The sequence below is a fragment of the Falco cherrug genome, chromosome Z (genome assembly GCF_023634085.1).
Source record: "Falco cherrug isolate bFalChe1 chromosome Z, bFalChe1.pri, whole genome shotgun sequence".
NCBI classification, from domain to species: Eukaryota; Metazoa; Chordata; class Aves; order Falconiformes; family Falconidae; genus Falco; species Falco cherrug.
The window spans coordinates 9,981,327-10,552,401 of record NC_073720.1 but is presented as its reverse complement, the minus strand read 5'-3'; the positions used below and the strand labels follow the sequence as shown (position 1 = coordinate 10,552,401).

Genomic DNA, 571,075 nt, shown 5'->3' with positions numbered 1-571,075 from the left:
CCCAGATCCCGTGCCAGCCCGTATCACAGCTCTGGGTGCAGCATCACCCACCGCCTGCCTCATCCCATCCCTCCACAGGACTCCTGCTGTATCTCAACCCCATCTGTCTTCACCAGGACCTGCTGCAGTAGCCTCCAGCAAGCTCCACAGACACACTGTTCCCTTCCCTTCTGTGTTTGTGTTAATGAATATATTCAACCACTCAGGGCTTCAGGTGACCTCGGGGCTCTCCACTATTAACCTTCCTGCCTGCTGAGAGTTGGCCATTTGCTCTCTCCCTTCCCTCCCTGTTCTACCTTGGTTTAATCCATGCCTTGGCTTTTCCTCTCATTCTCTGGTTACCAAGCTTCCTTAATAGCCTCCTATGAGGGACTTTATCAAAAGCCTTTTGAAAGTTTAAATAAATTATAGGCATGGCTCCACCATTCCCTGTCATCATGGTAACCCCTCTGGAGGATTCCCAGCTAGGGTTAGAGAGGCAAAGCCCCTGTCTGCCTGCAACGGTCCATGGCCAGCTCTGCAGAAATCCTCTGGGGCCCACCCATGTATCCTGCCCGGTGCAGGAGGACTTACTAATGTGCTGAAACATCTTTCAGTCCATTCTGGTTTAACCCCAGCTGGCAATTAAGCCCCACGCAGCCACTCGTTCACTCCCCCTGTGTCCAGATGGGGGAGAGAAGTGGAAAGGTAGAAGTGAGAAAACTGATGGGCTGAGATAAAGACAGTTTAATAGGTAAAGCAAAAGCCGTGCACCAAGCAAAGCAAAACAAGGAATTCATTCACCACTTCCCATGGGCAGGCAATTGTTCAGCAGGGCTCCATCATGTGTAATGGTTACTTGGGAAGACAAACACCATCACTCTGAATGCCCCCTCCACCTCCTTCCTCTTTCCCCAGCTTTATATACTGAGCATGACATCATATGGTATAGAATATTCCTGTGATCAGTTGGAGTCAGCTCTCCCAGATGTATCCCTGCCCAGCTTCTTGTGCACACCCAGTCTGCTCTCTGGTGGCGTGGGGTGAGAAGCAGAAAAGGCCTTGACACTGCTCAGAAACTACTGAAACATCAAATCCAATGTTTTCAGCACAAATCCAAGACATAACCCCATACCAGCTGCTATGGAGAAAACTGATTCTATCCCAGCCAAAACCAGCACACAGTCCCACCTCAGGAGAAAGACCTGCTCCTGGGAACTGAAAAATCACTCAAGAACGTATCGTGCTGTTTGGTGAATTGGGACTATTTGATGTGATTACCCTTTTAATTTTCCATTTGATTTTCATGGTGCCCTATCATGACTGTAAATTGACAAGTATTACACAGTGAAGGTATTTCCAAGCAAAGAAAAGCTACTGTGTCATGCAAGTATTGAAGGAGGGCACGTCAACAATTTTTAAAAGGTCTTTTTATAAATAATTTTGAAACAGAAGGAATCCACTTGAGATTAATCCAAGTTTCTGGTGGAAGAGCCAGTTCAAGGATCTGGAACATAACGGTCTTCCCCCACCAAGTTCCATTCCTGCCCTTTGAGCTTCAGCTCAACACAAGTCACAGGCAAAGGAGGCACCCCTGCTACCAGATGAGGACAGTGAGCAATGCTCCACAGTAGCAATTGCAGCTTGCTTCCAAGCTGGGGTGCATTTGAAGAAACGGTACCCCCTTATGTGGCTGGCAGGATGGTGGCAGGCCATTGCCACATGCAGTTTGGAGCAGATCACCCCCAGCCTTACCATCTTGTCCAGGTAGCCTCTTGGAGGAGCCATGGTAGGGAGCACTCCCTCTCAACAAGATGTGTCCCTTGTTCCTGCCCTCTGCTTTTTCTGGGATTCAGTACCTGGTTTCAAAATGCCTTTTGCAGGTTGACAAGAAGTGCAGGCAGCTCCTGCAAGTCCCAGGTTCCCCTCAGACATATATCCCTGTCACTACAGTTGGTTGCCTGCCCACGCTCCTGTGTTTCATCTTTGCAAAACTTTTTTAGAGGTCATACATGGGGTATTTAACACCCTAGGGAGCAGGATACTCAGTTTCAGCCATCTCCTCACCTCTTTTTACCTCTTGGTAGTTTTAGGAGTCATGCTCCATTCTCCTGGATTTCTTTCCTTCCTCTTGTACCTCAAGCTGTGTCTAAATCAGAGCAGCTCAATTACATTTTTGCTGAGATCTCCTGGGTAATTTGAGTGAGATTGGCTCAGCAGGAAGCAATGTGCTGGCTCAGGCTCAGACACCACGTGCCACCTCCATGGCCATGGCAGAGCCCTGCAGCTGCCCCCTGAAAGGTCAGGAGAGCAGGAAAAAAAGGGTGTGATCACCTGCAGGAGTGTCCAGGGCTGTGAAGCCCAGAAAATTTCCATGCAATGCACCAGGACCTGACTTGATGTCCATCCTTCTACAAAGTCCTCCAAAATCTGCATCTTCCAGGCACTGCATTGCAAAGCAGGGACACAACTGTAAGCATTCACACTGCAGTAAATGTAGACAGCACAAATGGGCGAAAGAAGAGGTGTGCTTGGTGCTGCACACCTCTACTGGGAAGGCTGTTCCATGACCCATTTGGTGCAGGGTAGGCTCTCCATCAGATGTTCCCATGAGCAATTCATCACTGATGCCTATAGCTCATTTAGCAATGCAATGCTGGGCACAAGTCTAATGTCTCTCACCATTTGCATACAACTCTGCATATCTTGACAGTTTGCTGTCGATAACAAACAATAAAAGGAGCTCTGCCATATGTATGTACTTTCATGTCCCAGGTAGCCTGAGTGTGAATGCTTAATGCCTGCCTGATTATTATTCGCTTGGTATTCAATAGTTTGAAAAAATAAAAAAGTCCTATAGTTAAGAGAGTGAGATAGGACTGTTTAATTTCAGGCCATTATCTCCTGGTAATTGCTGGAGGAATTTCATTCTGTGCCAATGCAATGGAAAAAATCAGGTTTTTTCCCCCTTTATGGAAAAAAAAAAAAAAAAAAAGAAGGGATAAAAAAGAAGCCTGCTTTTCTCTAAGGCCTTCAGGGCTTTTAGGCCATGGCTGGGAGCAAGAGCTGTGGCTGCTTTATCAAATTCGCATTTCATTTCCAGCATTCGCCCAAGCCGCATGTAAATTATAATGAGAAAAGGGGAAAAAACAAAGAGATAGAGCTCAAGAGATGGGAAATGATAATGAAATCAAATGAACTCAGGGCCTTTGAAGACTAACAGAGCCACAGACAGACAGATACATACATAGTGACAAAGACAGAGACAAGCAAGAGACACGCATGAGGAGACAGCCAGAGTAGCAGGCAGACAGAAAGAGACAAAATTGGAGATCTGTACCCTCGATGGTGCACAAGGACACAACATGTGAGTGAGTCTGCTTCATACAGAACCCTCAAGCCATGCATCTGTGGCATGCAGCTTGCAGGAGGCTCCTGTTGCCAGTTTTCCCTGCATTTCCCTGTTCTGCCATGCTGCTTCAAAGTCCCAAGGGTATGTGATGAAACCTGACAGCATATTCCCCATGGGAAAGGACCCCTTCAAATCTACAGCCTCAGACCTCCATCCTTCCTAAGGATGCAGCCAAGCTGTGGAGCTCAGCACATCAGATGTGCATGAGCTGATTTGGGGGCCAGGATTGAGGAAAGGTCCAAGTAAACTTTCTGCTTCCCAATCACCTGCTTGAGTGAAAAAGTGTTCAGCCTGCTCCACTGAGGTCAAGACTGAGCCTGGGACACGAAAGACAACCAACCCCAGAGAGTCCACCTGCCCAGCTGTGATTGTGGACCTGAGGTTGGAGAATTGGAGCTGTTCTACTGCTGGGTGTAAGATAAACCTTGAGACAACATTTCACTTCTGCTGGATGCTGATATTTGGGTCACATCTTGTTAATGAGGCCTCTGGCAGGGACTTCAGAGGGCTCTAGTGGTGCAGGGGCAGGAAAAGGTTTGCTGCTCTGTCTTGTCACCATTCAGCTTCTCTTCCAAACCCTGTACTGTCTGGCACAGCCAAGTTGCAAGCCGTGGGCTGAGCCCTGGGGAACATAATTCTTCCAAGCCCAACTGGCCCATGGAACATTGAAAAGCAGCTAAAACTCTGCCACCATGAGCAAAATTCGGAGACCTTGCTGCAGTAATTCCCACATAGCAAGGGAGAGAGCCCAGCCCTTGGTCTCTGTGAATCACATCTGCACAACACAGGGACAGATTTCACACGGTGGGATGATGAAAGCTGGCTGCCCTGGGTGCCTTAATCCACCAGGGTCAGCAAGATTCCATGAGGTCAATTATCCTGAGTTTTGGGGAGCTTCAATTCATGGACTGCCTCCTGCATCAGTCACTCCAGTGCTTTATTCCCCTGATCGCTGAAAACCTGTGCTTTGTTTCTAGGCACAAAGGGAAACAGAAGGCAGAAAAGAGAAGTCTGAGCCTTCGAACAGTCCCACTACCTAAGCCAAAATATCTTGAGAACGGCCAGACAAATGCCATCACAGAGACATCCAAGCCCCAGTGCCACAAGCAAGACAATTTCCCAGATACCTGTGCAAGGCACCTGTGCTTGCCTGAGTAACTTCTGAATCTCTTGTGATGAATCACATTATAAATTGTAAAAGATTAATTTAGTCATGGGTAATTATTGTCATTGTGGTGATGGGAATGACTAACAGCCACTGTCATTGGGCAAAAAGCAGGGTGCTGGGAGCTGACTGGACTCAAAACTCAGAAAAGATGCTGCTGAGGGTGCAAGATGGGTGGCAAAGCCCTGCTGGAAGTCTGTGCCAGCCAGAAGACCTCTCTCAGCTGCCCTCAGAGAAGACAGCTGCAGCTTCATGCCATCATCAGAGCAGGCTGAGATGCTCATCACTGCTTAGGCTGGCAGCACAAGGCAGGCAGAGAGCCTGTAGAGATGAGCTTTCTTTCTGCCTCCCAGTGCAGGAGATCAGGATGCCAGCTGCCACTTCTCTCTTTTCTTGCTGGTTGCTGCTTGGGTGGGGATGTCAGAGGCTCATCCACTCCTAGACAGCAGCGGGGGACCTCCTGGGGGATCAAAGAAAGCTCCTGGGATGCTAGATGTGGTGTGGAAGTCCAGAGAAGTTGGGATGTCAGCTGCCAGGGGCTGGAGAGCAGCGTGCCGGCAAGAAGGCAGTTGGGTGGTCTGTATGTCCTGTCTGCTAAAATGGGGGTGAGCAAAACTCCGCCAACACAAAGGGTGATGGCCTGCTGGGACCCAGGAGTTTCAAACCTGGAGACTTTGCACAACTGCAAAAGAAGTGCAAAACCTGCACTTTGCACTCTGGCAAAGATGGCTTTGGGCCAGTAGGAAAAGATGCCTGTAGTGCTTTACTGGAGTATATGCTACTGAAATCCCAGAACAGGACAGATTGTGCCTTTCATCAGGCCTCTTGGTGCTCTGTGGATCCCATGAGCAGCAGACTGGCACCAATGGGATCTAAATTGCACAACAATAATTTCAAAATCCTTCAGAACTTGCTAAATTCTCTTGGCTCTAATGAAACCAATGCAGGAAAAGCAGGATAAAATAAAATAAAATAAAAAAAAAAAAAAAAGGGAAGAAGAAGCCAGAGATTGATTCTTACCTCATATCATTAAAAAATAAATTGCTGTAGCACTATAACATAAAGTAAGAATCAATCTTATTTTTTAACACCAGAAATAACCTAATGAAATACAAGATTGATTCTGAATATGGGCTTCTTGGTGGAGCCCCTGTGGGAATTGATTACAAAATTGAATGTCTCAGAGCTGATAAGATGAATTTGGAATAAATCTTACTTTTAACTACTCCCTTTTTATGCTCATAAAAAAAAGAAAGATTGATTCCAATCAAAACTTCTTCTAAAAAGTGAGACAGTTTCGATTTGTTGAGGCAGTTTTTCAACAGAACAGCACTGAACTTCAGAGCCAATCTCACCCCTAGTTATGCGTTCCCCAGGGAGGAAAAATACGAGGCACAATATTTCTGATTTACAGCTTGAAATGAGACAGTAATGATCATAATAATCAGGACAAGAAGAAGGAGAGAGCCTCAAGTGGATGGCAGCTCTCTCGACTGATGATGCCAAGGGAGGCAGTGGTTTGGAAAGCAAAGGTGGAGGAGCCGCTCCCCTTCTGTCATGCTGCAGGGGACTGCTGAGGACAGCTCTCTCTCTGCAAACTCCAGGGTCTAACATGGGTCTAGTAAAGAGACTGCTGAGAGTCCTGCCAACTTCCAAGAGTTGCACCTCAAGCCCTACCAGCACCTCCTGCCTGGCCCACAGCAGCAGCTCCTTGGAGCCTCCTGCACTTGTGGGCAGGAAATGGCTTTGAGTTTCCAGCCTCAGCTCAGTTATAGCCAGTGTAATTGCATTACAGCAATCCCATCGCACCACACCATGCCCTGGGAGATGCTTACATTCCCACTAGCAACCTGCCAATTGCCTGGAGTGCAAGTTGCCCAGCCCTACCAAAGCTCAGAGCATTGGGCTTATCAAACTTTGCTTACAGACTAGCTGTGATAATTTCCATGCCTTCATTTCTAATTACACTGCATGCCTTTGCTCCCATGGGCACCAACCCTGGTCTTATCAAAAAATGAGGCAAAGTGCTCTTTCAATCTTAAGGCCTACCCTGCGCTTTCTTTAACCTCTGTCTCCCCATCACTGCTTTGCAGAAGGCAGTTCCAGGACTCTTGTTGGTTGGGTAGTTTCTTCTCATCTCCAGCTTATATTTATTCATGGCTCATTTATGCATGTTTGTTCTAGTGCCAATATTTTATTTCAGCTTCAGTCACTCTCCCTTCCACCTGGGCATCTCTGCAAGATGGTGGTTTGCTCCCATCTCTTCCACTGAATGCTTCTACACCAGAGAGATGTCTCAAGGGATTATTTTTTTTCCCACTTTCTGGAATAAATGCTATTCTGATACCCAGCTTGTGTCTACTCTTCATCTGCTGAAGATAACTTAAAGACTGTCTCTTTCTCTTTCTCTCTCCACGCACCCGCCCCCCACCCCCCCTTCCTTCCTTCCTTCCTTCTAATCCCCCAAAAAGTACATTTAAAAGTAATGTCATCCACAGGACCTTCTGCCATGATCAGAATATTTTTCTCCACAAAACACATTTTAGGTGCACTGAGACTGCTCACAAAAACAGTCTGTGTCTGTCTTTCCCACAATTGTGCAGCTGGGACTTCTCGGACATGGCCCCATCCCTATGGCATGTGAATCTCAGACAGCTCCCTCCCTCCTTCGCCTGGATCTCACACATTGCCAGCGAAGGGCTGTGGCCTCTCCCTCCTCCAGAACCCACATACCACACCCAGCTGGGTGGGGGATCCAAAATAAGACACGTTGCCTCTGACATATGGGGTCCTGGAGATACAGTGGTCCCAGTGTGGCACTGCAGCTGGGGATGTACCACGTAGCAAGGCTGGGTGTTCAAAGGCGCCTGCAAGCAGACACACAGCCCCAGCTGTGCTGAGCATGGTGACTCCTTCCCCGTCACGCGCCCGGGTGCACCAGATGTGCTCCTGACGTCCTTGAGAGTTGTGACGCACGGAGAAGACAAGGGAACTGCAGGCACCCACTTGATGCTTGCCCCAAACTCAGGAGAGCCTCGGTGGCATTTGGCATGCTGCCTGGTCTATGCTGGCCTTCAAGCTGTGCCACAGGTAGAACAAAGGGTTCATCCCTCTTTGCCCCTCCTTGGAAACCTGGCTGTGATTTCAAAGAGGCTGCAGGCTGAACTCGGCAATGAGGACCTGGCTGGTTCCTGCAGCAAGGCAGGCAGCTAGCTGGTCTGGATGAAGAGCAGTTTCATTCTCTTATCCCAGCAAAATCTGGTCTGCATTAAAAATAACAAAAACTCTGTGTTTAAGTAACGTTAAGGATCTGACTGAAAGCATCGAAAGCAAATTCCAAGCCCTAATGAAGAAGGATTGTCTGGCATGGTAATAATAATAAACTCAGTGCACATATGTATGTATGTATGTATATATAGAAAGAGAATTTCATCTGAACAGCTGAGTGCCCTGTGACTAGCCTGGTCTCACAGCCGCACCAGCAATCACAGCAGGTAAGTGCTTTTGACCTGCTTTTACCTTCTTGGTAAACAAAGGCACAGAGAAAAGAGGTGGCCCAGAAGAGAAAGGGAAAAGCAGGTTGCCTCCCACACTGTCCTCGCTCAGCTGCAGCCCTGGGATGACTGCCAGTCAAAGGCTCTGGTTTTCAGCCCTGGCTTTGCAGTGGAGTCCAGAAGATCTGTGGCAGCAAGCCTCTGCCAGCAAGTCCCAATCTAGCAGCGACGTGATGGACAGAATCAGGAGGCTGTTTTGCAGTCATGAGGCAAAGGTGAGATACTGAGGCTCACCGTTATGGGTTAGAGTCCTTGGGGTCAATCAGAAATGAGAGGTGTAGGGGAAACACCATGTCCATCAACCTCACAGGAGGGCAGGCAAGGAGGTGGCAGGAGACTGTGCAGGGGGATAATTGCACAGAGGTCCCTGGGGTTGAGCATCCCAGCTCACAGCCCTTGTAATGAGGAACCGTTCTTGTCCTACAAGGCACCTGCTGTGGGCTTGTTTGGCAGCTTTTTCACTGACTCAGGTGGTAATGCTCCCAGCCCTCCCCAGGGAACTCTGTTCAGCAGTTTCTGTCATACTCCTCCACTTCATTACGCTTAACAGATCCTCCTCTGCCTTCCTGTTCATGTCCTTCAGATACCTATGTGCTGATCAGAGGTGAAGGAAGAAATAAAAGAGCATCTTCTAGTTCCTACCAGTGCAGATAGTTGCATGGTGACAGCTGGAAGATCAATGCTGATGAACCACAAGCCATAGGAACATGCAAAGCACTTGGCAGGTGCCTGGACACTAAGATGACGGGCTTGGGACTGGCATTGAATTGGCCAGGGATGCTGGGTGGTGGGGGAATGCTCCCGCTGCAGCACTAGTGTGCAGGGTAGTTCCTGAAGTCCAGCTATGAGAAGTCAGAACCTGATTTGTCACATACTATATCTAGAAGTGTTCACAACAGAGCCCACCACAGACCCACTGGCAGATACCTGGTCAGCTTGGAGCCATGTCTCCCAGTCCTTCCTCACTTCTCTGAGCTGAGCTCACTTTACAGTCTTGTGAGGACACAGTCTCCCACAGCATTCTCCTGGAGACACTGGCCGCTCATGGCTTGGAGGGGTGCATCTTTGCTGGGTAACCAGCTGGCTGGGTCAGCCCAGAGAGTGGTGGGGAATGGAGTTACATCCAGCTGGTGGCCAGTCACAGGTGGTGTTCCCCAGGGCTCGGTGCTGGGGCCAGTCCTGTTCCGTATCTTTATCAGTGATCTGGACGAGGGGATCTAGCACACCCTCACCAAGTTCACAGGTGACCCCCAGCTGGGGGGAGCGTTGATCTGCGGGAGGGCAGGAGGCTCTGCAGGGGGGTCTGGGCAGGCTGGAGCGATGGGCCCAGGCCAGTTGTGTGAGGGTCAACCAGGCTCAGTGCCGGGTCCTGCCCGTGGGTCACACCAGCCCCCGCAGTGCTGCGGGCTGGGGGCAGGGGGCTGGCAACTGCCTGGGGGGAAAGGGCCTGGGGGGGCTGGTCGGCAGCCGGCTGGGCATGAGCCCCCCGTGTGCCCAGGTGGCCAAGGAGGCCAGCAGCACCCTGGCTGGTGCCGGGAACAGCGTGGCCAGCAGGGCCAGGGCAGTGCTGTCCCCCTGCACTGGGCACTGGCGAGGCCGCCCCTCGACTCCTGTGTTCAGGTTGGGCCCCTCACTGCCAGGGGGACGCAGAGGGGCTGCAGCGTGTCCAGAGACGGGCAGGGGGCTGGTGCCGGGGCTGGGGCACAAGGCTGGTGGGGAGCGGCTGGGGGAACTGGGGGGGTCAGCCTGGAGAGGAGGAGGCTCGGGGGCACCTTGTGGCTCCCTGCAGCTGCCTGACAGGAGGGTGTGGGCAGGGGGGTCGGTCTCTTCTCCCAGGTGACAGGGTGATAGAACAAGAGGAGATGGCCTCAAGTTGCTCGAGGGGAGGTTTAGATTGGATATTAGGAAAAATTTTGTCACTGAAAGAGCGGTGAAGCATTGGAACAGGCTGCCTGGGGAAGCGGTTGAGTCACCATCCCTCTAGGTATTTAAAAGCTTTGTAGATGCAGTGCTTAGGGACATGGTTTAGTGGTGGACTTGGCAGTTAGTTTAACAGTTGGGCTCCATGATCTTAAATGTCTTTTCCAATCAAAATGATTTTATGACTCTGTGATCTCCCAAGTGCAAATCTGGACAGACAACTAAGTGAGCAGAGACACATGTACTTGCAGTCACCTCAGCCTGCTCCCAAGGCCCCCATGGCCCTGTTAATCACCTGGGCTTGCTTATGCTGTACAATTTGCATGGTAATTATATTTAACAAGAATGGCAATAAGGGAAATAGAAAGTGTAATGTTGTTATCAAGGCATAATTATTCCTGAATAATTCTGTGATTACAGTTCACTTGGTTGGAAGTAATTGTCACCAGCCTTCTTCAGTGTGACATGCTTCTTCTCACTCCTGCAACATCAGCCCCAGGGTGCCTCCAGCCTCCTGCTCCTGGGCCTCTCCAGCCACCAAGAGGGTTAAGACATGCAGGCATAATGCTTTGTGACACCTGGACTTGCACCTAGCTGAGCAGGTCTGTGGGTACAAGTATGACAAGTGTGTCCTCCCAGCCTCTTTGATCCTCTGCAGGGTCTCTGCCACACGTACAGACAGCTCAGGGCTTCATGGTGTGTCAGGCACCATTGGGCAGAGCAGTAGGGGAGCCTGGGGAGAGGATGGCTTGCCCACAGGCATCCCTGCAGGAAGGGCCGCGAGACGCTGAGGCATCTCAGTCCTGCTGTAGGAGGATGGGCACACAGCATCTCCCAGAATCTCCCTATGAACCCCAGTTGCCAAATCCTTGGGTTACCACCCCTGAGAGGTGCATTACACTTCCTGCTGTGCAAGGCCTGGCTGGCTAAAATATGAGGTGCAGCATGGTTCGCCTCAAGGCTTAGAGTGCACACTGAGGTTGCGCCCACTGGTGAGGGTCTGCCTGCAGTCCCCTTGCACCAGCCAGCCTGGCTGTCACCCCTGCACATGCATTTTCCCCACATCCAGCTCCAGGGAGAGGGTGTAAGGGAGGGTAGAGCTGTGGTGCGGAGCAAAACTTGGATTTCCCTTCTACTGCAAGGTAAAGACAGGGACCCATGTGGATAAATGCCAGCCCCTTCCTCCTCCATAGCCCAACACAGAGTCTTCCTGCACAGTGGAAAGCTGTGCTCTCAGGTTTCCTAACCCAAACCCTGGGAAACCAGGAAAATGCTGTCCCTGTCCTCTGAGCTTAGGGAAAAGCCAGCAAACCACCTGTCTTAGGGGATAAGGGTAGCCAAAGCCTCATGCTGAGATCCCTTCCAGGCTGCAGCCCCTCTGGCTGCCATCCCTCCCCATGGTCCGAGCCTTGACTGTGCTGTGGCCAAAGCAACAGGCTCAGGGAGTAGACAGGCCATTGCTCAATTGCTATTTCGTGCTGTCCCACCCCAGCCATGGCCTGCAGGGACAGAAGCTGGTGAGCTGCTTGTGCTCCTCCTGGCAAAATGAGTGCACCAGGTCTCAGCTAAGGACCTCTTGCAGAGTGAGTATCTGCATACATACAAGCAGAATCTGCTTGCTCCAGGTCAAAGGAGAGGAGAGAAAGGACTACATAACTGTAAATGGATCCTCACCAACTAAGGAAGAGCTCAGCTTGCTTTCTTAGAGACTCCCAGGACAGTGTCTGTATGCTTCCCAGTGGGTTTCTGGGCACACACAGTGGATAGCCTGTTTTTCTCCTGCTCAGGGCATTAAATGCTGTTGTCCTTCTGTGCTGGCTCATTGCTTACAGTCACAATAAATGCCTATGGAGCTGGGATTTAACTTCTATGAAAATGTAGAAAACTCATGTTCAAGTCTTTGAGTCCAGCTCATCTTCTCAGCTCAAAACACTTGTAGCTGCTTCAAGGGACCCTCAGAAATCCCTCAATCCTCTGAAAATTAGAAAGGAGGCAGAAAAAAGCAAATGCTTTGTGATGTAAAGCTGTTTTATTGTCCAAAAGGTCTCTGGAAACACCAGGTAAGGAATTCACTGGAGGCAGCATGCTTTGTAAATCACAGAGCACATCAGTGTTCAGGTGTTTGGTGGTGGCTGAAATGGATCATTTAAGAGGATGGTAATAAAGGAAGATGTGGCATAGGAGGCAGGAAGGATTGCAAGCTGCCTGGAAAGCACAGGAGTGAGAAAAAAAAAACGTTTCCAGGGAGAAGGTGTAGGAGGAGGTGAGCTCACGAGAGGCTGCTGTCCATTGAACAGACTGAAGCTGGCAAAGCCTCAGGCTGCAAAAGTCATGCAAGAAACAGGCAGGTGAGATTTCCTTTCTTTCTTTCTTTCTCACCTATACAAAACACAGTTTGCAAAAGATGGCTGAGTGCCAGTCTGCAGCCTGTTGATGGATGCTCAAGAGTAGATCCAGACCAGACAGGCTCTGCTGTGTATGTCCCATTGCAGCACTGAGTCCACACCTATGTGTGAGCACAGCAGGCTGCACTCTCTGCCCATGCCGGGACTCTTCAGACCCCACTTAGGAGACCCTCTACAAGGGAAGCTCCTGCAGGGTCCTGTGCATGAGCAAAGGTCTGGATTCTGTTCATACAGCCTGAAGGGATCAGGTATGGGAGAGATTATGGTGCTGGGAGTCCTGAATCAGCAGATATTGCAACCCAGCCTCCCCAAGGATGGGTCTCATATGTATCAATGAGCCAGAAAGAATCATTGCTTGGTGGATGACAGCTCAGCCTCAGCCATGCCATGTGTCAACACTACCGTGGCTCCAGCCAGCTGTTTCAGTAAAGGGGATGCAGCCTTAAAAAGAGCAGGGGGGCCATGCTGGGTAGTACAAAGCACCCATTTCTCCAGTGTCCCAGAAAGCCTGTAAGATCAAAGCAAGTGTGTCATGATAAATCCTCCCAGCACACTGCCCAGCTCACTTAGCTAGGAGCCATCCTGAGCTGCAGGTTGTTGCTGCGTATCTAGTTATAGACCCTGAAGAGCTTTTCTTTCTGTGCATTTCTCTATTTTCTTCTCAAACGCATACAAACTTTTAGGATCCACACCATCGTGCAGCAACCAGTTCTACGGATCTATCACACCTTGCACAGGGAACCACTTCCTTTGACTTGCTTTTAACACCTACTAACAATCTGTTCTGTCCTCTGCCTCTCACATTGCTTCCCGCCACCTTCCCATGCATTCTACCATGTATCTTTAACCACCTCTTTTCTGGACCAAAAGCAAGCAAAGTTACTTGCGCATTTTGTCAGGAGGGGACTGTTGATCTTCCTTCATGAGTCCTTTGCTGTCCTGCAATATCTCTCTGAGATGAAAGATCAGCGCTATGTGTGGTACTGAAAAGATGAATGAAGAATGTGTTTTCACAGTGACTGCTCCTGTCATTGGGGCAGAGCTCAGCTCAAGCTCAGGAGAAGACCAGAGTGGTCAGCAGAGAAAAGAGCTAGATATAGCTTCCAGAGAGTCTTTCAGTTGAAAACAAAACTTAATCACATGGTGAGGCTCCTTGGAGACAGAAAGGCTTGTTGTGGGGACCCAGGCTGGGTGGGGGTGGGGTGGGTGGGTGAGGGGGGAGCAGGAAGCCAGGGAAGTATCTTGGCATTGCAATACCTCTGTAGCCTCTTCCCTCGCCTCTGCTGGAGGACAAGAGACCCTGTGTCACTGCTGTTTGATAGGGATGCTGGGTTAACCTATCTGCTCTAGCCCTATACTCACTCAGTGCTTTGGGTCAAACTGGAGAGATCCAGGAATGGTTCAGATATGAAGGCAAGACCCAGGAGCCACCCCTCCATCAATGGCCTGCTGACCCTTTTGCTGAAGCAGAGCTGCTTTGTTAATCATCTCCATGGATTAGCACCAGTTTATGAGCTCCACGAAGAAACATTTGGAATCATAAATTGCATTTGCACCACTTAGCCCAGGAGCATCATTGGAGCTTGGTATAGGCAGATGTACAAGGAAACCCTTAGAGAGAACAAGGGTGATAACAAAAAGATTATCAGAACCAAGCCTGAAAATTAATAGACCAAATAAAATTAATTAATAGACTAAATCCAATTAATAGACTAAATCCTCTTTAACAGTGTGGTCACCTCAATCACTGATCATCTCTGCACACTCCCACAAAGACAGACAGTTCGGCTTCTTTGAAAGCCTGGGTTAAGAGAGGCCAGGCTGGAGCGGTGAGGGGCATAGGGGTTTTGAGGGTCAGAGTTACCCCTGCAAGGGGGAAGGCAGGCTGGAGAGCCCCGGGTGGGCCTGGCGGCAGGTATGCGGAATCCTGAAACAATTAAAAAACTGCTATCTTCTCTTTCATGAAAGCTATGGTGCTAGAAATGCAGCGAGTATTAAGAGCAGTTGTTGTCCTGCTGTTTGGCTTGTATCTGGATTAGATTTATTTTAAGGACGGAATATGAGTCTGGCTAAATATTACTTCCCACAAATATTTGGCTTTTAAAAAAAGCCCAAATGGGGAGTTTATCACATTCAGACACAAATAAATTGCAGTGGATGTGAAGAGCAATAGAAAGTAACAGGAGAACCCAACAAAGGAGCACCCGGGGTGGGCACTGCTGACCACAGCGGGGGAAGCACAAGGTGTGACTGGGGCATGGGAGAGTGGAAGTGAGGGGACGGAGCTGGGAGCAGCCCTGCTGTCATCTTGGGGGTGCCACTAGCTCACTACAGGTCCCTACTGTCTTCACAGCAGTTCTGCCATATTACATAGCAAGACCTGGAGAGGCACTGGCTCCTGTTGGACCATGCATGGACCACGTATTTCAGAGGTGGAGCAGGAGAGAAACCCTGCCCTGGAAAAAAACAGTGTTGTCTCACCAGCAATAAGGGAAGTCCGTAATCACCAGCTTAGGTAGAGACAGCTAAATACCACACAAATCCCATTCTTTTACCGTCAAAGAAGAAAGGATCTGAACTGGCCTTGTAAGTGAAAACACTGGTGGAGGAAGGCTTTGAGACAGTATATCATTGTGAGAGGGTTGGCGCAGGGAGTACCAGCCAAACTACCTCTTTCCCCTGAGGGAGGGAACTTTTACCCTTTAAGTGATTGTTTAGCTACTGCAAATGAGACTGTGATTGTGAGTTTGCCGACATTTCCAGCTGCCTGATGAAGGGAAGGCTGCCCTCTTTTCAGTAGTTGCAGGGTCTTTTCAGGATGTCAGGATCTCAAAACTGCTCTTAAAATGGGTGGGAGAAGTCTTTTTCCCAAGTAACAAGCCCCTCCATGTCATCCAGTGTGTGGTAACAAAATAACCCCAGGCAGTGTGACATGAAGCCATGGCTGCAGCTTCCTATGCCCCATCCATGAAGCAGCCCTTGAGCATCAGTTTCCATGTCTGCATCCCTCAACTTGATCTACCTGTTGCAGCATATCCTCGGGGCAGACAGCCTAAGGGCAGGTGATGTTATTTACGTGACCATCTGTGTGAAGTGATGTTTTTAGGTGGAGAGTTTACTGACCAAAAAATGCCACTTTGAGACAACTGAAATTATTCATGAATTCTTGCCAAGGATGGCAAATAGTTTAATCAAGGGTGAGGGGAAAGGAAAAAAAAGTAAACAAAAAACCCACAAAAATGAATGTCACATTTGCAAGGCTCAAGTTTCTGTTTCACAATGACACTTCGAAATCCATTTGCCTAAATACTTTCTCAAACAATAAACAGAAAAAAAAGCCCACAATGAGGAAACAGAAAGTAGTACTTCTTTTAATGTAAAATGAATTAATGAGTAATCAATCATAAAAAGCAGGCTTATCTTCCTTTGGCTGTGCTTAGAGAAAGTCATTCACTATCTCTGATTTACTCATCGCTTTCCAGCAGTACATAAGAAAGGAGGCTGGAGATGAACATGGTTTTAATTCCCCATCCTTGCTTGGGTCACCAGCACTGCAGATTGTCTTCTTCGCTTTCATGAAACAGCCCCTGAAACACAAGCCGGGGGGTGGGGGTGGGGGGTGGGGGCAGGGATGGGGCAGTGATGAGTCAGAGCTATGATGTCTGGACTGGTGACAGGCTGTGCCCAGTGGAGAGCAGAGCACCTGAGGAGCTGAGGTGATGCTCAGATGAACTGAGGAAGGAGCTGGTTTCATCCTGCTGGAAGACCCTGGCATGTGTTGCTTTACCCAAAGTGCACATGTGCTTTCAACCAGCTGTTTTCCCACTGGAAACCACTGCCCATCAAGATGTCACTGGCCCAGCTGGCTCACACAGCTCCTTGGAGGTTGCATATTCAGTGTACACCACTGAAGTCCCCCACCGAGTCCAGCCTGCCTCCGCTTCTCACGCTTCCCCCAGGGTGGGTTTCTGCTGTGCTCAGGTCAGTCCTGTGCCTGGTTTTTCATACAGAAATTCTCTCCAGTTCCTGCCCAGCTCCCTGGTAGGGGTCCCTGTGTGCCTCCTCCATCAGAGCAGCCTGCCTCACCCAACAGCTATTCCCGGGAGGAAAATTGGACTTCGCTCCTCTGGAGAGTCCAGTGTTTCAAAGCAGTCCTCATTCCAAAATGGAAGAAAACAAAGACAGAGTTTCCCCTGCAAACTAGAATTTAATAATTTCGAGTCACTCAGCTAGGCACAGTTGGATAAAATCAAAATGTTTTGTCCTGATTTTAATTACCCATTACTATTAAATTATTTTATATACATTACAGTGTATTATGCACAAACATTTTGATGTTTTGACCACTTCCTCTCTTTTTCTTTCTGTGAGAATGAAGTTTCCTCACAATTCATGCATTTTCACAAGCTGTTTTGCTTTCAACAGTTTGGCAACAGAAAGAAGAAAAAAAATCTGTCTGAAAACCAGCTGCACTTGCAAATGGTACAGGAGGAGCTTCATTCATTCAAAAGGCAATTTCCACTGGATCCCTTTTCTTGGTTTTAGTCATTATGAGGTCGAAAATCCAACCTTGCTTTGATGCAATACCATGGGGCTCCACATTAATTGCTTCCCCATGACTTCAGATCAATTATCAAACTCTGTAAAGGAATTGCTTTTCCAAGCCTCCCTTTCTGGAGGCTTTCCCATAAGTCAAGATCAGAGGTTTTTTTCCTTCCCAGGTAATGCTGCAATTGGTGGGAGCCAAAGCATCCTTCCTGATTTCCAGACCATGAGTTTTGAAGGTGGTGGGATGGTTTTGGATGGTGCAGCCCAAGGTGCTGCCCTGCCTGTGCCTTTTGGCCTTGCCTGGCTGATGAAATACACCCCAACACATGGTCCCCCAGCTCAACACCCTCTGCCCACGCTGATTTAAAGGAGGTAACGCTGCAGGCACCAGATTTCAAGGAAAAAAAAAAAAGTATATCCCTTAGGATTTATCCTAGCAATTATCTCCCTTACAGCAGTTACTTCCTCAAGGGAAGATGCTCTTTTTTCCCTCCCTCCAGGTGGCACTGACCGCGGAGTTTGATAGCTCTTGCAAATCCACAAGATGTTTTTCATCTCAGTATTATTTTTAGGAGCAGAGGGGATAAGATATGCCTTTTTGAAAATTGAGAAAAAGGTATTATTTCCCTGGGAAATATTTTTTTTTTGTTAAAAATTTCCATTGGAGGAGAGCTAAATGTAAAAATGCCTTATTTTTTAAATGGAACAAATAAATATTTTCACCAAAGAGTTTTTTTTGAAAGTCTGTCCCCTGTCGCCTTTTTTTTCATCATGAAAAAAAAAAGCAAAATAAATTCATAAATTATTTGGGAAAAAGGGGAAACGCCCACTAAAAAAAAACAAACATGTTTTAACCAGCTGAGTCATAAAAATCTCCTTTTAGCCAATAAAGTCATCAGGTCTATTGGGGAGCAGGCAGCAGGGGCAGTGAGAGAAAGTGTCTGGGTGTCCAGGGGCTTTCCAAGCTGCACAGGAGGTGAGTTGCAACAGCCCAGCTCCTCTCTGCGCCAGCAATACTTGATGCATTGTTATGGCTGTGTTTGTTATATTACTAATTTAGCATCTCATTCTCTTTGAACACTGTACAAATCACTCTCGTTGTTTATGCATCACTGTCACTCTTCACATGTTAAAGGAACTTAATGGGTATAAATGCATAATAAATGCATAAATGCTCTCTGACCCGCATAATTCTGCCCAGGGAAACTGAGGCATGGGATGGGTAAGGTGGCATGCTGAGACCACAGCACCAGCACCCGCTTCCACCATGGGCATCATACATTGATGCCCCATGCTCCTTTGCTGCCAGATTTTGAGGATGATATGGTGCACCTGTGAGGCTGCTGGACCTTTGGGTGGTGGGACAGGGCTGGGGGAGGCAGGGAGCACACCAACGTGCAGCTCCAATTTCCACAGCAACCACAGGGAAAGGATTAAGCTTCCAGATGGGGGGAATCAGCAGCAGGAGCTGGCAAAACCTTCAGAAACAAAGATCCTCTTTCTATGCAAATGTCCCTTAGAAATAAAACTCAGGGGGGAAGAGCAAAAGGCGGGAGGTGACGTCAGTGACTTCGTCTCAGGTTTTTTTCTCCCCCCGAGTTTCCCAGGAGGCGTGAGCGGGTGGCTTAGGCAGATGTTTGCTGATCAGATATGCTGATGATCGTGCCCAGGGGGAGTGAAACTTGAAGCAATACAGTTTAACCCAAATGAAATAATAACACTTTTCCATTTCTTCCCCAGCTTTGGTTTCTAAAACAGCTAAAGAAATGTAGGAGATAATGATTAGAAACATCAAGAGGGTGAGCAACAGCTTTGGAGGCTTGTTCTGAAGAAAGCAGGGTTAGGTGAGAATTTCTCGACCCATTAAAAATTAATTGCCAGGAAACTCTCTGGTAGGGTTAATGAATAACAAGCCTTTGAGATCCTCCAGACAAGGCTAGTGTTACTTAGACATTGAGGACCCGGTGGGTGCAAGGAGGAAGCAACTCTTCTGCTTTCTGCTAAAAAAACTTCCAAAAAGGTTCCTGCTTGCATTACTGCTTGCACCATGTTCACTTGCAGGAAAGCCCTGTGGAGCTGATTCTCATGCAGTGGTGGGGCAGACAGGGTATTCAGGAGCAGATCCAAGGACCTGTGGCTCTGGGTGGCACAGGGAAAGATGCTGCAGAACCCTCCAGAAGGGGGACATGCTGTAGTTTGAGTAAAACCACAAGCAGTGAGCTGCAGTGATTTTTATGGCCACTTCTGGGGGGAAAGACAGGATGACACAAGCCCTGCAACATCTCTGTCTCCCATACAGCCCCTGAACATGCAGCAGCTGCCAAGCCTCCATGATGGCAGTGGGACAGATGAGCCAACATGGAGCAGAGGTCTCAGAGGATCGCAACCCAATGCATGGCCACATGAAGCCAAGGTCCCTGCTTGTGGGGCAGGTCTAAGTGTCATGCTGATGGTGGTTGCGAGCAGCTTTCCATCCCCAAGAGCGACCAGAAAGGCATGTGATTTTCAGCTCTGGCACCAAAGCATCCAGAATCTTAGGATGCACTGGGAGGAGTCTCCAGACACCCAGACTGCGTGCAAGGAGGGATGCACATACCTCTTCATGCATGTCTAGGTGTTCATATGTGAGTGTGCACATATGTATGTGTGAAGCAGTGTGGGCATGCAGAGGTGCCCACAAATACATCGCCAGGCATGCCTGTGCCAGCTGAGGGTCCTGGTTCTGCCTGGAAAGACCAGCAGGGTGGACAGCAGGCAGCAACAGGGGCAGGTGCGGTGGGGGGAAGCTGTGAGGCCAGCGGGAAAGGGTGACACTTAAGCTAGTGGCAGGGGAAACGTGAGACAGGGCTGTTCTGGAAATAATGCAGCTCCTGCCAAATTTACAGCCCTCCTGGGGAGGGCTGTGAGTAGAGGAAGGAAAGCCAGCGGCAGGCCCAGGGAATATCACCAGGCCCTGACTTTTTGAAGACGTGCCGTGCTCCAGTGTTACAAGTGTCAAGAGGGCATGGCACAAGCCTCTTCAATGACCCTGAGGGCCAGGGGCTGGGGTGCTTCCCCACCTCTCTGGGAAGTGCTGGAGGGAAATGCAGAAACAGGGCTGCCGAGTCAAAGGTGCACAGCAGGGGGTTCAGAGCAGGGAGCTATGCATCGTGGCAGGAGGGCAGCTATGTCCCTCATCCTTCCTAGCTACCCTGCAGCGATAAGAACAGCCACCACCCAGCACTGCTTTTCCAAAACACCTGCAGCTAAACAGCTCTTGCCAGGGCCTGAGGCTGTGTGAGGCAGGTGTAAAACTTACGGGCTTGGTGCAGGAGATAGGACAATCTATCGGGTGTGCTGGCACCCAGGCCAGTGTCCTGGACAGCCATACACCCTGCCTTCAGCTGCTGCATTCGGGAGGGAGGCTGAGACTGCACCCTGGGAGCTGACATCTCCATCAACCAGTTTCATGACTTGGCTGCAAGATAGAGCAGGAGGAAAAGCAGGAAAGAGAAAGGAGCAGTGAACTTGTCATTTAGCCACAATTACCTGCCATAATAGCAGAGGGGAGGTGGGAAAACGAGCTACCAGGGAAATTGCTTTGGGTAAAAATGATCTGTTTCTTGCTCCTCACTTGCAGTCACAAAACTCCATTTTAACCCTTTCCCAGGCTCTATCTTCCAGGAGATACAGCAGCACCCATGGCTTGGGCCATTGCAGTATCTACCAGGAGGTGACAATTCAGAGCATGTCTCCATGAGAAGGCTGTTAACCCTCTCCTGACTGACTCTTCATGTCTGTGTAGTTTCTACTTCTTGCTTGCAGACTGTTCCCCAGTTGGAGGCAGTTGGTTGTTCAAGCCTCCCAAAGCTGCAGCAGCACCCACTGGGCTGCATCCATGTGAAAGCTATGGGACCCCTGTGCCAGGGGTAGGAGAGCACCCCACAGGCACCATCCTCCTGCCCCTGGCCACAAATCCTACAACAAGACAGCAAGTTGGGAAACTGCACTGTTCTCCATCCTCTTGAAGTGGCATACAAGCAGCTCCATCTGCTCCGAACCGTGCTGTGCAACGCTCCCTTCTGCTGCAAGGAAACTCATTAAGCAGCAACAGCGTGGGGCTAACGATGTGCAGATGAACATTTCCACCTCTGTCCACCAGAAGGCTGCGAGCCTGAGAAGTCAGGATGGTGGCACATTGCCTTCCCTGATGAGGGTGTTACAAGGATTAATTAGGGAAGACTTGCAATGTGCTTCGGAGCTGGAAAGCACTAAGTGTTATTAATCAGTGTCATGATTTACATAGAAGAATGTAGAAAATATGAGGGGGTGGTGAGTGGAAGAAATAAATCACCCTGTGCCTTTGATGGGGATGGGGAGCACAGGAGGTGGGTATAGGTCATCCTGACCCCACAACACTACTGCTGACAATGACAGTGGAAAGAGGGAGGATCCAAGTTTTTTGTACCACCAGGGCACACATCAACCCCCTCTGCAGAGGCACCTTGGGGACTCACGGGACATACCATGCTGGTTGTCCCATACCCAGAGCTGATGGTCTCCATTCCCTGTCGGCTCTCTTTGCTCTGGGAAGAGCTCACAAAGCTACTCAGTATCCTCTGTCCATCATATCACAGAGCTGCTCCAAGGTAGCACCCCCCAGCTCAGCCCTGTTCACGCACAGCATACCCCACCTCAGCAGGGCTTGCTATCTAAACTAGATATCTTTGGTTTCTTCACAGACCTCAAAACCAGTGAGTGAAAAAGAGACTGCAAAGTGTCATGTCCCCTCCTCTGGACAGAAATCCCCTGCTTGGTGAGGGTCTACTCTGTCCCACCGAACTGGAGCTGGAGGAAAAGGAAACCTCTGCTCCCATCTATGGGGAACTGGGTGAAGTACGGCTGGGACGGAGACCCCTACTCTGCCCCTACAGCCATTCAGGGTCACCAGGAGCGTGTCCCATGTCCCACGTCCCAGCAGGACAGTGCCAGCCATGCAGGGCTGAACTATAGCTCCTGTTTTGCCCAATACTGCAATATGGCATACACACCAAGCCACCAGGCTGTGACTGAGAGAGGAGACTGGCTAGGACAACTGGGCAGGGGTTTTGGAAAGCTGGGGGTGCAAACAGAATCAGTGACAGCATTTCAGGAACAGAGCAGAAGGGCTGAGTGGATGCAGACACCCCCTCACGTCCACATCTGGTCACAGCTGGGCAAAGGTTTCCCTCTAGAGCAGCCTAGAGAGCTACAAAGGATACTGCTGACCTTATAAAACCATGCACCAGGTCATAGCCACATGCACAAGCCCTGCAAACACACCGAGCTCTACATGTCCCCCTTCAAACACGTCTGTACACAAGCACACACCCCTACAGCCACTTTTCACTCCCATATGCAGAGCACCAAAGTCAAAACTTCACACAAAGGAAAGCTATCCTCCTGTTTTCCTGCCTAGGGCATGTCTGGAAGTGGATTGCAGACTCCTCAGATGTGGATGGCAAGTCACAATTATTTAACACGCTGTTAAAATCTGTGATTTTTCTAAAAACAATGAGACTGGTCCCTGGCAGCCTGTGGTGGCGGGACGGCTGTTCGAGCAGTTTGCCAGGTCCTGCTGCCCGCCTGGTGTTTGGAAACAGCCAATTCATCTCTGCGCTAATTTGTGTGCACAAGATTGCCACTGGCTCTCCCCAAATGTCTGTGCAGGTACAACCAGAGGGCTGGATATTTGCAGAAAGCAAACACAAGAGAGGGCACAGCCCAGACCAAGCAAACTCATTCTTCTAGACAAGCAAATATTCAGGGGAATTTTTTTTGCCTGTGTTTGCTCATTTCTATTTCAATGATTTAGAGCACACGGGAGGTCAGATTAGCTCCTCAGAAGAGCTCCTTCTAGCCTAGAAATCTCAGGTTTTCCTTCCTTTCCCTTTCCCTTTCCCTTTCCCTTTCCCTTTCCCTTTCCCTTTCCCTTTCCCTTTCCTTCTTTCCTTTTCCTTCTTTCCCTTTCCCTCTTTCCCTTTCCCTTTCTTCCTCTTTCCCCTTTCCTTTCCTTTCCTTTCCTTTCCTTTCCTTTCCTTTCCTTTCCTTTCCTTTCCTTTCCTTTCCTTTCCTTTCCTTTCCTTTCCTTTCCTTTCCTTTCCTTTCCTTTCCTTTCCTTTCCTTTCCCTCTCCTCTCCTCTCCTCTCCTCTCCTCTCCTCTCCTCTCCTCTCCTCTCCTCTCCTCTCCTCTCCTCTCTCCTCTCTCTTCATCCTTCATCCCTTCCCTTTCTTTCCCTTCTTTGCTCTTTTCCTGCTCCCCAGGGCCAGCCGCAGCTCCCCTCTGCCCCTAGCCCCTCTCCCTGCCTGCCCACATCTGTAGCCGCTGCTCACCCCACCTGCCCCCAGGGCCTCACACGAAGCCACTGAATTGAGAGTTAATTTGAATTTGAGTTGACAAACTCCAGGCGTATCCCATCTGCGCAGGCAGGAAATGGCTGATGTGTTAACCTTCCAGCAGGGAGGGCAGGGCAGAGGGGAAATGCTTTTACTTTGCCCTCCATTTAGTTTAGCTCTTAAAAAAGAATAGGGTCAAATAAAATAACGCCCTGGGCTGACCTAGAGCTGAGGTGGAAATTCCCCACCAGCATGCAGAGGTGCCTGAGAAAGGGAGGAAAACCCCGTCTTCTTGCTTGGGATCAGGGGCCAAAGGCGAAGCCGCCAGGAAGGGAGCCCAGGCTCAGCAGGACCTGCACTGTGGCGGGTGCCAGGGGCTCATTTCACCACAGCTGTCCCCTGACAGCCCTGTGGGCAGCTCTCCTCTTCCACCTTGCTGCAGCAGAAGGTGCCACAGTCTCTCCTCTCAGCTGCTTGGGGACGCTTCTGCTTTGCTCCCATGCAAAGTCAGTGTGGCTTACCCAGGCAGCTGTCCTCCCTCCGAGGCTGCTCTCACCACCACAGCAGCACAGCAAGTCCCTGTCCCTCTACAGGCAACAACCTATCCTTGGATAATTTTTTTGGTGGAGGTGGTGGTGTCACCAGCTGTGAAGCCAGAGAGCTGCCAGGGCCAATGCTCTCTGGTTTGCAAGAAGCTGGAGGTGCAAAGGGAACCCGTGAAAGAGCTTCAGCATCTCCGAACTGTGTGGCAAAGCTTACAGGAGATCACCTGTTCACACTGTGTGGCCACACTAGGTGCCCTACAGCTGGATTTTGTGGGCTGCCAAACCACAGCCTTCAATCGCAGGAAAGGTTACCACGGCTTGGAAGAAGCAGATTTTCTGCTTCAGTGGGAGATGCTGAAGGCTGGGTGCTGCAGAAGGTCTGAGCCTCGACACACTCTCTCCTTGCTCAGCCTCACACAGACACCTCTATTATCTCCTTCTCAGCCTCTGAACCCCTCAGATTTTCAATTCTGCCCCCCACCGCTTCTCTGACATTTCTGTCTCAAAGATGGCACTTCCAGCTGATGTTGATTTTCCTTTCTCTGCAATAGTGTTTTTAAGCACAAACAAGGCAGCTGAAATAAAATTAGCATTATTTAGCATTAGCCAGCACCAAAGGAACTTGACAGATGCAGAGGAACTAAGATTTGAGCTGGGTGTTGAAACAAAGCTTTCTAATGCATCTAACACTGAAATGGGGAAAGACACAGGCAGGGAGAGGCTGGGCTGTCCTTCCCCAGGGCACTGCATGGCTGCAGCCAGGCTGTCTGCACCTTCAGTCCCACATCTGTGCTGGCATTTGCCTGTGAGGGATTCACCAACCTTATCAGAAAAACAAATGGTCATTTCTTGTGGTATCAGGAGCTGCAGGTGGACTGCAGCTTGTACTGACAGTGTTACACCAGCGACTAGTGCCCCTTCCATTGCTGCTCGGAGTACCAGCTACAGAGACCTCCAACTCCATGCCAAAACAGCCCCTCTCCCCCCCAGCACCCCTGTGTTATTAGCTGCTATGGGTGATGAAGCAGAGGGTGGGGTTGCAAAATACGATGGGAAGAGACTTTGGGAAAGCAGGGAGCAGCAAGCAGAGGATTTAGGAACCCCCCAAGAATCTACTCTACACCTGATACCTTTTGACTGGCTATTTTCCTCTCCAGCTACATCTCCTGCCTGCTGGGTGCAGTTGCAAACCAAATCCTTGATGCCACTAATGCCTGTAACAAGGCTTCAGTCAGGCGCAATATTGTGAGAACCACAGCCTGTCACCTTCCCCATGGCTGCAGGCAACATCAGGTTTTTCAGAAGCTCTAGTGGCAAACTGTCAAACAAACCCACCCCCTCTGGAGACACTCTGCTCAGCCTGGTGTTTGCACATCCCCTTCCTAGCAAACACGTGGCACTGCCGCGGATTTAGGAGCGGGATAAACAACCTCTCTCTGAACCTTCCTCATTCGTGTGCTTGCTCTCCCGAGAACTTTAGTAATTGCATCTTTGCCTTTAAATACCATGCTGCTCCTTTGGCATTTCACTGTTTAAATGTCTCCTGCTTGGAAGATGACATTGTCTGGAGGTGGATGGATCAGGATGGTGTCTGTACAGCACGGTGCAACACAGGAAAGCAACAGGCTGCTCTGCCCTTCTGGCTTCTCCAGCTGTGTAGGCAGGGTTGGGGCTGGACAGCTTTTGCAGCATGGACATAGAAGGCTGAGTTCAGGCTGGGAGTAAGTATAGCCCCCTTCCCCTGCCCTTGGAGGAGTCCTTCCTCCCCATTCCTGGTGGCTGTGAATGCTTTGGCTGCCTCTCCCCTCCCTGGAAGGAGGATAGGGAAGGGTAAGTTGTGCTCTAATGGTTGGAGCACTCCTGCTCAGTACAGGCTGCAGTATCCCATTAGGGCTGGGCTGAGAGTTCAGCTGCCAGCATCTCCAGGTCACACCTGTGCTGTGGCCAGGTGAACAGCCAACACTCTGAATCCTCTGTGCTCACAGAGTGCTGGATCCATCCCACAGGTCCCTGCCATGCATCCCAAACATGTAGCTTCCCTCTTACCTGCACATCTTGATGGGAATGGATCCAGGGTGTCCCATGCTGCAGTACACACTTTTTATGGCTCCAGATACACAGGGAAATGTGTCAACCTTCAAGTCCCAGGGTCATGGTTTTGGGTGTCTCCATGCCTATGAACCTTAGACACCCAAAAATAATATTCTCAGGATTTTATGCTTGTGTGTTTTGTTTCCCATTTTGCAAGCAATGGGTGAGCTGAAGTATTTTTGCAATCAGTATAGTATTAGGGACTGTGATTAGCAAATATTCTTGCAGGGAAAGAGGGGGGCAGCAGGAGGAATGTCCTTCCTTATTATTTTGGGGAAAAGTGTAATTATTACCCCTTTGGCCTGTCTGCAAAAGGGATTAATAATGTCCAGCTTCACAGCTGTCAAAGCCCTGATTAATTGAGCTTGCTGTACTGAAACCTCATCTGTTTGTCTTGTGTCGATGTGCAAATTGAAAACACAACACAATAAATCTTACCAGGCACCCTGTACCTCTTGGCTTATCAGCTGCCCTCCTCCCACCTCTCTGCTTCCAACCAGACTGGAAGGGTTGAGCTGCTGCTCTGCGTCAACTTGGAGTTGGGCAGTATCATCTTCATGGGGCATGGTGAGGTTAAAGCCCCAGGCCACTGCCTGCTCTGCAAGCCTCATGGGCACTTACGAAGGACCTTCCCTCCACTCCCAAAGAAGAGTCACACAGGGTGGGAGGGGGGCATGAAATGACACGCAAGCTGCAGGAACCGGGTTGCAACAAAAATGTTTGCTTTTTGGCAGGACTTGCCCCCCGCATCAGAGCCAGGCCGTCCTTGGGGTACATGTGTGTGCGCCACCCCTGCCAGGCATGGCTGCCTACTTCTGTGTGTGGCAAGGGAAGGAGCGTTACAGGGCTTTAGATGGATTCACAAACTATGCTTGCCCTGCTCAAGCCTGTGGTGGGATTAACCTCAACTCACTTTTATGCTGTGACTCATCCATCCAAAAGGTGGGATGTGTCTGAGCATCACCAGCTGCACCCCTGGGAGAGAAGCTGGGTCTCGCAGCCCTGGTCCCATCAGCCTGCAGGCTCCAGGCAATAGTCCCAAGACATCTCTGGCAGGTCTTGTACAATTCACCTGAGATGATATGAAGCAGGGCCAGAGCAGCAGCTTGCAAAAACTTTTAGGGGAAACTCTGTTCAGCCCTGCACAGCCTAGCTGCAGCATGAGAGCCCTGGCTCCAGCCTCAGCACCAGCTGGTCTCCTTGGCAAGGACTCTGGGCCATGATCTTGGTTTCCAAACAAGACTTCCAGCTTCCACCAGCACCACTGAAAGGATGTAGGGTATTTTTGTCTGCAAGGCAGCATGCCTGCCACTTGGTGCTGAATATGTAAGTTATTGTGATAGTAAGGCAGATCATTATTAATTAGAGTGCATAAAGAGCCTAGGAACCCTCCAGGGGAAGATGCTGCAATGCACTGAGTGCAAATCATAGGCATTTTTTTCAGGGGTATGATATTAGAGAGGAATAGAGTTATGTGGTGGTATTGTCTCAGAGAGAGAATCCACTGGGATCTGATGTACTCCAGCAGGATCTGTCCCAGGATCTAAGTCCTGCCCAGAACCAGCCCTGGGACAGATCTGGGACTTCCTTGTCCTCCACCTGGCATTGCACCCCCTGCTGAATGATAACCCCAAGGCACAAGCTGTGCTAGGCAGGGTGGAGACACTGTAGGGATGTGCACCCATTGCTTCCACAGTAAAGCCATTCCTCAATCTTACTGGAATGGGATTCCCCTGAAAAGACCCTTCCAAGCCTAAAGACAGGTGAAAGACAGTATTTTAATTAAATACCCTATCCCCATGGCTTCTGCTGAATAAATTCGAATAAAAACAAGTGGAAAACCAGCAAGAAACCTGTGTTTACCTTTTCTCATTCTATAATATGCAATGTTTTCTCAGCATGTCTTCAGAAGACAAGCAGCTGAGAGCCCAGACTGGATGAAAAGAGAAACAGAACAAGGTGTTAGGCAAGAAATGCTGCGGAGTGGGGGGAGTAAGGCGACCCCTTACAGCCACTGCAAAGCACCCTGTGATGTTTACCCTAACAGGGGGAGAGGCTGTCCTCATATCCATCCTTAGAGTGGCTGCTGTCAAGGGCACTGGGACAGCTGGCACTGGTGATGCCTGCTAGAAAGCTCAACCCATCTTCCCACATATCCCTATTAGCAGAGATGGCAGGAGGGATGGGGTGGGATGGCCAGGCTATTTGCTCTCCCACCCTCTGGGACTGCCTCTTGTCTCTTTACAATTCTGTGGACATGGTTTAGGCTTTCCTCGCCATGCAGCTGGTCTGTGCCCCCTACGCAGGGCCCTCCTGGGTCCTCTTCAAAGTGGGACTCATCAGCAAGAGGCTGAGCTAGCTCCTCCAGATCAGGTGTGCACCTTTACATTCCCCCTCTGCACAAGTTTTTAACCTTCCAGCAACCTGCACAGCTTGTCTCAGCCCCAGCAAAGCTGGGACACAGCACTTGGCAGCACCAGTATTACATGAGTGCTCATGCTCCCTGCCCTCCTTGTGTCCACAGCCCCAGTCCCCATTACCTTTCCCTTTTTGCAGAGATGCTCGGCACTCTTTTCCATCAACCTTATGATGAGCCTGGTGAATGCAGTGAGTGCGGGCTGTCCCAGTTCAGCTAATGCTTTTAATGATGGCTCAGGTGATGGAAAGCAGACGGTACATCTTCCATTCACAGGCATCAGCAAGACAAGAGGGATTGCAAGCAGCAGGGAAGACATGATTTTAAAATTTGAAACAATCTCAGCAAATTGGAGGAACCATCCAAAAAAATAAGGCTGCAGTTCAGAAAGAAGCAAGGTATAGCACAGAGGCTAGAGTAACCACAGGAGTCACGGGGGAGGCATTTTGCCCTGCAGGCAAAGAACCCATGTGGCCTTCTGCACCTGTGCAGCCTGGCCATTGTGCGCTGAAGCCACTGGCTACAGCATGGGGACAAAGGTGCTTGGCCCACTTTGCAGAGAGCCAGGGACCTGAGGGCTGCAGCAGAAAACCAGGGCATAGGCAGGAGCAGGGAAGGAGCTGGAGCCCACTCTTGTGAGCAAAGTCGTTTCTGGAGACCCCAGAGGACTTGGGGCTTTCTCTTTGGCTCTGGCACCTTTAAGGAAACTCCATGTCACATGCTGTTTGTACTGATCTGCTGGGAACTTCATCTCATTGAAGCCATTAGATCTATTTTCTGTAGCTGAATAATTTTAATTTTCTAGTCAGTTACCTTTTAGGTCTCGCTTTCTTCATTCTTTGCGTCTTAATTGCCTTTTCCATTTATCACTACTCCCCTGGCATACTCTTTCCCCTGCTGTGTGCCCACTCTCCTCCCCCATCCTCTTCCTCCACCCTGCCTGTCTCCCTCCCCCTGCCTAACCCGCCTGGGCTACTGCAGCTGCCACTGACAGTTGCTCTGCTTCACTCCAGAAGTGGCTGAAACCAAATGAGATGTACTGGGGAACTTTGTCCTTCTTGGCAGGAGGTGGTGTTTGGGACCAGCATCAGGCCAGCCCCAGCGCTTTGGTGCATCTGCATGTATTCAAGCTGAGGGCAACTCATGTCAGGTCTCAGCACCTTCCCTCCTGAGATAGTACCAATGGACTTTGAAGACATATTTTTGCAGTTCCCTAGCCCCAGCCCTCTCTCTCTGTTGTATCCCAGCTGGGAGCACAGGCATCCTGACTACTTTCTCTGCTTGCTGGTGGGAGAAACAATGCCCAAACTGCATCAGGACTGCTTTGCACGTCTAGAAACAGAGATAAGCCATTGTAAATCTCTCCCTGCTGCTGGAGGACACCTGTCTTACAGATACATGAAACCCTGGCAAACATCATCTTGTGTATGTGAGCAGGCAGCACACAGCACACCAGGATGTACTCGGGGAGCTTGGCACCAGACACCCTATCAGAGCCAGTGGAGACCTGGGGGCTGAGTGGCTGAAGTACAGCCTCAAGGCCCCTGGAACTCAGTTACCCTCAGGAAAGAAGGGATGGAGGGGCATTACCTGCCCCTGCCAGGCTGTGGGGGCTCAGCATCACATTTTTTCATCCTCCTGCCTCAGCTTGATAGGTTTCCCCATCCCAGTTCTAGCTGGGGACTGCTGATACTGCGTCCTGAAACCCAGGGCTTGCACATGGTATCTGCAGCAGACCCTGTGACCTCTCCACCCCAAGGAGATTATATTGGCCTCACATCATGCCTGGGGCTCCACTGTAGCAGGCAGGTTACACTGCACCCTCATATCCCACTCAGCCACCCGGGGGGCAAGAGGAGCATACTCAGGCTGGGGCAGGAGCTCCAGTTTCAATGCTTAGTCCTACACTCAGTCTCCTTTCCCGTTTTGATTTCCCTCCCTTTTAGATTCATGGGTCAGAAAGACAACAGGTCTCTGTCTTTGCTGGCCGCTGGGCACAGAGTGGTAGCAACAGCTGAGGGCTGCACAGGAGGCAGCCAGTTCATGAGCTGGGTGACTTGCCCTGTCTGGGTGATGCTTTCCCTCCTTTCTTTTTGAGGAATTCCTCAGAGCACAGCTCAGGCTCTTTTTTTGTCGCTTTTTTGAGGCACAAAGCAAAGGAGATCAAACCACAAGCACACACAGTGCCAGAAAGCCGTCTGACAGCAAACCTGGGTGTGGAGCCGCTGCATCCCTGCTACAGGGAATCAAAGGCAGCAACTGATTAACGCAGTGCCAAGGTCAGGGGTCTCTTTGCTGTGAGAAAAACAGGGGGAAAAAGGAAACAGGAAGGATCAGATCACCCAAAAGCCCAATTTACACTTCACCTGGCTGCAGGGATCCCTTCCTTGCAGCATGTATTGTCTATTGCTCCGCTGTCCCCGCTTCAGTGCCCATGGCTGGGAGCATGAGGCATGGGGAGCTGCAGGGAGACAGGGGTGCTGAAAGGTTTCCACAGGGCTCAGAGAGGAGGGAGCAAGGCAGGGCTGCTGCAAGGCAGTGACAAGGTACATTAGGAAAGCTGATGCAGGAGAAAGACATCAGCAACCCTCAAGGGCTGCTGTGGCTTTTTTCAGCCCTAGCTGCCCTGTCAGAGCAGAGAGGCTGGAGAAAGCTGCTCAGATGGTCTTTTGGAGGAAATCCTGTCCCCGAGATCCCAAGCTAGCCATGGATCCTCAGGGTCAGAGCTTGCCCCTTGGACCCTAGCCTCCCCAAGCTGCATGCATTCACAAGGTCTATTCTTCAGAGAGCAAGATCTGCCATCTCTCTGCCGGCAATAAACAAGGGGCTTATCTCTGTCTCACACTTTGCTCCCAGCCAGGCCTTTGACACCCTCGTGCATGCAGTCTACAAGACAAAATGAAACACAGGTCTGTGCCAATTCTTATTGCAAATGTGGAAGTGATACCCTGGTCCCCAAGAAACCTGGCTGCATGCAATGTCTGGGGCTTGCTCAGCCCTCATCTTTGCCCAGGTGGGACGTGTGGTGGCTGCTGCTCCTGATTAGTTTTGCTTTCCTTGATCATAAGAGACTGAGCAGCTATTTCTGATGGCAGCCATGTGGCGTGCAGGAATGATGAGCAAATGACAGCCAGTGGGTCTGACACATCAGCATGTCCCTGGGGTGGTGTGTGTGGGGGTGGGGGGGATGGGGGTGGGGGGTGTGCGGGCTGGGTGTGTGTGTACATGTCTGTGTCTGTGTCTGTGTGTGTGTGCACACCCAACAGCAGCTGTCTGCAAGGCAGCGTTAGGGAGGATTGTTGTGCGTAGGTAATGCAGTACCAGAGACCATGCCTTTGTGTGCACTCTTCTGTTCGTTTGAAGAAATGCATGAGAGAGGTGATGTGTGTGTGCCTGTACAGCAAAACATTCAAGCAACGGGCTCCATAGGCTGCAGACATGTTTGGGTGCAAAGGAATGCTCTGGCAATGCATTCAGTCAGTAATGGCTGTATGACAGGGAATGCGGGGTGACAGCTTTTGTATGCATGGATTGGTGTGACAGACGGTGTGCAAGGCTTTTGTCAGATGCCTGTGTGTGCCTCTGTGTATGTGTGTGTGTGTTTGTGCATGTGTGTGTGTGCATAGCAGTTGTGCCTGTACACCCTTCCAGCAACACGTGGGGCTGTCATTATCCCCCCTCACCCTCCCTGGCAGACAGGACAGGGCATCCCAGAGGCATCACTGTTCAAATGCTGAATGGGGCGTCCTGTCTCCTTTTTCTTAAAAATAAGTGTCATTTCATACCTCAGCACCGGCATAATTTCTAAACCCCTATAAAAAAAAAAGACAGAAAAAAGGCTGGGAGGAATGAAAAGGCAAAGCCGGTAGGGAAGTGCAGCCCTCTGAAGAGGACATGTCTCATCTGAACACCAGCACTTCAGACGCTGCTTATGAGCCCTGTTAAGCAGCAGGCATCTGAATGCTTTGGCTTGTACAAGAGCTGATTTTTATCATCTTCCATCTCATGCTGGAGAGTGAACACTTCACCCTACGAGCCTGTTCATCTGGGTCTGGCGGGACGACGGGGCAGGGGTTATTGACTAGTCAGAGTTTACAGGCTCTGCACCCCCATGGCAGCCTCCTCTCCCCAGCCCAGCTAGGCAATTGTCCTGCTAAAGCCCAGCTAAGCCCCAAACACTACTAGAGCAGCAGATAAATAACACACCAGCAGCCGAGGGCCCTGCACAGCTGGGGACTGAGGGGGTGTCACCAAGGTGGTGGAGAGCACAGTGAATTACTCAGCATCCAGCACCAAGAGGGTAAGGTGAGGGCTGATGTTGCACCGGAGGACACAAAGATGCTTTAGTCCACACGTGGCTTTGAGGACATAGCCAGGAGGGCCGGCACAACACCTCAGCTGGGCCCTGGAGATGCAAACCATGATGCAACTGGGACTGCTGGAGCCCAGCCAGCCTCTTCAACAGGCACTGACAGCATGGAGCTGGGCACCACCCTGGGTGCCAAGTAGTGTTAGGAGAGGGCTTCCAGGTCATGGATGTACCTACTCAGATGCCTTCCGAGCCCCCCGAAATGTCTCAGAGGGACCTCTCCCCTTACAAGCCTCCTGCCCTGGCTACCCCCTGGATGGGGCCAGTGAGATGGCATTTGCCGGGTGCCACATGTGTCATAGGCATCTGGATAAGGGCAGGTTTGCCTGCCAGCCACAGGCATGCCTGGGAGTGCTGTGATATCAGTGAGAGGACATGGGCAAGGAGGAGGAGTGGTGAAGAGGATTCATCAAAGCCAGCACATGGCACAGGGCTGTACCTGGGGTGCTGGGGCCCTGGAGCAAAGCAGCATGCATGGGTGTCCTCTGTGCAAGAGCAGGGAGATGGGCATGAGAAAGGGAAGGGTAAATTAATCCCTCTGGGGAGATGGTTCATCCGACTTATTTTAGCCACTGCTGGTGGAGACAAAACATTCTCTAGTCTGCTCTTTTGCCAAAGTCACACACTGCCCTGCTGCTGTGTTCCCTTGCCCACACCATGCAGTGGCACCAAGGGGCCAGGGTGGGCAAAGGCACAGGGTGTCCTGCCCATCCTCCCTCCTTCTGCAGGGCCAGATCCCTGGGCACTGCCACAAACCCTGTGAAAAACCCTGCCCACACCAGTCCTCACCACATCCCTAACAGCACATCCCTGACACTCATGCAGTCAGCGGTGTCGTTTTAAACATCCTGGGCAGGACAGATTCTGATTTCAAGAGACCTCCTGCAGGTCTGTCCTCATATTATGAAAATAAGAGCTTAATCCATAGTCTGTATTGCCACTTTGGGATACGCTTGGCATTCCCGTATTCCTCTGGTGTACACACACCCGCCTAAATGCTAATGTCACCCAGAAGCTGGTATGCACAATGCATTGTAAAAAGGAAGGAGTCTGTGTGGAGAAGTCTGCCTTTTGCTTTCGTCAGGCAGTGGATAACGAACCATTTGTGCAGCCTCCCAGCAATTTCACAGGTTTTTCTGCAACTGAGGAGCCCTTTTTATTCCAGTGGGAAAGGGTCAGCCCCAAAGCAGTTCCACTTCCATATATGAATAGCTTTTTTGTGGTTTATTTCTCTTTGTCCTCGGGATCCTGAACACAGGTCTCAAAAGCAGCAGGACAGAGGTGGTGTCTGCTGCCTGGATTACTCTTTTCCCAAAAATTGCTCAGACTTACAGTTCATGTCTCAAACCCAAGAGATGTTGTTGGCCTACACTACAACTTTCTTACAGGGAATAGATCAGAGGGAAAGCCCAGCGCACGAACACTGAAGCCAGGCTCCCTATCCAGAAGTCAGTCAAGAAGCCCGTTTCTCATCAGGCATCTGGGTGAACCCAAGGAATGCAAGTGGGTATGGAGGTAACCCACAAAAAAGGAGGTGAGGATGGCTTACTGTCCAACACAAGGCACCCCCAAAAGAAACCTGGTATGTCAAAGGATAGGATCCCACCAGGGCAGGGTCTAATTACCTGGGAGAAGGGTATGAGGGACAGAAATAGCAAGAAGTGAAGGCCTTTGTCCCATAAATCAAACTCAAAGGAGCCTGAGGCACTTTTTCAGGAGTGGGCTGAACTTTTTAGAAACCAATGCCCTTCATTTTCTCGCCCTGAAAAAGGCGAAAAAAAATTGTTTCTGGCCCACTTTAACATATTTCGGTTCAAGCACACTGCTGTTCTTGTCCAATTCGTCTGCAGGTGCCCTAAGCTGCAGTGCCCAGACCTGGGCACAGCTCAGACAAAGCAAGACTGCAGCTTTCCAGGGCTCACATCCAACATCCAACATTAATGCATCCCAGGAGGTGAGTTGCCCTTTTTGCTAAACCATCACACTATTGACTCATGCTAAGTTAGTGATCCGTCTCAACCCCTTGATCCTTTCCTGCCATCCCACTGCCTCTCCAGGCTCTCCTGTCTATGCATTCATGCATTCATTTACCCCTCCCAAATGTGGCATCCTGTGCTCTCTGTACTAAATTTCATCTGGCTGGTTCCAGACACTTACTCTGATCCGTCCCCATCATTTTGAATTCTGAGCCTGTCCTCCAAAGTTCTTGCAAGCGCCCTCATTAATACACAGCCCTGGACTTATTTAGCAGATGCTGATATCAAATGCATATGATTATTTCCAGTTAGCAAGGAAGTGTATCTCTTTTAGCCAGCAGGAATGGTTTTTTTAGAAATGCCCTGAAAAAAACATTCCATTGCTATCACTCGCGCTGATAAAAATCCAGTGTAATAACTATTGACTCTAACACAGATACTTCACATTTATTCTGGTAAGTATCTGAGACCAGAGTCAGGCCCATTCTTGTCATGCACCCAGCAGTCGGTCATAACATCAGTCTATGAAAAGCCCACAATGGATGGACTTATTCAGTTATTTTATCCTCTCTCTCCAATGAGGGATAACTATTCTTCCTTTTTTCTTTTTCGTTCCTGTCCAAGCTATTTGCAGGAGAGCACTCTGAAATGAAAAACAACGACAAAAAAAAAAAACACGAACCCAAAACCAAACCACAACCCAACCAACAAACAAACGAAAAAAACAGAATAAGAAAAGAAGAACTCAGAGCTCTGGAGATGTCACTTTGTAAATCGCAATCAGCTGCTGCTCAGAAAAATGAAGCTGGTAAGAGAGCCAAGCTCAGTCCGTGTGCACTTGATGAGATAACACACACTGTAGGACATCTCTTACTGTGTTGCAGCAGCTTTTAAACATATCTCTTTTAATACAGAGCTATTCATGGAAAATATACCAGCAGTGCCTGAGCAATGACTCTCAGCATTTGGTGCCCTGCCTCGAGTCTGCAGAAGAGAAGATTTTGCTGAAATGGTGATAGCTGAAGGCAGAGAGGAAGAGGAACAGGCTGGGGAGCAGTACGGAGGGTCTGTGCTCTGAAGGAGCCCGGTTCAGCACCGAGGTTTGCTGACACTGGTCCTCTTTTGCCTGTGTTTGGGTGTTTGCTGAAGATCCAGCAGTCACTCAGCTCAGGGGCTTCCTAAGCAAGTTGTAATTTCCATGTAACTATGAACCTCTCTTTTCTATAAAAATGTCCAGTCTTCCCTGCAGTCCAGGCAAGCTTTTAGCATCCGTGACAAGGATGCTGAACATCCACTGACTATTGCTGGAAGGACTACTTGTTTATTTCAAAACCTGGCTCTGCCTAGCTTCCTTCAATAGATCCTACTCCTCATACCAAAAAACGCATTTTGCCCACCTGATTCATGACTCAAATTTATGAGGAATTCCTTTAGCCCTTCTCAGGTCCTGTGAGTTTGCCCATCCTTGTTAGAAACCACAGGTAGGGACCAGTCCATCACACTTACCACACAGGCTGGTGTTCCTGTAATTAGTGGCAGTAGAAGGCTCTCACTGGGAACAGGGTTAATTAGCCAGGTGGAGAGGTTCAAGAAGCAGCAGGCAGGAGCCAGTGAAATCAAGAGGAGTGCATGCCCTGGCTACACAGTCCCCAGCTCATATCCTCTGCCTGTATAGCATCAGATAATCGGTCCAGGCAGAGGAGGGCTGGCTCCACAGAGCATCCCATTGGGCACCAAGAGAAAAGGAGGACTGGGAAAATGGGAAAGGAGAATCCAGGTGGTGGTGATGAAGTGTGGATGCCATGACTAGACAACAGCTGGCAAAGACCAGGGAAACTGGGTGAGGTGCCAAGTAGTGATCCAGAGTGTATCAGCACTCCCATCTTCACAGCACCAACACAATGGGACCCAGGTGAGAGCTGGTCCATGTGCCAGTTCAGCCAAGGAGCGCTTATAGTCACCCATGTTTGAGTAAGGGACAGGGAAGCAGGAAGGCTAGAGCTGTAGCTTTGCAACATGCCAATGGCAAGCATCCTTCTTAACACTGTGCAAACTCCCTTCCAGCACAGACAAACCCACTCCAGATCCTATTGCTCAGCCTCACATGCCAGCTCCCCTCACCCCATGCTGGGGCAGGAGACCCACGTCATGCATGAACCACAGGGATATGAATGTTTCAGGGATGGAGAGGGATCCCTAATTCTGCAGGCTGGGATGGGGGAACACCAGCAGAGCTGTGACTGCTTGCAAGGACAGGAGCTGCATCCCCACACTCCTCTCCCACTTGCTGCACAGCCTTTCCTGGCTCACATGCCTTTTTTTTCTCCCTTTCTGATGGTGCTCAAGTGCAAGGGGGAGGGGGTCTCCCTCCAACACGCACTCCAGAGAGCTCTTTTCATTCTGCATTTAAAAGGGAAAGAAGAAAAGGCAGAGCGAACCTGTCTCGCACGTAATCTGCTGCACAAATGCCAGCTCTCAGCAATCGATAGCAAACGCTCCCGGAGGGCTGTTTTCATTTCATAATATTTATTGGGTTGCTTTATTGTCAGAATCATTACAGTTCAATGTACTGCATGGATTTTATGCCAGCTGTGCTTAGTTTGTCTTGTTTTTAGCACTCCACATGCCTTTCTTGGGGCCACGGTCGCACCCAGGTTGGGACTGCTCCTCATGCAGGGTCCCCTATACTACATGGGGCAAGTTACCACCTCTCTTCAGGTCTCTTCTCACCCCAAACCCAGGATAAACCATGGCTTGTTGAGCTAGCTGTAGGCTTCCAGGGTAGAGATGATCTCTGCATGTGCAGCATGTCTCATAAATGAGTCCTGATCTTGGTTGACCCACTGGATGTGAAGCAATCAAATCAACAGAGCCTGAAACCTGAAGGAGCTGCAAAACAGTCACGGGGTAACTGTGAGGGAGTGAGTGATGGAAGAAGGTGGGAATGAGGTTGAAGAAAGCATTACCAGCAGCAGCTGGGGTTAAACATAACCTCTCCTGTGGGCAAGAGTCCTGGCAAAAGGGGCTAGGACGTGAATCGGGCCAGACTAGCCATTTAGTGGAGGAGCAGCTGCACTCCTCATGATGCAGATGCTTTGCAGATACTGGTGCAAACTCAGGGCTTGATTGCATGCCGATTGCCAATGTGTAGACATGACCTAACTGAAGCAGTAAGATGGAAAACACTCCCAGATCCCACTTCTTCCCCACCCCTTCCTTGTTTCACAAGGCTGCCTGGATATTAGGAGGTGAAGAGGAGGAGGCCAAAAGGCTCCCCTGCATCCCCATCCCTCCCCCAGAAACAGCCAGACATGGAAGCCAGCACGGGCTCAACACCACAGCAAGAGCCTTGCCCTCCCTGCAGCAGACAAGATGCTGCTTCCCTGGCAGAAAGGGATCTCGGGGCATAAGGAATAGCCTCATCATACTTCATGAGTTCACACAGCTAGGAAACCCCTGACACTAGAGGTGGAGTGTCTCCCAGCCATGACAGCTCAGAAAAGGGGCTGCATGCTTGCACACATCCAGTTCAGCTGCTAGCTAGGATTGGTAGCCTTAGGGAAAGCCTTGGTCAAGGCTGCTCCCAGCAACCAGGTCACTGGGAACAAAGTCTCTTCTGGGAATCTCCTGAGGCTGGACTCAGCAGGGACATCAGGAAGAGCAGATCAGGGTGAGATACCAGAGCTTTCCCCAAGGTGGGAGCTGAAAAGAGAAGCAACCGATTGCAAAGGGACAACAGCATCCCTCCTGCAGCAGGTGTTTGACGCCCACGCTCCGCAATAACCCATAATTTGGGCTATAAAGGGAGCCCTGGCACTAACTCACAGTCATTCAACAAATGCTGGGGGTGAGCTGAGGTTTGCCAGGGCCAAGAGAGGAACACAGTGAGGAACCACCTGACTGAGATGCCTGTCCCAGGCACATACATCCCAGCCCAGTGGCTGGGGGGTAGCAGGGACCCCAGGACACAGCTTAGGGCAGCTGCAGTTGTTAACTTCATGATTGTGCATACGCATTGGGAGTTATTATGCCAATGCCCAAGCGGTTTGCTTGCATCTCGCTTTTTTTCAATTACTGTCTGCACGCTGCCTTCCCAATTGCCTGGCGGGCCTTGGCTCACCTGCCTGCTGAGCATAATTTGTGTTTAATGTATGACTCTGGCAAATTTTCTCACCCCTCCCTTTTTTTTTTATTAAACAAAATAATATTTTTGTTTTACAGCTCACATTTGTAATTAATTCCTAAACTGGTGGCGTCTCAGCAGAGTAGGAGGGGCTGAACAAGGTCTCCTCTGAGAGGCAGATACTTAGCACCTACTGTTAACCTTGTATGCTTACCCATCCCCAGAGACCAGTGGGTCATCTAAGCATGAAGGGCTCCAAGGATATATTCAGCCCTACCGTACAGAAATACCTACTGTGCCTGTATAAAGCAGTTCAACCAGCCTCTAGCCCAGGACTGCCAAACACCTACAAGCAGAGCAAGCTGTCACAGCACTTCTGATGGGTTCCCCTAAATATACCACTTCACTCTTCCTTGCCTGGCTTTTCCCTGGGGTTTTGCAGCCCAGCAGGGTCTGGAGACTGGTTTGCACCATCCCTTCCCAGGTTCAACTGATGCAGCAGGTCCCTGGCTCTATCTGTAGGCTGGGAACATGCTCTGGAAAAGCCACTGATAGCTGGAGACGCAAAGGCTGCTCCCCTCACAGCAGCAGGTCCCAGCACAAGGCAAAGCTTTTAGCCATGGGTGCTGCTAGCATTGCTGAAGAGACCCTGTAAGGCTGAGGACAGTTGCAACGGCAGTGATGCCAGAGCTGTATCACTCTCTGGGCGCGTGCAGGCTTCCCGAGCAACAGCTCAGAGATCACAAGGAGGCCAGGGAAGGGTCGCACAAGGTGGGCTGGAAACACATTCTGGGGTTTGTAACAAACTCACTAATTACTGGCAGCAGCTTGGTTCCTCCAGGGCAAGGGTGTATTTACAACCAAAAAGAGTGTTTTATACTCTTTTACATTGGTGGGCGGTAATTACAATCACTTCTCTGTCCTGGAGGGGCTGAAATCTCATCTGGAAGACTGCAGTTTTTCCTTGAGGAAGGGAGGCACAACATCCCACCAAGGTTGCACCGAGCAGGGTGGGAGCTGCCGCAAGACAGGCAGCCCTGCACTCCCAAATGCCCGGGTGATGCTCACAGCTGGGCCACTACAGAGGAGCCCTTCACACCTCCAGCCCACCCGGCTAAGCAGGCAGAGCTCAGGAGCATGCACACTGCATTGGAAACTGCCGCTAATTCCTCTACATCTCTGCTACCCACCTGCATCTCTGTCCTCCCCATGGGGCACTGTGATGATAGAGATGCTCTGCTCACAGCCAGGAGAGCTGTTCAAGCACCAGCAGGGCTGGCAGCTGATTTATGCAGAAATTACTATTCAAATCCGCTGCTGTGCATGCTAGCCAGGACACAGCAGGACTATGCTGACCTCCCTCCTTATACCCACGAATACTCTTATGCTTTTAAGAGGGTGCAATAGTCGGGACCCCCAAAACATGGTCACACAGCTTCCCAGAGGAGCAAGGAAAATAAAAACCAACACAACTTCCCTTTAAAAAGTAAGTCAAGGAGGGAAACAGCTGCTTCTAATGACCAAATCCATCAAGCTAGCACTGGCCCCGTCACTAACCTCCTAAAAGCTCCTGATCATCAGTGATTATCAAAGCTGGCCGTGTGCATTTTGATCAGGCACAATCAGAGCTGAGTGCAGCTGAGCGAGCCGTAAAAGCCTGTGCAGAGCAATTGGTATGGAGCCCTGGCTGGGGGTCAGGCTGGGAGCTGGTTGGCCACGGGCTGAGTTCCTGCCCTTGCCAGCCTGCAAACAAACAGCTTGCTTTGGAGCTGAATGTAAAAGAGGAGAAGTGCTGTGGATGTCTATGGGGCTTCTCTGGCAAGAAACATGAAAAGGTCTTGGCAGATGGCTTTAGGCAGGGGGCTTTGCTGGCACATTGGGATATGTGACCTGCAGGAGGGGATAAAATGCATCACAGGTGATGGGTCTGACCCCACAACACACACACAAACAGGGGCAGGTGATGCTCAGAATTTCCTTCTCATAACCCACAACCACCACACTGCAGGCAGCTCCCTTTTGCTCAGCCTAAACTGTAGCATTTTGCTTCCAGTTGTTCTTTTTCTGGCGAAAATGTTTTTTCAATCAGAAAATTTTCCAGAGAAATGTAGGGCCAACTCTCAGTCTAAACTTGCTGGTGCTTTGCGTGAGGCTAAAACTGGTGTGTGTGCAGGGGGATCCCTAGGGCAGTCATGGAGAAAGTATCCCACCCTCTTGATTGCAGTCGCTGCCAGGACAGTATGGGCTGGGAAACATGGCCTGTTTTGGCCACTGGATTATTTGAGGCTAATGAGTTAATTTATTCCATGCTCAAAGCCTTGTCTGTAAAGTCGAGTTAATGCAAGGAATAAAATTCACTTGGAAAAAGAAATAGGCAGCCACAGCTCAGTAAAAGTCCTGGCAAGTAGTGTGGCAGCATGAGAATGATTGTCTGGGCATTTACTTAATGCAAACACAAATAAGAACATAGTAATTAGCTGTTTATGAAGAGATTAATACCAGGCAATTAAATAAATGGTTTGAGGTGTGCTGGTTGGAATGAATGTGGCCATTGTGAACTGGGGTCAGTGGCTGCCCAGAAGTTCAGTGTCTGGTTGCAGTGATGAGACACACAGACACTGTTGCTGCTTTGATGCACAATTTCATATTCCTTGGTTTTTGTCCACCGTTTTGTATGCCAGGTTAGCACCTCTTCTGCTAAGGGAAAGCTCAGGTTTAAAATGGAATCCTGCTCTGGTGCCGGTGTGGAGCTGAGGCCATGAGGAAAATATGATAGATTTGCTTCTCCTTGCAGAGGATTCTTTGCATTTCAGGAGGTGTTTGGTGCAGGTCAGAGGTCTGATTTTCAGCATTTCATCTCATGTCATAAGAGCTTCCAGTTGTGCTAAAGACTGTCTTGTCATTTCAAAATTGTTTCACATCCGCTGTGGTGCTCAGTCTTGGGAGGAGACAAGCAGAGCTGAAATGGCAGGCAAAAGAGAAATGCCAGCAGGATTCGAGCTTTTCACACATTTTCACCACATAGACACCGATGCCATGTCAGATCAGAGCACTGCAGCTCTAGTTTTCAGCCTCCCTCCCTGTCCCGTGCCAAGCTCTGGACAAGCACTGTCCTTTCTGCAAGCAGGGATTGAGAAAATTGCCTGAGGTCATGGAAGGAGCCAACAAGGAGGCTATTTCAGCACTATTAGCCCATCCTTCAATTAGTGCATTGTGCATGAGTCCAGGCTGTGAGTGCTCTCAAGAAGAAGAAGGGTGTTAGCAATGGGATGGGGAGGCCAGCACAACACACTCAGGGCTGTCACATCCTCTCCACAGTGCCAAGCTCCCTGCCTTTGGGCTGAGCCTGGTGACAGGGACACAGAGTGCCTGCAGGGTTAGCAACGCTTGTAATTAGCAGTAAATGCATTTGACTCCATAGGATTGATTATTTCAGTGTGATTAACAGGACTTGCAGGATGCCTCTGCAGACACAACATCACCTGCTCCCTGCCTGCTCTGAGCAGCGGGTGCCAGGGCAGGGCTAACGGCGCTGTCTCCGCTCTGCTGTGCATCTTGGGCACATGTTGCTTTGTGCAGGTCATCACGCTGGGAGCTATTGCAGGCAGCCGGCAGCCCTGTGCCCCTGCCCTGAGCTGAGCCTGGCACTGCTCGGCCAGGCATGGGGCTAACTGCATCCTTAAAACAGCTGATGAGAGCTCCTACCTCCTCCCAGCAACTGATTCCTGTGCTACACTGTCTGTATCATTGGAAAATGTCCCCTAAAGCCTTACCTAAAACTTCCCACTGAGTGCCTACAATTGGTTTCGTCTGTGCCTATTGGAGGCAAGCTCTGCTTATTCCAGTCCTCTTGGCAGCTCCCTTTTATGTGGCAGGAGACCTTTCTTGGCTCCCCTTTGCTTCCCCCCTGCTCTGGATTAAGCTTTCTTTATTTTTGCAAGCCTTGCTCAAGGCACGAACCCCCAAAGGAGCCTTCTGCAAGGTCCTGCTCGATGCAGGAGCCAAAGCAGAATATGTTGCAGGAGGGAGATGAGAGGACAATTTCCAGTGGGTGCCACCTCCCCAGCTCTGCAGGAGATGTTCCCAACATGCTGGTTCAGAGCAGAGGGAATGCCAGGACACCTGAGACGGGTGTCTTAACTTCTGGCATCCTCTCCTTTGCAGTAAAATGCTCAGCGCTCAGCCACTGATCCAGAGCCATCCTGAAATGTTAGGACTGTCATTAAGGTGATTAAAGCTGTAATGAAATGAGATGAAATGAGATGAAATGCATAGACCTGGTCAGCATGCTGCACCAGGCACCTAGTGATATGTAAAGAGCTTTAAGCCCCTTCTGAAAGAAGTAGATCTTTTTCTTTCTCTCCACATCTCTCTGGCCCCAGGAGGAAGTTGGAGCAGACTGAAATTTCAATCCTGTGTGCACTTACCTCCACTCAGAGCTTCCCAGAGCTGAGTAAACTGTGTCTAGTTGGATAATGGCTGCATTTTTCATGTTGGGTTCCTGTTTTTATCTGTGGATATGGGTTGTCTCCTGTTTAAGGATATTAAAATCACAACAGCACAGTAATATCCCTGTGGGGGTCTCTAATGTACCCTGTCTGGCTCTCACCATTGCTCCTAGACCCATTTTGATGGCAAAGGTTTTAAGTGTGGGTGAACAGGGACAGCCATTATCATTTGGCTCAAAACTGCGGTCTCACTCCTGCATGGCACTTCGAACATTTCGTGGGGAAACGTAGGTCAGTATTTTTCATCATGTTGTCTGGCTGGGGACACATGGGCAGCTTGTGGGGTCCACAGAAGGGATCAAGGCAATGGTTAGGGGGCTTTAATGCACTAGAAATCTGCATCTCTGCTGGAAAATGCATTGGGAAATGTGTAGAGGTCCCCAAATTAAATTTGTTTGAAATGTATTTTTTCAGATTGTGTGGGAAATATATTATTTGACCCGGCCAGGCTGGCTAATGGCAGTGGCAGGACACAGGACATGAACTGCAAGCTTAGAGAGAAAAACTCTCAGAGGCAGCTTCCAGCAGATGTAGCTTTCCCAGGGGTATGCAGGCCTTGGCTGTCCTGCTGTCCCATGTCCTCTGCCTGGCACCTCCTACACATACTGGGATGCTGGAAATGGTGGAGCTGTGAAATCGGCACCAGCTGCAGAACACCTGAATGTGGCAGCGCCTGCAGCAGCACAGGGGAGCATTTCCTTCTGCGAGGTGAAGAGGCTGTGGTGGGAAGCGTGCCCTGCCCTTTTGGTACCCACTGATGTGCCATACCACCATAGCCCTGGCTCAGCTGCCCAGTGCCCTGTCCTGATGCACACACCCATGTGAACACCCACAGGTTCCAGACAGGATGATCCAAAGCAAAATTTAGCTTCAGCCAAATCCTTCTGTTGGCATGGATTGAGCTAGTCCCAGCAGTGCAACGGATGGCAGGTGGGCTCTGGATATGGGCCAGGGAGACCTCCAGAGAGGTAAACCTCTGCTGCTGCAAGCTGGGATGTCTGCCTGGTGTCCTCAGGCCACCCCAGAAGACCTCTGGCTGGAGAGCCATGAATGTAGACCTGGCCTGCAAGGAGAGACAACCCACAACACCACATTCCCCTGGTCCCCCCCTTGCAGGGCAGTTTAGGGCAGGCCCTCTCCAACACGTTGCCATCCATTTTCCACTCCTTGAAACTGAGATGGATGTTTCCAAAGCCTGCAGCTTAGTGGCACATCCCTGTCACAAAGGCTTTAACAATGCCCTGCTTAAGGGCTGACACTCTGAAAGTACGTGGCCAGAGTCTGCATCTTTTTGTGCCAGGCTTTACAATCTGACAAGCTGCCATTCCTAATTGCTAATTAATTAAGATTTGCATATGCAGTTTAAATCAGCTGGCTGCAGCCACTGACAGGACCCAGACAGCTGACAAACCTCCCTAATGCACCACAAAAACATCTTGGTTCCTCTGCTCAGTCAGGTGGAGTTATTTCAGACCAGCCATTAGCGGGAGATGTTTCAGACTCACCATGAGATACTATAAATAAAGAATATTTTTCATTAAATTCCAATCCATGGAAATATTTGAGATTTCAGGACTGTTTCCTGTCTTGTACCAAGACAAAAATGTGAGAACTTTTATCTTCTTACAAGCTGATAGTTCCAGGGTGGAAGGAAGGTAACCAATGTAGATTGGTTTGATCATTTCAAGTAGTTTCCTGCTAGTCTCAATTTATTTGTTCGTTTGTCTAAATGTATTCCAAAGTTGAGATGGGCCCGTTTGGATTCATGTAAAGCTCTCTGGCTTGAAAATACCTTGGCAGACAGTTTCACTTTAATAGCTATTGTTGCTTTTGCCCCAAAAAAATTCTGAGCTGGGAAAGCTGGGGTTTTTTGTGACTGTTCTGCAAATAGTTTTGGTTTTGCTGAAACAGCGTTCTGGGCAAACACAATGTTTGAAACTCCAGATATGTGGCGTGTAAGTGTATTTTTGTCTGGGGATACAGACATATTTTTATGTCTTTGCTCAATTGTGTTTATTTCAGGCAAGAAAGTGAGGATTTAATATCAATTAGTTGCACAAAACAAGCTGGGAAGTTTCCATTTTGGATGCTATGGCCTGATGGTACTGCTAAATGTCCCACACCCTCATGGCTGTGTCTGAGCCTTTCCCCTGGCTTGTAGTCATGATCCAGGAGGTGCTGGAGCCCCTGACAATCTTGAAAGGCCTAGAAGGAGCCCATTTTCCCAGATGCAGTCCCGTGCCCTGGTCACATCAGCCAGCCCACGTGCAGGCATGGCCGGCATGGGGTCCCTGGAGAACCAGCTCCTTGGCCAGTCAGAAAACCCAGCAAAAGAGATGGAGAGAAGGAGCTGCACTTGGCACAGAGCAGCACCTGGGCAAACCCATCTGGAGATGTTCTTCACCCTTCTTGGGTGCATGCATGGGTGGGAGATGGTCTGTGGCTACAATAAAACATGTGTGTACATTGGGTCCACCTCAAGGGTCCTGTCTAGGATGTTCATGCTATCACAGTGGGTCTAGCTGAGTTTATTTGGCTCTGGTGGTCCCTTGCTTAACATTTTTGTGAAGTCCAAGCCTAAATCCAGCTTGATTCCTGGGCCAGCCATGCTTTCTGGGAGCCCTGATTTTTATCTTGTTAAGCAGGGAAAACCCAGAGCAAACATGCACTTTAAAATGTGCTTTTGCCTAGATTGCTGCTTCTGCCCAGGGACCTGGTCACTGCAGCACTGGAAAAGGTGCTCAGCGACCAGTGTAAGCTGTGTCTGGGCTGGGTGAGCACAGGGGGAATAGCCTGAAGGATTTATTCCTCCAGCTGAGGCTTTCAAAATCATGACAGATTTAGGTAATGCAGCCACGAGCTGAGGCTGGGGTCTGTTCCACAAACTTCTCGTGGGGTTTGATGAGCCTGGGGCTTGTTGGCTGCTTGGTTTTGCCCCTGTGCTACAGGACTACATCAACTAAACTACCCAAAAAAAGCCTCACAGTTGGATGTAGAGCACTTCAAGACTTTTACAAGGCCAAGATAGAAGTTCACCTTCCTACAAAGGTCACTGCAGAGCTAAGGGTGATCTGGAGCAGGGAGGGAAGGATGACGGTACATAGACAAAAGACAGTGATGGGTGGTGCTGGGGTCTGATCTCATGGGGACATCCCAGGCTACAGTCAGTCCTGGGGGCAAACACAGACCCTGGAGCTGCATGCAGAAGAGGTCCTCCTCTTCTGTGACCTGCAGGCAGATGCATTTCTGTGATGCCCAACCTGATGCCTACAGACCACATGGCCAAAAGGCAAATACACCTCTGAACAAAAGAAAAGCCTTATTTCAGCTCTACCATCTTTCATTTCTAGCCTACAAAGTTAAAGTGCCTTTTTTTCTGGGAATTTTCTGACCAGCTCCAGCTGCTTCCTCCATTTGGCTGCAGCCAGCAGTGGGCTTAGAAATACCACGTTTAATTAAAACAATCTTTTATGTTCCAATGCAAGTCTTATTTCCTCTACCTGGTAAGAAATGGCTCTTGCCTCAATGAGCAATCGAAGTCTGAGATTGCTGCGCTGAGCAGAATGGCTGCCACTTTCTGTTAATTAAAGCTCAGTTCAGGGTGCTGCAGCCTGGCCAGCCAGAGAGCAGCCCAGGTTTCTCTCCAGCCTTGCAGGAGCAGCAAAGGGACATGGGTGCTAATGGGATGCAGAAGGACACTTGCCAGCTTGCATCCCATTTTGGTGAATTCCAAACCAAACCATATATACAATTTTTGTTGTTGTTGGGGTTTTTCCTCTGACAAGAGTGCTTTTTGCAACTGTTTGGGGAGCCTGTATGAAAGGGATGGCATTTCCAACTGCATACACTGACTTCATTATCAAGAGTTTTCCTCTTTGATTGCATTTCCATTCCCACTAGGATTTCTCCCTACCCAATTTCTGCTCTCCCACTGGATACCAGAGACTTTTCTTCTCCAGTGTGCTGCCTGGGAGGTGCTTCTGCCCCAGTGTGTGGGGTTTCTGTGCTGGACTAGGTGCTGCCCTCCAGGAATCTGGGAGCAGTAGCTGGGGATGCAGGGCATTTCTGGGTGTTTGGTGTGAGGAGACAGAGGGAAGAGTTTCTCCTGGCTGGCAGATGGCTCTACCAGGCCAGCTCTAAACAGGAGTTAAGGCTGAAATTATGGGATCTCTAAAAACAAATTTACAATAGTGGAATAAAGTTACCAAAAGATGAGTACAACACTATGGATTAATAAAACTCTGCTTATCAATAAAGATCTTCTCTCACTGCATAAGCACCTCATTTAGCTTCTTTCTTCTTCTCACATGAAGCTGTAACCTCTATTTTTTAATGTAAGACCTAGTTTCTTTCTATAAAATAGCTATTTCTCTTCACCAGTTTCCAGGAGGAGAAGGTGAAGGTGGAAAGAATCCTTTCATTTGTGTTATCCCGGGTGAAAATATTCTTGTCCTGCTCTGTTCCCCAGGCATTTGGTAGACCACAAGATGGTAGGATGGTTTACCCTGCTCTTCCCAAGGGTCTCTTGCATACACCTGCACCAGATACCCTCGGCAAGGGATCCCTGGCTCCAGCTCACTACCCTGCCACAGCCCCCTGAAGTCAGCACTTGTTAACATTTGTGATCAAGTGGTGGGCACAGCGGAGGGTTTTTAAAACCCAACGGGTGGCTACTAACAGGCACAGGAACTTTTGGCTGAGGAAAGGCAGGGATGCTTGTGCAGGTAAACCTGAGGGTATCTCTCTCCAGCTGGTGGGTGAGTGCATGGGCACCCCAGGATGCCTCTGGTGTTTGGGGATGATTGCATAGGACCAGGTGGAAACTCAGTTGCACCACAGACTTTGGTGGGTGGTGGATTTGCCACCTTGGTGGCCAGTTCAGCCCCAAAGATGCTCACGCCAGGCAGCTGTGAGCGCTGACATGAGCGAGGTGTTTGTGCCTGGTTTGTTTTTTGGCAAAGGCATGGCTTTCTGCCTTGTGCCCTCAGGACCTCAGGGTTTCCTTTCCAGTTTCCAGCCCCAGACCAGGGTCTGTGTGAATGAGAGGTCAGGAGCCAGCCTTCTGCCCTGGGACACACCAAATAACCAGTGCCCAGGTAGTGAGGACTGGCAGAGCTGCTGCCAGGGCTGGCTGCAGGGATCACAGCTGGGCAGCCTTGCGGAGTGCTGCAGTGTCATGCTGAGGCTGGAGTTCTCTTTCCTGACAGCCCCATCTATTCTTACCGAGGGTGTTCAGGCCATGCAAACCGCAGGAGAAGGGGCGAGGAGCTGGTTTCCGGAAATGTTTGCAACATGTGGTCTGTCGCTCCTCTCCAGTGCAAGCATAGAGCAGCTTTTCCAGCAGACAACAACAGCCCCACCAGCAGGTTTAAATCAGCTGGAGTTTCCCGTAACAGCAGCACACCACCCTCCCACCGGCTCTTCATGATCACTCACCTCTTCCCTCCCAGCCGTGGGCTTGGCAGCCTCACCTCCATCTGCTTCATCCCCCAGTACCCCAGAGCTGTTGCCCTGAAAAGCCACTGTTGAATAGCATGAACTCCCTGCTTCGCCCTGCAGGGCAGTAGGCTGCAATAAGGCCCCAGGCAATGCCATTCCACCCCGCTGCTCTCAAAGGAGACGATGGAGCAGGGCTGAAGTATCTGGATGCTGTGGGATGGTCCCAGGGAAGCACAGTGGGATTGCTGGACCCAAGAGGCAGACTCAGGGAAGGGAGTCTAAGAATGTGTCTTGGGGAGTAAATGGGACAGTCTGTCCACTGTAGCAGCCACTTGCATCACTGGCTTTTGCTTCTAGGGCACAAAGATCCTCTCCCGTCACTGGAACACAGCACAGAGCAAAGGGAGTTCATTAGCAGCAGTCATTAACAGATAGCCCCAAGGAGCATGCCTTCATCCACAGGATCTTGCAATGTGGAGGTGCCAAGAAGCTGCCTGCCTTGGTCCAGGGATGAAAAAATTCCCAGATTTCAGATGGGAGAGAAGGTTTGCAGATCACCAAGGACAGTGGTGCCACCTCCACAGCTCTGGGTATGATCTGCTTACAAGATCATTTCTTCTCATGAGACCCCATGATCATGGTTCAGTGGGACCATGCATGTGGCAGGATGTCCTGCATTTGTCTACCCTGCTCTTTCCCAGAAGTATGTTGAAATCTTCAAGGCTTCTGGTCTTTGTCCCTGAAGAAGTTAGACTCAGTCAGGCTGGGTTTGGGAAGAGCAGGCAGGAGCGTTGCTTTGCCATGTATGTGGGCCAGCAAGGAGCACACCGTAGCTCTGTTACAACCACTCTTGTCATTCCTTCCAGCCTTCATAACTCACCTTTAGGCTGAATTTTTTTTCTGACCATTTTCTAACCAGCTTGGCACACCATTAACCACTTCTCATCCTTGCTATGGTAACCCTTAGTTTTCTGGGCCTGTCAGAGTCCACGTACATTTCCATGAAACATGGAGTAACTCAGGGTACCTCCATGCTTCTCCGTCTCTTCAAGGGTTAACAGAAGCTTTTCCCTAGAAAAAACAGAGCTTTCTAAGCAGAACTTTCCCTACTAGATTTTTCTGAGCCCAGCCCGGCTGGCAGCACACACATCCCATTCCCTGCAGTATTAAAGCAGCTCTGTACTGCAGACCATGCAAGGAGCTTCAAGCTGGCACCTCACTAGCAAACTCCATCTGTGCAAGGGAGAAAATGCAGCAGTAACCCAGACGCTGTGCTCCCAATTGCTGCATCTACAGGACCAAGTACAGAGCTGGGTCAGACGTATCTGCATGAGAGGCAACAGTAGAGAAACCTTCCAAAATCCTAAATACACCTGAGAGGTCTGTGCTTTTCCCCATTCTCTGGGAATTTTACCATTTTCTTCCATTCTCTGGAAAGTCCTTGAAAGGCTTCCAGAGAATTCCCCATTTTCTTCCATTCTCTGGAAAGTCCTTGAAAGGCTTCTCTATTCCTAAATATTCCTCAGAGGTCCCCTTGCCAAGCACAGACCAGGTCTACCCTATTTAGTGAGCCGGAGCTGTTGTCAGAGCTGACACCACTTAAGATTTACTCCATCCTGTGTGGAAGGAAAGTCCAAACCCTCACATCTGAGTTAATGAAACAGTCTGAGGAGACGATAGTTCCTGGCGCTGAGAGAGCTTGCATTAGTGAGCTGGGGTTACGGAGAGCTCTGATCAATAAATATGTTGCCACAGCTTTTCGGAGCATCCATCACTTGTCAGGAAATGCATTTAGGCTAATACCTGCAGAGGGCATAAACCAGCCATAGGAATTAAAACCTGCCACATGCCAAATGGTAATGCACAATTTAATGATCACAGGATCTGATAAATAAGCAAAACTGTGAAATGAATAAATACACTCTGGCATCAACATCTGCAACCCAACCTGACCATATTTAGAGTCCTGAGATTAACCTGCAAGGTGCTTCTCTGGGCTCATCTGTTTGCAGTACGCAGGCAGCAAAGGCAGCAGCCTGCAGCCCTTTCTCAGGAGAGCCCAAAGGACTTTCAGATCCAGTGTTTCTTGTCACCTCAAGCACTGGTATAGACAGGAAACTAGCAAGCTTCCTGTGCAGGGAAGGCTGCAGCAAAGTCAAGACAATGAGCCCTTCTCCATGGCCATCCTGGGCAAAGTGAAACAGGGAGGGACTGAAACTACACCAAAGAAAATTTAAGCTGGACACCAAAAAAGCAGGGAGGAAAGGATCATTCCTGGCTGCCAGAGGGGAGGAGTATGGGGGATTTTAGGAAAAGGCTAGATGCAGGGCAGGCTAAGAAGAGCTAATCCTGGCACTAGAGGCTCTGGAGAGCCTCTCCCCAACCTGTCTGCCTCCCCATCACGTTCATCCTATGCTTCTCTCACCACCACTAGTGCAGCCTGGGGCTTTCACTGCATTGCCTCGGAGCAGGTAGGACCAGGCAGGACTAGAAGGGAGCTAGCACTGAGCAAGAAAGAACCCCTAAAGAGAACAGAATGAGAGAAAGCCACTGCTGAAAGTGTTGCCTCTGTCGTGCTCCAACACCTGTTCAGGGGATGGCTCAGCACAGGGAAGGGAAGATAAGCAGCATGAAATTAAGAAAGAGAAAATTTCAGGTCTGTAGCAAGAAAAAAAACTTCCTGACAAGATTTATGAGTCTGTGGGGAGGTTCCTCCCAGGGAAAGCCTGGGACATTTGAAACTAGATTAAACAGTGAATCTGGAGATGCAGACAGGGAAAACATTTGCGCTGCAGGAGACTTGAGTAGAGGGAGTTTAGTGAGGCACTGCCCAGTGCTAATTTCTTGATCTGTGGTGTTATCTGTTCATGCTCTCTTACCACATCCAGTATCTAACTCTCTCTGGTCCTTGAGATTATGGCAGGGGGGGCTCCACAGCCAGTGTGGATCTCAGATCATTAAATACCCCTTTCTGTCAGCTTCAAAACCAGCTAAATCTCCTTGGCAGCTTCAGCACAGCCCTGTGCTTCCCATGTCAAAGTGCAGCGAGTGGTGCTAACCCCCATGAGATGGCCAACAGCACTTCAGGCAGAACTATTATGGCATGTGCAAGGAGATGAGCTGGAGGGCAGCTGCAGTTTGGACAACCTCCAAGTCCCTAGCCCCTAGTCATCAAAGGGTCATAGGGACAAGTGGCTGCAGCACCACTCGGACTTAGCAAGGGCAAGAAGAATAGGGCCATCCACCCTTTGGTGCTGGGGTTGGGCACTTGTTCCTCAAAGCCACTGAAGGCACCACCTCACTTCAAGCCACCAGACAGACACTGCTGGCTGTCATTCACAGCAATCTGGACCGCCTCCTTCTCCTGGGACTCCCGGTGTCAGGTCCCGTCCTGCAGCTGCCCTGGGCACAACCTGAGGTGAATATGACCATCACAAGGACCAGAGACCTGCACTGAGTGTGCCTCAGCTCTCTGTAGAACCAAGCAAGCACCCCACACCAAGCTGTCCGCAGCCAGTCTCTGCTTTAAGCTTGATCAAGAAAACCCATGCAAAAGACATGGAAGAGGAGACATCAAGCCCACAAGAGCACAGATGCCTTAGCCAAGCTTTTCATGTGGGGAAAGTGTGATAGCACAGGTTCAGCAGTTCAGGCTCTCTAGTGCTTGCGCTGCTACAGATAACAGCTTGCTGCTAGAGCTGAGACCCTGGGGGAGCTCATGATGTGATTCAGGGAAGCAGAAGGTCTCAGGTTTGGCTTTGCAGCCCACCAAAACACTGAAGATGTTCCCTGAGCAGCAGCCTCAGGCCCACATGCAGTCCTGTCCCACTCTTCATGTCCCCCTGCTTGGGCACCACTAGTCATACCATGTCACAGTGAGTCTGTTCATGGACCCGATCCATCTGAAATGAACCTGACACACACCCCACCCCCAAAAATATGTTTTTTCAGCCAGATAAATGCTCTTAGTTGGCTCACCATGCAGTCACAAGAGCACTGGCAATGGTGGATGCAAAAGCGGGATTGTGTTTGGCAGGAGGGCAATACATGACAATCCTCTCTCAATTCATGCTGCTGTGCCACTGCTTCCTACAGCTGGCATCGGCATGGTCTTTCAATTGATCTGTGCCCCCTCATTGCCCCTGCAGGGCACTCTGTCATTAAAGACATCTAAGGAACACAAACCTGTTTTTCCTAAAGAGCCCATGAAAATGTTTAGTAGGGTAGAAAAATTTGGAAGAAAAAATCTTGAACCCCACCCACAACACATGCCTTTGAGCTGGGCTCTGTTAGCCAGACTCACTGTTACTCTTCGGTTGCTTGCTTCAGGAAGCGCATGCCTCACTTTGCAAACACCACCACCCCTCCCTCCAAACCCCTACACCCCAACTTTGCAATGTCACCTGCCGTTCTCACAGCAGCCTCTCCCTGATGTGGATGTATCACAAGCACTTTTCTGTCTGATCAGCCCTCCAGTTACCTGCTGCAATCCCCAGGTCAGTCCTGTTGCAGAGGAGTGGGTGGTTAACAGGTCCACAGCTTGACGCTCATCAGGGTGCCCGTCTGCTCCATAACCATCCCTATACGGCCTGGGAGGAAAGAGGGGGCAGAAACATGCCTTGCCAAGGTTAAATGTCATCAGCATGACAGCCACACTCAGATTTCCGGGGGAGATTTGTCTTTTCCCATCCAATTCCACCTAAAATTTAATTTTGACTCTGGGGAGTGTCAGGCTACCCAGAAGAGTAGGATCTCCACCTCTTGGCCTCCTCAGCATTGCTCACCACTGGGAGAGCTGCAAAGGCTGTACTCCCTGTGCATGGCTCTCTGCCAAGTCCCCTTCCAGACTGTGCCACCTACGTGGAATAATTTTTGGAAGCTTCTTCCGACACCATGTAATCAGGCAGCAATATGTAATAGGGAGCTCTCATCCCTAGCTCCTGTGTCATGACAGGTGAGGAATTAGGGAAAATTATAACCCAGCACAGATTCAAATGAGAAAATTGCCCCCTGTCTTTCCAGGACCCTCATCACTGTAAAATGCAGGAGTGCTCCCTCCCCTCCCAGTCTCTGTGTGTAACAGCAGAAGGGAGATGGCTCTGCAGATGCCTTCACCAGCACGGCCCCAAGGCAGGTGTACCTGCCACACAGTATAAGCTGGGCATTGAGCGTGTGGGTGGCAAAAGCATGGGGCACAGCCATCCCTGATGTGTAGCAGCAGGACAGGAAGGGAGCAGCCCCAACTCCCCATGCAGCCGGTGGTGCACGGGTGGGCAGTGGCCACGCTGCTGAGATGCCCTCCATCAGGCACACACCTCAAGAGCTGCTGCCCAGGTACATGTGCATGGTGGTGCGCACGCCCCTCTCGCCATGCAACACCAGTATGTCAGCAGTGAAGGAATGAACAAATCTAGAGATATTAATGTCTCGCACAAATGCAGAACAGATGTTCCAGCAAGAACCTGAAAAAAATACATAATTAAGAAATAGATAGAGGAATCCTGTTCCTTTTTACTCTGTTTTTTTCCCTGGAAAGTGCTGTCATGAGCCTGAAGGCCACGCCAGTGGCTCCCTGCAATGTCTCAGCATGGGACGGGTGAAAGATCCAGGATGCACCAATCCCCTTTTGGGATGAGTTATCCAAAAGCCGGACTCTTTTATTTGACATCTGCTGCAAGGGAAGCCAACCCAAGGAAAGGAGGAGCTCTTCTGTTTCACCATCTTGCAATAATTCAGGATAATCGAGGGAAAAAAAACACAAAACAACCCCAAAACCCGAAGGAGTGGGGGGAAGAGAGAACAACTCACAAGAAGAAAAAGAATCAGCCATTCCTAAACACAGCACGGTGGCGCAGCCAAACCAAACAGTAATGATTCATTGACCTGTCTTCACCCTTCATTTTTCCTATAATGAGCAAAGAAACCACAGAAATGTGGAGCCGAGGTCTCTCTCTGCTCCCAAGGAGCAGGGAGGAGGATGTACAAGCTGCCACTGCCCCTTGACGGGTTTATCATGGTCCAGCTCCTGCGTGCTTGACCCAGCCCCACTGCCAGCCTCCTTGCCCATCTCACCTCATCTCAATTCATCCATTGTCCTCTGTACCTTGCTGACCCGGGCTTGCTTTCCCCCACCAACTGCACTGGGGAGGTGGAAACAGGTACCGCAGCCAGGCCTCTGCTCCTGCCTTTGGCAGGGCCAGCTGAACAACAAATATGTGTGGACCCCAGCCAGTTCTGTTCACAGCTCAGCCTGCTGTCACCAAAGCCAGCAGTGGAGCCATCTCTGTGCCAGGCTTGAGCAGCGCTGGCCTGGGAGCAGATGCACACCCCATCTGGACATGCCAGCTACACATGGACCACTGGGCAGCACCCCCTAGCCCAAAGCCAAAAAGAAACAGCTGGGGACCCCAGAGAGGGAGGGGGCTGAAGACCACGGCTCAGCTGGCTTGCTGGACATGACAGAGAGCCCAAAAACCATGCATGGACTTATGCTCTGCAAACAGCTGCAAAAGCTCGCAGTGCTTTTTCCCCCATCCCAAAGGTTTGGGAGCCCTTGTGCTTCCTGCCTGCAGTGCAGCAAGGGAAGGGGTTGTGCTCTTGCTTCCTCAGCTGCACTGCGCAGAGCCTGCTAGGTTGAGTGGAACAGCTTGAAGAGGCAGCTGGGTACACCCTGAAAAGTGGGGCTGATTCCCCTCTCAACCCTCCTCTCCATCACTGCTGCAAGACAAGAGCCTCTAACAAGGGACAGTGGAGAGCAACAGCATCTTCATCCTTACCTGCTGGACCCCAACACAGCCTTGCATTCCAGATGAGCTGCCCTATCCAGCATAGTGGCCATCTATGGCCCAGGGCTTTCAGGAGAGGGGTGTCCCTAAAGCCTTTGGGGCGTTGCCTTCCTCATTTTGCCACTGTATGATGGAGCTGGCAGGGGCAGTCTACCACATCCCCTCGCTGTAGTCTGTAGAGGAAGGACAGTTCAGTGTCCATTAAGATATCTGAGTGCATTCTCACTCACTGATTTGCTATGGGAATTGAGGGGCTCGGACCCCTCTTTAAAGCCATGAGTTGCTTCTCTCATCCTCCTAGGGAGGTTGGTAGCCCCCAGGGCTTGCCAGACGGTGAGCAGCTCACAGTCAAGTCAAAGCCCAGGGGGTTCCAAGTCAGACATTCAATCCAAGGATGGGAAGGTCCATTTCCCAGCATGGTTTAATCCCAAGGGTGCATCTGGATCCCACCAAATCCCATTGAGGGGGAATCATAACAGCAGTGCAGCAGAGAGCTCCTCTTCACAAAGACATTGTGAGGGATGTGACTATTATCTGAATGTGTTATCAAGGCAGGTTTAATCTAAACCTCCATCCTTGCTCCTAATATCTGCATCACTTCCCACATGGCAACAGACAGCTGGCCTTGCTACCCGGCCATTCAGCAGTCTAGCCCAGGTGTTGCCTGGGTCTCACGGGGACCGGTCTTGCCAACTGGCTAACAATGTCCTCTCTTGTTCAAAGCAGCACTCCAGTCACTGCAGCCCTTTGGGGACAGGAAAAAAATTCAATCAGATCCAGCAGCTCAGTAACACTTTGCCTTGGACTTCTGCAGATGAGCAGCAGGGACCAGAGGGAGCACTAAGAAATGCAGGAGAGCTGAAGTGGGGTATTCCTCCTGGTTATATTTCATTTTCATGCTGTCTCCATAGCTTCTTATTTGAGCCAGGGAGAAAAGAGAGAAATCGCTGAAGACAAGCTGCTTTATGAGAGTCTCTGTTCCCATTTTGTGGCCTCTGGGGGTTCTTCCCGCATTGTCCCCAAGCCTCCTAGCAAATGGCTTGGATGTTTGCAGGGGTTGCTTACCTCCTTGGAGTGGAAATACAAACTGTTTGTTCAGCTTCTCAGGGGGCTGGTTATCTTGTTAGATTTGTAAGAGCATTTAATAGGTTGCTTAGCTGTGTGCCCTTGAAACATCTCAGGTAGCATCTTCCAAAAGTACCATCAGCATCATGCTGGGCTCAAGCTAATTACCTCCATCTGTCAGCAGGACAATTGGCTTGGTCCAGTACATTGCTGACCCAGCCACAGGGCTGCCTTCACGGGCACATGTGTCTGCCTGTCTCAAAGCACAGGCAGACATCGCACTTCCTGCTTCCCTCCCCTCCTCCATTCCTTGCTGTGCCCAGATGTGGGGGTAGCAAAACAGCTGCTGTGGAGTCAGGCACCTGTCCAGACCAAGACTTCACATCTCTTGTCACAGAGGCTGTAATGCCCAAAACATCCCAGGTTTTCAAGGTCATTCTTGACATCTCTTGGCCATCCCCTCTGCCTTGGACAGAAGCAAAATGTCAGAGTCCCTCAGGGACAGGAGGGAGCTCACAATTGCCCTGCCCTGCAAGACCCATCTTGCAGGCTCCCTATGGGCCATCACAAAAGTTGCTCTTCCTCTCTGCCTTCCCTTGTCCCTACCTTGGTGCTCTCCAGCCTCTTCTAACACCACCCACTGGAGTACTTGCTTAGCTGTCTTTAGGCTGTTTCTTGGTCTGCAAAGGCCACCTTCTTGTACCTGACATGTCCCAAGGAAATCCCACCAGACGTCCTCATCCCTGCCACACTGAGGGCCATGTCCCCTAGCATCTCCCTTGCATTGTGACTGCTCCCAGTCAGAGGAGAGGATGGGAAAGCGGTTTTGCCAAGTTAGACATGGTTGTCCAAGAGGATGCCAAGGCCAAGGGACCATCACCAAGCCAGGCTGCCTGCTTTCCCTCCCCATAGAACCAAGGCCAGCAGAGAGATCTGGCAGGGCCATCTCAGCAGCTAGGGAAAGGGAGCAGCTAGGAGACACAATAACCCTGTGGGATGTGGGCAGTCACCCCAGGAGCGATAAATGTCACCAGTGTGAGCCATGTGTCATTGCACCCTTGTTGGCAAGTTCCAGCTCGTTGCACCTCCTGTGTAATTTATAACTGCTTAACAAGGCTGCTGATGGCAAATTAGGCAAACATCAGTAAGCAGGGAATGTGGTCGTCACATTCATCCTGTTAACTGGTGGCTAATTATCTCATTGTGCCTCCCATGTACTAATTGTAAACTGTTTCCCATAGCCTACTAGTATCATTTAAACTTTAGGAGGGATCCAGGCAGCAGATGTATTTTTCCAGTGCTTTTCACGCTTCTGTACGTATTCTCAGGGCTGCAATTGCAGTATTGAGGAGCTGACCTTCCCCACATTTGTTAATGGCACTAGTCATTCAGAGACAAGCTTGTTGCCTTCATACCATGGCCCTTTTGCCCTCTTAGCTTAATCAGAGGGTTAGGGATGTTGCCAGTGCCCCTTTGGAGGATGGAGTAGAATAGCTACAAAGCCAGGTTCTGGGGGCTGGTGACAGAGCTAAGGGGCTTCAGGGTACCAGCAGCCACCAAACAGCTGGTGCAGGCAGCAAGGACCTCTCTGCCCAGTGGGTCACAGGTATCTGCACTTACAGGGAAGGACAAGGCATCTGAATGCCTTGCCTCATGCAGAGCTGCTTGCTTGGGTTCTGGGTACAGCCTGGGGACACAGGGCTGGAAACATGGCACAGAGCAGAGGAGCAGCAGTTTTCTGTGCCTGGAAGGTGCTAGAAGGGAAGCCACGGAGATATTTCACCCAGCTGCATGTGCTGTGCCCCACACCAGGGAAAAAGTATTGCAAGTACTACATTTAGCCAGAGACATGCAGCTGGCCTCTGGGACACTTCAAAATGCAGCTCCAGACAATGCAGCAGGGCCCCACAAGAAGGGCAATACCCCTCAGCCTGCTTTTTCTGCCCCACCCACATTGCCCTCCCCACCACCTCATAGTGCCCATAATGTGTCTGATGATTGAAGGACATTCATGGGCCCCCAGAGTCTGGAAGAGCTGTTTTGTCATCTGGAGCAAGAGTGAGGGTCTCTCCAGGGTGTGCAAATAGTGACATGCTGGGAAGGAAGAAGCTCTGAGAAGAGAGACAGGAGGGAAAGGACTCCTGAAAGCATCCTTGAGCACCAGGGATAATGAAGTGGGCTTCCTGCCAGATTCTCCAGATGTTTAATTAGTACTGTAAGACCCCTGCTCATCTGGCTGATCCCAGCGCAAAAGGCTCCTCGGCTCAGACTCAGCTCAGCTCTGCAATGGGATGGAGGCAGCTGGTGAGTTGCCAGGCTTGGAGCTCTTCCTGCTGGCCTTTCTCCTCCTGCCTGATCTGGGTACCTGATGTCTCTGCCTGCTGGGGAGCAGGGAGACACAAACCACAACATGCAGACCCAAAGAGAGCCACAGCAGGGCTGGACCAAGTCCCTGGGGGGCTCCCATCCCATCCCATCCCATCCCATCCCATCCCATCCCATCCCATCCCATCCCATCCCATCCCATCCCATCCCATCCCATCCCATCCCATCCCATCCCATCCCATCCCGTCCCGTCCCGTCCCGTCCCATCCCTGCTCACCACATTCAGTCTGGTTTCCAAAGGATTCATGAGGACCAACAGCACGTGGGAAACAGCTCTGTAGGGCAAACCAACACTGGCCTGCAGAGCAATGTGGTAAATCCTGTCAGCCACGGTGCAGCTTGCCATGAAAACTTCTTATCTTTGTGCTCTTGGTTTGCTGCAAGAGTACAAGGTTGCATCAGTGCTGGGGGACAACTCATGGCACAGCATGGCCAATCCCAGAGCAGGAAAACAGGCTCAAGCATTGCCAGCTGCAAAGTTACTAACGAAGACTCTGCTGCTGCACAAGCAAAAGTTGATAGCAAGAAAATTAAAAGAAGGCCCTGCATACATTTCCTCCTCAGCTCACTAGATGTTTTTGCCAGCTGGAGAGCCATTTATTTCCAAAATGACTATGGAAAGATACCTCATGGATCCAGCTGGATACATCTCTGGATACACGTCTTCTGACAGAGCAGTCATTGCAAGGCAGGCAGGGGTGTCTGCTGTGCTGTGCTACAGTGCAGGACCAGCCAAGTTCAGAAAGGAGAGCAAAAGACCTCTCCTATGGAAAGAGGAGGGGTGGGAAGTGGTGAGGACAGTACTGCAGCTTGAAGAACACCTCCAGGCTCCCCTCCTACCATGGCTCCAGGGTGTCCTTGAAACCAAATTAGCATTTACACAGAATTTCCTTATGTGATGGTGAGATGAAGTTCTTGGCACCGGAGAGGATTTTTGCACAGAGCATTTGATTACCGACCCACAAAAGGAGCCATAACACTTTGCTTCATCCTGCAAGCCAACGGTACCCGAAATCCACATGTGAAGTGACCATCACATACACGCAGGGACAGCAGTAGTCCACCCTGTCAGTGTTTACTTGAGGAAAGGGAATGACATTGCAATGAGGATGCTCATTAAAAAGAATCTAAATGAGATAAAGAGCCAAAGAGATTAAACGTGTGCGGGCAGATTAAACAGAGACTGTTTTAAAGCTGCCCTTTTGGAGCCTCAGCACAGGCACGCTCCTCTTCGCCAAAAAAGACATTTGAAAGGCCACCCAGGTTAAACAGCAGGGCAAGGGAGGAAAGGGAAACAGTCTTCACACATCAAAGACTTGTCCGAATGAGGGATTAAAAAAGAGCACAGCCTCTGGCAGGTTAAATGTAAATACACAATAAGGCAGCCAAAAAGGAGTGTGAAGATTAATTTGCCATGGCCATAAAAATGAACGGTCCCTTTTTCAGGCACGGGAGAAGTGAGTCTGCAGGACCATGAGAGATGATCAGATGAGGACAGCCTCACAGCAGGATAAAGCAGAGAGCCATTTTTATTCAAACACACAGCAAGCAGGTTTGGAAAGGTTCCCACCCTGGAAGCTTTCTTATAGCCCATCTCAAAACAAACCTGAAGACAAACAGCAAAACAACTCTTAAAGGAAGTGGGGTGGCAGCAGAAGAGCCGCCTGTCTTTTTTCCAAGGTTAGAAATAGGCAAAAACGCCGGGATGCATTGCCAGTTTCTCAGAGGAGGGGAAGAGCCTTGCAAGGCAGCAGCATGGGGACACGCACTGCTTGGTTAGCTCGTGAATGAGCTAGGGAGGGAGGTAGACAGTGAGGTGACATCTTCTGCCTCATGTTTAAGGTAACCTGATTTTAAAAAGCTGCCAAAAGATCTGGCAAATCTGCTCAGCAATGAAATGACAAATGAAAAATGGGGTCAATGAACACAATGGAAATAAACTGTTCAGGGCACAGCCAGGCTTGTGAGCTGCATGCTGCTGCTCCACGTAACAGAGCAGCACAGAAGTGGTAGCAGTTGTACAGAAATTCTAGCAAAATATCAAACTTCACCATGCTGCAGTGTAAATCTGTATCCACGGGCAGCACGCACGCTTCTGCTCTCCCAGCTCAGAAAGACCAAATGGAGATGAATCAAGGTCTGGGACAGCTTCTTCACCAAAGGGATTTGAGTCAGGTGGAACTCTGCTGCCTGGAAAAGAGATTATGCAAGGCCAGGGAGAGTAACAGTCTGTAAAGGCACGGAGAAGGCATAGAGGAAATAAATATATTCTTCACTGTCTCTTTAGTACAAGGAGAGGTCAGCAGGTGAACTTGCCATGCTCCAGCAAGCCCAGTGTTTGTGGCAGGCTGAAATATTATTTGGGAGACGGAGCAAGCTTTGCTGGGCATGTGTTGAGCATGGGCTACTGGAGGAGCCCAGGTAGTGGGTTTGTCTCCTCTCCCAGCCAGATCTCTGGTCCAGCTTGTCTCTGATGTGTTCAAAATCAGCCTGGGCCACCTTACAGCAGTGCCTCTCCTTCCTTGCAAGAATAACTGTACCCTGAAGGCCAACGGGCTGCAGCAGGAGATTGGAGCAGGACCAGTGACTCTGGCAGTCACCTCCTTGACTTCAAAGGAAAGGAGATGACTGAATTCCCCAGGGCTCATGGTCCCCCTGCTCACCCTATAGCAGGCAGAATGATAACATTCTGGAAACCCAAAATCCATCCCCTTCTCTGCAGGGTTTTCACATTCCATGAGCAACCGGCATCCTTCATAAATACCCCACCGGCTCCATCCCACACAAACTGGGTGCCCCCTCCCTCCCAACACTGACCCATGCATCACCCAATGTGCTGTAACTGAGACCTGCTGCAGATGCCTGGCACGTACCCCATTTTTTCACCTTCTGCCTGTGAGGCAGAGAAGCCTTTGGGTTTTAGATGTAACGAGCTTATGGTGATGAGCTGGAACAAGATAGCTAGCCAGCGTAGCTAGCCCAAACATTCAAATAAAATGAATGATAATGTAGCTGCTCTTAGTCCCAATGCTGGGCAGCTCACAGCAGCACGGTTGGTGATGTCTGCAATGAAATTTGTGCCCATTTTGCCTAGACTGTAATGTCTAGATCAAAAGAGCTTGTGAAAGAAATTAAATGCAGTGTGGGTAGGTTCCCTGTGCCTGCCTGTTATAAATACACACCACAAATGTTAGCTTTTAGGCTTAAATTCCACCTTCTGAATGAGCTATTATTTCAGCAGAGCCAAGCACCCAGGTGAGATTCTTGCTTTTGTATTTTGATGACTAAAGAGTATCTGACATCTTGGGTGCCTCTGATCCAGCCCAGAGCTTTCTTCTGCACCTAATCAACTATGGTCCCCATACCTCAGCCCTAATGTGGAGCAGCGAGAGGCTTCAGGTATTGATCAGTTCTTGCAAAACTTTTATCAAAAACTGGCCAGCATCCTCACAGAGCAGCTGGGGCTTTGTCAGAGCGTCTGTGGTGCTGGAGACATGCAGAGTGTTGTTTGCAGTATGACCAAGGCGTAGTGCTTACCCACTTTCCAGGACATCACAGCCCTCCCTGATTAGGGTTCTTCTCTCCCAATTTAGGTGTTAAGGTTGGTGGTAGAAAACCAACAGCCACCCCTGAGATGCTGCTTCTCAAAGAAGCAGGACACTGCTGATGGGCACTATCTTGGCTCCAGAACAAAGCATTTCTGGGGTATACCTGCCCCCTTTGCAGGACAGGGAGTCCTGAGGAGGCAGGAATGAGAAGCTGTTGCCTACACCAGCCATCTTTCCAAATGTTGCAGCTCCTGGCCTTGCTGAGCTCCATTGCCGATCTGCTGCTGAGGGTCAGCCCTGTGCATTGCTGAGCTCCTTCCATAGTCTCAGTTGTTACCCTATGAGAAGATGCCAGTAGCTGTTACAATCTGTAGAGGAATGATCTGTTTTCAGGAGAGCAATAACAAACTGCATCCCTAAGGAACCAGCTTTCCACCTTGTTTAAGCTCCAGCTTTCTCAGCTTTTTTACCAGGAGCTAAATACAACTTTGGCACAGACCAGAGATCATGGCTGGCAGAATCACACCCTGACAGCAGACAATGTCCATGCAGGAGATTTCATCTGAACACAAGCTCTTGGTACCATGCTTCAAGGTCATTGGCAGGACAAATAGCTATTCACCAGCTCCTTTGCAGTTGAAATGCAAAAAGGGTCATGGCATGCAACAACAGCCCATCTGTTACGGAAAAGCAGTCCTTGCACACAGGGTGCTGCCAGAGGCTAATATACACCTGCCAACATTGAGAGAAGGACTAAGATTGAACAGAGCTGCAGGATCCCATTGGGAATGGGCTTTCCCCAGGAAATCCATGAGATAAGCTGCCATGAGCCACCCTGTGTCGATTTGAGGGGCAACCATGAAGGGTGTTAGAAAAGCACCTGTGGTGGCCTGACCTTGACTGGATGTCAGGTGCACACCAAGCTGCTTTATCACTCCTCTCCTCAGCAGAACAGAGTGGGGACAAAACAAGATGAAAAAAAAAACCCCACTTGTGGGTCAAGATAAAGGCAGTTTAATGAAGCAACAGCAAAAGTCACGGATGCGTAAGCAAAGGAAATGATGTTATTCTCTACTTTCCACCACCAGGCAAAGTTTGGCCACTTCCCAGGAAGCCAGACTTCCATGTGCATAGTGGTTTCTCCAGGAGACAAACCTCATAAGTAACAAATGTCCATCCTTCCTCCTCCTCTCTCTTAGCTTTATGTCTGAGCAGATGCCATATGGTATGGAATATCCCTTTGGCCATGTCCCCTCCCCAGATCCTGCCCACCCCCAGCCTGCTGGTGAGGGGGGAATGTTGGAGGGACAGCCCAGATGCTGTGTGAGCGCTGCTCAGCAGCAGCCAAAACACCGGTGTGTTATCACCGCCTTTCTTGCTACCAGCACGGCACTGTGAGGGCTGCTGGGGGGCTCAGGCAGACCCAACACAGCACCGCTGAATCAGAAGCCGAGCCAAAGACACACAGGGAGGCTACAGCAGAACTAGAGCATCCTTTCAACCCAGTTATCGAGGCAGAGGTGGCCCTGTTGCAAAGCAGGCACAACAGCAATGAGGAAGGAGAAATACTCGCAGAGCAACGCACAGCAGGCAGGCTGTATATGCATCTGTTACTAATCTCATTAATAGCAAGGTGCCACAAAATGAAGACCCCCTTCTCGAAACTTTGGGGAGCCAGGCACTGCCCGTGGTGCAGAGGAGAGCCTGTCCCCGCTGGAGGGACTGCCACTTCGCTCCAGATTCAAGTGCTGGAAGTGAGAGCAGGATCCAGCCTTTCAGCCCTTTTAATATCAAAAAGAAACATCTGCTTCTTTGATTATTTTTTTTTTTTTAAGAAACAAACCTCAGACAACAGACTGAGTGGCTTCTTGAAAATTTGGATTTCTTTCCCCTTTTTTACAAATGGTAATTTCAGGCAGATGAAAGAGGAGTAATGTGACACATTGACTATACAAACTGTGCACAGAGGGAAAGCAGCTGATGCCCAGGAATGCAGGGTGCTTCTCCAAGCCCTCCCCTCCTACTGATACCACGTCACTGCCCTGGGCCTCAGTTTCCCCCAGTGACAAAGGATGCTTGTTTGTGGAAAAGGAGGATCAGGCAAGGATGTCAACTGGCAGTCCCTCCTCCATGTCCCTGCAGTTCTCCAAGGACATTTCACAAGGCAAGGCTTCCTTCTTGGCGTTTTCTTAGCTGCAGGAAAAACCTCCAGCCTCACCCCTTGGCAGGGAGATTTCTCCCTTATCCTGCCCATCAAGTCAGGCAGCTGATCTTAGCAGACACCCTTCTTCTTAGGAGCCAGTGAGTTGCCCACTAATTCACTTTGGCCACCCCATCATGCAGGGATTGGTAGCAGCCTTCCATGTCAGAGGCTGCCATCCCCATGTCCCTGTCCTGCTCCCAGGAGTCACGCACCCTCTGCTACAAAACTGAACATCAGAAACACTGCAGCTTGTTTTCATGTCCTTGGGTTGCTATGTTTTTCCATGGGCTATTTTTATTCTTGCCCTGATCCCAGTCATACTGGGGATTTAATGTTTCAGCCAAAGCAATAAGAAATAAAAAGCAAAGAAAGTGAATTGGGATCCAGAGTATTTCAATAAATTAGAAGGGGAAGAAAATTAAAGGGAAAACAAAAAAAAAGAAGACGTAACCCATCACAGAGGAAGCAAAGTAATCAGAGCAAAAGCTGTCAGCTTTGCCAGTTCCCGTTTGTTCACAGATCAAATTCACTGTCTCTCTTGTCCAAAAGTAACAACTCCTAAGTCTCCCTCATGCTCCCAGCGGAGTTGTTATCCATATTGGAAACAAATCTACTTTGACACTCCTGATGATGTTTTACCCAAATTGCCCTTTGTCAAGCCACCTCTCGTGTTTCTCATTTGCACCATGCCATGTCCCCGGGACCAGCTCGGGGCCAAGGTGACCTCAGGCGATGCTGGCACCAAGATGGGCTCACACTTGCCTGTCCAGCAGCTTCCTCCAAGGCACTAGCCCAGGCTCTCTGCCACTAGGTCCCTCTCCTCACCATCCCCTCTGGCCTTGGGGAAAATCTGGCCCAAGTCAAACTTCATTTGGCAACTAAACCCCAGACCGTGCATTGCTCAGTAGGGAAGTCTTGGTGCTGACGTCCAGCTGGCAATGTCTGCTCAAATGTCCTTACCCCTGAAAAGCCCTGATACTCCAAGTCTCCAGGGAAACCTGCCTTTTCCCTGCTGGTCACCAAACAGGGGGAAGAAAGAAAAAAGCTTTGCAAGAAAAAGGATAGACTAAGTCCCTACAGCCCATGCTGGCTGCAAACACCCACATGGAAGCTTCACAATTAAGTATCTAACTAATTGTTATGGGAGCCCTCCAGGTGGGAGTTTCAGATGGTCCTGTCCTATCTGTGTGCCTGAAAGTGCTGATCTCCATCCTGGGTGACAAATCTTATAGTCCATGCTGCAGCAGTGACTGTCCTGTGCAGAGGCAAGATGCTTGTCCGCCACCAACAGGAATGGTTGTGTGCAATGGTCCCCTGTGTGTAGTCAAAATATTTAAGAGTTGTTTTTCAGGTGCCTGCGGTGTCAATGGCACTGATTTATGCATGGGCTGGGGACTTAGGTAGTGTCATGGCCATCCAGATCGTAAGAACTGAGCAAGGGGACATTTTGCAATCTGTCCTGGCCCAGCTGAAGACACAACAGCAAGAACCATTCTGATGGAGACTGCTATCACCACCAGTACCAGCTCTCCTGCCCAGTGGATTGATTTCCCCATGCAAGGTTTATCCTATGCCAATACCCAAGTAAATTAATTTGTTGAGTTGTTTTTTCTTCTTTTAACGTTCTGAGTGTCTGTGCAATGCTTGAGAGACACGGCACTAACAGGGCTTTTCTCCTGCTCATACCTGTGGTCCCATACAGCCCCTCTGGCTGGTTGCCTTTTGGAGATGCTGTGTGGATAACTGACTAGCTGAAAAGGGTCACATAGACATAGTCCAGCTGGCTGGACAAAAATGCACATCGCTCTCAGCTTATCTGAAGTAAAGCAAAATACACTGTCTTTGGCTGTCCTTGTTACACAGTAACAGGAAGATTTTGGTGGGAAAAGAATGTTGCAGGTGGGAACAGATAACTACAGAAGAGAAACTAGGGGCGGGCTTGATATTTAGGCAACTAACCAATAATGAGCTTAACTTTTGTAATATGTATGAGCTAATTATAACAAGGCATAAAAGGTGACTGTAAGGGACAATAAAGGAAGTCTGCTGATCACTCATATTGAGCGACTGTGTCTTCCCTCCGTCGCGACAATGCTGAACCCATAAACCAGAGCCTTTTTTCTTAATTCTCCTGACCCATGGCAGACCCAGCCTTGCTAACCTGTTGCCCAGCCTGGTCCTTACCGTGGCTCCAAATGTCTCTGAAGCAATGGGGTTTTGATCCAGTCTGTCCAGTCATGATTTGCATCCAATCTGGTTTCACCAGTGACCTGCAAGGGTGTGGATCACCCCCTCAGTCTCCTAAGGTCTTTGCAGAGATGCACTGAGCCCCACTAAGGCTGAGGCAGAGAGTGTAATGAGAAGAAAAGTAAATAATGAAATGCCAATAATTATCAACATCCCAATTAACTGGCAGTGGTGGCAGCCAGTCACCAGGAGCTGGGGGAGGAGAGCCAGCATCCCAGCAGCATCAGTGCTTTGGTGGGCATGCAGCTGCTTCACCCTGCCCAGACCTGTGTCTGTCTTCCCATCAGTGAGGGCAGTCCCGGGAATGCACACAGGGACACCTTCCCCTCCTTTTCCAGGCTCCAAGACAGCATTTCACCACCGTGGTTGCTGGACTGGAGCTGCAGAGACCCATGCGGTATCGTCTGCTTGAGAGCTGCACTCCCCTGATGGGTTGCTAACAGCCGAGGGATGAGGAGGAAGCAGGGTAGTCAGTTTAATATCATTTTCCATGTTATTATCTCTCAAACTTCTCCCCAGCAATTTGCTCAAGCTCCTTGCCAAACAAGCCCCCGCCCAAATAGGCTTCCATGTCCGCAGGACTCCATTTATAACTGAGATCCCATTTAGCTGATAAGCCAAGGGAATTCAGGGAGGATTTAAGCTAAGCAGTTATCTGTGACCAGTAGCCACAGCGTGCATCACATTAGATTTATCGGGGACATGGAAAGCAGGGGGACAAGAGAGCAAACAGCCTCCAAAGCAGCTGGCCAGAAACCTGAGGGATGCAATCACTGCTGGCACAAACACATCTCTGGGAGACTTTAGAAGCAGGCAAAGAACAGGGAGCAAACACCTTTCCCTGGGACGTGTTAAAACTCCTGCACACACCAGCATCACTTCTCCTCCCCTCCTCCGGCTTCACACCACCATCTCAGGCATGTATTGCTTGCAACGAATTCACTTGTCTTCCCAGCTAGATATTACACTCTAACAGATACACTTAACAGGGTTGTGAAATCTGCCATAAATTTTACTGCCCTACATCAATATAATGCCCTGCAAAGTTAATATGGAGATACCTATTTTATAACAGGGACAAATAAAAACATAACCCATTAGCACCCAGCATTAGGAGTTACATCTCTGATGGCCAGATGCTGCAATGAAATGGGTAGAGAATATTAATATGGGTATCTATGAAGCTACGCAAATGTACATACACATATATATACCTATATAAAAAGGAAAGACTACTGGATTTGCTCAGATGCTCTGCAGTGTTCAGAGGGCTGTATTTCCACGCCGCAGGAGAGATTGGCTGCAGATCCAAATGCACTTCTCTGCTATTACACCATGTCAATTTTTCATCATCTCAGAGGCCCTTGTCATGCAAAAATGGATAACTTTAAATTGATCCAAGGTCAGAGTTAAACACCTGGACACAAATGCAGTAAGGAGTAAAGAATAAAGAGGAACCAGTTACTTCCTATGCAAACTAATGGCATTGGGGTCAGTCGTTCAGGATGCTGAGTTTGGGAACTCCTCTGGCCTCTCTGGGGAAGTAGGTGACTCCTGGAAATAAAAACCCCTTTGGCATCTGTGGGCATTTCCATACTGAAGGGTCAGCGGGATGAAGCACTGTGCCCCACAGCTGTGCCTGTACTGATGGCCATGGGGTGCAGCTGTGGGGCTAAGCATTCCTGGGACAAAATGGGACTGCTGGCTGCAAACCCGGCAGTGCTGAGCTGAAACCAACCCTTGCAGTCCCTGCCCTTTGCCACCCCCAGCCAGGCTCCAGCACATGCTGGCAGCAGCCCAGCACAACCAGTCTGCATGCCCTCAGCTCCTCTCTGCCCCTTCTCTGGCTGCCCTAGCTACTTGCAGACAAAGATTTTGGCAGCCGCGTTCCTGATTCCTCCACTTCCAGCCCCAGCACATGCCTCTGGTTTCTTTACTGTTCAGCTCAGTTGTGGCTCTTGTGGGTAGACATAATGAGTTTCCACAGGGTCTGTACCAGTCTCTTCCACAAAGGCCAACAGCTGGCCCAACAGCCACCTGTAAGGCACTGGGTAAGAGCTATGGAGCTGTTTGTCATCCCCAGAGAGTGGACAAGGGCAGCCCAGCTTCCCAGTCCACTCATGCTCCTCTCTGTCCATGTATGCCTACAGCATCCCCCCACACACCAGCCAAGTTTTTCAGTCTCCCAAGCATCCAGCATATCCCAAAGCCATAGGAGCAGCTGGATGAGGAGGTGTCATCTACATCCTCCTCACCACTTCTTCTCACCTCTTCCTCGTCCCCTCACTGCCTCCATCCATGTCACCAGGTACCAGGTCAGCAGCAGGGATGCAGCAAGACCAGTCCCCTTAGCAGCACCAATGTCCTGGAGGGTTGCATCAATGACCTGAAGAACAAGCTCAAGTCCACATTGCCCAAGAATGGCAACTCCAGGCAGGGGCAAGCCAAAACCCCCTGGGCAGTGAGCCCCCATCACCTTCCTCCCTGGTATCCCCCATGCCCCATGTCCAGCTGCCCCTGCCTCATCTCTCCCTACCCTCTCTCTCCAGACAGTCACCTCAGCTTGTCCCTTCAAAACAGTCATTATTATAGATACTGTACTTTTTGGTCCTATTGTAAAGTAGTGAAAGATGTGAAACAAAAGGTATTAAACACAATCAAAGGGTGGAAAGACTGTGTCAACTACACTTGCAGGAGTGATAAGAGATTTTGCCTGTTTTCCGCCCATATGATAGTCTGCACATGGCACAGCCTGGAGAGCATGAAAAGGAAAACAAGCACAAAACAATGCCAGCCCTACCTGTGCCCTGCTCGACAAACATGAAAAGAGAGTTCTTACGATGGGGCAATCCCCCACCAAAAAACTGAGTGATGGATAATGCCAACCTGCAGCCAAATAAAACATTAAAAGCCTCCGATAAGAAAAGGCCAGGAGGAATTAGTTATACATCACCACCACCTGCTGGGTATCACAGGGAGGATCCCCAGCCACTGCCACCCTGCCACGCAAGGTCACCCCAAACTGTGTGTGGGACTCCCCCAAGAGCAGCTGCTCACCTCTCCAGCGGGTATTGCAATGCAGGGAGAGCAATCTCCCATCAACAGCCTGAAAGCACTGGGATTTTAAAAGCTTGTGTGAAGCCAGTCCTTTTTGTTACTGCATCAGTGCTAGGCAAAATAACAGACAGCTGGTGGAGGATAGGATTAATAAAGAGTTAAAGAAAGGTAAAATAATTAGGGTCCTGTTCGTGCGGCATATGGAGAATGGGGCTTGTCAGAGCAGCTTGCTCTAATTTTTTGTGGAGATTACGAATTTTGTAGAGAGAGATAATAGCGTTGCTGTAATGTACTTAGGCTCTTGTAAGCCATTTGATCTGCCCCTGCCTGACACTCTGATTAATAAAACAGAGCAACAGCAAATCGACATGGCACACAAGATGTGCGGAAAAGCAGCAAATGAGGACATCCAAATGGGATTAAAGAGGGGGAGCTGTCTTCAAGAGAGCATTTCCTGGGGCGTCCCCAAGTCCCATCCATCACATACGCACGTGGGATGAGGGAGGGAAGATGCAACCCTCCTGTGAGCGGGGACTGCGTGGGCTGCACCAACAAGTCAGGCACCCTGGCTGGGGGCAGCAGCTCTGCATAGCATCTGGGTGCTGCCCCAGGGGATGATCACCTCAGCCCCTGGACTGTTAGAGCTGAAAGGCTTTTTGCAAATCTGGGTGTACGTCAGGATCATGCCTGAGCAGAGGCAGACTGTCTTTCTCCAGCCTCAGTGAGAGTCCATCACCAGGACTGGGGTTCAGAGGATGTGCCAGTGTGAGACCCTTCCAGGAAGAGCACAGTGGATCACACCAATAAGCTCTCCATCCCTGTTGTCCCTTCACAAACCCAAATTCTCCCCTCGGAGGATCTCAACCAGCAATTAGAAGCAGCTGCTATTGAAGGTTTACACTAAGGCCTCACTGTTGGGCTGCCCTCCTTCCTCAGAGTTACACAGAGTGTGATAAAGGCATGAGAGATGCTAAAGGGCTATAAGGAGGAATTGGGGACCACTGTGCCGGAGATCTGGGCTGCCCCATCTCACCTCCCCTCTCTTGCTGCTTCACAGCACTGGGCTCAGCCCATCAGCATCCCCAGAGAGCCACCACACTCTGGGAGCCATCCCCACCACTTAGTCATTAGCCCCCAGGTCCTGGTACTGAATTTGCCATGCCACCTCAGGCATCCTCCCCAGACCATTGGAGAAATCCCCAAATCAGGCTCCCTCCCTCCACAGCTCCCACAGCCCCTCTGTTCCTGCCCTTTCCCTCTGGAACAGCCAGGCACTTAGGACAGAAATACTTTTTCAGACAGAAAATGCCAGTTCATCAAAACACTTCCTAAGAAAAGGTCACTTCAGAGGAATTTCTCTTTCCAAAAACCTTCTGGGGGAAAAAAAAAAGACATGCAATGGTTTGACAATCCTCTTCCAACAGCTTTAAGTGAAAACTAAATCTTCTTCCCTCCCCCCCTACAGGTGCCAAATGACTTTTCATTTGGAAATGGAAGATCATTATCATCTTAAAAAAAAAATAGGAAAGGGTGAAATCAAAAGAAAATCTCTGGAAAAAGTTAAAATGAAACACACAGCTGAGCCCAATGCAGCAAGCAGGAGCTGGGCTGCACTCTGCCAGGTTCCCAGGAGTCGCTTTCATCCCAGCTTGGGGCAGGACAGGACTCCCAAGTCTTAACAAGCATCCTGGGACAGTGGAGCTGATTCTATGCCCCAGCACAGGCTTTGCAGGACCAGAGGGGTAGCCAAACATCTTTCAACCCATGCTCTTGCCAGGGGCACAGACCCCACAGCTTGTGACAGAGCAGCAGTTCCAATGGCCAAAGGTGGCAATGGGGCCAAGGGACCCCCAGGGAACCTTGTCTCACGGGGGGCACAGAGCAGCACAGATGTTGAGGTGGGAAGCAGGGGGCTGGTGTTTCTGTTGCAGCCTCTCTGCATGTGCTTGCAGCCCCCCAATATCGTCACCAGCCCTCAGCTGTTACAGTTTAGGCAGCGTGGGGAGCAGGAATGCCAGCAATCAGGCATCCAGAAGGGAATCCAGGCCCAGTTCAATATTGAAAGAAGGGCTTTGAAAGGAGTACGCTCATTTTCCTGTTTTGTCCTTTGCCAAGAAAACCGGGGGGATGGAGGAAGGGGCAAAGGGGTGGGGGGAACAGTGGAAAAAATGTCTTGGCTGGGCCCTCTCTGCCTTTTATCTCATGGGCAGCCTGCCGAGACAGGGTCTTCCCCCTGCTGAGCCCGCTGCTAGATCAAATGAAAGGAGAGAAGAGTTATAACTCCACCACCACCGCAGCCCCCTCCCCACAAGGAAAAGGAAAGGAGGAAAGAGCAAATGGCCCCACAATGCCAACAGTTCTCACCCCAGCTGGATGGCAACCAGTCAGCTCCCTGGCATCCATGAGGGGTCAGGCAATATCCCCCCCAGCTGACAAAGGGAACCTCAGAGAGATCTAGATGTGGTTGTGTGTGTGGAGGGAGGGGGGAAACACCATGGAGGGGACAGCACTATTCCATGGCCTTGAAACAAGGGGGAAGGTCACCGGTGGCCCCAGCAAGCATCTCCCCAGGGTCCTGCTGTGCCCATTCCTCCATTGTGCCAGACCTTTTAGACCCAGCTTTGAGCAAACAGCTTAATTAAATGCCTTTATGCCAAGGACTCCTTCTGTGTGTTTGTGTATTTGTGGATTAGCAGTTAATACAGTAAGAGTCTTTATTATAGCTAAATTGATTTCTTCGCCATTTCTTTTTCTTTCTTTCCTTCTGTATTTTTCCCCCTCTTCCCACTCACCAGACTGCCCTCCCTTGTCACAGTGTTTCCCCTGGGGACCTTCACCTTCACTGCCCAATGGTGCTGGTAGGATTGTGATGGGGAGGTGATCATAGCAAGAACCTACCGATGGAGATCTGAGGGACTAATGATGCTGAAGGCATCTTTTTTCAGGGAGGACAGATAAGTGTGTTGTATGAGGGAGAAGAGATCCCTGGTGTGTACGGGGTGCTCACCATGGGTAGGCATGGTGGACACAGGCAGGGTGGGGACCCCCAGCCATCCCCAGTCCAGGGACACTGCAATTCCCCAAGCAACAAGGCCACAGGACCCCAGAGGGAAACCCCAGCTCCAGCCCTGCCTGCAGACTGCTGAGGATTGCTTGGCAGGGTCTGTGCAATCCTACCATCTTTTTCTTTCCAGTGCAATTCAACTTGCCTATGATCAGTATTATATATGATCATATATTATGATCAGTACTGGGTACTTAACGGCTATGACTGCAACAGATCCGCAAGGAATCAACCAGACTTTGCTAGCCCATTGCTCAGTATCCCCAGACAACTCTGAAAACTCACAGAGTTTGGAGCTTCTTGCTGTGGTTAATTAAAAAATATTAGTTAGACTGGTAAACGCAGTCGTTACTCAAGTTGGGAGCTGGACATTACTCTGAGCCGCCCAGGATGGGCACAGACCTGTGCTGCGCTTTCCTTCCTTTTCCTTTTCCTTTTCTTTCCTTCTTTACTGCCTGCCTGCTCCATCTGCCTTCCCTCCTTCTCTTTTTCCTCCCTTACCTCCCTCTCTCCCTTCCTCCCTCTCACCCCGTGCCCCATGCCTCTGCTGCAGGTGGGCAGAGCTGCCCTCTCCCCTTCCCATCCCCGGGCAGTGGGAGCCAAAGCCTTAATTAAACTTGGCTGTGAGGAATGTGAATCAAAAGGCTGTTAAAAAAGAAAAGAAATGAGGGTACCTGTGGGATTACACGAGCCAGAAAAATGCAAAGCCGGCTTCCAGCCGCCCATAAAATAGATGCCGTCTCCTTTCCCATTGGCAGGGCTTGGCTGAGCACAAAAAGGCTGGGAAGAGGTTTTTTATGGGAGTTATTTATAGCCTGGATGAATAGCAGTGTGTCTGTCCATGGGTTTCTGCCTGTTGGCGTGTGCTGAGGTTGGATGGAGCAGAGGGTGTCAACCTTTCCGGGTGTCACAACGTCAAGTTTGGGATGGCACCAGCAAACCTGGATACAACCCCCAGCCCTGGCCAGCCCTTCCTGCAAGGATTGGGGGTGGCATCATAAGAAGAGAAATCAGGGAAAAAAGGATGGGATGGAGCAGCTAAAAGCAGCTGCTCGCCCTGTGTTACCTTGCCCAGTGTCACCATGCACCTGCGTGGGGACAAGCAATGGGTTATCCCAGCCCAAGAGCCACCATGCCTGTACCACCTATGGGATATCCACTGTCCTCTCCTCCCTAACATCGTCACTCTTGGCCTGGCCACTTTTCCTTTCTTCCCCCGTTTGATGGAGGTGTCTGAGAAGCCTTTCCCCGCATTTGCACCAGAAGCTGATGCAAAGATTCACCTCTTTGTGAACAAAACCAGTTTAAAATCATCACCAAACTCCAAGTGAAGCTCAAAAGTTGGCACTTCAAGGAGTACATTCATTAAATAAAGGGGGGGGGGGGGGGGGCAGTGAAAAAGAAAGGAGAGAGAGGAGGGGAAAGAAAAAAAAGATTACCTTGCTGAATTAATCAGGCTTCACTGTAATGTTCAGCCTCAGATTTTATTTCCTGTAATAAGCCCATTAATACGGGTGTCTATAGCAGGGGGCTTTTAGCAGCAGGCACCATTAGTGTAACGAGGAAGGGCTAATAGAGTTTTATTGGAATTTTTACTCCGACATCACAGCCTTTTAAAACAGCTGTCTCAATAGGCATTATTATTCTGATTAACATTTAGACAGCACAAATCATAGTGATGCCCTTGGTGTCCCGCAGGTTCTATCATAATCATTCCAAGTCCCCATAGTGTCAGCTAGTCCTTTGTGGGGGGGGGTGGGGGGTGGGGTGTTGAATTTTAGACCCCAACAGAGGCTGAGTTATTTCTTTTCTCCCATGCCAATGTATTGGCTACTTCTGAGGGGGCTTGCCAGGCTGCAATGGAGTGGGGTCCTGCTGTTACCGAAGCGCAGCAGAAGCAGCTGGAACCAGCTGGATGCTTTTTGAGCATCTCTGATCCCCCAGGGAATTTGAAAGCAGAATCGCAAGGGTTAAAATGCAAGCTGGCATCCTGGATACCCATTCTGGCTTCACTCTCACTCTGTCTCTTGCCTACATGAGAACTCAATTTTTAATTTAAAAAACTAAATTAAATTTTATTTAAATATATTTTTCATTGTGTGACTTAAATATTGCAACAGCAGTTTGGGTGCAGAGACCCAGTGGTTTGCAGGGCTGCATTTTTTTGGGGCAGCAGCCAGCCCCAGGGCTGGAAAAGGTTTTCCTCGTATCCGCAAGACCCATGCCAGGTGGAATGGAGCCAGGTCCAAGATGGAGGCACCACGAGCGTGTAACACTGGGAGTGTCACACCAGTCCTTGTACAGCCCAAGAGCATGTGCAGGGCTGGCATGGGGGCTCCTACTGCCTGGTCAGCCAAGGTGGACGGGGTCTGGCCTCTGTGTTATTGATTCTATTCCAGCCATGGGGAAACTGAGGCACAAGGCAGGGCAGCAACTTGCTCACAGGGACAGCACAGGCAGCACAGGAGTCCTGCTTCCCAGACCAGGCACATAACCAGGAGGGAGCTGACAAGTTGCCATGACCTACAGACAACTGCGAGCAAAATAAGTGAGGAATTAAACACCAAAAGCAAGTAGGCTGCAAATACATTTTTGGCTTTTATCTGTCACATTTTGTTTCATGGGGGTAATTTATGAGGATGTTTTATTGCAATTGAGCGTGGCAGCATGCGTGGGGAGCAGCAGCTGGCTTGTCCCAGCTCCGGCCATACTCTGCAGGGCTTAAACCACCCTGGGTGCACTGAAGCAGGTCGTTTGCTCAGAGCAGGTCAAGGGAGCCTGAGAGCACCAGGTGGGATGGAGACCTACCAATTACCTTCCCATTAGCATCTAATTAGAATCTCTCCAACCTCTTCTGCTCTCTCAAGGGCTCTACCTCTGCCAGGAGTCATCTCATACCCAGGTGCACCCTGAGGGGTGACTTTCCACCCCCGATCCATACTGGTACTGTGACGTCTCCCTGCTCCCGAGGCTTTGTTACTGACTCCTCAGCAACACTGAATATAATTAGCAAAAATTTATAGCTTCTTTCTCTGGAACATCAGGATGAAGGGGGATCCCTCCTTCCCGCTGGCCGTGGGGCAGGCACAGATGTTTGTGAGCTCTCACAGCTGGCTCCAGCAGCAGAGGGGTGCCAGGCACAGCTGGGATGCCTGATCTCAGACATGCCAGGAGCCAGCTGGATTTCACACCAATCCTGGGTGCTGCAAGGCCTCCTGCCATAACCCAGCATCTCCCCCACTGGTGGGTAACCCCCTTTTGTGATCGAATGTGTCCAGTTGTTCCTAGCTCAGACCAGCCCCTTGCCCTCTCATTAACACCTGCTCCCCTCCCTTCCCAACTAGTAGTGTTCGAGGTGAATCCAGCAGGAATCTGGACCCTTCTGGGATTCCTCTTGCTTTAAACAGAGGTCCCCAACTCTGGGATGAGGTCCCAGGGTGGGAGAAAGGCTCAAAACCACATGCAATGGCAGGTCCCCATTGCTGACAGCTGAGCCCCAAAGTACCTCCTGAATGCTGGGCATGCAGGAAATTTGGGGGGAGCTGGGGGAATCCACTCCTTAGTGACCACGTGGATGCTGCAATGTGATGGTATTTAATTACCTGCATGTCTCAGATGATTAACAAACTAAATTGCACCCCTGGTGCTGCTGTTCAATGCAGGGCCCGTGGTGCTCTGCAGCTGGCAGGCAGCATCCAGGCATCCCATTGTGTCCACCTGGGACAGCAGCCCTCCCACAACACGTTGTCCCCTTAGGGCTCTGAAAATGCCTTGCAAGGAGGTCCCAGTAACCATCACCAGAAGAAAAAAAACACCAGCTGGCTGACGCATGGGCAAGTCACCTCCAAAATGGACTGCTGGCCCTTTGGAAAGTCCCTGCCAAGGCAGCTGTCAAGCCTGGGGAAAACGCTCCAGGTGGCCCAGGGCAAGCTGTGTGCTTGCTGCACCAGAGGCTGATCCCATGCTCCTGCGTGTCTGTCTAAGCCAAGATCTAAAAGGGGCTTGCGTTTTGTTTCTCATTCTCCTGGCATAGCAGATCTCCCCACAGCATGGAGCCGCCTGCTGCAGGGCACCAGGGTGTTTAGCATCTGCTTAAAATTTTTAATTGTTTTCATGTTAAGTGCCTGATGGTATCTTTTAGATAGAAACAGGAGGGATTTAACCTTCCCTCCCTCCCTCCCTGTTCCCCTCCTTCCTTCCTCTCTCCCTCTTCCTCCATTTCTTCCTTTCTTTCATCTTTCCTTCCTTTCTTCCTCTCTTCCTCCCTGCCATTGTCCCTTGCCTCCTCCCTCCCTCCTCTTCTTCCTCCCTAAAAATTTACTAATTTCTTCCTTACCTCATTCCTAAAAGCCCCATTCAGTCACCAGCAACAGCAGCAGGCAAGGAGAAACTCAATGATAAGGGCAAAAACAACAGTAAAACTGGAATGAAATGACAGCCATAAACCCAGTACCAGGAGGGACAGTAAAACTGCAGTTTGGCAGGAGCCAGCAGGCCTGCACTAATGCCTTTTTTTCTGATTAAAACACTCTGGTCACAGATTAACTTCCTTTGCTCAATATTTATTGTCTCACCTGTGCTGGAAGGCAGGGAGGAGAGGAAGAGAGGTGGGCAGGACTGGGGACCCGGGATCTGAAGCCAGCCTTTGGCAGCTGCCTAGGACACAGATGCATAACCAAAGGTGATGAATGTGCCTCCAGCAGTTATCCTCCAAGGGTCTCTGTGCACCCCGGCAGTATCCCGGAGTAGCATCCCAAGACTTACGTGCGGTTGCAGAAGGGGTCAATGTCAGAGCTGGAGATGCTCTGAGACTCTCAAACATGCAGGAGAGGGGAGTGACGATGGAGACAGGCACTGCTACAACCCAGGAGAGCACACTGGTTTGTCTCAGTCCAGCCATAGCCCCAGCAGCTCTGGGAAAATGGTAGCACTTGGTAGACTGACTCATTTGTTTCAGTGGCATCAGAAAATACGATAGAAATGAGACTAAATTCCTGGCCGTCCTCCCTCAGGCATCTGTACATGCCCACAATCACCCTCTGGGCTTATCCCTTGCTCCCTGCTGAGTGCAGGACGAGTTGGCCCAGCAAAGAAGCACTGTGGCCCTTTCCTAACCCCTCACAGCCCTATTAATGTGCCACAGAGGGAGCAAACACCTCCATGGGACCTCCATGCATTTTCAATGCATTAATTCCATTCTTGAGCTTCGCCTCTGCTCCTGTCACTCCCCCCATTGCCTGCCTTTCTCATCCTTCCAGCTCGGGGCAGGGATTGCGAAGGATGTATTTGCGCTGATGCTGGGGGACAGGGACTCGGGACAAGGGTGACCCCACCACAGGGACACTTTTCCCAGGATCTCTGACAGCTTCCTTGCAGAAGTGAAATGGCATCAAGATACATCCCTACAGGGAATCCCAGTGGGCCTCAGATTCCCTTTGATGCTCCCAGGACAGGAGTAACAGCTGGATATCCCACAGCCCCTCCACTCCACCACCCCGCACCCAGCTAGACTTTTTTTAATCTCCTCACCATAAATAACTTTCTGATTCCAACTGGACTGTAACCACCGAAATATAAAATGCTTCTGGGCTTTACAGCCCACCAGCAGTGGTTCCTATGAATTGTGATGCCTTTGTATCCCCAGCAGCTCCATTTGCAGCAGCCCAGTGCCTCCCCATGCCATGGGAAAGGCTCATTGCTCCCCTCCAGCCCTTCACACCCCCTTGCATGAGATGGATCTGTCATGAGGAAGCATGGGCTCAGCATAGCCCAGGTCCAGCTCTCACACCTAGCTGCATCTCCTGCTCTTCCTCCACTGGCTGCTGACTTCCACCCTGAACATTGCAGATGTTTTTTCTGAATGGGAAATTTTATTTTTTATTTATTTAAAAAAAAAAAAATAATTCTCAGGTTGTCTCTGAGCTATTTTAGCAGCAGCTAAACTCCAGCAACTGCTACCTGCTGGGGAGGGCATCCCAGCATGGGTACCAGAACTCCTCGGCACGCGCTGCCTCCCCAGCCTCCATCCTAAATCACAACACAACAAACAGGCTGTTCATTAGGCACTGTTTAATTAAGCAATATGGATCCTGCCTCAATATTTACAATCCCACTTGCTCTGATTTATTAGAGAGAGAGTCTCGTTTTTAAAGACGGTGACTGTAAAGTTTAATACTGCTTGACTTACTGCTAGTTTCATTTACGGCCCCGGGCCAAGGCGCTGCAGCCCAGCCTGGGAGCCGGTGGGCTATTAAATCAGAGCTAACTGCGCATGCAGGGAGATGACTAGCTTCGTTACAACCGGTTCAGCGGCTAATTACCCCAATCTGGATTCCCACATTTAAGCCAATTTGTTGCCGCTTTTCCGTGGCCCTGGGGAAGAGCAGGGAAGTTCAGAGGTTGGCACAAAGGCACTTGTTGCAATGAGAAGCGATGGGGGCTGCAACAGGGATGGTTGCAAAGCCCAGGAAGACAGTTTGCCCCAGGAGGGAACAAATCAGTTTGCAAGAGGCCAGACTCTAAGCTGGGCACCCACCACGACACCTGGGAGAACACAGTATACAACGATGCCTCAAGGGTCACCCCAAGACCCACCACTCCCTCCCCAATACCCTTGGGCACACAGGGAGCCCCGAGGGCTGGGTGGTGCGATGGTTTTGAGGCTCTGGGACAGGGCAATCCGGGAGGAGGGTGGAGCTAGCATGCAGGAGGGCCACATCCAGCCTGGCTCTGAGCCTCACACTGGCCAGGCCCTTCTCCCTGCCCCAGTGCCGTGGGTAGGGATGGCGGAGCAGTGTATGGGGCAGGGGGGCACAGCCCTCCCCACAGATTGTCATCTTGCAGGTAGAGGGAGAGCATTTCTCCCTTCACAAGATATTTCTAGTCCCCAGGATCCCACTCATGGACTTGATGAGGAAAAGGGCCTCATTAAGGAGTTATGAGAATGGCTCTTTAGTGACAGATAAAAACTGTTTGTGCAAAGCTGTGATGGCAGATGGCGCTGGACACCCCCCACATCAGCTGCAGGGCATCGCTGTCCTGGACCAACCCCTGCACAGCCCTGGGGGAGCTTCCCTAGGGGAAAGGGCTGCAGTGGTATGGGGAGCACAGCATCCCTCAACTCAGCCCAGGGACCGGGCTGCTGCTGTCCCACACCACGGGTGGGCACAGGGAAGGGGAAAGGTGGCAGCAGCACCATGAGCAGAGGCTGGTCCCCCTGGCAGCCCCCGGTCTAACACTGAACCAGCCCCTGGCTGCATCCTGACAGTCCTGCACAGCAGCCCCAGTACCTGCAGCGGGCAGGACAAGGGCTGCAGCCCAGCAGCCCCTGGCAGAGAGGAGGAAAAGAAGCAGCTCCAGTGCTGAGCATCCCAGCCAACAGCCTCCATGCAGCAAGTTTGCCAGGCCTCAGCCCTCTCCCAGGAGCTGGCGAAGCCTCGAGCAGCATCAATTCCTCACGGCTTCCCACCCCTCCGCGAGCCCAGTGCTGAGGCAGGCTCAGAGCTCCCCCCAGGGAGGAAGAGCAGGCAACGCAGACACAGGGACAGCAGCAAGCAGCATGGGGCTGCGGGCACATCTCCTGTAGCCCCCAGTATTACCATCCCTCTCCAGCAGAGACCCCAAACCTCCCACCCAGGGCCAGAAGCCACGAGGGCACAAGTAGAGGCACTTTGCTTCCAGGTTTTATTGGTCAGAGGCACTGTGGCCCTCCACTGGGCAGGCAGTACTTCCAGTTTCACCAGTAAGACTGGACTTGAAAGGAGGGTAAGCCCTTTAGTGGTGGTAGGAACATGATGCGGAGGCATAAGACACAGCCTGGGACAGGGAAGGAGACGGAAGGAACAGCACCACCTGCATGAGGATGCCACAGGATTAGGACTGGGGTACCTGAACAGGCAAAACCAGCCTCCAAGACGGGCCAGGCCACAACAAGGCTCTGGAGAAGCTTGGAGGTCAGAGGCTTCACAAGTGACATGAGTTCCCAGGCCTCAGCTCTCACCACCCACAGCTGACTCCTTTCCCTGGCCTCACCAAGCACAGCTGAAGGCTGGCTCTGCTGCTCCCCATCACGACATCTCCTTGGCCCTCTGCTTGTAGTGCACCTCGGGGAGGCTCCTCAGGCGCTCAGCTGCCTGCGGGGCACACCACAAGGAGCAGCCAGTCCCAGGGATAGTCCTGGCACAGGACCCCCTGGCTCACCACAATTTCCCCCCAAGCTGCACCCACCTGCTCAGGGGTGAGGTCCCGCTGTGCCTGTGCCAGCATCTCGTAGCCCACCATGAACTTGCGGATGGTTGCGGAGCGGAGCAGTGGTGGGTAGTAGTGGGCATGGAGTTGCCAGTGCCTGCAGTCCTCCTCCAGGAAGGAACCCGTGGGGGCACCTGCCAGGGTGCAGCTACTGCATGAGCCCTGGGGAGGGGATGGGGATGCGGACGACAGGGTTGCGGGGGTCCCTCAGCCATGCCACTCACCGTGCCAGCCCATGGAGTATGGGAAGGAAACTTCAAAGAGGTTGTCGTACTTGATGAGCAGCCTCTGCATGATGGAAGCCAGGCCTGCAGGGGAGTCGCAGGGAGCTGGACCTCAAGCTGGCCAGCCCTCTCCAAGGGCAGGCAGCACACCAAGCCAGGGAGGGAGGTCCCCCTCAGCACCCCTCCCTGGGTGAACATTGGTGACAGGCAGGAGGGATGCACTTGGCAGTTCCCCCGCTCCCCACCCATGCAGACAGCCTGAGAAACACAGCAGGAGGAGCCCCCATTCTTCACCAGCCAGCACTCCAAAAGTACGAAGCACCACGGGCTTCATCACCCCAAAAAGGACACTAGTCCCCCTACGAGTGCTGCCTGTGCCACGACAGCCAGCTCTTGTCCTGGCACAACAGGAGTGCCAGTCCCCCTCCAAGCTGAGGGTGGTAGCCCCGCACCCCAAGGGGACACAGACCCTCCAGCCAGGCTGCTGCAGGGCAGCATGCTAACAAAGGGGTTAGCATCCCAGGGGATGCGGGACAGGGGCCGACGAGGTGCAAAGCCACTCACTGTCCCTCTCGCCCTCCCAGAGGTCCTGGAGGCGGCAGACATGGCGGCGAGGTAGCAGCAGAGTCTGGTAGGGCCAGGTAGCCCAGTATGGCACCACGACCAGCCAGTCCACATTCTCCACCACCAGCCGCTCCTGCAGGACAACACACTCGGTGAGGACACACACAGCCTCAGCGTCCTGGGGACGGGCGCTCCCAAGGGCCTTGCTCTTGGGGGACCTGGGGGGCCCACCACAGCACATATCCAGCTCCCAGGGAGAGAATATGGACCACCGTCATGTCCTCACCTTTCGGCGAGCCTCCTGCTCGGCGTACTCCAGCAGCATGGGGACACCGTGCTGGCTCAGGTGCTGCCGCTGGGTCCGATCCTCCAGGCACGCCTCATTTGGGAGGAAGCTGCTGGCCCACACCTGCGGGGGACATGGGGGCGCAGGCCTGGGTACCCCGCATTTGCAGGGGTGCCCCAGACACCCTGCCCATCTGCAGGTCCGTGCTGCCACCAGGTGGAGAGTCTGACATCTGGCAGCTACAAGGGACAGTCCCCAGGAGAGGAGACGGGACAGGCATAGGGGTATTCTTGCTGCAAAAAGCTTTGGGACTGGGGTGGGGGGATTCTCGTTCACATCTTCCCCCAAGTCCGTTGTAAGGTCACCCACAGGGACTCGTGTCATGGGTGGGACAGCCTCACCTGGCAGTGGGGGTGCGGGTTGGAGCAGCCCATCATCGCTCCCTTGTTCTCGAAGATCTGCAGAGGAAGAGGTGCAGCCAGCAGGTCCCAACCCCAGGGTCCCCGCTGCAGGCTGCCGCAGTGTCCCCAGCACACCAGGAAAGCAACCCACAAGACAGCAGGGCCTCACACCTGCCTGGACAGGCTCAGGTGGCCAAGGGACAAGGGACCTGCACGCAACCGGAATGGTCCCAACCCCAGATGCTGCCAGAGCACTCAGCCCTGGACCCCCACCTCGACCCAAGCGCCCCAGGGCAGAGAGAGAAGGGCAGCCCCCACCAGCCTCAGACCTGCACCCAGGGGTAGGAGGCACCCAGCTCGGCCGCCAGCTCTGCCCACTTGTCGATGACAGCCCGGATCTCTACCAGGGACATGAGGGGCAGCGTCAAGTCCGACCAGGGGTGGAAGCACATCACCTTGCTGCAGAGGAAGCAGACATGGTTGGGACTTATGGAGTGTCTCTGGAGAACCTTATGGTCCTGCTGGGCGCAGTGGAACAGGACTGGATGAGCCCCCCAGAATAAAGGAGGTGTGCACTGAACAGGCACCAAAAGGAGGGGAGCAGGCTCAGGACAGCTTTACCCCATGAGTCCTGGATGACATCGCAGCCTGGACCCCCTGAAGCCATGGAGGTACTTACCACACACCCCGGGCTGCTGCAGCTCGAAACAAAGGGTGATCACTGTCACCTGGGGAAGGACAGAGAGCGGGGAAGGAGATAGGCGCTGGGAGAGCACCCATGCCTCTCCAGGCCACCCTGCTGCCTGCCCAGGATCTGAGCCTGGGGGTCCCCGGCAGCCTGCTCTCCCCCTAGATGTTACCAGGCTCCGGAGCATCAGGCTGCAGCGCAGGGAAGTCATTTGGGAAGACAAAGGTGCCCTCGTACTGGGGGTTCACCTGCCGGGGTGAGAGACAGGCTCAGGGTGGGGATGGGGTGGTGGGGGGAGCCCAGACGCCTGGGCCCTTGGTGGTACCTCGCCGTTGGCCCGGGTGGCCCCGGGGCAGAGGGGGTTGTTGGGGTCCCAGCGGGGCACATCCTCGTGGGGCGGCTTCTCCAGCTGCCCCTGCCAGGGGCGCTTCACCCGGTGGGCCGACACCAGCACCCAGTCATCCCGCAGCGGGTTGTAACGAGCATGCTGGTGCTCTGCCGGGAGAAAGGAGAGGGGCGTCGGGGCGGGAAGAATGCGGGGCACAGACCCCCCAGCAGGCCGGGCACCCCCGCCCACCACGCCCCCCATTCCGCGGGTAACCCTAAAGGGGGTCTGCGCTCCACTGTATGCCCCCCCGAGCTTCACCCCTTCCTCCCCGTCTCAGTTCGGGGGGGGGGGGGTGTCCCCGCTACCACCCACCCACCGACCGTCCCCTTGGCAGGAAGGGTCCCCGCAGCCCCCCTCCCCAGGGCCGGGCTGTGCGCTGCCGGGGGTCCGGGGGAGGCAGCCCCAGCCGTACCGCTGGCGCGGAAGCGGCCGCCCCCCTCCTCTTCCCCCCCCGGCGGCGGCTCCATGCCGCCCCGCTCCCGGCAGCCCCGGCGGCCCGGCCCCTTGTGCCGCCGCTCCGCCCCGCCCCGCCGCGCCGGCGCAGGGCTGCCCGCGGCCGGGCATGGCGTGGCCGTGGCGGGGGCGGTCCCGCTCCCCGTCGCGCTGGCGGCGGGGCGGAGCGGCGGCGGCGGCGGGCGGCATGGGGACGGCGAGGCGGCGGGCGCTGCGGGCCGGGCTGGCGCTGGGCGCGCTGGTGCTGGTGCTGCAGGGGCTGCGGGGCTGGCTGGCCTCCAAACGGTACGAGTTCACCCCCGCCGAGATCGCCCAGCTCGCCCGGCACCACGCGGGTACGCGCCGCCCGTGGGGACGGGGCCCACCGGCCGTGGGGGTGGGAGGGAGCGGGACCGAGGGGGGATGGGAACGGGGAGCGAGAAACGGGACCGGGGCGGGGGAGCGGCGCAGCGGCATGGGCTGGGGAGGGGACCCTTAGTGGGGACCGGGGAGGCTCCGGTACAGGGCGGCCGGGATCAGGGGGGCAGCGAGGCTGGCGTCAGGGAGGGGCCGGGGGACTGGCACCGGGGCAGCAGGACCGGTATCGGGAAGGGATTAGTACCGGGGAGCTGGGACGGCGGGAGTGGGGGAAGTGGGGTGGGGAAGAAGGGGACTGGAGTGAAGCAGGGGTGGCGACCGGGGCAGCAGCATCACCGGCCCCGGCTGGGGCCGCACCCGGGGTCGAAGCGTCTCTCGGTGCTGGGGCTGAGCCAGGTCAGGGGACTGTGCCCCGCGATGGGTCAGGGGCAGCACCGACCCCCACCTAGGGCTGGAGGGGAGGGCTGGCTCCGCAGGGCACAGCGTGTACGGTCACAGCAGAGGGGCTGCACGTCACCAGGGGAGGGTCACTATCACCTTGCGTGGGTCCCCCATGTCACCCACACCAGGGGTGGGCAGTAGGACGGGACCCTCGGTGCTGCACGTCCTCCGTCACCGGCAGGGGAGGCAGTGGAGCCGGGTCAGCGGCCGCAGGGTCTGAAGGCAGGAGAGAGCAGACATCTTCCCTAGGCAGACCCCTCTGCGGGTGTGCTGGGACCCTGTGGCTGTGGAGGGGATTTGGGGGTGGGCTGCAGGCAGAGCTTGCTCCATGACAGGGACTCACGGCGACCCCGGGTGCCGCAGGGCTGGACCATGAGCTGGCTTTCTCCAAGATCATTGTGGAGCTACGGAAGAAGCACCCAGGCCACATCTTGCCAGATGAAGACCTGCAGTGGGTGTTTGTGAATGCGGGCGGGTGGATGGGCTCCATGTGCCTCCTGCATGCTTCGCTCACTGAGTACGTGCTGCTCTTCGGGACAGCTGTCGATACTGGGGGCCACTCAGGTAAGCAGGAGGACAACGCTGGCAGGCAGGGGGTTCCTTTGAGTTCTTTCAACTCCACTTTTTCAGGTCTGGCTGCCCTAACTGTGGTGTGCCCGGGGCAGGTAGCCCACTTGTCTGCTTTTATGGTGTGCATGATGCTGGAAAACACCCTCTGCTGGGGCCCAGCCCCCATGGTGTCCTGCAGCATCTGCAGGTCCCTGTGCGGTGCGTGCCATGCTGTGTGGCCAGGACTGTGTGCATCCAGCTGGCAGGCAGCGGTAGGTGTCGCATCTCACGGTTCTTCAACAGGGAGCAAGTGCTAAACACACTGGAGATGACAGGGCTTAGGGACATCGAGCAGCCCAGGCTGGTGCTATATGGCCAGTCACACAGGCAGCCTGGGTACCAGACCTGCCTGCACTCCTCAGTGTGTCGAGGCTCTGGGGCTGGCATCCTTACCCTGGAGGGCTGCTCCAAGTCTTCGGACCTGGGCTCCCAAGCTCTTCCCGGCAGGGATGTACTGAGCCAGTGCTGTCTGTCCTCCTGCAGGTCGGTACTGGGCAGATATCTCTGATACCGTCATCTCGGGGACCTTTCGGCAGTGGAAGGAGGGGACCACCAGAAGTGAGATCTACTATCCAGGTAAGCACAGCAGCCACAGTGTCCTGCAGGCTGCATCCATGTTCTGGGACACAGCCACTCTGCAGGCTGGGTCCTCCACTGTTGCAGAGTCTCTTCCTTCCAGCTGTCAGAAGCCTAGAGCTCAGAATGGGGCAGTTGGTGTCCTGAGGGGCACATCCCAGCATCTCAGTGGGTGCCAATAAGAGAAAAGTGAGCAAGTCTGGGGAGGGATTGGGGTGCTTAGCCCTGCATGTCCCATTCCCACAATGTCTCCTCCTTGGGCATGATGTGAGGCAGCCACTGGGAGCCATGCTGGTTGTGTGTGTTGGCAGGGGACACCATCGTGCACCAGGCAGGAGAGGCCACGTCCGTGCAGTGGAGTGCAGGAACCTGGATGGTGGAGTACGGCCGGGGCTTCATTCCCTCCACGCTCGCCTTTGCCCTGGCTGACACTCTCTTCAGCACTCAGGACTTCGTCACCCTCTTCTACACCCTGCGTGTCTATGCCAAGGGCCTGCTCCTGGAAGCCAATGCCTTCTTCAGCACCTTGGGTTGCTGAGCCCAGCTTGCTGGGGTATGCTGCCTAGCACAGCTGGCTCCTGTCCTCCCAGCCCTCTTCTCCTCCCCAAGCCCAGGCTCTAGCAGAGGCAGCAGGAGACCCCCTGTGCCTTCCCCACGTTGCTCTGTCCTTCCCTATGGGCCAGCTGGGTGCCAGGACAGAAGGACCATGGTGGTTACAGCAATATAGACCACCAGTTCTCTTTACTACCTGTCTCTCCCCCGTTTTGATTGGAGCCATGACCTGCTTTACCATCCCTTGGGGCCAGAGTGGCCTGCGGGATATGAACACCCCAGTGTGCCCTTGACATGCAGCTGGAGAGGGGCTGGAGCTGATTCTCCCCAGGCTCCACAAAATTTCTACAATTCCTGAGACATCAGGAGGAGGATGCCACCCTCGGGGCAGGGTGCACAGGGTGAGCCAGGCCAGAGCACCCGTTGCAAGGCTGTCTTCAGCCAAGAAGTTTCCCATCTCCCTGGCAGTCTGCCTGGGCTGCGGGCAGCACAGGACGCTGTGTCCAGCTGGCAGCATCTCCCGCAGCTCCATCCCTGCTGACGCGGGTTGGCAGCACACAGTGTCGCCCTGGCACGGGGCAGGATCTGCGCTGAGACGCCCTGGCAGTTGGGGGTATGCACCGCCTTTCTGCTGGAGGTTCCTCCTGGTCCCCTGTGTGTCATCTGCCCCAGGGGATGTTTGGGGTCCCTTTCCCACAGTCCCCTCCTGGCAGGCTCCCCCAGGGGGGAGAGCCACCGTCTGTCGCCTTAACGGAGAGACCATTCCATGTGGCCTCTGGGCTATGCACATACCTAGTGTCTGCAGGTGCCCAAACCTCTGTACTAGCTCAGGATGGCATCTCACCCCACAAAACGCTTCCCCTGGCTGTGACACCCACTGGGGACAGCCAGCTGGCTTGGCTCCCAGCGCAGGGTCCCAGCCACCAAGGGAGCACTGTGATCCCCCAACCGAGCCCAGCTGTGGAGCCTGCTTGCAGCCCTGCAGCCAGACCTGTGTGGGCTTGGTGGAGGGCTTTCACCTCTGTGCTGCTGCCAAATGTGTGTCCCTGGCCATCAGGCCTGTAGCATGTTGCTCCTCCTGCTCCCCAAGCTGTCCCTGTCCTGCTCACTGGCAGCCCCACACATGGGCTACTTCTTAATTTGCCACCTGAAAAGAGATACCGGTAATAAAATTGGTTGTTCCACCTGCTCGGATCCCTGGGAGAGTCTCTGGAGCATGCTGAGCTCCTACCATGGGGAGCGGTGCTGGATCTGGCTGGCTCCAGGCTCAGTGGGAGATCCTGCTGACAGCTGTGTGTCACCAGGGAAGCCAGCACCATCCTGCCTGGGGTCCTGGGAGCTGGGAGGTATGGCGTTGGGCAGGATAAGCCCCATGTCAGCTCCCGGGGACTGGCAGGAGATGGTGCTGTTACTCCTCTCTGCGCTGCGGTCACTGGGGACCAAAAGCCTGGGCCTGTACCAGCGTCCTGCTTCAGTCAGGGAAGCCAAGAGTCCAGGCAGCTCCATCCTTTAGGGGGACGGTGCTGACGCTGGGTGTGTGGTCCTGAGTGATGGATGGGCACAGACACAGCAGGTTGGTTCTGAGAGGTTTATACAGAGAGAGATGGGTGCACCTCCCAGCGTAAGGGCACTGGAGGGAAACACAGGGTATGTAGGCTCTGTGTGTGTAACCATGCAGGGTATGTAGGGTGGGTGTGTGTGCACGTGCTGGCAGACAGGCTGCACACGTGTGTGTGTGTATAGTTGCAAGCAGGATGGTTTTGTATGTGTGTCTTGGCAGGGCAGTTGGGCGTGCATAGGTGTATGCATGCATGTAGGCAGAACAGTTTGCAGGTGGGTGTATGCAGAACAGGTGGGGGTTGCACACATGTGCATGCATATGTATATAGGTAGAACAACTGGGTATCCATACAGTCAGCAATTGTACACGTGTGAGTGCTCATGCATGTATGGGTAGGACATTGTGTATTTGTGCATTTGTCTAGGCAAAACAGTCATGCGCATGTGTCTGTGCCTGTGCAGGTGAGACAAGTGTGTGTGCACAGGTGTGTGTGTGCACAGTTCACACACAGTGTACAGACCAGCAAGACAACCAGGTATATGTATGTACATGCCTATGTGCCCATGGGTAGGCCCTGTGTGTGTACACATGCGTGTGGGCAGGCTGTGTGTGTGTGCTCCCATGGGCTGTGAGGCTGCCTTGGCCCCATGCTGTGACCATTCCCTGGGGTTTATTGGGGCCCTGTCGAGGAACACGAGCAATCCCATGCTGGCCCACACAGGAAGGCGCTAACTCAGCAGCTCGTATCAATACCACTCCACTTACAGCGAAGGCCGCGTAATGAAAATCCGATGGGCACGCTGGTGGGAGTAAATAAGTATGCCATTAAAATAAGAAAATCAAAGCTCTGGACAGGTCTTTTCTCTTGCCCATTGATTTCTTTTATTACGGAAATATTGCTGCTAAATAACATTAGTGTGAACAATCTCAGCAGTGTTTTCTGTAGTGTCCATGTCAATAACTCCATCATGGGCGGGGGATCCCCCCCAGCCTGGCTGCAGGGCTGGCAGCCCTGTCTGGGACACGGGCTGCCCCAGGGGTATTTTCCTCACCGCCCTCAGCTAAGCTGGGATGTGTCCAGCAGAGAAAGCAGGCAGCATGGGGTGGCTTGAGTGAGTACCACCAAGACGGAGATGGGCTGGAACCCAGGAGCCCTGACTGCTTTGCTGCAGCAGGAGTTGCCCCCATCCCAGCAATGGGCAGGGGCAGTGCTAGGCATTCAAGAGTCCCAAAAAGCAACCCTTCCCTTCGGGGTGGGTGTTTGCAGCCTGTTAAGGAGCAGTTGAGTGTCCTCATGACCAGCAGATGAGAGATGGGTCCTGGACACAGCATGTCCTGCAAGCTCTTGCTGCCTCTGCCCCTTCCTTTCCACTCCTCTTCATCCACGCCCGAGTCAATGCTGGACTGACCCAGCTCCCTGCAGCTTGCCGTCATTTGGTTCACATGGAGAAACTGAGGCATGGTGTGTGAATTCATCCACAGTCAGCCAGCCCCAGCACAGCCCCTGTACCCGGGCCAGGGCTTGCACTCAAGCTGCCCCTCTCCTTGTTGGCTGCCTACGTGCAGCACCCAGCATCCTCCAAGATGCCCACAGGCAACAGGAACATCCCTGCAGGACCAGAGGAAGTGAACAGGACACACAGGAGATATGCATCCTTTGGTACCCAGAGGCCAGGTGGGACCCCAGGGCACCTCAAAGGACACCAAACCCCAGTGGGTTGTCTGGTGACAGGTAAGGAGACTCAGCCACTGGCATCTGCACCATGGGTCCAGCTCTGCCCCTGTCCCAGCCCCAGCTGAAGCAATTGCAAGTGCATCTCCCCAGAGCCATCACCAGGACAAATACACATTGCTGCCCACCGAACACCTTCCCCCTGAAGCTCGTTTTATCTTGCTGTCCCTCCACATACAGTGGGTATTGATCAGCCCGCAGGATCTATCTCCCGATTCCTCCTGTGGTATCTCTCTGCTCCGAGTATCTCTCACTCTGCGCTGCTGTCTGCCGTGCCCGTCTATACCTCCAGTATCTATCTGTGCTGCCTCCATCGCAGCCGTCAATAGCCATTTGGAGGATTTCTCTTTCTCTCCAGCTAGGAGCATCACCAGCGCCTGGCGGTACAGAGATGCCATACGGTAGGCTGGAAGGGATGCAGTCCTGCTTGCTGCCCTGGGGAGACCCTAAGCCATGGACACACCTTACAACAGATGTGCAGAGCCCCAGAGCCACTGTTGTCACTGCGAAGTCTCTAGGGAGAAACTGTGTCATGCTGGTGCAGCTGGGCCAGGTCCCTTGATGGCCATGCCCACAGTGATGGGACATTCTGCATCCTATGCAGACCTTAGTGCTGCCACTAGCCAGCCTAGCCACATCATCCACCCCTGGGTGCTACATTGACCCGAGCACCCCAGCCCCTCTGCCTTGGAGGAGGTGAGCTCCCCCAAACACCTGGGTTCCTGTTGGGCCATGGAGAAATCCCATCGCCATCCCCACATCTGACTCATCCCACCCAGCCTTCAGCCCCGGCTCCCTCCTTGTCCCAATGTGCAGGACAGGTCACAGCCTAGCACAGACGATGTCAGCACCCTGAGGTGCAATGCAGCACCATCAGGAGGGCAGGCTGGAGCCATGAGCAATGGGGAACTGTGGAATGGGCCTTGTGGGTCTGTCAGAAATGGGGCCAGGGGCAATTCAGCAGGAGCGTCAGCCAGCCACAGACAAAGTGACACTTGGAAGGACTGGCAAGTGCCAAGAGGTCCCTAACCCTGCTGCAGCAGGACAGCATGGGCCAGCGCAAGCTACAGCTGTCCAGCCCCAAAATTGGATGGCTGACAGGCAATTTATCTTCTGTGCAAAAATAAACAGAGCCCAGAGCCCCTGTGGGGTGGGGAGCTGCTCTGCTTTCCCACGGAAAGGTCTCATTTTTCCAGGAGAGGCTCTTTGGCAAGGTTGCTGTGCTGTGCCAGGTGCTGCCAGGCTGCCAGGAGCTTGAAGAGCTCTGGGAATCACCAGCAGTATGGCAGGACAAGGGGCAGTTTCTCTGGAAATGCTTGCATGGAAGCCAGGGAGCCGCAAAGTCGTGGCTTTTCCCTGTGAAGAGACATGGTGATGGGGGTAGAGGCTCAGCCCAGGCTGTGGAGTTCAAGAGGGAAGCCAGCTCCCCACCACAGCTGTGGTCAGCAGTTGTTCCTGCAAAATGCTCTGAGGAAAAAGCAGGACTTGGCTTGTGTTGGCTGCCCCTGGCTCCTGCAGCATGCAGGTGGCCCAGGAGGGGACAGAGCCAGCAGCCCTTGGCACCCAGAGCTTTTGTCACCCCATGCCACAAACACCCAGTGCAGCAGCACTCAGGTCTCGGTGATCAGCTGCTCTGGTGGTGGGATGGGGCCAAAGTCCACTGCCCCTTGTGTCCTGGTGTTGTGGGATGATGATGGTGCCCGTTCCCCAAGGATCTGTGCAAGCCCTGCAGCTGCCCTGGTCAAAAAATCCCACGGAAGAGTAGGTGCCTCCTTTGACTCCTGCCAAAGTTGCCTCCATAGAAGAAAGGGTCAGGAAAAAACTGGCAGGCAGGTAGGTGGAGGCGGAGTGCGGGGACAGTGTGGGGATGCTGCCAGCGGGTAATGCCCTGTGCTTTCCCACGGGCTCTGGGCCACCCAGCGCAGTGAGGTGCTGTGGGTGCACCAGTGGGTCAGGGTGTTGTGTGCTCACACCAGCTTATGCCCTTGTCTGATGTCTGGAGACGTGCTTGATGGAACCCTCGTGCCTTATTTTACCCCATTGCAAGTGGGGATGCAGGGCAAACCAGCAGCACTGAGTCCTACCAGTGACAGAGGAGATGCACAGCCTCATCCTGCCCATGCAAGGCAGAGGCTGGGGCTCTGCCAGCCTGTTTGGGGGTCCAGGCCACGTTGCAGTCTGACCCATCCAACTGGGGTCTGGGCACACACAGCATCCCTCAGGAGGATCCTTTGGTGGCCCCAGCCTGTAAGCATGTCTCAAGCCTGAGTGTGCCCTGCCCCGGCTCTTGCAGACAGAGGTCAGGGCTCAGCGCCTGGAGCTCACCCCAAACTCCCCTTCGCACCTGCACACAGATTGATGGTGAGGGTACACACACCCAGCTCCTCCAAACACGAGTGTATGCTCGGGCATACAGTGCACACCCCTGCCTCTCCCAACACAGATTGCACACATCTACAGGTGAGCACACAAAACACACACACACCCCTAGCTCCCCACATACACATACAAGCATTTATTGTTGTTCCCAACAGCATACATACAGGCGTGTGCACACACTGAACATGCTCAGCCCCTCTGATAATGTACACGGCTGCATATATGCATGTGCATGCGAACGGCTCCATGCAATGAATGCACGTCCTCCACTCCCCCAGCGTGTATGCACATCTTAAACACAGCGTGCACATGCGCATGCAGGGCATGCTCCCAGTGGGTGTGCACAGGCTCCCCTGCACACACATCCAGTGTGCTCACCTCCCCCAGTGTGCACAGATACATGCTTGCTCAGACATTCTGCACGCACACATGGTGGATGCTCAGCTGGACCAGTGCTCACAGGTGTGCACACAAGCACAGACCAACTGCACAAATGCACACGCTCACACAATGCACTACCTTCTCCCAGCACACAAAATTATCTACACACACTCAGACCCTCTGCACGCGTGCAATGCGTGCAGCACTCTCTTACATATGAGTGCACAGACCCCTTCCACACCCCTCCTGCGCACTCCCCACACATATATGTATGCATACCTGGACACCCTGCACACTCCCCTGTGCACCCCCCTCCCATGTATGCACATATACAGACACACAGGCACACACCCCCACACACACTCAGACCCACACGTCCACACACACACCTCCACCGCCCCACACACCCTCACTCACCCACACTCACTCCCCCTACACCCCCACGCGGCCCCGGGCCGGCTCTGGTCCCGGGGCGATCCCCCCGGGGCTGCCGTAAGCCAGGCTCTCCCGGCGAACCCCCTGAGGTGCGCTACCAGATGGGAGCGAGGAGCGGTGTTTCTGCCCGCTTGCCACTTGTTGCAAAAAAAAAGAAAAAAAAAAAAAAAGAAAAAAAAAAGGAAAGGAAAAAAAAAGGGGGGGGGGGGAATAAAGACGGACAGAAAGAGGGAAAAATCCCACCCACCCTCATCTGCTGCGGAATAAAAGAAATATCGGCAGGCGCGGCACCATGTGAGCGGCGGGCCGGGGTCGGGCGGAGCAGCCGCCCGTGCCCCCGCAGGACGGCGGGGACAGCCCCGCGCGGCGCTGGCAGCCGGCGGCATGGTGGAGAACCCCAGCCTGGCGGCCAGAGCCCCCCTGGTGAGAGCCGGCGCGGCCGCACCGCCACGGGACGGAGCGAAGGGGCCCCGGTAGAACGGGGTGCACTGTGGGAGCCGGGTGGGGGCGCTCCCGGCCGGGCGAGGTCGGACAGGGAGCGGGATGGGGGTCCCCGATGGGGGCAGGAGGGGAGTCCCGGGAGGACAGGGCGCCCGGTAGGACCGAGGGGGGATCTCCGGCGGGACCGGGACGGGGTCCCCGGCGGGGGCAGGACGGGACGGGGAGCTCGGTAGGAGATGGTCCCCGGTGGGACCGTCGGGGCGGAGGTCTCCGGTGGGACCGGGGAAGGGGTCCCATCACGACACGGGTCCCCAGCGGACCGCGGAGGGGGGCTGCCTGCAAGACAGCGACGGGGCTCCCGGGTCGGAACTGTCCCCGATGGGAGCGCGAGGGCGTTCCCCGGGGGGACGAGGACGGCGTCCGGCGGGCCGAGTGGGCGGCAGGGAAGCGTGCCGGGTGTGGGGGGAGCTGGAAGGGTGCCAGGGCGTCGCGGGGGGAGAAGGCAGTTCCGCCCGCAGGGGGTGTCGCGGCTGGTGCGGCGACACCTCCGCCGCCAACTTTTGGGCTGGGCCTGCGGGAGCAGGGGTGGAGAGCGGGAGAGGCGAAGGTGCTTCCCTCCCTCCTCCTCCTCCGGCGGCGGAGTTAAGGCCGTGTCCCGTGCCCGCAGCCGGCCACTGCGCCGCGCGGCCCGAGGGCGGCGGGGGGGACTGCGCCTGGCAGCCGTGATGGCGAGCTTGCAGAAGCAGCAGGCTGACCGCCTGGCCGGCAACATCGACGACAGTCTCCGACGGCGCCAGGACGAGCTCGAACCCGGCCCCAGCCCCGGCTGCCACTCGCTGCCGCCGCCTGCCACCACCCAGTGCTTCCTGGCCCCCGGGCCGTGCCTGCCGCCGGTCGCTGTGGGGGAAGAAGAAGAAGAGGAAGAAGAGGAGGAAGACGAGAGGGAGAAAGGGAAGCCCCGTGACCTGCTGCCACTCTCACACCAAGGGTGGACCTATGAGGAGCAGTTCAAGCAGGTAAGGAGGGCATCTGCCGCCCCGGGGCAACACCACCTGGAAACAGCCACTCCAGGAGGGTATCCCTGGTGTCCCCAGCAGCCCCCCAAGCTTGGGGTTCAGCTTTCCCTGAATGGACATTTATGCCCCCCACTGCCTCCAAACCTTGTGTCCATCCCACCCCAAGAGGCATCCTGATATACTCTCCGACTCCCTGCCAAATTCCATCTCACCCCTGCTTCACGTCCCCCACCTCCTCAGTGTTCCGTATGCCTGTGCCCAGGCTCTGCAGCATGACGGGGTGCCCAGTGTCCAGGCATCCCCGTGTGCCCACCCTGACCCCTGCAAGCTCTGTCCCCCGTGCATTCCATAACAGGTAAAACAGGGTGGCCCCTCTCCATGGAAGGCAGAGACAAGGGCAAGAGCTCCAATGCATGGTTATCCCAAGGAGCTGGTAGATCACAGAACCAAGCTCCCCTGTGTCTCCACAAGGGCTGGGGCATATTGTGAGTGGTTGGTGCCACTCATTGATTTCCTATATTGGCTGGAGGGAGCAGCGTGTCAACCCTGTCACCTCACTCTTGCTGGGCATAGAGGAGACCCCTGTTTCACAGAGATCTGGCATGGGGACTTGGCTTCTGTGTAGGGTGGAGAAAAGTTCTGTCTGTATTTGACATGTGGATCCCATCCGTGCTGAGTTGTGCAAGCCCTGGTTCGCATGCAGCAGGTGCAGCTCCATGCGCAGGTGTGAGCATGAGTGTGTGCCTGGACTGCATAGCACCGCGTCGCATTTGCTCTTCATGTGTGTTCGGGTTCATTGTCAGGGGAAACTGATGCTGGTGGCAGGATGGGTGGCAGGGAGGATGCAGTGAGGGGACGGAGGAGGCAGACATGTCCCCGTACAGCTAGTGTGTGGCTTTGTAGGATGGCACTGCTCAGCGAACGGTGCAACAAGGGGACTTAAGGGCTCATACACGGTGGCTCCTGCAGGAGGGGATGGGGACAGGAGCAGGGACACAACTTTTGGGGGCCATGGGGCCATGCTGCTGCACAGCTCGGTGTTATTCAGAGGGGCCAGGGCTCACCCACCTGGGCAGCTACCTGTGAGGCAGCAGGTACGGGTGCAGGCAGACTGTGGGCAGCATGTCTTGCAGCCATGCCTGGGGAGGCTGCCAGCGCCCGATGCTGCCTGGAAAGCAACCTGGGGAGGTCCGGGTGGGTACGCTGCATAGGCTGAATAACTCATCCGGGAAGTGTTACTTTACACCCCGCTGAGCAGAACAAGGCTGACTGTCCGGTTCCTGGGGTCAGCTACGAGGTGGGAAGCAGCTCCTCCCTCCCTGGTCTAGGCAAGGAGAGAAAGCATCCCCGGTATTTCTCATCCTCCAGCCCCATGCCCAGTGCCCGGCCGGGGCTGCCCGCGCTCCCCGTGAGGGGCTGGAGCAAAGGCAGCGGTGCGGTGCGAACACTGGGAGTGGGTGGCAGGGGAGGCTGGGGCAGGGGAGAGTGAGCTCTGGCTCCTTCCTTGCTTGCTTTCTTTTTTCACCAACCCTGATTGGAAAGGTGATGGATCCCTGCTCCAGAGACCCACCAGGTGGGTTTCCCCACTGTCCCCCGGACTGGCTGGCATGTCCCAGCCAGTCCGGGGGACAGCGGGGTGTCCTTTATGTTCAGTACCCCTGGGCACACAGGGACAGGGTGCCCGATTGCCTCTGGTGGCTTATAGGGAGGGGATGGGACAGGGAGGGGGGGAAGGAGCTGGAGGGGACCAGCCCTGCCCAGCCTTTGCGTGGCGCTGCCGTGCAGGGGATGGCAGTCCGGGGCAGGCTGCGCTGGCGGCTTGCCCTGGGGTCTGCAGGGTGGCTGTCACTCCTGTCCTTCCCCTGTGGGAGGGGATGTAGCCCTGCCTGGGAGGGTTGTGCGTCCCCGTCCCCCCACCCCAGGTCCCTCCCCAGACTGCAGGGCTGTGTCTCGCCCAGCCTGGGGAACAGGTTCTTGGATCTCAGGGCAGGGGCTGAGTGGGGAGGGTGACCGTGCTCCGGCTTCCAGAGGTTTCCCAGGGGCTGGGTCTGTGATGCTGTGGAGCATGGAGGGCGGGATGTGACTGCTTGCAAGCTGCTGAGGCACTGGCACAGTGGGCATGGGGGTCCTGGAGCCAGGGAGCAACGCTGTGGTGGCTGGAGCTCTGTTTCCCACTAGGACCTCCTGCTTGAAGTTGTCCCATACCAACACAGCACTTCTGGCATCACCTGTGACAGGTCTCAGGGTCTGTCCTTGCTGTCGTCCACCTGGGGGGGGGGGGGGGGGGCGGGGGGGGGGCAGCTAAGTGAAGGGGGTACCACCAGATCCAGGCTGGTTTGCAGAGAGGGTGGGGGCATGAGGCCACTTTTCCCTGGCGAGAAGTGGGCCCTGATAGGAATAGTGTTGGGAAGCTGGTGCAGGACCAGCTGGGGGGGGGCCTTCCATGCAGTGCAGTGGTGCTAAAAATGGGAGCGGAGGATGAGATTGCAGGGGGAACACCCACTGAGGGTTAATAGGCAAACACCGCTTCACCCAGAGGAGCATTTTGGAGGAACGTGTTTGTCTTGGCTTTATATGTTTCCCAAGGCACCAGTCTGGGGGTGTGGGTGGGACCTTTGCTCTGATCTGGGAGGGCTGCTCTGGTTTTACAGTGTTGTGAGCCCCCCTCACCCCTGCCTCCTGCATCAGTCCGCAGTGCTGGTCCATGTACACTTGATAAGGCCACATGGGTAGAGACCTGGGCAAAGGTCCGGGAGGTGTCCCGCACCCAGCACTGTGAGGCAGCCCCGGTCTCTGTGTGGGGGGCACTGAGTAGGGTCTGACCATGTGCTACCCCTGACCTCCCCTCCCCTGGGGACAAGGAAGCCACCAAGTTGTGATGCTGTGGTGCTGCATCACACATTTACCTTGGAGGGCACTGGAAACAGCCTGGCATCGCTGGTGCCAGCTAAGCCCCAGGAATTCAGCTTTCTGCATGAGAGCCCCGTTTTCCTCCAAGTGATAGAACAGCAGCACCAGAACCTGAGGCTTCCCTCTCCATCCCCCAGCTCTTCCCAGCGGTGGCACTGCAGGAAGGCTCAGGGCAGGAGAGTCTCAAACACCTAGGTTTTGTGTCCAGCTCCCCAGCAGCCGAGTGTTTGCTGGCAGGAGGATGCCCTCCCTGCCAGGGCTCTGCCACTGCATTCAAACCCATCCCTTTGCAGGTGAGAGAGTTCTGCAGCTGCAGAGCTCCTTCTCCCTGCCTGGGAGCAGCTGGGGTGGGATGAGCCCCAGCCAGCCCTTTGGAGACTCTTGCATGTCTGGTAGGCTCAGCAGTTAATTTGGGGATGGTTAGTTTGCCAGCAGCTGTTTGTCATCATCCTTGGCCAACCCTGGTGTGGTTGTGCCTTCTCTCACCATGGTGCTGCTCCTGCCCCATCTGTCCCTGATGCCTGCAGTTGCCTCTTGCATCCACCTGTCCTTTATATGCATTTAGTGGGTCTCGCTGGTCATGAATGCATGCGCTCACATCTCAAAGCCTGAAGGAAAGTGCTCCAAGTTGGCGGCAGCCTGCCTTGTGCCACAGACTTCTCCGTCCCATGCTTCAGGGTCATTGCAGAGTGGGGTGGGAGGGCCTGTAGTGCATGCTCTCCTGCCTCCATCTCCAGTCCCCATTGCTTTCTCCTGTGCTGTTGTCCGTGCCTGCCAGGGAATGGCGTCAGGTCAGGAGGGGTACCCCAGGGAGAGGGAGGTGGTCTCCCTGCCCCAGCCCTCTCCCCATCTCCAGTGCATCTTTAGCACAGATGCGGCAGCAACAACTGAAGGGCTCTCAGAGCTAAATTAGAGGTCTCTGATTACACCGGGGGCGGGCAATGCATGTGGTGTTTGCTGCTGTTCAGGGTTGCTTGGAGGCTTCTTGTCAAGAGATCTGCAGGCAGAGCTCTGCTCTGGGGCTGGGGCCACCTGCAGCAGGGAGGTGTTGGCAGCTGCAAGGGTCAGTGCGCTGATCTCTGGCAGAAGCAGCTCCAGCAGCTCCAGCAGCCCAGCACAAATGCACAGGCAGAGGGCTGGAGCAGGGTGCTGCTGGGGTACGGCTGGGAGTGCATGTACAGGTGCTCTGGCCATGTGTGTGCATATGGAACAACATGAGTGTTCCATATAAGTGTAGGGGTATGCCCATGTGTGCTTGGATCCATGTGAGTGCTGGTGCATGTGTGTGGGCCCATTTGAGTGCCCGTGTGTGTAGGGGTCCCTAGGAAACCCTAAATGTGTGTATGGATCTAGGTAAGTGCCCAAGTGTATATGGGCCCATGTGAATGCTGGTATGTGCTTATGGGTCTCTGTGAGTTCCCAGGTGCATATGGACGTGGCCAAGTGTGTATCAACCCGTATCTCTGTGTGTGTGTGTGTGTGTTTGTAGGGGTGTATATGGCACCATGTGTGTGCCCACATGTGTATGGTGTGCCCATGTGTGTCTGGACACACCGGTGTGTTTGTATAAGGACATTTGCAGTGTCCTAGGGTGTATGGGCACTCCTGTGCATGCATGGACCAGTGTCTTCATATACAAAGCAGTATGTACCCACTGGTGTTTGAGGCAAGGTTTGGGGGCAGAGCCCTGCTCCAAGACCGCCACTGTGCCACTTGACCCAGCCCATGGTGCTGAGCAGTCCTGGTGGGTGCCATTCCCCTGCTCCCCTCCTGCTGTCCCCCAGGGCCCTCTGCAGCTCTGCTGCAGGCTGGGGGATGCCAAGAGCCTCAGCAGCTGTTGAAACACCATCTCCCAGATGGAGGGGTGTCCTGAGGGCTTGGGATTGGGGCCTCCAAAACGGAGGTGTAAAAACTAATCAAGGGTTTGAGGATAAAGGCACTGTGGGTGGGAGAGGAGAACCAGCATAAGCCCTCACCCCACAGCTTCCCCTGGCTCCCTCCCTAGCTGCTGCCTCAGAATCAGGTGTGAGTGGGGAATTTGGGGAGGATGCATCTGCTTCCTGACTGTTGATCTACTAACTGTGTTAATAATGGAGGTAAATCCCCCGTGCCAGCAGTGGGCTGGGCAGGGCTTTGGTAGGGAGGTAGGATCTGGCCCTGGGCAGTGGGGTCTGGTCCCACCAGCATACTGTGTGGGGGTGTGGGAGTGAGCTCAGGTGATGTTGGGGCAAGTGTGCATAGGGGGCAGTGTATATAGAGGGTGCATGAGCCTGCAGAAGGGAGAGAGTGTATAGGGAATGCAGGCACATGCACAAGGTGTGAGGGGGAAGTGAGTGTAGGGGTTGCATGAGTGTGCACAGGATGTGTGCATATGTGCACAAGGAGGATGAATATAGGGGATGCATGAACATGTATGGGTGGGGTGTGTGCATAGGGGGAGTATGTAGAGAATGTATGAGCATGCACAACAGGTGTGTATGTGCACAGAGAGCGTGTAGGGGATGTGTGAGTGTGTACAGGGTGCGTGTGCAAATGGTGCGTGTGTATAGAGGGTGTACGAGCGTACACATGATGTGTGGGTGTGCATGGGGAGAGTGTGTGCGCAAGGAGTGTGTGTGCACGGGAAGAGTGTATAGGGGGTACATCTGCAAGCAGCGAGGGCTGTGTGTGCAGTGGGAGAGCACACATAGGGGCCTGTGTGAGTGTGTGTGGCGGGGCTGTTTGCCCATGGAGAGCATGGCTGGGGATGACTGTGCACAAGGGAAGCATGCACATGACGGTGCATTTGCAGAGCAAGCTGGGGGCTGTGTGATTGTGTGAGTGGCGGTGTGCTGGGGGTATGAGCATGCAAAGGGTGAGCGTGCAGCATTCTGTACATGGGGGCTGTGGAGACCTGTCCCCTGTGGCACAGGGCACCTACTGGGGCTTCCCAGGTTGGTGGGGATGTGTTCCCCTCTAGGCTGCAGCTTAGGGTTGCTCTGTCTTGGATCCCTCGGATTCAGCACTCCTGTCCTGTGTCTGGTGGTGGGGTGGAGTGAGCACCAGCCCTAAACACCCTTTCTGCTCAGGCATTCAGCTCTTCTGGAGGTGAAGGTGGGGGCTGGGATTGCTGGCACAAGGTGGCCAGCAGCCCTTCCTACCCCATCATCCTTTCAAAGCTGCCAGAGGAAGGGAATGGGGCCAGAGCTGCACAGGGGGGCCACCGAGCACACAATGCATTACCCAGGCATGCACACAGCCCACCCAGGTGTGCACCCCCATACTCAGCCAGCTCTGCAGCAGTTGTGTGCGTGCACAGACCCCCACATGGGTAAGCACATGCCCTGTGTGCACACCCATGCATGTATAGTAGATGCTTGCATGCATGCCCCTCAGGGAGCACCTGGGGTGCTGGTGCTGGAGGGGGCTCCCCTGGCTCTTGTCGCCACAGGAGGAATCAAAGAGGGGACAAGGATGGAGGGGTAGGCAGGGATGGAGAGGAAAGCAAGGTCAGAGTGGGAAGCAGTGGGTTGGCAAGTGCCAGCAGGCTGGGGAAGTTAACCCAAACAAATACCTTCGTTGACTCCCTCCATGGTCAGACATTATCAAAGGAACAACAAGGAGCTGATAGTGGGGTACACGCTATCGCTGGGAGCCTGAAATTGCCCTGTGTCACAGTGCCCAGACAGAGGGATGTGGATCAGTGGAACAGGGTCACAGATAGTACCTGCCATGGCACCATGCAGGATGTTTTCTCTGGCCCCAACCCTTGCAGGACCCGTGCCAGCACCCTGTGCCTCAGTTTCCCATCTTGCAAAATGTGTTGTGAGGAGGAGGCTGGGGACACGGTGAGCCCCTGCTTCATCCCAGGTCTGGGCTGTGGGTGGGAGGCTGCCATCCCAAGGCCAGCACTGCCAGCAAACAGTCCCTCAACTTGTGCGAAGACGGGTTAATGTTTGTAGCAGGCAGCTCTCCCTGGAGTAGCAGTGCCCGCTTCGGCAGGGAGGGGGGTTTTAATGACCTGCCGGATCTGCTGCATTATCAGTGCTGATTAAACCTGCTGCTCTATAAAGTGCCGTTAAATATTAAGCATGATGAAGGTTTTTTTGGGGGGAGCCACCATATCGGGAGAGGGTTCTGGACAGAGGTGTGCAGCCATGCAGGTGGGGTGACCTCTGAGGCTGGGGATGTTGGGGCAAGGAAGCACCCTGATGCCCATCAGGGCTGTGGAGCAGGGGAGCAGGCCCCCCCTCAAGAGCCAGCAGCACCTTTGAATGCAGCCGGCGTCCCAGCAAAGCCGTCCCATAACCATTAACTTATTAACGACTGGTGGAGGAGGCAAGCGGTGGCTTGCAAGGTCAGGGGGTGGTTTGTGCCCAGCAGGGAGTGAATTGCCCCCCATCTCTGACACTGGGGATGGGGGACACACACCCCCAAGCTTGAGCTCCTTTGTGTGTGCCCCATGGCTGGACTGGGGGGCTGGCGGGGCCCTGATGGTGGATGCTGTTGAGGTCTCTGCACCCCGGTGTGCACAGGGCTGGGCATCAACTGGGAATAGCCAGCTCCTGTGGTTGCAAGCCTGCAGGGTAAACTGAGGCACTGTTGTCATTCCTGTCCCCCCTATGCCATCAGGAGACAGGGGAGGACACCCCAGTGCAGGGTGCCTGGCTGTACACCATCTTCTTGGGGAAGGAGCCACGGACCCGCAGCTCAGAGGTGGCAGTGATGCCCCAGAGGGGTGCAAGGACTCCAAAATAGCCCGTCAGCAGTCAGCCACCCGTGGCATGGGGCTGCACCCTGGGGGGCTTGAGGGGAGCATGGAGAGCAGTGTTACCTGAGCTCCCTGCGTGAACAGCAACCAGATGGAAAAATTAGCAATGCGGCTAATCAATGTGGTGCATATTAAGTGGCTCACTGTTGGGGGGGGTGGATGCAAGGCAGGGGGGAGCCGAGCAGGGTCCGGGATCAATACAGCTCATATTAAGTGGATTAAATCCTGGTTGCCGATCTAAGCCTTTGCTGCCAGCAGGAGGTGGCAGCTTGAGCAGGGGCTGTGGGAGGTCCAGCTGCGATCGCTTGCCTTGGTAGCAGGGCCCTGGGGGGGAACTGTTGGAGGGGCTTTCTGGGGCAGGGCAGCCCGGAGATGCCTGGAGGATGGCTTAGCACCTCACTGCCTCACTGCTCTGTCTAGGGGACCAGCTGGGCTAAGGGGTGCCAGGGACCCCAATTCCAGCCCTACAAGCTCCCCCAGCTCTGGGCAAGGCATCCGCTAGCTGAGTGGGAGGTGCTAATGATGTTATTTAATCACAGTGAGGAGAAGGGGGAGGCACAAGGTTTATTCATGTCCCTTTAATAAACCGTGTTCGACCCGCTGACCTTTAACCTGCCTGACAAGCCCAGTTATCCCCATCCCTTAAGGAATAAAGACGTCGCCATGGCAATGGGATGATGGGAGGGAGCAGGGTCCCCGGATCTGCACCCAGGGTGGGGCAGGGATGAGGACACCCTGCTCTGGTCCTGCACCAGCACCTGAGCAGTGGTGGCATGTGGAGGTGGGATGGCGTTGGGGGTGCCACGGCTTCTGGAGGGGACCAAGCACTATGTTTGGGGTCCCTGAGGTCAGCAGACCAGAGCTGTGCTGCACACTGGCAGGATATTGATCCCCAGGCTTGACAGTTTAATACTTCTGTTTATAGAGGAATATAGTTACATCGATGGCGTTAAATGAGTTACTAATTATATCAATACAAACACGATTAAAAGGGTCCTTGCTCATAGGTCACCACAAGCAGCAGCTACCACTTGTGTTGCACAACTGCCCCTGGGCAAGGCCTGCCTGACTGCTCCAAGGTGCACCGTGGGGGGATGCTCTGGGGTGGTGTGTGTCCCTGCGGGGTGGGGAGTGTCTATCCCGGGTCGAGGTGTGCTGGTCTGGGCTGTGCATGCCTGACTGGGTTTGTGTGTGGCCACCTGGCTGGAGCTGTGCACACCTGTCAGAGCTGTGCATGCTCTTCTGCTGTTGTGTGTTCCAGTCTAGGGTTGTGCATTCCCAGTCTGGGGCTGTGCTAGTTTGTGTGGGATTGTGCATACATTTATGGGGTTGTGAGTGCCTGTCTACAGTTGTGCGTACACATCTGGTGTGTGTGTGCACCTGTGCAGGGCTGTGTGTACACAACATGGGGTTATGGGTACTTGTGCAGAGTTGTGTGCCACCGTGGAAGGCTCACCTGAGGTTGTGCATGCCCACAGGAGGCTGTGCACACCTCGACATGGTTGTATGTGCCTGTGTATGGATTTGTGCCTGTGCGGGTTGTGTGTGCATGTACAAAGTTGTGCGCACTCATGTGATGTTCTGTGTACCCATACAGGGTTGTGCATGCTTGTGCAGGGTTGTATGTGCCCATGCAAGCTTCTGTGTGGCCCCGGGGGGAATGTGTGTGCATGTACAGGGCTGTGTACAGACTTGTGTGGAGTTGTGCATGCCCATGAGGGGTTGTGCACATTCATGTGGGGTCACGTGTATCCACGCGAGGTGGTGCACGCTCATGTGGGATTGTGCATACCCATGTAGTGTTGTACATGCTTGCATAGGCTTGTGCACACCTGTGCAGGGTTGTGTCAGCCTGTGTGGGGTTGTATACACCCATGTGAGGCATGTCCGTCCATCCCCCAGGGACTGTGTGTGACCCTGGAGGGTTGTGATCTACCTCTTAGACCACGGTGCCCACACTGCAGCAGGAGGAGCAGGGTGAGTGGCAGGGCCCAGAACCCTCTGTAAGGGATGGAGTTGGCTTCTTCCTCAGGTCTGTGGCTATCTAGAGGTCCCTCCTTGCCTGGAGGCTGTGGCAGACCACCACCTGTGCCACCACCCATGGCACCCCTGTGCCACTCCTGTGAACCTGTGATGCCTGCATCACATAGACAGCCTTGACTTGGACCCAGCCCACCCCCCATCAGCACCGCAAACCACCTCCTCTCCAGTCTGAGCATCCTTAAATCTCATGGGAAGCTGGGTGCATCCCCAGCCCAGCCAAGGGCCGTACCAGCTGGTCCTCTGTTACTCAGCTTTTCTCTCATCTCCGCTTAAAAGCTGACCTTTGCTCCCTGTTTGATGTAATGTGTCTTTGCATCCTGGTGCCACACAGATGAAAGGTTAGAGGTTAATAAGTAGTGGAAAAATAGGTCCTAGCACGTGGAGGTCGCACCTGTTTTGAGGGCTGGAAGCAGTGGCAGCATGTGCTAGGTGGGATCCTGCCCGCCTTGGTGGGAAGAGAAACACAAGTGACATCCAGGGGCCCAGCAGAGGTATGGGTGCAGAAGCCCACCCGCTGGGTTGACCCCAGGTTCCTGGTTTGGGGGGTTTGCTTTGACAAGCCAGGAGATCACAGTGGGTGGAAACAGGCTCAGTGTGGAGCAGTGGAAGCCAGAGCCCTGCTGCAGGCAGGGAAATTCAGGCAAAGCCTGGCTCACACAGCCTTTCCTGCACAGAAATCAAAGCAGCCCCCTGGAGCTCTGTGCCGATTGAGGAGCTCCTGGGAAAGGGCCGGCAATGGGGAGGGGGCACAGAGTAGGGCAGGGAGCACCACGATGGAGGGGAGGGGCACGGTGCTGGCACTGAGGGCTGAGGGTACCCCGAGAGCACCCTGCTGTAAAGACAGGATGGTAAGTGACACCCAGAGGTCAAGGAAGGGGCCAGGGATGGAGCAGCATGGAACAGCTGGGAGCCAGGCAGTCAGTGCCTGTAGGTGTGGTGGGAGACTGGCAGTAGCACCCATAGACTAGGTTAGGGATGGGCAGTTAGCACCCACCTGTTAGACAAAGGGCAGGCACCTGGCACTCATGGGTTAGATGAGGGACTGTCTTCAGATGTGTCTGCCCAAGGATGGGAACCATGGGGTGTCTGTAGGAGTATCCCTGCATAACTGCATCCCTGTGTGTCCCCCTGTCCCCCCATCACTGCATCCCCACATCTCCATGTCGCCCCATCCCTGCATCCTCACATCTCCATGTCCCCAAGTCCCTGTATTCACATCCCTGCATACTCCCATCCCCCATTATCATGTCCCTGCAGGCTGACATCCCACAGCACAGCTCCCTTTATCTGTCCCATGAAAGATGTGCTGTGTGGAGCAGGGGAGTGCTCTATTTCTTTTGTTTTTTAATGGCCTTTCCCAGCACAATTGTTTATTAAACGACTCTGCTTTGTGCCTGACTTTGTTTTCCAGCTTGCATTTCTTTGTATATGTTTTGGAAATCTATTCCTGGACTGCTGAGTTTTGTTTCTTTTCAATGGCTTTAAATTCTTGCCGGGCTTGCTGGGAGGAATTGGTGTCTATAGCGCCTTCGATTGGTGCTAATTTTTCCTTCATGTGCTCTGACTTTTACTGCTGGGCCATCGATCTGGCTGGCTCCAATTTGTCACGGTCACCCAGGCGCTGTGCTGGAATCAGGCAAGCCCTGGCTTTCACACGGAGCCGGTGCTGGGGCTGCACCCACTTTCCCAATGCTGTCCGACAGCTCAGCCTGGGGGGTTGTGTCCATGCATCCGGATCTGCATCCATCCAACACATGTAAGTGTCCTCACAGCTGTATGTGTGGGTCTGCACAACCATGTGTATGCTCGCTGGCTTGCACAGGCATCAGTGCACCCACAAACTTGCCATGATGCTTGAACACCAGTGCTGCTGCACGCACAGTGCTGCACTTGCAGTTTCGTGCTTGTGCACTTGCACATGGTGCACACACAACTGGTTTTGCACACATACATACTGTGGGAAGTCCTTGTGCCTTGCAGGGATGTGTCACTGCTGTGCTCCCACCCCTGGTCCCCATGCACAGCTGAGTAAGATGGATTTGGGATCCTCCTGCCTGACCAGGGGAGATGGCTTTGGGGTCACCATGTTTAGGTGAGGGAGGAGGGTTTGGCACCATTTCCCTTTGCAGAGGTGCTTCACGCCATCCTTGGCTCTTGGTCAGGCTCCGTCCTGTGATGACAGAGCTCAGGCCATTGCTTATCAGGTTACTGACAGCCCCGTCACCCCAGCTGAGTGGGGCAGCCCCAGTGCTTGCAGCTCCCTTGCTGGCACCCAGCACTGTGGCCCTGCCAGCTTGCCCTGCCCCAGGACAGGACTAGCATCTCTGCTGAGCAGATGCATGTCCCAGGGACCTGCCCAGGGGCCTGGGATTTGCTGCTGTCCTGTCTACATTGCCATCATCTTCCTGGGCTGAAACACTGTCATGCCTCTACCTAGGAAGGTGAAGGGCAAGGGAAACTCAGGAAAAGATGCAGCATCTCTGACGCAACGGTGCAAAATAGTCAGTGGTGTGCAGGCAGCCCACACTGGGCCCCAGGCACAAGGACAGCCCAGCACTGCCAGCACAGAGGGTGCGTCTGGCAGATCCTGTCCATGGTTCAGGGACAGCCTCTTGTTGCTGGCAGAGCAGGCATGTGGGCCAGGGGTGATGCCGGGTCCTGGCACAGGCACAGAGCTGCCCCTGGCACTGTCCCCTCTGCCTCGTGTACCCACATGTGCCAGCAGCACTGACCCTTCTCTCTCCCTCCCCCAGCTCTATGAACTGGACCAGGATCCGAAACGCAAGGAGTTCCTGGATGACCTCTTTGGATTCATGCAGAAGAGAGGTAAAGATGTGTGGCTGGGGTGGGCAGCACTGGCACCCCTGCCACAGCTGCCTAGGAGGGCCTCAAAGTGTGGTCCATTCAGGCTCCAGGCTGCTCTGTGGCCACCTCAGGCAGGTCCCGCAGTGCCTGCTGCCCCCATCTCCTGTACACACACGCGTAAAAACTCACCCAGCAGATGTGCCTCCATCACCACAGGCAAAACCCCGCAGGGTGCTTTCTTGCTGCTGCACCCCTCCAGCTGGGTTTGGTGGCCACAGTTGCTGATGATTCCTGTTGGCAATGCCCAGCAGGGATACCCACTGGCAGTGCCTGTGCGGATGCTGCTAGCATATCTCCTTGTGACAACTGTTAGCTACACCCATTAACAGTGCCCATTAGCAGGTGCCCGTTTGCAGTGCCTTTTAGTGGTGCCTGCTGGGGGTGCCCTTGGCATGCCCCTTTAGCAATGATTGTTTGGGCTCCCCATTAGCAGTGGCCAGCGAGGATGCCCATACTGGCACCTCTTAGCGATGCCCATGATGCTGCAGCAGTGGGGTCAGTGGCCTGGGCAGCGCCGGGCACCCAGGGGTTAAGAGCTCGCCAGCAGGCCCAGCAGTATTGGAAATCTTTGCTATTGGCATGGGGGGGGGGGGGCAAGCTGGCTCCCAGGGACTCGATAAATGCTTTAACCTTCGCCCTCCCTGGCCGGGCCTGCGACAATTAAAAGTTGCCGAGCGCGGGCGTGTGGCTGGCTGTATTAATTAGAGCCTTTTGCTGGTGTGTGGATTAATGAACATGCCGCTCAATAGCCAGTAAACCCCAGGCAGAGGTTAATGCCAAGCTAATTAACAGGGGAAGGCTAGGGGGGGGTATGGGAGCAGTGGGGGTGGCCGTGTATGGGGCAAGGGTGGGCAGAAAGCGGCGGTTGCCCCCCAGCCATGCCTGTGGGAAGGGTGGTGAGGGTATCCATCTGCCTGTAGGGCAGCAGCCGTTGACTTCTGTGTTGGGCTGAGACCCCACACATCTATTTCATTCAGGGCTGTGCTGCAGGTGGCTGGCACAGCTGTGGGGGTCATGCTGGAGCCTGGCTGGAGGCAGGGGGAGCTGGATACCACCCCATGGGTGCCCCTCGGTCCCTCTGGTCTTGGTGCAGGGCTGCAGGGAGTGAGTGGGAGCATCAGTGCTGCCTCAGCCCCCCAGCATCCATCAGCCACAAGATTCATGGGCTGTTCTGTGGCTTCATTATCTCTCTCTCCAGAGCTAATTAAGTCCCTCACCATTGGGGCCGGGGCTAATTAAGAAAGTGCCTGGTGGTGCTGGGAGGAGGGAGGGAGCCCGATGCTTCCGTGCTAATGCTGCTTCTCATCCCTCTGTGTCCGGCTGTCCTGCTTCTGTCCCCTCCATCCCATGCCATCTCTGAGCGGGTGGCATCCCCCCGAGGAGGGCAGGCAGGAGTGTGGGTGCAAGTGGGGCTGTGCGGGTGGGGGTGTGCATGCACCTGTTGGAGGAGTGGGGGATTTTGGAGCTGGCTAGCAAAGAGGAAGGGAACAGAGGGGCTGCCAGGCAGGGACAGTATCCTGGGGGTCATCAGGGGCTGTCTCAGAAGTGGTACCCATGAGCCAGGGTGCTGCTGGGGTGCCCAGGGGTGCATGGCCAGAGGGCTGCAACCCCTGGGTTGTGTCCCCAAGGTGGCATTGGGCCAGGGGGATTGATTCCTACAGGGTGAGCCCTAATGAAAGGGGTGGTGTCCCCCCTGCTGTCTGTCAGAGCAGTTTTGGCACTGGTGTTTGTCAGCAGGGTGGAAAACTGGTGTGGCTGGAAAACGGGTTGGGAACAGCCCCGATGGGGCAGACATCAGGGACCCCATGTCTCAAGGCAGGGACACCTGGCCCCAGTGGCTTGGGGGTGTGGTACCATCACCTCCATCAGACATGGGGTACAGGCAGTTGGGCACCTCATCCCCATGCCCCAACCTCTATAGCACCCCAAAATTGCTGAGCTGGGACACAGGGGGACTATTTCTGTATTTGCTCATTGGGTGCCTGCAGGGCTCCCCATCTCCCCACCAAGAGGAGGGCTCTGCTGATAACACAGGATCATTAATCAATCAAGGAGCTAATTGCAACACCACAATGGCTGCATCACCTCCCTGGCTTTTGTGCTCACCGTAGCCAGGGCCTGGGCCATCACTCTGCGGGAACGCAGACAGGTCCCTTTGTCAGTGGGACGGGCACTGGTCGCCTGCCCTGCACAGCCCCAAGATTAATGGTGAGCTGCTTTCGTTAGCCACCATGGCTGGGGAGGGGGGAAGAGAAAAGAAGTCCATGGGCCATTGATAAGGGCTGAGACACTACAAACTCATTGGCATGTTAGGGTGATGGGGTGCCCTCAAATCAGACCCTCCCGAGGTGATGGGGCTGGTGCCAGCGCTCCCCAGGCAGGGCTGGGGAGGGACTGCCAGCAGATATCCAGTCAGTGTCTCTGCCTTTTTCCCAGGAGGATAAACTCCTCTCCCCCTTCCTGACTGGGCGAACAACACAGACACACAAAAAAAAAGTTAAATGAACTCAGTAAAGGAATAAAAAGAGCTCATTTTTCAGGCTTATGTGAAGAAGCCAAGCCAATATCGGGGCCATAAATTAGGGATGCTAGAGGATGGCGGTGAGTGACAGCTTCGTTTGGGGGGTGAAGCGTGGCTGTGACAGCCTCCCACAGCCAAATGGATGGCTTTCCGATACTGCCTATGCCCCGCCACCCCACAGGAGGAATAAATATGGGGTGGGATGGGGCAGAACGGGATGGGGTGGGAAGGGATGCTGATCCTTTCTCTGGTCTGCTGCAGCCCTCAGCCACTATCCGGACTATTGCCCTGAGGTGCTGCGGGGCAGAGCAAGACTGTGGGGCTATTTGGGGGTGCTAGGAAAGTGGGAAGGGGGTTGTAACCCAACCCAGTAGCTGTGGGGACCATGCTGGGCTCACAGAGCCCTGATGACTCCATGTCCTCTTGCCCTGTGGCCTTGGGGAGGGAGGGGGTGATGCTGGGGGACCAAGGGTCAGGGTCTCTACTGAGGGCACCTGAAGGAGATTTGGGGTCAGGCCTCTTGAGGTGGGGCTCTTTAAGCAGTCAGGGGGCTGCTGGGGGGGATCTGGTGGTGAGTCTTTCCAAGGACTCTTGGGGAGTCCCTCTCTATGGGCCTCAGAGGGGGATTTTTAAGAGACCTCTCTATGGGCAGGTTGTAGGTTGAGTCCCTCCAGAAGGGTTATGGGGGGTGTCCCTTTATGAATTTTAGATGGTATCTGTCTTTATGAGACTCTGAAAGGGGGTTACAGACAGAGTCCTTCTAGGATGCTCTGAGAGATTTTGTGGGGAGATGCTCTACAGGGAAATCTAAGAGTTGTGGGGGGACAACTCTCTCTAAGGGGCTCTGAAGGAGGCATGTTGGCCATCCCGCTGTGCTCCCACATGCCAGCTGAGACTGTACTCAGCTCCACTGACAGCTCCATTGATGTCAACCCTGTGCCAGCATGCTGGGGTCTGCCCTGCCCAGGGGCACAGTGCCACTCTCCCAGGCACCCTGGGGTCCTGCCTGCACCCCCTGTACCTGTAGGTGCTCAGCCAGGCACAGAGACACATCTGCCCTTGTGGGGTAGCCAGTACCTGCAGTGGCAGTGGGGATAAGGTGGGGGCTCTGTCACCAGGGAGTGAGGGTCCCCATGGGCTCACCCCACACCCTTTTGTCTCTCCTGTGTGCAACTGGAAGGGACACCCGTGAACCGCATCCCCATCATGGCCAAGCAAGTGCTGGACCTGTACACATTGTACCAACTTGTGACAGACAAGGGTGGCCTAGTTGAAGTCATCAACAAGAAGATCTGGCGGGACATCACCAAGGGCCTCAACCTGCCTACCTCCATCACCAGTGCTGCCTTCACCCTCCGCACGCAGTGAGCACCTGTCAGTGGTGGTGGGTGGTGGGCATTGCCCTGGGGCACCCGCTGGCTTGGATGCCCCAGAGCCCTGAGTGGGGTCTGGCATGGGGTACCCCAAAAGAGGATGGAGGGCTTTGCCCCTTCCCAGGTTCCATCCCCACTCGGCACAGGGCTGGCTGGGAGGTGCATGATGCTGGATCTTACCTGGGCTCTCTCCCCGTGCAGATACATGAAGTACCTGTATCCCTATGAATGTGAGAAGCGGGCGCTCAGCTCTCCCAGGCAGCTCCAAGCTGCCATTGACAGCAACCGTCGGGAAAGCCGGAGGCAGACTTTTGGCACAACAGTCTACAGCTACACGCCATCCAACACCCCAGCACTTCTGGGCTCCCACAGGATGCCTCTGCCATCTCTTGGCATCACCACGCACAACTGCAATCAGTTTGGCCAAATGCACACTGTTAAACAAGGTGGGTGAGGACCACATCTGCCCTGCAGTGGGCACTCTCCCTGGGGATAGACACTACTCTGGCAGCAGAGATGTCCTCTGTCTGCTCTTGCACTTTTTACTTGGGGCATATGGGAAAAAATTTGGGGTTTTAGTCCTTCTCTGGGACTGAGAAAGGTTTATTTCTCTTGGCTTTGGAGGAGGACCAAGCCCAGATACTGGGGCTGGTGGCCTACCCTGCTGCATACTAGTGGGATGGAGGTGGCACTGCTGGGGATGGTGAGACGGGGCGGCAGTGGGGGAACATGCTGAGGTCTTTTGGTCATTGCAGAGAATAGCATGCTGGCAGCAGCAGTGCCAGGACACTTTGCTATCCCAGTAGAACTGCCCAGTCACCATCTGTCAGTGGCCCAAGCAGCTGCCTCACAGGCAGTGGCACTGGACCAGCTGCAAGAGAAGATGGAGATGAGCGAGCCCCCAGAGAAGAAGATGGCCCTGCTAGCAGAGGAGCAGCAGAGGCTGATGCAACATGTGCTGCAGCAGAATCTCCTGGGCATGGCCTCCCAGTTTCCCATGAACATCAAGATCTCCAACCAAGGTAGCAAGATGCAACACCTCAGCTTGGGTCACCCCATCCCTTAACACCCCAGGAGGGAGCAGCAGGAGCTGGAGGGGAAGCATGGATACCCATAGAGGCTGGTGCCCCGCTTCTCTCTCTTAGGCATTCTTGTTTCTGTTTCTCTTAACACTCATATTGTTATTTCCTTTCCCCAGATGACAGACAGGAGACCGCATCGAACCTGTCCACCAACAGCATTAGCAGTATCAACATGTCAATAGATATAAATGGAGTTGTCTACACAGGTAAATAGAAGGGCCGCTTGGCCCATGTAATTGCAGCTGGGAAATCCAATAACTTATAGCCACTGCCTGGCCAGGAAGTCCTTCCTTCAATCTGATGTCTTTACTATAAAATCCATCATAATGAAGTGTCAGGGCCTGGAGAGATGGGGCAGAAGAAGGAGGGGGTCAGTGAGGAGGGAAATTGGCCCCCAGCAAGGACTAGCAATGAAGGGCCAAAGTAGGTGATGGATAGATGGATGGACAGACAGACAGATGGGTGGACTTGGGCTGAGAAGGGCAAAAGCGCACCTGGAGTTATCCCCCACCACGGTGTCCTGCAGGCAGGGCTTGGATTTGGGTTCACCCTGATGCTTGTGTGCCTAGAGGATCTCTGGCTGGTTGTGGGGCTGGCTGGTTGCAAAGCATGGTAGTGGATGCAGGGAAGGATGTTTGGGTGCTTTGCTGGAGCAGAGGCTTCTTTGGGATGCTGATACGCACCTACCTGGCTAAGCAGTTCATCCCGTGCCCCCCAGCTACCTGCCTGCCCTGCTGAGACAGCCCCAAATAAAACTGATGGCTTTTCCTTTAGGACTTAAATATTTAATGAGCTGGAAAGGTCAGGGCTAACCAGCATATGGGACCACCAGCCAAACAGTCCTGGGCCACCCCATGGACTGCTCCATGTTGGTGAGGGTGGCTGGGCTGGGGAAAGCACCAGAGGTGATAGGGGGTGCTGGAGCCCCGAGGGGTGCTAGTCCCACCCTCCCAAGCCAGCATGCTGGGGGCCAGGCAAGCAGAGCTGCCAACCCTGGGCTTGCCCTAACCCCCTTACTTTTGCTTCTCAGGTGTCCTGTCTGCCCAGGAGCCCCCGGCCCCACTGATACCCGATGGAGAGAGCACCAACAGCTGGCCAAAACCTGTGCCTGCTCCAAACCCACTGCTCCAAGCCCACTTGCACAGCTGCCCTCCCGCCAGCACCTCGCTGTAAGGGAGTTGCGCCCTCCACCCCTGAAAGCAGCTGGGGGTTCCAGGGTCCTGGGGGCCTGAGCTGTGGGACCCAGCTGGGCCAGCAAGGTGAGATAGCAGACCCAAAGGTGCCTCTTGCTGCAATACTGAGCCTTCTCTGTGCAAAGCTGTGAGCACCCATGTGGGCCCTTCTGTCCCTTAGCACTGCATATGGGGCCCCTTCTCTGCGTGTGCCATCCCACACATGCACCTTCTTTCCCAGGCACTACCCCCCAGTGACCCCCTCCCACACAGTTCCTGCCTGCCATGCTGCCTGGGGTACCCCTGGGCTTCATTTATTGCATCCCCTACACACTGCAGCTCCTATAGCCACCCCAATGCATGTACCACAGCCCCTATATACACCCCAGTGCTAGACTGCATCCTTCCTGTTCAATATGCAACTCAGTGTGCACAGTGCATCTCTTAAGTATTTTCACCCCTATACACGTCTCTATGCACATTTACACTATACACTTCCTTTTAAACACTTTTGATGTGTCAGCTGCCTCCCCTACCTACCACATCCCCCATATGCTTCTCTAATGCACATATTGTATCTCCTATATACAACTTGGTGCCCACATGATGTCACCTGTGCAAACAGTGCAGTCTCTTTGCACTGCAGCCCCCATAAACTGTAGCCCCTATACACTGCATCCCCTACATACTTCACTCCCTACCCACTGCTGACCCCCCCCTAGGCAGCCCTCGTGCACTGCCTGGGCTTGCTTCCCCTGCCCTGAGACATCCCCCCAGGGTCTTGGGTGCCCCCTGGGCACCCCAGGGTGGTGGCATCTCAACCACCTGGTCCTTAACTCAGAGAGATCATCCTGCGGGCAGATAATGGGGAAAATGGTGAGTGAGGTGTGACAGCTTTTTAGGTGGGGATGGAGCTTATAGGGGTGGGGGTGGAGGGTGGGCCTTGATATAGGAGCGGGGATTGCTTGTGCACTTGGAGGAGCTTGTTGGGGGAGACTAGACCAGACCAGACCGGGCTTGACTGGACGAGAAAGCACAAAGGAAAAAGGAAGAAGACAGGGCAAAGGAAAAGGATGTGAAAGAGGAAAGGAAAATGAAAGCCCAGCAGTGCTTCCTACTGCTAAAGACCACCTGGACACTGGTGTCCCCAGCCAGCAGGGAAACTGAGGGCATTCAGAGCTACCTCGTTGAGGTCAGGTGGGTGCCTTCTGCATCTGCATGCACTCCTGGGTGCCAAAGCAGGCAAGCATGGAGCAACACTCAGCTCTGCTTCAGTCTGAGAGTCTGGGCCTCAGTGCTGCTGGCTCCCTCAGCGCTCCAACGGCAGCCGCACAACTCTTTTATGTCTAAAATAAAATTTTACTGCTAAACCAAACCAGTGTTGAGAGTTGTATGCGTGACATGGTGCCACCTGCCAGGCTCCAGTGCCCAGGCTGGGGACAGTTTGGGGAGGGCAGGACACCACAGCCTGTGACACCCTGTGGTAGCAGCTGTAGTGCCTGAGATCTCACAGCCTGCCTCGCCTTCACCTCCGGCACAGGGTTGACTTAGTTTCTGGGGGCTCTGAGTTGCAAACAGGTGCCTTGCACCCACCAGAGCCCTCAAGCATGGGCTGGATCAGACTGAGCATCAGCTCCAGCCCTGCCAGCCAGGCTGTGGGTCTCCTCGGCCCCACAAGCTACCCAGTGGCAGCTCACCCATGGGTGGGGATGCCGTTAGGCTGCCTGTGCCAGGTAAGGAGCATGGCTGTGGGATTCCTAAGGCCATGGCGGTGGGGCTGTGAGGTTGCACCAGGTGAAATGCAAGCAGTGCTGGGACAGCCTGGCATCTGGGCTGCACTCACAGAGGGCACGGGTGACCCAGCTGGAGTTGGGAGATGCAAGCACATTCATGGATGCTCACAGGTGCACATGTGAATATGCATAGGTGCATATGGGAAAGCACGGAGGCACGCAGGCAGGTAAGTTACCACACTTGTACACGCAGATTACTTGTGCTCCCTCGCACAAACTCAGTGGCATGCACGCTTACACACAGTCACACTCGCACATATGTGTACGAGTGGACATGCTCACGCATGCACACGTACTTGCATACACATGCAGCCATCCATATGTACGAGGAGGCTACAGGGAGCTCCCATGGCGACAGACACCCCTGCCAACGGCTGCCGTGAGGACAGGCCCACGCCGGCACCCATGCAGCGAGGTCCCTGGCACCGAAGGGGACAGAAGGTCTTGTCTCAGGGGTCGTCCCTGGCGGCAGCCCCACGCCCCGGGGACACCCCCAGTACCCGCAGGGACAGCGCCGGACCGCAGCCTCGGGCCCGGCTGGGCGGCGCGGGCGCTGTCCGGGGTGCTGCAGCGCCCCGCCCCCGGGCAGGGCAACACGACGGGGACACGTTGGGGGTTGGGGACACGGGGGGTGCGTGTTTGCGCGTACCAGGCTGCGGAAAGGTTTCCTCTGCCTGTGCAAGTCCGTATAAGCGGGTGCCCCGGGCTGCGGTGGGGTTCCCCCTGTGTGTGTGCTTGTCTCTGTGTGCCCCTGGCTGAAAGATGGCCCCAGGGTGTTTGCTCTGGGGTAGGGGCGCCGGGGTGCAAGACAGCCAAGCCCTGGCACAGAAATCCCACAGCCATAGCACAGCCCAGCACAGCCCACCAGACAGAGCTGGAGTGGGATCGATGCAGCCTTAATTGGGGTCTTGTGTACCCTGTCACTGCCGGGCAGCGCCAGCCACAGCTCATCGAGCGCCAGGGCCCCAGGGAGCCAGGAGGGCGCATGCTGGCCTCATCCCCACTCATTATGCAGCTCAGGGGGTAATGTGTGCTGCCATGCTCCCTGGGGGGCTCGGGGACACAGCTGCTGTCACCTGAGTAACCAGCCCTGATTGATGCCCACTTCCCATGTCCCACAGGGACTGTAATTGAGCAGGAGGGAGGAGACTGAGAATGCGGGAATGATCCAGCCTAGCAGGAAGAACGATGGATCTGGCCTCAGTATTGGGCTGGGGACCCGTGGCTGTGGCATCAGTGTGTGACTACAGGCTCCAGGGATGGGGATAGGGTCGACGGCCTCCTCTCAGCTGCAAGGAGTGGGGGCCAAATTCACTGTGCACTGTGCTGGGCTATGGGCAGCCAGTGCTGTGGCTTCAGCTGTGTTCCAAGTCTCACAGGATGGATGGGACTCTAAGTGGTGGATGTCTGCCAATCCCAAACCCCCCCAGTGCCTGAGTCCCAGGACTGCCTGAATTTCTCACCTTGGGGAAGTAGGTGATCTGTAACCCTCTAGCACAGGCATTTGTATATTGATGGGCATCACCTATCATGCTGGGCACAGGCCACGGTAGAGCCAGTACCCTCTAAACACAGACCAGCACTTTGTGCACAGTCCCTAGCCCTTTCTGCAGTCCCTAGCCACTTCTGCTAATGAAGATATTCCTATTTGTCACCTTTGTAGAACAAAGTTCAGTCCTTCCCCTCTGAAGATATCTCTTCCACAGCCCAGATATCAATCACTGGGAAAAAAGACAGAGCACACAGAGACTCAGCCTGCTCCTCCTGCCCGACTGCTCTGCACAGCTCCTCTAGGGAGATCTGGTGGGCCATAAGAGTTGCTGGGGCCCTGAGCCACACTTCAGATTTCTCCTACAACCTGGCAGTCTGACACAACTCCCTATAGGAACACATCAGGAAGGACAAAGCTCTTTCAGGCCATAGTGGGTTTTGCTCTCAGTAAAGTGCACTGTGAAGATCCCCAAAGCTATCCAGCCTGCATTGACAGCCACATTAACAAAGTACTCACTATTAAGAGATGGTTTTGACCTAAGAACCTGTCTTGGGACCTTGACTGGGTGTTCCCTGGTGCCTAGGATGTGGCAGTGCAACACCCAGCCCCATGCTCACACAGCCTGTGGGGAACACAGACTGCCCTCCAGCTTGGGACAGCTCTGGCAGAGCTGAGGTTGCATAGGCACAACACGACAGTGGCAGGTTGAACAACGGGGTGCAAGGAACATCACAAGGTGCTCTGAAGACTCCTGAACGTCTCCCTCTGTAGTATGAAAATTGTGGTGGTGTATCTTGCACCCTCCTTGGGCTGCTTTATGATCTCAGGAACCCTCATTAGGCCTTACCTCTGTGCAGTTAAGCAGTGAAGTGTCACTTGACTGTACTAGCAACTCATGCACAGTTGAGACGGGAAATGGCACTGGCTGCCGCAGAAACATCCCTTATCTGCACAATACCACCTGCTAGCCTTGGAGCATTCCTTATCTGGACCATATCATTAACAAGTCTAGGAACACTTTATTATGTCTCCAAGTGGTAAGATAACACTGTCAATAGAATGTTCAGAAAAAAATCCATTAATAAACAACACAGATTGTGGCCCGGATGGAATATTACCGATCACAAACAAATCTAAAAAAAACCCAACAAACAACCACAAAAACCAAGGCCCTAAGTGAGGCCCTTTGAGATCTGCTGGGCCACAGCAGGCTGCAAACACTATTTCCCTCTGAGTGGGATGCCTTTCAGGGTTCACAGACTCCCAAGTCTGAGATATGAGGCAGACTATTGCTGAAAACTGACAACAGGACCTGGGCTGTTTTTCCTGCTTCTCAAGCCTCAACCCTTCACCCACTGATTAGTGAAAAGGCATTTAGCCTGAGTATTTCACTGAACCTGAGAGGAACTTTTAATAGATATGTACCTTTGTCCATACATCTCTGTACATCTGTTTGTGTCTGTATACATGATTCAGGTACTTCCTAATAAGTATAGTGTAAGTACTACCATTTTGAATCCATAGTTAAGTCATTTCTATAATTTAATAAATCCTATTTGATTCACTTTGTAAATGATAAATTACTCAACCATTAAGACCTGTTAAAATCCTATGATCAGCGTTAAACTGTGCATATTCCTTATATCCTTTAGAAATTAACCATTGACCAAGTCTGGATCTAGCCACACCTAAGCTCTATTCAGAGTTTAGAAAGTAAGGAGGTCCACTCTGAACTCGTGAGTCAACAGGAGGGTCTCTCTTACCCTTTTACAATTTTAGTCTCTGTGTAAAACATTCCAGTTTAATTCTGATTCTTTGTGTGATTTATCTGTACAGTAAGTAACAAAGTGAACCTTGCCATGAAACTTTGTGAAGTTGTGCTGCCACAAATTCCTATTAAAACTATTTTGCTCGTACCTTTGATGGTGACTCTTTAAGCAACTTAGCCTAAACCACTCGTTGGTGACAGAAAGTGGTGGATGCTGCTACCATGAATTCATCTCATCCCTTTGAGAGAGCCTTGTAATTGCAAGTGCCGGCTGCAGGCCGTGGTGAGGTAGGGGCTGGCTGCTGCATCCATTAGTGCCTCACTTTTTAGTCAATGTCACCTGCAGCCGTCGATAGGAGAAAGGTGAACCCGGGCAGGCTGAGGCCTGGGGGAAAGCCTGCGGCAGCCTCCTGGATTTCAAAGGCCCCGCATCCACACGGCCCATAGATCGCTGTATCAATTTCTTTTAATATATCCGAGCACCTCTTTCCTGGAGGAGCATGCCGGAATGAAGCGGCGATCGACCGCCCGGGTGGCAGGAGGCCTGCACACCTCCCTCTGCAGTGCAAATCACCATCGACCGGCTGCAGCCTCCCCTCCTCGCCTCTGACGGCGGCTTCGCACCTCCCGCCCCGACCCCCGGGAGCCGCCCCCCTCCATCCCATCCTCCCGGCTCCATCACCCCTTCCCGGCCCGGCGAGCCCCGTCTCCACGGCAACGGCGGCCCCTGGCAACGCGCCGCCATGGCAACGGGCAGGGGCGGGGCGGAAGTGCGCGCTCCTTTTTCCGGCCGGCGGCAAGATGGCGGCAGGGGCGGTGGAGCTGCAGCGGATGCAGTGGCGGCTGGAGGAGCTGGAGCAGCGGGTCGGCGTCGGGGCCTGCGGGCCGTGCAAGGTGCTGGGGGGGGCCCCGCAGCGTCCAGGGGACGGCTCTACCCGCCCTTGGGCCCGGCCCGGCCACCCCTCGGGGCTCGGCCCAGGCCCGGGCCTGGCGGGGGCTGACAGGCCCGTCCTCTTCCTGTGTGCCTCTGCAGGTGGCGGACGAGGTGGGGAAGGTGCAGATGGCGCTGAGCAATATCACCGGCAAGAGGGAGAGGATCAAAATCCTGTTTAAGAAAAGTGGGTGGCCTCGGGGAGGGGGCACCGGGAGGAATCGGAGGGGCTGAGGGAGTTCAAAACCGCTGTGTGGCGTTTCGTTTCTCTAAACAAAAATGCCTTCCGCCCACTTCCCCTCCCTGTCCCCGTGTGACCCCCTTTGATTTTGGACTCTTGTTTTGCATATTTTTCAGAGCAATAAGTAACCGAGTGAGGTCTTTCTGCTTATGATTCTCCCACTCAACTCTTGGGGGTGGGAAGCGGGCTGCTGCAACATGTTGTTTGCTTGATGTCTGCCTTTATTGGTGCAGTGGTTTGCTCTGCCTGAAATGTAGCCCTTGAAAGTTGTTAGAGCATGAGGTCCTGAAATGACTTCTTGCATGCTTGGACTTCTCGGGCATGCTAGAGCAGCTTTCCCCTGTCTGTGTGGTGAGAGCAATAAAAATCACAGACAGGCACTGGTGGATGGATCTGGAGACCTGCCTCCAAACTGGGGGATATCGGGAGCAGACACCGGAGCAGTGCTTTGTCCTGCAAAGCTGTCTCTTGGCCAAGTTTTGCTGTCTAATATAGCAGAAGGAGCAGGCTGTGTAAGGAATGGCATTGTGGTCCAAGGCTGAGGTGGCCAGTCAGTATAAAAATGCAAACCATGTATTTGTAGATGATTTTAATAACCAGGATGGAGGGCTATTGGCTGGTTGGTTTTTTTTGAGAACAGGAAGAAGCAGGTTTCACTCACCTTTTAATAACATTATCCAAACAAAAAGCAAGTGTTGCAGTTGTCCATAACAAAGCAGTTATTTGGCTTGAACTGTTAGTTCTTGGTCACAGTGCTCCAAAGTCACATATTTTCAACTGCTATAGTAATTAATGAATCTGAAAAAAATTACTCTACGTGGGGAGCGTTTACAAAGTAACCTCATGTATGGCATGGGGGAAAATTGCAGTTGTAAATGCAATAACATCTCTGCTACTGTTTTTCACTCTAGTTGAAGATGTAATAAAATATATTGACCCTCAGTACATTGATAGGATGGCTGTTCCAGATGCCATGAAGCTGCAGTTCATCTTGGCAGGTATGGCATGAAATGAGAGGAGACAGGAGTTTGTTTAGCACTGCAAAAGTTGTCTTTTACCTAAGCTGAATTGGAATGGATTTCTTTTCTTCACTTGTAAGGATCTGGCAAGGCACTCTCTTTAGAGCCATCGGAGAGATGGTTTCTGCAAGGATGTCTGTCACCCATAGTGCTCACTTGTGTACATCCGTGCACATCTTTTTAGTATTGAGCAGTTTAACCCTGAATTAATAAAAGGTTTAAAAGAAAAACTGGAGCTAGAACAGTTTTCGTCACCCTGCTTCTGAATACTGTCAGGTCTGTGACAGAAATGGAAGACCTTTGGATGTATTTTAAATACCTTCTAGCCTTGTCCTCTTTTGCCCCGAAGAATTTGTTTCAGCCTTTTGTTGGTATAGTCTGTGAATGAAACTTGGTGGAGATTCTCCTGCCTTAAACTGGTGAGAAACAAGATCCAGGGATGAGCCACGCAAAAGGCTAAACAAGATTATAAACAAACCCTTTCTGTATAGCTAGATCAGCTCGGAGAGGTACCTCACCAGTACTGCTGAAAAGCCAAAGCAGAGTCTTGTATTTACCAGTGTTGCTTCTTGTCTCTCCCCAACCAGACAAGCAGGTTATTAATTCCCGAGCAGCTCTTCTGGAGCAGGTGAAGAACCTCCAGCCCATCTTGGACAGTGCCAGCATCCAAGGTACGCATGTTCTTCTGCAAGTTTGAGGTGGAAATGCCACCCCACAAGCTGTTGTCTATGCTCTTTTTTTTTTTTTTTTTTTTTTTTTTTTTTCTTGAGCCTCAGACTAGAGGAGAGGATAGCTAAGCACACAAAACGTGGTGTGAGTAAAGGATGTACAAACTTAGTGGTACGTCTGCTCCTCCCTCATGCTGCTCTCATGTCCCGTGCAAGGTCAAGGAGGTGATAGAATATTTCAGGAACTAGGTTACAGACAGCAGCTTGGCAGAGACAATGGAGACTGGCATGCCATTCCTGCCTTTGAGCTCTTTTACGTCCAGAATATCCCTTGTTCCTGGTGTAGGTAGAGATGCCTTTTTAATTGCTAATCATAACATTAATCCAAGTGGTTTTCTCTGATATAGTTCTTGACTAACTCTCGCTGCAGGCATCCCCTAACTCATGCCATCTAGAAGCAGTCAGCAAGTAAACTTGGTATTTAATGTACAGGGTAGCTAAGGGTTTTTTTATGGTATGGAAGGTGTGTTTGTGTGTATGGCACTACCACTCAGTGAGTGGAGTTCTGCTGTGATGTGCTTGTGCAGAAGGAATGGTCTTTAGTTTGGGAACTAATGCCATGTGCTGTAACACAAATGAAATAGATTTCTCTTCTTTGCTTTCAGCGGTTCCTGACCATGCTACCAAACTACAGCGACTCTCTCAAATCCACATACAGCAGCAGGTAGTGTGAATACTCTTGACAGTCTTGACTAGCAGGGAGGAGGAACTATGGGTTAGTGGCTGTACTGACACCACTGTATTTGCAGGCTCATTTACAGCACGTTCTTTCAATCACAGGATATTCATACTGCAATCTTAAAGGAGTTTAAGCACTTGGCAGAGGAAGTAGCCAGGATTTCTGATAGTTGAGTCTGACTGAAAAAAAAGCTTTGCTTACCATAACCCTGCTCAAAACAGAGGTTTGAGTGACACTTAATAAGCAGTGGAGGGTTTAACCAGCTGGTGTTCCCACTATTAGTGGGGCGCTGAGGTCAGGCATTGCACTCTTCCAGTGTCCTTAGTCTCTGGAAAGCTGTTGATGCTGTCATCTTGTCACTTCACCCTTTCTTTCCCCATTTGAGTGCTTCTGGAGCAGGCAGCGAGCAGCCTGGGAAGTGTCTAATGACCCCTTTCAGCATTTTGCTTTGAGTTTCGGTTCTGGGGCAAGCAAAGCATGGGTGCTGAGGAGAGGCAGGCAGTAGTGCAAGCCCAGGGACTTTAGCGCTTCATCAGCATAGGTGTTTGTAACCTTTCTCTTCACTGTTGAGACCCTTCCAGCTGCAGTGAGTGGCCAGGGTCTGAGCCCTGATCTCAGTACTGGCCTTGGATGAACTTCCCCCCATGCTGTCAGGGACTGGGAGGACAGGTGTGCTTCAACTTATTTCTTGCTCACTCACTGTGGCTCCCCTTTTTACAGGAACAGTGTCATGATCTCACTGATGATGTCAAGATTCTCCTTGAAGACTACAACAAAATGGTATCCTTTGAGTCTGGGATCTGACACAGCTGAACTGCTCACCTGTCTCCTGGGGTGCGTTCCCCCATCACATACTGTTGAATCCCCAGCCCTGGGTTTAACAGCTAGTGCTGCTTCTGACGTGACACTTGTGTCCCTGCCATACTTTTAGTAGAGCCAAGGGTCAGAACTGCCCGTCCCTGAGACGGGAAGGGTAGGGTGCCACCTGTGAGCCAGAGCCCCTGCACTGGATTTATTCACAGTGTGGCTCAGTGTGAAGAAGTAGCGTAGCCTGCATGCTGGTGCAGAGCTGTCACTGGCCAGTTGGACACTGGCATCTCTGTCAGGTGAATGGTGGTCCCTGTAATCTGCCTGAGCCAAACAGCGGCGCATCCTGGCTGTGTATGATCCCAGTGCTGAGACATGTCCTAAAACCACAAGTGGGTAGAGCAGCTTTGCTCAAGGAAGCCCCTTAAATGCAGTGCTGTACAGTGTTCAGAAAGTGCCTTTTGGACTCCCAACAGTATTTGGTGCTCTGCAGTGGGTCAGCACCTGGATGGTTTGAGTCTGTGCGGGCTTCTACAGCCTGATGCCCCAGGCCTTTTCCTCTCCCAAGGATTTTGGATTCTTAACAGTGCTGTTGGGCTGTCAGGGTACTCTGACCCTGGTTTCTTCCCTGAAGTTTCCACATCTCTTTCCTTAAGAGTCATGTCCAGACCCTGCTTCTCTCCAAGCAGTTTGTCCAGTGGAATGAAATATTGACACGGCTGGAAACAGCCAAGGAAGAGAAACCTGCAGCAGAGTGATAGGAGAGCTGGGAGTGTGGAGAACCTGGGGACCCTGCTAGCCTTGGGTCTCTGGAGAGGCTGAAGCACAGCTTGCACCCTGCTGTCTTAGCATCTTCCCAGTTGGTGCGAGCATGCTGCAAGTGATATCACAGGCTCTTGGGGGGGCACCCTGCGTCCACTGCTGGGCTGTGTTGGCCCCATATTGAAGCCACACTACTTCCTTTTTAATATGCTACTGTTTGCAAATCTTGCACTTCCCTGAAATACATTTTGGTTTGTGACATACTTAAAAATCCCTTTCTGCTCTTACTGTGGACCATAGTAAAGTCCTGAAATGCTAACTGGGTTGTCTTTTTGTTCTTGGGTACAAGGACTCCTTGCACTGTCCCTCCCGTGTGGTTTTCCCCAGGTGGGGAAGTGCAGATGCCTCCTGGCAGCCTGTGAGCCAAGGCCCGCAAGCCCCTTTCAGTCCCACCGCCTTCCCCAGGCGGCGGCACATGCTCTCCTGGCTCGTTCTTCCCATTCTGGTGAGGACTGTGGCCTGGTGGGGCTTTTCCCACAGGCTGTTCCCCCATCTCTGCACTGAGAGGAGACAGCGGCTCTCACCCTTATCCTGCCTCTGCACACCCGAGTGTCTGCTGCAAGTGAGAGCCCTTGGCCGGCTGCTTCCCCTCCGGGGAGCGGTGGGAACTGTGCCTTGCCTGATCTGGCCACAGCCTGGAGTTTCTCCTGGCACAAAGGTCTTGCAGAGTTCCGAGGTCTTGCTTTTGGAAGGGTCCCAAGCCCTTCTGCTCGGCAAGACACGGACCAGCCGTGTGTGACCTGGGAGCTGGCAGCAATGGGGCAGGCTCCAGCAGGGATGTTGGGAGAAGCTTGGCTGTCCCTGCGCCCTCACCTGGCCAGCGAGCTCACACCTGAGCGCACCGCGGCGGGGCTGCAGGCCTGCCGAAAGCCCCCCCCCCGGGGACCCCCGGGTGCCCGTGAAGCGGTGCTGCCCCTAGCCCTGCGCTGGGACCCGACCTTCCTCCGGCTGGGATAACGGGCTGTGCTTTGGGCTGCTTCAGCCAGGCCAGGCGCGCTCGCAGGCGCCCCCGCCGCGGGTGCGCAAAGCGGGCAGCCGCCGTGCCCGGAGCAAGCGGGAGCAGGGAGTGACCATACCGGGAGCGGGACGGCACGGTGCGGCGCCGCCGCCAGCTGCGCCCCGCTGCCCCCGGGGCGGGAGCGCTCGCTCGGGCCTCGGCCGCGGCGGGAGGGGCGTGGCCGCGCCCAGCGCCCCGCCCCGGAACGGTGACGTAGGCAGAAGGTGGGGCGCGAGCTCCGCCCCCCTTCTTCCGCCCGCCCTAGCGCTTGCGCGCGCCCCGTGCCGGCCGCCATCTTGTGGCGAGGGGCTCGCTGAGGCGGCGCAGGTGAGAGCCGATCCCGCACCCCCACCCTGCTCTATCGAGGCCCGGCCTCCTCCTGGGATCCTGTAGGGCATCTGGCTTCTCTGTGGGCCCCTGTAGTGCAGCCCGGCCTCCTCCTGGGCGCCTGCAGCGGCACCTGGCTTCCCCGCAGACCCTCGCAGTGGGGCCTGTTGCTTTCCCCCGTCCGCCTCATCCCTCCCCGTAGCAGCGGCCTGGCCTCCCCTCAGGCCCCTGTGGAAGCCAGCTGGCGTCCCTGCTCCCCCGGCCTCCCGGTTGGCCTCCCACCGGCGGGCGTTCCTTGTCGCAGCGGCCTGGCCTTGCCCGGGGCCCTGTGATACCAGACTCGTCTGCCCTCACTTCGCCAAAGCAGTGGCTTTGGCGAACCCTCGCACCCGCACTGGTCGCAGCCCCCCAGCAGTGGCTTGGCCTTCCGAGCTAGTACTGCAGGGAGTGTGACCTTCCCTACCATTCTCTCTGACAGTTTGCAACCCCATCCTCCATAGCAGCGGTGTCCCTAGCGCCTGTTGCAGTGTCTGGTACTGCTCTTCCCCAGCATAGCCGGGTACGTGCTGGGCCCCCAGGTACCGATGGTGACCTGCTGCTGTGCTGTGGGTGAGGGCCTCGTGGAGGGCATGTGCTTCAGAGGTATAGAGAGGAAACACTGACCTGCCCTGTTTCCACAGGGGATTTGGTACAAGGTGCTGGCTCTGGGTGAAACAGAGTTCATGAGCCTTCAGATAACAAAGCCTTAATGCTGCATGCTTGGGCTTCCTGCCGTGGGGAGGGCAGCGCCCTATGCGGATTAGGCAGATCTCCATCGGGATGCCAGTAGAGGAACCCTGCCTTGGTAGAGAGGGGAGCTGTGAGACTGGACCTCTCTGTCTTTTGTGTTTCCTCAGAGAACCTTTTTTTTGTTTTATCATGTGCCTTTCTGTTGTTCTGCTGCTTGCTGGCCACGTGTCTCCTGCTTGCAACCTCTGGCTTGCCGCTCTGTGACATGCACTGTTTTAAATGTCCGGTCCCTGGCCTTTCACTTAGGCTGGCCAGTCATGGGGCTCAGAGCCCTGCTACCCTGTTTCTATAACATAAGCGAGCTGCTGCAGGTGAGCTATGCCTGGGTTCATTGTGTGCATGTTCTGGTGTGGCTCATGGGGTGCAGCTGTGGTTGGTATTCCCCTGGCTTCTGTTCCCAGTAACCTCAACTCACTTATTTCTTCTCTGTTTTCCCCTGAGATACTGCCTGTATTTTTCACTTCATCCTGCTTAGGCCCACAATACCAACTTTGTTCCTTTCACCGCCTGCCTGTTGGGGCCCAGGCTGCCTTTTGGCAGTGTTTGTGCTGTGGGTACATGCTGAGGAAGACTGGGTACAAGTGACTCCTCAGCATGAAGGACACTCTTGGCTTTTCAGGATCCCTGACTGATGGCTCAGAGTGCCCTTTAGAGGAAGGATTGTAGCTAATGGTGGTGAGAGTTTCTTTGCGCAGCAATTATAGTGGGAGTTTGTATTAACGGATCCATTCTCCTTTCCAGCGCTGCAGAATGGAGAACTATAAGAAGACCAAAATTGTAGAGAAGCCTTGCCCTCAGCCTTTCACCAACCTGCCCCCTGATATTATTGAAATGAAAGTGAAGGATGGGAGCAAAATCAGAAATCTGATGGGCTATGCCATCAGCAAGATGGAGCTGGACTCTGTGAGACAGATTCTTTTCACTGGCTCAGGCAAGGCTGTCAGCAAGACCATTACCTGCGTGGAAATCATGAAACGAAGGCTCAAAGAGCTGCACCAGATCACCAAAGTGCTCTTCAAACAGATTGAAGAGATCTGGGAACCCATTGTGCCTGAGGCAGGCCTCGATGCCTTGACAGTGAAGAGAAACATTCCTGCCATATGTGTCCTACTCAGCAAAGATGCCCTCGATCCTCAGGAGCCAGGATACCAGGCTCCAGGCTCTTTTGACGCCTTCTGGATTGAGACGCTTCAAGCTGAGTCCCAAGGCCAGATGAAGAGGAAGCAGCGTGGAGGCCAGGGAGCTGGCAGCACAGGAAGGCACCCTCAGTCTGCTGGAGGAGCGCCTGGGGAGTCCTGCGCTAAGTCCTGAGATACTGGCACTGCGTTTGGGTGTAATTTGGGGGAGTTACAGAAACAAGCCAGCTGCTGTAGCTGGGAAGCTGTTGCTGAACACAGGGGCTTGCAGGGGAGGGCAGGAGAAGTTAACTGTGTGAAAATGGATGTGGCTGTAACTGTCTGAAACTGTGTTTTGGCAAGTTCCCTTGTCAAAGGCTGCCAGGCTGTGCTCCTTCACATGTGGTTCGGGGAGGACACGAGTCACCTCTGCTTGACCAAGAACTGTTTGCGTCTTGTCAGTGAGCTGCGGCAAACGGCCGCTCACTGAATGCAGTTTCAGCTGCTTGGGGTGGTACAGCAGCCCAGGCAGCAGGTGTGCGTGCCAGGCTGCTTTTGTGGTGGTGGGTGGAGGTGACTTGCTGTGGTACAGAGGGGAGATGTGGATTCTCCTGGCTGCCACCTGCATCACCAGAGCTCTTGTGAGCGGGCATGGGGCTGGGTTGGCTACTTCTGTGCTTCAGAGTCCCATCTGCTGAACCTGTCAGGCAGTTTGATTGTTGGACTGCAGGGATACAACTCCATCTGCGATTGTGTGCATGTAGTGCCCTTTCTGTCCTCCTTTCCCCTTGGTGGAGCTGACAGTTACACTTACCTCTGCCAAAGTGGCAGGAGTCAACTTGTAACCAGCCTGAAATCCTGTAGTTGTGCAAGGGCCCTGGGATTGTGGTAATGGTAAGCTCCAAAGGGCCCTGTTCTTGCCCCTTTCTGCTCCATTACAATGCACAGAGATGTGTTTTAAAATAAAGTTTCCTCTTCACGCAACATGAACTTTGTCATGTCTTCCTCATCCCACTGGAGGTCACCCTGTAAGCGTTGTTGGTGGGGCTGCGGCTGCCAGCTGAAACGTGCTCTTTGAGCGAGAGGGGACCTGCTGCTCCGCGTTTGTCACTCTCATGATGGTGAATGGACCATGATGTGAGGGGGTGAGGTTTTCATCGTGCCTTCAGCGTTCACCTTTAATATCCAGGTTGGGGTTTTTTTATGGGAAGCTTTTTTGCTAATTTTTTGTTGTTCCTTTAAACCAACTAGAACTGTAGTCTCAAAAAGACTCGGCCCAAACTCTGCTGGGTGAGGCAAAGGAGCAGCATCTTTTCTTCCCCAGTGGTTTCACTTCTGGAACAACTCTGGCAGGTAGCACTGGGCAGGAGGAAAAGTGTTGTTCCCTGTGACAGGCTGAGCTCTTGCCAGAACAACCCCTGCTCACACTGTGTTCCAGGTGCTGCCTGTCCTGCCCGCTCTTCCCGGGTCACTGCCTGTGTTGGCGAGCTCCAGCTGGACCTGACGTCTGCTTTGTCAAGTCAATGGGAAACAATACAAGTATTAAAGAAGAGATTTTTGCCTAAACCAGGGGAGCAGAAGAGCCACGGTGCGTTACCCGTGTGACCCAATGCCTTCACAGGCAAGACTTCATGCACCTGCATTGCACACAGGCGCTCACTTTACACCATCATGAGTTTTCTCACTGGCCAAGTGCCCAGCGTGAGCCAGGTTGGTGCCAGGTGTACATGCCTCCTCCTCCCCTTCTGCTGGGAGTCTCTTGCACTCTGCCCCAGCATTGTCCCTGGAGCTAATGAAGTGCTTGAGGAAATGCCCGGACTTCTTTGCTGTGCCAGTGCAGGTGAAACCCGGGAACACGGCAGAGTTAGGATGATTTACCTCAGTGCTGTTCGCAGCTGCTTTCTCTCTTCCGTTTAAGGTGGAGACTGCTTGTCTTGACTAATTGGCAGATTAGCGATAAACACCAAGGAAAGATGCTTGGACGACTGATCAGATGGCTTCTGACATTGTAACTGGCAATGTGTTTGTGTTTGTTTACACTTAAAAACACCCTCTTAGTGGAGAGCTAGATTCTCAATCAGCCTGTGTAATCCTCCCTCGTGGTGGCATGTTTAATGCCTTCTCATCAAAGCTGCAAAGTGATTTTTATTTTTGTTTTGCTGTTTGAAAGTTACCCTCGGCTCACTGTGGCAGCTCTGCTGGCTGCTGTGGCACCTGGCAGCACCCAGAGCTTTCCTTCCCAGTGGCCAGAGAGAGAGCAGCCACCCATCGTACCCCCGAGCCCTCGAGCAGCCAAGGAGAGGTCCCAGCTCTCTGAGGAATCTGCTCTTCACCTGTTCTTCATCCAGCTGCTTCTTTCCCCTGGTGTGACACACCGTATGGGGCTCCCTGTGCCCCAAGAGGCTGCAGCAGATCCCCGCTGTGTCACTGCCGTGTGTCTGTGCCACCAGATGGACGCATGGCCTGGCCGTGGCTTTCAGAATAGCTGCAGGTGGGACCCCTCCACGGCGCTGGGGAGAGCCCCCTGTGTGCCCCCAGCCAGATCTCCCCTGGGTGCGTCAGCTGTGTCCTTCATCAGGCGCATCCCCCCTTCTGAGTGACCCCACAGTAGCGCATCTCTGGCTCTTGTCCCTGGCAGTCACGGCTCAGCAGGGCTGTGGCACGCCGGCACCAGGGGACAGGCTGCCGCGTGCCTCAGTTTCCCACCGCACAGGACACGGAGAAGCCAGCTGTGCCCATGAGGCCACCACTGCCCAGATTCCCAGGGCGCTGGATGTCCCTAAGTGACCAGTGTCCATCCCGTTTCCCTGCCTCCACGGACGGTGGTGGTGCCTGTGATCACCCCGCCTGCCTGCCGCCCCCGTGCCCCAGCCAGGCCCCCAGCCCAGCCCTGGCCACTCCATCGCCACTGTCCTCACGCCCCGGTGTGCACGGGGCCAGGGTGCACGTGCGTGTACAAACGTGTGCACACGTGTGTACGGGGCGGGGCAGGCAGCGGCCCCCGGGCTGGGCAGGGCAGGCAGGGCCCGTGTGGGCCACGGCAGCCGGGCAGCGCAGGCCAGAGGGCAGGCCCAGCAGCGCGGGCGGGACGGGTCGGGTAGCGCAGGAGGGCAAGCACAGCAGCCGGACGGAACGGCGGGGCGGGGCGGGGCGGGGCGGGGCAGGGCGGGGCAGGGCGCGCCGGGCCGGGCCGCGGGGGCGGGGCGGGGGGGCGGGAGAGGGGTCGGGCCGGGCCGGGCCGGGCCGGCAGAGCGCGCGCTGCCCGGCGGCGTCCCGCGCCGCTCACGTGGGCGCCGGCCGAGGCGGGGCGGGCCCTGAGCCGAGTGCTCGTCCAATGGTGCACGAACGGCAGGGGGCGGCCACCAATGGTGGGGGCGGGGCGGGGGCGGGACACGATTAGGCCCCGCCCCCCAGTGCCGGCGGGAGGGAGCGTGCAGCGCGCGGGGCTGCGGCACCCACCGAGCGGCCCGCGGCGGGACCGCGACCGGGGTCCTCCGCACCGCCTCCGCCACCGCGCACCGGCGGGCCGCTCCGCTCCGCACCGCCACCGCGCACCGGGGCCCGGCGCCCGCACGCCGCCCCGCGTCGGGACCTCGCCCCGGGACCTCCGCTCCGCGCCGGCCCCGGCAGCGCCGCCCGCCCGCCCGCCCGCCGGCGGTGTCCCGGTGGCTCCCGGGGCGGAGCGGAGCGGGGGCAGGTAGGTCGCAGGGGGCCGGGGCCCCGCGGCGCGAGGGCGGGTTCGGCGGGACCTGTTGCTGCCCGGTTTCCCGCTGCGGGCCGGCGGCTCCGCGCCTGTCCCGCTCCTCGGCGGCGCGGGGGATCGGGGCACCGGGGACCCCCGGCACCGGGGCTTTGCCCCACCCGGGCAAAAAGCACAAGGGGGGCTGCCCCGGCGCCCCGCACGCTGCCTGGCCAGCTGCCCGCCCCGCTTTAGCGAGCGGGACTCACGGCGGGATCCAGGCGGCAGGAAGGGCGGGCGGCGAGGGGGCTGGAGCTGGGCCGAGGCCGCCCAGAGGCACCGCGGGTGCTCCGGGGAGCGGGGTTTGGGCTGGGCTGGGGCGACGCCACTCCCGCTGTGGACGCTTCCAGCATGGTGGCCCTCGCAGGGGTCCGGGGGCCACAGCCGCGGTGTGGGATGCCGGAAAGGTCCCCCAGACCGCAGCTGGAAGGACAGGTCCCGCCAAGCCCCAGCGGAGCCCCTTGGGCCCCGAGGTCGCTGCCTGCCGGCACCCTCACAGCCCACCCCGAGGAGCTGGGGCAGCCTGTGCCCGTGGTGATGCTGACTTTCTCCCTTCCAGGTGCTGGAGGGAGGAGGGGGGGTCCCCGTGTCTTCTGCCCTGCCAGAGGAGGTGGAAACCAAGAGAAAGCTCTGATCGAGCCTTCCCAGCACCACAGAGAAGCTGTGAGCAGCCAAACTCACAAACAGGGTGACACCATCCTGCCGCCTGCCTGGCCCCGTCTCCATCCCACTGCCAGCACTGCCACCATCCCCTTTGTCCCCTGCCAATGCCAGCAGGTGAAGGCTGCGTGCTCAATCCCTGCACTGGCATCCCAAGTGTGGGGCCAAGCTGTGGGCCCCGCTTTTTCCTGAGGGACAGTGGCAATGGGGTCTGCTCTCTCCACTGGAGCTGTCGTGGCAATTTCTTTTAACTGTGTCATTGCGTTGCTTATCCTCATCCTCTTCCTCATCCTCTGCAAGGCCTGCAGGACCCCCTCATGCCCCAAGAAGAGCCCAGCTTCTGATATGGATGAAGCAAGGAACGAAGAGAAGTACCTGCTGCAGCCCTGAGCTGCCTGAGGACTTGAGTACCCAGCTGTGCCAAAGGAGTCGCACCAGTGCGGATGCTGGCACTGGGACTGAGGTGCTGGACTGCGCATGATGAGTGCAGAGGGGATGCTGAGCTGCTCACAGGGGCCATGACATGGGCCACAGCCCTTCACCTGGGTGGTTTCGGTGTGGGAAGTCCCTGCAGATGCCCACAGTGATTATGGGGATAGAGAGACAGTGGCTGGGGATGTGCTACAGGGACAACCCTGCCTGTCCCAGCAGCCAGCGAGCACAGCAGGAGCCCTGCCCTCAAGGGCACCCCGTGTATGGGGACAGCCCATGGGCTCCTCCCTGGCGCTCGTGGCCCAGGCCAGTGACCACCGTGTCACGCGCCCGAGTGGGGCTGGATTGGGAATCGGAGAGGGGAGGCAGCAAGGCTGGCACAGGCATCTGTCCCTGAGCAGGCTGGCTGCCCCATGGTGCAGTGCCCCTGGTGGGACCCCCACAGCTCTGGCCCCGCTGGCCGAGCAGGGTGTTACTGGCCTGGGTGTCTGGGGGTGGCCCCAGGGTGCCGTGTGCCCCCAGCTTCAGGAGGGCTTTTGGTGCCTGTCTGCCCCAGCAGCCAGTTTAATGAGCCACAAGAGGGTCTGCATGGCCTTTCCATTCGTCCCCAGTCTGTCTGTCAGTCCCCTCCAGCATTAGCATCAACACCAACAGGCTAACTGCCCTCCTTGATGGGTGTGCAACCCTGCCTGCTCCCAGCCAAGGCCAGCTGGTGGGATCTGACCTGTCCACGGGCAGCAGACATGCTCTCATTGGCATCCCCATCCCTGCTGAGAGCAGCCTGGGATGGCTTTTTGCTGGGGAGGTGGGAGATATGGGAAGATAAGCATCTTCCCTTATCAGCATTGAAGGGTCTCCCAGCCCCATCACTCCCCAGGGACCACTGTGGCTCTGCAGGAAGGGATGCTGGTGGTCTGGTTTGTCCCCAGGCCTGGCAGCTGCCTGCAGGTGCTGTGTGTTTTGGAGGGCTCTGCCCTGCCCATCCTAGAGCAGAGCAATAGCTGAGGTCCCCACTGGCACAACCACTGCCATAAGGGGACAGAAAGGTGCGTTGTGCTGGGAAGGGTGCCAGCCAGGGTGCCTGCATAGGCTTGGCCAGGCCTGGCAGACCCTGTGGTTCCTCCCCATGTCAGGCATAGCTAACGCATCCCTTTGCAGCATTTTTACTAGACTAATAAACTAATAGTAGGAACGAGGCGGTGTCTCTGACCTCTGCCCAGCGCCTGAAAAATTTGGAGGAGGCGGCATGTCCTGCCAATCTGCAGGGTGAGGAAAGTCTGCCCCAGGGCTGGTGGCCAGTGTCCCTGCAGGACTGTGGGTGGTTTTCTGGGTGGTGGCCACAAAGAAGGGCTCATGTCTACATCCATTTGTGGTTTTTAGGTGCTGGGTGGGAAACCTGGCTGGATATTTCATGCCCACAGAATGTCTGTCTGGGCTGGGGGCATGCAGCTGTCAGCAGGGAGCAGCCCCCAGCCCAGGTGCTAGAGACACTGGAGAGGTTCCAGGCTGTGGCTTTAAGTTACAGTGATGCTTGCAGGGGACACAGGCCGGCTGAGTGCATGGAGGAGCTCTGCCACCACCCCTGCCCAGTGGACTGAGCAGCTTTGGTCCCCAGTCCTGGCAGCTGGGCACAGGGCTCCAGCAGTGACAGCCCATCCCTGCTCATCGGCATGCATCAAGGCCACCGTGGCTCCTGCTGTGGCAGCTAATCCCTCTGCTGAAAAGTGCTGGAGCTGTGCGAAGGCTCTGCAAACCCCAGCACACAGCCGTTCCTGCAGCTACCAGCTGGGGAGAGGCAGCCGAGCCCCGTGCTGAGCCCCGCTGCGGAGAGGGGAGCTGTGAGCATCCTGAAGCTGGTGGCTGCCAGCTACTGTGATATGCTGGCTGGAGTGATGGCACGTCCCTCTCCCACAGCCACAGAAGTCCAGGCCAGGTCCCCAGCCACCCTTTGGCTTAGGCTACCACCTCAAAATCAAGGGGGCCATGTGTGGCTGACCCCACCAAATGGCTGTAGGGCTGCAGCTCAGTGATCAGTCTCTTTGGCCACCACTCACAGTGGGACTGGCTGCCACGAAGCTGTAGCCCTGAGGCCTCCCTGTGGCTGGGGGGACCAGCCCTCACCTGCCCTCCATGGGACTCTCACCCAGCCCCAGCCAAGGGTGGGGAGGAGCTAAGGGCTGTGCTGCTCTGGGGGACCAAGCGCGGTGAGCTCCGCCTGACCCCTGACACGACTGCACAACACAGCTCTCGCAGCACCTCCGTTTATTTGTCCAGGCACAGAGGCGAAGCGTTCCCGCTATGCAAAGAGCGGGCGGCACAAGGCCCATGGCTTGCATGCCAAGCAGCTGCTGATCAAAGCCGGGCTTGTTCGGCCAGCGTCCCCTGGCAGCGCCATCATTCCTTCCCGCTCACTTGCCTGCCTTGCTCTCCAGATCTCTCACCAAGTTAAGCAGCTTGTCCAGCTTTGCAATTTCTACCTCAGGGCCCTTCTTAACCTCCTGGCCTTTCTTCTCCTGTAAAGAAAGCAAGTGGGGCAGAACTGTGAGCAGGGAGGACCAGAGGGATGGGGAAGGGTCCAGCTCAGGGAGGGCTGCTGTGTGGCAGCTCTCAGCCCTTGCTGGGGGCTGATCCACAGGGAAATGCACCTGCCTGTCCCCATATTTCAAGCCCGAGTGCCACGAGATGTGTAAAAGCCCCCATGGGGTGGGGAAGGGTACTAGGGAAAGGTTTGGGTGGGGATGGGAGCGGATCTGTTGATCCACAGCAAAACAAACCATCTTCAGCCTCTCTCCTTCCAGCCCTTCTCAGCCCCATAGGACTAGACTACCCTCTAAGACCCACAGCTTCTCCCCCCCACCCCAGGGAGGTGCCAGGCATGCACAGCTCTTAGGGCAGTGACGGCAATGCAGATGTCCCAACCTTCCCAAAATGGTCCCACAATGCCCATCCCACGCCGGCGCTCCTGGGCAGAGGCAGCCATAGCAGTGGGGATCAGCCCTTTTGCACACAAATGGCTTTTCCCAGGAGGGCAGGGGGGTGCTGAGAGCCCCTAACCTGGGGGGCAGAAGTGAGTCAGGGCTCCCAGATGAGCTGTTAGCTCCTCCTTGAGGCTCTCTTGCCTCTGGGCACCCCCTGAGCATCCCACAGGACAGCCCTGTGCCTCACTGCACACCACTGTGCCAATCCCGATGTGTGCCCCACCGTGGGCAGGGAGGACAAGCCCTTCCCACAGTTCCCCAGCACCTGTCCCAAGCCCACAGAACGGCTCCCACCCTGGGTGCTAGAGCAAACAGCCAGCATCTTGGGAGAAATGTTGCATGAGGGAAATATGCCTGTCCAGCTCAGTCCTCACTTGCTTGGAAGCAGCAGGAGCTTCCAGGCCTGGTGGGGGATGTTATCTCTGCTAAGGGTACCAGTGCTACCCAATGCTTTGGGTAAAGTGTGTCCCCCCGCAGCTGTGGGCTGCAGCATCAGTGTGTTGCTCTCATGGGAGCTCAGTAGCTTTGGGAAAGTGATAACCATGTTTGGGCTCTCCAAGTACATATGGCAGACACAGCTGCAGCAGAGGAATTTTTTTCCAGCCTGCATTCAGCCCACCAAGCCCTCATGAAGCCCAGCATCTACCCCATGGGGTTCCTCCAAAGCAGCATCCACCCAGTTGCCACATCCTGTCACTCAGTGCTGCCTTCCACTCACAGCCTTTCCCTTTGCCAACCTGCTGGCTCTTGCCTTCCCTCCAGATTTCGGAGGGTCCCTGTCTTGGAGCTGTGAAGCTCCTCCATGCTCAGCATGGCTCTGGGCACCCCAGAAAGCAGATGCAAAGCACAGGTGAGCAGGAGCGCTGATGCCCAGCCTGGCAGGTGGGCTTGAGAAAGGTGGTGGCAGGGGCACCAGCCACTAGACTTGGAGCTAGCCTGCAGAAAGCTGCTGTGCTGGCTCCTCCTGGCATCCAAGCACAGCTTCTACACGGGGATGCTCTCGGAAGGCCACGGGAGCAGCACTCAGCATCTGAGCAAGGAGGATGCTGGCTTTCTTCTCTCCCTGCTCAGAAAAGATCAATCCTTCTGCTGAATCAGCTCCTCTAATGGCCCCAGGCATAGCAAATACAAACACACACCTTTCCTTCAGTGCTGGAAAGAAACATGGGGGCACAACAAAGAGAAGCTTGTAGGGCTGCAGGAATCTTGCTGTGTTTCTCCAGAAAACACGGGCATTACTGAAGGTGATGACTACTGGGAAATAATTCCTCAGGGGATCCCTGGGCTTCTCCCTCATCCCAGCTCAGCACAGCCCCGACAGAGCAGAGGTTTCTTTGACTGCCAGAGGGAAAGGCTGGGATGAAAGCAGCCCTGGGGGGTGAGCAGGGAAACCTGGAAACCCCTCTGCTCTCAAGAAGACAGCCTCAGTCCTTGCCTGAGCACTGGGGTCAAGCCAAAGTTGTTTTCATTTACCGAGTCCATCAATTGCATGCTGGGACAGTGCTGGTTTGTATTAATGCCACTAAGTGAGCAATGCCCTTTGTGGCTCTGGCCTGGGCAGTGGGAGCGATGTTTGTACTAACGGCTCACGTCACAGCTGAGCATCTCTCTGAGTGAGAGTGTTGGGATAAACACAGCTGCTCAGGGTATTTCAGGACTTAGCTATTTCTGCAGAAAAGCTGCTTTGCTGTCTGACAGCATTCAAAACACTCCCTTTGGCACCCTGCGTCACACATAGCTCTATACACAGGTCCTTGGGACAGGCCAAAGAGGCAACTGCTTTGCTCAGCTAGGAAAAGGAGCCATGTCCCATCAATGTATTTCCATCCCAAGCCCTTTGATCTCCCCACTGGTAGGGTCAGGGAGGGTCCCTGTGACTGATGCCCTCCAGGTAGTAACTCCAGGTCAAGGGGACCATGTCTGAGCCTTGCTGAAGTCACCAGCCACAGGCAAGGCTCAGCTCCTAGTCACCGAGCTGTCCCTAAAACCTTGACTTTCACACTGGCTCAGCTCCTTCAGTGCTTCTGAGCAAGCTGCAACAAAGCCACATGCAAGCCTGTAATGAGCCGTAACCAAACCAGAAGCCTAATTTAACGCCACATAACCAGGCAAGCAGGATGACACAAGGAAGGAAAATTATAATGTCCTTTCAGGGGCACTGGAACGGAAAGTTTCCCTTTATTCCTCCATCTGCTTTTCCCAGGGTGCCTGTGCATGTGAGCTGGCCGGGCCATGGCAGGCTGGCTGATGGCACCACCACAGCACTGCGGCATCTGCTTGGATGTATGTGGCAGCTCCCTATAGATCCAGCAGGGGCTTCACCTGCATCAGCCCTCCGAAGAGCAGCCCTTCTTGGAGCAGAGTTGTTGTAATTTCCCGAAGCACATGCAATGCAGGGAAGCACTACCTCCATGCATGGCTGCCAATGGGCTCTCCCTCCTGATGGATGCCACAGCCAGGTGTGGAAAGGGCACTCAGGGGGATCTGCCACCTGGCATGTAGCTGACCCCATCCTCTGCCTGCATCCCTGCTTACACCGCATCCATGGAGCTCACCGGGAGCTGAAAGGGAGCTGGGAGAAAGCATGCCCCCCACGGAGCTGACAGATGCAGAACTGAGCTTACGTGGAGGTCTGTCCCCGAGGAGCTTATCAAATGGGTACCGGAGCCACTCACGGCAATGTTTGCTTTGATTTTATCATTAACAGTTCCCAGCAGGAGAGAAAAATGCTCTTGGCTGAAATAGTGATGAGGGATGTGTCAGGAAAGCTCATGGCATGGGCTGAAAAGGTGCTGCCTGGGGATGGACTCTGCCTCGCTGACAGACCATGACCCCAGGGAGGTGAGATGGGGAGGAGACTCCTGTCATATCCCCATGGTGCTGTGTTCATGGCCAAGTCCCCCTCACTCTCCCTTTGCCTTATGCCTGGGCTCTGCTCTGGCTCTCCAGGCAGGGAAACTGAGGCAGTGCTGGCACAACTGCTGCAGGACCCTTGATGGTCCTCTCAGCCCTCAAGGTGAGTACTGACACTAGAAGTGAAGCAGGAGGTGGAGGATGACTGAGGTGGAGCCTGAGGGGCAAGAGTGGAGCAATAACAAGGACAAGGATGAGGACAAGGATGAGAATGAGGATGAGGACTGGCTGTTTGAAGACCCCAGATCCATCACCCTGAGAGCCCCAGCCCTCTCCATGCTGGCACATACCGAACACTACATCCAGCATATGGGAGTCATTTAAACTGGATTCCCTACATCCCTAGCTGAACAGTAAACTGCTGAGTTAATAAAACTCTCCCATAAAAGCCATGATGCTGGCACTTTTCAGCATCTTTTTTTTTTTTTTTTTCCCATTGGTGGAATAATCATAAAACATCTGCTGTAAGGTTTCGATTAAACAAAGCAAAACATGTTTACATTTTAAAGTAGCGAGGAAGTCAACCATGCTGGCATGAAAAAAGACAGAGAAGCTCCCATAACTTCCCCTGGAGCAGAAGGGACCTTTTCCTGTGCTGAGTCTTGGCCAAGGGGCACAGGGCCGTCTCTGCCCAACTGTCATCATGACACTGATAGTCTCAGTCTCTGCCATTCCTAACAGGAAAGGATTTCTGGGCACAGTTGTGCTAAGACAGGATCTGGCCACTTTATAAACCAGCCCAGTGATGCAGGACACCAGCTTCCCATGCAAAAGGGGGTTAAGCTTTTACAGACTCATTTTGAAGGGGGTGAAAAGCTCCAAGAAGCCACCAGTGCAGCTGTCCAAAACACCCATCCTTATTATCCTCAGTGGGAAGGGGCACACAGCCTGCCAGGTCTTCAGAGGCATGTTACTTCTGGGGAAGACCTTTTCTTGTCCCTTCTACCCTGCTCAGGGGTAAGTTTAGTGACACCTCCATCAGCAAAACACACCAGTGACAGGTCTGTCAAAATTCAATGAATGAAAGCAAAGAAGAGACTTCCCTGGAGCATTTCTGTTGGGAACACCAGGGAAATCCAAACCGTTTCATGAACACAGCAAAATTTTCCTCACAGGCTCCCTGGGCCACCAACCAAACATGCATCAGTGGGGGTGTGATATGACCTGCAGCCCTGAAGCCTTACAAAACCTACCCTGTCATGGTCCTGTTGCAATCCAATGCTGTTAATATAGTGGGTGAAGCTGGAGTTATACTGAGCTGGGGATGATGTCTGTGCCAGGACCACTTCTAGGCTCTCAAGAAGCCCATTTACATACAGCAGCAATGTGTTTATCAACCACGGAGAGCCTCAAGTCACACTCGCAGCCTGATTTGACAGCGTTGCTCCTGGCCCACGGAAGGATTAGCTGACAGACAGGAGATAAGGATTTAGGCTTATTTTGTTACTGTTTAGAAATAAATGACGCAGGAAATGTTCTGCTTGCAGGGAATGAAACCAGCAGAAAAGCCCAGGGGATAGCTGGGTTGTTCAGGCATCAGCAACCACACAGGATCACTGGCCTCAAAGATGCTCATCCCTCCAGCTTCAGCTGAAACCTGTGCTGTTCAAGGCAAGCACCTCTCCTTGCTCCAGCTCACTTATTTGACTCAGAGATCTCTGCTAGCATCTGCATTGGACCATGCCAAGGTACAACAGGGCAGACAGGTCTTGTGGCCCCAGGTGACCTGCTCTTGCTTGCTGGAAGTCACCAGTGAAGCCACTGGAACCAGCTCTTTTTTACTTTCATGCTGATTGGTGCCGTGGTGCAATCTCTACTGACCCTCAGCAAGGTACTCAAGAAACAGTAAGCAGCGAGCCTCCAAAGCATGTTACGGCAAATTGTGCTAACAGGATTTAATGAAGCATTGACAGTGCCCTCTGAAAACACTTGCTAGCTGCCCTGATGCAGCTGTATACCCTGGCTGAGCACTGGAAGCTGCTAAATGGCATAGCTCATTTCACAGTGACTGCGGTGTGGAGCATGGCCTCATCAGCCCCCAGCATAGGAGAGCATGCTGAGGGTGCTGATGGGCACTGCAGGGTGCAGGACAGGCAACACCAGGCTCACATAAGGTCTAAGAAAGGCTTAGCACTAAGCTCTTCTGCTTGGGCCACCAACTCTAGCCATGCTGAATGTTCCCTGTTCTTGCTAACTCCAGAGCCACAAGCAATGTCTCTTACACACCACTAATTTAGGCACCTAAATATAGCCATGAGAAGACCACGTTTAGCAACCATGCACGAAAGTTTCAGGGAGCAAGGCCAAGCTGAGCACAGACAGGGCTTGTGGTGGTCCCCACTGCTCCTCCAACCTGGGCATTACAATGACTCATTAACTCCTTCTGGATCTATCCCACTACCAGCTGCAGAAACACACCAAAACCATTTGAAACAGTTGGTCTTCTGCCTTTTCCGTATCTGACAATTATGGGTTCAAAACAGAGATGTGGTCATGATCCTCGGTTCACATGCCATCACAAAAACATCTTTAAAGTGAAGGATAAATTTTAAAGTTATCCAAAGACATTATGGCCTGAAATGGGCTAAATGGGCAAATACCCTTAATCTGCCCTGCACAGCTGCTGTGATTAGGAAGCATCAGCAAGAAGCTTTCTTCTCCTTCAGGAGGTCTCACTGGGTTTTGCCTGCCCTGGGGACAATTTGGCTGTGCTGCAACTGTAAGCAGTGTGTGTGTGTGTGTGTGAGAGACAAGAGAGACAAGACAACAGCAGCCACCTCCAATGGAGCAGCCTGGTGAGATGATAAACTCACAAGGTGCATGGAAAAGATTTTCAGTCATATCAGTTCACAGATTTAGTGCTAAGCAGTGAGAAAAATCATTGTGTGCTTGGTGTGCAAGACAATTACCCTCCCCTGACTTGCAGAGGCTTTGGGAAAGGGCTGCAGTAGAGTAAAAAGCCCAAAAGCTTTTGCCTCCAGCCCAGGGGGTGCTGGTGGTGCGAACCACCCTTGGGATAAGGACAAAGGGATGGGATGCCCTCTCCTTCAACTCCCCGTGGGACAGGCAGTGCATGCCCCACCACCACCAAACCCTGGATCTGGCCCTACTGGGTTCAGTCTTTCTGCAGTGCCATAGAGCTCTTCTGGATGGGATGGATTACTTTAATTAGCTCTTAGCACTGCTCAGTGGGAAGCCCCGTTACCCAAAGCCTGCCCACATGCTGCATGTTATAATGGCATTGGATGGAAAGGCTGGTGGGGGTATTAGTGCCCAATGTTTTAGCTGTGGGATCTCTCAGACCCAAACAGTGCAGAAGAAGGAAGCGAGAAGTGGGTTTTAATTGAGATTGTCCATACAAACCGCTTGACAGGCAGTATCTTGGCTTCTACCTCGATCAGACACCAAACCTCAGTGCAACCTAAACAATCCCAAAGATGCCCAGGCTTCCCTAGCTCTTGTGCCTACCACAATGAGACACATCTGCAGCACCTCTTTACTCTGGCTGTCAACCCTGCAGTGACAGACAGACACAGTGCCCATGGGCATGGACATCAAACCCATCCAAAGGGGCAAATTCAAGGTGTCCTGTGGTCCACAGGCACCTTGGCAACCTTAAGCTGAAGTCCTTGATGCCAGCTGGAAGGTAGCACCATCAGCCACCCAGCAATGTTTCTTTATCACTCAGCATCTCTCTTTTTCTTACTTCAGCTTTATTTTAGCAATTCTGCCAGACAGCTCAGTAAGCTGTTACAGATTAGAATTTAATAAAAGCAACCAAACATGGATGTGAATATGCAGCTCCTGCAATACTTTGGTACTACTGTTATCCCATAGAGCATAGCATCCCATCAGAGATTATTTGCAGTTGTATGAACAGTATATTTTTAAAAGTTGCAATTTTTCCAATACCTCTTTCTCTGGCCACCAAAGTTAATACACATATTCCCTGTGATCGCCTCTTAATTGCCTTAAGAAAGTTCAGCTGATGTTTCTCTCTTAACATGGCACCTTCTTTAAAACTTGTCATGTCATTTTTTTGATACAGCTCATAAAAATATCTGCATAGGAAATGTATTCTTGTTGGCTACTAATATGAGCATGTGTGAATATACTTCACTGCATAAATACAAGTACACTGGAAACTGAGTTTTGCTATAAATAGAAGTGAAAACAAATGTCTTCACTCACAGATGCCCCATATTTAATAACATTAAATGCCAATGGCATGAAAGATGTATTACAACTGATACTGTTCTGCTTACTGAAAGAGCTCAGTCTGCAATTTAATGTCAGGCCACAGTGCTCTCTCCCTGTCTCCTGTTTTCCATGGTCACAATTGAACCCAGGGACACTCCAGAAACAGCCCCAGATATTTCAATTGCATGAACAGTCGTGTCACCTCCACAACGTGTTCTTATGTGTAGCTTTCATTTAAATCACAGTGTCACCTGGAGCAGGGCTAGGAGGGATTTAGTCCACTACTCCACCCTAGTCCATGGTGGCAGCCACTACTTTTAAATTGCTTCTGACAGATGCTTGTCCAGCACTTGACCCAGTCCTTGGGATGCTCTGCACAATGTGCCCCAAGTGGTGGATTGTCACACCCTGCTCCTGTCACCTGCATGGCCATTTCTTTTGAAAAACCCCAGGAAGAGTGCTGCCAACCCATCTCCTGGTGATGGCTGCCAGTTTGTCCCTCTCACACCCACTGAAACCCTTTCTCTAAGCCTTTTGCTGCCGTCTTATAATTTGAGCACTGCCTTCCTTACCCTGCCAGTCCAGGACCTCTTTAGGGCTATGCACCTCTCTGCATGTCCCTGCTTCCAAACTGTCAGCTGGCCACATTGTCCTTGCTGCTTTCCTGCTCCTCATGTCCTTAAAGTCCAGTACCCCAAGGTGGAACTAAGGCCTTTGCACTGCTAAGTGGTGCAGCAGAATCAGCTCATGTGTCCTGCTCAAACCCTCTTGCCTGTGCTCTCTAGTACAACACCACTGCTGTGGCAAGGCACTGCTGGCAAGTGAGATCTTTTTCTGTTCACCTCCTTGGTTGATTATTCCCATCTCCTTGCCCTCTCCTGCTGTTTTGCCTCCATCCTCACCGAAGTACATCCTGTTTACTTCAGACTGCGTCTCCCATTTGTCACAAATTAAATGACTTGCACAGCTCCTCTCCACCTGCTGCAGAAGAAACAGCCAGGCAAAAAAAACCCCAAAAACCAACACACTCCCAGGCGTGGAAACCAGATCACTATTACTTCGGACTTTGTGGGACGTCACGCTAAATCGCACCAGCTATGACTGAGTTATGCTGCACCATGCAAATCAGGGCTTAAAAGGGGTCAGCAAGAAGCTGAATGCAGGATGAACATGGGAAATCCTGCAGCTAGAGCTGTTGCTCGTTCCCGGGATCTGACCATGTCACAGCAGCTGAAAAATTCCTTCCTGCCCTGCACACAGACAAGGCTCATCTGTAACCCACCACAGTGTCCCTTTGCCCTTGGAGATCCTGGTTAGCAGATTTGCTGGTGTCAATCCTCCCCTGAATATGGGCTTAGCACAGTGCTGTTTGGTGGTGGATGCTCATTGCTGCCTGTTGGGACATCTCCTTTCTGAGCCCCAGCCGCCAGCAGGGATGCTGAGGTTGTGTTACACACTCCCTGTTCATGTTGACAGTGACCCAGTGGCACCAGACTGTCCATAAGGGTCTGAGTAAGAGCTGTACAGAGAAGAAGAGGATTCATCCTGGCCCAACTGCAAATGCAGGGCCCGAGGACTGCATATCAGCCAGAAGGAGACAGGACAAAATTACACAAGAGAAAGCCAGCAACATGTTGGGAGGCAGCTCTGGGAGTGCTCCTCTGGGGCACAGGCATCCATGAAGCATCTTGCTTCTTTCTGGAAGACACTGGCAGCAGTGAGCAGATCTGCCTTGATCTGATCAACAACTGCTCTGCAGGAAGCAGTCCAGGGCAGACCTGAATATTGGTTCCCTTGCACACAGTCATGGGGATGGCAATCGGGCTGGAGCTGGGGATGCTCCTGTCCCACCAACAGACCCACATTTTACATGCACCAGTGACCTGTCCCTACCCATGATTTGCTCTGGCCCTACCACCCAGGAGCATGGGGTCTTCCAGGTCCTGCCTGCAGACCAAGATGAGACTCCGACTCAAAAGCAGATCTAGACCCTGTGTTTGGGTAAGCTGTCCAGGCAGGAGGCAGTCATTTTAATGACAATCCAGTCTTAAGATGCTGATCTGGATCCAGCCCAAGCCTTTGTGCTAAGCTCCTTGACATCCTGTTTAGAAAAGCATTATTAAAATCTAATTGCTTCATGCATATATTGCTGGTTTAATTATAACAGAAGCAGAGGAGAGATGCGAGCAGTAATCAATCTCTCTGATGATAATACATATCTGAAGAAGAAACTGGCCATAGGCAAAGCCAATCCAACATAATATATGGAAACCAGAGGGATATATTCCTAACGATTGTCCTTGCTGCCAACAGCACAGTCACAGTGTGGCCAGGGGTGGCCTCCCTAAACTGCTCTTTGCTTTGAGTCACTGACCAGGATGCTGCACCTGAATTAATTTTACATGTTCGCTGCTGCGTCTCTGCTGTACCAAAATGTAATTACTTCAGTGCCATAGACCAGTTAAACCCATCTGCTCAGCTGGCTGCCGAAACTAATGGAGCTTCTTTGCAACAGTGTATTGCAGAATAAAGGCAGGCTGGGAAGAAAACAATGCAGCAGTCATTAAGGTCCTTAACGTAAGCACTTCTCAAGCTAATCTCTCCATTGCTCAGCAGGTCCCACCAGCACCAAAGGTGGAACAAGGTCAACAGGCAGCCTGCAGCTTCAGCAAGACAGTGGCCATGCTGGCAGAAGCTACTATCTGACAACTCACCACAGGTTAAATGACTAGAGGGAACCTGTTCTCAGAGGCTGACTGAAGGTGACGCACACACCTAACACTAAGGACACAGATCCGCTACATTAAAAGAACAACCGTGGTACAAAGCCTGTTGTTTTGCTGAGGTTGGAAGCCTCAACACATCAGCAAACATGGCCTGATCCTCACCCCACTCATTATATTGCTGGAGCTGGGACAGAAGGACATGGCTGGGGCAATGCTGCCAGGTAAACAGCCAGCATTTGTCCTAGAGGGCCCTTGGAGAAGATACCTCCTCGGTGGACATGCAGAGACCTTGCCACATCTGGATACTACTTCTGGCTGAAGATTCCCCCAGCATGATCAGAATATAATCTCAGGAGGGGTGACTTCTTCTTAGGCTCTCCTCTTTCTGTTCTCATCTGAGCCCCTGCAGATGATGTTGTCAGGCTGCAGGTCTGGGAGGAAGTAATAAAGGCTGAAAAGAACCTGGTGATGTTTTGAGAGTCCTCAAGATGGTAACTGAAATTGTTCTTCCAGCACAGAGGAGACGCTTAAACTGACTTAAAGGAATGGTGGAAGCAACTGCTTTGTAGGAATAATGTTGCCTTACCTCCCTATATCCCACTGCTTGTCTCACAAAATAGTTAACCATGTGGATCCTGTGTGTCAAGTGCTGGGAGATGGAGACACCACAAGATACCAAGACACTGTAGTTTCTGCAGGAATTTTGCTGATCGTGCTTTCCCCCCTCACTGCGGTGCGGTGCTCAGCATGATTTGAGAGCAAGGGATAAGCCCATTGCACTGCTGCATGCCTGGCACCGGACAAGTGCCTCAGCATCAAGAACAATCCTGAAAAGAGATATTTGCACAGCTGGCAACCAAGCAGGAAACAAAAGAAGACAGAAAGAGGCCACTTGTGCTCAGAAAATGAAATCCAAATTTAATTCCAGTAACTATACTTTCATAACATGCTTTTTGCCATAAAGATGCATAAAATCCCTAAGTGAGAGCTGCGGTTGCTTTGAAGGTGAGAAGAAGGTAACTGGGAAAATAGTGCCAGCTTCTCCCTAGACTGTAAAATCCTTAAGAAGCCTGGATCATTGTGAATGGCTATTGTTCTGTTCGTAATTTAACTTCCCCAGCAACCATCTGTAAATGAGCCAGAAATCCAGCGAAAGCAGCCGAGAACCTCTGACAGAATTGATTTATTCCAGTAACCCCTGATTTAACCGTAGACAAATGCAATGTTTCCTATATGACCATCTGGTCTTGGATGTTATTTTGCTAAACACATAATGAGCCACATTCCCACCTCACTCCCCACTGAAATCACACCGTGGTGCAGGCACAGGATTACTGACCGGGTTGGGCTCATTAATGTAATTCTGAGTCCTTGGACTCCAGGAATGTGGTCCAGGCTCTGCACCAATCAAGCACAGCTGAGACCAGCCCTGGCAGGTGTTTTTGGTACTTTGTGAAAGTCATCACTGAATTCGCCTCCATGATTTCACTCCATCTCTCCAACATTTCAAGGTCGTGTGGAGATCTGATGCAAAGTCTTTCAAAGTCCTTGTGACCCTCCATGCCACCAGACCCTCTCAAGACTTTATAAGTGGACTCTCTGCTAGATCACCCAAGGAATGAATGGGAAATTTGAAATGCCAGTGAGGACACCAACCAACAGTTATGCCACCGCTAATTGCTCTTTTGGGGTAATTTTTCAGCCTGTTACTCCTCCCACTTCTGGCATAACCTTTGTAATCTCCTGTCTTAGTTCAGTCATGCACTTGTCAGGTGGATGAGCCATCAAGCCTGACGAAAGGCAAGTACACAGCCACAGGAGAAGGTTCCCTCCAGAGAGACAGGTAAAGCCAAGGATGGCTACAGAGGCTGAGGTGAGAACCACGCTCAACCCCTGTGTAATGCTATGGCGTAAGTAAGAGGAGCTGTTGGTCTAGGAAGAAGCCCATGTGTTCGATATTTCCTGTTGTACAACAGATAAAGCTTCAGCACATTTTCTGCAGAAAGCTGCAACACAGGTAGGCAGCTTCAAGCCAGAACGTGGTAATTGAGAAACACTGGGTAAGTGTTAATGAAAGCAGCTTTGTGAGGTGGGAGGAAGTGAGGAGGGTGAACCCCTCTCACCTCCTGTCCCCAGCGCTGTTGTGCCATGTCTTAGTCACCAGAAAAAAGGAAAGGAGATTTTTAGGGAAGAAAGAAATAAGATAAGGAGATGACGGCTATACTGGCTCAGTGCCTCTGTTCTCTGCCTCTGGTGATAAAAAACCAGACTAAAAAGTCTTAATTTTCAGCTAATGGATAGGAGGGTTCCAGTTTCACCTGCGGGAAGAGGGGTAGAAGGTAGTTTAACAGCTAAACTGAGATGTCATGTTAATAAACCAGACTGAGTCCAGCAGAGGCTACTCAGATTGTTGAGGGCTGGAGGATTTGCACTGAGAAGACAGTAAGGGTGCTGGGCTTGTTCAGCCTGGAGAAGAGATGTTTTGGGGTGACCTAACAGAAGCCTGCCAGCACCAAAGAGAGGATATCAGGAAGACAGAGACGGGCTCTTTACAGGGGTGCACAGCAGGAGAATGAGGCAAAACAGCCACAAACTGAAAGAGGGAAGGTTTCAATGTGGCATAAGAAAGTTTTCCTCCACGATGACAGTTAGCCACTGGAATTGGGCTCCAGAGAGGCTGTGGGATCTCCAGCCTTGGAGGTTTTCAAAATAAGTCTAAGCCCTGAGCAACCTCGTTTGATTTCAGGGCTGAGCCTCCTTTGAGGTAGGGGTTGGACTAGAGACTTCCCAACATCCCTTCCATGAACGTGCCCATGGCTCTGCGATCCCAGGATGTTCTTCGCTACCAAGTGTGAATGTAAGGATGAGCTTTGTAGCTTTACCCTACTCTGTCATTGTGTTCCTATTGCAGACAGCATTTCTAAGCAAATGTTCTCTTAACCATATTTGCTCAGTGTCAGGACTGGTGTAGAGCGATCCAGCCCTCAATGGGGCAATTCCCACCCCCTGGGGAATGCTGGCACACTGTAAGAGGGGACAAGCTCCCCAGCACCCTCCTCTCACAGTATCCAAAGGTCAAGGAAGCTGTACAGACTGGTTTGGATGTTGGTATTGGATGTTGGTAAGGGGTAAAGAGAGGAAGAGGGTCTCCCAGTGAAAAAAGAAAACCAGGAAGCACTGGAGAAAACCCATGGAGGGCAGCAGCCTGAGGCAGATGGCTAGAGGACCAAGAAGGAAGCTGGACCCAGTCTGTGAGAGCTGACACCACAGAGATCTTAAAGCAAGGACTGTTTCCCTGTGCTTACTGACAAGTGGGAAAGCTGACATAAGGGGGGAGCTTGTATGATCCCAGGCACATGGGGCAAGCATCTATATTCCCACTAGGCTTTCAATGGCAGAAAAGGGATAACATTGATTTAGTATTGACCCATGCTTGCTGTTATTGTAACACCTTGTTTTCTCTGAGTGCTTACAGTTTGACTGTTTAACACATGAGCTAATAAGCCAGACTCACAAGAACTGAAGAGTTCAGAAGTCTGTAAATCTCTTCAAATACAGCTACCTGGCCTGTTCCAAGCTGCAATTACTTCTTTAAAAAAGCTGCAAATCTCTCTCTCTATAATGCTGCCTGCCAATCCCCTATCATTTCAAGTAGATTCAAAGTAGATTTAATAGATTTTATGCCCAGAAATAACTGTTATGATTCACACAGCCTCAGTCAGTAAACTCATCACACCAATGACTCATTTTGGAGCTGAAGCACATCTTTCAGTAAAAGACAAGCAGTTTTGACCTGAAGGAGTTTGAGGGATGCGGACAAGCTAGTGCCACACTAAATATGTGTGCTCTAGTTCTTGTTTGAATTTGGTCAGCTGCCAAGTCCCATTATGTCTCTTTCTACTAATTTAAGGAGCCTTCCACTATTGCAAATCCCTTCCCATACAGGTGTTTTTAGGCTGAGATGAAGTTATGGCTTAATTTATTTGTGAGGCCCTAAAAACCTCCTTGAAGTGATGTTTCCCAGGCCTTAGATTAACTCTTTTGCAGACTTATTTTTCATTTTTTATCAATCAGTCTCCTCCATTGAAGTGCCAACCCTGGATGTGTGCACTGCAGATGGTGATGGATTTGCTAATGCTGCTCTCAGCAACTGGACCCTGGTTTCATTCTTGCTCTGAATTACCCCAGTGAGGTTGCCAGACTCTGTGTTTGGCTCAGTGTTTCAGTGACATGCTGATAGTTCATGCTTTTATTTACAACTTTCAAGCCTCTTTCAGCATCTCCAGTTCCAGGATGCAGCCCCAGAGCTGTGAGGGTGGTCTGCATGGGATTTACATCTACCCCCTGCCACCTTGTTTACGGCTGTGCTCTGATGGGCATTCCTAAAACAACACCATGACGCCAAGTCATCTAGTCTGGCATCTGAGACCATCTTGCTGCTGCGGCTATTTGCTCTGCAGCAACACTCACATTTGACACTAACAGCACTACCAGCCGGAGCTGGGTCATGAAAATACCCTGATGGACCTTGCAAGCTTCATCTATATCAGGCAGACCCTCCCCCTACTGTTACCTTTAAAGATCTGCTTGTCCCAGCCCCCTTTAGCTGAGTACATGCAGGTTTTGTGTGGTGCTTTCTTTTAAACAGGGTGTTTACTTTTAAGAGAAAGTCCATGTGGAACCATTCTTCCAGGCTATAAATAATACCTTGCAACAGGTTTATCACAGGCCTGAGTCAAACAGCATTTGCCAGGCAAGGTCTGGAGTGGGTCTAGTCAGTGTTTCTCTTAGCGTTTGGACAATGGGACAGATGGGAAGGCTGTAGGTGTCCAGGAAGGCAGGACTGCAATTTGGAATTACTTTGCTGGACCAGAGATGTGACCTGGAAAATCTGTATGGGAATATACATGGACAAATGCAAGATATCATGAGTGAGCAGGGACAATTCCCTGCACAAATATAGGATTGTGGGGAGGGAGCATTCTGCCAACAGGGCTGGGGTTAGAGGGATAATCACCTGGATGGGACCTGGCGCTCCTGTGATACTGTGAAACAGTCAGCTGTGCCACCACAGAGAAATAGGAGCACCATGGTCAGGCATGTAAAAGGATCCCTCTGTGCTGGGGAGGGCAGTGGGAGAGCTATATCCATAGGACACTCTGCAGCAAGGGCACAGCTTGTGGGACATGGTCTGGGCATAACGATAAGGAGATTTCAGCATAATGGGCTGGAGGTGGGAAACACAACACTGCTCAGGCAGAACAGGTCTCTGCACTGGCCAGGACACTGCAGGGGGTTAGGAGCTCAGATGCCCCCTGGACTGGGAGCAGTGGGATCACAGGCAGAGCTTCCTGGTGGGATGTGGGAGTATGGGAGAGCAGGGGATCTTTGCCCTAGGCAGCCTCACACAGTTGGTGTCTGACATCCCATCTCACAGAAACAGTCAGTGAATTGGAGCGTAATGGCTTTCCTCCAGGAGATCCTTGGAGCTGCTTTGATTGCAGCCATCACTGCATCTCCCACAGCCAGAGGGACTGTAAGTCAGCCCCTCTTCTCTGCTTTGCAGGGCTCTTCTCTTCCTTTCCTCCACGGGATAAAAATAATCCTTTTGCGTCAGTTCCATCACCATGAGCGCAAGACATTGTATTCATCGGCAATTCCTTCCCTTCTCTCATTTAAACAATTCCCCATTGAGCCCATCAAATTAATTTGAGCAACGGCCACTTATTTGGCCTGCCTGCCAGCACAGGTGTCTCCCTTACTTTTCTTTCAGAGGAGGCTGGTAGGTGGCATGAGCATGGGTCAGGGAGAGGATTGGCAAGGGCTAGGAGCAGCGTGATGGTTTCAATCAGGGCATGCAGGGGCATGGAGGTCTTAGATTGACACACCCAGTGTCAGGAAACACACAGGTGAAGTCTGCAAGTGCAGGGCTTTTTACAGCAATGTGTTTGGGATGTGTTTTACAATGGCACAGACACAATCTCCCAGGCAGAGAGCTGCCCTCTGTGTCGCTGCTGGCAGCCTCAGCTCTTTCCAGCCCCGGCCGGCTGTTTGGGGAAGGCTGTGTCAGGCTCTGGCAGAGGCTTAGGAGGAGTTACAGGAATGTGCCAAATCTCAAGCTGTTCCTCTGGCCCTTGTAGCCGGCTGCATGTCTTCCTACTCTATGTTACAACAAATTTCCTGCCTTTGTCACTGCAGCAAATACCACCAGGCTCTGCAACGAGGGACACTGCCCCAGAGTGCCCAGACCTTGCCCAGGGACAAGGTATGTAATATCATAAGGAAGGAAAAGCTGAAGAGCTTGAAGAACAGTAAAATCCCACCTTCCAAGCTCTGCAGCATTGCCAGGTTCAGTGAAGCAATGCAAAAACATGATTGGGATGGGTTTTGCAAATGAAGACTAGTGTCCCTTTTGCCATCGCTGCTGAGTCCTCAGGTGCCCAAGTCACTGTGACAGCCACGAGTTGGAGAGAATTAGTTACATTTTTCCACCTAAATTGCATGACCAGCACAAATGGAGGCCAAACCAACCACTATGGAGGTGCAGAGCCAACAGGGAGCTGCTCACCTGTGTCCCAGGGTTTTGCATGCTTTGTTGGCCAGGGCACCTGTGGGATGTCTGCTCCTTCCTGCTCATGCCATGATCCAGCTCCTCATCTTTTCCCTTATACTACTGCAACCTCTTCCCTCTGTCCCACACTGGGACCTGCACATTCACCCTCCCTTTCTCACTCCTCTGGCTGCCAGGATGGACAGCTGAGGGGGGGCACAGGGCCAAAATGGGATTGCTGGGCTGTAGTTGTAACAGCAGGAACATCACTGACAGCAGTGGCTGCTAGCTGCAGGCAAGTATATCTCGGCGTCCCCTGTTCCACTTCCTAACTTTCACTGTTCTCCAGGGACCTGGCTGCCCTAGCTTGAAATTCTGGGCTTGATAGCCTGTGGCATCCAACTGCCTTCCAGTGATGGACAAGGCAGGGAGGCAGGAGACCCTGCCAGGAGCTGGGCCCTGGTGGGGGCAGGGTTGTCCATCAGCACACTCCAACATCAGCTCCTCTCCTGAGGTATGACTGTATTGGATATGTCCAAAAGCTTTCAGCAGGATGGACACACAGAGAAGAAGCTGTGGTAAAGCAGATCCATGGTGCCTATGGACACCTCTCCTTTGGCCACTGTGGCTCCCAGGGAGATGGGCACCCTCATCCCACTTCAACATGGCAAGGTGCTGCATCTCATCCAAAGAGATGCAAAGGCTAGGTCCAGGACCAGGGCTGGGTCTCCCAGGCCCCAGACGCTGCTTTGCGCTACATCCTCATGATGAGACATCACCTTGCCCTTCAAATGCACCCTGTGGCTCAGGGGTTGAGCTAACTAGCTTTCCTCTTCCATACCCCTGCAGCAGAGCCAGTACTCGGCAATAGCTGCACTCCTGAGAGCTGCTTGGGGCTCTCGGGCAAAAAAGCAGCTCACCCCCAGATGACCTGGAGGATAAGCATCCACATTGCCTCCATCAGCAGGCATGATCAGTTATGGCAGGGGGCTGAGCACAGAACAGCCTCTGCAGGAGACACTGCAGGCTGGCAGACCTGCTCTCACACCCAGAGTCGTTGCTGGAAAAATGACAGTCTGCCAAAAAGTCTCCCTTGCTGGCTTTGCCAAAGGCATGCTTTGAAACAGCCTGCTCCCCCGGGGGCTCCTCTGCCTTTGTGCTGGGGCTGTTACTCGGGCAAAGAACTGGTGATTTCTTAGGATCCCCCAATCTCCTGGAGGGCATTTAAGTCATGTGTGTAGAAATGAATTTACAGAGGACAGCTAAAGAAAGAAACAGGAAGGAAAGGCAAGCCAAGCAGCCCATGAGGCTGGGCAGTGCCTCTCTTGCCACAACATCATGCTGTGCCCACTCCTCTGTTGTCACAGCTTTCTGCCAAGGCGCTGGAGAAAGCGGAGGCTCTGGCTCAGAGACGAGCTGTGCAAGCTGAACAGGCATATTCAGGCAATCACAGACCTAACCAAAATGCAAGATGTGAAGCAGGGCTCCTTATGCATTAGGTGTTTCCCAGGACAGGCAGGGATGAGCTTATCAGGCTGCAGAGGAGCAGAGCCCAGGATGCCAGGGCTTGGGGAGCTCTAGGGTGGTGGGCACCAAAGTATAGACACAGTCTGTTCATGAGGAAGAGGATACAAAGCCTACAGACAAAACAGTTCTTGTAGCAACATAACTATGCTAGTGTGGAGAAATACAAGGGAAGAAGTAAAATAAGGCCCCACTGAAAAACATTTTGCTTGGCTAAATTCAGATTTCAGTTACTCTTAAATACCCAGAGGACAGAAAACCCAATGGACACACCAGATTTATGTCTAGAAAGAGGCATTTAGCTCAGTGACTTGCTTATTTTTGATCACAAAACTAAATCCCCCTAGCATTTTTCTCCAAACACCTAGTATTGCAAAATGGAGTAGTCTTGCATCATTTTCAAACATGGTCAACCTTTTTTTATTATGCAGATCTTCAAAAAGGAAATTAGAAAGTCAAAACCAGTCCTCCTGGCTTTGCCAGTGTCCCCCTGACAGCACGCAGCACCTCACAGGGTGAGACTTGCACTATAGAAATAATTTACAAGTACTATTGAATTTTCTTAAAATGGGACCTTTTCTTGCTCCAGTTGCCAATGTTTCCATTTAATGTACTAAACGCAATTCATCCTGACCAATGGGAACTAACTTCAGCTTAAAATAACTTGCAAATATGCTGATGTTGTCCCTCCACCAAGTGCCAAACATAGTCACAGAAAGTGACATTACACAACAAAAATAAGGTTGAAGACACATGGCCAGGAACAGGGAAGAGAAGAAAACCCCCAGCTCTTTGACCTTGGGGTTCAGCAATCCTGCTGTTACACAGAGCTCTTTTCTCCATTCACATAGTCTGATGAAACCCAATTTTTTTTTTTCTCCAAAAACAAAGAAAACTGATTTACTAAGAGACGATTCAAGTCCTTTAGATCTATTGCTGTCTTGTTTGGGTTAGCTTTCCAAACAGTGCTAGTGTCTAAGGTTGCCACATCTCTGTCCAGAATCTAGAACTCATTGTACCTGTGGTGTGACACTCTTGGACATCTGGATTTGTGCCACAGAGTCACTCTCCTGTGCAAGTGGGTATGTCCAGGGTCTCCAGATAAATACCCAAAGGCTTCAGTTCTGCCTGAGAAGAGCTGGAGCCTGCTGGCACATGGACCAGTTCCTTTCCAAGGAAACAGCCTTCCAGGACTAAACATTCCCCTCATTCTATCTCAGGCTATGCTAGATTAGGAGGTATCCTGATGTGGGACAGTGGAGAAAGAAGGGATCCTGGGGGGCTGTGAAGTTCTTCCTGCTAATGGGTTTCCCGGCACAGTGGCAGGGCAGGAGACAGTGGCAGGGAAGGACAGGAGGAAGAGGCAGGGGAGCCTGCTTCTGTCAGTGCACCTCAGCATTCCCTTCAGTAGATGCTGATGTACGGTTATGAGTCACAGATCTGCCTATAGCAAAATGGCTGCAGGTTGCATCCAATGCAAGCTGCACGCAAGTGGTATGGCCTCTTGCTGGCCTCAGTATGTGCTAGGACCAGCTCATGTCGACAGCAGGGACTGTCAGAGCAACCGCCTTCAGCCCTTCCTGCTCTGAGGCAGGGACAGAGTGACCTGTCCCTACAGATGTGTCTCTAATCTACTCTTCTTGAAAGCCTCCAGTACTGGGTTTCCTTCCCGTACCAAGGAGCCAATGCCAGTGCATGTGTCCTTACATGGCTCACACAAGCCACACAAAGCTGTGAATAGGCAGAAATAGGGTTTCACAAGTCCCTGGATCCACCCCATGGTGCTCAGCTCTTCCCCTAACAGTACAGCAAGCAGCTATCTGCAACTAGCTTAAATAATAGGGAAGGGACTGAAAGGAAGTCAAAAAACATTTGACATTTTCAAATCTGAGAGGAAGCAAAGCCATCAAGCTGCAGGTCAGTCTCTATGAGACCCAAGCTTATTCATGTGTGCCTCCTTATCAGGGGGCCCAGGCTACATCTGGAGGAGGCAGTCCTGATATAGACAAGGTACAGCAGCAGTCAACGCCAAATTCCTCCAGCACTGCTTGTGCTCTGTGATTCTGGGTCACTGCACAATTAGCAAGCCCTGAAGAGACACTAGGAAATTGGCCACTGCTCGCACAGCACAGAAGTGACTACGGGAATCTCAATGAGAGAGGAGAATTTGCATGAAAACAGGGAGACTAGGAATTATAACATTAGAAGAGAAAGACTTGATCCATTTGGAGCTGAGAGGTGAGTGCTTTTCTCTCAAACAGAATAACATCACGAGAGCTGTTGAAAAAGAAAGTTTGGGGACAAAATGCACTTCCCTCAGTGCTAAACCACTCACCAGCCCAGGACTGATGTGGCCTTGGAGAATGTACCTCACCCATAGCTTCCTTCTGTAAATACAGTCTCACGTGCAGATGGACTGTACCTCCTGGGACAGAAGGAGGGAGTTCAGGTTCATCTTCCTGTGCTGGTCAGTTTATCCCTCACAGCTACGGAAACACCTCCCACTGCTACAGGAAAAGACTAACAGAAACAGTTTCCTGGTCCTTAACTCTTTTGGGTTTCAACCTGTCACCCTAGGTCACAGCAGCGTGAGGCTGCACAGCAGAGAGGTTCAGGCTCAAGCATCCCACTGTCCATTCACACTGTCCAAGCTTTGTACCAGCTCTGGGGCTGAGCCACATCCCACCGAGGCCAGGTATAGGGGCAAAACCGGAGTCCTTTATTGAAAAAGCACTGTGTGCAGTGGGTGCTGCTGGGGAGTATGAGAAGGAAGAAACTCAAGCCCCAGGAGACAGGGAAGGAGGCAGTGCTGGGGAGGGGGTTAGGCTGAAGGAGAGATTTCAGCCACTCTCCTACTGTCTCCCTAAAACTTCACACACTTCCACCAGTCTTCCTCGAATCCCCTTCCCTCCTTCACCTCCTGAAAAGCCCAACACCCTTGCACTGTCCATCGCAGTCCCCTAAGTCCTGGTTGATCCCTTCCAGACCCTGCCATCAGCTATAGTCAAAGAGCCAAAGTGGTTCAGTCAGCAAAACCCACGGCCCCTTCCTTGGATGAGCAGCCCTGCTGCGTTGGATCTGGCCAAGAGCAAAATCACCAGGGCTGCAAAGAGGCAAGGGGGCACAGGGAGTTCAGAGGTGACACTGGCTGGTGTGATAAGGCACACGGAGAGCAGAGCAGCTGCCCAACATGTACACATGGATAGGAAGGCACAAAGCCACCCCATGCTCCTCGCTTGTCCCCACACCACAAGCTGCTCACAGGCACCCTGTGTTGGAGGCACAGGTGTGTGCCTGCAGCTCCTGACCCACACGCAGCCCTGTCACTGCATCCTGGGATGGGCAAGCAGCCGCGTTCCCCTTCCAACTCCATCCATGCCCAGCTAGACCCTGCCAGCCAGGATTTACTGCCTGGGAAGTAACTTGATTGTCCCTGAGGGACAGAGAAAGAGGTGACTTGCAGGTGAAGAAACCAGTAGTGGGAACAGAGACTGAGATAATCATCCTAGGTAATGCAAGATAAATAAATCCAAGACAAGCACCAGGCCAAGAAGCTGGCTGCCTCCCTGGCTGTCAGCCTGGGTACTGGCCAAGAAATTTGCATTGGCCTTAGCAAATGCTGTATGGTAACCTTTCTTTGACCTGATTTCTTGTCTTCTCCCACTCTGCTGTGGTCTCCCAACATTTCTAAAAACTCTTCACACATTTTTTGACTATCTTCTGCTTACTTTTGGCATTGATGGGGTTGAGCCAGGCTATATTACTTTTTTAAAAACAAACCAAAGCCCATGAGCAGCTACATTCTTCTGACTGCGATGACAAAATGCTTTAATTTCTTCCAACCCTGGAATGAAACCCGGAAGGCTTACTAATTAAACAGCTCTGCCCCAAACCGATTCTTCTCACAGCAATGCTTCCCTTGGGTGAACTCAACCACCAAGTTCGTTACATATTAGGAATGATACTTTATTAGTTAAACAATTCCTGCCTGACAATCGTTGCAATATTTAAGGAGTGCTTGGAGTCCAGAAGTGGCCTGGACAACAGCAGAGAGCCACTTGTTCCTTCTGATGCATCTTAAAATACTGTGAGCGTTTCTATGCCACCTCTGAGCTCTGAGCAGGACCCAAAGTAGTTTCACCAGCTCTCCTTGCACAGGACAATTATTTGCTGGCATGAGCTTTCTGCCCAAGCAGGGCTGGGTGCTCAGGGAGATGGGTGTTCAGCATGGCCAATGCAGGACCATGTTGGTGGTAGTTTGATTGCAAACCCACCCTCAGCAAGCTCTGCTCTTTGCCTCATGGTTGCTCTTCCCACAGGGTTTGGGCCCAGTTGTCTGCCCTGCCAACCTCCATGCTCCCCAGGCTCTTGGAGCTGGTGCTTTGCAGTTGGGTAGTGTGTTCCCAGAGAACTCCCAGGACTACCAGAGGACTCACACAATCTAGAGACAACAGCAACAGGCACAGAAAACCTCTACCAGGATCACACCTCATGGACGTACAAACAGCTCACTGCCTTGGGGCAAGGGGATGTCTCTGTCCCACCCCAGAGACTTCATCCTGTGGGGCTAGGGAGGATTTCAGGATCCAAATCAGCAGGGCAAAGAGACAAGAATGCCCACAGTGCTTGGCAAGAGTGCAGGGACCTCTGTACCCTCTGTGCACAGAGACCAGCCCTTGACACAAGTGCTTGATAGGTGGCAGAGCCCACGTCCCCAGCTTCCTCTCAACAACAATTGTACCTTTTCCCATGTGCCACTAAATGATTTTAGAGGCCGGAACTCACAGGGAGTTTTAGGCATTTTTTGAAGCTTTTACTGTGTGTCTTGGTGAAAGTAACTTCTAAAAATGCCACCAGAGTGCTTTTGAGAAGTTTCTCCCTTGGCATATTTGTTCCGCCAAGTGTTCATAAATGAGGCTGCAGTAACACTGCTGACAGCAAAACCTGGAGTATTAAATAACATTTCTTAAAGAGCCCAAAGTGGTTTACAAACATGAATTAATTAAACTGCAGATCAACCCTGCAAATTATTTAAAGAGCTCTTGAACCTCCCTTGCTCACTTAAGGACATGAAGAGAGGAATGAACCAAGGTCTGACAAGAACCTAGCAGTCCTTACCCTTGTTATTTCCACTTATCCACCACACTGGCTTTAACAGGCAAATCAGAATAAATTCAGAATGGCTGAAATACCACCGGGATGAAGTTAGCTCAGCCCTTTTGGTGAGCCCTATCTTGGAAGCCCAGCGACAGCTGAGGGATCTGCAGAATATGGAGCAGACAGCACCGTGTCTATTTTTAGGGGAATAATGGGGTTTGGAATCACATGTGGCTATTAAGAGCTCTCTCAAAAAAAGGTGATTAGTCTGCAAGTCATACCTGTCAAATGCAGCTGTCCCAGCTGTGTGGGAAGCTGGCCGAGAAGCTTCAAAGGCAAACCCCTGTGACACTGGTGTGAAACAGAGGGGCAGCAGGATCTGGATGAATCCCTGGCTGCCCTGTCCCATTGGCACCCTGAGTTCTGCCAGGCCTCAGCAAAAAGCACCTTCCCACCTCCAAAGGAGTTGACAGAAACAATACCAGGCAGCTGAGCTCACAGATGCTGGGGTTGGCATGAAGGCCCCAGTCTCCAGAAGCACTGGACATGGGTTGCCCTCCCAGGTGTCAGGCAGATTTCTGCACTGGGCTCTGCAGGGATCAAGTGCCAGACAGACCAGGCTGGGGTACCTAGGTACCGAGCCAGGCACAGACAGGTTTCTCTATCTGCAAAGAGACAGCTGGGATGCCAGGACTCCTCTGCATGGTCTTAGACTCTCTCCACTTACAAAAATCTGTGGATGTTCTGTGACTGTTAACTTGGCTCTGGGAACTCCCAGAAAAGATTAGGAAGTGAAGTCATATCACAGAGGAAAGCTGGCTGCACAGGTTAAAGAGCACGCTGACCTGATCTTCAGATGGGCCAGGATCAATACTCTGGAAGTACATCTGATTCCCTACAGTGAGGTGATACTCTTGCAAACATGGCTGGAAGCTTGCTGCTAACCAAGGCCATGAAGGCTGGTGCTGGCACAGGAGGGAGGTGGAGAAGGATGCAGTGGATAGCACTGCCTGTTCTGCCAGGGCTCATCTTCCCTCTGTTAAAGCACCCTCCGGCACCAGCTAAACCACCTCACCACAGGGTCCTGGACACCAGCATTTGGCACAGCAGACACCACATCAGCCATAAAAGATGGGCTCAGTGACCAAGCTCACCTGTCCACTTGTGGCACAGAAAGGCTGCTAAGCTGGCTGGGCCAGATCCACCACTTTGCCACCACACTGCATGTCATCTGTTCTAAATTCTCATCTCTTTCAGAGAAGAGCTGGCTGTAGCCAGGGGACCTGCACACATCACCAGTCATGCCTGAACATCCCTCCTTCTTCTCCACATGTGCAGGAAACATTTAGTTCAGTGTTTAGTGTCCCTTCAAACCCAACTAAGCAAACAGAAGACAGCTTAATAAAGTCAGAGCAGCAGAGTCCATTTTCCACTCATATATATGTTGTCTGGGATACAGAACCTATTGGTTTAAGGTCAGCAATAAGTGATGGAGCCACTCCTGAACTCACAGTGTAAACTGCTTTGTCAACAACATGCAATTTGCCTCTGAAGAAAGTTGGCAGAAGGAGATGACAACATTCATACCTGCATGGTGGGCTGCTGCTGACCACCATGGCAGCATGCTGGTATCACTTTTAAGCCCCAAAGTCTGATTTTGAAGGTCCAAACCCCCACTTCTAAAATCCAAAGTCTAATTTATAGTGCCCAAAGCCTCATTTTTACTTTCCAGATTCTTAGGTTTTGCTTCTAAATCCTCATGTTAGGCTCCAAAGACTCATTTTTAGGGCTCAGTTTTCATTTGCGAAGTCTCACTTTCAGGGTCCAAAGCATCATTTTTAGGGTTAAAAGGGTTAGTTTCTGTTTGCAGAGTCTTATTTTCAGGGTCCACAGTGTCATTTTTAGGATCCAGACAGACATCTTTAAGGTCCAAGGTGTGTCCTGAGTGTCCAAACCCTCATTTGGAGGGTCCAAAGCCCTCTTCTAGGGCTCAAAGCCTCGGCTGTGGGTCCCAAAGCCTCATTTTTAGGGTCCAAAGCTTTGATCCTATGGCTGAAAGCCTACTTCCAATGCTCCAAACCTTTGGTTTAGGCTATCAATTCCTCACTTAGGGCTCTAAGCTTCATTTTTTTTAATGTCCAAAGCTGCATTTTGAGCATCAAAAGGCCCATTTTTAGGATGTAAATCCCTGTTTTTAGCGAAAAAAGTCCTTACTCCTCAGGTCCAAGCTTGTCTTTTAGTAGCCATAGCCTTTTTTTAATAGATTCATTGTTAGGGTCCAGACCCTCACTGTTAGGGTCCAAAGCCTCATTTATAAGTTCCAAGGCCCACTTTTAATGTTCAAAGACTCATTTTAAGGGTCCAGAGCACCGGTTTTAACACCCAAAGTCTTATTTTTAAGTTCCAAAGCCTCATTTGTAGAGTCCAAAGCCTAATTTTAGGCTCCAAAGTCTCACTTTTAGGGTCCAAAGGAAGGAGTCATTGGAATTAATTCTGGCTCACAGTGCACTGTTTCCGGGTGCTGCTCAGCTCAGAGCTGGGGTGTAGAGGAGAGCAGCCGTGTTTATCTGTGTGTGACCCATCTCCACTGCTGAACCCTTGTGCAGCCAGGGTCCGTGGCAGACACGGTGCTTGCCCACACCCAGGAAAGACTCATAAAGCAACCAGGAAACTTGTCCCAAGCCAAGCTGCTGAAAGCCCTGAGAGCTTGGATGGTCTCAGGCTGCAGATTTTATGGAAATAGAAAAGCATGAAGCATATGAGACATTCTCCTCCACAGCTCCCATGCCCAGCCCCACACAGATTGCCACACTACTGTGTTTGTTATGCCCTCTCAAGACAGGGAAGATTCACATTTCCAGTGGTGTCTGGCTGAAGGAACATTTCAAAAATCATTTGGAAGACTCTGGAGTGACACTAGGGTGATTAGTTCCTGGCCAAAGACCCTGTCTAATACAGTAGAGTAATAAAATCTTTGGGGATATATAAATGAAAGATGATTATCTTGACAGACTGCTTTCTTGGATCTGCTCTAAAAAACCTGAAACTGAAAAAGCTCCACTAAACAAGAGACAACTGGATATGAGAACTACATGGGCTCAGAAAGGACACTGCATTTACAGACATTCAGCTCATAGCTGGACGAAGCCCAGAAGGGAAGTCTAGCAAAGAATCCATGTGGGAGACCTTATCATCCTTTGTGACTGGCTGGGTGGGAAAGGGGGCTTCACCAGCTCACAGGGGCACATGCATCTCCTTGCTGTCACTTGAGACAAGGATCCCAAGTCCCTTCACAAATTAAAAATAGTCCTTGCTCATTCACATGAGAAATTACATGGTTGTCGGGGCACAGGCTCTGATGATCCAGGAGTGCAAGAACACAGGCAGCACGCACTCTGTGGGAGGACTCGGGAAGGACTTAGAACTTCCTTTACCTGGTTTCAAGGAATTTTGCAGATAAACCCCAAAGTTCAGGAAAGATGTTGAGCTTTGGGAAACAAATGAACCTCTTCAGAACTTGTGGGCTTGTCTGGACCATGGTGAGGGACTGGACCCTTTTCACTAGTCCCTGCTCCTGCCCAGGAGTGAACTGAGCCTTCCTACTCATAAAAGGCAGGGATCAAACATCTCAGACACCCTACCCAAAATGCTTGAGGTAATCTTAAGCACCTTGACAAAGAGACCACATTTGCCAGCATCATTGCACAGAAGGAGAGGGGATAGTGATAAGGCACAAAGCCACCTGTCGTGGTTTGGTGTCTCCATTAGGGGAATGCAGGTTGTTCTTACCTTGGGCATCCTGCGTAGATTGGGAGAGAGCTTCAGGGAGGTAACGTGGCCTCGTTCATCTCCAATGATGACAATAGGGTAGACAGGGTTAAACTGGATATGAGTTATTTTATTTTTCTTCTTGGCCACCACTAGCTGGGTGCAGAGAGCTTCATACTTATTAATGCTCAAATCAAACACGTGGGCCTGGGGGGAAAAAAGGCAAAGAACACAGAAGGGATTGATCAGGCAAGAATATCCCTCAGCGGCAGAATGACAGCTGGAGAAATCAGAGAGAAAGGGTCCCACGGAAAGGCAGCCTCAGCACACAATTACCATCTGCGCAGTCTGGGCCTTTGTCCTCTTTTAAGTAACCAGTGTGCAGAAGCTGCCTGCCGCTTTTGTGGGACTGTCCCTCTCCTGGCAGGGACTCATGGAATAAGGACCATTCCCTGCTGTCAGTGCAAGCTCTTTCCAAGACACTTGGCAAGGCTCCAGCTGATCTGGACTGGAGAAGGCTCAGAGCCAGCATTGCTAACCCCACAGATCTTAATCTCCCTTCTCAGTGCTGCAAGTAATGAGACAACCAGGTGTTAAATCAGGGTCTGACACAGATTGATGCACAAAGCAGGGAATGCTGTCAGAAATACTTAATACCCCTTATTGCAGAGCTTTCCAACGTTTCCAGCTTAATAATAACATTAAAGACTCAAACCAGTAATTAAAAGGGAAGTGATGGGAACATGGACAGTATGATTAACGGTGTACCCTGGGGTAAAGCCAGGGAAGCACGGGCAAATGCACAGCACAGGACAGCTTGGTGCTGGCAGCCCACTCAGTCCAGCTATTCCAGATGCTATGACTGCACACATGTCCTTCTCCCACAGCACTGTGAGAAGAACCAGGTAAAGACTGGCCAAATGGGAAAGGTAAGGATGGAGGGAGACAGACCTGATGCCCTGCTCAGGTGGGATTCCCACTGGCATGGACTTCAGAGCTATGGCACTGATACAGACCTGCCACATCTCCAACTGCATGATAATGCACATTTCATTATGACTCCAGAGGGAACAGTGGTAGTTACTCAAGAGAACGTGTTAACTTTTTCTCCCAATAATTGCAATTAGCCCCCGTCATTAATACAGTCTGCAAATGATAATAAAACATGACATCCTTCTCTTTCCCGGTGCTGAAGTGAGCAGTCTCCAGCATGCTGGACTCCCACCTTGAATCCACTGTGGAGACTTTCAGCTTTATGTTTCTTTTCCCATTTCTGTCTTCAGAAAAACTAAGGAAGGGGATACTTATGTTAATAAGTACAGTGGGAATATGGGGAAAATTAGGACTGAACTACTTGTACATCTCCTGCCAGCTGTGTCTTGTTTACCAGCACTTAGGAGACAAATGAGACATATTATTTCAACTTTGTGCTATGCTCACAATTTGAATCTAGGAATTATCTGAAATTGGACAATGTCACCCTATATACAAAGAGTGTATCAAATCAGTACATGCACTTTCCCATCATACACCAATGGGGTTGATGTATTTCACCTGAATCCATGATGAAAGAGTTGGGCAATGTGCAAGTACACATCCCAGGCAGTCTCTGGAGCTGATGTTTCTTCATAGCACTCAGCATCTAGCAATTTGTGATGTCCTTGGTCTGGGCAGGAGAACCATGGAAAGGTTTTACAGATGCAGAAAAGATGAGGAAGACTCCCTACAGACTGAAGTAAAATAAGACTTTTCCAGATTGAGAAAAGCTTGAAAAGTGGGCAGGGTTCTCAAACATATTTTGAAGAAATCCATGACAGTATAATTCAAGAAGGGAATCCAAAGCATCAGTCACAGATGAGGATCTGTACTTGGGAGAGTCCTTCCCCCGTCAGCAGGAGCATAGGTGGAAAAAAAGATTTCATCTGCTCAAAAATTAAATTCTGAATCTAACACTTGAGGTCCCTCAGTCCAGCCAAGGTAATCCCAATTTCCTACCTGTAGGCATAAATAAAGGTGACTGTCCTGGCTTGTGCTTTACACCTGCTGTCTTGCTATCTCTGAAAATCTGTCTTACCGGAGATCTCTGAAAATGATGTCTTACTATCTCTTTCAAGCATATCTGCCCCCCATAACCCACACTTACTGAGATTTAATTTCTTGCTTTCACAGAATACATTTTTATTCATTCAGGGGCATGATTCGCCCCTCCCTCCCCCTACAATGGCACAAGCTCAGTGCTTAGTAACCTAAGAATTTGGGAAATGCCCACTGCCTGAGCAGCATGAATTAATCTAGAAAAAAAAGCAACATGGAATTAGTGGCCAGGCTTCTTTTCGGCAGCCAGGTCTGCAGTGCTGTTCTATAAGGCTGTCAGTGTATCACACCTGCACGCTCTACCCAGCCCTGCACTGGAGAAAGATGGCATGTAAAGGCTCAGTGTTGGAGTGCTGAGCAATGCAAATTATTCTGAGTGAGGCTGTTTTTCAAAAATGTCACTGACAGCTCAGACAAGCACAATGTCTGGGACAAGAACTTGAAACCATCAGCAATGTGGAGAAGGTCAAAAGCAAACAAGTTTATAAATGTTCCCACTGTAAAGCTTCTCTTTTATGAGCTTCTAAACAAATGGGCTTGTTTTCCTTTGCCAAGGGAATCATGGAAAAGAACAAAGTAGTTCAGTTCTTCAGCTGGAAACATCAGCTTTATATCAGCTGTCAGATGCTCCAGATGGAGGGCTGGGCCGTTGGTGTTAGGAAGGACTTCAGAGGCTTTGATTTAGAGGCTTACAGGCACTCTCAGGAGACAGGGAAATGGGGTCAGACCAACACTGTTATTGGCACTTTGGGAGTGACTCAAAAGGGGCACAAGGCTTCCCACAACACCTGAGGCAGCTTAACAGTGCTGTACAGCAGCAGAGCTGCATGTGACCAGCACCATCTGCAATCTCCCTGGGGTTTGGAGCAGGGCTTTCTGCCCAGAGAATGGGAGACTGAAAACCTGTAGCTCTCCCTTGAGTTTCCTAATCCCATAAACTGCCCTGCTGGCCCAGGTCCTGGGATTAAGTATTATGGAGCAGGGTCCAGCTCGATCTCCCACCCCAGAGACTCACCACAGCGCACAGCTTCTCTCCATCACACTGCCCCGGTGGCCTCTAGCCCTCCAGACTACTGATCACTGCTTATACACAAGGACAGCCTCTCAGGTCTTGCAAGATGAGCCTCCGGTGTATATGACTAAGAAAAGTGCAACCATGACCCACAGGAGTGCCACCCACCCTACATGTGAGCCAACTATCAGACTCATGGGGAGCCAGGCTGACCACAGCCAGAGCCACAGCTAAACCCTCTCCATGGAGAGCCGGTGCCTCAACAGGGCACCCCTTCTTCTCAGGGCAGGCACTCATCCAGCAGCACCCAGATGAGACATTGTCAGGTAGCTGGCGCAAATGAGCACTTCTGATGAAGGTTGGTATTTGTATAACCTTCCACATGTGGTGGACAAGCAAATTGATATATTCACTGACATACAACGTGACGGGTCATCCTGGCCTCCTACAGCTCACACGGCAGGCCTGCTTCCACCTATCTGGACCCCAATGCCTTAGTACTGTAGCACCACCCTGACTTGTATCTCCACCGACATAGCAAAGCAGTGATGCTTGTCAGATTGTGAGAATTCACAGTTCAGTAAATCCATGTGAAACATGGTAACTTGCACAGGATCACTAAAGCAGAGAGCATAACTTTGGTGGGAAGATAGCATATAGCAACACAGCAGTGCAGTGCCCGTTGCTGGGACACCAGCCTGAGTTTTAATGGTAGTGAGAATTGTGTAGGAACAAAAAGCATGTCAAAGCACTATCCTTGTCAGAGCTTATAAACCAGTGAGGGTCCCCCTGTGAATAGCCCCCTCTTTCCTGCCAGCTTTGCACACCACTTCTTCTCCTGCTGCCTAGGCTGGTCCCAGCACTTCCCTCCCTGCAGGTGCTGAGACCTGGGGCCACCACACTCAATCACCCACATTTGTCCAAGAGCGGTTTAGAAACTACAGAGTGGAGGTTTCTGATTTTCAGGCCTCAGAAAGTGTTTCCACCATGCTGCATGTCCTCAGAGAGGGAGTTGGCATCTCCTGACAATAAACTCGCCTTTATCAGACACCTGTAGAAGCAAATCAGGGACCTGTGGGGTCTGCAGCCCTGCTCCTTACAGACCATGGCAGACACCTTCATTCTTTCTGCTCATAAGCATTCAGACAATGGGAAAGGGCATTTCAGTTCTTTTGTTACAGTCCTTAGGAATAATGTCTAGCAGCTTCCATAGAGAAACATAAATCAGATTCCAACAACAAGAAACCTGGGGAGAGGCACAGAGAGAGAAGTAAAAGAAATTTGAAAACATCTGAAATAGGAAAGTGCCAGAACTTTCCTCTGCCTCCCCCAGCTTAACTGCAGATCCCCAGGAAGAATAAAGCACAGGGCAGTAACCAATTACTACAACAGCCGCTTTATTTATGGTCCCTGTAAACCTGCATGCCCACCCCAAGAGGTTCAGTAGGACATGTACCACCCCTCCAGATGAAGCCCAAGCTGTTGAGCTAAGCAGTTCCTTGTAGCATGGGGATTTATGAGCTGGCATCAACAACCATCAAAAGAAACCTAGACTCACACTACCAAAGTGCTGGACAGTCTGATGATAGATAAGTCAGGGAAGATGCTAAAAGCAAATTTCTTCTTGATGGAAGGACAGTAACTCTGCTAAGTCAGTAGCCCCTGAAAAGTAGCATTGAATTTAAGCAAATGCCCAGTTACCTCTGAGATGGGATCAGGTGAATCCCACAGCCTCTGCCTGATGCTTTATACGCAGCAAGAACATTTTTAAATTGCCATCAGGGTAATGACAGACCCTCCATGCTTCAGGTACAAGCAAGAATGGATCTAACTCTGCTGTGTTACAGTTGCAGAAGATACTTGACCTAGGTAAGCTGCTTTGATGCCTGACTCTCAAACAGCCAGAGAAGAAATCCAGCTCAGCTACCCCCAGACCAACAACTCCTCTGTCTATGAATCATGCAACTATATTCCACCCTCCAAAACCCAGCGGTTTCCCACTGAGGCTCCATACAGCTGCTCTGTAAGCATGGCACAGTGCACGTCCAAGACTACTACTGTAGCTCTAGCATCAAGCCATGTTCAGAGTTTTGAAGACCTAATTTCTCTTCCTGTGCTCTGCAAACTGCACTTAACAGCCTGAAAGTCAGCCCAGGCTCTCACCTGCTCAGCAGCTCCAAGGTGACTTGGACCCTTCTGTCCTTATACTCTGCTGTGACCCCCTACACTGCAGCACAGCAGCCTGGCAAGCCAAGGGAGGGAAATAAATGCCAGGGGATCTGGGGGAGATCTTGACCCTCCAAACAGAACCACCCAAAAGCAAACAACCTCTCTGCCAGCAGAACATACCACTTTACTTTTGTGGCCCATGAAGAAGAAAGCTGAAGAGCTACTTTGTCCTACTCTGCTTTTACTGCATGCCTTGAACACACACTGCGTCTGCAGTGGCTACAGCCTTGCTGTCCTTTTCTTCCAGGCTTACAAGGTCTGGGCAATGCTTACATGTTCAAAAACAACCTGACGGCAACCAGAACCAAGGCTGGAGGGAAATATGTGTGTAAGAACAAGGCAGATGTACTTGGTAACTTGGCAACAAAGAATAAAATCGGTGCAAGAGCAAAAGGTGAGGGATAATTTAATATCACGCTGCCCTTTACCAGTTGACATCTCTTTCACTGCTTGGCTTTCTCTGTCCTTGTGATGGATTTGCCTCATTTTCTTGACTGAATCACGATACTTCATCCATTTGCAAATTCCACAGATTGTTTCAGACTCTCAGGTAATATATTTCACAAGTGGGCAGGCCACCCTGAGTCCCTGTATAGCACCAAGACAGCTGCTGGAGCATCCTAAAGGCACCAGGCAGGCAGGACAGCCCCAGCATGCATCAAACCCAAGCTGCTGTACGGTGGAGGCCTTACTTTGCATGATTTCTATACTCCCAGTGCATCCAGAACAGCCTCCAATACAATAAGGGTTGTAAGAGAGTCCTTGGTCCCTCTGATCTGGGGCAGTCAGGGGCTTGGCAGGAGGAAAGGAGACCCAACTCAGAAAACATTAATTGCTTCCCTGCTTCTGCAATGGTGACACAGGAATGTTGGTCCTCTGCTGCCCTGATACCAGCACCAGACTGACCCTAAAATTCACAGGCTTTCACAGCACTTTCATGCTACCGGTAAAAAGATGTGCTCCAGCTCTGTTACAGGTATGTTCAGAGGTAACTTTGAGCACAGAAGGATAAGCAGTCGTCTGTGAAAGTTGCTTTCTGGGCTGAGCCAGGTGAGCTTTGCCAGCTGGCAGCCAACTGCATGTCCTGGGGCACTGGAGAGGGCTAAGCACATCCCTCTGCACTGCAGCATCCCAGCCCAATGCTCCAGACTGTGCAACACAGCAGTGAAGGGAACGTCTATGTCACCTGATTTAACTGTAGGAGACGCTTCACTGTAAGGCTGCATCTCTCAGCTTTGCCTCATTCAGTAAGAACTGGGTCACTCCCAATTTGGCATGCTAGGAAAACAGCATTGGCCTCAGCTGACTTCAGTCAACTCCCACAAGTCAGTAAGAAATCAAAGCCTCAGTACATAGAAGGGCTGCTATTCATACCTTTTTGGAAACCCTGTTACACTGCTTTACAAGAAAGTGCTTGTTTATCCCAGCTAACTGCCTTGTCAGTCTCCACTTCTGCCCTCCTGGCTCTGCTCTGAAAGTCTCAGTGATTAGGATAATCTCCTTCATGTCTCAGTCCTGCACACTTCTGAATGCTGTTATCTGGTGCTAAATAGCTGATACATCCTACCCCTGAGCTGGCTGCACTTCAGTTAGGTCTAATATGATGTTCTTATACTGCCCATGACTTTTTTTTTTTTCACTCTTTAACATTAATAGTGTGCTTCAGAATGAATCACAAAGCCTCCTCCTGCTCTTCACTTTCGTACTAAAATTAATGTTACTTTCCAAATTACTTCTGAAAGGTAAAAGCCAAACAGAGAAACTAATCTGTGCTGAACTCATGCAACAGCTAGGCAGATGGTAGCAGCCAATACCTCTGCACTACACTGCAATCCCTTCTGCAACAGCAGAGATGGTACCAGCATCCAAAGTCCTGCCTGAGCCCTGGCTGTGCTCACAGGGTGACTCTCCCCTGCACCTCCCAGGGTTTGACTCAGCAGCACAGTGTTAGCAAGAGCATGCAGTGCAGGCAGTCTCCAGCCCCAGCCTCCCTTAGAGTCTTGCTGCTTCCCCAGTTAGTGTTCATATTGCACATTTGGTTTCTGTCTTTACTGAACTTCATCTCACTGATTGCAAATTGTGCTGAGGTTGTCAAGATCATTTACAATTCCAGTTCTGGCACCAAAACACTTGTAAGTTCTCTCCCCTTCATCCCCCCACAATTACTGCTGGCTTTCAGCAACAGCCCCAGTCCCCAAAGCATCCCTAGCTGCACCACACAGTCTGCCGAGGATGACTTCCATCGTGCCACATCCACCTTCTCACCTACCTAGTAGTTTGCTTATGGGCTTGTGTCAACAGTGTTCCCAAAGTCAACCTGTAAGCATGCATTACATCTCCCTCCTCTGATCTACCAGGCCTGTTACTCTCAGGAACAGCATTAAATCAGTTTCATGTGATATGGTCTTACTATATCCTTACTAGACTGGCTATTCCTTGATCTATCAGTGCTTAAAATAGACCGTTCAATGATTTGTCTCAGCATCTTTCTGGATAGCCTATTTAGGCTGCCTAATCTGTCCTGCACTGTCGTGCTCCTGAATACTGGGCAAAGAGTCTTTCTCTCAGTCCTCTGACACTTCCCTACTTTATCCCATCTCAAATACCTAGGGAAGAACTGGGAGACTGTTTCAACCAGTCTGTTACGTGCCCTGGGGCAAACCTCCCAAGGCTGTGCTATGCAAACACATCCCAGCTGTGCCAGTCCCCCTGCACCCTCTCTTCTGTGACCCACAGTCCAGTCCCTGATGTCAGGCTGAAATGGGGTCCTCATAGACTAAGACCAAGCTCCACCTCTTCACACATTGGCAAGGTCCTGGCTGTGCCCCACCACGGAGAGTCAGTGCTGGAGGCTTGGGCATGGGTGAAGGCAGGCAGTCGCACAAGCAAGGGCAGCATCAAGGCTGACAGAAGAAGCAGTGCCTCCACCACCTGCAGCCTTGTGGCAGGCCAGCAAAGCTGTTCATATGGCAGATACCAAACTGTCACAGTTTGGAGACTGGCATTTAAAACAAACCAGCACAGATTTCAGGTCATTATAAAATGCCAAACAATAAATGACAAGGTTCAGGAACTGCTGTCTCTGTACAGCAGGACAGAGACGGGGCAGACTGATGGAGGCTCTCAATGGCCCTAATGCCAATGCTGCCCACCTGCAAACCTAAGTGAGGGGCCATTCTTAGAGGTGGCCAATAATGAAGAGCAAAGCAGCTTTCTAAACTCGTGCAGATACTCCTGGTGGGCTCTGTGCTCCCTGTAGATTTTTATGCAAAGTTTAACAGATGAATCAACAAAATCTTTGGAGATGCTGCTCAAGTCATTTTTTCATTCACATATGTCCATGCAAGCACAAAAAGACAAACTTTGTTCCTTGGTGTGGCTGAACAAACCAGTTAATCTCAGCAGGGTTTCGTCAAAATGTTGCATTTCATAACCTGAAAGAGCAATAGCTCTAGTAATGAAAAAATGGCCTGCAAGCATCTGTGTAAGAACCAACTCCTGAAAAGCCACTGACAAAAAGGGGTTTAAATATATCAGTTTGACTTTGCACTGAAACCAACTACTGTGCTGAAAAGTCACCTCACCTGCAACTGAGTAGCTAAGGGATGTGAGTGAGCAGTAGTGTCGTGAGGTGTCTGATGCACATCTTGAGGCTCGGAGCTCACCAGAGCACCCTATGATAGGATGAGAGCTGCAGTAGGATAGAGGTGAGGGCTTCAGACCCTGCAGGGCAAACCAAAGTCTTCCAAGCCAGCTTTATTCCTGAAAAGCAGCTGCTAGGGAAGAGAAATGCCAATGCACAGAGTCTGGTGGCTGGGGGAGGAAAAGCCCAACTGGCACAAAGTGAAGGCAGCATCAGTTCCAGGGATTCTGCCCATCTAACTCACTGAGCTTTGACATGCCACCAGCCCTTGTTTTAAAGCAGACAGAAGTCTGCCCAGCAGTCCACATCAATCTTAAAGATTCAGCAGGGAATAAGAAAGAACCTTTTAGGTTTTGTGGCAGAAGAAAACGAACAGTTTTACTGGAAAACAACCACTCATGCTGTGAATGCAATTTCAAAGCCATTTTGAGAAAGCCTCTGCCCACTTCAGCCTTACTCGAAGATCCTTGTGGGTGATCGCAATGGGACCTGAACTCATTTAGTGTTTTCACACCCCAGCAATTGCCCCAGCTACGGTCCAGAGAGCCAGGAGATGCCTTACCCCAGCCCTGCAGAGCTAGCAGTGGCCCCATAAGGCATGGATGGACCCCATGGGCTACTGCAGAAAGGTAGGAGGAAAGACTCAGAAGCAGCAGAGACAGCTGTAGCCATGAGAGATTCACAGTCATGACTTCTCTGGGCAAAAGTGTTGACTGATGCCGAGAGGTCTCCTTGCACCCCTGATTCATGGCCTGCAAGGAGAGGCAGGATTAAGTCCAAAATACCCAGTGAAATACTTGCAAACCTGAAAGGTTTATCAAGCCTCTTATCTGCAAAATCATTCATGCTTTTAAAGACAGATTGGCTTTTGCTACCAGTCAATGCTGGATGGACAGCAAGTCTCTGCAAATTGCCGTATGAACACACACACATATGCCAGCGCTAAACAAGTGTTTCTCTCCTAGCTGGGAAAGGATGGGTATCAAGACAACACGCATTTCTTCAGCATCTTATCCTGTAAATGAGACACAACAGGAACCTGGTCTTCAAGACTTCTCAAACAGAAGAGTTATTCAGTAAAATATGTTTACAATAGTAGGAAAGGGCACACTTACTTCCTGAGCAGCACAAACCATTAGACAATTTCCTGAAGGTTTGTGTTGTTTCAAGAATTTCACATCTTGAAAGGTCAACAGCTTCAATAATCAGGAGAAGTCCTGGAGCATATGTCTAAGCAACTTCCTTTGCAGAGTGCACACTTAGATGGCATTTATCTTGAGGCTATCAATATTTACTAAAGATGGCTATAACATCACCTTGCTCTTGCTGCATTAGTCATGAAGGACACAGACCACAAAAACATGACAGCAAATGGACTTGTACTTAGTACGTGTTCCCAAGTCTGTTCTAAACCCCCTGGGATCCTCCTTCTCACACAAGGACATTTCCTAGCACTGCAGGTTTAGAAGGTAATTCAGGTTGCAAGAGACCCCCAGAAGTCTCTGTTCTAACCTCCTGCCCTAAGCAGCATCAGCTCTGAGGTCAGATGCGGTTGCTTAGGGCTTTACCCAATCTGGTCTTGAAAACCTCCAAGGACATAGATGGCACAACCTCTCTGGGCAAATTGTTCCATTACTTGACTGCCTTCATAGCGAAAGATTTTTGTTATATCCATCCAAATCTCTCATTTCAACTCTTCTCAGCTGTTGTGTCTCATCGTCCCTTCATGCACTGCTGTGAAGAGCTTGGCTCAAACTTCTTGATGATGTCTTTGTAGGAACTGGCAGGCTGCTGCTGGGTTCCTCTTTCAGGTTGAACAAGCCCAGCCTGACCACACCATTACAGCTATTGCATGGGGCAGCTGTGGTCCCCAGCCTGGGATCCAGCCATCTGGGGACACTTGTGACATGGGTGTCTTTGGCTTTTTTAACAGGGGTAACAACACATGCATGAATTCAGCACAAGAAAGCATCCGCCCACCTGGAGTGAGCCAGAAGTGGAGATCTGCAGCATTGCATAGCATAACCTGTCAGTGCTGTTTTTGTATTTAAGGAAAGTAAGTAAAAGAAGCCCAAGAAGGAAATTTCAGGGATAATTCCCACTTTTACATGTTTCAGGGTGTTTTTTCTGCTTTAAGTGTAAGTTTAAGATGGGCTTACAGCAAACTCCCAAAGGCAAATCCTGCTGAATGCCACAAGGACTGAATTCCATCCCTCCCCATTTCTCTGCCGCCTGTCTTTAAAATAAGCTGACCAACATTCCCAGATTTTGTGCATCCTAAGTGTAAGGGTCCAGGTATGCACATCCACCTTTTTTTTATTTCCAAAGTAGGTCTTTCATCCCAGATAGCCTTTTTCTTCATGTTAGGCTTTTATCATTTACAACCTAAACTAAACCAGGTATTCTCTAACTTCATCTTATTTCAGTGCTAATCACATCAGTATCTGCACCCAGGTCCCTCCCTGTAGGAGATGGCCTGGAGGGATCACAGAGCTTCTGCCAGTCAACTGAGCTGCAGGACTCCTGTTTAGAAATAACAGATCCCTCCACCTGTCTGCTTCAGGAACCACTATGGAGTCTTCAAGGAATCTAAGTGTCATCTGGAATGCAATCACAGAGCAAAACTGCAGTGGACTTAGCACACTGATTGAAACCAAAGCTGAATGCTCTATAGCAACCACTCTGAGTGCATCCAGCAGACAGTACATTCCATAAAAGCAGCTAACTGTCCAGTCCTTTTAAAATCAGGCCACTTATTCAGGCACCTACTTATAGAATTAGAGGGTTTTCCAGGCAGTGTTGGCATGGATGTGCACGTCTCACTGATCATTTCATTTTATTTCAATTTTCATTGCAAATCATTTATGCTCATTCTGAAATAAAATGGCCATCAGGCAGAGCAGAACACTAAGGAAATTACCCAGAACATGGTAAAGAGCAATAGTAGCAGTTAATATCCAATGCACCAGCAGCAGAATGTGCATACTCAGGTTATTTATGAAGAGGTGATGCTGTCCAAAGCAGATACCCAGCTGCCCACACACACATTTTATCATAATGCCCCTGATATTCACAGCTTTTCTTAAATGACCACTTCCTGGATTTATGGGGATTATGGAGATTCTAAAATGCTCCAGTTTCCAAGTCAGTCTTAAGAGTTAGGGAGCCGATACACACATTTTGGACACACAGCACCAGCTTGAATAAGGAAATGGGTTTTTCAAAATATGCCAGGTATCCCTTTAAGACTGTAATTAGGGCCTGAATTTAAAATGACCTCCAGTCAACCTTCAAGTTTTGAAGGCATAATTATGTGTGGATGCAAAGCTAAAGGCTCTTTATGAGCAGGAGGCCTTTAATGTTTTATTTTCTGGCTGCACATCCTGTAGTTTTCTGTATCATAGAATCACAGAATATGCTGTTAATATCCTGTTAAAGTAGGTTTTTTCCCAGCATTAATGGAGACTGCCCTTTGCAAGGTGCAGAGTTATTCCCAAGAAGTGCACTCTACTACAAAGTGGAATATGTCCAGGAACAAAAAGGCTGTAAACAACTATTTATTCCACTTCCACTGCAAATCTAGAAGGTTCTGCTCAAAATAGAAACTATGTCTCAGGCACACCCTGCTGCAAACAGCATTGTTTATGGCCAACACAGATACCCACAGTTTCTATCAGCATCAGTGCTGGCCAGCCTACTGCAATGGGAAGGCAGCTCTTGCCTGGACCTCTCCTGCTAGGCAGCCCACTTCTGGGCTGCTCATGGCTGACAGCCAGTCTTCTCAGAGTTTGGGATTAAAGGCATAAAGTAGAACTAGATGCTACTAGATTAGGATATAATTAGGATTACTGAATTAGATCCAAGGTAGGATAGCCAATGTGAGATACCCTGGGTGCAGTGCTGCCAAGTTAGACAGTTGTGTGTCTTATCCATAAACTCATATGAACTCCAGGTTCATGGATGCTGCCACTAATGTGACTGCAACAACACAACTAGAGTCACTACAGCAGTAGCTAGGACGAGCTAGGGGTCTATGGAAAGACCCCACTGCACAAACTCTTGCCCAGCCCTTAGGAGCTTCTCTGCAGCCGGTAAAGCTCTGATAAAGAACTTGGCCCAAGTGAGTAGTGCAAAGCCTCTCCAGAGTTGAGCTATCATTGCTGATGCTTGACCACATAAATAAGAAATCCAAGTACACCCAGTGTTTACCCTCCATCTGTTCACGCTGCCCAGGATGTATCACTGCCTGCAGCCTGCAGACATCTCCAACCTCTTCCCCACAGCTGGGCGCCAGGACACAGCTGGGGTACCCACAGTTCTCTGCACTGCTTACCCCAGCACTCAATCGAAGCTATGAATGTCAGCAGGACCCTTGCCAGATTTGAGGGCACCCACAACTTCACTTGTGGAAAACAAGTCAGAGGATGTGTAACACTGAATGCATGTATTTCATTTGTGCAGGCCCTTCACTTGGTATGTGGGAGAATGGGGACAGACAGATTCATGAACAAAGAGCCCAGTCCTGACCCTGCCTGCGAGGGAAAAACATCAACACTGCTTTCGGTAGGCTGTGGTACCCTGAGCTTCCAAGGGAGACCAGGTGCCCCAGTGAGAAGATTTCTATTGCTTAGCTTCAGAGAGACAAATTCACAGCCTGAGCCAGTGCATCAGTGAAATGAATTTTTTGCTATAACATAAAGGTTAAACTGCAATAAAGTTGCCAAGGCATCAATTCATTGATGGAGATATATAAAGGCCACCTTTTTGCTAGAGTAATTTGGCCAAACTGCACAGACTTCCCAATTTATACCAGTAAAATATACAGCCCATGGTGACAGAGCAATGTGGTCTTACAGTACAAAACCAGTGTTGATGGATAGCTATGTGCCCTGGCTACTTGCCAAGTCCAAATTAACCATCTGAGCTACTACAATGGATGGCTAGGGGCAAAAATATAACTGCCATCATCTCAGTATTAGGACTGGTCTAAGTACTTCATTACCAAATCGTTACTCTTGGAGACAGCCTTGCACAGTGGGAAAATGTTGATTTTATTTAATTGGAATAAAGTTCTATTGGCTGACCCTGGGCATATTACTATAACTGATTTTTTAATATCAATATAAGTATATAAACACTTTATTCTATTGCTTCTCTATAGCTTGGAGGTTCACAACCAATGCCCTGATGTCATCTCATATGAGGGGTGCTCTGATCTGGAGCATCGTCTCTCCATCCCCAGAGAAGCACTGGTTTAATAAGCTGATTTCACGCTGAGGGAGTTAAGTGTTTTTCTCCTGGCATGTGCAAGCTGCACACCTGCACCGATGTGGTCAAAATGAGAGCAAGCAAGGACTTGCATGGATTTGCAAAACTACCTCAAACCAGGAGCAGCATTGAGGAGTAAGGAATTGATGCCCAGGGATATGCATGTCAAAGGCAGGAAAGCACAGGAAAAAGCAGCCTGTTCCCTGAACCCTGCTTTCCTCTCTGTCCTCTGAGTACTTCCATCCCTGGAGTAAAAGGAGCAAGCTAGGACTGCAGGGAAATTTGGCTTGCTTATGCTAGAGGGGCTGGTGGGGCTTGGCCGCCCAAGAAGCAACTGTGCTGAGAGAGGGCCCACATGCATTTCTAATGGGTTTGTCAAGGCTGCAGTGAGATGTGCAGCTGATCCTCAGCATCTGCTAAAAGCCCATTGATTTGTGATTTAACATCACCTGTTTGCATGGTTGGGCTGCAGCTCAGAGATTTCTGGCCGTGTTGCTTGTAGGGGTGTGGTAGACCTGAGGGGAAGAAGGCATAAGAAATGCTGCTGTGCAGGTTTCCTGATCTCTGTTGCTTTATGACTTCTGTGTCCTCTGTAATCATACAGAGCAAAGAGGAATTAATAGTTTGAGGGCCCTGAGCTACCAAAGTGACCCTACCATCCAGAGGCAAGCAGCTCAAGCAAGCTGCAGCCAAGTCAGCTTGTCACTGTAGCAGATTCCTGCTCATGGGAGATCTACAGCTGCCTGACATGGGCTGACCTGTCCCCACACTCAGCCTTAATATCCTTTGACTTTCTCTCAGCTCAAATCAGAGCAGTGTTACTCCCAGTCTCTCACCTTGCCATCAGTGGTGACTGCAGCAAAGACTGTGGAGGAATAAGGGGACCAAGCAACATCCGCTACAGCAGAATTCAGGTCATAAACAAACATCGGAGTCCTGTAAAAAAAGATCCAGGGAGAAGAACTCATTTAAACATATGCCGTTCTGGAAGCGAAACATTGAGGTATAAACATTTTGATGCTGCAGCTTGTGTTGTTCAAGGCCAGATGCAAGAGTGGGAGATGCAGTACTTCTCTATGTCAGATACTAGCTAGGGTCTGAGCCAAAGCTGAGCATCAGCCCAAATGGGTTGGGATGGGTCCTGCTGTGATGAGAAGAAAGGTAGCATGATTTTTTCTTTCTGAATGCATTTTGAACGTTTCCTCCCCAACATGAACAGCAAGATGGAGTCTCTCTGTTTTAGAATCATAAAGGAAAAAGTGATTACCTCTCTGGACTTCTGAAAACAACATTGAACATTACAGCAGTATTGGCAACAGGAAATACTTGACTCTGACTGATTTACAACAAAATCAATTTCCTGATTGAAACCAGACATTCCTCAACCACTAACCCCGAACTCCATTATGCATTTTTAAATGTTCCAATTTTTTTTTTTTTTCCTCTCTGGCTCTTAGGAGATGTCTGGCCCCCGAGGCCATAAGCCAGCCCCTGATATTTCTCTACAGCATTGCTCCAGAATCACCCCGCCACAGCAGGTCCTGACTGAAGAAAGCCAGGTCCAAAGCAAAGCAGTCAGGCTCTGTGCTGAGCTGCACTACTTGGCAAGTTCCTGGGGTGGATGATGCCAAATCTTATGCCTCATACCTGAGAAGTACAAATCTGAGCCACCAGCCCCAAAACTGGAGATAAGAGAGCAATTAGCCATATCAAGACCTAAGAGGGAAACTGAGACTGAGGTATAAGTCTATGCGTGCAGCTGGCATGTCAGGCTGTACCTCCCCGCCCACGGCTGGACCCAGCAAGACCTACTTAATGGTATGATCCCAGATCTTGACTGTCCAGTCAGAACTGCAGGAAATGAAGACTTTTGGGTGGTATGGATTCCAGATGACTGAGTCCACAGCCATGTGATGGGCTTCAAACACATCCAGAAACTGGCTTGAATAGCATTTTGAACACTGAAATGGAAAAAACTAGTCAGTAATTGCAGCTTGACCTTCTGGAGCTCATATTCCTGCAGAAAGATGCCTCTGAATACTTGTATGGTCTCCCAGGCTCTTCTGGGCTGGCTGGGAAGACATGGCTGGTACCCAGAGGTGCTACAGAAACAAAATAATTTAATACATGCTGCTTCACCCCACTTGCAGGCAGCACCAAGTTCCCCTCTGCAATACAGAGACAGGAACTGAAGTTGTCTGGTTGGATTTACATGCAGAGCCAGGCTCCACAGCACATTCTCCACTGCAGGAGCTCCATCACCTTCCTGAACCCATTAAGTTGGGGAGAAATTACAATCTACTTTTCTGCACAAGCAGAATATGGGCTTCAATATAGACCCTGTCAGTTCTGTGTACAACAGAAAAATGTGTGTACACACCTCCGCCCCTCTGACGGCATTGGAGGCTTCCTTCATTAGCAAGAAGGACCTCATCTTACAAGTAATGTCCTCTTGGTTGTGTTCTCACACACAAGCTGTAACCACACAGCAGGCTGGGGTGGTTTCAGGATTTTCTGTTGGGCTGCCTTGGTAATGTCACTACAAGGACCTTCAGCACCTTTCATTTCTCCCTGATGAATGCAGCAACGTATCATCTGCCTGAACAGCAGGACTGCTGAAGCGTTACATGACTTTAATTCTTGCAAACCAAAGCTCTAATTAATCATAAGGTTTAGCTGTTTATTACACATGACACTCACTGACTGGGTAAGCAGACCTGTTCTGATGTTCTTGTGCACCGGTGCAAGTACTGGATTTAGGGTGCTAAACATTTCACACAGCAATAGCTCCTGCAGCCCTGGGAGGGTTGCTGTGGTAGGAAGCAGAAACAGGAATGTGGCTTGTGTCCCATTGAGATTTACTGACAGTGTCTATAGTTTGCTAATAGTTTAGTGCATACTCTGAGTTACTGTCTCTCTGTGTAACTGTGGGACTGAAATCTCCTTTAATAGCATGTTTCATAACTTTACTTCATAATTCTTAATGTTCAGCCACCCAGAAAATTGGTACTTGGCTTCTTTTGAAGTCACTTTGCTGGGAACAGACAGAATGGGTCACAAGTAATTAACACAAGAGAGAAGCTGCTTTAGTTGTCTGGCCTTCCAAGTATATGGACTGAAGGTCCCTAATACATGAGGACTTTGAAGAGTGAGATCCTAACCAGGTTTGCCTGCATCCACAGAACTGTGATGCTCAGCACTCTGTTTTTAAAGCCTCACTGGGGCTAGGCCCTTGATCAATACAGCTCTCCGGGCACTAGTATGGGAGGCCTGTCATGCACTGGGATGTGTTGATCCACTGGCTTTGCATTCTGCAAATTTGGCCCAGAGCTGAGGCCCAGGTCCCTACAAGAAAGGGATTTGCAGTGTTCCTATGAAGTCAGCAGCAAAAAGGGTTCTAGGGTTCTGTAGGGCAGATACCTGTCTGTGTCCCTTGTGAGGAATGAACCTGGCATGCCTGCTTTAGCCTAAAGCCATACATCATGCTCTGGCAGTGCCTGTCAGCCCCATACTGTGTTCACCCCAACCTTTGGTATCATCTCTGATTGCCAGACAGTGCCATGTTCTTCCTAAGAAACACCACAAACATGAGAAAAAGCCCAGAAAGAAGTATGACTTTCATGAATAAAATAATTCCTGAGCTAACTAGGACTGCTAGGAAAGTCTTCCCCTACTACTCACTTTAAAAACCCTCCTGTTACTAGACACATGTCAGGATGAAAACAAAACCACTGGAAAATGTGATGCCTAACTCCTGACAAGACAGCTTTGAAGAGGATAAGTAGGTTCAGGGAGCACGCAGTTGTGCAGCCTTTCTGATCTCCTAGAGCACTGCTCCAATCTGCTGAGAGTGTTTTTCTCCTATTTAAATGGTAATAGATGTGTGTGAATAGTAAATTATATTTTTATGATGAGACAGGAAAGCAAGGAAGTGTCTATGGCAATATAGGAAACCAGTACAAAGAAGACTGGTAACAGGGCTACAAAACATAGAGGAGGAATACTGGGAAGAAAGGAGATCTCCAAGAACAAAAATTATGAGTAATCTTCATTAACAGCATTCCAGTTTACACAAGATATAATCCTGACACAAAACTCCTCCACATTTGTGGTGAATGGATGGTTATTTTATACATATATATATATCCCTCCTTATAATGTAGAGGGTTTCTTTGGTTCACTAACAGAAAAGCTGAGATTCTAGGCAACATAGAAATAAAAAATTTAATCTTTTTTCAAAGGAGGTTTGTATCTGGCAACAGAGTACTGTCCAACACTGGCACTCTCAGACAGATCAGGACACCCAGCTGCTCTTCAGAAACCACTGGCACAAACTGTTGTTGTGGACAGCTGTTATCAGCAACACCAGAGGGTCTCCTTGGTTTTTGCTAGAGATCTGTAACAGAAATGCTAAGATTTGTAGAAACACTTATGAATGGAAACAGAGGCATGTGAATGCATCAGGAGAAACAACAGGAAATGGTAAAGGAGAAAACCTGTGTTAATTGATGGCAAATGCAGTCAGCCAAGTGACAAGATAACCAGAACAAACAGAAGCCCCAAAGCTAAGGTGGCAAGAAGATGAGGAACAGAACTCAACCCATAAAATAACCAGACAGGGAAAACAACTTTGCCTAAGACAAAGCGAGACTAGACACTGAGGCAAATGATCTCGCCATTACTAAACGGTCACTGGAAGCTGTCCAAACACCAGTTTGTCATCATCATTTAAGGAAAACCCATGAGATGAGATAAGGACTCAGCAGCCAGCATCCTTTGTCATCTGTATAACCACAAGAAATCCTGTCCTGACCACACAGATACAAATGTCCTGGTGCTTAGTATGAGAGAATGAATGAGGGAAATTAGTTTTGTTTAAAATTAGCATCAACTTTTCCTCCTATATAGTCTTGCACTGAGTTTTATTATATTAATTTGTTACACTCTCAAGCAAACTGCTTAAGACTGAAAAAACCCTCTTACATGAATATGTTCAAATCTCATCACATTTTTTCCATTGAAGCCCTGTTTATTAATAAGTAATTATGACCAGAGTTGAAGCCACAATAATGTTTCAATATGAATCTCAGAGATGATACTTTGTGATACTAAAGCTGAACAATTCCTAAACAGCAAATAGGATATGCAAAGAGGCAGTTTTGCATTACAGAATCATATTAATGCAGAAACAGTTTGTCCTCTACATAAAAGGGCAATAGATAGGTCTGTGTGTAATTAAGATAATGATTTCTTGGCTTCAGAAACACTATTAACTAAGCCATTTTTAAAAATTCACTGTAATTGTTCTGCAGCTAAGGAATTAACATATTATCATGCTATTTGTGGGCATGCTTGGTCTCTGAAAAAATGCCTCCCTGAAATTCTCGTACCAATTTATTTAACAAATAAGCTAAAATTCAGCCCTGACTCATACAGCGTGTAAGGAATCCGTCCCTCTCACTCAACACGCAGTGGCAAGGGCAAGGGCAGCACAGACACCTGAGCAGCTCACTCCTGCTCAGTGCAGCCACAGGACCCAAGAGCTGCTCGAACAGCTGCAAGACTGTCACTGTTTTCAGCATCTGCGTGGAGCAAGGCTCCAGGAGGCAGTCCACGGGTAGCTCCAATACTGGGTTCAGCATGCAGTGTTTCAGTAAAGGGTGTGATGAAGGTGTGTGGTAGTCCACGAGAAATGACTGGAGCAGCAGCCAATCCCAAAAGTCTTGAAACTGATTGTAGCAAACTCTTGGGGGATGCTAAGGGTGCACTCTTCCCCCCGTTTTTGTGGATACTATGGAGGCTTGCTTGTGCTAGGCACAAGATGTCTCTTCCCTGTGTTAGCCCATACAATCTGATGGAAGATTGCCTCTTCCTGCCCACGGGAACACTTGCATTTTATAGGGCAGTGTTGCACAATGTGAGTAGTCCCACTTTTCCCTATGGCCCACCAATGCAGGAATGTTTTGCTGCTTACCAGTAACTCTGAAATCAGCCTTAGCACCAATAAAAGAGAAGATTCTGTATGACAGTATCTCTCTGCATTGATCCACCCAGAACTGGTTAAAATATCCGTGTCTTCACGTCTGGGACTACTTCTTATAGCAAAATCCCATTCTAGTTCTAGTTTCACTGAAGATCATCCAAGGCAGGTACACCTACAGCTTTGTCAAGGCAGATGCTGCCAAATTCTGTTCCTATCCAGTGCTTCTCCACGAAGGACTTCCTTTGCTATGTAACTCAGCCAAGACACCAGACTAAACATTTCTCCTGAAGGAAAACTGGTGGCCCCCACCTAACGCTGATATCCACTGAGTATCCATAACTCACCTAAGCATAGATTAAGTTAAAACATGTGGTTCCTTACTGCCTTTTTGATCAGGACTAGGCACAACAGTACCCAAACAATTTAGAGTACAATACCCAGGGTATCAACTCCCATGAGTGACCAGCCAACTCAGAACATCTGCCCGTGTCTGAACAGATGCTGTGTATCCTGAAAGCATCAAAAAAAAGTCATTGCACCTACCTCACTGCCCATAGCCCATCAGTCCCCCCACTTCTCCCACCTCCCTTCTGCACTTGTCTTGTCCAATGCAAGTAAGCACTGCCCAGAAATCCTCCCTAGATACTGCCTGGCAGAGGGAGAGATTCCAATCAGCATCGTCCTTCTGGAAGTGATACATATTTGTTTGTAATCCCATCTTGCCTAAATGAGTGACAGTGATTTCAGAATATGACTTCCTTTGGGTTCTTTTTCTCTGTTTTGTTTCTCTTTTGCAGGCAAGACACAGGGAAGGAGCTTACAGCATCCTTCAGGGATGGCTGGATGGATCCCTGCACATCAGCCTCCTGCTGATGGTCCACCCCCCAACAGTGGCTACAATATTAACAAAGCCCCAAAGCCAGCTCAGAGGAATGCTGTGTAAACAAAAGTTCTGTAAGATACTACTGGCTTTATTTTCAAGGCTAAATACAGCAGATCTTGAAACTTCCTATTTTTGGCTTGATTTCTTAAGGAAACACAATGACTGTGTCCTGCTGTCTGCTTGTCTCTCCTCCCAAACAACTTTTGACCTCACTGGCAACTTCAGCCAAAGCTGGCTGCATGTGGGACTTGGCAATATTAAGGTCTTACACATTCTATAAAAAGGGATGGCCCCAGAGTGCAAACATCTGGGAGATGCCCCCACCCCAGGAAGGGCAAGGAAAGTTTGGCTGCTGCCCTCATCACATGACTGGAGCTGGTTGGCAGACAGCTCCCAGCTGGAACTGTGCATAAGGCTGCAGGAGCACACTGGAGGGGAGGCAGCCAGCACTGCCTGCAGGAATCAAGGGTTATAGCTTGGTGGTGGCATCACCGAGCTGGGGACAGCATGGGGGTCATCAGAGGGAGGAAGGATTGGAGTACATAGTGAAGAACTGGAGATAGGAGGGCAAGGAGAAAGTGGGACTGGGGAAAGGATCTGGGATGTAATTGTGGAAGGGAAGGGCTGTGGGATACTGATCCATAGGAAATGAGGCTTCATTAGCCTCACTGCTCATGGGATAACAGGTCTAAAAAGGAAAAGAGCTGAGATTTTCCCCTGCCATTTCCCCATAGCCATGAGGGCAGAGGATCAATGCCTTTTAACTTCTGCTCTGATCATAGCGCCTCACTTGCACAGCTGCAATCTGCAAAGCATTCTGGGATGCAGTTTGCATGAAAAACGTTTCTGCAAAATAAGGTCTTAATTGGATCTGTGCAGAGAGCTCTCTGCGACCCTCTGTGGCTCTGTACTGGTCTCAGGCTCACCATAGGGATCCAAGGGCAGGACCAGGCTCTGAAGTTGTACCTTTGTCACTGCCTGAGCAAACAGTTAAGATGATGAACTGAAAGACAAACACAGGTCAGGGGATGTAAAATAAGGGACAGAGAAAGCCTTCTTACCTTATAGATCTTTCCCTCTTCAGTACCAACAAGAAACAAATAGTCTATCTTTTTGTGAAAATCAAATGATGTCCCACAGCCTGTTAACAGAAGAAAAGTCTGTCAGACAGAGAACTGGTTCATCTGGCCGGCACACACTCTGCCTGTGGTACACACACACTGTCAGTGTTTTCAGAAGTGATTTATTAGCCAGAAGCTCCCAAAAGAAATTAGAGCCACCCCTTCCACAAAAACTTTCCAAGCTGTGCCTGTCCCCAAGACCTGCAATTTGAAAATCCAACGCAGAGAACGGAAAAGCAAACTAGAAGAACTGGAAAGGAACTGGAAGAACAGATTGGACCAGGATTCACTCTGGTAACAATATAAAATGACTGGTGCAAATGTAAAAGCCATGAGGACCAGGCTCGCCTCATACTGGGGAATGACAGATCTTTTTTGTTTGTTCAGTATTCATAAAAATACAAATGGTTTCCCATGCATAAAAGAGCCCAGAAAGAAAACACCACATCATACCTCCCTGTGCCCTTTTCATTCTTAGCTCAGAAGCCATTTAGCAAGCTCATTTCAGTAAAGCCAATAGCAAAGGATATGATTTGGGAAGAAATCCTCTGCCAGGCACAGAAGGATTCTCTTAACTTCAAAAGCCCTGAATCGAGCAACATTGTGAACTGTGTTCAAAACAGGTATCTACCACAACAGGATGTGAGTCCTTCAGATTTTGCAGCTTCTGCTCCCAAGGCAGATGCAACATCATCCAAGAGTGCCAATTCTCATGGTAGTGAAAGAAAATTTCAGCAGGGTACTTGTGTGAAGATGGGATGTCTGCAGAGTGTGACAGCAACTTGGAGCTGTTGACCAGCAGGGACACCCACAGTAATCATCAGATGAGAAACAGAAACAAGCAGACAAGGCTCAGAAGCACATAGTTACAGAGAACTTTCTGCAAAGGCAGCTGTCTTAAACGTTAACAAAATGTAGTCCTCAAAGGAATTGTTAAGGTCATTTCAACCCTGTATTCCTGTCTGCATTTTTAACATTTAAATAGTTTGTTAGCTATTCAAGACAAGTCTCTGAAAATCCATTTCGCGCTAACGCTAACAAATAATCCCAAAGCCCCTGAGAGTTCTGCAGTGTACTGCTTTAGCTGATCTCTTGCAGCCTATGTGGCAACACAAACCTTCTCACAAACAAAATGGTTCAGCAATTACTACCCTAGAAACACAGAAATACTTAAATCATAGAATCATAGGATGGTTTGGGTTGGAAGGGACCTTAAAGATCATCTAGTTCCAAGCCCCATGCCATGGGCAGGGGCCTTCTCCAAACCCAGATCACAGCTTCACAGCCAAAAGCAGGTGCAGTAGGATGATTAGGGGATTCTCCAAGCTCCTTGTGTGGTCCAGGACCTCCACAGCTGACTCATCCCATCCTGTCTCAAACACAGGATGGTCAGAGTGAGGGGATTCAGCCTAGGACTGCACTGTCTCCACCTTGTATAGAGGGAGACTAATATAGTAGCTCAGAATAGATGCTGCGCTTTGAGAAAGACATAACCCAATAAGGCACATCCCACCACTGGCTGGATGAGCTGTGCACCCCAGAAAGGGCAAAGCTGCTTTTCATCTTAATTTGGCCAGTCCAGATCAAGGTCTGGCAGAAAGAACAAAATTGACTTAGTTTTGACAAATACAGGTAATGCCTGTGCCTTGTCTGCATCGGGATATCCCAGTAAAACATTTTTTGAATTAATGTTCATCTTTTTCTTGCAAGTAAAGGCAAGATGTAACCAGCAAAATTTGACTCAATTTTTGCCCATCGCTCTAGACAGACTTTGCCCTACTACATAATGAAAGCAAAGAGGCATAACCTTTCTTTAGCTCCTTTCATCTTAGCACCCCACTCCCAATTTAATTCCCCAGAATGCCTGATTAAAGGCTTTATATTAGTAATTAACCAGCATGGCAAAGATTTGGGCTCCTACCAAATGTTTGCAGCTGCAGCCTCTCTGGCCCCTGGGTCATTGTTCCCTCTACTGACAGCTTGATGACATCTGTATGAACCAGCTCATTCTGTAGGCAGAGGAGATTCCACATGAATAACATACTTCACAGCAACAATACATAGACATTCAGTACTTTGAAATGGCAAATTTTATGGAGGAATTTTAAAAAGCTGTCCAAAAGTTGCTTAATGCTTCATACTGGCAGTTGGCAACTTGCTAACATGCTGTTGTACGTAAAACCCCCAGGAAACTGATGCTGTGGTGCCCTGGAACAGAGAGCCTCTGGTACATCACCCAGACACAGGCAGCTGACCTGAAAAGCTTTGGGTTTTGAGGTCAACGTTTTTGAGTGGAGGTTAACATTGTCAGCTTAAATCATTGTGTTGTGACACCACCCTGTGTGGTTTAAGATGAGTATTGCATATTTATCACGAAGCTAACTAAAATCTGAACTAACGGGTAGTAACTTACCATCTTGCTATTATTGCCAGAGCAGCCTCGGTTCCCAATACTCACAACCTCACAGGCTCTGAGATTCAAATAACAGCAACATCTAGCAAGCAGCTCCCCCAGGGGAGAAGCGCCCAATGTTGCTGTTACCAGCAGACTTTGCAGGCCACAACACTGCTGTGCTAGGTGATGTATGGACACAGGGCAAAAAGGCTGGGTCCCAAATTGTTTACAGTTGAGGTGGGAGACAGAAGAAAATGGACACAATGTGGGTGAGTATGAGGAAACAGCGAGAGGGCAATGATCCATTCTTAGCCTAGCTTTGGGAATTAAAATACCACTGCAGAATGGAGATGGTTATGAATATAAGAATACTGTGGGGCTGATAAAAAGAACAAAGAACTAAAGATTAAATTAGTGAGCAGTGTGGGCTGTGGACTGGATGTTTTCATGAATTTGCAGATTTCCCACTGGAGCACTATGAGAACAAAACATAACTTCTTAGCTCAGTGAATCAGGCTTTAGTTGGAGCTTCTCTAAGCCCAGAGCAGAACTCAGGTAGAAAAAGAGATTCTGCCTGGCAAAGTCAATCTGAGGGAACTGCATGTTAGGAAAGGCGGGAGAAGACCTTGTGAGCATCTGTTCAATACTGCAGCTCAGAGGGGACCACATTCTGTAAGACATTTTTATCGTGTTTTGGGGGTACAAATTTACAGAAGGTTCAATAAAGGTAAAACCCCATAAAACGGTGTACTTCCTTCTCACTAATTTGCACTGCTGCACACCCACGTGCCCTGGCCTATTGATGGCAGTAACTGTTCTCTAATAGAGCAGCGAGAAGCAGGACAGACTCCTGCAGTTTGTGGAGCCCTACTTTCTTTTAGTCACTCTTCTTGCAGCACATGGCTTACCTCAAGTCAGATTCAGTCGGTAAAGGCATGAGTGATGCTAAGGAAGAGGCCCTATATGCTGGTGTATGTGTGCAAGAACTGGAAAGAGCAGTGCCCCGAGAATTCAGGAGCAGAATATATGCCAAATGCCACTCACTGCCCATCCAAATAGGACTGCTGGTGGGCTGCTGGGAGTGCAGTCAGGGCATGCTAAGCAGGCACTTGCCTCTGCTCAGGCTCTCAGGTCTGCCTGCTTTCCAGAGAGCATCTGTCCTGTCTAAGCAATGCCTGGTGGCCACACGGGTCTGGTCTGAAGAGCAGTTGTGGAGCTGCCCGCAGCTGGTCACATTGATATAACCAGTGTGTCTCACAGAGGTCAGACACATGACCTGTGCAGACCCAGAGATGTGCTAGCACACTTAACTCTCTTTTCTGGTAGAAAGGTAGCCCACACAAGACCTTTTCTCTAAGCACGCACCTTTTGCAGCCTTTCCCTGAAGATGCCTCCTGGCACCCCCACGTGGCTGAGACCTCTGTGGAGAGCTTCTGTAGCCTCTCACCTTCACAAAGTTCTTACTTCCCTGCTGTGCTGCTTTTGTTTTGTATCCAGCTTCACAGTCTGCAAAATGCATCTGTTCCTGGGGCTGTTTGTCCCCAGAGCCATTTGCATCTTCCTCTGAGTAAACAGGCTGTTGGACAGTTTGGCCTTACAGGAACACTGAACAATAAAATAATATGTTGCTTCTGCCTAACAATTGTAAAGTACTTTGAAAGCATTGGTGAATTAGGCCTTGCAGCTGCCTATTTCCCTTTTGCTGTTATTAGCCTCAAGTGATAAGGAGGTCCAGAGATGTTCAGTAATTTAGCTCTAGGTCATGTAGGAAGGGTGAACTACAACCACTAATCAACCCTGGGATTGCTGAGGATCAGTTTGAGAAGCAATGCCAGGCTGCAGCCCAACTGATTCCTTCTCCTTTTTGATAGGCCACATGTGCACCCAAGGTGGGAGAGTCAAGTCATCCAGCTGCAGAAGTCCTGCATCTTTCCTCACCATTTCACACCTTCATGATGACCCAAAACCAAGCCGAGATGATAGCCTAAGCACACACAGCTCATGTGTGATCGCGCAGTTTGTCCAAAGTTATCGTGCCCATTTCTAACAGAGACAACCAGTACGGTCAAGGCAGATCAGCTGCCTCTAAGCTGACATTTGACAGTTCTTCTATCCAAATTTTGAGTGTAGCTTGCCAAAATCTAGCTGGAAGTAAGAATGAATTTATTCACTTTCTGCTCTCGGTTTCAGAAGTGTCAAACAGCTATCAGTGTTTGAAGAAGCTTTACTTCTGTATAGTCCTGTCAAAAAGATTAATGAAGCTCTCTTTCATTTATTCCCTATTTATACTATGGATTTGCAGAAGACCTCTGGAGTCTCTTCAATTTTATTCTAAATAAAACCCAGAGATGGCTCTTTTGCAAAACTGGCATTCAAGCAGATTATCCATTTCTCCTTGTTGGGTACAAACCCACAGATTGTAACAAAACAACCTTTTCATTCTGTTTCTTGCTTTTCTTGTTGAATTTCTGTCCAAAAGAAGAACCCAAACAGCACCCAAAACTTTGCTGTTTTCCACCCCTGCCACTTTCTTGCCTGCTAAGTACATCCCAGCTCTGGCAATTTCAGAGGTAACTTCACCTCAAACAGATCTTAAAACAGTGCTTTCCGTATGGGTATGGACAAGTTTATAACAGAAGGGCAAGGAATAAGTAGAAATAGCATTGTGTTAAGTGGATGCAGGTCTTAGAAGTCGCACCACGGATGCTTAAGGAGGTAAATCTATGTGCTCAAGGGACAGAAAAAAACACCAGCTTATAACGTGGTAACACAGTCAAGCACAGATGAATCACAGAAATGTTGCAGAAGACCCTCTACTACATGACTTGCTGTCAGAGTCCATCTGCAGACTCGTATTTAGGGCAATTAAATTAGTTTTTAAGTAAAGAATTTGAAAATCTTCAAAATGTAAAATCAAATAGCCAACAGAAAAAAACACATGTTGAAATTCAGAGACATACATTTAAGGGTCATTTAGGGACATTAATGCTAAGTTCTTGTGAATGTATGTACTCTAAAAGAAAAAGTGATCAAAGGCAGTTGTGTTGAGTGTGTGCTAGCAATGTCATGGTAGGGGGAAACCCTCTGCCTGTCTGACTGCGTGTTGCCATCCCACTGCGAGCTTACCCAGTGCTACTTTGGCAGCAGGGGAAGAAATTTGCACCATCCCTTTCCCATTCTGAATTCAATACATAGGGGAGCATTTTAGGGGTAAGAGTCTTAACACTGGGGAAGAAAATAGATTGCTCTGTCTCTGGATGACGCCCCTGGAACACAGAAAGTTTCAAAGCAAGGACCAGTCTTGAATTCCTGCAGCCTCAGGAGAATGATCTCATACTCAGGCCCGTGGGTTGCTACAGGTGCAGGCAGGATGAAGGTTAGGTCCTGAGCAAGGGGCAGGCTGGTTCTGCTCACTTCAGAGTTTAACATGGAGCCCCAGACCCAGCTGTGGCTGCACCTACAATCTTTTGCTGCCACTTCTTTTCAAACCTGGCTCATTAAATATAAAAATAAAACTAATGTGTCATCGAACTTTGGAGGCAATTAATCATAATTTGGCTGGGAAAAGAAATCATCACCTGCTGTTTACCTTAACTAAAGTCCATGAAACAATCCGACCATCTGAGGAGACGGAGAAGAAGTTCAAATTGTTGTCCATGTCATCCTTCTGCCACTTGACCTTAAAACAAGGAGATAGTCCCGGTCAGCACAAGGCACTCAGCATTAGCCAGACAAAGTTCCATGCCCTTAACAAGGTCTTCTGAAATCCTTCCTAAAAAGCAGCTGGTTGCCACCCCAGAGGCCTGCTGGTTCTCAACATGTTCGAACACCCTTACCTTCACAGGCAGTTTCAGAAGTGCCTCCAGCTTCTCCTGTCACTCAGTTTCTTGCAGGGATGCTCTAGAGAGGGGGCAAAATCCCACACCCGGGGACTCTGCACCTGCCCATGGCCATCTCCCCCAGCAGTGTTAGGACCACTGCCATTAAGGATGGGCCTTGTGAAATGCTAGCTATGCAGCGCATTGCACTACGGCACTATGCATCATCCCAGAGATCCCCTAAGACATCTCCAGATGACACCAGTGGTGCCCACAGAAAGGACTCAAGACACCTGAGTATATCACTGACCCTCCACAAATTAACCCCTTCCCATCTGGCTAATTACTCCAAGTGCAGTGCCATATGGCTACCCTTCAGCCAGACAACCTCAAATTAGCTTTCTGTCCCTATGTGGAGTGCAGATGAGCCCTTGCAGACAATGTGTGACATAGGTCCTTGGAGTACTTCTGTTTCAGAGAGATGAAAATGTCTCCATTAAAATTGAAATCCTCCCTACACCTTCAGAGCATCTGTCTGCCTGGTAAGGAGATCTGCCTTTTGACTGTGACAGCTCAGCAGGAGAGATTAGAACTCAGATAAATGGCTTACAGTTTAGAAGAGACATTTCAGTTAGACCAAAAGCATTAAGAACACTCGATTTTCAGATCTGGGAATTCAATCAGACTGAAGGGAAAAGGATGAGTTGTCATTGGGCCTGTCAGCACACACTCCTGTGGGCATCTGTCAGTTCAGGATGGGGACAAGCACTTCCACAGGTTCTGCTGAGGTTTTCAAAAGTATATCTGTTTCTGTCCAAGCAGTACAGCAGATACATTTCCCTAAACATTATCCCATAAACATGATAAATGGGCATGATTATCATAGAGCTTACTAAATACTCTACCTAATACTTGGTACCTATTCCAGAAGACAAGCAGCATTCTCAGTACTTTAATTACACAGACTGGGTATTCTGATGATACTTCCTTGGGATAAACTGTGTTAATTCTCTTTTGTAAAATTGTTTATGCTGTGAAGTTCTGTGGAGCATGAAAATTCAGCAAGAGACTCAGCAAAGAGTAATTAATCCTTTCGTGAACATGTGTCCTACCTAGAACACACTATTCTGAGGATGGAAAAATAAAATATAAAAAGAATCCATCTAGGAATACATCAAAATGCCAGTTTCATGTCCATAAGGCGCAATTGAAGAGACTTGAGTAGCATATACCTTTGAACATCCTTGCACAGGAGAAATTTTAGGGCTCCAAGTGGAACCACTTTGCTATCTGGCATTAAAGGAATAGTGCAATTCAATATGGCCTAGAATAAAATGGCTAGAGATAAAAAGATAGGTTAAATGGCATATATGGAGAACAGTGATTTCCATGGCTGGCCACCATGCACAAAATGTCCTGGGTATATCTATTCCAGGAACATATCCCTGGGATCATGAACTACTGCTGACAATGACGGTCACCTGCAGCTGCTTCAGATGAAGGGGTTGATGTAGTGAGGAGTTTTAATTCAAAGTGACAAACACAGAGTTCAGGGGAACTGGTTACAAACACACACCCATTGTGTCTCATACTGTGCACAGAAAAAGAGTTATGCTTCAAATCAGAGCTTTTAAAAATGTCACTCTAAAATTGTCTGACAAGAAGATGTTTTTATTTCTATGTCCAACACACCTCTCCTCTAACTCATGTTCTTCTCTTCAGTCTACTTTCCCAAATACTTGGGAAAACCAGACATACTTCTACACACCTCTAAGGCAAACTGTGTTCACCTGAGGTAGGGGAAGATATTTAAGACAGTATCTCCTACCAAAACGATGTGCAAAGGTTTTGCCATTTAAACCTGGGAGCAGTTAGGACAAATGGCTTAGATATCCTCTGCTGAGACAGGACTACACTGCAAGCAAAGGGGTTCTCCAGTATCTGAAACCTGCAGCCTGAACCCAGCAATGCCCTGAGCTACATGTGGAAGACAAATGCAGGTGCCACATACCTGTACTCAGTCAGCATGGGTCTGAGCCTTCCTGAAGTCTAAAGCCACCATCCAGGTTGCTTACACAATGCACATGCTAGAATCAAAGCTGGTCCAGACCCTCCCTGAATGAAGAGTCCCAGCTTGCCCCCTCTCAGTGTACATCTAGATGCTCATTAGTGAGCGCTGCTTGAGTTGTGCAGGGGCAGATGCAGCTGAGTTCTCAGCTCTGCGCTTGCCAAGTACAGTGTAAACATTTTGCACCTGAGCTAGAGCCAAGTGACAGCCCATCACAGCAGTGGAAAATACATGGATGAAGGCTCAGCAGCTGGAATCCACCCTGAACACCATGTGCAGACACAACTCCTCAGTCCTCAGGTCTATGCTAACACATATTGCAGAAACCTCATCTAGAGGTGAATGACAATAGAAGTGCTATCATGAGCTCATGTTTGTTTTTTCCCCAAGCCAATTCCTTTCAGCTTTCCCCAAGTGAAGAGCTTTTCCCCAGGGTTTGCCCAACTCCAAACACCCTCTCTGTGATGGAGATCTATTCAAGTTTTCTATTGTCGGTACTCAGTTAGGTGTCACAACTACTTCTCTTCATCCCTTACACAGACAGGGGGAGTCACCAGCCCCATAAGGTAAGTAGGCTGATTTGCTTGGGGTACTCCTGCTCCTACATTTAAAGCAGTCCACAGCACCTGAGTTAAGTACATATTGTAGACAGCTTGAGCACAGTCCCTGAAGGGCATTAGGATCTGCCCTCAAATGACTGTCAGCAGCTCTCAGTGACATTAGCATGAATTCCAGAAAACAGAAATTGGCACTTACCCCTTTCAGTTTTCCTTCAACATCTCTGACACCTTAATAGTATTTGTGATCTTTTTTCTCCCAATCTCTGAATCCCATGAATGCTTATTAAAGTAATTAGCCATCATGATACTGCAATCAAATCGGGCATCTGATCAGAACTGGCCTTTTCTCTGCTCCCAGAGGCCCGTGAACACGGCACAACCTCCTGTCATTAGCACTATCTGTGCTGTGCAGGGTGGAGCATTTGACGAGAGAACCAGGCAATTGTGTGTGTAGTGGCAAGAAGTTAATCTCCTGAAGCATGTGATAATCAAGCCAGGATTTTAGCTGCATGAAACAATTTACAGCAAAAGTTCAATTATGATACAACTAAGAGTAAAGTACCACATGAGAAATGAAAGTGTGTGTAAACTGCAGAAAGGAGACAAGCAAACCCAGCAGCAAGTCATTTGCTGTGCCTGATCATGATGAGACCTGTAATAAAATCACGGATCCACTGCTATTTTTTTGTGTGATCTTTAACCTGACTATTTTTGTAGTGCAAAATTAGTGTGTGAAACTCATTGCTGTTAGAAGAGCCTACGACTTCTTAATTTTTATTTCTTAAAACCTGTTTATTTATAAAGAAGTTGAGACTATTCAAACCCCTGTTTCATAGAAAAATAAAGATTAAAACCTGCATGTTCACTGCCATATACAGCAGGCTAGCAGGGCAATAATCCATCCATTCTTAGCAAGGAAATACTTTCATCTTTGTCCATGGCAGCTGGTAATGGCTCCTGTCCAGCAGGAGATAAGACCATTTATTCAATCTGATTTGAAAATTCCCATGTTTCTGATGTCATTCCTACATAAGAAATAATGTTTGATTACTTTTCACGGCACAGAGGCTGTTAGTCACACTGACAAAATACAATTGGTCAAAATCATCCCAGCCATGAGCCTGACTTGATGGCTTTGCAGGCAGCCACAGGCAGGATCTGCCTGCCTTTCTTACAAGATGACACCTGCTACTGCAGACACAAATCTATCCGGCTTGCCAAAGCTCAGCTGTGGGGTGCCAATGCAACACATGCACATTGACTGATGAGTAATTCCCTCCCTTTCTATTAATTATCCTTTAAGGAGCCCTTTGCCAGCATTGGAGTACCATGGCCCTGCTGACACCTGCCTGAAGTGAAATAAGAGCATTTTGCTCATTCAATGACTAAAATAATGGATAAAGTCTGTCACAGTTAGAGAAGGGGAAAGACAAAGGCTTTATCAAATCTATAGGTCACTCCTGCACAAACTAGCTAAATAAGACACTCGGATGACTCCAGCAAGCAAACAACTCCATGGGCTGCTGAGGAAAGTCCCTGCCAGTATGACCTGGGGAAAATTCCTTCCAGTGTCAGCCTGGCAATCAGTACAGTCCTAAGCAAAACCATCATGGCAACGCAGGGTTTGGAGGGACCCGAAAAGGGTATCTGTCATGCTCTGAGGCAGACTGGACACACTGCTACCACTGGTGACAATTCACATAAGGCTGTTCTCACAAGCCTCCAACAACAAACACTCAACAACCTCCCTGTAGATACATCAGTGCTTAATTGGCCTTTTACAGGAAATTTCCTTTACCACAAGTCAAGCCAATTACTCCTACCATCTTCCCAGCGGACACAGTGAACGATGGTTTATTTGCCTTTTTATGAAAGTCTTGAAACAGGCAAGAAAAGGTTGCTGTGTCACTGCTCCTTTCTTTTTTCTACAAACCCAACAAACACAATTGCTTCAACTGTTAGTTCCAAGTCCTGCTCTCCAAGCCTTTACCATTCCTGTTCTTCCCCTTCAGCCCTTCTCTGCAGCTGCAAACACATGGTACAGGGCTACCTGTAGGCATTAGCAGACAGGAGTTACAACCTCCTTTATCTTATATTCCAGCTAATAAATCAGAATGACACATGTGCTGCATATAACGTTGCTGACCATTGGCAGTGATCTGCTACACTCTCCCCTTCTGGCACTTTGCTGTCTAACCAGTCATCCCCTGTTTCGTATCTGTGTATTTAATTTCCCCTTTCTAAACATAGTATTTGCTCTTCTCTTTATTGAATTTCATCACATTGATTTTGGGTCTTTTTTCCAATTTATCAAGATCATTTTGAACATAATCATGTCCTGCAAAGTGCCTTGTCCTCCCAAGGGGGCTTCACTATTCTGCAATCAGAGTTATTAATGAAAGTATCGATCAAAAGAAGACTAAGATTAACAGGTACAGGGTCTCACTTGAAGCTTCTTCAGAGTCCGACAGCAAGCTCTGTATAACTGCTCTTTGAGCACACTGCCTGAGCCACCTGAGCAGCCTCTTTATGGTGATTTTACCTAATTCATATTTCTCTACTTTGGTTATAAGAATGTCACTGTGTGAGCCTGGATCAAAAGCTTAAGTCAAGTCAAGATGGATAGAGGTGATAACCTTGACTTCCTTCCCCTTTTTCATGAGGCCCATTTCTCTGAAACAAAAGAAAGAAAAGAAATTATACTGGCTTGACAATTTATTCTGGACAAATCCGTGTCAGCTTCTCTGAATCACCTTATTATCTAGACATTTACAAATGGTTCTGCCATTTATTCCAGTGTTTTTTCCAGTCATCAGAATTGGTCTGGCTGGTCAGTAATTCCCTGAGTACAGTCCTACCATTTTCCTCCAGATATTTTTTCACTTCTTCCAAACCTTCAAGAGCTTTCCTCCTTTTCATGGCCATGCTTGTCCTACAGGCCAGAGTGCAGCCTGATGCACTGCTGTGCTATCACCCACACTTTTGAAGTCCCTGTGGCTGGCTTAGGATGCCTCTAGCTTGGGTGAATTGTCCAGACACTGGTTTCTGGGCTCTGGTACCTTGCCCATGTCACTATCCCCCCTGCATGCACAAAATGTCCCTTCAAGGAAGCACCTGTAGAAACCTCTTTTGCCAGACATCAGCTTACAGGATCACTGAAAAATGTTTTGGGATTGATGACCACAGACTTTATATGTATCATGTTCCAGTTCTCCATGCCACAGGTAGGTGAATGTGTGTGAGTCCATAGGCAACAGCAGAGTGATGCTTCCCTTCATCCATGCCTCAGAGCACACCCCAGCCCAGCTTCTGAGTCAGGGTACTCAATCAGCTCAGATGCTGTAAATGGGCTTGCATATAAACACTAGGCTCTGCTTGAAATACAGGGTGGATGTAGCCCAAAACCTCCCTAAAATGCCTGTTAATGGTTTGAAATTGCTCTGGCTAGTTCTTTAAGTACTCCAGGGTATGTTTAAGCCAATCTTGCTGATGAGCAAGAACCTGTCTCATCTAAATATTCTTTAACGTGCTCTTTCCCTATTCTGACCTGTGCTTTCATCCTCTTGTTACATTAATCATACTAAGCAGCCAGTCTCAGACACTTATTGTAAGATTAAACAATACAGCATCAAATATTTAAACCTCCATACCACTCAGTATTAACTGAAAGCTTGCTTTAGTAATGAGTTTATATTCTTCATTCCTTTAACTTCTAATGCACTTCCCAAATATTTTCCCCTTTCCTTTTATGACTCAGGATAATCACAGCTCATTTTGAACCTTCACTTCCTCTGTATTAATTTGTCCTTGTGCTTTTCTTTAATACTCATCTTTAGACACACGTCCTTGTTTCTGTGCTTCAACAGTTTCTTTGTAATTCACTGCCGAGCTCTGGATGCAGCTGTACGGACCCCTCTCAGAGAGCTTGCCGTTCTGCCCAGCCCAGCATCTCAGGCAGTTTACCCATTTGGTTCAGTAGCTGAACGGAGCCATGGCCTCTTGCAGGAGCCTAGCACATTTGCTTCCCAGTCACCATGTTTTCCCCATATCTTGGGCACACAGGGATAAGCAGGGAGATTCAGACACTTCTCCTTACACTCATACTGGCTGAAGACTTTGACTCAAGGCTTCCCACTGGCAAACATTCGCTCCTTGAGCAAGCATGCAAACACAGCAACAGAACTAGCCTTCGGCTCACTCTAGCTCTGCCTGTCTGGCAGCAAAGCACAGACACAAACCCACTGTCAAAACCACATTTCTCCAGTGTCATTATGCATAAGCCTGGACCAAAGCAAAGCGCCAGCAGAGCTCTGGGGCTCTCTCAGGGTAGATGAGCTGAACATGTGCTATGATTTAGCAAAGGCACAAGCAGTTTGTCTGCATCCATCACACAATGGCCCAGGTCACCAGCTGACAGATGAACACAGTATGGATGCTTGCAGAGGCAGACAGACCAAACTCCAATCAGAAGTACGCATCCAAACCTGGCTGTGTTAGTCCAACAGTGTGCACCTTGGTCTGTGTAGAGGATACATGTTGCTACTATCCTGTTTTTCAGTATGCCTCAGGATCATGCTGAGGGCTCATGCTGAAGTCCTGATCTATGACAAATTGCTCCATAGGCCACATCTTCTGGAGCCAGGCTGATCTCCCCTGTGCTCTGATGCATATATTCTCATGGGCTCCCCTGCAGCAGTCTCCAATTTGAGCTAAAAACCAGTTCTCATTTCTTCCCCCTGTCACCTTCAAATGTGTTTCTTGTTGGTTCCTGCCAGCAACTTTCAGCAGACGGCACCCAGAAAAATCAAGTCATTACCAGCAGAAAAGAAATCTTTCACGTTCTCCTCCTGTCAATGACAAATTGCCACTTTTTTGCTTGTTTCCCTCCCTGTGTCACTTGCCTCTGCTGTTTGCCCAAGGGATCTGCTGTGGTGAAAATCTCCTAAGACAGTTTATCCTGAGTCCACTGACTTTCTGTTTTGCTGGAGCAAATAGTTTGTCCCTCCTTGCTCCTGAAACAAAGCGGTGCTTCTGCAACAAAGTCCCCAGATGCCCTCTATCAAGGACATTGCCAGCTATTTGTTTGCTTCTTTTCATGCACCCCAGCCTAGCACCATAAGTGGGCCTTGCCACCTCACTGAGTGTCCTCAGCTAGCTACCAGAAGTGAAGACAAGGTCAGGCACCTGAAGGAGTACATGCAAAAAGCAAGGCTGCTCTCCTGCAATCAGTCACAAGAGACCCCAAAAAATTATTCACCTGGTCACCTACAAAGCACAGGCTACTTTACTCACATGCAAAGTAACTCCGCATCAGTCTTTATGTAGCAACAGACAGGCAGAGCAAGTTTTAGAGGTGAGAAGCAGGGCTGCGTCTGGAGTCCCAGTGCTAACTTGGACAGCAGTACAAGTTGTCCTATGAGGAAGCGGGAAGAGGGAATACAGAAAGCTTTACTCCTCCCCACGGTTAGTTGGGATGAAGGCAAACAGTGAGCTAAATTCAGATGACTCACTTTGACTTGAGGCAATAATGAAAATTTTAAAGAGCTGTGATAACTGAGTGCAGACTGCATACTCCAGGATTTAGGTCAAAGCAGCCCAGTCAGCCTCTTTGCCTAAGTCCATACTTGGGGGAGAAAGAGCTCCTGGGTCCTGATTGCACTTTGGCCACACTGATACCACTGTGGCAGGAAAAGACCTGGCTGTACCCTGGCTGCGCATGGGTCTGGGTTTCCTGACAAAGGTAATCCCAGGCAGGCAGGCAGGCAGGGAGGAGCCATAAGCCCCAGCTGGTCTCTTAATGAAGGTTACCAAAACCATGAGGTGACCTGCATGCTCATCCTGGAGCCAGGATGGCAGTATACAGCACAAAGGGCTCCGGCCCTGTGGTGCATGCTCAGCAAGAGATTGCTGGTTTGTATCACGGCTTTTTACCATTCCTATTACACTGGGAAGCAGACAGCATTTCTGCTGTGGAACATCTAGCAAGAGTGAAAGATCTCCAAAAAACCAAGAGTTTTGGTCAACATTGTCATAGAAGGCATTAGTTCTTGATTTTGTTTTCAGAAGCCCTGCTGTGAAAGCCTAGTGCTTGTCCCCATCCACATCCCTGAGCTCTAGAAATTATGCTGGTAAATAACACAGTGAATGGGTGAATCCAGCCACAACTAAAGACGGGCAGCTGCCCCAAAGAGGAATGATCAGGCCTGCCATATGGAGGGAGCTGGGCTGCCACCGTCAGGGTCAAGAGTCTTTGCACATCCAGAAACTTTATGGAGAAAACCAACCCTCACGAGCTGGGGGACACTAACACCTTTCTGCTACTGCCTGAGACACCTGCATGGGGAAGAGGCTGGAGACTCTCTTTTGAGGAGAAAGGTACTTTCGGACCACAAGGCTGGTGCCTGCATGGAGCCAAAATCAGACAGCCCAGGAAGGTTCATCTGAGCTTCTGCCTCTTAGACCCCATTTACTGTTTACGAAGAGGAAGGCAGGTCCCACAATGAACCACAGGTAAAGGTATTAAGGCCTTCCTTATTTCAGTGCCATATAAAAAGATAATTTGTAACTAGACATTTAACAAAATTAACTTTAAGGAGCACCATCCAGAATGCTGAGATAAGATGGATATATCCAACTGTGCAAGGCCTGATGAAATTTGGCCTAAGGGCCAAAGGGAACAGCTCTGAAGCAATCTGTGATTCATTACAATTATCTATGAAAACCAGAAGACAGAGAGGTCCTGGGGGATAGGAACAAGGTGAAAATGCCCACAGAAAACCCAAAACAAAACCTGTCTTGAGGCACAGGTTAAAGGACTGTGGACCAGTCAGCCTAATGCTGGAACAAAGTATTAAGTCATCCATATGTATGTACAGGGTAAGAAGATACGGAACAGTGAATATGGGCTTGTCAAGGAAACATCTTGTCAAAATTTATTTCCATCCTTGGCAGGGTAATGGGTCTAAAGGATTAGAGGAAAGGAGTAGATGTGACTTACCTTTAATTTTGTAAGGCCTTTGCCAAACTTTTTGTGATGTTTCCAGAAGCAAACTAAGAAAAGAAGATCTAGAGGGAATTACTATGAAGTGGATGAGTGATAGAAAATGAATTTTCAAGAGTTATAACCAGTGATCTCCTGACCACCTGGGAAAACATCTCTAGATGGTTCCCACAGGGACTGCCCTGGGTCCAGTTCTATTCAAAATTTTCATTATTAAGTTGCATAACAGATTACAAAATACATACAATATTTGCAGATGACACAGTTTAAGAGACAGAAGATCAGGACTCAAAGTTATCTTGACAAACTGGAGACATAGTCTGACAACAATAAGGTAAAATATGATAATGACAAGTGCAGAGGAACACAGAGAGGAAGAAGAAAGCATATAGACATGTAGGGAAAAAATGTAGGGCATTTCTGGCTCAGTGACAGTAGCACAGAAAAGGATCAGAGGCTGGTGCAGGAATCCTCACAGTGATACTGCTGTAGGGGTGGGGGAATTACAGAAATCCTTTTCACATGCATTAAGAGGTGTGTACCATGGAAGCCATAGTAGGTAACGACTCCAGTCTGCCAGTACTGGTGAGGACAGCCAGACCACTCAATCTCATTTTGAAGAAAACACTTCAGAAATGATAACAAAACATCTGTGATGGTATGATGGGAAGAAAAGAACACTCTCAAGGCCTCTGCCAGTTCTCATTTCTGTGATTCACTAACAGTTCCCCAGTTCCAGAAAGGAAGGTTTGGCCTGATTTTAATTCAGTCTCACCTCTCATGAGTTTACTGCATGTCATGCTCAACCACATTGTGACTGCTTCATTCACTGCAATAGATGAAACTGCTTTGTATATCAGACAAGACTTTTGAGTGTGAGTAAAAGCTGATGGAGAGATATAAATAAAAATTACTTTGATTTACATACACATACATATATAATCTTAAAAATAAATTGGAAAATATTCCTATCTTAAAATCTGGGGTTTTCTTTTAAATGCAAATCTTCTAGCTATGACAGTAATCTACAGATAAGGGAGCTGCTAAGGGAAGGAGGTTCCTCAGTGCTATTCTGTCCTTTGTAGGAAAATTTATTGATGTTTTACTGCAAAATCATGCAACAAGACGGAATGGATCAGCTCAACGTGCTTATGCCCCCATGACAGAAGTCATTAATGAGAAAAGGTCTGCAAGGACTAACTCTCCCTAAAAGTGAGCTAGTAATATTTAAATACTTGGCTGTACCATTTGCATTAGAGAGGAAATGGTTTAGACAGCTGATGAATGTTCAAAGATCAAAATGTTCGAAGATCTCAATGCCTTCCAGTCAGCTTGGGCTTTCTTCACTTCTCTTACATCTTTAATGAGCAACTTTGACCTAAGGCACTCCCTGCCACCCTATCTGAAGCAGAAGTAGGGATTTACTCAGAGTCTCCTGGCTTTACCTACTGTATTTTTGTGTAACACAGCTTTCCTAATAGTAACATGCTGGTTGGGAGGGTCAAGGTAACTGACAGTCTTGATAACCATAGACAGGTACTAAAACAATGGTTTCATCTACAAGTAAGTTAGGCAGCATCCAAGGCAGCCAGCTTGGCAGGACCATAATTCACCAAGCAAGGATGCAGGAGGAAGAACGCTTCAGCTTACTGCTATGATAACCAAAAGCATCTCAAAACAGGCACAGCACAGCCAGTGTCTAGGGTGCTCCTGGGGCAGCCCTTGACCACAGGCTGTCAGTCACTTATGTCATGGGCATAAGGTTGGCTGATGGCTTTATTCATGGGTACCAGCAAATACCAGGCTCATCTGGTGGAAGTTGTTTGCTCCAGCAACAGGCAACAGCAGGAACTTCCCAACTATAAAATTTACAAATGCCTTCTCTCATTCTAGCAGCACATGGCTACTTGCAGGCTTTACTACAAGCATTCCTGGGGTGTTCTCCTCACAGTCCTTGAAAGCTTGCTGGTTGCTGAGGGAAAAGTTAGATGCGTTCACCAGCAGCAAGGACACACTGGAAAATAAACTCCCATGCTGTATTTGGTCCCATAAACACTCCTCTTCTGAAAATTACTTATCTCTCCTAGCTAGATCAAGTGCCTTCCACCTTGACGGTATCTTCCTGGGACTCGCAACCCCAGACACCATCTCTTAAGCACCAATGAACTGAAGGGCACAAGATCAGCAGACAGGAGCAAAGAATCTGGCCCACTGCATCTGTGTGTTCACATATCACCCACAAATTTGGTGTGCTGAAAAAGGGTAGCAAAACATCTCCTACCAAAAATGACATTTGGTGATACTGGAGGGACTCAGCACTGAGTTGACCAGAAAGCACAGCCATGGGAGCATCACTGATGAAGGGCAAAGGCCCGGCCTGGCGCCTGTGCATCACTCACACTTCAGAGACTCAGATTTATCTGGAGAAAGCAGAGCTCAGTTATAAATAGCACTGGATAAGGCTGCCCCTACTTTCAGTTTGTTTTCTTCCTGCTGGGATTCAGATGCTCTGCTTTGTACAGCATTTCACCAGGAATCTGTTTGCTTATTCCCCTCACAGCACTTTGCACTGTATTTATTAGGCTGGTAAGTTAACAGGCAAGGAGCAAGGAACCAGACATTAGACTCTCACCTGTTTGTCCCATCAGTGGCCATGTCCCCATGTCAGACAGAGCAGGCAGCTAAGTGATGGGTGCCAGAAGCCAGCAAAGCTCAGGGGTAATTAACCAATTGCAATTCACAGCTCTTGGTTTCAATTCTGACTGTGCTCATTGAGCAAGATTCCCTATTTACAGACAAAATATGAAGTTTCACATTCTGTGTGCAGGGAAAGCAGACACATGATGGGCAGGCTCGCATCCAAATCCCTAAGCTCTCTGATGCTGCTAAATCAAAGACAGCATCTGTAATGTGCCTTACAGAAGTTTCCCACCACCACAGGATCAATCGGGCTCATAGCAGGGATGGCCAGAGATGGCCCCAGGGCCTGCCGGGTGCTGAGGGTCCCAGATACTGCACCAAGCTGTGGCAGCTCATCATGGCTCCAGGGGTGGGAGAAGGATGGGAGCCACTGCCAGCCCCAGCTCCCCACATTTTGCTGTGATCTGTGCAACCTTGCTTGCACTGTCCTTGCCCAGCTTGCCTCTAGCTCTGCCCTTATTGCTCTCCTATCTCCATTTCATCCTCTTTGGAGAAGCACTCTGTTGTTTCACAGGCTGCATTAGTGCCATTAAGACCCATCTTAAGACCCATACACTTTCTACACCTATTTTGAAGATCAATCAGCAGTCAAATTTCATAGGCCAGCAAAGAAATACTTTTCTTCCACTATGATCCAACATAGTGTCCTGATTCCTATTAAATATTTAGCTAGCATTTGTGACTGCTATAAAGCAATACAACAGGATTCAAAGGCCCAAGCAACCAAACAAATGTGTTACAACTTCTCTGCCCTTTTAAACATCAGGCTAACATTTTCCAACATCCCAAGGCCTTCAGGTACTCTTAAATTTTATAAGTAAAGTTTTCTCTGCAAACTAGCACCGATAAAACTAACAAAGAAAACTATTTATACTTTTGTTGCAGACACCAGAAAAGAAATAAACAAGTGGAAAACCCACAACAAGATGGTTCAGATCTTAAGTAAAAGGAAGAGGAGAGAGAAGAACAATACAGGACTAGAGGAGAATCTATTTAGGAAGCAGCAGTGAGAGCAGAAGGCAGAAAGTAAGTTAAGTTTAGCATCTGTATGAAGTACAGAGGGAAAGGCAGCCTCAAAGCAGGAAAAGCGCCTTTTCAGTTACATGATCTGCAAGGGATGCTTTGCAAGATAATTTCTAATGCACAAGAATCCATACACAGTGCACAATTTAAAAATAACCAGCTAGAGAAACTGAATCTCCAGAACATACAGTCTGACACCATTTCAAAACATACAACACTGAAGTTAAAAGATCAGGAATTTTGTTCATTATTGTCAAAGACACTTAGGAAGAAGCATTTGGACACTTAACCTTGCCTAACCCTAAAGTGATTCAAAAAGTGTCCAAAAGTTTTTGAACAAGGTACAAACATGCTGCAAAAGATTTTATCCAGCATCTCTGCCACAGCAGCATCTTGCCCTTCCTGCCACCTCCACCATGACTAAATGAGCCCAAAGTTTCCAGATGAATTTCTGTGGCTCAGCAGAGCCTTTCCAAAAAATGGTGAAACTTGGCTCTGTGGGAGACAGGATTTTCTCCAGCAGGGCTGTGACACTGCAGTGAGCAATCCTAGCAACTAAGGACAACCAGAAAGCTGCTGATCTTGACCTTGTTCTCTACAGCGAGCATATGGCAACCCCTCCCAAGCACAGCCCTTCTTGCCCACACTTCCTTCCAGCAGACAATAAGGGAGCAAACACATGACAGTTATTTGTTTGCCACTAAATGCCTCACGGTGCTGCAGCAAGGTGTGTGGTGTCAGGTCCTCATTAGACCAGCACAACTGCTGCTGCAACAGCCTGTTCCTGGACTCAGAGTTCACTGTAGGGGAGCAGGACTGCAGCTAAGGACTGCTCCCACAAGGAAGCTTCTGACAAATTGAGGTCTCTGGACCCCAAATGCATCCATGCAGTCCCATGGATGCTCTTCCCGTGGCTCCATACTGCTATGAATGTGCTGAATGATTGAAGTGACGTCTCTGGTGAAGATACACTGGTGTCCCTTACTCCTGGGACATCAGAGGTTAATTAAACTTCTTGCCCTGTTTACCTGGGTCAGGTATGCAAGGCAGGGCTGGTAGCAAGAAAAAAGTAGTAGAAAGGTGGGGCTGGAAAGAAAGTTTGTCTGTGAAGACACTGCAGTGGCCTAGCATGAAAGAAGCAGTTTGCTTGTGTTACTCTAAGAACTTTTGCACTAAATGATCTTCACCATCAGGTTTCTGCTCTGTTATCCCTTGAAGCTACATTCTCCCACTTGCCAGATCCTGACACTCCTCATCCCTATCTCAGGTCCAGCCTCTTTGGTTTTGGGTCTTTGTCACTCTCCTCCCCTCTCCAGATTTCTGTTTCTCCTATAGAGTTGGCCCCTAACAGTATCCTCACAGAACTGAATGTGTTTTTTTCACTGAACTACTCCCAGCAAACACCTATTTTGTGTTCCTTAGCAGTGGATGCAACAGGATGGGCATTGAGCCTGTTCTGAGACAGCCGATCTTTATTCTGACCTTGATAGCAACCGTCTGTCTTTTCTTTTTCTTTTTTTTCCTTCACATCAAACTCTTTGTTTGCCTGAAGCCAAAGGAACGAAATATTATGTGAAGCAGTAACATCTCAGAGACAATGCAATCTGCAGAATCTGTTTGTCTGACTGCAGATGACAGATTTAGGAGACTGCCCGTCATCAGAAAAGAAACAATGTGCTGGTGTTACAGTGGATTATGAACAAAATGCTTTTTCTTCTCCTAAGCGCAGCAAATACAACCAGCTTCCTGGAAAGGCTTCTTTTTTCTTTTTTTTTTCTTTTTCTTTTTTTTTTTTTTTTTTTTTTTTTTTTTTTTGTGGACCTGTGCCCAGCAGCAAGGAGTGGGGTGGAGAACAGCAGCTCATGCTGACTTTAAAGGGATTCTTAACTGAGCTCATTTACTTCCATCAGCAAAACAAGACTCAGTGAGTCTGGAATGGCTTCTCACGGAGTGGCTTCATGACCTGCTAAGAGTCAGTGTAGACTTATTTAAGGACTCTGAACACAGAAAGCAGAGATGAAGAAGGGATCACATAATTATGGGGCATATTCCAGTAAGCAAGTCTCAGTTATGTTTTATCTGGTTTACGTTTGAGATGGGACTTCCACAAGTTCTGCTGGGAAACTATTCTGCAAGTTGACAGTCCCTCTAGTTTCCTTTGGCAGTTTGCAGGTTATTACCATCCTGCCTTGTCTTTTTTGTCCTAACCATCAGTGTCACATTTAACCTGAACAGCATTTGGTGAAGAATTAGCAAGCAGTGGCCAGGCTTTCATCCTCCCATGCATGAATATAAGGCAGAAAATAATTCTTTCAGGATGCCATCTGAAGCTCCATGGTATCAGCAACTCAAGGAGGCCAGATCAGCTTCAGTAAACTAACAAAGAACCAGCCAAGTTGCTTTCCCAATCAGTGATCACCACAGCAATTCCAAACCATGCTGTACACATGGGAAAGCCTGCCACAGCTGAGATTTGCTCTAAGCACAGCCAAAAGAAATGTTTCTTTCGCTGATCTTAGGGTCAACACTCTGCAGTGGGAATTTAGTCAGTAACTTCTGAAGGTAGGCAAGTAAAAAAATAAGTATTTCCAACTGTCTGCAGCACTACTGGCTCCGTACTAGTCCCAGCAGCAAGCAGAAATAACGACCTTTTGGTTTGATGTGAAAGTGAACTAGAAGTACACAGTGGAATCAAATCTGTTGAATAAGATGTATTTTAGGAGGAAGACATAACAGCAGAAACGCGTTGACACAGCAGATAGTTTTAGTTATCCATTCCTATTACTGAACTGCTCCAGCTTCCAAATGCTTCAAACCTTTCAGTGATGAAAGGTAAAAGGAAAATCACTCTTCTCAGCTGTAAATAAACCCTAATCAACTTTTCTAAAAAAAAAAAAAAAAAAAGAAAAAAAAAAAGAGGGGAGAAAGTAAGAACAAAGCGCAAAGACTGGAAAAGGGAGAGGCTCTATCCTGAGAGCTCCTTCCCTGCAGAGTGTCACTTCTCCCCAGAGCAGACTGCTGTTGTGGGCTCTGGGATGCCAAAGCCTAGTCAAGTTGTCCCACTTTGGCCACCCTCATTAACACCCAGAGCCAAGCCCTGGGACTGATCCATTGGCTCAAACAGATACCCTGTCCAGGGACTTGCTTTCTAGGAGTACTCAGTGCTGGAGGTGATGGGAGTGTGAGGATTTTGCTGACTATTTGGAGCATCATCTTGATTAAAGTTGGGTTTAGCTTAACCCCACATAGGGCTTTTGCCCGCAGAACATGACCAGTGTGACACAGTTTCACAGGAATTGTCTCCTTTTAAGCTGATGTTCGCAGCCAAAGGCAAAGGCCTGAATTCACTGACCTAGGAGACCAATTCTAGTCCCATGTTCCTGTAAGTCCTAAGCTGGTGTATTAGTTACATTGCACTTCATGCACATACATTCACACATCCATGTTTGTGTTTATTCCTTTCTGGCTTTGGGTCTTAATCAATTGGTAGTAAGGAATTAGAAATGCGTAACTTCAGCCAGAATTTTCCATTATTCACAATATAGGAGCACTTAATACATAGAAGACGATTGCCAAAGCTATAACAAGCCATTGCTATGCTCTTTCAAAATATGAGTATCAGGCAGACAAACTTATTCTTAGGTAACAGAATTGGAACATTTATATTGCTCTATTTCGCCCTTAATAGTGGACTATGTTACATCAGCTTTGTTATATGCAAACTTACTGAGCTATTACTAAGCCACTGAAGATGAAATGGCACAACAAAAGAGCTGTCAGCCTGCTTTACTCACTTCCCATTTTGCTTCCATTGTGTAAGGGCTGTATTTTTTCAAAAGGAAGAAGCCAGGCAGTCCAAAGAACAAAGGCTCCTAATTGTTCAGGAGAACTTTGTTACTTTTCTAATTGGTCCTCAAAGTCATAGGCTTGCTGTCTCTACAAGAGCAAGGACTGCACAGGGTGGTCTAAAGACCAGGCTTCAGACTAGTTGGGATATTGGTAGGGGAGAATAGAACACCTTCGGACTAAATATGAGAAACAAGGCATCGCTTTCCAGAATCATTTAATGCAGAATGATGAATAATAATCCAATGTCTCAACCTAACAGATAGTCCTTCATGTTGCTTTTCCTCCTGTCAAGTGGGGAGAGAACCTTTTCTAAACCTTTTCACTGATATTGACAAATGCCTACTGTTCAGGTCTTTCCAACAGAAGCACAATCTCTTCTCCTGATTGCTGTGCAATCACCTTATTACTACCCTTGCTCACTAGTTTCATAGCAAGTAAAAAACTGTAAAGTTTACTAAAAATATCGATACTTTATTACAGAAGAAAACAAAGAATAATGATTCTCAACACTCAGCCTTGGGAAATAAACAAGCAGGAGCCAGCGTCTACTCATACCTTCATCTACCCATATTCCATGAAGTAGTTTCTCTCCTTTTCAGAGCTATCTCCCTAGAGTTCCAATGATTTTTTTCACCTCTGAGCCACATTGCTGCCAAATGGTACACATAAACCCACCTCTAAAACCCCTGTATAAAATGAATCTACTGCTGAACATACCTGCTTCTGGTCTGTAAGGATGAGGCCACGACTAACACCCCTTAAGCATACTCTGTCCTTCCCAATATTATCTGGGACACAAACGATCTGGGATTCTGGTGTCTACAGTATGCAATAACAACTGTTGACTTCCTGTAGCATGCCAAAGCAAGGCCATGAAAAGCTGCACATAGGACTTACTATTTTGTCAGGGTTTTTACCTAAATGGCAGTGGAAGAAGCTTGGAGTTCTGTGTGTGTGTGTGCTTGACACATTGTACTATGATAATAACCTGTGGCTAGGGTTCTTTGTTAACCTGTGAGAGTTTCTATACCTGGGCCTTAGTAAAGCCTTCACACAGTCTCCCACAGCATTCTCCTGGAGACACTGGCCGCTCATGGCTTGGAGGGGTGCATCTTTGCTGGGTAACCAGCTGGCTGGGTGGCTGAGCCCAGAGAGTGGTGGGGAATGGAGCTACATCCAGCTGGTGGCCAGTCACAGGTGGTGTTCCCCAGGGCTCGGTGCTGGGGCCAGTCCTGTTCCGTATCTTTATCAGTGATCTGGACGAGGGGATCTAGCACACCCTCACCAAGTTCACAGGTGACCCCCAGCTGGGGGGAGCGTTGATCTGCGGGAGGGCAGGAGGCTCTGCAGGGGGGTCTGGGCAGGCTGGAGCGATGGGCCCAGGCCAGTTGTGTGAGGGTCAACCAGGCTCAGTGCCGGGTCCTGCCCGTGGGTCACACCAGCCCCCGCAGCGCTGCGGGCTGGGGGCAGGGGGCTGGGAACTGCCTGGGGGGAAAGGGCCTGGGGGGGCTGGTCGGCAGCCGGCTGGGCATGAGCCCCCCGTGTGCCCAGGTGGCCAAGGAGGCCAGCAGCACCCTGGCTGGTGCCGGGAACAGCGTGGCCAGCAGGGCCAGGGCAGTGCTGTCCCCCTGCACTGGGCACTGGCGAGGCCGCCCCTCGACTCCTGTGTTCAGGTTGGGCCCCTCACTGCCAGGGGGACGCAGAGGGGCTGCAGCGTGTCCAGAGACGGGCAGGGGGCTGGTGCCGGGGCTGGGGCACAAGGCTGGTGGGGAGCGGCTGGGGGAACTGGGGGGGGTCAGCCTGGAGAGGAGGAGGCTCGGGGGCACCTTGTGGCTCCCTGCAGCTGCCTGACAGGAGGGTGTAGGCAGGGGGGTCGGTCTCTTCTCCCAGGTGACAAGTGACAGGGCAAGAGGAGACGGCCTCGGTCTGTGCCGGGGAGGTTTAGGTTGGGTGTTGGGAAAAACGTTGTCACTGACAGGGTGGTGGAGCGTTGGGACAGGCTGCCTGGGAGGTGGTGGAATCACCAACCCTGGAGGTGTTGAAAAAACACATAGGTGCAGTACTTAGGGCTATGGTTTAGTGGTGGACTTGGCAGTCCTGGGTTAACTGTTGGATCTGATTATCTTATACATCTTTTCCAACCTAAATGATTAAATGGTTCTAAAAATGTTTGCTAGAGGAAAAACTTTGGACAGACAAGCAGCAAATATAAAATTCAGGTGTTCTCTAAAATGTTACATTTGCATAATCTCTCTGTTTATGGCAAGTACCAGTCTTGCTCTTGGCATATTCCCCATTCATCTGTAGTCCTATCAGGATCCCTTGATTTCTTTGACTTCTATTGGAAGATGCAATAACAAGGAACCATGGCTGGGGGACAATCCATGCATGGCATTTGCCAAAGTATAAGCAACACTGACAGTGTGCCTAGACTTATGCCTGTATTAGGCAGCCTAAATTAAGTGACAGCTATAGTTAACAGCAGCAACCCCTGTAGCCCAGTCTAGCAAGCCAAATACACACCCCTGCACCTCAACAGACTCATACAAACCATGTTGAAATATGTGTTGCCACACTTTTACTGCTGTAAAAGAGATCAGAAGTGCATATACATTCCAGTGCTCCACTCATAACTCAGACTACATTGTAGACATAACTGTGAAGTGAGCTGCATGTAGCAACATACTCACCCCAGTCCTTCACAAGATCATCCATCTGGTGACTCTCTGTGGCAGATGTCAGAGTGGCATTACTTTAAGAGCATTACCTGCACATCACAATTCTTAATTCGCTGTAATACTCCAAGGTCAACAACAAGGTAGTGTGTCTTGAATCCCAGTAGCAGCCAATTCCACAGGCAGCTGACCCTGGGTTTATTGTGCTGAAGAGAGCTCTCTTTTAGGGCTGATATACGCATTTTATACACTACCCATCACTTGCTGCCCCGTGATTTTGTATTTGGAATATAAATAGCATTGCATGTTGGTATATACAGAGGAAATTAGTTCCTCCCCAAACAGAAGTCACTTATAATAACGAAAACTGAGGAGAAATAACTGTTTATAGTAAACTTCTGCTCACATGTTTAGTTCCTGTTGAGGACCAAGGATTCATGCAATTGTTTTACCTTTCTGCATATTTCAAAATTAGCTTGAAATACAATTTAATAATCAATTGCTAACATATGTATTAAACTAACACCTTTCCCCATATGGCACTTTTCTGGCTATGCCCAAACTCAGCCCAATTAAAAATCCAGTTAGGGGAAAGGAAAAGCACCCTTACCTGCCACACTGGCTCCATGTGCTTTCCTGACTTAGCACTACTCTTGTAGGTGGGCTGGGAGGTTGCCTTCTTCAGGTTGTAGATGGCCACGTTGCCGTCATAGAAGCCCACTGCCACAAGGTAAGGGTGGTCATTATGGAAGTCCAAGCACATGATGCCACTCTCACTGCTGAAGATATACTCTGGGAAGGAGGGGTTCTTCATGGTGTAGAACAGGAGCATGCCCCGGCCTTGCTTCATGAAGTCATCTAAACAAGGAGAAGCTTTGCTGGTAAACCAGTTTCCAGGATCCTCTGCTACTGAGACATACAATCTGACAGTATTCACCTATGCCTAAAATCCACCTGAATGCAAAGTCACATGGGAAGGACATCAGTCACAGGACCAAATGGTCATGTTGGTGTGCCTACATCTGAACATCCTTTCCTCCATTGATATGTCATCCCCAAGACATGGGGACAATGTGCTTATGCAGAAAAACTTCTGATTTTACAGGGTTTTTTCTAGGAAAGAGACTTCGGAAGCCATGGAAGAAAAGTGCAGAGGGAAAAAGAATCTTGTGGACAACTTCTTTGGGCTAGGATTTCATTCTGCATTGCAGAAACACAGCCTGAACAAAGATACCAGCATTTAAATTTCTGTATTGCCAATATTTGATCTTACAGACATCTTTCTTTTGTGGTTTTTTTATCATGTCCTGACTGTCTGCAAATCTCAGGATTTTTCTCATCTGAAAAACAATTTCCAAATTCCTTTAAAAGGGATGAAAAGCTGTTGATTTAGATAAGCTCTCCAGAAGCAAAGGAGCTTTCCTAATCTATGAAAACAATGCTCTGAAAGTATCCTAGCCATCTCTCCAAGTGTTTTTTCTTACTGCCAAATGCCCTCAGGCACACAGTATATGCGGAACAAATTTACTGCTGTCTGTTCTTCAAGTACCCACTATACATCCTATTTCCAGAACAGTCCTCTCCTTTAAAAAGTGTTTCCTGCCTGCCTTAACATTTTGATCAGCCTGCAGGATAAGGACTTGCTAAATGTGTACCCTAGTGATAATAGTTCAGAGAACTCTCCCTGGCAGCAAACTGGTCCCAAATCAGCATAAAGTTACAGACATTGCTTACCTCAAATTTATCAGGGTTACATAGAGAACATTCAAAGAACCAGTGAAGAAATACGTATCAAGACTGTTACTGCTGATTTGTATTTGGATTGTGGAAATCTATTTTCACATGTTTTTCTGCACATTGGGGCCAAGCATGGGGAATGGCCTCCTTATTTCTAATACCGGCACTACTCTAAACATATCTGAAGCCAAATAATATTTTTAATATTTTTTTTGAAAGAGGGGGAAGCTTATTTCTAGAATTCCAGCTGAAAATGCAGTGAATGTGCTTTCTCCATCAGAGATTTGCCCTGTCCTTTGAATTCATAGAACTCTTTGTTCTTAGACAAGTAACATCATTGAACTGGTATTAAGTGTAGGTCCAGCCATGGTAAGATGAATCCCTGCTCTCCTCAGGAGCAAAAACACTTGGGAAGGCTGTGGAAATGACCTACCAAGAGTGACTCACAGCAGAATGGACTATGAAGTCAAACTGGTTAGAAAGCCTTTGAATTCAACCTCTTTCATGCTTTTATTTCTCCTGGAGTGTGACAACAAACCAGGTGTATTTCCAAAAGGTCTGTGGTGCACATTACTTTTCCATAAGTTGGCACTGCACTGAGAGGCCTCAGAGAGCTGTTCCCATGCTCCCTGCACAGATGACAGAGAAGACACTCCTTCAGAGGTTGATTCAATCACCAAACACCTGATCTGTGTTTTGAAGATGCTTTTCTCTCCACTGATCTGGCAGTACCATAGGCCAGCCAGATTCCTCAATTAGAGATGATGGAGCAGGCCTTTACTGGGTAAAATAGCTCAGCAGCTTCAGCAAGTCCATCTGGAGGTCAGCCTGGCAGGTATAAAGCAAGGTCTTGGGAAGAAGCTCTGGCAGAGTGAAACACAGGGCTCAGTTTGCAGATTAAGACACCCAAATGCAGGTCTACATATGGCTGGCTGGCTGTGCGCTCAGAGTCTAAGCTTCTGCTGCCATCAGCAGAGGTCAATCAATCAATCCACTTCACTGAGTGTAGAAAACTCACCTTAAAGAAGATCCCTATATTAGGTCTGCTGATTCACCCTCTGGGCTCCACTGATCATAATGGCCAGCCTTCTACTGGCTGTTAAACCCATCTTAATCCGAGAGCTGAACACTACTCATTGTGTCCTTTATGTTATGAAATATCATGGATGTGGGTTAAATCACAGATACGTGAATACTGCACGTAAGTCTGGACAATATGATTGCTAAAATACAGCCTATTTCTGATGAAAGGCAAAGTGATGAGAATAATCCACAATTAACGCTGAAGCATGGCACATAAATCCCAGTAAAACAATAACCTTCAGAGAGCAGGCATATAAATCCATTTCAATGAAGGGTGAATTCTCACCCAGAGTACCAAACTGTGACGTACCAACATGTTCTTTAATAAATTAAAAAAAAACACAAAAGGGCTTATTTCATTAGTGATATTCAGTGTTCCAGAATGGTAAGGACAGAACATACCCACGGCAGCCTGTCTGTGGTATAGGTTTGAAGCATAGCCTTTTCAAGAGCAAGGATTGTATTTTTCAATAAAAACTAGCAGAGCACTGCAGTGTGCCCCAAATTCTGCACAGGTGGTCTCCCACGATGCAGGTAGCTCACTGAAACAGTGTTAGAAGACCACACAGAGCACATCGCAAAGCAAAGGGTGCAGGCCCAAGAGCTGACAATGGCGGCACCAACTGCTGGAGGGGAAAGCAGCAGCTTCAGATCTGAGACTACTGTGCTGCACTGCATGAACCCACCAGCATGCACTGGAAGAGCAGAGAATATCTGCCCCATGCAGACCCACAGAGTACAAACTGCGTCTATTTCTGAGATACAAAGGCTGGAGATACTAGAGATATCAGACTGTTATTCTGACAATCAGTGCTAGCAGGAGATGTACTTTGCAGGAGGACACAAGGCAGCAACACAGCAAGAAGAGAATGAACAGAGGAAGAATTGCTGTAATTAGAAAGAGTTGCATGTCATGAAGATCCTTAGTGTTCACCTGAGCAGAGGGTGAATTTCAGACCCTGACATGTAACAAGTGTATGCGGGAAGAGAAGTTTTGCTAATGAAAGATTCAGATAGCATGCTTTCTGGTGGAGAACTGAGCCTGTAAGCATCACATGCAATCAGAAATAGGTTTCTAACCAACTATTACTGCTGTCTAAAACATTAATCTCCAATTGCATTTAAAGCTGGACAGATTCAACCCAAACCCTTTTCAGAAAAAATAACAACTTAGTGGTAGCAATGTACCTCAGAATAACACTGTGGTGTCACCAATTAGTTCACACAAAATAAAAACCTGAAAAGCATCTAAATATTTCATTCTGATGCTTACTAAGTGTCTGTTTTAACAGATTTTTCATTTATGTTTTTCCTTAGCTGAATTTAATCAATATCAGATCAAAAAGTTTTGTTTGCTGTACAAAAAAATATTTTTATTTGCATCTTTCAGTTTCGGTTTTCAAAAAAAATCACGACACATATGGCTTTCCTCCATTTCCTCCAAAATGCTTAGTGGTTGAACCAGTACGGTCAATGCAACTGTATCCTCAGGTGAGAAACTACAATGCTTAGGGTAAGTCCTGCATTCACACAGTGAATCTTGACGTGGGGACCCTCCACAGTCACAACTCAAAGTAGATATTTTTACTACACAAGAAGGCAATGCTACAGTTCCTTGTGTGATAAACAGGCAAATTACCTTATCTTTGGAGGATTTAAAACCCCAAACCCTGCATGCAGCCTTACATCTTAGATCCTGTGATACCTGGCTTCCTATAAATCAAGTCTCACTGATATGGCTCACACCATCAAATCACTATGCTAAGGGAAAGCACTGTTGCTTAAAATCTGCCCTTTCTCTTCCAAAAGTCCATCTAAAAAAAGAAGCAAGATGGAGAAGCACGGTTGTGAACAGCTGCTTGTTTCTGAGCATCACAGCTGCGCAAGCGCATCTACCCTCCTTTCCTAGATGCGCCCATGTGCTGTGATAAGCTTGCTGGCTGGAGCCCTATCTTTTAGGTTTGGATTTCCAAGAAGCCAAGGGAAGGGGCTGGCTGTGCTTTACACTCAGTTAGGCAATCTCCTCTGGGGAGAAGAGGTAAGTTTCAAAGACAAAACTTTTGGTACCCAAAGAAATGGCTCAGCTGTTTACTTGCCTTTCAGACACTTGAAGTGTAGAAGACAAAAAGGGTTATCTGCAGGCCAGCAATTTTCTTCAAGCAAATTATAATTATTATTATCCAGGTCTACAAAACCCTGGGCATAGCCTAAGAATTTGCCTGTGCTATAGTCTGCATAGCACAGACAGATGACTGAGCAAGTCACAACTTAATTAATTCTCAATAATTTCTATCAGTGAGCAAAACCTGTGCAGCATGGCACTGAACTCGGGGTAATCTATCCCACTATGAAACATGCTGGGTGAGCTTGTGTTGCTTCAGCAAGACTGTCTCCTGGCTGATTTAAATAGCTCTGCTAACTCCACACTTTCCTAGGTCACAGAATGGGTGTGCTTGTAAGAAAGGAAATGGCTGGCACTTCGAGCTTAGCTGTATGCCAATAGTTCAGAAAAATCAGGAAAGAACAAACCTTTCCCAGGAGCTCAGAGAGTTTGGGCATGTGCTGAATGTGTTTTCAAAGGCTCTTGGGGCACAACAACAACAACTTAAAGCTGTATAGCACTTCAGGGTCCTGTAAGCCTCTATCTGCAGCATTTGTTTTTACAGCCAAGGGAATGAGAAAGAGCAGTGGAGGGGATGCCAAAGACACTATAGCAAGCTAGAAGATTAGGGAGCAGAACTGGGACTTCACAGGGCTCTGCTTATGGAGACCCCATCCCCAGATCCCTGAGATTTAAGCCGGGATCACTGACACCCATTCCCTATGTTCCTATTCCCTAAAATGCCCAGAAGCACTCAAGTATACTGCTGTGTTGATACAAGCCCTTATCACCATGGATCTGACTGTGAACCACACTGTGGGCAGGGAAAAGACTAATGCTGAACTTTCAGAACAGTCCCTTCCCAGAAAAGAAAATGTTTTGAGAATTCATTACTTCATAACTCAAGGCCAGAAAGCCTGGCCTCCTCTATGTCACAGCTCACAAGTGTTACTGGTATATCTTGTTTTAAGCCCAATAACTTGTTTTTGGCTAGTATATGCATGGTTCATTTGAAGATCTCAAAAGACAGAAAAGCCACTGTTCCATTTTGCAGTTTGTTTCAATGTTTAATTGCTTTGAGTGATTAAAAAGCTGGACCTAATTCCTTATTTGACTTATCTGGCTTCCCACTGTTAATTCCTACTATGCCTATCTTGATTGGATGAGGGACTTCTTTCATATCTAGTGTTTTCTCTTCATTAAGATACTTCAAAACTGAACACTAGTCACCTTTTGTATACTTCTGACAACCTTCACAGCCTGAACACAAAAATCCTGTTTATCTTCACCAGCATAGAGAGGCCTGCGCAGCAAAAACTTGGAGCCAACACAATCTTTGCCACACCAGTCAAAGGCATTGTCTTCACAGCTGCAAAGAGAAAGTCACTTCTCAACAGATGTGAAGAAAAGAAGAATATTAAGAAACTTTCCACAGATATGTGGAGGACATCACATGGCTAGGACTTCTGCTCAGGCCAGACAAAATTCACTCACAGGCCAAATTTCAACTGGATATTGTCCTCTCTTCACCTCTAGAGTATTGTTTCCATCTCTTGAATCAGCTTGGGGCTCTTTACTGATCTACAGGTTTTCTGCATGCTTTGAAAAATGTTAGTTCCAGAACCAAACATAATATTCCACTGTCATTCTCACTAATGCCTGAAACATCTCTCTCCTGCCACTCAGGACTCCATGTTTGCACTCCAGTATCATGTTCACCCTTCTTGCCAAGATACCACACTGGAAACTCAAATTTACTGCTTGTCTACAAAAACCATTTTTTTTCTTTTTTATAGAGTTGCTGCCTTCCAAAACACAGCACTCCTCCTTGTTTAGAGAGGTATAATGTTATATTTAGCTGCATTAAAATGCATTTGGTTTGAATAATTCCAGCTTACCACAAGATTAATCATTCTGTATGACAGCCCTGTTCCCAGCATGATTTACAACTCCACCTGCCTTTTCATCAGTCACACTTCTCATCTAGTGTGAGTTTATATTTCCATCCAGAGGACCAATGAAAAAATGCCTAGCTCCAGGGACACCATGGGTCTTGACAGGACCCCCTCTGAGACACTGTCTCAGATGATAACCCCACTGTCATTGATTTTCTGACATTTGCCAGTGGAAGTTGAACCCCGTGCAGAGACCACCTGCGTTGGTCTGAACTCGGTGTGCACGGGTACTTCCCATCCCAGGGAAATACATACCCTCCAGCAATGCTGACACTATAAGATCTGCAAGCTCTGAGCAAGCCCATCAGTGCAGTGGAGGAAAATCGTAGATCATTTTGGTTTGTGATGATTCGGATGTTTGAATGTCAGATTTAACAATCTGCTTGACACCTTTCACCACCTGCTGAACTAATGCCTGATGCCCCTGATCAAGTTAGTGTTGTTAGACGGGGCTCTGTTTGGGAAGCACAGAACTTGTGGTTTGGATAGGAGAGGGGAATAAACAGGACTTCTAAGTCTTTTAGACATTTTAGAAAAGACAAAACTGACAGATGATGAGGCAGGCTGTAATTTATGCATGTCCTGAGGCCATGTTGCAGTCCTAATAACTGCTTGTGGTGGGTTGACCCTGCCTGAATGCCATGTGCCCACCAAAGCTGCTGCACTGCTCCCCTCCTCAACTAGACAGGGGAGAGAAAATAGATCAAAAGGCTCATCAGTCAAGATAAGGACAGGGAGATCACTCAGCAACTACCATCATGGGCAAAATACACCTGACGCAGGGAGATCAGTTCAACCTCTTACCACTCAAATCAGAAAAAAACAGTTTCCCCCACCCCCCACCCCTCCCCTCTTCCCAAGCCCAACTTAATTCCCCATTTCTCTACGTCCTCCCCCCAAGTGACGCAGGGGAGCAGGGAATGGGGGTTATGGTCAGTTCATCACACGTTGTTTCTGCTGCTCCTTCTTCCTCACACTCTTCTCCTACTCCAGCGTGGGGTCCCTCCCACGGGAGACAGTTCTCCATGAACTTCTCCTACATGAATCTTTCCCACACGCTGCAGTTCTCCACACACTGCTCCAGTGTGGATCCCTTCCATGCCGTGCAGACCTTCAGGAACAGCCTACTCCAGCGTGGGTCCCCCACGGGTCCACAGGTCCTGCCAGCAAACCTGCTTCAGCACGGGCTTCCCAAGGGGTCCCACAGCCTCCTACAGCATCCACTGGCTCTGGCGTGAGGTCCTCCACTGCCTGCAGGTGGATATCCGTTCCACTGTTAACCTCCATGGGCTGCCTGCCTCACCATGGTCTTCACCACGGGCTGCAGGGGAACCTCTGCTCCAGTGCCTGGAGCACCTCCTCCTCTTTCTTCCCCACTGACCCTGGTGTCCACAGAGCTGACATAGTCTCACTCCTCTCTTCCACTCGTGCAGATTTCTGTCGTGTCCCCCCGCCCCTCCCCCCCCCCCCCCCCCTTTCTTAATATACTATCATGGAGGCACTACCACCGACCTACCACTGACCCTGATCACACCAGCCTTGGCCAGCAGCAGGGCTCTCCTGGGGCTGGCTGGCACGGGCTGCATGGGACATGGGTGAAACTTCTGGCATCTTCTCACAGAAGCCACCCCTGTAGACTCCTGCTACCGAAACCTTGCCATGCAAAGCCACCACACGGCTCTGCATGTGTCAGAGGCAAGACACACACACCAGAGAATCACGGATGGATAGGTACAAACAGCCTTTAAGAAAATGAACTGTCAGGTATATTTACATCTTTCTCTAAAATACAGTCTGGCAAAGTAATGCAAGAAAGACCACAGGCAGCTGGGCCAACAAAAACAAGAAAGTTAGGAAACACCTGGAACAATGCCTTGTTTGTCAGTGCATGCAAGAGCAAAGGCTCAGAAGCAGAAAAAAACAGGGGAGAACTGGATGAAAAGATGTAGCACCTTCCTGAAAACTGCAGGAGGATCCGGCTTGCAGTTCAGCTCTCTCCTGGTTCACATAAAGGCAAGTAGGTGGAATAGGGAAGGAATGTGCGACTGGACTGAGTTTGCAATGCTATAGGTAAAACCAGAGTTTACCCATTCTGATCAGAGTTTTGCATGATAGGTTTAGCAGGCACTACAATTTTTTGAATTTTCTTTTTTAAATAAGATATTCATAAGGGCTTGGTTCTACAATGTAAATAGTAAATTGTAAAACTGCCCATATATTATGAATGCTAACTTACACTCTGAAGATACTCAAATCCAATGGAGAGAGAGTTCGTATCTTTTTCTTGTACCACAAAGGTACAAGACTAGCAACAGGGAGATCTGTATTCTGGATCTTGCTGTGTTAAGACCAGCTACAATGATCTTAACCCTTTCCCTCTGTGCTTCTTACAGCACTTCTAAAGATACACATCACAGATGAGGGAGGGAAAGGTGATCAATGGGGGCTATAAAAGTTTTGTATATCAAGAAGGTCAAAGCAGTTGTTTTCAGGAATACATTTATGTTTTGACCCGCAGCTAGACAGACTAACAATCTTGCATAACTTGCTCCCATACCTCCTTAGAAAACAGGGAGCAGAGGACACTTCGCAGCTGCAACACCCAGGAGGAAGAACTTGTCTTTGTAAAGCACTCTGGAGCTGGGAATCTGGATGAGTGCTAATCCTTCCATTACACATCTGGCAGCAGTCAGCACAACCACCTGAACTCTTGCTCCTGCCTTTCTTATTTTGGTTGGCTTAAGCTGCAATCTTGATAGTGTTTCACTATTTAATACCTGAGGCTGCTTCCTCTACCCCTGTTCTAAGAAACTGGCATACTTGATAGCATTTGCAACCAACTAAATATTTAAGAGTGCCATCAAGTGGCCAAGTCGGAGGCTTCCAGGAGGCACACGTCGTTTAGAAATCCCCAGGATCACGCAACAAATGGACGTCTATAAATGTGCTGCTTTTGGATAATCACACCAGCCTGCTGTTACTGCAAACAAGCCAGGCTGCCAGTATCTCAGTATTCCTGACCTGAAAAGCTCTGAGGGGGATGCACACACTGCAGGAGATGCATATGTATTCCATGATTAAAGAAAAGGAACATTAAGAGTTTTATGATGGTTCTGCAGCTTCTTGAAAGCAGACAGATAATTGATGAGATGGATATATACAGTCCAGACCATGGAATAGGCAATTAGAAATAGTGCTACATCTCAGAGAACTTTTTTGAAGACATTTGGCAGAAGACCCATATTTGATTGAGAAGCAAAGAAGAAGCAGGGTTACACAAACAGGCCAACCTGCAGTCAATTTTGCACAGGCATGTACTTCAAGAACAATGAATATTAAGAGCAGCCACTACGGCTCAGACACATGCCCCTATCCCATGCAGCAGTCGCTAACTTCAAATGCTTAGGGAAGTGTATAAAAACAGGGCATAAAACCAGTGATATGTCTTCTAGAATACCATCTAGGCCCCTACTAATTTGTGGTTAAGCATCTCCCAGGTCCCTAATGGTCCTTTTCCCATTCCCCTGTGCAGCCACCTACTGATCATTAAATCTGGACGGTATATTTCAGCATTCCTCTTTGTGTAACACTGGAATATACGCCAGATATTCAGTACTTCTTACAGTAATTTGGGGGGTTTTGGCTTGCTTTTATTTTTAGTACATGAAATATTGTGCATCTCAAGCAGATATGTGAAGCATATGATTGGTGGTTAGTATAAGCAGTTTTCAAGAGGTACTAGAAGTAGATTTCAGAATGAGAACTGAAATAACTTTTGTATTTTTTAGTCTCAAATAAAGTCAGATCTCAATGTATATAGCAACAAAGCAATAGCTTTCAATCCTTTGGTCATATAACAAAAGCAGGGGGGAAAGGCAGTTATGGCAAAAAGAGGATCCTTCAGAATTAAATTTTCAAACATCAACTTGCTGTTACAAGGGAATGGAACTGGTCCAAAAGGCTCACATAAAGCATCAAGTATCTATGCAAACCATGGGCCAAATTTTGGCTCACACTTAGATATGATGGATAAAGGATGAAAAAGAAAGAAAAGAATCACAGAGTAGCTGATGCTGGAAGGCATCTCTGGAGATCATCTAGTCCAATAACCCCTGCTTAAAACAGAGTCAGCTAAAGTCAGGTTTTTAGTATCTCCAAGAAGATATCTCCACATTCTCTCTAGGCTGTGGAAGTACGGTTCCATTGCTCAGCCATCCTCACACTGAAGAAGTTCCACCTTATGTTTAAAGGGACTCTTCTCCATCTCAGTTCATGTCCATTGTTTTTTGTCCTTTCACTTGATACCATTGAGAATATTCCAGCTCTGGTTTTGTTATTCCCTCCCATCAGGTATTTATACAGATAAGAAGAAACTTCCACCTTTCCCTAGTGACAGCCGCTCTGCAGGTGCCCAGCTCTGGCAAGCCAACCACTACATAAACCAAACTAGACTACAAGCCTGGTCAACACCACACACTCACTGTGAGAGCTGAAAGGGATTTTAGGTCCCCATTACCTTCTGTCCGCACCAGCCAAGCTGCTGCTGGGCAGTCTGGCTGCCCTGCAGCATCTCTGCAGCAGAGGAAGAAGCCTGGAACTGCATAGCATCTAGGAAGTATGTGCCGCTTGAAACCATCACCCTCCTGTTCTGTGTGAGCCAAGATGGGGAATAGGGTGCACCTGGGCATCTCCCCTCTACATGAAGGGGATGCATCTGGCCCTGGGCAAGACAAAGCTAAACTGCCCGGGAAACTGAACACAGCAAAGCACTCGGACACTCCAGAGAGCCAACATCATGTTACCATGTGACAAACAGCTCTTAGTGTTTTGCTGTGGTGACCATGTTCTTCCGAGCACAGTCGTACAGCTTGGACACAAAAATACAGTCATACAGCACCAAGGGTGCCCAGGAAGTCTAAGCCAATCTTCTCCAAACTTCAAAATCTTTGGCATCCACAATCCACAGTATCAGCATCTTGATAATCTACTGTACTGGCTTCTCTTTTAAGAACTTGCCAAACAATAGAAAAGCTGATACACCTGTCCCTCTGTGAAGATCTTTTACACAGTGTTGGAAACCACTTCATCAGGCACCATTTGATGGGAGGAGCTGGGGAATGTCAACGAATCCCAGTCAGCTCTCTTATACCTGGAGGACTCTAATGACAATAACTTAGGACTGAATGAGCTGGCAATAGCTCTTGGAGGAATACCTGCTGCCTTTATTTTAAGACAGGCAAAACTCTTTCCAATAACAGTCACTTGCTAAAATTTAGCAATGATCTAACTCCAGTATGATAATCTTGAAAAATTAAGGATGCCTAGATTATGCAGTCCTAAATGCAGAATAAACCTCAAGTTTTTCACATAAGAAAGTTGTATTCTCCTTATGTGATAGCCAGGAAAACAGAAGTGTAGAGCAGTTGCTGAAGATGCAACTCAAAGCTAGTTACATGATCCACCACTTAGATTCCTCACTGACACAGAGATTTAAGCATTTCTGAATAATTTTTTCCTACCTTCTATAGTTGACTTCATCCTACAATGTCCTAAAACTCAATTTTATCCTCTCTCACATATATTACAGTAATGTGACATACTTGAGAACAAAACATACAGAACTCAGAAAAATAAAAAAAATCCTCCAAAAAAACAACAACCCCCCCTACCACAAAATGTCTAGAGGTTTTTATACTGTTCTGGTGTAAGAAGTTTTTAAAAACTGAAAATCTGGTCTGCTCTTATTCTTCAATGGCCAGAATTTTTAAAGTATTTTTAAAGTATTCCTGATAGAATCTTAACCTGAAGTGCCCTATAATATGAGTCAGTTAAGGTTAGCATCTAGATATTCCTGAGTATGCTCTAACAGTTTGGCAGCCTAGCAAGTACTACCAAACATGAAATGGAGAACTGAAAACTATGACTGAGTTCTCTAAGTGGGGATCAGCAGAGAAAAATGTTATATTGAAGAATATGTGCTCTTGTTTTGCAGCAGCAAGAAACCAAAGAAGCTAAGAAGAGTGTGGGCATCTCAGAGGTTTCAACTCTAATGAAAACATTAAATTAGATAGATTTCCTTAAGGTTTTTACCGATCTACTCTGTTGAAAAATGGTCCTCACTCATCTCCAGAACAAAAGACAGAGAAGTCTTTGAAGAAAAAGTCTTTAATGGGGCTTTATACAATTTCTTTGTACCATTCTGCCCCAGGAATAATGACAAGCTATCTAACTTCAGGAGCTTTCAAAGCAACTTACATATTGCTAGAATTAATGAATGAGCACAATTCAGATTTTTAAATTCTAAGGCCAAAAGAGATCATTGTGATGAATATTTGTTCCTATGCTTAATTACTTCCACCATTAAAAATTCAATTTATTTCCAGCTTTCTGAGACCTCTGTATTCTACTTCAAGTTGCTAGATTCTGTCCTAGATGAAAAAGTGAGATGAAAGAGCTGTTCTGTAAGATATCTCCTTCCTTTCCCTTCAAGTAACTAATGGACAGTAATCAAATCACTACTAAAACTTCTCCTTAATAAGCTAAGTTGAACTGCTTAAGTATTTCACTGTAAAGTAGTTTCCAAACATAGGTCATACTGTGGCTTGTCTCTAAACCTTTTTCAATTTTAAAATCTGTTTTGAAAACTGAACTGTTAATAGCTTATTACAACATTCTAGCAAAGGTCTTACCAGAATCATACACAAAAGCAACACCTCCCTCCTGCTACTCTCTAGTATGTGAATGCATACAGCATCCCACATCAGACCTCTTCAGATCCACTTCTTCAACTGCTCTTCCAGATTTAGCTGGTTTTTAGAGTGTACATTGAGATAGGAAAATATTTTCAAGTCCAGTGTCATGACTGACACAAAACAATCTAACCATGGGTTGCTGCTAAAACGCTGGTCTGTCCTTCCCTCTGCCTTTTTTTCTTCCCTCCTCTATGTTCTAACCCCAATGAGCCTGTGCTTCCTGATCTGGCTGAAAAAACAATCCTTTAAACGGCACTGTTGTCTTAGAGTACTGACAGTGATATTACATGCCTGTAACACTCGATCTATAGAATTAGGAGTTCTTAAATTAAATCTAAGGAGAACTAGGTCTTTAAAGCTGTCTGGTGACCCAGCTTTCTAACCGCATACTAGCCAGCAAAGACAGAACAGATGACTTGGCAAGCTTCTTGCTCTTTGCAGGATCAGAGGGTGGCTGGGACAAGTAAGGGGCTCTCCAAAACAGAATGATGGTGGTATGGCGCCAGACTGGAAAAGCAGAATTCCAAGTTGAATAATCTCTCTGAGAAAAACTCTATAGTCACTGCCCCTCTGTGGGAACTGCTGGAATACAGCCTCTTGTTTCTAGGACTGTCCTATGGGATCTGAGACGAACGCAGCTCTGGATACATCCTGTCTTCTGTGGGTCCCTTGGTTTGGCTTTTTCATCAGTAAGAATGGAAGCAGCATTGCCTGATCTCATCTGGGAAGACACAGACAGTTAAGACATAAAGGAATTTGGACACCACAGCAACAGAGACCATTGAAGTAACTGAAACAGACAGGCAGAGATCCTGCCCCCTCTGCAATCCAGATCATCATGGAGTCGCTGTCATATCCATTGGCTCTGAAGTCAGTCTAAACAACAAATGGATAACTGCAGCACCTGGCTGGAAGGCAAGGGCAACTAGAAATTAGCTCTGCTGGGAGAATTGCAATACATGTCTCCCAAACCATGTTTCTACCTTAACTCTTCCTGAAAGCTATGTTTGGCCTGGAGGCAGGTCACACCTTCTCACTGGTCTCTTTATATTTTTTAATAGCTAGATGCTATAGCTGGAGCAGAAAGGGCTTCAAAGGAACAGTAGAAAGTTTACCTCTGGTATTGGGAGCAAGGGTACAGAAAGAAGACAAGGAAGGCAAGCTCCTGTCCTCCTGAGCACTGCTTCACAGTCTGTGTAGTTCTCTGGTAAGATTCACTCACTAGCATTACTTCAGACAAATGAATAAAACCAGTTGATGAATGAAAGCAACATGTAGCAACAGGCTACAGTGCTTGGCAGGAATATTGCTGTTTCCATTTCTGTGCTTTCATATAAGCTCTTTCTCCACAAAGCATCTAATCAGCCAACGCTGTACAGCAGAAAATTAATGGTTTCCTTCAGAAAGCCGCCTCATGATGCCAGAGAGTATGGTGGGATTGTTTGTAAACATTTGATTAGAAGAAGCAAGTAAAACTGGCATGAAAACATGCAAGAATTAATGCTGTGTCACTATCCAGTGGGGATATTTATAGTAGAGAGGTGATGCCAGCCAACATTAATACATGTGGTACTGCACCAAATGCCTTCGCCAGCAGCTCTGCCCATACAAAGCCAGCATTCCCACAGATCCAGTTTGTAAACAGCTGAATGACAGGACCTGACATAGTTTCCAGGGGATACATTGGGTGTTTTGTTCTGTTCTGTCTCTACACTGCACCCAAAAGGGACGGCACTGGAGCATCCTCAAGAGTCTTTGTGTACACCCTGAGCCCTCTCTTTCCCAAACAGAACAGGGGACAGGGCTTGCAGTGGGAATAAGCCCAGCTCTGAAAATCTCCCAAAAAGGAGCAAAAGACATGAGCAGTCATTAACCCATGCGTGTTTTTCTGTGGACATTTTCATGCAGCAGAACCCTACTTTGGGGAGGTGTTCCCTTGCAGGAGTCTCTCTCTAAAGAGAGGAACATCGGTAGGGCATAGTCTATGATAAACTTCAAGGCCCTCTGCATGCACATCAGCACAAGGAATTAAAAGGTCCTTGCTGCAAGAAGGCAGCATGGCCATAGGAAAGAAGTCTCTCCTCCGGGAAGGATGCACTTGCTTGCCCACCTGGCTGAAGTGGGAAATCCCTCATCTGGTTTCCTATCCAAGCTCTGTTCCTTTACTTCTGAATATCAGGTTTGGAGACATAACAAACCCCCTGGCAAGAGGTGCCAAGTGCACTCTTGAAGGTTTTTTCTCCAGCAAGTGAGTCTGACAATTCTGGGACAAGTTGCTTAAAAGGAGATATGAACCCTCATCCTCTTGAGATTTAAGGCACTGGTCTTAAAAATGCCACACATTTGTCAGAAGCCATTAGGCAGAATTAAGCCTGCCATGATACAGAGAAGTAGTTTCTAGATGCCTGCTCATGCCTGATCTTATATTATTCTTTCACTTCATACTTTGACTTCTGTATGAAACCAACATTGTAACAGCCAAAGGTTAAAATCAAACCAATGTGCTAATTTACAGTTCCTTCCAACAAACAAGGATAAACCTTATGTTGTAATAGAGAAGGCAGACATCATCAAATACCTTCCCAGTGAAAATAGAGGGCTGATTCTGATCTTGTTTATGTGAACATAAATAAGATATAATTCCATAGACAGACGTGCTGGTAAACCTAGGCGTGAAATCAGAATACAGCCTAGCAGTATGTTAGATATTGCCTGATTGCCCTCTCCTAACCAACACAAAAAATACCAATAAGGTCCGGTAATCATCCCAACTGACAGTAAGCTTTCATTGTCCAGTTATCTTGGTCATTACATGTGGCTTTCAGAATTACTGCTCTGCAGCCGTTTGATCAAACTGACAATTTCTTTTTCCGCTTCAGATGAAAGTCATGTTCCTTCCTTTCTCTTAAGTAATTCTGCAGTTATGTAAGTGCTACCTGTGCTAAGTAAATGACAAAATGCATGATTAATAGTGCAAATGGCACCCAGTGAGGCTTGGAGAAAGCTAACGATTCAAGGCTTGGAGAAAGCTGACAATTCAAGAAACATAAGAATTCAAACTGGGAAAACAACAGCTTGTTAAAATGTAATCAGCTGGTGGTCAACACAGAACATAGTCCCAGCTGACTGTCATTTGTAAATTAATTGAGATTTCCTTTTGGTGGCACCCACCTTGAGAGTCCAGCTGAAGTAATTTATACACTGTAGCACAACACAGAAAATAGCATTACACTTTTAGTGTTCAGTCTGGGATGACATACTGCCAGCTGTAACACCGTATGCAAGAAATTATAAGAATCTGTTTCAAAGAAGAAAAGGAAATTGCGATTTCCAGAGCATGCTCTGAAGTCTGGAAGGATTAGAGGCTGTCAGAGATCTTGCAGTACAAGAGGCATATAGGAAGAAGCTAAGCTCTGATGCCTTTAAAGTATGGGAGATCCCAGTAGGGCTTGGGATTTGGTTGGAAATCTTGAAAAACCCTTTGCAAACCTGAAAATGTATTTAAAGCTTTCCTTTCCAAAACTTAATTCATTCTTTTCAATGGGAATACAAATTTGAAAAATTATATTAGAAGTTCATAAATAGTTCAGTGACAACAGCAATCTAATCATTAAAGATAAACAAAAATGCTTTAAAGCAAGTAACTGAACAGCAAGGTCAAACCATCAAAGCTGGACCAGAGCTGTGAATTGCCAGTGAATTATTATTGTATTCCAGGGATCAGAGTAGACTGTGAGCTGGTCTCACAAGATATGTGAAATGGCAAAAGTTGCAAGTCACCAGATCTGCATAGCCATAAACTCACTGGGATTTTTCTCTTTCACAGAAGTCCTTTTATTTGGGAACCACTGCCTCTACCTTCATGAGGGGGACACTGCTTATAAAGTTATACAAGTCATTCTATAGACAGGAGCCACAACAAGGCTGCCAATTCCTGGAAGTTTATCAGGAGTGGTGCCATTAGAGGAGTTTTGTTTGGTTTTTTTTTTCAAGCTTCAGTGTCATTATTTAAACACAAGTTCTGCTTCTGCTTTGTTTCAGAATAAAACGTTGCTAGCCCTCATGACAATAAAGGAAAGTTTTAAAACACCAAACAGATTCCACCCTGAAAGTGCAGGAGGCAAATAAAAAGAAGTACAGTCTTACCATTTGTAATCTCATGATTTTGAGAGCCTGTCCTGCAATCTCTGAATTATCAGACTTGGCAATACCATACCACCCTTAGGGAAAATTTCCTAAGTACCAAAGAAATTTTCCCTATTCCCTGAACATGAACTTCCAATGTTTATTACTATTACCTTTTCTACTTCTAATTCTTTCTGTTTTCTCACTTCATGTGTCAAATAGCTTTCTGCTGAGGACATCATAAATCCTTACATTGCATTCAAAACAATTTAAAACACATTATTTTTATCATAGACAAAGACATACATATTCTATCACTCCCTGTCTCCTGAAATTCTGTCCCACAGACTGCTTTAGTAATCTAGCTTATTTTGCTTTAAGACCATCTATCAAAAGAAACAACTATTAGTTAATACACTTGTTAAGTTACTACATGCAAATAGAGAGCTATTTTGCCTATAGTGGTTTGTAACAAAAATTATCTACATGCACAGCCTTGCTTTTAAAGGATGACAATGGCATGCAGTGTGGCAAGGGGCAGATCAAGTCATAGAAGTTACACTGAGGAAAATTTGCATGCTTTATGCTATATGTTCACATTGGTAGTTTTCTGCACTGTAGTGTGACTCCAGAGTCCAGCTGACATGCACGCTGCTCACACTGATTCATACAGCAGTGTTATAACTTACATCCTCTGCATAGATTCTTCTACAGTGCCCAGCATTTTGGTGTAGGAGTAACTAAGTTCAGAAATAAAACAATGGAAGTGGAAGCTGTTTAATAAGTAGCCCATCTGGCCAGTGTGGTATTGACAGTCACACCACTGCTAATAATGTCTGCACAGGTCTGATCATGAGCTCTGAAGATTTCCCGTACAGTGATTTGTCTTTTCTCCATCTGAGTTAGAGAAGACAGATAATTTTATCGCAGTGCGCAGACGCAAAAGTGTTGTCACAATATAATCCAACCCAAACACATTGGAGCAGCACGTTTGAGGGTACTTAAGCCTTACAGCCAAAAGACATCAAAATTTATTTCAAGCTGGTATATCCACTACACCTCAGCCACACAGCAACACGCTCATTAAGAATTCCTGCAGCAACTTCCACATCACAGAACAGAAACAAGGGTGTTTTCTGTAACAACCCCCTTAACACACAGAATTCCCCTCTCTTACTCCCAGGGAACTGTTTGCCAAATTACAGACTCCACACAGGGATTCACTATGAAAGTGGCTACTTAGCCTGAGCAACTGAAAAATGCAGATCACCTGATCATATAGCTAAGCCTGCAACTGTTAACTTTAGAAAAATGTAACAGAATTCCATACAAATTATTTGTATGACCATTGAGTGTTTCAATAGCTACACTTCAGTACCAAGGCTCCATTCCTGTAGTCATAACAGATGAACAATAGGTCTATCTTCTTACCAAGGATTTTAAAACGTTTGAGCTTTAATAGTACTGAGCTGATTAACCACAATAAACTATGCACCAGGCAATAAAACTTATAGAGTCAGCAGTGTTCCTTATCTGTGTGACTGATTTCACAACCACAGCTGCATCTGAGAAACAGAAGAAAATGGAAAGACCTCTCAGGTCACTGGATACAGTCTTTTACTGGCAGGCAACCAGAGCAAATCCATAGCATACCAAACTTCCCCTTAAAGTAATACATGTGCCTGCACTAGCCTTAAATAGCTCTTATGCCTCCTCTGCATTTATCAGCACTGATATACTCATGGAACACTATGGAGGCTAACCAAATAAATTTATTTAGTCTTCTCTTGCATGAAGGCTCTGGAATTCCTCTGAAGAAAGTACCATATAAATCTGGATTACTGTCCTAATGCAAAGACTTATAGCAAGGCCAGATCTTCAGTCTTGCTATTGTTATGTCTCAGATAGAATTCAAAGCACTCAGATTAGGAAATCTGCTTTGTAGCCCACATCAAGGTTTTAGCAATGAAAAATAAAGCAAGGAGAAGAAAATCAAGTCCTTCAAAGTACAAGTTAGTATGGAAAAATAAAATTAAGTATCTGGCATAAGTAAAAACGTCATGGCTAGGTAATGTTGGCTTTTGTTTTATCCAGATTTTACTTTCCTATTTACCTACTTAAACATCTGGTTACTGGGGGAACAGAATATGTGTTAAGGTGGGTTGCAGGAATCACTGGCTGCTCCCTAAGAGATGGGGAGCTGATATCCAAGCACAATAATGCAGCCAGAGGTGCAGGGGCCTCAGCAGCCAGAGCTCATCCCAGTCCTCCTGAGAAGTGATGCTGGTGAGGCTGGTCAGGGCCACCAGAGCCTATTACTGCCCTCAGGGCCCTGGCCTGACAAAACCAGTATTTTTGCTATTCAGACTGGAGTGTGAGAAGTAGATTTGATTCCAGGACTTTTGATATGGAAAAGTCAAGTACGATGATAATGTAACCTTAGTATCTGGAAGGAATGGGAAATAAAAACCAGTGTTTGGCTTATAGAACACAGATACAAGAACATCTGTATTTCAGAAAACAAGTCTTTAAAATATAGCATAACATTATGCTTTTTAAGAGAGGGTGTGTAGAGCTGGTTTGCCTGTTCTCAGTATCTGTTGATCCTGTGGAGTGAAGGGATCGGTACAGAGAGGTGGAAAGTCTTTTAGCAGATTTTCATTACAAGACCATCACCTTGACATCGACCACAAAGAGAGTTAACCCATCTCTCCTTGGTTTCTGTTGTGCAAATGCTAAAAAAAGAATTCCCACAGTGAACTAAACACGGCTGTTTCCAGGGACAAAGCTAAGAAAGGGAAGGCATCAAACTGGCTTTATCAAACAGGTGAGACTCTATGGCACAGAAATGTTTAGTCTCCTGTGGATAAAAACACACTAATTAAACTAACTGGGCTAGACAGGGAGGTAAGTGGGTGGAAGCTAATGGACTGCAATACACCAGAGACACAACAGGATGGCTGAGCAGCTCCTTTGATCCCCAGGCTCTATAAAATCTGTTAATACATCTTTTTCCCCAAACACATCAACAGAGCTCTTTACTATTTCATGATTAACAAAATGCTACAGCAAAAGATGATGTTATCAGTTGATTTAAAATTAAATTAATTAAAAGGTTAAGGCTAGGAAATCTAGGCAAAGCTTACAGAATTTGAATTACAAAGCAGTAATTAAGTCACCAACTGAAATTAATCTTTCATATGATTCACTTACTGTATTATACTTATTAGGTTATATTTACTAACAGAGTTGACAGTTTAATATGTACTGTCAATTTTACACTCCCAGAGCCTGGATGTGTGGTAAGAGATACTTTGTATTTGGAAAATAGATTTTAAAGTGTTGTAATTTTCAGTGTAATTACATTTAATTGGCCACAATTAGTTATCCCAATAAACTGGGTGTATGATAGCTTGAATTTCTAACACTGATTCCACCAGTGAGGTTTTTCAAAGACTCTCAGACATGGAGGAGGACACAGATTTTTTTGTAAAGTACAGATGAACTTTAAAGCCTCCAACACCAGACAGTACAGAAAGCAGCCTCTAAAAAGGTTAGAAGAGTGAATAAATCAGACTCAAACTCCTGAAGAATATAAGATATAAAGAATATAAGATTTTTCTACATTTAATCTTGTTTTAAATGAAAAAGTCATGGCTGTGACAGACTAAAACTTAAGAGAGAAATATAACATCTTTAAAATTTCCACATTTCACAATATCCAGAGGTTGGGAATTTACCACATGCCAAAACTAACTGTTCTCAGTTACCCATCTGTTATTAAAAAGCTACACTTCTGCCAGAATTCATGTAGTTCCAGTTTTTCTTTGATCTTGTTACATCACTTGTCTGGCAGATTAAAGATCCCCTTGTTACATGATCTGCTTTCCCAATACAGGGAGTTAACAGACTGCAATCCAACTACCTAATAAGCTTTTCTTTGACAAGCTGAACAAGCCGAATTCCTTGAATTTGTTTCCCCAGGTCAGTCATCCTGTTCTTATATCATTTTTTCATTCTTTTTTGAACCCTTCCCAGTTTACCATCCTTTTCCTTGGCATGTCATCTGTGGTGAGCATGCCTTTCCCAAGTGGTCATTCCAGCACTAAATAAAAAGGGCTCTTTTAGCCTCTCCAGTTCCTTTGCAAATCCTCACCTGTATAGAGCCAAGGACCTCTGACGCAGTACAGCATTGGGGTTTCATCACAAGCTTTTTTTAAAATCACTGCTCCTCAAGATAGGGCTCCCGCAATGGTTGCATTGCTTGAATTTCTTTGAACGTATGCTTGGACACTGTAACGCAGACTGATGCCCTGTACTCTGCTACAAAGGGATCTAAATTGCTCTTTGAGCTGACTGTCCCATTTTTTACCACCTCCCAGATATTTTTCTCATCAAAACATTTTATCAGCAGAGATTTTCTGTTTAGTTCTTCTTCACGGATGAAAACATAGATTAGCATTAGACCTAGTTATTAATGACTTTTTATATGCTTGCCTCAGAAGCATCTGATTGCTAGGTTTTATTTCCTGCCTTTTTTTTTTCCCAGCAGGTTCTTTTAATTAATAGAATGTAGTCATGGAAAACCTCTTAGTCACACAGCACAAACAGCACTCATAAATTAATACAGAGCAGGCCCATGTCCTCCTGGGTCTTCCTTTTTGACTGTGGGCTACTCAGTGTCCACACAAATGCTCTTCAACAACTCACACATAAAACTTACATATTCTTTTATTTTTTTCTCTATGCTTATTTTTTTTATATTAGTTTTCTGTATTGTGGTATTGGCTTACAGTAGCAACTTTGCATATTAGTGGGGCTTCAGTCTGCCTAATATGACAAATATAATAAATTAAAATCATTGGCAACTAAATAACCATTATGTATTAATTCTGTGATTGTTTTTTTTTTCAACATAAATTCACTGCTGACAGTTAGATATCATCAACTCTTGTATCAACTACCACTAATAACTGGCATTACCAGCATTCACAAAAGGTGACATTCTTTCAATTTACAGTACAAATATCCAAAATGTCAATAAACAGTACATTAACAGCTAAAAGGAAACACTCAGCCACCATGTTGGCACAACACAGTTCTGAAACCTGTTACCGAAAAGTCAGGGTGAACCTCCTGGGTCTTTTACAATTGAAGATGTATTTGATTTTATCAACTTCAGATCAGTGCTGGGCACATGCCTCTGAATGGTAATGGAGACATTTTCCCAAAGCTGGGGTCTGTTATAGCATTTTAGTGTTTTATAGAAATGTAGGCCAAATAGCAAACTGAATCCAGAGTGCAATATGAACTCTTTGCGGTCTGTGGGCCACATGACTCTATCAGCCATTTGTAGTACTACACTCAGGAAACTTCACTGGCTTTACTGTGTGGTCCCAACAGACTGAAGCTCATTGCTGGACCTGGTGCAGCACTCAGGCCATCAGTGACTGGGGAGCTGCCAGGACCCCCCCTCCAGTGCAGTCCCCTCACATGAACTGCATGTGCACGCAGCCTTGTACAAGACAAGGAATTTCATCTAAGCAATCTACAATGCTTTTTCTTTCTCTGACAAGCTCTTCAGTCTCTATTCCCAGTATAAGAATAAACTCATGTAGCTTAGAGAAAAATTGGCAGGGACCTCTGCTCCCAGAATACTTCTCTGCTGGTTCTGGGAACATAATTTAAATACATGAAACATTTCCAAAGACACCTGGAAAAGATTTTCTGTGAGCTGGTTGAGAGATCTGAATTTGTTAGACAGTATTCAATTCACTTAGTGCTTTTACTTAAAGCACTTCGGTCATTCATCAGAAAATGCCAAATTTAATAGAAGATTGTTATGTAAATCCAATCCGGAACCTTTAAATCTACTACTGCAGAGAAGAAAATTATGCACAAGCACCTGGTACAATTTCTAACACTGACCCTCCTTAAACCCATAGCCTATACTGTTAAGTCAAACTTTTCAGGCTTTTAGAGTTCTCTTTCTCAAACATACACTTCCGTCCTTGTCACAAAGATTGCCTATCATCTGTAGGGCTTTGCTCTCAACTGCACCAGGAATTACAGTGTGTGCAGTCTTCATTAAGTGTACTGTTTAGTCCTCAAACCCATGCTTTAAACAAAGTACTATCTTTCATGGAGATGAACTATAAACTTTTTAAAATCCTTTTCAGTTCTATTTTTTAGGACTTTCTAATGTATCTGTGAGTTTCAGAGAGCTGGGCTCCACAAGTCGTTACTTCCAAATTTTACTGAGATCTCACAGAAAACTTGAAGGATTTATCTATGTTTTAAGATCAGATAAAGCATTATGACTTCTAACAAGTAGTTAACATGAACTAATGATCACAGACCTACCTGTATGCAGTGAGATTCTTTCAGTGTGAGAACAGACCCCAGCCCTGCTGATTTATCTCCCCTATTACTTAGATCCCTGCACCTATGGAGTAAATGTCTTGTCAAAGCCACCGTCCCTTTTGTCAGGATGACTGACAAAATAACCACGCTGACAAAAATGTGTCTGTGTATTCATTTGGCATTCAGTTAAGTACATCATAATAATTTATTTTAAAAGGTGTATGACATAGAATTAGGAGACCACATACTAGCTGAATTAAAAATTGGTTCACTGCCAGAGCCTAAAGTAAATAGAAAGAGAAATGAACAGAGATGTTTCTAGGGCAGGTTCCCAGGCATCAGTTCTTTGTCCAGCACTGGTTAACCTTTTTATCTATGTAATGATATAAAATGTTTGCTGAGAAAGCCTGAAGATGACACAACAGTGGGTGGCATGCATAAGAGAGAAACTAGGTAAGTATGGCTAGTGATGGCTTCTGCACTCAAGAAGAATGCAGGTATGTTGTAGAAAGGTTTGATGAGTTCAGCCTAAAGAAGAGAAAATGAGAGATGTTTTCATCAATGAATATGAGCATTTACATCACTTATGGAGAAGGGACTTGCTGGAAAGGCTTTTTAAGCTTGTTGCCAAATAAGGAGTTTCAGTGGCTGAAAATTTGTTAGACAAATTGAGATACCATTTATCAGGGGGCAGACCAATTAAAAGTTGGAACAGTGTAGCAGGGGAGGTGAAGGACTCACCATCACATGGAGTTTTGACAAGGAAACTGAACATCATTCTAAAAAGATATGCTTTGACCCATCTTTTAAGTAAAATCCTCCAGCCAGCACATGAAGGTAGCACAAGATCCAGCCCTGTTGTCCATTACTTTCTTTCTTGACTCCAAGAGGACCATCCTCTCCACATTCAGAACACCTTAGGAGAGTTACAATCACAGCTTATACTTCAATGCTTTGATTGTTCTATTGCATCAGGAAGGAATGTTTTCCTGAAATGTAACGCAGCTCCCAGATTCACATTTTCTGCAAGTTTATCAAAAGGCTGTCCATAGCTGAAGAGAAGGTACTGGCAGGACAAGGCACAATTCTGCAGCGATACAGAACATTCCGTCAGATGCCTGGCACAAGTGTCTTGCTTACATCCTCAGGATCCTACACTCTTTTGTCAGAGAGTACATGCTCTAACACACATGGACAAGACTTTAATGTTTCAATGTCTCTCTACAGCATCATGAGATGATGTAAGAACAACCCTTGGAAACCGTCAGGGTACAGGGTGCCTAACAAATTTCCTTCCTTTGGAAGGGGTACCTTGGCATCTCCTACAAGGAGAGGGCTCACAGGTCCTTATCCCAATAGGGGACTTCAACTATCTGGACATGGTGATGGAGAGTCCAACCAGAGGAGAGGCACTGCTGGGCCTGTTGTTCACTAGCGCAGAAGAACTTACCAGAGACATCAAGACTGGAGGTAGCCTGGGCTGCAGTGATCATTGCCTAGAAGGACTCTCAGTCTTGAGGGGTACAGGATAGGTAAAAAGTAAAGTCAGGATCCTAAACCTCAGAAAGGCAAACTTTTGACTGTTTAGGGTGGTAGTGTGTGTGACCCCTTTGGAAAACACCTTCAGAGATAAAGGAGCCAACTAAAGCTGGGAGATATTTTAAAACATTTTTCTTAGGGCGCAAGAGCTCTCAATCTTGACATGCAAGAAGTTGGGCAGGAGTGGCAGGGGGCCAGCTTGGCTAAGTCAAGCCTCTTACCCAAACTAAAACACAAAACCAAAATGCATAAGCAGTGGAGGCAAGGATATGCATCCTGGGGACATTATAGGGATATGGCCCAAGAGTGCAGAAGGTGGATCAAGAAAGCCAAGGCACAGCTGGAGCTGAACTTGGCTAAGGATGTAACAAATAACAAGGGTTTCTTCATGTACCTAGGACAACAAAGGAAGAAACTGTACCCTCTGTGATGACTGAAACAGGAGACCTGGCTACAACTGACATGGAGAAGGCCAAGGTACTCAAAAACTTTTTTGCCTCAGTCTTCACTGGCAAGTACTCTAGCCACACCACCCAGCTCACAGAATTCAAAGGCAGGGACTGAGAGAATGAAGTACTGCCCACCATAAGATAAGGTTGGGTTCGAAAGCACCTAAAGAACCTGAACATGCACAGGTCCATGGGACCTGATGTGATGCATCCACAGGTCCTGAGGGAATTAGCAGATGAAGTTGCTAAGCCACTATCCATCATATGTGAAAAGTCATGGCAGAGTGATGAAGTTCCCAGTGACTGGAAAAGGGGAAAGATAACCCCTGTTTAAAAGTGGAAAAAAGGAAGACCCAGGGAATTGCAGTCTCACCCCTGTGCCTGGCAAGATCATGGGGCAGATACTCCTGGAAACTACTAAGGCACATGGAAAACAGAGGTGATTGGTGACAGCCAACAACACTTCCCTAAGCAAATGGTGTCTGACAAACTTGGTGGCCTTCTATGACAGGGTTACAGCATTGGTGGATAAGGGAAGAGCAAATGATGTCATCGACCTAGACTTGTGCAAAGCATCTGATACTGTCCTGCACAACACTCTTGTGTTTAAAAAGGAGAGACATGTATAGTAGGTTTGCATGGCAAGGTTTTGGTAGCAGGGGCACGACAGAGGAGTGGCTTCTGTGAGAAGATGCCAGAAACTTACCCCATGTCCAGTGAGGCCCATGCCAGCCGGCTCCAAGGACATACCCACCACTGGCCAAGTCTGAGCCAATCAGTGACAGTGGTAGTGCCTCTGTGATAGCATACTAAGAAAGTGGGGGGACAGAAATCTGCACGAGTGGAAGAGAGGAGTGAGACTATGTCAGCTCTGTGGACACCAGGGTCAGTGGGGAAGAAAGAGGAGGAGGTGCTCCAGGCACTGGAGCAGAGGTTCCCCTGCAGCCCGTGGTGAAGACCATGGTGAGGCAGGCAGCCCATGGAGGTTAACAGTGGAACGGATATCCACCTGCAGGCAGTGGAGGACCTCACGCCAGAGCCAGTGGATGCTGTAGGAGGCTGTGGGACCTCTTGGGAAGCCCGTGCTGAAGCAGGTTTGCTGGCAGGACCTGTGGACCCGTGGGGGACCCACGCTGGAGTAGGCTGTTCCTGAAGGTCTGCACGGCATGGAAGGGATCCACACTGGAGCAGTGTGTGGAGAACTGCAGCGTGTGGGAAAGATTCATGTAGGAGAAGTTCATGGAGAACTGTCTCCCGTGGGAGGGACCCCACGCTGGAGTAGGAGAAGAGTGTGAGGAAGAAGGAGCAGCAGAAACAACGTGTGATGAACTGACCATAACGCCCATTCCCTGCTCCCCTGCGCCACTTGGGGGGAGGATGTAGAGAAATGGGGAATTAAGTTGGACTTGGGAAGAGGGGAGGGGTGGGGGGTGGGGGAAACTGTTTTTTTCTGATTTGAGTGGTAAGAGGTTGAACTGATCTCCCTACGTCAGGTGTATTTTGCCCATGATGGTAGTTGCTGAGTGATCTCCCTGTCCTTATCTTGACTGATGAGCCTTTTGATCTATTTTCTCTCCCCTGTCTAGTTGAGGAGGGGAGCAGTGCAGCAGCTTTGGTGGGCACATGGCATTCAGGCAGGGTCAACCCACCACAACATGGATTTGATGGGTGGGCCACTCAGTGGATAAGGAATTGGCCTGATGGTTGCAATCCATGTTGTGGTCAGCTATTCAATGCCCAGGTGAAGACCAATGATGAGCGTATCCCTGAGGGGCCCATACTACGACCAGTAGAGCTTAACATATTTGTCAGGGACATAGGCAGTGGGATAGAGTGCACCCTCAGCAAGTTTGTGGATGCCACCAAGCTGCATGTTGCAGTTGATATTCTAGAGGGAAGGGATGCCATCCAGAGGAACCTTGACAGGCTACAGTGGTGGGCCTGTGAACCTCATGAAGTTCAACAAGGCCAAGTACAAGGTACTGCACCTGGGCTGGAGCAATCTCAAACATGGATACAGGCTGGGCAATGAATGGACTGAGAGCAGCCCTGCCAAGAAGGACTTGGGAGTATTGCCGGATGAAAGACTGAATATGAGCCAGCAGTGTTCACTCACAGCCCACAAAGCAAATCATATCCTGGGCTGCATCAAAAGAAGCGTGGCCAGCAGGTGGAGGGAGATGATTCTTCCCCTCTACTCCGCTCTGCTGAGACACATCTGGAGTACTGCCTTCAGCTGTGGGGCTCCCGGTGTAAGAAAGACACGGACCTCTCTGAGCGGGTCCAGAGAAGGGCTGCAAAGACCATCAGGGGGCTGGAGCACCTCTCCTGTGAGGACAGGCTGAGAGAGCTGGGGTTCTTTAGCCTGGAGAAGAGAAGGCTCTGGGGAGACCCTCTAGCAGCAGCCTTCCAGCACCTAAAGGGGGCCTACGGGAAAGATGGGAAGGGGCTCTTTATCAGGAAAGTCTAATGATAGGACCAAGGGTAGCAGTTTTAAACTGAAAGAGGGTAGATTTAGGTTAGATACTAGGCAGAAATTCTTTACTGTGAGGGTGGTGAGACAGTGGAACAGGTTGCCCAGAGAAGTTACAGATGCCCCATCCCTGGCAGTGTTCATGGCCGGGCTGGATGGGGCTTTCTAGTGGAAGATGTCCCTGCCCATGGCGGGGGGGCTCTAACTAAATGATCTTTAAGGTTCATTCCAACGTGAACCATTTTATTATTCTATAATTTCTTACTTGTGCCTCTCAAATTCATATTTGGCAGAGAAATATTTTGCTAGAAAACAAAGTATTTAGCTTAGCAGAAGTCTTTGGGGCTCAGAATAGGCTGTGTACAAACCTAAGTAAGTGGTGTGTAATATGGAGCTGATCTCATTTTTCATTAAAACTTTGGAGTGAATAGTGAATTAGGAGTTCTCTACTAATTATTTTTTCCACTATCTGCCTTCTAGACAGAGGGGACCCAGGCTTCTTGCACAAAAAGAGGGAGAGGAAAATGGCACACCTCCAAACATTCTCTCTCAGTCCCTGCAGGATGACTTTTCCCCTCTATAAGTGATACAGTTTTGCTACCAGTTATTTTCTTTATTTTAATCTGTAATTAAAATGCTTGATTTTGCAAATACTCATCACCAATTATGGTGCCTTGTAATGAATCCTCATTTCAGTTGTCTGTGCAGGACCAGATCGTGGCTGAGAAGCTGTTTCCAAGGTAAGAAAAGCACATTCCATGACAATGCCAATTTTACTTGACATTCATCTTGCTATCTTATCTTCACTACACTTCCAGGAAAGAAAGTTTCTCAGTGTTACTGAGAAACTAGCTCCTTGAGGAGCTGTACTTCATCCTTTAGTGGTAAGTGCTCAAGGAGCACTGAGGATGAATTTATTCAGTTGACTTGAAGAGTGGCAGAAGTGCTGTGGGATGAGACTTCCAGCAGAGCAAGCAATGCTTATGAAGCACAGAGGTGAGTGGGAAGCTGCAGTACATTTGCTGTTTAAGCCACGGCCCATTTTCTCCTCTTCCTATTCCCAAAGCACTCTGGGCATGTCTTATTTGGGGATATCTTTATTGCAATGACCATCCATCAGCCTCAATCAGTAAACGGCTGTAAATAAAAGACTGTTCATGTTCATTGGGCAGTGCATTTGAGAAATGGGAAAATACAAGACTGTCCACTAAGTACACTCAGTCTCCCTGTATTTACCTGTCACTCTTATAGGAGAGTGCAACAAGAGCTCTCCCATGATCTCAGTGTTCAACCGTGAGTCCTCAGCACCAGGAAGCCTTAGGACACCTATTAAATACCAGCTCATCTCTGTGAAAGCTCTGGCCCAGATTTTACACCAATTTAGTTCAGTCACAGAGTCACAACAACTCTTTACTTTGGATGTAGTCACACCAGTTTAAGGACCCTGTACTAGCACTGCTTATGCTGATTTTACACAAGAAAGCTAGAGCAGTATAGGCATCTTTATGTAGTCTACTTCCGTCTACATGAGGCCCCATTTCAGACTAAGCACTGTGAAGAACTGAGTAGATAGCCTTGCCAGATACCTCAGATTGCCAGTGCTTAGGCTGTGAATCCATACCCCTCATGCACTGCTGTGACTGGCAAGTTATATCCACTAAGTGCAAAGTAGGATAAAATACATTGGCCATACAGATACTTTTTCCCTACTCAACTCATGCTGACAGATGGAGCTACACATAAAAAGCCATCTCTGAAGGCTGTCAGAGGCACGCTTGCTTCTGGAACATGAACTGAGGTGATTGCAAAGATATGAGATTGTATTTGTAGTGCTCCCATCAGCAAGCCAGAACACAAGCCCAACACCCACCACAGGCTCTTTGAACCCTGCACTGCAGGCTGCCAGACTAGTGAGAAACCCAGTAATCTCATTTATGCAAAAACAAAACCAGAAAGACAGCTCCTCCTGATGGGAATAAAAATTAATTCCAGCCAAGCAGCACAAACCGTGAATTGCAAATTACAATGACAATACTTCCTTGTTCAGAAGAGGCTGCCTCATGCCAAAGAAATGCCATTAGCATCAGAAACCCCTTCCAAATAAATCATTGGTGAAAACTCCAGAAAAGGGATACAAAAGCAAGGGAGAGGCTAGGGCCCTCTTTGTAAAGAACTCGCCACGCTGGAGTGAAATGGACCTACAGCAAACAAAGGACCTTTTGTTTCAAAAAGTATACTTTGTGCAGTAGGACAAATGTGTTACTTGTGTTTTGGCAGTACTCCCAAATGCATGCTGCACAAAAGACTGGTAATGTAATTATGGCGACCACAGACCCAAAGATCTGGGTTCTGCTCCTGGCTTTCTACCCCAGCCTCTGTGTGACTCCAGGATTATTTCTTCTGGCCAGGATTCTTCTCACCTCATTTTAGCCATCTAAGAGACAGGCATCTAGACTAGGTGCTCTGCCTAGGGTCACTCCACAGTCCGTGTGGAGGGACCACCCCTTCCAGATCCTTGGACACCAGGCTTACTGCAGGATGGATGGCCTCTGGATGTGCTGATCTGTCATTTCTGACTAAAGGGAAACCTTAGGGCAGAGACTCATCCCCTAGCTGTTAGCTTGACACAGCTGGCTGAGATGAACCATGCCCTCTGTGTCTGCTGTAAAAATGGGATAAGAAGTCTTCTGGATCTCTTTCCCACTTAGGTGGCAAGCCACTGACTTAGGGTCTGCTTTCCTCTACATCTATGCATTGCCCATGGCACAATGGACCCTGGCAGAACTAACACAAACCACAAATAAGTCTGCACAACCCAGAAAGCACACACCAGGGTTTTGATTAGTGTAACAACTTAAAACAAATGTCTGAACAGGCTAAGCAGGGAGGTTACCATCCTTGAGCCCATATTTCTCCTCCTGTGCCTGGGTGGCAGGGAAGTGGGAAGTTACTGCCCAATTCCTACACTCTCTGAGCATAGGGACTGTAAGCACAATAAGATTTTGCTGTGCTGTACAAGGCAAGGAGTATCCTGAGCACTTCTCACCATGCTTTCTTTTGCAAAGAATGATCCTAATCTGCTTTTTGGAATAGCTGCTGCCTGCTGAATTAAAGAGATTGTCAGGCCAATCTAGGTTTCTTGGCAAACTAACAAGAACATTTCCAGGGCTCAGATGGAATGAACTTCAAGAGAAGAATGTCATTTTAAAAGAAGAATGAAATTTTGCAATCTTGCAAAAAGAACAGAATCCTGACTAGTATAAATGAAGGCAACCTATCTGGTTTCATTGTCAAAGCACAGAGATATGTAAGAATGACTACTTGGGACCACACCAAAGATCCCTGTAGCCAAGTATCTTATCTCCAAGAGTATTGAGTAGCAACTGCTTAAATATTATAAGAACCTCAGCAAATATAGATCTATCTCCTTGTACGTACTCAAGCGCTCTAGCAACTTGCAGTTATGAACTTACTGAATCAGATGGTTTGTCCTTCCAACAGCAAACTGGCCCTCCGTGAATTTATCTAACCTCTTTTAAATCCATGTGTATCTCTGCTTTCCAGATCACAAAAGGAGGAAAAAAAGTTCCACAACTTCATTATGTATCATATTATCCTGTTTTAAATTTGTCTTAGCCCTGCTACTCCATAATTTCTTAAGGACTTCCTTATTCTTGTATTACGGGCAACAATGAACGTTTGACCCCTTTTCACTTTCCCCATACCACTCAGGATTCTACAGACCCATACCAAGTCTCTCTCCCTTGTCTGTTATAGGGAGACTAGAATCCTAGTCTGTTTATGCTCTCTGGTCAAAAGTTATTATATGTATTTCTGTTCATCCTTGCTGCCCTTTCTTGGCATTTTCCAGTCCTTCCACAGCCTAACACATTTTTCTTCAGAGCTCACAGCCAGAACTGCACACAGTAATCAAGATGTCATTTATCACAAATCTTTTGTCCTCTTTTTATTTTTCTGTTGTTATTCCTAGTGCTGCTTTATGTGTAGTTTTCTCTTGTGTTTCCACCATATCCGGAAGTTTTGTTTCTTTTTCTTTCATAGTAATTCCCATCAGTTTTTGTTTTGTCTTTATCACTACTGCTGAGCACTACCAAGTGTTTCAAAAGAAACATGCATTTGGATGACTTCAAGATCACTTTCCTGAATAACAGCAATCTCCTTGGAGCCCAGTGATGAGTTTCTTATCCCACCACACTATATTTCTCAACAGTGAATTACATTAGTAATTTTATCACAGCTGAGAGCCTTCAGCATTCACTCAAAGCAAGGTGTTCCCTTAAATACCAAACAACTTGCCTTGGTAGTTCCGAATATTCACAGCCAATTCTAACCTTTTCAGCACAAAGAACACCAGCAAAACTGTCCACCCCAAGCACACACAGATTAACTGAAATGGCTGGTGGGCAACAATGTAGCTACTGGTAACATACTCTCTTTGGCTCCCCCACTCAGTCCTCCACAAAAAAATTCTATGGTTGGGGTATTTAGGGTAGAATTTGTAGTGCCTAACCATACTACCCACAATTCTCAACCACTGGTTACCAGTAGCACCATGACTGATCTTTATTTCAAGCCATACGGAGAATAGTGCTCTACAGAAGACTCAGCTCTTAATTAAATAAGATAAACAAGATAAAATACTAATACTCAGATAAGAAGGACAACTCTTCTGCTAGGGATAGTGCGGAGACTGACTGGGTCAAAACACCTAATCCTTGGCACAAATCTGATGACTGTGGTGTTCTCCAGTCTCTCCTCTTCCTGCAGCAAGGAGAAGGCTCTGCTACCTTTGTGATACTGTTCTTTTCTCAGCCCCGCTCTGCTTTGTGTCAGCGATGATGGCAAGGCTCTGGGGGACGTCTTTGCAAAGGAGCAAATGCCCTGGAGATGTGCAGACGGGGTACTGCTGTGATCTTCACAAGCTCTCAGTAAAAGCTAGTGGAGACTTAAAATAGTTCAGAATTTCAGTCATTCATCTATATCCCCTTGTTAATTAACAACAGCAGGCAGGCTGGCTAACTTGGTGAAGCAAGCATTAAACTGAATGACTCAGCAGGAGAGGTCCAAAGTGGCATGCCATCACATCCAACTGGGGAATAAGCTGGGCCAACCAGAGCAGCAATATATGCTCCTTAGCTGCCTCCTAAGATGAGAACCAGAAGGCCAGCCACCTCAAGGGGGTGTGTGGCCATGGCGGAAACACTTGCACCTCTCCTGGGAAACCTGCGTGCTTGATTACCTCTCGGAAATGCCTGTACACCAGCACACACAGCATGGGGAATAAGCAGGAAGAACTGGAGATCTGTGCACCGTCGCAGGGCCGTGATCTCGCTGCCATTGCAAGGACACGGACATGGCAGGATGGCTCGCCTGACAGGCGTGCTGCCATGGGTGGCTACATACTAGTTAGGGAAGGCAGGCCAGCAAGGAGAGGTGGTGGAGTTGCTCTTTGTGTGCAGGAGCAAGTGGAATGTGTCGAGCTCTCCCCTGGGGTGGATGCAGAAGGAGTTGGGAGCTTGTGGGTAAAGGGGAAGGGGCAGGCCAGCGTGGGGGATGCTGTTGTGGGCGTTTGCTACAGCCCACCTGATCGGGAAGAGGAAGGTGATGAGGCCTTCACAGACAAGCTGGAGGTGGCCTCCCGATCGCAGGCCCTGGTCCTCTTGGGGGACTTGCATCGCCCGATAGGCACTGGGAAGACGGCACAGTGAGGCTCGCGCCGTCCAGGAGGCTGCTGCAGAGTGCTGGTGATCACTTTCTGACACAGGCAGTGGAGGAGCTCCTAGACTTTGTCATGAGAAAGGCAGGAGGACTGGTTAGGGTTGTGAAGGTTGGGGGCAGCCCTGTCAGCAGTGACCATGAGATGGAGTCAGGTTCCTGCGTGAAGGCAGCAGGGCAACAAGTAGGACTACAAGCATGGACTTCAGCAGAGCTAACTTTGGCCTCTTGAAGGATCTACTTGGAGGAATGCCATGGGTTAGGACTCTGGAAAGTAGCGGGGTCCAAGAGAGCTGGCTAGCATTCAAGCATCACTTCCTCCAAGCTCCAGATCGGTGCATCACCATGAGTAAGAATGTGCTGTGAGAACATGCAGAGAGGTGACGAGACGGGCCAAGGTGTGTTTGGAATGAAACCCGGTGAGGGAGGTCAGGGACAAGAAGGGCTTCTTCCAGTACCTCAGCAGGAGAAGGATGACTCGGGAAAATGTGGGCCGGCTGCTGACTGAGGTGGGTGCCCTGGTACCCAGGGACAGAGAAAGAGGAGTTATTGAATGCTGCCTTTGCTTCAGCCTTCACTGCCGAGGCCGGCCCTCTGTTATCCCAGAGCCTGGAGGCAAGAAAGGAAGTCTGGAGAAAGGAAGAGTCTCTCTTGGTCGAGGAGGATCATGTTAGAGATCACTTAAGCAGCTTGACACCCACAAATCCATGGGCCCTGTCGGGATGCACCCAGAGCGCTGAGGGAGCTGGCAGACGCTATTGCCAAGCCGCTCCCCACCATCTTTGAAAGGCCATGGAGAACAGGAGGGGTGCCTGAGGACAGGAGGAAAGCCAGGGCCGCTCTGGCCTTCAAAAAGGGCAAGAAGGAGGATCCGGGAGACTACAGGCCAGTCAGCCTCACCTCCATCCCTGGAAAGGTGATGGAACAGCTCATCCTGGTGGTCATCTCAAAGCACGTGGAGGAAAAGGGGTCATCAGGAAGAGTCAACACAGATTCACCAAGGGGAAATCATGCCTGACCAACCCGATAGCCTTCTCTGATGGAAGATGAGGGGAGAGCAGCGGTGGATGTTGTCTGCCTTGACCTCAGCAAGGCTTTTGACACTGTCTCCCATAAGATCCTGACACGTAAGCTCAGGCAGTGTGGACTAGATGAGTGGACAGTGAGGTGGATCGAGAGCTGGCGGAACAGCAGGGCTCAGGGGTTGTGATCAGCGGCGCAGAGTCCAGCTGGAGGCCTGTAGCTCGCGGTGCTCCCAGGGGTCGGTGCTGGGCCCGGTCCCGTTCAACTCATTCACCATTGACCTGGACGAAGGGACTGAGCGCACCCTCAGCAAGTTTGCTGATGATGCAGAACTGGGAGGAGCGGCTGACACACCAGGAGGCTGCGCTGCCGTTCAGAGAGACCTGGACGGGCTGGAGAGTCGGGCAGAGGAACTTCATGAAGTTCCACAGCGGCACATGTAGGGTCCTGCCCCTGGGGAGGGACAGCCCCAGGCACCAGCACAGGCTGGGGTGACCTGCTGGGGGGCAGCTCTGTGGAGAAGGACCTGGGAGTGCTGCTGGGCAGCCAGTTGCCCGTGGGCCAGCTGTGTGCCCCAGTGGGCAGCCAGTTGCCCGTGGGCCAGCTGTGTGCCCCGGTGGCCAAGCAGGCCAGTGGGACCCTGGGGGGCATGAGGAGGAGCGGGGCCAGCAGGTCGAGGGGGGATCCTCCCCCTCTGCTCTGCCCTGGTGAGGTCCCACCTGCAGTGCTGTGCCCAGTGCTGGGCTCCCCAGTTCAGGGGGGACTGGGAACTACTGGGAAGGGTCCAGCAGAGGCTGCAAAGAGGATGAGGGGACGGAAGCACCCGCCTTATGAGGAAAGGCTGAAGGAGCTGGGCCTGTTTACCCTGGGGATGACTGGGAGGGGCATCTTCTCAATGTCTACAGATATCTTGAGTATCAGGATGGGTCTGGGCTCTGTTCAGTGGTGCCCAGTGACAGGATAAGGGGCAACAGTCACAAACAGAAGCACTGAAAGTTTCACCTGAATCCAAGGAAGAACTTATTTACCTTAAGGGTGACAGAGCCCTGGCACAGGCTGCCCAGAGAGGCTGTGTAGTGTCCTTCTCTGGAGACATTCAAAACCCACCTGGACATGATTCTGCCTTAGGTGAATATGCTTTAGCAGTGAGGTTGAACTAGATGATCTCCAGAGGTCCCTTTAAACCCTGACCATTCTGTGATCTGTGAACACCCATCTAAAGTAAAGCTGAGGCTTTAAGGTCACTGTTCGCTATATGAGAATGCCAGCAATGTGACTCTACAGCAGCTACTAACAGCTAAGAAGATTAGAGTACTGTGAGTCCCAGAAGCACTTTCAGGGCACCTGAAAAATTTACCGAGTAGTCTGCTGAGAAGATAATGTTGAGAAGCCAACATAACTTAGGTGAGAAAGACGCCAGGAAAACTTATCTCACAACTGGTCTCCACCCTTTGGGATTTCCCTGGGAAGCAGTGATCCTTGGGGAAACTACCATAATGCTCCTAAGAAGCTATTAAAGACAGTGAGCACTTCAAGTAGAGTTAGAAAGTAGAAGAGAATAAGAGAACAAAAGAGAATGTCTACTCACTAGTGACATTGTTATGTCATCTACACAGCAGTAAAGGGGGAGATGTGAAGACAAGAGTTCAGAATATAGCAATCAGTAATCAAGAAGAGATACTGAAAAGAAGAAAATGCAAGGTTGTTGATATGGATGCCCATGTTGTTGAAAAACCATAAAAATGAAATATCTAACTGAGAAGGTTATGCATACAGCAAACAAAAACAAAACAACAAAGGTGAGAAAACATCAACTTGTTAGAATTCTTTTCCATTTCCTGAATACGACAGCAGTAATACTGGATAGAGATTAATACGGACTAAGACAGCAACCCTTGAATTTATGTTCAAAGCTACTTAAAATTATCACATATCCAATCCCAGACACTATAGCAGGGAAAGTGCCTTTTCACAACATCCAGGCCTGGTGTGCCCTATTGGAGAGGTTAGCTTCTGAGACACCCCTGGAAGGTTTCTCCTAACAAGAAAGTAATGAGTTTATGCTTAGAGAAGTCTCTCATTATTAACTTCCAGCAAAACAATATATGTGGTCTTTTAGCAATTAGAAGGGCAGAAACAGAGAAATAAGAACCTATCAAGTAAGATAAAAAGGATTTAGTCATGCTTCTACAGGCAAGTCCTTGACTGAAGGGAGCATCAGCACAGTCATAAGCCAAAAAGCCCTGGCTAATGCTGCCTATGCCTGTACATTTTTGAATGTTTGTGTTATGGAATGTAAACGCCTAATCCCTATCTTGAATTAAATCTCAATTTACTGCTTTGACATTAGGTGAATCCTTGCTGTGAGATGCAGTCTCTGCCCCAGAGTATTGCATGATTTGACCTCAATGCACCTGTTTAATATTTTAAATCTCTTAATGATTCTTCTGCATTTGTTACTTACAAGAGCCATACCCCACTGCAAATAGGTCCTTGTACTTTGGATTCCTGTATGGAGAAAACATACATAAGAGAGCATTTATTATTAACCATATAATTCCACAGAAACACACAGTGTTTCACACATTAATATCAAGAGCGCGTTCTCACAGGATGGCATACAGTCTGAGGGCTTGACCCTTTGAACATATGCACTAGTGAAGTTCATGTATGAGTAATTCTTCCAGGCTCAAGATGCATAAAAAAACAGAACATCAGAAGACCACAACAGTATATGAAAAGAATAGAAAGAGCACAGACAGACATGCTGTCAATCTCCAACATTTCTTGGCTTATCTGTTCCATAATCATGGAAAGTTTACTTTTATAAATGAGGTCTTTGAAGAAAGGAAAAAGGCAGCAATGAGTTGGTTTCCACCTTTCAGGGGCAAGAATAAAGGAGTTTCTAAACCACAGCAGAATAATACCCAATACATTTACTTTCCCTACCCGTTATTTAATAATGAGGGATGCTTCAAGAGATAGCTATTGGTTCATGAATTCATGATCTTTCGCACAGACCAGGAAGGGAAATTCCCTTCTGACCCGTTGATGAATCAGTATATTTGCTAAGGCATACTGACTATGAGCAACTAGCCATCTACTATGTCTTCTAAAGTTCCTTTATCTGAAAAACAACTACATTCTTTACAGCTTCTGCTGTGCGTGGACAGTTACTGTAGGATTTACATGGGACACAGGTCAGTACTGTTGCTGTCCCTCAGCTCACACAGCACGACCAGTGGGTAACAATTCTGTGAAATTAATGTCTGTGAAAATTATCTAATGAGTGTTTTCTCTGACTTGCTATTACGAATTGATAAAATAAAACCACTTCTCTTTTCATTCCTCCTTTTTAACTTGGGCTAATACACAGACATCCTATCTTGCCCTATCCACTAAACACACTGTCACTGTTAACAAGGTGGGAATAAAAATTGAGTTAGCGAAGCTTATTACATAAGGCAATTTGGAGTCATTCTTCCAATTTCAGGTCCATCTTTCTGTTATCATTTCCTGGAGACAAGAATAACAGCAGAACAAACTACCTATTAAAGATGCCTTTTCTCCCAATTTTATGTCTTGTTTATTGTTATTTTGTAATTCTCACACAACTGCATCCTTGATATTCTATGAAAGTATAATTTCTGCAGTGGCTTGAAAGGACAGAAGACTGCAGTCCTGCTCTATCTCTCCATACATCCTCTTTGGCAAGACACATATGTGTTCACAGTGCCCCACAAACAAGTGAGAGGCGGTAGCTGCAGAGGAGCACTATGTATGTCTCACGCTCAGTGCATGAACCAAGCCAGTTCTGGGGAAGATCAAGCATGTTAAAAAGAAAAAGGACTCATTCGGGTTTGCGGTGAGTGTTTTTTTCATGGTAATAACCATGGCAATAACATCTCAGAAAAAGAGACTTGATTTGAAAGTACCAGTGATGATTTTTGGACTGACCAGGAATAAACATGCAACAGTGGACTGCAGGGCAAATGCTTACTAAACTGAATTGTGTAAGGTATCAGTACATAAATACCATTGCTGTCTGGGCAGTGACTGAGCATGTATCATGCATAAAGGCCTTGTCTGGTGTGTTTATGATGTTACCTGTCTGGCACATGCAATGTTTGCATTTCCCTTTCTGCTGCTTTAATTCTTCTGTGTCAATACTTGTCAAAAATATAGTTGCTATCCCTTCTCCTCCCCTGGGCTTTTCAGGATTGATTCCTACAGCACATTGTCCAATGACATGTCTATCAGAGCTCTCCCAGGAAGGGACTCTGCTCTGCTAACTGCACTCACTTTGCTCTAGTGCTGCACAGAGCCTGCTGTGCCTTCACCTTTTGCTGAATGGCACACGCCTGGCACATTCAGCCTTACACAAGGTGCTTTGCATTCAGAAGCACCAGGCATGTCTAGATGCTGCCAGGGTATCTGACTGTAATTATTCGAAACAGTGTTCCCAAAGAAACCATCAGTGCTTTGTAAGGTGCCATGACATTCAATTCCACTGCCCTGCAAAACAGCCCAGGGTAAGTTTGTAATAAAGAGACCTACCAGGAGATGGCAGTAACTGCAAGTCTCTTGGTTTTGTCATGCTGGAACTTCCAGAGTGGGAGAAGGGTTCCTTGCTGGTCTCTGTATTCATCCGAGGCATCCTCAAAATATTTAAAATCTAACCCCAAAAGAAAATAAAAGGTCTCGCTGTATAAACTGGAAATAAATCAGCACAGTGCAGTGCCAGGGAAGCTTTAAAAAAACACTCTGTTATCCTCACAGCCTCTGCACAACCCAAATGTTAGTATAGAAACTGTCTCTGTCCTTAAGTCTCAACTCCAAACCAGCACATAAGCCCTGTAAAGGCATTTTACCAAGCAACAAGTCCTCACACCGAAAAGGTGATGATCTAATAGCAAAGGATTAAAAAGAAAGCAGAAGCCTGGAGCAAGAAGTGACTTGGCCACACCTGGAGCGTGATGTGGCCTTTCAGAGTGGAGCTGAGCAGACACAGCAAAAACCCTGCATAATAACATTGAGACCGAGTATGTTGCTGTGGGTTGGACCTGTATGCCAGCAGACAGCTGCTCAGCACTGGCTGCTGTCACCAGCACCTGCTGAGGGAGGGAAGTGCATAGTCAGGGCAATGTTATCCTATCCTATCCTGTCCTGTCCTAACCTTGCTATGGCTGTGGCCACTCATCTACAGGACTTCTGTCTTGACTTAAAATCATCCCAGCAGGGCTGTACCTTGTGCAATGTCATCAAACGTGTTCAGATTCACCATCCGCTCCATTATTTTAGCAGCCTGTGAGATCTTGGTTATATCATCACCCTGTTGAAAAGAAAAACAAGGAAGAGAAAATTTATTTCTTATCTTTTTACAAGTCATCCAGACTTTGTGATTGAAAAATTTGAGTTCTTTGATACTGAATACAGGATAATTTGAAGCTCCTCACACCAGCACCTAAAGATAAGGACTCTTGAATTAAGGAAATGATTTTAAGTTTAGCAAGATGCCATCTACAGCTGAGTTGCAGTAACTTTAGAGTTTGTTCCTGACTTAGCTCAATTGGAAGGTACTTATCTGTGAAGACAGAGTATTGTCTTCTCTCAACTCCTTCAAGCTACTTCATGACAGGATGAGCTAAAAGCACACATGTGATCCCTCCCCTATCTCACTTGATAATAATTCATTAGCTTCAGTAATGAAAACATAAATGATTAGCTTCAGTAACAAAACCAAATGATAGATCATGCATGAGCATCCTCTCATCTCTGTCTGGAGAGCTTAAGGTCTCATGTATCAAGTAAAGATCATAGGATCTGGGAGTCCTTCATCAATCATTGGGCAATTCAAACGATGCATTCACAGTTCCATAAGCTCATACAATATACACCCAACATGCAGAGGTCAATTTGCTGTCCAGCTCTTGTGGAAATTGTTATGATAACGTGGAAAATCCCATCTTCCTGGCCAAGGAACACAAGTAGGAAAGCCTGTGTATGTGAACATATGCAGATATACCTGCAGGTGTGCAAGTACTGGAATCTTTCTGGGGAGCAGCATCTTGCAAGGCCAGCAGTCCCTAGGTAACTGTATCAGTAATATCATGCAAGGCTGAGATTGCGTAGGAAACTATGCCAGAAACAGCAAACTTGGGTATGGACATAGCAAAAATGTGACCAATGGGGGAAAGGTAATTACAGGCACGCTGTTGATATGGAAGGAGACAAGGGTAGAGAAAGGGAACAATCCAGGTGGATGGGTAAAGCAGCAGCATAGACAAATGGAGAAAAGGGAGCATAAGAGGGGCTGTTTGACTGTCAACAGGTGGCTGGTTGGTATGCTTGTCTGACAGAGCTGTGTGCCTGACCATCACAGCCTCATAACCCATCTTCTTATTAAACGCTATTCCTATTTTTTGTGTGTGTGCTGTCCTCTGTGTGCGTATGTGCTATCAGTAGCAAAATCCAAACTAGATTAAACAGCAAATAGAATAAGAAGCCTGGTTGCCAGCAACTGAAGGACAGAGCTTAAAAGTCACCAGACTGTGCTGGGGATGATGCCAGCACAGCTCTGTGCAATCATGTGAGAATGTTAGGGCAGAACAAAGTTCTCTGAGAGCATGCTGCCCCAAAGCCCTGAATCCCCATCCACTACCACTGTCCCAAAGCCCCATCAGTGTTTCAAAGCATTTCATCTTCAGACCCCTGCTAAGCACTGATCACTGCCAGCACAGAATGATTTCCTCCACAGTGACGACACTGAAAAGAAACTTTTCATCCTTAACACAGCTCAGAGAGTGCCCTGAACATGAAAAGAAAAAGTGAAGTGACTTGCCAAAACTACAGTCACGGTCAGAACCAAGAACATGACTTCACATTATGTGTATCCCAGCTCTCTGATTCATTCTGGAGCTCTGCACAGACTCAAGGGAGACTGAGAGTCATGCTTCAAAGAGGATGAAACTCAAAGGACTACACAAAGATGACAGGACAAAGGAGGAAAAAAAAGAAAGCAATTCTATAATCTGGAACATCCTTTATGTATCCGTAGTTTGCCTACACCTTCAGTCATGCCTGCAGTCATCTTCTCCCATCTCAGAAATCATAAATGACAACTTGGAACCAAATCTGGTCCAAGTCTGGTATGGTTTCTGTAACAGGAAAAACTAAGTAGGCTGAGACTTGCCTGTCTGGAGAAGAGGTCATTTAGGACGTCATGAGACAGGTCTATGAAATCCTAAATGGCCCAGAGAGGACGGACAGGGACTGACTGTTCACTCTCTCTTCTGATACAAAAAGTATGGGTATGAAGTGAACCTAGTGGAGGTAAAGTTCAAAATAAACAAAAAGAGGTGACTCCTACATAAGGAGGATACATCTGGGCAACTCCTTGTCAAAGGGTATTGGTAAATGCAAGATTTTTGCACAGTTTCAAGGAAACTGAGAAAGTACTCCCGTCTATGTGCCAAAGCACATCAAACTTAGGAAACAGCAGAAAACAGTTGAAAGCTGAAAGAATATTTAGGACTAAGATACATTATTCCTGTGTTCCTACCCTTCCTTACACATTCGCTTGTGGATAGAGCCTTGATCTCAATCAGTGTGGCACTCATGTTCTTCAGCTTCTCCCTGAGTCTGTGGGAAGACTTCTTGAGAACAGCACAAAGAATTTACTGTTGTATTCAGAATTTAAAAAAGCACCGGAAAAGATCTTTTCAAATTTTAACATAGTATGATATTCTCTAGACATTAGGAATTCATAAGTATTTAGAGAAATTAAAGAGGGAGACAAAGAGGATGCTTGAAACATCTCAATTAGAACTCAATAATCCCAGTTGCTGGGTTTTCTTTTTTTTGATTTTAAGTTGCCTTTATTGCTTCTGCCACAATAAGACTTGTTTTTCTCTAAAACAGTTCCTAAAAAAAAAAAAAAAAAAAAAAAAAAAAGACCTTTGCAAACACTTATCCAGCAATGCTAGGACCATGCTTATAAAATTGCCATTGGCTGCCAACAGCATACTGCTCTCATTAAGCTTAATTGACAGAGGTTGAATGTTTAAAAAGAACACTTTTCTCTCCAACATTATAGAATTCATCGTTGCAAGGTATAACGAACAGATCCTCTGGAGTCCTGCTGGTTCATCATATTGTTAGCTTCCATTCACGTATCATGCCGGCAAAAAGTTCTTTTCCATTTTAACATTGCACCTGCTACTGGAAGGAGCTGAGGAAGAATGGCAGTGCTGTACTCTGCCGACCATGGCTCTTATTCTCTTACACATCCAAGGAAACTTACACTGCAAGCATTCTGAACTTCCAACCTGAGACATCACTCTGAATTAAAGATCAGAAGATGAGGCTTACTTTATGTATTCTTAATGATGAATGCTAGAACCTGCTTTATCTATGACAATACCAAGCTAAGTGGTGTGGTTGATACCCTACTTTCCTAGAGGGAAGGGATGCCATCCAGAGGAACCTTGACAGGCTACAGTGGTGGGCCTGTGAACCTCATGAAGTTCAACAAGGCCAAGTACAAGGTACTGCACCTGGGCTGGAGCAATCTCAAACATGGATACAGGCTGGGCAATGAATGGACTGAGAGCAGCCCTGCCAAGAAGGACTTGGGAGTATTGCCGGATGAAAGACTGAATATGAGCCAGCAGTGTTCACTCACAGCCCACAAAGCAAATCATATCCTGGGCTGCATCAAAAGAAGCGTGGCCAGCAGGTGGAGGGAGATGATTCTTCCCCTCTACTCCGCTCTGCTGAGACACATCTGGAGTACTGCCTTCAGCTGTGGGGCTCCCGGTGTAAGAAAGACACGGACCTCTCTGAGCGGGTCCAGAGAAGGGCTGCAAAGACCATCAGGGGGCTGGAGCACCTCTCCTGTGAGGACAGGCTGAGAGAGCTGGGGTTCTTTAGCCTGGAGAAGAGAAGGCTCTGGGGAGACCCTCTAGCAGCAGCCTTCCAGCACCTAAAGGGGGCCTACGGGAAAGATGGGAAGGGGCTCTTTATCAGGAAAGTCTAATGATAGGACCAAGGGTAGCAGTTTTAAACTGAAAGAGGGTAGATTTAGGTTAGATACTAGGCAGAAATTCTTTACTGCGAGGGTGGTGAGACAGTGGAACAGGTTGCCCAGAGAAGTTACAGATGCCCCATCCCTGGCAGTGTTCATGGCCGGGCTGGATGGGGCTTTGAGCAACCTGGTCTGGTGGAAGGTGTCCCTGCCCATGGCAGGGGCTTGAAACTAAGTGATCTTTAATGTCCCTTCCAACCTGAACTGTTCTATGATTCTAAGATACTATAATTCTATTATTTTATATCTATCTATATATTTTTTTTGTAAGTGGTAAATAGGTTTAAAAAATAAAACAACAATCCAACCTGCAAATACAGAAAGAATGGATTATTCAGCGGAATTTTTCCTGCAATGCAGGAAACTCTCCAGATTAACTGAATGTACTTTAAGTCAGTTTGCCTGTTAGGTAGCTAATGCCGTTAGCAATGCAGCCATGAATAACTACATTTTTGGCATTAAACTTGATCAGAGTAGAGTTATTTTCTCATTGGATCCTGTCCTATTTCAGGTTTGATTTATTCTCTTTGTTACTGAAATAGATCTTAAGTGGAAGTGATAGTCCTAATTTACCTTTTTTTTAAAAGATCTGTTTGAAACTAATTTTTTGTTGAAGGAAAACTCTGGGCTAGCTAGCCAAATGTAGTGAGAGCTCACCAGCTAACAAATTTGTTTCATTTATTTCTGTGCATAAATTATTTTTATAAAAGCAATAATGTTAATCGAATCATGTGTAAAATGGATAATGGGCTAGTACTTTGAAAATAAATATCTTGATCTTGTTCTACTATTCATTAACACTAATTGCTTCACATTTGCTTCTCAGCAGCTAGCCAGTTGCAATGAGTAACTCCAGTAAGCTGAAGCATGAAAAGGCTTCTGCTGGTGTATAACTGAATATCCCGACAACAAACCTCACCCTCAAACTAGTGCAGTGCCGTTCATACCTCTGGCAATACATATACTGTGACTAGAACTTTCGGCTTGCAAAGAAAAAAGCATGGTGCAGGGGTTTTGCCATCTGTTGCCCAGCCAACACCTCCATGCACTGCAAATACCCACTGCAAATCCCAAATGAAGTCCCCCAGGTTGAATCCTGTCAAGTAGTCATTAATTTCCAGTATTGCACTCATCTGTTAATTTTCACTGTTTACTTAATTCTGATACGTTGTAAACAGCAGATTGAAGACAAGGGAATTGGTAACAACTCATCCACTCCAAGGGGTGACCAGCAGCAGGTGATAAGATGTGAAGGTTAATTGCATTAAGATTCCAGCCGTTATTTCAAAAATAACTATGGTCCTTCAGAAGTTTCTAAATGATAATTATGATCCTGTGGGCTAGGCTGTCTCACTGGGCATCTCAAAGAGGTAACGCTATAGCGAGATACACAAATCAGACAGAACCTCACATGATTCAGGAATGCACTTTTTTCTGTTAAGTATAAATTCTGTTTGGACTTTTTAAGAAACCCTTCAACCACTTCTGCTTCAGAGGAAATTAGAAACTGGTCCAGTGCCTTAAGTTCCACCTTTAACATATTCCTAACTGGTTCACATCCGTCTGTATTTCTGCCAACACTATCCTCTGCCTTAGTAATTCTTCTTACTCTCTGTTATCTACCTCAGATTCCCTCTCTACCTTTGTGTTACCAGATAAATATGCTAAGATTTTTTTTTTTTTTAGTCTTTTGTATTTGAGCTTTCCATTTCTTATATTATTTTCCATATCTATGCAGGTTTGTAATCTATCATCTTTGAAAAGGGGTGATCAAAAATATATATCCCTGTACTACTCCACATAAGGTATCACCCTGTCTTACATAACAGATAGTATTTCTCTGCTATCCCTCACACAATATATTCCAGCAATGTACTTGTCTTCTCATAGCCACCTCACAACTCACCACCAACTGATACACTCATGTTTCTCCCTGTCATTTCAAACTGTAAGCCCTCACTTTATCAAAGATTGCTTTGATATTCCAAAATGCACAGTATTCCTCTCCACCAGTCCCCCCCAATCTGTACTAATAACTTTTATAGTTTATCTAAGTATTTCTTAATCACACTGTAGCAATAGTTTCACAGAATTTCAGCTAGATTACATTTGTTGTACTTTTCTTGTTAAGGGAAACCAAAGTTTTCTCTTATCAAAGAAAATTATGAGATTACTTGGACACAGCCTACCTTTGGTAAACATGTATTATTTTATTCTGTTTCATATTTACTCTAAACTCTCCATTCTTTAGCTCCCTATTAATTCTATTGTCTCATACACTGTTAAATGTCAGGCTAGGGGAACCATTTTTACCACTCCTACCTATAATATATCCTTGTTATACTCCAATTACATAGCTCCACTCCTCTTTAGATAGATTAATTAAAAATCCTTTCTACCAGGCTTGTTATTTCATGCTTTGTCATCTCAGGGTGAGAGGTGCCTGCCTGTATCAACTTAATTGCATTAAGCTCTTTGCATTTTGTTTCTACCTCAGATACTGTAATTTCTACACTCACACAACATTAGGAGGGTTGTACTGTATCAGACCAAGAGTATCTCAAGGCGACAGTCCTCTCTGTAATCAGTCCTAAGCAGATGGGTCAGGAACAGCAAGAACAGGACAAGCAGATACAAGACTTCTGCTTAGTTCTCTCCAATTCCAACTATTTTCAGCTCAGAAAATTTAGTACCTTTCCTCTTTGGTATTCTGTGTTCTCCATGTTCTGTTTGCTGCCACATTTAAAACTGAGAAAAAGTTTAATATATTGCATCACTGCTCTCGGAAGCAGCACATGCTGTTCTCTTTAGGTCCATTTGAGTAACGGACACACCGAGATTTCCAAGAGTTCCTCATCACAGTCTTGTCAAATTCTTTCTGTCATTCTGACTTCTATTCACTCACATTATTCTTCATATCATTTTCATCCTTCCCTCTTCTAAAATCCCTGGTTACATCCATTCCTTTTCCTGTTGGTTGCCTCCCTTCTGCTCTGCCAAACCACAGCTTCCTTGCTTCTTCTCATTCTTCAGTGCAGTACATGGCTTCATTCTACTTCTTTTCCCCAAGTAAGGCTCTTCTACTCTACTGTCAAGGCTCTCTCCTCCTCTCCTCCCCTCCCTTCCCTTCCACTCCTCTGCCCTCCTCTGCCTTTGGCCACATTCTTTCATAGATCATGTTCTCCCTCTCCCAGTTACCTGTTCTCTTAACCTCTTGTTCATTACCAGCACTGTTTTCTCTTTCTTTTCATCCATTATGTTTTCAAATCCTCATCTGACCCCTACCATCATCTCCACCTGTGGCTCTTGTCGTTGGATCTTCTCTTTCATGGCCTCCTACCATAGCAAAAGCTTCCATCAGAGATCCTCTTGTGGTAATACCCACTCATTTTCTCTTCTTCCCTTTGGGTTGAATCCACTGCTATCTTTAGTAGTTACCACAGTTTTTTTCTTCCTAGTTCTTAGCATGATGGAAACACAGGTGAAAATCAATTGCCACTTCTAGTCAATGCATTCTCTATCCAGATCAGCCACATTTCCTGCTCAGTGTTTCACAGTTCCCTTTCAGCAATGATCAAAGGCATTATGTCCTCAGAAAGTGTTTTGTGGAGAGCTGGAAAAGCTCTGTTTCAATTGCTATGTGTGATCCAACATATGTAACCTGTAAGTTGGAAGGTCCATAAAACCCACTTCTCCATTTGCTGACTTGAGATCATAAGTATAGATTCCGCAGCCATCAACCTTTAAATTCCATAGACCTATACATGACCAGATGCAAGGCCTGTTCTAAGTCTGATTTTACCCTTGGTTTACTTCAGGTTGCATTTTTCAAGTTATTGACTGGAAATTTCAGCAGGTTTTTCATACACTTCAAGCTGGTCCACCAGCCTTGCAGAGGGCCTCAATCTGGGACTCTGTCTCTGCATAAAAAGATTTCCCTTTCACTTTTTCAGTGTATTGACTTTCTGGCTTCCCTGCAAGCCCCCTGGAAAGTGCTAAGAGTGAAAAGCAAAGCACCACAGGGAGGGATCATGGGCGCCTGGATTTCAACTTCCTACTGCTGTCAGTGGAGCATGCAGCAGGGTTTTACAATACGGTTTCATTGGTAGAATTTTTATTTCATTTCCCTTATCAGCTTTTTGCAATCCACCCTTTAAGCCCATAATTATAATGTCAACTTCAGACTTAATTCTCCAAAACATACTCAGGTGAAAGGTTTATTAGTTTTCAAAAGGACTGTGAATTTCAACGGCACAATTCACAGGAAGAAGCCTGTCAGAACATGTTCCTTTTCTGTTTATACTATAAGGCTTTTGATGGCATGGTGCTGCTGGGGTAGCTAAACCAGTCCAATCCTCTAAAGCTGAATCAGCCATATGGTATGAAAGTGCTAAAGCCAGTTTCATGAGCCAGCTTGTATTACATAGATATATGTTAGTTATGTTGGTATATGCCTACTCTAGGGGCAAGCTATGAACTGACTTCCATGTTTCTGTATTACAGTTCTTAGTGCATTTTGCTCCAGTCATTACAGAAATTATTTCAGTTTGCCTCTAAATGGTTTAACATAGACTGGGAGGGAAAGAACCACCCACAATTCCCTATAGGTCAAACTCTGTTAAACTCTAACAGAAACTTCTTGAACCCCCTGAAAACATTCTGGAACATGAAGAAAATCTTTCAGGGTTGTCATATTGTATTCGCAATGCTTGAAGTGGGATCACATTTTTAAGATTGAGATATTGTCACTTTAGCAGAACAGACTGTGTCATTCCTGCAAGGCACTCCTAGGCTATTCCTGACACAGCAGCCTGGATCAGCAGTCAGTTCAGCCCTTACAGCAAGATCACAACACCAGCCTGGAGCTTGGCAGGAGTTCTGACACCTGCTACTCTGAGAAGACAGACTAACGGAGGCTACTCCAGTACAGCAGCCTTTGCCATTCACTCTGCTACTCCACAGAATTGAGAGTGGCTGACCTCCTGCTGGGATGATCACATCACTGTGACTGAGGTATCACCATGCTTTATAATTACTGGCCATGGCATAGCACTTCAAACACCACAGAAAGACTTTTCTATCACTTTCCAACTAAATTAATACATAATGCATCAAATATCCCTCTGCAAATTAGGTCAAGCCTCCCAGAAAAATTATTCAATGTTAAGTATGTAGGCTTTGATTTCAATTAAATATTATTAACTTTTATATGTTGTATATTATATACCATTTATATGTATTTAACTAGAAACGATATAAATTATAATTCTTTAACATTATCATTAAAATAATAAAAAACAGTGAAATGTGTTTCACCACAGTGCTTCAGTGACATTTTGAAAGAACCCTAAATTTCCTCGTTTTTCATATTGGAAGATTGTACCTAAAACCTCTGCATCACCTAGAATTCTTTGAAAAGTCACAGTGTTTGTACTTATTCCATTCTTTTATCCCTCATATGACTAAAAAATGAGACACAAACATAGTAATGTACACCAAAAAAAAGCTGTAAATCTCACTTGGAAATCAGGACTGAAGAGAAGACTATGGCTTCACACTGTTTTGTATTCCCACAAAAAGTATAGCAAAATGGAAATCCTGTTTTGGAAATACAGTTCCTAGAAAAAAATTAGGTTTTACATTTCTTAGAGTTGCTATTTGCCAACTCAGACAACTAGCTACACAGCCAGCACAACTTGTTAAATTTCACCTGACTTGCATTACAGATGCATCCACCACCACTCTGAGCAGGGCTCTTCCAGCATTATGAAACGTACCTGTGACTCTAGAGAGGTTAACTTTCTTACTTTCTTCTTCTCCTCTTCTCTCTTTGCTATTTGAGCTTTTGATTTTTCTTTTTCTTTTGACTTTTCCATTTTCTGAAGCTCCTCCACATAGGCATCATAGATCTCCCACTGAGAAACAGACAGAGGCAGGATTTATCGGGACCTGATCATTCTCCAGAAAACAGCCATCTATGCCACCACAAAAATATGATAGTCTCACAACAGTAACACTGCCACTGGAATCAGCTGAAGAGAACTGGATTGTTGCACAAAAAGCGAAGGACTGAAGCCCAGGATTTTTAAAGCTTGACGGGGCATGTCTTCTTAAGAACACATTATTGTATTCTTAACATTCTCCTCCCTCCAATACCCTGCTTGGTGCTTTGACTCCATATCTTTCTTGTAGGACTTTCTGTTTAACTAATTTACCAGTGTTTAATAGGAAACATGCATTAAACACCTGCTTTATGACATTTCTTATGTGATGTGGGAAAATTAAATTGTAGCTGCTAAACACAATTTAGATCTTGGACTCCAACTCTGCAGCATATGATCAAACAGAAACCGACAGCAGTTTTACATCTTATGGTATGCCACATGCCACAAATGTCTTACTTCAGTAGATCCAAAAGTAGGTTTTCTACTTAAGAATTATTCATTAGTATTAGAGTGCTAGTACTGTATCTGAAGCAGTTATATTACTTTCAGGACAAAACAAAAGGCAACCTAATTCTGACACATCAGCTTTAGGAGTGGGAGTATGATTCAAACACAAAATATAGACTAGTACATTGGAATGAAGAAAAGTAGCAGAAACCTTTAGCAAAAAACCTGCATTGTGTTGTAAATTTGCAGGTAAAAATGAGATGGAAAGATGTTCCAAATATCAGGGAAATGACAAAGGAGATATGATGAGAACAGCAGCAGAAGGAGCAGAACAGAAAATCTTGGAATAGGAAATTGTGAGCATAAGGAAGAACAAGAAGGAAAAAGAGCTAAAACAAAGAGCTTACATTAAAATATTTTTTTATAACCATGCAAATATTCAACAGGATAAACAGAAAACAAGGCAATACTTTTCCTCTTGGTTTTCAAACATTTCATGCAAAATTTTAACAACCACCTGAGTATCTTAATAAGTTCTTTTCTTTCTAACTGTCAAGTCATCTCACTGCCAGAAAAAATGAAAGGAAACTCCAGCTGGAGGGAGGGAAGATCTCAGGACAATTACTCTGTGATTTCAAGTTCAGGAATAGACTGGATTATAGTTTTCAGCTTGACAGTGACACCTTCACTCCCCTTCCTATCACTTTCCTATTTACAGCATTTTTACAGTTGCTGCCATTACCTTATACTTTCTCCTGGGTGTTTCTGTGGTACACTGGTAATGAAACAATATTTTCAACACCAGTCCAGTACACTGGTTTGAAACAACATTGTATCAGTAATACATTTTGTAATTATCTGTGAGAATTAATTAGCAGAATCGGCTGCATTCCCTTTCCAATGAAAGTTATAGGGTACTTAATATGTAAAATGTAATGCAAAATAATTTTTTTTACATTTTTAAGAGATGGAGAAAATACCATACAGTTCTTCATCATGGATAAACAGGCACATTCCCACTATGTAAAACAGAGCTAAGCCTACTGCAACAGGCCTTTCATGTTCCTTATTCTATAGTTCTCATCGGGTTCAGCTTCAGACTTTAGAAACCCTATTTTACCTACAACTAAACTTAGACAAAGAAAAAAACACAGTGTTGCATATATCAGCTTAAGAACACTTCCAAGTATGTATGAACCCTTATAAATTCACAGCTGCATGAAATTTTCAGAAGTCTCCACTCTCTAAACACAGTGCTTAAAGTGGAGCTAGCACACAGACATGTTCTAAGTGCTTTTTCATTATTTTATTCCTGCATTTTGAGACATCAAACCTGCCCCCACCTAAATAACCACAGCTCCTCTTAAATAGCCAGCTGTCATGGTTTAACCCCAGCTGGCAACTAAGGCCCACAGAGCCATTCGCTCACTCTGCCCCCCTCCCCCCACTGTGGGATTGGAGCGAGGATCGGAAGGGTAAAAGTAAGAAAACTGGTGGGTTGAGATAAAGACAGTTTGAACAGGTAAAGCAAAAGCCGTGCATGCAAAGCAAACCAAGGAATTCATTCACCGCTTCCCATGGGCAGGCAGGTGTTCAGCCATCTCCAGGAAAGCTGGGCTCCATCACATGTAATGGTTACTTGGGAAGACAAACACCATAACTCCAAACACCTCTCCCACTCCTTCCTCTTCTCCCAGCTTATATATACTGAGCATGACATCATATGGTATAGAATACCCCTGTGGCTAGTTTGGGTCAGCTCTCCGGGCCGTGCTCCCACCCAGCCTCCCACGCACCTGCCCACCAGCAGAGTATGGGAAACCCAGAAAGTCCTTGATCTAAAGCAAGGAACAACCAAAACATGACTATATTTTCAATACTATTCCTACACCAAACCCAAAAAGCAGCACTATACCAGCCACCAAGAAAAAAATCAACTCTATACCAGTGAAAACCAGGACTCTAGCTCACACACCACACAGTGATGGAAGATCTTCAGCAACAGGACAATCCCCTCCTCAGAGAGCCATATACCCAGAGAATTCAGTGCCTGCAAGCTGCAGCCCAGCCATTGCTGAGTCTAGAACCATTTTCACACTGTGGTTTCCCAACTTCCACTCATTTAAGAGTCTCTAAAGCAGACTGGCCAGGGTGGCTGGCAAGCAATAGATAAATTAAAAGCAGCTAAACTAAGACACTTGACCCTAGAAATATAAACTACTGCAAGTTCAGCCATTAAGGCAGAAAAGGGGGCCCACTAGTTTGCACTCAGATTTAAACCAGAGATCAGAGCCACAGCATGGGAGTTCATTCCACTGCAAGGAATGCAAACACTGCAATTTTTTTTTCCTTTCTCATATCTCAGTTTCCTACTCTAAAAAATGCTTTAGAAGTGAAAAGGATATACCTGGTTAGCAGTGGCTGAGAAATTTTTACAAGGTGTAGGCTCCGACTGACATGCTCTTTCCTGAATAAAGAAAAAAACATAAAAACACACAATCTTTGCATTGAAACTCTTTGTAGTGACATAGTCCAGCTGTGGAAACAGCCTTCTCATAGCAGGTAGTTAGAATAATATTGATCTAGGATTAATTCAACACCCAAATGACTCCTAGAGCACTGCACAAACATTATCGATGATTGTGCAACTACAAATAGATTTTCTTGTGGACCAAAAGAAGTTCACAAGACCTTCTGATTTTTTTCCACATACTTAAAATATTTAATTTCAGTATTTAATTTTGAAGGAGTTGAAATGGTTTGTTCCACTCTACCATTTGAAACATTCTGCTACCGATTATGGTATCAGTTATGATATCCTACCAAATCTGAACAGTCTTGCCCTACGTATTAAAAACCCACTTGGGTACAGCAGTCAAAACAAAATAGTTCAACAGAATCATAACCTATAAATAATTTTTTGATGTTACTGAAATATTTTTATCACCATTACATCATCATTCTGAAATACATTAATATATTTCTGTGAAACATCCATTTCATGGAACAGCATTTTCTTTTTGTTGTGTCAGGACATTTTCAAGAATTTGTCTGTAGCATTTCACTGACCTCTGAAATGAAGCAGTCTCAAAGGTGGAAACTGCACATCCTGTACAGCACACAGCAGTACTGCACAGCTATTTAAGGTCTATATTCTGCTTTCAAAGGCAGAATGACACAGAGGCACACAAGCTTCTCCCAGTAAAATCAATGGGAAGAGAATATGCAGATCTGAGGACAGAGAAATAACAAATTCCGTGGCCTCAGCAGGGATTTTTGAAAGATGCAGAATCTTAGATGAGACTCTGCAGTAAGCTCTCCACTGTTGGATAAACTCTCCTGACATCGTCTGACTCTACTAGTCGGCAGAGATGGTATTCCTTCTAGGAGATAGTAGCTCTGGCAAAACAGTAACTCTTAATATCTCCAAGCCCATCAGATGTAAAGACATCTCACTTTATGTGTAATGGCTGAAAGAAGGGAAGAAGGCCCTCTGAAGAAACTGTATATGCTCTGATTCCAGGGCAGCCAGGAAAACAAGAGAATTTTCTCTCTGAAACTTGTATCTCTGATTCAGAAAGCTCCTTTTTGAGCACTTAGCCAGGAGCCAACATCACCAGTATTGCTTGGTCAGAAGGCCCTGTAAAGCCACACTCATTGGGATGGCTGCAGGCTCAGCAAAAAGCTTAGGGAAAGAAAAGGCCTTGGGTCTGTATGGTCTGGAAAGTGCATGCACAGAGTGGGAGATGTACCATGTAGCAGCAGTAAAGTTTTGTCATACTTACATGGGTCTGTTACTGTAGTGCCTGTGCTTAATACAAGTGTAAATACCTTTATCCTTTTAATATAGGGGCACTTATATCCCTGGTCCATGGGTAAGAATTGAAGTACAAGGCCACAAAAGGACTCTGTGGCAAAAGGAAATTGAATTCACGGATTCCAAGACCTCAGCTGCTGCCCTAACTGTTGCTCCATACTTTCTCTGATGAGAAAATAGACATGGAAAGTGTTATATCTAAGTAAAGGTTTAAGGATTTACAGTAGCACCAAACTTGTAGGCTGTGTAAAAGTCCATGAGGCAAGAATTTTTCTGTGACCATTTTCATCACCCCAAATATTTTACCGTAGTAAAAGACTGGGTTTTTCTCTTAATAGAGATCACAGGATATGACACAAACACAGATGATCCACATGCCCTCCCAAAGGAAGGATCCTCCAAGTCACTGAAGGAAATGGCAGCATACCCGCACAGGGTTGTTGACTGTCCTTGAAGCTCTCTCAATGAAGTTGAACTGGTTTGCAAGCTTCTGCTCCTTCACTCTTGGAGGAGAAGGCTCTTCAGCCTCTGCTGCCTCATCTACTTCTGCTGTTCCTGACCCCTCTGCCTCTTCCTCTCCTGCAGCCTGCAAGAAAACAGAGCAGTGAGTCCACCCTTAAAAAAACAGACATCTCTTTCCTTCTTCAGAAGCACTTGACAGCTGGATTTCTGCTGCCTAGTGAGGGAGACTGTAACTGAAAACTCAATATTTAAGATGGAAATTAGGAGACTTTAAGCAATCATAGCAAGGAGATTCTGGAATGGTATCTAAACAGGAATATGGAAAACCAGAAAATGAAGTTACTTTAAAACAAAGCCTGACATGAACGAGATAATATAACATCTTGGATAAATTGAACTCAGGGACCAGAACACGGTTATAGTCCCACTACCCTGTGTTTTCATTTCCTTACTAGACAGTGAGATTTACCTGAAATTAGTCTGAAGTTCATTCCACGGCCTGGAACTATGTGGATAAGAACAAACTTCTCACAGTTTACTCTTTTCCTAATCAGCCAACTGCCTTTACATCGGGGCATTGCTTATTTCAGATAATTCTGCCTGCTGCTTTCATGCCTCCACATTTTTTTTCACCAGTTTCTCTTTCAGAAATGGACATACTGTCCAGAAAGATTCCAGATCCCAGCAAATTACACTGTATGTTGATATACTATCTGGATAAATACAGATCTGGTGTGAGGGACCTCATCCCCTTACACAGCTTCTCCAAACTGAAAACCGGCAAGAGGAACCCAGCTGTTCAGTAGAATCTGCAGGATCTCACCTATAGGAGAGACATCTGAGGCACAAAGAATCAATCACAGAAGCTTCTCAGCAAGCCCATTTTATAATAAAGGAATTTCAAATCTAATATTAAAAATAAAAGGGACAGTTCTCACCTGACTATGGAGAATTACCTGAACATCTTCTGTGCTTTCTTTAATCTCTGCCTCTTCAGTTGTTACTGCAGAAGTCTCAACAGGAGCCTCTGCTGCTGACAGAAAGGATATGTGAATAAGTCCAGGATGATAGAACATACTATCCCATATTCTGCAGATCCTTCTATCTTCCGAAGCATTAATATACAGATGCATTCTTTCCTAATGCTATCTCATTAGACCACATGGTAACTCATCACCAGTTTAGAGGGTCATTGCTTGCTCAAGGCCACAGAAGGAAACAATGTTATTACTAGAATGAAACTGCAGTAATTCTGGCTGGACTGGAATAAAAAAAATTGATTTTGATTCAAAACAAAGTTCTGAAATCCACTTCTGGTCTGAGTAGCTTTGTTTCTGGGTATCCCTTCAGATCTGGACCTTTCTTCCCTCCAAAAGTGGCTGCAATTATGTACAACCATGAAGAATGCTTGCAAGGCACATAGAAGTTATAACATGTTTTTTTCTTGTTTATATGGATAAAAATGAATATACTAGTCTTTTAGAGAATAATGGATGTCTACATTCCAGTTCCAGCCTTGAGTGTGTAGTAATGCTGGCATCAAGCTGCTTGAAACTGTCTGGTTTGGAATCTCTGAAAAGCACTGCCAACAACAACAATCCATGCTTTCATGGCATCGAAGATCCCATTCAGCATTTTGTCCTACTTCAAATCATCATGCACATTTTGTTCAGTGTAAAATAAGAGAGGTACTGACCCTCAGAAGCTGCAAGTAACAACTGTTCTCAGGTGCTTATCCAGTGGTATCATTGTGCCTGACAGTTATAACCTTGAAAGGACACTCTTTGTGACACAACTTCTCTTTAACAAACAGCAGAAATTCAAGAGAATCCCTAGGCAGTACATCTTACCTTGCTGAAAATGCAAACCTAGAACTCTTTAATAACAACACAGCTTTTCAGCTCTAATTAAGGTGTCTCTTTGCCTGAAAACTTAAGAATGGTGATACTAGCTCAGATCAAAGGTCCAGCTAGTTCAGTATCTTGTATCTCACATTGTCCAGAAGTGGACATTCTGGTAAGAGTGTAAGAGTTAGTTACACATATGGTAATTTTCTGAATGATCACCCAGCTTCCAAACATTTCTGCTTGAATACTTTAAATTATGGCTGAAACTTTCAAAGCAGGCTAAGGAGTTTAGACATGTATGTCCAACTAACAGTAGTGGAAGATGTTTAAAAGACACTAAATAGCTCCATAAATTTCAGTGTTAATGTATATCCAGCTCAAAAAGTATGCACCATTTTCTACACTGTGTCAGACATCTGGCTGATTGTTTTTTCTGGTTTTGTTTTCTGAGATGGATGCAAGCCAAAATAGGAGCTGTTTGATTATATGGTCATGAAGCATGATCCCTTATCATCATCAACATTATTCTCCCATGTTGAATACGTACCAGTGCCTAGTTGTAATTAATTGTGATTTCAGATACTAAACCTACCTGCTGCAGTGCTCAATCTGATACTCTGACGCCTGCCTTCATCTGAATCTTTGAGTATCATGTTTCCATTCAAAGAGAAGTGAATGGCCGTTTGATCCACATAGCTTATTGGCTTGTATGCTCGTTCCTACAAAGAGGAAAAAACCAACAAAATCAGCACAGAGAAAAAATACTTCGAACCAGAAATACTATGTACCCTAAATTGCTAAAGCTAAAAAGATCCATACTGATATTTTTTTACTGATATTATTTTTTACGTTTACTATTTGTTATTGGCACATTCACACCAAATTTCTTCCAGCAGGTATTTCTATCTCAGGACACTGAGAACCATAAATTAAAAATACAACAAAAAGAAGCAAGAACTTGAAACCTCTAGCTCTCCACCACTACCACAGCAAAGGAGTTTAAGTATAGTTCTAGTGGTCTTCTACTACACAGCACTCGCTAAGAGATTCTCAAATCCTGTTGCGCTGAGATCCCTGAATGACTTGTTGTGCCTATACAAGAGCAGCATCACAGGTAGAGAGCAGCTCTAATCTGGAGACAGTACAGGCTTCTAGCACCATGCTCAGGTGTACTAATTCACCTATTTGATGCTAGCTTGATTGACATTTGCTTGTTGACTACTGTACAGTGCAGGCACACACCTAGGTTCAAACTACGTATTAAGGTTTTGAGCTGCACCTAAAAGCAATCAGAAGCCACTGCAGACCACAGATGCTTCAACAGTTTCTTCTTAAAAATATGACTGCTCTCTGTACCAATCACAGCATAGCATCAAGCCCACTTCAGTTGCTGTGGACAATTTGAAAATATGGATCAATCATCACCTGTTTCTATCCTATAAATATGAAAACAACAACACCAAATAGAAGATAAAGGGACCTTATTTGCTTCCACAAGACTGATTTCCTTTCTCTGGTGATCTCATGTAGTGGTTGGTCAAAGTAGTTACAGTATCACACAAACGAGACAGGTTCAGGAGTATTTCACCTAGTTGTCTGTTCCTTGCCTAATGTTGGGGATAATCCAATGCCAGAACTAGAGGAGCTGTCCATGTGTCCTTTCTTTCATGGGGGCTGTGGGACACTGGAGTTGTTGGTGCCAAATACAGAAGCTGTGTGTCAGTTGGGAGCAGTGGGATTTGAATTGGGCGCCATACTTATCTCACAAAGCGGATATACTGGGTGCAGTCTAACACTCAACAATCAGCTGAGTGATGCCTGGGGTGAGGCAGGGGCCTCACAGCCCCATCTTGCTTGAGTAAAGCCAGAAAGACCTCCATACTTCTGTACCAAATCCTCCATCCTGTGTTGAAACACTGGGCTCCACTGGCCTTCCAGAACTGCCAGTCCTTGCTGAGGGCCAATTGGCACACAATGATTGACTCAGTCCCACCTCACCATGAGTATCAATCTGGCATTTAGAATCCTCTGTTTTGAGGATGAGAATTCCAACTAGTGGACAGGTTGATAAGCCTGGATCTCTCCCCCCCAGGCAGGGATGCCTCTTTGGCAAAACTTGTGCCTCTGACTATGTTGGATGTTACCCAGGAAAGTATTGTTAACAAAGCGTTGAACTCTTACCTCAAGCTCAATTTTTGCAGTGCATTTATGAACAGCAATTCTGAATTTGTTGTATCTGTCACCTTAATAAATCATACATTTTTTCAACTTTGTGAAAGTGTTTCAGTGAAAGTCCTTGAGAGGGCTCTGACAGGCAAGCATTGACTCTGATAAGTAGTTGTACATATAATCCTTTAGACCTACACTGTTGACCAAGTTTGAGACTAGGATTGGAACTAGCCACACCTAGACTCTCTGAGAAGGAGTTTAGAAACCAAGGGGGTCCTTTCTGAACCTCATGACTCAACAGGAGGGCTCTTCCCCCCACTTAGCCATGTGTCAGGCTCATACACATAATGCAACAGGGCATAACCCTTCCAAGGGAGAAGTGGGCAGCAAAGCCATCGTTCCACCCTCCCTCTGCGGCAGCCAGTGTTGCTAGCTGTACATGCTAGCAGGAGAAGGTTGCTTCAGGGTGTCCTGGTTTCAGCTGGGATAGAGTTAATTTTCTTCTTAGTAGCTGGCGCAGTGCTGTGTTTTGGATTTGGTGTGAGAACAATGTTGACAGGACACTGATGTTTGTGGTGATTGCTGAGTAATGTTCATAGTAAGTCAAGGACTTTTCAGTTTCTCAGGCCCTGCCAGTGAGAGGGCTGGAGTAGCACAGGCGACTGGGAGGGAACACAGCCAGGACAGGTGACCCAAACTAGTCAAAGGGGTATTCCATACCATATGATGCCATGCTGAGTATATATAAGCTAGGGGAAGAAGACTGAGGGAGGGGAAATTAGGCATTATAGCATTTGTCTTTCCAACTAACCATTATGCATGATGGAGCCCTACTTTCCTGGAGATGGCTGAACACCTGCCTAACGATGGAAAGCAGTAAATTAATTCCTTTGCTTGCATGCACAGCTTTTGCTTTACTTATTAAATTGTTCTTATCTCAACACTTGAGTTTTACATGCTTTTCTAATTCTCCACTCCATCCCTCCAGGTGAGGGGGGAGTGAGCGATGGCTACGTGGTACTTAGTTACCAGCTGGGGTTAAACTATGACACAGGGTAGTGCAGTGTGTGCTCTTCACACAAAAATGTGAAGGTGTGACTCTTGGATGTTTCCTGGAAGTCTTTGATGCACCTTCCCCAGCTCACTCCACCCTCCCCTGCTCACTCCTACTCATCATGAATAGAGCTCTTGTCAGTGATTTCACAAAGCACATTTCTGAGCTCTTCTAGAATTCAAACAACAGAATCTTGATGTGAGGATACTGAGGCATGACTGTCTTACAGACTGAGTAAAGCATTGCCTTTTATTCTTTGACCACCACAGAATCAAAAAGTTACCACCTGAGATTAGCTGCACTAATTACGTTCACTGTCAAGATTTTATTGAGTAATTGTTACATCCTATTTCTGAATAAATACGTCAATGCTTTTAGACTTTTACCCTCTGCAAAAAAAACCTTTAGGAACCATTGGCAGTAAGTATGTAACAAGAAAAAGCCACATTACAAGGAAATTTACCTGGTTATAAATCAAAGGAAAACACAAAAACACTTAATTGAAAAAAATCTCATCCTGATTTTACAGGTCATCGCACACTTACTTTAAAGCTGTATCTGACGATATTCTGTGGAGCATGGGGATTATTAGCTGTCAGGATGCGTGTAAATTCCTCTTTTAATTCCTTTGGAATGGAAACAAAATAATATTGTAAATAAGGTCCACTATGAATACAATGTGCAGCATACACAAATCACCAGGTTTATGCTCAATTCTATGATGTTCAGTTCACTGCAGTTACCTCATGTGCAGCTGATGCCTCTACAAGAACAATGCTTGGAGCCAGGCTAGCTCAGAGTAGAATTCGGAACAGTCATTCTGCTTCCTACCATAGTATTTCAATGGGCTTTCTTGATTTCTTTAGCTGGCATGTTAATTCTTACCTAAGCTATGGTAGCAATTAAAAAATTCTAGCTGCATTCTAAAAGGCAAGAAGCACAACCTGTGTCTTGAAGCATAAATGGTCCAAAAATAGAGTAAACAATAAGCTCAGTAGCAGTGCTTCCAGGACCAGCCAGTGGAAACAAAACCACAACTGGTGTTAACTGTTTTCACTGCCTGTGTCAGGGGAAGTAAGTATAGCTTCCCTTTGAGAGCTACTTGGAGGACAGGGAGAAATGCTAGAGTTTTAGAAGACATTGAGAAGAGAGAGAGAGAGAGACAACTGCAGTTGGAAGGGTGACCGCCTGCAATCCTACTAAACCAAGCTGAAAATAAATGGCCTTAAAACTGTAGGACACCTCCCTGTCCTGTGTATCACACCGAGGCACGTGAAAAGCTCAGGGCTGCCTCTGGGGTCCTTCTTATTGGAGTGAAGCCTTGGCCCTGTTCCCCTCATGGATCAACTCCATGTAGTTACATTGTCTTAAGCCCAGAACTGTGTTTCAAAGCACGTTCTCCCTGTTCTGCAGCTGACAGACATTTCAGTTTATGCTGCAGACACTGCTTTAGCAAGTACTGGAGTTTTACTCTTGCAGAACTTTCTCCAAAACAAAGAGGTAAGAGGTAGGCTTTGGTTTACAGTTTCGTACACATCTCATGACAACTACAGGCACTGTTTTACTCACAGCTTCAGTCAGCTCCAGTTGATCTGGGGGTTTAACTAGAGTCTTTGCTGCTGCCCATTCATCTAACCCCTCTCCCACTTCAGTGGAGACATCTTCATCCTAGCACAGGAATGACAAACCCATTAGTGCACCAAGACTGTGACTGCTTTGCTCCCTCCCAAAGTAGCATTTCTGCAGGCATGGGGCAAGGAGTTGAAAACAGTGTTCCCCCTTCTACCTCTGCTTTGAGCACAGCAGATAAACCCAAATGGCAGGCCCAAATCTGAAGACTGTTGAATGTGCACACACTTGCCAGCAAGGGTTCAGTAGGTCAGAGGAGCTGCTGTCTGAAGATAATTTCTGGCCGGTAAGGAAACTGGAGTAACTCCAGTAACAAAATATCAAGTAATTCTACTTCAATTTCAGTTTAAAGGTTGGCAATTCTGTTTCTTTTGGCTATGTAACACCAAAATGAGTCATACTTTAGGACTACTCAAGGGCACAAGTCAAAGACCTGCAATAACTTCTGAAGTGCTGTTCTATAAGCTACCTTTAGAAATTAGTTCAAGATACAAAGCTGCAGGGATGTAGCTCCTGGAGGAATGTTAACCATTTTCTTGCAAAGGCCAGCAGTTTGCGTTCTCCCAGCACAGAGAGCTGTTCTCTTTGGGCTGAGCACAGGTTGATGTCATGATATCATTAACAGGAAAATGCTTCACTGCAGGGACAATTTTCAATTAATTGTCATTACAAATACACTGCCATAATATACAGTTGCTGATTAAAGTGTTTAACTGCTCCCGGCAAAATTTCTCCCTCAGTTTGAAATGTATAATGGATTGATTTAAAATAAATCAATCATTCTTTTAAATACAGTTCTCTCAGGTCTGCTAAACTTTATGGCCATACAGAGCTGCTGAGGAGTCCAGGGTATAACTGAAAGCTGGCTGCAGGTACAGAGAGACTGGACCGAGCAAACCTTTGCTATCTGCAGAGTGCCACAAAAGTGAAAAGCACAATGCTGTTTGAAAATATGCAGTGGCTGAAAGTAACAGAGAATCCTGCATATGCCAGGCACCTAGGAAAAGATACAGGCTGCAGCCTTTTTCTTCCCCCAAGGGAGCGGTTATGAGGCAAGCTTCAAGGAAGGCCAGGTGCTCTGATATACAAAAGACCAATGTGGCAGAACACTTGTGATTTAATGCTCCCTGCATGTACACCTGCTTGTAGGACATTTGTCATACTCAGGTTCAATGCCAATTAGTTCAGTGGGTGATTTCCTTAGTGAGTCAAATCAAAAGTGTTGTTGGTTTAACATTTTTATTTATGTTTATGATTTAAAACTAAATAACTTTTCACTTTTAAAGGGTCAAAAGAAACAAGACTGTGATTTGTCCTAAGAAAGTGAAGAGCTGTTTACCACCATGACTGTTTAAAGGCATGTAAACTGTCCTTCCATCTATGTCAATGGGCTAAATAAAAGGAAAGGAGATTAAGTCAAGGTATTCTAAGTATTTATTTGCCCATAATAAAAACATTATCATGAGGCTAACAGTCAAGAAGTTTAGGCTACTTTCACTAATGCTTGCATTTCTCTGTTAATTAAGTGAATATGGGCTGTTTTGAATTTTCTAAACCAAGCAGGCATTTTTCTCACAGTCTATGTCAGCTTAAATTTTGGAATTTACAACCCAGACATTTTATTTTAATCTTTCATATTGCATTTTACCTAAATTGTGCCCTTGCTTTAGCTGCCATTGTTATTCTAACCTGCTAGTGTAATTCCCTTCTCAGTGGAAATCTAGAGCAGCCCTTTACTGCTAAATCAATAGAAATGTTACCAATTCCATAAAACAAACCATTGTTCAGACTGAATCCACTTTGCACCTCACAGATAAAGATGGAAAAAACATTTTTTAAGACTCATGGATTTGTGGATCTTACCCGTTTTTTAGATACAGCTTTAGGTGGCCTTAGTGGTACTGTCTTTCCTCCTGAAGGTCCACTTTGGCCCTGAAGCGAGAACATACCCAATGTAAACCTTCTAAACCTTGTTTCCTAATTTAACCAAAGCAGAGTAAAAATTGAATGTGCTCATTAATGCTTGCTCCAATGGTTTGTTTCAAAAGCTGAATATAGCAGTGTTTTGTCTATAAATCACTTGAATGAAAGGCAATCACTTTCACAATACAAGACAGCAGTTTATCAGCGTGAAGAAACACTAGGTTCTAACCTTCTTACTACCTGTGATACAACTATAAGTCATTCTCATGGGATTCTAGTGCATTACTCAAACACACAGAAAGGCTGTCCTTGGCCCAAATGCTCTCATGTGACAGTAAGCCTGAAGACAGCAGATCAATACCTACAAAGCCACGAGTGTTGAGAAAACATGGAAAACACTGATAAGTAGCTGGGAAGTTAACTACTGCCAGCCTGTCCAAGCACATCATAGAACAGAAATTTTTTTACGACAGGCTTTAAGGAAAACAATGAAATAATTACTGACAGGGAGCCTTACAGAGTATTTCTAAGGGAGATTACCCAAAGGTTAAGGAATAACAGAAGGGCACCAGTGCCAAAGCTTTATGAAAACTTTACAGAAAGTGAGAGAAGAAATGAAGAGGATCCTTTCAAGAAGATGCTGAGGGACAGTCAAGACTTAGAACCCAGAAGGCAGAAGGGAGAGAGAGCTGATAAATCAAACAAAGGAGACAACATTAGAAATCTTGGCAAGAACAGTTTCAGGACGGATCCCAGATAACACTGGATGGGATGGATGGAAAAAGCAGAGGAGTTACTTGGAAAAAGTAAAGAAAAGAAGGGGATACTAGAGAAGAGGGAAGGAAAGTAAACGGGTGGGAGAGCAAGCTCCCATGGGTTTACTGATTTTCTTTAGAAGAACATTAGGGTGTGCCTTTCAGCTCAGATTAAAGGTCCGCCTAGCCAAGTATCTCTCTCTAACAGTATTCAAAAGAAGGTATCTATGGAGCTTTCTCCAGGATACCCTCTCAGCTTGACATATGGACTTGGAAACATAAATGCTATCCTTTTTATTTCGTATCAGTGAACCTTTTTCTCCATAAATGTATTCAGCCATTTTGGAATCCATGTGCCTTTTTAGCACATGCAACTTCCACAGCAAGGACTCCCATGGTACAACTACATGCTAAAGCAAAGAACTGCTGCTTGCTTTTCAAGTCTGCCACTTGCTGCTTCCATCTGCTTTTCCTAGTCCTTCTACAGAAAAGCCCAGCTTTATTACATTATCTATTGTTCATCTCCTTTTCCATACCTCTTAGGAACACCTTAAGGAGCACGAGTCTCTACAGAGATTCCTAGGCTCCTCTCATGATTCCCCTTCATTATGAAAATTAAATATCCATTTCTACCATCTGCTTCCTACGTATTAAACAATTAAGCAGCCATAATGTCTTTGACCCAGTATCCCCAAGCATTGTTTCTAAAGCCCCATTACTTGTTAAGACTTGACAAAAAGAATTCAGAAAAGAAACCTTTTCAGAAAAGAAACCTTTTCAGAAAGGAACAAACTGTAGCAGAGATGCGAGGCTGAGTCTTTCAGTGTTGTTTCTGTTTGTACAAGCTAAGCTATGTAAAACTGTTGTTACAACAAGGCATCAGGGATTATTTTTATTCCAGAAGATACATATTAAAAGAGAAGAAACATGAGCAGACTGATACATTTTTATGCTTAGAAAATGTGCCTCACTTTGAAATACAAATTTTTATGACTCAAGTGGAGAAAATAAAGAGTTACGACATGTCCTTTAAAATCCCACAGTGGGCTGGTAGCAAAGCGGAGCAGAGAGCCTAGGAGCCCCAGCACCACAACACTACTGAGACCACTGGATTACGCAGCTGGCCTGTTTCCCTCATGTCATTGCTTGGCAATGGGCAACAGAGCATCCTATGCTACAAGCACCATGCTACATATTAATTAGATGTGATTTAAACTACAACATTTAAAACAGATTTTCAGAGCAGAATTTTACTCAGATCCAAACAAAAATCAAAGTCTTAATTTTAAACATGAAACAAAGCTTACGCAATATTAGCCTTTGTAAATGAGTCTATGAAAGCATTTATCCAGCAGCAAAGGCATTGACAAGGCAATCTGAGGGTAATTGGTTCTGGCAGTTGCACAGATTTCAGTTAACATAATCCAAAGAGACACCTGTGAATAAATATCTGCAACTGTATTAAAATCCAAAAGTGACACTGAAAAAAAGCTAGAGTGCACTGGAAGGAAGCAGCACAAACCCTGCCCTGCTCCCCACACCTTAAAGCATTTGTAGGGTAGAGCATGAGCAATTTTTCTAATTAGCCAGGGGCCTATGGCTAATTTTCTTTATTTCTTTTGTTTCTATACAGTATCATCATGGTTTTACAACTGCTACTTAATTATATAGTACAGGCCTGGTATGACAGAGAGGCCCTGAGGAGACCTAGGATGTGGGAGATCAGAGTAAGGCAAGGAATGATAAGAGATGGGGTGCAGGCTTGACATTAGAGACCCCACAGCTGTAAACATCTCACCACTGGCCAGTTAGAGAAATGCAGACCTGCAAACAGGGGAACTGGACAAAACTGGGTTTAGGAGTAACAAAGAAAAGAAAATAGCAGTACCTAGCATACTTAAGAAGTATCATCTACAGTAACATCAGGTGTAATGTGGAACACCAGACCAATGAAGGAAGTGAAATGTGAAAGTATGTTAGCTAACATATGGAAGAAACTCCCAAGTGGGTCCTAGAGTGGAGAAGAAACCATCAACATGGACATCTTATCCTTCCGAGCGAAAGACCCCAGATGCTGACAACTTGCTGTAACATTCCCACCAACACCACCACTGACAGCAAAATGAAACCATTAACCTTGGAAAACAAGAGGACCAGAAGAAGGGTGATCACAATACCAGAAAAGGAGTAGACAATGAGAAGCTTGCATGCAACAATTTTAACTGCATTGTTATTATTAGTAAAGATATTTTTTTTTACTCAGAAGTACTTCTTATTTTCTGTAATAATCACATCTGGTCTGATGATAATGTTTAGACTAAGATTTCAGTAACACTAACATTAAATTCTCAGCTATACAAATAAGGTGTCCTTCTTCTTTGCCCATAAACAAGATTTTGAGTGTAACAAAGTTTACAAACTACTTTAAAAAAGAACCAGGCTCTGAATGTCTTAATTTTGATCCCATGCACGTTTTTACCCTTCATCAAAGTGTAGCTGGAAGTACCACACTCAGTTGTGTAGAACTGGGAGAAGATGTTCAAGGGAGGGATCTCATTGCGTCAGTTGGTGGGATTTACCACCCTTCTCCATTTGCCTCATTCCTACTTTACTGACCGAATCTACTGCCTAACTGTGGCAGCTTGTTTCAGAGCTCCCTGGAAAATAAGCAAAGCTGTTCCCCACAACAGAGAGCAAGAACATGACTGGCAGGACAGTTACAAAATTTCACTTATTATCACTGGTATTTTAAACTAAAAAATCTCCAGCTGCCTGCTCCAACCTGAACAGTTATGGGTGCTTGGCTATCACACAAATCCTTGGCCAAGTATGGACACAGCCCACTCCAGAAGTGTGCTAAACCTGAAGAGGAAAGATAGGAGCCAGCACACACCAATCGATGTAGGCCCTGGGCTCTCTTCCATATGTGCTCCACAAAGACAGGACAGCCATACCTGGAGCAAATGAGCACAGGCTTATCTGGCAGGTAGTAGTAGAGTCCAGGAAGGTGTTGGTCCTTAGTTTATTCCAGGGTCCTTCAGAAAAACTCTTGTCTCCTGCCTAAATAAATCATCTCTCACAGCAGAGACCTACTTCAACAACAACGGAAGTTGAGTATCTTATTTGTTGGATTTCATGGACTTGGTAGCAAATGATCCCCATGGATCATTCCCATGGGGATGTGCTGCTGCAGCCTGTGCTGTGGAAGGCTCATCTCAAAGTACCTAAAACTGTTGAAATCTAGCTGGAAGGTGACACAAACATGAAGAGATCAGATGAGATCCTAGCATTTTGGCAATATCAGCAGTAGGCAACACTCATCAAAACTAGCAGATCTGTTTTAAACTATTACAAGAAGCAAGATGGGGAGCAAACTTGGCTCAGTCAAGGATACAAAATCTTTTACATCACATCTGATTCAGATAATAGCACAAAGTCTAATGCTGTGCCACTTGCTGAAAAAGTCCTGATATTCCTTTTTTTTGGTGTACCTGTGCTTTGTCCTTTTTCTACTTGTTTCGCAAGCTCATGCTCCGTGTAAATCTTTCCAAAGCCAGCACACTGTCCTTCCTCACACCTTTCCTTAAAACTCCTCTCTGCCATATTAGCTGTAAAGAGTCCTCAACAGCAACCAGGTAGTTGGCGTCCTGCCACCACATCTCGGAATGATGGCCATTGCTTACTCATTCTTATTTTTACTGTATCTATGTGTTACCCATAAACTATTATTTAAAATTTAATCCTGTTGTTCTGACAGCTATTTCTTTGTTCCACACTGCAGTGTTTGTACAACAGGGTAGAGGTCACAAATGCATCCACAATAGAAATAAAAAATAAAACTATAACTACATATCAACATAATGATTGTATATTCACTAGCAAGATGCTCATGACAGTGACTGACCTTCATACAGATCTCTAAAATTCAAGCACATTTTTGTTGTTATATAATTAGCTACAGAAAAAACCAATTGGAAGTTAACAGACTATTATTAGCATCTCAAAAAGAAGCATTCAGAAGTTAGAAAATACGAGAATTATTCACCCCATTGGGCACAGGCATTATGATACACTGCTTAATTCCACAATCACACACTTCGTTTTTTGTAGCTTCCTTGCCTCACTTGAGCAGTCCCAGACTTACAAGCATGGACAGAGCTCAGACAGCAAGTTGCTACTAGTGTTTTGGTTTATGTTGTTCAGCATCTAAAGTCTTTTTTTTTTAGACATAGCCTAAGTCAGACAGCCAGCAAAGGACACTTCAATCCAAGCAATTACATTTTAGCAAACTCTAAACAAACTGAAGATGGTCTTGCTATAGAAAAAGTAAATAGTCTTCCTAAATCTTCCTAATAAATGGTGCTACTATTCCTGCCTTTAATAATAATAATAATTAACAAGAAAAGGAATGTGAATAATTATAAGGAAATTATATCAGGAAAAAAGACACATTGTTGCCAGGGGACTAAGGAAAGGGTAGGAGGCGTTAAGGAGTTATGAGGTGTTTCTCACCTCCAGGTCACCATCATAACTCTGACCACCCTGGGAGGTGCTCCACTGCTACAGCAAAAAATGCCCGAGTGAGAATTTATGCATGCTAAACGTGTTTTACTCTGATGACTGTCTTACATTAAATAAACAGATTACCATAGTTCCCACAGTAAAAAGATACTAAAAGCCCATAACAGGCATCAAGAATATAGAAATATAGAATATAGAAAACTCAAGTGACTTTTCTTCTGGACCTTTCTTTCAGGATGTGTTTATGATAGCAGCACCTAGATATTCCTGCCTGGGCCAGACATTGACTAAGCTACACAACAAATTGGCTATTGGCTACAGCAAAGGTAGAGTAATCCAACAGGATGACACAGATCAAGAGAGGAAACAGCTGAAAAGTGATGCTTTAAATGCCATATAATTTTCCTTTCCCTTGCCACAGCTCCTTCTAACACAGCCAATCATCAAGAGTTACATCACAGACAATCAGAGTTGCAAACAGATGCAAAATCAAGTCCTTCAGCAGGAGGTTTTCCTGTTGCTGACCTATCCAACAAGCATTTATAATGGTATTTCAAGGTAGAATGGGTTGTCTCCAAATGAAATTCCTCTAAATATTTTTTTGTTTGAGTTTTGAAACTGGAAAACTAAAATAAGAAGAAACTACTGGCTATTTTCAAAAGGACATTACTGTAAATGAAAAAAAGCACTACCAAGGTGGCATTTCATAAGAGCTGTCTTACTTCTGCTCCCAGAAACATGTAATCGGAGGGAAAGCATCAAAGAGATGCAATCCCTGTGGAAGTTTAGCCCTCAGCACCATAGTTAACATGTTTCCAGCTTGGCCCGCAATGAGGAAAACAAAGAACACTCAACCATCCATTCAAGTCTTGTCCTTGCTTATTCTATCCAACAGTGATTATTACTCTCACTTTGTGTTGGCAAATGTGACAGCCATCAGTTGCTGATCTGAGACTCATTAACTGAATTTATACAAAATAGACAGGACTGTTAGTACCTGTCTTCTTGATTAGGAAAAGCTCTGAAGCTTTTATCAAGCCCTGGAACAATCATGTCTGGGTCTTTCTTAACAGCTATTTTCTATGGCCTTACTTTTCAACTATTTCATCCTCCACTGCAGAAAACATCTGACTTGTCAGTGGCAATGCTTAAGTAAATTATCTTGGTGTTCTAAGAAGCAGAGATGTACTCTCAAAAGCAAGCATTCATTTAAGAACCAGGTTGAATCCCAGATTTTTGACTGCAGAAATCCTTCAGGAAAAAATGTATCCATTCCTCACATTCAGATGCAAGGCCTGCCCTGACTAACCGAGTAGGAGACGCAATGATGCTACTACATGTGCTGTCCTGCCATCCAGGGTGAGGTTCCTTACTATATCCTACAGCCTTGTCTGGGTGGTACATCCATCTCCTATAGTGTCAGATTAAACTGCCCCTTCCAGACTAGCTTTTGCAGCTGGTCACTGCATGGTGAGAAACCACACACAGCACTATACAGTAACTCCTTGAGTAACATGAGATTTCTCCCTGTGCTTAAAGCAGGAGGTAGGCTCAGTAGATCTGGATTTGCAGATCCAGCCTAAAATACCAGAAAACTCTGAGGCAGGGAAGATGCAGGTGGATTAGTCTGCAAAACTGCACTGTCAATTCCTATTTTCCAAGGGCTGAAAATTGATTACATGCTAATGAAACACCCATCAGGGCAATGACAAACTAGACTACTTTTTTTAAGATCATTACAGAGACATTCCTGCAGTCTTTCTGCTTCCCATGCTAGCTGTCACCATAAAACAGTCAGATTACAAGGCTGAGCAATCACAGACTGCTCTGGCTAAGTTTACTTCACTTCCTGAGCAAAGGCATCACTCCCCGTTCCTCTGAAGCACCCCTAGAGGCCAACGTGCAATCTGAAAAAAAGAGAGAACGCAGCTGCTTGCAGAATTTCTGTGACACATTGTAAGAGCTAAGCGTCACATGTCTGTAAAACCATTCCATAATTTCCTAGTAGTTTTTTATGCATGTTTTGAATATTTAGAAGACTCCACAGCAAACCACTGCTTGGCACAAGGAGCAGAAAAGCACATAATGGAAACAAGGCCAAAGGAAGCAAAGAGACTTCTAGCCTGCCTGCAGCAGGCATCCATTTACACACGCTAGGGATGCCAATTTAGGAGCTATTTGCCAATACATTTGGTAATATGTTTTCTGAGAGACACTAAATTGAGTGTTTATTTTATATTCCATGATTTGTTTAATGCACGTTTAAGAGCTAATAAACACCTTAAAAGCCTTTGCTGGCAAAGGAGTACAGCATGCCTTGATTGTTGACTGTGTTTGGGGACAGGGGTCTCTTTTGTTTCTCTTTGACAACTTGCTGAATATCAAAGAAACTGCTTACATGTCAGTGGGTGCAAGACCATGGGTCAAGTGTAACAAGAAATGCCTCACTCTCCAAACTCAGATGCTTTCTTAACACTGCATAAGTGACCTGCTGCTGATAGTGGGATTGATCCTAACTGATAAGAGCTCCCAGTCTGGTTTGGTACACTGTAAGTGCAAAGGAGTGTATGCAACGCGAGTTAAGAAACCATAACCAAATCTTGCTTCTCCTTGGGGTGGGTTCAGCCACAGAGGTACACAGCAGCACAGGGTGCTCTCCACTCTTCACACAAGGCTTTTCCTTGAGCTAAAAAGCAAAGACATGGAAATCTGGAACCAACACTTCCAACAGCACACCTGATAACCATGTTTAAAATAACAATCTCAAAATTGTTGGAGACTTTCTTTCACCACCCAGGACCATGCATGGGACTGACACCAGGCTAATGTGCACATGACACACAGGTCAGCATTTTTAGATAATACTACTCTTTTGAGTTTCCCATTTGTCACACTCAAGACCTCATTTTCAGGGAAGCTGAGAACCTAATTCGTCCATTCCCTCCAGTCTGATGCAGGGATGTTGGCTTATGCCTTTCTGTAATTCCACAGCTTCCCAAAATGCCATGGAACTCAATTGCACATACCACGTTTCAGATCTGAAAGGAAGGATGTTATTGAAGCACAGAACATACATAAGTATTATTATTTACAAAACACCCAGATATAATCAATTATTTTAAGACTTCAAACACTGAAACACATTTCTTATTAATGTACACAAAACACAGAAGAGCCTAAAGTTGCTTCTAATTAAGGCTCAGTTCAAGTCAGACAATTCGTCTGGACAGTCACAGCTTTCACCTCTGATGATCAACTGGACTTCAACACATTTTCACCCAGGAATATGGGAGATTTCTTTCAAAGAAAAAGACAAAGGCATCAGGTGGCTGGAGATTGAACTAGAGGCTGAAGTCACCCAGACTTCAAAAGAAAAAGAGTGAAACAAAGCAAGAAACTCATGTCAGAGAAGGGCAGATACAAGACAGGCACAGAAGAAAGGCAGGCAACCACCACCTCTAAAGGAAAAGAAGAAGAGTAAAAGAAGACTTGATCACAAAGCACTTGAACAACACACAGCCATGAAAGCAGAGGAAGGGCTGGAAGTGACACGTGGTAAAAGGGAAGGACCTGGTAGTGTTCAGGTAACTATTTCAGCTTTGCGAACAATCTTGGGAAGAAAATTTTCAAAGGGAAAGCAGTCAGCAATGAAAAATCTAGGAAGCAGAGCAGAACAAAAGCAATATATAGGAAACAGAGGAATGAAAAGCACAGGGACAGATGAAAAAAGTACAGTACTACAAAAGAATTTACAATGAAATGGACAAGGGAGAACAGCCTAGGGAAATGGTGCTCAGCAGAAAAGCCAGCATCACTGGCAAGTAGCAGGCTTGTCTTCTGCCAGTGAATGTATATTATTGTTATTAGTGTTTTACAATTTTAGCATAAACATCTTGTTATCTAGGACTGGATGTGTTTTTTGGTTCTGAGCTAGTATCCTCTGCAAACTTTATAAAGCCCTTTGTAACTTGATACTTAACTAGTATTTCTCAGTAGAAGACTAGGAATGTGACAGTGATCCTCTCTTTCTCTTGCCTACTCTAGAGCCCACAAACCCTCCTACTATGTGTGCAGAAATACCCAGATGACTCCCAGAAACTTCAGGGGCCGTGAGGAACTGTTTCGGTACTTCTCTGGATTTCAAGTTCCAACCCTTGGTTGCGGGAGCAGGGAAATGTGATCGGGTTCTGCAAAATCAGCTCACACTTAGTGGAGTTTATTATCTCAGGCTTCAGAAGTTGCCTAGGTGTGTACAGTCTGTACAGATGTGGTGTGGATAAACCACAGACAAGATGAAACACCTTGGGTAACTGAATGGGGATCAGATTATCAGCAAGGATTGCCGTTCCCTCACTGAAAGAGCTCCTACTGTGCAGACCCTGTCACAGATCACTGGGGATTGCCCAGGGATCTCTGCTGCCACCCCACAGCTCTGGATCATCACATTGGTCCCTTTTTTGCTCCTGCTTTTCTTGATCAGTTATGGCTTTCTAGCACATGTTCCAGACTGAGGAAGCAGGCTGCTTGTTCTCAGTCACTTCAGGGCCACCTGTGCTAACCCCCTTCCCTCCACCCCAAAGATCAAATACATTGGGGTTGATTTAAACCTGTTATTAAAAGGGTTTTATCAGCCAGGTCATCTTCTGCTTTTAAATAAAACACTTTGATGGTCCAGTAGTACATGAAATCCAGGAACAATTCTGACTGAACTCTTCATCCTGCAAAGGGATGCACACAAACACGCCCATACAGAGCACGAAGGCATACAGTGAGGTTTCGCAGACACATATCTACCCACACCGCTGCTCCCAGAGTAGGATTAGCCATGAAGGTTAGCAGATGACCTCACTGCGTTGTCTGAACTGAGTGGATACCAAAGAGTAAAACAATAAGAAAGTTATAAAACGTATAGCTAGATATAGTTGAAAAAACATTGTAAATTTTTTTAAACAAGCATTTGAATCTGTCTGCCCAGTGTCCCTGAGAGATTCCCTGGCAGTCTGGGGACACCTCAAGCAATTAAATCCTGCTCTCAAAGGGATGTGTCATATGCTGTAACAGTGATGAAATGGCATGACAATGATGTCCGAGGACTTTGTAGCCTCACAGGGTTGCAACAGTACAGTGACACAGTGTGGGGCACTGCAGCTTTGAGACTTGCTGGTTTGCCTGAATAAGGTGTGTAGAAATTACATAGAACATGAACCCTGCCACTGGCAGGGTGCTGACATGCCTCAGTGCAGGGACAGAGTGATGCAGCACGATGTAACCACGAAGTAAGCAGTGCTAAGAGGGGCTGTGCTAGGCCCCTAAGTGTGTCACCGAGCCTTGTGGGGTGACAGCTCTGCGGGATACCTTGAAGGGTAATGAGCTGGGCTACACATGATGATGTGATGTGTGGTGGCTCTGGGAACAGCATTGCCATTGTGGGCCTGGTGTCACTCTGTGACACCGTGGCGTCCACTCAGAGTAGGAGCTGACGGCGGCAGAGTCGGAGCGGGACTGCAGGGCGACGTTGCCTCGTGCGAACCGCCATCTGCCGCTGCACGAGGCACGGCAGTGACGCCATTAGGGGGGGTGACGTCACGGCGCCGGTCTCTGATGACGTCACCACGGCGCTGTCACACGGGAGCGCGGCGCCGCCCTGCTACGACGCCTGCTGGGGACAAGCCCTTACCTGCCGGTGCCTGTCGCCCGCCTTGGCCGGCATGGCGGCTGCTCCAGCGGCTGGCCGCCGCCGGCCGCTCCTCACGACGGCCCCGCAGCCTCCCCGCCACAGGCCGGCCGGAAGTTGATAGCGGTAACCATGGCAACGCGCCGGAAGCGGCGCGCGGCCAATCCGACCACTGAACGCCGTCGGCCCTGGCTATTCCCTCATCCCCCCTGCCCCTAAGTGCCCCGCCTCCCCCCGGGAGGGAGAATGGTACGTCCCAGCGGCGGCAGGGCGGGGGCCGCGGGGAATCTAGCATCCGGGTCCCGTAGCTATTGACAGTGGCCCCGCCCACTTAATGAATATGCAGATGTGGGGCGGGCGGTGGCGGCCGGACCCGGAAGCGGCGCGGCTGAGTCACCTCGGCAGCGAGCGCTGGCGGCGATGAGGCAGCAGCAGCGGCGGGCGGCGGCGTTGTCGTCCTTCGGTGCCTGAGGAGCCTCCCAGCGCCCGCCCGCCCGCCCTTCCTCCCTCCTGCCCGCCCGCGCCGCGCCCCAGCCCCGCCGCCACCATGATGGAGGAGATAGACCGGTTCCAGGTGCCCGCCGTGCGTGCCGAGATGCAGCCGCTGGTGAGGGGCGGGCGGGCGGGGCTGCGTGTCCCTGGGAGCCGCCGCCTCACCGGGGGAACGGGTGTCGGTGCTGCGGGGGCGGCGGGGCTGAGGCTGGGCCGGCGCGCCGCGACCGTTATGTAACGGCCGGCCCCTCAGTGCAGCGGCCGGCCCCGCTGGGCCCCGCGGCCGTGCCCAGCGGCGGCTGCTGTGTCATGTCGGGGCGCCGGTGGTCGCGGCTGCCCGCCCGCCCCTTCCGTCCTGCCCCCCTCCTCCTTGTCCGCCTCCCCCGGCGGCTCTGCGGGCGCCCGCGGGGAGGGCGGGGGCGGGCGGCGGCGGCTCCGCTCCTGCCTTGGTGGGAGCGCCGGCTCTCCAAATGCAGCGGTGGCCCGGAGCATCCCGGCCTGGCTGGCGCTTGGGGCGGGCGTTTCCCGCCGCCTCGGCCGGTGAGCTCCGGCACCGGGCACTGGAGCGCCCCGGGGAGGGGTGGGAAGCGGCAGTGGGATGGGGGAGCCTGGCCGGGGAAGCACGGGCCTGAAGACGCTGAGGACTGGTGGGGCTTTAGTCGGCTCTTACAAAATAGGTGAGCTGTAGGGGAGGAACTGTGCAGTGTTTGTGCGCAGCGGGAGCCGTGCTCCCTAGGGACCGGGTGGCTGCACGGGGTGGGTGTGGAATACGCATGGTGCGAAGCTGCAGGGCCTTCCCCGTGGCTGGTTTAATAGCCATTGCTCTCAGTGCAGAGCTGCTGGTAGGTGCTCATCGTGTGCAAAGTCAGGTGTTTTGCAAAAGAACATCTCTGTCAAATCAGTTTTGCTCACATGAAATTCTTTATGTAAGAAAAGCAACCTGTGAGGGTTCGTTTCCCACCCTTCTCCATGCCAGGGCACGTGTCCTTCATATCAGGGTGTTTTTTCACTTCACAGACACAATTATACTCAATTAATGAGCTCTGAAGAGGTTGACATAATGGTTACACTGCTGCATGGGACCCTGGGGAATCTTTGCAGAGAAGGAGGTATACAGCCTCAGGGGACTTTGTGGCTGTGTAAATGGGCAGGTAGAGTGGTCCTGGGCTTTTGGTAGCTTCTAAAATGACACTTACGAAGGAAGGCTAGGTGGCTGACAGCCATGGGAGATGCTAGATCTTCACCAAATACTCCAATACTTCATATGAGCATGTAGCTGCTTTGCTTTGATGCTACAGGCTTGCTTGTGTACGTGTTGTGCCCCAGCTGCGTGCTACAGAACACTTGAATGCATTTGTCCATTTCTGTTTCACATGGGAGAGAGGTTCTCTTCTGTGTTCCTCTCCCCTTGCTCCCGTCTACCTCACTCTCTGCTTGTAAGGTGTGTCGTTATGTGTAACCTGGGACCTGTTAAAATACAGTTCGCTTTGGCATTAAAGTGAAATCTGGGTCACGGGCTGAGTAACGCATGTTGATTCCCTTTGGCACCTGGAGTAAGCAAATTCCATCTTGGTGTCTGGTAGTGTGAGATGAGGATATGAAATGTTTGAAGAGGTGGAAGGAACTTAAATACTTGCACTGATCCTTTTGACAGCAGGTGAGGGAGGATAGGTTATTGGCAGGTTCATGTTAGCACTGAAGATGCTACTGAGATTTTGAGTGTATCAAATTGTACATTATTGAGAGTAGATATACCAATCCTTGGTTTCTTGTTGCAGCTAGTTTTTGCAAAAAATTGAGAACACAGTAATTGTCTTGTGAACAGAGATTCTCTGTGAAGGTCTACAAACTCAAATTACCCCTCAATGGCAAGAAAAACACTTTTTTTGATGATGGGATTGTTGACAAAATATGAAAATACTTTTAGCTTATGTTTTGTTGTTTGGTTCTTTAGCTTCCAACCTTTGTGGTAGGGAAGAAAACTAACTGTACAAGCTGATACGGACTTGTTACATGCCCATTTGTGTGTGCTTTTGTGGAGCAAAGGCAACAGATGTGGCAGTGGGCATAGCAGAGAGATCAGCAAGTTTAGAAAAGCAGTTGGCAGACAGAAAATACTCCTAAGTATCTTCTAGAAACCCTGTGATAGTAGTGGAGGAGTGGAATTGGCACATGCATGCATGTTTGCGTGGAAATGGAGTGAACAGAATCCAAAGAGGTTGTCTGGTCCAACCCAGCTGTCTCAGGATAGGATGGTATATTGTGCAGTGGCAATAGTAAGGTTAGGAAGCAGGTTTCCTTCCCTTCTTCAGCAACCAAGAATTAGGAAAGTTGCACGAAGGGCTTTAACACTTACATTAGAAGAATACTCTGAACCTGTGCTTCAGGGTTTCGGTTGATTTTTAACTAGTGGAGCTCATAGCAAAACTTTGTGTACGTGAGGAGGCAGTTGCTGTGACTGGGTGTGTAGGATTCTTCCATCAATCTGGAAATGCTGGCATTGGGCTCTGCAGTGGACAGAACAAGTTGGTACAGTGTTTCCAGTGGTTTCCTCTGCTTTGTGCCATTGGTATGTGGCTTGCAAGAGGCCTTGCAGTTCAGATGCCAGCTTATCGTAAACCAGAGTTTATCATACTAGTTTGCTTGGATAACATGGTTCTGGTCAGTACTGCTGCTTTGTTCTATTACAGTTAATGTTTCTCCCTTCCCGTTCATCCTGAACTTCAAAGGTGTGGTGGTTTAACCCCAGCTGGCAGCTGAGCCCCGCACAGCTGCTCAGTTACTTCTCCCATGTCAGGATGGGGGAGAGAGTTGGAAAGGTAAAAGGGAGAAAACTCGTGGGTTGAAATTAAGACAGTTTAATAGTAAAGCAAAAGCTGTGCATGCAAGCAAAGCAAAACAAGGAATTCGTTCACTACTTCTCGTCAGCAGGCAGGTGTTCAGCCATCTCCAGGAAAGCAGGGCTCCATCATGTGTAATGGTTACTTGGGAAGACAAATGCCATAATGCTGAATGTCCCCTGATTCCTCCTTCTTCTCCTAGCTCTATATGCTGAGCATGATGTCATATGGTCTGGAATATCCCTTGGGTCATTTGGGGTCAGCTCTCCCAGCTGCGTCTCCTCCCAACTTCTTCTGCACCCCCAGCCTACTTGCTGGTGGCGTGGGGTGAGAGGCAGAAAAGGCCCTGACACTGTGTAAGCACTGCTCAGTGATAAATAAAGCATCCCTGTGTTCTTTACAAATCCAGCCCATAGCCCCGTACTAGCTTCTGTGGAGAAAACTTACCTCCATCACAGCCAAAACCAGCATAAAACCACAGAATAACCTTAGCATCTCAGGACTTCGTGTTTCCTCTACCCATTATAAAAGCTTTCAGTTCCACCTGGTCTCAAGGAGAGATGAGGCTAGTGTCTTTTCCACATCCAAAGGGCTGAGGTAGAAGTTAGGACCCATCTGGAAAACAACGAGTCATACTATTAAAAAAAAAAAAGTGTTGAAATGTGATACCCTGCTGAAAGCAGACGGGGAAGAGAAGGCCCCTTGCTTAATTTGAAGTGCATACTCTATATGAAATGTTTTTTCATCCTGTTCAGGCTGGAGGGTTTCCTAGGAGACCGCTGTTCCCTCTGAATCTGGCCAGTACCTGGCAGTGTGGAAGGGTCCTGAAGTGAGATTTGTGAAGCTAGGCTTTGCTCAAAATGCTTAAAAACTTTGTGGTGTTGACCAGCATGTATTCTTTTGAATATCTTTTTAATCTGTGTAGATAAACTGTCATCTTAGCTGTTGATGTTTTTATGCTGAACTCCAGGATGACTGCCAGTGATCTGCCTAGAAACCATCATGACAGACAGGCCTGCCTATCTGCTAATCTTCAAAATTAAAAGATAGGTATAGCTGTTAAATGCTGAAGGGAAGCCATTCTTAGAGGGCAGTCTGAAGCCTTTCTGAGTCCCTCAGCCTCCAAACCTACCACTGATACTGGCACTATTGATCAGCTGTCTGTCAGGGATGATAGTACAGTGATGTCGGGTGTCTGCTGAGATTACATCCTGACAATAACCAGTGTTGTATTTACTGAGCAGGAACGGAGAACCTGACACATCCATGACTTTTTGCAAAAGTAACTTCTTTAAGGCTCAGATGTGTCTGGTGGGGGAGCCTTCTCTCTTTGACAGCCTTGTCCAGCCAAGGGCTGTGTTGCCATCTCATTGCAAGGCCAAGGGCAGCACTTAACTAGTATAGACTGGAGCTGTGTGGTGAACTACTTGCTTTGACAAAGCCTGCACATTTCTTTCTGCTAGTATAAAGTTGGATAGGGGTTATGTCTGCAGGCTGCACGTTGGCCAGCTCTGTGACCTCCTACCCTTCACATCAGGTGCAGTGATGTGAAGTTAAGAAGGTGGGCAAGTCATTTCCTCCTCTCTCCAGCCTGTTTAGATAAGCACTGAGGAGTTAAGGAAGCGCTTTTGACTCTGCTTGACCTCTGCAAATGTGTTCTGACAACTGCTGTGTGGTGAAACAGATCCAAGTAAAGGTTCAGTGTGTGATTTCATGAGAAGTTGTTGTGGGCTAATGAACAGGATGGCATACAGACCCTTGTTAAAGATAGACAGGTTGTAGGATGGGATGAGGCCCAGTGTTTCACATCTTTGCAAGATGCATTACTCTGTGTATTTTGATACTGTAGCACAGTTCTGTACATAGTCGTTATGGAAGGGAAGAAAGGCTGGTAGCTGGCCCTTGGTCACATTCATGTGGTGCCTTCCCATGAAAACGGGATGGTCTGTTCTGGTCCCCATTTCCTATTGTGGATACTGGTGGCTCTTGGCTTCCATCTCAAAGATGCCTGCCTCTTCAAATTAATATAAACTCATTTACAAGGAGGGTTCTTTACTCTTAATGCTTAGTATCATGTCTTCCCTATCAACATGATGCAAGCTCACCTGTGGAAACTCTGTTCCATTTTGCTTCTATTTGATTCCAGCTCAACTTGTCGCGATCCTTCTGCACTCACAAAAAGGGCTTTCTTTGTTAGCTGCTGGGTAGTAGACTAGTTTCAGGTAAAGTCAAGGTAAAGTTCCAAACTTTGCAGAGAGATACGATGTGGTGAGGCCTGAAATTTGTGATTTCTGAGACACTTATGCTTGGTCGGTAGCTGTCTTGGTTGATGGGGTTGGTATTTGATGTGTTAATTTCCAACTAGACAATTATTCACAGTCTGTTAGTGTGGTGTTGTGGTAATTGGCGTTGGTTTGTTTTCTCTTAAGTTTTTTGTCTGAATGGTTTTCTAACATTCTCATTACAGAGGTAGATATTAAAGGGAGAGGGAGATTAAAGGACACTTGCACAGTGAGGGTGCTGCAGAGAAAAATAATTAAAATACTCTTCGTAACAGGAATGGAGGAGCCTGTAATTATAAGTAGACCCATCTTTTCTTTAGCACTGGAGCCTCACTGCATGCTCTCCCTGCGATTTAGAAGTCTGTGGTTTGTGTTGTTAGCTAAACTCTTGCAAAATCCTTGATACTGTTGTTAAAACATACTGAGCACAATGCAGTGGGGTTGTATCTTGAATTCTGCTATATGAATTATGAATATATGTATCTTGAATTCAGGTATATGAAACCTGCCTGTGTCTCTAGAATACATCAAGCACTGGCTGGCATATGATGGCAAACTGACAGGTAACAGTGTTGGATCACATGTTGCTCCTATACACTGATGCAGGCGGTTTCTGTTCTTAGCACAGAAATGGAAGTAGAGTAAAAATGCTCTTGCCCACATGGCAGCAGTATGATTTTTCTGACGAAAAAGCACCTGTCAAAGTGGAGCAGCTTCAGAGGAGCTTTGATACAAACTCCTGAGACTTTGGCTTGCTTCCTGAAAGTGGCAGCTGGAATGCAGTATTTTAGTTTCCCAGTTCTCAGACCGCATGAAAAAAAGGGGAGTTCTTTCCAACGAAATTGTGCTGATGGTTCTTATATCTCTTTCTGAAGCATTGTGGCCAGGCTGATTTCTTGCAGATGTTTGCCAGGCCTTGGCACCTTGGGCTGGTAGCTCTAGTTGTGATTACGACAGCCAGCATCAGGATTTTGCTTAGCCACACATCCTACAGTGATGCTGTTGGCTTTTTAGCTGAGATGCCAAATCTGTGTTCATCCTGGAGGTGTTAAATTTTGAGAAGCTATGAAGATACAGAAGATACATTTCTATACAGCTGGGTTTTTTTTAACATTAGAAGGGAAAACCAGAAAAGAAAAAATATTATCTACTGGATGCTTAGTTTCTAAAAAAAGAACTATAATTTTAGTCAGTGGACAGTATGAGTACTCAGCATGCTTATAAAACCTGCATTCTTTAGTTTTTGAAATCATTTACTATCTCATCCTAGGAAAGTTGTGCTGTGTGTTAAGATCTGTTTTTGTCTGTTGTCCCTAAAATTGGGGAAAATGTAAAAATGGAGAACCAAAAGTAACAAAGAAGGAAAAAGAATGGTTATACCTATAGGGCTTAGAAATAGTACGTTAATCTAACATTAGGTCTCTATTGCAGATACACAAGAAACCCATCTTTCCTGAAGGAAAAAACTTCTAAAATGAAAATGTCATCCCTGTGTATATTCATTGTAATGTAGCCCAGAGGTTACACAACTATACGTTTTGTAAATGCTTACAGTACATGAGATTTGTAATGTCTCAGTACTATGGGTTCTGGAATAGCAGCACTACCTGAAACAGAACTTTTAGTTATACAGCCTGTTTTTATTTGCTTCAGTGTCATCTATAGCAGTAATCTAAAGATTACTTCCATTAATACTTCAGTTCATTGATGTTCTGTCCTGTGCTCTCCCTGTTATGTATCGGGCCTTTGGTGCAGAGGTACAGGAGCATTTTTATCGCCACCCCAGGCCAGGCTGAAATTCCAAGGGTGAGCCAGCACAGGCTCCCAAATGGCTGTGGTAAGGGATGTGGCTGATGTAGCTAGAGGATGATCTGTCAGGACACAGGATTGTGTTCTGACTGGCACTGTCTCTGTAGGCATGCTGTTTCTTCTTCTCTGCTTCTTTGTACAAGCTCTGACTGCAGTTGTTCATGTTTGGAAATCTCTTCTTGAGTAAAGCAAGGTGTTTAAAAAGAGGCACTGAACTCCATGAAGTATTAAACCTGCACAGTACCCTCCTGGGATTCTTCCATAACTCACAAGAGCTTGTTATCAGTAGCTTGGTATGAGTATCTACTCAGACACCATTTTCTGCTACTGATAGCTGCATACTCTCTCTGCCAGTAGGTAGTGGCAGGTCTGTAAAGAGTTGGACAAGATGAGCAAAATGGCCTCAGGTGGGGGAGGAGAACAACACATGCCTTTAATTCTGCAAGCCTTCAATGAAGGAAGGCCATCAGCTTACCAAGGGGCTGTAGTGCATATGTGGCCTCTCTAGAGTTACATCTTCCTTGCTATGAAACTGAAGACTGAACTTAATAAGAAAAGAGGGGGAGACCCCAGCATTGGTTTGATCTGTGGGACAGAGGATTAAATGTAGAGTCAGTCAAGTCACAATGGCATGCCTGTTTTCCAGACATTTTAAGGCCTTGGCGGAGTATTGGTCTTCTGGCTTCTGCGCAGATCAATTACCTGTCACTTTCCACAGGCAGGAATTTGTGCTTTCTCCTCACACTTGCACATGCTATATGTCTTCAATGAAGTCTTCTGCCATTTTGATGATAAGGTTATTCTGTATCTTTCACTATAAAATTGATGTTGTGGTGATGCAGCCACTTGCAACTAGTAAATTCGTCAGTTCCAGCTCAAACCTTGTGTAGTCTCCCTGACCATTATTCTTTCTGAGGTTTGACGTATAATCTTGTGCCATGGATCAGTGTCCATTTTGTAGTTTGCATTAGAAATCAAGCACTTGCTTTGTTGGTTTGATTCTAAGGATGGTGAGTTGAAGTGAGTGAAACTGTAGGTGGAAATTTTCTTCGTTTTGAAGAGTACCTGCTAGGGAATCTGCTCAGCTTTTGGACACAGTTAACACAGATTCACAAGATATCAAGGCTTATCAGTTTGGGATGCTTCTTTGCAAAGAAATACTCCTAAATGCATGCAGAGTATACTGGCTGCACCCCAGCTGCTTTACTAGGTGAGCTGCAGAGTCATCTTAGTTGTGGACTGAGAAAAGTCTGTTATTTTTGGTAGTAAAGCTGAAGGTAACACACACTGCTTTTGTTGAGAAGAGTTGGCTCTCTAAATATGGCTAAGACCTTATTTCCTATACAGATGGGCCAAGGGAGAATGTTATTTGTTATGTCTTAAGCTATTCCAACTGTACTGGCAAGTTGTCTAATGTAGATGCAGCCTCTGCCTGTGAACAAGTTACTTTGCTAGAACATATTTAAATTCTTCCTGATCTTCATTAAGTTCTACTGCATAGCTGCAGCTTTATTGTAGCTGTTGGCATGTTATCTGTGTAGTCTTGGTGGAGAAAATGTGTCAATAAAGGTGTAGTATTAGGTCAGGCTATCGAATAACTAGCCACCAAGTAACTCCTGTGTCCTGGCACCATCTGCCTGCCAGAGCATATTGTTTAGGCTGCATGCAGTGCTGGAGTGGGTAGCACTAACCTCATCACCAGTCTGCAACCTTCCTGCACATGCTTCCCAAAGTTTGCTTCCAGAATAGACTTGGAGCTCTTCCGTTGAGCTTCTGTTTCTTTCAGCATCCAGGACCATCAGACATGAATCATTCCTCCTTGGGCATGGTACAGTGTCCTGCCTCGTGCTTGTCTAACACTTTCTTTTCAGTGTCCTTACTGAGCTAAGATGCATTAATATGAGCAGCTGACCTTCTGGGCTCTGCAGCATTCCGTCTAATAAATCCTGTAGACAGTTTCTTTTCCTAAGCCAAGCATAGCAGCAGTATTCTAATGTCATAGTTTCTCTGTCTTGTGGGTTTTACTCATTGTGTGGGAATGTGGATTAGTGATTTAGTACACCCATATTCAAATAAACTGTTTACTTAAGTTATGTCTTGTTGCAGGTTTTTGTATGTGGCCCCAGGTGAAAGGAAATCTTGGTTCCTGTCTCAATGCCAGAGATGCTTATACTAACCTAATTATTTGTTCCTCCCCTACCTGGCAGTGAGTATGGGGCATGGTGGTGTCTGTCTGTTCACCAACTTCACCAAAAGCATTGGAAGAGCTTTTGAGTTGGGATGAGATAGTGTGCTTTGGTGGCCTCTCCTGCCTCTCTCTTTAACAGTTGGCAAGTAGAAGATTTTTTTTTTTTCTGTTGGACCAAGTATCTTTAGCTTCTTTAAATGCAGTTACTTTTGTGTCTTCATCATTTCACTCCTATGGACAGTTGTGTAAGAAAACTTGAGAATTTTTTGTGTTCCTGTGTGCACCTCTGTAATGGTATTCTCAGACTTAAAGGTACTGTGACTTCCTTTTTTCCTTCAAAGTGAGAAAGTACTGCAGTCCCTGCAGAAAAGCACACTGGCAGTGTATTGTGGTACTTAAGTTGGTTAGACTCATGTTTGTAAATCAGAAGAGGTTAATTTATGCTTGCCTAAGCTCTTTTGTTAGTATTGTTTAAATCGCATTCCCAGAGGGTGAACTGTGTTGTTTTGACTCTTTGGCTGATGTACTAGCCTTACAGCAGACTAGGACAAGGGAAGCAGATGAGACTTCCCACACTTTGAACGAAGCTAGTTCTAGGAAGGCAGCTTCTTGGAGCATGTTGGAGTGTGCATGTCTAATACGTGTTAGAGATGCGGAGGTAAGAGATTCAAATACACTCTTGCTCAGCCTCCCTGTTCTGCTGAATTGCTAGCCAAGTTTCTTACTGAAATGACTATTGCTGTCTTGCTCTGTAGTGGTGTGAGATATTCTTAGAGGTCACCAAATCTTTTTTAACAAAAAAACCCAGAAATCCCAAAACCAGTTATACATACACGTCGCTGAGAGGAGCACCAGAGTCCTGTAAACCTAGTCTGATCTTAAAAGTGTTCTTTATATTGAAAGACTTTCAAAGAAAGAAAATGCACAGGAACCATAGTGGTAATGCTCATTTATTCAGAAAATGTTTGACTTTTGTTATGAGTAGAGCAGTTCCCTAAGTCAAATCCTAATGTTTCTGGCCATGGTTAGAAATCTGAGTCTAAAGGTTTTTGCCTGTGGTGGTTAATGCAGTGGAGGAATGTACTTAGTATTTTAATACTCATGGGGCTTACCCTCATTGGTAGTGACTCGGTTTTGGAGCTTAACTTTCAATCTGAAACTTGGTTTGTGATCATTTGTTGCAAGGAGTTTGAGGTGTAGTAAAAGACAAATTTCAACATTTCTGAAGTCTGCAGATCTGAACATCCAAGGAGCTATCTGAGCAGACTGACTCTCTGAGAAATGGGAGGGGGAGGGAGAGAAGTCTGCATTGTGTGGGGTGCATGTTGTTAATTGGAAAGAAAAAACAAATAGGGGTGTTCCTGGCCAGAGATGCATTGTAAAGCCTTTGTTTGGCAGGATCTTGTGACTGATGCTTCTGAAAACAGTATGCTCTTTTGTATGAAAGCATGATTTTCTTCCCAACTGCATGTGTATGATGTATATGGAAGTACATTATCTCTGATGGCTAGAGCAGACCCTCTGGCTGAACAACACATAGATATAGGCACCACTTTGTCAGTTGAGGCATAGAAGGGAGTGATCACATTGATAAAACTAGTGAAGATTTGCTTTTCCAGACTTGACTTGTGTCATTGGAGTAGGGAGTCTCAGGTATACAGAGAAATGTGCAGTGCTCCTGTGTCCATACAGGGAGCGGTTTGGTCAGCATAGCCTCCAGTCCCATGCTTCTGTGGGACAGCTTTGTTCCAGTGACAGAACAGATGTAGCTTGAGTACAGCCTGCGTCATCAAAATGCTATAGTGTCTTTTTAGTTTAGCACTGAGCCCTAATGGTTGCAAATGTGAATTTGTTTTGAACGCACGTGAACCTTGGTTCTCATAATGTCTAGCTGTGGAATGCATGTGGAGTAAGAGGAAGCTGAGCAGGGTATCACTTGAGATAAGCTGCGGGTGTATGTGAACAGTATGGGGATGGAAATGTGTTACAGGGCTTTCACAGGATCCAGGTGATGTGGAAGCAGCAGGAAAAGCTTTTTTTCTAAGTTTAAACTCCAATGAACCTTGCAGCAAAATTGTGCTGTAGTCCAGGGAAAGACTTAACCATGCCTTTCTTCCCCTACTAACCTCTTTTGGGTCTGTGGGTCTGTCTAGATGTCTAACCTAAAGAAAAAAACCTGTGAATAGCAGTCCTGAGAATAGTTATAGGAACAGCATGTTCACAGGCTTTGAAGATAGTGGTGACCTAGCCCACTGGCGCATGTAAAAGCTGCACTTAGCATTAGATTGTTGGCAGTTGGTAAGCCTAGGAGAAACTGTTAGCTCGTGATTCAATTTCTGTAAATGTGTGTGTGTCAAAAGTTAGATTTAGTTTCCAGTTTTGATTACTGTGCTAGGTTTAAGGGGAATGGGTATGGTAAAGGCATTAGGGGAAGTCCAGCTTTTCCTGAAAATGTGTTGTGACACATCTGCACTGAAGTTTAGCCGGCAGAAATTGCTACTTCTGGATGTTAATGCAAAGCCTGAAGATACAGTACTGAGTTCTGCAAAGCACTGGCAATTACTCTGCTGCTCTGATGGAGTCAAAAGTCAGACTACACTGTGTCTTCATCTGCTTCAGCAGAGCCAAACCCTTCAGCAGATGTACTTTAAGCAGCATATCACAAAAGCACTTTTCTGTGAAAAGAATTTCTTGTACCTCTTGCAAAAGTTATAGCAAAGTGATTGTGAAAATAACTGAGATGATCCATGGTGTGCATGTAAGAATTATCATAAAGAGATTATCTGGTTGTGGAAGAAGGCTTCATTTGGATTATGTAGCTACATAAATTCATAATCCATGCTTTCTGCAGAAAAAAAAGTTTCCTTGTGCTGCAGTGGGAAATGTCAGATACGAGCTTTTATTAACTCCTAAGGTTCTGTGTTTGCAACATTGAATTCTTAAAGGTTAATCTCTGAATTTGGGAGAAAAATTTCTTCAGGTAGAGACCAACCCAACAAAAAAAGTTTGTCCCATGAGGTTAACTGCTAGCACATAAAATCTATTGCTTCTGTATTGACTTTCAGAGATAGGAAGTTTGCAGTGCTTGCTGCTTGATTTGTGGCCAGAGACAGTGCTCAATTTGACAAATGGAGACGCATGAATTTGGTGTGCACTTAACCTCTTCTCAGCAACTGGGGCCATGGTGGTGGTTCAATCTGCATATGAGAGCGAAAACGTATATATGTGTGTTGCCAAAACACCAGCTCTCATTTCGACTCTGATCTGGAAACCAATAATCCATAATATCTACTCTGCTAGTGCCAAAGTTTTCCCTTGCTTGTCCAAGTGATTAACACTTGAAGCAATATTTAATACTATATGCCTGTATAGCACTGCTGATTTGAGGAGCTGGTGGCTCCTCCTAGCACCTGACTGAAGAGGCACAAGGTGCTTTTACTGGCATAAAAGGTATGTGTTTGATACTGGCTTGCTTAATTTCCTCACTTGTTTTGTGATTCTGTGTTACAAGCAAGAAATTTTAATCTTTCTTAGTAAGGTATGGCAGTTTGACAGTGGCACTGGTGCTGAATGACCATTGATAATTCTGTAAAACATAGAAAAATTCAATGTTAAATCTTCAGACTTCTCAACTTCTAAGTCCACACCTGGATGTGTGGTCATTCTAGTGTTGCAAATTCTCTTGATTGAACAAGGTCCTGACAGCTCTTGGAAGTCTTAATTGGTTTGAGGATCAAACACTTAATTTCTTGGTTTGTGCCTTGTCTTTTATGGAAGACCAGTCAGAATTACAGGAATATGTGAACTTTTTTTTGATAGATATGTAGGAACTCAAAACCCAGTCGTGATGCATTTTTGTTGACGACTCCTCACCAGGGTAGTGGATTTTGGGTTTTTGAAAGATTTTCAAATGACCACTGAAGTCTGGCTTGCTATATTAACAACTGGAAGAAAGCTAGATGCTTTTACCACAGGTATCCTCCATTGGTATGGCAGCTGGTAGATATCGCGGAAAAACCTGCTGGGAGACTTTGCATAAATTCAAAACTCATTAACATCACAGGGAATTACCAGCAGTCAGTTGCAAAGGTGGTAACGTTTTCATGCTGACACAGAGAGAGCCAGGAGGCATGGCTGAGGCAGGCCTATTAAATACCACTCTGAGCTTGACCTTCTGAAGTGTGTTAGACCCTTGCTGAGATTTTATTCCCTTGATATTGCAGACTTGCTCTTTTGGTAGAGTGGAGCTGAAGAATTTGCTCTCAATAGTCTGAAGCTGTACTTCAGGCTGTGGTTTTAATTGATAAACATGACAAATCCTTTAATTTCTCAAGGTTGAAGTAAGTCCATTGTTTTTATTATGTGAAGATAGAAGTTCTCTTCCTTGGTCATTACTAGGGCAAGGGATTTCATGCTGCTATTGATTGTCAGTGATGATTAAAAAATCTTCAGCTTAACTGGTAAATCATACCACATTTAACAGGGTTCACTTCCAAATGAATATTTTGGTAATTGCACTAGGCCTCATTCTGCCTTTTCTTTTGGAATAACTACCACAATGTGTCTAAAATAGTTTGAAGAGCAGGCGTAAGTCCATCTAAAAAGACAGGGCTGCTTCCCTAGCAGGTTGTGGTGCCACACATCCTGTATTGCAGTGAATAGTCAATGCCATTATAGACCTGTGACTGCCACCAGAATCCTCTCAAACTTCAAAACAGTGTTATACCTGTGGAAATGCCATCCTTTACTCAAACGCTCTGCTGATAGCAGTGTCAATTGCCATTTTGTATTGCTGGGTCATATTTTTCTGAAAATTGGGTATTGTCTTTCCTGAGTTTCCAGGTACGTTTTGCTGTATTTGTCAGTATGACCTTTAGTTAATACCGCCAGTACCTGCCCGCAGCCTGTCTATTGTTAAGTGAATGCTGTCTGAACTTGAGTTTCACTCTGAATCAACTGGTGCAAGCAGTACTGGGGTGGTGAGCATTTATAGCACTCTAAACCAGAGCTACTTGATTAGTTTTCAGTAAGGTCCTGCAAATACATGCTTCAGCCAAGTCCTGTGTACATCTGTTACTCTTTGGAAGAGGGTATTGGTGCTGTGGTTGCCTTGAGTGGTGGTAGGATGTGCAGTCACCTTCTTAGGGCAAGAGACACCTGAGAGAGATGGCTAAGATGGTGTAAAAACTATTTATGGTTAAGGTTCAGTTTAACTCTCCTGAACGGTTTCAACAGTTCAAGTTATAAACATCTTAAAGGCTAAGACAACCAAATAGATGTCCTCTGAAGTTAATTTAAAACTATTTAATTTTTGTCTTGCAGGAACACTTTTAAAAAAACTGGAAATATAAAATCTTAAAAAGAGGATTTTTTTGCTGTATTTTACTACTTTATTTAGCAGTTCTGCCTAAATTTGTCCTGTTTCTACCTGTAGTATTTACAAGTGTCTTGGTAGTTCCTCTACAGCAGGATGGCAAAAGGGCTAATAAAATACTGGGGATTATTAGAAAATGTTTCACAGCTTGCTGAAGTGCAGAAAGTGGTGCTGCAAATCTTGTCGTCTTTCAGTTTGGCAGAGCACCTGGAAAACTACCAACCATGTCCAGTGAATGTTTCAGCCTAGTTAATGTTTCCTGACTTGTGTTGCTGCTGTGAAGCTCACCTGCATTTGCACCAGGGAAGAGCAAAAACTTTATTTAGGCTGGAGAGGTGTGGTGAGTGTACATCAAAAGCTCTAATATGAAAGTAAAAGTGTCTTCTGGGGTGGAAGGGTTGATCCCTGAGATCTCAGCCCTGATGATGGGGGTGAGAGAGGGAATAACATCTTGAGGACTCTTCAGGAGCTGTTACTCATGGTGTGCCTCCAGGTCAGTGGATGTTTTGGTGTTGCTGTGCTCTGCTGCAGGTGTTGTGGTGTCTTCAGACCAGGCTGAAATGCAGCATGGTTTTCACCTGCAAAAAGCTGGAGCTTGTCCAGAGGAGGGCAACAAGGCTGGTGAAGGGTCTAGAGAACAAGCCTGATGAGGAACAGCTGAAGAAACTGGGGTTTTGTACCCTGGAGAAAAGGAGGCTTGGGCAGACCTTATCACTCTCTATGACTAACTGAAAGTGGTAGTGAGGTGTGTGTCCATCTCTTTTCCCAAGTAGTAGGGTGGTAGGATAAGAGGCGATGGCCTCAAGTTGCCACAGTGGAGGTTTAGATTGGATATTAGGAAAAATTTCTTCACTGAAAGGGTTGTCAAGCATTGGAACAGGCTGCCCAGGGAAGTGGTTGAGTCACCGTCCCTGGAGGTGTTTAAAAGATACGTGGATGTAGTTAGGGGCATGGTTTAGTGGTGGACTTGGCAGTCCTTGGTCAACAGTTGGGCTCTGATCTTTTCCAACAGAAATGATTCTATGATTCTAAAACTAGTGGACTCTTGATAGAGCCTGTGTGTCCTCCAGTATATAGCTGTATGTCAGTCTCCTTATATACCTTAAAAACCCCAAATTAAACAAAAACAGAAAAACAAAATCATTTAAAAGGCCTACGTGCTTGAGGACATCATACCTCTGAGTCAGCAAGTGGGAAGCATTTTACTTGTTACTGAGATTGTTCTGTCCTGTCTTGCTTTGGTAAGTTGTGCTCTGTGAAGAGCTTGAAAACTGAGTAACAAGGGATACCATCAGGGTGACAGATGCCTTGGGGATAGAACAGCTGTTAGAAATCTCCCTTAAAACTGCAAAGGAGGACCCTACAAGTGGCAGATTTTCTTAAGGGTCATAAGTAGAGTGGCATGAGCACAGTGAGACTGGGGCAAGGGAACGCTCCAGGCAAAGGTAAGAAACTAAAGGGACATGTCAGGGAGGAGTGGATTGAAGGAGGATGCATGTACAGTCCTCAGACCACTGTTGCAGCAGGAAGTGGTGAGTGTATTAGGAGGCAAGGCAGAGGGCTTCACGTGTTTGAAATCTATAATATGCCAGGTGCAAGTGTCATCCAAGTCCTAAGCCCTGTTTTCAGCTTTTAAAAAGGGGTGTTAAAAGTGATGCACCATCAGTGTTGTGCTGATGCACCTTTTCCTTCAGGAACATGCTAGTGGAGAGAAATCAATTACTGTAGCTGTCACTTGAGCCATACTTTCTTAAAGGAACAAATTAGTATCACCACTCTTAGTTGCTTTCCATAATGGCAATTGGACACTTTTTGAAAGTGGACAAGCTTGTAGCTTTGAGATCTGAGTGGGGAGTGCTGGTTAAATGTAACAACTCTGTATACCACCTTCTCTTACTGAAACAGAGCAAAGAAAATGGCAGATTAGGGCTGTTCCTCAGGATCTCTGTAGAAATGATGGGTCAAAAACAGATTTTATTTTTAAATTGAGTGCTGCGGTTCTTATCAGATTGCTATGATAGTGTAAAGGCTGCCATGTAATTAAAATTAATACATATCAGTATTGGTCTTGTTGACCTACTTTGTCATATTTCTAGCTTCAGCTGTATCATTAGTAGGCAGAGTCTGAAGGTAAATAAAACATGGTACAGTTAGATGCTGGAAACTGCAACAATTCTAAGAGCTCTAATCAAATTCAGTGAACTCTGTGGGGAAAGTTACTGTGCATATGCAAGGTAACATACTGTGCCATTCTCTTAGATACTTGCCGCTGCAGGGGACTTCCTACCAGCTGTACAGAGTTCTGTTTGTGAGCTGTCATGGCTAGTTTGCTCTGCTGTTGCAACCCATGATGTGTTCGTGCTTTCACCAGCTGTCCTAGCCTTAGTATTGTTTTATATTGTTCTAAAGAATCCTTTTGCTTTCATTGCTTTTTTTACAGAGGTCTCTTCTTTCTTGTATTGATAGAATTCTACTACTAGCTATCATGATTTGGTGTTGTATGGAATTTTTTTCAGCTTTTCTCTCTAGTTTCCTCCCCTCCTGCCCATGAAGTGAAACAGAAATAAGAAATAAAGGAGAAACCTTTAACTTTTTGTTTTGTTTCAAACCTCCATTGGTAGGTTTATGGGATGAGCAACATCTTTCCTTGAAATCTGCATTATTGCCAGATTGGTATGAAGGTATGATTGAGATTGTTACAGCTGCCACTGGGGGGGAAAATTAATCTTACATGTTGCTTTGGGTTGTTGAAGCCCAGTAACTCTTAATAAGAAGGATGTGATTAGTCCTACTTGAGATGCTGAGCATCACCAGTTTTTACTCAGTCTCGGTACTAGGTACTGGCTTTGGTACTGCACAAAGCTTTTGTTGGCTACTAGATGTTTCACTTCCAGCAGTAACTGTAGTGGGTGAAATGCTCTGACACTTGTAATTCTAGTAAGTATTTGAAAGAAATGATTGCATGACATTGCCCTGATAAAACAGGAAGGGCTTCATAGTACATTGGCTAGCAGTAATAGTGTGCACACATTTCACTTAAGGATACCCAGGTTGTATACTGGCAATGGACAGTCTTTAACATCCTCAGCATGTGCTTAAGCTTTGTTTACAGGGATGTGTAAACTTAATTGCCTTGTACTTGATGCAGCACTGCTGCGTGCTTCTATCACTTGTTCCACAGCAAGTTGTATGGTCACATTTTTCAGTGTTACAGCCAGGGATGAGTTTGCAACCATAAATACCAGGAAGTATCACAGGACCCTGACCAGCTCCAGTGTCAGGTTGTGCTTCATGCTGCACATTGAGTGACTCTTGTGCTGAAGCTTTTGAAAACATTTCCACGATAGTGTGTTAAGGGTTGCTGGTAAAGCAGCTAGTGGGGATTGTTTCTGATCTCCTGAGGAGCTGCCCTCTGAAGTCTGTATCTCTTTCTCATAGCTTGGAGAAGGGTTTCTATGGATTTGGCAATGCTTATGGTGCTGGGTCAGGACTTTCCTTCTGAGAACTCCATTGCAAGGTAGCCTTTGCTTTGCTCAATGCTCCTTGAACGCAAAAGCCATGCAGCAGCAAGAAGAAAAAGGCAGTGTTATTTAGAGTGCTTTCTTAAAAAGCTTTTCACCAGCTTTTACAGAACACACTGATGGCTTAATTTGACACATTCTATTTTTAATGCAGGCAGCTCCCTTCTGGATACCTAATGTTATCTAGAAAATGGGCAATAGATATAGCAGCTTTCAGGGCTTGGTATTTAGTTTGGAGAAATTAAGCTGCGTTACAAGGTCCAGTGAACAGGAATATGGACTGTCTCATGGTGCTTTTGGTACGGGCTTACCATCTGGCTAATTATCTAGCTGCTGGGGCGAGGAGTATGTGGCAGTTCCTTTGCTACCTGCATGCCTTTGTCAAGTTTGGGTAAGCTGGAGTATGTCAGGGCTTGCAAGGTAAAGCCTTCCTGTAAACTATTGTTTTGCTGTTTTGGCGTAGCTGGTACACATTTAGCTGTACAAAGAAATTAAAAGACCGTGGGCCGCTCCAAACACACATGTAGGACTTGGGGTGTAGGCAGTGTGTGTCTGATCTGTGGCCGCTAGCTAAAACTGTCATACCTGCGCATGTCATCTGCTATATCCTCTTTGCTTGCATTGCTGTTTGCAGCTGGCAAATTGTTTCCCCCTATCTGGCCTTGTCCTGAAGAACCAGGTTCTTCCCTGGTTAAGGTAAAAATGCACCCAAGCTCCATCCTCTGTGGTCTGCTAAATGGAGGAGTTTTAAAAACAAAGTCTTCCATCTCTTTTCCAAAGTGTTTGAATCTATCCTATCTGTGAACTTGTCTCTACTAATGAACTATTGAAAAAGGGACAAACCTGGACAACTGGTGCTGGAGTGTTTTAGTTCTGGCCCAAAATGTGTAGGAGGGTGGGTGAAAGTCACAGAAAACCCTGATGAACCAAAATCAGTAAAATTTCTCTCTCTGAAAGAGGCTTTTTGCCCAGAAAGAGGCTCATGGTCCACTTGGGGTGATGTGCCCCATTGCTTTGAAAACTGTTACTTTGTTGATATACTGTGAAAGCCCTGCATGCTGGGCTTTTGTGGGCCCTTCTGTCTCTCAAAAGAGCTATAGGTAAGAAACTAGGTAGCAACTTCTTTCCAGAGGAAGAGGTGGCAGAAAGTAGAAACCTCCAATTTAAAGTCTTTTCTCTAGAATAAATGATTGTTCTTTGTAAGGTTTGAATTTTCTATGTGCAGTGTTGATTAAAAGCACAATGATTTTGTGGTGCTGTACCACTATCTTTTAAGTATTCTTAAGAATAACCATGTCTGGGTGTTAGAAAAACAGCTCTTGAACCAGATAGTTGTACTTAATGTCAGCTCTGTATTAAGACAAAACCTCTGATTGGATGTGCACTCAGTTAATATTAAATAAAATTGTAGTCTTGGTTAAGTATAGTCTGGTGATAGTGCCCTTTTGTTGCTATAGGCAACCAACACATTGTAAACTTACTGAATATTAGGTTTATATTTAACGTTTCCATGGTCTTTCTTCCCATAGATGAAGACAGCTCTGACAACCCTGTGAGTCCACAAAAGCAATGCTAACAAGATCGGGCATTTAGATGTCTGTTTTAATTTGATTATTTTTTAAACGTTTTTCCACTGTGGAACAGCTTTTCTGTTTAAATCTTTCCTTTGCTTTCTGGGTGATCAGGGGCAAACACATTGGAACCACACAACTCTCACTCTGTGTATCTAAGATTAAAAAGTGAATTTTGAGTTTACACTTTAGCAATGCCTCTGAGATTCTGGCAGGTCTCCCCATGGTGGTATTGGCCACATTCCTAAGAAACTAACAAGATAGATGGGAGTGAAACAAGACTAAATTAACAGACTGCTTGCATCAATTTTCTGTTGTTGGTCAGTGGCTCATGGCTGTCCTGGAAGCAGTGGGAATTCTCCAATGAAAAGAACCCAAAGAAAAATTAATCCTATCCTGGCCATGGAACAGCGTAAGGAACCTTAAGGCTCCCGAGTGCTAGACACTTGTGTTCCACAGATGATCTCTAATGTGATCTTGCACCATCGATTTTTGTCTTTATATCCTCTGGTGGTTCTCACTGAAGTCAGATGGTAGTCAGCAGCCATGGATAGGCCAGAAATATCCTTTTGCGATGAGTGTGATGTCCACATCCCCTGTTCTCCCTGAAGAGTCACTGCTGCTCTTGTTCCTACAGACAGGATGTCACAAGCTGATTTTATACAGAACCTACAAATTCTGAAATGGTTTCACTTTTATATAAACAAGAAGTATATGAATGTTTCTTTATCAAGAATAAAAAAATTCTATAACAATCTTTTTTTCTTACAACTTAATGACTTGGCTGTGTCTTTCATCTAACTGGCATGGGATGTAAGTATCTCCTTCATTATGAACTATATATCACTTTTTTACTTTTAATGAATTAAAGTCTCTTATGTGGAAAGAACCTATTGTTCAGTATGGGATAAGATGTTATGTAGGCAGTCCTTGGCTTCACAGTGATGATAGCTGTTTTACAACCACGTGGGAAAATAAATGGTTGTGTGGTGCTGGTCTCCATTTCCAGTGACATCTGAGAGTGCATCTGTGCTGTAACTGTATCAACAACTCCAGCATGGTGTGGAGATACCTGAATTAATGTTAATGTCTCTGTGCTGGCATTGCAGCATGAAGCCTGGCAGGACTGGAAGATCTGTCCCAAAAGGCAGGTAATTTAGCCTTCAGTGGGCTTTGTGCTTTTCTCATACCTCAGGTAACTTGTTTAAAGCTAAGTGGAGTTGTCTTTCAGCTGCATTGTAGTAACTTAGGTAGTAGTGAGTCTCTCGAGTGCTGAAGTTTTTTTAGCCACATGGAAGAGATTTGCCTCTAAGCTGTCTATGCAAGAGTGCGTGCCAGCCATGCAGAGGTTGTATTGCCTGTTGGTTACATGTCTTTGCTTACTAACACACTGAGCTGCTTCCAGTGAGGTTACTTGTGGACCAAGTCTGGAGGAAGATTTTTTTTTTGATGCTCATTTACTTGACTTTAGTTTTATGGGTCTTAAGGATGTGTTTTGTAGGTAACTCTACAGGGGTGGCAGTGTGGAAAGCTGGGCACAAGTCTTTGCTTGAAAAATAGGGAAGAAAACTTTATTTCCCTTAGCAGTCACTTACTGAACTAAACTGTAATTAAATTTCCAAGCAATCTCTAAGGGCTACATGATACTGCATGAAGTTGCAATAATAGTTTGTGCAAGGCAATGATAACTAGGGAGAGTTTCTAGAGCTTTTGCAGAGTAACAGGGGACTGCCAGCAATGCTGCCGTGTTCACTCCTAAAAAACTATCTGGAAGGTGTTTTCAGAGGAGAGGGTTTTTTTTGTGAAAAACTAATGTAAAAACCTGGTGCCAATGGATTGTAGTATTGATATGGTTTCAATCTGCTATGCAGGGTTTTGTGTCTCAAGGGCAGGTAGCCCCAAAGGACTGAACCTGTGGTGTTATTTTCTGGCCAATCTGTAAGGTGCTCAGCAATCTGATGCAGCCCTTTAATTCACAAACATCCATACAATTGTGCTTAGTAGATATCTGAGGTTTTCCTGCCAGGGAATTGTTTTGTTTGAGACTTCTTCTTGATTAAGAGGTCAGTATTTTGCATTACACAGTTCTGCAAATCAGTGAGTTTGCTTTCAAAGGTATCACTAAGCATGCCTTTAGTAAAGCAGTCTTCCTTGCTGCCAGCCCTTGTGCTGCTGTCCCTCCATGTTACTTAAGATTGCTGTGGGGTCAGATCCTACTTTATAAATATTGGGGCACAGCTAAGTGACTTTGTGTGCAATTGCAGGTTTCGGTCCATGGTGTGAGAGTCACCAAGCTTTGTGCGCACCTGCAAGAGACTGCAGATGAAGCAGCTAAGGAAACATGGCTTGCAAGTTCCCTTCAGAGGTTTGTAAGGGTTTTTTTGTGTGACAAGGTGTAGCTGTTGGCAAGGGGGTGACAGCAGGCACCAGCACAGAAGTCATGGGACCACCTGAGACGTGATGCAGGCTGTTGCATCTATGACAAGTTGTAGCAGAGCAAAGGAAAAGAGTCCCTGGAGAACTTCAAAGCAGCCACCCATCCATCAGCCCCAAACACAGAAGAAAGAGGGAGCCACAGGCTTGTCAGGTGTTCAGTGGGATGGGATTTCTGCCATGAAAATAACAATTAAGCTGTAATTAGGCAGCAATAGGCTGATGAAGAAATGCCAGAGGCCAGTGACCTCTAACAAGGCTTCTGATGGAAGGCACAACCCTTGAAAGTTGAATCTTTTCCAAGATCAGACTTTCTGAAATGCAAACCTGCCACCAAAACCTAGTGGAATGGAGGGAGCTTTTCCAGGGAATATTTAATGTAACATTTTGGTATATGCATTGGGAGTGTGCTTTTATCTGTGGCTGATGACTGCAGTGGTCCTCAGCACAAGCCTCTTTCTGAATAAATCAGCCCAACTTTACCTCCATTTCCAGAATTTACAGGGGGAGAGGCTTCTGTCTTCTGCTTGATCTCTCTTGTGTTCCTGCTCCTGTAAAGTAGGTTGCACAGCCAAGGTCATCTCCTTCACAGTACGGGTATAGGAATCAACACATCAGAGACCAAAAGCAATTGCAGCTTAAAAATACCTTTATGTTTGAACAACATCCAGCTTTTTTGGTCACCTTATTTTAAACAGTGCTTTGAGAAATTCTTGTCAATACATTCATGGGGAGGTAAAGCACTCAGGTAATCACTTAAAGCATTAATGACTCTGGTTTTGGGATACCTGCTTATTTGCAGGGCACTCCTCAACACCTGGTCATCAGCAGAACAGAATTCAGAAGTGGAGAGTGTTGTTTTTCCTATAAATACTCAAGGCTGCATATGGAGTATTCTCATCTTTGCTTCTGTAAATAAGCAGTACTGCTTTCTGCTGCTGGAAGGGAGCAGAACAAGAAAGACGTGTTTCTGCACCCTGGAGACAAACAGCAAGGCTTCGGAGATGCCTGGTTAGTTGTCCACCTGTTCTCTGATACCATTCAACTTTCCTTCTTTCAAGCAAGCAAGAGGTCCTGTGTGAAAGAGACCTCTAAGTAGAGAAACTTTTCTATCCAAGTTTAAAGAGTTTCTAGGAATGTTACTGCAAAAGTAGGGAATGTAATGGTTACTACGTGCACTTTTTAAGAAGAAAGAAAGAGGGAGATGCTTGGGGGTATAGTGGAAGGGAACTTGTGAAGAGGTGCTTTGCTGGAGAAATTTAGATTATGATATTATTGCTTACTGTTGCAGCCTCAACCCAGTGATGTCTGTCAGGTGATAACAGGTAATCACATGGAATTGCCAGGCATTTCACTAATGTAATTGAATTCTATTTGAAATAAGTAATCAGCTATTTCAGCAATTCAAGACATATTTATTTCAGAATTAATCTGTGTGAAAGAAACTTGCTACTGTATAAATAAAACATTCAGAAGAACACATGATATTAATGCTTCGCAGTAAATCTAGCAAACTGGAAAAGTCACAATCTGAACACTTGGTGCCTAGGTCTGATGTATGAAACCCAGCTTCTTTGGTAATTGTTCAGGGACATAGAGATTTTTTTCAGGTTATTAAGCTGAACTAGTTGAATAATAGTGTCACAGCTGAGAAATAATTTGGGAGTTCGAAAAAGGGAAGAAAGCTTTCTTCAAGTTGTGGAAGAGGTCTGAGACAGAGACCTGTTTGTTCTGAAATCTTGTTGCACCTGTGGTCAGAAATTTGATCAATTTTGCAACACATTGCTTCAAAATGTGCATTTATAATCTTAGATGTGCAGTGTTCTTAAGCCTTTTCATTGCTTTTTAAAAATTCAACTTGTATACTTGACCTCCAATTTCTATTCAAATGTGGTTTCAACAGAAGAGTAGGAATTTGGGGGGAGGGAAATCATATTAATTTATCATGACACCAGAACTGGATGAACATATTGATGGGTGATTACTTTTTGTATGCAGATTGTTACCAGTAGCAAAAATAGTAACTATGATGTAAGACTGGATTTAGTGGCAAATTGAAAATTAACCTTGTTGGAAAAATGGAAACACCAGTCATCAGAGTAAAAATTAATGTATAAATGGAAAGTTAGTCAGTGACTTAAATTTATGTTCCATGCTGGATGATTTTATTTTTAAGTCACTGATGTTAATAAGGGTATAAATCACTTAAACTCATCCTGCTATCTTTACCTTGGAATTCAAGGCAATTAAAACAACCTGTACTGCAAAGAATATACTGGCAGGAGCAAAGGTATGTTTTTCCCTACCAGTTCTGTGTACCAGGTCATTCTAACCCGGTAAAGCCCTTTGTCTTCATGATCTCCACACAGCCTGGTCTCTGCTCTAATGTTCTGTAAAACTTTATGTAGCCTTGTTTTAACATGTTCTGTTGGTTGACTTTCTGTTGTTCTCATTAATAAATGCTTATTTGTGCTAGTTGCTGGTCTGTAAAGCTTATTGATAAAGACTCAACAGTTCTAATACAAGTGTGTGTTCTCTCACCACAGAAGAATGTCTGCTCATGGAATCACTGCAAAAAGAATAAACTTTCCTCTTAGAAAAGGCTGACCATGGACTAACAATCATTATGTTATTATGCAGTGTCTTCATTCAATAGCTTTGGTCTTAATCTTGAGGCATAAAGTACATCAGTCCTCACTAACTGTAGTGCTGGAAGAATAGGCTAGATTTCTTGGGAAGTCTGAGGACTGAAAATCCTTCCATTAGCATCACCATAAACACAATACAGTGCCCTATGTGGAACTGGAGGCAAAGGGACACAATTCTGCATAGGGCAGGCACATTCTTTCAAGAAGCCTCCTACTTCTCTGTGGCCTTCAGTGTGTCAATAAATTTTTGCCACCAACAATTCTGATTGAAAAGCTGGTTTACTTGAAGACGTGAAGCTTCCTTGCTGGGTTTTGTTCTCTGTAAGACTGAAAAACTTTGAAGTGGTTAGGGTACAGAGCAGGTAAGGAAAAAAACCTGAGCATGAAGAGCTGGATCTCTAAAGTAGACAGGGTGACTTTGGCTTCCCAAAGCTTTAACCAAAGAGTGGTCTTGTCTTGGTGGTGGTGTTATTCTTCCATGTTTGCTGGCTGGGTTAGCTCTCACCTGCCTTGGTAGGAAGATGTTCTTTTTATAAGAGCAGATCAGTCCCAAACTGGATGGGCTCATAAGATCATCATGCTGCTTCATGCAGCATCACTTGTGATGAAAGCGGTGCAGGCCAAATCATGCAGTCTCTGACATAAATTCTGTTTGGCAGAATATGGTTGTGAGTCCTTAAAAGCATTCAACACTTCAGTTCTAGGTGAGGGAAAGGATCCTGCCACAGGGTTGCACACTGCTGACCAGGAAAATGTTCCTAAAGAACTTAAATGTGTTTGATCTGGGCCATTGAGATTTGCTAACTTTGAATCCTGCAATGATGTTTTTAGAATTGGTTTCCAGATGTGGAGCCATGTTTTAATTTCTCTGCAGGACTGGAATACCATGTTGGCTGACTCTTAAATACTTGAGCAGGTTTGGAAGGAACACATCTGTGTTGAATGAGTCTAATTAGAAATGAAAAACTTGCATGTTTATAGCTTTGGGTGAGTAGAAAAGGATTTTAATGCAGAGACTGTGTCTTGGGGCTCTGTGTGTGTGCAGAAAGAAAGGTGACCCTGGGAAACCTCTAATTTCTTCCAGTTTGAGGCATGTGCACAAAAGTTCACTATGTTTCACTCTTAAATATTGTTCCAATCTCTAGAGGTAAAAGCTATTACATATTTCATCACCTTGGTTAAAATGCAGGTGACAAATGCCATTGATTGACCCCACTTCTTAGCTGTGGAAAGTGCTGCTTCGAAGCACCTCTGGCACCCAAGAAGATGACAGCTATTTTCAGCAGCACATAGAAACGTGAACATGTGTCAAGGTAATTACAGAAGTGCAGAGCCTGCCTCCATAATGTAGTTTGGTTGCAGAAGGACAGGAGGCTTATGTGACTGGGAGTCTGTCCATTTTCCCCTGACATGTTTTTGCTGGCTGATACAAGCCAATTTTAAAGCTCTGTTTCAGGTTCACTGAAAAACAGCAGGGTAGAAGAGACTTAAACAAGTGCCCCACTGTGGGAAGGACAGACAGATTTCAGGAAGGCTGGGGTCTGTGTGGCAGCTGCCTGCAAACTGGGCCATGCACTCCTGGCTCTCACTGGATCAGTGATGCTTTCTGCTTCCTCAGAGTATCTAGGTATCACAGTATCTAGGAGGGATATCGCAGTAAGCTGGGGAGGGGGTAGTTAAAGGGCAAAATAAATAAATCTTTTTGTGAGAAAGATTCATTAGTGTTCCTGGTCAGGTAACAGCCTGTAACTTTTAGAAGGAAATCAGAAGGGTTGATTTTGGGGTAAGAAAAACTGGCTGTGGATCAGTATAATCTAACAACTATCAGAGTAACAACCTGTAAAGTACAAAACATGTTAACAAAGGGTGAACTTTGGCCACATGGTAGCACAGCACTTGAAGTCAGGACTGTGTGAAATGATTCAGAAGGGCCCCTCTGTGCATCATGTTGTGTTAAATTCTGTCTTGGTTTTGAGGCTGTAAGCTTATTCCTTCCACTGTGTGCTTCAGCTTCTTTGTTCCCGGTTCTCTGATGCATCTCCTATTGTCCCCAGTAGCGCAGTGTTCCTCTGTATATTGGTTGGGGGTTTTTTTGTTTTGTTTCAATGATAGACTATGATTTCCTTCAGGCAGAAGGTGGGGGGGGTGGGAAAAACCCTAAGTAATGGATTAAATTGTTCTGTGAAAACCTCAATTACAATAGTGCTGGCTTTTCCCTCGCCTGCACTTAGATTGAATGGAAGACGAGTTTGGGAGAACCACTGTGTTGGAGAAACCTGCACTAGTGTTTCAGACCCTTTAAATGAATTAGCTGTCCATCATATCATAACAGAATATAGCCATTCAGATCCTGCTGTGCTCCATATTCATTAGCAGAGTTCCTTCTTTTGCTTGTATGACTTAATTTCAAAATTAAGTAAAAATAAAAATTTGTTCCTTTCTGGAGCTCTGATGTTCTGGGGCAAAGTGCAATGACTGTACCCTTGCACAAAGTTATTGCCACCTGACTTTGCTAGCCTGTGTGTGTCCCATGGGAGACTGGTTCCTTGGCAGCCTGTCTTTGAGAGCAGTCTCTCCTCAGGCCCCTCACCTGGCATGGGCAGGGACCGGTACAACTAGGAGCCTACCAGCCAGACTCAGTGCAAACCATCTGCTGCTCACAGCAGTGCTGGGTAATGATCTCAGCATGTTTCATGCCCTGGCAACTTGGTGCAAACATGGTTTTTCATACGGTGGATAACAAGGAAGCCCTAAATGGTTCTGGCCTGCAGAAAGCCTGTGAAAGCAGTAGTCAAGTCAGGGGTGGGTCAGATGCTGGTGGTCAGCAGAAACGGTGGTGCTGTGGGCTAAAAAAAGTCACTCCACCACATCTGGTGCGGATAGGTTGAGCCCTGGCACACTGAGCTTTACTTGCTCAGTCACTTCTGCAGGGAAGCACAGTGCTGTGCTTGCCACTGTAGAGACAAGCTGTTCTCTCTGCACAGCCCAGGGCGTTTCTTCCAGCCCTTTCCCGTTTCAACCACCAGTGTGCAGCTCTAGGGGTGGTTTTGCTGACCACTAATTGCTTGTTTCATTCAAACAGGGAAGGAAGGAAGGAAGGGTCACGGTGGATGTGTCTTTTCTCCCATTATCATAGATTTCAGAGCTCTGCTCTCTAATGCTGCATTGTAGGGGGGGCTTATCTTGTTCTGTTCAGATGGGGCTGTGAAATGTTAGTTTTGGTAATCATCCTCCTGGGGTCCTTCTTGCTGGCTTTGCATAGCCAGTGGGGCAGTATCCTCTGAGCTGGCTGAGGATGGTGGGAAACTGAGAGGGGAGAGGACAGTGCTTGAGGACAGTACGTTGTCTGAGAAACCAGTTTCCCCCTTCTCCATGATTGCACACCTGTCTGACCTTCAGAAACGGGCACAAGCTTCAGGAAACTCGGATACAGGTTTTCCATGTGACAGAGTGCTGGATAGGTGGAGTAGCAATTTTGGAGCTCATATAGGGCTCAAGAAACTACTTATGCACCTGGTATCTCAGAGCTGGGACAAAAGATGGGGAGAGACATTGCATTGTCTGCCACAGCTGCTGCTGGAATTAAAAGACGTCAGGATTCCTGCTGAAGTGGTCCTGCTTTTCAGTATGGTGGAACCTCATTTAGTCAGTACCTGCAGAAAATAAAAGTATCTGAGTTGGATCTTCCGGTTGGTTTCTTTGCTGGAAAGGAGGACCGTTATATCTTTGAAGCCATGCTGTTTGGATTGTGAACAAGAGAGATTTTCCATTGTCTTCTCCCCTGTGGTTTTTTGATTTGTCATTTTTTGATAAATGATAGCTGCTAATTAGTCAGCAGAGTAAAACAGGGCTGGCTTTATTAAGTTACACTGCTCACTATCCTTTTCTCCACCCTGACAGAAGTACCCAGAATGTCGGTGCTTGCTGTGCTGCTGGCGGGCAGAACACAAGGAGCTGCAGAAGTCCTGTCCATCTGCGGACAGAGGACAGCATTGTGTTGCCTCCCATGCGGAAGCAGAGGGGTCAGGGCTTTACCACTTCCACATCGCAAGTTTGCTTTTCCAGCAGGTGTGGTCATCTGTCTGTTTGGGATGGGGTCCTGGGCTGCTGTTACTTTTTGTAATGGCCTGCATAAGTGACTGCTAATAAAATGTACAATTTAAACCAGGGCATAAAGGTGAAAAGCTCTGTCGTCTTTCATCAATGCCTTACAATATTAAGGCACTAGGGTTAATCTTATGGAAGGAACTGGCAACTTGACAAGTCAGGGTTTTTTAGTCTAATTGCCCTTGCATTTTGATAATCACTTGGAGCCACTGGCCCTTAAATGAGTCAAAACTTTCAAATCACTGTCTTGGACAGCAGACAGCAGATATAGTTTCCAAAACCAATGATAAACTACAGCTTTAAAAGCTCATTTAATTATTTAAAAAAAAACCACTGAGGGTTAGAGGCATGCTTCTGAAACTTGCTATTTGTGAGCTGAGATGAATACAAAAGGGAAGGAGTCAAAATCTGCTGGCCTTCTGATGCAGTGACTCCCATGCAGTGTTTCAAACTATTTTCTGATTGGCAAGCTGAGTGTCCCAGTCCTAAAAATATTAATAAGCTTTTTGTAAATGAGTTTTAACTTGTTAATTAAGAATTTCTAGCTATGGTTATGACCTGCAGGGAAATGTTTAATTGACTGTTTTCCCTAGCTGGTTAAATGTCGTCTAACGAAAAAAGAGGAGTTGTATGCTTATGGGATTTGAGTACCTCAGACGTAGTGTAAGCCAGGATTCCTGCGCTTAACACTGCTGCAGAAATTTTCACCAGTGACCTCTGCAAGGCAACTGTCCACTTCAGCACAGCGTAGCAGCACTCGCTTGTCTGCCCAGGTTTCCTCATCCCTTGGAGGTGAATGCAGGTAGTGGGAGGCAACAGAAATACAGTCTTTCCTGATGGAGCATGGGCATAGGTTTCCCATACAGGTGGAGTCTGTCACTGCGGGTATTCAGAAGCTGTCTTGTGGTTCTGGCCATCTGGCTCTAGGTGGCCATGCTGGAGGATTGGACCAGATGACCTCTCGAGGTCCCTGCAAATCTCACCAGCCTGTGATTCTTCTCTGCCAGAAAAAGAGGGAGGGAAGGGAATGCACCCTTGCAATCACGGTAAGGCATGCTGTGAGTCAGCAGCTAGCTGAGGTGCAACAGGCCACAGAAGAGCATGGAAACATTTGGAGCCACCCGCCTGTGTTTGGAAGAGGGTGGCTAAGGCATGAAGGGTGATGCCTGATGTTCCCAAATGAGATGAGGGTGACTAGAAATTGTGCATGGAACCAAAACATGGACCTGCATCCGCTATCAGATGGGAATGCTTACATGCAACCTGGACTGACTTTCCAGCATCCAAACAATGTTCCCTGCTATCTGCTAGAAAGCCCATTGAATTACTGGATGCTGTGCTAAATTCCACTTGTTTGTTTCTAGTTAAGTACCCATAAAACTTCAGTTCAGTTGCCTGGAGAAACTGTAGAAATTCGTTCAGTGCTTCTTACAGTGATACCTGTTTTCCTTTCTGCAGAAACGCAGCCAGTACTGGAGACAGCAGTACACCTTGGGTGTGTGGGGCAGAGCTTGGGGAAGGCACTGTGTGGGCAGGATCATTGACACCACTTTCAGTTAGCTGGGACAGGACTTCCCTACTCAAATGGAGAACACTTCAGTACCTTGCGCAGACATGCTTTCTGTAGTATGAAACAAGACCAGAAGAATATTTCTATAAAAGTAATTTAGAACCTTTTTCCAATTAAGTTTTGAAGACAGTGATTTGTCGCTGCACTGCAGCTTCCTTTTTAAATGCTTGGTTGTGACTGAAAACAATCTGAAGCTTGAATTCATATTTCAGCAGGTTGCAGCCAAAATCTGGAAATCCAGTCACGTCTGTGTACCACTGTTACTGAGCTTAATGAGAACTGTATGTCTGCAACAAATGGCACCCCATTTGTCTTCATCTAATCATCCATGAAATCCTCCATTGCTAAAATAATCTCAGAAAATTTGGGGTGAATCCCCGGTTTAAACCAACTGTCTTGTAGCAGTGGCCATCTGGAAATGTTTGTTGTGGTGTAGCTATGAATGGTGAAGAAGCCCACTTTCCCCATTCCTGTATACAACTCTTTTTTTAAGCAGAGCATTTAATTTGAGAGAGCAGCTACATGGCAGTTACCACTGTTGCAAACCACTGCACTGATTGAGGTGCTTTGAGATGAGCAGTGTGAAGAAGTGACTGGAAAATGACTGAGGACTGTGTGTGCAAGAAAATCTTTAAAGCAAGTGCTGTTGGAAGAGTCAACAATATTTTGTTTATAATGTAGACTGGAATTTCCTGCTAGCTGAGAATAATGCAAAGGTCACTCACCAGCTGCAAGGAAACAGCATGTCGTTGATTCTAAAATTAGTTCATCTCTAGCATTTCCATTTCTCTTCCCTGCATTTCTTACGCAATACCTTAGGCCTGGGAATCCTATTAAAGATAGTGCAGGCCTAAAGGAAAATTAGTTCTCTGTAAACATCTGTAAATGGCTGCAGTTGACATGACTAGGTATCTGTTGCCAGTCGTTATGGCCAGAGTATTATGATGTCCCTAAAACACTTTCCATAGGCTCAATGACATGATTTTAACTCTTGAATGGCTTAGTTACCCTTTCCTCCCCATTGACTGAAGTCTGCTAGCACAACCGTATTATCTGCAACTATTTTACACTGACATTTTTTAAAGGGAGAACGTGAATAAGGCCCTCAGAAAACTCCATTTCTTTTTCCTGATGAGCTGTGAGCTGCTGGTGTGATGATGCAGCACCATGGGCAGTCTGGAGGTGGAAAGAATGTTGGAGCCTTGGATGGAAAGGAGGACAACAGCACTGCAGACATAAAACTGCCCCCATGTTAGCTGATGTGCAAGGCAGCACTAACTACTGAAGAAGGTCACTTCAGAGACAGCTGCTCCTGCTTTAAGGGATCTTGTAGAAAGGTTTAAACCTGACAGCTGTATCGAATAAATAGCTTCGGAACAGAAACACCTATCTTGGGACATGACACTTGGGACAAGTGATTTGTATGGCAGAGAGGTGGTGATCCTTAGACCATGGCCAGCTGGTAACACAAAAGAAACTCATCACATTCGAGTGAGTTGAAACACTGAGAGCCAATTGTGCTGTCTGGATGTAATAAAGCAAATCCTTCTCTCTGCCAAGTGTTACCGGGGAAATGCTAGTTAGTCTAACACACTGCACAGGTAATGAATGGATCGCCACTCAGTTCCTGTTCTGTGTATGAGTATTGTGTATCTAAGCCTAAGGTGTGATCTATGCACCTCTGTTTGGTAGGTGGATCTCACTTCTCTGCATACACTTATCGGTACTTGCTGTGGGCAGAGCTGTGTTAAAGCAGATACGAACACAGCAAGGCATATGGGACATGGTTTCATCACACAGTCATGCTATACCAAGAGAGTATTTTATAATAGATAAAAGTATTATTTTTTATAGCCCTTGTAGTTGAGAGAATGAGATCTGGAATGCTTTGCATCAAGGCAACGCTGTGGACATAGACACTGCAGGAGGAAGAGATGACAACACTGCTCTGTGCAAAAGCCCTGGGCATCTTCACTTTTTCTCCAGCTTGTCTATCTTCTGCAGCCTGTTTAGTGGGACAGGCAGTAGTATGTTTGATAGTAATCTCCAGTTAAACACTCCTAATCAACAGAGTCACAGAATTTATCAAATCGCCCAATTCGTAGCTTGATTCCTTAGGCTAGAGCTAATGTTTCCTTGGGCTGCAAAGTCAGAAGTTTCCTTTCTTCCCTGTAATAAATGTAAATACAGTTTTAGGATGCGGGATTTCTCACTTCTAAAGCATAGGAACCAAGATAGCTCACTCTTGTCGTTTCTTCAGTATTCTGTGTGTTGAAACAGATCACCTAGCTAGGCAGCCTAATGGGAATTTAATACAAAAGATGCTAAATGCAAACATACCTTTTAAAATGTTGATTGTGGGGAGACATTCATGTTCTTATGTACAGAAAGTGAATTTAATCTTAGATGTTACATTCTGTCTCGTAATTTTGTTTTGACAGTGATGAGAGTGCTTAACAGGGAAGTGGGGTGTTACGCTAAGGTAAAACTCAAGCAGTGCCATTAAAAGAAAAGGCTTTTCTTCAGGTTTCCTTGGTGGACTGGGAGTAGACTGTGGTCTGCAATCTTGTGTTGCATCTTAAGATGGAAATCTCTCTCTCGATAGTAGCTGTAAAACAGAAAACAGCCATACAGAACACCCAAAAAATTGCAGCAATAGAAAAGGAAAACCTCTCAAGCCATGCCCTTACACTCACTGAACTTTTCTGCAGCCTGACCAGGGTGACCCACGTACTGCTGGCACCCAGAGCTGTGCTCCCCGTGCTGTGTGTGGCTGGCTGGCAACCACGTGCAGCAGGGACAGGAGGATGTTGGTTGTTGGTACGGCTTGTAGGGATGCAGCAGAAGTTTTCGGTAGCCACACAGAACTTCCCAGAAGAGGTGGTGTCTGGTCTTGTATTTATGTCCAGCTCTGCTTTCTTTTTTTAGTAGATTTGACCTCCTTTTTACAATTGTTCACAGGATAGTCATGATACGTGGCCTCAAGGAGCGTTTATCTGTATCACCCATGTCATTCAGGATGCTTGTAGCGACATCCAGACCATGCTTTCAGGGGAAGAGGGAGAGAGAATCCTTAGAAGCATTCATTCATGTGTGGTGCTTGCTTGAATATTCTAGAATGGCAATCATAGTCTTGTATGTTTTAAAGAAGAAATAACTTGCATTGATACAGGGCAGAAACTACAGTAATCAGAAATGCTTGCTGCTCAGCACTGTTCCTTAACATCCAGTTCAGGGGCAACAGTAGAAAAAGGTTAAGTCTTAAATGCTATAAAATTAAACTAATCTTTTAATTCAACCACCTATTTATGACACTTCCACTAATCTTGAAACAACTGACTCTCAGGGCCTCTTAAATTCAAGCTTCCCTAGCATGGTTTTCATAGTCCTCTTCAATGAGACAAATTATGGAGTCTGAGAATGGTAGAAAACCTTTCACATTTGAACTGCCCAGTCCAGTCCAGCAAAGACAATAACCAAGTGTCATTCATTACAAAGCCATTTGGACAGAAACGCACAGATTTTCATGAAGACCAAATTCTGCTGTACCAGAGCCCATATGAAAAATTATTTATGAAACGCACCTTTTACTAGCCTAACTCTTGATCTCACCACACCAGCTGGAAAGGAGAGCAGTGTTGGCAGTCCCCCAGGATGGTGAACTTGCTGTTCCTCACTAGCAAGACATCTGTTTTCACATATTAATGTTTAACTTGGAGGGACTGCATGGCTCTTCAGGATGGCCTGCCTTGCACCAAGCACTACAGACTGCTGTCAGTCACTTTTCCTAGGAGCTGCTAGCAGGGCTGAAGGGTCTGGAGTGTTAGGATTAATTGGGACCCTGGCATGGCTGGAGGAGCACCTCTAGCAGTTCCAGCGGATAGTAGCTGCCAGGTTACACTGGGATGGTGGCGACCAATGCACAGCATTTGCATGTGCCGCTGAAATCTACTTACAAACCTATTCACATCTCGTATGTGGGGAAACAGGGACTGAGTTTTGTTGTCACCTTGTGTTTAATGGGCCTCCTGGGAATCAAATGCAGACATTCCTCATCCATCCTCACTCCTATGGGAAGGCACTTTGCTTATGAACATCCAGATACTCTGCTGTCTCAGGTTTATCCAGACTCCTGTGTAGTTTCTCTATCCCCTGTTTATTATTGTTTCTGTAAGTCACTCTGCGGCTTGTCATAATTTATTTTTACAACACACTGAAAGGTAAGGATAAAAATAGGGAACTTATAAACATGTTAGGGAGAAGCACCTCAAACAGCCAGTGTTTGTAGTTAAAAAGTTGAATTGCTTGTAATTTTGAAGTTAAAGCTACCTTTCTAAGCTATTTAATTCTTGATTCTACCTTGAACAACCCAAAAATGTACTTGGCTACAATTAGACTTCCAGATACAATAGGTGAATTGTAAGTAAAAACCATCCAGTGGAAAATTACACTATTAGCCTGGAGCAGCATCCCTGATCTTTGCAGTTTGTAGTGCTGCACAGGCTACACATCCAATAATGTTCTGTGAGTCCATAAAGTTGAGTGAACAGTCGCTTAAAAGCAAACCAGTTTACGTTTTTGAAAAAATTAGTCATTATTACATTCTTCTATTTTTATTATTTTTTTAACATTCCATTAGTCTAGTTTAAATGGAAAGTGATTTATCTTTGCCATACCAAGATCTATTAGGCAACATTCCTGAAAGGGCTACATTTAATTAGTTTCAGTCATGGTTTTAGTACATGCAGGATAAAAAAAAAAAATATATATATATGTAGATTTCTGTACAGGGAGCATAATAGTGATTGTAATTTAGAGTTTGTGTGTTGCACGGTTGTGCTTTGATTTTAATTCCTTATAGAGAGTTGCATCCTGGTGGTCCAGGTTTGCTGTTTTATGAAAATGCTTTGCTGACTGTATTAATGAAAGGCAGTGGTGCACACATTCAGCTATCACTGATTCATCTCAGTGTTCATGGAGAAGCAGGAGTGGCAGTGTCACAGCTGGCTTGGGAAGAAATGAGCTAAAGCTACACAGGAGCGGGTAGGAGTTGGGACCACGTGCATCTAGGTTCAAGAGGGCAGTGAACAATTCAGGCTACTCACTGTCTAAAGCCGTCATGTCATAGCTCCTGAAAAAGTCATGGCACTAGCTGGGATTGACAGCTGGAGCCAGCAGTCTGCATACAGACTCTTCTTCATCTGCTCACTGCACTGGGAGCCAAAAGCATTTCAGATGCCGTTGGACATGATTTGAGTAGGGTCTTCAGTAATTATGTTAGTTGGCTTGGGCACAGGACATTAAAACCGACATCTTGTCCTCCTGCAGGGTTTGAATAGGTGCCAGGTTGCATGAGGTTTGTCCTAGTATTTAAAATAAACAGAAACAGTAGAGGAGCTTTCACTTGACTAAAAAGGGTAGCTGTAAATAAGTGGGTTTTTTTAGCTAGGGAAGAGGCTGGAGATCCTTATGCTTCATTTTGCTTACTTCCACCTCTGTCTGCAGACAACACATAATATTCAGGGTCTTCAGTTCTGAATGTATCTGTAGTTTGTTTGGGAGGTACACTTAGCGACAGGGATCAATACCTTAGTACAATTGTCAGATGATCTGTTATGGGATAGAATATGTGTTAAAAGAAATTCCTTGGGTTATAAAATGTAAAAGACCGCTGGTGTGTTTTGGATTAAAGTGATATGCTTTCCTGTTTTGTCCTGAAAAAGGAGAGGAGTTTGCCAGTGGCATCTCCCATCTTTTTTTCTTTTTTCTTTTTTTTTAATGCAGCAAAAAGAAATAGAGTCTCTTTAACCATTTCTGAAACACAATTCTTTTATATTTGTACTTTATATTCACTTCACAAAGAACAGCTGTGGAATTGTTACTCCAACAACCTAAGTAAATTTCTTAACAGATGGCTCTTGCACTGGGTGGGATGAAAGCAGCCTCTTCCATCCTGGTGTGGCTTGTTTGTTGTTCTTAAATCCTGATACCTTGACAGGGCTTAAGACAGACTTTCCTGTTTTCATTGCAGTGTAAGTATAGTGTTGCGTCAGTAATTCTGCATTGAAGTCTTGCCCCTTTTCCCTTTAAAATTTTTCTTTTAAAACAAGAGAACAACAGCATCACCTTTTTTCTTAAATCACAGCGCTGGTGCAGCATGTTCAGCCAGAGAGACCTGAACGGAAATGTAAAGTTCCTTGGAAATGGTTTTTCAAGGGAGATACTGAGTGCAGTTGTGACGAAGACACTTGTTGTAGACCTTGAAACTTTCTTCCCTCCGTTGCCTCAAGTGAGGAGAGTTTATTAAAAAGGAGAGATGCTTGGACTGCATAACAGTTTGCATATAAAATACCAAGCTTGCTCAGATAACATTTAAACTCCTGTTCCTGAAGCAAGGATGAGTCTTCACACTGCAGAGATATGTGGACACTTACTCACCTCAGACTTAAACAAATATAGGAGTCTCATGCTTAGAGTCTTATTTTTTTCACCTGTGGTGTTTTTGTGACAGTCATCTTGAATATGACATGACATACACCAGCCCCCTTCCTTTGCTGTGCCAGCAGAATCCATGAGTCAGTGTGGCCCAGCTGCAGTTTCTTCACAGAGCTGGGTCCTGCCTTTGAGGGCCAGTTGATGTCGTCGGGGCTCCAGCAGTTAGCACTGGGCTGCATGCGTGTGCAACGAGTGGTGTGATCCCAACTTCACTCTGTCCCTCCAGGGACTGCACCAGCTGCTCAGGCTGTCTGGGCTGGTGAGCACCACAGCTTTGAGGAGACAATCAGATGATAAGGCAGTCTATGCTACCAGAAAAGCCATATCCACCCTCTTTCAAGGAAAAAGCATCACGCCAGCCTGGGCTGCCAGCTGAACTATGCTGTTGTGAGTGGTGGAAGAAATGCAAAAGCGTACTGCGAGCAAATGTCACAATTTCTGGGTGAATGACTTGTCAGCCTGGCAGCTGATTGCAGTTGAAAGGGGAATGTATTGTGTTGGTAGTAAGAGGCTCATCAGAACAGCTGAAGTCGTGATTCAAGCCATTATCGTAGGCTGTTTAGTGTTCACCTGCCTCTGTTAGTTCGTGCTGTCTGTGGGGATGTGACTGGGAAGTGGTTTTCCAAACTCTTCTTTCTATTGATCATCTTCAGGTAGAAGTCCCAAGGAGTCATGCTGACAGAAGGAGCAGGAGGTCCTCTTTCTACGGGCTCGATGAGAAACCCTGTTCACTTGATTGTTAGTGACCTGGCTGCTTCTCCCATGAGAAGACATCTTCACTTTGATAATTGCCTCCTGTAAATGTATTGATGGTACAAGACCTAAGCTATTTCTGGAGGCCTTTGGGAAATGGTGTTCTTCAAGAAAAGCCATACAGTACAGCTGTTGCTGGATGCAGCAGGGAGCAGAGACAGTGAGGAGTTAAACTGAAGTGATGGGAGAATACAACTTCAGCATCTGTGTTCTCCACACAGCTATGCTTTTGTGAGATACGTCTTGGCTCTGTGTGAACCACAATACTAGCTCCTGTTCTACTTGATGTACTTTTCATTTCTGGATTTAGAACATGACATGTTAATACAATTGGATGCCCACCAGTGTGATGGAAATAGGGCACAATTACCAAAATGTTTATGCAGGATGAGCCGGAGTGTAGAGTTCAAGGTGCTGGGCATGGTTGTAAATGAAAGTACGTTTGGTGTGGCGCCTGTATAATTGAGATGCCACACATTGTCTCTGTGCATGGATCACTGTCAGCACCTCAGGATTATCATGGGCATGATAGCAGGAGGCAGGTACCTTCACAATTTACTTGATATAAAAGCTGGACCTGAGAACTAGCAGCTCAAACTGGAGTTCAGCCGTACAGATGATTTTGGAAACTTCTAAAGCAGTCACAAATTCCCTGAACTCTGCCACATTATAGCTGAGGGAGTAGTTATATCCAAAAAGCCCTTGGAGCAGTTGCAGTAAATGGCCCTAAACTGTACTGTTTGTGCAATTTAATATCCCTTTCTGCTCAAAGCAATTCTGCAGGGATTTTACATGGTGTAAGAACAGAATGATTTAATTTTGCTGTGTTAAAGTCTATTAGCTTTCCTGCAAACAGGAAATAGTTCACAGCTTCTTAATAATTCTGAAATGACTGAGGTGGGAAATTCATGTGAATTAGATTTCCTTGTGTAAGCACAGGTGTATACTCATTGTTGACTATTGCTCTGCTTCAAATGTTTGCAAATACTGCAGAAATGGAAGCATAAAAACCATAGAGACAGGGTGGATGTAGACCAGATATCCTTTGATGAAACATAATGCAGTCTTAATGTCATTCTTGGCATAAGTTATTGTCCTACTGGCTGTGCAAAGTGGGTGAAACACAGATTGCAAATAAATTGTTGATCTGTGGCATAGATGAACCATTTGAGTCGTTTTGGGTGTTTTCTGGCTATGACCCTGTTTCTGTTTCTGTGACCCTGTTCTCAGGCTCAGGCCATCTCTGTGCTGTCTTGGGAAGACCCCACATCAGACCTCTCAAAAACTATGGTTCTGCAGGCACTTTACACAAGCTCTTGTGATGATGCTCGATTTCCAGATACAATAGATGGTCCTGTAACTTGGATTGAAAACAATTACTTTGGACGTAAATTAGGTACAAGATAGATTTTTACTTCAAGAAATAATGAGAAGAGTTTAAATGGAAATGTAATCAGTTTAAAGTAAATTGAAAGCCTCCAAGTTTTGTCAGATTAGAGCAGAGGTTACAAGTAGGGTAGAGGCTGGCTGCTTCATGGGAAGTGAGATATCTCACCTAGAAATTACCGCCTTGACAGGAGACCCTGTTTGAGGCTAATAACCTCCCATTAGTAAGTGAAAATAAAAGATACGGGAATAAGGAGAGGAAGATGGTAAGAGCTAAGGAAGGTATGTGAAAGAGCAGTAGAGAGCATGCAAACCTCAAATCATGTCCTGAGGTAGCTGCACTTAGCTTACAGGCTAATCATTACAATTTGTGTCATCAGTGCATCATGTGTTTATACATCATAACAGGTTAGGACTCTGCTGCCTCCTTTGAAGGTCATTACAATACACTTAGGTATCTTGTGTTTGTACAATAGGAGTGTCAGTTTAGATAGATCTGTATGCCACAAAGTATGCTGAAGATGTGCCCAAGGGTTAGACTTTATGTAGATCAGCTTTTTAAAACACGAATTTCATCTAAAGCATCAGAAGCTGTCTCTGGGCTGTGGTGCTGGAGGCAGGAACCTAATGAGACTGCTTTAATACAGTTCTAACATACACATTAGGTTGCGGTTGGAAAGAGTCTTTCAAGGTTTAAGCAGCACTTTCTGAAAGTGCCTTCACTTAACAGCTAATGACAAGCTTTCTTCAATTTTCTCTCATTATCTTGTATAGCCAGATAATGAGAATGGTCACCCAGAGAGACCATTTAATTTATTTACCATTTTATATTTCATTGGGAAGCTTTTGCATATTTGAGCCAGTAACGTTCATGATTTCTGCCTCCATAAGTCAAGTGCCCGAGTTCAGCTTCAATCTATCATTGCTCTGAAGATTTACATTTCAGATAGCTTTTTCCAGCAGCACAGATGTTGCAAACCTTAAATTAATGCACAGAGCTGCTTCTACCCTGCAGAAAATGGAAATAATAGGTAAGGAAAACAGTATCTCTTTCCCATTCCTGTCTTCTTAATGATAGTGGAATTTGAAAGATCTACAAAGGGCTGTTTCAGCTAAATATCTTATGTCCACCAGTGTCTGAAAAGAGAATAATGAGCTGAAAGTGTTTCTGTGCCCACCCACAGTGTTAATTGAAAGCTGTGAAGACCAAGAGGTAGAACCTGTCTCAAGAGATCTTTCTTGCAGAAACTTTATGTGAGCCATCTTCCCTGTATCTGAATGTATTGTCTAAGCCATCTTCATTAAGCTAAAAGGCTTCAGTGGTAATAAGAGATCTCCTTAATGCTTCCCATTGTAGCAAACTGAAAAAAAAAAATCAAACCAAATTGAAACCCTTGCAGAAGATACCTTTCTTACATTTTGTTAACTCTTCTCTAGCATATAGTGTGCATAGAAATGTATATGCTGCTATACGCAGCAGAAGAAACTGACACAAATGTGGACCTAGCCTCCAAACTTAAAATTGAGAAGGTACCTTAGCAGGAAAGTTGTGCGTTTTTTAATTTGCTTTTTAAGATCATGTGTGCTGTTCTTGCAAGCTTCTTATATGAACGAGAATCACAGGGAGAAAAAATTGTCAGATATGACAGACTGGTAGAGAGGCAACTCTTTACATTGAACAGGGATGTGTGACAACTTAAATGTTGGGGAGCTCTATTTGAAGTACAGTAGTTTGGATGATAATGAAAAAGGAGTTCCTGAGAAAAATAACTGAGCAAAGAGCCTGAAGCCATTCACAAGGCAATTCTGGAAGAACATCTTCCTGGAAAGGGAATACGATAGATGAAGAAACAAGCCTGTATACTGAGACCAACCTTTAAGATGTCTGGGGAATGGTCTGGCCTGTGACACTTGTGATTTGTTTGTGTAATTTTCTGCTTAATACCAAATGTTTGCAGGAAGGGACCACTTTTCAGGACTGTGATATAGTCCTGGAACCGCAGCTCCTGACCACTTTTTTCCCCTGCAGTGTAGTTGGAACCATGATATCAGTACTTACTGCTTTCTGGTGCGTGCTGTCAAATGAATTCAGCAGAAATGTATTTATGAAGATACTCTTGTCGCAGGGGACAGAGCCCTAGAGGAGTACCCAGCTGTCCTGCTCTTGTGTTAAGCAGCTTCACTTCTCTGCATCTCCGTTCTCCCAAATATAAGATAGGGGATAATGATTCAGACGTCTCTTGCAAGAATACTGTGAAAGGTGAAAAGGAGAGTGGGAAGGCTGAGAAACAGGGAAAAAGAATTTAGTGTCTCTACAGGGAACATGAATGAAGCCATCTTTGCCACGTGGTGACAGAGACAAAAAAGCACACAAAAGTTCAGGTAGATTAAAATGAAGACAAAAACCTGTGAAGCCATTCTAGATCACTAATACATTGCCTCGGACATGGTATGTGTTTCTGATCACTCATCCTAAAAAGGAGATTGTGGAATCAGCAAGAGTTTGAGGGTCTGTAATAAGGAATAAAGAAACAGTGGAAATAGTGAGATTGTTTCTTCTTGAAGAACCAAATAGTAGGAAGCATGCTGAGGAGGAAAATAATCAAGGAAGCAGAAAAAAGAGAGAAGGGGTAATAGATACCTGAACTCCTACTCCAAAACACAAGATGTTAAGAACTTAGTGGGACTGAAAGACACTGATCCCAAAGCTGAGTCAGTAGAGTGGGTGGGAGATGCTGGGATGGGAATCCATTCCTACAGCTTGTGGACCTGCTGGCACAAGACACCAGTTAATGGATAAGGAGGATGCAGGGATCTATGCCAAATTAAAAATAAACAGGGTGAGAAGGAATAGACATTATTTTTTCAGCAACTCTGGCAGTCCTAGGGGCTTGAAAGGGAACTTTCCCAAGTGGCAGGTCATCCTGAAAGAGATTTCTTACTTCACTTGGGGTGAATGAGCACAGGCTGTTGGTAAGATCAAGGCAAGATTGTGCCATCATGGAATGATGTAAAGGACAACCAGATGACCAGGACCAGTCAGGATGGGTTTATGAAAGACAGGTCCTGCTCAACTAATCTGATCTCCTTCTATGACAAGATGACCTGCTTAGCAGATGAGGGAAAGACTATGGATAGTCTATAGACATTGGTAAAGCCTTTGATACCCTTTCCACAGCATTCTCCTGGAGACACTGGCCACTCATGGCTTGGACGGGTGCATCTTTGCTGGGTAACCAGCTGGCTGGGTGGCTGAGCCCAGAGAGTGGTGGGGAATGGAGCTACATCCAGCTGGTGGCCAGTCACAGGTGGTGTTCCCCAGGGCTCGGTGCTGGGGCCAGTCCTGTTCCGTATCTTTATCAGTGATCTGGACGAGGGGATCTAGCACACCCTCACCAAGTTCACAGGTGACCCCCAGCTGGGGGGAGCGTTGATCTGCGGGAGGGCAGGAGGCTCTGCAGGGGGGTCTGGGCAGGCTGGAGCGATGGGCCCAGGCCAGTTGTGTGAGGGTCAACCAGGCTCAGTGCCGGGTCCTGCCCGTGGGTCACACCAGCCCCCGCAGCGCTGCGGGCTGGGGGCAGGGGGCTGGGAACTGCCTGGGGGGAAAGGGCCTGGGGGGGCTGGTCGGCAGCCGGCTGGGCATGAGCCCCCCGTGTGCCCAGGTGGCCAAGGAGGCCAGCAGCATCCTGGCTGGTGCCGGGAACGGCGTGGCCAGCAGGGCCAGGGCAGTGCTGTCCCCCTGCACTGGGCACTGGCGAGGCCGCCCCTCGACTCCTGTGTTCAGGTTGGGCCCCTCACTGCCAGGGGGACGCAGAGGGGCTGCAGCGTGTCCAGAGACGGGCAGGGGGCTGGTGCCGGGGCTGGGGCACAAGGCTGGTGGGGAGCGGCTGGGGGAACTGGGGGGGGTCAGCCTGGAGAGGAGGAGGCTCGGGGGCACCTTGTGGCTCCCTGCAGCTGCCTGACAGGAGGGTGTAGGCAGGGGGTGTCAGTCTCTTCTCCCAGGTGACAGGGTGATAGAACAAGAGGAGATGGCCTCAAGTTGCTCGAGGGGAGGTTTGGATTGGATATTAGGAAAAATTTTGTCACTGAAAGAGCGGTGAAGCATTGGAACAGGCTGCCTGGGGAAGGATTGAGTCACCGTCCCTGTAGGTATTTAAAAGCCATGTAGATGTGGTGGTTAGGGACATGGTTTAGTGGTGGACTTGGCAGTGTTCAGTTAGCAGTTGGACTTAATAATCTTAAAGGTCTTTTCCAACCCAAACGATTCTATGGTCCTGTGATTCTAAAGAATGGGGCTTCTACTCTGTTGTTATGGTAGGTCCCTTGCTCCTACTTCACCAAGTGTTCCCACTGTCCCAGCTCTCAGTGGAGAGTGGCAGTGCAGGCAACGGTGTGATGCTGGCAAGGGAACTGGCAGGGTTGTGAATAGGGTTGCAAGACACACCAGTGTGTCAGGGAGAAGGTTAGGTCTGCTGGGTACAGCAAGACATGGTAGAGCCACACACACACACAAGATGAAGAAAGGCATAAAACTAACATTCTGCTGACAGCCAAGTAAGTAATTTTGTGGGCTGTTTAGTGTTTGGCTCAACAGATAGCATCTGAACATTTCACAAAGTCTTTCTTCATCTCTGAAGCCCTACTGTTATGTGAGTGAATGGATTAGAGAGCTTTACCAGATCCCCCTAGTCCTTTCAAAATCCCTTCCTTCGCTCTCATGATCTTGTGGCTGGACAGATAAAAGCTTGAGACAGAGACTGATTAAGGCCAGAAGATCATTTGGGGTTTTCAGTGCAACATATCTATCACCTGATGATTTTCCCCTCCTCCTGATTATTACCTTTTCACCTACTCAAAGTGCAGTTTGGTAGTGTTTGTAAGCAGTCATCGTATCATACTGCAGGGCTGTGATCCAGGAGCCCAGCAGAGGAGTGAGACCTTTCTAGTGGCCTTTTGCAGGAAAACTGGTTTTAGAGACTTGGCACATTTCATGTAAGAGCATAAAGGTCCCAGTTCTCTAGGACAGCCCCACGTTTTATAACCACAAGATCATCTTCCCTTCTGTTCCTCCTTCCCTACATGGCTTGCAGCTTCTGCAAGAAATCACATACTTGGGATTCTGTTTCTTCCTTGTGTAGCCCTGATTCGTGTCCTGTGTAGTCCATGCTGACTCCTGAATTATGAAAGGAAAGGGTTTGCATGAGTATGTCATTAAAGACTTTTGTAGCACATAGGTTGCAGGGGCTCAAATTAGGCTGCAGTATCTGTATTTAAGACCTTGGCAAAACAGCCCTGCTGTTTTTTTCTAATGTCGGTTCCCTGCATTTTTAACAGAGGAAAATGGACTATAAGGAAACCGCATCATGGCCTAGCACAAGTAGCACCAGCATGGCTCTCGGACATCTGAGCTCATTGCTCCGTGTCACCAGCCTTAGCTGAGTTCAGGCCACAGAGACAGTCAGGTTCCTAAATACCTTCACTGCAAGAAGGTTTTTGGGCCTTCACTCAAATGTAGTCTGGGACCAGCTGGGGAAAGTAACAGCATTGGTTGGTTGTTGTCCTTCATGTGTGCAAGCCCTGGCAGAGCATCAAGGTGCATGTTATCACAGATGTCTGACAGCTATGTCCTCTGCTGCTCTTGACCCTCACTGCCTTTTGCTGTGCCTGTCCTGTCTCTTCCTTGTCTTCTAGGAACATCATTCAGCCACTTCTGCTTCCATTCCTGGTTACCCATCCAGTCCCCCCATCACCTTTTACAGTTGCCTCTGGTCCTCCTAGCAGACCCTACATTCCCTCCCTATTTGTCTCCTGCCAGTCCTCTGCCCTCATCAGACTGTCCTTGGACTGCAGATGCTGAGAGGGATAACACATAGAGGGGAGGATTCAGGGTGACCAAATGTGTTCCTAGCACCTCACTCCAACAAAAAATATGTATATTTATATATTTATGTGTGTGTGTGTGTAAAGTTATATTTAAATATATATATTTCATATCGAGCTGAGAGAAACATCCAGAGTGCAAAATTTCAGCCCAAAGAGTAGACATTTGGCAAATGAAAAAAACTGGTGATATACAAACATTTGGGCAGTCACACTCAAGGAGCAAAGCAGGCAACACCCTCCATGGCTCACAGCAGTCTGCCTTCCAGCAGGGCCTTCGGGAGCCCTGGCACAGGCCTTTGGGGCTGGCCTGTGTCTCTGCAGCAGAAGGAGCAGCAGCCCGGAGGGAGCTGGATAAAGAGCGACAGCAGTATGCATGTGCCTGAGCCTGTCCCAGGAAGCACTGATGTTGTGGTCACTTTTCATATCCCTTCCCAGCTCAGCCAGAGATGTAGTTTGGCTTCTTGTGCGTGCAGTAAGCTCCTTCGACCTCCTCTTCCCACCTCAGGCAGTGCTTTCTCCCGTGCTCTGCAATCTGCTGCAGCTCCTTCAAGGGGGCCAGGGCCAGATGGCTTGATTTTGGCTGATAAATGGGCTGCCTTCAAAGGAGAAGTGAGGCGGAAGCTGTCTGGCCTGATATCTCTTTCTGGTGCTGTCAATGGGAGGCCAAGGAGGCAAGCTGGAGCAGAATGAAGACCAGTTGCATTGCAGGAAGCACAAAGGGGAAACAAATTCTCCTTTAAAAACGCTCTCCTTGTGCCACTAAATGGTGTCTGCTTGCCTTTATTTCAGACAGCTCCTGCCAAACCCCGTTTACCTCAGTATTTAAGATATGCTCTGGTCTTTGCTCAGCCTGCTCTGCTACATGAAACACAGCAGCACTAAGTATCTTCAGATGCTCTCGAGGGACAGCTGGGAATGTGGCTGGCATTTTGTGTGCTGCTGACTTTTAAGCTCAACATGGTAAAATGCTATCCAGGCTTGTCAGTTCCCATCCACAGCATCTGGCAGTGCTGGGGGCTGTCGGACACCTTGCTGAGCCTAGCCTCAAGTCAGTGGTGGGGGGCTGCCACGCTCTGTAGGACCCTTGTGGTGCATAAACTGCAACGCTGTAATAACTGAGGGAATTAGGAGCAAGCTTAGTGGATAGGGGAGATGATAAAAGCCACCACTTGTGGGAATAAAAATAGGTTTTTCTTCAGAGACCTCAATTTTGCACTTTTTTTCAGGATTAGGAGGGGAAGAAGCATCCCTGCCCTTTGGAGGCAGAACAATTTATAAACCACATTTATAAAAATCAGCTGTTTCCCTTTAAGTTGGTTCCTGTGGCTTTGTCTCGACTTCGCTGATTAGTCACATAATGAGGATATTTCTAATACAAATGTGTCAGGGGAGAAGGGAGTCAAACAGCACTTCTTCAGAGGAGAATCTGTATCCCCCTGGATGCTAATTAGTCATGGAGAGGCAGGTGTGGGGGGCGGGGGTGAGGCGAGCTCTTATTTTAGAAGCCAGAATGATTTGTGCTCTCACAATTTCTTGCACAGGGCTGGAAAGCCATGCCAAGGTAGAGTGACTTGAGATCTCCCTTGGCTTTTGCATCCCTGCCCCTCAGACGTTTCCCATGCTGCTGCTCCTGCTGCTGTTCGAGGGGTTATTTCTGTGAGGAGCTTGGCTAAACAGAAACTCTCTCCTTATACATATGGAAATCTGATGACTGAGCTCTCCATCTCTTGGGACAAGTTGAAAGCATCATGCTAAAGAGAAAAGGCCTACTGAGCACTGAGCTTGGTAGCTTTGTTTTCTCAACTAGTGGAGAGAAACTGTTGAGGTTTTAATGCTGGGATCCACCTTGCAGGATGGGCAAGTGACTTCTCAGGCTGTGCTCACAGGGACGGTGCTGAACACTTTGAACTGGTAGCCACAAGTGAGGACAGGAGCAGTCCTGCCTGCCCGGTGCTGCCCTCTCAAAGTTGTTAGTGTTACCCACCAAGATCCTGGCTGAGCCTATCAGCCTGGGTTGTGCGTTCAGGAGGCAGCACTAGCACTGTAGGGGTATGAAAGCATGGGCTGTGGCAGGCCCCTGCTCCGTTCGGGCTAAACTGGTGTCCGCTGCTGAGATTCCCACCTGTCTGCAGTGTGACAGATATGCTTGGTGTGTAAGCCTTGGGAGCTGCTCATCTTTTGGGTTGTGTTGGAAGAGTCTGTGTTTTTAGATTTGTTGAACAGCTTTGAATGCTTCCGGGCATCCATTATTTTTCCTGAGAAATCTTTTGAAACCTCCATCCCAGAGTGGTGGGCCCCCACAGTGCTTCTTCAGAGCTTTGGTTGGATCCATTTTATAGCCTTTCTCCTTTCCTCCGTTTTCTCAGCATCCCTCCTTCCCTGGAGCCAGAGGTAGCTTTGATCTTGGACAAATGCATAGGTATTTGCTCTTCCCTCAACATCCTGTCTGCATTCACTAGGCAGCATTCCCAGATCTTCAACTTCCCTAGAAAGCAGGGTGCTTAGTGCTTGAGATTTCCATGCTGGTGACTTTAACTCTTTCCAGAGCAATGTTTGGCTGAGTAGCTGAAGGGAGATGCAGTGATTCCCTGCTGAAGGCACTTAAAAGAACCACCCATGCCCTTGGCTTGTGAGCACAGGTTGAGTAAAGCGCAGGCATACAAACTCGGCTTGTATAGACAGTGAACACACAGCCTAGGGTGCCTTGGGTTGAAGGCAGTATACCTGGCAAATGTGAAGTAGGTGTGCAATGGAGCAGGCATCCTGTGGTTTCAGCATGAATCCAGAGGCTGAAGAAAAGCTCCACAGTGTGCTTTCTTTCCAGGAATGTCAGACATCAAGCTGACACTTGACAGGTGGCATTGTTCATTATATGGGTCTCGTGGTTGGCTTGAGACCTCAGAGAGCCTGTAGAACCAGATATCCCTGCCCTCTGGGAGAAGGGGGATTTACTAGGTGCAGGAGAAAAGCAGGATGAAAAATTATTGGTGGAGGAAGAGTGAACAGGAGAAGCAATCAAACAGCTCAGGAAAGGATCTGAGGGACTGGATTAAAGGCGCAAGGTATATTCCAGGAGCAAAGGTATGGGAGCTGAACATATAAAAACCAGCCACCTTTCTTAAAGTATCCTAACTGCTAACTGGAAAAGAATGAGTGGCCCCAGAGTGGCTAGTAATAGGTGTAACATTGAACCATTGTTTGAAGTCCATGGTCTGTTGAAACGTATGGATGTGGAGCCATCCCACATTTTCCTGCTATTATTTGTACAGCCAAGGGCTCTGAAAGCTTAGTAATAGCATATTTGGCACTGGCTAGATCCAGTCCATGGCCTATAAAAGTGATTCTCTGATCTCCAGGCTGCTGGAGGGAACTTACATCACTGGAACAGAACGCCCCTACTGTCATTTGTATTGTGCCAGGACATTTTTGTCAGGATATATAATTTCTGCAATATGTGCCGGAACCAGCCAAAATTTATAGTGTTTCCTTCAGGTAAACTTTGATCTTGTCTTTCATGTACAGCTGGAACAGCCTAGCTGCCTGCAGAGAGGATCTGTAAACCATTCTGTATATGCTGTGTGTACAACCATGGCGTTTCAGCAGTGATGGCAGCTCTTGTCTTGCACTTTCTCAGCCAGTTTCTCACAGTGTTGGGGTTGTCCATAGGAAGGAAGGTTCCTCTCCACCCTGTGGGGGAGTCTCTGATCATTTCAGGTGGAAAACTCAGCTCTCTCTTTGAAAATACTTTTCCTCCTGGTGAGGCTCCTTTGAGACCTTGAAGGAGTTAAGATGGAGGACACCTTTGAAAGAAGCTATAAACACTAACTAGTGATCTTGAATTCAGTCACTACAAGATCTTGCTGTGGTCTCTTATGGGCAGCACTAGGGCTGTGCATAGCACTGCAATTTTCTGTAGGATTCAGATAATACAGATAATGCCTGTACACCAGCGCACACAGCTACAGGCCACCTGATCGGGAAGAGGAAGGTGATGAGGCCTTCACAGACAAGCTGGAGGTGGCCTCCCGATCGCAGGCCCTGGTCCTCTTGGGGGACTTGCATCGCCCCGATAGGCACTGGGAAGACGGCACAGCGAGGCTCGCGCCGTCCAGGAGGCTGCTGCAGAGTGCTGGTGATCACTTTCTGACACAGGCAGTGGAGGAGCTCCTAGACTTTGTCATGAGAAAGGCAGGAGGACTGGTTAGGGTTGTGAAGGTTGGGGGCAGCCCTGTCAGCAGTGACCATGAGATGGAGTCAGGTTCCTGCGTGAAGGCAGCAGGGCAACAAGTAGGACTACAAGCATGGACTTCAGGAGAGCTAACTCTGGCCTCTTGAAGGATCTACTTGGAGGAATGCCATGGGTTAGGACTCTGGAAAGTAGCGGGGTCCAAGAGAGCTGGCTAGCATTCAAGCATCACTTCCTCCAAGCTCCAGATCGGTGCATCACCATGAGTAAGAACATGCTGTGAGAACATGCAGAGAGGTGACGAGACGGGCCAAGGTGTGTTTGGAATGAAACCCGGTGAGGGAGGTCAGGGACAAGAAGGGCTTCTTCCAGTACCTCAGCAGGAGAAGGATGACTCGGGAAAATGTGGGCCGGCTGCTGACTGAGGTGGGTGCCCTGGTGCCCAGGGACAGAGAAAGAGGAGTTATTGAATGCTGCCTTTGCTTCAGCCTTCACTGCCGAGGCCGGCCCTCTGTTATCCCAGAGCCTGGAGGCAAGAAAGGAAGTCTGGAGAAAGGAAGAGTCTCTCTTGGTCGAGGAGGATCATGTTAGAGATCACTTAAGCAGCTTGACACCCACAAATCCATGGGCCCTGTCGGGATGCACCCAGAGCGCTGAGGGAGCTGGCAGATGCTATTGCCAAGCCGCTCCCCACCATCTTTGAAAGGCCATGGAGAACAGGAGGGGTGCCTGAGGACAGGAGGAAAGCCAGGGCCGCTCTGGCCTTCAAAAAGGGCAAGAAGGAGGATCCGGGAGACTACAGGCCAGTCAGCCTCACCTCCATCCCTGGAAAGGTGATGGAACAGCTCATCCTGGTGGTCATCTCAAAGCACGTGGAGGAAAAGGGGTCATCAGGAAGAGTCAACACAGATTCACCAAGGGGAAATCATGCCTGACCAACCCGATAGCCTTCTCTGATGGAAGATGAGGGGAGAGCAGCGGTGGATGTTGTCTGCCTTGACCTCAGCAAGGCTTTTGACACTGTCTCCCATAAGATCCTGACACGTAAGCTCAGGCAGTGTGGACTAGATGAGTGGACAGTGAGGTGGATCGAGAGCTGGCGGAACAGCAGGGCTCAGGGGTTGTGATCAGCGGCGCAGAGTCCAGCTGGAGGCCTGTAGCTCGCGGTGCTCCCAGGGGTCGGTGCTGGGCCCGGTCCCGTTCAACTCATTCACCATTGACCTGGACGAAGGGACTGAGCGCACCCTCAGCAAGTTTGCTGATGATGCAGAACTGGGAGGAGCGGCTGACACACCAGGAGGCTGCGCTGCCGTTCAGAGAGACCTGGACGGGCTGGAGAGTCGGGCAGAGGAACCTCATGAAGTTCCACAGCGGCACGTGTAGGGTCCTGCCCCTGGGGAGGGACAGCCCCAGGCACCAGCACAGGCTGGGGTGACCTGCTGGGGGGCAGCTCTGCGGAGAAGGACCTGGGAGTGCTGCTGGGCAGCCAGTTGCCCACGGGCCAGCTGTGTGCCCCGGTGGGCAGCCAGTTGCCCGTGGGCCAGCTGTGTGCCCCGGTGGCCAAGCAGGCCAGTGGGACCCTGGGGGGCATGAGGAGGAGCGGGGCCAGCAGGTCGAGGGGGGATCCTACCCCTCTGCTCTGCCCTGGTGAGGTCCCACCTGCAGTGCTGTGCCCAGTGCTGGGCTCCCCAGTTCAGAAGGGACTGGGAACTGCTGGGGAGGGTCCGGTGGGGGCTGCAAAGACCATCAGGGGACTGGAGCATCTGCCTGGTGAGGAAAGGCTGAGGGAGCTGCGCCTCTTTAGCCTGGAGGAGATTGAGAGGGGATCTTATCAATGCACACAAATACCTTAAGTGTCAGGAGGATGGGTCCAAGCTCTGTTCAGCGGTGCCCAGCGATGGGACAAGGGGCAGCAATCACAAACAGAAGCACTGAAAGTTTCACCTGAATCTGAGGAAGAACTTCTTCACCTTGAGGGTGACAGAGCCCTGGAACTGGCTGCCCAGAGAGGTTGTTGAGTCTCCTGTGGAGACATTCAAAACTGCCTGGGCATGACTCTGCAGCCTGCTCTAGGTGAACCTGCTTTAGCAGGGGGTTGGTCTAGATGATCTCCAGAGGTCCCCTCCAACCCTGACTATGGTGTGATTCTGAGACTCAGCTGCAGTATGTAGCCCAGAGCCCAAGCTCCTGTTCCTGACTGTCCTCCAAACACGCTGTGACCTTGGCTCTGACATGCTTCTCAATTTATAATCATTTTGAGGGTATCCTCCCGCATGAGCTGTGGTTTGAAGAGCAGTTGTAAAGTTGTTTGGTGATTTTGATATCCTGGTTTGGCCCAATGCCTGTTGCTAAACGGACTCCTACAATAGCTACCAAGGATTTTGTGGTGCTTTATTGCCTTACATACTCATATGTCTCATGTTGCAGCTCAGAGGTGTGGCTGTATAACCAGATGTGTATAAGGAAAGGTGTAATGTCAGCATAGGTATGTCCTTAACAAGGAAGGAAATGTTTTGGTATTGAAGCACCCTGAAAATATACTTCAGTTAATAGCTGGTTTTAAATAATTATTGCATGCCAGCCACTTGGCAAGCGCTACAGGCAGTGGGAAGTGCAGTGTGGCATTTCTCTAATTTGCAATGTTAATGATCCAATTTAAGTCATGTAAAGTTAACACAAACCTATAAATGAATGTGATAATAGTGATGGCTTATGCGTGAGAGAAGAGGGAAATACGGTGTTAAATATATTCTATCGTGATTGAAAGGAAAGGACTGTGGGATGCTTGTGCTGGTTTCTTGGAGGGAAACCTAACAGAAATCATGTAATTACTGCCATTTTTCTTCCTTGTCCCTCAGTTGCTTTCCCAAAGTATTTGGTTGGTGCTTCCTCTGTTATTGTAGACTCCCAGGATTAGTCATACATCATCACCTAAAAAAAGATACTTTCTTCCCTGTGCTGCAAATGTCATTTTTGATCAGGAAAACAGAACTGTGAAGCATCTTGTTCCCTTTCCACAGCTTACACCTTCCTGCTTGCTGCATTTTTTTCAGCTTGAGTGTGGCATGACAAACCCCTTGCAGCCAGGGCTCCAAGGGAGCATTTCAGCGCGAGCTCTGTGACATACACAGGCAGACTGGCACTTCTCTCCTGCCCCCATTTGAAACACGGCAAAGATCCAAACCCTCACTACCTGCCAGTAAGCTGAGTTACCCCAACTACAGGTGTACACAGTAAAAAGTCATTTAAGTGACATTCTGGTTCAATTTAATTAATATGACTTGAGGTTTTAATCATGGAGCAATATTAACAGTTCTGGCTTTTCAACTGCTAAAAAAAATGGCTTCAAATACTGGTTTGTCATACAATTATAAACTGAACAGGTTCAAAATCTGGATCTTGTAGTGGATATTGCAGGCCTAATTTGTTACTGTTAAGTAAGTTTTCTTCGGTTGCTCAGAAAAGGAAAACAGCAACGTTGTAACTGGTACATTGGCAGAGCTAGTAGAAAGTCAATAAACAGTTGTTGTTTATTGCTTTGTTGAAACTGAGTCAGTAGCTATCTGAATGTATTTCAGTGTATCAGTCGTTGCGTCACCAAAATGGCATATATTTTCACTTTGGTGAAAAGTGGTGGTGATGCTGAGATGAGCAGTTAGTGCTCTGGATCCAGCAGCGTGCACATGCTGATGAAAAGTGACAACCACATCTTCCCAGGAGCCTTCTGCTGTGATCACTGTGTGATTCTGGAGTTCCTTCAACATGTAAGACTTAGAAAAAAGATGGTTTTCTTCAGCTTACCCAGAGAGAAGAAGGTGACGGCCAGCTGTAGTCCTTGACAGTGGGTAGGGGAGTTTGGAGAACCTCTCTCTCCTGGAATAAACTGGTGTTCTGCCTAAATGAGTTTGGCTTAGAAGCAGGCTCCTCTCCTCTAAAGACAGATGGGGGAAAGGGACCTGAAAAGATAGGGATCTTACCAGCTTGCACCAAATCCAGATGAACTTGCCCCAAAACCTGATCAGCTCTGTTGATTTTCTGTGTGACAAATTAGTTTCTAACCCAGGCTCACAACAGCAATTCCACAACTTCCGTCAGGCAAATGTACAGCTCCTTAACCATACCTCTGCAGTTTTCTTTGCTATTTCCTTGCAACCCTGCTGTAATTTAAGGTAATTTTTTCTTATTCTAGTAATCAGAAACATGAAAAATAAATTACTCCCTTTTTCTCTGTGGCAGTCTTTTCTGTATGTGAAGATGGCAATTGTATCCCTCCTTAGCCTTCCCCTTTCTGCTCTGAACAACCCCATTCTTCCAGTGTTCCTGGATGGTTGTAGCTTCTAGCTTTTATCTGTAGGACAGCTGAAGGAATTACATCTTCCTTGAAATAATGGGCTCCAACATTGTATGTTTAAGCTGAAGCCTGAGGGGTGTGAGGGAGAGCCTGAGAGTCTTTTGTGAGGCTTGCAGGTTCCACTCCTGCCACACATCCACCTGTGACACTTTCTCTTGCTGAACATGCCATTATGGACCATTGTTCATCTATATGGTGGATTCAGCTTGATCCACTGTAAATCTGACAGCCTTTGAGACTCTCCTTTTATGCTATTTCTTACACAGACTACGTGCATCTTGATTCCCAGTGGTTTTGTACCCAGTGGTTTTTTTAAGCACTTCATGTTCATAGATATGTCTGTATTGTAGTGATACGTAGAGGCTGCAGAGGTCTGTTGTCCAAAACACTGTGAGGTCGTGCTATTACATACCTACCTGTGCACACCGAGTCCCCTCCCCAGAAGCCTGCTGCCTACAGCTGCATTTCTTGGTATAACCTAGTGTGGTACAGCTTGAAGCAGACTGAATCTGCAGACACCATAGCATTTTCTGTTCCCAGGGCAGAGAGTCTGAAGGCATAAATATTTATTAGCAGGAGCAATGTTCTAGCCTGAGAGCCTGGGATGACAACATAGGAATGATAGAAACTTCTCGGTGACCTGAATGTACCCCCTGTATTTGGGGTGCATGCAGTTTCTCACACATTTTCCTGTTCCCCAAGTCAGTCTCTCAAGTACAGAACACGTATCAATTTTTCCAAACTCAATGTTTGATGTGGAAAAGAAGCAAAAAACTTGGGCTTGTCCTTTCTTGTTAGCATTTGTTTGCAGCATGTGATCCACATGGGCAGCTTCAGAAAGCAGGAGTCCACTGAGCTGTGAGTGCTCACTGTAGGCTGTCACACACACGTTGGTACCGAGACTTCCAGCATCTTTAAGAAGACAGCAAGCAGTGGTACTGGAGAGAGACAAAAGGTAGCTGGGTGATACTGCTGAGCAGCCATCTCATACTGATTCAGCTGATGATGATCAGACAAAAGCCTCTGCAGAGGTGGTGGGTAAAGCCCTGTATATTGGCTCTTTCCTTGAGATTAGAGGGTAAGGGCAACCATGCCCCTCTGCTTTATCAAAAAGCAGAGCTCCTTTAGTGATCATAGAATTTCTCCCAGGCAGCAGAGTGGAGAACATTTTCTTAGGGCTGTAAAAATGACTGATTTTTAGGATAAGGAAGGGTGGGCAGATAGAGACATCTCAGTTTCCAGCTGTGTTTTTAAGGGGCAGCTGAAGGCTGCAGAAACTGCATGTGCCCGTTCCCTTCCATGTGCACTGGGGTCCCAGAGGATTTGCAGGGTGAAAGGCAGAGGCTAGTGAAGCTTACAAGGTGTCAGAAGTGTTGACTGTGAAGTAAGGCAAAGGAGGCTGCATTTTCCAAGGCGTTACAAGGATACATTTGTATGCAGCACTCAGCTCCACCGCTCAGGGTGTGACTGCAGAGTTTGCTGGCTGCTTGAGGCTATTCCCCCCACCCCCCCCTACTCAGTGTGGGTTACTGGGAGAGGTATACAATAGGAATAAAAAGGCTATTGACCTGGTGCATTAAGGCAGATGATGTGTTCTTGCTAAGTACTGCAAAAAGGAAAGGAGGGATTTAAAAAAAGAGAAAGAATAAAAACCCTGCTGAACATGCCATCTTCCTTCAACTCTTGATTTCAGTTTTGAGTCATTTTAGGTTCTCTCTGTGCCCCTGCATATGGAGGATTCACAGCACTTCTGCTCCACGAAAGTTCACTGGAACTAATTTCTAATGTTCAGAAATGTCACACAGTACACACACTGTAGGATATGGCTGTATCTGGCAGGAGGGCAGTTTTCAAGGTCTGTTGTGTCAAGCCTATAAGAAAAAACAAACCAGTAAGGAACCACCCCACTGTTCAAGTGCTGTGGTTGTGTGTGCCCCATTAAAATGTGAACATGTGGGGAGAAAACTTCGATTAAACTCTGGCCCCAGCCAAACATTCATGCAGTGGCCTGATTGAATGTATTTTTTCCTTAGGAATGAAGACATAAGAAGACCTCAGGAACAAAAAATCCCTTAAATATATTGAATTTCCATAGCCATTTTAAAGCCCCTGCAGCAACATCTCAGTACTTGCCTTCTAATTGGGAGTGTTGTGTTCCCTGCAGCAACCCAAGAGAAATCACATCGTCTGGCCTGGTACCAGTCACACCACCACGTAGCTGAGATTTTGATGTCAGGGTCAGAGCTGAATGCATTGGTCTAGGGAGACTTGTAAAAAAAGGACAAAATTGCAAAGTGAATTCCAATAGCAAAAGCCCACACTGAGTCTCAGTGTGCTCAGAGGCATTCACAAGCTAAAGGCTAATTAGTCAAGTAAATGTTTCGCTGGGTGGGTGAGCTATATATAGAGAAATGCACCTGTTCAGTATGCACAGAAGCAAAGTGTGTTCCTGCAAAGAGGCAGCTCCAGCCAAGCAGCCGTGGGAATGCTGCATTCTTGCAGCTGGGGTTGTTACTGTAGGGTCATGTGTGTTGCTGTAGAACATCTACAAAGTGATGGATGGGAAATACGACAGTGCCTTAGCACTCCTGGCCCAGGGATAGATACCTGCTGGCACTGACGATGCTGTCTCTGGCCCAGCTTGGTTTCCTTTTGGATCTGTTTTACTCTCTGGAGGCAGCAAGGCTATGTGCACAGCGGTGATCACCCAGACTGCTGTTGCTTTGTGATCCCTCTGTGCAGGTCTTGGATTTGTTGTGTGGCCATAACATGTTCCCCTGGTGGGTCTGCTGTAGAGGTGCCATGCTGCTGTGGCAGAAAAGTGTCATTACAAACCTTGGAGATGACTTCCTGGTGCGAACCGGCATTATTATGGACTCTGCTGCTGTGTCCTTCATCGTTCTGACCTCCAGTGTCAAGAGGCCGGCATGCAGTCTCCACCAGTTGGCCAGCCTCCTCTGTAGTCAGTGGGGAGAGGGGACACATCTCCAAGGACAGATTCATCTCTTTGTAACGTGAGTGTCCAAGACAGGATGGAATGAATCGCTCTTTGAAAGTCATCTTTGTTTTCTCTGGAGGTCTAGGAAGCCTTTTCTGTTTGTTTGGTCTATAGCTTTGAGATTGCTCCAGCTGTGTCCTCTGGTCCAGGACCAGAGTCCAGATCCTCAAAGGCACCTCAGAACATTTCTCCCCTCCCTCTATTCATGCAAATGGATGTCTGATATCACTGGCAGACTACCCAAAAGGAAGAACTGCTATCAGCACATCAGCTGCTGAGAAAAGTGAGGGCTGGTGTTTGTTTAAATCGTTTAAACGTAATTTTAACAACATGAACCTGAGCTAATCCTCATAGCCAGGTTCCCTTCTCTGCCATGTGAACTTCTGTCTGTGAGCACATGTGACTCTACGCTGGACTGCACCAGCACAGGAGGCAGAATGTGGCCATCATACTATGTCCTCTACCATAATATGTCTACTCCCATGCCTTCCTGCAGGCAGCAGGTTGTGTCTCCAAGGTCTTGTTTGTGGTTAGTAGCACTAGGAAGCATCCAGCTCTTGGATTCCTGCTCCTTTAAAACAGCTGTATCCTTCCTTTTCCCAGCCTGTCAAGAGAAAAGGTTCTCATCTGGGAAGCCTGGACTCAGATGATGCCACTAACCACGTTACACATCCCATCTTGGAGAGCTTCTAGCATGTCTAGGAGACAGTCATGTCCTTTGTATTATCTGGCCATTCCCATGAATATCCTTTCCTACAGCCTTCTCAATCTAGCCCCTTCATCTGGGTGTGTTTAAGACCAATCCCATGTTCCAAGGATACTGCAAGAACTGGTCTTCGATTGAGATCATAGAATAGGTTCTGACACAGAAAAAAAGGTTGGCTATTTTAAGTCCATTTAAAGGTCTCACCTACTGTTGTGCCATTTCCCCAAGAGGACAATAACAGGGTGAGCCCATGGTGGTGCCTCTCCCTGGTTCCCTCCCTCCAGTGGTGTGTGTCTCAGGGCAGGATGAGACAGAAGCAGTGTTTTTGGGTTTGGCAGATATTCCTTCCATTCATTTCTCCCACTCTTTCCTGAGCCCCTTTTAGCATCCACAGCAGCATATCATCTGCTGTATGGAGAAGTGCTGAGTTTGATCCCAGCTGCTGCATGTTCACTGCCACTTGGTGTCTCATGCTTGTAGAAAATAAGGGCTATCTGGCCCCTTTTCACCTTCTCACCCTACTCAGGATTATTTAGACTTCTCACAGAGGCCCTGTGCTTTGTCTTTCCCTGGCTGAAGAGTCTTGTTCGGTCTAGCTGGTTGTGCGATGGGACCTGTCATCCAAGATATCTCTTCCTTGAGTGAAAGCTGCTAGCTACACCTCATCATTTTCATTTATAAAAGTTGTGATTGTTTTTCTTCTTTGTACTACCTCACTTTTAGCTTAATATAATTTCAGCTGCTCTATTTTGTCATTTAGTGTTGTTATTAAAGTAGGATTTTTAACCTAAAATGCAGGTGATCCATCATTTATGCCTGTTTTCTCCTGGAGACTGGCTTTTTATTTGCAACCTGCTCTAACCTTTTTAACCAGTCATTAACTGCTGCATTAGAGGGAAAGTCCAGCAGTGACTGCATTAGAGGAAAGCAGAAGAAATTGCATTATCTATTCAATGTCCATTTCAATGTCAAAATTGAATGCAAGGTCTTGTAAGCACCATCCATTTTAAGTATTGTCAAAGTTTACAGGATAGTGCAAAGGAGCAGAATTTTGATAAAATATTATAACCCTACTTATGTTATTTGACCAGTTTCTATGAAGACAGGGCCTAATTCAGGAATTACATTTTATCTCAGAAGCACAGTGTATTAATAAGAGCTAATGTGCACTGCAGAGAGGAGGCAGGCACTAGGGAAGAAGTGGCTTGCCAAGTGATTTTTTTACTGAGAGCAAAGTCCAATGGTACCTTGCCTTGAAATTCAATGACTCTGCCTTGCATACAGGTGTCAGTGGCAAACAATAGTTGCATTTTTATAAGAAATTGTGTACAAAATACAAACTGCAGAAACTGAGAGACAGGCAACATCAATTCACCAGTTTGGAATGGTATTTTCTAGTATTTGGTTTCTGGCACTTTGTTCCATTTCTTACAAAGTGACGGTTTCTTCAGATATTAGACCTAACATTGGATGTTTGTTTTCCTTGTGCAGCTCTATTATAATTACAAATTTACATACACTTATGCATATATGTATGTGTATATTCAGTTTAGTTTCGAGCTTCTAGGTGGGAAGAAGTGAACACGTTGGAAAACCAATTTTAATTTTCACTATGGTGCTAAGTAGAAGTAAGTTCCAACAGGTTTTAACTTTGCTGTGAAAGATCTGTAAATGTTTTTTAGCTGTGGTAGAACTGCCTTAATGGGTAGTTTGAATCTCTCTGAATCCTTTGATGTGCTGTACCATAGAGTACAACACTACCTGAATTAGGTTGTCTGCAGGTAGGCATGATGGAACGGACTCTGTGTTTGGGGAGCATTGGTGCTGACAGATACTGAATAAATTTTTCCAGTTAGCCACAAAATAAGTTCAGTATTAGAAGTACAGGCTTATTCATTGTTCTTCCAAGAGGGACTGGAGATTGAATTCTACTCATTCAGTCGTTATTCCTTCTAAGCTGGACTTTCACACAGGCTGGTCATGAGCTTTTGAGTTTTAATCATGAGGTTTACTGTTCCACTTGGAACTGAGGTGAAACTGTAAATGCATTTCATACAACACCCCAAAGAGTCATCAGATGAAAATGATTTGGGATTACTGCCAACCCAGGCTGAATTTGAACTGGTGACCCACCCTCCACATTATATTCCCAGTATCATCCATCATATAAGTCTGATGTTGAAATCTGGCATTTCCAGAGGTACTTTGAGCATACTAAATGTGCTTCCAAGTTCTGTCTTTTGCCCCTGGGTTTCAGCTATTCAAAACACCATCATGTTCTCTGCTCCCTGTGAATGCGGGTGGGGGTGGACTCACCTAACAGCCAGAGATGAGACAGCATAACTTTTAGCTAAACCATTCTGTTTCATTTCCTTTTCTTTCTTAACAGGATCCAACAGCTGCATCTATTTCGGACAGAGATTGTGATACAAGAGAGGGAGAGACTGTAGCCATGAACTATAAGCCGTCCCCACTTCAAGTGAAATTAGGTGAGTCTTTGCTGATGGAGAGTGAAAAGGCTGAATCCAAGGTCTGAAATACAGTGAGGTGCTTGTGGGATCTCCGTGTGTGTGGCAGAGCATGCCAGCTCGGCTCAAACAACTCACAGAGTAGTTTTATCATTGTGATTCTGCTGCTGAGGGAGCTGACCTACAAACATGTGAGGACCCTGTATCTTGGGCAGTGGTAGAGGAAGGAAGCTATGCCTTGAAAGGAAGGCATAGCTTTTAAACCTACAGGTTTTTATCAAGCTAAGATCAAGGCTTGGCCAGACAAAGAATGAAGATAATATAGAGGGATTGTAAAAAGATGAGAAGACAGAATAACTGCAAACAAAAGGGAAAGGATCAGAGACTTGGGCCACTACCAGGAAAAGACAGAGCTGTGTTACTTTGAGATGAGGGGCATGTAGGTCTGTAAAGGTTCACATACAAATACTTGTGCTATTTCTGAGCAATATTTTTTAAGTTCTGGAAGCAGAATCATCCAATTAGCATAATACACTGCTTCCTCGCAAGGCTAATGCTTACAAGAGGACAGCAATCCACACGTGGCTGTCTTGCCTCCAAAACCTGAGCCACTATTGTGTCACACAGCCTCAAGAAACTGATGAAGGACAAGTCAAACAGTGTGCTTTTTGCTCAGAGCATGGGTAAAAAATGGGAATCTAAGTCTGGAACATTTCCCAGTGGGGGCAGGAAGCAGTCCTCTGGTTCTCCTTCACATCAGAAACAATGACACTGAGAGGGTGCTACTGGAGCTGCTAGAGGGTGACTGTGCCATGTTGGGGAAGACTCTGAAGGGAGTGGATGCCCACATGTTTAGTGGGATAGCTCTGGCCCCTACCAGATGAGTAACAGGGAAGGTTAGCAGACAGCTAAGATTTGAAGAAGATTTGGGAAGGTTTGGGCATTGGTGTGTGATTATGAAGAGATGCTCTCAATAGATAGGTTTTACCCAAGGACCTGCAGTACTACTGCAAACACTACTGTTGGCCTCATTTATAAGAGGAGCCTTAAAGAAACACCAGGAAAAGGCTGGGAAGCACTTGTGAAGTCTCAAGGCTCTGCCCGAGTAGATGGTAAATTGAATAATCAGACTAATCTGGTCATAGCAGTACAGAAAGGAATGTAACAGAGTAGACTTATAGACAGCAAAGGAAAAGAAAATAGTTGAATAGGCAAGATCTCACTGAAGGAGTGACTAGAAAGGAGAAGATAGAAAGTTGGATATGCAAATGCAGCAAGATTGTGCAGCAAAGTGAAGGACCTTGAGCTGCTGATACAGGACGTGAGCAAGTGCACTGCGCCAGCAGATCTGTCCTGCAATCGCAGTTACAAATACTCTAAAACCAGTGGCTGCTTTTCAGGAAGGGGAGCAGCTGTATATGTTAGTGACAGCACAACTCACAGTTTGGTAAAACATTGTCACTGCCAGCATGCCATATGCCACTAGGATCCTTTTTCACTGCCAGAAGAGTTTTATAGTGCTATTAGAGAGATAGTTTCTACTGCAGTAGTTGTTTGGGATAATCTAACATCAGGAATCAGGCTGGAGAGCAATTGATACTATTATTGGTAAGTCTGAGATGTTCTTGCATTTCTAAGCAATAAGAATATCCTCCACAGATTCGCTAACAGGGCAGAAAATGGTGCTATTTTAGACATGGATTTGGTAAGTCATGAGGACATTATAGGAGATCTGATCATGTTGGGTTCTGGGATGACAAGTTCAATTCATGCAAATTAAATGAAAATATAATTTGAGGTAGATCTGTAACAAACCTCAGCTTTATAAACGAAGTGCTTAAGCAAAGCCAGTAGACTGAGAAACCCAGGAACTCAAAACACATCAGACTGTGTTTAAGGAAGTTGCTACATTAGTTGATTGCAAGATAACTAATTATTAAAATGGACTAATACGTGAAAACACTCCATAGTCACACTTCTGCAGAGCTTACCAGCTCTTTTCCAAGGATCAGATACAACAGAATGATTAGTCTTTCTGCCAGAACTTCTGCTTTTCCACAGAGGGAAAATTCTGTTTCACTTAGCCACTGCTGAATGGAGGCAAAGGGAGGTATTGGAAGACTCTGAACAGTTTTTGTGGTAGATAGACGTGTACCATTGTCAGGGCCTCCTTTCCAGCTAGGGCTTCTGCCCAGTGAATACTCAGTGCTGACCACAATACACTTATGAATGTAATAGTTTTGTGAAACCTACCAACTTAAGAGGAATTGTCCTGCAAGGCTGACAAGCATCCCTGCCTTGTCTCCAGAGAGAAGTCTGCTTAAAAACCTCTCTCTCTCTCACCCTCTTTAATTAGGTGAACACATACCTAGTGGCATTTGGATTGACCCTCTACTCTTAGCTACACCCAAGTGAGCTCTAAGTTACCTGGGGCAAAACCCAAAAAAAAAAAAATACTATCGGTATTGTCTGTAGCCAGTGTAACATACCTTTAATCCACATCAGCTCCTGCTGTTGTCATTATTAAAATCTGCTGAGCCTTTACAATTTTCAAGCAGTTTAATAGCTTGCATCTCCCAGCTGTGACCCCTGTTCCTCCAACTAGATCTTTGTCTCTTCTGCATTTAACTTGTCAGGATTTGGATTGTTTTTATAATCTCTTCAAGGCTAGAGAAAGTCATGGTAGTAAATGTTTAATAGTTTAACTGGCAGAGCAATTGTTGGGGATGGTAGCAACTAGGATTTTCATCCTATTGCAGGTAGTGGCATTTTTCACTGTTAAATCAGAATCAATTGTTCAAATGTCAAATGCTCTGATGGAGGGTTGATAAATGTCATTTTTCACTCTGTGAAGATTCATATATGCTTGCTGGAAACTTCTTTCAGCTGAGCTCAATTAAATACCAACCCAGCATGAATGCAACTTTTGCCTGCATAGGCCACAGTGATTGAAGTGTGACAGAAAGAGCGTGCTGTGCTGCATGCACTGAACACGATTTATCCTGCTGCTTGAATGGTCTTTTCCTTGGTTGTTTCTCGCCCTCTGAATAAATACATTTGGCCACGTGTTTACTTGGGGGGTCAGTTAGATACAAGAAAAACTTCACAGGTGGCTTATATTGCTACTGATTTCCTAAAGGTTACACCTGATTTATAAGTGGAACAGTAAAATATTTAGCTTGCTGGTGAGGCCACATCAGAAAAGAGAACCTCACACCAAGGAAAAATAATGTCTTCCAGTTCATGTAGTTCATCATCTTAAACCCTGATTGATATTATATCCATATTAATCATGTATTTCTTACTTCTGTAACACTCCCACTTTGTCTTTCTGTCAGGAACTGTAAGACTCAGCCACACTTCTTTTTTCCTTTCAAATCACTTGATAAGGAGGCTTCTGGCAGCACTGGGAGGGGCTGGGTGTACATTAGTGCTTAGGAGATGGCTCCTTATTAGGAGGCATATCCAGATGGAGCACATACCACAAGCCTTTTGAAAACAGAAGAGAGTAGTGATAAGGAGAGAGGGAGGGACAGGATAATCCCCAAGTGTAAATCTCAGGGACACCATATCCACTAAAAGGCAACGGATCCTCATGGGATCCCCAGGAGACAAGATATTATTTTAATGAAGCTTATGCCATCTGTTTTTCATTTTGCATTTTTAATTTCCCTTCTCTTCACTGAGGTTGCCATCCAGGCAGTCTGTCTGTCTTACCTAGCAGTCAATGACATCACAGTTTGTGTTAAAACAGAATGACCAAGATGGCAATTTATTGGGGTTCAGCAGGGCACACTACAGTGGTGATTGGGGGTTGTGGCAGTGGCATCTTCATCAGCACATCCACCACACCGGGAGCTTGGTAGTAAATCTCCTGCATCCCTGTCTGCAGATGAACATATGGGAGAGAGAGCAGACAGGGACACTCATAGCAGCTTTCATCCCTCCGAGGTAACTGTTGCCTTAGATGTAAGCACCTCCTCTCCTTGGACTAGATAGAGAATAAGTCACTGTTTTTGGAGGATTACTCAGTGGAGTGCCTAAAAGTAGAATGAGTGTCTAAGCTAGGCAAACTGGGTCCCATCTCAAGACTGAGCTACATCCAGAGGAGGTCTTCTACCATGACCAGGAGGAAGCCTAGGTGATATTGATGCAGGCTTCAAAGTGTTCATGATTTTGGTTTAGATTTTTCTTTGAAAGCTTCCTGTAAAAAAGATGGACCTGAATTGCAAATGTGACTAATTTTCCTGCTTTCCTAGCTACTGGTTTGTTCCCCTCCAAGCTTAGATCTCATGCTGGTACTCATAATACCAACTGTCCTAATAACACAGTGACTATCAGCCCCATAAGAAGCAAGTGTTGCAAAGTTGCCTTTGGTGTAAGCTGCTGTACCTCAAGTCTATAATCCAATAGCCTAACCAGAAACTTTCCTTGCCTTGAGAGGCAGGAAGCTGTTGTAAAAGTAACAAAGCAGAGCTATTTCATTAATTAATAGGATACTAACACCTTCCTCCTGCTAGCTGCATTGTGGGATGTTGCTTTTTTTCTCTAGGAGACTCAGTGCAAATTGCTCTTAAAGCACATCAGCCACAGCCCAGCTACTGCTGGAAAGGAAATTCCACTTGCCAGGAGCCTGGACCTATTGGTAGGGTGAGCATAAAAGCCTCTTGAGTCACCCTAGCCTGGCATTTTGGCTTTCTGTATGACAAGAAGGGTGTGAGAACAAGGCAATGGCCATAGTGTGGCCTGAGCCAAGCAGATGGCTCAGGGAGAGGTAAAGGAAGTCTTAGCAGAAAAAGTCATTCTCTGGCAAACAACCATAGTGTTCATCCTTCAAGGACAGATCTCAGATGATACCACCAAGGCTTCTTGCCTCCTTCTCCTTCTTCCTGTATCAATCTTGCCTCTCCATCTTAAGACATATAAACTCCATGACAGCAGAGGAGTTCATATCTCTTGTCTTCCATAGTCTCTAGGTGGGGATGCAAATTCTGTGTGAAGGGACCTATTACGTGTATCTACTTCCAAGCACTGAATTATTTTACTTGTGCTGTTGGATTAATTCTTGCTTGTTAACAAACACATTTCTCAAAAACCTCAAGTGAGCAACACTGGTAGGGGTAAAACAGCAACTGAAACCCCATTGCAAGGAAATACAGTGTATTGTTCCCCAGTGTACTTGGCTTGGACAAAACTGAGGATCTAGTTTATGTCTGGGCCCCATCTTGATGAGACTGAAGTGAACAGAGGAGATAATGCACTTAGGAACAGAGGCTGATGATGTATCTGTGGTGTTAGCGCCTGCCTTCCAGCCTGCTGCTGTGCATTCATGGCAGATACTGAATTGCAGTACTGTCAGGAAGGTGTAGTTCTGGGAACATCAGTCAATGAGCTGAGAACTACAAAGACCTCAGGGTTCAACGTAACAAAATTGGTACATTTCTGGTTGAAACTTTAATCTCAGTAAAGGACAGACTGCCTTTATCTCCCCATGTGCTCTTGAGACTGATCTTTCAATTGGTGTAGTTATTTAACCCCCTCTCCTAGGGCTGGGTGTAGGTTCAGAACTTTTTTTAAAGCACCTCCACAGAAGAGCTGCAGAGTGCACAGCAGAGCATCCTATCCCACTGTTGTTCCAAAAGAATGCATTACTCAGAGATGCCCTTCTGAGGCTGCTCTTGCCACAGGTCAAGATGAAAAACTGGCACTGGGAGGTGCAGTCCCAAACAGCAGCAAACGTCTTAGGTAGGCTGAATGGCTCAGTACCTGCCCACATCCATGGCTCCCTTTCTGCTCACTTTCTGTCATCACAGCTTGTGCCTTCTAAGCTTTTCATACAGAAAACAGAATAATAAGGGGGGGTGGTAGCAAACTGGACAGATCAATGCCATTAGTGTATCCTTTTGTCAGTACCTCAAGTACTGTACTATTCCCAGTTGCTCTTCTGTAACAAGGCGATTAATGCTAATTAGGTACAGCAGCTGTTGTTTCTGGGAAGAAGCTCTGTAGGTAAATTAGGGAAACATTTTATAAAAAAGCTGTAACTCTTAAGCTAGGTCCCCAGGTTCCAGCTCGACTGACAAAATTGCAGATTTTCATATCCATAACTGTTTGCATGGTGACCTCAAGTGACATTATTACCTTAAGTGCACAAAGACATTTTCCTCCTTTGGGAGCACCCATTTCCTTGAACACAGTCTGTACTTTGTGGGCAGGGGGGACTAATGTGGAAGCCGGAGCACAGTGGCAACGTAGCTCTACTATTGATTTTCTTCATGAAGATAAAAGTGCAGCCTTCCGCTCAGAGGTCTCCTGGGGCCTGGGAGGAATTTATGTAAACATTATTTCATGTGTTATTACTCTTTCCGTTTAGAAGAGAAATGCGTGCACAAATTTATTGTAGCATCCTTCCTGTAGAATATCTCCAGGCTCTTTTTGAAGGGGATGAGAGAGTGAACAGCTGCATCACGTTAAGGGCAGTAGGGCTCTGCAGATGGAACAGTAAAGATGAGAGCAGAAAAGCAGTTGTGACAGGCATATTATTGCAGATTAGTTAGAGGAGGAACAGAGGGGCAGAAAGGAAGAGGTGTGTGAGACACTGTAGCTGACACAGGCTTGGGTAAACAGTAAAGCCATTAAGAGAAACTGGAACAGAGCAATTCACTGGAGTTCAGCAGAGAGTTTAGGGCAGGAGGGAGTGTGTAAATGGATAAGATGGAGGGAAGGAAGGTACCATTCAGCAAATCCCTGGAGCAAAGCATGAGCATGTGAATATGAGCATGATGTGGTGTGATGTTCACCAAACAAGCCTAGTCTTCCTGTCACTGCAATTTGCTTGATTTGTTAGGCCACCCACCAGGGCTTACTGGCCTTTCCTAGCCCTCCACTGTCACACATGCACCTTTCCTGTGACTAGTTACTGGGTGCCCACACACCTCACAAGCTGGTAGATACATGCCCACTCACATCTTGTGCTGCACACACCACTCTTGGTTAATATACCTCCAGATTAAATGTCATGAAGGAGAAGGTAAGGTAGTGGAATCATTTTTTGGGGCATTATCTGGCCATCCTTTAGCCATTCCAAATTTTTACAGTACCTGCAGGTCTAATAGTCTAGGAAGGGGACTTAATCCTGAAGATCTGCTTCTACATAAATTATTTTGCTTTGTAATGAGAATGAGCTAAAAGCACCTGGAGTCTGAATGGGAGTTTTGCCCCTGAAGCAGAAGACAAGAGCTGCAAATTACAGGTTCTCTTCTTTGTCCTGATCCACCATCATCTGACACCTAAAATATGGGAAGTAGCTCAGATGGTTGTGAGGCAAAGCAAATTGAGCAAGTTACTGAGATTCTGTGATAGAAGGAAGGAAAAAATCAGTAACTGAAGAAGTTATGAGAATAAAAACTACCTGGTCTAGCAAAGCCTAACCCCAGCAGGCAGCACCACAGCAGTGATAGACTGGTGGTCTGTTCAGAGATCTCGTTACACAGTACATATTACTCTTATCGCTGTTTTCTGTGAAGTGCATAGAGAGCTGGTTTAAAGGAGAGTGATGTCCCCAAAGGTGATTTACACCCTGTTCCTGACATTAGAAAGAGTAATGCCAGCTGAGTTGACAAGGCTGCCTGCTCAGGTGTTAGCATCTTTGACAAAATCAACACAGGAAAGGGCAATAGTACTGTTTTCTGGCTTCTCAGAGCCCTGTGTCCTTAAATGTAGATTACACCGGTTTCCCTGGCCCACTACAAGGGAACATTTCCCCAGTTCTGAATTACCCAGGTGTTACTATTTCTGTAATTCCTTCTGATGTCTCCGTATGTAGGTAAGTTTCTGCATAGCACTCAAGGGAAGCAAGTAGAGCCCAGTGTAATTAATGTAAACTTGCTCCAGAACAGACCACAGCATCCATGGACAGTATTGGATGGTGCAGATTTTAACATGTTTGATTTATTAGTGATGAGCCTTAAACTGTACCTGATGGTTAAATGAATCTGTTCTGACTGTTCAGTGATGTGGGCTCCCCCTTTGTCTTCTCAGTGCTGCGCAGTCAGCTCTTAGGTGGAAAAGGTTACTGACTGCTTATCGAGTGTTGGGGCTAAAATGCTACGTCAGCAGATCAGGCTCCATTAAGTAGAAGTAACACACTTCTCAAAAGGAAGGGATTTGCACTGATACGGGAAGTTCACTTCAATTCTTGCTTTTAACTGCTATCCTTATGCACAGAGGATGCTCACAGCACCCTGAAAACTTTGTTCTGTTTCTCTGAGATCTTAGCAACAGTCAAGTTTTCATCACGTCCATCAGTTTTTGTTCAGAGGTCTGGGGAGGAGCAATTCCCACAAGCAGCGGGGCAGCACAGAAGAAAACACAGAGGTTTGTTCTGCGGTTCTGCATGGAGGGAGGGCTGATTGGAACAGGTCGTGGAGTAATATGGGCCTGTGCTGGGCACACACAAAAGAGGCTGTTGCCTGGGTTAACAGACTGGTAGAAGCAACTCTACTGCAGCTTCAGCTCTTCTCAGCATCTCATCTCAGCTTGGGGTCAGAGATATCACCACCTTCTTATACCAGGCAACACCACTGCTTTATGGAGAAGTTTAAGGAACAGCCATTAAGCAGCAGTGGAGATGATGGGACTGGTTGTGTCAAGAGGCTTCTGGATCTTGCAAGCCCTGACCGGGACTATGATAGAGCTTTGCCTGTTACCTGACAGATGCTTCACCCCTGGCAGTGATGAGACATTGGCACTCCAGGGAAGACCACAGCCTACACTAGTCACAGCCTTTCTGCTCTGCTGTGTGCAGAAAGCTTTCTGGCAGCTCTCCTCCTTTTCTGTCGAACCTCAAGCTTTTGGGACAGCTCTTTTCTTGTTCTACTCAACAGTCATTTTCTATAAAGCAGATCACGCTGAAGGAAAATAAAGCCATTTTTATAGACACCACATATTTACCAAGATAAGATTTTATTTAAGAAGCTATAAAGTCACAGCAGTGATTGGACAGTCTGATCCCATTTCTTCAGTTGCTAAACATAGCTGTCATTCAAAAGCTTTAATTACTGCCAGAATCACGGCTGAATAGCTTGTGCTAAGGGTATGCATTTATTGCATCATTCACGGAAATGAGACGTCACCGTCTGGTACTGTGTAAAATAGCTGTAGTCCTCTTTTTGAAACTTCTTCCTGAAGGAAAACCTAAAATTAATTAATCAGATTTTAAAACACTGGAGGATTCCTCAAACCCTCTTTCTAAATTAACGTATAGAAAAATTAAGCCCCATAGACAACATTTGCACCCTTTCTCCAGGTCCAGTTACAAGGGGAGGGGAGGGGAGGGGTAACAAGTACATTCTTGGCAGATAGATGGAAGTCTTCATGTATTTGCTCAAAGAATCTTCTCCAGCTTCTCCTGTGTTACCACTGGGATCTGTTCATCTTTGTCTCCAGCCTCAGCGCAGTACAAATTAATAGACTCCTGTTCTCTCCACTGGGCTTTGCCAACTTCTCCTCTCCCAGGCTTCCTTCCATTTTCCATATGAGTGAAATCATCCATCCTCACTTTTTAAGACTGCACAGCTGAGCCGTTGCCTCTCAATGACTCCTGCCTTACTCTTCATGTCCCTTTCACCTGTGCACTCTGCCCAAATCTTTTTCTTTTCTTGATTCTGTGCCTTTTTTTTTCTGCTCACTGCTTACCTTGAGAAGAGCTTGAATTGATTCAGCTTAAGCCTTTGTGAATGGGGAACTGTTTCAACTGTCTTGCAGAGTACCACTGTTTATAGCATAATAAAATTAATCCTCTACAGGGCTTTAAGGCAATTCTACTGTAAACCCAAAACCATCATGTTACATTTGCTATAACTTTGGTTTTTTCTGCCTTCTGCTCTGAATGCAAGACAATCCCCACTTTTTCCAAACAACCCCTCTTTTTTGCTCACTGCTATGGAATTGGTACAATCAGGTCAGCAGGTGTGGATGTCTTTTGGAGGAGTGATGTAGTCTTCTGCCTAGCTCAGTAGTCTGAAGCATTTGGGCTTAAAAGTGCTTTCTACCATGAGTAAATGGTGTGCTCGCTATGAAAAGAAAGTTTAATCACACCAGGTGTTTCACAGCTGCAGGCTGCTGGCAGCCCCTTTGCTGCAATGGAGCTCCAGCTACTCCACGCCAGAAGACAGCCCCTCTCTGTCCCCTGTTGCTACCCAGGCCTAAAGTAAGAGCAGATTTTCAAAAAAGAAAGATTTGCTATGATTTATTATAAATACTGGTTGTAGGACCAGGAGCTTGAGAGAAGAGATGAATAGTACAAGTGAGACAATTGTACTTTGTAAAAGTTCATCTGAGAAACTGTTTGACATATTAAATAACATTGTGCTAAAAATACATCTTGAACAAGCCTAGCATATTTAATATTTAAAGTGATGCTGTCAGGCATGGGTAGTTTGAGTCCAGAATGGAGGCTGCTTTTAAAACTAAGATTTTCAGGTTTTGCTTACAATTTTTAAAGAAAAAAAAGCATCTTGGACTTAAACTCCCTAGTTAACCCTAGCAGTATTTCTTTTTGTTGTTTTAAGTTCACTAAAAGAATATGTAATGGATTGTTCCAAAACCATTCACAAATTCATGTTTAATTTACAAGGTAGTTTTAGCTGTAGAAAGTTTGGGATGCTCAAGTCACAAATCAGCTGTGCCTTTTTTAGCTACAGACTTTCTGCCAGAACATGGAAGACTCAAGTTCAGTTCTTTTTTCTGCCTGAATGCTTTAATTACTGGACTGAAATATAGCTTTACACAGCTTTCTGATGTGTGGGGCAGGGGGTGAAACAAAATGTGAAAGCAAAACTTTGACATAGTTATTTCTGTGCAGGCAGATGTTAAGCTTTTAGTTCCTCTCAACTCACATAGCTGACTCACTTCTGCCTATGTGCAGTCACGACAGTCCTTGAATTTGGCTTTGGGTCCTTTAGACAGCCCTTTGGATTTTTCTATCCTTTCATTGAAAGGGCATGATCCAGTAACACAGGGAGGTGGTCTTAGCTCCTTTGTTGCCAGTGGTGTTCTTTCTGTTGGGAATTAAACATTCGTGGGTATCTGGGAGTTTCCACCTCCCTAGAAAGTAGTGTCATGACCACATTACAAAAGGTTATGGCTGATTTGGGTCTCATTGACTAGGTGAATGGAATCATCTACAGGGAGTCTACAGGATATTCATACGACCTAGAGCCTCTGCTCTGATTCAGGGCAGGAGTGAAGGGGAAAAGACAGTGACAGCTGGCTGCATTTACCTGGTAATGACCATCAGATGGGAGATGACCAGGATAACCTGGAGAGTTGTGAGAAGAGTGTAAAAGCTTCATGTGAAACTTCCTCTGTCCCAGTGAGGAATGGTATCAACGTGCCTGAGTTGTCTGTCAGTAAATTGCCTGGAGCATCTAGTCGGTAGTTCTTTCCCAACCTGTTTCTTTTCTCACCTTAATCACCTTAAGGAAATCCTTAAGTCAAGCACGGGAAAATTTTCTCAGGGAGGTATGTCATCTCCATCCTTGAAGATTTTGAAAACCTGACTGAATAAAAGCTCTGAGCAACCCAGTCTGATCCCATAGCTGATCCTGCTTTGAGGTCCCTTCCAACTTGAAGTATCCTATGTTCCTATTCCAAGTTAGGACTCGAGTTATCTTTTTGCATGTCGTACACTTTCTACTCATTACTGAAAAAGCCTGTCTAAGCCCTATCTAGTTATTCTTTTGGACTCCCAACACAAACACAGTAGGATTTGCAGAGGTAGACAGGTAACTTGCATGCACTGGCCCAAAGCAGTCCTCTTCCATGAACACCAGTATGTCCACTGGTAAACATGAGAAGCCTAATTGCTACTTGATTTTCACGCTGTTACAAATATTCTTTTTTAGTTGTAATTATTGTTTTCTGTTCTTTCTCTTTAATTCACCAAACCTCCTCAACTGTACAGTGGTTAAATTTAAGAACATATTAAAACATTTTCTCCTTTGCTTGTGTCTCTTTCTGACTGCAGTGCTCACACAGGGAAATTTGTTCTTGCATTTTATCTGTCATTCTCAGTGCTGACTGATCTTTTAATACTAGCAAGCAGCTGATTTCTTGTACCCAGTATGTCCTAGCGAAGCAAGGGCATTCATAGAGTGTAGTGATGGGATATTACAAGGCAGAACCAAATTCAAGGTGGTTGTGCACATGTTCATGTGAGGTACAGCACAGGTGACAACCAAGCAGCTGCTAAGGAGGCTGTACAACACTTCGGTTTTGTAGTTTGAGCTGTTCTTGGCATTGGTGGTGTCTCAGCTAGCCATTGGAAAAAGCATTTTAAGTCTGAGATTGACAGAGGGATTTTTTCCTGCTGTAATTTGAGGTTTTAAGGGGACTTTGCAGGAAAAGATAATGGCCCAGAGGCTGACTGTCACACACAGACCCCTACCTGCTGCATGCCACCAGTAATTACAAGAAAGAACAGAAGGAAAAACAAGCAAATGATTCCTTCCATCCCATGCTTTTTCCCATTTGTATCCTGTGCATTTTTCTATAGGACAAGGGAGTGGATTTTAATCAAAGGAAGTTAAAGTCCATCCTTGAGGATCAGTTCTACTATCTTAATAACTTGAAAAATACTATTTTGAGCTTATGAGGATTTTAGGGCAGGAGTGGAAGCAGTGGGTGGATGTTCAAGACTGTTAAAGGTGTGGAAGTTGCTTGGAGAAAAAAATGAATGCTGATCTGGAGCAAACTGATATGTTGCCTGTAGACCAGCAGAAATTAATCCTCTTTCATGATCTTGGAGTTTGGAACAAAGAGATACTTTTGTAAAGCTGATTGTTATATCTAACAAGGTTACAATAGTAAAACTTCTCAAAAGTGGGGTGCAACAAAAAAGGAATTTGTCAGGCCTCACAGACCAGCTCTGTAATCCAGAGGCAGAATCACAGAACTGGGAAAAAGTAAGCAGAGAGTATCTGAGGTTCTGAAAATGAAGATTCATAAGTACATTTTTTCTGGTCCTTCACCTCATTACTTTACTTACTCTGGCTTTCTGAGTACTCATCGTATAGTTAGGGCTCAAGGGGGCCCTTAGCAGTGGTTAACAGGGCTGTTGAAAGACTGAGTACTCTGAGCTGTGCTCTGAGGAGGAAATGGGATTATGTTAGGTGAAAGGAAAGGGTAGGCAGTGGCACGTTATGATTTACGGTGGTGTCAAAGCCTCTGGGGTTTGCTACATATGGATCCCTATGTCAGTCCAGCAGTGTTGAAGGCACCCAATGACTTCAAGTGGTGGCCTTGGACCTCAGAGGCTTCCAGAATGAGAGTGCCCCATTGGCACTGACTTTTACCTCCTCCACTTGGAGAGTTTTGGCTTAACTTGGAGACTGACAGATATACCTGATAAACACAGGCTGTCTCAGGGTGGTGCCTTGCCGGGTCCTCTGCACCTTGCACTGTCATGAGTAGATGTTGGTTGACCTTCATGAGGTCTGTTACAGATGATCAGGTTATGGAGCCAGCAGTGACTCCTAAGTATGATTTTTCACAAGGTCAATGGAGCTAAGCAGAGTGCATTTAACACTCCAAGTAAAGAAAACCATTTGTCACTGTCCGACTCACAGAGGTCTCTCCACTGAGCAAAGTGCAGTAGGTTTAATCCCCAAATTTACTTTTCTGTATTACTGGAATTTGCTGTTGCAAATCACCCTCACCAGCACAGAAACAGCAGAGACACTTTGTTGGGGTTCTCAACTTACTGAGAATTTACTCAAATTCACCGCTTTTAAACATCAAATTGATGGTGATTTACAAAAAAAAAAAGACTTTCTGCCTCCGCTTTCCAGTACCATCTTCTCCAGAGGGATGTGGAAGAGCAATGGCTCTCCATGCATTTCCCACCAGACACTGCTGCAGAGGTGACACAGTCAGAGCTGCTCTGACAGCTTTGTCATAGCATGGTCAGGAAAGGAGGTGCACCTTTCTTTCCTTTGTATTTTACTGGATCCTGGAGACCTGGTAGGAAGAAACCTTGTTTCTGTCTTTGGACTGAGCCAATGTGACTTAAGGCACCCAGGGAACAGATGGGGATACAAAAATGCTAGCTTGAGGGTTTTTTTTTTTTTCCTCTCCTTGGTTTTTATCTCTGTGAACTCCAAGTCAGGTCATGTCCCCTTAATCAGGTGACTTTGCTGGATTGTGTATTGGGTGATCAGAAAACTATGATTCTTTCTCTCATTCCCTCAGCGCATGCACTGGCCAAGGAGAGACTCCATTGAAGACAGCTCAGCAGATCCCAGTGTCCCCAGATTTTTGGCTCGAGTGCCATCCTGGAAAGGAGAAGGCTGTCAGTCCCTTGGCTTCTTCCACATCTGTACTGGTGCTGACCTGGCGTGAAGTTAAAGGGCTTTTATTCTCCAAAGTCTGGCATTGCCCTTCTGTTCACCTCACAAGTGCAACTGTTAGCAGCCACAAAAAGCTGTTTGAAATACTCTCTGCTGAAAGCAGAGCGTATTTTCTGCCACCCTTTCACTGTGTTCACAGCTTTTCCCAGTCCATTTTGAGCACTGGGTGTGCCAGCATCGGTGGGGTGGAGAGACTGTCAGGAAATCTGAGTGTTAAAGCTATTTCTGTTTGGACCTGGGCAGAAGCCAGACTTTTCCAAGCATATTGTGCGTGAGAAAGAGATTCCAGGCTTGGGAGAGCCACTGAATGTGTGTGTCTGTGTGTACACCATGGCTCCTTCATCCTCCCTGCAATTGCCTGAACTTTCTGCCTTAGGGGAGCCAGTGCCTCACTCCCACTCCCCATCTCCTGCAGACACCCCAGCCTGTGTGTTCAGAGAGAGTTTCTGGTGTTGCTTCACACTGAAGTTGACTTCAGGACAGATGATCCTGTCACCCTTATTTTCTCTCCCTAGGGTAATTTGAGATACAGTATGACCTAAAAGTTGCTGATGCTTGTATGGAGGGAAATAGCGAGGCAAAAAGGATGACAGCTGATACTACTAGCCCTGCATGCAGTTGGTGGGCAATGGAAATCTGTGTTCTTGATTCAAAACAAATAATGAACAGAAAAATCAGTTTATTTACAAAAATGCATAGCAAAAAGAAAAACAAAGCAAGCTTGTATCTCTGCAAAGGCTTTCTGAAATCCCACCATACCTAAAGATAACAATCCCCTGCTCATCTCATCTTTTGCTCTAAATTGGAGTCTGTAGGGTTTTGTTCCAGCATATCCTGCTGCCCACTCCATTGGCAGATGTGCAGAACCCAGCCAGCATCTCCCCACTGCCATGTCCTCTTCCCTCCCCTCTGCCTGTCTACCTGGAAGCACCAACTGGCTGAAGGGCAGGCAGGTCATTTCTTATAAACTTCTTTAAAAGGGCCTGGAATTAGCACAGACCCTGGCAGAGTTTTTATCAGTGGAAAAAACCTGAGCCTCCTTGCTCCACTTTGTCATTGTTCATTCATAGCTGTGCTTAAGTGTCTGTGTATACAAGTTAAAGCCTGTTGAATATCTTAATTATTGAAAGATAATTCAAACTGAAGTTGGAAGCAAGAGACACTGCACGTCACTGAAACACCTGTCAGTTTAGCTGCCTGTACTCCTTATGCACAGTCTGTTTTCTGTCTTAATTTCCTTAGGCAAGGAACTACCTGCCTTCTATGTACACTCACTAGTCCCTTAGCACTACTGCAATAAAGCGTTACTTGCTGAGACCCTCAGGCTGTTTTTCTCCTTCTTCACTTGTGCAGCTCTTCTGTTCCTCTCATCTCCAGCTCCAGTTGGGCAGCCAAACAGCTAACTGTACAACAATAAGCCTTGTGTTTGTATGCAGTTGGCAGTTTTAGCTCACAAATATGTATGTTCCAAGTGAAGCTGAACGTGCATGCGCTGTGGCCCAACAAAAGCCTGACCCAGGCATGCAAGGGGCACAAAAAATATGATAATTCTTTTATTGCTTTTGTTTGTCTCCTCCCTTTTCTCTTAGAAATGCTGTAGAAAGTCCTTAGCTAATGATCTTCTGATAGGCAAATCCAAGCTGGGATTTTTCCTCCCTTCAGTGCATACAGCTGGCCATTGAGCAGGGAGATAAAAATGTTGGTCTGCCAGAATTTCTGCCTCAGTGGGTCATTTAGGAGAGTGGGTCAGATAACGGAGACTTGGCAGCTGCAGTGTAGCCAGCAATCTCATTTAGTGCTACGGTGTTGAGAGTAGGCAGCTGCGAGGTAGAGCTGGAAACTTCCCCTGCCTGCTGTTTGGGGGAGGTGGGCTCATTTGCCAGTCAATGGGATCTTGGCTGTGGCAAGATGTAAAAGTTTGAATCTTTGCAAGATTAGTAAAAGGCATGGGGTCTGTCATTCAGAGTCTAGATTATACCTGCCTCCCCTTTGCCTAGACTCCCTTTTACAGTGCCCCCCAAAAGCAGTGTTACACCTTGCTCAGACCAGCAGTGCTCTGACACCCATCCTTTCTCCTTTGGGGCTACCAGGGGCCTGGCAGTGAGCAGCACTGGGATGGCAGTGCCATAACGGCAGCCCTGAAAAGACACACCAGTGCCTGACAACTTGCATTAGCAAACTGCTTCCGAGCATCGCTGCCCTGCATGCTGTCTTGACAAAGGGTAACAAAGATGTGAAATACATCAGCGTTTTAATACTAAACTGTGTTTCGTTGACATCAGAGTTCTATATTAAGAACTGTCTTCATCTTTCCTGTACGTTACCGCTATCTGCAGTGTGAGCCAGCCTTTCCCTGCATTCCTTTGAGCTCTCCCTGCCACCAGAACTGCTGCTTCTTTGTCAGAGGCTTCAGCTGAGCAGTGTGCACGTCTGATTTCCCAGTGCAGGGCTCTGCAGTTTGAGATGACATCTCTCATCCCCCAGCCTTGCTTCAGGTCCTCCAGAACTCAAAGCAGCTGCAGCCAGCAATCTTTTCTTTCACCTTCTTTCAAGCCCCTTTCTCGGGGGTTTCAGCAGGGACATAAGTTTTCTCTGGCCAGTCCTGTTTCCCTCTGCCATTCAAGGCATGGCTGTGTTTTGCCACCAGTCCCTCTGAGAGGTGGAAGGAAAAGGCAGCTGCCAAACCCTCAGCCCTGTGTCTAGAAGGAGGAGGACGTTAAGGAACATAAAATTGCTGGCAACGGCACCTTAACCAATCCCATTGCCATCCTCTACTGGTTAACACTGGCAGATAGCAGACCCACCTGAGAAAGGAGATGGGATCCTTTGAGGGTGGAAAAAATTTTAATAATTTATGATAGTTTGGGACTAATCCCTGAGCCCAGTTCTGATTTCTTCCCCAAAGCAGGGTCTGAGCTTGAGGAGAAAGGTGGCAACATCCTGCCCCCTCTGCCAAGGCACCCTACAAGGAACAGATCACAGTACCCAGTGAGCCCCATCCTTCAGAGCATGTGGCAAAGGACAAAGCTGGAGATGAAGCTATGAGCTTTCTCTAAACTCATTGCAAAAAGAAAGAGGAAAGGAGTTCCCTCTACTCCCTGGGGTGAGCCACCCACCTGAATCCAGATGAGAGCAGGGTGGATATCAAAATGACAGGCTAGGCTCTTTCAGACTGTACTTGAGAGGTCTGCAGCTGCTTGCCTCTCTCCATGCTGCCTGGCAGGACTTCAGGAGAGAGAAGTGGGAATCTTTAAGCTGCACCAGGTATAACAACCAGGCTGCAATGCCAAGCTGTCTCCAAGGGCCACATGTCCTGGTGATGGGGCAGCAGCCCCAGGTGCCACTCAAACAGCTTTTGCAGATTCTTCTGCAGCAGGAGAGAAGTGTCAGGGCATGGCATGTACAAGGGCTCACACAGATCCCCAACCCTGTTCCAGAAGGAAAAATATTAAATTAGCGACCACTATCCCTCTGAAATAGAATTCCTGTCAGCATAATTCATGAAAGCTTAATCAGCAGATTGGTTAATCATAAGCTTATTAAATAACTAATTGAGTTCTAAGGCTGTCCAATTTCCAGACAATGGCTGTCTCGCTAAGGGAGAGATCAGGTCAGTAATCCTACTTAAGGGAGCAGGTCTGCTGTGTGGGACAGCTCTGTGGCTGAGCCGCTACTGATCCAAGTATGTGGGACTAGGACTGAGAAATTGAATAGTAGGAAGAGGCACCCTGGGCTGCACATATCCTGTTCTCTCATAGAGTTATATTGCAAACAGGCAATTAGTCTAAATGAAACAGTGCCTGAAAGTCCTCTTCTAGGGAGCAGGGTGGAGGGCAACATGGTAAGTTAGTAACGCTTTCTTTCCCTTTTTCGGGGAAGAAGACAGTAGGTATCATACTGCAGAGCAGGGAAGTCTCAAAAGGATGGTTGGGTGAGGTGTATCCATCCATTCAGCATGTTAGCCAGCCTGGTTGCTTTCTTCATCTGCTTTTATTTTACTAGATAGAAAATACAGAATTTGATTTGAAATGCAAAGGGTTGTAGAAACCCAGTGCAGCAGATGATAAAACAGAATGGATCAAATGACATTTTGCTGTTAAATCAAAGCCAGAAACATGGCTGGGACTGTCAGCTGTAGTCCAGGCCTGGGAACAAGAAAACTCAAAGGGTCCTTTCCAAGCAGGATGCTGGAGTCAGCAAGCTGCAAGTCTGTTCCAAGCTCACATGCTGCCTGTGGCATTAGCACTTCTGTGCCTATTTGTTTTGGCTACTAGTCTAGTAAGACGGGAACTCAACAAGTCATTCCAAACAGCAATATCTGCCAGCTAGTGAAAGCTTTCACAACTACAACATCTTAAAAATAAACTAAAACGTGTAGTTTATATAAGCTTTCTGCTATAGACCAATCACTTACTGCGTATTTTAGACTCGTGCAAGCATGGACATTTGTCCGTGTATGCACTTCAAGTGTACTTACGTCAGAGTCTGTTCAAGTGGTTTTTATACCTATATGCACTATATGATGATGGTGATGATCTCCTGATTACACGCTGAAGGCTGTGAGTATTTGGCTAGCAAATTTGTATTGTTGCTCTCCTAAACACATAACACACTTAACTACATGTGTCGGTGACCTTAATGCTTCTTCACAGAACACCAGGACCCATAACAAATGTGTTGTGGGCACCAATATTAACTGCTTATTTGGTAGATTATGCCTTTAGCATAAGTGATGCTTTAAATGAAGAGAACTACTTAAATGAGAAGAGTTAAATTGCACCTGATAGATGCCTTTTTCTGGTTGTGGGATGGGGTGGGTGGGTGAGTGTGGGTGGCTGTGAGTGTGTGCGTGGGGGGGGTTGTCTGTGCCTGTGTCAAGCAAATGGCTTTGACTTAAAAGTGTTGAGTAGAAGTGATGAGGGGGCATTTGCAGAAGTTCTTTCAAGGTGAAATAACTTAATTTTGTCTGCCCATCTAAAATATGTTAGGGAGAGAGTAGCTCCATTTTACGGATTGTATTTCGTAGAGTTCAGTTTATAAACTGAAACTTTGTGGCTGGCTTGTCAGCATGCAAACACTCCTCCAGATACCTACCTTTGTTCTTCTGTTTGTTAGAAAAAATATTCTTTGGAAAGTACATGCAAATACCAAATAAATCCCTTCCTCAAAGTAAATGTGAAAAATGGGAATAAATAAATAAATAAAAATGTTGCTGTTCATATATTCCCATTTTGACCGTTATAAATGAAATCTTTATATACAGTATTTTGCAGCCATTAGGAATGAAAGTCTCAGTCCTTAAAAATTAAGTGAGAAAGCACAGGCTGAATCACAACAAAATGCCCTTGCGAGCTGGGAGCTGCGACAATAGCTGCCTTTGAAATCAGTACAGAAAGATGTTCAAATACAGACAGCGATAAATTGCTGCCTGCTGCTACATGGTTGCAACCTGTCTAAATAAAATGGCTGCAGGGACAGCTCAGGCAGAGGACTGGGAGCCCAGAATCCCTGTTCTCTGCTCCCCTGGTGCCACAGGTGCCCTATGTAGCTTTAAGGTAAATCAGTTCAATAGTTTCTCCCAGCAGTAAAATATAATTTACTGTTTTCCAAAGATGATTTGCAATTATGTCATGCCATGAAGAGGCAAAATACTCTGTGTCCAAAATAGCTGGGTTTTTTTTTTCCTTAAGTGTACATCTGTAAGGTTTTCTTTGCTAGATGACTCATTGCGCTCGATGCTCTGCTCTCCTAAATGTCAAAGCCCAACAGAGTGGATATAAATGGAGAAGTTGTTCCTTCCTATAATCGCATGAGGGTCAGATAAATGAGCTTTGGGCCTGGGATAGTGTGGCTAGGGGCAGGGGCATGCTGCTGGAACGTAAAGCCACTTTTGGCGATGCTTGTAGTGTAAGTAGATGATAGCTTTGATTGGGGCTGGAGTACTCATTTACCTGTCCTCCTGTTTGCTGAGGAATATAATGGCACTTCAGTTTGGTGTGTGTTCTCTGATGGGAAACACAAAAAGTAGCGTCAGCCAGGCCATCAGAAACCTCTCTGTACCTTGTGGAGGCAGCGCTGTAGGTGAGCATTACCCCAGAATAAGCCCTGCATTGCTGTGCATGGAATGCGCTGACTGCATGTTGTGATAGCTCCTATGGGAAAAGCTAAGGATTGCATCCTTGAATAAGAGATGCAAATGTTGTCTTTGTACTCCCTAGGTCATTTACCAGTTCTTTGACTGTCAGGCCTTTTCTGGAGCTGAAGGGAGCTTAAAACCACTCAGAGCCCACCAGTGTTTCTGCCAGCTCTCAGCCATGCCAAAGGGACAGAGCAGCAGCCAAATCAACAAAACATAAGGAAATGCAGCTACTTGGATGTTTAAAACCTGGTCCAAGGAGGACCTGCTCTTCCTAGCCAGTTCTCACAATTAGACGTAGTTCACTAATTTCCCCAGGTTTGGCTGCGTCAGCAGAAATAACACACTTCAGCTAAAAATATTGTGTCTTGCCCAAGCTGGTAGTTGGATGACTTAGCTATCTGACCCTTGCTTATCTGAAGAGTCTTTTCTGAAGCTGGGTGAAACAATCCCAATTCAGATGGCCTGTCCTGAATAATCAGTGCTGATGCCCAGCGTATATCAGCTTGAAACCATATTCCCTGTATTCAGAGCAGGAGTCTGGCCGCAGACAGATCCTTTTTGTTTCTGCTACCCCTGGTTAGTAAAAATCACTTTTATTTTGCCTCTATGATTCAGGGAGGCACAGCCATCAGCTGCACTAATGCCACCCACGTGGTCACATTTATGCTTTCCAGATCTCCCCGGGGTGCACTGCTCTCACGGGGATCAGCGTGGCTCTGGCACCCAGCTTTCTTATACTTCCCTTTCTATACAATCTGCAGGCAAAGCCCCTTTTGATGTACATACCCTAAAGTCTTTCCAAGAAGCGACACAGTCCTTGCTGACAAATACTCTCAGAGGTGAAAAGTAGTGAAGGTTTCATCATTAGCTAGATGTATGCTAATGTCCCTGAGCTAAAGGCCGCAAGTGAGATGAAATCAGGTCTTGGGCCTGAAGTACAAGTTGTAGTCGGCAGTTTATTCTTTCTCCTTCCATTTGCTCACAACTCTGTTCATCATTCAGTGGGATCTAAACAGATAGATTAATTTTATTTACTGTGTAATTTACTCATCTTGCCTGAGAACATAGAATTTTTCAGGGAATCGCTGCAGTCCTCAGCCTCTGAAACGGTTCAGCCGACTGTGAGGAACTGAGAGGCAAATACATCCCAAAATCTCATCTCATAGACCTTGGAGATGGAAGAATACAACTCTGTCACACTGGATTAATTTTTCTTTGTCTTCCCACCGCAGCAAATTGCATGGACCCACACTGCACTGTCCCCATAGCAGGAAGCTCTGTCTCCTCCTGGTCAGGTGGGTTCACAAGCAATTGAGTTAGCGAGGTTCAGCTAGCAGCTCTCAGCGAGATACAAGTGGTCTGTGTGCTTCCAGCCCACAGTGCAAAGGAAAAATCAGCCCTATCTGCCACTGAATGGCATTTATGCCGATCAGGCTGCCTGAGTTGAGGGGGATGCATGTAGCCAAGCACGGTGGTGGTGAGAGGTGATGGCATCCTAAACTACTTTCCACCCACCCCTGTCCGACCATGGCCAGAGTCACTCATTATCTTGCGACACATGGGAACTGTGTATATGGGGGAGTCTCACTCTTCAAATAGCTCTTCAGCATAGTATAGGGTGATCTTCACCGAGTTCCTGGGTTGTCTGCTTTGCCTGATATCACAAAAGGAGCAGTTCTGCAGGAGACTGAAGCTTATGGCTACTTTTCTGGTTTGGGGCAGAGTGTAGGTAAAACCAGTGCTCCCTTACAGAGCAACATGTCCCAAAGAAGCTGTTCAGCATTTCATTTTTAAACCCCAGGAAAATGTTATTAAAACCAGTTACGATTTCATTTAAACACTGAGACCAGAGGAGTAATTGTAAGGGCTTATTGAATTTTTAACATAGACATGGTCATGTTAAGTCCATTCTGCTTCACATGCTCCATTACTATTTTCCCTCATCATAAAGCAGCTAGACACAGCCAGACAGCAGAACAGGTAAGCGTTTTAAATTGCACTAAGTAATACAGAAGTGCTTGAAACCATGCATTAGGGCTGTAGCTGTTCTCAAGTGCTAAGGGGAGAATTCAGGCCCCTCTTGACTTAGACACGACTTTCTCTAGCAGAGGTTCCCTGTGGGAATGGGCTTCATTTGTCAGCGTAGTTATTTGCCTGTCCTCTGACACATCCTAAGTTGGGCAGGTGAAAGCACACCAGGGCAGGGGCAGTTTGATGAGTGCTTAGCGTGCTGGGGCACCATCTTATTGAGGACCTTTGTGTGCTGCTATAATACGAGACTGTTGCCAAACAGGATGCAAAGCTGGGCCAGTTATGTTCCTGATCGTGTCTGCAGCATGTGTTTCTTTTGCTGCTTTATACCTAGGTGTTATTTCTGCCTTACTGAAAGCTCCATGGGCTTCTTTGGCTGCTGTCTTATCACCAGTAGAGCTTAACCTTGGAGCAGACACCATGTGGCTCTGCTGGGTCAGCCAGCAGAACAGGCTGGTGTGAGGCTAGCATATAGGTAGCAGCTTGCTCACTGAGCAGATTAATCTTCTTTCTTTAAAAGATTTTAACATCACAAGGGGACAGAGTATCTTAAAGATGAAGTGACAAGGTGAACAAGAAGGGAGGGGCAAGATGTGATGTGGTTGGCAGGTCCAGATGAAAGGCTGTCCCGCATGCTGTTCAGAGCAATATAGTGGTGTCAAGAGGATCGTGAACCACCTCCTCACACACACACACAAACACAGGCATGTGCCGCTCCATGGGTTCCTCTTCTGACACAATATCCAGGATTAGCTTAAGTGGAACTGGTGCAGCCAAATTCCCCAGTGCGTCAGGCTGACGGCACATCTGTCTGTGTTCTCCGAGCTCTCCACTCAAACAGAAGCTAGCGCTGCTTTGCTCCACTCAAGCATGGAGCTAGGAAGATTATCTGTGGTGGGCTGACCGTGGCTGGACACCAGGTGCTCACCACAGCTGCTCTATCACTCCCCTCCTCAGCTGAACAGGGGAGAGAAAATATAACAAAAGCTTGTGGGTCAAGATAAGGACAGGGAGATCCCTCAGCAATTGCCATCATGGGCAATACAGACAGGAGGGTGTAGGCAAGGGGGGTCGGTCTCTTCTCCCAGGTGACAGGGTGATAGAACAAGAGGAGATGGCCTCAAGTTGCTCGAGGGGAGGTTTAGATTGGATATTAGGAAAAATTTTGTCACTGAAAGAGCGGTGAAGCATTGGAACAGGCTGCCTGGGGAAGGATTGAGTCACCGTCCCTGTAGGTATTTAAAAGCCATGTAGATGCGGTGGTTAGGGACATGGTTTAGTGGTGGACTTGGCAGTCCTGGGTTAATGGTTGAACTCTATGATCTTAAAGGTCTTTTCCAACCTAAACAATTCTATGATTCTACAGTGGTAAAAAGTAGAACAGGCAAGTGAAATGAAAGGTAAACAAATTATTTCAAACACTTGGAAATGCAATGTAAAGAGCTTCATTGGAGCTCTGCTGTTAAATTGCCAGTAGTTAGTGATTTCTCTGAAGTAGCTGGAGAGCCGCCTTGTTTCATTCTGGCTTCCCCATCTCCCAAGTCTCTGTCCTTCACCTTGTATCTCTGCTGTATTAGCTTCCCATTGATCACAACAGCAAACTCACCAGGCACAAAATAACCTGTGGCTAGAAATCAGTCTTCTGTTTTTTGATTTGTTCTTGTATGTCCCATTTTCTCTGTATTTGGCAGGAGTGCCTGTTAACCCTTCCTCATTCTTCTGGTGCCCCAGAGTTGCCCAGAATCGGGCAGTTTTGTAGGGTCAGCACTGATTTTCCATCAAGCTGCATTGCCTTCCCGGAGTTTCACTGCACATACTGGAACGCTGCAGGAAGCACAAGCAGTCACTGACATGGAAACCCTTTTCACAACTAGTACCAGAAACCACCAAGTGCTCAGGACAAGGTACACCTGTCCCCTCTGGTGGGACTGTGCCCTCAATGTCTCAAGCTAAGCAGCAGCCTTGAGGCTGGGGGAGACATGTGGGAACACAGGTCTCATCCAAGTCCAGTGGGGAGTGCTTGACTACCACATCAGAGAGTCAGGAATGATCCAGAAGGAAAGAACATCTTAGCTTTTCATTCCTTGATAATTACGCAGGTGTGTGGTTGCTAGGTTTCACACAAAGGTTAGCACAGTGGTGTCAGTGGAGGGTTGTGATCTTGGGATTCATGCTTATGTGGGTGTAGCATCAGCCAGGATGGGGCAGACTTCAAAGAAAAATGCAATTTACTTATCAAGGGTGGGTTGTGGTTCCTTCTCTCACCTTGTCTTTAGCCTGATGGTTGATGCAGATTCTATGAGAACTACTTTAATTTGTGAAATTACAGAGTTTTGTTAAAAAGTTGGACCCTCTGTTAAAGAAAATGTATTTTGAATTAAGAAATCTAAAATGCTGAAGCTGCAAACTGGCATAACCAGGCCTTGGCCATAGCCCTAATCCAAGACTGTTAAGTTAACAATCCAGTCAAATTAATCAGTAGGAGAATAGAAAAACAATAGATGATCAATTTTTATACACAGGTGCTCTCAGAAACGCAGGTGTTCTTAGAAAAATTAATATATGTGAATAGGAATTGCTTGGGCAAAGACTAAGTGTGATTGAAGGGTTGTGTGAGTTAAAGCAGGCAGAAAGAAGATCATGATCCAAGGAGGACCTTGGAACCAAGGCAGATATTGGAACCGAATAGATGAATCAACTGGGACAGGGTCAGGTGGTGGACTCACAGAACTGACAAGACCAAAGGAAACTTCTAAAAACTTTGGACATCAACTAATGATTTGATAAGTGTATATAAACTCTGCTATATTCCTTTGTTCTCTGCCACTCACTGAGGTGGTGCCCCAACTCTGAGTTGTGATTAAAGCAAACCTAGTGGTACCCATGTCTGTGTAAATTTTTCTTTTAGCACCCTGAAAGTAACATCTTCAGAAGTGCCTAAATCAGTCACATTTCCAAAAAGAAGTCAGGTACTTAGAGTTTGGGAACCTGCTCTTCAAACATCCGGGGGCAAAAAACAGATGAACTGGAAGCTAGAGAAAGAGCTTGCTACCTAGAAATGAAGTTCACAAACACCTGCTGCACCAGGAGGAAGCACCACACAGAAAACAGGTGCTGAAAACCTACTCCCTTGTTCTGATGGACTTGATGGTTGGTGTGCACGGCTGGAATTTATAGCCCAGAATTACTGCAGGAGATTGGCACCCAAAAGCTCCCTTGGATGATGATGAAGGTAGCAGTCGTTCATAATACTTGTGAGGCTCAAATAATAGGTTTCTTTGCATCAAAGCCTGATGTGACTCCTGCATCTCTACCGCCTTCCAGGAGCTTGTCGTAATACACCAGGGCTGAGCAGGCCTCCCATCCCCCCTGGAAACCATCACATTTTGGCCACCAGGGACTCACAGTTCACAGCATCCCAGAGGGAGATGAACTGTTGATTCATGGTCAGGAAATTTGGCTGGGGACACAGACATGGATGCTCCTACTGCACTTACATAGCGTTGGAATTGTTCACTCCAAGCCACTAAATAAATGAAAGAAGGCGATTTCGTATTGTTCAGACTCACATGTTGCAATACTCAGTAATAGCACAGAAACAGTCATGGAGAGACCTACTGGAGGAAAAACACACTTAGCCAAAGTCCAGATTCATCAGCCGAGTGGGTAAGCTGAGTTGGAGAAGGGCATTAGTGCCTGTACCAAGCAATCGATACAGGGGGCAGAGCGCGTCAGTCCATTTAAAAGGCTCAGGCAGGCCTTAACTGCCTTGACAGAAAATGAAACCTGTAACCTTGCTTCTAAGCCAGGTGCCTTGTGTGAATTATAGAGCCTCTTAAAGCCTTGGCAGCTTGTCTCAGCACTGGGTATTTGTGGTCGGCACTGGAGGTTCTTGTGTATATGGGTGGAAGTTGGGTTGTATTTAGGGCTGTAAACATTTGCCTCCCTAAAACCCTCTATGTTTGAATAGCAAAATTCATGTTGCCTGCAACATACTAGGCTTTTATTCTGGAGGCAGAGATAACCAATGCATTTGCAAGTTCCATTACTGAGAAATTACTCTGATTTAAGGTTTTGACTTCAATTCTGTACCAGTCTCTTGTTGCTCATGCCAGAGAAAGTTACTATCCGATTCTTTTCCTGCCAAGTTCAATGAGCATTTTATTCACCTCTGCTGTCAGCAGGAGCAGGGCTGGGCATGGTTTGTAGGAGTATGTACTCTTCTCTGCAGGTTCCTCAGCCGTGCTCATCATCGTGATCTCTAGGTATCTCTGCTGCTTATTTGTCCCTCAAAAAAAACAGCTTTGGACATGTGGCCCCTGCTTTTACCTGCGTGGAAGGGACAGAGATGGCCCACCTTGCACTTGCACGCCCTGGTAGGCACACCATGTTTCCATGACAAGTGGGAAAAGGTGCTTTTCTCTCCAAGGGGAATAAAATCTGCAAGAGCACATTTCACACACTGGAGGGGAAGGAGAAGCAAAACAAATTCACTGTTCATGTTCCCCAGCAAGCAGTCTGGTAAACCCCTATTATTCAGGCATGCCACAAAAAATAGTTCCCAACATTTTCTCACACTCTGGAGAACATTTTTAACCAGTCCCTTTCCTGCCTTACTGGCCCTACAATCAGATTTTCCCTGCAAACTTTGCCTGACATTGCAGGATGAGATTGGGGCAGTTAACTCAAATTTGCAGCTGATTGCCAACTCAGCCCAACTGATTTACCACAAGGAACAAGGAAGGACTTTGAATCAGAAAACTGAATGTTATTTATATGAAAACCCATCATGCATGGGCTCCTATCCTTGCTGGAGGTGGGGCCATATTAATACAGCACAGACACTGTATACCTGCAGAAGGCTTAACTTCAGGACCTCAGTTCTAGTTGTGATGCTGTGGTGAGAAGTTATTAAGAGAAATAGTCTCTCTCTGCTAAAGGAGAAGCTAATTTAAATCCCCTCTTGCGCTTAATACATAAGGAAAGCTCGATGTAGTGTCCGCATTTTAAGTACATTTCAACAGTGAGTAGAACACACTCTGAAAATTCAAGCAAGCAATATGCTGTTTAAAAATGCAGCTGCAAAATGTTTCACATTGTTTTTAGAAATGAAGAAGTCAAGCTCCCAAGAATCAGTGTGAGATAAAAGAAAAAGATACATGGGAGACATAACAGATTGCCAGGAAGAGAAGCAGGGAAGGCAGCAACACTTTCAGCTGTAGGGTGTGTTAAGTCTGGTGAGCTGCCATCTAGGGAAACAGTAATAACTCAGGCCTGATGTCAAGTTAGGCTAGACTAATACTAAGTGATTGTGCGGCTTTGATGGAGAGACACATTTCTCTCCCCTCTGGGTCCCTAAGTGGCAGCCTCAACAGGAGGAGAAAAGGTAGAAAGATAAATTCCCTTGCCCAGAACAAAGCACAGTCTTAGGGTCCATGCAGCAGCTGGGTGCAGACAGAGACAAGGCCTGTGCCCTTCCTCTGCCTCAGCTGGGTCTCATCCAGAAGCTCTGTGACTGTCTGAGTGTGGTATTGTCAGCAAGTTGCTGTGAGACAGTGTACATCAGTTTTAGGCCGTGGTGACCTTGGAGGCAATGAGACACAGCTCTTCCAGCCTTTGCACTATTCCTCCTTGTGAGGTGGAAAGCTCATGGTCTTTGCTATTGATCCAGCTGTGCCTTTTGCTGCTCTCAAATATGGGTTTCTGCAGATGTATCGTGGCCAGTCAGGCTGTTGCCTTAATTTTGCTTTTCCCCTTTGTATTCCATATGCAGAAAAGCAGAGAGAGCTGGCTCGGAAGGGATCCCTGAAGAATGGCAACATGGGAAGCCCAGTTAATCAGCAGCCCAAGAAGAACAATGTGATGGCACGAACAAGGTAAAAGGCTGGCAAAGCACTCAGCTGTGCTCTAAGCTGCAGTCCCTAATGGCCTTAGGATGGGCAAGGATGATGTTCGTTGCGATTTACCTACTGCCAAATACGCTGTGAGAGCAGTCATGGCCCTTCCCAGAGCTGGCGGGCCCAAATGCTCAGTGCTGCATCGCATCCCATCCCCTGGGGAGATGTAGGGACAGCTGAGCCCGGGACCAGTGACACTGCAGCCTGCAGGAGGCAGAGGCAGCCCAGCCTGATCAAAATCAGGGGGTTTTTAACAGTTGTCTTGCATGTTCTGGGTACCGTCATGTAACACATAATCCTGCCAGCAGGAGAGGTACGATGCTGCTTTGTGTAAGACAGACTGGTTTAGAGCTTAGTTCTGCCTTAGCTGCTTTTATCGCAGTAGTTCCCCTGCTTCTTTTTGATGATGACCCTTCCCCATACTGATTGACTTAAGGCTTGTAAATAATCCATCTCTGTTGCTTTGCTGTATACCTCCTCCACACTGAACAGCATGGTCATGCTTTGCTGGAGCTGTTTTGGCACATCATGACAGGCAGTGCTATGAACCACTGCAAACAAAGACATTCCTAGCTGAATACTTTCTTTTAGAGTATTTATATTTTTTGCTGGCAACCTTCAGTACACCAGTGTATCATTTACCTGTGTTCAGGAGGCAAGAACCCCCCTGAGCCCACACAACTGCATGCTTTGCATGATACTACAAAGTTGGCAGTTTTTAGTGAAGCACCTCACCTAAAATGACGGAAGAATCTGCATGAATGTTGGGTGTTTACGGATGAATGGGAGAGTTGCATGGATTAAGCAGAATAGGAGCTGCAGGTTAGAGCCTCTCCATATGCAACACATTCAACAGATGAAGTTCCTTTTTCACATTAATTCCCAAAACCCAAAATAGTAGTCATAAATACAGCCAGGACTTTGACAAGTTTTATGTGTAAGCCCCTGCAATGTTGGTGGAGTACACTGCATTGCTCCCTGTTCTGTGTTTGGTTATTGAGACCATATAAAGGAGCCAGGCCCTTTGTGGCAGCAAGAAATTCAGCAAAGTCTCAGACGGGTTTTCCACACCCACTGTTCCTCTTTGTAGTCCAAATCCAAGATGTAAAGACTTAGTTTCTTTTGTCAATAGGCTGCATGCTAGCTTCTGGAGAGTAACGGTAGCAGATTTTCTGCTTAAGAGATATAGAAACACTGAAATTAGTGGACAAAGATGGTAAGGGAGAGAAGATGGGGTAAGTACAGGTGCCTACCTGTAAAATTAGTGACTTCTGCTTGGAAAGGTGGTTGGTTTTGAGCTGCCAATAGAGTGATTTGAGTGGGGAAGAGCAGAGCAGTGACACCTATTGACAAAAGCTTTCGAACTGCCAGCTCAGTTTTATTCCATTTGTGGCTATCTGAGCACTGTTAAGAGAGCGTGTGGACCCCTCAGGACCAAGCACAGCCTGCTGGCAGTGGACTTGCTCTCCTTGGTTACTTTTTACAGAGCTTTCAGAATCATCCCTTGGGATCTGCAAAACAGGGGTTTGCAGCCATTGTTTTAGCAGTGGATGTAGCCAAGTTCCATTGTTCCCATAAGGCTGGGAGATGTCTGGCCCACCAACCCAAGTGGTGTCTGCCTCACCAGCCCAAGTCCCTTCATCTCCCAGCTGCCTTGGCTTTCTGGAAACCAAGCTGCACCATGAGCACGGTCCTAGTAATACCTCAGAATGGTTCGGTCTATCTTGTCAGAGACAGGGCAACCCCAGGAAGGCAGAAATGCCACAAGCTTGTTCAAGCAGCTTCTTTTCACAGTGTAACGGTTGCAATGTAGCAGGAGATACTCCAGTGGGATACACTGCAAAATGCCCAGGTTATGGTTGAAGTCTGAACTGTTGGCTTCCTCTGGTCTCTGCAGAAGGGTAATAAAATAAAGCCATTCCCCCCTTTTTAACAGTTTTTCTGTTCTCATCAAATATGTTTTCCTTCATTCAGGCAAACCACATTGCATCTCGTAGTCTTTACTCCTCCTCTTCCTCCTTCCCCAAGGCTTCTGTTCTGTATTATCTGGATGAATTTCTGATATCCAGCCTCTGGTACCAAGCAGTGCCTTCACTGTTCAGTCTTCTGTTGAGGCAGGGACATGGCCAGCCTTAAAGGTGAAAGGATCTGAATCCACAACATGCACAGTCTTTCTAAGAGCAAATAAAACATGAACAAGGTTGGAGTGATGCTGGCACACTTGCTACAAGCACAGGCAGAGCCCACACCACCATCCGCACCACTTGGGCACAGCTAGGTAATTGCAGTCCACTCTGACAATAACCTAAACCTGGATTTGTGTCAGAACATATTCAATGTTGTGAGCAAGAACACCAAGACAAGAAGCTCATACTGGGACAGTTGTGGATGAAAGCAGCTATGACTGCCACCTGGCTTTGTTCAGGGACAGTGGGAAGTGAAAATGAGGACAATCAAGATGCAAGGGAAAGACTTTGATCTGAGCAAAGACATTATCACAGTTTTTGTCTGTTGCAGAAAACTTGAAGTTCTGTGTTTCTAAGAAAAAAGACGTTTCTCAAGAAAAAGATGTAGTGATGTTTTTTTAATCAAGTAAATAGCACCACAAAGGGTTCTTCTTCTAGATCCCCTGATAGTGCTTTGGTTGCTCATGATACAGTAAGAAATGTCAGTGAGTATATATGAAACAGGGACTTGAAAATTGGAGAGTGAGAATGGAAGTCAGTACTTCTGCTATCTGTATGGGCAGGCTGCTGCCGCCAGATCACAGGTTCATTTCCAGATATCTTTGCTTCATTACTTCCTTCTTACATGCTTCAGGAGCAGAAGGACCATTGCGTGCTCTGAGAAGGGGTATTGCATTTTGCAGGTGGACCCCATTTTCTCCAGTCCCCTGATGTATCAGGTTGGAAATTCTGCATCAGTCTTAAAATTAATTTCTTCAGTGAACACCGTAAGAAAATACAACTAGTTTTGAATCTATATATCTGCTTTGTGATAACCTTTGGTATATTTTACTCACCCTGAGCCTGCCCATCTTCAGTGACTGACAGGCTTTTGCATTGCTAAAATTGTAATGGCTTCCTGAAGTTTTCTGAGGAGAAGCAAAAAAAAAAATAATTCAGGTAGTTAGAGAGCAGTTGAAGCACAGGTGAGATGGATTATTGTCTTTAGATTTGTATTTCCCAAACTCTTAGTGAAGCATCATTTTGCATCACTGTGTGTTATTAAAGACCAGTTCTTCATTTAGGAGAAAACCTGAGTTAATCCACTGAACGAGGAGATTTCCATCACTCTTACAGTTCCCACCTGCTGAACCTGGAATCTTAATCAATTTGTTCAGTTTGGTTGATCTTACTTTAAATATGAACCAAAGTCTTTGTGCAGTTTTGTGGATGAAAGAACTGTGTTGTGAGCTAGATACCATCGTATTATGCATTTTCCTTACCATAGAAGCTCTGAAGCCTGCTTTCCATTTCACAGACTCTCTCAGGCAATTAAAGGTGCAAAGTCATTGTCAGCTTTTCTAAAACTTTTGATGAAGTGAAAGTCATTATAAAATAATGGCATTTTAAAAGTACTAGTCTGTCTGGGCTCTTACACTGCACCCACCAGCTCATATTTCTCTCATTACTAATTTTAGGACTAAGACCTCAGAAGTGTTGTGTTGGCAGGGGCTGCATAGGGACCCAGGCAGAAAGACCACATTCCTGATTTCCAATAGCAGAATAGCGGGAGCACTGAGCTTCGGCATTCCCCTAGCCTCCTTCTCCTATTTGCTTATTGCTAGTGTGATGTACTCTTTGCCAGGGAAAAAAAGGCAACACAAAAATAAGCAATCTGATACCACAAGCAGTGCTAGCTGAACAGGTTCACCAGAATGAAGCACAGAGTGTCCCAATGTTTTTTCTTCCATCGAGAAGCATGTTCCCAAGGCATGTCCAGTGTTCATCCCTGTGAAGCTGCTCTAAGCTACCCAGAGATACAACTCGCTTCTTCTGAATTGCACTCACTTAAACGTCTTCAGCGATAGGGGAGGGCTTGCAAGGAAGTGAAGCGTGAAAAGCCTAACTATCATATACGTTTGCCCTAAACTATGTGTGGTACTGAGCTTTTCTGTGTGGTTAACGGACAATGTTTAATTATTTCAGGCTCGTCGTTCCCAATAAGGGCTATTCATCGTTAGACCAGAGTCCAGATGAAAAGCCACTGGTAGCCCTGGATACGGACAGGTATGCAAAGGGTTAATAAGATGATGTACATTATGGTGCAAGTGAGTTTTCATGCCAGAGTGCAGCACTGAGTTAACTCCTGCTGAAACTGCTCCTGCAAGCTGCTCACGCTCTTTCTTACTGTGCCCTTTGGCATATACTGTAACTGGTCTGTGTGTGTAAACAAGTAGGAAGGGACTTGAGTAAAGAGCACTGAGATGGAACGATCTGAGGGTCACAGATGAAAGCTGCTCTCCAGGTTCCCTTGATGTAACTTCTCTGTGTCTCAATGACAGTTTCATGGCACGAGAAAGGTAGGGCTAACCAGGGAATACAGGTCTCTCTAACTGTTTCCTTCTTTGCTGTATCTTGTCCTTCCCTGCAGTGATGATGACTTTGACATGTCCAGATATTCCTCCTCGGGATACTCGTCAGCTGAGGTGAGTTATACTCTTTTCTGCCATCCTCGCCATGAATTCTAATAGTAGAGCAGCCAGAAACAGCTTAGAGTGGCCTTGCCCTGCCAGAAATGGCTACACAATTAATTTACCAGTGGTCTGTGAGTCTGAAAGGGGCCACAGCAGAAACTGTGTCATGTTTCTTTCTTCCCTGGTGATCCAGTTGGCTCCATCCCCTCACTGCTGTGGCACAGAGATCTGCCTGCCGGCTGTTTTCACAGCTACCTTTGGCTTCACTTAGGCTTTTCCCAGTTCTGCTTAGTCCTGCAGTGTTAGCCCATGTGCTGCAAAAACAGCAACTTGTCTGTCCTGCCAGCTCAGCACCCGTGTGCTTGCCAAGGACACAAATAAAGCATGTAAGGGTGTGCTGTGATTTGCAGTTCTTGGGGCCGTCAGAGTCACCCAGTGCATGTTTACTTGGAGCAGGCAGAAATCCCAGGGAGGACTTGCACATGTGAACTCTTGCCCTTGCAAAGAGAAAAGGCAGGAAGCTCAGGCTTGTTAATCCCTCTGCATTGTTTCTGAAACATATTTCCAAAGTCTTCTAAGTTACTTGCTCAGCCTTTGCCTACTGCTCCTGTGGGATCTGATTTTACATCCAGGGTGCTGAGCAGCCATTCTGCACACAAGCTGCTGGGAACTCTTCCCTCTTGTATCCCTTCCGTGGGCAAAATATGTCTGAAACACAGAGAAACAGCCAAGAGCAGGAACCAGATCAAATGATCTGGGCCATCTCTGGGCCCTGATGAACTGTTGTTCACCCAGATTTGGTTGGACAGCACTTGAACCTGAGATTATGAAGACCCCAGAGGCTTTACCACCCTTCAGCTGCCATAGTGTGCCCCGGACTGAGAGGAGGGACTGCCCAGCTGCTAGCTGGTTTATTAACGTTATTATTACATTACTTTAAATGAGGGCTCATCTTCATGGAAAGGTTACTCCAGAATAAAATGATGTATCAGCTCGCTACTCTGGAATACCTCAGTGTAGGTATTCCTGTTCTGGAAGAAGCTAGAACAGAAGGCAGCTCTCACCTGTGGTTGAAAACTGGGACTCTGCATTGGTGGGACAGCTGCTAATGATGGGGAAATACGTTCCAGAATAAGGGACCTCCTTTATCTTCTGACCATCAGAAGTAACAAGTCTCAAGTGTTTGACTGTTTGTCTCTTTGTCTGTAGCAGATCAACCAAGACTTGAACATCCAGCTGCTAAAGGATGGGTACCGGTTAGATGAGATCCCAGATGACGAGGACCTCGACCTAATCCCCCCTAAATCGGTCAACCCTACCTGCATGTGTTGCCAAGCCACCTCCTCCACCGCCTGTCACATCCAGTAGTGAGGCCGGCAGGCTGTGATCAGTGCTTTCCACTATAACTGTAAAACTTAACAGCCATTGCTTCCTCCTATGGTAGGACGTGCACCTCTTTGTGTTCATGGAGCCAGGAGAAACCAAAAAATTTGTTTTATGATTGGGTGATAAGTTATTTTAAACTATGGTTAAACAAAAGAGAGTTGCTCAAAGTACCAGGCAGTGCCTGGAAGAACTGACTGGTCTGGGGCGTGAATGCAGAGGGGTCCAGAAATACCTTCTTGGTTTGTGTAGGCACTGGGGATGTTTTGTAAAGTGTCTATTCCAGAATGGGAAGGGTCAGATGGGGCTGCAGGTAATCCTGCCCACTGAAACCAATCCATCTGCAAGATCAGGGGTGAGTCTGAGGTGTCAGGGGGTTTTACCTATGAGAGGAGGTCAGTTCTTAATTCATTCACTAAACCTCTTTAATTTGTATAATCAAAATTACACTGTAACTGGGGCACAGGAATGGGAACAGAGTAGGGCTTCCTTTCTTATGGTAAGGCTAGCCAGGACTAGCATGACACAATTCATACTTTTTCAAAGAGGACAAATAAGTGGCATTTCACTGTGAGTCAGTACTAGCTAGAGCTGTCATGTCACATATCCAGTGCAGTCTACCCTTAGCTCCAAGTTAAATTATCATCAAACACAATTAGATTCAATCTACAATCCATCTGTGCTCTTCACAGATTCAGTCCTTGCCCGAGAGTACCATACTCCTGAGTTCAGTCCAGTCACGTATACTGAATTCAGCCTATATTTAATTCCCGTGAGACTCATCTGCTTCCAAAAATCTTGAAGTTTTTTCAGTTCAGAAAAAATGAGTCCTGTGTGAGACAGGACTAGAGCTGTACAGTCTGAAAGTCAGTGCCAGCAAAGCTAGTTGAAGAAAGCACATTTTTACAGTGCTTGACTGTTGATATTCTCTTGACACTGCATCTCTTGGTACCTGTGGGAGAGATTTTTTAACACTGAAGGCATCTGTGTGGTGATGTCAGACTTTAGGGGAGTTTTCAGCAACAGCAGGATTATTAACAGCTTCAAATCAAACATGAGAGGAAACTACTGTTTATCCTGTCTCTGCGCGCTTGAGAATCAGGTTTCGTCAGGTCCTGTGTTGGAAGCAGTTGTGTTTATTTGGTGCTGGAATAGTCAGGAAACCTAGTGTTACTTTAGATTGCTGGACTGAATTCATAGTTCACCAGCAGATTGTTTTGAATGCAAATTTCTGGAATTAGGAAACATGTCCACTCCTGGCCGCTCTTACGAAGCTGGCTTCAGCGTATGTGGGGCTCACCTGAGGGATGGGATGGCGTTTTTCTCAGTATTGAAATCCTTTGCCACTGGCAGGACCCTGTATTTCCCTGTCCTGCCAGGAGGAAGGACTGCCTGCCTTGGGTCATCACTTACTTCATAGCCTGGGGAAGGGAAAAAGCAAGGGCAATTCTGAGCTTCCATCAGAATTCTTGAGTCACAAGGCAGAGCCTGAGCTCCACCTCGACAGAGAGATCCCCCATCTGAAAACTCCATGAGGTGAGTTGAGTCTTTAAGAAGTCCTCTTCATGATTAGGAGGTTTAGGATTTAACATCCTGGTGTTTCACTCTGTGCGGTGCAAAGCATAGTAACATCCACAGCGTGAGCAAAAGACCAGGCACTCAAGATTCCTTATTATTCACTAGCTGGTACGGGTAACTGCTAAAGCTATGTTTGCTCCCCCTCCTTCAAACAGCACACTGCCACCCTGGCTCCAGGCCATAGAAAGAGGACTGAGTGATGCTGTTTGCTGGGCATCCCTGCCTCCTAATCCAGAAGTGCTGGCTAACTTACCAGCTCCTCTAGGAAGAGTGTCCCTCAAGTGAATTCCTCCCCCTTTCTCACCATCTGGTAATGCTGAGGGGAAATATTTCCAAAATACAGCTCAGGCTGAGGTTAGCAAGTTGTCTGGAGGTGGGGTAAGAGCTCCAACAATGCAGTGTAGAGAGAAAAGATGAAAGGTAAAAAACATTCCTTAAGGAGTCTTTTTTCAATGGGGAATATAGTCAAAAACTAACAGAAGCACCATGATCAAACCAAATCCTATAGGACATGACTGAGTCTCTAAAGCTTTGCTTTTCTAAGGAGAAATTTTGCAGTTCAGCATTGGTACCATGCAGTGTTGTCATTGCATTTATCCTCCTGGGTCAGTCTCCGTGCCTTGCAGACAGGCTGCAGACGTTCAGCCTTTCCCACAGCCCTTGCTCAGGAGCTCGGAGCATTTCAGTGTGCCTGCTAGAGCAACAAGCTGTCTGTTTGCATGGGTCAGCCGTGGAGGACTGCAGGTCTCACAGGTCTCTGTCATGCTGCCGTCATGTTGAGTCTAAGACAGAATGAGGTTTGCTGACACTATCTCCCGGGGTTAACACCTCCTCTCTGAAGAACTGATAACCACTGTCATGTGGCACCAAGACCAAGTCCTTTTATTACCCCTGTTGCTGGTTTTTGCCTGCCATACGCCCTCAGGCATTCCTCGAGCCTGCAGCCCTGAAACTGCCCTCAGCCCTTTGCATTGTGTGATGTGCACCTGCTTCTAGCGCAGCCCTAGAAAAGTAGGGAGGGAAGGAGATTAATGTTAATGTTAAGCACTCAGTGCTTCCTCCAAACACAGGCCGAAGCACAAGCCAAGTGTTTTTCCCTGCGCACAGGAGTTGGTTGCACAAATAGCTGGTTTGGCATGACAGTACAGGACCATAAAATGGCAATTTTTTGGCTTCTCCTCTCTATGCTTTGTGTTCATATATTTTATTAGGGGAATAAAGTAGAAAGGGTGGGGAAAAGTTGTTACCTGTGTAGGGTCATTATCAGGAAGGCTGAATGGATTAAGGCAATGCACATGTGGCTACCATAGAAAACTGAACACTAACCTTTCTGAACCGCAGCCCCTTAAGCAGGTTATGACCATGTGGCATGTTTGTTGGCTTGTTATGGAATATGGCAGACAGCCTGTCAGTATCTACTAACTGCAGATTGGGCTGGCTCCCACTGTCTGGTCTCATGTTCAGACTTTTGCTTCAGCCAGAGGTTTTCTTTGTGCCCTCATTGGAGCTTATGCTGTGGTGACTTCCTGGGAAGGTGTATAGATACATGGCCGTTCTGGCACTGCCCTTCTTAGGCCAGTGTCTGCTGCCGTGGCCTGGAGAAGGCAAAAGCAAAGAGCACAGTCCTGACTCTCTGTTGCAGCATTATCAAGCCCTAAAATCTGCAGAGCTGCGGGGCACTCTCCTGAATGCAGATTGCATGCAAGAAAGCAAATTGTTCCTTATTCCAGTCTGTGCACCAAACCAGATGGTCTTCTCGGTCCAAAGCTGCATACAGAATACCAAGGGGAGAAGCACCATGGATTATGAAACACTGCATCACTGTCCATCTAAATTACCATGCAAACAGGATTTAAGGATATTGATGCTGGTGCTTCCACAAAGGAATTTGCATTTGATGCCTCCTAAAGCCAGACTGGCTTTCTGTTAGGATTTTATGTAATCTGAGTCACCAAATTACTAAGTTTAAGCAAGTCCTTTCCTTCTATCAGATGTTGATTTTGCCCTTTAATGTGAGCTGGCTTTGAACTCCAGGATCTCAGCACTCAACTCTGTCTCTCTAGTCCACAAACTCCCCATTTCCAGATGTCTGTGTGAGGAGGAACATCCTCCTAGTGTTGAGGAAGGTCTTTAGATAGTCTGCTTTTCTGGTGGTTGTACATAAACTTTGGCTTAAAGGAGGCTAATATCCAGGTGACCATCCCAAAGGCTCATTGATGTTTTATTGGACATACCATGAAGCCAACCCTTGGAAGAGCCACTGGATCATGTCTGACACTGCTGCATGTCCATCCCCAACACATATATTTGGCCATTAGGTCTGCTATTCTGTTCTGGCCGTCTTGCCTGCAGATGCCTTGCAACCACAAAAGCAGGTGACCAAGCCTGCTGCATGGACTTTGAAAGGGACTTCAGGATGCTCCCCATGGACAGGATCGACTCAGATGCTTCTGGTTTGTCTCTCCAGCTCCTTTCCCAAAAGAATAGCCCCTGCTCAGCTGTGTGCTGGCTGACACTTTGGTCTGCAATCCTGAGCAAAATCCTTTCCTCTCCATGCTGAGTCTGTCCTCAGGCTGGCCTGCAAAGCTGTACAATGGCATGCAGGAGACTTGAAAAGTGCAGCGCCCTGTATGTGACTCAACAGAAACATGAAGATGCTTTTGAAGAAAGGAAGGACCCAGCTGGGCACCAGATGGAATGACAGGAAAATGAAAACAAGCAGTAACGAGAAATGTTGCCAAGTGCTGTCTTGGCCTAGGGCAGATCCCAGTTGTCCGAGTTAATCTATCTCAGTGCAGTGCTGATACCAGCAAGGAGCAAAGCTTGCTTTCAGATGCACACACCAGAAACACCATGACCCTGAGCTGGCACCACAGCCAAATACAACTGCAGAAAGTCTGAGGAACTGTTAACAGAAACTGTCTCAGAAATGAGATCTGGGGTCCCTTGCTGCTGTTGGCACGTGGTACGTGTTTGCTCTAACCTCAGGCAAGTCACATCCCCTCTTGATGTCCATTCCCTTCTGCAGCACAGGGAAGAAACCTGCCTTCCCAAGATGATACCACCACCCTGCGTGGGCATTGCCGAGTGTGTAACAGGCCCTGCTGATAGGATAGCTCTGCAAGCAAGATGTGAAAAGCATGCTATAGAATTTTTACTCATCTTTTCGAAGTACTACTTTGCTTTCCCTCTGTTTACCAGCTTCTGATGTTGCTTGCATGTGCCAGAAGGCTGCGGGGTGGAGGTTAGTAGAGAGATTAAACAGCTTCGGAGGAAGATGTTTGGCAAGGATGTGTTTCCCAGCTATTTGGCAGCTGGCTGTCACACAACTGGCTTCTCAATCCGCATGCTGCCACAGGGAACATGTAAGAAGATACGGTGGCCCAACAGCACCATCCCCTGCTAGCAGAATTAGGGAACTTAGCAGCGCAGCTGGGATAGTGAGTGCTGATGAGGGGGAAGAGAGCACTGAAGGGCTCATTTGGGATATTCCCACATCTGTTTCATGCTCTTTCTTTTAGCCTCCACGTAATCATCTGAGGGTATAAACTGCCAGCTTTGCCTGGGCTTTTCCTTGACTTTTCCATTCTCCATTCAAGCTCCCATGCAGTATAGCCACTCTTACCTAGAATGAGGTAGGCTTTGTCACCTGGCTGCTGCTTGGCTCAGCAAGTACAGACTGCGTGTTACAAAGAAACATCTGCATAGATGGGCAGTGCCACAGGGCAAGCTGGGCTAGGTTGAGCCTAAGGGGAAGGCATGGGAAGGTCATTTTAAGGTGCTTTTCACCTGTAGGAGAACATTGCATCCTTGTCAAATCCTTTCAGGGCTTTCCTGTGAGAGAGATTGCACCAAACCTTGAACCACATCTCGTCAGACAAACCCACCTCTGTTAAAAAGCCACACAAGCCCTGAAGCAGAAGGGCCAGCAATTTAGCATAGAAGAAGAGGCTGTGACCTGGGATTACCTATGGAAGATTAATGCAGGTTTCTCACAGCAGCTGGCACCTGTATTTTAACTCCCTGTAATTATGCAGCAGAGCTGCTGCATTGCTTCCAAAAAATTATGTCCCCTCCTTTGCCGGCCTTGACACTGGTGGCAATCGCAGGATCACAGCAGCTAACTGCTTGCTTGGCTGAGCACTGCTTTCACAGCTTTCTGGGGAGGCAAATGTTGGGGACTAATGGAGATTACATGGAGCAGAGCACTGTGGCCCATGCAGCCGTGCAGCAAGCCATGTCGCAGAGTGGCACGGACCCTGGCAGGACAGGTTGCAGCCTTCCCTGGTGCCTGTGGAGAGCAGCCTCCTCCCTTTGCTTCCTAGATCCATTTGCCACTGTTGGTGGCTCTGAGCCTTTCTCTGAGCAGAAAATGCTGCTGCAGCAGAAGATGGATTTGCTCCTGAAAGGAGCCCACCAGGCTGGTTATGTCTGGTCTGTGGAGCCATTTCCATTGTAACAAATGGTGATACAGGCAGTGGGATTGCATCAGGGAGCGGAAGGTACAAAAGAAGCTTCATTAAAATGTGGCTGTCTGAGATACATCACTGGAAACGAGCACAGTAGGCACCAGGACATGAAAAGGCCATCGAAAGACCATGCTTAGATAAGTCCTGTTACTTCCCAAGATGTTCACCCTCCCATAGCAGCATTTCTACCCTAGCTACCAGTGGCCTCAGGTGAGCTCACTGGCAAGCACTGCTCTCCACCCAGACTGCCATCTTGCTTATGTACCCCACAAATCTACAAGTCCATAGTTACCCACCTTCCTCAAGCCTGCATGATTTGGGAGATGCAGTTTGTTGGGAGATGTAATACAGATGCATGGAGAGAACTGGAAGACTTGGACAAGCTCTGTTCACAACAGCCCTTCTAGTTTTTTCACCATCTCCATCCCCAGCTCACAGACTTCCTTGGCCAGTTTCTTTGCACAGAAAAGCCACAGTAGCAGCTGTATTTGGCTTGTAGCTGCCTCTGTCCTGAGACAAACTCAAGGCAAACATCAGACGAGCGGGAGATCCAGCAAACATGACGGTGGGTGAGACAGAGAGCAGGCTGGGATTTCTTTTCACCCACCTGAAGGCCATGGGGCTGAGAGTTCACCAGGCTAGTGCAAAACCTTGGTGTGATCCAGCAAGCTGAGCCAGCTGCCTTCACCCTGCCAGTCTCAATGCTGCGGGAGGTCTGGGACCCAAGCACCAGGTCCCAGGCCTGCCAGCCCACGTGCTCCTGGTGTGTGCTGGAAGACCTGCAGCAGAGGTGCCAGTGGGATGCCTGTCGGCTGTGCTCTTGCTGTGCTGGGGCACGGTACTGTAAGACACACTGGTAGGGCTGTAGTCCTGCAGAAAGAAAGACTCTTGCAGAGGATGAAGTCTTTGCAGGGGTGAAAATTCAGAAGGTTGGGGTGTTCCCCCCCTTTTTGCACATTTTTAACCATTTTTAATCCTTCAACAGACGTTATGGGACTTTCAGTTTAATAAAGGAAATGAGCCACCATTAAACAGCTTTCTGAAGGGTCTGAAAGCAGGTGCTACTCACATCAGAGCTGGTCTGTGCCTAACATGGGACTTCCAGACCTCATTGTACATCTGTAGCTGAGTCACCCCATGTGCTGTGTGAGGACTGTGGTGGGAGAGTCAGCACTGGCCATCATGCCAAGCAGCCATGGCTTCCCAAAGAAGAAGAATCAGACCAGGAAGCGGGTGGCAGAAGGAGCAGCGATGGTAGAAGGGTAGCTAGTTGTCACAGGTAATCTTCATTATCCATGTCCAGTGGTCAGTCCTAGAATTGCAAGCCTTGTTATATTGCACACATCCTCCTTCCACTCTTCTCAAAGCAGCCGTCGCCAGCCCTTCCCCCTGCCCCATGCACTAGTGATGAGCATCAGAGGCAATTGCACCAAAGTGACTCTCAGCCCAGTTCTGCATACCACTCTCCCACCTGAACCCAAGGCAGCCCAGACAGCTGGCCTTCACTCTGCTTGAGTTTCTTTCCTTGTGTACCACAGCCTCCTCCGCATGCACTCTAGCAGGGCAATACAGGAGGCTCTGACCACGTCCCAAGAAGCTTCTTTACCCCTGGCAGCACATTGCAGACATGCACCTTACTGGGAAGGTACTGGGTCAATGCTGGTGAGATCTGGCATTGTCAGTCATGCATAGTTGATGGGGATCCACTAGGGGAAGCTGGCAGAAACTGGCTACTGTCCCTTTTCTTTTATTTTGGAGGAAGAAGGGGATTCTTTTGGCATTATGATTATTGTCCACCTTCCAGTGGCTAAGTTCTGGGCTGCATTAATAATTGGGGTTTGTTGGCTGTCCAGGCAGGTATGGAGCTTTGCACTAATCTTAACAGCGAACATCGTGGCTGTATCCAGAGCCTGGATACAAGGCTGCATTTCTCTTATGCTGGCAAAGTGCTTTCAGCAGGCTCCAAATAGACATTTCTGGCAGACAGGGAAATGGCACTCCTCTGAGCACAGATCAGATCTGCACTTCCATTTAGTGTCCTCAGCTTGGAAAACACGCAACCCAAGCAAATGCTTCCCAGGCCTCCTTTCCCCGTGCGGTACCTGCCACCCCAGGGGAAGAGGCTATGGGAGATATTTCAGGATCACCAAAAGCAAGATCCATTTTGGATGTATTTAATGGAAATATCTTTCAGGAGGAAACACCTCCCAACCTTTGCATTAATCTTAAAAGAAGGGGATAAATTTCTGGCTGGCCTTGCATATAGTGAAACATAGCTGAAACAGCCAAATGTAAAGTAGAGTTAAACGTAGGGTTTGACCTGAATAACCTTTTAATTAGGAAGATAAATTTGTTGTAGCTTGACCTTAGTCCATGTTAGGAACCTGCTAATCATTTGACATGCAGAGCGTATTAATGCTGCACTTAACTTGGCCATTGGTTTTATTATCTGGTTTTAGGAGCTTTTTCACTCCTGAAGCATCAATCTGCATCTTTTATGGATTTTCTTTCCTTTCTTTTTTCCTCATTCAGAACATGTAGCACACTGTTGTACTTCTGTTCCCGTCTGCGTAGAGTATTGCCTTAAACAGATCAGTTGTGTTGTGATTTGTTTCTGGTTTTCTTTTTTCTACCATCAGTTTTATGCATTAATTTATTTAAAACTGTGCGGGTTTTGTTTTGTTTTTTCCAAAAACAGGAAACGTGTAATATTTTTTTTAACATTTCCATTGCAGTATTTATCATTGTTACTGGTTGTGTGTAGTGTTAACAGAATTAATGATATTAAAAAGCATACATATGAAAACCAGCCTGCCAGCCTTTTTCATTGGAGCAAACGGGGATGAGAGGGTATGAACTGCACCATCTCCTCTGAGCCCACAGCGGTCACAGATACTGAAATCGGGGTGCCAGCCTTCACACTGTGGCCAACACTGGCCTGCTTGAGCCCAGTAGAAGTGGCTGGTGTGGAGCTGCGCTGTATGGCCCAGGTAAACCCCCCAGGGCCAGCCAGCCCCCAGCCAGCATTTGGGAAGCTTCTCCCCAGGGCCTCAGGAAGGCGTGCAGGCTGCACCCAGCCATTGCGTCTGAGCTGAGACAGAAGCGGAAAGAAATGCTGCGTCTGTACAACACCGATGGGTGAAGTAATGTTTTCTCCAGCATTGCAGCCATTTCTGCCGCTCGGGGTTGTTGGCATGAGAGCCAAGCACTGATTTTAATGTCCATCACCAGCAGCTGGAAACCCCAGGGACTGCCAGGGACAGGGAACAGCTGTGGGGGAGCCAGTGGCCCATGCTGGCAGGCAGTCCAGTGCAAGATTAGTCCCCCCAAAACAGAGGCTTGGACTACCTCTCTGCAGAGCCGTACTCCCCAGATCTGTGCCCTGGGGTGCTCCAAGGCCACGGAGCTGGGGCAGCGGGTAGGCACCTCCATATCCACCCTTCCCTCCAGTGGAAAGCCTAAGCCTGGCTCAGAAGAGACCGGCAGGCTGTGAAAATCAAGGACAGATTGTTTTCTTCCTTTCAGCTCTGACAGCTCATTAATCACATTTCCCTGGGGTGCCCTAGGCTGCTCAGCCCCACCATCACCTGCAGCAAACAGAGCAGGGCTCTGCAGCCCTTCAGGCTGGCATCCACCCTGCCAAAGTGGACGCGGGGTCTTCACCATCACCTCCAAAAACATGGCAGCAGAGGGACCAGCGCCAGGAGCAGAGCAGGGCTCCGAGTTGGCACTGCGTGATGAGCCAGGCCAGACTGTGGCTTCTGTAGGGGCAGGGATTTCTGCTCAACTCCCCAGCTCTGGGAAATGCAAACCCAGTTCATGCAAATCCCTCCCTCACATAACCCAGCTGCCTTTATGTATTGAGATGCATGAGGACCACTCACTCTGCAGAGCCCATCACTCAGGACAGAAGAGCAAACAAACCACACAGGATCACCTGAAAAATTGCAGCTTTTTCATTAGAAAGGGAAGATGGAGCAGGTGATAATTCCCCTGGCTTCCCCAGCAGGCTGGAGCACCCATGCCAGGCGATGTGCGCCAGGCATTGACTGCACTGCTGTGGTGGTGTGTATGCGCAGCTGGGCTGCTGCAGGACTTCTAAGGAAACATGGGAGAGAGGAGCTGGAAAATCCACAGTCGCTGCTCCTGCACCACCCACAATTAAGTTATCTTGACTAGGACCAGCTGAAGCTGTTTCTTATTATTGTTAAAGTAATTGTCTGCAGGAGGGGAGGAAGCCTGGAGCAAGGACAAAGCCAGGAGGGTGCAGCCCATGGGAGGATGAAGGCAGCAGTTGTTGTGCCCTAGGTAGAACCTATGGGACTGACAGAAAGCCACCAAATGCCCCTGCTCTAACTAAGCACCACCCTAGTCTGGCACAGCAGTGGCACCAGCCTGGTTCCATTTCCTATGTAGGCTGCAAGCTCCCAGTCCCGCGCAGTGCTGCTCATCCAGCGGGGCATACCTGGGACCCTCGGGGACTCCAAGCACTCCTGTCCCAACAGGCTGCTGCACCGTGTACCTCTTCTCCAAAAACCACAAGACCCTCATCAGCACATGCACTGACTCCTACTGCCCACCATGCTCTTCAAAAAGACCATCCAAGAGCAGGCTCCACAGCAGCTCTGGAAGGAAAACAAGTTTGTGACAAAGGTAAATGCTGCAAGAAGAGGAAACCGCAGGGTTTCTACCCCTACTCAGCTGCAGATGCTCATTGTCTGGTCGGGGGTGGCACAGGGACTCATGGGGTGCCTCACTGCATGTGTGTAATGGTGGGGATCGTGCTCCCTGGTTAGGAAAGTGTTTGACACCCTACGGCCTGTGCTTGCTGGCTTCTTGTCCCTGCGAGCTGCACCCTACAGTGGCTTCAGGCTCTCAGGGCTGGCAGTCAACAGCACAACCTCTCCTATGTCAGCCCTGTCCGTCAGTAGGTTTCAGAGTATTGAGGGGGTGTTAGAGAAAGATTGGTCAAAGAAACTTTCTAAGACTTGTTTTGGAGTTTAGAAAGCAGGCGTTTATTATGGTGCCAGGAGCACGGGGGATATCTCCTCCTAATGTGCTCACCTTATCCTTAAATACAAGTTCCTTGTATTCTGTACAATCATACATAGATATTACATTTCCCCAATATCCCATACATACTCAATTGTCTCCCCAGTATTCATTTACGTTAGTCCTGCCTTCCTTTGCACTTGTGTAGTTCCTTCTGAATTGAATCAAAACGCTGCTTTTGTGAACACCAACCCAAATTCATTTCCAATTACTTCATGACCTGGTCACCTTAGTCCTCTTGTGATGTTACTTGGCAAAACCTGCTGGGTTTCCATTAGATTCAATCCATTCTTTTCATTCATCCATGAGATTCAATCCGTTCTTTTCTTTCATCACAGATGTTCCTTTTAAGTTAGATCATAAATCTCATCCATATCATACCAGGTCTTCTTGATCACAATCTAATAATTATACTGATACAAGGACATCTTGGTTACAATCTAATAATTATACTAAGGCTTTGCATATACTGAAGTTACACAATAAACTTCTGGTATCACTGGTATCAGGGACAGGGTCTACTGAAGAAGGGAAACTGAGACAGTGGCAGGGCTCAGCCCAGGGCTGCTGTGTGACACTGTGGCAATGGGGGTGGGGGGTGCAGATTGTACAGCTCTGAGAGCTGCTCCAATACACAGCCCCCTGGCTCTGCTCAGCTCCAGCTGGGGGGCATTCCCTGCCAGGGTGACCTTGTGAAGGGCTGGGGGAAACCTGAGCGCTGGTCCTGGAGGAGCAGGGATCCCTGAGCTGCGGCCTCACTGCAGGGGGTGTCTGCAGGACATGCAGCTTTCCACACACAGGCTAACAAGCATAAAGACTGTGATGCAAAGCACACCACAAACTGGCTCATCTCTTGCAGCCTCGTTAGCTTGTGCATTATAATGAGGGAGCCAGCAGAGGGCATGGAGAGCGATGTCACCGCTGAGCAGGGTCAGAAATGGCTCATGCAACCAGGGCACCTATCTGCCCCACAAGACCCAAGCCCTCTTGGGCTTTGCCAGCTGTAGGACATTGGTTTGGTCCTGTCACTCCCTTCCCAACATCTGCTGGCCTCACACCTGGCAGTCCCAGGGCACCCACCCCACCTCCCACCCTGCAAAGTACCTGGATGCCTATGAACATGCTGGGTGCAGGGTGAGAGGAGCCAGCGGTGCTCAGCCATGCTTCATCTTCCAGTTTCAGGCAAGCAAGGAACCTGCAAGTGGGATCATGGTGCTGCTATGACCCACATGCCTACTCACTGCGAAGGGAAGCTTGGTACGCGGCTCTCCAGCTGCATCTCCAGCATTAGACTCTGCCTGGTAATCGGCTTCACTGTGTGGCCCAACGGCTGTGAAAGCAGATGCTGCCACATGGCCTGGGTGTCTCTCCCCCATCCCTGCTGTAAGTAGGGATTAACGATGCCTCTGGTGCAAAATCCAGCAAGCCAAGGTCAGCCCAAGCAGCTAGTTAAGGCAACAATGCAGGAGTACTACAGGAACACCGGTGACCTCGCTGCATACTGGCCTGACGTGTACTGGCTGGCCAGGTCCAAAGGTACCATCAAGGTCCTGCTGTTTCCCTGTGTCACATGGGGCACACCTCCACGGGGTTGGGGGGCTGAGGGTGCTGGCAGCATCTCTATTCATCCCCACTTCTGCATGCTGTGTCCTACCCTCAGTGGCAAAGGGACCCTCCTGCAGTATCTGCGCTTGTGGGTTTGCTGCAGCCACCTGTTCCCATCCCTGCACTGAGACTGTCACTGTCCCAGGGATGTCCATGGGTCCCCAGGATTATCTCCTTTGGTGGCCCCTAAATACCCCCGGTGGTAGATGCTGTCTGGGGGACACCCAGCTGGCACCCCATAGCCCCCAGGGACAAAGGCTGTGTGGGCCGGGACAAGTGGCCAACAAGCCAGAAGTGGTGGCTGTCACCTCCATCACAGATCCTTAACAGGACCTCAGAGGCAGCACCTCTGACATGACCCCTGGCCCCATGGCATTGCATTTTGGGGAGAGGGGGAACAGGTGGGACTCTGGCTGTCCTCCCATGCCCCCAGCACCACAGCACACCCCTGCCTGTCTCTTTGGCATTGCAAACCAGTAACAATTGCAAAAAAAAAGCACAACTCATTTTTTGTCAATGAGAATGAATACATCACCAGGAGAACAAGTCTCTACAACAGCACAGCCTCCTCCTACCCAAGGTAGATGCCAGCCCCCCTGGCCCTCCACACTGGAGCCTCCTCAGGTGCCACCAGCATCTTGGGCTCTGCAGTGAAAGGTGGCAATCCTGCAAGGGCTGCCATTGTTCCTTGCAGGAGACAAAGGGTGAAGATCTTCCTGCATACCCATGGTGATACTCCCTGAAACCCACTTGCCTGAATCGACCTGGTAACTACCCTTGCCCTGTCCTTGTACTCCAGCTGTAGCTGTGCCTGTGCCATTCTGGAATCCATCTGGGTGATGGTCTGGCTGCCCCTCCTTGCCCTTACCCTCCCCATCCCTCCACTTTCAGAGAGGGAGGTGGTCGCTGACATGGCTCACAGGCTGCCCGTGTACACTGTGATAGGGAGGGGGCCCTCCCAGGGCTACTACAGCCCCTGTCCTGGGCACCGCTACTGCCTGCAAGGGCTCAGCTACTCCATTGATGGAGTCCCTGCCAACAGAAGGCATCTCCACACACTAGGAGAGAGGGCTGTAAGGTTGGGATGGCTTCAGCTGTGATGGCTTCGGTTGGGATGGGATGGGTTGCCTTGGGTTGGGATGGGTTGGGATGAACATGACTTCCCTTGTCCTCGGGGCCACTGCTCACCCTGCCTTCTCTGTCTCTTGCAGGAGTATGCCCTGCTGCAGTTACAGCCCCAGAGCCATGTTCTGGACATCTACACATCACCTCCAGCCATCGTCCCTCTGCAGGAGCCCTACATACAGATGGGTTCAGTGGGGGGAGTACTTCAAGGTGGTTGTCCTGGGGGCAAAGCTTCTTATTTTTTTCCTAATGCCAGCCAGCCACTAGCTCTGTTTTCATTAGGGTTTCATGCAAAATTTCTCAGAGGGTTAGTCTGGGGATGATGGTGAAGACTGCAGACACCAAGGGGTGGCAGGTCCCATCACAGTGCCCATGCAGGCAGCAATGCTGCTCTTGCACCTCCATCTCACAGGCTCAGTGGATGTGACCAGGCAGGGCAGGACACCGCTGCAGTGCTGGGCTGTGGAGTATATTGTTGCTACCCATGGAGAAGCAGTTGCCAAATTTACTCCCAGGACAGGTGTTTCTATGCTTGGTCTCATCCAGAGGCCCCTGGGACTGTACAGCACCTGAAATCCTGCTGGCATCTCTGAGCCCGGCTGCATGTGGCTTAGCATCTCCCAGATTGTGGGGCCATGTCAGTGTTTCTTGTGCTGCTTTTGCATTTTCTTTTGCCATTGTTTGCTCTTCTTACCCAAGAACCTGTTCCCTGGTCACACCGTTCAGTAGGCAGTAACCAGCCCTGTCCATCACCCACTGCAGGTCTGGCAGCACCTTTTAATTTCCATACTTTTTTACATTTAGGATGTCACCATTGCTGGAGCAGCTTTCTTCAGCCCTGGGGAAGCAGCAAGGGGAGAGGGGAGGCTGTTCAACCAGCTTAGTTGTCACTCTGCTACTGCATCAGCCCCCAGCGGGCCAAAATTAGGCATCAGGCTTTGCAGAAAATATGATTGGTTTTAAATACCCGAGCCCAGAAACTAAAACCAAACAACAAGAACAAACAGGGAGCATTCGATTCCCCATAGATGTCCCTATGCCTGAGCCTCAGAGAGACGTTTCTCAAGGCCTTCAATGAGGAACAAGAAGATTTTCCTGGGCTGAAGCAACTCGGGGAATGAAGATTTTAGGAAAATGACAGTGCAAGAAAGAGTGGGTGTTTGCAGGGTGGGAGACCCGCTGGAAACAGCTCGCTGAAAATGGCAAAGCCAGGGAGCTTCAGCTCTTCTGCCCGGGCTTGGCTTTGGCCTCAGTGCCCAAAGACACCCACCAAAGTGGATGGGGGAGGCTGCATGTCCACTGCTCACCCCTAAGCCATGCTGGCAGCCAGAAACAGGTTTTCTGCTCTTCTTCCTCACCGGAGTTTTGTCCTCCCATGGCTCATAACTTATCTGCTCTCCTAGGTGGGACACAAGCCACTTCAAAATGACCGGGGGAGTCCAGTGAGGCAGCTACACCATCCACCCCGAGTTTATCTCAGAGGCTTACCCTGCCCCATGGTGCTGGTGAAGAGCAAAGATGAGCTTTCGTTAAAACTGGCTTGGGCAGCATTTCCCCCTTAGACCGTTTCCTACAGGCTGGGGCGGGGGGGGGTGGTCCTGGGGAACGGGGAGAAACTTCAGCGGCTGCTGTCTTGGTGGGCACTTGAACAGCCCTCAGGGGCCGGTACCCTGCCACCACCCTCGAGCTGGAGAGCAAGAAAGCACACAGGGAAAAGGCCTCAGAGCACAGCAACACAGCCAGAAATGGAAGCAGGCACTGACACCCGTGTTTGTCAGCTTTGTGCGGGGCTGCTTAGGATGTGCTCGCTTTTGCCAAGTTATCCAGGAGGAGTTGCCACCCCTATGGGATACCGAGCACGGCCACGGCCTAAATAAGGAGGGGGATCTGAAAGCAGCACGTAATTAAGGAAGGCGTGAAATGCCCTTCTCTGGCTATGGTCTGGGAGCCCAGCGCCAGCTGGCAACGCCACCCGGGGCCGTCCCCGTGCGCTGCAGATCACACACACACGGGTCCGGCGTCCCCTCGGGGGCGACGCGCCAGCACAGACCATCGGGGGCTCCCCGCTCCTGCGCCCGCACCGAGCGGCAGCACAGCCCCGCCCGGGGCAGGGAAAACCCCACCAGGGCCCGGCCCCAAGCGCCGGCCAGCACCGCCCTGGGGGTACCAGCACCCCCGGGTGCCTCCCCCCGGCATCCCGCGGCGGGCGGGGGCCGAACTACATCTCCCAGCGGGGCGCGCCGCGCCGGGGGGGCCGCGCCGGGGGGCCGGGCGGGGGGGCCGGGCCGGGGCAGCCGCGGGGCGGGGCGGCGGGGAGCGCCCAACCCCGGAACCGCGGCGGGCCCGGCCCCGCTGCCCCCCGCCCCGGTGCCGCGCACAGCCCGGCCATGGCCCGGCGCCGCCGGTAAGTTTGCCGGGTGCCGGGCTGCCCTGCTGGGGGGGTGCGGCAGCCCCGGGCAGGTTTGGGGTGCGCGTCCCCGGCTGGGGGAGCGGCCGGGCGCGGGGCCGGCGGCGGGCGGGGCGCCCCGTCCCGCAGAGCCCGGTCCCAGCCGGCGGCGGGCGGGCGCGGAAGGGCCCGCGGGGCGCGGGGTGTCGGTGCGGGCCCCGGCCCCGGCCCGGGGTGCCAGCCTTCCGCGCTCCGCCGCGCAGGGACCACGCGGGGTTTCCGTGTGCGGCGTGGGAGTCTGGCTGCCCGGAGGAGTTTGTTGGAGCCCGGAGACACGTCGCCGGCCCCGCTTGCAAGGTGCATCTTCATCTTCTGCCGCTGGACAGATGTTTGGCAGGGAAACCTTAAGCAGATGAGTTTACGCCGCGCGCGTTTTGGAGTGGTTTGGAGTGGTTTGGAGTGGTTTCTGGGACAACCCCTCCATCAGCAGGTGCTGGCGGCGTCCATGAGTGGCCAGAGCTGTTTTAGAAAGCACAAATCGTTCCTTCGCTTTTCCCTCTCCCTCTTGGGATGCTCGAGGTGCCCAAAGGGCAAGTGCCTGGCACAGCAGACACCCGCAGCCCGGTGGGCAATGAGGGTCTGGTGGTTGTGGCTGCATGGCTGGATCCGCACATGGAAGAGTTTGCCAAGGAGCACTTTAAGGGACTGGTGGTTGCATTTGGCCCAGGGCTGTCCAGCATCGTTGGCTGTTGGATACAGATGCGAATTCAGGGTCCCGAGTTGTCAGCCCAGCTTTGTGAACTATCTGCCGCTCTCTGGAGCTGCCAGCACCTGGAGCTGGGTGGTGACTCAGTGTCTGGAAAATCGCGAGGGCCATGCCACAGGGATGTGCTTAGGTTTCCACTCCTTCCCCATATCGCATCTTAGTGCTTGGGTGTCGGGATGGGCTCAGGTTTCAGCCTGCCTCAGTGTCTGAAACACTGAGTGCTCCCAAAGCGCCAAATCAGGTCTTTTAAGAAATTACCAAGGGGGGAAAATAGGGCATTCGGTCCCGCTGTGGGGAGGTTTGTCTTGGAGGATGGAGATGAGCAGGAGTGAGATTTAACATCCACAGGAGCACTGGGGAGGGAGGCTGTTGGGAGTGATGGGGTGGCAGATGAAACACACCTTGTATCAGTAGGGATTGGGTTGGGGGACCAAAAGACAGCAGCAAAGACACTGAAATCTTTATGGCTGTATGTCTTATATGGCAGACATGAAATAAGCTAAGAGTGGACTGGTGCTTTGCACCAGGGTTTTGTGTGCCTGCCTGCTGGACCACGTCCTAGCCTGGGTCTGGCTCCTTTGGTGGGAGCCATGAAATTACTGCAGTTATTGCTCTCCTTTCTTTTTTGGGCAGATTTCTGTCGTTCTGGCATGGTGCTGCATGGAACAACTTGTATTTGGTGTTTTGCTTTTGCCACAGTGGACACAAACTGCGTGGTTTTAGTGGATGCCTGTCTGAGAGCTGCTGGCCCTGCCAGTGCTAAGGAGCTGGCTGCCGGGCTCTGTGTTACCCCATGGATTGTAACTTCAAGGACAGACTGCCTCATGCTTCCCCAGGGGCTGTAGGACATCTCCAAAGCGGACACAGAGTTGTCCTTGAAGGGAGCGCACTGTCCAGTGCACTTTGATACAAATAGACCAGGAGGGCTCACTTTATTTTAAAGTCTCCAGAAATCTTTGCCGCTTAGAAATTCGGGTGCTGTGAGGTGCCTCCAGGCTGGTGAAAGTGAGAGCCCTCAGTCATGGTTTAGTCATGAGCTAGCAGCACTGCAGGTGGTGTGCAGGGTTAAAGTGAATATCCAGCTTATTAAAACTTCATCTTGCTAATTAGCACAGGGTGAAGAACAAAGACAGACCAATGTTGTAAAGGGGGAATTGTCAGGAGTGTTAAATATTAAGTCATCTGCTGCCAGAATTGACTCCCAGTGGTCTTTTTGTATTCATGGTTAGGCACTGGATGAGGTGTCTAAATGGGTTTAGAGCATCACTTGACACTGGCAGCTTTAAGGGACATAACCGGGCTGTAAAGTGACAATTCCTACAATATAGGTGAAAGTATTTAAGGCTGGGCAGAGCTAATACTGCAGTTTCAATCCTCCTGTCTGCTATTCCAGGTGGAGCAAGGTGTCAGGAATGCGTCTACACTTTGCAGATGAGCTCTCTATTCACGTGCCCCCCTCAGATTTGGGGTTTATCCTCTGGATGCCTAGTGCCGTTTAATCCTGGCTTACAAACCAGCCGGTAGTGGTAGGGCTGCTTGTTTCTCTTTGCTTAAGGCAGCCTCTTTACTCTGCTGAATCATGACTCTGCTTAAAGTCACAAGACTTGGGGAAGAAAAAAAACCCCACCAGAAAAACCAAACAAAACCCCGTCTTGTTTTTTGTTTTGCCTTCTGATTCTGGAGAGCCTGCAGATGCAGGAGGGGATGAGTCTAGCAGTCCTTCCCACTTACCTGGCAGGGAGGAGAGATGCCAGCCCGAACCCCGCGACTCCAGGAGCTGAGGCTTTGCAAAGCGTGTGCCCTTCACGCCACCACGATGCCTGCAGCACCCGCCTCTTGGCCAGGCACAGCTGCCTTGGCACACCCCAGCTGGAGGGCTGGCTGCTCACGCATCCGTCACGGTGCCTGAGAAAACACGCCGCTGACGTGCTGGTCCCCTCCTCCAGCCCACGGACGCAGGCTGCTCCAGCGGGGCGCAGCCAGTGCGTAGCCCTGAAACACCCCTGTGTGATGGAGAGGACAAAGCTGCTGGGGACGTGGAGATGTAGAAACGCTTATTTTTCATGTGCTTAAAAAAACAGCTGTAGCAGAGCCAGGCACCGGGCAGGGATCCCCAGGAGGCGATGGATGGGTAAGTACCGGTACCATGCCCCCAGCAGGACGAGCTGCCTCCTGGATAGGACTGTCCGTATCCGACAGCCAGGTGCTACGGGGAATTTGCTGCCGTGTCTTGCTATGGTGGCAGCAGCCCCAGCAGCTGACATCTCCCACTTCACAGGAGGTGCGGAGCCCCCACCACAGCCTTTCCCTGAGCCCCTCGGACCAGGCAGCATGTCAGTCCTTGTTGCGATCGCAGCAGTGATGGTGAAGGCAGAGTTCCCCTGGGAAGGAGGCACTGTGTCTGTCCCCCCGCTGTCCCTGTCCCACTAAGGCAGGGTGGCTGCCCTGGCTTAGGGGTCGGCGGTCTGTGCCACCTGCATTCACCCCGGGGTGGCTTGTGCACCATGGGGATAAACCCATAGCCCCAGGGTGATCTGGTGCAGTGTCCGGGGGGGATCCTTGCAGGTGGCTCTGCGGGGCTGGGGGGGAATCAGTGCCTCTGATCCATGGCGAGGATGGTCTGTGTGGGGAGCAGCCCTGCACCCCTTGGTGGCACTACTACCAGGTGACCCTGCCTGTCCCACCCTCTCCCATCAGTGCCAAGCAGCTGGAACACTGATTTCACCCTTTAGGACTCCAAAAAGTCCTACATGGAACTCCAGTGCTGCTGCACACCCCTCTAAGGGAAGTTAAAGCCCCAGGAAGGGTTTGCTGGTCCCCCATCTCAGGTTTGCAGAGTCCTTTGGGCAGGGCTGGTCTCCTGCAGGGGGTTGCAGGGTGGGCACGCGGAGTTTTTTTCACCTCTACAAGCTGTTTTGCAGAGCAGTAATTTCCCCTGTAATTTGCCATCATAATTCCCTGCTCTTTTAGGGAGTTAGAGATGCCTCCTGGTGAAATCTGCAGTGTTTCCAGTGAAATCTGTGGTGTTTCCTTAGCTCAACTCCTGCCAAGATGTTTGAGGAGGAGGTGGTAGGACCTTGCAATGGAGCGGAGGGTTTCCCAGCATGGGAAATCAGTGTGTGTCCCCTGCACGAGCTTCGCCCCGTGTGCCATTCAGAGCTGACCCCACCAGGACAATGGGGACCAGTTACATGTTAGGACTCTTTAAAAAAATGTCCTAATTGCAAAATTCCTGGGGTTAGTGGTGCTGTGGGTCTCGCAGCCGGTGGTTAGCAGTGGTGTTGGTAAAAATAGAAGCGGTCAAAAAATGGATTTTTATTTTTACTCCATAAAGTGTGTCCTGCTCAGATGTTTTTCTTTCTTCTCGAGCTGAGAGGCAAGACAACTCACTGCTTTCACAGAACAGCAAGAAAAACCTTTGTTTTGGGTCAGCTGGGAAGCTGCAAGCATGCTGTTTTGCTTTGACACCCTCCCTTCCCATTTTCTTTTTTTTCTTCTTTTTGAGGAGTTAAAGGTCACTGCAATGTCATCTTGGAGCAAAATAACAAGTTTGCATTAAAAAAAAAATGTTGAAACAGGCTTTGCTTGAACAGGCACCTCTGTGGGCTGTAGCTCACAAGTGTAAGGTGGCAGGCATCTCTGGGCAGCTTGGGAAACTTACCTCTCATCTGGGATGGAGCCAAGTCACTGACTGGAGAACATACATTTTGTTAACAAGGCAAAAAAGTAGAGGGGCTGGACAGGCACAGAACAAGATCCTGTTTTTATGTACCTCCCTGGCCCGTTGATGTGCTGGGCAATGCCTGCAAACACCCTTCTCAGCATGTTTATTGAAGTGGTACCCAAGCAGGTGATATCCATCAGCCCTGGGCAGCCACAGTGGTTTGATTCTGGTTCAGCCAAAGCAACCAGAACAGGATAAATCCACCAGCTTGCACATCCCTCCAAGGCAGATCAGTGTCCAAGGGCCACAAAAGGATGCAAAACCCTTCTTAAAAAACACATTATTTCTCTACTGGCAGCGGCAGTGCCAGCTCCTTCATGTACGTCATGAGCTCTAGCCCATGGGGGGAAAAGAAAGAAAGAAACAGCCTAAAAATAGAGCAGCTTCGAAGCAGTTCATAAATAATAAACCGTCCTCCTGAAAGGGAGATGAAAATTCAGAAAATCCCTAAAGCCCTGGGGGCTGCTGTCAATTTTACATAGGGTGTGGAGGTGGCTGTCCCTGAACCAGCAGTGTCAGCCATTTTTGGGCTTAAAACCCTAAGAGCTGTGGGAAAGAAAACACCATTTATTTCTTTTTTTTTTTTTTTTTTTTAGAAAACATGAAAACTTTAGAAAATTCTTTTCCCAAAGAATTTCCAAGTCCTGCTCAATGGAGGCTGCACGTTATTCCCCCCCTTCCCCCCCCCCCTCCCCCCTTGACCTTTGCAGTCCCCAGATAAGGCATGCATGAGACACAGGGTGTGCCTCCGATAGTGACAGGTATTTGCATCTCGCTCTCTGGCATCTCAAAAATTCCCAGTGCTGAGAGGGAGGGAGTTCTTCTGGTCTCAGCATACCCATCTATATTTCCAGAAGCAGCCTGACACTTGCAGTGCTGCTCAGCTGTGCCGGTTTTGTCTGAGACCCTTCTGCAAACCTCCTCCCACCACGCCGTTCCCCAGTACGATCCTGCACGGCACCCGAAAGCCAAGGAGGGGCTGACAGGAGGAATAAAGTTTTATCCCAAACACAGCATTTTCCCACCACCCTCTCCTCCCTGTCTTTATTGCTCTATTTTTGCTGGACTCAGCTGGTCTTAAATCACACGTGCTGGTGGGTGAAGGCCCTGTTCTTCTCCTGTGTGACAGAATCCAGCCCTGGGTGACACAGCTGGGGTGGTTGGAGCCACCCCCATCCCATGCCAGGGCTCCTTGCCACCAGTGAGTGAGGGCTAGGTGGGACTTGGCCAAGGGACAAGTGGTTTAGCTAAACCTATGGCCCGTTCAGGCTAATCGCTTCCTAATGCTGTGGTAATCCCATTTAAAGCAGCTGGCAGTCTAGAAAGTTGCCAGCTCCCAGGGGAAGGTTAAAATGACCCAGCCGACAATGAAAATGTTTCCCCAGCTACAGGGTCTGGCACAATGCATGTTTCAAGATGAATATAAAATGCTGGATGTTCTGTTGAGCCTGTGCACAGATCCTATCTGCGTTTACACCCAGGTGTCCCTGTAGTGGAGTAGCAGGGTTTAGGTGATGTTCATGACCCCTTTCTGCTTTACTTGGCCTTTTTTGGGGAGAAAGATCTGTTTGTGGTACAGAAGAAAACGTGCTCTGGCTTGTCATGCTTGTAGAGGGTTCGGTATTTCATTTTGGATCTTTTCTTTAAAAAAGAAACTGAGTCCTTTAGAGGGTGTTGCTGATAAAGAGGGGGATTTTTCCCTCTGGTTTGCCTGGAGCTGGCAGGCTTCCAGCCCCAGCCGCATGCTGGTGTTTGCTGGTGCTGGGCAGGTACTGGCCAGCTGGTCTGCGGCTCTGCAGCTTCTTTCCTTCCCCTGCTCCTCCTGCTGCTAGGTTTGTTTCTTGTTGTCCCGTGTCCTCACTTTACTTTTCCCCTCTGGATCCCCAGCACTGTGTTTGGCTGAGCCCAGCCAGCTCCTGGCCAAGAAAAAGCCGTTAGGCTCTTGGTGCAGCCTGCTTCCCCGGGGCCGTGCAGGGGGAGCAAGCTGGAGATGAAACACAGCCCGGAGCCGTGCTGGATGGAGGAATAGCCCTTTGGAGGTCTTGCTGTCTGCCCCCCAGACCCGCTGCAGGGGTCTGCGTGCAAGGCAGGAGCGAGCCGCTCTCCTCCCGCTCGGGGCTGCTGGTGCAGTACCCCCTGCGGCCATGCTTTGCTGCACAACGCACCCCCTACGTGCCCCCCAAAACCAGACGTGAGCCGCCGGTACCCCTGCCCTGTTTAGCCATCCAGGAGCTGCAGAGAAGCAGGTATTTACCGGCTGTACCTCAAAGCATTACCCAGCTGGAGCGGCCACGGTGCGCTGGGATGGCGAGGGGACAGTGCTGCAGATAAACTGAGTTAAATCTGCCAGGGAAGGCAGTTTGATTAAAATTAAGAGCAGCTGCCTGGAATTCATTCATTTGCAATTCAAAACTGTCTTTTATGGCTTTTAGTTAGCCCTGTCCCTTAAAGGTACTGTCAGTGAGCTGATCCAGCTCCTGCTCAGCCTCCTCCTACCCCCTCCCAGTCTCTGCTCCTGCCTTGCTGAAAGTCTTCCCAACAAAAGAAAATTAATTATGGCAATGATTTGGTCCTTATTGCCCTGGCGTTGTTCTCAGTGTGGGGCTCAGTCTGTTCCCTGCACGTGTTCTCTGCCCAGGGTAATTGGAGATAGCCTCTAGTACTTGGCGTCAGCGCCTGGCATGTCCCAGACCGGCAACGGGGGGACGGGGGGAACTGCTGAAATTGAGATGGCAAATGGATGACAAGCTGTCCCTTGATTCAGAGTTTTTTCTGAGTCTATTTATATCCTCTTCTTTTTCAGAGACGGGTGCTCTGGGACTCTGCAGAGGTGGGAACTTTCCTAACAGTCCATTTTCTTCTCCTGAGAGCCCCAGGCTGGCTGCAAAGAGATCTTCCTTCCCACCCCACTGCAAAAAGCTCTAGAGAAAGCAGAGCATCATGTACACCTTCCTGCCCGAGAACTTCACACCAGTGAAGCAGAAGCCCTCCAAGGAGCTGAGGCCCATGCTTGGGGCCATCTTGCTGGGCCTCATCCTGTTCATTGCAGCGGTGGTGGCTTGGTGCTACTACACAGTGTCCCTGCGGAAGGCGGAGCGGCTCAAGACGGAGCTGATGGACCTGCGGGCGGATGGCTTTGTCATCAGGAACCAGCACGGGGAGGTGGTCTTCCGCCTGGCCTTCCGCTCGGGCAGCCTTGACCTGGAGTCGTGCTCCAAGGAGGGCGAGATTTTGAGCTGCACGCGGTCGGGCAGGGGCCCGCTCAACTTCTTCATCCAGACGGTGAAGCCCAAGGACACGGTGATGTGCTACCGTGTGCGCTGGGAGGAGCTGGCGCCCGGCCCGGCGGTGGAGCACACCATGTTCTGGGAGGACGCCCACTGGTATGGGGGCTCAGAGATGAGCACCCAGCACTGGCCCATCCGCCTGGCGGGCTACCAGGAGCCCATGCCCTACGTGACCAGTGACGTCTACTCCTTCCGCGACAGCTTTGGCGGCATCCTCGAGCGCTACTGGCTCTCCTCCAAGGCAGCGGCCATCAAGATCAACGACTCCGTGCCCTTCCACCTGGGCTTCAATGCCACCGAGCGCGCCCTCTTCTTCCAGGCCCGCTACAAGGACTCACCTTACAAGCCCCCACCAGGGCAACAGCCCTTCCCCGAGCTCAGCTACCGCGTCTGCGTGGGCTCCGACGTCACCTCCATCCACAAGTACATGGTGCGCAGGTACTTCAACAAGCCCTCCAAGATCCCTGCTGAGAACGCCTTCCGATACCCCATCTGGTCCACCTGGGCCCTCTACAAGAACAATATCGACCAGGATAAACTCTTGCGATTTGCTGAAAAGATCAAGAAGTACCGTTTTAACTGCAGCCACATTGAAATCGATGACATGTACACACAAGCTTATGGGGACTTTGACTTTGACCCTGTCAAGTTCCCCAACGTAACAGAGATGTTTGCAAAACTGAGGGAAGACGGGTTTAAGGTCACCCTGTGGACTCACCCTTTCATAAACTACAATTCCTCCAATTTTGGGGTGGGAATTGAGCGTCAGCTGTTCATCAAGGAGCCGTCTGGGCGGCTGCCTGCCATGGTCGAGTGGTGGAACGGCATCGGGGCCATCCTGGACTTCACCAACCCAGCAGCCCGGGACTGGTTCCAGAGCCACTTGCGCCAGCTCCGACACAAGTATGGCATCTCATCCTTCAAGTTTGATGCAGGTGAGACCAGCTACCTGCCCAAGCAGTTCAGCACCTTCCGCCCACTCTCAGACCCCAGCATCTGGTCGCGGCGCTACACGGAGATGGCCATCCCCTTCTACGAGCTGGCTGAGGTGCGGGTGGGCTACCAGTCACAGAACATCTCCTGCTTCTTCCGCATCATTGACCGTGACTCCGTCTGGGGCTATGAGCTTGGCCTCAAGTCCCTCATCCCCACGGTGCTCACCATCAGCATGCTGGGGTACCCCTTCATATCCGCTGACATGATAGGCGGGAACTTTCTCCCCAACAAGACGGAGGGCGCGGTGGAGATCCCCGACCGGGAGCTGTACGTGCGGTGGCTGGAGCTGTCAGCCTTCATGCCCTCCATGCAGTTCTCCATCCCGCCCTGGCTCTATGACAAGGAGGTGGTGGAGATTGCACAGAAGTTCACGGAGCTCCATGAGTCGCTGGTGGCCCCGCTGCTGCTGGAACTGGCTGGGGAGGTCACTGACACAGGTGACCCCATCATCCGTCCAATCTGGTGGATCTCACCCCGCGATGAGGCCACTCACAGGATCGACTCCCAGTTCCTGATCGGGGACACCCTCATGGTGGCACCTGTCCTGGAGATGGGCAAGCAGGAACGCGACGTCTACCTGCCAGCGGGCAAGTGGCGCAGCTACAAGGGGGAGCTGTTTGAGAAGACCCCGGTGCTGCTCACGGACTATCCTGTTGACCTGGATGAAGTTGCCTATTTCCTCTGGGTTTCCTAACAGGCTCCTCCATTAGCTTCTGGATAACCATGCCTTATCTAGGACTTTGTAAGAAATAATAATTCTAATTGCACATTACATTTGAGACTGGGATTGAGGAAGGGGATTAAATAGGCTTTACTCTCCTTGGGGTAATTTTTTTTTTTTATTTGGAGTCAAGGGGTGATATTTTTTTTTTAATTTGGGTCAGGTGGGAGACTCAGGTTGGGTTACAGTAGGCAGAATTTTTTCTGTATAGGTATGGAAGGAGTTGTCAGCCTGTCTGTAGACACATAGTAACCCCAGTATCTTTTCAGTTTCCAATGTTTTGAAGAAGTGGAGGTTGGTTAGCATCAGTGGGAGTGTTTCTGGTCTCGTGGGAGCACCCAGCGCTGGGCACGGGAGTATGTCGTGTGGGAGGGTTGCTACAGCACAGCCTGCCGTAAGTTTTATAACATGACAAATATATTTAAAATTACTTTTTTAAGAGCAGAAAACTAACTAGAGATATCCGTATGTACACATGTTTTTCCCCTCTTTGGTCTAGTGTGGCACTGGACTAAGAGTTGCCCCATGTTCCTGCTTTCCCATATACCAGGCGGGCCAGGTTACTCACGTGATGTCCAGGTGTTTTAACTGTATGGGCTGCGTATTGCTTGCTGGGGCAGCTGCATCCCGCCTCCTCATCCATTTAACACCCACTGCAAGGCACTTGCCTGTGTGTTTTACCTTGAGTGTCAACATTGCCTTTCCGATAGTGGCCCCGTCCATACCAGCGTGCCCCATTACTCCTTTTAAAGCGTTTATGGCCCTGCTTCATTACCTGATTATCCTGCTGATATCATCCCCTCTGGTTTTTAAGGACAGATGAGCTTTCAGGTTTGTCGCTGGCAGAAGGACTGCCTGGAGCAAAGCTGTTCTCAAAACATATGTGTGGCGCTTCCCCGGGAACAGCCGGTTCCCATGAGTGGCACGTGTCTTGGATTGACGGTGATGTCTGCTGCTAGCCGGCTTGCCGGTGGGTGGAAAACACCAGCTTTTGCACTGGTGGGTCTGTGCCAGCGGGTGTTCTCACTGCACCCACGGAAGCGTTCCCATCTACTGTGAAATTAAGCTAATACCCATCTCCATCTCAGGTTGCAGTTAGAGGTCGTGATTTTTAGAGGGTTTTCCCAAAGCAGCACTCCTCTCTCCCTGAGAAAATTAGGGGCCTTCCTCACGCAGCATTTGTGGTGCTGGAGGTGTGGTTGCTGTCAGAGGCTTCTGGAGGGGACACGGGGTGACATGGTGCTCCACCCCAAGTCCCCGTCAGCTGGGACGGAGCTGCAGAGATGCCTCTTTCCCAGCTTTCCCATTTGTTTTTGTACGGGAAGATGCATTTATAGGGACTCATGAGCAATCTTTGCTCTGAGACAGAGCAAGCAAACAGGATCGCAGTCTGGCAGCCTTCCTCCCCAGGGCAGGACATGCCCGGCTGTGCCCTGGTTGAGAGCACATTTCAGCACCTGAATTTTTAATGAGCCTCTGCGGAATGGAGCCGTGTTGGCTGGTAAGGTTTGGGGCACTCTGCCCAGGCTACGGCCAGCCCAGGAGAGCTCAGCATCTGTGGGGTTTCTCATAGGATTGTGTCTGGGCTGAGTGTCGGCCTGGCACGAGTCCGCCACCCATGGTCCTGTGTTTTGGCTAGGGTTGGGTACCCGTGAGGATCTTTCTCAAAGCCCATCTTCCACCACTGGGCTTTGCAGGCTGCAGAAAAGAAGATGCACTAAACCTGGGGGTTGTGTTGGAGTCCAGGAGCGGAAATTCAGGTGCTTAGGGAAAATCTGAAGTGCTTTTATAGTTAGGAAGAAAGTGAGGATGTCGACTTTGAAGAGTGCTTTGGAGCACAGGGTGCAGAGAGGGCTTCTCCAGCCCCAGCAATGCATGCTTTGAGGCCATGCAGAAAGGCTATGCTTTGAGGGGCTCCAGCTCTTCTCTTTCAACCTTTGCTTATGAAATACTTGTCCTCCCCTGGCATAGGAGTCATTGGGTCGAGGTGATGTGGCTGCATAGCTCAGCTGCCAGTGAAGAAGTGGGATCCTTGATACAGGACTTTATGGGAAGGATCTCAGCATGACCAGGCGATGTTGCGTGTCTTCTCATCCCCTGTCTCCACTGTGCCATTTACCATATCTCTTACTACTAAGAGGTAAGGCTACGTGAAGAGAAACACAACACTCCTCTTAGTATCCCTTTACTACTAAAATGATGGGAGCAGCCAGATGAGTGCCTTCCGTCTCCTTGCAGTGGTTTCAGGTGCTGTCAGGAAAGTCACAGAGGAAATTCTCCATTAGACACAGTCTTCCTTCCCCTCCCCTCAAAAGAAAGGATTTTATTATAAAATTTTAATTTTCTTTTTATTTTATTATATGAATAAATGGGTAAGATTGTGGAGTACTCTTATTTTTCTAAATGCTGTATTTAGGGGGTAAGTGGTCATGGCTATTCAGTGCTCCAGCTAGGAGAGAGGTAGAGCTGTTGGGAGGACATAAGGGATGATGCTGAAGAGCAGGTCTGTATGGATGGCTCTCTGTGGGTCCATGGCACCTAGCCTGCCCCACATGTTGGGGACAGGCTCAGCAGTGCTGCCTCAGGCTCTCACAGGCTTCTAGGTGCCCTTTCCATCCAACTTTTTACCAAAACCACTATTTCTAACACTATGCTGTAGCACTGCAGGACTCAAGGACCTCTAGGACCTCACAGACCACAAGCACTCTGTGCACAGACACTTTGGGAACTGCTACTAGGAATATTTCTGTGATTTACACCGTGGGTCACTGGCCAAAGCTGGGTTTAGTTCAACTCTGCCAAGCAAAAGACCTGAAACAGGTCTGGGAGTTGGATTCAGCCTTTTCCATCCCAGCCTACAGCAGACCATGGGTGAGCAGCAGGTCCACATGATGCCTGTATGATTGAATTTTGAAGCTTGCACTGTTGTATGTTGGATTTTCTGGATACTTGTGTTTGTACACACCATCCTATGTCAGACTGTAATGCTGGTGGGTTTTTTTTTAACCACTTTTCTAATCCTTAATTGTTAATGAAGACAGAACTGTAACTTGAATCACCTCGATTGATATAAAATTTTGGAAAACAAAAGGAAGTTTAACTATGTCCATCTGTACCAAGTGTGTGGGGCTGGTGGTTCAGGCAGATTTGTTTGTGGGGTTTTTTTTCACCCTAGACTTGACTGAAATGAGAGTTGAGATTGTTGTTTCATGTAAGGCTTGCAGCCTGCAGCTTTGATGTATGTTTTAATGGGAGGATCTGGCAGCCACCCCACTCTTGTGTTTGGAGTGGTGGCAGGAGACGGGGAGGTGGAGATGAGCCACTGGATCATGGATCACATTTCCTTGGGTCCAGACAGCAGAGGGAAGAGCTGTGCCTTAGCGCTGGCCTGAAGAAGACCGTGTCCAGGTGAACATCGATGTTGCGTCTGCCCCCAGGGGCAGACTGTCATGCCCCTATTTCTGCTGGTATCTACCCAAAAAAGACCCATCAATGCTGAGTCTGGGGGGTTTGCTGGTCACGCTGCTCTCAGAGGACACATGCTTCGGGACTGTTTGCAGGTGGTGAAGAACAGGAGCCTGTTCTTGGCTTCCCTCAGGCACTCCAGAAGGTCCATCTGGGCCCTGGCTGTCCCCACTGTCCCCGGGGACCCCCTTTCCAGGTGGTGCTGACTGCTGGGATGGGGATGGAATAGATGTTTGTGGGTATGGGAGTGCCAGAAATGGAGTATGTGAAACTCCTTTAGGAGCTTGCCTTGCCCCATGCCACCCCTTTGCCCCACACAATGATTTTCCTGCCCTTTCTGTTGTTGCTGTATGAACCACAGCCTGCCTTGTGCCACCTGGGCATCACTAGCACTGCCCAACACATGTGGCTTGGCTTGAAGCATGAGGCGGTCTTCGATTTGCTCCTTTTGCAATAAAAGACATTTTCTGATGCTTTTTCTTTGCCTTCACCCTTGGGTGCAAGCGGTATCCATACACTCAGCTGATGCTCACACTGTGGAGGTGAAGCTGGCACTGGCTGGAGCCCTGGGGGCAGTCTAGCAACTTGTAGCCCTTGCATCCTTGCAACAAATCCTCAGTAATCCAGGAGTCCTCCCTGGAATCGGTGGGTCTGGGTTTAGTTTGCATCCTCACAAAAGCTGTCACTGTGTGCAGGGAGGGTGTGTGAAGCTTACTGGGCACACGGGTACAGCAAGTGGAGTCTGCTCTGTGCTGGGTCCCAGCTAAGTGGCAGTGCTTGAAAACGCATCCATGGGGGTGTACGGCACAAGGAGGAGTGTTAATGGCAAAGTTCAAACCCCAGTGGGGCTAGAGCAAAAGCCCAATTTGTTTGAAAGCAGATTTCAAGGAGGTGCCTATGGGTGACAGCAGAACAGTGTCTGCTGACCCATGAAACCCTGTCTGGGAGCATGTCTATCCCTGCCTGAAATTACAGCTTTTATTAAAAGTAAGAAAAACCCAAAACAACAGGCAGGCAGGCAGAGCCCAAGGCTGGGGAGGACTGTGGTGAAAGGACAAGCTGACAGCAGCAGAGGCCCTTCGGGCATGTGGCCAGGAAAAAAACAGGCTGGTCAGTCACAGCTCATCCCAAGCCAGGCGGGAGCTGCCAGCCTGCAGATCCCTTGTGCCAGGACAGTCATAAAGGTGGATTGGGCTGATGCAAAACCCCAGAGGCTGAGTAGACAAAAGCAGGGATGTTTTTTTCTTATTTTCTTTCTTTTCTTTTTTTTTTTTTCCCCCAGTAAGGATGGGTGGTTTTTAGCTCAGCAATCATCAATGATTGTAATCTAGTAAACTACCCTCTGCCCCTAGAAAAACAGGCAACCTGGAGTGAGCGATGGGCTGGGGGAAGTCTCATGTCACCAGCACCTCCACCAAACAGCTCTCGCTTGGCACTGGGAGTGAAAAAAATCAACCAAGACTGAAGCTTAGCAAGGCAAACAAGATGTCCCTTTGGCAGCACACAGCCCCGGTGCGGCAGGAGGGTGTGGAAAGGTGCCCACGGTGCCACCTGCTCGCAGGATGCCTCCAGCACCAGTCCCCCATGGCTTCCTGCGGCTTGGCTGGGCAGTAGGGAAAAGCACTGGAGGAAAGGTTAGAAAGGGATGGGGATTTGAAGGAGAGATTTTTGCAGCCAAAGGGGACCAGGTGGCTTGAATCATCCCAAGAGTTTGCAGAAAGTGTCAGTGATGCTTTTTTTTTTCTCTCCCAGCTGATGCAGGCGAGCAAGCGGAGCTACGTGTACAGACCACACTGATTATGGGCGCAGAGGTGTGGTGTGAAGGGGCTGGAGCCTGGCCCTCCCACCTCTCCCCAGTGCCAGGGGCATCAGCTTTTCAGAAAGCTTTTTCTCTTGCTGCAACAACCAGAGGACCCTCTGGCTGCCCCAAGCCTAGTTGTTGGGGACCCCTCAGGGCTTCAAAGCAGCAACTGAGAGATAAAGCATTCAGAAATGCTTCTCATCCTCAGGGGAGATACAGCAGTGAAAACCACTATCCTGGAGTGGGAGAAAGCCCATGGTGAGGACTCAGAGATGGTCTGTGAACCCTGAACACCACTGCCAGATAGAGCATTGCTTTCCCTTTCACATCCACAGATTAAAGTGGGGGTTTACCTCCCATCGCCACACCAGTGATAGTATTGCTGCAGCTTGAGCTGCTTTCAGGAGCATCTGGAAGATGTTCTGGCTCATCACAGTTGGCACTGCTCCTGTGCCACTGTGACCATGCCAGGTCCTTGTGGCATAACAGACCCACTGATGGGTGATGAGGGCCTCAGCCAGTGTTGGGGCTGCTTCATCTGAGCACCAGTCTGGAGTGAGTGCCATGTTCTCCAGCCCCTCTTTACTTTTTGTATGCAGCAGCTCTGGGGCAAAACTCTAAAGAAAGGAGCTTTATCCTGCCTTGGGGCCACACACAGCTTTACATCCCAGTGCCTACTAGCAGCGACGTGCTGGGGTCAGCAAAGGAAACAGTCCTTTGCTTTGGGAAGATGCACTGCAGCCCAGAGACCGCGGGACCTTCCTAAACTGCTGAGTCATGTCACCATTAAACTTCTCCCTGTCTAAAAACAGGAAAGATTGGACCAAGAGTGGAGAGTATTTCACAGCCAGCCTGCCCACCCAAGCCTGCAGGTGCTGCTGAGATACCTTCAGCCAGAAGTCACCTTCATGGACAGAAGGATGCCGGCTCATGGACAGGGATCTCCATTAACACAGCTGGTGGCATGGGAGAACGTTTTTCATGGGGAAACTGAAGCAGCAGGGCGCTTGGGCTTGTTTTTTAATTGTCTGAACTCTCCTGGGACATGAAAGATTACACCTTCTGGCTCTTAATGTGGTCCCAAAATGCACATGGATCCTGTTAGGTCCTAACCCATGCATGACTTGGTGCAAGGTTTTAACCTTGACTGCCATGAGATTTCACCACATGCTTACAGGCTTGGCTGAATCCACACCATGGACACGGTCCTCAATAATTTCTTCCAGCAAAAGGGGGGAAATGGTTGCCACAGCATCAGCAAATGCTGTAGCTTCTTTCTCCTCGCTCAGATAGCACAGGCCACGGGAAATGGAAACTCTTCTTATTCCTGCATCAGCACCTACCTGACTTGCAGGCTGAAAATAGAATACCTTCCACTTCAGGATAATCACAGACTGTTTCTTGTACAAAAAGTACTCTGCTTCAGCTGCCTCCTTCATTAATGAAATTATAAATATCTCAAGGGGTCAGCTGTGAAACTCAGTAAAACAAGGGAGTCCGTGTAAATGCCTTTATAAACCAGAAGCATGCATGGCATTTTTTGCTGGGAAAAGATTACAGCAGAGACCATGCTTCTATATCAGCGGTCCTCAAACTACGAGCCCGTGGGCTGGATACAGCCCCCCAGGGTCCTCAATCCGGCCCCCGGTATTTAACAGACCCCCCAGCCCCCCACCCCTGCCGGGGATTTGGGGGGGAAACCAAGCAGCCGCAGATGACTGCCTGCCACTGCATCCGCGCCGGCCCCCTGTTTAAACAGTTTGAGGACCCCTGATATATATATTATATTTGTCAGACTGCAATAACGAAGATGGCCCGTGAATATTTTTTCATAAGTAGGTTATTCTACACCACTTGCCACACAAAACAGAGGTCTCAGCGTTTTCTTCACATTTCATACTGAAGTATTTCTACTTCAAAACCTACTAAAATTCACAGGTTATTAAAGTCATTGGTTCATTAATCCCTGAGACCCTTGCACAGCTAATGGAGGAGCCTGTTAGGAAACCCAGAGGAAATAGGCAACTTCATCCAGGTCAACAGGATAGTCCGTGAGCAGCACCGGGGTCTTCTCAAACAGCTCCCCCTTGTAGCTGCGCCACTTGCCCGCTGGCAGGTAGACGTCGCGTTCCTGCTTGCCCATCTCCAGGACAGGTGCCACCATGAGGGTGTCCCCGATCAGGAACTGGGAGTCGATCCTGTGAGTGGCCTCATCGCGGGGTGAGATCCACCAGATTGGACGGATGATGGGGTCACCTGTGTCAGTGACCTCCCCAGCCAGTTCCAGCAGCAGCGGGGCCACCAGCGACTCATGGAGCTCCGTGAACTTCTGTGCAATCTCCACCACCTCCTTGTCATAGAGCCAGGGCGGGATGGAGAACTGCATGGAGGGCATGAAGGCTGACAGCTCCAGCCACCGCACGTACAGCTCCCGGTCGGGGATCTCCACCGCGCCCTCCGTCTTGTTGGGGAGAAAGTTCCCGCCTATCATATCTGGCAGTACAAAGGGGTACCCCAGCATGCTGATGGTGAGCACCGTGGGGATGAGGGACTTGAGGCCAAGCTCATAGCCCCAGACGGAGTCACGGTCAATGATGCGGAAGAAGCAGGAGATGTTCTGTGACTGGTAGCCCACCCGCACCTCGGCCAGCTCGTAGAAGGGGATGGCCATCTCCGTGTAGCGCCGCGACCAGATGCTGGGGTCTGAGAGTGGGCGGAAGGTGCTGAACTGCTTGGGCAGGTAGCTGGTCTCACCTGCATCAAACTTGAAGGATGAGATGCCATACTTGTGTCGGAGCTGGCGCAGGTGGCTCTGGAACCAGTCCCGGGCTGCTGGGTTGGTGAAGTCCAGGATGGCCCCGATGCCGTTCCACCACTCGACCATGGCAGGCAGCCGCCCAGACAGCTCCTTGATGAACAGCTGACGCTCAATTCCCACCCCAAAATTGGAGGAATCTGTGTGTATAAAGGGATGAATCCACAGGGTGACCTTAAACCCATCTTCCCTCAGTTTTGCAAACATCTCTGTTACGTTGGGGAACTTGACAGGGTCAAAGTCAAAGTCCCCATAAGCTTGTGTGTACATGTCATCAATTTCAATGTGGCTGCAGTTAAAACGGTACTTCTTAATGTTTCTTGCAAAATGTAGAAGTTTATCCTGATTTATATCTTTTTTGTAGAGGGCCCAGGTGGACCAGATGGGGTATCGGAAGGCGTTCTCAGCAGGGATCTTGGAGGGCTTGTTGAAGTACCTGCGCACCATGTACTTGTGGATGGAGGTGACGTCGGAGCCCACGCAGACGCGGTAGCTGAGCTCGGGGAAGGGCTGTTGCCCCGGTGGGGGCTTGTAAGGTGAGTCCTTGTAGCGGGCCTGGAAGAAGAGGGCGCGCTCGGTGGCATTGAAGCCCAGGTGGAAGGGCACGGAGTCGTTGATCTTGATGGCCGCCGCCTTGGAGGAGAGCCAGTAGCGCTCGAGGATGCCGCCAAAGCTGTCGCGGAAGGAGTAGACGTCACTGGTCACGTAGGGCATGGGCTCCTGGTAGCCCGCCAGGCGGATGGGCCAGTGCTGGGTGCTCATCTCTGAGCCCCCATACCAGTGGGCGTCCTCCCAGAACATGGTGTGCTCCACCGCCGGGCCGGGCGCCAGCTCCTCCCAGCGCACACGGTAGCACATCACCGTGTCCTTGGGCTTCACCGTCTGGATGAAGAAGTTGAGCGGGCCCCTGCCCGACCGCGTGCAGCTCAAAATCTCGCCCTCCTTGGAGCACGACTCCAGGTCAAGGCTGCCCGAGCGGAAGGCCAGGCGGAAGACCACCTCCCCGTGCTGGTTCCTGATGACAAAGCCATCCGCCCGCAGGTCCATCAGCTCCGTCTTGAGCCGCTCCGCCTTCCGCAGGGACACTGTGTAGTAGCACCAAGCCACCACCGCTGCAATGAACAGGATGAGGCCCAGCAAGATGGCCCCAAGCATGGGCCTCAGCTCCTTGGAGGGCTTCTGCTTCACTGGCCTGATATTTTCAGGCAAAAATGTTTCTTTGGCATCCTGCTTTTGAGCTTTTCCATATTTTCCCACACGTTGGGTCACCAGACTGTCCATGACTCCTTTGCAGTGTTAACGCCTCATTAGAAACTTTGCTGCTGAATCTTTTTTTCTCCAGCTGGTGGACAGAAAATCAAAGATGCTACATGAAGATGTTCAACGTCTCCTTTCCAAAGTCTGGCCTCTCACACCTGCAGTGTTATTTCATGAAACAGAGGGTTATAAAGAGCAAAAAAGCAATGAAATCTTGCTAATGGCCATAGCTCCTCTCCTCCCGTTTGCAGCCTGGCAGCCTCCGTGGCCCCGCAGCTCTGGCTTGCTTTGCTCTGTGCAATGGCAGCCCGTTCACGGGCAGCTGGGCTGAACCTTTTCAGAGTGGGGCTGTGCCAGGATTCCCATGACCTTCTCTTGGCTGCATCCTGCAGAGCAAGGGTGAAGGGAGGAAAGTCAGCGCCCGGAGGAGAATGGGGCCAGGGAAAGGGGCTGGTACCTGAGCGTAACAAGCTGGACATCACAAGCTGATCTGTTTTTACACTAATTATATTCCCTGCTGAATTTCCCGACCTGTGCACAAATTCTCTGCATCAAATGCAGGCAGGGAAACACCGTGCTGAAATGTCAAGCCTCTTGTTCCCCACCACTCCCCCCGGGATGCAGCTGGCAAATGCTATTTGATCTCCCAGCATTCTACTCCTTCCCTGAGCTGCATGGGGACATGGGGATGCACACACTTTGCAGCCAGCACTGCACTGCTCTGGGGTGGCAGGGCAGAACCCTTCAGCTGCCTTGCTGCCTATCCCAGAGCCATCACCAAGGACAGCCCCTCTTGTCTTAGCAGGGGAAAAAGAAGATCTTTCCCTACATCTGCATCTTAATTTTTTAATCCTAATTCAGTTCTTGTAACTCCCAGGCTCATGCCAGGCAAGATACTACAGTGCAGCGAGGGTAGAAGATATTTAAGCACAGAGTTTGAGGGTGGGTGTACTAAACTAAAGTTGTTGCAAGACCAGGACTACACTAAAGCTTTGTTTTGCTGAGAAATGCACAAGAAGATGACACATGTGCCAGCTGCATCAAGGGTCACCAAGCCAGCTGGTGCAGTGCAGCTCACAGCACCTGAAAGCATCCATTGCCAACAAAAATGACAGGTAGGGGAAACTGAGGCAGGTGGCTCGAGGCAGTGATCTCAGTGCAACCGGGCTCCTGGCTTCCCTGGGCCCATACTGGGTCTGGGTGGTCTGAAAGGATGAAAATTTGCAGAGGTCTATATGGGGAGGAAGAAAAAGAGCCAGCTTGCTCATCCAAGCAGTGCCCAGCAATACATGCCAGGCGTATTTACGCACGCTGCCATGACATCAGTACCTAAGTATACAGAGATGATAAGCCACCCAGGGATCCATTAAAAATACCAGAGGTCACCACATTTTGGATTGATCGCAGCAGCCTTCTAACCACCCAAATGAGCTGCTCAGTCAGTTTTCGTAATGCGTTTTCCGGGTCAGTGAGGATTTGATGAGAAAAAGAGACAAAGTGGATAAAAGTGATCCCAGGCAAGCCCTGGCCAGGGTGGGGAGTGAGAGAAGGAAGGTTGCTGCTGCCCCAAAGAGATGGTGGTCTGGGACAGTGACCATTCTGGGGAGCAGGCTGGGTTACACACGTGCTCGGGGTGCTCTGCCAGCCCCAAAGTGCTCAGACCTGGCAGCCTCCCCAGTGCTGGCCTGGCTCCTGGACACGGCTTTGCAGCTCTGGCTCAGGTGGTTTCCAGCAAAACCCTGGTGTTTTCCCAAAACAACCCTTTTGCTTTGAAGATGTTTTTATGTGCTGGGTCAGCCCTTGGCTGCCACCCTTGGAGCTTTCCTCATCTTCTTCCTTCCTCTTTCTGCCCTCCCAGCCAGCCTGGAGACAGGACTCTCCTTTAAGATAAGTCCCACCATTTTCAAGGGTGAAAAAACAAGGAAGGGAAAGGGAAGGAAAATCGGTTTTCCAGGACTTCTGCTTTTTTTTTTAAAAAAAAAAAAAAATCTGAAACAACACATTAAAAAAACCAAAACACGCAGGGACATGAAGACTCCAAAATCTGCACAAGAACAAAGGATGTGGGGGAAGTTTCCCAGCTTTCTGTGCAGTGGTCTCTGTCTCAGACTTTAAATCCCTCAATTTCCCCAGAAGCCAAAGATCAAAGATGGTATATAAGGGAGTCAGGCCAACCTGTCCTGTCCCCAGGGCCTTTTGGATTTTCCTCCTTCCTATGATGTGGCAGGATGTGGCATTGGTACCCCAGCCCTGCTGCTCATGGAGGAGAGGTAAGATGTGGGTGGTCAGTGGGAACGGCAGGCGCTGGCACATCTGGAGGCAGAACAGGATGAAATTTGATTTCTGAGGTAGATCCCGCCAGGGTAAGGGAGTCTTTGAAGCTGCTAACTCCTGCCCTTCAAGACTTATGTCTTAGGAAAGCATAAAACATGCACTGGCCTAGCTGGCAGCCTGTGCGCTGCACAGGGTTGATGAGGAGTCCTGCCAAGGGGTGCACATAGGTGACCCAGAGCCCAGCCTTTTCCTTGCTCTGTTCCTGGGATTATGGCATGACAGCATCCCCTCCCCATGAATATTTAACTGGTCCCTGCAAAAACTCTCTGTTCCGGTGACTACTTAACCAACAAATGCAAAGTGCAACTGCTTCCAAGCAAGGATGGGCCAAATGCTCCCACAGCACCCCAAAAGCCACATGTCCCAGGGATGCACACACTGTTGTTTTATATTTGAGTGCTTTATCAGATGCTAGTCTGATATGGGTCTGGCCCCATCAGTCCCCCAGGCCTTCCTCCACAAGGAGCCATGATTCCTCACCCTGAGGATCTAAGCAGCCCTTAGCATACACAGATTAAACATTGACATAGCCAGCACTGTGACATGCAGAAAATGCACTGGGACTTTAGACCTCTTAGAGTTAAACAGGAACTAAGCAAGGGTTTCAAGTGATGAAATGCATGTCAGCTGGCTTGAAGAGCAGCTGGGTGCTGAAACCCCTTTGTGCACCCATCCTCAGAGCCTCCTTTCTCCAGACCAAACCTATCCCCAGAAGCCCACCTGATCTCTCCACACATGTGGCACAAGTTTGCCAGGCCTTTGTGCAGGTCTGAGCTATGTGATTCCTGAATCCTGACTTCTGCCTTTCCAATGCATTTACCTGCATGCTGATGCACGGAGAGCATCACTCATCAAACAGCCCATCAAGAAACAATTCTGTCTTTAAATCAAGAGATAGTTTTCTATACTAAAATTCCCTTTATAAAAGGTCATCAAACACTTGGGAATCACTATCAGGTGCTTGTAGGGAGAGTATACAACACATTCTAGCAGAAAGTGCCATAGGTAAAGTCATGGTCATAAAAAAACTATTGCCCTGTCAAATTCTGCAAGAACTGATTAATCATTTACTGAGACCTTTTAGACTCTTTTAAATGGGACCTTTTTAGTGGAAAACACACTCAAAGCAGAAAGCCGTTCCCATCAGCTCGCATTTCCCATAGCAGCCTGGCACATGCAGGCATCGTATGGGGAATTAATTGCTAAAAGGGGCCTGGGGGAGGTTTGCTCACCATTTCTTCTGTGTGTATAGATGATGTGAGAAAAGAGGTATCTGCTGTTGCTGCCACCGAGGAGGGGGGGTGAGGGAGAGCCAAGGTTATTGCATGAGCTGCCACAGATTAGCTACAAAACCAACAAGGCTTAACGCAAGGGGGAAGTGGCTGGGGAATGGATGCAGCGGGGGAGGTGACATTGCCAAAGATGCTCTGCAGTCCATGTGGTGCAGGTAGGGGCGCCAGCATCCCTGACTGCAGCACCGAGTACTTAAGGAGCACTTGGAGCAACTTGATAGGGTGGCTGAGGAGGGAAGCTGCCAGAGTCCCTCCCTCAGAGTGGTGCAGGATCCTGCTTCTCCCAGAAAAAAATCTCACTTTTGTCCTGAAGCAGGGACGATATTAGCCACAGTGCCGCATGCACCCCTCACCCAGCTCTGGGCTTCAAGCAATTCCTGATAGCTCCAACAAGGACAACAGTGAGGGCTGGCCTCACCTCCTTGACCCTTGGCCTGTGGGGATCTTACCCGGATCCTTGGGCTGAAACAGCAGTTTGGTTCATATTAACCCCATCAGCAGCGGAGTTCACCCTGCTGGGGAGGCTTGTGGCTGTGTCCTGCAGGGGTGCACCAGCAGGCTTATTTCTAGCAGCCATGCTGATTTGGGGTTCTCTGCACTGCTCCCCATGGCTCCTAATGCTTGGAAGGGTTTTAGTTTTCAGCTCAGGGTGACGATGGCTGCACAGACTGCTGGCTTGTGCCTGTATAAAGGCTCGTGCTGCTGCAAATCTGGTAACCCCATGCAAGCCCGAAGTGCTATAAGCCTCCTGGAGCCAGGCAAATCCAGCCCAGGTCTAGAGCAGAAACACTATCTGGGGTTTTTCCTTACCTAGAGGATCTCAGTCCCTCACTACTGGGAATAAAGTGGTTTATTGCACAGGTCTTTTAGACCTAACCGCTATAGGAGCAGGCAGTGGAAAGTCCCACTCCTGTCCTCTTATATGAACAAACTCCTCCTTCCCAAGCTGGCAGAAAAAAACCTGCAAAAGGAACTTTTTCCCCATTTCAGGGCTTGCTCTGACTCCTGAGCCTGCACACAGTGTCCATGTGCTGCTCCAAGCTGCAAGTAGGGGCCACAGCATCCCGGTGCACGCTGAGCCGTTTCGCCTGCATCCTTGGGAAGGAGCTCCATCTGCTGAGCCAGTGGCCCAGGCTGAAACCCAGCGAGTGTTGCCAGGCTTGTCCCAGGGCTGCAGGGTGACGGGTCATCAGGCATGCCCTGGGCAGCACCGAGCCCACCGGACCCTGTTGCATCAGGATCAGTGCTTGTGAGGAACTCCAGGGAGTTTTTGAGGTGCCTTCCCCTGAAGAAGAAGCAAACGGAGCAGAGAGTGATAAGCAAAGCACAGGCAAGGAGTAAAAAAGTCATTGTGTGCTGCAGCTGCAATTGTGTGCTCAGGCCAGGGGACAGTGGAAATGTAGGAAAAGAGGGGAAAAAAGGGTGCTCTCATCTCAGGCTGCTCTGAATGAAGTCAGTCAGCTGGGCTTCCTCCCAGTGAAGGAATAAACTAGGAAGGAACCTGGATCTGAACTGGGCTTTCTCCCACTTAGGACACAGGCTCAGCTGGAGGCTCTGCTTGGAGAGGAAGCCCTCAGCTGCTACCTGCAACAGCAGCGAGATAAACAGGTGCAATAGCTTGAAGGCTTTCACCTAGGAGGGGAACTGCTATTTTCTTGTGAGAACGAGCCAGAGACCTCCCATGAGCTCCAGGTAGGTCCCTGAGGGATGCTTCAGGCTCTGCATGGGTTAAGCCAACTGCCTGCCAGGGTGAGGGGTCCTGGGAAGTTTTTCTCACACCTGCCCCTGTGGGACTTCTTGTGGCACTGGTGCACCCACGGTGGAAGATGAGGCTCTCAGGCAGGCTGAGGGCATCTGCTCTGGGCTTCCCACAGTCTCAGCTTGCTGCTCACATGGGAGCAGGGCTGTGAGGACCACATCTAACCCAGGCATTTCTAGAGATGCTGCTTTATCCCAAACCAGCTCCACTTCCCAGCCATGGGAGAATTTTGATATGTAAATATCTCTTTTTCCTTCTCTATTCCTTCTTGAAGATACATGACCTTTACTGCGGTTACTTTCCTAAATGTCTGATGCTAAGCGTTTGTGCATGATCAAAGGTTTCACTGCAGAGACAACCCTGCGATGGCCAGACCCCTTGGCTTGCCTTGGCACTTATCCAGCTTCAACTAGGGCAATGAAAGCCCACCTTCAAAGCAGACGTGGATGGAGGAATGACTCATTAGTGCCAGCCAGCAGCCAGAGGGATGTTTTAGGGGTCTTACCACCGAAAATCAGTCTGGTTATAAGCAAGAAAGGCTTCCCTGGGTTTTTGAGGAATTACACTGCATGGGTGAAGCTGATCCTTTCACAAGCACTTTGAACCAGGCACCAGACAGAAAAACCTGCAAAAGGCCAGACAGCTGAAAAGAATGCTAATTAACATTTGCATCTTGCCCAAAGGAGCTTACCCAGGGAGAGGGGAAGATTTCAACCCCTAAAATATGGAACAACTGAAGAGCCCCAGCCCTCCTCACCCTGGGGACCCGGTCCGAGTTTTGCCATTCCTGTCCTGGCATGCCACTGAGGGTATTTTAAGCTGCTTGTTGATGTCCCCATGTCATACGGAGTCTGGCTGGCTCCAAGGCTGAGGTGAAAGCCTAATGGATGGCTGTGCTGTTCCTGAGCATCCCATGGGCTTTAAGCTAGTGAAATACTTGTCTCTGCTTGCTCTCCCAGCTGCTGTGCCGGAAAGCAGTGCCTGTCCCACACCAGACAGGGCTGCATTTGGGTGTCTGGTGAGTAATCCCTGCATTTGAAGATATGTGGCTAATACCATCTCCTTATCAGGAGATGAAATTTCACTTTATCATCACTTCACTCTGACTAAATTCACCATGAGCTGCAAAATTATGAGAAAAAGCAAGGTACCTCTCAAACTGATGATGGAGCCAAGAACTAGGCTGCTCCATGGGACTCAGTTTGGCAAGAACTAACCAATGTGGAAATCACATGCCTGAGAGCCAGCAGTTACAGGACTCTGTATCCTACATGTATCCTGCTCCATGTGGGAGAGACCACAGCTGTAAAGTAGCTTGCTCTTTCCTAGGGGCAGCCCAGGGAAAGTAAGCTGTGGAAACTATTTGAAGAAAGCATCTCTACACGTGAGACTATGCCATGCCATAAGCAAACCAATGCATCACAGAAGAATGTGCTCTAAGGCTACAGAGCAATTTTATACAGAAATGCTTTCTTCCATGTGTAAGAAGTAAGGCCAAAGTGGTGTCCTGTAATCCTAGAAATCTCAGTGACTTATTCATTTTAGTCTGTGTTGACACGTCACTTTAGACTGACCACTTTTCTCCAGAGTTTAAATACGGCTTTGGTTTCTGGGTTAGGCTCTCCTCAGTCCAGTGCTAGTGGGGGGCTCAGCAGCAGCCTGAACATCCTGTATCTCACTGAGGGATTGACAAAGCCAGAAAAAAAAGAATTTGCCTTTGGATATGGTGTTAAGTTGCATCTCTAGATGAAACAGATCTCCAGATGGAGAAGATCTCCACATGGAGCAGAACTCTGGTCTGGTGCCCCAGGGCAGGGCAGTGGGCAGCAAGAAAAGCATCCAGGTTCTGTGCTGTGGTAAGCCTCATCACTCTCAACACCAGCCAGAGCTGATGGCACCAGACCCAGGGGACAACTGAGCTGAGATGCTTCAGGACATCACATTGCAGGAGGAGCACCAGCACATGCCCTCTAGAAGAAAAGCTGAAGACTTTTCCTTCCTTTCCTTAGGGCAAGGGAGTGAACATGGCTTAACAGCAGGTGGAAGAGGTTATTTAAAGCAAGAAGTTACCCTTCAAAAAGCTGGAATCACACCTTGGAAAAGAAAACACCTGGATTTCCTAAAGGCTTTGCACAGAGTTTAAAAGGCTCCAGCAGGAACAGAGGAGACTCAGAATAAGAAAGAATAGTCCAGGCAAGGTTAAATAACTGCAGAAAGAAGGAAGTGGTAGGAATGAGGACATGGACATGAGAGGGTCTTGCCCAGGGCAAAGTCTGAGCCATCCATCAGGCAGAGGCAGGAGATTTGCTAAACACACTGACACTGGGAAATCCTGAGATGAAAATGGCAGGAAAAGAGTAGGGGACACTCTATTTTTTGTTTTTCCTTGGCATCCTCTGTGGATGACTGCTGGGTTCAGATCTGAGGATAGAACTGTCGCCTGACCCTGCACAGTCCTTCCCATGCTAACACTGCAGCAAAGACCACTGACAGCCCCCAGCCTAAGAGGAGGAGATATTCCTGGCACATACAGGGAAAGGCTTTCTGGGTGTTAAAAAGCAACCATGATCCAGTGGATTGGGAGCTCAGAGACAGACTTGATGGCTCTGGGCAGATCACAGCCTCTATGTGCCTCAGTTTCCCCTGTGCGAAATGGACAGAAGGACCGGGAAAAGAAACACGGGACATGTACCAGCTCCCAGGGTCAGAGCAACAGCAGGATTGATGCTAGAAGAGCACAACAACCTTTTCACCAGGATATTCACAGCAATGCTCTCCATCCAACGGGGAGACACGTCCACCCTGAGCTCTCCCCTCTTCTCCTTCTCCTGTGGGAGAGACATGCTTGCTCAGCAAGCACAGTGGAGAGCATTTGCATTTTCAACCCCAGTCATGCGGGGAAGAGTTTAACACCTGTTAAATTTTTCATTAAAAATGCTCGGTATTTAGTGCAACTTGACACATTCCAATAGGGAAAAGGAATGAGTAATCCCAAGGAAACCCATTCTGTGGTATTTTTCTTGAGCACAGTGCTACGGCCAGACAGGAGCAACCTCACCAGGGCAAGAACTTACTCCAGCCTTCCCCTTTGTTTGGCCATAGGATATCCCCCACCATATCCGCATCCGCCTGGGAAGAAGCCAGTCTGGACTGAAGCCAGATCCACCATCAGAGACCGAGGGGTGGGGTGGGTGTGAGCTCTCATCCCAGGGCTGGGCAAAGAGGGAACTGCACCTTTGCAAGGCTCTGACCTGAGCCCATGTCCCTGAACGGATGCCAGCACTGTGCTGTTTTAATTAGACAGCATGGCCACTAAACGAAGGAGCTCCCAGCTCTCCAAGCAACTCCAGGTCTCATGGGCAGAGCTGGGAGTTGTGGCATTGGTGCTCATCCAGGTCTGGACCCCAAAAGTAAAAGTGAAGCCATCACTTTTTATGTTTTTATGCAACAGGGTTAATGGTATATGATATATGTATTTTGCACACACACACACACACACATATATATATATGTACACACACACACACACACACACACATATGTAATACGTATATATATAATAGTCATGAGAATGACCCCAGAAGCGAGGGAGACAAGTGCAGAGAGGATGCGGCTGAACAGGAGCACCTCACTAGCAAAATGATAACTCTTTCTTCCCCTGCTGCTCTTTTACCCGACAGCCTTTCCTGCTGCCCCTCGGGGAGCGATGTGTGGTCTTCCCTCTGTGCAGAGCCCAAACCACGTGTGAAAAGCCAAACTCAACCTGAGCAACCCTCAGGGCGAGCATCAGGGCAGACTTGCAGTGGGACCCTGCTCCCCAGCCAGGAGCTCAGCTCCCCCTTCCATCACCCTCTGGCTCCAGGACACCCGCAGCTGGTTTGTGAGGTTTTATCTCTGCCATGACTTGTAACGGTCCTTAAACTCATCTCGGCAGCGATAATTCTCCCTAAAGAGAAAACAACGCTGTGACAGCACAGCCGACCGCAAGGTTTCAGCAGACACATCCCACGCCCCTCTTGGCACTCCTGCCAAACTTTGCCTTTTCTTGCCAGGCCAGCCCTGCATCCTCCTCTGCTCCCAGTGCTGACAAAGGCAGCCCGCCAGCCTGCTCAGCATTCGGCTCCCATTGCTGGGAGCTACCAACTAAGGAGCCCAGCTCGGCAGCTGGGAGCATCCCAGTCTAGTGTCCCCACTATCCTGGCTCGTCGTATGATTTCTCCTAAGGGATAGACACTGAGCTGGGACTGCGTCTCCAAGCTGATCCTCTGCTGATAAGCGGCTGCCAAGTCTCCAGTGCTAAGACAAAAGAGTTTTTCTCTTCCTAGCCAGTTTTGCTGCTGTGAATGACAGAGGAAGAGGGAAAAGCAAGCTGCCTGGCACTCCTCGTGGGCGAGAGGCTACAGGGCTCCTTCCCCCTCACTGTTCTGGCAGACCATGGAGCTTTTCAGGCTGAGCCTGGGGTGTATTTGCCTCCTTCCTTGGCTTGAGGGTAAGTTTCTCCTCCTTTGGGGTAGCTGGGAAGTGGGATGTGAACTGCCTCCCAGGTTTTAACCTGCTTTCCTGCTGAAGCGTTGCTTGGGTTGCAAAACTCTGAACCCACCAGCTGCAAAACAAGTGCCTACAGACACATTTCAAGGCAGCATTTAAAATGGGATTAAATGCAGGGGTACAGGACAGTGAGGGACAGGCTGGCAAGGCGCTAGGATGGCTTGGCCAGAGACACTGTGGCATCATGCTGGCTGCTTCTATAAAGCGCTTTTAAGCTGCTAAGAGTAGTGGATGAATAAACCTGCTCTGAGGGTGAGGCAGGCACTAACTGACCTCTGAAGCACTCTGCTCCCTGCCCTGGCTGCTCCTTCCCGGCAGAGGTGAGCAGGCTCAGACCATGCTGGCAGCATGAGAGAGGGTGGTGGGAAGGGTAGCAAAACCTCATCACATTAGTCCTGCTCCTGTGGTGGTTGGCTGGGAACGGGGATGTGCTGGGGAGCTGCAGAGTCTGTGCCACGCATCTCCGTGGAGCAGACTTGGTGGTGGCTCACATTAACATTCAGCTGCTTGCGGGAGTTGCTCAGATCCTGGCTCCTGCCCGTACACAGCAGAATTTTGAATCTGAGCAGCCTTGGTTTTGACATGCATGGGTAGAGGAGGAAAGCAGAAGTTCTGCCAAGTATCGTCCTGCAGAGCTGGAGCAGTGCTACCCAGGAACAGCTACCCCAAAGCAGTGCTGCCTGTGGTCTCACCCATTCCATTGTGGGCAGTGAGCAGCATCTATATTCTCTAAAAACAGGCAAAGCTCCTGAGTTAGTAAGTAATTCCCTTTTTATTTTGCTGTTATGCCTAAGATGCCAGGTTGAAAGGCACTCACTGAAATAGATCCCTGCAGTGCTTCAAGGCTAATTCAGTCCCTGAAGCCGCACAGAGGACAACTCTGCAGTTTTACAGGTTACTTGCTCAAAGCTTTTCAAGCTCCTGAGACCAGAGGACTACAGCTATTTGGGTGGCACAGCTGGGATGCTTATTCCTTAAAGACAAACCTCGGACTGGCAGCTCCAACCAGCTGCTTTCCATTCCCTGCTCCACAACCTCTAAGTGCACATTCCCTGGGTTGCTTCAAGCAGCTTGCCCTCAGCTTTCTCTGCAGCCAGATCAAGGCAGAGGTTTGTGGTCCCACAGATTTGACTTTTGCTCCATCTACTGCTGTTTTGTGTACCCCAAATCTTGCAATTACAATAAATCCAGTGAACTGAATCTCTTATTTTTTAAGCCCCCAGGCTGAGGTATGTCACTGTACTAGTGAAGGATGAGGACATGTGTATTTTTTAAGTTACAGGATATCTGGTTAGGACCTGGAGGTGACATCATGGTGGGATGCCAGGAGAGCAGAACAGCCTTCAGAGCCTTGCTCTTTCTCTCACTCTAATACAGATCTTGCATGGTGTTAGAATAAAGTAGTTCTTTACTGCTGCTACATGACAGAAGCCCAATGGCTGTGCTTTGTTAGTAAATTAAGGAGGATCACAGGACATTTCCTTTCCAGTGAAATTGGTTTGGTGCCATGGCATGACCAGCTGCTACCTTTCAGCCAGACCACTAATAAAACCACAATTGTTTTTCAAGAAAGGAATTTATCTTCCCAATAACTGCCAATGCCAAAAGCAAACTCAAAGAGCAGACAGCAAATTTGTTCTTGCTTGGGTCCCCTGGAGCAGCCTCTCCCCATCCCATCCTGCCTGGGGCTGCTGAGCTTTCAGGCTGTCAGCAGGAAAGAGGTGCTTGCTCTCGACACACCTTAGAGGGCTTGGTTTCTTGCTGGAAAATGGAAATCCTGGAATTGCCTAAGCTGGTTCTGACAGTGTTTTCATCAGAAAATGCCTGCAAGCTGGGAAGGAGGTGACACGTTTTCTTAAGAAGTTAAGCTTAACAGTAACCCAGTGAGTTACAAAGGATGGTGGGAATTTGGAACCAGCAGGATCTGTGCATATACAGGCAGAAAGAAAACTGCTGAAATAACACCACATTTAACACTGACTCTCGATTCTCATGCACCGAGTGTGAGGCTGGCGGTGGCTCTGTTTGGCATCCTGGCCCAGTCTCTGGGACCCTGGGGACTGCTCTCCTCCCCTCTGAGCCCGCGTGCAGTGCTGGCTGCTCCCCGAGCCCTCATGCCTCCCTCTCCTAAGGCAGCCCTAAGCGTCTTGCATTGAAGAGGCAGAAAGACTCCCCCCAACATCCAACTATTTCCTGCTTGGGGGATTTCCTGATCCTGGTGTGTTTAACTCTTCAGTAGCTATCAGATCTCCTCCCTCAGCTTGTGCAGACTTTCCCTGGCAGCATGGATGCACAGAAGCCACCTCCTGCAGGTTGTAAGCCTTCCCTTGGCACCCCTTGGCACACCTGGGATCAGTCCTTGACCAGTTAGCCCCTGCCCGTCCTCTCCAGACCTCTCTGGATTTTATAGACTTCCATCATATTCCACCAGGGACTGGTTTTCAGGGACTGGTTTTCCCCACATGCTTCAGCTTCATGTTGACTTCATCAGACTCCCCCGCTTCCCATCATTTATCCATGTCTTTTTCCATGCCAAAACCTTCCTTGTTTTCCTACAGCTGCTCTGTTCCCTTGGAGGCCTTTGCTGAGATACTTGGTCAAAGGTGGACCTTGCAGTAACATGGAAAGCTATGAAGCTTTTTTTGGTTTTGGTCAACCAAAATCTCACCAACAGGGACTCACCAGGCTCTGTCTAGCATCATCCTTTCCATAGGTAGATTGGTCACATCCACTGACTTGTCATGGACATTTGAGTCTCTAAACTTTACATCCAAGTAAGCACAGTTATAGGGTAAAGGAAGACCAGGGCAAAATAAATCTAATATTGGTTCCAGTCAATAGCCTGTTTTGCAAAAAAACCCACAACCTGATCTCACCTCCTGCCATATTGGTCTTGGCTGTAAATTCAGGCAAAATATACAACCGAGTGCCAGTCTCACTGCTTCCCTGTGAATATCTAATTTCCTGCTTTTGACCAAACACATCTGGGTCACCACACCCCTCTCATGGCAGCAGGTGCCTTCCAGCTGTTTTTAAGATGACCTGTTTTTTAATGTTGTGGCTGCTGCAGATGGATGCTTGCCTTCGAGGACAGGTAGAGGCAGGAAAAGGTAAATTCCTGACTATCACTCAGCAGTCATCTTCTCCCTACAGAAAACAACCACTTGGCAAGAGAAATTGAGCTAATTAAAGGATTTTTCCAACAGTTAGGAACCCCACCAGGGAGGGCAAAAGGGGCAGAGGCCAATGCTGAGGTTCCCAGGTGACCTGGAGTGTTTTGGGAATCTGTGCTTGGTCAGTGCTGACTTGGACCCTTCGCTCCACAGACCCTTTAGAGGGAGCAACCCATCCCCAAGCAATTTGCAGATGGCTTTGATCAAGCCGTCACAGGCACTGCTTAGAAACAGCAGAAACTTTCCCAGCCAGACTGGGATTACTGGTAACCAAGGCTTTCCTGGTGGCATTACCTTAATTAGGAACGTTGCATGGTCTTCGCTCCTAATCCTATAAGGAACAGCATGTCCCAAGGGTGGCCGTGCTGCAGAGAAGCAGAGGGCTATATTTGCTTGCTTTTCTTGCTTGTAACTAGACAGAGTGGCAGTATCTTAGGACAAATGAGCTGGCAATAACTGCCTTTGCTAGAAACTGTTTATTTTGTTCCTAAAAATATGAAGAGGCCAAAATGTTCAAGCATGAGTAGCTTAAAGCAGGCATCTACTCAGGGTCTGTGGGTAAGGCTGGCATTTTCCAGAGACGCTGAGTCCCCAGGGAGCACACTGGATGCTCTGCTCACTCCAGGTTAACATTCCTAAAATGTTAGGGCTGATGGCCTCCTTTGCAGGGCTACTGGACAATGGGACTTGGCAGTGTTGGGGAAATAAAGACATTTTTCCTCCTGAGTAAGGATTGTTGGTGTCTGATGTGTATATACTCTGATTTTATTGGTGGGTCCACCCCTTGTGACTGTGTGGGGCATGTGCAGCAATTGCTACCAGTTACCTGTATCTAATCATAAGTTGCTCTCTTAGCAATATCTCAGTGTCAGGAAAGCAATATGGGTAGCAGATGGTGAACCTGTACAATGGACAGAGGTTCACACCTTGGAAGGCAAGGATCAAGCAAAACACCACAAGAAAAATCCTGCTGTTGGTAGCCAGCCTTACCGAGAGCTCAGCCTCACTGCTGGTAGGGAAGACACTTGGACCACAGTTCAGAGGAGCAGGATAATGGCCCCAGCTTTGCTGCCACCCTCCTGTCTAATGCTGAACCAAGTAAACTTTAGTTAGACCTCTGTTCCCAAGCTGTAAGATGGTGGTTGGACTCTTGGACCTGAGGTATGGTGCGAAGATAAAAATCTGTTAATAACTCAGTGTCATACGCTACTGAGGAGCTATACAAATCTCAAAGGAAATCACTTCAGTTGCAGTGCTGATGTTCCTCAACTCACATGCATACCCATGTAAGATGGGCTGTCCTGGTGGACCTTCAGTGGGGTGAGTCTCTGCAAAATGAGACCTGCATAAAACCAAGAAAGCTGGTAGAAAGTGGCAGTTCAAAAGTGCAAAAGGCTGGTAGATAATATGGGGGCACACAATTCTTGCTGCTAACGTGTAGGTAACACAGCGATTCTTTAGAGAGGAACATACAGTATCAGGGACTGTATACAAAGAACAAAACACAAATCTGCTGGCGGGGTTAACAGCAGCACTCTTCAAAATGTAATGGAAAAATGAAACCTGTGAACAGACAGTCATTGGCAATAAATAACTGGCATAAGAAGGGCAGCCAAAGCAGGACAGTGTAGAAAGGCTGTATGGATTATCAGTTCCAGTGCTCACTTCAGACATGGTCAGGGAGGTCCTCACATGGCATCACTCTCTGCAGTCTGAAGAGTGTTATCAACCCAAATTGTCAACAGGGTACGTTTTAGGGAAAAAAAAAAGATAAATAATCTGTGGGGAATGACCAGCCCAGATGGTATTCACACTGAGTTACAGGAAACCAAAGGTTACATTTTTTGCATTTCTAAGCAGTATGTAAACTCTTACTTAAAGCAACCTCAGCACTAAAGGGCTGCATTATAGCAATTATGTCTCCCTTAAGAGGGATCCTTGCATAGCCTGGGGAAACACAGGTCACTAGGTTTGATTTCAGTGTCAGGCAAGTCAGTAGAAGCAGAGAACAGCATTTGCAGACAGATAGATAAATATGAGAAATGTCAATACAATTTTGTAGTGGAGATGTCTGACATCTGTGTTGGCATCAGTGAGCACATAAATGTGATGAGCTGATCTAGACCTTGCACCTGCATTTGCAAAAGGTTTTTCATAAGATTCTTCCACTGAGGCCCTGAAGAAAGGCCATTCTCATAGAGTGGGAGATAGCCACAGGCTGGAGCAAAGAAGTGGAGTAAATTAACAACTTATTACTCACTTCCAAACTTACTGAATAAGTTTGGGTCTGGAGCACAAATCTTACAACAAAGGGGGTTGTTTATCCTGGAGAGGAGGAGGCTTGGGGGGGACCTTGTGGCTCGCTGCAGCTGCCTGAAAGGAGGGTGTGGGCAGGGGGGTCGGTCTCTTCTTCCAGGTGACAAGTGACAGCGCAAGAGGAGATGGCCTCAAGCTGCACCAGGGGAGGTTTAGATTGGATATTAGGAAAAATTTCTTCACCCAAATGGTGGTAAAGCATTGGAACAGGCTGCCTGGGGAGGTGGTGGAATCACCATCCCTGGAGGTTCTTAAGAAACACACAGATGCGGTGCTTAGGGACATGGTTTAGTGGTGAACTCAGCAGTCCTGGACTAACAATTGAACCTGATGATCTGAAAGGTCTTTTCCAACCTAAATGATTCTATGATTCTGTGACAATGATGACAGCAGAATGAAGGTATCAGCAGGTGCCAACACAGATAAAAAAGGGTGAACAATGAAATTATTAATTTTGCTGATGAGCAAAATTATTAAGAATAGTCAAAACTGAAGCTGACTGTGTGGAGCTGCAGAAGGAGCTCATTATACTGATTGAGCAACAAAATGGTCTTTGAATTTCAGAGTTGAAAAGTACAAGGTAGTGTACAAGGGCAAAATCATTTTAACCATAAATACCCAGCAATGCTCCTTTAACTAGTCCATAAATTCTAGGAAGGAGGCACTGGCATCTTTGCTATCTTGAGTGAGCACTTTGCTTGTCTGATTCTTACCCTCTTCCCCTATTAGCAAATGCTGATGCCCAGTGCTGGAGACAGGATACTGGGCTCAGCAGATATTTTATCTGACCCAGCACAATTCTTATGTTCTCCTGTTACATTTTTATGCAGCTGTAACATCATCATCACTTTGAAAATGGGTTATTCCTCATTAAGGTGAAACAAAGAGATGAGAGTCCTGAATTCCAGGTGCTAGAAAAAAACATGGTGGTGGGATTGTATTCATCCCTTTGTATTTTCTAAAGATTATGGGAGGTTATATTTGAGACATATCTCCTGCCTTTAGAAGCTGGCAGAAACTCGAGGCCAAGGTGCATTAAACATCTTTTCTCCATCCAGCCCTCAATAGGGGGTAAAGGGGATGGGACTCGCAAGCATCCTCAGATCCCACAGAAATTTCATTTCCACTTAGGCACATGGGCTTGGAAGGAATTGCCTTGACTGGAGGCTGTCACAGGTCCATGAATGTCAATATCCCAGTGTGAACACATCTGTGCTGAACTCGGAGCCAGTGCAGGAGCTCTACCACAGCTTCTGGCTGCCTTTCTCCACACATTCAGGCTGACCAGAAAGCCCTGAACTGTTTCTGATTTAACAACGCCCAGTCACTATTAATCTAGCAGACCCCTAGAATTTCCTGAGAGAAAATGTAAGAGCTCTGTTAAGCTATTGTTCATACCCTTGATATTGTGTACCGGCTTCTGTTTACGCGGTCAGTTTTTTCAGGTACCGAGCCAAATACTTGCTGCCAGGGAAAAGTATTGTTCTTTGCTTTGTGGGGGGAAGCTCTGCAGAAACAGTTGTTTAGATAAACATCACGTTTTCAGTCTCCTCTTAATCTTCGTGCTCAATACTGTATGTTGACGGGGCTTTCATAACTCTGACTCCTGAGGGAAAAAAAGTCACCAGAAAAGCTGGAAGTTACCATTTGGTAATTGTAATTAAAATGAAAAGATTTCTCATAATGTCTAGAAACTTCAAGTTTTATTTCTGTCCCTCTGTTTTAGGCACAAAACACACAGCAGAAGGTACTCCTGCATCAGTGACAGATGGTTTAGTATTTAACATTTTTCTCAGGATGTTCACAGGCCACATCTAATGATTCTGTACTGAAAATGGGGGCTATTGTCCAGCTAACAGGATGTCCAGTCATCAGAGATGTTGGGACCCCTTGCTATTAAAAGAAACAAGTCATTACAGAAATCACTTCAAATTGTAGTTCTGTTGTGAGGCAGCTGTACCAATACTTAATTTAAGGGATCCTTAAAAATGGTGCCTTCATGCCTGGGGAGCACAAATGTATGTCAAGTGTGCTAATTCCAAGTTTACACCAATATGTAAATAAGCTCTGTCAGTCAAGTACTTGCAGATTTCTGATGAGGTATGGTTTTATCCCAGCATTGCTGTAATGTCACCGGAAGCCACTTAATGGAAACAGTAGCCCAAAGTGGCCTAATTGGCCCCAGGTGAAAAGCACCTGAGGAATTCAGGGGTTTAAATTGCTTTTTTATAAGAAAGATTTGATCTAGATAGGGGCAAAAAACCCCCACACCCAACCATCCAATTATTTTGGAGGGAGGAAACGATGGGTACCTATTTAAAGGAATTGAAATACTGGATTAAATATATATAGGCAGATATTACATAATAGTTCAACTTTTAAAGTGTGGTGGATTTTCACCCATTAGTTACAAGGGATACTGACGTTGTTATTAGTTTTCTCTAGTACCGCTCCTGGCTGTTTGCATACACTGTATTTTAATGAAATATCATTCTGGGGAATTAGGAAGCTGGGGGAACTGTTAATCTAGCCATGCCTACCCATGGAAGGACGGGTGGGTTACGTCTGCCCTCTCCCAGGGCATTTGCAATGTCTGGTGCTCAGAAGGCTTGTTTGCCTTGGACATGCACAATACTAAACCATGCTCTGATTGTACCACAGTAGCAGAGGGACAAGGCTTCCTCATAAGGAACACCCGGATGGAAAAGTGCATTCGTGTCTCCCACCACGAGACCAACAGCATCAGCCTGACTGACTGCAAGGTGCACTCCCAGCAGCAGCAGTGGAGCTGGGACCCTGCCACCAGGACCATTGTCAGCCTTCACACAAAGCAGTGCTTGTCAGCCCACAAGATGCAGGAGTATGCTCTGGTCAAGATGGAGCCTTGCGGGGACTGGGAACGCCAAGTGTGGTCCTGCAGCAAGAAGGGACACCTGACTCTGCAGAGCTTGGGCTTCCACCTCAGCACCAAGAAAGGAGGCCATAAGGTCTTTGTCTCAAGGGAGAAGGACAAATTCAGCAGGTGGAAGACTTTAGCAGATGGAACCATCTGTGCTGCTGCCTGGACAGCAGCTCCAAGGCCCAACAAACCAACACAACCAGCTGCAGGCACACATGTGTGGATCTATGAAAGTAAGATGAGGTCGATTTAGCATCAGGTAACATCTAACCTTACATATCATTCAAGCCACCTAACTCCAGGCTTGCATCCATCATTCTAACTCATGTTCACTTTGGCCCCATCTAGAGAGACACCAAATGGCTCCAAGTTAGCCCAGCTACTTGGTACCACCAGTTCCCTGTAGTTGCTGCTGAGTGTTTTCCAGAAAGCACGCAACACCTTACAGGATCAGGACTCTAAACATAAGCTGCATTTCATGACAGGCAGAAGTCAAGTATTTTGGAAAGTTCATGTGAATCGGTGCCCAAAGCTAAGAATAGTTGCAATTGCTTAGGCCTCCTGAGTCCAAAACAACCAAGGAAGTCCCACAGAGTCAGGCACTTCACATTTTGAAAGGGCTTTTGGTACTTATTACTTTGGGATGTCATTTTCGGTAACAAGAAAACTGGGGGCAGCTGAAAACCTCTTTAAAACTTGTATGAACTACTGGAAGCAGCTATATTTGAAATGAGAAATTGTTGCTTCTGTTTCTAAGCAACACGTTACAGTTATCTCCTGCCAGACCCCAACAGTGCACCCATCACAAGTGAAGCCATGGTTCTAGCCTTCATCCCATGCTCTTACGATCCTCAGAAGTGAACCTCGCTCCTGGTGCCTGATATAACCATAAAGAGAATAGTGAACACAGCAAGTAGCAGGAGCTAATTAAAGTGCTGCCATCCCTTTGCATTAGGAAAACCTAGAACATGACATCAGTTATAAAAAATCTGGTTTGTGTTACCAGTTTCATGACCTTGGCCTCTGTTAAAAAGATAATCTCTACCTTCATAAGCGTTCGCTATCCCCTGCTTAGACTGTACACAAAAAGGGCAGAAATCCTGGTCTTGTCATAGTTTTAAGTGTTTGACACCAGGCTAAAAGACATCAAGCATGGTCATTGCACCAGGATGTGACTGTCATAATTTGTCAGATGGCGAGTGAAGCCCATTGCTAACCACTGATAATTCATGGTCCAGTCTGTTTCCCTCTTTCATTTAGCCTCTTATGCAAAGGAAGGTGGTTTCAAGACTTCTCTTGTGAAGTTGTGTGCAGAACTGAGACCTGAAAATCACACTCAGTTCCTCCCCTCATCCTCTCCTCCTCCCCCTTCTTCCATTCCACAGATGAAAAGAGCTGGTGTTTGTAATGACTTTTCTGTGTTCTGTAGATGATGAGGTTCCCAGTCTGCCTCAGGAGAAATTTCCCTTGCATAAGGCTATTCCTTACCTTAAGGCCTGATGGCCCCAATGAGATTTTCAGCTTTGCAGAAATGAGTAAAGAGAAAATTTGATCTATCTGGGTGGCATAAGCAAATGGATTATGAGTGCAACCCCTTGACACAAAGAGGCTATGTCTAATTCAAAATAAAAAAGAGATAACACTAGCTTTTTTGGCTGTCATGTGCAGCTAAGATAGCCTTTTACCTGAGGTTTTTAATTAGCCAACTAGAAGGTTAACATGCAGTTACGACAGTAGTCACAAGTGTTAGTGTTTGTTTAACATGCAGGTAAATACAGCCAACACAAATTACATACCATAACAAATCAGTTAAATATAGGCTAGGAAATGCGTGGAACATTTAAGATATGGGAAAAGGCATGTGAAAAGGGCATTTGCATTCCCCAAGGCAATGTTCCTGGCAGCCCAGGGCTGCCTCTGAGCCAGCCTCCCCAAACAAGGCTGCAAGGGTAAACACAGAGCAGGCTTTGAATCAGGTTGTGCCAGTTAGTGTGTCTTGTGCAAACTGGTAATTTTCCTATCAACCCCATGGTTCAGAGTCTACTGGAGGGAACCTCTGACTACTCAGTAACAACATCAAAGTCCTATGTGTTTGTTCAGGCTGTTCTTATCCAAGTTTCAGTTGATCATCAGCAGGAAGCTTTCATTATGGTGGGTTATTTGCTCGACAAGTTCCACCCGTGTACCCATGGATGCTCATGCCACAGGAAGGGATGGGGTTGGGATAAACAGTGGGGAGCCCTGAATATATGGGTTTCTTGGTCTTGCCACATGCATCAGTGAAGGAGAGGGATGACTACTGCTGCCACAAGATTTCCCACAACCTTCCCTCTAGCAGTAGTTGATACCCCACATACCCTACTTCTGGAGTAAGACTGGCAACACAAAGGATGCCATTGAGCCTTGCAAGAGGTATGGACTATTTACAACCCTTTCAATCCCATTTCATCATCTGCTCTGTTGGTAATACTTGTGATGCTTCTACTTGCCTCTTCCTCACACTTCATCCTTTAACAGCTGGTGTTTTGCACTCCATCTTTTTAGACCAATTACCTTATTTACCACCAGAAAACAAGCTCTGCTTTGGCTATGGGTTCTGTCTTGAAAGGTTCATTTCAGCTTTCAAATCTGTGAGAACTGAAGGCCCCTGCTTCACAGAAGGTCATCACTATTGCACCACGTCCTGTTTGCCATGCAGGCTAGAGGACTAATACCACAAGGGCTGGGTTCCCTTCCCTTCCCAGGCACCAAGCATATCCAGGTTTCTGTACAAAAAATAAATGATAATCACATACATCTTCACTTTATTTCCTTCCAAGCTAAAACCATCGACTCATCAAAGATCAATGCCATGGACAGAGGATCTTCTGTGAGCTTCACTGACCCACCTCTGGCTAACAAATTTAACAGCACAGTGTCTCCAGCGAAGACCAAGCAGGCATACTTCCCAGCAAATGAAGGTGAGCACTTTTCTTTTCTGAAGGCATATGTAAGAACTGCAGGAAGAGAAGCGTGGGTGGCATCTAGAGATTACTCAAGTATTTTCAGTGGTGTAAGTACCTGAGTACTTCTGAAGAACTTCCACATATACCACTGAGTGGTTCAAGGCTTTGCTTTCACACAACATGTTGAGATGTTTGCCTTGGCAAGCAGTTCGGTGATAACAGCCATAATCTTAACCTGAAGGCACAGACATCAGATGTTCTAGAAACAAAAAATAGCAGTAGCTGGGGAATACCGAGGAACAAGAAAGTCTCCTTTTTCATTCGAGCTCCTTACCAAGGGAATTTGTGGTTACAGTGCAATCCCAGGAGGAAGCTGGAGCTTTCTCCAGTCCAACAGTGGAAGCTGCTAATCTAAGCCTCTCTGTTTCTTCCCATAGATGTATCCCACAATCACTCTAAAAAGCACCATGGAAATCGAGGGAAAAATGCTGGAGCCAGGCTTGCAGGTAGGTCCAGGGATCAGCCAGAGGAGGAGGAGACCAGGTGGAGGAAGGTTCATCGGTGCCTCTGACCTTCCCATCAATACAGTTACATTCCCCTGGGTCCTGCTGAGGATGCTTGGTAGGGAATGAGGGCACCAAACTAACTGTCAGAAAAACTCCTTTTAAAGATTAAACGAATCTCCCCAGGCCTGGAGTAAAAAAGTTAGTAAAAACATAAAATTGTTTTGTCCCAGCTCATGAAGGCAAATAGGTACCCACTAACACTGGTGCCTTCCCCAGCCCTTCTCTTTTTGTATCAGAGAGCTGCAGAGCAGAGAAGCATGAATAGTTACTGTCTTCCTAGGAAGAAAGAAAACCTTTTTGTTGCTATTTGCAATAGAAGGATGCTGTGCAGCATAAAGAAGCTGTAAGATGTTGATCTTATGGACAAAGCACTTTTCCTGTTACCTGCTAGTCTTCAGGGACATTACAGGTGGTTTTTGTGGGAATCATGGCTATTGCATAAGAATGGGGATAGGTACAGCAAATGAATATTATCTGATATCCTTTCAGGCACCAACTGGAAGACAGCCATGCTGGTCCTCAGCCCCTTGGCATTCATACTGGGATTAATAATACTGACACTCAACGTTCATTACAACAAGTAAGTGAGATTCAGGTTCATCTGGTTTACCACTTCCCTGTCCAGCATCCCACACCTGAAGTGTCTGGCTCTAAGCAGATGGTCCTGCTCACCCATAATGTCACCCTTCATGATTTCTCCTCTCCACCACTCTGTTTCTCCCTCCCACCCACTATTCCATCCAAATACAGCCATTAATGTTGGCTCCTCCTCTTCTACTCACCTTGCACCATCCCTTGAAGGTTTAGGGAACATAGGCACTACAATTGCTGAAGCAGTTGACATAGAGAAGCTACCAAGTGACAGAGGCAGTTATGTACCCTCTTCTCTCTTCTCCTAGGAAGAAGAAAATCCTCTCTGCTCTGAAGAGCTCCCCAGCCAACAGCAGCAGAGCTGACTTGCGGGAGCAGTCTCCCTTACAAAGAGGTCCCCAGCCATACCTTCCACCATCACGCTCCCCTTCCTTGAGGCGTGGAGAGATCCTCATTGAGTGGAAAGATGGGACTGTCACTCCTCTTTTTGATAATGCAAATTATCAAACAGACTAGCTCCATTATAATGGAGCTGTTGTTCCATCCTGTGTCACTTTTCCAACCAGGCAGAGTGGCACCATAGCCAATCGCCTCCCTGGTCTTGCTGTTTTGACAGGGAGTTGTAAGCGCTGTTTGGATTTTTTTTAACACTTGAAAACAATCTCCTTGCACAGCACGAGGTTGAAGCAAGCAGAGCAGATTGTTTGGTTCGTATAGGCACACGCTGCTTAGCTCTTCCAGAGCTGATTTAACCCGTAACAAAACCCAGACTGAGCTAAATCAAGCTGAGACGCTCACCAGCTGCAACTGTCCATTGCCCTGAAATTCTAGAGTTACTGAGCATATAAGCCTTGGAGGCAAGGTGTAAGGTGAAAAACAGAAATCCTGATGATCCTTAAACCCTTTTTAAGATAAAACTAGCTGCCAACAGACAGAAGGTTGTCAAGTTACTTTGTCAATGTGGGAACATAACTAATAAGCGCTGCATTCGGGACTCAAAAAGATTAAAGTCTCCTCCAGATACCTGCCAAAATACTCCCCCCACTAAGTTATCAATTAAGTAACAGCAAGTCATTTTTCTAACTTAAAAGGTAGCACTCCATTGTCCTCTCTGCATCACCGTAAGAGTCCAGCTGACAGAATAGGTCTCTCTCAAAATACTTCCATATTTAGGACATATTAGACCTTACACACTCTTTCTTTACATAGAATGACAAGTAACATCAGTGATACTTGTCAGGGATACATTATCCAGCCCTTTTTACACCAGCCTCTGATTTCCTAGCCATATGGAGCAGTCAGTGAACAGATATAATGCTCCCACCTAGAGCAGGAATACAGTTCTTTTCTAGAAAGGAATACGGCACTGTTTTCAGCCTTCACACTTGTTGTTTTGAGTATAATTAACTGTGACCACCACGCTCAATCCTGATTTTTTCTCAGTGAAACTAGCAATGTCTTAGTGCTTTCCTAATATTAATGGATTTATGCTTTCCTTCTCTCTGATCTTGTGATGATGTAAACTGTAATCATGGCTATAACTCAGGATTTATTTGAAGAAAGAAATACTAACACCAGGAAATTACAAGTATGAGCTGCATCAGTATATTTGTTCAGTAGAGCAAGGGAAACCATATCCTAACCTCTGATTACTCAAGACTTAAACAACGCTTTTCAATTTACCCAAATTAAGTTGTGCTATTTCAGTGGAGCTTGAACTTCTCTAGAGGTTGATTTTATTTAACCTAAGCCAGAAATGGGGTCTCCAGGGAATTTAAAGTCTCTGATATTTTTTTTTTTAAACATATATCCACAGCCTGGTAAAATGGCTAACTGCCATGTGATAATATTATGACCAAAACCTTAATTGGTCTCAAGAAAGAAAATAGAAACCTTATTGGTTCAGGGGATAAAAATCATAGAGGTTAGAAATAAATGTCTTCCCCAGGCAGATTATTCCACTGGAAGGCTTCCCACATGCTCCTTGGGAAAATATTTTACTACTAGACATGGGCAGAGGAAGAACTCTTTCTCCACCAGTGAGCAGTGAACACAAACAAGAGTCAGAATTAAATTCTGAGCTTCCAATTGTTCCACTTTAGAACAAATCCAGAGATTTTTAGGACAAATTTCCAAATGTGTAAGCATCATTTTACACACAAAATTTGTGGGAATACATTCTGTACTTTCTCTCAAATGTACAGCTCTCTCAAAATGCAGTGCCTCACCAGTTCACACAGTTACGTCCCTTGCACCTTTTTCTACAACAGTTAAGATGCCCACATTTGAAATTCTGACCAAGGAGCACATCACCTTACAATGCACTTACTACCCTCCAAAACCTTGACACACTTTGGAAACACTGTGTATACAGTGCCATTAAAACGGAAATACTCGGAGTTCAGCTACTGTTGTGCTTTCCAAAGCAGCAAGTGCTTATGTTCATTACTGCTGAATGGGCAGAACAGATGACTTGCTAATGACTCTCTATAATTCATACTTAATATGCCAATCTTGCTTATAAACATGAAGGCAGTAACACCATTGTTTACATAGCACTGATTAAATGGTAGATTAAACAATAATGAAAAAAGTGAACCAACACAGGCTTTTATCTATTTTCTCCCCCTCTCTTTTACTGGTTGCTATCTTTTATTTACTGCTCACTGGTTTACCTACATTAAAGGCTATAAACCAAATTTTCCAAGGTAAGGACAGAGGAGCTGAAGGTATGAGTGGCACAGTAGCCAAACATCCATCAGGAAAGACTCCAAAACAGCTGACTCTGCCTTGGGGCTGGAGCTGGTGACAGTGGGAGACACCTTCCATCCTCTGCTTCTAAAATAGGTGAGAAACAGAGCAAACGCACAGCCTATGTGCCGTTCACTCTGCCATCACCTGAATGCAATGCTTTTGAACAATGCTCATAATCAAAATAAAACTTGACTGTAAAGTGAAGGAGCACTGAAATTGTTTGTGTGTATATATATAGAAAGCCCCCTTGTAGTCCATCCTTCTTTTGTGTGTGTATATATGTGCATATATATATATATATATACAGACAAAAAAGGATGCACTCTAAGGAGGCTTTTATAAATCACTCTACAGGAAGGTAACAGTGATGAACAACACACCACTGTCACAGCGTTACTAACATTATTAATGTGCTGCACCGAAAGATGAATGCTAACTGGAGAGTAACATGATACTGAACTGCTGCCTGTATTTCTCAGCCTGGTTATGCTGCATCTTGCGTATCGCAGGTCTTCTTCAGGGCTGACGTGATGCTGATGACCCTCGTTCCACTCCTGCAGCTAGGAGGAAGACAAAGTGGAAGCAGAACCCACTTTCTCATACGCTTACTTGCTTTGCAAAGTTCAAGTGCCTAAGCAGCAAAGGCTAGAGGAGACGCAGGGAAAAAGGGATACTTGTTCTCCCACAAAGTTCCCTGGGATTCAGAAAACTTCATTCCTCCCCTAAAAATTTTAATAATGCCATCACTATTTTTTTTTGTGTTTTATGTACCAAAACATCTGAAAGGTTATGAACCATTATTATGAAAACATGCCTAATCGTACCTCAGCTCCCACTAAGTGCCATCGACTAATGTCCATCACAAGAGGTCTCCACAAGAAAGCTGATGCAGGTGGGGCTCACTGGTACCACTGCAGGCTTCTGCAATCATACAGCGTATCTACAGCACAGCACTGGCAGTACACATGGCCCTGCTGCCTGCACATGGGTGTGGGCTGAAGCCACAGAAACACATATGTTATTCAATAGATGCAAGATTGCACATCAGCTTAAGATATTCTGTGCAGAAAATGCTGTATTAGATAGATTTCCCTTTCCCACCGCCCTGAACAAATGTATAGCTAAGGTGTCTGTTAAAGAGCTAAAAAGAAAATAAACAAGCCAAAAAAGAGCTTCAAGTTTACCATTTAAATACTATATGGCAACTGTTTACTAAGACTCTTTGGATGGAAAATGTTTTCATAACAGTATATTAGTGATGTACATAAATCCATGATACAAACAAACAAGACCTGAAATGATCTAACAAGTAACACAGTGTATCAGTGGAAGAGCTGGGAACAGAACTACAGCTTCCTCATTTGAAATGCAAGGTGCAACTTCTGTAATAAATACTTTGTTATTTAAAATCCCCATATGCTCATTTTCTCAATTCTGTAGCTCTACATCAGCAAATCCAGAAATGTCAAGCGTTTGATTTTTCAAAAAGGTGCGTAGTTGTTCAGCACTTCAAGGAAAAAAAAGAAAAAGGAAAAAGAAAAGGAGACAGGGACAGAGGAAGTCTTCGTTAGCTATGAGTTTCAATTCAGACATCTCTGGCTCACACTTCAATCAAACCATGTTTTTTTGCATTAGCTAGGGGAGACAAAAGCACAAGCTCTTTAAAAGCTTCAAGTATCTTCACTGATTTTGTATAGATTTAAAAAAGAAAAGTGTATTTTTGCAGGCATGTAGTTCGTCCCTTGGTTAAAAAAAAAATAATAAAAGCAGGCCATGTTCTTCAGAAGTTCCCCTTTTCCTTCACAAAAGCATTTACTCTTTGGAACAGAGAAACTGATGCACTTCTTTCAGCATTGCTTGCATGTCCTCATATTCTGCAAATCTGCAGGCATCCTCTAGCCTCAGCCACTGGAAAGCCTGGTGCTCCTCCGAGAGCTTGATTTCTGTGTTACAGTCCTTCATTTCCGCCAGCCAGTAAGTGACAGTCTTCGGTTTGCCACGGACAGGATAGTGCAGTTCTTTCTTGTACCCTTCTATGAGGGTGAGCTGACTGGCCTGAAGACCAGCCTCTTCCTGCGTCTCCCGGAAGGCTGTCTGCAGGTCATCCTCTCCTGGGTCCACATGGCCTGTCAAGAAGGTGAAAAAGTAAGTCTCTAGGAAGGAGACTCAAATTTTGTTTATTCAGTTGAGAACTGGGAAACATTGGGAGACAGAGATGAGAGTACACTGTAGCTCATACAGAAGCAAACTGAAATTGGAGACCAGAGATTGCTTTTCCAACTTTCAAGTCTTAATTTATCTTTCTCTTGTGGCTTTTAGGATCACTGTTTACCCCACATCTTCTGAAACTCCCAGTGGCCTGTCAGCACCAGGCATCTTTTCTTCCTCCTCTCCTCTTCTGGAACACTCTGCACCCATAATCACAGAATGGCTTGCGTTGGAAGGGACCTTAAGGACCATCTAGTTCCTCTAGATGTAATGTTACACCTTAGATCATACTGAGGACTGAGTGACTCATCAGTGTTTTTCCTTTATCTAGTTAGGGAGGACACTACTCATCTGCAAGAGTGTTAGTTCTTCCTCAGCCCTTTCCCCCAACAGGAGCTTAAGGCTCAACTCCGCAAAACAGCTCAGAAGCAATGGGACCAGGCACCAATAAATGCTATTTAAAGGGTGGGTTTTCAGTTAGGCAGTTAGGGGTATTTTTATTTCTTTCCTATATTCCCCTCTGAAATGCAGCAAGCCTAAAAGCCACTCCTTTCACCAGATGCGTAGTTCTTCTAGGACACATTATTTATTTTACATTGCCATTACAAACAACAGATAAATATAACACATCCACAGCTGTTTGTACTTTTGTTGAGAAATGTCAGATTTGGTTTTCTCATGAAAGCTGCAGACAAGAACATAAATAGAACAAGCCAAGCAAGATCTCAAAAAAGCAACATAGCAGGAGTTGGGAGTCTTCAAGAGGAAAAAAAAAGTTAGCTTTATTTTGCCCCTGATGTCACTTTATTTTCTATGTAGCTGGCTGCAAATAGCCGTAATTTCATCATAGAGATCAATCTTTCCTCAGGGCTTGGTACACAAAGCCACCCTTTAGTACTAGAACTGGAGTATATGGGAAGCTCATTTTGCTTTCCCAACAGGCTTCACTCACTTCTTTGCATATCAGAAGCTTAAACACCTCTTACAATGTGACATCATCTCAAATGTAATATACAGTTCCATTTCAAGCGGCAACTGCACAGAAAACAGCATTTGATGTTGCACTTGACATCTTGGATATTTGAGATCAAACAGACTGAGGCTTTAAGTAAAAATATTTTCTCCCTGAATCTCAGCAGTGCAAGTCAAGCTGTCTCCTTTTTGACAAAGTATGTATTTCCATAGCTGGGACTAACAGTTGGAAAACTTAATCCCCTTGGCCTTGCATAGCTGGCTTACTTTTACAGTACCCACAGCAAATGCCCACAGAACATCCATGAACAGTAAGTAACCACTATTTTTTTATGACAGTCATGATCCATTGTCACCAAATGTGCAATGAGTTGAAGTAGCAATACAGCTGGAGGGCCAAGGTTCAATTTCAGCTCAAAGGACACCAGTGCATCCTCCTGCTCTCCAGCAAAGTGAAAGGCAATCACCTCACCTTGCTGTTGATAAGCACAAGTATAAGCTCAGTAAGTTTCCAGCTTTGTGCAGTATAGTGTACCTACTTGGTAGAAAAAGGACTGCCACAGCTTCCAGACCCTACCAGCTGTTTGCACTAATGCAGTTCCAATACGAGGAAGAAAACGAAACCTGCATGCCCTCCCCAACAGCCCCAGCTAGTGCAAAGTCACAGTTCTAGGAGCAGAAGTGAGCCTGATGAAGCTCACGTGGGGGGATACAAACAAATCCAGTTTAATCCCATAAGGGTTGCAGCTGCTTGGGCAAATTCTAAAATACCAATGTACAGCTATAGTAGTAAATTGTCTTTTGTGTGGTCTTGGAGAGAAATTACAACTTCTCATTTTGGCTTCTTGCCACATTAAATCTATGTGTGCATCATATACAAGTTATGTTATTGCACGACACAACCTGAGACTTCCTTTGAAGATGACTCATATTGCAGAGAATATATAACGTTATAGCTCCCCTTCATTCATTGTCCCCGAATCTGTACTGAGCTATTAAAAGCTGCCATCAGATTATGGCTTTGATATGTAGCTTTTGATCTATTAAACCTTAAAAAAATATGTTGAGGGAGGTGATTCTGCCCCTCTACTCTGCTCCAGCGAGACCCCACCTGGAGGACTGCATCCAGCTCTGGAGCCCTTAGCACAGAAAAGACACAACTGTTGGGAGTCCAGAGGAGGGTCACAAACATGATGATAAGGATTAACACATCTCCTACAAGGAACAGCTTAGTCTGCTGGGAGACACCTGGAGAAGGCTCCACAGAGACCTTGCTGTGGCTTTTCAGCACTTCCAGAGGGCTCACCAGAACAATGGCCACCGACTTGGTCAAAGGGCCTGCAGCCACACCACAGCGGGGACTGGCTTCAAACCAAACGAGGGGCGGCTCACGCTCCCTACAAGGAAGGCAACACGCTGCGACCAACCGGGAGGCAAAACGCTGCAACACGTTGCCCACAGAGGTGGGGCGCGCCCCGTCCCTGGAAACCTCCCAGGTCAGCCTGGACGGGGCTCTCAGAACCTCCTCTACTTGAGACGGCCCTGGCCCTTGCTGGCGGGTTGGGCCCGGCGACCTCTGAGGGTCCCTCCCAGCCCAACCCAACCCATTTGATAATTCTATGATTCTGAGTGCATAAATGTATGCCTACAAGTTATTTCACTCCCTACTGCAATGCTTACAAGTCATTTCAATCACTTGTCCAGAACTACTGTATTCCAGTGAATCTTTTCATATGGGTCTCTCCTCTTACAACAACCAATCATGTCCCAGCATGTGTTTTTTAGATTTGCAGTAGGTTGCAAACTCTACTCCCTTAGGCTTTTGGTCAAGTGGACAAAGGGGGATGTTTGGAAAGTTTTGTTCTTTCCCTTAACAGGGGAGCATAGTTGATACCGTTACAAGTTGGTTTTTTTTCCCAATCTGCAAATTCCTGTTTACAAACCGCTCCTGCACTATGCTTTAAGAGCACTGCATTTTGTGAAACAAGAAGTAAAAACTAGCAGGAAGAAATCTCAGCAGGTAAAAAGAGGGTGTAAGAAGACCCACAAGGAACCTGAAGTATTTCTGTGCTGCACTTTTCCTGGTACCAGGACTGCAACTGCGTACTACCAAACACTGGCTCTGCCATGTGTCCTTACAGATAAGGTGTTGCTATATGTCTGGGGGCACTGGGCTTGTTGTCTTTGGAGCCTCATTGATGAGCAAGGATGGCTTAGGTGAACATAGCTGATGAGGTTACTTCTCCTAGCTGTCCTTCTCACCTCTGCTGCATTAGGTACGCACTCTTCATCAAAGGACTCCTGAACTTAAAGAAACTCCTGCATCTTCTAAGAAAGGTGTTTTGAAGCAAATCGGCACAGATTTCAGTTTGCTTTCTAATGTTGCACTGCAAACTGATTCCTCTCTGATTATATGAAGGTCAAACAACCATGCATTGGCAACAGCAGTATCTGGTGGAGGGTCAGGCCTGAGTGAGAAGGTAAAAATTTCTCTAGCTACCTAATTTCAGTTGTCTTCTCAGTGCCTGCCAGAAACATCAGATACCTGTGGAGCACAATTTGGTGACCACCCCCCAACCCCAATCAGTTATGTCCAATAGTTTATACAATCACAACTTGCAAATAATTTTGGCCACAAAACAACCCACTCAGCTGCACAAACAGCATAATCAGTGGCCACTGTCAACTGATTAACTGCCCCTCTAAGCTGACCTTGGCATTCAGCCAAAGTTCAGTCTGTAATCTCACCCACTCCCAACACAAACAACCCTAAAGTGTGTTATTAGAACAAATATCACCTTTGGGTGGGGTCCAGTGGTGGGTCCCATAGGATGTCTGAAGGAGGAGGTATTCAATACCATCAGTGACCTTAGAAGATGGTCCTGACTGCAGCCTCCTGTAGATGATCAAGCCACAAGCTCTCACTGCCATGCCCCTCTTAACTGCACGAAGAGCTGTGGAAAAGCACAAAAGATCAAGCAGGAACAACATACAACATGGAGCTGAAACAGACTAGTTGTATTTAGCCAGCAAATGTATCTCAGCACATACTAAGAGCTGTCCATCCCTTTGCAGCTAATACATAATTAAATTGCATCTTATTAACAATCTTTTAATTGCAAAAAAATGGGAGTCCTTTCCTTTTAAAACAAGGAAATCACAACCTATATCAAAACTTTAAAAAAAACTTATCAAGAAGCATGAAATGTAACCTGCCCGACATTTCTCCGCTGATGATATACTACAAACCACACCATAGGGAGGAAAAAAATAAAATTAAAGGAAACCCACCAACTAACACTCTGGAGCTTTACACTTCAAATATTGAAAGGCCCTGCACAAAGATACTATCCCAGCATTACTGGAAGCAGCATAGAGAAATAATTGCCCAAGACAGATCCCCTGCAGCACAGAACTCCTCAAGATGCCAGCCGCAGAGCTGAGAAAATGAATGACAAAGGACAGGCTCTCGGCTGTCTGGACCAGGAATGAGCAGAACTAAAAAACATGGCAGAACTAAAAGCTTCTTGGCACACGTGTTCAGTGTTTAAATTTCACTAGAAAGGCACACACCTCTTAAGTGACAAATATTGTAATCAATAAGCTACACAGCCAGGACAATGGGTCCTACACGGGAAAAGAGAGAAAGCGATGGAGATGAGAAATACATGTTAAAGAATGCAGCAATTCCCGGTTCCAGGCAACGCCTGGCATTTTGATAGAGCCATGCAATCTCAGTAATAAATTTACACAACACCGTTTTTCCCTGGGATGTCCAGTGAGGTACTGGGACATCTCCAGCTGCCAGCCTGGGAAATGACAGCACAGGGTGCTTCACCACCAACCGAGCGCCAGCCCGGCGTTCAGCTCTCACGGTTCACCGCTCTTTAACCGCCACCAACTACTAAGAAAGATAACCCCCCCGCCCGCCCGCCCGCCACCCCCCCCGCCCGCCCGCCCCGAGCAGAGCCGAGCCCGCCCGAGGCGGGAGACCAGCACCACCTCCCGGGAGCCCCGGGGAGCGCCGCGCTCGGCGCCCAGCGCCGGGAAGGATAAACCCCTCCGGGGTTGGCCCCCACCGCCACCAGGCACGCCGCGGCCCCGCTCCCCTCCCTCCCGCCCGCCCGCCCGCCCGCAGAGCGCGGCCCACCGTGTCCCCGGGGGCTGCCAGGCCGCTCGGAGCGGGCAGGGCCCCGCCGGGGCGGGCACCGGGGCGCCAGGCCCGGGGTGGGGGCAGAGCTCCCCCGGCCGTTGCCATAGCAGCGGGACAGCCCCGGCGCGCACCGGGACACGGCAGGAGCCGGGCGCGGAGCCGGGCCCGGGTCACCCTCACCCTCACCTTCGCTTCCGGTCCGAGGAGTAGGCGGAGCGCCGCCCGACCGCAGGCAGCCTCAACCAATCGCAGAGGCGCAGGCGCGGGCCGTAGCTCCCCCCCTCTCGCTCCCTACTCCCTCCCCCTCCCACCTTTCTCTAGGCTCCGCCTCCTCCGGCTGCGAAGATCTCGGATTGGTTTCTCCCGTCGGGACACGCCCCATCCGCGGCTCTCCGTCTTCCTATTCGCTGGCTGACGGTGTGAGACTGCGCGCGAGCGTTTGAAGCGGGAAAAGCGTTGTTGCTATGGAGACGCGGCCTAGTCGCTGCTGCCGAGCGGCGCCGCGGCCGGTGAGTGGTTGTGGCGGCTGCGGGGGTGCCAGCCGGGAGGCGGAGGGGTCGGCCGCGCCGGGGTGGTGGTGGTGGGCGAGGGGGGGTTGTCCCGGGGCCATCACCTGCCCCGAGTGGTGGGGCAGCGCTGCGGCATCCCTCAGCCCTGTCCCCCGTAGATTCCGAGCTGGCTGCGGCGAGGTATGCTGGGCTGCCCCCCTCCTTCGGGCCCCGCCCGGCTCTGGTGTGTGCGGGGAAGGGAGAGGAAAAAGCTGCTAGTGGAATAGCGCAGGGAAAGATGAGAGGAGAACTGGCACACCGCGGGTGGCAGGGGAGAGGCAGCGGCTGCTGCAGGAGCGGCCTGGCAGCTGGCAGGGTGTGAGGCCCCTGCCTCAGCCCTACACCCCTTCTTCCAGGGGGTGAAGCTAAAAAGTTCCTCGGTCTGGGACTAAATTCAGTGAGGGAAGCTCTAAATCCCTGCGGGGCTAAATTCAGTAACTATGCCCCCCTCCTCAGTCATACAGTGTAATTCCAGATGCGTGGTGGTTTGTTTTGACACAATTATAAAATAAATTTTGAAAGCTATTTGGTAAATTTTACAGGCAGGAGAAGCTCGGGCACAATTTTCAAATAATCAGCATCCCAATATAACTCAGATTATTTTTTTAGCGTGTGGTTGAATATTAGACACTTCCCATTTCCATGCAGCTGTTGTTTTAAGCAGTTGTCTGGGATCAGCTGTAGGATGGAGTCTCTTCTGCTGAGGTCACCAGACTATACTTAGTATGAAGGAATGATTATAAAAAATAGCACTCTCTTGCCAATTGAAAAATACTGTTGGAAAACAAAAAGAACCCCAACATTTTGTTGTTGGTTTTAAGTCTGTTTCAAAGAGGAATGAAATTAATTGTAGTTTTAGTAACCAACTGTGTTAGTAGCAAAAGAAGTAAGGGTGTTGCTACAGGGAGAAGCCCTGCATCGTGGTCCAACTGTAAAATAGTTGTCATTTAACATTAAAAGTATTCCCTCCTCTCCAATTACATTTACTACACTGAAACTTTAAGTGGTTATCTATTGCTAGTATTCAACTTTGTTCCTTCGAAACAGGCTGCTACAACACTTAGTCCAATGAGCAACAGAATGTTTAATACCATGTTGTGTACGTGCACAGGGAGTTGCGGAGTGTAATCCTATGATCTTACAAAGGGATCTGCTGCAACATCAAATGCCGTTTCATAGATGCGTGCCTACTGCATTAAACTAAAATTATGAATTCATGTTACAGTACAAATGATCTCTTATTACGGGTCTTGTGTTTATAAAAGTGCAGCCACACCCTGACCCCGTTCTTCACAGGCATACCCTAGTTTCTGAAGAACGAGTTCAGAAGGATGAAAGGTAATCCATTTTGTGTGGTGCTGTGGAAAAGCAAATTAGCCATTCACTTCTGGAGGGCTAAGTCAGATTTGGCTTTGTATCACAGTTAAAAAGGAGCTTGATGTTCAGATGAATAAGAAATAAAGGTGGATGACTGATGGTGTGAGTTAATAAATCACCCTTTTCTCTGTTGTGTGATGGGCAGATTGGCTTCATTCTGGTCTTCTGCTTTTTGCACTTCAAAAACCAGCAAACACTTTGGCACAGTCAGAGCCTGTCTGTTTGGGGTATATGTGGTCACAAGTAATGAGTACAATACACCGCTACAGTTGTGGTCAGGAGAGGAAACATACCTACCTGCTATGTGCATTTACAAATTTTGTAATTTCTTAACTTTTGTTTTTATAAGGTATTTATATTGCATAACACAAAATGTTAGGCAGGTAAACAAGGTGCTCTGTAGGTTTTGTACACTGATTAACAAGTACTATGTTGAACAGATGCCCTTGAAAATTGTGCCTAATACAATTATTTAATGATCAGACTGGAGTTTGTGATTCAGAATTATCTTGGATTATTTGCATGATTAAGTGTATAGTTGCATTAGTTTGTATTTTTAGGTGTGCCACATAAGATTTCTTCACTTTGTGATGACTTAATTTCCCCAGTTTAAAGTATGGATATAGTGATACTTGTGTCATGTCTCGGTGGTGACACTCGGGAGTATCAGCAGTCAGCTAAAACTATCAGGTAAATATGAGTAAGCTACAGTGGGATAACAGGGTATGTGAATGTTATTAAAATGAACAGTGCACTGAAATCTTTAATATATCAGAGATTAATAAGGATCAAGATATAGTGGCCTACCACTGGTTTATTCTCAAAATAGTCTATGTAGGGATTTTATGTGATTTATTTTATGCACAGTAACTGAGACTCACTAAGTTAGTATCTCTGAAGGTCAGGCTTTTCCCCACTTTGAAAAGTGCATTGAGAATGAAATGGTCTGTGTAAAAGCTAATTAATAATTAAAAGTGTTTTAAAATGGAGGATCAGCTCCTAGAGCATAATTTTGTGTTAATTTTTTTCAGAATACATGTAATGTAACACTCATTTCTACTACTTATGCCTGATTTTTTTCCCCAGCTTTATGACCTTGAAAAAACCCCTCTATTACTGAAAAGGAGGAGCTTTCTGATGATAGGCTGTGATCTTACTCTGTGCTTTGAGTTGGTCCCTTTATATAAAATTCTAATGCTTTTTTACAAGTACTTATTCACTACTGATATCTGGCAGCTTTTTAAGATCTTTGTAAGGCTTCTTTGCATAAGAAGTAAGCTGTAGAGAACTCTGGTTTGCCACATAAAGATGATGGGCTGATAGGCCCCTTCAAACATCTCATGTGTTCCAGTAGTAAGGTATATCACCATTAACTGTTTCTCTCTTGATGCTAGCTTCTTGTGTATTAGTAGGTAAAGATGCACTGTCACGGACTTCACTGTTTCACTGACCAGCTTCAGCATCTTTTTGTCAATGCCAGAGTGGTCCCTTATGTGAGAAGAAGGTGAAAATTTCAAAGTGAAGCTGTCTTTCTGCCAGCTAAATGAGAAGGGCAAACACTGAATAGCTAAGAATTACAAGCAATGTTGTAATACAGATTGAGTGAGAGGTTTTTCTTAGGCCTGAGACTACCTGAGCTTATAACTGGGTGCTCATGGAGAATTATACCTCCTTTCTGATTCGCTTTTTTTGGATATGTTACATCCAACTATTTAAGAAGTCTTAGGCTTTTGTCTCAATCCTGTTTTCAGTGAAGCCACCATACTTCTGCAGGGAACGAGACCTGGACTTTGATATGACACTACCACACTGAAGAATGTTACATTTTTCTGCCCCAGAACACAATGTTCTCAGATGAAGAAACAAAATTAGATCCTGACAGTAACTGAGGGAATACTGGCTGTTATTTATTATAAGAAAAAAAAGAAAGTTGTCTTTTTTCTTTTGCCAGAAGGTGGCATTATCATTAAAAATTTAGGATTCTTGAAAACCTACCAATATTCCTCTTATTTCTCTACAAACCCAGTTTATTTTGAAGAACTATGTGCCTGTTTTAGAAAGAGTGTCTTCAAACACAACAAACTTTACAGTCTTGGACAAATTAAGATATTATTTTAATAAGGAGAAAGGCATTCCTTTTAGAGCATTACCAATTGAAATGCCAAAAGGGTTTCACTGACAACTGCTATTTCCCCTGAATTCTATCATGTATGAACCTGACCAAATCTTTTAGAAAATTGTCTGCTCTTGAGTTTTAAAGTAATTAGAAATGCTGGAACCTATCACCATGATGATTGCTTGATTTTTTTTCCCCATGGTTAATTAATTTGTTACTCCTTCATTAGTCAATGTTTGGTTTTCATAGGTTGTGAGGTTGCAGTTCCGTGGATGGAGAGACACTGGAGTTATCTCCTGAAAGCACTTAGATCCAGAAAGATTTATCATATCTGGGGAAGCAAAAGCAGTGGGCAATGGATACTTGAAGTGCTATCATTTTTCCATTTTATGGAGCAAGTAAAAATATCTGCACATATTAATCCATCTGGATGCAGACAGCTGCACAATGCATTGCTAGGGAGACTTGAGTGAAGGAGTTGAGGGTTTTTTTGGCACACCTTACAGTGATGCATGCTGCTTTTTTTGGGTTTCCCAAGAATGCAAGTATGGCGTTCCAGTAGCATATATAGATTTAGAGAAATTCTGTGTTTCAGATTTCACATAATGTTTTGGTTATTCTGTCAAGTACACTCAGAAATTGTCACAAGATTCATGACATACAAGAGAAAGTTACACAACAGAACTACAACTTTGCTGTAGTTCATCTATAAGGTGAATGTTCTTAATTGCTCAGCTTGAGGTGAGGACAAATGCAGTTTCTTCTCCTTTGGTTAGTTAACCAGGGATAGCTGAACCACATTAGACCACATGCCCTGATATTAAATTGAGTGTCTAAAATTAGGCATTTTACATTCTGTAGCTTGAGGACAGGGTTTCAGTAGCCGCGGCATTCATCAAATAGACATCAGGCGTGTGGGAACTCTGCAACAGTAAGTAACACTGCACTGTGCATTTCTTGCACATCATTGTGTATTGTCTGTAACTCTGAAATATAGTTTCATATATAAAATATTTGTTTCATGTTTAGTTTACTGTTGTTATTGCTGTGTTCTGTAGTGTCTGGCTGTCTAGTGCATTGTAAACTTGGAATTAAGCTTCTAGCCTAACTGCAGGTAATGGCATCAGGAAATGTGTGGTTTTTTCATTAGTAACTTTGTTACATGTGATGTTTCATATGATTCCAATATTTTTTTTCATTTCTTGTAGACTTCAGCTTGAAGATGGCATCATGCCTTTATGAATGCCTTTGTGAGGCAGAACTTGAAAAATACTATCCCCATTTTGCTGCCTTTGGTCTTAAGAAGATTGATGAGCTTGCCAAAGTTTCAATGAATGATTATACCAAACTGGGGGTCCATGACATGAATGACCGCAAACGACTCTTTCAGCTCATAAGAATAATCAAAATTACGCAAGAGGAAGACATTGCAAATTTAAGCAAGCAAGATTTTCGACCAAGCAGCCTCTTCATTCAGCCTCAGGTGACTAGATCAGGTCCCCGTAGACAGTTGTGTTTTGAGTCCTTCTTTGAAGAAAATGATGGAACAGTTAAAGACTCTGAATCTGAATCATATGGTTCATCTGACTTCAGTGCCAATGAAGAGAAGAACAGTGTAGGGGAAATGTTGGGACACATTCAATCACATGATCCAGAGCTGATCACATTAACTAGAAGAGACGTAAATACTCCTGGAATATGCACAAAAAAGGACCTGAGCTGTCCAACCGTTTCTGATGATATTGCTCCTCTTCTGGGGGATTCTGAAGCTCCTATCATACAAAGAATAACTCACATTTCAGGATATAATTATGGACTACCTCATTCCTGTATCAGGTAATAATCAGTCACCTTTATTTCATTATATTTCAAATCAGTCATAATTAATTCTTTCTTCAATGTGGAGAAGAATCTGTCTTTATCACCTCCAAATAAGCAACCCTACCACTACAGAGTAATGCAAAATCTTATACAGAAGAGAGGTATTAATAAGCACTTGCAACTTGCCAAGCCTGGTAGAAGGAATCAGCTGAATTTCACCAGCTGCTAGTCACCAAGGTTGTCTAAGAATAGTCTTTATTGCCTTTCAGGGTAGAAGTATTTGTTTCTTAGTGTCTTGGCCAATCTTTCTTTCTCTTATTCTTTCCATGAGACGATCTTGCAAAATGTTATTTTTCCAAAATATGGCATTGTCTGTTGATGAGTTTGGCAAGTTGTAATGGCTATATTTTTTTATAAAGACGTTTCTGAACTGGAGCTTTAAAAATAAGCAGAATTAATACAGCTGGGGTGGAATATAGAAGCGGTGATGAGAAGGAAGCCTTGCAGCTGCTCCCCAAGCACATTGTCTGTAACTTTCATAATTTTCCCTCTGGTAAGAAGGGGCTATGGTTATCTTGAACCACTGGTAAATCCACCGGCAACATTGTTAAAGCACAGAATACTTTTTTCCTGATTCAGCAGTAGAGCACATACAGCTCTGCACACATACTACCAGCATCTAGCTTGTTGCAATGCTATCATGGCAGTTTTGTTTTAAAATGTGATGAGGAGATGTAGCTGCGTGAGGCTGGGGCTTGGTCTGGGAAGGCTGTGGTGTATGGGAGGATCCATGGAGTCAAGTGTCAGTTACAACTCCCATTAAGCATGCATGTAGCCTGGAGGGATAGATGCTGTTGCAACAATGGGAAGGTACTCAGGTGACATATTAGTTAGAGCACTTAAACTGTGACATGGAAGACAGAGGTTTATAACTCCCCTTTACTGGGAAAAAATTCATCCCACCCTTCCAGAGAAGTTCACTAACCTCCTACATATAATGGCATCTTAGTACATTCTCTGTCTTCTCTAGAAGTTGGGCCAGGGTGCAACTAAAAGGGCAGGGCATTCACAGTGCTGGCAAGTAAAAAATGATAAAATATAACCTCATGGCTCAGCTAGAGGAGTTAAAGAATTTTAATCCTGTCATAGAGCCATGTTCTTCATTGTTATCACTTTCTTCCTTTGTTCTCTTTTTTCCTAAGCACATTCTTCTGTGCTTAGCATTATGGTTCATCTTGTGGGCTTTCAGCATCCTCTTCCTGACATGCCTGAGTTTTCTCTTTCTCCTGTTTTGGCCACAGAGTACATGTTGTGCATTACAGGCTTGGGCCAGTCTGCTGACGCTTGGGTTTGTGATTCTTGTTTAGCAAGCTAACTCCTTCACTGAATCCGTCATTCCCAGTCACCTTGTGATCTGACCACTGCAAAGGCTAATTTAGTCTCATCTGGGAGAAACACTGGAAAACACTGGCATGATTTCAGATGGTAGAATGATAGAGAGCTCTTTTAAATATATTTCACACTTGCCCACAGCAAATGGCTTGATTTTGACAGTAGCAGACAGTAACAGGCATAGTCATTTTCTAACCTATTGCCTAATAAGGTTTCTAATTATCTGTGTCAAGATTTTTTGGTTTGCTGGTAATAAAATTTTCATATAAAACACAGTTTCTACTTAAGAAAGATTAATAGAAAATCTAAACTTCAGGTTCAGCATATAGAATTAAAATTCATTCTGTTCCCATACAAAATATATTCATCTAAATGCGTTTCTATACTAGAAAGAATTTATGCCTTTTCTCTCGTAAACAGAGCCTACAAGGCTTCAGTTTTTCTGTTCTCCAAATCTTAAAATCAGTCGTTCCTCCTTCAGGCTCTTAGAGCACAATGGGCTTGTTCTGAAGGTCACCAAATCCAGCCTCTGACATGAGAATTAAACTTCGCAGCCTCTGATCATTTGTTGGACAACATTTGTGCCTAGTGATATCCATAAGCTCACACTAGCTTATGAAGCATCTTATTTCAAGTATCATTGCCTTTCTTTTCAGGGGAAAGAATTTTCCATCTAAACACAGGGCCTGATCCTGGTCTGCATGGAAAGATGTACTAAAATTAAAGGGACTCCAATTACAAGTAAAGATTACTTGTGTGTAGTCTTCACAGACTGCATCTTGAGATCTATGATCTGCATGTTGTATGCTTCTGGGGAATCATTCAGCACCACGGTAGTGATACAACAACATCATAGTTGTACTGAGATATGGAGTAGCTCGTGGGTTTGGTTTTAGTTTACTAGACAAATGTGTTAGTTTTCAGTTGCCACATCAAGAGATTTTGGAAGGGCATTTGGACAGCATGGCAGAAACATTACTTTTGGGCAAGTTGGGGCTTGATCAAAATTATTTTTTTCTCATAAATTGACATTCAAATCCAAGCTGAAAATCATTACTCATTTGGCTGAAAACAGCTTGAAAAAGGGGAAGCCAAACTGAATGCATTTTGGTTGAAGTCAAGCATATTCTGGGTGCTGCATCACAAAATGCTTTACACAGCAGGTTAATCAATGAAACATGAAATGAACTCATGTTTCTGAGGCGTGTCGAAGGGAACTGAAGTAGACTTGCCAAAACACAAGAGCATAACTTTGCCTGTGGTCTGAAACCACATAATTTTTAATGAAAAAAGACGAAAGGGGAGACATGATGAGATCAATATTTCAAGTTTTCTTTCAACTGCATAGGAATTGGTGATACTCTCTTCTTTCCCAGATTGGGCCATTTACTTGTAGCCTGTTTGACAGCCTGTAATAGAAAGAATGAAAGTCAGTACAAGAGGAAAAACAACTAAATATTATACTCTTTCCTTTTCAAGATCTGCCCATACTTTTATCTGTACATTATTAAGTGACCAATCATGAGTCTGAATAATTTCAGTAAAATTAAATTTCATTAAGTTAGCTTGCATATTATTCCAGTTTGAATCATATGTTTGAGGACAACTGAAAATATGCCAGTCTAGCAACAAGTTCAGGAATGTAGCTGTATAAACACAACTACTCTTTTAACAAAAGTGCACAAAAGACATCAGTCTATTCAGGAAAAAACAGCAGAAACTTCACCATGTAACAATGAGACATGTTTTGGGTTTTTTTGATACGCCACTAAAGACGGAAATATTTATCTGATAAAGCTAACGAATTTATGCATATTTTAGATTCTGTACTAACCTGATTTTTAAAATGTAAACCTACACTATTGTTGCAGATCCAGTACTTCTGAGAAAGAGACTCCATGGACAGAAAGTGAAAAAATCAGAGTGTGTGTCCGAAAACGTCCTCTAGGCCTGAGAGAAGAGCGGCGTGGGGAGGTTAATATCATCACAGTGAAAGATAAAGAAACGCTACTTCTTCATGAGAAGAAGGAGGCGGTTGATCTCACCCAATATATATTACAGGTAACGTGCTCCACTTGAATGTTGTGTTTATGAGCCAGTCACTTGCACTTGCTAGTCGCTTGGGATAAAGCAAATTGTGCTTGGAGTTTCCATGAGGCAAAACAGGCTGTCTGCATTTCTTGCACTGCAGTAGATGGTGGGCTCTTCTGTGAGCTCAGCATAACTATATTTGTATTGCTTCTGACTTATGCCAGCCTGTGGCAGAAAACCTGAGCTCAGAATTTTAAGCCTCAAAAGTATGTCTCTTGCAGCTTTCTTTGCAAGTGTCAAAATAAAACCCTCTGCTACATGCTGTTGCTGCAGGAGAATTGCCTGCTGCAGTCTCCTGATAGCTGGCCAGGGTACTTCAGTAAGGAATTTCCTTTTCACTATTTCAGCACTGTATGTCTGTTTCAATGAATCACATACACCCTCATTCCCTCCTTCTCTTTGTTCTCAAATGCTTTTGAAAATTAAGTTCCCTTTTGGTCTTTGTTTCTTAATCCCAAGCACCTTGTACTGTCATAGTTCAAATTCTCAATTTTGACTGACAGCACCAGGACCATAAGTGATTTCTAGAGAGCAGCAAGCCATTCTCACTCTACTGGGTGTTATTTTTACAGTCTGGGTCCTAGGAACAACTTGGAGTATCCAGTAAAAATTCAGTTCACAGCTCTCTTGGGCCCAGTTCATGTACCACCTTTTATGGTGTGACACATGCAGCAACTCCACCCTGTTCCTTCCATCTGACTACCTATATTTGGCATTTATACAATGCTTATCACCTTCGTATCTCAGTGCATAATAACTACTTTAATTTTTTTTTAATTTAAAAATTTTAATATAAAAAAAATAATTAATTTTATGTCAGTACAAACAAAATCTTGCTGTCAATCAGTGTAGTCCAAACAAAACTATGCCATGGCAACAGCTGTGTCTATTCTATAGGACCCAGGAAAACTTCTTTATTTCCAAGTCTGGCTACTCGCCCTGCCTCAATCTCTGGTTCCTATAGAAAGAACGGCAAGGGGTACAGAGCAAATGGGAGGTGTTGGGGCATATTCCAGCTTGACGGTGGAGGGACCCAAACTGCAGGCCTGTCACAGATTACATCTGCTCTCTGAGCTGACTGTAGCAGCTGAGACTCCCTGATCTAATCTGCCTGTGCGTTAGTATGGTGTGTTTGTGATTGTTGAAATTATTCTCATTCTCAGAGATCTGCCATCTTAATTTACACTGCAGTGAATTTGAGAGTGAAATGTTGGACACCAGTCTGTGGAGGCTCTTTTGAAAATGTGATGTTTGTCTCTGTCCCTACAAACACTACTCTTAACCTAGAAGGAGCCTGTACTGAACTCTGTTGCAGTGTTTCCACAGCCCCGGCTGCTTAGGTCAGATCTGGAGTGGGAAATTTTGGGGTTTCTTGCCTCCTTTCAAGACAATACAGTCCAGCTTTTCTTAGAAATAGGTTCTATCTTCTCTGGCACAAGTTTAAGTCTGCAGAACAGACATCTAATCACAACTGAGGACTAGGTTTAAGACAGTCAAGAGCGACTCTGAGTTCTTTTTACTGTTACAGTCTTACTGTACATCTGTAGGCTGATTCATTTAAAGAACAGGGGTTTTGTAATTAACATTTTCTTGTCAGAAGGCTGTGGTAGGTTCTACTTCAGAATGATGGGAAATTAAGGCATCTTGGCCTCCTTTATTATTTTTTTTTCCATACCCTCAGTCTTTTGATTAGTCATAACAATGTGTTCCTGCATATGTCATGCCACATGGTAAATGTGCTAGATCACTCTGTACCTGATCCAAAGCCATATGAAGTCACTGGAAAGACTTCTGTTATTTAACTTTACCTTTGAATGGGGGTGAAGGGGAAGTGAAACGTATTCATTTTCATGTAAAGATCATATTTATTTTTCAGCATGTTTTTTATTTTGATGAAGTCTTTGGGGAGTCATGTACCAATCATGATGTGTATATGAAGACAGCTCATCCTCTCATTCAGCATATTTTTAACGGGTAGGGCATCAGTGCTTACGTTTTGTTATTTTTTGCTGTGTTGTTTTCTGATTTCATATACTGCTTTAGTTTTCCTTTATGCTTTTCATCTTTTGAAAAATACATTCATTTCACCTTTGTCACATACTTTCCCCTTTTAGAATGTCATTGATTGCGATTTTTACAAAATAAATCCGGGAAAACCTTCTTCACATTTGGTGAGAAATCTTAATCACAAAGAAAGTTAAAAATGGACCTCAGGTGCAACAAAGAGACACTGTGGACAGTGCAGAATGAAAAAAAGTGTGTCAGGATTTCTGATTCTAATCTCCACTCTAACAAAGGTTCTGTGTGTTATAGCACACTCATCTGTACAGCAATAATATTACCTCTCATGAAACTGTTGTGAGGTATTTTTGCATGTATGGTTCACAAGGCAATAGAAATTATTAATAAACCTTGTGATTTATTTTTATTTTATTGATTTATATTTGCTTAGAGGTTTTTAGTCATAATCACATACTTCTTGACTAATGGGAAGTTGATGGTAGCTTTACAGGAGTGATCTTACTTTCATGCAAAGTAACAAGCTGGAATGTAATTACAATTTTGAGTCTTTGAAGGAAAGGATTATGCATCCATGCTAAAAATTAACAAAATGGAGCACTTTGTTGCTGCAAATCTCCAAGCATCGTTAGCAGAGACAGAGGGTATTGTGCTCTTGAGAAAAGGAAAGTGAAAAAGGAGAATAAGGCTTGTAGCTTCCTGTGTAATAATCACTAAAGGCACAATTCACATTACAGCTAATCCAGTAATGCCACCAGAAGAGATGCCACTGTTTTTTCTCAGCTTTCTGTAACTTTTTTGTCCCTCCTGCTGAATCCCGTTCACTGGCATTGGTCTAATCTGACACTATGGTGAGCTAATTCTGCAGTCTAAACTGCAAGAGATTGTTCACTGTGCTTACTGCAGCCCTACATTATTACTCATATCTTTGCTAGGGTACTGAGCCAGCTAAAAAGTCTTTTTTTAAGGTAGATTTGTTCCATATTCTGAGACCGTGGCATTTTATGTGCATTGTCATTATAATCTTAACGTGATATGATGACAAAGATGGAGCAATCTGGAATAAGCCAAGACTCTGGTTTTACTAGCTGGAGTGAGTAAACCAAACTGCTCTCTGTCACTGAAAGGGGATGATCCTCTTTCTTACTGGTCACTAAACTCATTCCCATAGATTATATGGAGCCAGTGTGGGCATATTTTGTCATCCTCTCAGAGGTAATTTAATTCACTGAAACAGCAGAAAATTGGCTTGCGAAAGAGTGGAAAGCTTTCTGTTGTTTCAGTGCAGTAAAGTCAAATACCAGAGCCAGCACCAGCAGGGGTGGGTCAGTGGGGTAGGTCACACAGCTGGAAGCAAGGGAAGGAAAGAACAAGACCTTCCCTTAGGCAACAACAACTCTTTAGACTGACTTAGCTGCCTGCAGGACTGCAGCCTGAGACAAAGCAACCCTGCTCAGCAAATTACAGGGCTGGAATGTTAATTTTCATCAAGTACAACATGCATTAATACAGTGCCTGACTTCTGGCTGTTCTGCATCTCATGTCACAGCTATTTTTCTCTGTGATTCATCATTAGCAGGGTTCCCACTCATAATCCTATGGTGTTTCTGCAGCATCTAAACAGCTGGAAGAATACTAATAATGCTTACTTTCCTTAGATACATTTTTGGCATCTGGAAGAATGGAAGAGAGCCAGCACTCTGCGACATGCCAGACCTCCATAGGAGATGCTTGGGAATCACTGCTAAGTGTTTTGCAATTTCCCAGATAGGATAGCAAACCAAACCTCATTGCTAAGAGGCCATTACAGATAGATACTGACACTGCAGAATCTTCTTTAATAGATAGGAATGTATCAGATGTGACACTAAAGATGCAAGTTATCTTTACAGAGGCAATGCAACGTGCTTTGCATATGGGCAGACTGGTGCTGGCAAGACTTACACTATGATAGGTACTCACCGGAACCCAGGACTCTATGCCTTGGCTGCCAAGGACATCTTTAGACACCTGGAGGCACCACAGTCAAGAAAAGATCTCCTTGTTTTGATCAGTTTTTATGAAATCTACTGCGGACAGCTTTATGACCTGCTCAATGGAAGGAAGAGGTATTTAAATAAAAATACATTTTTCAATAAACTTATGGTTATGAATCAGTTGGCTACTGTTTATAAATCAGTTACTGTTTCCTCAATTACACTTAATGTATTACTATTTTTAGCAAATGTTATGTATTTAATTAGGGTTGTTCCTAGGAGCTCCTTAGAGAGGAAGGCACAGAATCCAACACTAAATCCTATGGCATTGATAGGGCCTCCTGGTTTTTACTGTTCGGGGGTAGGGATAAGTAAGAATAAGGACCTATGGTTGAGATATGAGCTCATGCTGTTTTGCTTACACTATAATAATGTAATAGCTGAACATCCACAGGTAGAGAAGGAACCTTCCTGTGGCCAGAAGTTCTTATGCCAACTATTGTGGAGTCCCTCTCTTTCCCTGCTCAAGCATAACCTCTGGCTGTCCCACCTGTGCTGGTGGGGCTTCAGTTCTTGCCAGTCAAGTCTCTGAAGATCCCATTGATCTCCCCCTTGTTGTGCTTGACACTGCAGAGCCTGCTTACCTCCTCCCTGAACACCTTTGCCCAGCAGCCCAGTGACTCAACTGGAGTGAGCCTCTGCAGGTGATGCTGCCAGCACCCTTAGTAGTAGCACCTCAGTCCCAGGCTTGTTTGTATGGATGTATACTCCTACAGGAGCTCCATCTGGAATGGAAATTGGGACAGTTCAGTACTTACCTGATATAAAAAGACCACTGTGGTCTGAAATGTCTAAATAAAATAACAGTCAGTTAAGATCTCAGCAGTGAAGTCTTTTCAATGGTCTTGAAGGAATGTTACCTTTCAGCTGGAGGCATTTATCAGCTTTGAGAGCACTATCCTTAGAGCACACTGGAGGGCTCAAGGGAAGGCTTTTTGCCTGGGGAAGCGAGCGTCTGTTCACAAAGGAAGCACCTATTTCTGTGCGTGTGTGTTCCGTTTCTCCAAAACAGTCTTTAAGGAGCAGGCGGTGTAATCTGTCATGTAAGGAGTCAGTTTACTAAGGAAGAGTGCCCTTATATTCTCTGCATGTCTGTTAGCTATCTTATGTGTCATTGAAGGAGACGATTACACTTCCTCCTGTGTGCCTCATGTCTGTATTCTTGCTGTACGCTGTAATGCTTCTCTGTGATTCATAGAAGAGATGCTCTGAAGTCTGACTCTGTGGCTATTTGAGCTACTTAAAATCCTTTGCAAAAATCCTGCAAAACTGAACAGAGCATAACTTATAACCTGAACTTCCTAGAGAAGTCTGAGGTGCAGTTTGAAGAAGGACAGGAGCTCTAAAATAGACACATGAGGATTTATTTCCCTGCCCTGTTATATTCCTGAACTAGCAGAAAAGCATTGCTAATGTCTTTAACAGTGAAATGTCAGTGATATGCGTTATAAATGAAATAGCACTTCAGTTCTGAAAATAAATTAATGACAGTTGTGCCTCAGTCAGTCGTCTTGATCGCTTTTTCACAGTGTCATAGCACTGACATGTCTTCATTGCTGCTGTTTGAGATTTCTGAAATCTGTTATGCACTGCACTGTTTCTTTTTCAGACTTTTTGCAAGAGAAGACAGCAAGCATGTTGTTCAGATAGTTGGATTGCGGGAGGTGCAGGTGGACTCCGTAGATCTACTGTTAGAGGTAACCTCTATGTTTGTGATTGTTTTTTGTCTTCTACAGCCTGGTTTGCTGATTTGTGAGATAATCATTTACAGAGATTGGTTTTTATTGTGTAGTACAGCTGTATGTTCTTGTTTAAGGTTCTGAAATTGGTAACCCCAGCAGATCACTGAGGAGCACTACTGAAAGTGCCTTTATTCAGTAACGTTCTTGGGTCACAGTGACTTGTGTTAGCAGCATACAAGCTGTTGATTTACAGCTGTTGCTTCTGCTGCCACTCCTTATGGAAAGATCTTTTCCAAGAAACAGGCTTCTATCACTATTCCAGAAATTAAATAGTGTCCCAGCAAGGGATCCTGAAAGCTAGGTAGGTGTTTTTCTCCCAGTGTGGTTTCTTTGGCTTCTATGAACTTAAATTTTATATATTAAAGCTACACAGATGGTGGGACAAAAGATATAAATCTGAAAAGTAATAGAACTAGAAATCAGAAAATACTCAAGACTGAGATATTGATTTGAATTAGGATTAAGACTGCTTAGGTAATGATTGGTGAAAATAGCCAAGTAAAATGAGGATATTTAAATGGTAGCTGACATTCAGCACAAGCAAGACTTCAGTTTTCCTTCCCTGTCTGGTTAAGCCCTAGAAAGGTACTGGCAAATTTTCTGTCTTGTCCTGCAGCAAGCAAGCTACTTAAATCTGCTTTCTATTTAGCCTGACTTTGCATAGTTTAATTTCTTTACGCTTCAGTAAGGAAGTGTAAATTACTAGTGCCTGATAGTGTAATTGACTCATTAAAACCGGCATGGTATTGTCCACTTATATTCCATTTAATTTTGGTTTTGGTCTTCCCGTTAACTCCAAGCTTTGGGACATGCTGGTGATACTTCTGTAAATTAGAGTGTAAATGTGCTATATGGTTGATAAAATAATTCCTCTGTATTATCACATTCCACACACAGAAGAGCTATTAAATTGCTTTATTCTTACAGTTACCGTGGCAAAAAAGATGTCTGATATTGTCCACAGGGCCCTTTTGAACACAGAAATGTCACTGGCTTGACTCAGAGCATCTGAATAGTCTGCAACAGATACATGGAAAGAGTCTTGAATACGTCTGTAGTTATTCATTATTCATTGATGTTGGCTTTGGTTCAGAAATTATCAGCATTTAGCACTAATAATGCTTGGGAGCTGCAGCAGTTGGTTAGGTTGCTGGTTGAGAAGTGGCCACTGAAATGCATAAATAATCCCGTCTGTCAACTGAGAATGTATTGATTTTGCTAGATAATATTTTAATTTATTTTTACAATCAGAAACAAAATTAATGACTTTTATGAATGCCCTGCTGCAGTTGCTGCTACACTTTCTGTGACAGTCCTTAAAGGTTTTCAAAAGAGAATTATCCAGATTTATATCTTGAAGGAGCCTTTGTCCTTTTGCCTTGCTTCTCTTCCTTGTTTTCTTATTTTATTGCTGTATTGAGTATAATTGATCTTTTAACTTTGTTACTTACGCTGGTGTAATTTCTTTTAGTTGCAGAAACGCAGGAAGATTTTTAGCACTTTGTATTTTTTCTGTAACTTCCTGGCTAACAGTACCCATCTATTACATGAGAAAGTGAAATTTTACAACACGGCAAATCGTCACATGAGTCCTTTAGGTTATGTCTGCAGTCTTAAGTTTCTTTCATTACTGCCATACTTTTGCTTTTAATTTTATAGTTTGGATATTTGGCAAATCTGAGTGAATGTGCCATGCAACAACTTTTTACCTACAGTATGCTCTCTAAGCTCTGTAGTGTCACTGCAAGCAAGTCCGTATACAGAGTTGTGAAACTAACATGGGAAAGGATCCAGTCTGACTTAACAACTGCCTTGCACCGAATCTGAAGACTGTAATGAACCATTCCTCCTAATGTTTCCCCATCTTAGGAGGACAAGATCTCTTTCTGAGATATTGTATTTTTTACAATTTGCTTGCATTTTGTCCCCCTTATTTTGCAGGTGATTTTGAAGGGGGGGAAAGAACGCAGCACTGGAGCTACTGGAGTCAACGCTGATTCCTCTCGATCTCATGCCATCATCCAAATACAAATCAAAGACACAGCCAACAGGACATTTGGAAGGTAAGACTAGAAGTGGCAGTGCTCAGGGCTGATGAAGTCAAGCCCAGGCACATCCAGGAGGCAAAGAATGAGGAGGTGTTGAGTTAGCAAGCAGCTGTGAGTTGAATCAGAAGATAGGGTTCAAAGGGACTCTGAGAAATTTCACAGTCCTTTCTCTGTTCCCAAGGAAAGTACTTAAGCCACATCTGTGAGAGCTTTGTCAGGCTTGTTTGTAAAAGTTTCCAGTGAAGGAGTTTGGCAATCGAATCCATCCCTTCATCTTCAGTGTCAGAAATCTTTTCCTGTCTCGTGTTAATCAGGTAGATGTCCACCAAGGGCATGTCCACATGTGAGGCTGTCACCTTTGAGGTCAATAGCAAGCAAGCCATTTCTGGGATCCAGTTGATGCCATTCTGCAGAGTCATCCTAAATTAGGTCAGATGGATTTGCCCCTCAAAGCACCTCTGTCCTGTAATTGACTACAAAGGGAGCCTGGGATGACTAGCTCAGGTGGAGATGATTCCATTAGAGATGTTTGCCTTTGGTCAGAGGAATTGTAGTACCTCACCTAAACCTCCCCGATAATTTGAGAGTGTGACTCTGATGCTATCTGCAGCAGACAAAGAGCAGTTTACTTCCTCTTGTAGCAGCCATTTTACATATTTGAAGACTCTTAATTGTGACTCTTTTCAGTGCTCTTTTCTCCAGACTAAACAATCCCAAGAAACAGGTCTGAGGAAAGAGGTCTAGGTGTCTATATTAGTGCTGAGTGTCAAAAAAACATGCTGACACACCCTTCCAGCAATTACCATGTTGATGTACTTCCAGGATCTTATTTTAAATACAAGGCAAAATGCAAAAGCCACAAATAGTTGAGAAAGGAGAAGGCAGAACAGGCAGGCTTAGAAATAGTAGTGTATGTGGTTATGTAGGTGTGGCATGTGTGCCATTTTTTTTGTTACTGAAAGGGAGGTGGAGCTAGAGTGGGGAAAGTATGCCAAGATACGCCTGTAAGAGAAGTCGGGGCTGTTCCAGGAAAAGAAGGAAAGGCAAAGACAAACATACAGTGCAACAGTCAGTACAGCAGCTGGCACCCAGAGCTGGGGAACATGAGAGGGATTGATTGAGTTTTGTGGAAGGAAGGGACAAGGAACACTGAAAGCTCAGTGTATTACTTGCTACACTGGAAATTTCTGTTGGTATTGCTCTGAATTTCCATTTGATAGGGCAGCTATTTGCTTTACCTGGAAGGAGAATCAAGAAATTTACAATTTCTTTAATTGTGTTCTTATGAAACTACAAGCACAGTGATTATCTGCAAAGATCAGTGTGTTGCACTTTAAACAGCTTGTCCATTAAACTGTGGAGCACTTTCATCACACGCCATTACACTTTCTATAATGATTGTGTTTGTGCCAGGATGCTGTGACACTGTTCCTGCTACTATGCTTATTTTGGGGCCTCAGATATTTCCAGTGGGTATCTATCTTTTCAAAAGTAGTTGTTTCTATTCATTCTTCTGATGTCCTGTGTTGATGTAAAAAAGAAGAAAAGAAAAAGGAAAAAGAAAAAAGCCCCTAGAACAAATGGAACTTTGTTTTTTCTAGAATATCATTCATTGACTTGGCTGGCAGTGAAAGAGCAGCTGATGCCAGAGACTCAGATCGACAAACAAAAATGGAAGGAGCAGAAATAAACCAAAGCCTTTTAGCAGTAAGTTACTAGCATGTCTGGGGAAGGTTTTGTATTTAATTATTAGCATGTGTTTTAGGATAAAAAGGAACCACAGAATAATATATCTATATATTCCAAAGAGGGGGAAAAAACAACCAAGTACTAAGTGTGTCCAGTTTAATTTGTCTCGTGCCTGAAAGACAGTTTAAGAGGGAAAAGATTTTGTGATGAAAATAAAATCTTTTTACTCCATTTTTACAGCCAGCCAGGTAAACATGGCATGAAGAATGTTAGGTATAGTATGATGTATCCCATATTTTATACAGAAAGTTTGTCCCTTTTACTTTGAGAGAATATTGGCTTGGGATTGCTATATTTGTTTCATAAATGGACATCTGTTCCTGCTAGTTAGTTTCACCACTTGAACTCAGACTTCTTTGTCAAATCAGGAGCAAATAACAACTACTGGAGAGCATTGAAACTAGCAATTCATGTATGGCGAGGAAGGAACAAGAAGAAATGCACTCTTAATGCAAACTGTCTTTTAGAAGGGTACACAGTTGTGTGAAGAGGGACAAGGAGTACAGAAATGCCATTTAAGATAGCAGAAGTGCCTGTAAGTATAAATTGTGCAGAAGGCTTTGCACCTTCTTTAATTCAAATGAACAAAGCTCACTCATGACTGAGGGCTTGTCTAAGTGAGACTGAAGGTGATATGCAATGAGTGAGTGTGAGTCAACGCTGCAGAAGTTTGTGCACACAACCGTACCTCTTATACCATAAATAGGAGGTGGCTTGCTCTGTTTTGAGAATGTAGAATGTTCTTTTGCACAGAGGCTTTCCCGCTGTGGAATATTAACATTCATACTGGGAGACAGCCTGTAAAGTGAATGTGTTTCTTGAGTACTTGCTGGTGAATAACTGCGTGGTGTGGGGAGTCAGGACCTGAACAGAAAGGATCCCTGGGAAGTGAGGCTTAATGTAAGCTCATGAAACTCTTTTAAAAGGAACTTTAAAATCAGACTGTGTGTATTTTTAGTATTGTGTGAAGCTGAGTAAATATCTAGACAGTCTATAAGTAGTCACTGAATTAACTATAAAAGGCATCTTTGGGTAAGCCTATGTGACCTCCAGCCTGTAAAACCTGGCTCTGCCTTCAATGATCATAACACTGTCTTCAGGCCTTAAAACACATGAACTTTGAAGTTTGCTGCTGATTTGAATGTTTGCATTCAGATTCATGGACACATGATTTCAAGTAGAAGATACTCAGATACTGCAATTATGAGAAGCAGAATAAAAAATTAGAATAGTTTGATCTCTTCTTACTTGTTAGAGGTGTGATTTTATTTTTAATAAAATGGAATAAAAGTGGGAAATAAGTGTCATTTTAAGTGTGTGTATGTAGAACGTAGTAAGGCTTTAAATGTACAAAGGCTGCTTCATGATAGTATCACCATGGCAATACTGTAATCTACTTTTTTCCTCGTTGATATTTGCTCTAAATTAGTTGTCTCATGACCATACAGTTCGTTTATGCTCATTTTAGAGAGCATCCAGGCTTGATATGAAGTGTGCTATTGTGCTTATTCCAGTGGCAGCATGACAAAAAAGTGCAGATCTTTGAGTTTGAGCATGACATCTTTTTCCAGGGCTGGTAATAAATCAAGGGATGCTTCTTCAAGAATGCAGGCTACTTCTGTTGACAGTTATTAACAATAAGAAGTTCTAATGAGTTCTGTGAAGGGCACGGGTGCAGCTAGCTGCTCATATTCTGTTAGTTTTAATGGGAGTTCTGTAGCTGTATCTCTATCCCCTGGGTAGTCTCTTGTTTCATTCTCAGTGTTTCATGTATAGTTCTTACTAGCCTGTCAAAAGTTTAGACAGACAGGTGGTATCTGTACTGCCTTTTCTGAGTGTGGGCTTGAACCTGGACTTAAGACTTGAACCCAGCTCCCCTTACAGCTAATTGTTTGGTGTGGGTCCGCGTTCTGCCCTTTGGCTGGGTTTGGCATGTTGCACTGGTGTGAAGAGGAAATTGCTGGAGATCGGCTGCCTTCTCATGCAGCCCAGTGTACCCACACGTAGACGGGACATCTAGACTGCAGATTATAGTCAGTATGGGGAGGAATATGCACTCATTAACTCATGCTGTATCTGACAAAGGTATGAAAATGTTGCCAGAGTGGCATAAGAAATTTGCACTGCTGTTGTCCAGAGGAGTGGGGTATTTTCAGAAGGGGAAGAGCTGCTTCTAGAAGAAAGAAATTTGTAAGAGGTGGAGCTCAAAAAGCTCTGTTCTAAGGGTACACCTGCCCTGCAAGCTGCAGCATGATCTAGGATACACCCAATGTGGCTTCAAACCAGTTGCCTATGGCACAGGCAGCAGCAGGTCCACAGGAGCGTGAAGCTCTGTGTGTGCTGGACATGCACGTTTACCCAGGTTCTTGGGTTTTGTATAGCCCACAGAACCACAGCAGGGCTGGCTGTGCTCTGTGCTGCAGCTCTGCTCTCTTTTGAGTGCGGGTAGGTAAACTGCTGCCGCTAACTGAACTAGCTGAAGCTGGCTGTTCATGGCTGTGGCAGCAGCAAACTCCCCTTGCAAGGGACATCACGTAGTGGGAGTCAAAGGTGCATGAAGGACATAGTACATTCATAGGCTAGCTCTGATGCAATTCACTTCCTTGCCAGTGTGTGATTGATATGTTCTTCCCTCCTCTTTTTTTTTCTTACTTTTCTTTTGGTAGCTAAAGGAATGCATTCGGGCACTGGATCAGGAACATGCACATACTCCTTTCCGGCAAAGCAAATTAACTCAGGTAAAATGAGCAGAAAGGCAACAGTAAAGGCTTCCCTGGTGAGAACAAAATAATGATAAAAAAAAATTAAAAAATAACATAATTCAGTAATTGCTTTTAAACTCCTGAAGAAAGGAGAAATGCACAGCTTTTGCAAATGTTAATTTTAAAGGCTATCACGGAATTAAAGCCAACTGCAGTTCCCGCAGTCAATCCTGTGGGCTGGCATTGTGAAAACCAAATAAACCAAATACTAAAACCTAACAAACCCACTAACACTACCTTCCAGACTCTGATTCAGAGTTATCGTCCACCTCCATACAGTCCGCAACCGATTTACATTTTCTGTGCAGTAACAGCCCTTGGAGTTTTCATTAACATTTTTTCACTCCAGTTGTAACATATGCTTTATTCCTCAAAACGTATGGGCACCCTTGTGGCACCCGGTGCAAGGGCTTGTTCAGAGCCCTGATTAACATCTTATTCACTTTAAATTGCAAAGAATTGCAAGATAAATTGAGACAAAAGGACTACATTTTAAAAAAAAAAGTACCTAATGTTAAACTGCCTCTGTACATATTGCTAATTGACAGGAAATGCAAGATACATGAATTTCTAAGAATATTGTTTTTGTCCTTCCAACCCTAGGTGCTAAAGGATTCTTTCATTGGCAATTCTAAGACGTGTATGATAGCCAATGTATCACCTAGCCATATAGCTACAGAGCATACACTGAACACTTTACGATATGCTGACAGGTAAGTGATGAAACTGAATCTTGCTAAGGTGAAAAACAGAAAGAAAGAAGTAATGTATGATGTTTGAGGTTACGTTTTATTTTGGTTGCATTGGAAATGTTGATTTAGGCAAGAAATGAAATTTTCACAATAAAATCCTTACCTGGTCCAACTCCTATATTTGGTCTTAAAATTCTCTGGGTCTTGTAAATCCTTTCTGATGACAGCTTTTAGTGATGAAGATATCACTGTGCTCCCTTTAAACTGCAGGATTACTAACCTCAGCAATCAAAGATTCTGTTTTAGTTTTGTATTGTAGTTCTGCCAAGAATGTGTGCAAATCCTTCACCCTCCCTCCTTAGGAGGAGGAGGTAAATGACAGGCTGTGCAATGCTGGGGTTAAGAGAATAGATGCTCAAGGGGTAAGAGGAGTAAAGGAAACAGTTGAGGGGATACCAGTTAAGCAGCTCTTCACATTTACCCTGGTGAGTCTGATCCAGGAATCTGTAGCTCTGTACACATATCACCTGAGCAAATTAGCCCCACTGCAACTAGTCCAAAAGCCTTAGTTTGTGTCTTGTGGACTTTATGATGTGCTGTGGAGAGTACTAGCTTGTCTTGAGCTGGCTCTGTGCCGTGCTGGATTGTAAAATGTGGAAATGCAACCTTCTTGCACTGAAACAGAGGCCATCTTCACTCGTTTGACCTGTTACTCACTGTTCAAGGCCAAAATAATGCCATAGACCTTTCTAGAAGTTCAGGCGGTTGGGGTGAGGGGGTTTGATGCCTGTGTGGATCACTGACAAAACAAAAATCAGGACACTGAATCCAGTGTTTAGCCTTAATTTGTGAAAACATTAGTTTGTTCTGAAGACATTGTTATTTATCTGAAAGCATGAAATCTTCTAAAGCCAGCCTCATTTACAGAGTCAAAGAGCTGAAGAAAGGGATTAAGTGTTCTACCCCTGTCACAAACAGACGTCGGACAGCTGGAAACTTATCTCCAAAACGTGTCCAAAACTCTTCCTCTTTGCCACCTGGGGAAAAGAGTTCTCCAAAAAAAGTAAAGCTAGGCCTCCAGCATCCGTCAAATGCTACAAAAACAAAGGCATGTCCTGCAGCAGTCCAGCCACCAAGCGTCCCTTTTACCTCTACTCCCAGGGGAATCAACAAAGGACATGCTTACAAAGGAAATCCCAACTCACTGTGGTTCCATCATACCGGTCCAGTTAAGGGAGTCCTACGGATAGCACATCCCCTGAAGAAGAAAACTGATGATCTGTCCCCCGACTCTGAAAAGAGCCCTACTGCAAAGGATTTAATCATCAAAAATGCTGCCACAGCAGAAACAAAAAAGAGTGGCCAGAAAGATAAGAATATGCAAGACAGACCACCTGCCCACTGTCTGAAAGTCCAAACAGTGCAACCTGTTCAGAAACAGCTTGTTTCTAGAGATGATTTTTCCTTTGGAGATGGAAATCTGCCTTCTGATGGCAGACAGGAATGGAGAAACTCCTTTGCTAAACAATGTGTTGAAACGTGGACAAATCTGCCTCCATTTCAGAAGGAAAGGGAAGAGCATTTACGTCTTTATCACCAGCAGTTTCAGCAACCACCTATTCTACAGCAAAACTTGAACTATCAACCTCTTGAGAGGTTTTTAACGCAATACAAGCCTGAGGAGATTCAAGTAAAGCAGGAGCTGAGCCTTACTCCCACAGAAGTACAGACCAAAGAGGGGATGCAGCTGGAAGATCTGGATGACAGTGATTTCAGTGAAGATTCTTTCTCACCTGTCTGTAGTCAGAAGAGTGTGAAAAGAAGAAACACCAACAAATGCAGTCAACATTCATTTTTCCTTCATCAAAGAGAACAAGGAACTGAAGAAGAGCAAAAAGGCCAAAAGCGACAGGGTTTATTTTTTAAATATGCAATACCCATGCAAGAACATGAACTAGATGACAGTTGGGATTGTAGTGAGGGCAGCCCACGGACGGAGGAATCCATTAAAAATGCAGACTACAGCAAAACTCCAGCAGACTGGAGCTATGACTTAACTACTGAGTCTTCTCCAAGCAATACTGCAGAAAAACCTTACTGCCTGCAGGAAGATCCTGCTTGTAACTGGAAAAATGGCAAAGATTTCCTAGCTGATCACAAACAGTACAAATCCAAACACAGGTGTCTTGTTTATTCCAGTGAAACAACCTTAGTTCCAGAAAAGGATGCTTCCAACTCATATGTTTCTCCTGTATCGAAACCAGGAACTCTAGAGTGCAAAGAGATCAACCTCCAGCATGAAGAGAAGGAAGAATCCACTTTGGATAGACAGGCTGCCCTTGCAGGAGATGTAAAATGGAAAGCTCCAAAAAATGGAGTTTACCGTTGTGGATCTTCCAGCTGTTCCTCAGAACTCACTTCTGAGCTGGTGGCCCCCCTCAAGGTAACCCTTCTTGACTATGAGGAAACAACTGATACAGAGAAAGTGTCTTCTAACCAAGAGAAGTCCCCCTGTGTGAAGCAGATCTCTGACAGGAACATACACAGCTCCCAGAACAGGTTTGAGGAAGAGGGCTGGCAGTGTACAAGAAGCAGAGCTCTGACAGACAGCATGCTGGAACTGGGGGAGCAAATGCGTCGCAGTGGAAGGCACTGCACCTTGCTGTGTTCCCCACAAACAGGGGACAAGTGGCTGTCACCTACCTGCTGTGGTGTGAAGCCATGCTGCTGCCTTCTGGGGTTGGGTTCATCAAAACACGGAGCTGTTCACAGTTTACTTGTTGGATATGACCTGACAGAAACATCCACAGCTGAATCCACAGACTCCGGGAGAGAGAGAGAGGGTGGTTTGTTTCCGAGTAGCTCAATGAGCAAAGAGTACTCGGGTGGCAGACGGTGTGGTGCTGGTATTCAAGATACTGCTGGTAATTCAGGAAAATCTAACTCAAATCAGGGACCCAGCGTTGAGCCCATGGCTCAGGAAATAAACACTGATATACCAGAAAAGACCTATTTTTCAGGTGCATCATGCCTTCTCACTGTGGGACATACGGATTACATAGCCCAGTCCCCTTCTCAAGGAAGCACCCTGCTGTTGCAGCACAAGTCAGGACTGAGGAATGAGGACTTCAGTCATTCTGAAGACCCAGCCAAGTCATCATTCAGCAATGAGGGAACAGGGCAGAGTATTTTTACACAAGAGATTTTTGCTGCAGATTCAGGATCTGCAACCAAAGATAGTAAGCCATTTGCAAATGCAAAGAGCCCCTCAGGCATGTCCAACAGCAGCTCTCCAAATGCTGCATCAGAGATGGGAAAATGGCAGAGGGAAGCCCTAGAAAAAGCACAGTAAGTCTTGCTCATCACTGAAGTTTGTTATGAAGTGTAGAAATTGTAGACATGTGATAGATACATTTGCCTTTATTTGTGTATCATACTTGTATGTACTTCAAAAGCCAAAGGGAAATCAATCTATGAAATAATTATTTAATAAGATTAATGATAATTTATAGTAATTATCTTATAAATATATGATTGCTTGTTATTTAGTGATATTTTAAAATCTCACAGGAGGCCAATTATTCTATTAGAGCTTCCTAGGATAATGCTAGAGGAATTAATATTTTAATACAAACTGCAGTTCTCAGTAACTAACTGGCTTCCTATAAGCTATAAAGTACCTAAAATACATCAAAACTTCCCATTAAGAAGGAGGCGGTAGCTGTTCCATCCCTATGGAAAGAAAAATACCTAGAGCAGTGGGCAGTCACTGAAGATGCAGATGTCAGGTTTCAAAATACTATGAGCTGCCACTGTCAGCTCCCAAGGAGTGGACTGCATTCACATGACTGAAAATAGATCGTTGGTCAGAGAAATCTGCTCAGAGGAATGAACGGCAGCACTGCCTTCCCGCTCTGCCTGTTTTTTGCCAAAATGACTTATGGCCTCATGGTTGTAAGCCATTTCAGCAATTAATTAGGCAATTTTTGGTGCTTCTAGATTTCCCTGTGGTAAAAAGCAGTATGTGCCCCTGTGCTGCCTATGTTAACAAGAGGCTGTGGTCAGCCCTCTCTGAGCAATCCTCAGTCATCGAGGTCAACTTTAACCCCAAACCAGTGCATTCCACTGCACTTCAAGGAGCACTGGTGTGCACTTTCTGAATGCCAGGGAGACAGGACAGCAAGGATTCCTCTGGGGCGGTACTCCTCCTTACAGGTTTATTCAGGCCAACAGTAATTACAGGTAGCACAGCAGGCTATGTAACCACTGGTATATTTTGTATTAATCAGACAGGCTGTAATTCGGGCCCATCAGCAGCAGCTGGATGAAATGGCATCCTTGTGCTTCAAGGAAGGGTGCTTGATAAATCAGATGTCAGCAATGGTAAGTGTCTCAGATGATGATTTCAGTGCCTGTTGAACCTGCATAAATTAATCTTAAGAGATTATTAACTTGAATTAGTGATGTGATGTTCCCTGTCAGTTCTTCCTGGCAACCTCTGATGCCTCCCTGAGTCCTAGGAGAGGCTGCTCGTTTTCAGTACCTGTTGCGTCTTTGCCAGTCTCCACACCGCTGGGTCCTTGGGGGAGAACGAGACTGACGGGCCAACTCTGACCTGCTTGTGTCTGATAAAACACTTTCTCTTGTGTTGCATCATGCGTGGCAGACTGTACCAAACAGGGCGTCTTTCCATGTGACATTTATCTCCTTGTAGGCTGGAGCAAGTAAGTCAATACCACAGAAAAAAGCAGCCCCCTAAAGCATGATACTGGGATGTCGCAGTTGGTGTAGTGCCGCGTTGCCTCTTCCTTCTGGGAGTCCCTTGCCTACCACACTGCAGATGTGCCAACCCACGGCCCCGCTCACTCCAGTGCTCTAAACCACCGCGACTTGTGCCCTTACAGGCTCTTAACTTTTGTCACTCAAGTGTTTCTTTGTTTATCGTTGTCTTGGACACAGTAACGTTTGCTAGACCTAAAGACTGGCACCTGCATGGCCCCGCTCCTAGCCAGGAAACCCCAGTACTCAGTTTCTCCTGCATCCACATAGATGCATGTCACAGCTGTGTGGGAAGTCTCATCTCTCACCCAGACTATTAACATTTCCCAGTGAGAACCTCCTGTCTTCCCAGTTCCCTCATTTTATCCATAAAGCCAAGCTCTGTTACTGCATTACAATATATAGAAACCATTCAATTCCTACCACAGTTCAGATCTGAAGTACAGCTACTGGGACTGTTGCGTCAGGGATTTCAGCACGGAACCACCATGTGGCTTATTTGCTGTGATTTCCAGCTGCACGTGATGTGTCACCAGATAACGTACAGAAGTTCACAAAGCAGCACAAGATCCATAAATTGTATTAGTTTTGTGGCAGAGAATGCAATGATACAAAACAATCTTTTATTTTTTAATTTTTAAAAATCTTTTGAGAATGTTATTCCTAAGTCTGTTGGTTATTAGACAACAGGCCCTCCCCCCATTGCCCCATTTATTTGCCCCTTGCAGCAAGCAATCATTTTCTGGCTAGCAGAATTATGATAAGCTTGCCAATCCTCGCAGCAGTCTGTGAGTAACTTGTATCCTGTAGTGTTATTTCACATCATGACCTTTCTTGGGGCAGTGAAATTAGCCTGGACTTCGCATATCAGTTTCTCTCCTTCCACTTTCAGATGGTTGCAACTTCCCCAGCCATGAAACTTTGGCCCAAAGAGAGACTCCTGCCAAGATTAGCCACATACTGAACAAAGCAGTATTTAAAGTGCTGAAGAAAAATATGCCATGGCAGCTGGGCTGGTCTTCATTACAGTCCTGATGTCCCTGCAAGACAAAGGCACAGTGCACAAGATAGCTGGAGTCCAGCCAAATAAGCTTTTGAATAATTGATTTTCATGCAGTAGCAGTTGAAACCCCTAGCACTAAGGATGCTGACACCTCCCAGCTTTTTAAGCACTGACCTGTGAATGGAGGCATCAAACTGTTCTCAGCTGGACAGCAGAGCAAGTCTGAGTGCTCCCTTACTAATACAAGCCCCACTGAAAAATAGCTGCCTCTGTTTCAGTTTTAATCACAGTTTCATATCACTTTTAATCCATGTGACAGGTTGCTTTGGAAGGCAGAGTTCCCCTTGGCTGAGGCTATGTACACTGCTGATGTTTCTCATGTCAGATCTGACAGACCTGTAGCTGTGCAGGAGTTGGACTGGCCCTGCGACTTGATATTAAATAATGCCACCCACCTCCCCAGAATGGGCTATCGTATCTGGTCAATGAGTGTTCCAGCTCACTGTGTTTTCATGATTGCTAGATCCAACACAAGAAATGTCAGGAACAGTGTCCAGTACATCATAAAACTGCATGTCAGGTACCAGTCCCTATACCAAACTGTTGAAAAGCTAACCAGTGTTGAAGGGTGCTAAAAGGTGCTTTATACATTTTTATTTTTAAACGACTGTGTTAGCTAATAAAACTACCAGAGTGAGCAAACCTCAGTATTTAAAGGCATTGACTTTTTCAAGGGTCAGGCCTTCAGTCAGGAAACTGATTTAATGTGCTACACTGCAGAATGGAAAACATGCTTTTATGTATTGCTGCAGAGCATAACATGTGCTGATTTTTTTCCAACCTGCTGCTACTGTTGTTCCCTAAACTTTCTGTTTGCCTTCCTAACCAGGATTTTCAGAATTTAGTGACCAAGCTGGATGAAATCTTGGTACTGAAGTCAAAATGTATCCAAACGATGCGAGCCCAGCTTCAGCTCTACTTAGCCTCATCTGGCACTGACATGTCCCTGGAAACATCTCCACCAGTTTAGACCTTCTTTGCTTACCCATGCAGAAGAACAGCTACAGGAACCACCAGTGTTTGCAGCACACTTGGTGCTGCAGAGTGTGAGTGGGTAGGGGATAACTTTCGGTTTTATGTTTGTGATTAGTGTGTTTTTTAGTTAAGGATGGAGAGAATTCTGAGTAAATAAGAGATAACTACTTGGCACCACAAGCTTTTGTATTTCCTTCATACCAGTAGGACAGTGTTCTTAAGAGTAACAATTCAGCAGCCTGCAAATATCTCACCAAGCAGTAGGCAGTCCTGTCCGCAGTATTCATAGCAGCTTCTTAAATGTTAACAGCACTTCTGTGTGGCCAAGAAAATGAGGGGAAAAGAAAAAACACTTTGAAGCCAGACACAGATCTGAACAGAAATGTTCAAAAGCTATCCGGAAAAGTGCTTGCAAACACAAGCCAGGGAAGAGAGAGGAGCTGCCGTTTAAGTACACCAACATTAACTCAACCATAAGTAAATGGAAGTCAAGGCAGGACAAGAAGTGCTGTCACTTTTGGAAGGAAGGTTATTGTTGCATTTGTTCTTTGCCTGGGGAAAACACTCCAGAGCTACTGAAAAAGATGGCTTAAGTCATGGGCAATGGGTGGTTTAGTAAAGACTGTACCAAAGGTTCACCTAGCATGTTACTAAGCATGTGGGTTTCACACTGCTGCCAACAGTGAGAGGCCAACAACTTACACGCTGCAAACAACACCTGATCTCAGCACTATGGCTCAGCTGTAGAGTGCTCATCATCTGGGTTGGCAGAACTGATTTTTGACATCAAGAGAGTGCTTGGTTAGAAGCAGTGGGATTTTAGAAGCTGCTAACGGTGCTGTTACATGAAGCCGGTATTTGAATCAAGAACTACAGAATGATCAGCTGGAGCCCTGCAAAAGCTCTGGTGCTGCAGGCATCACATCTGAACCACAGAACAGGTCCACTTGTGGAAGCCACAAGTGACCTTGAAACACGCTCAGCTGACGTGCTGTGTGAGCGCTCCCACTCCAAAATTTGGGCTGTCGCAGCCATTTCGGTGTCTCAGTAGTGCCTGTAGTAGGTCTGTCAAAGCCTGCTCAGTAGCCAGAAATGCCAAGGGTAAGGGAATGCTGCTGCCTGACCAGCTGTCAATTTTCCTGCCTGCTTCTACACCTGCCCTGAGGAGCCCAGTTTTGGCTGAGCAGCAATACAGTAGTCACAGTGACAGTTTCTGGTGTTTGGTACAAACACTCCCAGGAATGCCACGCAGCGTAGCCCTGGGGAGGCAGAATTCCAAGGGGTGGACCCGTAGCAGTAGGAAGTCCTACATCAGTGCCCTGACTGCTGGGTTGTTTTCAGCACTAGTTAGTCTTCCTCTTGCTACCGAGACTGGATTACTCTGTGGAGCAGAGTCCCTCCAGGGCCTGAGTTTATGGCTCCCAAGACGGTTCTTCTGTGCAGGTTACAGGCCAGTAGCAAGTGACACCTGAACCCAGTTCTCCCAGTCCCCTTTTCAGAAGCCTTCCTCGCCCAGAGGAATGAGGCTCCCAGGAGCAAGAGTGTCAGTGGTATTTCGGTACTTGTGCACAGCGCAGAGTAGTGGCGTTTGGCAGCCACCAGAGAGCTATAAGGCAGCTGAACGCTTGGTGTCTCATTAAAACCATGGAGGGAAGATACGGCATTAAACCGAGCTCCCCTTTAAAACATGCAGCTCTTAGAAAGCCACCCTCCACCTGCGGCTGGTGACAGCTTTCCTGATTGAGGAGAACGCATGGGGTGGGGTAGTCCTTGTGCTTTCTGAAAGCATAAATGGATGTTGTTTCCCTCAGGACTTTCTCAGTGAACATGCAGAGATACAGGCTGTTGGAGAGCTGCTGAGTTTTGCATTTTCATTTGGAGCCAAGGAAAAGGTCAGACTGCTGCAGGATGTGTGCACAGGGCACAGGAAAATGAGATGCCCAGCCAGTAATGCAGTGCTAGGAAGGAAAACTTCACCTCCTCGGACATTTGGGAGATGAGTATTGGTTGATTGTACTGCCAGGCCTTTTAAAGAGCAGCTCAGCCAAGTACACTCATGGGTATTCTCAGCCTCTTACCCAAGCCAGCCATTTCTAAAGCGACACACAAGGAAGAACCATTTTCACAACTGACGGGGCCGTGTCCTAACCTTGGTATTTTTAGAGGTAGTTTTAACAAGACTGATGAGTGACTGAAAATTTCCATGAGCAGAGGAAGTGGGAATTAAGCCAGCTACCAAATCTGAGACAGCTGTGAATCCTGTCCAGCCTGCCCAGAGTGTGAAAAAGGCATGTCTGTCTGGCAGATCTGAGCCCCAGTGCAAGTTCCAGAGCAGGAATTATTTGCTCCCTGGACGAATGGCCAGGAACACTGAGAAACAACAAATAAAACCAAACAACAACAAAGCAGTTTTCCAGGTCTGATAATACTTTTTAAACTAGAACCATCCAGCTAATCCACAAGACTGTACCTTACTAAAGATAAGAATTTATTATCAGTCCGTTCCCAGAATTTTATTTTCTCTACTGAAGGTGGAACTTTACTAAAATAAAAAATAAATTAAAAAAAAAAATCCCTGGCTGTGAAAACCCACACATCCTTGGCAATAACAGGACTACAGACATACTTGTGATGCCTGCATGCCCAGGGAATACCAGAACTGGGCTCTTAGTACACAATGGAAACTACCAAAGGTGTTGCCAAAAATGGTAAAAAATTTTCTCTCCACTCTTAAGGTTTTTACCTAGATGCTGCTTTAATTCTTGTGTGAAAAATGTGTTAAATGAGCATTTTTAACGTGTCATCTCCTTACTGCTGTTTAGTATTGCACTGACACCCGATATGAATGGTTTTCATTTCAACCCAAGGAATGTATGTGGAAGTGTTTGTCATTACAGCAGTCTAAGAGATTAGGAGAGCCTGGCCACGTACAATCAAATACATACAGAACCAAAATGGGTTCACTTTTGTATTCAGCTGCAACAAAGACTATTAATGCTCATGGCAGATGCTTGGTGTTTGAATAATTGATGTTATTTAAAATAAAATTGTTTATTGCAGAACTCTGGTGAATTTTTTTAAGTAAATGTCATCAAAAGATCCATTTGTTTGATTGCAAAAGATTACCTGGGGCTGGAACCAAGTATGAGATCCCCTTCACACCTGGCCTGTTGACACCACATGTTTCAGAAGCTGCCCTCCAGCCACGGGCCCACACAGCCTGCAGCAGCAGCAGCACGACCCTTGCACCAGGCTTTGCTGCACGGCCGGCAGCAGCCAGCTGCCCCCCAGCACGGGGAGCTGCCCAGCCGCACGCCGTGCCCAGCTGCTGCGGACACAGGCTCTGGGGTCAGCCACCCACGGGTGTCCAGCACAGCCACTCTGCTGCAGGAGCCACCAGGCCAGCTGAAGAAAGCCTTGCGGCATGCTGCAGCCCTGGGACACCGGGCATCGGCAGCTCCCACTGCCTGACCGACTGTAGGACCCCAGAAAGGAGTCACCTTCAAAACAAGGTGGTGACCACAGCAGCGCTCTCATCCCAGCAGGTCTCCAGCCATCTGCAGGCAGAGTAGGAGGCCTCAGCTGCTGTGTGGGTGACCGACAGCTCTTCAGTGCCAAAGCCCCTACCAGGCTGCTGCTGTCCGGAATCATCAGGAGGCAGCTCAGGGGGTCTCTGGCTCAAAGCACAACCACCAGTTTTGGCTCTGTCCCTACACTTCCCACAGGCCTTTTTCCACCACAGCACCCAGACCTCAGCTATGCGGCAACAGCTAGGGCAAGGCAGAACAACCTCTGACAAAGTTAAACCGGTGCCAAGTGCCAGGTAGATGACTCAATCTGACCCGAGAATCTAAGGAAATGCCCTAATGTCTCAAGTGTGAGCAGGGACACAGTCATCTGACCAGCTGTCAGCAGGGCAGAGCCCAGCCCCGTACCAGCTACCAGCAGGGCCTCCTCCCGTCCAGGCTGAGCTTTGTTCTTGACAGGAAGAGGATGACAGTACCAGAGTCACTAGTGATGCACAGCGCCCAGAACAACATTCGAGTCTCATCGTATTGTGTCACTTGGTACACATTTCTTCGGAAGTACCTCTCCCCTAGGCCACCAGGTTAATCCCCTCACCCCCCTGGCCTTTCCTTCTGTGAGAAGCCACCCCAGAAACACGCTTCCACCCTTCAGCTACCCAGTGATGCAAGACCAGAAACCTCACTGCCAAAGCAAGAGCAGCATCTCCAGGCAAGACACAGACAGGTCCATAGGTCTCCTTGGAAGGAGGAGACCAGCTTCACAGGTATCACTTCACATCTTACCCTGCTCCACTCTCACCTCAACAGTCTCTACACAGCATGGTTACTGCAGTGGGGTTAAGAGCTGTCCCTGCAGGGGCAGACTGTGAAACAACTTAACACACAGGAACACAATCAAAGAGAATTAGTTTATTCACAGGTTTGGTCTAAATAGTTGTTTCTTTGCTAGCAAGACTTCCTGCCCCTTCATGACTATCTAGTACCAGGCAAGGACTTGTTCAGATGTTAATTCTGAGGAAACCAAAACGAGCAACACAACTGAATGCTCTCAGCAGTAACAGTAAAGCAGTTTAGTTTTCAACTTTTCCGATTAATCAGGAACCCCGTTTCCTTCTTTCAAACTGTCCCATTCCTCACCTGGGCAGGAACACTGGGCAACTGCTTTACCTGCACCCACAGAGGCAGCAGCTGCTGAACAGCAGTCTTAGGCCAACACTTTAATTTCACTCCACCACCAGAAGCCGGTGCAGCTCAGTGCTACAGGATATGATGCAAGGCAATCTGCCCTGGTTCTACTCATCCATCTCTACATCTCCTAGATACTTGCCAGCTACATCACCCCTCAGCATCTTTTTTTTAAGTAAAGGTATTTAATTAATATAGTTGAGCACCTCACAGAAAATTCCAGGAGTTAACACTGGATCCAAATTAGATGTTCTGGTCATATAAAAAACATAACTGAGATAAACGGCATCTCCTTTGGGGTCCTGATGAGCTAAAACCACCTACTGAAAAACCTACCGAAACAGGGAACCAGCTGAGCTGTCTTCCCCTCATGAAGTCCAGTGCTCCCAGTTCCATGCTGTAATAGGACTTTGGATTCTTCGGCTTGGCTTTTGCAATCAAACAAAAATAAGCCACCGAAAAAAGAAGCATGTTCCAGCACCGCAGTCACCTGCCCAGAGACCTCTGGTTGTTCTGCCCAACACACAGTGTTCACACGTGCCTACGGGTGCAGGCAGCACCTGGGCAGGCAGGATCCAGCAAGTTCTTCATCTGCTGAAGCCAAAGGGCATGAGAGATGGGAACCATGACACTGGGAGTTATATTTGAGGGTTTTATTAGTTATTCTTCTGCAGATTCAAAATACTTAGCAAATTACTTCAGTAAACTTCCTCAAGACTGCTGATATTTCATGTATTTAGAATTTGAACAATGTACAGTGTAATACTTTGAACTATCAAAACCAACCCAAAACCTGATTCTAGTACTAGATGTTATTATGTAATTCTATAGCAGTGTGAGAAATGGAACTAATGCAGTGAGTATATTTGTTTTAAAGAAAGTGCTTGAAAGAAACCTCCTGCATCACACTGAGTAGTATTTAAAACAAAAAGATAACTGACTTCCTAGCATCACATTGTCTTAAATATCCTACGGGCCTGGGGGAATTAATATTACAGAGACCCCAGCTCTCTGCCTTCAGGTTCCAGAACCAACACAAGCTGCAGGTCCAGGCAGTGTTCACAGCTTACCTGTTTCAAGAGAACTTACACACCATTCAGCACTGGACACTCATGTCTGGCCTTGTTGGATGTTGTTGGATGCATGGGTGGAAAAAAAAAAAAAAAAAGACCAAACCCCACAAAAACCAAAACCACACAGGAGGAAGAGCTTCTCTCTTTATGCATAGCGGCAGTTTCTGAACCAGTGTTTTACTAAGTTACTAACTTTCAACCAAAAAATAAAACTCCATTGCACTAAAGGTCAAATGTAACCAGTTAATCTGGACTGTGACACAGTCAAGTAATTCAGTACAAGCAGACAAGACACCATGAAAGCAGCTTCAAAGAACCAAAGCATCCTAGTTTCAGAACCAACTTAATATTCTTCTGTCCAACTCCAGTGCAACAGTGAGGGGGGGGAACCACTCCCGTCTCTACCTATGTACAATTCCAGTAGAGGCTGGGTAGTCTGAACTCTCCGTGGCCAAGCTGGAAAAAGGAAACTTAGGAAAGGACACTTTAAAATTTTAATTTAAGAAAGAAAGTTGCTTTCAGTTGAAAGAGAAATGCTGGAGTGATGCATGTGGGCAGGCTTGCTCAGTCACTCTCCCATGTATGTGAAAGGCCGGGCTCCTTCCTGCCGAGAGCAAGTCACACTGGATGTGAAGGTGGTGGGGCTGGTCCTGCTCCATCGCAGCTGAGAACCCAGGAATGTGTTTTCAGCTGGCTCCTGCACGGGCCATTAGATCTTCCAAAGCATCGTCTTGGTCATTGTTATGTAATAATAAGACCTCCTTAATGTCTTTTATTTCAAAGCCCATTTCTTTAAATTGGCTCATTAGCTGGAGAAGTTCTGTGATCTGAAAAACACAGACAGTCCCTTATTTGCAAGAGAAAAGACAACCAGTGCTTGGCAGAGGTTTAGCACTGAGCCTGTCGACCAGGCACCCCACGGAGCAGATTCCTTCTCCCTAAGTACAGCCTGGCCCAGAGCCAGCAGAGCCCTGGGTGCAGTAGCCCACAGGGCCTCACCTTCAACCCCCCCCCCGTGTCTTCAGCTTTGCGTTTCCAAAATCCTTTTCAGCATGGGCACCAAAGCTCAGTATGTGGCGGTGTCTCTTTTCCAGTAGGAAATTTAACAGCCTGGCCCAATCTGGGCTCCCCAAAAATGCCGATTAATGGTACCCTGCTCCCCACATCCAGCAGCTCCTACTGCATCTGAAGATTTTTAAAGTTAAACTTTGACTTTGGGAAACAGCTGACTAGCCCTTGCTATCAACTGGCTTCTCAGATCCAGGGCAAACTTGGGGGATCAGCACAAATCCTACTGGACAAACTTGTACGACACTACCAACATTAACCACTAATCCTGCCTGAGCTTTGAAAAAATAGAAGTGACAAGTTAGTGAATCAGCTAACCAGACTTTTTATGAACTCTCTGCTGTTTACACTGCCTCCACCCCACTCCAGGGAAAAAAAAAAAACAACCAGCAACAAGCAAGCAGGTTGAAATGAGTGATCAGGGGATTAGCCATTTCCAATTTTAAGGTTAAGCCAGTAGCAAATGCATTTCCTGAACTCAGTCACTTCTCCCACCTTCACACTGTAGTTCCTCTGTTTGCAAGCTCATCATTACATCCAAAACAGACAGGAAGGCTTATCTGTGTCTGGAAGGGCTTGGTTTGCACCTCTAAAGATTTCATGTAACAACGTGGCACACAACTGGTTGGCAGACTTCAAAAAATCCTGCTGTCCTCTGCCCCGGCTACCCACTCCTGCCTCTGTACCTTTGGTGCCGGTTAAGTAGCCAGACCCAAAAAACCTATTTTCCAGCTTCTTGCAGAGCAAGCCGTAACCCAGTTTGCCGAGCAGCCAGGCAGACATGTTCATACAAGGCGGAACATTCAGAGCTGGGGCAGGCTGGCAGGGCTGGAAAGATAATCTGCTGCTTCTGAAGTTGACCGTCTTTGTACAAGCACTCACCCACAGAACAGCTCTGTGTTCAAAACATTAAAACTAGAATATGCTGGGTCTTTAAGAAATCCTGTCCCCATAACAATGAATATAAGTGAGAGTAATACAACACTGCAGAAGAATTCCAATGCTCCAACACGTATTTGCTTTATCACCACAAGGATGTCCCTTAGCAGTCAGTTTCAAAAAAACCGCAGTATAACCTAAAAGCCAGAACATCAGCCAGAGGAACTGCTGCTGGAATTCCCCATCGCAGCACATTCTCTCTATTGCTTAAGATGTTGTGCCCTCACCTTCTCCTCTGAGCACTGGTACATCTCCAAAGCTGCTTCAACAAGAAGTGGATCAAAGCCCTTCTCACAAAGCTGTCCATGTGCAAACAGGTAATCCAAAACCTGTGTGGAATGAAAAAAAAGAAACTTAAGTTTGCAGAGCGGCCTTTATCACGTGTGGTTGAACACCATCTCTGTGCACAAAGAGGTTGAGCACAACTCTACCCCAAGCTTCATCAGAGACTGAGATAACGTCCTTCCTAGTACAGCTGAGATGCTCTTTGTGCAAGAGCTTGTTCGGAGAAAAGAAGAGATGAGCCCTTCCACTCTTACGCTCTCCCACCAGCTCTGCACATCATCTTCCACTCTATTCAAAGCAGGCTCAGAAGCCTATCCCTAGCCTTCCGTGCCCGACACTGAGCAGAAGGCAGAGGTCTGACTGTGACTTTTATCCTCCCAAGTTTTTAAAATGCAACTGTAGGTCCAACAGTCAAGATGTGTCAGCTTTTAGCTTCCTCTCAGACGGCTGCAAAAACTGATGCAATCTGAAAGCAGTCAGCCTATTAAGATCAACCCAGCATACTGGTGAGCAAGCTGCAAATCCCAGGTCACACACCCACAAACTGCTATCAAGTTTCTTAACTGTCCTCAGCTTTCAGAGGTATGGAGAAAGGTCAAATAGGTGATGCTAGGTATGCAAAAGAACACAACCTGCAAATACAGCACGATTTAAAACCACCCTCGTAACAGACTTTTTTGCACTTGATACTACAGTTCACTCCAGCACATGGCTTAAATCACTTTTGATGCACAGGTAGCCAGCAAGCAAATCAGCTCCACAAGCAGCAGCCACTGGGACACGCCTCCCCAGCTGGCACAGTCCTGCCAGGTGACGCTCTGCACAGCAAACAGCCTGTCCAGGGTCAGCATAGAGTGTTTAGCCACACTCTCTGCCCTTCAAAATGTTTGTGTGACGTGGACCCAAGACCCCGAGCTACGCTTCACGCTGCAGTGCTTTATGCGTTGTGACCTGGTTTTAGCAAGCGTTGGAGGCAGCACGAGGCAGGCTCACAACCAGAGCACAGAAAGTGGGTCAGTGGTGCCTTGCAAGAGCCTTTCAGGGCTGTCTGAGCCTACAGGGACCAATCTCTCCACAAGAAGAGACTTTGTAACCCCTAGCGCTCAGCAAGGGAAGCTGACTGGTTTTTTGTCACACAACGCTAAGCATTGCATGGAGCTGTGCTAAGCTTCCTCCCAATGGTTCTGTGGTTTTTGGGAAGACCCAGTACATCTCCAAGCTTTGCACGGGGTTAAGGGCCCATCCCAAGCTCAGTGCAACTCTGACCCAGCACACACAGGAGTGGCTGACCCAAGCAGTCTCTCATCAGAAACAGGAGCAGACTCTTTAGTTTTGAGAGCCTTTACTGCCAGGTGACAACTACTCTAGTGGTAAACATCACAGCGGCTACAGGCTGCAGCCCCCCTGCTACAATGAAAGTATTCCCACCCTATCCATTTTGCAAACCCGAGGTTGTTTGTCAGCAGTATCAGCATCCAATCAAGGGTTTCTTTCCTGTTGCACAAGCTCTTACCTGGTCTATGTCCTGTCCCTTCTTCTTCATGGCTTTCAGGACATTCTCAGGCGAGTACCCCATGTTGACAACTGTCTCTACGCACTGCCTCTCGCTAGCAGAAAGGACCTGTTGTAGCTCAGGGGCGAGGCCACCCGACCACTTTGTGCAGTTGGTGTTATTGGGCACTTTAGACACTGTGAAATTTTGGTGCGTTACCTGAAGGGGAAAACCCAGAGGCTGAGGTGATGGTCATCTTTTGCATCCCCATATGCTGTTTCTGGCTAGTGCAGAACCAGACTACCCCATATAATTAACCAAGGAGGCTTTCTAGACTGCCTTTGGGAAGTTACTCACTGTTAAGAGGAAACCAAGTGGTGCACATAGTCTGACTCCCACCATACTCTTTTTACCCTCAAAGCAATCAACAACCCAGATTCTTCACAATACACCCTCCCCGGTGGGATCAAAGCATTCCCATACCCAGCCTTTGCTACAGTGAAGGTCCTTATGATACTGTGAAACCCCGAACCTCAGGGGAAGCGTGGAGCTTGCTGCCTTCACCCCAAGTTTACTCATCACCTATGATTTTTTTGTACTCAAAGGAACACTACTTCTGGAGATTCTCAGAAACACAATTCAGAGCAAGCGCACAGGTATTTGGGAACTTACCACAGGGATTTCTGCTTCCTTGTGGTCTGGGTGTACCTGTTGGGCAACACATAAATAAGATGACTACAAACATCATGTGTCAGTGAGCGGAGCTTGCTACAGATGGGGGAGAGAGCTTCTATAGGAGAGATCTGGTAGTAAGTCTACCATACTAGGGAGACACGTGGTCTGATCAGGCTTCCATATGTGAGATGCAGACATTATGCAGCTGTCTGCAGAATCACAGAATCATTTAGGTTGGAAAAGACCTTTAAGATCATAGAGTTCAACCATTAACCCAGGACTGCCAAGTCCACCACTAAACCATGCCCCTAACCACCGCATCTACAAGGCTTTTAAATACCTCCAGGGATGGTGACTCAACCATCTCCCCGGCAGCCTGTCCCAGTGCTCCACCACCCTGTCAGTGACAACGTTTTTCCCAACACCCAACCTAAACCTCCCCGGCACAGACTGAGGCCGTCTCCTCTTGCCCTGTCACTTGTCACCTGGGAGAAGAGAATGCTAAAAAGAGCATGATTTTTCTACAAACACCCAACACTTGGTTCCACTCCCTGCATGCCAAGGAGGCAGGGTCATGTTCCCTGCTGTACACCATCGCTAAGAGATCAGCAGCGCAAAGTCAGAACTTTGCCCCATTGAATCTGCCCATTTCAGTTCATCCATTTAAAGGTCTTCCTGCATTTTAAATAGAAGTAGAAAAGACTGCAAGAAATCACTGTAGACCAAGAGCTTTAGTTTTTTTGCATTTCTTAGCAGTTATTATGATAATGTAGATTGCCTGAAAGCTTGTCCACTTCTTTCAGAAAGACATTTTTTAGGCCCAAATTAAGCAACAAAAAACTTCATAGAAAACCAATTCTGAGAAAATCTATTAGGATTTTGATAAATTCCATTTATTTGGAAAAAAAAAAAAGAAAGAAAGAAAAAAAAACCCACACCAAAGAGGTTTTGTTCTGTATTTTTGACCATTTTAATCTCCAGGGTAAGAATTTCTCATCTAAGAGATAAAGCCTGAGAAACCATATTCAGTCTGATGGACCTGTTTACCCAAGAACCTCTCCTCACTGTGACAGAGAGGTTCAGAGCTCTTAGCACACACCCTATCAAGGCATTTTGCCAGAGCAAAAAGCACTAGAATATGGCAGACACTGAAACAGGTGTCTGGAGTAGCCCTGAAATCAATGGAAGGATGATGGTTTGTTATTGATGCTGCAGCCAGGAAAACCAAAACCACTTCTGAGGCCAGAAATTCAAGACTCTCAGATAACCAACTTCTCCTCCTTAATCTACTTGACAGCCTGTGCCTGTGGTCAGTGATTTCCAGAATTAACACCTAAAGGAGTTGCTGGGGACAAAGCCAGGTCACTCAGCAGCTGCACTCCCTTACATCTTCAACTTGCACTTCAGTGCCCTTCAAACAGACACGCAGTGCTTTCAGCAGAGGTCTGCACACTGTGCCTACTTGTAAGAGACTTCTACAGAGGCCAGGAGCCCTGCGTGCAGCTGGTGTGCCCATACACATCAAGCTGCTGTAGCGGTATATATTCTGAATGGCTCACCAAGAGTGCTCCATCCTCCCATAACCAGAGAATTCTGTACATGAATTGCATCATACTAGTCAGGTCTCCGACCACTTTTGTTTAATTCCAACCGGTTGTCTTAACTAGTGATTCCTCCCTCTAATTCTGCAAAAAAATAAACCCCAGTGAACTTAAAAAAAGACAGGAGAGAGGACCACCCAGGACAGAGGCAGTGCAGCTTCAGAAAAATCACAGGTTTATCTCCATGCAAAATCTTCTAGATCCAACTCACTGGTAAAACAAACTCCAGTAGTAACTCCAAATCCAAAGTTACAATTTCTAGTCGGGGAGGCGGGTGGGGTGGGATAAATCGCTGTGGAATATACTGGGACATACAATTGTCTTGAGACTTTTTAAAAGGCTGGGCAGAGAATGGAATGAGAGCAGCCCTGAGGAGGACTTGGAGGTGTTGGTTGGCTGGCAAGAAGCTCAACATGACCCAGCAGTGTGTGCTCACAGCCCACAAAGCCAGCCGTATCCTGGGCTGCACCAGAAGCAGCAGGGCCAGCAGGGTGAGGGAGGGGATTCTCCCCCTCTACCCTGCTCTCATGAGACCCCACCTGCAGTGCTGCGTTCCGCTCTGGGGCCCCCAACATAAGAAGGACATGGATGGACCTGTTGGAGCAGGTGCAGAGAAGGGCCACAAAGTTGATCAGGGGGCTGGAGCACCTCTTCTATGAAGACAGGCTGAGGGGGTTGGGGTTGTTCAGCCTGGAGAAGAGAAGGCTCCGGGGACACCTTATAGCAGCCTCCCAGTACCTAAAGGGGCCTCCAAGAAAGCTGGAGAGGGACTTTTTACAAGGGCATACAGTGACAGGACACGGAAGAATGGCTTTAAACTGAAAGAGATATAAGGAAGAAATTCTTCACAATAAGGGTGGTGAGGCACTGGAACAGGTTGCCCAGAGAAGCTGTGGATGCTCCATCCCTGGCAGTGCTCAAGGCCAGGCTGGATGGGGCTTTGAGCAGCCTGGTCTGGTGGAAGGTGTCCCTGCCCATGGCAGGGGGTTGGAACTAGATGATCTTTAAGGTCCCTTCCAACCCAAACCATTCCACAATGATTCTATGAAAAAGGCCAGGCTTATTCTTGGGTAAACTTACAGGAAAAGGGACATGAGCTAAATGACCCTTCTGCTCCCAGCCACAGGGACAACTGTGACTTCCTCCTATCATTTTCATACTCTTGAGAATCTTTGTTGTACTTACTTCAGTTTTTTTCTTTTCAACTTTTGTTGCATTTACTTCAATTTCTCACAGCTCAGCTGTCATTTTCAGCCACCAGAACCATATTGTGGAAACATGAAACACACAGTCTGAAGTCTTGGAATTTAAACAGAAAGAACTAGTTCTGTCAGCATACCTACTTCCTGGTTTGCTACTTCCAAAGCAGAAATAGTTTAAAATTAAGATCTTTATTTTTTTGTTTGTTTATCAGTTTGTATCTTCCCTTACAGCATTCTCGAGAGTACACCTTCCCTCTTGGTCTTTAATAAATTAGTTTTAATTCAGCACAGAGATTTGAAAATTTGGCTGAATGCCCGTCTATTTAGTTCTAAGTGATCTTCCATGTTAATCCTCAGAGATGTGTCTTAGAGGTTTCACCCGAGCTACATATGATCACACAACTGCCTCTCAAACCCGTGATCCATAGCAGCGGGCAGCTATTCAGCACATTGGTACTTCTGTCAAAGTTTACCATATCAAACTTGTTCTAGTTATAATAAACAGCTGCTGCTGTGCTCTGACAAATAAGCTACTTGTCAGAATACTGTATTTTGCAATTAATAGTGCATTTACCTAAGCCTGCAGTAAAGGAACAATGGGAGAGAAGCTGTGTCACTTGTTTTAGAGCCCATGGTGACACACAAAAACCTATTGTATGCCAGTAAGACCACAGAATCACTGAAGCACTGCTTAGATTGGAGAGAAGAAACCAGGTTATTTTAGAGCTAGCTAGAGAATTTGACTATACAGCTGTCATTATGCTTCATGAGTCTTGGAGTCCAAACCTTAGGTTCTTTGGGAAAAAAGCCCACAAGCTTAGTCAAATCTCTGCTCTTATTCACAAGAGGACAAGGACAACAGCTGGCGTGAAGGTAAGTGTCCTCAATTTTAGAACTTGCTACAAGTTTGAGGAAGCAAAGCATCAACCTCCTGCCTCAGAGCTGTACAACTGACTGTAACTTAGCAATCTGAGATGATCTTGAAGATTGCGTTTGGTATCCACCAAGCAATCCTTCCACCTTCCTTCACAAGTAAGGGGGTAAATACCAGATTTCAGACTGCCATCATCATCTTCCTTTTAAATTAGATTTTAACAGGATCTCAGGAAGAAAATTAAAAAAAAAACCCAAACCTAAACATGTATTTCACTGCAGGTCAACAGCAAGCACTTTCTTTCCTAAATGACCCAGCACATCTGTGTTTTTCAATGTGTTATTGCTTCTGTTCCTTGAAAAGCCTGCATTTCCCATTATTTCTAGCAAATAAATAGCCAAGTAGAGGAACAGATCTAGCAAAGATTTAATTCAAAACCTAACAGCACTTCAGAATACGATATATCTCAGTTGGGTAAGACAGAATGCAGGATTGTACAAAAGAGGTATCTTATACGCTTAGCTCAAAGATGTGCAACTATGAACAAGATTATCTGAAAAGATGAAATAAAAATCACCAGAATTGGTCTAAAAATTTCAGATTTTGGGAAACCTGAAAAGTAATAACCTGAAGTCCAGAACCGCCAGTATGCAAACCTACTGGACTGATCAATTTGCTGTGTAAATTAGGACTATCTACACATCACTCCCATTAAATGAAACTAAACCCAAAGCCACAGTACATTTTGCATGCAATATTTGCCTCCACATCTCCACACATGCCCCAGCAACCCTGATTCTAATCTACTGCATTTTTACCATAGTCGCTGTGCTTTGAGATGATTCTTCTTTTGTATAAGCTGTTGACACAGCCAGGGAAGGCAGCCTGGATGAAGAGGATAATGTTGATGTCTCCATGCCACTGTCCTCATTTAGAACAGAAAGACCAACCATATGGTGTCCATTCAGTTCACTCGCTTTACTCTGAGCACAGGTCTGCAAAGAGCTGAGCAAAGTGCCATTGCGGAGACAGGTAGTGCTGTGGAAAGTGCTTGTGAGCTTTGATGATTTTTGGTCACTATCATCAGAGTCAAGTTTAGGAAAGGACAGGGATTTGATATTGCTCACTGAAGTGATAGGGGACAGGGACACTTTGGAAGACAAGGACATCTTTTCACAGTTTCCCAACTGCGGTAAAGTGATAAAGCCATTGGGTTTGTGAAGGGGCTTGAAGTCCAACGTGGCCCTTTCTATGGATGCCAGAACTTCCTCATCTTGCAACACAGCCTCAGACCCTCCTTTGGGCAAAGTATTATCTAACAGCTGGGCAACAATTGGCCCAGTAGTACCAACGTGAATTTCAAGAATATTTTTTAATTCCTCCTTATCATTGATAGTTTTTAATTCCAGTTTGTCAAATGGGTCTTCTTCACATTCAAAATCAGCTGGGTTGAAGTCTGCTTTTGGACAAGGTGGACTGAGAACCTTTTGCTTCACAGCGCTGCTGTTGGCTGGTGTGGGAGTAAGAATATTATTGTGCTGCAGGCTAGCGAGGATGGGGTTAATGGGAGGCGGCATGGACTCAGGGCAAGGTACCTCTGAGAACCCCATTTTGTCGCTGACCTCTGGAACTACTTTTGAGTTTGCTAGTGCTTCCTCTGCCTTGCGTTCAGCTTCTCTCTGGGCAGCTTGAATTTTTTTGGTATCTTCAGCCCACTCAATTGTTTTCTTTTCCAGTGAGAAGTCATACTGATGAGGGATGTGGGAGAAAGGAGAGGAGGGAAAAAAAAAAAAAAAAAAGGATCAATTACAAGGATCATAGCCACTACTTCTTACAGGAACATAAGTAACATAGAAGAAGTACTACATGAATTACCATGGACAGGCATCATTTCTTTCCCCAGCATCTCGTCACCTACAGACTGTCAAAGCTAGAAGACAACAGAAGTAGTTCATTTTGCCTCTAGCAGCAAATCCTGGCTATAATCTGAATTAAAACATTGTATTTTGCCTCATTCCTACATTTAATTTTGCTTTAGAACTAATACCAAGATAATTTTCACAGCCCTCCCACCATCTTCCCTGAGGACAACAGATGGAGCAAGGGGGAGTCTAATGCGCTGTTACTAGGTGAACAATCATACCCAGATCTGGCAATGCTGAACTATGCCCTGTCCACTAGTTCTACAAGTCATTCAAACCTAGGGCAGAGTATTTTTGCATCTAAAGACCAATATGTTATTACTTAGCTCCCCCTAAAAGATTCCTAGCCAACTTGATATTAGAGTTTTACACCCAGGGGTTTCAGAGGTATTGGTATCCTTACGCCACTGCCAGCGGCTCACCAGACAAAGGGGATGTACTGGCTACACCAATGACAACTGCCTGCACTATCAGGTTTTGCTGCAGTTACTGGCATGACAGGATCCCACAAGCTTTTCTCATTTAAGATCAGCTCCTTCAGGGTCAGGTTAGCACAGGAGGGTGTTTGTAAGCTACTCACTACCAGTTTAGTAGCCACTGTTGTAGGTCGGTTGAGAGGACAAAATTCTGAACATATTAAATTACTTATAGCTTTAACACCTTGGGAGGAATGAAGAGCCTCAAATGCTCTTTAGATAACCACAAAAAAAAAAAAAATCAGAGAACACAGCCTACAAGCTAAGTCCAGGGTGTACCTACCTGCAACTCACAAGAAGTCACAAGACATCCTTCCCAGGATAATGGAACACAACCAAACAGAGTACTCTTGCCATGGGACTGCTAGGTCATACAAATTCCTAGCTCTAAAGAGAAAAAAGCCAGCAAGGCTTGCTAGGCTTCTAATAGGCTTTTCTGGGACTTATTTGTTGCACCACATCCCATCCTATAGCAGGCTCCAGTGAGATCTGGAGACCTGTTGTCTCAACTGTACTAAGAGTTCCCCCTTCCCTTAGCTCTAAGACTCCAAGAGGTCCAGGCTGCTCAGACTGCCTCCCTTAGCTCTTTCACACCAACTTAACTGGGTGAAAATGTGTTTATTAGGACAATCAGGTAATCATTTAAAGGTTATAATGAAGACGACATGACGTGGCATAATAGGGTAATATACAGGGCAGGGCGGGAAGGAAAAGGCAGAACCATCTACAGCAACCTGTCATGGCTAACATGAAAACAATTATCAGTTGGGACACAGTTCAATTGGACTTCCTGTTTCACCCTGCATTTGTGGATTAGATTTTTCAACAGTTAAGCTAAATCAATTGATTTTATGCTACAAAGAGTTTAAGGTAACAGAGACACGCTCCTCAAAGACCTGGAAGCTATCTAGACCAAGCTGTAACCTGTCTGCCCTACAGCTGGAAAATAATTCCCACCCAGAACCACAGAGAAAACAAGAACGGGAAATTTATTTCTTCATCACGCTATTATGAGAACCCATAAAATATGCTTGCAGAAACACCTGTTAACATCAAACAAGATTCTGAAAATATGCCGTAGCATGGGTGTATCAGTTCTTAGCATTTTTCCTCTCAAAAATGCTACTCAAATTTAGTCAGGGTAATGTTTAGACCTGCAACTATACACAAAAACATAGTGCTTTCTTGAAGCAGATAAAAAGCCTAATACACTAAAATAAATGTTAAAGTAGTAAGAAGTAAAAGGTTTTTGCATGGTCTACTGTATTTTTATCTTTCTATACTTTCTAACAGATCTTCTACATCTACTGCCTGGCATACTAAATGGCACTACAGGACTGACAAGACTAACAGTTGAATATTTGCAAAATGTAACTATGTGCAATTTACACCACCACATGTTGGGGGCCAAGGGCGTGGGGGGGTGAAGAGCGCAGAAAGGCAAAACACCACTTACCTGGGCTCCTCTGACAAGCTGAGAAGAATCAGGCAGGCAGAAACCAATGGGTAATCCAACCTTTGCTGGGGTTTTGAATTTGTCTCCTATCTTAAATGGGACATCATCAAGATAACTGAAAGGCCCTAAGATCAAAAGCAGAAATTGTATCAAAAAACCTTACGAGCTTAATGCATTCAAATAAGGCAAATACTTTTCCCTCTGCTGCCCCAACTACACCAGGTGACTCAAATACAAAGGATATTGCTTAATCAGAAACACACCGGATCTATTTGGACTTTATTGCCTCAGGTTTTTGTTTTGATGCTTGGGTTGGTTGGGTTTTTTTGTCTGGTTTTGGGTTTTTGGGTATTTTTTTGGTTTGTTGTTTTTGTTTTGTCGTGTGTGTGTGTGTTAACGTTCTAGCCTGTAACTAGTTTACGCCACATAACAATTCAACAACTTAACAGATTTTGAAGCAAATATACCCAACATCTTAGCTTCCCTTGTGACAAGACTATGCCTACACAACTGGAAGCTGAACACTGTATTCTGTCTCAATAAAAAGATTCATCACTTTTTCGTCATATTCAAAGCAGGATTTAAAACGGCCCAGCTTCAGAGCAGCTACGGCAAACTAGAAACCATGGCATTTGAATTTTAGGAAGTAGGAATGAACATTTGGACAGAATGGGTCACAATGGTAAAGTGGCCCAAAGTCTAGGTGTTCCACTTTAACCAAAACACAGCAAAATAGCTCAAGACTATTTAGCATAGCAATTCTGATTTTTAAAACAAGGCTATTAACTTAAACAGCCGTCCAATTTGTGATCACTGTAACGAGAGGCCTCAGACCTTTTCATTGTCCTCCATTTGTCCTTTATATCTATCACTTAGACATGGTATTTAAAAAGTGTTTTAGGACAAAACGCTGCAGGCATCCTGCAAACTCACACGGCAGAATCACTTAAGAGCTCAATCACCTCCAAGAAGACAGACTACAGGTTTGCTTTCCTTGAGCTGCTGTGAAGTAGTATTAGAAGACCCACAATATAAACTACACAGAGTTTTTCAATTAACTGAAAGGGATCACTGGGCTAAGCTACAGGCCAGGTTTCTGGCCATGTATAACAATCTGAAGTGCTCCTCTAGCACTCATTAGTAACTTCGCTTTGAGTGTTGCGGATCCAAAAAGACATGAATGGCAACATCTAAGACACTTCAACTAACCTCTTGCTCAGTGAGCTGTGATTTGCCTTTTATCTGACCCATTTTCGTACTCAGATGACAGTTTAAGTATTGTTTGTGTTCCTCCACTGTTGACTCATCTACAACAAGGCAGCCACAGGCTCCAAAAGGATGAGCAGCTTTTGAGAACAGGAACACCCTGTTAATTTGGAGTTAAATGTTTATGTGTTGTCATCACTTGAGCTCTCATGCTATGTACCACACTGGCTGGTTGCAGAGTCCTGTTAGGACACAGGTGGTATTTCTTCCACCTTTGAAACCATCAGGATGAATAACCTACATCTCACCTGTACCACCAGGATGAAAAAATGGTCCAGCCAGAAGATAACAGTATCTTCACTGAATCTTATCAAAAAGCACACATTCAAGTATTACACAGCACAGCTTCCAGATGGCACCTCACTGGCCACTAGCACCACAGCATCCAAATTGTATTTGAGCTGGCAGTGAGAACCTGGATTTGCCAGTGTGTTTGCTTATGCAGAAAGAGCAACTGTGGTAGCCTTTGGGCTGAGAGCGATAAATAATTAGGGCCAGGTGAGAGAAACTGGATCTCCTGACTCTTCAGCCTGGTGTGACTGCGGCTACTACGTGCTGCTTAGTCCTACCGGCTCTAAGCGGGACAATCCAAGCAAAGCAGGATTACCTCTCTGCACTGATCTCACAGCCCAAATGGCTCAGTATGCAGGTACTTGTCCTATTAAACCTATTGACACAGTAAGTGGTAGACACCTCTGCTTGCGCAGCTGCCACCTTTGCCACAGAAGGTACAAGCACACATTGTGGTATTCACACAGCAACACTCTGTTTTGGTACAGTAAAAAAAATAAATCTAAACACACCTAGACTAGATGGGCTGCACTGACAGCTGCCAGTTTAGCCTCAGACACTAGAGTAAAATAAATAAGTAGAATAAAAGCCTTCTAGAGTTCTTCTCAGTATACTAATTTTTTAATCATGACCTCTGCTATAATCTCACCTTGAGTGTAATTCTTCTACTAAACCTGCAAGCACACATTAAGAAACACAGTAACTGGTTTAGGACATTTGTTGGTGAAGTCTTTCTGAGGCAAAACACTGATTGCACACAACATCCCAGCTCAATCAGAACAGTACTAGCCTAGTGAAGTCAAAATCTGAACCTGAAGGCCAAGAACCCTTTTCTTTATGTAAATGGATAAACCTTCTGACTGAACTTGTTGACGGGTAAGGATGCAAATTGTTTTGAATGGCAAATTTTAAGGCAATAAGCAAAACCTACATAGAGAAGATATGCAAACCACTGTTTCAATAGTCACATCCTGAAGTGAAGCAATTAAAGGTTTTTCTGAACTGTTACTTAATGTAGCCGTTAGCCATTTCATCCTTTTAGCAGTTAAAAGCATACTGAGGAAGTTCTGAGAATAGCCCTGGCAAAACTAACAGTCAGTCTGATCTCTGACACTGCACAATATATAATATTCCTGGCCCAAGGAACTACTATAAGAGTAAGATTTCTCTACTTTTTAGTGTAATGCAGAAATCACTGGCCAACTCATAGAAGTGTTCTCCAGTGTGGCAGCAAAATGGGAACATCATATAAAACCAGTTATGAATAGGAAACAGTTGTGAAACCAAGTGGAGCTTAGTTTTTGTGGTCACACAAATGACACTTACATAATTTTCAGAAATTGGAGTTAAAAGCTTTCAAGTTTCAAAGTGATGACAGAACAGCAATATTAACATACTGCACCTGGCATAACCCAAGCTGTTTGTGCAACAGATGAGAGCTGCATTTCTTGATATTTACTTGATTACAATACTTACTTGAATTTAAGCTTCAATTTTAAATTATTTAAATGACAGGAGTGCATCTGAAGTTACACAGGCATAGTTACAGGCATATGCTAAGAATACCCTTCAAGAGAGGAAAAGGGTTCCTTTCTCTCCACCCATACCTTATGCTCCTATCTTCACCTCCATCTCAACATGGTCCTGAGCAACCTGCACTAGGTGGCTCTGCTTGAGCAGGGGGTTTGGACTTGATGATCTCCAGAGGTCCCTTCAAACCTCAACCACTCTGTGATTCAACAATGGTCCTCAAACCTCTAATAAGCTGCTCAACAGTAAGTACAAGAGATGCATTGCAGAAGAATGGCTGCAGAAGCACGGCTTTAGAAGATCTGCACAATCCAGGCCTGGTATTAGAATAGGCCTGTAATCAGAATTGTGCTGAAGTTGCTGTGCTGAAGTTAACAAGAAAGGTAGCCTTGAGCTATTCTTCAATCCCGAGACCAAGTAATATGTTGTGCCAACAGGCCGTGGCTGTAACAAGCTGCAGCTGCTGGGAAAGCAGGTGCAGGGCCAAGAAAGATGGGGACCCGTATGGGAAAATAGGGAGTAACAAACTACAAGGCTGAAGCACAGCAACTCAATTAGCTACATGGATAGAACGCTTATTTTAGTCATGATAGTTAGGGGTGTGAGAACCGCGCACGTTTAGAGACTACTAACCAATTTTACTTCTGCTTTACGAATATGCATGTGTATCGGTTCTATGTAAGTAGTGTTAGAAACTAATAAAGTTGAGCAAGATGCATAACTCTTATTGAGCGACTTCTTGACTCTGGCGAACCCTTCTTCCAACAATGCATCAACTGTGTTGACCAGTTCCATCAGTCTGCCAGAGCCACTGAGCTGAAAGCAGCTGTTGGGCTAAATGCTTTACAGTAAGCCAGAATTCACTTATTGGGATTAATCCTTAACGACCCTGGAGAAGACTGAAACAATTGCCCTGCAGACTTCTTAAGACATAATAAGCCAAGGAAGTTTCTCTACTACTCCTCAGGAACAGTACTGTGACAGTATCGCTGGTGTCGTTAGGAACAGAGGATATCCAAAAGGGTAGACAAGTTAACCAGCCAGCTTACAGTACCATTGGTTTTGACTTTGTGATTCTGAAGCCAGAAGCATGTTCCACCACACTATACTGTTTTGAGAAATATTTAAGACAGATTGAATTCTAGCTCCAAGCTAGTCTGGTTTAGGAAGCAGAAGAGAAATAAAAACAAACTGAAAAGACAAGCAGTTCACAATGTTCATGGAGACCATTCACAGATACAAGAGCAACTGCTGAAGAACTGGCAGCTGTATAATAAACTGTCTTGCAGCAGGATCACTGGGCCACAGCAAAGGAGACCCTCTAAACCAGGGATCCTCAAACTACGGCCCGCAGGCCAGATACGGCCCCCCAGGGTCCTCAATCCAGCCCCTGGTATGTACAGATCCCCCCGCCGGGGGCTGGGGGGGGAAACCAAGCAGCCGCAGATGACTCCCTGCCACTTCATCCGCGCACCAGCCCCCTGTTTAAACAGTTTGAGGACGCCTGATCTAAAATTTAAGTTTTGATAAGCCATTTTTATTAATCCTTACCCATGTATTTAAGTGAGGCATTTCTTACTGTGTACTTCAACTTTACACTTGCAAGACTGAATAAAAAGCCCAAGGTAAAACTAAATTCCTCGAGACCCTCTTATCTGGAAGATTAACCATGAAGATCAAAAGGCTGAGTTTCTAAAAGCAGAAGTTTCTATAGCATGAAAAATAATGTTAGAAATTTCACATTAACCTCCCACTACTGCCCTGAGTGACTACTGATTCGAATAAGCTACACTGAAGTTCAGTTTGTTGTATGCGAAGTTCCACAGAAATAACTAACCCTTTCACATTACGCCCCACTTGCTAAAAGAGAAACACGTATACAGGCAAATAATTTTTTATTATACCGAACATCTGCATGACACTATGCATCTCAAGTGCAGAAGATAACTCTCTTCTTCACTTGCCTGCTGAACCAGATTAGTCCAATTTAGGGGAAAAAAAATAATCACTGCTGAGCAAAAAGCAAGCATAAATCAATGATATATTAAAAGTTTCACTTTCAATTGAACTTTTCATGTGACTTCCACAGAAAGAAGCTACAGATCTTTTGTCCACTTCAGCAAACATCAGATCGGTATCACAACTGCAGTTCAGCTTTGATTTTGAAGGGGGAAGCAGAAAGTATTATTCTGCCATAAAGGAGTGGGAAACAGTCACAGTCTGAATTTCAGTTTAACCAGAAAACAGGGACAGCATCAGCAAGCAACTACGCCAGAAAGAAGCCAAGGCACTTCATTCGTAACAAAAAAAAAAAACCTACTCAGGGGCTAAAAAGATTAATCTTTATGGACTGTCTGGGCTGGGACATTAGGCAGCAGCAGTAACAGGATTCATCCTGTTGAAAAGACAAGGATGCCAAATTTCACTTACCGTGCGAGTCAGCACCCAACTTCTTAGAAGCCATTTAGAACCTGAAAAACATTTTATAACAGCTTTAACAACTTTATACATGTAGCACAGCATAAGTCTATGCAGTTATACCAAGTCTTATCTCTAGATTATGGGACATGCTGCAGACACTTGCTGTTTATCCTGTTCCCCAGATAATCAAACTTCTTCTACAGCATTGAGAATTGACTAAGCAGACGAATTTAGGCCAGGGTCTGACAATCCAAATGGCAAAAGGAAGAAGGAAAAACCAAATAGCCAAGATCCAGGTTGATCTGGAAGGCTGACAGTTCCAGATCACAGTGCTGAGAGGCCACTCCATCCCAGCCCCATGGAGCATACCCTGCCTCCCCTGGCATTAAGGAAATACCACACTGATCCTCTTCATATTAATCCCTGCTGCTCTAAAAAGCGATACTATCATATTGGATACGCAGTCAGTTAGCCCGCATGGCACTTGTCAGACACACTGGGTAACGCACAGATAACAATACAGGTATACAATAAATGGTACCATTAGGAAGTTATTTTTGGATACACACAAGAAAACAATGCTAACAGAAGTCCTCATCCACTGCTCTCAGTTTTAGTAGCAACTTCTAAAATTTGGATGCAAGTCCTACACGGCCAATAGGTCAAACACTGAAGTGCCCACCCAGCTTTTAACACAGAGTAGGCCTGTCCTGATAAAACAGAACTAGCTGTCTGATTAGTTGTCAGCTAAAACCCTGCTTCAGGATGCTTATGCTGTGTTCAACAACTTAACTGGTTCTTTTGCTAGATTACAAGTACATCACAAGATCTATCTCAAGACCCCACAGCATAGTTCTTCAAATAACTGAATTTCAAAGTCCACCTTTGACATTATGCAAGACAAAGAATCAGAGTTGCCCTTTGTTTCTGAAGTCCTCCAGCTCAGACTGAAATGCCCAACAGCCATTCCTCAAAAAATATGAAGTTATCTGGTACGCTCCCACCAGCAGCAGGCAGTTGTCAAAGCGTAACTTGGAGCAGATATAACACTCACACTAATCATTCCTCAATCAAGGTCTAACTCTTAGCCCCACTGTTTCCATTGCAGATTCCAACTGCAAATGTTAAAGTAAGGGTATCATAAGGTGAGGATTGCAGAGACAGCTTAGCTGCTCCTCCTGACAGCTGCTGACCAGTCCGAGGTCAGGAATAGCCAGTTTCAAGTCCTTTAGGAAAGCACCTTTTGCTGTGCAAAGGTCCCTGTCAAGATTATATTGAAACAGGTGAACCAACTCTACTGCCTAGTGGGAATTCAACACAGATAAAGCCAAAGCTCTAAGGAAGATTAGCTGGGTGCAACTCTCAGACTTCACGAAGCACAGCAAGTAGAGGCTAGGCTATAGGGAAACGAGTCATGCTGAGAACTCCAGGCATGACTCCGTGTGTCATTCTGCTCAACGCTTGTCAGGTTCTTCTCAGCACCTCTCTCTGCATCGGTACGATGTCCAAAACCACTCCACTAAGCCAAAGAACTGGTTTTGCCATTAGCTGGCAATTGCTTCTCAGAAGCGAACAAAACACTGAGGATTCAAAGACATAAGAAAAAGGAGGTGGAACAGTGACAAGCCTGTCAACTCAGGAAGGTTGTCAAGTGCAAAGCCACAAGACCACCTGGTACAGTTGCATGTCAACTGCTAGAGCTGAATGGGTGTTATTAGTCCCAGCACCACAGAGGAGACCAGAGTGCAGCCTACAGCACATGGAACAGGCTGCACCTTTCAGATCTGGACCACACTGTCAGACAGGCTGCTACATTGCTAGGTCCTTTGTATGAACCTAACAATTTAGACACCAACTTGATTTGTTATTAATGAAAAAGCCAGGCCACAGGTACAATCATACAGCCTTCACATACCTCACCAGTCAGTCCTCTGTATGTCAGTGGAGACTGTGAGCCACTGCGTGCACACACATACTGCAGGTACCAATCATCTACTACTATCACAGCAGAGCTGAGCTAGGGACAAGCCCTCTGTACACACATTCTGTAATTTCTCTGAGTTTTTTCTTCTTCTAGTTACTATCCCAGACTGAAAAGCAAGTGGTCCTTTTCTACAGGATTTTCTGATGAGAGGCAATAACCTCCTCCCTTTGGCAACTTAACTGACAAGGAAGTTTCTCAATCCAACACCAGTTATCTACAGGCACTGGAGTTTATTGGTATCTACCTCACTTACCGGAAGCAGCTAACTCCAGACTGTACCTACATGAAGGACATTGAAAAGGAAATTCAAACAGATCATTTTTAGGACAGTAATTTATATCCCCTCTCAGCAGGCCATAGTAAGAACACATTAAGCTTACCATGCCACACACTGATGTTGGGTAACTGAACACCTAAGTTACCGTGACACTATCAACTTGCTCCAGGGACATTAATAGCAACGTGTGTGAATCCTGCAGAACCAAAGATGTGCATGCCTAGCATCCAGGGAGGGAGTTTTGCAGAAGTATAGCAATCTGGAGCTACATAAAGCCTTGGATGTGCCCTCAGTGTCAAAACACTCCACATAAGTAATATGTAATAATAAATCCTGTAGTAAAATTCCAGTGCACACCCAGCACCTGCATTAACTTCAAGGTGCAGTGGGAAAAATGCTTCCTCTGCCATATGTGACACAGTATTTTAACTACAGAACTAGCTAAGGCCCATCAACAGGCAGCTAATCACGAAATGGACTATTTCCAGTCAGTCACACTTTAGATTCAGGTAGCATGTGAGTTCATAGCACACTAGCTCTTCCTGATGTACTGTGAGTGTTCACTTATTAAGATACCATTACTGCAGAAGGCACTGTTGGCACACAGAATTGTTAAGCACTGCACGCTAACACTGTAACAGGCTGCCAGCTACATTCTGTCACATCCTTTCCAAAGGGGGTTCAATTAAAATAGTGTCTTGTGACTAATCAGATTTGATAAGCTATTCGGGTCCCACTATTACTAGCATCTTGCTGTTGTGCTGTACTGCTGTCTGGAAAAAAAAAATATTATTTGTAGCCAGTTAGAAGATTACTAATGTTGCTGCTATGCTTCTGGGCATTATCTGAACTGCATTTGCTTAGTCAAAGCTGTTACACTGTGCAGTAAAGGTTTGCTTACCTTCGTTACAGCTCTTAGAAATTTAAAGGACTTACTCCCAAAGCCTCACTCCAAAACAGCTAATGGACAACTGCAGCCCTACCACTGTTGCCTTTGAACTCCAGAACAGGGCACTGAAGGGCACCTGTGGGAATGGAGCACGGGGGCACACATTTTCATCCGATGCTTTACTACACATTTTAAATTGACAAAGAACATGCTATACTGCATGTAAGCTTTTCCAACACCTTTCCCGAGCTAAGGAAATAAGTTAGTTGCGAAGTACTACAGGTGTTTCTCACAGCCACCTACAAGCTTTCTTCTATAAATGTCAACCTCCTTAGCCCCATTCCCTCATTCTTGGTTCTGGCTAAGCATCTGCAGAGAAGAGCAGAGCTACATGGCCCTAGAAGTTATAAGCAACTTCAATGTCAGCAGCCACTGAAGCTACCTGATGAGAACTCTTCCCTTCCTATCACTAAGTTAATTTTCCACATAGTAACACCAAAGCAACAGGGTAACGTTCTCAAAACCAGCCAGCCAGAGCAATATAGTATAGCAGGGCCCAGGATGTGGGCAAAGCACCTCAGAGTGATGGCAGAAGGGGATGGGGGTGACAGGCAAACAACTGTGTAAACAAAAAAAACAACACAAAGATGCACAAACATAGAAGTCACAAAACTCAGGACAGAAACAACTGACACAAAGGGAGAGGTGACAAGCTGGAAAGGCTTGAAGGGACAGCACAGAGATGACTAAGACAGTCCACTTGGCACGTCACCACTTAAACCTGAATGACTACTTAGCTGTGCTGCCAGACACCAAGGAGAACACAGAAGCGTGACTTGGTACAGTCAAGTAATACCAAAGGAACAGTCTCATCAACAGATGAGAAAAAAAATTTATGACCAAGAATGATTCATGAGAATCTGCTAAGAAGTTGGGGGTTTAAAATTTTTAATTATTATTTTCATATTACTTCTGTTTTCCCTGAAGTTTCTATCTGCATTCATTTTCTTCCGGAAGAGCTGTGACTGGTCAGGTGAAGCATCCTACCACTAACTGTACCTGAAACAGCTTTCCCAGTAATAACTCAAGCCATTTTAACTATTCATCAAGAACTGGCCTCCAGCTGCTACACCCATCGTTTTGGTGTGCAAGTATGTCTATATTCCAGACCACATGAATTCTCTGAAGTAACTCCCACCTAAGATTCAGACAAATGAGAAATGCACTTATTATGGGCCAGAGGAAACCAAAATCCCTCAAGCTATCAACCACAATCAAATCAGCACATCTATGATTTTCAAAGAAAAGACACCTGATCTGGCAACTTCCACTTTGCCTGCTTACACATTGTGTAGTCTAAGTACAGAAGTGAGGATGCATCCACGCACTCTGAAAACTACAGAAAGTCAAAAAGAAAAGATCATTTTCTGCTGGCTACATTACATTCATGAACTACTGCTGATTTTACACTAAGAAACAGTGAAAAGCAGTTTGATTCAAAGTGACTGATTACTAATGTGCCACAAGTATTCCAGATTTACACAGTGGTTTAAGTTTTTGCTGTAACTACTTGTTTCAGTGCAAGTGAAAGGCTATAACCAACATCAAGATTCTGTATACAGCCTCATACAATAAAAATATAAGTAGACAATGCCTGTTCCATATCAAAGCTTCCCACCTATGTTCAATTATTGTTACACAATTGAGATCTTACATAGACTTACTGTAAAAAGCTTATCACAGAAGTTTACTACAGTATAAAACACATTCCATTTTAGTTTACTGCAGTCTCCAAACAGATGGTATCACCTCAAAATATGCAGCAAATACTCCTGCTCTGTACCTCTAACAGTTCTGCAAACAATGAGCACAGTCAGCTGTGTGCAGGTACTGCCCTTTCATAAAGCATGATGATGTTGAGCCACTGACAACAGCTGTTTGCATAAAGTTGTTGTAAAACTACGTCTGACATTCAGGAAGAAAAAGCATGACTTTCACTAGTCTTGGCAGAAAAAGAAGTCTTAAGTATGTACAGGAATTCCTTTGAAGTGCTACTGCAATCCAGAAGATAAGGTACATAAAGGTTTTTGGTCTATTTTAAGATCAACAAGAACAAACCAGACCTTCCTTCAAGCAAACACTGGTATGGAGTTTCCATCCCAATTGGCAACGGCCACTGGTTAAAACAAATCTAATGACATGTCTTCATCTCGCAGGATGTAAGTAAAGTAGTCGCCCTAAATTTAACCAAAGGCAAAGCAGGGATTACACTGACAATGGGGTGTGAAGAGAGGAAGGGATAAGCATACATGCCCCACTGATCAACAACCCAAGCAATTGTGACAAGAGATCTAAATTTTGAAGGACAGCACAAAACATCAAACTAATCTAGACTGTTATTTCCAGTGCAATGACTAAGGGGCAGGAATCAATAAAATGGTGCTTTTAATAACATTTCTAGAATAAGTGAGTAAGAAGGACAGGGAGAAAAGAGCCCCTGAAGAGGTCTGCATGCATATCACATTATTGGATTATAGACAACACTCTTATGATGGCAATAATATCCATTACAGGGCTTTATATGCAGAAGTTGGATAGCATCTTCCTAGCAGTGACAAACATTAGGAGAAATTGATTCTTCAAATTGCGCCATTGCTTAACGTGACACTGTGGGCAATTAGACCTTCTGCTTCAGTGTACATCAATCAAAGGGAAGTTAAAATGGGAGACAGCTCTTCCACACCCTCTCAGAGAAGCACAGCATCCCTCACTGTTGTTAAGTATATGTTCACTGCATTAATATTAGACACCTGTAGTCACACAGCTACCCTCATCTCATGTTCCACTTTGTTCATTAAACATGCTGCACCTGTTAAAAGCACATACTATCGGGGCAAGCATTTAAGGCTCTTAAACTGGTAACAGATAGCTCTATTCCTCCTTTAAGACCCTGACTCTGTATTTGGGACATAAGGTAATCTGCCAGACATTTCACCCAGAAATAAGGGAAAACCCTACAATGGCTGAGGAAATGCAGTACACTAATGCACCAGTTTTTCAATCACTGTATCACTAGCTATACAAGCTTCCAGTGTGGTTGAAACTTAAGACACCACACAAGCCTTTTCGCACAGACAAGAGCATAAGAAAATTGAAAATTACTTATAGACAGTAGTCAAGACAGATCAGTCAGTGCAAGCTTTTCCTTTGGCCAGAGACGGACAGGCCATACACCAAATGGGTGACCTTTTTAAACTTACTGTTTCCAAAAAGTAGAGTTCTGTCACAAGAGAAAACCATCTGCAACTAACATCTAATGCTGGCCTCATCTCCAAATTCAGCAAACAAGGGAATAGCCTGGGTTCTGTCAACTCTGAGACCAGATGTAGATTTTACAGTGTAGTTCATGCCAGTGACTGTTACCCAAGTTATTCACAGATCATCTAAACAGAAAAGCAGAGGGAAAAAATACGGTTTTACATATTCTTTTGCTTCAAGATCACCTTCACTGGTCTAGAAGTTACATCACCTAGGAAAGGGTGGTAAGCTAGAAATGGAAGGACCATCTCCCCCTTCCTTGAGATGCAACAGAAGCATTACAGACATTTGCATGATAAACCATAGCAGAAAATATAAATATGCTGTGCAACTCCTACATTCTAGGAAAAAAGTGAGAAAAGACATTGCAGGACTTGTACCACCAATGAGGATTACAATAAACTCACAATACAGTAATGAAACAAGTCCCACATTTGATGAGTAGAGCAACTGCTTTTAGTTACTATTTTCCTACATGTAAAGTTTGGGTAACGAATACCTACCACTTTGAGAGCTTAAAATAGTATTATGGAAAGCATCTAGTAACTATTAACAAATTTAGCTACTTCAGCTTAATTAACACATGACTGTACTACTACAAACAAATCAAATCTTTAACAGTAATCTTGGCTCTAGCCAGAGCCAGGTATGTGCATTAACTTTCCCAGTTGATCCTAGCATTTCAGAAGAAAACTAATATTCAAAACAACCCTTTTCAAATTAAGAGACTCCTAGCTAGAGAAAGTGGCCAGCTTCAGCAACAAAATAGCCCACTTATACATCTTTAACAAAGAACAGAACGAAAAAAACAGTGGAATATCCTGCATATTTAAAATGTATGTCTGGAACCCAGAGCAGCATAAGCTAATTAAAATGCTGCTCTATTTCTTGCAGTGATACTTCAAGATGGAACAAGCCGATTCTAAAGTACTTGAATATTATTAATACTTCAGACTTGTCCCAGTTATAAATGAGGAGAGCTAGACAAACATTCCCAAAATGCTGCCAACATAAAACAGCTTTTACCATTAATCAGAATATCCCCTTGTTAATAAAAAAAAATAACAGTATCTGTGCAGTTTCAAGCTTTCTTCTTATGCTTTTTGACCAAGAGATGTGTATAGGTGGCCGATCCTGTATTACTTAAAAACAAGTTCACTCACAACACTGACAAAGGAATTCAAATTATTTTATTGCAGAAAGCAATTTGTATCCTTTTGATAAATATTAATTAACTGGAATTTAAAGCATTTATACACGCTACAGCAATTAAATTACTCAAAAAAAAAATGGTTCAAATGGCTTTGGAATGGTCCGAAGAAAGCTACACAGCTGTCACTTTTTCCTTGTCAAAGCTCAGAAGATAAATGGTACTATTTATTGATAAGCATTTTTGTCATCAAACCAAAAAATAGCTATGGGATTACTTCAACAAAGCAGACAAAAAATATCTAGCCAGAAATCAAAGTTGGACTAAAGTTTTAAAATGGAAAAATGAGATCTGCCAGCAGGTCAAACATCACTTGCTATTTCATATATTTGAACTCAGCCAAAATACATGTCTACTGCACTGTACAAGAACAATGGGACCAGTGTTAGACAACTATAGATTCATCATTTTTTCATCTTATAATAGGGTCACATGCACTACCCACTCCCACCACACATTTAGTATTTCCCCAGAAACCTCAGTACGGTACTGACAGAAAATACGGCCTGTTAAATTAACTATTCCACCTACAAACAACTCTGGCTGCAGCAAGCAGACTAAATTGGACTCTGCATGGGAGCCACTGCTTCAGACCCTGACTGCACCCTTGGTCCAAGCAGTTCACAAATACACTTAAGGCCACCAACAGCATTCACCCACTCCCTGCAAGGATCTCTCCCATGATGTAGTTAAAACTGCTGAACTTTTCCAGCCGACATCCCTGTTTTCCATTAACATACCTCATTTCTCTCAACTAAAAGAGCCACATTCTGAGAATGGAAGTTCCCTGCAGATTCACTTAATACAGAAGCCACTAATCATGGAATGGTGTGGGTTGCAAGTGACCTCCAAGGATCATCTACTCCAGACCAGTAGCTAGCTGACTGAATACCAAGCAAAAATTAATTCCAAATCAAATATAAGGATAAATGCATTTATTATATTGCAATATAATAAAGGAAAATAGCATACAATATGATAAAGGGAAACAGTACTAGTTATTATGCACAATATAATAAAAGAGCAATAGGAGCCAGGCATCAAATCATCACTGCAAAGTGCTGAGACTAAGAAAAAGAGGCATCACCAATCACCCCCCTTAACATCATCCAGGCCCACACTTTGGCTGGGAAGCCCTGTTGCAGCTGGCACCAGGAGTCTCTCGGTAACTGGGAAAACTCCTATGTAGTGCCTCCACCTGTTGGCGAGGCTTCTGGCCCGCTCCTGGAGCTTGGCCACCTCTATACTCGTGAAAAACAGGAATAGTTCACACACCTAGTGTATGTAAACTTCCAAGTTCAGACTAAGCACAGGAGCGCACTATCTAATGCCTCATGAACCTCATGTCAGGAACACTGGTCAGTGCCTGAGCATGGTGCAGTTACCGTCATGACATAGCTACACACAATATTTATTGTCTGGACAGTCCTACTAGTATCTTGCTTGTTCAGGGGGCTCAGGACAAACACTACCTGCTCATTAAAATTGTCCTTGAGCCCCCTGAGCTCACTGTCCAAGTAAAACAATTCTTAATCAAAGACATTTTTCATAAGCAGTCATCAATTTAATAAATTCTCACCACAACTAGTCAACCTGGCCTTGAACACTTCCAGAGAGGAGTCATCCACAACATCTCTGGCCAACCCCCGTGTTTCACCACCCTCATTGCAAAAAAATTTCTTCCTTATGTCCAATCTAAATCTACCCTCTTTCTGTTTCATCTCTCACATCTGCCTGTTTTATGGGCAATACTTCTATTCATCATAACTGACTTTTACCAAATACATACTTTGAAACAGATGAAAGCAGAAGACTTAAAAACTTCCTACTACTGAAGCACCAAAGAGCCAATCACAGCATACCTGGAAAAGTGTGCTCACCAAAACGTTTTAAGTGACAACATAAAACTCACACCATCTCAAACCTTCCTGCTTTTCAAAACAACTCTCAGAAATTTAGTTTGCCTTTGTCTTGACAGCACTAATGTGAGAAATGTAAATTCCACCTCAGGTGATACAGATGTGATATTCTTCACACACTTGACTTTTTTATGCAACTTCTTCCACCCATCAGCATATCACTGGTACAGTTCCACCTTTCAGTGCCATCTCATTTTGTCCTTAATTCATACATCACTCCTACTAAGCCAACAGGTATCTGACTTCATCCAACCCTTCTTATCAAGGCTGAGATAAGAAAACAAGCATAGACACAAACACACACCTGAAAAGATCCCAACTTTTGCTGCACTGAAGGACAGAACTAACAGACCAAGAAAAAAACCCTCGTCCCAGTTTAAGGTGAACACTCACCTCAGCTATTTCCCTATGTTTGCCTAGCTGAGGTCTCACCAGCAGCACACCCCCTCCCAGACTAACTCAAGAGAACAAGGAATCAACTGAAACATGAATGCAACCCCTGAAGCACTTGAAGCAATGAACTAAACAGAAACAACTCATTTTTGTGCAAAAGCAGCCTTCAGAGACACATCAGCTTCACTTCCCTAGGATATTTTGACAGATCTGACTCAGCTTCACCAAACTGGCCTTACTCCTATGTTGTAAGTCTGAGTAGGTTGTTGCATGAGACTGCCCCACAACCATCCAACAGTATTACCCACAGCTTTTTCTCTCCGAACATCTAACAGACTGGCAACAAAATGGGAGTGCTTACAGTGCAGAGGTCTATCTCAGCAGACCTTCATTACTATGACAAAGCAGCAAGGTTGCTTTCTTTTTTTTTCATTTTAATGCAGGAAAGTGGAAAGACTATGGGCTGACCATCTGAGATGGCAGATTTTCTCCTGTAACCCGAGAATCAGTCCCAGCCTGCCTCTTATAACTCACATGTCTGACTCAATCCAGCTCACTTTAGGAAATAAATCCAGTGCTGCCTAATGATGGACCAGGACCATCACATTTACATTCCTGCACTAACATCAAATCACAGTTTAATTTCTTCTTGAAAGAAGAAAAGCCTTGAAGCAGGCTTGTAGTAAAGTGGATACAAAAGTTCTCTCTTTCTGTTCAAGCTGAGAGAGAAGACCTTTTACATTACTTATCGAATCAATTTATCCAGAGTATAGCTAGACTGCTGCACTAAATACTGGTATATTTCAAGTATTCATCTCCTTGGGAGGGGGGAGAGAAGGCAGAGGTAGAAAGCAGAACTTCTTCATCAGTCCAATATCCTAACACATACAGAACATGTCAAGAGACAGGCAAGACCTTCAGAACTGTATACTCCTTGCACACACAGTATGTAAGCTCAGGTATTAAAAGGGTGACATTATCATGTCACACAAACAGATGTGACAGCCATTCTGTCAACCAGATGTTTATTTAGGGATTCCACCTCCAGCTCCAAAAGCAGCTTAGACCACCAAGCCATTCACACCACATGAAACTTTTTCACCTTCATCCACCTTCATTTATCTTGCATCTTACAATATGCTGTGGATTCTTTAAGCTATATTTATTAAAGCTTTTCCAGTTAAGGATCTTCATGTAGAAGAGAAAACACAACATAACAGTATTACATTTATGTCCATACTTGAATTTGCTAGCTTTCCCTTTGCAAACAAATTAAGAAATATTCAACAGTGTTAGTTGGAACCAATAAGCTTTTTACTGTCTTTACTTGCATTTTCACTGCAAAGAAACTGCATTACTAAGCAAAGGCATTCAGTGACCTAGGAATACATTATGAGCTTTTTACCAGCTATCAAAAGATTGCTAGGTAAGTCAACCAAAAACATGTATTAAACTCCCTTCTACAAAGAAGGAAGCCTGTAACTGCAGGTATTTAGAAAACTGCCCCCTGCTAAGACACTAATCAGAGTCTTGCCACTGTTCTTCCACAGACAGTTCACAGGCTTAAAAGAAGCACACATTGCACTGGTGCAAGCATGAGAGTCCTCATTAGGTACAGGTGTCCTGAAATACATTTTGCCCTCCTCTCCACAAAGTCTGACAGTTCTTCAGATTAAAATGGTAACACAAATAGTTGGCTGACCAAAATCTGATACAGCATTTTCTTACCCAAACACTTTCTTTAAATTATTCCTCAGATTATTATCTAGAAGGCAATACCTCAAACAATTACATACAGAGTTGTAAAAGTAATTGCCAGTACAGAGTCCTGCCAGCCAATGATCCCTGATGGTACTACAGCTTGATCAACAAAAAAAAAAAAAAACGAGCTCACAAATCTCGGAGGCATGTAATGTCTTTATGGTTCATTACATCCCTTGAGTGCAAAGTTATTTTTATAGTACCACAATTCTGCTATACATTTTTGTTTCCAAAACTGAAACTCACACCTCATTTAGCAGACACATTCATCTATCCATTCACCCACTTCCCAGTGAAGAATCTGAATGTACTTTTTGAAAAGCACAATAAACCCCCTTATTTTTATACTGTTTCAAACAGGAAGCAAAATGAAACTCAAGTCTTTCAGCTCTTTTCTACCAAAAGTCAAATGGACTGGCAACAAACTGCTTGTGGTGACCTAATAATTAATAAAAGATTAACACATTCTTTTTTTCTGAGGGTATGCAGCATAAAGCTTTTCTATCCTTTTTACCTACAATTTTACTCCAGATTATTAATGGTGATTTTGTTCACATAAATTCCTTTCCAAACTACACGTGCCTCCTATATTTCTGTGTCAAATTACTACAGGGTACTGTGCAAGGACATTAATAATGAGCTATGTACAATGAGTGATGAATGGTATACTGCTTTTCTAGAAAATGATGTGCTTGTGTAATTATCCAAAGTTGGGAGGTGTTCAAGGACCCTTATTGTCAACATGATGAATACACCAAGACCCTCGGTGTCAGCACCACGGATGTACTAGACACAAGGTCCTTGGATTTGTTATAAGGGCCATCTGGTCCTAAGTTTCTGTTGTGTATATAATATGGCCAAGACAAAGACTTTAAATCATGCTCATTAATCTATCGAGGAACAGAGCCTGTGCAGAAACAAGAAAGTAAATAGTTCACTGGAGGAAGACTCCCGATCTTCATCCTGAAGACCCCCAGACACCCACTCCTCAAGGACATTGCAAGGGCCGAGATATCTAAATGAATTCCCAGAATTGTAATGAATATGTAAACGATTTCCCAGAAAGTTAATAAATATACATGAGTAACCTGTATTGGGGGGGGGGTGGTGTCTGAAAAGTCCCCTCGGGGCGCATGACTTTGGTGGAGCGATCCCCCATGCACCCAGCACCACCGAATAAAGATAACCTCTGCTCATTTGAATACTGCTGACTGATTCTTCAAATCAGACACCACATGATGGTATTAGTCATCAGGGTGGATCCCAGAGTGGCTTTGCTGTATCAGAAAAGGAAATGCATATGTTTTAACAATTACTTTGCAGAGTGAATAATCTAGTTTTAATTTAGAGCTCAAAACTAATGAGGCAAATAAAGTTGAACACATGAGCACATCTCTTTGCCTAGATTAAGCACAGTGCTAACACTTAACACAGCATAAATGGCAATATGCACACTCAGAAATGCCGCCTCCCAAACTCGGGGAATAAATCTCACCAGTCATTTCCGTCACACCTTCACCTGCTGCTGCCAGCCTAGAAATGCCAAATGGTGCAAGCACAAATGTATAGATTAAGAAAGGTCTTAAGTCATATTTCACATAATCTAGTAGATAGTGACCATGCATGCTGACATTGAGCAACACAGACCAGATTAATTAGGAGCTCACAACTCTTTATTACTAGCTTCCATTATACCAACTACTAACAGCTAAGCAGCTTAAGTATATTCAGACCATCTTCCAGCTGAAGAACTGACTCATTCTTCTGATTTAAAAATGCTACTCTGGTGTAAGTGTTTCTGACACAAAAGGCAGCTGAGAACATACAAGCTCAGAATTTCCATTTGAACTCAGCCACTTAGTTAAAACCTGCAATACTACTAAAGCAACATGGTATTTTGAACCAATCTGCTTTCCCCCATAGAAAATTAAATTCAAATCTAAGTCAAAACAATGATACACTTTTCTCCATTGCAAGCTAAAAGGATTCTGACAGACCTTGTAGCCTTCAAAGGGGGAAAAAACCCCCCAAAAATAAACCACCCACAAGCAAGTCTGGAAGGACAAGCTATTCTTTCAAAATTTCCTAACCATGGAGAAGACAGTATTTCTTAACTTTAAACAAAATGCCTTCCCCATGCAAGCAAGGTTTTGGAATAAATCTGACCATTTAAGAGAGGAGAAAGCCCCCAACACTCAGTTTCTCTTAAGAGACCTCAATATAAGACTACACGGACTGCAAAAGACCATTAAGGACACAGAACATGAGCTTACTCAAACCTAGACAAAGGGTCAATGTATTAAGCAATGCACATGCATACCATAGAGGATTACATACCTAGGTAATTAACACAAAAACCTGTGAGCTCAGGCTTGTATCAATCAACTGCAATCCCAATGATCAATTGTAGAGTGGTACATGCTGTAAGATCAATAGCATTGCCCTCGTAGTTATCAGTGCAAGCAGACACAATGCAGGGAAACCATCCTTTAATACACCCTGGAAGACCTACTTTTCCAAAGAACATTATTTCTAATCAGTAAATAACCCTTCTTTGCCTTTCCTTCAAACAATAGTTTTCAAAAACATCTTCCAGAGCTTTTCAATTACAGCTCCACTAGATCTTCTTTAAACTGACACTGATCTGAATTGCACTGATCATAATGCCTTTTGGTAGAGATCCTTGTAAAATGACAGCTGAAGCTCTGGAATTTATGATTGAAAAGATGGAGCGATCATGTTAGAAACAAAATGCCAGAGAAGGCTGGATAGACATTCTAAGAGGTAAAACTAAATTTCTCACAGACCATTTCATCAAAATATTCAACCCAGCGCCAACTGTAAAATGCAAGAACAAACTGATGTAAAAAACTTACAAAACCCAAATGTTAACAACAGTATTGTATATCCTGAATTAACAATCCCTGAAGTTTGTGGAAGCAACCAGAAACCATAATATTATACAGTTAAAAAGGAGGACGAGTAAGGTGATGCCTTCTGTGGCATTATAGCACTTTTGCCACCAGCACCAGCTCTGGCTGCCAGTGTGACAGTTAGACAAGGTGGTCTACTGGATCAGTCCAGAAACCTGACTCCTATTCTGTTGGTTAAATACTTTTGTCTCTAGGATAACAAGTACTGCTGGGCATGTGAACAATAGAGATGGAGCTCTTCCATGTAGTTTTGATGATTTTTCTATCCGTCAGCAAGTGTCCCAGCTGATCGGTATATTCACTACACTGATCAGCATACTTCTAAAATATTCTGAAAATTGAAATTCAGTTCATTAAAGAGAAACTAGCATTTATTCATTCATATGTTTTATACCTGAGATTTCCTTGGTTTTCCTTTTAAAGACTCAGGTAGCTTTGTTACAGTCTACACTTGACTTGGGCAGAGTGTCTGAACTTAAGCAGAAACAACTTCTTCCCCAATCTCTTTGTTCCAGTGCACCCACAGGGAAAAAAAAAACATCAAACTTGCAGACTACAACCAGCCAGCGAGACAAGAAAAGCGCAATCACTTTCAGGTTTTTTTCTGACAATAAAACCACAAGCTTGCAAAAGCTAAGTTTAAAACCTACATGCTTTCCCTCCCCTTATCCTTCAAATTAAAAGTTATGCCTAAAAGATTTCAGTCACCCAATTGCAAAGGTGATGTGATCTAAAGCATCACTGCCACTTTTGAGTCACAGCTCTGCATCCACAGAAAACTGAATTCATTAAGTACCAGTACTGCAACCTAACATCATCACACACATGGCCTTGAATAAATCAGTCCAACTGCTATGCTGCTACTGCATGTAACATCTCAGCCCTGCTCCCCTCCCTGTAGCGAGCATAGTGCTACACACATAGCTCCGTTCTGTATGAAGAAAAGGAGGAAGAAGCCAAAACAGCTTTTTCCCCTCTCCCCTGAAAAATGCCGTTGCAAAGCAGAGCTCCCAGATATGCAAGGTCAGCCCTAGGAAGCCAGCAGTTGCAGAAATGCCTGCACAGCAGCAGAAAGTCCCATGCTCTGAGGATGTTAAGGGAAGGAAGGTGAGGAAGAGGTCTAGTTAATTGCAGTACTCCCTCTTTTTCCTTAACAACTTAAATCACAGCTGGAGTAAGATTCCCCCTCACCAAGCTCCCATAAAAGCCTCTTAATCCCCTAACAGGCTGTGAGATGCAGCTACACCTTCTACCAGTAACACAGTCCGTAAAGTTACATCACACCAGCCACAATTCAGTTGTTCCTTAATTTGGCAATACTCATTTTTTATTTAGGAATACTCTCACCTCAAGCAACTTAAATTCAACATGTACACATTTTCACTGAATCCAGGATGGCAGCTATGTTAGTTGCCCAACCAAGAACCAGAGTTCACCTGCTTATCTCTATTCTAACAAGGCAGCATCAACATCGTAAGATTTGTAAGACTACTTTTTTTTTTACTTGCTTGGAATTTTTAAATTATGTGGGGAATAAAAACAGTTGATAAGGTGACCACTCATTTCCACCTATTGTGATTTCTCTTACTAATTAAAAAAAGCAATCCTAACTTTCCCTTTAAAATTATAGGTTTTGAGCTATCAAAACTCCGGAAGACAGTTCTTGAATTAACTCAATAGCTTCGTAGAACTGTTAAATGATTTACTTCTAGTAAGCACCGAGCTAAACAGAAATAAGGCTTTACCAGGAAGTTAGAAAGTAGGTAACTGAAGTATTCTTACACTAGTGTATACATGGTATGTCTGCATCTCAAATGCAGACAAAGATACAATCCTCCTCTTCCGCACTCAAAAGCGGAACAGCTAAGTGGAAGAGACCCAGAAAGCATAGAGAGATACGCAGAGGGCTAGGCTCAATGAAGTAAACAAGACTCTGGCTCTTCAGCCCACAAGTAATCACAACCAAAACCAGAATACAGCAGAAAATCTAAAATCATGAATGGCATAGGGAAGATAAGTACTATGGTCTTCATTAACACAAGAGCCAGAAGTCAACAAGTTACCTAAAGGCAGGCTTGACAAAAACTACATCCCGCACCCCAAACAAACGCAGGCATTTTGGTTCTTCACAGATTCAGTTACTGTGGGGAGGAACTTATTTCCAAGTATCATGGACACTAACCGCTTGCTCGGACTTCCAACAGCAGTCGGCTCTTGGACAGCAAATTCATCAAGGATTATTAAGCAGAAAGGCACTCCCTTGACTCAAGCAATCCCGAAACTGCTGGAAAGCGGGGGAGCGCGTGGAAAGAAGCGTCACCCTACCTGCCCGACCTCCCTCTACTGCCCGGGTCGACCCCAGGAGGCAGAGCCAGGGCTCCGTCCGTGAGCTGCCCGCGCAGGTTCTCGCCTCCATTAATCGGTACTTGCAAAGGCAGCACCGAGAGGCAGCGAGGGCGGGCAGCCCGGACACAGCGGCTCGCACCCGCCGCGCCCGGGCGAGCGGCCCCCAGCCTGCCAGCCCCCCCAGGGCCAGCGGCCCCGCCGCTACCCCACCAGCGCCTCATACCTACTGAATCAAGACGGGGGCGCGGAGCGCACCTCGCCCCAGACGAGAAGAAGCAGCGGCGAGGCGGAGGGTCGGGGAAGCGGCCCGCTACGCCCTCCCACCGCTACGCCCTCCCGCCCAGGCCCCGCTACGAGGGGGACCGGCACCCCACCAGCACCCCTCCCGGCCCACTCGTTACCTGCGCGGTGCCTGGCGGCCCCTGGCTGGCAGCTCCGGCTATCCCTGCGGTCACTGACCACCGACCACCGCCCGCCCCTACGAAACCCGCACAGCGTCGCCACCTCCGACCCCGCGACCGGGCGACGCCATCTTATCTGCCTCTCCTCCGCCTCGCCTCGCTTCCCCGGCGGCGAGCAGACGTCACGCCGCCAGGTCACCTGCCCTCGCCGGCCCAATCGGGAGGCGCTCGCGGTGACGTCACCGCAGCGGGGAGGGGCGGGGCGAAGGCGGGAGGAGCCCCCCCCCTATTCCCGTGAGGGGCGGGGCGGGGGCAGCGCCGGGGATCGTCTCTGTCCCCGTCGCCCTCCCCGTCACCGTCCCGGCCGCGGGCCCGCCGGGGGCCTACCCCAGAACCTGCTGCCCCCGCGGAGTTGGGCATAGGCACCTCCTGTGGCTGGAGACGCCAGAGAGTGCCCAACGGTCAGGAGCTGGCTGCTTGCGGTCCGCCTGCACGTTACCGGCTTCTCTCTTTTCTCCTCGTCCTCTTCTCCTCTGCAACCTCATTTGCAAAACGGCGATCGTGGGGTTTGGTCTACTCTAATTTTAGCCCCTGTAAGCACAGGGAAAAGTGCATGTGGGCGCACGAAAAAGCACGCATCGCTCCGCATCTGTTTTAGAAACACAAACATTCCCTATGCCCCACAGTTCCCCTGCAGTGCGGGAGTTTCCCGGTGGAACGGAGTAGCTCCAGCGCTTGGCTGGGCGCCTCACCGTGCAGCGGACAACGTGCACCGAACAACGTGCACCGGGCGCCGGAAGTCACCTGGGGAAGCCGGGTGGTGAAGCCAAGCTGCCTGCTAGTTAAATTGGGTCGTTAAATGTGCTCCCGGCATCGCCCGGCGAGCCACGGTTGCTCGGAAATACATACAGGTGAAGAAAAAAAGCCAGCCAGCGCTGGAACGGCCGGGTTGCGGGGAGGCCGCCCGCCGCCAGGGGGCGCGTCTGTCCCCCAAAGCAAAGGGGGCGGGCCTCCTCCGGTTGCTGGGAAACGAAGCTCTTGGGCGGGGCGGGGGAGCCGCCGCAAAGGTGCCACGCGACTGTCGTAAAAAAAATTAGTCCCAGGGAAAATGTCGTGAAGAGCGGTCGGAGGGGCCTGCGGCTGAAAAAGTGACCGGGACTGGCGTTCCGCACTTACATGCCCCGTCCCCCGGAGGCCGCCTCTCCCTGCTGCTCCATGTGGGGCCCGGTCCGGGCTGTCGGCCTCTCCTCCTCCTCCTCTTCCTTCTCCTGCTTCTACTATGGCCCGGAAAACAGTTAGCAGGAAGCGGAAAGCGGCGGCCGCCGCGGGGCCCGGCGGGCTCCAGGGGGGGCAGGTAGGCTGGGGCGCGGGGGCGGGGGGCAGCCCCCGTCCGCGGTGGGATGGCAGGTACCGGTGCCCGGACATCCAGGTGACCCTGAGCGGGACCTGCTGGTGTCTGGTTGGGGCGGGGAGGGGCGGCGGGGGGAGGTCCCGGTACCTGAGGAAGGTGTCGGGGGTGGGGCAAGCAGCCTCGTCGTCGGGGGGCGAGGTGCAGTGTGCAGCCCCGCGCCGGGGACTCGCCCGGGTCCCTCCCCCGCCCCGTGCCGCGCCGTTGGGGTCAGCCGTTCGTCCCGTAACGGCTGGATCCCTGCCGCCCCCTGGCCGAGCCATGCTGCGGGGCCGCCCCAGGCCGCTACGCAGGACGGTCGGTACCAGGCGGCCCCCGCGGTGTCACTGCCAGGCCCGCCGGGCGAACGGCGGGGGCTGCCCTCTCCTCTTGACAGTTCTTCCTCTCTGCTTCTTGTCTCTATAAGTGTCCGGCACCGAACCGGTGCGGGCTGCTTCTCCTGTCATCGCAGAGTTACTTCTTCAGTACATATTTACTGACATTTAATTTTACGTTGCTGAAGGCTGTATCAGCATTTCCAAGTTAATCTTTGCGTATGGTCTTCTATGGGTACTTTGGAAGACTTCACTAGTTTGCTGAGAATATATTTTAATTTGGAAGTGTCGTGCCTTAAGTTTGTTCTATTTGTAAAAATGTCCGTGTTTGTTTTCCACAGTATGGGTGGGATCACTCCATTCACAAAAGGAGAAGACTCTGCCCAGTGAAAAGGTCTCTGGTGTACTACCTGAAGGGTAGAGAGGTCAGAGTGCAGAACGAGTCCAGCTATCACCGCTTATTGCACGAATATGCAGCCCAGCAGCTTCCCAGCCTTCTGAGGGAGAGAGAATTTCACCTTGGAACCCTTAATAAAGTGTTTGCCTCCCAGTGGCTGAACCACCGACAAGTGGTGTGTGGGACAAAATGCAACACAGTAAGTACAACCTCCCCATTTCTTTTTCCCCTGTTAATTATTTCCACCCCCCATAATGATGCATACTGTAATCGAAGCATGTAGACTGCCAAGGAGAATATTAGGAAGTAATTAGGAGTGGAGTCAAAATCACACACAATTAATTTTGAATGAAGGTAATGCTTAATAATCACCTGTTCTCATCTGAAAATACAGCACTGTGCAGATGGCTGTGAACCTGAATGCAAGCCCTGTACCTCATGCAGCATCTGTCTAATGCACAGAGTGATTTATATCTGTTTGAGGGATGGAGAGCAACGATAGGGTTGGATTTATCTTCTTGTCTTGCAAATGGAAAGTTAATGAACGATGCTAGCTCTGCTAAATGGTAGGTATCTTGCTTGGCTAAGTTGCTAGTAAGACTTTTCTTCATTGTGGTCCGTCTTCCATGGTTTGGTTTTATGTATGTTTGTGTGCTGAAGATTTTGAAAAGTTGCTTCGAAACTTAAAGCTGTGATTAAACTCCACATAATTGTCAGAGTAGCTACTAATGTTCCAAGCTTTAAAAATTTATTTCATATCTTCAGGATTATCCTTTGCTTGGTTACCTCGTGACTTGTTCACTCCAAATCTGTTTGTAGTGTTCAGATATGTTTGTATACCTTTATAGGTTTCAGAAAAAAGTGCTTCAGGCTCTTGAGTTGATGCTTTGAATTTGAAACATTATAGGGAAATATTAAAATTATGTCTGATGTGATTAATAAATGGAGGACTTCACACTTCTTAGATCATACTCTCTCTGATGGAGTTTGTAGCCCAGCTTCACTGGCTGAGGTTGCAATTTCACATATGAAGTTCCGATTAAATTAGTGCAAAATCCAAAATTTGTTCTTTGCAGGTTGGTTAGCACCACAGAAGGGAATTGTGTTGTAAGGAATGTATAGATGAAGCACTCTTAAATCTCAAAATATATCAGTTTGTGTGATTGTTTCTTTGCCTCAAGATTTTCTGTGCCAAAACTACTCAGTGATCTGACCTGCAAGGGATAGTGGTATGTTTTTCTTTTCAGATGTTCTGTTAGTATTCATAGTTACATAGCAGGTGGCTTTCATGCAGTAGCTATTAAGAAGCAAGGCCTACCTGTATAAATTAAACAATCCTTTTAACAGCAATAAGCCTGAAATAGAATCTTTTTGTATTCTTTCTCTATGTGTGTTTATTGCCCCGGCTGGTCAGCAGCCAGCGCTGTTTGTGGAACAGCTTGCAGGAGACAAACTCCTGCTGAAACACAAGCTCTCCAAAAATCTCGCTTACTCTAGCAAGATGACTGCATGTTTTATAGAGCTGCAACAATTTTGCTGTGTTCTGTAACTTCTGTAGTTTCCAGTGCTGCTGCAGCGAAGATAAATGGGCAAGTGTGTTGTTAATGCAACCTAGCAGAAAATTGTTTGGGACCAAACAATCACGGAACTGAAGAGGGATTCAACCATATTGTTGTTCCTACTGCATACGCTGCAACGAAGTCTATGCTTCCACAGCTAGACTTAATGTTACAGATGGATCTTGTCTTTTAATAAGCAAAATGCAACAATTACAAAAAAGTCACTTCAGCATTGTGAAAGTTTTTATATGAATTATGAATACTGTAGTAGCTTTAGCTTGGTTGCTTTGTGTTCACATTTGAACAAGTAGAGTGTTAAACTCTACACTCTAATTATGAGATTTTTCTCTCATCCCCTGAGTAAGCAGCTTAATAACGAAGAATCCCTTTGTTGATTCTCACACACTGAAGTGGTGGTATTTAAGTTGGGAGCAAATGTAAAATGCCTTGGTTGACTTTAATGGCGTTTGCTGCATTGGAGGTGCATGTAATTAAAGTTAATGCAACAGAAAAACTTAAACCATAGCAGTTATTTTAATCAAAGCCTTAATGTGGCAGTGAGAGCTTTTAGCATTTAATTTATAAATTGCCCTTGGCTATGCTGTGCCAAAAAGGTTCACTATTTTTAATAACAAAACAAAAATACACTCCTGTCATAGAGAAGTAGGTTTGGGTTTAGTCACTTACTTGATAGTACTAGTCAGTCTAAACAATGAAGAGAATATGTAGCTGTCTGTCACTTGCTCATTTTTAATGAGGATTATAACTTGTTTAATTATTTGGGCTGATTTTTTATCCTTCAAAATATCCCTTGGTATGATTGTGTATATCAAATAACTTTATTGTTCTCCAGTGGATCCTGGTGCTCACAGTTGGGCAGCTGGATGTCAGATATTTGGGGTTCTTAAAGGTACATGCTTTTCCTGATAGTTTTAGGACTATGGAATCTATACAAGCATTCAAGCGTCTAAAAATTCAAACACAAGCATCTGGGCATTCTTGAGGCAGGGTTCATGTTTGCAAGAATCTCCTAGATCTTGCATGCAGTGGGCTTCTTGGTGTTTTTCAGTTGAGATGAAAAAGCAGGCAAACCTCTGAGAGGTGCAGACTATTAGGGCAACTAAATTACCAAAGGCTGATACCATGAAGTCTCAGGATGCTGTTGTCTGTAATCAGCGTCTGCTGTTCAAGGTTCTTAGGGAAACTGAGATATACGTAGGAGACAAGCTTATGGCAAACAAAAACACTGAATATGAGCTTGCTGTATTTTTCTTCTTATTTTTTTTTACTGTTCCAGGAAATGGCAAAGATTAAAGCAGCTTCTAAAAAGAAGTTCCAATAATAATTTTGCAGCTTCTTTTGCTCCCTTAGTTCTACGTATATATGTTCAGGACATCATTCTTTTGCTAATTGTGAAATTAAGGATGAAAAAAATACAAGAGCTGTAAATCATTCTGTAAATACAGGAAACTCATTAGTTTCCAGTTGCTTGAAAATATAATTGCCTGGAATCTTAATATTCTTGTTTGCTTCCCTTACTCACACCTAGGCAGGCCAGACAGATGTATTTGTGTTTAAAAACCTCCTTACCAAATGCTTTCTTCTGTTTTCTCGAGTGGCTTTTCCAAGGCATGAATGGGTTGGTGTATGAATGCTAGCTGATACCTTTTCTCTCTTTGGTAGATTCATGTGTTGCCTTGGGTGCCCTCCTGTGTATCACCATTCTTGTTTCTTCTTAGAGACTTCAAATTTCTTAGAGAGCCTGTGTCTGGCTCTGATTTGTTTGAGAGCCCATACAATTAAAAACTAGCCTTGGAGTCCTGGGGTTGTAGTGGTGAAACAGTAACACAGTTACTCTTCCATTCGTGAATATGGACTCTTTATAGAGAAAAGATTTTCACTTGCTTTGCAAGTTAATGTATCTTCTGGCTTTGCATAGTAATGAAGAATCAAGAAGACCGCTTGCTTCTGATCCCAGGCAAGGAGTGACAAGTCATGTTCCTGCAGTTTGTAACTCTATGCTAAGTTCACTGAACAGTAGTGACTGAATCTCTGTGAATCACAGAATGGTCAGGGTTGGAGGGGACCTCTGGAGATCCAGTTCAACCCCACTGCTAAAGCAGGTTCCCCTAGAGCAGGTTGCACAGAGTTGTGTCCAGGCAGGTTTTGAATGTCTCCAGAGAAGGAGATGCCACAGCCTCTCTGGGCAGCCTGTTCCAGGGCTCTGTCACCCTCAAGGTGAAGAAGTTCTTCCTCAGATTCAGGTGAAACTTTCAGTGCTTCTGTTTGTGATTGCTGCCCCTTGTCCCATCGCTGGGCACCAATGAACAGAGCTTGGACCCATCCTCCTGACACTTAAGGTATTTGTGTGCATTGATAAGATCCCCTCTCAATCTCCTCCAGGCTAAAGAGGCCCAGCTCCCTCAGCCTTTCCTCACCAGGCAGATGCTCCAGTCCCCTGATGGTCTTTGCAGCCCCCACCGGACCCTCCCCAGCAGTTCCCAGTCCCCCCTGAACTGGGGAGCCCAGCACTGGGCACAGCACTGCAGGTGGGACCTCACCAGGGCAGAGCAGAGGGGGAGGATCCCCCCTCGACCTGCTGGCCCCGCTCCTCCTCATGCCCCCCAGGGTCCCACTGGCCTGCTTGGCCACCGGGGCACATAGCTGGCCCACGGGCAACTGGCTGCCCACCGGGGCACACAGCTGGCCCACGGGCAACTGGCTGCCCAGCAGCACTCCCAGGTCCTTCTCCGCAGAGCTGCCCCCCAGCAGGTCACCCCAGCCTGTGCTGGTGCCTGGGGCTGTCCCTCCCCAGGGGCAGGACCCTACACGTGCCGCTGTGGAACTTCATGAGGTTCCTCTGCCCGACTCTCCAGCCCGTCCAGGTCTCTCTGAACGGCAGCGCAGCCTCCTGGTGTGTCAGCCGCTCCTCCCAGTTCTGCATCATCAGCAAACTTGCTGAGGGTGCGCTCAGTCCCTTCGTCCAGGTCAATGGTGAATGAGTTGAACGGGACCGGGCCCAGCACCGACCCCTGGGAGCACCGCGAGCTACAGGCCTCCAGCTGGACTCTGCGCCGCTGCTCACAACGCCCTGAACTCTGCTGTTCCGCCAGCTCTCGATCCACCTCACTGTCCACTCATCTAGTCCACACTGCCTGAGCTTACGTGTCAGGATCTTATGGGAGACAGTGTCAAAAGCCTTGCTGAGATCAAGGCAGACAACATCCACCACTGGCCTCCCCTCATCTACCCAGCCAGACATTCCATCAGAGAAGGCTATCGGGTTGGTCAGGCATGATTCCCCCTTGGTGAATCTGTGTTGACTCTTCCTGGTGACCTCCTTTTCCTCCACGTGGTTTGAGATGACCACCAGGATGAGCTGTTCCATCACCTTTCCAGGGATGGTGGTGAGGCTGACTGGCCTGTAGTCTCCCGGATCCTCCCTCTTGCCCTTTTTGAAGACTGGAGCAACATTGGCTTTCCTCCTGTCTTCAGGCACCTCTCCTGTCCTGTAAAGTTCTGATGCCTTGACTCCTCCATTCAACTTTTTTTTCAGTGACTCATGAGTAAATAGTTTGTTTCTTGTCTCAAGAGCATTTGGTTTGCTGTCAAATGCATGTTAATACCCATGTCTTGTCTTCAGAGTCCGGTATGTTCTGTGCCAGGTGTGATGTGGGTGGTAGTGGTGCCCTTTAGCAGGCAAAGTCTTTCGCTTTTACATCCTTTGCCATCTGTTGACATGTGTTAACTGTCTGCCAGCCTCCTGGAATTAAACACAAGAGGGCAAGACACAAGTAAAAATGGACAAATGTGATTTTATCAGTGAACAAATCCAGTGACATCAAAGTGCATGTCCTTTAGCTAGTAGTGATTCAGAGCTTCATAGCAAGGTGGAATGCCTTGGTGTTGTCCCTGGAAATGTGAATTCAGAGTCACTCATCCTGCTGGCTGCTTTTACCTCTGGTCATTTCTCAGATAATTTCTTTGTATTCTGGATTCTTTTGCTTTGGACCATTTCAAGGAGGATGAGTGAGACCATTATCTACTTTTGTCACCTGTACTGCACAACCTGTGAGTAGGTTTTGTTCTAAGATTAGTGTGTGGCTGATCTAACAACCAAGCTGGTCTCCGTGATACTTGGAAAGTCATGGCAGTCAGGTGAAGACCCTGGTGACTGGAAAAAGAGAAACATTGTACCCATTTTTAAAAATGGTAGAAAGGGGGACCCTGGGAACTACCAACCTGTCACCTTCCCTCTGTGCCTGCGAGGATCATGGAACAGTTTCTCCTAAAGCTATGCTAAGGCACATGGAGGACAGGGAGGTGATATGATACAGCCATCATGGCTTTACCAAGGGGCAGTCCTGCCTGACCAACCTAATAGCCTTCTATGATGGAGTGATTCATCACTGGACAAGGGAAGAGCTACAGATGTTTTCTGTTGGGACTTCTGTAAGGCCTTTGACACAGTCCCCCACAACATCCTGCTCTCTAAATTGGAGAGATATCAGTTTGATGGATATACTGTTCAGGGATGAGGAATTGGTTGGGTGGTTGCATCCAAAGAGTAGTCATCAATGGCTTGATGTCTAGGAAGAGATTGATGATGAGTGGTGTCCCTCAGGGGATCTGTATTCATAGGACCATAGAATGGTTTGGGTTGGCAAGGACCTTAAAGATCATCTAGTTCCAACCCCCCTGTCATGGGCAGGGACACCTTCCACCAGACCAGGCTGCTCAAAGCCCCATCCAGCCTGGCCTTGAACACTGCCAGGGATGGGGCTTCCACAACTTCTCTGGGCAACCTGTTCCAGTGCCTCACCACCCTTACAGTGAAGAATTTCTTCCTTATATCTAATCTAAAGCCTACCCTCTCTCAGCTTAAAGCCATTTTTGTCCTATCACTATATGCCTTTGCAGTTGCACACAGAGGTGGGATGTGCCTCGTCCCTGGAAGCCTCCCAGGTCAGCCTGGACGGGGCTCTCAGAACCTCCTCTACTTGAGACGGCCCTGCCCCTTGCTGGCGGGTTGGGCCCGGCGACCTCTGAGGGTCCCTCCCAGCCCAAACTGTTCTGTGTTCTGATCTCCGCTGGAAAAGGAGTTATGCCAGTTTGGCAACTTAGTCTTCAAAGAGTCCGTGTTTCTTTGGAGCCTGACATACATTAGTAAATCTGCATTGCTATAGAGTGGAAGAACTTTACGCTGAGTATTTTTAAACAGAAAAGAGATGTTTACAATGTGAATAAAAGACAAGACTGACAACTGGGAAAAATCAAACTGTGCTACTCAGCGTGCCCAGCAATAATACTGGTGTAGTGATGCTGTGAGCATAGTCTTGCTTTTGCTGTTGTGTTAGCAAAAAACTTATTTGAAGGGGAACAAGGATGCCATTTTCCAGCTTGCCCCTGAAGGTGAACTCTTTGTGACCAGTTGAAGCTGGTCTGGAGCTGTGCTGCTGCAGAAAGGGATGTTCCCACCTGCTCATTCTTGCTGGCAAAGATGTGCAAGTGGCTAGGGAGTCAGCTGGATCACCTTGCTGCTTTGTGATGGGTTTTCTGTTAGGGTTAGTTTTCAGCAAGGGTAGAGATATGATCAGCTGACCTTGCGGCTACCTGAGGCCTGGTTACTGTCACAAGGGTGGTAAGGCTGGGTGGGTGAGGAGGAAGCACATAGAGTTTCAAATATTGGGTTAAGCCAATTGTGAAACTTCATCATGATCAATTATGTTTTAGTGAGTCTGTTTTTAGCAAGGCAATGTATTTATTTGGGGTTTCTTACAAATGTTAGTATGAATGACTAATGTCTATTTGATTTCTGAGAGCAGAATGTGAAGACATGGGACACAGAGCATATCATGAGTACTTCTTGCATGAAGAATAAGCTATCTCTTTTGTGCATGTTTTTTGTGCCTTGCAAATCTACATCCATCCTGTTTGTGTAATAAAAACATACTGTAGCTCAGGGTGGCAACCTTTGTTTTTGTTCCAGTTGATTTATCAACTGAAAAATAAGGCTGCCTTTTTATCTGCTGCTGTTTTGTGTGCAGTGGCAGCAGTGGAGGGCATGAGAAATTCTATGTGCTGCCTTGAAACAGTATTTCATAGGCCTTGTGGTTTAAAGTCAATGCTTTCAGTTAAAGATGTATGGGAAGGGCACTTATATTTAATTAATTTGTTTCTTTAGGGTTTTTTTGCCCCCTAAACTGTTGTCTCTGAGAGATAGGTCAAAAAATGGAGGTAGCTTTAATGGAAGACTGTGGCAAACTGTTCTGCTCTCAGTATGGTATCTAAGAGAAAGGTGGATTTTGCATTTCACGCTCTGGTCCCCAGATGCTCAATTCCCTGCCACAGTCTTTACTTTTGGCAAATTGATTACTGAAGTTCTTAGTCAATGAAGTGGGGCAGTTTCTTGATTAACTTGATTGGAAGCTGTTTGTAAAGAGGACAGCCACGTAGTAATTGTATGGGATCCATTTGCCAAAATGACTTCTCACCACTTCTTCAAAGCAAAAGAAATGTATCAATACAGCTAGTAATCTCATTGGGTGTGAAAAGTAGGGGCAGATCATGAAGATTCATGGCTATGACAGCTGTAGTACCTAGCCATGACTGCCTGTCTGTCTTGATCCTTGAGTGACAGCACTGTTGTACATCTGAATTGCTTTAAAGGGAGGGGGGAAAAAGGAAGATGATTTTCTCTCAGTCATGTAGTCCGGCCTGTTTCCTCGTTAGAACAAGGTTGTCCTGCAGAGAACATGATAGCAAATCCAGCTCTGTTTCCTACAGATGAAGTGTGTAGGACTTGCGGCAGGTGGCCAAAGCAATCCTGGCTTGGTAAATCCTGGATGTTAAGTTATTTGGCATGCTAATGGCTTACCTGCGTATGTTTTAGTAGCAGGAAGAGCTGAATTATGCACAAAGCTTAAAATTGAGAGACAAATGTAAACAGTTTACTGTTTGGAGATTGGTGGGGGTTTACTGCATCCAGGAAAAGTTCTTGGGGCTGGTTTTTAGTTTCTATATAATGACTAGCTAGAAAAGAAGTTCTTATTCCTGCTTGAGATAAAGAAAAAAATAAATGTATAGTTCAGCTGTCAGGACTTTTCAAGACTCTAAGAGAGTCCAGGCTGCTTTGGAGTTACTTGCAGATGTACTTTTTTCCAAGAGTAGCGAAGGTACCAGTTTGCTTGGAAGAACTAGGCCAATTTCCATTTTTTCTTTGTATTTATGTTATTGTATGCTGTGGTTTTGGCCACACTTGTTTAAAGCAGTCACATTCTTTACTTTGTTTACTGTAGTGTCTCTAATTACTCTAGTGCCTCTAAAGCTCTTAAAACAGCATTTACATTTTCTGCATTCTTAGTCTATCTTGTTTCTTAACATTTCTTCCCTTTTGGCTTTAGAAGTGTCTGACTGTTGGCTTCTGTCGTTGGATTTGCATGGAAGATTTCTTGGCAACCAGTGGTGCAGCTTGCAAGTGTGAGCCTCTGGCTTCCTGGCCTGCTGTAGGTGATGCAGGTGTCCTGGCATACACAGGCAGTGGTTGCTTATTTTATTCTAGGGAGATGGTGTTTGTTTTTACACTCAGTGTTCCTCACCAAGCGAGGAGAGAAGGTACTGCTTAGAACTTCACAGCTGAAACTACAGAGCCAGTCCCTTAACTGTGCAGTTTCTTGCCCTAAGAGCAGTTGCTGTTCTGGTTACTAGTGGTGCAAGAATTATTTACTTTAAAAAAGAAAAAGAGAAAGAAAAAAGAAGTAGATATCTGTAGTGAAAAACAAGAAATAATTTGAAAAACATGGGATGTTAGCTAATCCTTACAAACAGTTAACAAAGCGTGGCATTCAGAGAAGGAACAGACACCATAAATAAAGCTGACAAATGCCAGGTTGGGGCATAACTAGGTAAGCTCAAGGACTAAGAAATGGTTAGCAAGAAGGAAATGGTTAGGGAGACTAACCAAAAAATTACTTGAATTATGTGTGAAGTATCCTAATCAGCATGCTAAAAGATTCACCCTCGAACAAAGCAAGCCCCTGCCCACAGAACAGGAGTGGTGAAAAAATTTGTACCTTTAAATGGAGTTGAGGCTTTTAAGAGCCAGTGAGAACTAAGTGTGATGTAATTGTAAACAGTAATTCGAAGTGTATTGTGGTTTACTGTGTGTTAAGAGGGGTGCAGCTTTGTACATTCACTACCTAGCACCCACCTCTGCACAGACATGCAGTAAATGACACCTCAGCTCTGTGCATCATCGGCTCTTGCACACTAGGTGAAGAACCAAGATTTGGGGTAACAGTAGTACTATGCAACTGGAGAAGTGAGGAAATGACAAAGCAATGCAAAGATTGACAATGAATTAGAGGGTGGTACAGGCAGGTGAAAGCACTGCAAGAAATATGTCTGGTTGCTGCTTCTGAGAATATCTTAATTTGGAAACTTATTGTAGGAAAATTATGTTGAAGATGCAGGGCAGTAATGTGAGGGTCTGATCTTCAGCATTCTGTGTTTCCAAGTTCTTTACCTTTTCAGCCCAACTAGTTTAGAGTTTAACTAAAGGAATTTTGCGTTACAAGTAAGTCTGTATTAACCTTGTATCAAATATGGATGTATGGCAGTGGTGTCAGACTGGAGAATGTGAAGGGTTTTTCATTTCAGTCCGCATACCTGTTGAGATGCTCTTCCAAGTACCTGTCTCTTACAGCTGAAGCATGATTTTCCTGAGTCTGTGGAAACCCCGAGGTGTTTTCCTAATTAGCACTTCTGGTGCCAGCTTTAGGACCTGCAATTCTTAATTTTAGGTACTTCACTGTTGATTTTGTGGGTATGTCAGTAGTTGAAGGAGGACAGGGGAACGGATTGGATGTTTCTGCTGGAGGGAAATACTGAGGAGGAAAAGAGGATATCTAGTCATATGGGTGTTACTAAAAATCGTAACCAAGGAAACTCCAAACCAAATGGTAGTTTCGAAAGCAGGCATCGGTTTATTGCAACGTTGGGTGCGTGGGGGATTTTTCTTCCTAACTTGCAAATAAAGCTGCTTGAGGGTACACCCCCCACCCCCCACCCACCCCGTTATGTACAGCAGAGCGGTTGCATATTCGTAGTATGCTACATATGCATTGTCATTCACACGCAGGATGGGTTACAAGTTTCTCGCCTCTAACCCAAATTAGCGCGCATCCTCTGATAGCACTGCTGAAGCTCTTTACCAGCTATGCGTGCTCCCCAAGCAGGGCTTTGCCCTCTTTTGGGGTGAGCTATTTGAGTCGGAGGTCACCATCTCCCACTGCCACAATTACTTTGGTCCTACTTTGAACTAACATTCTGTTTGTGGACTGCCACACCTTATCAGCTTGTCTTCTCTTGCAGCTAGAACTTCCTCACTTGCAGACTTCTTTTGCCTAGCATAGGTAATGATGTTCTTTTCACCATTTTGTTCTTTGATTGTGACATCAGCAAAAGAAGAGGGGCTTGTCCTTTGTTCTTTCCAACTAAATTGGTTTTTTAAGTCTTTGGTATGAGGGGAAGGACAAGGGAGCATGAAAGCATGGGCGAGTGCTGGTCCTGATGATGCAGTGACCTTGTTAGTTTTCAGGGATGTGGCAAGGGTGGAGGGACTGCTCTGTGCATTGTGTTTTTATCAGCTGTCTCAGGCAGTGAACTACATTGTAAGGCTTTGGGAAAAGTGTGGAGTGCCTCTCCCCTGCTCAGCTGCACTTCAGCTTTCGCCTGACCCCACAACTGCATGCAAAATGAAGAAATACACAGGAAAATTCAGTTTCTTAAGGAGCAATCATCTATTTGTGCAAGACTGATACCTACAGAGGAAGATCTTTTGCAGGCTGAAGGTGATTCACAATTCTAGACACAACACACAAATAGTGATGAATGGATTTCAGCTTTCTGTGTAGAAGAGGTTTAACATACCATACTTCATCAGGTGTTGATTTGACATTAATATTCTGCTAGTTCAGTGCAAGAATAATAGATGGGGGGGGGGGTTATGTTTATTAAAGAACAGATCTATAGTTTGTGAGTTCACCAAAAGCAACTTTTACATATAACCTTTCTTTGAGAACTTCTAGATTTCTCTCTGTCCTTCTAGAAATGTCTGACAAATTATTTGAGTTTTCTTTTTTTGTTGTTGCCTTTTCCAGTTACTTCCAGAGGCTTTGAGACAACATTCTTTGGTTGTAGAAGGAACAAACTTAAGGGGTGAGGGGTGGAATTTAATTATAAACCTGGGCTATTCTACATCATTTTCCTTAGTGCCAAGTCACCTTCAGATGCTCCATTTCCATGCTTCACTCATGTTCCCTCACAGGGCATTGTCCTCTCTGTTACACATATTTGACTGCTAGTGCATCTGCCCTCTGAACAACATCTGTGAAATGATCCAGCACAAGAGCCTCCCAAATGAATGTGCACTTTGGAAGGCAACGTAAACCTTTGTTCTGGATTAGATTGTAACCCTATGGTTGCATATCTTTGGACTGACACAACTCTGTGTATAATGTCTGTTTGAAGAGTTGTAAGGCTTTATAACTGAGTTTTCTGCCAAGGGGACAGCAACATAGAGCTCCGACTTGTAGTCTTTTTGCAGGGTGAGGTTATGTAACTAGATACCTTTTGGTTTTTTTCTAGATGTTTGCACTGGCAGTACTATATTTAGTTACTGTTCTCTGTGTATCACCAGAAAATAAACTCCAGTTACATAAATTTGTAAAGTATCAGTTTGCCCAAGCTAAAACTTTATAGCAAGTATCTTACCTTGGAGGCAGAAGACTTGTGCTAAGCCCTCTGGGGCTTACTGGCTGTTTTGAGGTGGGTCTTTCTCACTGTAGTACAGGGAAACTAAAAAACTCTATTTTGTCATGGCACTGAAAAGGGAAAAGAGTTTTAGGTTCAAGGGCTTTGTTAAATGGGAAACCTCCCATCACAAATTCCTCTCCTTTCTCTTCCGTTGCTGTGAAAACCAGTTGAGATGACTGAAATAAAGCTCACTGTAATTAAGTTGGTTTACTTGTTTTCAGAAGAAATTTATGCAGTTTTCACCTGTCCTTGCAGCATTTGTGTATTCCAGCTTGAAAAGAACGTCAATTAGAAATAGGGGGGATATTTGACCATCTTGGTTTTTTTATCTCTTCAGTCATGACTTACATCTCCTATTTTTTTCCCCAGTTATTTGTAGTAGATGTCCAGACTGGTCAAATTACCAAGATTCCTATTCTGAAAGATCGTGAACCTGGCATGGTGAACCAGCAGGGATGTGGTATTCATGCCATTGAGCTCAACCCCTCGAGGACTCTGCTGGCCACAGGTGGAGATAACCCTAACAGTCTCGCCATTTACCGTCTGCCTACACTTGATCCTGTCTGCGTGGGAGATGTAAGTGGGAGTATTTGGGGGAAGTTAGTTCTGTCACTTACAAGAATTGCTGCTTTGAAGTGCCTAATGTCAGAGCAAGGTTAAGATTTGGGAGTCTTGTAGTGGAGAGTGAATTTCTGAAAGCTTGAAAACATTCCTGATTAGCTTGTCTTTTTTTGTTAAGATATCTTAAATACGAGTGAGTACACAAATGTGAGACAGTTCTCAGTGTTCTAAGTCAGATTTCTTCCTCACGTGAATTCAGGTCTACTTCAGATTACTTTAAGCACTGAAAATGTAACAAAATCTTAAATGTTGAAGTCTAATTGTGGTGATGAACTCTGAAACTAGTTTTTTGAAAAATCTCTTTGGAGAATTTGAAAAGATGGTACAAATTGTTCAGATTTTCCCCATACGTGCAGCTTATGTATGTATTATTCCAGATGCAGAACTTGGCTTTGAGAATTAGTTCTAACCCAGTGGCTTACGGCAGTTTGGTAGACTCTGGTATTCCTTATATTTCTGAAACATCATGAGGCCTTTTTAAAATAGCCATTCTTAAAAAGAAAAAAGGCTGAGATGAGTATAGTGGTGTCCTATAAGCACTTCTCTTTCAAATTCTCCTTTCTATTCAGGACTTCACATAGAAGTTAACTACAGCGGCAGAGGACAGGTCAGAATTTCTGCAGAAGCAGATAACCAGCTGCAGAAAGGCTCAAGTCTGAAGATTTGTATGACTTGCTAGTCATTTTCTTGCTCCTGTGACTTTGCAGCTTTTCAAACAAAACTAGAATCTTACAGTCTTTTTTTACCCACAGATTTCTCACCTGCTTAAGGAAAGATTCTTTAAGTTATAGTCTTGAAGAATGAATCTGCAGGTCATATATTATAAACATAAGATTTTGGTTACTTTTTATAATATGGTTGTGCGGTTGAGGAAATAAAGTATGTAGCTACTTTACAGAAGTAAAGTAGTGTACTCTAGAGTATAATGGCACAGAAAAACCTCTTTTTTCTTTTAGGATGGACATAAGGACTGGATATTTTCAATTGCATGGATTAGTGATACTATGGCTGTTTCTGGTAAAGTAGATTTTTCTCTTCCCCCCTTCCCCGCCCCCCTTTCCAGAATTTTATACTGATGTACAGAACTTGGTAGGTCTTAGGGAAGTACCTTTATCCCTTGGATACTTGAATTGTTAGTTCAGTAAGATTTTTTATGTTTTTTTTAACAAAAAGCTAATCCTGGAATTTGATGTTGAATTTAATATAAAAGGTGATCCTTGCAAGTCTGCAACCCAGTATCTGCGTTCAAAAAACACTGTCACATAGTAAGCTTGCAGAGATCAGCAGAGATGATTGCAAATATCCAAGGGAAACATAAGGACCCAATGGAATATAAGCACAGCATGTGAGATAGAAAATACTGAGAGCAGCACAGTTCAGTGTTCTCAAGAATGGAGGCGTGAGTAGAACACTGCCATGTTCTCTGTTGTGTGATGCTTACAGCAGGATGTAGGTTCTAGTCTCCAGAGCTGAGACACCAGGGGAAAATTTACTGAAAGCAATTAGCAAGTCTGATTGCTAAACTGAGTTCTTTAGAACTTGGCTGATGATCCTAATCATGAGGAAAAAAAAAAAGACAACTAACTTAAGAAATTTTAATCTTACAGATTTCAATAACATCTGTATCTGAAAGTGTGGAGCAGAAATATTTGAACTCCAAACACTGAGGATATAGCAAATACCTTTATGTGAATTAAGAAACTGCCAATTTTTTGTTACTTTCTTGGTGCAGGTTAAATGCTACAGGAGGAAAAATGGGCATTTTGTCCCATAGCAGTTCACACAGATCGTATAGCCTGAGGTTAAGAGATTAGGCAGCTACTTTCTCACTGCTGTCAAAACAGTTGAGAGTACAAAGGGGACCAGGGGCTCGGTTATTCCTCTTGCTTGTGTTAGCTTCAGCAAGAACAAGGTAGGGCTCTGCTTGTAAAACGTCCAACAGTGTATTTCAGTAGTCTGTGAACATAAAATTAAACTCTGACTAAGCAGCCATAGCTGAGGGAGAATGCATAACTTCACTCAGTTGTACTAGCTGGACAAAAGATTTCCATGGCAAAAGTTTCAGATGGGATGAATAATTCCCAGGATGGCATGAGTCTAGGGTAACAAATTATATTCTCCTTAGCTTCAGGGCTAACTTGTTGAAAAACATACTTTTCTCTTGCTAAGGCTATTAAAAGGGACAACATCCTCCTTAAGTGTGTCAAGATGTTTAGAAATTCTACTGTTGAGAATTTAGCCTCCATAGCAAACAAGATTAGATGCCATTAAAAACCATCAGCATGTAAATTGAGTGGCAGGTTGTTGTGTCATATGCTGCTTGCACCTATGCAAGTGCCATTAGGAAGCTCCTTTTATATTTGGCTGTAGTAGGTGATAGTGCCAAATGACTGAATCCATCTGTGAGGGGGCAAAGCTATCTCTGCTGTGCTGGACCACCCGTGTTGCAACAAGATGTTTTGCTGAACTGATTTTGAGGCTTATTCCCTATGATGTACCAAAGCTTATAAATTCAGTACTCTGATTTAGATACTTAGTCTTTTCTGGCATCTTAATTATGCATTCCCTGTGAGAGGAGGAGGGATGTGTTCTTCACATTGTCAGTGAAGAAACTGAGGTAGGTGTCAAATCTGTCAGAGCTGACTTAGATGGAAGTTAGTTGTCTAAACACTAGAAAGGATGGGTATAAGGCCTTGGGTTAAGCCTGTGTTGATCTATGAACCAAAGACATTCAGATTGTGTCATCCAGTATTGTTATTCTTGTTGATTCATATTTTGGATTAATGTCTTCAAATTCAGTAGAAAAATAAGATGAGTTCGTGCTTATTTAACCTCAGTTCCTGCGCTACATTCTTTAAACAAGAAGTTGCACAGGTTTTAGCAAAATAATGTTTTTAATCAGTTTCATCCAAATTCATATAAACTGCGGTTTATGTTCAGTTCATGGATATTTGTGTACATATCCATAAACATACTGGTAGAAATCAAATGAACCCAAAATGACATAAACCCAAATGAGTTTTCTTGGGGGTTTCTGTATTGGCTTAACAGACTGTCAATCTTAGCCTTGGTAAACCACGCTGAACATGTAAGCTATTTAGTCACATTGGAGTTTATTCTATGGGTGACTCTTTAATGGTGATTGTTGTACAGGATTGTGGTTTTTGATGCATCCTCATCAGTTTGAAAACAGATGAGGTAATCTATGCTTGGAAACCATGCAGACAAACAAGCTGACAATGAGTTCGCAATGTTATGAACTTTACAGCTCAGTAAATCACATTTTTATTAATAATTAACATGTAAGCATCAACATTGTGTTCAGTTAGATTAATTGTATCCTTTCTTTCTTTCAGACCCTATTGTTTATTCCTTTTTTAAAAAGGGGAGTTATGTGTATATGAAATGGACTACTTATCTATGGATTATTTTATTCAGGTTCCCGAGATGGTTCAATGGGTCTCTGGGAAGTCACCGAAGATGTGTTGTCCAAAAGTGATGCTAGGCATAATCTCTCTCAAGTTCCTGTCTATGCCCACATTGCACACAGGGCTTTGAAGGATATCCCCAAGGAGAACACCAATCCTCACAACTGCAAAGTCCGAGCATTGGCCTTCAACAACAAGAACAAGGTCAGTAAGAGAAGCAAAACAGTTGAGAAGTCCTAAAACTGTCCATATGTATTAGAAAAAGAAAAAAAGTTACCTAAATATAAAATCCTGCAGAAGCAACCTAATATTTTTTTCTCTGATCCTTTTGCATCCTTATCATGTGAGGTGGTAGTCTTCATGTGCTGTATCTGCTTCTGCCACAAGTGAATGGAGCTCAAATGTTTTTTCTAAATTCAGGAGGCCTAGAGCTGAGTACTCATTACAGTCTGTTTCAGCTTAGTAAATGCATCTCTGCACTCCTGAGTCCAGACAAGGAGGTTTCCGTTTCCTTGTACAGCTTCATACAAAGGTTTGGAAATGAGTCCCAAATTCATTATCCGTAGGCGACACCATCCGGTCACTGCTAGAAATCCTGAGTTCTCTTTTTTGACTTGGGGGGGTGGGGCGGCAGGGGGGGGAGGGGGGCGTGTTGGAGTTGGGGAGGGCGGTGATTTGGTAAGTCACCTCCTTCCTTTCAACTCCAAATTTTCTTTCTCCTTGGGCTGTTTCAGATCCAAGACAAATCACATTTTACTGAATAATTTGTGCTTTCTTTTATGACACTGTATCCTTGACATTGCTCAGATTGTTTTGCTAGTACACTACCAAAGATCATAGGACTGTTCTTAAATCCTTGAGGAAGCACTGTCCAGCATAATTGCTTTAAGTATTCTGTTGTGAGGTTCTCCCATTCAAAAGCAAACTACTTCAGAATTTGTTCATCCAATGGAATGCAAAACAAGGCATCTTTTAATCCAATACTGTAAAAGAAACATTTGAATCAACTATCACTGTTAACAAAGTATAAGGATTAGGCACTACTGGGTATACATCAATCACTATTTGATTAATAGCCCTTAGATCTTGTACTAAACAATATTCTTGTGAATGTGGCTTTACAAAAATCCATGGATTAGAAGATTATTCACTATAGGCTCCAGTCCAACCTGAGCTACCAATTTCATAGGATATTGTTTTTGTCTAACTGGCTTTGCTCCCAGTTTCAATTCTACTGTTACTGGTTCTGCTGATTTACCTCCTCTAGGCTTCTCAGTATCCCAGACAAAAGGAATCACTGTGCTCATGATTTCAGAGGGGGCTTCAACTTACTTGTCCTTATTTTCAGCTTTCTTCGTTTCTGACAATTCCTGTAATGTATATATATTTGTTTGTGCCTTCCAGGCATTATTTTGTAGAATACATACTGGAACTTTATTCTGATCAATAGTTATCTGTGCTCCCAATTCATTTAATAAATCTCTTCCCATCAGAGGTAGGGGACATTCTGGCATATGTAACAATTCATGTATAAAGAAAGGTCTGGTTTCTCATTTTCCTGTGGCAACAATTACTGGCATAGAGAATTTGCTCATTGGCCCTTTACAGCTATTTAGTACAGAATATGTTGCTGCTGCGTCAACTAAGAATGTGTTTCATTCCCCAGCTTAACTGAAACCAGGGGTTCAGCTGAGGGGTATAGTTCCTTAACCTCCAGTCCCCATCAGTCTGAGTCTTCCATACCACCCATAAGCAGATCTGGCTCTGGAATGGATGCAGATGGGGGTATCCAATTAGTTTATTGTTTCTTTGGACATTCATTTTTCCAACATCCTTTTTCTTTGCAAATCAGGCACTGATCTTTCCCCAAAGGGAATTCCTTTTATTTCCTTCTACTCCTTGTTCTCTTTTGTGCCCTCATACTCTTGGGGAAACCTCTTTACCGAGATGAGGTTTGGGCTTGGGTAGATGTGGCTGTCAAAATTGCAGCATTTTGTTTCTTTTTCTTTACTTTCTGTTTCTCTGCTGCCACCACCCCGCCCCCAGCCCTGCCACTGCCAAGACCTCTGTTATTATATACCTTATAAGCAATTTCTATCAACTGAAATAGCGACATTCCAGACACACCATCTACTTTTTCCAACTTTCTTCTTATTTCTGGAACTGACTGCCCCACAAAGCAGTGAAAGCCATTTATCATCTCCTTCTCTTCCTGAGCTTTTTCTAACAGCATTCTTTTTCCTTGGGGAAAAAAATCTCTCCTTATTATCCACAACACTATCCTGAAACCATCAGTTGCACATAGTCTTCCTCATTCTGCAATTTGGAACACCTTTTCACAATACTAGAAGCACAACAACGCTGAGGCGATTTCTTTTTATCTTCCGTCATCATTCATACAGCAGAATCAGATATCATCAGTTTACATTTCCTTCTTGTTTCATGATCATTTCTCAAGGAAAAACAAATACACATATGGGATTTCATCCTATATTCCTTCACATCTACAAAAAAACATTTACTGCAGTACTGTATTATTGCTTATGCTTCCATTCTTAGGCCATGTCTCCTGATCGTCTAACGTATACAAGGGCCACCAGTGATTACAATATTCTATCATTTTTTTCCAAGTGAGGGAGTCGCCACCAAACTTGCTCCAATGTTTTAGTACACAACCCAAAGGAGAACTGTTAAGAAACGCCTTTCCAGTAGAATGTCTGGTTCCCATGTCACAAAGTTTCAAAATCACAAAAACCCAATATCTAAACAAAATCAGGCAAACAAAACTTGACACAGACAAAATCCAGCAAACAAAATCTGACAAACTTTCAAATTACCAGTGTCCAAAATCCAGTCTCCAGGTGTGCCCATAATAGCGTATGGATTACACAGTTGTGCGCTTCAAATATCCTGGTGGGCCCCTAACCTACAATACCAATAGCATAACTAATCTTATGTAATATCCTGGTGGGACTCTAACCTACCAGTGGGACTCTAACCCACAATCTGATATGACTTATTTGTGAGCAACCTAAGTATTTATGACCAATGTGGTTAATATCTCAAGGAGCTGTCACAGAGACTCACCTGGCAAGGGAATCAGAGGGCCTCCCTGAAAAGTCTCCGGTGCATGCTTGGAGGGCTCATAATTCGTCTGGTCTATCAAGGTTCTGGAGAGTGGATCCCATCTGGTCGCCCAATTCTGTTACTAAAAATCGTAACCAAGGAAACTCCAAACCAAATGGTAGTTTCGAAAGCAGGCATCGGTTTATTGCAGCGCTGGGTGCGTGGGGGATTTTTCTTCCTAACTTGCAAATAAAGCTGCTTGAGGGTACACCCCCCACCCCCCACCCACCCCGTTATGTACAGCAGAGCGGTTGCATATTCGTAGTATGCTACATATGCATTGTCATTCACACGCAGGATGGGTTACAAGTTTCTCGCCTCTAACCCAAATTAGCGCGCATCCTCTGATAGCACTGCTGAAGCTCTTTACCAGCTATGCGTGCTCCCCAAGCAGGGCTTTGCCCTCTTTTGGGGTGAGCTATTTGAGTCGGAGGTCACCATCTCCCACTGCCACAATTACTTTGGTCCTACTTTGAACTAACATTCTGTTTGTGGACTGCCACACCTTATCAGCTTGTTTCCTCTTGCAGCCTCTTGGAGGCTTCTTTCTGCATAATTTAGATAACAACATTCTTTTCACCCTCTCTTCTTTGTTTCCCAAGGCTTGATTAGAAGTCCTTTCATTCATCGATTTTGATGACTTCAGAAGGTCAGCTTGACCTCAACTTTGTGCACAGATTTGTTTAACATACAGTTAAACACTAAATCAGAGTTCAGTAATTCGGGAGTTTAGACAACATTTACAAGCACCGAAACACCTCTTGTGGCTTGAATCCTGCTCTGAAGTGCTCTTGTTGCTTTCATTCCCCTTTTGTGAAGACCTGAATGAACATTCAGGCAGTTCCTGTTCTGACGGCTGAATCCTTACTCGATTGCTCAGCAAATGAGGTGACTGACTCACAGGGCGGGCACCAGTGCTTGATTTGGTGTTATGTTGTTGGCATTTGACAAACAGTAAATGTTAACCTCCTCCATGCTGATACCTTGTTACTACTAGTGGGAGTTGCAGTTCATCCTCCATTGCTTTTCTTTCTGCCTTCCAAGAGCGGGTAAGATCTGAAGCAAAGGCGGGTGTGCTCTCAGAAGCACAGTGCTCCTGTGGGCTTTATTACTCACTATAGCTGTTAATTACTCCTTTGTGATGGAGACTGCATATAGTGTTTTGAGTAGCATAGTGCCTGGAAAGAAATGTTTGCTTAATGGTCAGAATCAGTGTAGGAGCTGCTGAAGAGTGCTGTTAACTCTAGCTTGTACCGTCTAATAATTATTTATTTGATTGCTAACAAGATCTATACTTTTGAAAATTATTTTTGGGTTTTTTTTACTGTTTTATTAACTCTTAGTCTACCTGGCACCTTTGTGCTGTATTGCATTCTGCCATGATCAGCCTAAAATGAAAATTTATCTTGATAAGCCTGTACAGGATTATGGATGACTTCAGTCCAGAGTATGCAGCCTGCCTAGTAGAGAATGTGGGCTTGTAAGGACATCTACAAGGACACCTATAATACAGAAACTAACTCTCTTACTGTGTTTTTTTTATAGGAACTGGGAGCTGTGTCCTTAGATGGGTATTTTCATCTTTGGAAAGCAGAGCACACACTTTCAAAGGTACTTTTCTGTTTGTTGGTGTTATGTTTCAAAAATTGTATAGCAGTTAAGGCTGGTCACTATTCTTCATCTCCTTTAAACACTTGAAGAAAGAGCAGCAATGTCCATAAAACACTTAAAAGCTTTATGTACAATGAAATGCCCTAAAAATTAGAACTTGAGGAAAGAAACTCCCCAGTCCGCTTATTTTGGAGAGTAGGAAGTGCTCTTACCTTTCTGCCAGTTCTGGGTTAGCTGAAGTGAACCATCACCTTGATTTAAAGAACAAAGTCAAAATTTCTTGGTGACTAAGTATCCTTTATTGGCAGCGCTGGGTGCACAGGGGATCCTTCCACCTAACGTGCATACCCGAAGTGACGATCCATCTCACATTTATACAGTAAAACAAATGAATATTCAATTAACGCCTATACATATTCGTTACCTAAACCCGCTTACTCTCACTTTGTATGTTAATTAGCTTATCAGTCCTTTGCCTGGAATGTGGTGGTCTTGCAGGTTTGTAGGTGATTCATGTCCTTGTGAGCATCCTATCTTCTCCAGCAAGAAGACTTAGCACTCCCTCTAGATAACATTGGAACGTCTCTCATCCTTTTCTCATCCTTTTTATAAATAGCCCCTCTGTTAGAGGAAGAAGGGTAGGTGTCTCCTCAAAGCTGTGTGGCTATGTGACCAGACACCACACTCATGACCAGTCACCATACCCACATTCCTTGAGCAGACATACACAATCACAATCGATGTCCATTGTGCCCATTTCACACTATTTCTCCATATCAACCTCAAGTATGATGGATACTTGATGAGCAGAGTTCATAAAGGAAGTTGCATTTGTTTAAGTCTAACTGCAGATCAAACCCAGACATACTGATGTATAAGGTAAGCTTTTTCAGCTGAGAGCTGATGTCTGTGGGTATCTGCTGAAGAAATAACAGCAGCTTAGACAGATCTAAAACATTTTGCCAAAACGTCTGTTGTTCTTTGTATAATACTTGGCTTCAGCCTTTATCATCTTAGTTTGGTTCGGATAAGGCATCCCATCTCCTTCAGGTTTTTTTCTCTGGGTTAGTTACTTTTCAAGTTCTCTTCTTGCGGTGAAAGTACTTTTAGCTGTATTTGATTTTTTTTTAACTGCAACTTCCTTGAACATAACCTACAGAATTGTTCTGTTAACATCTTGCTCTTTTCTCTTAATGGGCTGATTTTTTTATTCTTTTGTTTCCAGTTACTTTCCACAAAGTTGCCGTACTGCAGGGAGAACGTGTGTTTGGCTTATGGTCAGGAATGGTCAGTGTACGCAGTAGGATCACAGGCACATGTCTCCTTTCTGGATCCCAGGCAGCCTTCTCACAATGTTAAATCCGTCTGTTCCAAAGAACGTGGCAGTGGTAAGAAACTTGTCAAAGGGTGCTTCAAGTGGTAAGAAGTAAGCTATTAAGATGGCAGTTAAGATAAACTTTTAATAATTAGGAAGGATTTTTCTTGTGATAAACAAAATCATTAATAGTATGACAGTATTCCATGAGCAAACAACAAACCAAACATGAAAGCAACTCTGAAATCTAGTGATAGACAACGTTAATGCTTTTATGCTCGACAAAATTGTACATCATCCAACTAGTACTGAATTTTTTAAAGTATGCACTTCTATTTATTTGTTACTGTGTCTTACTCTGTTTTACTTCATCTTAAAGCAAATCCAGTCTTCATACCACTGCCAATAGTGTCTGTTCTTGCATTTTTCCCTGGGAATGGAAAAAAAAGCATGTTGTCTGCTCTGTACTGTCATATTGGGAGCCTGTGCTGTGAGTGAATGCTTGGTTTGTAATTTTAAAGCCACGAGTGAGACTCAATTTTCAGTATATTTATTTGCCTTAAATATATGAAAGCTCACTTTTTTTAAAAAAAAGTTTGTGTATTTGAGTGTTTTCCTTTTGTGATGTGGATGCAGTATGTCCTGTTGAACCTTATCACCAGGACTAAGCCTGAGGGCTTGCAGGGTGCATGGTCCCATAAGCTTCTTCCCATACCCTTTATTTTCAAGCATGAGAAGGCACTGTGCTGTGATGCCCATTTTAAACCATATTAATCCCAGACTAATAAATTGCCATTCTCATTTAGCTTGGCTCTAGGCATCCATCCCTTCATGGGGCAAGTTACCAAAAAAGAATGCACATGTGCAAGGATTGGGAAGGTTTTATCTGTGTGGTTACTGCAGTTTGAACAGTGCTGTCCATATAAATGTCAGGGTCTGCTCCTTTCAGATAGGGGAGAAGTGTTTATAATACGAGGAAAGGTGCTTCACCGGCTCATGCTGTCACCTGAACATCTTGCCAGCAACAGCCCTTGTCCTGTCCCACTGTTGGTGAGGGCTCTGTGGAGGTCCTGACACTGTCACCCTTCAGTATCATAGGGAAGAAATACCAAGACACTGGAGTGCGGTGCCCAGTGGTGGCTGGTGGCTGAAAACTTCTGCCTTGAGTATGTGACCATCCCTTCTGGGGGTTTGATCTGTGTGTAGGTGGTATCTCTGGGGTATCTCCAGTTCATATCTGAAGAAAGCCTTTGTTCAGTGCTGTTTTCTGTTCTGCATAGTAGGCAGACCCCTTTTTTTTTTTCTTTGGCATGGTGGTGGAGGCACTTAAGTAATACTAATTCCCAAGACACTGAGTGTTTCAGTTTTCTGTTGATCTCACTGGGACTTGGAGCAGTACAGCACCTCTAGAATGCAGGCTCTTTACTGATTTGCAAACTACAATCCAGGTTGACTTTTAAGTGCTTTGAAGTGTTACCTGAATGTACTTTCAGCTTCCAAATGCAGCTGCTGAATGTGGTAAGTCCACATTAACTTGCGATCATTAGTGTTGTATACAAAAGCAGGTCAGAGAAGCGTTGTCACTTAGTAAGACAGGAACTGGGGCTGGTTTTTACCCAGTATAACCCTCTACATGAGAAGGTAGTTAGTGCTTTTTAGTGTATCTTATGTTGCTTTTCTTAGCAGCTGTCCAGGGAAGTCCAGACCCTGGACTCTAGTTCTTGATCTGTGAGAGCAACTGCTTTCTGCTTGGCTGGCCTGCAGTGCAATGTTGTGTGTCCCTGACTTCATAGCCTAAAGACAGCAATGTTGATGCAAGGACAGGTTTATGCAGCATGGACTGCGTGTCTGCTCCTTGTGTAGGACACACTATTGCGTCATCATTTCCTTACGGGATTTGTAAAGCCCCCTGCCTCTCAGGAGTGAGACTCAATTTGCTGACCCAAATAGTCCAGGTTCACAGGTAGAAGAGTGCTAGCTATGTAGGAGACCTTAGCTGTGATCAGTTCTATGCACAGGTTGTGCTTTTAGTTTGATGGGAATAACTAATGTGAGGTACTTCAGCCCCTTAGGAGCCAATTCAAAGTGCTGTTCTTCAAAGACTGTTCTAAACATCTTCTTAGTGGGTACATCACAGATTTCTTCCATTAATTTTTTTGATCAGAGAAAGATCCACGGTCATTCTGCGTTTTATAGCTTTTTTTTATTAATATATAGCATTAAAAAGTATATGCCATCTGCTTTCATACTCCATCACCTGTTTCTGTTAAGTAAATGCTCTGCTGGGTTGCTTCTCAAGAGCATTTATAGAGCAAAACCAGGAGGAGGTGCCCCCTTCTTTTACTCAAGTGACTGCTTTTGCTGATTGCACAGGGCTCAAGGCTTTCTGCATGTATTTGCCAGAGCCAGGCCCTTGTAATGGGGGTGGGAGGCAGAAGATGTCTCACATGCATTTGTAGTTCTCTGAATTAAAGTGGAGACTCTTATATGAATCTGGTAAATTTAATTCAGCAGGTGTGAGGTTTGCACAGTGGTTTCCCACCTATTAAGCCTGCAGCCAAGACTTCACCTCACATCTGGAGCATGACAACGTGGCCTTGCCTGTTTTAAGTGTGTTGGCTGTGGATGTAGCATCGGGTTGTGGAGGTGGCAGGATGAGCATGTGTTTCTAGTTAGGACTCTGTACTAACAGGGAAGGGTAAGCTCCCTGGCTGCATCCACACCTCTCTGGTGTCTGCTGTCACATGTGCTGCTGGGTGTATGCCAGTATGTTGCAAGTTTTCTGACATTCAGTCCCACTTGGTATGGTGACAGCAGCTGGCACATGGATTTAGCAGGCAGAACTCATTCTTTTTCCCCTCCTGTTTGAATGTCTGTTCAGCTGTAATTCAGTGTTACTTTAAAGAGGTCTTAAAAAGCCCTAGGCTTTATAACCTGGTGTCACACTGCAGGAAGGAAAAGCACAGATGAAGTGGGGTTTAATCTCCGTAGAAGAATTGTTCGGGATAGAGTGCTTACACAGAACAAGCCTTTTACACAATAAGTAGAGATGAGAGGACATTTTGCAAATTGCAAATTCCTGCATACAGAATCTCCCCAAGACTGTTTCCAAGGGATCCTTGTTTACTTGAGGCTTCAGATTTACATTTTGTGAAAACAAAAGGTACTCTTACTCAACCTAATGGCGTAATTGAATTGTGCTAAAATGTTCTGTTTGGACCAGAAACTTGCTGTAGCTTCCTATGCAGTGGTAGAACATGGTGCTGCTTAGGTGGCAGGATTCCTAGTCTGTTTTCATTGCTGAGTGAAGTGCTAGAACTGCCAGCTACAAAGAATAAGGTGTGCTTGTGTGAGAATATTTGAGTGGAGATAGCTTCAAAATTGTTTAAGAGCCTGGTCCATCTTAGCAGCAAAGTGATTATTACTGTTACATATTTCATTATATATAATGTTATATACTTCATTACAGCTAGCCGTAATCAGCAAAATGCACTTGGTGGCAGCTGGGACTAGTTTTTCTCATATCATCACTTATCACAGCTTGGCAGGTAGCTAGGGTCAGATGTGAGCTCATGGAGGAAACCAATGTGATGTTCTTTCTTCTGCTGCCATGTAACTCACTCATGGAGTGTTTGCTCAGAGGATTGTGGCAGACAGAAGAAAGCTGCTTTTAATTCTGAATGGCTTATGATCTTTGCTTATCTGTCAGAGCTGGGGCTTGCTGAGAAGGAAGCTTCTTAACTGTGCACCGTCAGTGTAGCTGATGGCCTCAGAGGAGAAGGGAAGTAGTATGTGTAATTGGAGCTGCTGTTTCAGTAGTATCAATGGGATTTGTCTGCACTGCGGGGAAAAATAATTGTTGTGGAAAATATTAGTGGGTAGTTCCTTTAAAGAAAATATTAGCCATTAAGCAGCAGCACTGCATAGCCAAAGCATACCTCTTCCTTACTGTGTGGCATGTCCCTTCTTGGTTTGACAGGTATTCGATCGGTGAGCTTCTACGAGCACATCATCACAGTGGGAACGGGGCAAGGTTCCCTATTGTTTTACGATATCAGAGCTCAGAGGTTCCTGGATGAAAAGCCCCAGCGTGCCTGCTGTGGACAGAAGCAGAAATTGGGAGGAAGTGAAATTCTGAAGTTGACTACTGGGAGAGGCTGGCTGGTGAGTAGCTTGAGGCTGTAGCAGACCTGTGACACAGGAGTGTCATGGGGCTCAAGGACCAGTACTTTTTATGGTAATGGGAACTATTGCATGAAATCTGTTCCAGCAAAACAATGATCATGTAACAGATTACTGTAATCATGAAGGGCAAGAAGTGCTGCAGATTGCTTTCTACAAAAGTTTTATGAAGATGGGTTGCTTTAGTGTAAGGCATACTGACTACTGCTCTTATGCACTGATTTTTAAATGAACTACATTTTACATCATTATATTTTGTAATGTAATCTAACTTGCAGTTATCAGAGCCTCAAACACAAAATACATTGTCTTCCTTTAAAACCGTGCTACTCTAATGTGGTACTCAAAGTAAGAGAGATTTAATTTAATTGTATGCAGTTTTAGCAACTGTGGCTTCCTGAGGAAATGCCATGGCAGGCACTTCAGTTCAATTTCCTGCATGTTATCATAAAGCAGTTAATGGCTTTGTCTAACTTCTCTCCGTTATCTTTTGTATCACGGTGATACAACTTTAAAAAACAATGAAACTTGGTATCTTCCCAACCTTTCACGTCGCCCCTCCAATGTTTGGCCCAAATGTCCTCAGGAGAAGCTTCAGGACAACTCTGGTATCTTCAAGTTGATCTGTCTGAAGCTTCAGGGCCTGTTAACAGAAAAGATCCCTTCTTAGGCTCTGGAAGCTACCTTTTGCTTTTGTGAAACAAGGTTTTGGGTTTGTGTGGCAACAATAATAATCTAAACTTTCCTTCAACAGAATCATGATGAAACCTGGAGGAATTATTTTTCTGACATAAGTTTCTTCCCAAATGCTGTTTACACCCACTGCTACGACTCGTCTGGAACAAAACTCTTTGTGGCAGGAGGCCCCCTTCCGTCAGGACTTCATGGGAATTACGCTGGTCTCTGGAGCTAATAACTCTTTCTAAATGATGATCTTAAGTTTTCCACTTTTCTTTTGCTTTTTTCTAACAACAAAATTGCGTGATGCCATTGATTTCTGATTTAAATGCAAGTTATTTTTTGGCAGAGTTTTCTGTTGGTCTCCAACAGTTTTGTACATCTTTTTGAACCAGTTTTTTGCTTTAACCTCCTTGATCCTTTATACGAAGGGTTTTTGAAATCCCTTTTTGTTGTATTTACTCCAAATGACTCCTCCCCCACAGTTAGGCTATCTTGGCCATGTGCCCCCTCCCCTGCTTTGCTGTGAGGTAGGATTCCTTTCTTACAGAGTGGTTGCTCCTGGGCTTTCTGTGAAAGTCTAGTGGCTGCGTGTGTGCAGGTACTTTGTGTCAGTTGTATTACCTGGAGTGAGGACTACTTGTAATTTAAAAATATTAAAAATATTTATAAGAGATAAGCTACTACTTTTATCTGCAGAGTTTGGCCCTGGCCTGGGTTGATCTTATTTTTTAAAAGTACAAGTCTAATTATACTGTTTATATGTAGAGGAATACGGTAATTTTAAGCTGTACTTATTGGAGCCCAGGGATGGATTCCCCAGGGGTATTGCCCATCACACCCAATCTGCAGAAATGCAGTTCTCAAAAGTGCATTTGTATTTGAATTGTAGTTTTCAACAGTGCCAGGAGCAAAAATTGATGTTCTGTTCCTTCTCTGCCTGTCCCAGACATCACAAGCATATCTTACAGTGTTTCACAATTCTATTTCCCTTGTGTGTTGGTTGTTTAAATTGAATCAGTTCATGGTGCTGTGTGTGTGGCTATTCAGGCTTTTTTCTGAAAAGGGGCAAATTATATACCATGGGGTAGCAAAGGAGCTCTTAAATTTTAGAGTTGTTCATTGCTTTTCAAAGATGTTATTATGGTGCCTGTGGTGTTCTGTCATGGCAGCATACTGTTTTGGTTATTGTAGGGGTTTTGAAAAGTGGAAGTATACAGAGAAAAATAAAGTCTTCTTGGTGAAGCATGGCAGGATGTGTATTTCTAGGGTTACTCCTCCAGCTACTGTGTAAGATCACTCTGTCACAGGGGACATGTTCTGCTTAGTTGTGTTTTTTTATTTAGGCTTGAAGTGCAGCACTTTTTCTTTTTTTTTTTTTTTTTTTTTAAGGAAACTAGACACTTGAATCTACTTGAGTGTCCTCCAGTTCTGCTGAAACAAGAGTTACTAGTTAGGTGCTTTGTGTCACCAGTGCCAAAGGAGAACTCCTGATTTGGAAATCCCAGTCCTGATGCTGATACATTAATTGAAGCATATTCCAGATCTGGGTGAGGGGGTAAAAGAGTATTTGTATGGACTGAGCTTCAGCCTCCAAACACAGGGCCTGATTTTTCTGCAGAGTCAGCAGAGTCTCTAGGTTACTAAAGAGGCACCGCTGGAAATTGTTCCTCTCTGCTGACTCTGATCTCCCTGATAACTGAGTACCTCAGTGTGTGGTCCTGAAGCCTGGTAATGTGATTGTCCTTTTCCTCCTGGTTTGTTGGTGGTTTGTTTTTTGGGTTTTTTTTTGCATAAGGAGCTTTGGACAATTCTCAGAAGAATCTGGACAATGATGTAAAATACCTCAAGTATTACATGCTTCTGTGTATTCTGCTTTCAGCGTTCTTTCTTGCAAAGGTATTTCTCATGGGGCGAAGCCATCCATGTTGCTGTATGAAAACCCTCCCTTAAAAAACTGGAAATGAACTAAACAGTGCTGCAAGTGTGCAAACAGATTGGGGCAGATACATCCCTGTGGTGGATGGAGTTTAGCCCGGTGACTGTACTTCAGTAGCTGCCGAATGGCTCACTGTGCTCTGCTGAGACCCCGTGGCATGCACATTTTCAGACTGTCTTTATCTTTTCCAATGTTCCTTAATGTTTCCGTCCCTTGCACTTTCCTGCCCTTCTGCATATGGTCTGCTTGGGGTTGCCTCCACCACCCCAAATCATCCCAGTCTTTACTGTAACAGTATTGTGCTCGCAGAGGTGACCTCTGAGCAGAAATGGGCTTGCTGGCATTTTGTCAAGCCATGCCTGACACCTTCAATTTGCTTTATTTTAAACTGTGTAGAGCTTTGAGGCTGGCTCAGGCTGTAGAACTGGGCAGTTGCCCTTGTACCTGTTTGACTGGTGAGATTACACAGTAACGGTCTGTTCCGGAGGGCAGTGGGGAGACTGGTTTATCTCGCATTGGGCACTTGAAAAAGAGAGGATAATTTTAATTGTAACAGATGTTCAGAATTTTCTTCTTGCTGTTGACTTTTCAGTCATGTGCAATCTTTTGTGCAGCTGGTGAGTGTAGGAAGCAGTTAATTTTACCATTCAGCATTTTTCAATAGACTGCCAGGTTAATTTGGGTATCTTTGGTATTACATTTTCAGTATTCGTAATAACAGGTAATCACACTAGTGACTTAGTCATGGGTTTGGTAATACCAGCCTGTAAGTACTGGGTAGCACCCCTCAGTAATGATGGGATGGACATTCCTAAGGAAGCAGAAGCTATGTTGCAGTGTTGGCTTGAGCGAAGCAATGAGGGTGGTGCTCACCCTCATCACCAAACATCTTATTCCTGGTAATTCCTCCGGTTTTCTCCCTTGTGCTGTCAGATCAGCAAGGGAGAATCGCTAGTACTCTTGTCGGGTGCTTTCTGGGATTGAGGTAAAAAAGTGAGTCCGTTTGTTTGGTTCCTTCATCAGCACAGCTGGTGTTAGTCCAAGGAGTAAATTACCAAAGAATAGTAAATAGGTGTTTGTTCCTAAACTAGTTGTTAATTTTCAACATAGATCCATTTTCAAGATACATTGCAAGTGTGCCCAGTCATCTCACTGGACTTTTTTTGTCCACAAAGCTTACAATCACATTGTGGGTGACTCTTGTTGACTCCTTTAATGAGGGGGACTCTTGAACTTCATTATGGGGATATATTTGCTGCCTCTATTTCAAGTATTTGGCAGCTTTTTCTATCTTAAGGTTTATGATACTTATGTATTAGTTATTGTTCTCCAGAACTTTATCCTTTTTCTTCACCTGAGTACGTGCTTTGTATATAGCTTGTAGCTGCAGTTAACAGATTAAAGTTGTGATCCAGCTATGTTGAGTGGTGGCTCTGTGTCTTAATTTCTACCCCTCAGCCAAGAGGCACTTCTTGGCATTTGTGAACTGATGTCCGTCACCTGGTGCAGATGTGAAAGAAAGCAGGCCTGCCTAGACCCTTCAAGGAGGTCACCTATTTTGTTCATTTGCAAGAAACCAAGAACAGACTGTCAGCTGCATCTCAGCGAAGCAAGCAGCATCTTTCACTAGCCAGGTGGGAGCTCTGAGTTTGGTTTGTGGTGGTCAGATTCCCTTATTTTCCATAAAGTCACTTTTCCAAGGTGTCTGCAAGGTTCTTAATTAGCTTCTGTCACAATTGCTGCTACAACTAAATTACTGAGCTGGAGTACAGCTTGTTCCTAGGCTGACTGTTGGAGAGCTGCATGTGATGCAGGCAGAGCTGGTCCTCTGGCCAGCCCACGCGGAGGCCTGGGCCCTGTGCTAGCCAGGCACACAGCTTCTAGCTTAAAGCCAAGTGAAAAACCCTGTGTGTGCTGCTGGCCACCCCACAGCCAGAGCCCATGGTGTGACCTCAACTTCAATGCATGCCTGAGTGTTGGAGTGCCTTCAGTAACTTCTTTGAAAGTCTGTGAAGAACAGACACGAGGAATTTGTCCATGTTGGAGACAAGGAGGAGTGGAAAGGAGAATACAGCCACATCTTGTTCAAGGGGATCTCCTGCATTATGTTCTCCCTTGCCTCTGCAAGCAGGCACTCTGGTGTGTGGTGAGGGTGGGCAAGGGGCACAAGAGAAAAGGTGAAAGCTCAACTGTGGTATCACTGTCAGGAATCCAGAGGAATTTAAAAACATAGAGGGAATACTTACTCATTGCTAAGGAGGTACATTTGAAAGGGCTTAATTGGAAACATTTTCAGAGACATCAAGTAGATATGCCTGTCATTCTTTTTTCTCCATGTTAGTTTTCAAGGATTTAAACAAGGAAGTATCTTTTTGTTTGTGATGCTGGGTTTATTCGTACCACATGAAAACCATGGCCAATTAGAAGAATGCTCCTGACAGAAAAGAATCTTCACAATTAACAACTGAGTGCCATTTTCTCAGCCTTTCCCTCTAGTATCCTGCTGGGAGCAGTATGGTCTAAAAAAGTGCACACAGACCTAGAACAGGGTGCCAGGGTTAGCAGAGTTAGGAAAATGTGGGCCGTCTGACTGTTGCTGTACCCAAAAAAACCCCAAGTAAAACACCTGATTGTATACAAATTCCGGTCATTAGGCTGAAACTCAGAGACTGTGTAAAAAACCTTTGCAGCATAATGTGATGTCTCTATAGTCCTAGATGGCGATTCTTGGACTTCAGAGCAAAAATCTAAGAGTTCAATAGGTGGTTTTCTTAGGAACTGCTTTTCTAGATTCCCTTATTAAAAGGGAAAATTCAGGTGCTGAATCTTAAATTCTCATTAAACTTGTACTTTTTATTTGCCCATTCGCTTGTCCTCCTTTCCTTTCTAAGGCCTCCCACAGTCTCAGGGTATGTATGTCACTATGACTCATCCAAATAATACTGAAATGGACCAACCAGAGGTTAATGTGCCTTTCCTCTTCTGGTACCTTGATCTTTGTAAAGTTATCTCACTGACTCATCAGTGACTTAGGGCTGGGTGTCTGCATTGTCTTCTAAGAGGTATGTGTTGAAATTGCAACAGGTTTGTAGTTACTTGTGACTTGTTCCATTTCTTTTAGGATGTGGTATAGACACAAATCAATGCAGTGGTTTGTTTTGGGATCCATCTATCAAGTGCTTGTCTGTATGTTAATATGTACACAGATGCTGGATCCTCCCCATTGCCTATGGTGTATATGATGCACAAACTACACAAAGTGTTTTAAAATGTGAGGTGATCACAACTTGTTGACTGTGGGTACGATGTCCTACAGGTAACTGTTTTTAATGGGTTTTTTGCAAGTATATTTAATAAGAAACAAAGCCTTGGGGGGGGGGGGGGGGGGGAATGGGGTGTGGGAATCAGGACTTGTTGGTACTTGCTGGCTTTTGTTCTGACTCCAGGGTCTGTCTGATGTTTAACAACTCTTGCAACTCCACCCATCTAACAGAGCCTTTCTCAGCTTGCTGTTTCTGTCATGAACTGTCAGAAACAGCACTAGATCCCTAACTATCACCGACGCTGTCAAGTGAAATAGTAACAGCTCTCTTCAAGTGCTACAGCGCACATTTTTAACTGTAAAGTAAAACTGTTCAAAATTATTGATGCAGCTTGTAAATGGAACAGTGGGAAATGGCAAATCGAATGTGAACCTAGCCTGTCTGCACAAGATGTCCCTTCCCAGCTGTAAGGTTAATTTGGTTGTAAGAGCATGGAAACAGGAACACTTCTTCCCTCACTGCGGCCTTCAATGAGCATACATATCCATAATTAATTGCAGTAGTGTGCTCTGTTGATCCATGGGCTACCTTTGTATTTAGAATCAGCACGATGAGTCATCAATGTTGACATTAATACATTGTTAAGGAGCTCTCATGTATGTGTATTTCCTGTGCTTGCTAACCGTATCTGTTCTCTCTGTATTCCAGTGCAGACTTAATCTGGAATTCTCTGTACTTCTTGCTAACTTCAGACTGTCTTCAAATTCTGTAAGGTCCTGCTTTCATCACAGTCAATTTTCAGAGTAGAACAGATGGGTTTAACTGTTTTCTGATGTTTAGCATCTTCCTCTTCTCCCATTTCTTCCTAGTTCACCTTTAACAATCAGTTCAAAACTGCTTGCCTAGTCACAATAAAAGGAAAACCTGTAGCCCACTCTAGAAAGATCACTGTGGCTGGGTAGCTGCCTCAGCAGTGGAGACTCCACTCCTGCGCAGTCTACAGAAGCCAAAATTCTCTCACATTTGTGTTGTACGGTGGGTGTCAGCAGATCAAGAAGTGGACATGCGCTGCGTCTGCACCCAGTGAGCGTGTTAAACTGATGAGTGGTGGTTTATTCAACCAGAGAACTGGCATCTGGCTCTACTCAATGTGGTAACTAAAGATTTCATTGAGGACAAAGCCAGGAGGGTGCATCACTGGCTTTCTGCTGACTTGATCCCATTTAAAGGCTCTCTCCACAGATGATATATTTTTTTTTTTGTCTTTTGTATGCTTGGTGGACTATGAAAAAATTGTGCTACAGCAGGGCTATGAGCTGAAATCTAACCCTGTGCTCCAAAGGCAAAAGTTATTTTAATGAGTGTGCTCTGAGATGAACTGGTAATGGAGCGTTTGAGCAATGGAAGCCTTGAAGGTTAGTTCCATCATGCCTTATGCTTATGCGACTGCAGATTATTCGCTCCTAGAGCTTGTGAAGCTGGTCATCTCTCTTCAGATGAGATGTGAAGATGGCATGGGGAAGAACCAGTTTTCCTCAGTAGTCACTCACTCTTCCCCTCATCACTCCAGGTTACCAATGCATTTGTCTCTTATTTTTTGTGCCACCAGCCACCTCCACATGCTACCTGCTGGGATGGAGTGAATGGCCTTGCCTGCAGCTCCCTCCAACCTGGTTGGTTGTGGACAGCGCAGGTAACAGGCCAGCTGGAATTTACAGCTTCGGTTGGCTGCGCTGGGCTTCTCTTACAGTGCAAGTGTGGTTGAGGAACCATTACAAAAATGTCTGGATAAGTAACTTCTAACAGGCTCCGTCACTCTTGTTCAAACTGCTGTGTCTCCATCCTCAACCTGTCATCCCAGCCTCGCTCCCGACTTGCCAGCCCCTGCCCCTTGGGACTTGAGCAAGTTCCCTGTCCTCTCATGACTTACTAGTTCAGGTACCAGTTCTGCAAAGCCTGGGGGCACCTGTTAAAACCCTGCTACAGTTTGAGACTTCTACACTTGCTTAAGGCAGTAGCTCACTGAATTGGGGCCTTGCTCACAGTGTCCCTGTGCGTTTGATTCAGCCCTGGATATCCCCCTTCCAGTCTGAAAGGCTTTGCTCCAGACTCATTCCTGCTGCATGGAGGAGCTGATTCCTGTACTGCTGCCTTTTATTTTTCTTATTTATTCTGGGGTTCACTGCATATGTACAAAATACTACTGACTTTCTCAGCTCTCCTGAACATGGTACAGGGGCCCAACCTGTGAAACATCAGAATTATTTGTCTACTTCCAAGGTGCACAGGAACAAGGATCTCTCAAACAAGTTTTAGAAAGGAAAAGCAGCTGCATACACACAAGTGGAAAGGTATTTCTGGGCAGAATAGGTGAGGGAGCAGTTTAAGAATTAAATAGAAGAGCAGTAACTAAGTTTTTTGGTTTCTTTTTCAAAAATTACTTCAACAGGAGGTTTGTCTGTGTTCTAATCCACAGAAAGTTGCAATGTAAACTGGGGTTTTCTGTTCATCAATGCAAAATGTGCCTCTCAACTGCAATGCAAAACTCAGTCTCTGTTGCTCTCTCTTTGGAATGGAAGAAGTTTAACTGAAGACTGATGTAACGTGTTTCTTGCTTTTATGTGTAATCATCCACACAAGAGTCCCTGCTGGTCTTGTCCAAGCACCATACAGTACTATCCCTCTTCAAAAGCAAAACAGGGATTGCACTGAGCAGTGGAACCTGCTGAACTTCCTGGCTTTGAAAGAGACACTTGCAGAGAAGAGTCCAGGTTCCATATGTTTTAAATACAACTTTAAACCAATGCAGCTACTCTCAGAGCAGCAGCACTTCCTACCTTTCCCTCCATTTAGATGGGAATTTAAAAGTAAATCCAGCAATATGTGATCCAGTTGACATGCTTGCAGGTGGAACATGGGGTTCTTGAAATCTGAGGATTGACATTTCTCTTGTGGAAGAACTCAGTGTGGGTGCAAGAGCTTGGATTTTGGATTACAGCTCTTCTGCCGGCTTGCTAAATGCAATCAAGTACTCTGGACTCTTCTGAAGGCGGTGGTGGTAGAAGAGCTGTGAAGGTGTAGGCTGGAACTGATCATTCTAGGTCACCTGTGTGTTGCTTGACTACATGGACAATGTAACAGTGATTTTTACAGACTGTTTTCCATGTGTCAGTCACAAATAACTCTTAATTTGTCATTTGGAGGAAAACTCTTAATAGATACATTTCCAGATAAAATTAAGAGCCTAATTCTCCATCTTGCATTAACCGGGTTACTGTGTTCACATGCCAGAAAGATGTTGCTCTTTGAAAAAGCATGTTAGTGTATGTGGCAATGAGCCATGCACTTTTTAAAAAGATCTGTACACTCTCACCTGAGTATCATTATACATGCTGTAGTCTGACAAATGGACCTTTTACTACTGCCCTATTATGTAGGTAATTGTAATTAACTGCAGTTTGGTTGGGTTTTTTTTTTCAATACTTGAAGTTGTGTGATCTGAAAATCGGTGAACAAAGAGTATTTGTGCATCTTACTATGGGTATCTCTAAATAAAAAGTATTTGTGTAGTGTGTTGACTTGGCTGATGGTTTTTGTGATTTGCTAATCGTCCTACTATGAGTCAATCCAGGGCAGTTTGAGGAAAAGTGGGCTTGGGTTTTTCCCTGTAACAGTTCAGCCTCTGTGTTGAGATGATATGTTCAAAGAAATAAAGTGAACCTTTGTTTTTCTTCACCAGTGAATGGATTGATATCCCAAGGGCAGGTTCTCAGCTTATTTCTGTTTTTCATAGCTTAAGCACCAGTCCTGCTCTCTGCACAGCTGCAGTAACACTCCTTGTTTCCGTAGGCAATGGCTCTAATGGCAGGGTTGGGACTGTTCCACTCTTCAAAGTGTCTCCTTCATGTTCGCTGCTTCTGGTACATCATTTGTTCTGAGGCAAGAGTTTCCTTTCGATCACTTTATTTTTCTAGTAAGCAAATACCCCTAAGAAGTGTTGGACGGTACAGGTGCCTGTAGATAGACAGTTAGGTATAAGACTAAAGGTTTCAGGAAGACCTTGCATACCAAAACTGCATCTATAGCACTAGATCTTCCACATATTTTCACTGCGCAGGAGAGTGAGGTCTCTGTCCAGCTGTCTTATTTCTCTGCCTCCTTTTCCTAGCCTAGAATTGGAAAGGTTATTTTTTGAAGAGGAGGAATGTCCTTAAAAGGTCTAAGCTTTATGCTGGAGGTTAAAATCACGTGCCTCAAAGCAGCTCCTGCATCCCCATTTCCATGGGGAAACTTGACCTCACCATGAGGTGCTAGGTTCCATGGTCATGGGCAAACTGCAGCTTTGTATGCAAGCTGTGGGAGACTGTGTTTCCAGCTGCACCATGTCTGCTCCCTGTAGTACCGTAGTAGGCATTACTGATGCTTGTGGATGCCAAAAGAGGAAGAGGAGAATCAGAAAAGGCATGCGAATACTATACTGTCATCCTACTGAGCCTCATACCAAAACTCTGAGAGCAGAGAAATGGAAAATGACAGAAAAAATCCCTGGCCCTGGAAACGCTAGGATGATGGGTTAGAATGGGCTCTGGCAATGAGGGTTACCAACTCCTGGGTTTCATTAGATACTCCATCGAGTACAGTGTTCAGATGGTGTGGGACCTGTCAGCTGACTGGCAGGACCAAAAAGGACCTCAGGAAGTACCAAGACAGTCAGTAGTCATTGACCTCCTCCTCGATGTGTCAGCAATAAAGTCCAAATCCTCCCCCAGGAACTAATTCTAGCATTCATGTATTTTGTCCCATTGTCTGTCTTGCAGGTCCCCTTGTTTTCCCATTCACTGTGCAGATGAAGCAGTTTGTTCCCTTCTGTGGGGCAGCTCATCTCTTTTTTTGGAAGGGATTTTTGACTGTTTCCTGGCCATGGTCTTCACTCCTGATACTGAACAGCCCAGGTTCCTTCAGTGCTTTCTCACTGGCTGTGCTTAGCATGTATGTGTGCGGCTGTGGATAACTGGCTAGCTGAAAAGGGTCACACAGACATAGTCCAGCTGGCTGGACAAAAATGCGCATCGCTCTCAGCTTATCTGAAGTAAAGCAAAAATACACTGTCTTTGGCTGTTCTCGTTACACAGTAACAGGAAGATCGCGGTGGGAAAAGAATGTTACAGGTGGGAACAGATAACTACAGAAGAGAAACTAGGGGCGGGCTTGGTATTTGGGCAACTAACCAATAATGAGCTTAACTTTTGTAATATGTATGAGCTAATTATAACAAGGCATAAAAGGTGACTGTAAGGGACAATAAACGAAGTCTGCTGATCACTCATATTGAGTGACTGTGTCTTCCCTCCGTCGTGACATGCGGCCATCGTAATTTCTGGCTGGGGAACCAAGCTGAGATCCCTTGCACTCCTTGGCCTGGAGCTGCATCAAGTCTGTGCTGCTATTGACAGTGCTCTTACTGTACACTGCAAACACGGTGGCCGTGCATATTATCCCTTTCAGCGCTCAGTCTGCTGCCTGCCTCCAACTCCCAGCACAGCTGCTGCAGGTTTGCTTGGCGGTCACCGCTTCCCTTCTTGGGCGTTCTCTTCCTTTGTAACTTGGGATCTCAGCTCTTGCCAGCTGGTGGCACCACTGTTGCAGAACAAGGATGCCAAACCAAGGTGGCACAGTGGGAACAGTTTCTTACTGGTTTTGCTAGTTCTTCCTACCCACAGCTGTACTCATCCTGTCTGCTTCTGAACAGAGGATCAGGATAGTCTTTTTCCAGTGCAAGGTGCTTTCAAGGTCCAGTAAGTGGATTAATAAATGAAGAGATACCAGGAACATAGTGCTTGAACTGTTCTTTGGGCAAGGGCAGCCCATTCTTTCAGAGGTGGAAAGTGAGCAAGTACACAGTGTATTAGAAAACAAGAACTTCTGTGCTTTGCGTCCCAACTTCCTCAGTCCCTCCCAAGCCTTTTCATCTGGAATGAAAACGTCAGGATGGTTTCAGCCCCTGCAAAGCTCAGGGGACCACCTGGCCAACATGGCATTTGGGAGCTACTGATCAGCTCCAAAATACCACCCTGCTTGAGAGTCTTACTTTTCCTCTTTGTTAGGGTGTACCATGAGCTGGGAGAGGTAAGAGGGAAGCCACAAGCCTTAAGTGCAGAACTACAGTGAAAAGGGCAGTTGCTTGGACTGTTAGTGGCAAAGACATAAACAGAGCAAGGGTCATGCTCTAGGGATGCTGAAGTCTCAGCAGAAAGATTTGTAGCCCCTGTAATCGGAGCCTGTGGGGTTTTTCCTATGTTGTCAAAAGTTTCTATGTTCCAGGGGTTTCCTCTCTCCACACACTCGCTGCAGTGCCTAATGAACGTTAAGCACACAGATTCATTGACAATAGAAATTTCATGAATGCTGGACAACTAGAAAAGATGTGACTAGATTTAAGGTTGCCTTTGGGGAGACACAAACTGGCACTGTTGCTGTAAAACTCCTACCCCTATAGCCACTGTATTCTGGGTAAGTATTCACCTAGGGAGCAATGCTGGATACTTTCTCCAAGTATATGAGTCCTGAAAGAGGTCTCAGAGCCAGGAGGATGAGGAGCAGTTGGTCAATGCTAAGAAAAACACCTGGTAAAGCAGGATCCATTTCTTCGCTTGCTGTGGTGGCAGCCTGCTTCCCGCTGCTGAGGGCTGCTGGGTGCCATGCAGCAGCTGGGCCAGCGAGGATGCCAGTAAAGAGCTAATCAGCTATAACGACTTCTGATCTTGCTCTCTGATAAAACCACTTCAAAGACAGTTTCTTCCCTTCCAGGAAAAAATTCTAGCAGTAATGATGACTTGCCATATGTATATATAGTAGCGTCTCTTTCCTGTTAATTGCAGAAGGACAGCTTTAGCTTTTTACTTATATAAACAGGCTTTGACTCCAAAAAAATTATTTTTCCTGTTACCCTGGTATATATACAGTAGGCTGCTGTACTTTGAGTGCATTTGGGGAAAGCCTTTAGTTCTGCACTCTGGGCTGCTCAACTCTTTGGTTAAGGGGAAGGGAAATATTCAGAGCTTAAACATTCTGCAAAAAGCAACAGAAAGTGACTACATGAAAACGTCTAGCTCTTTTGACACGGATTTCTCTGTCACCTTGTAGAGGAATTGTAGAGGAATGAAGGCCGGTTAATTAACATTGATAATATACAGCTGTGGGCTGGCTTCAGGGGCAGTGGGTTGGCTGACGTGGATAATGTGCAGCTGTGGCTGGTTCCTGCTAAGTAGTTAAATAGCTCTAAGGAATGTATGAAGAGGAGCCCTCGATGAAGAGAGACCTGGAAGGAGCAGAGGAGAGAGGAGAAAGGTGAGGACCTTTGGAGATCACCTAACCCAGCCACCCCCTCAAAGCAGGGTCAGCTAGGGCAAGCTGCCCAGGACCAAGGCCAGGCAGGTTTTGAGTATCTCCAAGGATAGAGAGTCCACAGCCTCTCTGGGAAACCTGTGCCCATGTTTGACCACCCTCACAGTAGGAAAGTTTTATTGATAGATAGATTTTTGTTTTCATTTTGTGGTTTATCAGTGAGAAGTCTAGTTTCATCTTCTTTAGTCACTGCCATGAGGTAAGGGACTGATAAGACCCCCCTGAGCCATCTCTTCTGCAGGCTAAACAATCCCAGCTCTTTCAGCCTGCCTGTAAGTGAAGTACTTCAGTCCCTTAATCATCTCTATGATGGACTTCCCTCCAGTATGCCCATGTCTATCTTGTATTGTGGAGACCACAAGTGGACACAGTACTCCAGAGGTGTCTCACCAGTGCTGAACTGGTGAGAGAGAGGAAGGATCACCTCCCTCAAGCTGCTGGCAGCACTTTTCTTAATGCAGCCCAGGATGTTGTTGGCCTTTGCCGTAAGGGCACACGGCTGGCTCGTGTTCCACTTGCGCACCAGGACTTCCATGTCCTTCTCCACCAAGCTGCTTTCCAGGTGGTTGGCCCCAGCCCACACCAGCATATGGGGTTATTTCTTCCCAGGTGCATAACTTCACGTTTCCCTTTGTTGAACCTCATAAGGTTCCTGTTGGCCTGTTTCTCTGGCCTGTTGAGGTCGCTCTGAATGGCACCACAACCATCTGGTGCATCCAGCCACTCCTCTTGATTTTGTGTCATCTGTGAACTTGTTGAAGCTGCACTCTCTCCTACTGTTCAAGTCATTAAAGAAGATATTCAACAGTATTGGCCCCAGGACCTAGGGTACACCACCAGCGACTAGCCTCCAGCTGAACTTTGTGCCACTGATGGCAATCTCCTGAACCCAGCAGTTCCACCAGTTTTCAATCTGCCTTACTGTCCATACACCTGGACTGTAGTTCATCAATTTGTCTCAGAGGCTATTGTAGGAAACACTGTTGAAAGCTTTGCTAAGATCTAAGTGAACAACATCCCCTCCTTTCCCCTCATCTACAAAGGCAGTCATTTCATCGTAGATCAGGTTGGTCAGACATGACCTCCCCAGTGTATATCCATGTTGACTACTCCCAGTCGTCTTCTTGTCTTCAGTATGTTTGGAAATGGCTTTCAGTACTATTTGCTCTATCACCTTCACAGACACAGAGGGGAGCCTGACCAGCCTGTAGCTCCCCGAGGTTTTTCAAGCTCACTGATTTGCCAGTTGCTGCATCTACAAATGGCCCTTTCATAATTTAAAGAAGACTGACGTTTAACAAGAATTGGCAAATATCCTTGGCCATGCTATTCAGAACATTCTCCTAAAATTTATCACAGGATAAAAATGCTAGTAATTTATCCTAAGATTAAGTTTGCGGGAAAACAGCAAATGGTGCAACATCCAGCTTCCAGTTTATAAAACTTTTAGTTAATTGCCAATCAATTACAGGAACATTTACATTACTGGAGTAAGGGTGAGCTGAGATTCCACTAGGCCTGTTAAAATCCAGTTGATAAAGGCACATGTAAGCATAAAGTGCTCTGTAAGCACTGCAAGAGGCACTGTGCAACATGGTGCAAGGATGTTTAGAAGTCTAGCAGGACATGAGGATGTCAGTGCAGCCCACTAACAGAATTAGCTTTGCATTTATGGGGCACCGCAGCTGAGCGATTCAGCCATCCCAGAATGAACTAGCTCTGCATGTAAATAACTGGCGTCTCCAGCTGATAAACTTCTGAGTTGCCTGTAACTTAAATTAGAAAAGGAACAGATAAAACAAATGTCTCTGCATTTATTCTGTTATAAGGTGGTATAAGCTACAGCAGCAAAAGGATTTTTTTGCTTCCAAGAACTTTCATCTTCTCAAAAAACACTTCCTAGCAATCATGCCCACTTGTAGATAGTTTTAAAAGCACTAACAGATGATTATAAAAGAAGTGTTCCAAACACACCTGCTTCTTGTTCCATGAAGAAGCATTGAACATCTAATAGTGCCACAGTGGTACACAAGAGTTAGCTGGTTGTTATTTTATGGACTGACTAGTGCGAAGTAACATTTGGCAGTCAGAAATGGTTTTCTATCACCATCCCTGAGGTGTCTACACCATAGAAGCATAGAATGGTTTGGGCCAGAAGGGACCTGTAGGTTGGAAGGGACATTTAATGATCATCTAGTCCAACCCCACCCCCCCATGTTATTTAAGAGCTGGCCAGGGAAACTTCTGGCTTCAGGGAGATGATTTTAATCTGTGGAAATTTTAAGAGGTTGGAAGCATGCCACTGTCTGAGCAGGGCACAGAGGGTTGACTAGATACCTGCAGACTACTTTCCTTGATTTCACAGGCAAAATAATGGAAAACTGATAAGGGACTTGATTAATAGAGAATTCAAGGCTAGATATACAGTTAACACCAGGCAACAAGGTTGTGTGGAAAATAAGTCTGTTTAACAGAAGTCTGTTTAATTCTTGGAGATTGTTTGGCTGAGAAAGGTAACAGTGGGCACCTCACAATTAAACTGGGGAGTCTGACAGAACAAACTCAGCACTCACCATTAGCAGAGCACACGCTACACAGATCAGCAGCTGTCAACATCATCCCCAAAACAGCAAGGTTCTGCGGGATCAGTATGAGGCTGGGAAGCGTTGAACTGTCTCAGCAATCTGGAAATAAGTACAAAGTCACTGCAAATAAAATGCTTTGTGAAGAAGGTTGGAGGAATGGAAAATTACAGTGGGGTTAAGGTGGATGCACAGAGCAATTTCAGATTCTGGTCACATAAAAATACATCACTTTTTCATACAGCCAAATACAAGGTGAAAAAACTTGGACCAAGGGCTGCAGGGGGCACGTACAGAAGGGGGTCTGTCTCCAGGCACACATCGACTGTAAAGGATGATCGAGCAGTCCAACATGAATTCCCAGGATGATGTTGAGGCATGAGGGACTAATGCAGCCTGTGGATGTTAGGGATTTTAATGTCCTGGGCTGTATGAAAGCTAGATACAATGGTATCATTACCCTTCCTGCTTTCAGTGCTGTGAATGGCATCTATACCAGAGGGGCTTGCTTCCACAACTGAAATAGAAACACTTTCAAGTACAAATGTTACTGAGTCCTTGCTTCTGCCAGTATGTTAACGCAATCTAACACAGTGGATCCCATTTCTAGACAGCATCTGTACAAGTTTCACGCCAAGTCTAAATGCAGCAGCTATTGCTGGCATGCCCAAGGGTAACACCTCTTGAGACCACCCCACTTTGCACCTGAGATTTTTCCAGCGTTCCACTATAACTAGACAGAATTCTTCATTCCCTGCAAACTCAACTCAAACCTAAAAGTCAAGCTTGATTCTTACAGCGTCTGGGTATGACTGGATGCATTGCCTCTCTGAGGCTACTGGAGTGTGTTTTGGAGAAAGGTAGCGCTTGCTGCTGTCATGGGTTAAGGCCGTAAGAACAGTTTGCAGAGAAGAGCAGTATTTTTATTACACCAGGTGATGTAACTGAGGGAAAAAACCAGGCACACAAAAAATAAAAACTTCAGACTGAATTGTGAAAAACTGCTTTGAACTTCAGCTTAGTCGGACTAACTGTCCGATGAGTCTGAGGGGCAAGTGTTGGTAGGGTGGGAAGTAGAAGAGAGGTTACCAACAGGAGCAAAGATACGCTGCAGCCTGAGCCTGTGAAGAATAGATGGTTTTAATTTCTTGTTTATATCACGGAAGTAGAGCAGACTTCTGAACTAGGAACACGGTGATATTTTTAACACAAATGGTTTCCCCCCCGCTCCCAAATGTGACTGGCAAGTAGAATGCCGAAGCACCAGAATGGTGGGTTCCAGCCTGTGGTACATAGACTGCAGGCTGTTCGGGAGATCCGCAGTAGGTGACTGAGAAAAGCAATCCTGAAGTAACCTTAATCACACAGTCCAGTGGGATTTGCACCTGTACTGCATTATTCTTTAGTAGCTGGAAAACTGAAAAGGTCACAAATCCCTGTAACAGCAGATAAAGTCCCGACACAGGCAGCAGGTATAATTTGCCTGCCAGGCCTGGTCAAACATTTGCTGTGTTTCGTGCACAGTTTCCACTCCAAGCCTGACATACTGAATATTTGGAGAGAGGATCTGTGTCCCTTAGCATCCGTCGGTTTATTCCTTTAGCTTTCTCTGACAGCTTTGGCAGTGAAATATTCCATTTTCTCATTTTATATTTACTCTATGTACAGCAGAGAGGAGTCTACAATGCTTTTGTCCTGGTATCCTTGTGTAATTTTCTCCTATTCCAAATGCTCCTGGGCTGGATTCTGTGTGAAATTTGGAGATGCGCTCCAGCTGGCACCACACCATCTGACTACAGCATCCCAAGAGCTCTCAGCCTTTGCTGTTTTGTGCTTCACATCAGATATCCCTCTTGATTAGCAAAGGATTGCCAAGTCATGAAGAAAGAATGCTAATAATAATGATTAAATCCGCACAGATTATGGAGCCACAGACATGTTTGTCACAAAGCCTGTGAAACTTTGTTTAGAGCTATAATTAATTCCCTCCCCGCAATAGTGATAAAACAAAATATCAACAGCTGCCTCAAAAAATCAACGCTACCTGTGCACTGTTTGATCTGAATTTCAATTTAGCTCTAAAGGACCCTCTATCTTATTGAGAAAAGATCGGAATAGGGAGCTCTTGCTGCTTCCGAGCAGTAGGAACTGTCGTAGCTCCTGCTCATCTATGTAATAAATATCAAGGTCAGTCCAGGACGCAGTCTGCTTAAATCTGTCTTGTCTGTCTAAGTAGAGAAGGCAGAAGCATGAACAACACTGATTAATTTTCAGATGTTGCTTAGGGAAAAATAAATTTGATGCCCTCTCTAATTACTTGGAGAATATGGGGTCAAGGGACAGAGGATGAGTGGACAGCAGTAAAGGAAGTAAGACCACAGAAAAGGACAAAAAACATGGGATAGATCACTGGAGGCTGAACAAACGGTCTGCTGTCTGATGTCCCCATCACCTTCACTAACCCTGCCTGCTCAGCAGAGCACCAAGCAGGAACCAATTTCCACACAGGATAAGCAAGCCCTGCCTTAAAATGCCAGGCCTTACAAAGAAGGGATGCCAGAAGGGTACAACCGCTACATTTTGGGCAACCAGATGTGCTGTACACAATAGAAATATGCACAGCAGGGAAAAGTCTAAAGGGGAAAAGTTATTCTTTTTCCTGGCTCACAACCTGAAATTCCTCTTCTTGGGGAGTCAAGCAACCTTCCTTTCTTGCCATATGTCTTGCCATCATTCAGTTTCGGTTGCCAGAAGCTGCATCAAGTACTCAGACATGCTTCTGCTGTGTCACCCCCTTGCCATTCTCTGCTAGTCCCTAGCACGCTCTCCTTGACCTCTTCCTCCCGTGGTGCAGCTATCCTTTGTCCCAGGATTCCTCTGTGTCAATGGGGTGCCTCCCTGTGTCCAGCTTTGCAGAACAGTTTAACATTTTAAAGAAATTGGTAAAGTGCAGAATCGGTTCTAATTTCCTGACCACTCAGACATTGGTCTCAGCAACTGTGTAAGAGCAAAGCAGCCTTTTGATTGTCTAGTCAGCCAGATTGTTTGGGATATCAGATGGGCCTGTGATGAAGCCCCCAGGAGAACAACAATTAGAGAAGGGCAAAACAAAAGGAAGGCCAAGGATAATCCTCGTCCTTTATTGGATGCTGCAGGGAACATTGCCACAAAGGATGAGGAAAAGACTGAGATACTTAATGCTTGCTTTGCCTCAGTCTTTAATAACAAGACCAGCTTCCCTGTAGGTACTCAGTCTCCTGAGCTGGAAGGCAGAGACAAGGAGCAGAATGAAGTCCTCACAGTCCAGGAGGAAATGGTTAGTCATCTGCTGCTCCACTTAAACATGCACCAGTCTATGGGGCCGGATGGGATCCACCTGAGGGTACTGAGGGAGGTGGAGCTTGTTAAGCCATTCTCCATCATTTATGAACAGTCCTGGCTAACTGGAGAAGTCCCACAAGACTGGAGGTTAGCCAATGTGACACCCATCTACAAGAAGGGCAGGAAGGAGGATCTGGGGAACCACAAGCCTGTCAGCCTGACCTCGGTGCTGGGGAAGGTTATGGAGCAGATCATCCTGAGTGCCATCACATGGCAAATTCAGGAAAATTTGTGGATCAGGCCCAGCCAGCAGGGGTTTATGAAAGACAGGTCCTGCTAGATGAACCTGAACTTCTACAACAAGGTGACGCACTGAGTGGATGCAGGAAAGGCTGTGGCTGTTGTCTACCTGGACCTTAGTAAAGCCTTTGACACAGTCTCCCACAGCATTCTCCCGGAGACACTGGCCGCTCATGGCTTGGAGGGGTGCATCTTTGCTGGGTAACCAGCTGGCTGGGTCAGCCCAGAGAGTGGCGGGGAATGGAGTTACATCCAGCTGGTGGCCGGTCACAGGTGGTGTTCCCCAGGGCTCGGTGCTGGGGCCAGTCCTGTTCCGTATCTTTATCAGTGATCTGGACGAGGGGATCTAGCACACCCTCACCAAGTTCACAGGTGACCCCCAGCTGGGGGGAGCGTTGATCTGCGGGAGGGCAGGAGGCTCTGCAGGGGGGTCTGGGCAGGCTGGAGCGATGGGCCCAGGCCAGTTGTGTGAGGGTCAACCAGGCTCAGTGCCGGGTCCTGCCCGTGGGTCACACCAGCCCCCGCAGCGCTGCGGGCTGGGGGCAGGGGGCTGGGAACTGCCTGGGGGGAAAGGGCCTGGGGGGGCTGGTCGGCAGCCGGCTGGGCATGAGCCCCCCGTGTGCCCAGGTGGCCAAGGAGGCCAGCAGCATCCTGGCTGGTGCCGGGAACAGCGTGGCCAGCAGGGCCAGGGCAGTGCTGTCCCCCTGCACTGGGCACTGGCGAGGCCGCCCCTCGACTCCTGTGTTCAGGTTGGGCCCCTCACTGCCAGGGGGACGCAGAGGGGCTGCAGCGTGTCCAGAGACGGGCAGGGGGCTGGTGCCGGGGCTGGGGCACAAGGCTGGTGGGGAGCGGCTGGGGGAACTGGGGGGGGTCAGCCTGGAGAGGAGGAGGCTCGGGGGCACCTTGTGGCTCCCTGCAGCTGCCTGACAGGAGGGTGTGGGCAGGGGGGTCGGTCTCTTCTCCCAGGTGACAAGTGACAGGGCAAGAGGAGACGGCCTCGGTCTGTGCCGGGGAGGTTTAGGTTGGGTGTCGGGGAAAAATGTCACTGACAGGGTGGTGGAGCACTGGGACAGGCTGCCGGGGAGATGGTTGAGTCACCATCCCTGGTAGTGTCTAAAAAAAACATGTAGATGGGGTGCTTGGCAGTCCTGGGTTAACAGTTGGACCTGATGATCTCAACAGTCTTCTACAGCCTAAACGATTTTATGAAGGAACCAGGGAGCTCCGGAGAGCCCAGACCCTGTGTCGGTGCAGCTTGAACATGCCTGGGACCGGCATGATGTGTAACACACATCACCCGGCACCTGGTACAGGCTTCCGCCTGTGACAGAAAGGCCTCACCAGCAGCCCCGAATAAACCCTGTGGGGCAGAAAATAAGCGCCATCTTAAAACAAAAAAGTCAAAGCTAAACAAAATAAAAAAGCCGCAACCAACCTAAAAAACCTTGCCGTGCCCCTTCGGCCAGAGAGAGCAGCAGTCTTGTGGCTTTTTTTTTTTTTTTTAAAAAAAATTGCTTGGAAACAGAAGTGCTGAGGTACTAACAGACTGACTCCTGTTCTTACCTCTGCCATCAAGAATGGTTCCAAAGAATGTTTATCAATATGGTGATAGACGCTTTATATATATAAATAAATATAACTTTATATATATAAATAAAACCCTGTTCCCCAACCCGGCGGGGCTCTGCCGCCCGACTGAGCGCCGACGTGGGGCCGCCCGGCCCTGCGCAAGCCCTTCACGGCCGCGGACCGCTCCGCCGGCTGCGGCCTGTCCCCGGGCCCCGCCGCGGCGCCGACCCGGTGCTGCGGCCCGCCGGGAGCGGGGAGGCCCCGCGGCTTCTCCCGGCGGCGACGCTCGCGCCGCGGGCGGGGCCGGCCGCCTCCTTCCGCCGCGTGCGCTCTGGGGGGGCGGAGCGCCCGTGACGTAGGGAGGAGGGGCCGCGTGACCCCGCCCCCACTCAGGCCGTGCCGGTGTGTGAGGGGCGGGGGGCGCGGCGCGCGGGAGGGCGGGGAGGGGCGCCGGCTGCCGGGGGTAGGGGAGCGCGCCGCGTCACGGTACGTCACGTAACGTCACGTCGCGTCACGTGGCGGGGGAGCGGCCTCGCGCGCGCGTGGAGGGAGGGAGGAGTGGGGAGGGGGAGGGGGCGAAGCAGGCGCGGGGCGGTCACGTGACGGTGGTGGGCGCCGCTGCTGCTGCTGCTTTGTGAGCACATTGGGCAGGTACCGCGCGGGGGGGGCTGGGGCCGCGCGCCCGCGGGGTGCGGTGGGGTGGGTGGGGGGGTCGCGTCCCCCTCCCCCACCGTCCGCCCTGCGCGCGTGGCGGCGGTGGGGGCGGTGGGCCCGCGCGCCCGTGGGAGGCCGGGCGCCCCTCCCCCGCCCAAGGGCCCGGGGGCGGCCTGGGCTCCGGCAGCGGCCCGAGGCTCCGTCCGGGCCCGCCCCCCCCGCAGGGCACCCCGGTTTTGCCGCGGGGCCGGCTCCCGGCGCCGGTGGGCGGTTGAGTCCGGCGGCGGGTGCCTGCCGGGCCCGCCCCTTCCCGCCGGGCCCGGCGCCCCTTCCCGGCCGCGGGCGGCTCAGGGGCGGCGGCGGGCGAGGGGGGCGGCTCTGCCCTACTTTCGCCGCCGGCCGCCGGGGGAGCGGCGCCCTGCCCTAGATTGCCGCCCCCCCCGGGCGCGGGCACAGGCCGCCGAGTAGGCCGCGGCTGCGGGCCGTTCCCGCCCAGCTGCTGCCCGGGCTCGCGTGGGGGGGTGGGCCGGCCCGACCCGACCCGACTCGACTCGACCCGGCCCGCGGTGGGTGCCGGCCGGGCCGGGCCAGCTTTCCACCCTCGGCCGGCCTGCGGAGAGGGTCCCGCTCCCCACCCCCTTGTTTCTGGTGCCCGGAGGTGTCTGTTCGGGCCGGCTCGGGCTTCTCGCGGCTCTGGGGGTGTGGAGAAAGGGGGGTGCGGCGGCGCCCCTCAGAGGGGAGGCGGGGCTGGCGGGGTGTGTGCCTTGGGGCCCCCTCTGATACCGCGTCAGGCCAAAGGAGGGCTGGCAGCACGGCGGGGAACGAGTGGTGAATAACTACTGGTTTGTGCTTTGTGTGGGGCTTTACTTCCATCTTTCTCCATCTTCCTGGGTGCTCCTTCACTGGTGGGGGGGTAGGGCAGCTGTGTCACGGTCACAGCTACAGAATTCACTGACAGTAACTTCTCAGCAGCAACAGCAGGTTACTTGAGGACATGGCAATGAATGAACTGGTTTTTTTTAACCTTCTCTACCTAGTCCTTCCTCACTGCTGATTATATGTGGTTGCAGAGAATTTTAAGTCAGGGCAGGGCTTTGCTATTGGCCTGGCTTATGTTGCATTAAAAAAAACCAAGAAAGCTCTTCTGTGTTTGCTGTTGTTGCTGAAGAGAATTATGGCAGGAAAGTGAACTGGTAGAAACCCTTCTGCAGAAAAATGGGTGTGTAAAAGACCTTGTACACCTTTGAGCCTGATGGCAAGGATCTGAACTCTGTGATGTGAAATAGATCTAAAAATATGTGCTGAAATGTCTGCAGTGCTGTTGAATGCCACCTGGGAGATGCTCATGGTGAACCTGGTTTGAAGCTTCTCTCTCCTGTAGGTGTGTTAACATCAGGAGTGTGGACATGCAGAGCTCTCTTGGTTGTGGCAAAGGAACATGTGGTCTTGTGGAACAGAAACTTGGGGTTTGGTATGGAGCTATGTAAGGGGAAGCTCATGAGGGCCAGCCCACTGGGTCTCTAGCTACCAAGCAGCAGTTGGTCTCTAGTCATCTCGAGTAATTGCTGAATGCTTCTAATACTGCAGCAGCTCGACTCTGTAGCCTCTGGGATGATGGTGGCTGGTGGAATGGAGGGGCTGTCCTGGCATGAGCAGCTGTTTTTTGCAAGGAGGGAAATTGGAGCTGGTTGTGAGTTAAGGGAACAGCGGGGGAGGATGCTCAGGCCTGGAGGAGCAGTGCTTGCTGTTCAAACGTAGGTAGCCCTCAGCCTTCTGAGGATCTGCTTTTTTCATATTTACCAGACACTTTTAGCAGTTCCCTTGGTTATATCTCATTCTGTGGTGGAATCTAGGTTTGAATTCCTACCTGACTGACCCGGGTCTGATCTCTCTGTGGTGGTTTGACCTAACTTGTTCAAAGAATTTATTTTTAACCTTACACTAGGTTACTTGAAAATAAGCAAGGTTAAATCACTTTGCAGCATTAATGATGTTTGGGACTCCTGAAGGGTTACATGGAGAAAAATGGTGTAGACAAATTTTGATGCATATTCTGGAAAATGAGCCAGTTTGTGTATTTGTAACCTCAACAATCTTGGTAACTGGAAGGAGGTAGCGAGGAGTGGGAAGTGGGCAAGCTCTGTTCTGCTTTGTTCTAGTTTCAGCGGGTTTTGATTTTAAAAAGTGTTTATAAGTAATAAAAACAAAGGCAGGGAAATTCAGAAGTTGAGGGTATTTCACTTGTGTTGTTTTGGCTGGTCCTCAAGAAGGCTTCTGGTGCCATGACTTGCAAAAGGATTTGACCATTTGAGGGGACTTTGGAGTTACAGGCTTGCCACTGAAATCCAAGGGAAAACCCAACAAAATAATCTTGCCTGTTACCAGAAGCTATTATTTTTAAAACTTCTTTAGTTCTTCCAATTTGTAAGCTACCCTTTTAAACTTGGAAGCAGCAGACTTTTGTTGCTTTATATTCCTTCCATGGACTCTTTTTTTAATGTGGTGCTTTCCTCCTGGAATGCCATTTTTTGGTATGTTTTATGTGTGTTGCTGGTGTCCCCATAGTGACACTGTTCATAGCAGAGTAGTATGCTGATTAATAGTGCTTGAGAAATAGATGTATCATAGTCTGTTAATACTCTGTTAATAATTAGTACTGATAGTATTACTAAATAGTAATGATTACTTGCAACTTCAGTAATGTTTAACATTTGTACTTGGAATAGGTTCTTCATGAAAGTATAGGAATACAACTTTATACCTCTTATTAATTTATTTAATTTATCTTTTTCTCTTATTTGATTAAAGCACATGAGCAGAACTCTGAAGACCTGTGTTCTGTGCTTGTGTTTGTGACAGCCTTGTTTTGTCTTGGTAAAAGAGAAGCCAAGTGACTTCTCTTTATAAGGCAACAGACTGAAGAAACTCAGTGTTCTATTTGTATACTTCAGAAATACCGAATGGAAGGTGCTAGAGGAAATACAAGTGATAAACACTTCAGTGTTGTTACTCTGATGCAGCGTTTTGTTGAATTTTAGGCTTTTTTTGTGATATAGTTTGCTTGCTTGTAGCCCATTGTGTCCTCTTTGCTTCCAGAAAAGACCTAGTTTGGACTTGTACTGTTTTTCATGTAACTTCCTTAAACAGCTTATGCTCGTTAAAGTGGGAGCTTGGATGAAAAGTTGTGAAGCTCCTTTGTGATTACTTAAGGTTCATATTTTACAAAAATCGTGCAAAGGGTTTCTCTGTTTTGCGCTAATGTGGAAGACCATGCTCTTCAATTTTGGCAATCTAAACTGGCAGTTTGTCAGAACACCCCATCCACCTGGGACTCCTGCAGTCTGTTTCAACAGGTGTGATTCCTTTGGCCCTTTCCCCCCTGCTACATCTCAATACTGTGAAGAGTAAAGAGTGACGCAAGTCAGATTGGAGATGGAATGGTGATGCATAAGGTCTCATGACTTGCTCAGCTTGCATTTACTAAATCATAACTATTTTGCTGAGTATATTGTTTTATTTATGTTCTCTTTAGATTGTAAAGCTTGTAAGGTAGGTTATGCGAACAACTTCTTGCAGTTGTTGTGTATGAAGTTGTTTCTACTCTCAGTTCTCTTGAAATTAACTTTTTTTTTTTTTTTGGTCCAGCTGTCTTTGTGAAAGATGCAAGATACTGTGGCTTCCTTTGAAGGCGAACTTGTCAAGCTTTTTTCCTCTCCCTCCCCAGCTTCTTAAATCGGTCTTCCAACGGATGAGGTTAGGGAGGAATCCTTAACCTGGCTGAGTGTAGCATTTTGCATTGAAAACAATGAAATGTTTCCCATATTGAGAGAGCTTTGATCTTTCTGGAGGCTGAAAAGGTTTGCCC

General features: G+C 47.0%; 16 protein-coding genes across 42 annotated transcripts; 11 read left to right on the top strand and 5 right to left on the bottom strand.

The window, feature by feature from the left end:
- Positions 1-80,822: 80,822 nt before the first annotated feature.
- GALT (galactose-1-phosphate uridylyltransferase) lies at positions 80,823-84,454 on the bottom strand. 2 transcript variants are annotated; one of them, XM_055699657.1, is made up of 12 exons: positions 84,369-84,454; positions 83,894-84,063; positions 83,741-83,816; positions 83,560-83,608; positions 83,210-83,339; positions 82,881-82,937; positions 82,480-82,602; positions 82,194-82,326; positions 81,630-81,713; positions 81,385-81,539; positions 81,190-81,290; positions 80,823-81,009 (listed from the first exon to the last, which is right to left on the bottom strand). In XM_055699657.1, exons 1-11 carry the CDS (start codon positions 84,421-84,423, stop codon positions 81,225-81,227), a joined length of 1,098 nt encoding a protein of 365 aa, XP_055555632.1. In that variant the 5' UTR covers positions 84,424-84,454; the 3' UTR covers positions 80,823-81,009; positions 81,190-81,224. The 2 variants fall into 2 exon arrangements, with proteins under 2 accessions (XP_055555632.1, XP_005436960.1); XM_005436903.3 differs by lacking the exon at positions 84,369-84,454 and having other exon boundaries at positions 83,894-84,211.
- A 46-nt stretch (positions 84,455-84,500) lies between these two features.
- Positions 84,501-88,132, top strand: SIGMAR1 (sigma non-opioid intracellular receptor 1). Its single transcript, XM_055699656.1, has 4 exons — positions 84,501-84,744; positions 85,571-85,771; positions 86,300-86,392; positions 86,704-88,132. The coding sequence occupies exons 1-4, from the start codon at positions 84,519-84,521 to the stop codon at positions 86,928-86,930; spliced, it is 747 nt and encodes a 248-aa protein (XP_055555631.1). The 5' UTR covers positions 84,501-84,518; the 3' UTR covers positions 86,931-88,132.
- A 6,294-nt stretch (positions 88,133-94,426) lies between these two features.
- Positions 94,427-114,955, top strand: ARID3C (AT-rich interaction domain 3C). The gene is made up of 7 exons (XM_055699654.1): positions 94,427-94,889; positions 107,346-107,418; positions 111,159-111,342; positions 111,553-111,797; positions 112,107-112,373; positions 112,550-112,639; positions 113,464-114,955. Exons 1-7 carry the CDS (start codon positions 94,599-94,601, stop codon positions 113,604-113,606), a joined length of 1,293 nt encoding a protein of 430 aa, XP_055555629.1. The 5' UTR covers positions 94,427-94,598; the 3' UTR covers positions 113,607-114,955.
- Positions 114,956-119,427: 4,472 nt separating this feature from the next.
- DCTN3 (dynactin subunit 3) lies at positions 119,428-124,144 on the top strand. Of its 2 annotated transcripts, XM_027801962.2 has the most exons (7): positions 119,428-119,552; positions 119,692-119,776; positions 120,742-120,828; positions 121,437-121,520; positions 122,183-122,241; positions 122,977-123,036; positions 123,732-124,144. In XM_027801962.2, the coding sequence occupies exons 1-7, from the start codon at positions 119,460-119,462 to the stop codon at positions 123,819-123,821; spliced, it is 558 nt and encodes a 185-aa protein (XP_027657763.2). In that variant the 5' UTR covers positions 119,428-119,459; the 3' UTR covers positions 123,822-124,144. The 2 variants fall into 2 exon arrangements, with proteins under 2 accessions (XP_027657763.2, XP_055555541.1); XM_055699566.1 differs by lacking the exon at positions 120,742-120,828 and having other exon boundaries at positions 119,435-119,552.
- A 922-nt stretch (positions 124,145-125,066) lies between these two features.
- On the top strand, positions 125,067-128,097 carry RPP25L (ribonuclease P/MRP subunit p25 like). Of its 2 annotated transcripts, none has more exons than XM_014278101.3 (2): positions 125,067-125,209; positions 126,740-128,097. In XM_014278101.3, the coding sequence occupies exon 2, from the start codon at positions 126,749-126,751 to the stop codon at positions 127,307-127,309; it is 561 nt and encodes a 186-aa protein (XP_014133576.1). In that variant the 5' UTR covers positions 125,067-125,209; positions 126,740-126,748; the 3' UTR covers positions 127,310-128,097. The 2 variants fall into 2 exon arrangements, with proteins under 2 accessions (XP_014133576.1, XP_027657762.1); XM_027801961.2 differs by lacking the exon at positions 125,067-125,209 and adding an exon at positions 125,704-125,768.
- A 2,406-nt stretch (positions 128,098-130,503) lies between these two features.
- Positions 130,504-133,139, top strand: ENHO (energy homeostasis associated). Its single transcript, XM_055699783.1, has 2 exons — positions 130,504-130,810; positions 131,412-133,139. Exon 2 carries the CDS (start codon positions 131,717-131,719, stop codon positions 131,900-131,902), a length of 186 nt encoding a protein of 61 aa, XP_055555758.1. The 5' UTR covers positions 130,504-130,810; positions 131,412-131,716; the 3' UTR covers positions 131,903-133,139.
- Positions 133,140-134,156: 1,017 nt separating this feature from the next.
- DNAI1 (dynein axonemal intermediate chain 1) lies at positions 134,157-284,858 on the bottom strand. Of its 3 annotated transcripts, XM_005436899.3 has the most exons (20): positions 284,689-284,858; positions 273,676-273,744; positions 271,753-271,851; positions 270,729-270,809; positions 267,553-267,679; positions 266,070-266,143; positions 265,079-265,237; positions 263,242-263,301; positions 260,220-260,357; positions 250,605-250,689; positions 249,915-250,032; positions 247,822-247,865; positions 210,632-210,879; positions 189,918-190,007; positions 185,855-185,942; positions 183,874-183,953; positions 177,759-177,907; positions 176,783-176,882; positions 161,722-161,907; positions 134,157-134,457 (listed from the first exon to the last, which is right to left on the bottom strand). In XM_005436899.3, the coding sequence occupies exons 1-20, from the start codon at positions 284,719-284,721 to the stop codon at positions 134,353-134,355; spliced, it is 2,133 nt and encodes a 710-aa protein (XP_005436956.1). In that variant the 5' UTR covers positions 284,722-284,858; the 3' UTR covers positions 134,157-134,352. The 3 variants fall into 3 exon arrangements, with proteins under 3 accessions (XP_005436956.1, XP_027657791.1, XP_027657792.1); XM_027801990.2 differs by lacking the exon at positions 273,676-273,744; XM_027801991.2 differs by lacking the exons at positions 270,729-270,809; positions 271,753-271,851; positions 273,676-273,744 and having other exon boundaries at positions 284,689-284,857.
- Positions 284,859-285,053: 195 nt separating this feature from the next.
- On the top strand, positions 285,054-388,096 carry FAM219A (family with sequence similarity 219 member A). 11 transcript variants are annotated; one of them, XM_055698713.1, is made up of 8 exons: positions 285,225-285,292; positions 307,027-307,127; positions 344,668-344,767; positions 366,526-366,588; positions 373,098-373,200; positions 377,373-377,453; positions 377,818-377,872; positions 379,070-388,096. In XM_055698713.1, the coding sequence occupies exons 2-8, from the start codon at positions 307,104-307,106 to the stop codon at positions 379,226-379,228; spliced, it is 585 nt and encodes a 194-aa protein (XP_055554688.1). In that variant the 5' UTR covers positions 285,225-285,292; positions 307,027-307,103; the 3' UTR covers positions 379,229-388,096. The 11 variants fall into 11 exon arrangements, with proteins under 11 accessions (XP_055554687.1, XP_055554686.1, XP_055554685.1 ...); XM_055698712.1 differs by lacking the exon at positions 307,027-307,127 and having other exon boundaries at positions 285,054-285,259; XM_055698711.1 differs by lacking the exon at positions 307,027-307,127 and having other exon boundaries at positions 285,054-285,268.
- A 1,775-nt stretch (positions 388,097-389,871) lies between these two features.
- Positions 389,872-394,518, top strand: SPMIP6 (sperm microtubule inner protein 6). The gene is made up of 6 exons (XM_055699303.1): positions 389,872-389,943; positions 391,734-391,878; positions 392,425-392,527; positions 392,747-393,025; positions 393,159-393,263; positions 394,476-394,518. The coding sequence occupies exons 1-6, from the start codon at positions 389,872-389,874 to the stop codon at positions 394,516-394,518; spliced, it is 747 nt and encodes a 248-aa protein (XP_055555278.1).
- Positions 394,519-395,398: 880 nt separating this feature from the next.
- On the top strand, positions 395,399-408,046 carry LOC102057629 (myogenesis-regulating glycosidase). 3 transcript variants are annotated; one of them, XM_055698699.1, is made up of 2 exons: positions 395,399-395,476; positions 402,752-408,046. In XM_055698699.1, exon 2 carries the CDS (start codon positions 402,889-402,891, stop codon positions 404,923-404,925), a length of 2,037 nt encoding a protein of 678 aa, XP_055554674.1. In that variant the 5' UTR covers positions 395,399-395,476; positions 402,752-402,888; the 3' UTR covers positions 404,926-408,046. The 3 variants fall into 3 exon arrangements, with proteins under 3 accessions (XP_055554674.1, XP_055554672.1, XP_055554673.1); XM_055698697.1 differs by having other exon boundaries at positions 395,415-395,815; XM_055698698.1 differs by lacking the exon at positions 395,399-395,476 and adding an exon at positions 395,959-398,355.
- A 3,748-nt stretch (positions 408,047-411,794) lies between these two features.
- Positions 411,795-414,851, bottom strand: LOC102047458 (myogenesis-regulating glycosidase). The gene has a single exon (XM_005436896.3). It carries the CDS (start codon positions 414,312-414,314, stop codon positions 412,218-412,220), a length of 2,097 nt encoding a protein of 698 aa, XP_005436953.2. The 5' UTR covers positions 414,315-414,851; the 3' UTR covers positions 411,795-412,217.
- Positions 414,852-423,728: 8,877 nt separating this feature from the next.
- On the top strand, positions 423,729-440,627 carry LOC114015278 (uncharacterized). Of its 2 annotated transcripts, none has more exons than XM_055698707.1 (6): positions 423,729-424,164; positions 432,377-432,844; positions 435,431-435,571; positions 435,994-436,062; positions 436,612-436,702; positions 437,022-440,627. In XM_055698707.1, the coding sequence occupies exons 1-6, from the start codon at positions 424,110-424,112 to the stop codon at positions 437,227-437,229; spliced, it is 1,032 nt and encodes a 343-aa protein (XP_055554682.1). In that variant the 5' UTR covers positions 423,729-424,109; the 3' UTR covers positions 437,230-440,627. The 2 variants fall into 2 exon arrangements, with proteins under 2 accessions (XP_055554682.1, XP_055554681.1); XM_055698706.1 differs by having other exon boundaries at positions 432,374-432,844.
- Positions 440,628-440,653: 26 nt separating this feature from the next.
- Positions 440,654-447,069, bottom strand: NUDT2 (nudix hydrolase 2). 4 transcript variants are annotated; one of them, XM_055698721.1, is made up of 3 exons: positions 446,987-447,069; positions 445,446-445,601; positions 440,654-441,593 (listed from the first exon to the last, which is right to left on the bottom strand). In XM_055698721.1, exons 2-3 carry the CDS (start codon positions 445,576-445,578, stop codon positions 441,280-441,282), a joined length of 447 nt encoding a protein of 148 aa, XP_055554696.1. In that variant the 5' UTR covers positions 445,579-445,601; positions 446,987-447,069; the 3' UTR covers positions 440,654-441,279. The 4 variants fall into 4 exon arrangements, with proteins under 4 accessions (XP_055554696.1, XP_055554695.1, XP_005436924.1 ...); XM_055698720.1 differs by lacking the exon at positions 446,987-447,069 and adding an exon at positions 446,798-446,961; XM_005436867.4 differs by lacking the exon at positions 446,987-447,069 and adding an exon at positions 446,221-446,573.
- Positions 447,070-447,232: 163 nt separating this feature from the next.
- On the top strand, positions 447,233-480,953 carry KIF24 (kinesin family member 24). 2 transcript variants are annotated; one of them, XM_055698696.1, is made up of 13 exons: positions 447,233-447,309; positions 452,050-452,677; positions 455,926-456,115; positions 458,022-458,119; positions 460,057-460,272; positions 461,810-461,897; positions 463,884-464,005; positions 465,592-465,697; positions 468,406-468,477; positions 469,105-469,214; positions 470,121-472,541; positions 473,483-473,576; positions 475,865-480,953. In XM_055698696.1, exons 2-13 carry the CDS (start codon positions 452,064-452,066, stop codon positions 476,003-476,005), a joined length of 4,272 nt encoding a protein of 1,423 aa, XP_055554671.1. In that variant the 5' UTR covers positions 447,233-447,309; positions 452,050-452,063; the 3' UTR covers positions 476,006-480,953. The 2 variants fall into 2 exon arrangements, with proteins under 2 accessions (XP_055554671.1, XP_027657776.1); XM_027801975.2 differs by lacking the exon at positions 447,233-447,309 and adding an exon at positions 449,272-449,415.
- Positions 480,427-517,986, bottom strand: UBAP1 (ubiquitin associated protein 1). Of its 5 annotated transcripts, none has more exons than XM_055698702.1 (8): positions 517,901-517,986; positions 499,303-499,343; positions 493,786-493,910; positions 490,750-491,679; positions 486,252-486,287; positions 485,601-485,798; positions 484,030-484,131; positions 480,427-482,622 (listed from the first exon to the last, which is right to left on the bottom strand). In XM_055698702.1, exons 2-8 carry the CDS (start codon positions 499,334-499,336, stop codon positions 482,482-482,484), a joined length of 1,566 nt encoding a protein of 521 aa, XP_055554677.1. In that variant the 5' UTR covers positions 499,337-499,343; positions 517,901-517,986; the 3' UTR covers positions 480,427-482,481. The 5 variants fall into 5 exon arrangements, with proteins under 5 accessions (XP_055554677.1, XP_055554676.1, XP_055554679.1 ...); XM_055698701.1 differs by lacking the exon at positions 517,901-517,986 and adding an exon at positions 516,725-516,918; XM_055698704.1 differs by lacking the exon at positions 517,901-517,986 and adding an exon at positions 516,725-516,918 and having other exon boundaries at positions 491,554-491,679.
- On the top strand, positions 517,786-549,541 carry DCAF12 (DDB1 and CUL4 associated factor 12). The gene is made up of 9 exons (XM_055698705.1): positions 517,786-518,078; positions 518,788-519,042; positions 531,587-531,793; positions 532,795-532,855; positions 535,277-535,470; positions 539,938-540,003; positions 541,229-541,391; positions 545,298-545,482; positions 546,255-549,541. The coding sequence occupies exons 1-9, from the start codon at positions 518,004-518,006 to the stop codon at positions 546,411-546,413; spliced, it is 1,365 nt and encodes a 454-aa protein (XP_055554680.1). The 5' UTR covers positions 517,786-518,003; the 3' UTR covers positions 546,414-549,541.
- Positions 549,542-571,075: the final 21,534 nt, after the last annotated feature.

Coding starts and splice junctions, on each gene's coding strand:
- FAM219A (XM_055698709.1), top strand. CDS start 285,233: ATGATGGAGGAGATAGACCGGTTCCAGGTGCCCGCCGTGCGTGCCGAG. Junction 285,293..344,667: donor GTGCCGAGATGCAGCCGCTG/GTGAGGGGCGGG, acceptor CTTTCTTAACAG/GATCCAACAGCTGCATCTAT. Junction 377,873..379,069: donor CGGGATACTCGTCAGCTGAG/GTGAGTTATACT, acceptor CTTTGTCTGTAG/CAGATCAACCAAGACTTGAA.
- ARID3C (XM_055699654.1), top strand. CDS start 94,599: ATGGCGAGCTTGCAGAAGCAGCAGGCTGACCGCCTGGCCGGCAACATC. Junction 94,890..107,345: donor ATGAGGAGCAGTTCAAGCAG/GTAAGGAGGGCA, acceptor TCCCTCCCCCAG/CTCTATGAACTGGACCAGGA. Junction 111,343..111,552: donor GCCTTCACCCTCCGCACGCA/GTGAGCACCTGT, acceptor CTCCCCGTGCAG/ATACATGAAGTACCTGTATC.
- UBAP1 (XM_055698702.1), bottom strand. CDS start 499,336: ATGGCTTCTAAGAAGTTGGGTGCTGACTCGCACG. Junction 491,680..493,785: donor AGCTTGTCAGAGGAGCCCAG/GTAAGTGGTGTT, acceptor ATCCCTCATCAG/TATGACTTCTCACTGGAAAA. Junction 485,799..486,251: donor AGGAAGCAGAAATCCCTGTG/GTAAGTTCCCAA, acceptor TTTCCCCTTCAG/GTAACGCACCAAAATTTCAC.
- ENHO (XM_055699783.1), top strand. CDS start 131,717: ATGGGGTCTGCTCTCTCCACTGGAGCTGTCGTGGCAATTTCTTTTAAC.
- LOC102057629 (XM_055698699.1), top strand. CDS start 402,889: ATGTACACCTTCCTGCCCGAGAACTTCACACCAGTGAAGCAGAAGCCC.
- LOC114015278 (XM_055698706.1), top strand. CDS start 424,110: ATGGAGCTTTTCAGGCTGAGCCTGGGGTGTATTTGCCTCCTTCCTTGG. Junction 432,845..435,430: donor ACATGTGTGGATCTATGAAA/GTAAGATGAGGT, acceptor TTTCCTTCCAAG/CTAAAACCATCGACTCATCA. Junction 436,063..436,611: donor TGCTGGAGCCAGGCTTGCAG/GTAGGTCCAGGG, acceptor ATATCCTTTCAG/GCACCAACTGGAAGACAGCC.
- DCTN3 (XM_027801962.2), top strand. CDS start 119,460: ATGGCGGCAGGGGCGGTGGAGCTGCAGCGGATGCAGTGGCGGCTGGAG. Junction 119,777..120,741: donor CAAAATCCTGTTTAAGAAAA/GTGGGTGGCCTC, acceptor TTTTCACTCTAG/TTGAAGATGTAATAAAATAT. Junction 122,242..122,976: donor AAATCCACATACAGCAGCAG/GTAGTGTGAATA, acceptor CCCTTTTTACAG/GAACAGTGTCATGATCTCAC.
- RPP25L (XM_014278101.3), top strand. CDS start 126,749: ATGGAGAACTATAAGAAGACCAAAATTGTAGAGAAGCCTTGCCCTCAG.
- SIGMAR1 (XM_055699656.1), top strand. CDS start 84,519: ATGGCGTGGCCGTGGCGGGGGCGGTCCCGCTCCCCGTCGCGCTGGCGG. Junction 84,745..85,570: donor GCTCGCCCGGCACCACGCGG/GTACGCGCCGCC, acceptor CGGGTGCCGCAG/GGCTGGACCATGAGCTGGCT. Junction 86,393..86,703: donor AAGTGAGATCTACTATCCAG/GTAAGCACAGCA, acceptor GTGTGTTGGCAG/GGGACACCATCGTGCACCAG.
- LOC102047458 (XM_005436896.3), bottom strand. CDS start 414,314: ATGGACAGTCTGGTGACCCAACGTGTGGGAAAATATGGAAAAGCTCAA.
- DNAI1 (XM_005436899.3), bottom strand. CDS start 284,721: ATGCCGGCCAAGGCGGGCGACAGGCACCGGCAG. Junction 190,008..210,631: donor ACATGGAGCCAGTGTGGCAG/GTAAGGGTGCTT, acceptor CCTTGTTTTAAG/GTCAAGTGGCAGAAGGATGA. Junction 161,908..176,782: donor CAGTCACCACTGATGGCAAG/GTGAGAGACTGG, acceptor TTTTCCCCCCAG/GCCCACGTGTTTGATTTGAG.
- NUDT2 (XM_027801952.2), bottom strand. CDS start 445,638: ATGTTGTTCCTGCTTGATCTTTTGTGCTTTTCCACAGCTCTTCGTGCA. Junction 441,594..445,445: donor CCACTGGACCCCACCCAAAG/GTGATATTTGTT, acceptor CCTTCTTGACAG/GCCATGTGGACCCAGGAGAG.
- KIF24 (XM_055698696.1), top strand. CDS start 452,064: ATGGCATCATGCCTTTATGAATGCCTTTGTGAGGCAGAACTTGAAAAA. Junction 464,006..465,591: donor GCCAACAGGACATTTGGAAG/GTAAGACTAGAA, acceptor TGTTTTTTCTAG/AATATCATTCATTGACTTGG. Junction 468,478..469,104: donor GGCAAAGCAAATTAACTCAG/GTAAAATGAGCA, acceptor TTCCAACCCTAG/GTGCTAAAGGATTCTTTCAT.
- GALT (XM_005436903.3), bottom strand. CDS start 84,157: ATGGGGGGCGTGGTGGGCGGGGGTGCCCGGCCTGCTGGGGGGTCTGTG. Junction 83,817..83,893: donor CCACCCGGGCCAACGGCGAG/GTACCACCAAGG, acceptor TCACCCCGGCAG/GTGAACCCCCAGTACGAGGG. Junction 81,540..81,629: donor ATACTCCATGGGCTGGCACG/GTGAGTGGCATG, acceptor GCACCCTGGCAG/GTGCCCCCACGGGTTCCTTC.
- DCAF12 (XM_055698705.1), top strand. CDS start 518,004: ATGGCCCGGAAAACAGTTAGCAGGAAGCGGAAAGCGGCGGCCGCCGCG. Junction 518,079..518,787: donor GCGGGCTCCAGGGGGGGCAG/GTAGGCTGGGGC, acceptor TGTTTTCCACAG/TATGGGTGGGATCACTCCAT. Junction 519,043..531,586: donor GTGGGACAAAATGCAACACA/GTAAGTACAACC, acceptor TTTTTTCCCCAG/TTATTTGTAGTAGATGTCCA.
- SPMIP6 (XM_055699303.1), top strand. CDS start 389,872: ATGCTCTTCAAAAAGACCATCCAAGAGCAGGCTCCACAGCAGCTCTGG. Junction 389,944..391,733: donor AAAACAAGTTTGTGACAAAG/GTAAATGCTGCA, acceptor TGCTGTAAGTAG/GGATTAACGATGCCTCTGGT. Junction 391,879..392,424: donor CTGGCTGGCCAGGTCCAAAG/GTACCATCAAGG, acceptor ATTGCAAACCAG/TAACAATTGCAAAAAAAAAG.